Genomic DNA, 504,732 nt, shown 5'->3' with positions numbered 1-504,732 from the left:
TATTTGCTTTGCCACTCTCGGGCACCATTTGTTCGGCCTCTCTTGGGCACAATATTGTATGGCCTCTCTAGGGCACAATATTGTATGGCCTCTCTCGGGCACTATTTGCTTTGCCACTCTCGGGCACCATTTGTTCGGCCTCTCTTGGGCACAATATTGTATGGCCTCTCTCGGGCACCATTTGCTCAGCCTCTGTGAGGCACCAGTTTTTTTTGGCCTCTGTTGGGCACAATATTGTATGACCTCTCTCGGGTACCATTTGTTTAGCCTTTCTCAGGCACCATTTGCTTAGCCTCTGTGAGGCAGCATTTGTTTGACTTCCCTCAAGTATCATTTGCTTGGCCTCTCTCGGGCACTATTTGCTTTGCCACTCTCGGGCACCATTTGATCGGCCTCTCTTGGGCACAATATTGTATGGCTTCTCTCGGGTACCATTTGCTTAGCCTCTGTGAGGCACCAGTTTTTTTGGCCTCTGTTGGGCACAATATTGTATGGCCTCTCTCGGTCACCATTTGCTTAGCCTCTGTGAGGCATCAGTATATTTGGCCTCTGTTGGGCACAATATTGTATGGCCTCTCTCGGGCACCATTTGTTTAGCCTTTCTTAGGCACCATTTGCTTAGAATCTGTGAGGCAGCATTTGTTTGACTTCTCTCAAGCATCATTTGCTTGGCCTCTCTCGGGCACTATTTGCTTTGCCACTCTCGGGCACCATTTGTTTAGCCTCTCTCAGGCACCATTAATTTGGCCTCTCTTGGTTACAATATTGTATGGCCTCTCTCGGGCACCATTTGTTTAGCCTTTCTTAGGCACAATTTGCTTAGCCTCTGTGAGGCAGCATTTGTTTGACTTCCCTCAAGCATCATTTGCTTGGCCTCTCTCGGGCACTATTTGCTTTGCTATTCTCGGGCACCATTTGTTCGGCCTCTCTTGGGCACAATATTGTATGGCCTCTCTCGGGCACCATTTGTTTAGCCTTTCTTAGGCACCATTTGCTTAGCCTCTGTGAGGCAGCATTTGTTTGACTTCTCTCAAGCACCATTTGCTTGGCCTCTCTCGGGCACTATTTGCTTTGCCACTCTCGGGCACCATTTGTTTAGCCTCTCTCAGGCACCATTAATTTGGCCTCTGTTGGGCACAATATTGTATGGCCTCTCTCGGGCACCATTTGCTTAACCTCTGTGAGGCATCAGTATTTTTGGCCTCTGTTGGGCACAATATTGTATGGCCTCTCTCGGGCACCATTTGTTTAGCCTTTCTTAGGCACCATTTGCTTAGCCTCTGTGAGGCAGCATTTGTTTGACTTCCCTCAAGCATCATTTGCTTGACCTCTCTCGGGCACTATTTGCTTTGCCATTTTCGGGCACCATTTGTTCGGCCTCTCTTGGGCACAATATTGTATGGCCTCTCTTGGGCACAATATTGTATGGCCTCTCTCGGGCACTATTTGCTTTGCCACTCTCGGGCACCATTTGTTCGGCCTCTCTTGTGCACAATATTGTATGGCCTCTCTCGGGCACCATTTGCTTAGCCTCTGTAAGGTACCAGTTTTTTGGCCTCTGTTGGGCACAATATTGTATGGCCTCTCTCGGGCACCATTTGTTTAGCTTTTCTTAGGCACCATTTGCTTAGCCTCTGTGAGGCAGCATTTGTTTGACTTCCCTCAAGCATCATTTGCTTGGCCTCTCTCGGGCACTATTTGCTTTGCCACTCTCGTGCACCATTTGTTTGGCCTCTCTCAGGCACCATTTGTTTGGCCTCTCTTGGGCACAATATTGTATGGCCTCTCTCGGGCACCATTTGTTTAGCCTTTCTTAGGCACCATTTGCTTAGCCTCTGTGAGGCAGCATTTGTTTGACTTCCCTCAAGCATCATTTGCTTGGCCTCTCTCGGGCACTATTTGCTTTGCCACTCTCGGGCACCATTTGTTCGGCCTCTCTTGGGCACAATATTGTATGGCCTCTCTTGGGCACAATATTGTATGGCCTCTCTCGGGCACTATTTGCTTTGCCACTCTCGGGCACCATTTGTTCGGCCTCTCTTGGGCACAATATTGTATGGCCTCTCTCGGGCACCATTTGCTTAGCCTCTGTGAGGCACCAGTTTTTTTGGCCTCTGTTGGGCACAATATTGTATGACCTCTCTCGGGTACAATTTGTTTAGCCTTTCTTAGGCACCATTTGCTTAGCCTCTGTGAGGCAGCATTTGTTTGACTTCCCTCAAGCATCATTTGCTTGGCCTCTCTCAGGCACTATTTGCTTTGCCACTCTCGGGCACCATTTGATCGGCCTCTCTTGGGCACAATATTGTATGGCCTCTCTCGGGCACCATATGCTTAGCCTCTGTGAGGCACCAGTTTTTTTGGCCTCTGTTGGGCACAATATTGTATGACCTCTCTCGGGCACCATTTGTTTAGCCTTTCTTAGGCACCATTTGCTTAGCCTCTGTGAGGCAGCATTTGTTTGACTTCTCTCAAGCACCATTTGCTTGGCCTCTCTCGGGCACTATTTGCTTTGCCACTCTCGGGAACCATTTGTTTAGCCTCTCTCAGGCACCATTAATTTGGCCTCTCTTGGGCACAATATTGTATGGCCTCTCTCGAGCACCATTTGTTTAACCTTTCTTAGGCACCATTTGCTTAGCCTCTGTGAGGCAGCATTTGTTTGACTTCCCTCAAGCATCATTTGCTTGGCCTCTCTCGGGCACTATTTGCTTTGCCATTTTCGGGCACCATTTGTTCGGCCTCTCTTGGGCACAATATTGTATGGCCTCTCTTGGGCACAATATTGTATGGCCTCTCTCGGGCACTATTTGCTTTGCCACTCTCGGGCACCATTTGTTCGGCCTCTCTTGGGCACAATATTGTATGGCCTCTCTCGGGCACCATTTGCTTAGCCTCTGTGAGACACCAGTTTTTTTGGCCTCTGTTGTGCACAATATTGTATGACCTCTCTCGGGTACCATTTGTTTAGCCTTTCTTAGGCACCATTTGCTTAGCCTCTGTGAGGCAGCATTTGTTTGACTTCCCTCAAGCATCATTTGCTTGGCCTCTCTCGGGCACTATTTGCTTTGCCACTCTCGGGCACCATTTGTTCGGCCTCTCTTGGGCACAATATTGTATGGCCTCTCTCGGGCACCATTTGCTTAGCCTCTGTGAGGCACCAGTTTTTTTGGCCTCTGTTGGGCACAATATTGTATGGCCTCTCTCGGGCACCATTTGCTTAGCCTCTGTGAGGCATCAGTATTTTTGGCCTCTGTTGGGCACAATATTGTATGGCCTCTCTCGGGCACCATTTGTTTAGCCTTTCTTAGGCACCATTTGCTTAGCCTCTGTGAGGCAGCATTTGTTTGACTTCTCTCAAGCATCATTTGCTTGGCCTTTCTCTGGCACTATTTGCTTTGCCACTCTCGGGCACCATTTGTTTAGCCTCTCTCAGGCACCATTAATTTTCTCTTGGGCACAATATTGTATGGCCTCTCTCGGGCACCATTTGTTTAGCCTTTCTTAGGCACCATTTGCTTAGCCTCTCTTGGGCACAATATTGTATGGCCTCTCTCGGGCACCATTTGCTTAGCCTCTGTGAGGCACCAGTTTTTTGGCCTCTGTTTGGCACAATATTGTATGGCCTCTCTCGGGCACCATTTGCTTAGCCTCTGTGAGGCATCAGTATATTTGGCCTCTGTTGGGCACAATATTGTATGGCCTCTATCGGGCACCATTTGTTTAGCCTTTCTTAGGCACCATTTGCTTAGCCTCTGTGAGGCAGCATTTGTTTGACTTCCCTCAAGCATCATTTGCTTGGCCTCTCTCGGGCACTATTTGCTTTGCCATTCTCTGGCACCATTTGTTCGGCCTCTCTTGGGCACAATATAATATGGCCTCTCTTGGGCACAATATTGTATGGCCTCTCTCGGGCACTATTTGCTTTGCCACTCTCGGGCACCATTTGTTCGGCCTCTCTTGGGCACAATATTGTATGGCCTCTCTCGGGCACCATTTGCTTAGCCTCTGTGAGGCACCAGTTGTTTTGGCCTCTGTTGGGCACAATATTGTATGGCCTCTCTCGGGCACCATTTGTTTAGCCTTTCTTAGGCACCATTTGCTTAGCCTCTGTGAGGCAGCATTTGTTTGACTTCCCTCAAGCATCATTTGCTTGGCCTCTCTCGGGCACTATTTTCTTTGCCACTCTCGGGCACCATTTGTTTGGCCTCTCTCAGGCACCATTTGTTTGGCCTCTCTTGGGCACAATATTGTATGGCCTCTCTCGGGCACCATTTGTTTAGCCTTTCTTAGGCACCATTTGCTTAGCCTCTGTGAGGCAGCATTTGTTTGACTTCCCTCAAGCATCATTTGCTTGGCCTCTCTCGGGCACTATTTGCTTTGCCACTCTCGGGCACCATTTGTTCGGCCTCTCTTGGGCACAATATTGTATGGCCTCTCTTGGGCACAATATTGTATGGCCTCTCTCGGGCACTATTTGCTTTGCCACTCTCGGGCACCATTTGTTCGGCCTCTCTTGGGCACAATATTGTATGGCCTCTCTCGGGCACCATTTGCTCAGCCTCTGTGAGGCACCAGTTTTTTTTGGCCTCTGTTGGGCACAATATTGTATGACCTCTCTCGGGTACCATTTGTTTAGCCTTTCAGAGGGCACCATTTGCTTAGCCTCTGTGAGGCAGCATTTGTTTGACTTCCCTCAAGCATCATTTACTTGGCCTCTCTCGGGCACTATTTGCTTTGCCACTCTCGGGCACCATTTGATCGGCCTCTCTTGGGCACAATATTGTATGGCCTCTCTCGGGCACCATTTGCTTAGCCTCTGTGAGGCACCAGTTTTTTTGGCCTCTGTTGGGCACAATATTGTATGGCCTCTCTCGGGCACCATTTGCTTAGCCTCTGTGAGGCATCAGTATATTTGGCCTCTGTTGGGCACAATATTGTATGGCCTCTCTCGGGCACCATTTGTTTAGCCTTTCTTAGGCACCATTTGCTTAGAATCTGTGAGGCAGCATTTGTTTGACTTCTCTCAAGCATTATTTGCTTGGCCTCTCTCGGGCACTATTTGCTTTGCCACTCTCGGTCACCATTTGTTTAGCCTCTCTCAGGCACCATTAATTTGGCCTCTCTTGGGCACAATATTGTATGGCCTCTCTCGGGCACCATTTGTTTAGCCTTTCTTAGGCACCATTTGCTTAGCCTCTGTGAGGCAGCATTTGTTTGACTTCCCTCATGCATCATTTGCTTGGCCTCTCTCGGGCACTATTTGCTTTGCCACTCTCGGGCACCATTTGTTCGGCCTCTCTTGGGCACAATATTGTATGGCCTCTCTCGGGCACCATTTGCTTAGCCTCTGTGAGGCACCAGTTTTTTTGGCCTCTGTTGGGCACAATATTGTATGACCTCTCTCGGGTACCATTTGTTTAGCTTTTCTTAGGCACCATTTGCTTAGCCTCTGTGAGGCAGCATTTGTTTGACTTCCCTCAAGCATCATTTGCTTGGCCTCTCTCGGGCACTATTTGCTTTGCCACTCTCGGGCACCATTTGTTCGGCCTCTCTTGGGCACAATATTGTATGGCCTCTCTCGGGCACCATTTGCTTAGCCTCTGTGAGGCACCAGTTTTTTTGGCCTCTGTTGGGCACAATATTGTATGGCCTCTCTCGGGCACCATTTGTTTAGCCTTTCTTAGGCACCATTTGCTTAGTCTCTGTGAGGCAGCATTTGTTTGACTTCTCTCAAGCATCATTTGCTTGGCCTCTCTCTGGCACTATTTGCTTTGCCACTCTCGGTCACCATTTGTTTAGCCTCTCTCAGGCACCATTAATTTGGCCTCTCTTGGGCACAATATTGTATGGCCTCTCTCGGGCACCATTTGTTTAGCCTTTCTTCGGCACCATTTGCTTAGCCTCTGTGAGGCAGCATTTCTTTGACTTCCCTCAAGCATCATTTGCTTGGCCTCTCTCGGGCACTATTTGCTTTGCCACTCTCGGGCACCATTTGTTCAGCCTCTCTTGGGCACAATATTGTATGGCCTCTCTAGGGCACAATATTGTATGGCCTCTCTCGGGCACTATTTGCTTTGCCACTCTCGGGCACCATTTGTTCGGCCTCTCTTGGGCACAATATTGTATGGCCTCTCTCGGGCACCATTTGCTTAGCCTCTGTGAGGCACCGGTTTTTTTGGCCTCTGTTGGGCACAATATTGTATGACCTCTCTCGGGTACCATTTGTTTAGCCTTTCTTAGGCACCATTTGCTTAGCCTCTGTGAGGCAGCATTTGTTTGACTTCCCTCAAGCATCATTTGCTTGGCCTCTCTCGGGCACTATTTGCTTTGCCACTCTCGGCACCATTTGTTCGGCCTCTCTTGGGCACAATATTGTATGGCCTGTCTTGGGCACCATTTGCTTAGCCTCTTTGAGGCACCAGTTTTTTTGGCCTCTGTTGGGCACAATATTGTATGACCTCTCTCGGGCACCATTTGCTTAGCCTCTGTGAGGCATTATTATTTTTGGCCTCTGTTGGGCACAATATTGTATGGCCTCTCTCGGGCACCATTTGTTTAGCCTTTCTTAGGCACCATTTGCTTAGCCTCTGTGAGGCAGCATTTGTTTGACTTCTCTCAAGCATCATTTGCTTGGCCTTTCTCTGGCACTATTTGCTTTGCCACTCTCGGGCACCATTTGTTTAGCCTCTCTCAGGCACCATTAATTTGGCCTCTCTTGGGCACAATATTGTATGGCGTCTCTCGGGCACCATTTGTTTAGCCTTTCTTAGGCACCATTTGCTTAGCCTCTCTTGGGCACAATATTGTATGGCCTCTCTCGGGCACCATTTGCTTAGCCTCTGTGAGGCACCAGTTTTTTTGGCCTCTGTTGGGCACAATATTGTATGGCCTCTCTCGGGCACCATTTGCTTAGCCTCTGTGAGGCATCAGTATTTTTGGCCTCTGTTGGGCACAATATTGTATGGCCTCTTTCGGGCACCATTTGTTTAGCCTTTCTTAGGCACCATTTGCTTAGCCTCTGTGAGGCAGCATTTGTTTGACTTCTCTCAAGCATCATTTGCTTGGCCTCTCTCGGGCACTATTTGCTTTGCCACTCTCGGGCACCATTTGTTCGGCCTCTCTTGGGCACAATATTGTATGGCCTCTCTCGAGCACCATTTGCTTAGCCTCTGTGAGGCACCAGTTTTTTTGGCCTCTGTTGGGCACAATATTGTATGGCCTCTCTCGAGCACCATTTGCTTAGCCTCTGTGAGGCACCAGTTTTTTTGGCCTCTGTTGGGCACAATATTGTATGGCCTCTCTCGGGCACCATTTGTTTAGCCTTTCTTAGGCACCATTTGCTTAGCCTCTGTGAGGCAGCATTTGTTTGACTTCTCTCAAGCATCATTTGCTTGGCCTCTCTCTGGCACTATTTGCTTTGCCACTCTCGGTCACCATTTGTTTAGCCTCTCTCAGGCACCATTAATTTGGCCTCTCTTGGGCACAATATTGTATGGCCTCTCTCGGGCACCATTTGTTTAGCCTTTCTTCGGCACCATTTGCTTAGCCTCTGTGAGGCAGCATTTCTTTGACTTCCCTCAAGCATCATTTGCTTGGCCTCTCTCGGGCACTATTTGCTTTGCCACTCTCGGGCACCATTTGTTCGGCCTCTCTTGGGCACAATATTGTATGGCCTCTCTAGGGCACAATATTGTATGGCCTCTCTCGGGCACTATTTGCTTTGCCACTCTCGGGCACCATTTGTTCGGCCTCTCTTGGGCACAATATTGTATGGCCTCTCTCGGGCACCATTTGCTTAGCCTCTGTGAGGCACCGGTTTTTTTGGCCTCTGTTGGGCACAATATTGTATGACCTCTCTCGGGTACCATTTGTTTAGCCTTTCTTAGGCACCATTTGCTTAGCCTCTGTGAGGCAGCATTTCTTTGACTTCCCTCAAGCATCATTTGCTTGGCCTCTCTCGGGCACTATTTGCTTTGCCACTCTCGGCACCATTTGTTCGGCCTCTCTTGGGCACAATATTGTATGGCCTGTCTTGGGCACCATTTGCTTAGCCTCTTTGAGGCACCAGTTTTTTTGGCCTCTGTTGGGCACAATATTGTATGACCTCTCTCGGGCACCATTTGCTTAGCCTCTGTGAGGCATTATTATTTTTGGCCTCTGTTGGGCACAATATTGTATGGCCTCTCTCGGGCACCATTTGTTTAGCCTTTCTTAGGCACCATTTGCTTAGCCTCTGTGAGGCAGCATTTGTTTGACTTCTCTCAAGCATCATTTGCTTGGCCTTTCTCTGGCACTATTTGCTTTGCCACTCTCGGGCACCATTTGTTTAGCCTCTCTCAGGCACCATTAATTTGGCCTCTCTTGGGCACAATATTGTATGGCGTCTCTCGGGCACCATTTGTTTAGCCTTTCTTAGGCACCATTTGCTTAGCCTCTCTTGGGCACAATATTGTATGGCCTCTCTCGGGCACCATTTGCTTAGCCTCTGTGAGGCACCAGTTTTTTTGGCCTCTGTTGGGCACAATATTGTATGGCCTCTCTCGGGCACCATTTGCTTAGCCTCTGTGAGGCATCAGTATTTTTGGCCTCTGTTGGGCACAATATTGTATGGCCTCTTTCGGGCACCATTTGTTTAGCCTTTCTTAGGCACCATTTGCTTAGCCTCTGTGAGGCAGCATTTGTTTGACTTCTCTCAAGCATCATTTGCTTGGCCTCTCTCGGGCACTATTTGCTTTGCCACTCTCGGGCACCATTTGTTCGGCCTCTCTTGGGCACAATATTGTATGGCCTCTCTCGAGCACCATTTGCTTAGCCTCTGTGAGGCACCAGTTTTTTTGGCCTCTGTTGGGCACAATATTGTATGGCCTCTCTCGAGCACCATTTGCTTAGCCTCTGTGAGGCACCAGTTTTTTTGGCCTCTGTTGGGCACAATATTGTATGGCCTCTCTCGGGCACCATTTGTTTAGCCTTTCTTAGGCACCATTTGCTTAGCCTCTGTGAGGCAGCATTTGTTTGACTTCTCTCAAGCATCATTTGCTTGGCCTCTCTCTGGCACTATTTGCTTTGCCACTCTCGGTCACCATTTGTTTAGCCTCTCTCAGGCACCATTAATTTGGCCTCTCTTGGGCACAATATTGTATGGCCTCTCTCGGGCACCATTTGTTTAGCCTTTCTTCGGCACCATTTGCTTAGCCTCTGTGAGGCAGCATTTCTTTGACTTCCCTCAAGCATCATTTGCTTGGCCTCTCTCGGGCACTATTTGCTTTGCCACTCTCGGGCACCATTTGTTCGGCCTCTCTTGGGCACAATATTGTATGGCCTCTCTAGGGCACAATATTGTATGGCCTCTCTCGGGCACTATTTGCTTTGCCACTCTCGGGCACCATTTGTTCGGCCTCTCTTGGGCACAATATTGTATGGCCTCTCTCGGGCACCATTTGCTTAGCCTCTGTGAGGCACCGTTTTTTTTGGCCTCTGTTGGGCACAATATTGTATGACCTCTCTCGGGTACCATTTGTTTAGCCTTTCTTAGGCACCATTTGCTTAGCCTCTGTGAGGCAGCATTTGTTTGACTTCCCTCAAGCATCATTTGCTTGGCCTCTCTCGGGCACTATTTTCTTTGCCACTCTCGGGCACCATTTGTTCGGCCTCTCTTGGGCACAATATTGTATGGCCTCTCTCGGGCACCATTTGCTTAGCCTCTGTGAGGCACCAGTTTTTTTGGCCTCTGTTGGGCACAATATTGTATGACCTATCTCGGGCACCATTTGCTTAGCCTCTGTGAGGCATTATTATTTTTGGCCTCTGTTGGGCACAATATTGTATGGCCTCTCTCGGGCACCATTTGTTTAGCCTTTCTTAGGCACCATTTGCTTAGCCTCTGTGAGGCAGCATTTGTTTGACTTCTCTCAAGCATCATTTGCTTGGCCTTTCTCTGGCACTATTTGCTTTGCCACTCTCGGGCACCATTTGTTTAGCCTCTCTCAGGCACCATTAATTTGGCCTCTCTTGGGCACAATATTGTATGGCCTCTCTCGGGCACCATTTGTTTAGCCTTTCTTAGGCACCATTTGCTTAGCCTCTCTTGGGCACAATATTGTATGGCCTCTCTCGGGCACCATTTGCTTAGCCTCTGTGAGGCACCAGTTTTTTTGGCCTCTGTTGGGCACAATATTGTATGGCCTCTCTCGGGCACCATTTGCTTAGCCTCTGTGAGGCATCAGTATTTTTGGCCTCTGTTGGGCACAATATTGTATGGCCTCTTTCGGGCACCATTTGTTTAGCCTTTCTTAGGCACCATTTGCTTAGCCTCTGTGAGGCAGCATTTGTTTGACTTCTCTCAAGCATCATTTGCTTGGCCTCTCTCGGGCACTATTTGCTTTGCCACTCTCGGGCACCATTTGTTTAGCCTCTGTCAGGCACCATTAATTTGGCCTCTCTTGGGCACAATATTGTATGGCCTCTCTCGGGCACCATTTGTTTAACCTTTCTTAGGCACCATTTGCTTAGCCTCTGTGAGGCAGCAATTGTTTGACTTCCCTCAAGCATCATTTGCTTGGCATCTCTCAGGCACTATTTGCTTTGCCATTCTCTGGCACCATTTGTTCGGCCTCTCTTGGGCACAATATTGTATGGCCTCTCTCGGGCACTATTTGCTTTGCCACTCTCGGGCACCATTTGTTCGGCCTCTCTTGGGCACAATATTGTATGGCCTCTCTCGGGCAGCATTTGCTTAGCCTCTGTGAGGCACCAGTTTTTTTGGCCTCTGTTGGGCACAATATTGTATGGCCTCTCTCGGGCACCATTTGTTTAGCTTTTATTAGGCACCATTTGCTTAGCCTCTGTGAGGCAGCATTTGTTTGACTTCTCTCAAGCATCATTTGCTTGGCCTTTCTCTGGCACTATTTGCTTTGCCACTCTCGGGCACCATTTGTTTAGCCTCTCTCAGGCACCATTAATTTGGCCTCTCTTGGGCACAATATTGTATGGCCTCTCTCGGGCACCATTTGTTTAGCCTTTCTTAGGCACCATTTGCTTAGCCTCTCTTGGGCACAATATTGTATGGCCTCTCTCGGGCACCATTTGCTTAGCCTCTGTGAGGCACCAGTTTTTTTGGCCTCTGTTGGGCACAATATTGTATGGCCTCTCTCGGGCACCATTTGCTTAGCCTCTGTGAGGCATCAGTATTTTTGGCCTCTGTTGGGCACAATATTGTATGGCCTCTTTCGGGCACCATTTGTTTAGCCTTTCTTAGGCACCATTTGCTTAGCCTCTGTGAGGCAGCATTTGTTTGACTTCTCTCAAGCATCATTTGCTTGGCCTCTCTCGGGCACTATTTGCTTTGCCACTCTCGGGCACCATTTGTTTAGCCTCTGTCAGGCACCATTAATTTGGCCTCTCTTGGGCACAATATTGTATGGCCTCTCTCGGGCACCATTTGTTTAGCCTTTCTTAGGCACCATTTGCTTAGCCTCTGTGAGGCAGCAATTGTTTGACTTCCCTCAAGCATCATTTGCTTGGCATCTCTCAGGCACTATTTGCTTTGCCATTCTCTGGCACCATTTGTTCGGCCTCTCTTGGGCACAATATTGTATGGCCTCTCTCGGGCACTATTTGCTTTGCCACTCTCAGGCACCATTTGTTCGGCCTCTCTCAGGCACCATTAATTTGGCCTCTCTTGGGCACAATATTGTATGGCCTCTCTCGGGCACCATTTGTTTAGCCTTTCTTAGGCACCATTTGCTTAGCCTCTCTTGGGCACAATATTGTATGGCCTCTCTCGGGCACCATTTGCTTAGCCTCTGTGAGGCACCAGTTTTTTTGGCCTCTGTTGGGCACAATATTGTATGGCCTCTCTCGGGCACCATTTGCTTAGCCTCTGTGAGGCATCAGTATTTTTGGCCTCTGTTGGGCACAATATTGTATGGCCTCTTTCGGGCACCATTTGTTTAGCCTTTCTTAGGCACCATTTGCTTAGCCTCTGTGAGGCAGCATTTGTTTGACTTCTCTCAAGCATCATTTGCTTGGCCTCTCTCGGGCACTATTTGCTTTGCCACTCTCGGGCACCATTTGTTTAGCCTCTGTCAGGCACCATTAATTTGGCCTCTCTTGGGCACAATATTGTATGGCCTCTCTCGGGCACCATTTGTTTAGCCTTTCTTAGGCACCATTTGCTTAGCCTCTGTGAGGCAGCAATTGTTTGACTTCCCTCAAGCATCATTTGCTTGGCATCTCTCAGGCACTATTTGCTTTGCCATTCTCTGGCACCATTTGTTCGGCCTCTCTTGGGCACAATATTGTATGGCCTCTCTCGGGCACTATTTGCTTTGCCACTCTCGGGCACCATGTGTTCGGCCTCTCTTGGGCACAATATTGTATGGCCTCTCTCGGGCAGCATTTGCTTAGCCTCTGTGAGGCACCAGTTTTTTTGGCCTCTGTTGGGCACAATATTGTATGGCCTCTCTCGGGCACCATTTGTTTAGCTTTTATTAGGCACCATTTGCTTAGCCTCTGTGAGGCAGCATTTGTTTGACTTCCCTCAAGCATCATTTGCTTGGCCTCTCTCGGGCACTATTTGCTTTGCCACTCTCGGGCACCATTTGTTTGGCCTCTCTCAGGCACCATTTGTTTGGCCTCTCTTGGGCACAATATTGTATGGCCTCTCTCGGGCACCATTTGCTTAGACTCTGTGAGGCACCAGTTTTTTTGGCCTCTGTTGGGCACAATATTGTATGGCCTCTCTCGGACACCATTTGCTTAGCCTCTGTGAGGCATCAGTATATTTGGCCTCTCTTGGGCACAATATTGTATGGCCTCTCTCGGGCACCATTTGTTTAGCCTTTCTTAGGCACCATTTGCTTAGAATCTGTGAGGCAGCATTTGTTTGACTTCTCTGAAGCATCATTTGCTTGGCCTCTCTCGGGCACTATTTGCTTTGCCACTCTCGGGCACCATTTGTTTAGCCTCTCTCAGGCACCATTAATTTGGCCTCTCTTGGGCACAATATTGTATGGCCTCTCTCGGGCACCATTTGTTTAGCCTTTCTTAGGCACAATTTGCTTAGCCTCTGTGAGGCAGCATTTCTTTGACTTCCCTCAAGCATCATTTGCTTGGCCTCTCTCGGGCACTATTTGCTTTGCTATTCTCGGGCACCATTTGTTCGGCCTCTCTTGGGCACAATATTGTATGGCCTCTCTTGGGCACAATATTGTATGGCCTCTCTCGGGCACTATTTGCTTTGCCACTCTCGGGCACCATTTGTTCGGCCTCTCTTGGGCACAATATTGTATGGCCTCTCTCGGGCACCATTTGCTTAGCCTCTGTGAGGCACCAGTTTTTTTGGCCTCTGTTGGGCACAATATTGTATGGCCTCTCTCGGGCACCATTTGCTTAACCTCTGTGAGGCATCAGTATTTTTGGCCTCTGTTGGGCACAATATTGTATGGCCTCTCTCGGGCACCATTTGTTTAGCCTTTCTTAGGCACCATTTGCTTAGCCTCTGTGAGGCAGCATTTGTTTGACTTCTCTCAAGCACCATTTGCTTGGCCTCTCTCGGGCACTATTTGCTTTGCCACTCTCGGGCACCATTTGTTTAGCCTCTCTCAGGCACCATTAATTTGGCCTCTCTTGGGCACAATATTGTATGGCCTCTCTCGGGCACCATTTGTTTAGCCTTTCTTAGGCACCATTTGCTTAGCCTCTGTGAGGCAGCATTTGTTTGACTTCCCTCAAGCATCATTTGCTTGGCCTCTCTCGGGAACTATTTGCTTTGCCATTTTCGGGCACCATTTGTTCGGCCTCTCTTGGGCACAATATTGTATGGCCTCTCTTGGGCACAATATTGTATGGCCTCTCTCGGGCACTATTTGCTTTGCCACTCTCGGGCACCATTTGTTCGGCCTCTCTTGGGCACAATATTGTATGGCCTCTCTCGGGCAGCATTTGCTTAGCCTCTGTGAGGCACCAGTTTTTTTGGCCTCTGTTGGGCACAATATTGTATGGCCTCTCTCGGGCACCATTTGTTTAGCTTTTATTAGGCACCATTTGCTTAGCCTCTGTGAGGCAGCATTTGTTTGACTTCCCTCAAGCATCATTTGCTTGGCCTCTCTCGGGCACTATTTGCTTTGCCACTCTCGGGCACCATTTGTTTGGCCTCTCTCAGGCACCATTTGTTTGGCCTCTCTTGGGCACAATATTGTATGGCCTCTCTCGGGCACCATTTGCTTAGACTCTGTGAGGCACCAGTTTTTTTGGCCTCTGTTGGGCACAATATTGTATGGCCTCTCTCGGACACCATTTGCTTAGCCTCTGTGAGGCATCAGTATATTTGGCCTCTCTTGGGCACAATATTGTATGGCCTCTCTCGGGCACCATTTGTTTAGCCTTTCTTAGGCACCATTTGCTTAGAATCTGTGAGGCAGCATTTGTTTGACTTCTCTGAAGCATCATTTGCTTGGCCTCTCTCGGGCACTATTTGCTTTGCCACTCTCGGGCACCATTTGTTTAGCCTCTCTCAGGCACCATTAATTTGGCCTCTCTTGGGCACAATATTGTATGGCCTCTCTCGGGCACCATTTGTTTAGCCTTTCTTAGGCACCATTTGCTTAGTCTCTGTGAGGCAGCATTTGTTTGACTTCTCTCAAGCATCATTTGCTTGGCCTCTCTCTGGCACTATTTGCTTTGCCACTCTCGGTCACCATTTGTTTAGCCTCTCTCAGGCACCATTAATTTGGCCTCTCTTGGGCACAATATTGTATGGCCTCTCTCGGGCACCATTTGTTTAGCCTTTCTTCGGCACCATTTGCTTAGCCTCTGTGAGGCAGCATTTCTTTGACTTCCCTCAAGCATCATTTGCTTGGCCTCTCTCGGGCACTATTTGCTTTGCCACTCTCGGGCACCATTTGTTCGGCCTCTCTTGGGCACAATATTGTATGGCCTCTCTAGGGCACAATATTGTATGGCCTCTCTCGGGCACTATTTGCTTTGCCACTCTCGGGCACCATTTGTTCGGCCTCTCTTGGGCACAATATTGTATGGCCTCTCTCGGGCACCATTTGCTTAGCCTCTGTGAGGCACCGGTTTTTTTGGCCTCTGTTGGGCACAATATTGTATGACCTCTCTCGGGTACCATTTGTTTAGCCTTTCTTAGGCACCATTTGCTTAGCCTCTGTGAGGCAGCATTTGTTTGACTTCCCTCAAGCATCATTTGCTTGGCCTCTCTCGGGCACTATTTGCTTTGCCACTCTCGGCACCATTTGTTCGGCCTCTCTTGGGCACAATATTGTATGGCCTGTCTTGGGCACCATTTGCTTAGCCTCTTTGAGGCACCAGTTTTTTTGGCCTCTGTTGGGCACAATATTGTATGACCTCTCTCGGGCACCATTTGCTTAGCCTCTGTGAGGCATTATTATTTTTGGCCTCTGTTGGGCACAATATTGTATGGCCTCTCTCGGGCACCATTTGTTTAGCCTTTCTTAGGCACCATTTGCTTAGCCTCTGTGAGGCAGCATTTGTTTGACTTCTCTCAAGCATCATTTGCTTGGCCTTTCTCTGGCACTATTTGCTTTGCCACTCTCGGGCACCATTTGTTTAGCCTCTCTCAGGCACCATTAATTTGGCCTCTCTTGGGCACAATATTGTATGGCGTCTCTCGGGCACCATTTGTTTAGCCTTTCTTAGGCACCATTTGCTTAGCCTCTCTTGGGCACAATATTGTATGGCCTCTCTCGGGCACCATTTGCTTAGCCTCTGTGAGGCACCAGTTTTTTTGGCCTCTGTTGGGCACAATATTGTATGGCCTCTCTCGGGCACCATTTGCTTAGCCTCTGTGAGGCATCAGTATTTTTGGCCTCTGTTGGGCACAATATTGTATGGCCTCTTTCGGGCACCATTTGTTTAGCCTTTCTTAGGCACCATTTGCTTAGCCTCTGTGAGGCAGCATTTGTTTGACTTCTCTCAAGCATCATTTGCTTGGCCTCTCTCGGGCACTATTTGCTTTGCCACTCTCGGGCACCATTTGTTCGGCCTCTCTTGGGCACAATATTGTATGGCCTCTCTCGAGCACCATTTGCTTAGCCTCTGTGAGGCACCAGTTTTTTTGGCCTCTGTTGGGCACAATATTGTATGGCCTCTCTCGAGCACCATTTGCTTAGCCTCTGTGAGGCACCAGTTTTTTTGGCCTCTGTTGGGCACAATATTGTATGGCCTCTCTCGGGCACCATTTGTTTAGCCTTTCTTAGGCACCATTTGCTTAGCCTCTGTGAGGCAGCATTTGTTTGACTTCTCTCAAGCATCATTTGCTTGGCCTCTCTCTGGCACTATTTGCTTTGCCACTCTCGGTCACCATTTGTTTAGCCTCTCTCAGGCACCATTAATTTGGCCTCTCTTGGGCACAATATTGTATGGCCTCTCTCGGGCACCATTTGTTTAGCCTTTCTTCGGCACCATTTGCTTAGCCTCTGTGAGGCAGCATTTCTTTGACTTCCCTCAAGCATCATTTGCTTGGCCTCTCTCGGGCACTATTTGCTTTGCCACTCTCGGGCACCATTTGTTCGGCCTCTCTTGGGCACAATATTGTATGGCCTCTCTAGGGCACAATATTGTATGGCCTCTCTCGGGCACTATTTGCTTTGCCACTCTCGGGCACCATTTGTTCGGCCTCTCTTGGGCACAATATTGTATGGCCTCTCTCGGGCACCATTTGCTTAGCCTCTGTGAGGCACCGGTTTTTTTGGCCTCTGTTGGGCACAATATTGTATGACCTCTCTCGGGTACCATTTGTTTAGCCTTTCTTAGGCACCATTTGCTTAGCCTCTGTGAGGCAGCATTTCTTTGACTTCCCTCAAGCATCATTTGCTTGGCCTCTCTCGGGCACTATTTGCTTTGCCACTCTCGGCACCATTTGTTCGGCCTCTCTTGGGCACAATATTGTATGGCCTGTCTTGGGCACCATTTGCTTAGCCTCTTTGAGGCACCAGTTTTTTTGGCCTCTGTTGGGCACAATATTGTATGACCTCTCTCGGGCACCATTTGCTTAGCCTCTGTGAGGCATTATTATTTTTGGCCTCTGTTGGGCACAATATTGTATGGCCTCTCTCGGGCACCATTTGTTTAGCCTTTCTTAGGCACCATTTGCTTAGCCTCTGTGAGGCAGCATTTGTTTGACTTCTCTCAAGCATCATTTGCTTGGCCTTTCTCTGGCACTATTTGCTTTGCCACTCTCGGGCACCATTTGTTTAGCCTCTCTCAGGCACCATTAATTTGGCCTCTCTTGGGCACAATATTGTATGGCGTCTCTCGGGCACCATTTGTTTAGCCTTTCTTAGGCACCATTTGCTTAGCCTCTCTTGGGCACAATATTGTATGGCCTCTCTCGGGCACCATTTGCTTAGCCTCTGTGAGGCACCAGTTTTTTTGGCCTCTGTTGGGCACAATATTGTATGGCCTCTCTCGGGCACCATTTGCTTAGCCTCTGTGAGGCATCAGTATTTTTGGCCTCTGTTGGGCACAATATTGTATGGCCTCTTTCGGGCACCATTTGTTTAGCCTTTCTTAGGCACCATTTGCTTAGCCTCTGTGAGGCAGCATTTGTTTGACTTCTCTCAAGCATCATTTGCTTGGCCTCTCTCGGGCACTATTTGCTTTGCCACTCTCGGGCACCATTTGTTCGGCCTCTCTTGGGCACAATATTGTATGGCCTCTCTCGAGCACCATTTGCTTAGCCTCTGTGAGGCACCAGTTTTTTTGGCCTCTGTTGGGCACAATATTGTATGGCCTCTCTCGAGCACCATTTGCTTAGCCTCTGTGAGGCACCAGTTTTTTTGGCCTCTGTTGGGCACAATATTGTATGGCCTCTCTCGGGCACCATTTGTTTAGCCTTTCTTAGGCACCATTTGCTTAGCCTCTGTGAGGCAGCATTTGTTTGACTTCTCTCAAGCATCATTTGCTTGGCCTCTCTCTGGCACTATTTGCTTTGCCACTCTCGGTCACCATTTGTTTAGCCTCTCTCAGGCACCATTAATTTGGCCTCTCTTGGGCACAATATTGTATGGCCTCTCTCGGGCACCATTTGTTTAGCCTTTCTTCGGCACCATTTGCTTAGCCTCTGTGAGGCAGCATTTCTTTGACTTCCCTCAAGCATCATTTGCTTGGCCTCTCTCGGGCACTATTTGCTTTGCCACTCTCGGGCACCATTTGTTCGGCCTCTCTTGGGCACAATATTGTATGGCCTCTCTAGGGCACAATATTGTATGGCCTCTCTCGGGCACTATTTGCTTTGCCACTCTCGGGCACCATTTGTTCGGCCTCTCTTGGGCACAATATTGTATGGCCTCTCTCGGGCACCATTTGCTTAGCCTCTGTGAGGCACCGTTTTTTTTGGCCTCTGTTGGGCACAATATTGTATGACCTCTCTCGGGTACCATTTGTTTAGCCTTTCTTAGGCACCATTTGCTTAGCCTCTGTGAGGCAGCATTTGTTTGACTTCCCTCAAGCATCATTTGCTTGGCCTCTCTCGGGCACTATTTTCTTTGCCACTCTCGGGCACCATTTGTTCGGCCTCTCTTGGGCACAATATTGTATGGCCTCTCTCGGGCACCATTTGCTTAGCCTCTGTGAGGCACCAGTTTTTTTGGCCTCTGTTGGGCACAATATTGTATGACCTATCTCGGGCACCATTTGCTTAGCCTCTGTGAGGCATTATTATTTTTGGCCTCTGTTGGGCACAATATTGTATGGCCTCTCTCGGGCACCATTTGTTTAGCCTTTCTTAGGCACCATTTGCTTAGCCTCTGTGAGGCAGCATTTGTTTGACTTCTCTCAAGCATCATTTGCTTGGCCTTTCTCTGGCACTATTTGCTTTGCCACTCTCGGGCACCATTTGTTTAGCCTCTCTCAGGCACCATTAATTTGGCCTCTCTTGGGCACAATATTGTATGGCCTCTCTCGGGCACCATTTGTTTAGCCTTTCTTAGGCACCATTTGCTTAGCCTCTCTTGGGCACAATATTGTATGGCCTCTCTCGGGCACCATTTGCTTAGCCTCTGTGAGGCACCAGTTTTTTTGGCCTCTGTTGGGCACAATATTGTATGGCCTCTCTCGGGCACCATTTGCTTAGCCTCTGTGAGGCATCAGTATTTTTGGCCTCTGTTGGGCACAATATTGTATGGCCTCTTTCGGGCACCATTTGTTTAGCCTTTCTTAGGCACCATTTGCTTAGCCTCTGTGAGGCAGCATTTGTTTGACTTCTCTCAAGCATCATTTGCTTGGCCTCTCTCGGGCACTATTTGCTTTGCCACTCTCGGGCACCATTTGTTTAGCCTCTGTCAGGCACCATTAATTTGGCCTCTCTTGGGCACAATATTGTATGGCCTCTCTCGGGCACCATTTGTTTAACCTTTCTTAGGCACCATTTGCTTAGCCTCTGTGAGGCAGCAATTGTTTGACTTCCCTCAAGCATCATTTGCTTGGCATCTCTCAGGCACTATTTGCTTTGCCATTCTCTGGCACCATTTGTTCGGCCTCTCTTGGGCACAATATTGTATGGCCTCTCTCGGGCACTATTTGCTTTGCCACTCTCGGGCACCATTTGTTCGGCCTCTCTTGGGCACAATATTGTATGGCCTCTCTCGGGCAGCATTTGCTTAGCCTCTGTGAGGCACCAGTTTTTTTGGCCTCTGTTGGGCACAATATTGTATGGCCTCTCTCGGGCACCATTTGTTTAGCTTTTATTAGGCACCATTTGCTTAGCCTCTGTGAGGCAGCATTTGTTTGACTTCTCTCAAGCATCATTTGCTTGGCCTTTCTCTGGCACTATTTGCTTTGCCACTCTCGGGCACCATTTGTTTAGCCTCTCTCAGGCACCATTAATTTGGCCTCTCTTGGGCACAATATTGTATGGCCTCTCTCGGGCACCATTTGTTTAGCCTTTCTTAGGCACCATTTGCTTAGCCTCTCTTGGGCACAATATTGTATGGCCTCTCTCGGGCACCATTTGCTTAGCCTCTGTGAGGCACCAGTTTTTTTGGCCTCTGTTGGGCACAATATTGTATGGCCTCTCTCGGGCACCATTTGCTTAGCCTCTGTGAGGCATCAGTATTTTTGGCCTCTGTTGGGCACAATATTGTATGGCCTCTTTCGGGCACCATTTGTTTAGCCTTTCTTAGGCACCATTTGCTTAGCCTCTGTGAGGCAGCATTTGTTTGACTTCTCTCAAGCATCATTTGCTTGGCCTCTCTCGGGCACTATTTGCTTTGCCACTCTCGGGCACCATTTGTTTAGCCTCTGTCAGGCACCATTAATTTGGCCTCTCTTGGGCACAATATTGTATGGCCTCTCTCGGGCACCATTTGTTTAGCCTTTCTTAGGCACCATTTGCTTAGCCTCTGTGAGGCAGCAATTGTTTGACTTCCCTCAAGCATCATTTGCTTGGCATCTCTCAGGCACTATTTGCTTTGCCATTCTCTGGCACCATTTGTTCGGCCTCTCTTGGGCACAATATTGTATGGCCTCTCTCGGGCACTATTTGCTTTGCCACTCTCAGGCACCATTTGTTCGGCCTCTCTCAGGCACCATTAATTTGGCCTCTCTTGGGCACAATATTGTATGGCCTCTCTCGGGCACCATTTGTTTAGCCTTTCTTAGGCACCATTTGCTTAGCCTCTCTTGGGCACAATATTGTATGGCCTCTCTCGGGCACCATTTGCTTAGCCTCTGTGAGGCACCAGTTTTTTTGGCCTCTGTTGGGCACAATATTGTATGGCCTCTCTCGGGCACCATTTGCTTAGCCTCTGTGAGGCATCAGTATTTTTGGCCTCTGTTGGGCACAATATTGTATGGCCTCTTTCGGGCACCATTTGTTTAGCCTTTCTTAGGCACCATTTGCTTAGCCTCTGTGAGGCAGCATTTGTTTGACTTCTCTCAAGCATCATTTGCTTGGCCTCTCTCGGGCACTATTTGCTTTGCCACTCTCGGGCACCATTTGTTTAGCCTCTGTCAGGCACCATTAATTTGGCCTCTCTTGGGCACAATATTGTATGGCCTCTCTCGGGCACCATTTGTTTAGCCTTTCTTAGGCACCATTTGCTTAGCCTCTGTGAGGCAGCAATTGTTTGACTTCCCTCAAGCATCATTTGCTTGGCATCTCTCAGGCACTATTTGCTTTGCCATTCTCTGGCACCATTTGTTCGGCCTCTCTTGGGCACAATATTGTATGGCCTCTCTCGGGCACTATTTGCTTTGCCACTCTCGGGCACCATGTGTTCGGCCTCTCTTGGGCACAATATTGTATGGCCTCTCTCGGGCAGCATTTGCTTAGCCTCTGTGAGGCACCAGTTTTTTTGGCCTCTGTTGGGCACAATATTGTATGGCCTCTCTCGGGCACCATTTGTTTAGCTTTTATTAGGCACCATTTGCTTAGCCTCTGTGAGGCAGCATTTGTTTGACTTCCCTCAAGCATCATTTGCTTGGCCTCTCTCGGGCACTATTTGCTTTGCCACTCTCGGGCACCATTTGTTTGGCCTCTCTCAGGCACCATTTGTTTGGCCTCTCTTGGGCACAATATTGTATGGCCTCTCTCGGGCACCATTTGCTTAGACTCTGTGAGGCACCAGTTTTTTTGGCCTCTGTTGGGCACAATATTGTATGGCCTCTCTCGGACACCATTTGCTTAGCCTCTGTGAGGCATCAGTATATTTGGCCTCTCTTGGGCACAATATTGTATGGCCTCTCTCGGGCACCATTTGTTTAGCCTTTCTTAGGCACCATTTGCTTAGAATCTGTGAGGCAGCATTTGTTTGACTTCTCTGAAGCATCATTTGCTTGGCCTCTCTCGGGCACTATTTGCTTTGCCACTCTCGGGCACCATTTGTTTAGCCTCTCTCAGGCACCATTAATTTGGCCTCTCTTGGGCACAATATTGTATGGCCTCTCTCGGGCACCATTTGTTTAGCCTTTCTTAGGCACAATTTGCTTAGCCTCTGTGAGGCAGCATTTCTTTGACTTCCCTCAAGCATCATTTGCTTGGCCTCTCTCGGGCACTATTTGCTTTGCTATTCTCGGGCACCATTTGTTCGGCCTCTCTTGGGCACAATATTGTATGGCCTCTCTTGGGCACAATATTGTATGGCCTCTCTCGGGCACTATTTGCTTTGCCACTCTCGGGCACCATTTGTTCGGCCTCTCTTGGGCACAATATTGTATGGCCTCTCTCGGGCACCATTTGCTTAGCCTCTGTGAGGCACCAGTTTTTTTGGCCTCTGTTGGGCACAATATTGTATGGCCTCTCTCGGGCACCATTTGCTTAACCTCTGTGAGGCATCAGTATTTTTGGCCTCTGTTGGGCACAATATTGTATGGCCTCTCTCGGGCACCATTTGTTTAGCCTTTCTTAGGCACCATTTGCTTAGCCTCTGTGAGGCAGCATTTGTTTGACTTCTCTCAAGCACCATTTGCTTGGCCTCTCTCGGGCACTATTTGCTTTGCCACTCTCGGGCACCATTTGTTTAGCCTCTCTCAGGCACCATTAATTTGGCCTCTCTTGGGCACAATATTGTATGGCCTCTCTCGGGCACCATTTGTTTAGCCTTTCTTAGGCACCATTTGCTTAGCCTCTGTGAGGCAGCATTTGTTTGACTTCCCTCAAGCATCATTTGCTTGGCCTCTCTCGGGAACTATTTGCTTTGCCATTTTCGGGCACCATTTGTTCGGCCTCTCTTGGGCACAATATTGTATGGCCTCTCTTGGGCACAATATTGTATGGCCTCTCTCGGGCACTATTTGCTTTGCCACTCTCGGGCACCATTTGTTCGGCCTCTCTTGGGCACAATATTGTATGGCCTCTCTCGGGCAGCATTTGCTTAGCCTCTGTGAGGCACCAGTTTTTTTGGCCTCTGTTGGGCACAATATTGTATGGCCTCTCTCGGGCACCATTTGTTTAGCTTTTATTAGGCACCATTTGCTTAGCCTCTGTGAGGCAGCATTTGTTTGACTTCCCTCAAGCATCATTTGCTTGGCCTCTCTCGGGCACTATTTGCTTTGCCACTCTCGGGCACCATTTGTTTGGCCTCTCTCAGGCACCATTTGTTTGGCCTCTCTTGGGCACAATATTGTATGGCCTCTCTCGGGCACCATTTGCTTAGACTCTGTGAGGCACCAGTTTTTTTGGCCTCTGTTGGGCACAATATTGTATGGCCTCTCTCGGACACCATTTGCTTAGCCTCTGTGAGGCATCAGTATATTTGGCCTCTCTTGGGCACAATATTGTATGGCCTCTCTCGGGCACCATTTGTTTAGCCTTTCTTAGGCACCATTTGCTTAGAATCTGTGAGGCAGCATTTGTTTGACTTCTCTGAAGCATCATTTGCTTGGCCTCTCTCGGGCACTATTTGCTTTGCCACTCTCGGGCACCATTTGTTTAGCCTCTCTCAGGCACCATTAATTTGGCCTCTCTTGGGCACAATATTGTATGGCCTCTCTCGGGCACCATTTGTTTAGCCTTTCTTAGGCACAATTTGCTTAGCCTCTGTGAGGCAGCATTTCTTTGACTTCCCTCAAGCATCATTTGCTTGGCCTCTCTCGGGCACTATTTGCTTTGCTATTCTCGGGCACCATTTGTTCGGCCTCTCTTGGGCACAATATTGTATGGCCTCTCTTGGGCACAATATTGTATGGCCTCTCTCGGGCACTATTTGCTTTGCCACTCTCGGGCACCATTTGTTCGGCCTCTCTTGGGCACAATATTGTATGGCCTCTCTCGGGCACCATTTGCTTAGCCTCTGTGAGGCACCAGTTTTTTTGGCCTCTGTTGGGCACAATATTGTATGGCCTCTCTCGGGCACCATTTGCTTAACCTCTGTGAGGCATCAGTATTTTTGGCCTCTGTTGGGCACAATATTGTATGGCCTCTCTCGGGCACCATTTGTTTAGCCTTTCTTAGGCACCATTTGCTTAGCCTCTGTGAGGCAGCATTTGTTTGACTTCTCTCAAGCACCATTTGCTTGGCCTCTCTCGGGCACTATTTGCTTTGCCACTCTCGGGCACCATTTGTTTAGCCTCTCTCAGGCACCATTAATTTGGCCTCTCTTGGGCACAATATTGTATGGCCTCTCTCGGGCACCATTTGTTTAGCCTTTCTTAGGCACCATTTGCTTAGCCTCTGTGAGGCAGCATTTGTTTGACTTCCCTCAAGCATCATTTGCTTGGCCTCTCTCGGGCACTATTTGCTTTGCCATTTTTGGGCACCATTTGTTCGGCCTCTCTTGGGCACAATATTGTATGGCCTCTCTTGGGCACAATATTGTATGGCCTCTCTCGGGCACTATTTGCTTTGCCACTCTCTGGCACCATTTGTTCGGCCTCTCTTGGGCACAATATTGTATGGCCTCTCTCGGGCACCATTTGCTTAGCCTCTGTGAGGCACCAGTTTTTTTGGCCTCTGTTGGGCACAATATTGTATGGCCTCTCTCGGGCACCATTTGTTTAGCTTTTCTTAGGCACCATTTGCTTAGCCTCTGTGAGGCAGCATTTGTTTGACTTCCCTCAAGCATCATTTGCTTGGCCTCTCTCGGGCACTATTTGCTTTGCCACTCTCGTGCACCATTTGTTTGGCCTCTCTCAGGCACCATTTGTTTGGCCTTTCTTGGGCACAATATTGTATGGCCTCTCTCGGGCACCATTTGTTTAGCCTTTCTTAGGCACCATTTGTTTAGCCTCTGTGAGGCAGCATTTGTTTGACTTCCCTCAAGCATCATTTGCTTGGCCTCTCTCGGGCACTATTTGCTTTGCCACTCTCGGGCACCATTTGTTCGGCCTCTCTTGGGCACAATATTGTATGGCCTCCCTCGGGCACCATATGCTTAGCCTCTGTGAGGCACCAGTTTTTTTGGCCTCTGTTGGGCACAATATTGTATGGCCTCTCTCGGGCACCATTTGTTTAGCCTTTCTTTGGCACCATTTGCTTAGCCTCTGTGAGGCAGCATTTGTTTGACTTCCCTCAAGCATCATTTGCTTGGCCTCTCTCGGGCACTATTTGCTTTGCCACTCTCGGGCACCATTTGTTCAGCCTCTCTTGGGCACAATATTGTATGGCCTCTCTCGGGCACCGTTTGCTTAGCCTCTGTGAGGCACCAGTTTTTTTGGCCTCTGTTGGGCACAATATTGTATGGCCTCTCACGGGCACCATTTGTTTAGCCTTTCTTAGGCACCATTTGCTTAGCCTCTGTGAGGCAGCATTTGTTTGACTTCCCTCAAGCATCATTTGCTTGGCCTCTCTCGGGCACTATTTGCTTTGCCACTCTCGGGCACCATTTGTTCGGCCTCTCTTGGGCACAATATTGTACGGCCTCTCTTGGGCACAATATTGTTTGGCCTCTCTCGGGCACTATTTGCTTTGCCACTCTCAGGCACCATTTGTTCGGCCTCTCTTGGGCACAATATTGTATTGCCTCTCTCGGGCACCATTTGCTTAGCCTCTGTGAGGCATCAGTTTTTTTGGCCTCTGTTGGGCACAATATTGTATGGCCTCTCTCGGGCACCATTTGCTTAGCCTCTGTGAGGCATCAGTATTTTTGGCCTCTGTTGGGCACAATATTGTATGGCCTCTCTTGGGCACCATTTGTTTAGCCTTTCTTAGGCACCATTTGCTTAGCCTCTGTGAGGCAGCATTTGTTTGACTTCTCTCAAGCATCATTTGCTTGGCCTCTCTCGGGCACTATTTGCTTTGCCACTCTCGGGCACCATTTGTTCGGCCTCTCTTGGGCACAATATTGTATGGCCTCTCTCGGGCACCATTTGCTTAGCATCTGTGAGGCACCAGTTTTTTTGGCCTTAGTTGGGCACAATATTGTATGGCCTCTCTCGGGCACCATTTGCTTAGCCTCTGTGAGGCATCAGTATTTTTGGCCTCTGTTGGGCACAATATTGTATGGCCTCTCTCGGGCACCATTTGTTTAGCCTTTCTTAGGCACTATTTGCTTAGCCTCTGTGAGGCAGCATTTGTTTGACTTCCCTCAAGCATCATTTGCTTGGCCTCTCTCGGGCACTATTTGCTTTGCCACTCTCGGGCACCATTTGTTCGGCCTCTCTTGGGCACAATATTGTATGGCCTCTCTAGGGCACAATATTGTATGGCCTCTCTCGGGCACTATTTGCTTTGCCACTCTCGGGCACCATTTGTTCGGCCTCTCTTGGGCACAATATTGTATGGCCTCTCTCGGGCACCATTTGCTTAGCCTCTGTGAGGCACCAGTTTTTTTGGCCTCTGTTGGGCACAATATTGTATGACCTCTCTCGGGTAGCATTTATTTAGCCTTTCTTAGGCACCATTTGCTTAGCCTCTGTGAGGCAGCATTTGTTTGACTTACCTCAAGCATCATTTGCTTGGCCTCTCTCGGGCACTATTTGCTTTGCCACTCTCGGGCACCATTTGTTCGGCCTCTCTTGGGCACAATATTGTATGGCCTCTCTCGGGCACCATTTGCTTAGCCTCTGTGAGGCACCAGTTTTTTTGGCCTCTGTTGGGCACAATATTGTATGGCCTCTCTCGGGCACCATTTGCTTAGCCTCTGTGAGGCATCAGTATTTTGGCCTCTGTTGGGCACAATATTGTATGGCCTCTCTCGGGCACCATTTGTTTAGCCTTTCTTAGGCACCATTTGCTTAGCCTCTGTGAGGCAGCATTTGTTTGACTTCTCTCAAGCATCATTTGCTTGGCCTTTCTCTGGCACTATTTGCTTTGCCACTCTCGGGCACCATTTGTTTAGCCTCTCTAAGGCACCATTAATTTGGCCTCTCTTGCCACAATATTGTATGGCCTCTCTCGGGCACCATTTGTTTAGCCTTTCTTAGGCACCATTTGCTTAGCCTCTGTGAGGCAGCATTTGTTTGACTTCCCTCAAGCATCATTTGCTTGGCCTCTCTCGGGCACTGTTTGCTTTGCCATTCTCGGGCACCATTTGTTCGGCCTCTCTTGGGCACAATATTGTATGGCCTCTCTCGGGCACTATTTGCTTTGCCACTCTCGTGCACCATTTGTTCGGCCTCTCTTGGGCACAATATTGTATGGCCTCTCTCGGGCACCATTTGCTTAGCCTCTGTGAGGCACCAGTTTTTTTGGCCTCTGTTGGGCACAATATTGTATGGCCTCTCTCGGGCACCATTTGCTTAGCCTCTGTGAGGCATCAGTATTTTTGGCCTCTGTTGGGCACAATATTTTATGGCCTCTCTCGGGCACGATTTGTTTAGCCTTTCTTAGGCACCATTTGCTTAGCCTCTGTGAGGCAGCATTTGTTTGACTTCTCTCAAGCATCATTTGCTTGGCCTCTCTCGGGCACTATTTGCTTTGCCACTCTCGGGCACCATTTGTTTAGCCTCTCTCAGGCACCATTAATTTGGCCTCTCTTGGGCACAATATTGTATGGCCTCTCTCGGGCACCATTTGTTTAGCCTTTCTTAGGCACCATTTGTTTAGCCTCTGTGAGGCAGCATTTGTTTGACTTCCCTCAAGCATCATTTGCTTGGCCTCTCTCGGGCACTATATGCTTTGCCATTCTCGGGCACCATTTGTTCGGCCTCTCTTGGGCACAATATTGTATGGCCTCTCTTGGGCACAATATTGTATGGCCTCTCTCGGGCACTATTTGCTTTGCCACTCTCGGGCACCATTTGTTCGGCCTCTCTTGGGCACAATATTGTATGGCCTCTCTCGGGCACCATTTGCTTAGCCTCTGTGAGGCACCAGTTTTTTTGGCCTCTGTTGGGCCCAATATTGTATGGCCTCTCTCGGGTACCATTTGTTTAGCCTTTCTTAGGCACCATTTGCTTAGCCTCTGTGAGGCAGCATTTGTTTGACTTCCCTCAAGCATCATTTGCTTGGCCTCTCTCGGGCATTATTTGCTTTGCCACTTTCGGGCACCATTTGTTTGGCCTCTCTCAGGCACCATTTGTTTGGCCTCTCTTGGGCACAATATTGTATGGCCTCTCTCGGGCACCATTTGTTTAGCCTTTCTTAGGCACCATTTGCTTAGCCTCTGTGAGGCAGCATTTGTTTGACTTCCCTCAAGCAACATTTGCTTGGCCTCTCTCGGGCACTATTTGCTTTGCCACTCTCGGGCACCATTTGTTCGGCCTCTCTTGGGCACAATATTGTATGGCCTCTCTTGGGCACAATATTGTATGGCCTCTCTCGGGCACCATTTGCTTAGCCTCTGTGAGGCACCAGTTTTTTTTGGCCTCTGTTGGGCACAATATTGTATGACCTCTCTCGGGTACAATTTGTTTAGCCTTTCTTAGGCACCATTTGCTTAGCCTCTGTGAGGCAGCATTTGTTTGACTTCCCTCAAGCATCATTTGCTTGGCCTCTCTCGGGCACTATTTGCTTTGCCACTCTCGGGCACCATTTGATCGGCCTCTCTTGGGCACAATATTGTATGGCCTCTCTCGGGCACCATTTGCTTAGCCTCTGTGAGGCACCAGTTTTTTTGGCCTCTGTTGGGCACAATATTGTATGGCCTCTCTCGGGCACCATTTGCTTAGCCTCTGTGAGGCATCAGTATATTTGGCCTCTGTTGGGCACAATATTGTATGGCCTCTCTCGGGCACCATTTGTTTAGCCTTTCTTAGGCACCATTTGCTTAGCCTCTGTGAGGCAGCATTTGTTTGACTTCTCTCAAGCATCATTTGCTTGGCCTCTCTCGGGCACTATTTGCTTTGCCACTCTCGGGCACCATTTGTTTAGCCTCTCTCAGGCACCATTAATTTGGCCTCTCTTGGGCACAATATTGTATGGCCTCTCTCGGGCACCATTTGTTTAGCCTTTCTTAGGCACCATTTGCTTAGCCTCTGTGAGGCAGCATTTGTTTGACTTCCCTCAAGCATCATTTGCTTGGCCTCTCTCGGGCACTATTTGCTTTGCCATTCTCGGGCACCATTTGTTCGGCCTCTCTTGGGCACAATATTGTATGGCCTCTCTTGGGCACAATATTGTATGGCCTCTCTCGGGCACTATTTGCTTTGCCACTCTCGGGCACCATTTGATCGGCCTCTCTTGGGCACAATATTGTATGGGCTGTCTCGGGCACCATTTGCTTAGCCTCTGTGAGGCACCAGTTTTTTTGGCCTCTGTTGGGCACAATATTGTATGGCCTCTCTCGGGCACCATTTGCTTAGCCTCTGTGAGGCATCAGTATTGTTGGCCTCTGTTGGACACAATATTGTATGGCCTCTCTCGGGCACCATTTGTTTAGCCTTTCTTAGGCACCATTTGCTTAGCCTCTGTGAGGCAGCATTTGTTTGACTTCTCTCAAGCATCATTTGCTTGGCCTCTCTCGGGCACTATTTGCTTTGCCACTCTCGGGCACCATTTGTTTAGCCTCTCTCAGGCACCATTAATTTGGCCTCTCTTGGGCACAATATTGTATGGCCTCTCTCGGGCACCATTTGTTTAGCCTTTCTTAGGCACCATTTGCTTAGCCTCTGTGAGGCAGCATTTGTTTGACTTCCCTCAAGCATCATTTGCTTGGCCTCTCTCGGGCACTATTTGCTTTGCCACTCTCGGGCACCATTTGTTTGGCCTCTCTCAGGCACCTTTTGTTTGGCCTTTCTTGGGCACAATATTGTATCGCCTCTCTCGGGCACCATTTGTTTAGCCTTTCTTAGGCACCATTTGCTTAGCCTCTGTGAGGCAGCATTTGTTTGACTTCCCTCAAGCATCATTTGCTTGGCCTCTCTCGGGCACTATTTGCTTTGCCACTCTCGGGCACCATTTTTTCGGCCTCTCTTGGGCACAATATTGTATGGCCTCCCTCGGGCACCATATGCTTAGCCTCTGTGAGGCACCAGTTTTTTTGGCCTCTGTTGGGCACAATATTGTATGGCCTCTCTCGGGCACCATTTGTTTAGCCTTTCTTTGCACCATTTGCTTAGCCTCTGTGAGGCAGCATTTGTTTGACTTCCCTCAAGCATCATTTGCTTGGCCTCTCTCGGGCACTATTTGCTTTGCCACTCTCGGGCACCATTTGTTCGGCCTCTCTTGGGCACAATATTGTATGGCCTCTCTCGGGCACCATTTGCTTAGCCTCTGTGAGGCACCAGTTTTTTTGGCCTCTGTTGGGCACAATATTGTATGGCCTCTCTCGGGCACCATTTGCTTAACCTCTGTGAGGCATCAGTATTTTTGGCCTCTGTTGGGCACAATATTGTATGGCCTCTCTCGGGCACCATTTGTTTAGCCTTTCTTAGGCACCATTTGCTTAGCCTCTGTGAGGCAGCATTTGTTTGACTTCTCTCAAGCACCATTTGCTTGGCCTCTCTCGGGCACTATTTGCTTTGCCACTCTCGGGCACCATTTGTTTAGCCTCTCTCAGGCACCATTAATTTGGCCTCTCTTGGGCACAATATTGTATGGCCTCTCTCGGGCACCATTTGTTTAGCCTTTCTTAGGCACCATTTGCTTAGCCTCTGTGAGGCAGCATTTGTTTGACTTCCCTCAAGCATCATTTGCTTGGCCTCTCTCGGGCACTATTTGCTTTGCCATTTTCGGGCACCATTTGTTCGGCCTCTCTTGGGCACAATATTGTATGGCCTCTCTTGGGCACAATATTGTATGGCCTCTCTCGGGCACTATTTGCTTTGCCACTCTCGGGCACCATTTGTTCGGCCTCTCTTGGGCACAATATTGTATGGCCTCTCTCGGGCACCATTTGCTTAGCCTCTGTGAGGCACCAGTTTTTTTGGCCTCTGTTGGGCACAATATTGTATGGCCTCTCTCGGGCACCATTTGTTTAGCTTTTCTTAGGCACCATTTGCTTAGCCTCTGTGAGGCAGCATTTGTTTGACTTCCCTCAAGCATCATTTGCTTGGCCTCTCTCGGGCACTATTTGCTTTGCCACTCTCGTGCACCATTTGTTTGGCCTCTCTCAGGCACCATTTGTTTGGCCTCTCTTGTGCACAATATTGTATGGCCTCTCTCGGGCACCATTTGTTTAGCCTTTCTTAGGCACCATTTACTTAGCCTCTGTGAGGCAGCATTTGTTTGACTTCCCTCAAGCATCATTTGCTTGGCCTCTCTCGGGCACTATTTGCTTTGCCACTCTCGGGCACCATTTGTTCGGCCTCTCTTGGGCACAATATTGTATGGCCTCTCTTGGGCACAATATTGTATGGCCTCTCTCGGGCACTATTTGCTTTGCCACTCTCGGGCACCATTTGTTCGGCCTCTCTTGGGCACAATATTGTATGGCCTCTCTCGGGCACCATTTGCTTAGCCTCTGTGAGGCACCAGTTTTTTTGGCCTCTGTTGGGCACAATATTGTATGACCTCTCTCGGGTACAATTTGTTTAGCCTTTCTTAGGCACCATTTGCTTAGCCTCTGTGAGGCAGCATTTGTTTGACTTCCCTCAAGCATCATTTGCTTGGCTTCTCTCGGGCACTATTTGCTTTGCCACTCTCGGGCACCATTTGATCGGCCTCTCTTGGGCACAATATTGTATGGCCTCTCTCGGGCACCATTTGCTTAGCCTCTGTGAGGCACCAGTTTTTTTGGCCTCTGTTGGGCACAATATTGTATAGCCTCTCTCGGGCACCATTTGCTTAGCCTCTGTGAGGCATCAGTATATTTGGCCTCTGTTGGGCACAATATTGTATGGCCTCTCTCGGGCACCATTTGTTTAGCCTTTCTTAGGCACCATTTGCTTAGCCTCTGTGAGGCATCATTTGCTTGGCCTCCCTCGGGCACTATTTGCTTTGCTATTCTCGGGCACCATTTGTTCGGCCTCTCTTGGGCACAATATTGTATGGCCTCTCTTGGGCACAATATTGTATGGCCTCTCTCGGGCACTATTTGCTTTGCAACTCTCGGGCACCATTTGTTCGGCCTCTCTTGGGCACAATATTGTATGGCCTCTCTCGGGCACCATTTGCTTAGCCTCTGTGAGGCACCAGTTTTTTTGGCCTCTGTTGGGCACAATATTATATGGCCTCTCTCGGGCACCATTTGCTTAACCTCTGTGAGGCATCAGTATTTTTGGCCTCTGTTGGGCACAATATTGTATGGCCTCTCTCGGGCACCATTTGTTTAGCCTTTCTTAGGCACCATTTGCTTAGCCTCTGTGAGGCAGCATTTGTTTGACTTCTCTCAAGCACCATTTGCTTGGCCTCTCTCGGGCACTATTTGCTTTGCCACTCTCGGGCACCATTTGTTTAGCCTCTCTCAGGCACCATTAATTTGGCCTCTCTTGGGCACAATATTGTATGGCCTCTCTCGGGCACCATTTGTTTAGCCTTTCTTAGGCACCATTTGCTTAGCCTCTGTGAGGCAGCATTTGTTTGACTTCCCTCAAGCATCATTTGCTTGGCCTCTCTCGGGCACTATTTGCTTTGCCACTCTCGGGCACCATTTGTTCGGCCTCTCTTGGGCACAATATTGTACGGCCTCTCTTGGGCACAATATTGTTTGGCCTCTCTCGGGCACTATTTGCTTTGCCACTCTCAGGCACCATTTGTTCGGCCTCTCTTGGGCACAATATTGTATTGCCTCTCTCGGGCACCATTTGCTTAGCCTCTGTGAGGCATCAGTATTTTTGGCCTCTGTTGGGCACAATATTGTATGGCCTCTCTCGGGCACCATTTGTTTAGCCTTTCTTAGGCACCATTTGCTTAGCCTCTGTGAGGCAGCATTTGTTTGACTTCTCTCAAGCATCATTTGCTTGGCCTCTCTCGGGCACTATTTGCTTTGCCACTCTCGGGCACCATTTGTTCGGCCTCTCTTGGGCACAATATTGTATGGCCTCTCTCGGGCACCATTTGCTTAGCATCTGTGAGGCACCAGTTTTTTTGGCCTTAGTTGGGCACAATATTGTATGGCCTCTCTCGGGCACCATTTGCTTAGCCTCTGTGAGGCATCAGTATTTTTGGCCTCTGTTGGGCACAATATTGTATGGCCTCTCTCGGGCACCATTTGTTTAGCCTTTCTTAGGCACTATTTGCTTAGCCTCTGTGAGGCAGCATTTGTTTGACTTCCCTCAAGCATCATTTGCTTGGCCTCTCTCGGGCACTATTTGCTTTGCCACTCTCGGGCACCATTTGTTCGGCCTCTCTTGGGCACAATATTGTATGGCCTCTCTAGGGCACAATATTGTATGGCCTCTCTCGGGCACTATTTGCTTTGCCACTCTCGGGCACCATTTGTTCGGCCTCTCTTGGGCACAATATTGTATGGCCTCTCTCGGGCACCATTTGCTTAGCCTCTGTGAGGCACCAGTTTTTTTGGCCTCTGTTGGGCACAATATTGTATGACCTCTCTCGGGTAGCATTTATTTAGCCTTTCTTAGGCACCATTTGCTTAGCCTCTGTGAGGCAGCATTTGTTTGACTTACCTCAAGCATCATTTGCTTGGCCTCTCTCGGGCACTATTTGCTTTGCCACTCTCGGGCACCATTTGTTCGGCCTCTCTTGGGCACAATATTGTATGGCCTCTCTCGGGCACCATTTGCTTAGCCTCTGTGAGGCACCAGTTTTTTTGGCCTCTGTTGGGCACAATATTGTATGGCCTCTCTCGGGCACCATTTGCTTAGCCTCTGTGAGGCATCAGTATTTTGGCCTCTGTTGGGCACAATATTGTATGGCCTCTCTCGGGCACCATTTGTTTAGCCTTTCTTAGGCACCATTTGCTTAGCCTCTGTGAGGCAGCATTTGTTTGACTTCTCTCAAGCATCATTTGCTTGGCCTTTCTCTGGCACTATTTGCTTTGCCACTCTCGGGCACCATTTGTTTAGCCTCTCTAAGGCACCATTAATTTGGCCTCTCTTGCCACAATATTGTATGGCCTCTCTCGGGCACCATTTGTTTAGCCTTTCTTAGGCACCATTTGCTTAGCCTCTGTGAGGCAGCATTTGTTTGACTTCCCTCAAGCATCATTTGCTTGGCCTCTCTCGGGCACTGTTTGCTTTGCCATTCTCGGGCACCATTTGTTCGGCCTCTCTTGGGCACAATATTGTATGGCCTCTCTCGGGCACTATTTGCTTTGCCACTCTCGTGCACCATTTGTTCGGCCTCTCTTGGGCACAATATTGTATGGCCTCTCTCGGGCACCATTTGCTTAGCCTCTGTGAGGCACCAGTTTTTTTGGCCTCTGTTGGGCACAATATTGTATGGCCTCTCTCGGGCACCATTTGCTTAGCCTCTGTGAGGCATCAGTATTTTTGGCCTCTGTTGGGCACAATATTTTATGGCCTCTCTCGGGCACGATTTGTTTAGCCTTTCTTAGGCACCATTTGCTTAGCCTCTGTGAGGCAGCATTTGTTTGACTTCTCTCAAGCATCATTTGCTTGGCCTCTCTCGGGCACTATTTGCTTTGCCACTCTCGGGCACCATTTGTTTAGCCTCTCTCAGGCACCATTAATTTGGCCTCTCTTGGGCACAATATTGTATGGCCTCTCTCGGGCACCATTTGTTTAGCCTTTCTTAGGCACCATTTGTTTAGCCTCTGTGAGGCAGCATTTGTTTGACTTCCCTCAAGCATCATTTGCTTGGCCTCTCTCGGGCACTATATGCTTTGCCATTCTCGGGCACCATTTGTTCGGCCTCTCTTGGGCACAATATTGTATGGCCTCTCTTGGGCACAATATTGTATGGCCTCTCTCGGGCACTATTTGCTTTGCCACTCTCGGGCACCATTTGTTCGGCCTCTCTTGGGCACAATATTGTATGGCCTCTCTCGGGCACCATTTGCTTAGCCTCTGTGAGGCACCAGTTTTTTTGGCCTCTGTTGGGCCCAATATTGTATGGCCTCTCTCGGGTACCATTTGTTTAGCCTTTCTTAGGCACCATTTGCTTAGCCTCTGTGAGGCAGCATTTGTTTGACTTCCCTCAAGCATCATTTGCTTGGCCTCTCTCGGGCATTATTTGCTTTGCCACTTTCGGGCACCATTTGTTTGGCCTCTCTCAGGCACCATTTGTTTGGCCTCTCTTGGGCACAATATTGTATGGCCTCTCTCGGGCACCATTTGTTTAGCCTTTCTTAGGCACCATTTGCTTAGCCTCTGTGAGGCAGCATTTGTTTGACTTCCCTCAAGCAACATTTGCTTGGCCTCTCTCGGGCACTATTTGCTTTGCCACTCTCGGGCACCATTTGTTCGGCCTCTCTTGGGCACAATATTGTATGGCCTCCCTTGGGCACAATATTGTATGGCCTCTCTCGGGCACCATTTGCTTAGCCTCTGTGAGGCACCAGTTTTTTTTGGCCTCTGTTGGGCACAATATTGTATGACCTCTCTCGGGTACAATTTGTTTAGCCTTTCTTAGGCACCATTTGCTTAGCCTCTGTGAGGCAGCATTTGTTTGACTTCCCTCAAGCATCATTTGCTTGGCCTCTCTCGGGCACTATTTGCTTTGCCACTCTCGGGCACCATTTGATCGGCCTCTCTTGGGCACAATATTGTATGGCCTCTCTCGGGCACCATTTGCTTAGCCTCTGTGAGGCACCAGTTTTTTTGGCCTCTGTTGGGCACAATATTGTATGGCCTCTCTCGGGCACCATTTGCTTAGCCTCTGTGAGGCATCAGTATATTTGGCCTCTGTTGGGCACAATATTGTATGGCCTCTCTCGGGCACCATTTGTTTAGCCTTTCTTAGGCACCATTTGCTTAGCCTCTGTGAGGCAGCATTTGTTTGACTTCTCTCAAGCATCATTTGCTTGGCCTCTCTCGGGCACTATTTGCTTTGCCACTCTCGGGCACCATTTGTTTAGCCTCTCTCAGGCACCATTAATTTGGCCTCTCTTGGGCACAATATTGTATGGCCTCTCTCGGGCACCATTTGTTTAGCCTTTCTTAGGCACCATTTGCTTAGCCTCTGTGAGGCAGCATTTGTTTGACTTCCCTCAAGCATCATTTGCTTGGCCTCTCTCGGGCACTATTTGCTTTGCCATTCTCGGGCACCATTTGTTCGGCCTCTCTTGGGCACAATATTGTATGGCCTCTCTTGGGCACAATATTGTATGGCCTCTCTCGGGCACTATTTGCTTTGCCACTCTCGGGCACCATTTGATCGGCCTCTCTTGGGCACAATATTGTATGGGCTGTCTCGGGCACCATTTGCTTAGCCTCTGTGAGGCACCAGTTTTTTTGGCCTCTGTTGGGCACAATATTGTATGGCCTCTCTCGGGCACCATTTGCTTAGCCTCTGTGAGGCATCAGTATTGTTGGCCTCTGTTGGACACAATATTGTATGGCCTCTCTCGGGCACCATTTGTTTAGCCTTTCTTAGGCACCATTTGCTTAGCCTCTGTGAGGCAGCATTTGTTTGACTTCTCTCAAGCATCATTTGCTTGGCCTCTCTCGGGCACTATTTGCTTTGCCACTCTCGGGCACCATTTGTTTAGCCTCTCTCAGGCACCATTAATTTGGCCTCTCTTGGGCACAATATTGTATGGCCTCTCTCGGGCACCATTTGTTTAGCCTTTCTTAGGCACCATTTGCTTAGCCTCTGTGAGGCAGCATTTGTTTGACTTCCCTCAAGCATCATTTGCTTGGCCTCTCTCGGGCACTATTTGCTTTGCCACTCTCGGGCACCATTTGTTTGGCCTCTCTCAGGCACCTTTTGTTTGGCCTTTCTTGGGCACAATATTGTATCGCCTCTCTCGGGCACCATTTGTTTAGCCTTTCTTAGGCACCATTTGCTTAGCCTCTGTGAGGCAGCATTTGTTTGACTTCCCTCAAGCATCATTTGCTTGGCCTCTCTCGGGCACTATTTGCTTTGCCACTCTCGGGCACCATTTTTTCGGCCTCTCTTGGGCACAATATTGTATGGCCTCCCTCGGGCACCATATGCTTAGCCTCTGTGAGGCACCAGTTTTTTTGGCCTCTGTTGGGCACAATATTGTATGGCCTCTCTCGGGCACCATTTGTTTAGCCTTTCTTTGCACCATTTGCTTAGCCTCTGTGAGGCAGCATTTGTTTGACTTCCCTCAAGCATCATTTGCTTGGCCTCTCTCGGGCACTATTTGCTTTGCCACTCTCGGGCACCATTTGTTCGGCCTCTCTTGGGCACAATATTGTATGGCCTCTCTCGGGCACCATTTGCTTAGCCTCTGTGAGGCACCAGTTTTTTTGGCCTCTGTTGGGCACAATATTGTATGGCCTCTCTCGGGCACTATTTGCTTTGCCACTCTCGGGCACCATTTGTTCGGCCTCTCTTGGGCACAATATTGTATGGCCTCTCTTGGGCACAATTTGCTTAGCCTCTGTGAGGCACCAGTTTTTTTGGCCTCTGTTGGGCACAATATTGTATGGCCTCTCTCGGGCACCATTTGTTTAGCCTTTCTTAGGCACCATTTGCTTAGCCTCTGTGAGGCAGCATTTGTTTGACTTCCCTCAAGCATCATTTGCTTGGCCTCTCTCTGGCACTATTTGCTTTGCCACTCTCGGGCACCATTTGTTTTGCCTCTCTCAGGCACCATTTGTTTGGCCTCTCTTGAGCACAATATTGTATCGCCTCTCTCGGGCACCATTTGTTTAGCCTTTCTTAGGCACCATTTGCTTAGCCTCTGTGAGGCAGCATTTTGTTTGACTTCCCTCAAGCATCATTTGCTTGGCCTCTCTCGGGCACTATTTGCTTTGCCACTCTCGGGCATCATTTGTTTGGCCTCTCTCAGGCACCATTTGTTTGGCCTCTCTTGGGCACAATATTGTATGGCCTTTCTCGAGCACCATTTGTTTAGCCTTTCTTAGGCACCATTTGCTTAGCCTCTGTGAGGCAGCATTTGTTTGACTTCCCTCAAGCATCATTTGCTTGGCCTCTCTCGGGCACTATTTGCTTTGCCACTCTCGGGCACCATTTGTTCGGCCTCTCTTGGGCACAATATTGTATGGCCTCTCTCGGGCACCATTTGCTTAGCCTCTGTAAGGCACCAGTTTTTTTGGCCTCTCTTGGGCACAATATTGTATGGCCTCTTTCGGGCACCATTTGTTTAGCCTTTCTTAGGCACCATTTTCTTAGCCTCTGTGAGGCAGCATTTGTTTGACTTCCCTCAAGAATCATTTGCTTGGCCTCTCTCGGGCACTATTTGCTTTGCCACTCTCGGGCACCATTTGTTCGGCCTCTCTTGGGCACAATACTGTATGGCCTCTCTTGGGCACAATATTGTATGGCCTCTCTCGGGCACTATTTGCTTTGCCACTCTAGGGCACCATTTGTTCGGCCTCTCTTAGGCACAATATTGTATGGCCTCTCTCGGGCACCATTTGCTTAGCCTCTGTGAGGCACCAGTTTTTTTGGCCTCTGTTGGGCACAATATTGTATGGCCTCTCTCGGGCACCATTTGTTTAGCCTTTCTTAGGCACCATTTGCTTAGCCTCTGTGAGGCAGCATTTGTTTTACTTCCCTCAAGCATCATTTGCTTGGCCTCTCTCGGGCACTATTTGCTTTGCAACTCTCGGGCACCATTTGTTTTGCCTCTCTCAGGCACCATTAGTTTGGCCTCTCTTGGGCACAATATTGTATCGCCTCTCTCGGGCACCATTTGTTTAGCCTTTCTTAGGCACCATTTGCTTAGCCTCTGTGAGGCAGCATTTGTTTGACTACCCTCAAGCATCATTTGCTTGGCCTCTCTCGGGCACTATTTGCTTTGCCACTCTTGGGCACCATTTGTTCGGCCTCTCTTGAGCACAATATTGTATGGCCTCTCTCGAGCACCATTTGCTTAGCCTCTGTGAGGCACCAGTTTTTGTTGGCCTCTGTTGGGTACAATATTGTATGGCCTCTCTCGGGCACCATTTGTTTAGCCTTTCTTAGGCACCATTTGCTTAGCCTCTGTGAGGCAGCATTTGTTTGACTTCCCTCAAGCATCATTTGCTTGGCCTCTCTCGGGCACTATTTGCTTTGCCACTCTCGGGCACCATTTGTTTGGCCTCTCTCAGGCACCATTTGTTTGGCCTCTCTTGGGCACAATATTGTATCGCCTCTCTCGGGCACCATTTGTTTAGCCTTTCTTAGGCACCATTTGCTTAGCCTCTGTGAGGCAGCATTTGTTTGACTTCCCTCAAGCATCTCTCTCGGGCACTATTTGCTTTGCCACTCTCGGACACCATTTGTTCGGCCTCTCTTGGGCACAATATTGTATGGCCTCTCTCGGGCACCATTTGCTTAGCCTCTGTGAGGCCCCAGTTTTTTTGGCCTCTCTTGGGCACAATATTGTATGGCCTCTTTCGGGCACCATTTGTTTAGCCTTTCTTAGGCACCATTTGCTTAGCCTCTGTGAGGCAGCATTTGTTTGACTTCCCTCAAGCATCATTTGCTTGGCCTCTCTGGGGCACTATTTGCTTTGCCATACTCGGGCACCATTTGTTCGGCCTCTCTTGGGCACAATATTGTATGGCCTCTCTTGGGCACAATATTGTATGGCCTCTCTCGGGCACTATTTGCTTTGCCACTCTCGGGCACCATTTGTTCGGCCTCTTTTGGGCACAATATTGTATGGCCTCTCTCGGGCACCATTTGCTTAGCCTCTGTGAGGCACCAGTTTTTTTGGCCTCTGTTGGGCACAATATTGTATGGCCTCTCTCGGGCACCATTTGTTTAGCCTTTCTTAGCCACCATTTGCTTAGCCTCTGTGAGGCAGCATTTGTTTGACTTCCCTCAAGCATCATTTGCTTGGCCTCTCTCGGGCACTATTTCCTTTGCTACTCTCGGGCACCATTTGTTTAGCCTCTTTCAGGCACCATTTATTTGGCCTCTCTTGGGCACAATATTGTATGGCCTCTCTCGGGCACCATTTGTTTAGCCTTTCTTAGGCACCATTTGCTTAGCCTCTGTGAGGCAGCATTTGTTTGACTTCCCTCAAGCATCATTTGCTTGGCCTCTCTCGGGCACTATTTGCTTTGCCACTCTCGGGCACCATTTGTTCGGCCTCTCTTGGGCACAATATTGTATGGCCTCTCTCGGGCACTATTTGCTTTGCCACTCTCGGGCACCATTTGTTTGGCCTCTCTCAGGCACCATTTCTTTGGCCTCTCTTGGGCACAATATTGTATGGCCTCTCTCGGGCACCATTTGCTTAGCCTCTGTGAGGCACCAGTTTTTTTGGCCTCTGTTGGGCACAATATTGTATGGCCTCTCTCGGGCACCATTTGTTTAGCCTTTCTTAGGCACCATTTGCTTAGCCTCTGTGAGGCAGCATTTGTTTGACTTCCCTCAAGCATCATTTGCTTGGCCTCTCTCGGGCACTATTTGCTTTGCCACTCTCGGGCACCATTTGTTCGGCCTCTCTTGGGCACAATATTGTACGGCCTCTCTTGGGCACAATATTGTTTGGCCTCTCTCGGGCACTATTTGCTTTGCCACTCTCGGGCACCATTTGTTCGGCCTCTCTTGGGCACAATATTGTATGGCCTCTCTCGGGCACTATTTGCTTTGCCACTCTCGGGCACCATTTGTTTGGCCTCTCTCAGGCACCATTTCTTTGGCCTCTCTTGGGCACAATATTGTATGGCCTCTCTCGGGCACCATTTGCTTAGCCTCTGTGAGGCACCAGTTTTTTTGGCCTCTGTTGGGCACAATATTGTATGGCCTCTCTCGGGCACCATTTGTTTAGCCATTCTTAGGCACCATTTGCTTAGCCTCTGTGAGGCAGCATTTGTTTGACTTCCCTCAAGCATCATTTGCTTGGCCTCTCTCGGGCACTATTTGCTTTGCCACTCTCGGGCACCATTTATTCGGCCTCTCTTGGGCACAATATTGTATGGCCTCTCTCGGGCACCATTTGCTTAGCCTCTGTGAGGCCCCAGTTTTTTTGGCCTCTCTTGGGCACAATATTGTATGGCCTCTTTTGGGCACCATTTGTTTAGCCTTTCTTAGGCACCATTTGCTTAGCCTCTGTGAGGCAGCATTTGTTTGACTTCCCTCAAGCATCATTTGCTTGGCCTCTCTCGGGCACTATTTGCTTTGCCACTCTCGGGCACCATTTGTTCGGCCTCTCTTGGGCACAATATTGTATGGCCTCTCTTGGGCACAATATTGTATGGCCTCTCTCGGGCACCATTTGTTTAGCCTTTCTTAGGCACCATTTGCTTAGCCTCTGTGAGGCAGCATTTGTTTGACTTCCCTCAAGCATCATTTGCTTGGCCTCTCTTGGGCACTATTTGCTTTGCCACTCTCGGGCACCATTTTTTTAGCCTCTCTCAGGCACCATTAATTTGGCCTCTCTTGGGCACAATATTGTATGGCCTCTCTCGGGCACCATTTGTTTAGCCTTTCTTAGGCACCATTTGCTTAGCCTCTGTGAGGCAGCATTTGTTTGACTTCCCTCAAGCATCATTTGCTTGGCCTCTCTGGGGCACTATTTGCTTTGCCATTCTCGGGCACCATTTGTTCGGCCTCTCTTGGGCACAATATTGTATGGCCTCTCTTGGGCACAATATTGTATGGCCTCTCTCGGGCACTATTTGCTTTGCCACTCTCGGGCACCATTTGTTCGGCCTCTTTTGGGCACAATATTGTATGGCCTCTCTCGGGCACCATTTGCTTAGCCTCTGTGAGGCACCAGTTTTTTTGGCCTCTGTTGGGCACAATATTGTATGGCCTCTCTCGGGCTCCATTTGTTTAGCCTTTCTTAGGCACCATTTGCTTAGCCTCTGTGAGGCAGCATTTGTTTGACTTTCCTCAAGCATCATTTGCTTGGCCTCTCTCGGGCACTATTTGCTTTGCCACTCTCGGGCAACATTTGTTTGGCCTCTCTCAGGCACCATTTGTTTGGCCTCTCTTGGGCACAATATTGTATCGTCTCTCTCGGGCACCATTTGTTTAGCCTTTCTTAGGCACCATTTACTTAGCCTCTGTGAGGCAGCATTTGTTTGACTTCCCTCAAGCATCATTTGCTTGGCCTCTCTCGGGCACTATTTGCTTTGCCACTCTCGGGCACCATTTGTTCGGCCTCTCTTGGGCACAATATTGTATGGCCTCTCTCGGGCACTATTTGCTTTGCCACTCTCGGGCACCATTTTTTCGGCCTCTCTTGGGCACAATATTGTATGGCCTCTCTCGGGCACCATTTGCTTAGCCTCTGTGAGGCACCAGTTTTTTTGGCCTCTGTTGGGCTCAATATTGTATGGCCTCTCTCGGGCACCATTTGTTTAGCCTTTCTTAGGCACCATTTGCTTAGCCTCTGTGAGGCAGCATTTGTTTGACTTCCCTCAAGCATCATTTGCTTGGCCTCTCTCGGGCACTATTTGCTTTGCCACTCTCGGGCACCATTTTTTCGGCCTCTCTTGGGCACAATATTGTACGGCCTCTCTTGGGCACAATATTGTATGGCCTCTCTCGGGCACTATTTGCTTTGCCACTCTCGGGCACCATTTGTTCGGCCTCTCTTGGGCACAATATTGTATGGCGTCTCTCGGGCACCATTTGCTTAGCCTCTGTGAGGCCCCAGTTTTTTTGGCCTCTCTTGGGCACAATATTGTATGGCCTCTTTCGGGCACCATTTGTTTAGCCTTTCTTAGGCACCATTTGCTTAGCCTCTGTGAGGCAGCATTTGTTTGACTTCCCTCAAGCATCATTTGCTTGGCCTCTCTCGGGCACTATTTGCTTTGCCACTCTCGGGCACCATTTGTTCGGCCTCTCTTGGGCACAATATTGTATGGCCTCTCTTGGGCACAATATTGTATGGCCTCTCTCGGGCACTAGTTGCTTTGCCACTCTCGGGCACCATTTGTTCGGCCTCTCTTAGGCACAATATTGTATGGCCTCTCTCGGGCACCATTTGCTTAGCCTCTGTGAGGCACCAGTTTTTTTGGCCTCTGTTGGGCACAATATTGTATGGCCTCTCTCGGGCACCATTTGTTTAGCCTTTCTTAGCCACCATTTGCTTAGCCTCTGTGAGGCAGCATTTGTTTGACTTCCCTCAAGCATCATTTGCTTGGCCTCTCTCGGGCACTATTTGCTTTGCTACTCTCGGGCACCATTTGTTTAGCCTCTTTCAGGCACCATTTATTTGGCCTCTCTTGGGCACAATATTGTATGGCCTCTCTCGGGCACCATTTGTTTAGCCTTTCTTAGGCACCATTTGCTTAGCCTCTGTGAGGCAGCATTTGTTTGACTTCCCTCAAGCATCATTTGCTTGGCCTCTCTCGGGCACTATTTGCTTTGCCACTCTCGGGCACCATTTGTTCGGCCTCTCTTGGGCACAATATTGTATGGCCTCTCTCGGGCACTATTTGCTTTGCCACTCTCGGGCACCATTTGTTTGGCCTCTCTCAGGCACCATTTCTTTGGCCTCTCTTGGGCACAATATTGTATGGCCTCTCTCGGGCACCATTTGCTTAGCCTCTGTGAGGCACCAGTTTTTTTGGCCTCTGTTGGGCACAATATTGTATGGCCTCTCTCGGGCACCATTTGTTTAGCCTTTCTTAGGCACCATTTGCTTAGCCTCTGTGAGGCAGCATTTGTTTGACTTCCCTCAAGCATCATTTGCTTGGCCTCTCTCGGGCACTATTTGCTTTGCCACTCTCGGGCACCATTTGTTCGGCCTCTCTTGGGCACAATATTGTATGGCCTCTCTCGGGCACTATTTGCTTTGCCACTCTCGGGCACCATTTTTTCGGCCTCTCTTGGGCACAATATTGTATGGCCTCTCTCGGGCACCATTTGCTTAGCCTCTGTGAGGCAGCATTTGTTTGACTTCCCTCAAGCATCATTTGCTTGGCCTCTCTCGGGCACTATTTGCTTTGCCACTCTCGGGCACCATTTGTTCGGCCTCTCTTGGGCACAATATTGTATGGCCTCTCTCGGGCACCATTTGCTTAGCCTCTGTAAGGCACCAGTTTTTTTGGCCTCTCTTGGGCACAATATTGTATGGCCTCTTTCGGGCACCATTTGTTTAGCCTTTCTTAGGCACCATTTGCTTAGCCTCTGTGAGGCAGCATTCGTTTGACTTCCCTCAAGAATCATTTGCTTGGCCTCTCTCGGGCACTATTTGCTTTGCCACTCTCGGGCACCATTTGTTCGGCCTCTCTTGGGCACAATACTGTATGGCCTCTCTTGGGCACAATATTGTATGGCCTCTCTCGGGCACTATTTGCTTTGCCACTCTAGGGCACCATTTGTTCGGCCTCTCTTAGGCACAATATTGTATGGCCTCTCTCGGGCACCATTTGCTTAGCCTCTGTGAGGCACCAGTTTTTTTGGCCTCTGTTGGGCACAATATTGTATGGCCTCTCTCGGGCACCATTTGTTTAGCCTTTCTTAGGCACCATTTGCTTAGCCTCTGTGAGGCAGCATTTGTTTTACTTCCCTCAAGCATCATTTGCTTGGCCTCTCTCGGGCACTATTTGCTTTGCAACTCTCGGGCACCATTTGTTTTGCCTCTCTCAGGCACCATTAGTTTGGCCTCTCTTGGGCACAATATTGTATCGCCTCTCTCGGGCACCATTTGTTTAGCCTTTCTTAGGCACCATTTGCTTAGCCTCTGTGAGGCAGCATTTGTTTGACTACCCTCAAGCATCATTTGCTTGGCCTCTCTCGGGCACTATTTGCTTTGCCACTCTCGGGCACCATTTGTTCGGCCTCTCTTGAGCACAATATTGTATGGCCTCTCTCGAGCACCATTTGCTTAGCCTCTGTGAGGCACCAGTTTTTGTTGGCCTCTGTTGGGTACAATATTGTATGGCCTCTCTCGGGCACCATTTGTTTAGCCTTTCTTAGGCACCATTTGCTTAGCCTCTGTGAGGCAGCATTTGTTTGACTTCCCTCAAGCATCATTTGCTTGGTCTCTCTCGGGCACTATTTGCTTTGCCACTCTCGGGCACCATTTGTTTGGCCTCTCTCAGGCACCATTTGTTTGGCCTCTCTTGGGCACAATATTGTATCGCCTCTCTCGGGCACCATTTGTTTAGCCTTTCTTAGGCACCATTTGCTTAGCCTCTGTGAGGCAGCATTTGTTTGACTTCCCTCAAGCATCTCTCTCGGGCACTATTTGCTTTGCCACTCTCGGACACCATTTGTTCGGCCTCTCTTGGGCACAATATTGTATGGCCTCTCTCGGGCACCATTTGCTTAGCCTCTGTGAGGCCCCAGTTTTTTTGGCCTCTCTTGGGCACAATATTGTATGGCCTCTTTCGGGCACCATTTGTTTAGCCTTTCTTAGGCACCATTTGCTTAGCCTCTGTGAGGCAGCATTTGTTTGACTTCCCTCAAGCATCATTTGCTTGGCCTCTCTGGGGCACTATTTGCTTTGCCATACTCGGGCACCATTTGTTCGGCCTCTCTTGGGCACAATATTGTATGGCCTCTCTTGGGCACAATATTGTATGGCCTCTCTCGGGCACTATTTGCTTTGCCACTCTCGGGCACCATTTGTTCGGCCTCTTTTGGGCACAATATTGTATGGCCTCTCTCGGGCACCATTTGCTTAGCCTCTGTGAGGCACCAGTTTTTTTGGCCTCTGTTGGGCACAATATTGTATGGCCTCTCTCGGGCACCATTTGTTTAGCCTTTCTTAGCCACCATTTGCTTAGCCTCTGTGAGGCAGCATTTGTTTGACTTCCCTCAAGCATCATTTGCTTGGCCTCTCTCGGGCACTATTTCCTTTGCTACTCTCGGGCACCATTTGTTTAGCCTCTTTCAGGCACCATTTATTTGGCCTCTCTTGGCCACAATATTGTATGGCCTCTCTCGGGCACCATTTGTTTAGCCTTTCTTAGGCACCATTTGCTTAGCCTCTGTGACGCAGCATTTGTTTGACTTCCCTCAAGCATCATTTGCTTGGCCTCTCTCGGGCACTATTTGCTTTGCCACTCTCGGGCACCATTTGTTCGGCCTCTCTTGGGCACAATATTGTATGGCCTCTCTCGGGCACTATTTGCTTTGCCACTCTCGGGCACCATTTGTTTGGCCTCTTAGGCACCATTTCTTTGGCCTCTCTTGGGCACAATATTGTATGGCCTCTCTCGGACACCATTTGCTTAGCCTCTGTGAGGCACCAGTTTTTTTGGCCTCTGTTGGGCACAATATTGTATGGCCTCTCTCGGGCACCATTTGTTTAGCCTTTCTTAGGCACCATTTGCTTAGCCTCTGTGAGGCAGCATTTGTTTGACTTCCCTCAAGCATCATTTGCTTGGCCTCTCTCGGGCACTATTTGCTTTGCCACTCTCGGGCACCATTTGTTCGGCCTCTCTTGGGCACAATATTGTACGGCCTCTCTTGGGCACAATATTGTTTGGCCTCTCTCGGGCACTATTTGCTTTGCCACTCTCGGGCACCATTTGTTCGGCCTCTCTTGGGCACAATATTGTATGGCCTCTCTCGGGCACTATTTGCTTTGCCACTCTCGGGCACCATTTGTTTGGCCTCTCTCAGGCACCATTTCTTTGGCCTCTCTTGGGCACAATATTGTATGGCCTCTCTCGGGCACCATTTGCTTAGCCTCTGTGAGGCACCAGTTTTTTTGGCCTCTGTTGGGCACAATATTGTATGGCCTCTCTCGGGCACCATTTGTTTAGCCTTTCTTAGGCACCATTTGCTTAGCCTCTGTGAGGCAGCATTTGTTTGACTTCCCTCAAGCATCATTTGCTTGGCCTCTCTCGGGCACTATTTGCTTTGCCACTCTCGGGCACCATTTGTTCGGCCTCTCTTGGGCACAATATTGTATGGCCTCTCTCGGGCACCATTTGCTTAGCCTCTGTGAGGCCCCAGTTTTTTTGGCCTCTCTTGGGCACAATATTGTATGGCCTCTTTTGGGCACCATTTGTTTAGCCTTTCTTAGGCACCATTTGCTTAGCCTCTGTGAGGCAGCATTTGTTTGACTTCCCTCAAGCATCATTTGCTTGGCCTCTCTCGGGCACTATTTGCTTTGCCACTCTCGGGCACCATTTGTTCGGCCTCTCTTGGGCACAATATTGTATGGCCTCTCTTGGGCACAATATTGTATGGCCTCTCTCGGGCACCATTTGTTTAGCCTTTCTTAGGCACCATTTGCTTAGCCTCTGTGAGGCAGCATTTGTTTGACTTCCCTCAAGCATCATTTGCTTGGCCTCTCTTGGGCACTATTTGCTTTGCCACTCTCGGGCACCATTTTTTTAGCCTCTCTCAGGCACCATTAATTTGGCCTCTCTTGGGCACAATATTGTATGGCCTCTCTCGGGCACCATTTGTTTAGCCTTTCTTAGGCACCATTTGCTTAGCCTCTGTGAGGCAGCATTTGTTTGACTTCCCTCAAGCATCATTTGCTTGGCCTCTCTGGGGCACTATTTGCTTTGCCATTCTCGGGCACCATTTGTTCGGCCTCTCTTGGGCACAATATTGTATGGCCTCTCTTGGGCACAATATTGTATGGCCTCTCTCGGGCACTATTTGCTTTGCCACTCTCGGGCACCATTTGTTCGGCCTCTTTTGGGCACAATATTGTATGGCCTCTCTCGGGCACCATTTGCTTAGCCTCTGTGAGGCACCAGTTTTTTTGGCCTCTGTTGGGCACAATATTGTATGGCCTCTCTCGGGCTCCATTTGTTTAGCCTTTCTTAGGCACCATTTGCTTAGCCTCTGTGAGGCAGCATTTGTTTGACTTTCCTCAAGCATCATTTGCTTGGCCTCTCTCGGGCACTATTTGCTTTGCCACTCTCGGGCACCATTTGTTTGGCCTCTCTCAGGCACCAATTGTTTGGCCTCTCTTGGGCACAATATTGTATCGTCTCTCTCGGGCACCATTTGTTTAGCCTTTCTTAGGCACCATTTACTTAGCCTCTGTGAGGCAGCATTTGTTTGACTTCCCTCAAGCATCATTTGCTTGGCCTCTCTCGGGCACTATTTGCTTTGCCACTCTCGGGCACCATTTGTTCGGCCTCTCTTGGGCACAATATTGTATGGCCTCTCTCGGGCACTATTTGCTTTGCCACTCTCGGGCACCATTTTTTCGGCCTCTCTTGGGCACAATATTGTATGGCCTCTCTCGGGCACCATTTGCTTAGCCTCTGTGAGGCACCAGTTTTTTTGGCCTCTGTTGGGCTCAATATTGTATGGCCTCTCTCGGGCACCATTTGTTTAGCCTTTCTTAGGCACCATTTGCTTAGCCTCTGTGAGGCAGCATTTGTTTGACTTCCCTCAAGCATCATTTGCTTGGCCTCTCTCGGGCACTATTTGCTTTGCCACTCTCGGGCACCATTTTTTCGGCCTCTCTTGGGCACAATATTGTACGGCCTCTCTTGGGCACAATATTGTATGGCCTCTCTCGGGCACTATTTGCTTTGCCACTCTCGGGCACCATTTGTTCGGCCTCTCTTGGGCACAATATTGTATGGCGTCTCTCGGGCACCATTTGCTTAGCCTCTGTGAGGCCCCAGTTTTTTTGGCCTCTCTTGGGCACAATATTGTATGGCCTCTTTCGGGCACCATTTGTTTAGCCTTTCTTAGGCACCATTTGCTTAGCCTCTGTGAGGCAGCATTTGTTTGACTTCCCTCAAGCATCATTTGCTTGGCCTCTCTCGGGCACTATTTGCTTTGCCACTCTCGGGCACCATTTGTTCGGCCTCTCTTGGGCACAATATTGTATGGCCTCTCTTGGGCACAATATTGTATGGCCTCTCTCGGGCACTAGTTGCTTTGCCACTCTCGGGCACCATTTGTTCGGCCTCTCTTAGGCACAATATTGTTTGGCCTCTCTCGGGCACCATTTGCTTAGCCTCTGTGAGGCACCAGTTTTTTTGGCCTCTGTTGGTCACAATATTGTATGGCCTCTCTCGGGCACCATTTGTTTAGCCTTTCTTAGCCACCATTTGCTTAGCCTCTGTGAGGCAGCATTTGTTTGACGTCCCTCAAGCATCATTTGCTTGGCCTCTCTCGGGCACTATTTGCTTTGCTACTCTCGGGCACCATTTGTTTAGCCTCTTTCAGGCACCATTTATTTGGCCTCTCTTGGGCACAATATTGTATGGCCTCTCTCGGGCACCATTTGTTTAGCCTTTCTTAGGCACCATTTGCTTAGCCTCTGTGAGGCAGCATTTGTTTGACTTCCCTCAAGCATCATTTGCTTGGCCTCTCTCGGGCACTATTTGCTTTGCCACTCTCGGGCACCATTTGTTCGGCCTCTCTTGGGCACAATATTGTATGGCCTCTCTCGGGCACTATTTGCTTTGCCACTCTCGGGCACCATTTGTTTGGCCTCTCTCAGGCACCATTTCTTTGGCCTCTCTTGGGCACAATATTGTATGGCCTCTCTCGGGCACCATTTGCTTAGCCTCTGTGAGGCACCAGTTTTTTTGGCCTCTGTTGGGCACAATATTGTATGGCCTCTCTCGGGCACCATTTGTTTAGCCTTTCTTAGGCACCATTTGCTTAGCCTCTGTGAGGCAGCATTTGTTTGACTTCCCTCAAGCATCATTTGCTTGGCCTCTCTCGGGCACTATTTGCTTTGCCACTCTCGGGCACCATTTGTTCGGCCTCTCTTGGGCACAATATTGTATGGCCTCTCTCGGGCACTATTTGCTTTGCCACTCTCGGGCACCATTTTTTCGGCCTCTCTTGGGCACAATATTGTATGGCCTCTCTCGGGCACCATTTGCTTAGCCTCTGTGAGGCAGCATTTGTTTGACTTCCCTCAAGCATCATTTGCTTGGCCTCTCTCGGGCACTATTTGCTTTGCCACTCTCGGGCACCATTTGTTCGGCCTCTCTTGGGCACAATATTGTACGGCCTCTCTTGGGCACAATATTGTTTGGCCTCTCTCGGGCACTATTTGCTTTGTCACTCTCGGGCACCATTTGTTCGGCCTCTCTTGGGCACAATATTGTATGGCCTCTATCGGGCACCATTTGCTTAGCCTCTGTGAGGCATCGGTTTTTTTGGCCTCTGTTGGGTTCAATATTGTTTGGCCTCTCTTGGGCACCATTTGTTTAGCCTTTCTTAGGCACCATTTGCTTAGCCTCTGTGAGGCAGCATTTGTTTGACTTCTCTCAAGCATCATTTGCTTGGCCTCTCTCGGGCACTATTTGCTTTGCCACTCTCGGGCACCATTTGTTTAGCCTCTTTCAGGCACCAATTATTTGGCCTCTCTTGGGCACAATATTGTATGGCCTCTCTCGGGCACCATTTGTTTAGCCTTTCTTAGGCACCATTTGCTTAGCCTCTGTGAGGCAGCATTTGTTTGACTTCCCTCAAGCATCATTTGCTTGGCCTCTCTCGGGCACTATTTGCTTTGCCACTCTCGGGCACCATTTGTTCGGCCTCTCTTGGGCACAATATTGTATGGCCTCTCTCGGGCACCATTTGCTTAGCCTCTGTGAGGCCCCAGTTTTTTTGGCCTCTCTTGGGCACAATATTGTATGGCCTCTTTTGGGCACCATTTGTTTAGCCTTTCTTAGGCACCATTTGCTTAGCCTTTGTGAGGCAGCATTTGTTTGACTTCCCTCAAGCATCATTTGCTTGGCCTCTCTCGGGCACTATTTGCTTTGCCACTCTCGGGCACCATTTGTTCGGCCTCTCTTGGGCACAATATTGTATGGCCTCTCTTGGGCACAATATTGTATGGCCTCTCTCGGGCACCATTTGTTTAGCCTTTCTTAGGCACCATTTGCTTAGCCTCTGTGAGGCAGCATTTGTTTGACTTCCCTCAAGCATCATTTGCTTGGCCTCTCTCGGGCACTATTTGCTTTGCCACTCTCGGGCACCATTTTTTTAGCCTCTCTCAGGCACCATTAATTTGGCCTCTCTTGGGCACAATATTGTATGGCCTCTCTCGGGCACCATTTGTTTAGCCTTTCTTAGGCACCATTTGCTTAGCCTCTGTGAGGCAGCATTTGTTTGACTTCCCTCAAGCATCATTTGCTTGGCCTCTCTGGGGCACTATTTGCTTTGCCATTCTCGGGCACCATTTGTTCGGCCTCTCTTGGGCACAATATTGTATGGCCTCTCTTGGGCACAATATTGTATGGCCTCTCTCGGGCACTATTTGCTTTGCCACTCTCGGGCACCATTTGTTCGGCCTCTTTTGGGCACAATATTGTATGGCCTCTCTCGGGCACCATTTGCTTAGCCTCTGTGAGGCACCAGTTTTTTTGGCCTCTGTTGGGCACAATATTGTATGGCCTCTCTCGGGCTCCATTTGTTTAGCCTTTCTTAGGCACCATTTGCTTAGCCTCTGTGAGGCAGCATTTGTTTGACTTTCCTCAAGCATCATTTGCTTGGCCTCTCTCGGGCACTATTTGCTTTGCCACTCTCGGGCACCATTTGTTTGGCCTCTCTCAGGCACCATTTGTTTGGCCTCTCTTGGGCACAATATTGTATCGTCTCTCTCGGGCACCATTTGTTTAGCCTTTCTTAGGCACCATTTGCTTAGCCTCTGTGAGGCAGCATTTGTTTGACTTCCCTCAAGCATCATTTGCTTGGCCTCTCTCGGGCACTATTTGCTTTGCCACTCTCGGGCACCATTTGTTCGGCCTCTCTTGGGCACAATATTGTATGGCCTCTCTCGGGCACTATTTGCTTTGCCACTCTCGGGCACCATTTTTTCGGCCTCTCTTGGGCACAATATTGTATGGCCTCTCTCGGGCACCATTTGCTTAGCCTCTGTGAGGCACCAGTTTTTTTGGCCTCTGTTGGGCTCAATATTGTATGGCCTCTCTCGGGCACCATTTGTTTAGCCTTTCTTAGGCACCATTTGCTTAGCCTCTGTGTGGCAGCATTTGTTTGAATTCCCTCAAGCATCATTTGCTTGGCCTCTCTCGGGCACTATTTTCTTTGCCACTCTCGGGCACCATTTTTTCGGCCTCTCTTGGGCGCAATATTGTACGGCCTCTCTTGGGCACAATATTGTATGGCCTCTCTCGGGCACTATTTGCTTTGCCACTCTCGGGCACCATTTGTTCGGCCTCTCTTGGGCACAATATTGTATGGCCTCTCTCGGGCACCATTTGCTTAGCCTCTGTGAGGCACCAGTTTTTTTGGCCTCTGTTGGGCACAATATTGTATGGCCTCTCTCGGGCACCATTTGTTTAGCCTTTCTTAGGCACCATTTGCTTAGCCTCTGTGAGGCAGCATTTGTTTGACTTCCCTCAAGCATCATTTGCTTGGCCTCTCTCTGGCACTATTTGCTTTGCCACTCTCGGGCACCATTTGTTTTGCCTCTCTCAGGCACCATTTGTTTGGCCTCTCTTGGGCACAATATTGTATCGCCTCTCTCGGGCACCATTTGTTTAGCCTTTCTTAGGCACCATTTGCTTAGCCTCTGTGAGGCAGCATTTGTTTCACTTCCCTCAAGCATCATTTGCTTGGCCTCTCTCGGGCACTATTTGCTTTGCCACTCTCGGGCACCATTTGTTTGGCCTCTCTCAGGCACCATTTGTTTGGCCTCTCTTGGGCACAATATTGTATGGCCTTTCTCGAGCACCATTTGTTTAGCTTTTCTTAGGCACCATTTGCTTAGCCTCTGTGAGGCAGCATTTGTTTGACTTCCCTCAAGCATCATTTGCTTGGCCTCTCTCGGGCACTATTTGCTTTGCCACTCTCGGGCACAATATTGTTTGGCCTCTCTCGAGAACCATTTGCTTAGCCTCTGTGAGGCACCAGTTTTTTTGGCCTCTGTTGGGCACATAATTGTATGGCCTCTCTCGGGCACCATTTGTTTAGCCTTTCTTAGGCACCATTTGCTTAGCCTCTGTGAGGCAGCATTTGTTTGACTTCCCTCAAGCATCATTTGCTTGGCCTCTCTCGGGCACTATTTGCTTTGCCACTCTTGGGCACCATTTGTTCGGCCTCTCTTGGGCACAATATTGTATGGCCTCTCTCGGGCACCATTTGCTTAGCCTCTGTGAGGCCCCAGTTTTTTTGGCCTCTCTTGGGCACAATATTGTATGGCCTCTTTCGGGCACCATTTGTTTAGCCTTTCTTAGGCACCATTTGCTTAGCCTCTGTGAGGCAGCATTTGTTTGACTTCCCTCAAGCATCATTTGCTTGGCCTCTCTCGGGCACTATTTGCTTTGCCACTCTCGGGCACCATTTGTTCGGCCTCTCTTGGGCACAATATTGTATGTCCTCTCTTGGGCACAATATTGTATGGCCTCTCTCGGGCACTAGTTGCTTTGCCACTCTCGGGCACCATTTGTTCGGCCTCTCTTAGGCACAATATTGTATGGCCTCTCTCGGGCACCATTTGCTTAGCCTCTGTGAGACACCAGTTTTTTTGGCCTCTGTTGGGCACAATATTGTATGGCCTCTCTCGGGCACCATTTGTTTAGCCTTTCTTAGCCACCATTTGCTTAGCCTCTGTGAGGCAGCATTTGTTTGACTTCCCTCAAGCATCATTTGCTTGGCCTCTCTCGGGCACTATTTGCTTTGCTACTCTCGGGCACCATTTGTTTAGCCTCTTTCAGGCACCATTTATTTGGCCTCTCTTGGGCACAATATTGTATGGCCTCTCTCGGGCACCATTTGTTTAGCCTTTCTTAGGCACCATTTGCTTAGCCTCTGTGAGGCAGCATTTGTTTGACTTCCCTCAAGCATCATTTGCTTGGCCTCTCTCGGGCACTATTTGCTTTGCCACTCTCGGGCACCATTTGTTCGGCCTCTCTTGGGCACAATATTGTATGGCCTCTCTCGGGCACTATTTGCTTTGCCACTCTCGGGCACCATTTGTTTTTACTCTCTCAGGCACCATTTCTTTGGCCTCTCTTGGGCACAATATTGTATAGCCTCTCTCGGGCACCATTTGCTTAGCCTCTGTGAGGCACCAGTTTTTTTGGCCTCTGTTGGGCACAATATTGTATGGCCTCTCTCGGGCACCATTTGTTTAGCCTTTCTTAGGCACCATTTGCTTAGCCTCTGTGAGGCAGCATTTGTTTGACTTCCCTCAAGCATCATTTGCTTGGCCTCTCTCGGGCACTATTTGCTTTGCCACTCTCGGGCACCATTTGTTCGGCCTCTCTTGGGCACAATATTGTATGGCCTCTCTCGGGCACCATTTGCTTAGCCTCTGTGAGGCACCAGTTTTTTTGGCCTCTGTTGGGCACAATATTGTATGGCCTCTCTCGGGCACCATTTGTTTAGCCTTTCTTAGGCACCATTTGCTTAGCCTCTGTGAGGCAGCATTTGTTTGACTTCCCTCAAGCATCATTTGCTTGGCCTCTCTCGGGCACTATTTGCTTTGCCACTCTCGGGCACCATTTGTTCGGCCTCTCTTGGGCACAATATTGTACGGCCTCTCTTGGGCACAATATTGTTTGGCCTCTCTCGGGCACTATTTGCTTTGCCACTCTCGGGCACCATTTGTTCGGCCTCTCTTGGGCACAATATTGTATGGCCTCTATCGGGCACCATTTGCTTAGCCTCTGTGAGGCATCGGTTTTTTTGGCCTCTGTTGGGCACAATATTGTATGGCCTCTCTCAGGTACCATTTGTTTAGCCTTTCTTAGGCACCATTTGCTTAGCCTCTGTGACGCAGCATTTGTTTGACTTCTCTCAAGCATCATTTGCTTGGCCTCTCTCGGGCACTATTTGCTTTGCCACTCTCGGGCACCATTTGTTTAGCCTCTTTCAGGCACCAATTATTTGGCCTCTCTTGGGCACAATATTGTATGGCCTCTCTCAGGCACCATTTGCTTAGCCTCTGTGAGGCCCCAGTTTTTTTGGCCTCTCTTGGGCACAATATTGTATGGCCTCTTTTGGGCACCATTTGTTTAGCCTTTCTTAGGCACCATTTGCTTAGCCTCTGTGGGGCAGCATTTGTTTGACTTCCCTCAAGCATCATTTGCTTGGCCTCTCTCGGGCACTATTTGCTTTGCCACTCTCGGGCACCATTTGTTCGGCCTCTCTTGGGCACAATATTGTATGGCCTCTCTTGGGCACAATATTGTATGGCCTCTCTCGGGCACCATTTGTTTAGCCTTTCTTAGGCACCATTTGCTTAGCCTCTGTGAGGCAGCATTTGTTTGACTTCCCTCAAGCATCATTTGCTTGGCCTCTCTCGGGCACTATTTGCTTTGCCACTCTCGGGCACCATTTTTTTAGCCTCTCTCAGGCACCATTAATTTGGCCTCTCTTGGGCACAATATTGTATGGCCTCTCTCGGGCACCATTTGTTTAGCCTTTCTTAGGCACCATTTGCTTAGCCTCTGTGAGGCAGCATTTGTTTGACTTCCCTCAAGCATCATTTGCTTGGCCTCTCTCGGGCACTATTTGCTTTGCCACTCTCGGGCACCATTTGTTCGGCCTCTCTTGGGCACAATATTGTACGGCCTCTCTTGGGCACAATATTGTTTGGCCTCTCTCGGGCACTATTTGCTTTGCCACTCTCGGGCACCATTTGTTCGGCCTCTCTTGGGCACAATATTGTATGGCCTCTATCGGGCACCATTTGCTTAGCCTCTGTGAGGCATCGGTTTTTTTGGCCTCTGTTGGGCACAATATTGTATGGCCTCTCTCGGGTACCATTTGTTTAGCCTTTCTTAGGCACCATTTGCTTAGCCTCTGTGACGCAGCATTTGTTTGACTTCTCTCAAGCATCATTTGCTTGGCCTCTCTCGGGCACTATTTGCTTTGCCACTCTCGGGCACCATTTGTTTAGCCTCTTTCAGGCACCAATTATTTGGCCTCTCTTGGGCACAATATTGTATGGCCTCTCTCGGGCACCATTTGCTTAGCCTCTGTGAGGCCCCAGTTTTTTTGGCCTCTCTTGGGCACAATATTGTATGGCCTCTTTTGGGCACCATTTGTTTAGCCTTTCTTAGGCACCATTTGCTTAGCCTCTGTGAGGCAGCATTTGTTTGACTTCCCTCAAGCATCATTTGCTTGGCCTCTCTCGGGCACTATTTGCTTTGCCACTCTCGGGCACCATTTGTTCGGCCTCTCTTGGGCACAATATTGTATGGCCTCTCTTGGGCACAATATTGTATGGCCTCTCTCGGGCACCATTTGTTTAGCCTTTCTTAGGCACCATTTGCTTAGCCTCTGTGAGGCAGCATTTGTTTGACTTCCCTCAAGCATCATTTGCTTGGCCTCTCTCGGGCACTATTTGCTTTGCCACTCTCGGGCACCATTTGTTCGGCCTCTCTTGGGCACAATATTGTATGGCCTCTCTCGGGCACTATTTGCTTTGCCACTCTCGGGCACCATTTTTTCGGCCTCTCTTGGGCACAATATTGTATGGCCTCTCTCGGGCACCATTTGCTTAGCCTCTGTGAGGCACCAGTTTTTTTGGCCTCTGTTTGGCTCAATATTGTATGGCCTCTCTCGGGCACCATTTGTTTAGCCTTTCTTAGGCACCATTTGCTTAGCCTCTGTGAGGCAGCATTTGTTTGACTTCCCTCAAGCATCATTTGCTTGGCCTCTCTCGGGCACTATTTTCTTTGCCACTCTCGGGCACCATTTTTTCGGCCTCTCTTGGGCACAATATTGTACGGCCTCTCTTGGGCACAATATTGTATGGCCTCTCTCGGGCACTATTTGCTTTGCCACTCTCGGGCACCATTTGTTCGGCCTCTCTTGGGCACAATATTGTATGGCCTCTCTCGGACACCATTTGCTTAGCCTCTGTGAGGCACCAGTTTTTTTGGCCTCTGTTGGGCACAATATTGTATGGCCTCTCTCGGGCACTATTTGCTTTGCCACTCTCGGGCACCATTTGTTCGGCCTCTCTTGGGCACAATATTGTATGGCCTCTCTTGGGCACCATTTGCTTAGCCTCTGCGAGGCACCAGTTTTTTTGGCCTCTGTTGGGCACAATATTGTATGGCCTCTCTCGGGCACCATTTGTTTAGCCTTTCTTAGGCACCATTTGCTTAGCCTCTGTGAGGCAGCATTTGTTTGACTTCCCTCAAGCATCATTTGCTTGGCCTCTCTCTGGCACTATTTGCTTTGCCACTCTCGGGCACCATTTGTTTTGCCTCTCTCAGGCACCATTTGTTTGGCCTCTCTTGGGCACAATATTGTATCGCCTCTCTCGGGCACCATTTGTTTAGCCTTTCTTAGGCACCATTTGCTTAGCCTCTGTGAGGCAGCATTTGTTTGACTTCCCTCAAGCATCATTTGCTTGGCCTCTCTCGGGCACTATTTGCTTTGCCACTCTCGGGCACCATTTGTTTGGCCTCTCTCAGGCACCATTTGTTTGGCCTCTCTTGGGCACAATATTTTATGGCCTTTCTCGAGCACCATTTGTTTAGCCTTTCTTAGGCACCATTTGCTTAGCCTCTGTGAGGCAGCATTTGTTTGACTTCCCTCAAGCATCATTTGCTTGGCCTCTCTCGGGCACTATTTGCTTTGCCACTCTCGGGCACAATATTGTTTGGCCTCTCTCGAGAACCATTTGCTTAGCCTCTGTGAGGCACCAGTTTTTTTGGCCTCTGTTGGGCACATAATTGTATGGCCTCTCTCGGGCACCATTTGTTTAGCCTTTCTTAGGCACCATTTGCTTAGCCTCTGTGAGGCAGCATTTGTTTGACTTCCCTCAAGCATCATTTGCTTGGCCTCTCTCGGGCACTATTTGCTTTGCCACTCTCAGGCACCATTTGTTTGGCCTCTCTTGGGCACAATATTGTATGGCCTTTCTCGAGCACCATTTGTTTAGCCTTTCTTAGGCACCATTTGCTTAGCCTCTGTGAGGCAGCATTTGTTTGACTTCCCTCAAGCATCATTTGCTTGGCCTCTCTCGGGCACTATTTGCTTTGCCACTCTCGGGCACAATATTGTTTGGCCTCTCTCGAGAACCATTTGCTTAGCCTCTGTGAGGCACCAGTTTTTTTGGCCTCTGTTGGGCACATAATTGTATGGCCTCTCTCGGGCACCATTTGTTTAGCCTTTCTTAGGCACCATTTGCTTAGCCTCTGTGAGGCAGCATTTGTTTGACTTCCCTCAAGCATCATTTGCTTGGCCTCTCTCGGGCACTATTTGCTTTGCCACTCTCGGGCACCATTTGTTCGGCCTCTCTTGGGCACAATATTGTATGGCCTCTCTCGGGCACCATTTGCTTAGCCTCTGTGAGGCCCCAGTTTTTTTGGCCTCTCTTGGGCACAATATTGTATGGCCTCTTTCGGGCACCATTTGTTTAGCCTTTCTTAGGCACCATTTGCTTAGCCTCTGTGAGGCAGCATTTGTTTGACTTCCCTCAAGCATCATTTGCTTGGCCTCTCTCGGGCACTATTTGCTTTGCCACTCTCGGGCCCCATTTGTTCGGCCTCTCTTGGGCACAATATTGTATGTCCTCTCTTGGGCACAATATTGTATGGCCTCTCTCGGGCACTAGTTGCTTTGCCACTCTCGGGCACCATTTGTTCGGCCTCTCTTAGGCACAATATTGTATGGCCTCTCTCGGGCACCATTTGCTTAGCCTCTGTGAGACACCAGTTTTTTTGGCCTCTGTTGGGCACAATATTGTATGGCCTCTCTCGGGCACCATTTGTTTAGCCTTTCTTAGCCACCATTTGCTTAGCCTCTGTGAGGCAGCATTTGTTTGACTTCCCTCAAGCATCATTTGCTTGGCCTCTCTCGGGCACTATTTGCTTTGCTACTCTCGGGCACCATTTGTTTAGCCTCTTTCAGGCACCATTTATTTGGCCTCTCTTGGGCACAATATTGTATGGCCTCTCTCGGGCACCATTTGTTTAGCCTTTCTTAGGCACCATTTGCTTAGCCTCTGTGAGGCAGCATTTGTTTGACTTCCCTCAAGCATCATTTGCTTGGCCTCTCTCGGGCACTATTTGCTTTGCCACTCTCGGGCACCATTTGTTCGGCCTCTCTTGGGCACAATATTGTATGGCCTCTCTCGGGCACTATTTGCTTTGCCACTCTCGGGCACTATTTGCTTTGCCACTCTCGGGCACCATTTGTTTGGCCTCTCTCAGGCACCATTTCTTTGGCCTCTCTTGGGCACAATATTGTATAGCCTCTCTCTGGCACCATTTGCTTAGCCTCTGTGAGGCACCAGTTTTTTTGGCCTCTGTTGGGCACAATATTGTATGGCCTCTCTCGGGCACCATTTGTTTAGCCTTTCTTAGGCACCATTTGCTTAGCCTCTGTGAGGCAGCATTTGTTTGACTTCCCTCAAGCATCATTTGCTTGGCCTCTCTCGGGCACTATTTGCTTTGCCACTCTCGGGCACCATTTGTTCGGCCTCTCTTGGGCACAATATTGTATGGCCTCTCTCGGGCACCATTTGCTTAGCCTCTGTGAGGCACCAGTTTTTTTGGCCTCTGTTGGGCACAATATTGTATGGCCTCTCTCGGGCACCATTTGTTTAGCCTTTCTTAGGCACCATTTGCTTAGCCTCTGTGAGGCAGCATTTGTTTGACTTCCCTCAAGCATCATTTGCTTGGCCTCTCTCGGGCACTATTTGCTTTGCCACTCTCGGGCACCATTTGTTCGGCCTCTCTTGGGCACAATATTGTACGGCCTCTCTTGGGCACAATATTGTTTGGCCTCTCTCGGGCACTATTTGCTTTGCCACTCTCGGGCACCATTTGTTCGGCCTCTCTTGGGCACAATATTGTATGGCCTCTATCGGGCACCATTTGCTTAGCCTCTGTGAGGCATCGGTTTTTTTGGCCTCTGTTGGGCACAATATTGTATGGCCTCTCTCGGGTACCATTTGTTTAGCCTTTCTTAGGCACCATTTGCTTAGCCTCTGTGACGCAGCATTTGTTTGACTTCTCTCAAGCATCATTTGCTTGGCCTCTCTCCGGCACTATTTGCTTTGCCACTCTCGGGCACCATTTGTTTAGCCTCTTTCAGGCACCAATTATTTGGCCTCTCTTGGGCACAATATTGTATGGCCTCTCTCGGGCACCATTTGCTTAGCCTCTGTGAGGCCCCAGTTTTTTTGGCCTCTCTTGGGCACAATATTGTATGGCCTCTTTTGGGCACCATTTGTTTAGCCTTTCTTAGGCACCATTTGCTTAGCCTCTGTGAGGCAGCATTTGTTTGACTTCCCTCAAGCATCATTTGCTTGGCCTCTCTCGGGCACTATTTGCTTTGCCACTCTCGGGCACCATTTGTTCGGCCTCTCTTGGGCACAATATTGTATGGCCTCTCTTGGGCACAATATTGTATGGCCTCTCTCGGGCACCATTTGTTTAGCCTTTCTTAGGCACCATTTGCTTAGCCTCTGTGAGGCAGCATTTGTTTGACTTCCCTCAAGCATCATTTGCTTGGCCTCTCTCGGGCACTATTTGCTTTGCCACTCTCGGGCACCATTTTTTTAGCCTCTCTCAGGCACCATTAATTTGGCCTCTCTTGGGCACAATATTGTATGGCCTCTCTCGGGCACCATTTGTTTAGCCTTTCTTAGGCACCATTTGCTTAGCCTCTGTGAGGCAGCATTTGTTTGACTTCCCTCAAGCATCATTTGCTTGGCCTCTCTGGGGCACTATTTGCTTTGCCATTCTCGGGCACCATTTGTTCGGCCTCTCTTGGGCACAATATTGTATGGCTTGTCTTGGGCACAATATTGTATGGCCTCTCTCGGGCACTATTTGCTTTGCCACTCTCGGGCACCATTTGTTCGGCCTCTTTTGGGCACAATATTGTATGGCCTCTCTCGGGCACCATTTGCTTAGCCTCTGTGAGGCACCAGTTTTTTTGGCCTCTGTTGGGCACAATATTGTATGGCCTCTCTCGGGCTCCATTTGTTTAGCCTTTCTTAGGCACCATTTGCTTAGCCTCTGTGAGGCAGCATTTGTTTGACTTTCCTCAAGCATCATTTGCTTGGCCTCTCTCGGGCACTATTTGCTTTACCACTCTCGGGCACCATTTGTTTGGCCTCTCTCAGGCACCATTTGTTTGGCCTCTCTTGGGCACAATATTGTATCGTCTCTCTCGGGCACCATTTGTTTAGCCTTTCTTAGGCACCATTTGCTTAGCCTCTGTGAGGCAGCATTTGTTTGACTTTCCTCAAGCATCATTTGCTTGGCCTCTCTCGGGCACTATTTGCTTTGCCACTCTCGGGCACCATTTGTTCGGCCTCTCTTGGGCACAATATTGTATGGCCTCTCTTGGGCACAATATTGTATGGCCTCTCTCGGGCACCATTTGTTTAGCCTTTCTTAGGCACCATTTGCTTAGCCTCTGTGAGGCAGCATTTGTTTGACTTCCCTCAAGCATCATTTGCTTGGCCTCTCTCGGGCACTATTTGCTTTGCCACTCTCGGGCACCATTTTTTTAGCCTCTCTCAGGCACCATTAATTTGGCCTCTCTTGGGCACAATATTGTATGGCCTCTCTCGGGCACCATTTGTTTAGCCTTTCTTAGGCACCATTTGCTTAGCCTCTGTGAGGCAGCATTTGTTTGACTTCCCTCAAGCATCATTTGCTTGGCCTCTCTCGGGCACTATTTGCTTTGCCACTCTCGGGCACCATTTGTTCGGCCTCTCTTGGGCACAATATTGTACGGCCTCTCTTGGGCACAATATTGTTTGGCCTCTCTCGGGCACTATTTGCTTTGCCACTCTCGGGCACCATTTGTTCGGCCTCTCTTGGGCACAATATTGTATGGCCTCTATCGGGCACCATTTGCTTAGCCTCTGTGAGGCATCGGTTTTTTTGGCCTCTGTTGGGCACAATATTGTATGGCCTCTCTCGGGTACCATTTGTTTAGCCTTTCTTAGGCACCATTTGCTTAGCCTCTGTGACGCAGCATTTGTTTGACTTCTCTCAAGCATCATTTGCTTGGCCTCTCTCGGGCACTATTTGCTTTGCCACTCTCGGGCACCATTTGTTTAGCCTCTTTCAGGCACCAATTATTTGGCCTCTCTTGGGCACAATATTGTATGGCCTCTCTCGGGCACCATTTGCTTAGCCTCTGTGAGGCCCCAGTTTTTTTGGCCTCTCTTGGGCACAATATTGTATGGCCTCTTTTGGGCACCATTTGTTTAGCCTTTCTTAGGCACCATTTGCTTAGCCTCTGTGAGGCAGCATTTGTTTGACTTCCCTCAAGCATCATTTGCTTGGCCTCTCTCGGGCACTATTTGCTTTGCCACTCTCGGGCACCATTTGTTCGGCCTCTCTTGGGCACAATATTGTATGGCCTCTCTTGGGCACAATATTGTATGGCCTCTCTCGGGCACCATTTGTTTAGCCTTTCTTAGGCACCATTTGCTTAGCCTCTGTGAGGCAGCATTTGTTTGACTTCCCTCAAGCATCATTTGCTTGGCCTCTCTCGGGCACTATTTGCTTTGCCACTCTCGGGCACCATTTTTTTAGCCTCTCTCAGGCACCATTAATTTGGCCTCTCTTGGGCACAATATTGTATGGCCTCTCTCGGGCACCATTTGTTTAGCCTTTCTTAGGCACCATTTGCTTAGCCTCTGTGAGGCAGCATTTGTTTGACTTCCCTCAAGCATCATTTGCTTGGCCTCTCTGGGGCACTATTTGCTTTGCCATTCTCGGGCACCATTTGTTCGGCCTCTCTTGGGCACAATATTGTATGGCCTCTCTTGGGCACAATATTGTATGGCCTCTCTCGGGCACTATTTGCATTGCCACTCTCGGGCACCATTTGTTCGGCCTCTTTTGGGCACAATATTGTATGGCCTCTCTCGGGCACCATTTGCTTAGCCTCTGTGAGGCACCAGTTTTTTTGGCCTCTGTTGGGCACAATATTGTATGGCCTCTCTCGGGCTCCATTTGTTTAGCCTTTCTTAGGCACCATTTGCTTAGCCTCTGTGAGGCAGCATTTGTTTGACTTTCCTCAAGCATCATTTGCTTGGCCTCTCTCGGGCACAATATTGTATGGCCTCTCTCGGGCACTAGTTGCTTTGCCACTCTCGGGCACCATTTGTTCGGCCTCTCTTAGGCACAATATTGTATGGCCTCTCTCGGGCACCATTTGCTTAGCCTCTGTGAGACACCAGTTTTTTTGGCCTCTGTTGGGCACAATATTGTATGGCCTCTCTCGGGCACCATTTGTTTAGCCTTTCTTAGCCACCATTTGCTTAGCCTCTGTGAGGCAGCATTTGTTTGACTTCCCTCAAGCATCATTTGCTTGGCCTCTCTCGGGCACTATTTGCTTTGCTACTCTCGGGCACCATTTGTTTAGCCTCTTTCAGGCACCATTTATTTGGCCTCTCTTGGGCACAATATTGTATGGCCTCTCTCGGGCACCATTTGTTTAGCCTTTCTTAGGCACCATTTGCTTAGCCTCTGTGAGGCAGCATTTGTTTGACTTCCCTCAAGCATCATTTGCTTGGCCTCTCTCGGGCACTATTTGCTTTGCCACTCTCGGGCACCATTTGTTCGGCCTCTCTTGGGCACAATATTGTATGGCCTCTCTCGGGCACTATTTGCTTTGCCACTCTCGGGCACTATTTGCTTTGCCACTCTCGGGCACCATTTGTTTGGCCTCTCTCAGGCACCATTTCTTTGGCCTCTCTTGGGCACAATATTGTATAGCCTCTCTCGGGCACCATTTGCTTAGCCTCTGTGAGGCACCAGTTTTTTTGGCCTCTGTTGGGCACAATATTGTATGGCCTCTCTCGGGCACCATTTGTTTAGCCTTTCTTAGGCACCATTTGCTTAGCCTCTGTGAGGCAGCATTTGTTTGACTTCCCTCAAGCATCATTTGCTTGGCCTCTCTCGGGCACTATTTGCTTTGCCACTCTCGGGCACCATTTGTTCGGCCTCTCTTGGGCACAATATTGTATGGCCTCTCTCGGGCACCATTTGCTTAGCCTCTGTGAGGCACCAGTTTTTTTGGCCTCTGTTGGGCACAATATTGTATGGCCTCTCTCGGGCACCATTTGTTTAGCCTTTCTTAGGCACCATTTGCTTAGCCTCTGTGAGGCAGCATTTGTTTGACTTCCCTCAAGCATCATTTGCTTGGCCTCTCTCGGGCACTATTTGCTTTGCCACTCTCGGGCACCATTTGTTCGGCCTCTCTTGGGCACAATATTGTACGGCCTCTCTTGGGCACAATATTGTTTGGCCTCTCTCGGGCACTATTTGCTTTGCCACTCTCGGGCACCATTTGTTCGGCCTCTCTTGGGCACAATATTGTATGGCCTCTATCGGGCACCATTTGCTTAGCCTCTGTGAGGCATCGGTTTTTTTGGCCTCTGTTGGGCACAATATTGTATGGCCTCTCTCGGGTACCATTTGTTTAGCCTTTCTTAGGCACCATTTGCTTAGCCTCTGTGACGCAGCATTTGTTTGACTTCTCTCAAGCATCATTTGCTTGGCCTCTCTCGGGCACTATTTGCTTTGCCACTCTCGGGCACCATTTGTTTAGCCTCTTTCAGGCACCAATTATTTGGCCTCTCTTGGGCACAATATTGTATGGCCTCTCTCGGGCACCATTTGCTTAGCCTCTGTGAGGCCCCAGTTTTTTTGGCCTCTCTTGGGCACAATATTGTATGGCCTCTTTTGGGCACCATTTGTTTAGCCTTTCTTAGGCACCATTTGCTTAGCCTCTGTGAGGCAGCATTTGTTTGACTTCCCTCAAGCATCATTTGCTTGGCCTCTCTCGGGCACTATTTGCTTTGCCACTCTCGGGCACCATTTGTTCGGCCTCTCTTGGGCACAATATTGTATGGCCTCTCTTGGGCACAATATTGTATGGCCTCTCTCGGGCACCATTTGTTTAGCCTTTCTTAGGCACCATTTGCTTAGCCTCTGTGAGGCAGCATTTGTTTGACTTCCCTCAAGCATCATTTGCTTGGCCTCTCTCGGGCACTATTTGCTTTGCCACTCTCGGGCACCATTTTTTTAGCCTCTCTCAGGCACCATTAATTTGGCCTCTCTTGGGCACAATATTGTATGGCCTCTCTCGGGCACCATTTGTTTAGCCTTTCTTAGGCACCATTTGCTTAGCCTCTGTGAGGCAGCATTTGTTTGACTTCCCTCAAGCATCATTTGCTTGGCCTCTCTGGGGCACTATTTGCTTTGCCATTCTCGGGCACCATTTGTTCGGCCTCTCTTGGGCACAATATTGTATGGCTTCTCTTGGGCACAATATTGTATGGCCTCTCTCGGGCACTATTTGCTTTGCCACTCTCGGGCACCATTTGTTCGGCCTCTTTTGGGCACAATATTGTATGGCCTCTCTCGGGCACCATTTGCTTAGCCTCTGTGAGGCACCAGTTTTTTTGGCCTCTGTTGGGCACAATATTGTATGGCCTCTCTCGGGCTCCATTTGTTTAGCCTTTCTTAGGCACCATTTGCTTAGCCTCTGTGAGGCAGCATTTGTTTGACTTTCCTCAAGCATCATTTGCTTGGCCTCTCTCGGGCACTATTTGCTTTACCACTCTCGGGCACCATTTGTTTGGCCTCTCTCAGGCACCATTTGTTTGGCCTCTCTTGGGCACAATATTGTATCGTCTCTCTCGGGCACCATTTGTTTAGCCTTTCTTAGGCACCATTTGCTTAGCCTCTGTGAGGCAGCATTTGTTTGACTTTCCTCAAGCATCATTTGCTTGGCCTCTCTCGGGCACTATTTGCTTTGCCACTCTCGGGCACCATTTGTTCGGCCTCTCTTGGGCACAATATTGTATGGCCTCTCTTGGGCACAATATTGTATGGCCTCTCTCGGGCACCATTTGTTTAGCCTTTCTTAGGCACCATTTGCTTAGCCTCTGTGAGGCAGCATTTGTTTGACTTCCCTCAAGCATCATTTGCTTGGCCTCTCTCGGGCACTATTTGCTTTGCCACTCTCGGGCACCATTTTTTTAGCCTCTCTCAGGCACCATTAATTTGGCCTCTCTTGGGCACAATATTGTATGGCCTCTCTCGGGCACCATTTGTTTAGCCTTTCTTAGGCACCATTTGCTTAGCCTCTGTGAGGCAGCATTTGTTTGACTTCCCTCAAGCATCATTTGCTTGGCCTCTCTCGGGCACTATTTGCTTTGCCACTCTCGGGCACCATTTGTTCGGCCTCTCTTGGGCACAATATTGTACGGCCTCTCTTGGGCACAATATTGTTTGGCCTCTCTCGGGCACTATTTGCTTTGCCACTCTCGGGCACCATTTGTTCGGCCTCTCTTGGGCACAATATTGTATGGCCTCTATCGGGCACCATTTGCTTAGCCTCTGTGAGGCATCGGTTTTTTTGGCCTCTGTTGGGCACAATATTGTATGGCCTCTCTCGGGTACCATTTGTTTAGCCTTTCTTAGGCACCATTTGCTTAGCCTCTGTGACGCAGCATTTGTTTGACTTCTCTCAAGCATCATTTGCTTGGCCTCTCTCGGGCACTATTTGCTTTGCCACTCTCGGGCACCATTTGTTTAGCCTCTTTCAGGCACCAATTATTTGGCCTCTCTTGGGCACAATATTGTATGGCCTCTCTCGGGCACCATTTGCTTAGCCTCTGTGAGGCCCCAGTTTTTTTGGCCTCTCTTGGGCACAATATTGTATGGCCTCTTTTGGGCACCATTTGTTTAGCCTTTCTTAGGCACCATTTGCTTAGCCTCTGTGAGGCAGCATTTGTTTGACTTCCCTCAAGCATCATTTGCTTGGCCTCTCTCGGGCACTATTTGCTTTGCCACTCTCGGGCACCATTTGTTCGGCCTCTCTTGGGCACAATATTGTATGGCCTCTCTTGGGCACAATATTGTATGGCCTCTCTCGGGCACCATTTGTTTAGCCTTTCTTAGGCACCATTTGCTTAGCCTCTGTGAGGCAGCATTTGTTTGACTTCCCTCAAGCATCATTTGCTTGGCCTCTCTCGGGCACTATTTGCTTTGCCACTCTCGGGCACCATTTTTTTAGCCTCTCTCAGGCACCATTAATTTGGCCTCTCTTGGGCACAATATTGTATGGCCTCTCTCGGGCACCATTTGTTTAGCCTTTCTTAGGCACCATTTGCTTAGCCTCTGTGAGGCAGCATTTGTTTGACTTCCCTCAAGCATCATTTGCTTGGCCTCTCTGGGGCACTATTTGCTTTGCCATTCTCGGGCACCATTTGTTCGGCCTCTCTTGGGCACAATATTGTATGGCCTCTCTTGGGCACAATATTGTATGGCCTCTCTCGGGCACTATTTGCATTGCCACTCTCGGGCACCATTTGTTCGGCCTCTTTTGGGCACAATATTGTATGGCCTCTCTCGGGCACCATTTGCTTAGCCTCTGTGAGGCACCAGTTTTTTTGGCCTCTGTTGGGCACAATATTGTATGGCCTCTCTCGGGCTCCATTTGTTTAGCCTTTCTTAGGCACCATTTGCTTAGCCTCTGTGAGGCAGCATTTGTTTGACTTTCCTCAAGCATCATTTGCTTGGCCTCTCTCGGGCACTATTTGCTTTGCCACTCTCGGGCACCATTTGTTTGGCCTCTCTCAGGCACCATTTGTTTGGCCTCTCTTGGGCACAATATTGTATCGTCTCTCTCGGGCACCATTTGTTTAGCCTTTCTTAGGCACCATTTGCTTAGCCTCTGTGAGGCAGCATTTGTTTGACTTCCCTCAAGCATCATTTGCTTGGCCTCTCTCGGGCACTATTTGCTTTGCCACTCTCGGGCACCATTTGTTCGGCCTCTCTTGGGCACAATATTGTATGGCCTCTCTCGGGCACTATTTGCTTTGCCACTCTCGGGCACCATTTTTTCGGCCTCTCTTGGGCACAATATTGTATGGCCTCTCTCGGGCACCATTTGCTTAGCCTCTGTGAGGCACCAGTTTTTTTGGCCTCTGTTGGGCTCAATATTGTATGGCCTCTCTCGGGCACCATTTGTTTAGCCTTTCTTAGGCACCATTTGCTTAGCCTCTGTGAGGCAGCATTTGTTTGACTTCCCTCAAGCATCATTTGCTTGGCCTCTCTCGGGCACTATTTTCTTTGCCACTCTCGGGCACCATTTTTTCGGCCTCTCTTGGGCACAATATTGTACGGCCTCTCTTGGGCACAATATTGTATGGCCTCTCTCGGGCACTATTTGCTTTGCCACTCTCGGGCACCATTTGTTCGGCCTCTCTTGGGCACAATATTGTATGGCGTCTCTCGGACACCATTTGCTTAGCCTCTGTGAGGCACCAGTTTTTTTGGCCTCTGTTGGGCACAATATTGTATGGCCTCTCTCGGGTACCATTTGTTTAGCCTTTCTTAGGCACCATTTGCTTAGCCTCTGTGACGCAGCATTTGTTTGACTTCTCTCAAGCATCATTTGCTTGGCCTCTCTCGGGCACTATTTGCTTTGCCACTCTCGGGCACCATTTGTTTAGCCTCTTTCAGGCACCAATTATTTGGCCTCTCTTGGGCACAATATTGTATGGCCTCTCTCGGGCACCATTTGCTTAGCCTCTGTGAGGCCCCAGTTTTTTTGGCCTCTCTTGGGCACAATATTGTATGGCCTCTTTTGGGCACCATTTGTTTAGCCTTTCTTAGGCACCATTTGCTTAGCCTCTGTGAGGCAGCATTTGTTTGACTTCCCTCAAGCATCATTTGCTTGGCCTCTCTCGGGCACTATTTGCTTTGCCACTCTCGGGCACCATTTGTTCGGCCTCTCTTGGGCACAATATTGTATGGCCTCTCTTGGGCACAATATTGTATGGCCTCTCTCGGGCACCATTTGTTTAGCCTTTCTTAGGCACCATTTGCTTAGCCTCTGTGAGGCAGCATTTGTTTGACTTCCCTCAAGCATCATTTGCTTGGCCTCTCTCGGGCACTATTTGCTTTGCCACTCTCGGGCACCATTTTTTTAGCCTCTCTCAGGCACCATTAATTTGGCCTCTCTTGGGCACAATATTGTATGGCCTCTCTCGGGCACCATTTGTTTAGCCTTTCTTAGGCACCATTTGCTTAGCCTCTGTGAGGCAGCATTTGTTTGACTTCCCTCAAGCATCATTTGCTTGGCCTCTCTGGGGCACTATTTGCTTTGCCATTCTCGGGCACCATTTGTTCGGCCTCTCTTGGGCACAATATTGTATGGCCTCTCTTGGGCACAATATTGTATGGCCTCTCTCGGGCACTATTTGCTTTGCCACTCTCGGGCACCATTTGTTCGGCCTCTTTTGGGCACAATATTGTATGGCCTCTCTCGGGCACCATTTGCTTAGCCTCTGTGAGGCACCAGTTTTTTTGGCCTCTGTTGGGCACAATATTGTATGGCCTCTCTCGGGCTCCATTTGTTTAGCCTTTCTTAGGCACCATTTGCTTAGCCTCTGTGAGGCAGCATTTGTTTGACTTTCCTCAAGCATCATTTGCTTGGCCTCTCTCGGGCACTATTTGCTTTGCCACTCTCGGGCACCATTTGTTTGGCCTCTCTCAGGCACCATTTGTTTGGCCTCTCTTGGGCACAATATTGTATCGTCTCTCTCGGGCACCATTTGTTTAGCCTTTCTTAGGCACCATTTGCTTAGCCTCTGTGAGGCAGCATTTGTTTGACTTTCCTCAAGCATCATTTGCTTGGCCTCTCTCGGGCACTATTTGCTTTGCCACTCTCGGGCACCATTTGTTCGGCCTCTCTTGGGCACAATATTGTATGGCCTCTCTTGGGCACAATATTGTATGGCCTCTCTCGGGCACCATTTGTTTAGCCTTTCTTAGGCACCATTTGCTTAGCCTCTGTGAGGCAGCATTTGTTTGACTTCCCTCAAGCATCATTTGCTTGGCCTCTCTCGGGCACTATTTGCTTTGCCACTCTCGGGCACCATTTTTTTAGCCTCTCTCAGGCACCATTAATTTGGCCTCTCTTGGGCACAATATTGTATGGCCTCTCTCGGGCACCATTTGTTTAGCCTTTCTTAGGCACCATTTGCTTAGCCTCTGTGAGGCAGCATTTGTTTGACTTCCCTCAAGCATCATTTGCTTGGCCTCTCTCGGGCACTATTTGCTTTGCCACTCTCGGGCACCATTTGTTCGGCCTCTCTTAGGCACAATATTGTACGGCCTCTCTTGGGCACAATATTGTTTGGCCTCTCTCGGGCACTATTTGCTTTGCCACTCTCGGGCACCATTTGTTCGGCCTCTCTTGGGCACAATATTGTATGGCCTCTATCGGGCACCATTTGCTTAGCCTCTGTGAGGCATCGGTTTTTTTGGCCTCTGTTGGGCACAATATTGTATGGCCTCTCTCGGGTACCATTTGTTTAGCCTTTCTTAGGCACCATTTGCTTAGCCTCTGTGACGCAGCATTTGTTTGACTTCTCTCAAGCATCATTTGCTTGGCCTCTCTCGGGCACTATTTGCTTTGCCACTCTCGGGCACCATTTGTTTAGCCTCTTTCAGGCACCAATTATTTGGCCTCTCTTGGGCACAATATTGTATGGCCTCTCTCGGGCACCATTTGCTTAGCCTCTGTGAGGCCCCAGTTTTTTTGGCCTCTCTTGGGCACAATATTGTATGGCCTCTTTTGGGCACCATTTGTTTAGCCTTTCTTAGGCACCATTTGCTTAGCCTCTGTGAGGCAGCATTTGTTTGACTTCCCTCAAGCATCATTTGCTTGGCCTCTCTCGGGCACTATTTGCTTTGCCACTCTCGGGCACCATTTGTTCGGCCTCTCTTGGGCACAATATTGTATGGCCTCTCTTGGGCACAATATTGTATGGCCTCTCTCGGGCACCATTTGTTTAGCCTTTCTTAGGCACCATTTGCTTAGCCTCTGTGAGGCAGCATTTGTTTGACTTCCCTCAAGCATCATTTGCTTGGCCTCTCTCGGGCACTATTTGCTTTGCCACTCTCGGGCACCATTTTTTTAGCCTCTCTCAGGCACCATTAATTTGGCCTCTCTTGGGCACAATATTGTATGGCCTCTCTCGGGCACCATTTGTTTAGCCTTTCTTAGGCACCATTTGCTTAGCCTCTGTGAGGCAGCATTTGTTTGACTTCCCTCAAGCATCATTTGCTTGGCCTCTCTGGGGCACTATTTGCTTTGCCATTCTCGGGCACCATTTGTTCGGCCTCTCTTGGGCACAATATTGTATGGCCTCTCTTGGGCACAATATTGTATGGCCTCTCTCGGGCACTATTTGCTTTGCCACTCTCGGGCACCATTTGTTCGGCCTCTTTTGGGCACAATATTGTATGGCCTCTCTCGGGCACCATTTGCTTAGCCTCTGTGAGGCACCAGTTTTTTTGGCCTCTGTTGGGCACAATATTGTATGGCCTCTCTCGGGCTCCATTTGTTTAGCCTTTCTTAGGCACCATTTGCTTAGCCTCTGTGAGGCAGCATTTGTTTGACTTTCCTCAAGCATCATTTGCTTGGCCTCTCTCGGGCACTATTTGCTTTGCCACTCTCGGGCACCATTTGTTTGGCCTCTCTCAGGCACCATTTGTTTGGCCTCTCTTGGGCACAATATTGTATCGTCTCTCTCGGGCACCATTTGTTTAGCCTTTCTTAGGCACCATTTGCTTAGCCTCTGTGAGGCAGCATTTGTTTGACTTCCCTCAAGCATCATTTGCTTGGCCTCTCTCGGGCACTATTTGCTTTGCCACTCTCGGGCACCATTTGTTCGGCCTCTCTTGGGCACAATATTGTATGGCCTCTCTCGGGCACTATTTGCTTTGCCACTCTCGGGCACCATTTTTTCGGCCTCTCTTGGGCACAATATTGTATGGCCTCTCTCGGGCACCATTTGCTTAGCCTCTGTGAGGCACCAGTTTTTTTGGCCTCTGTTGGGCTCAATATTGTATGGCCTCTCTCGGGCACCATTTGTTTAGCCTTTCTTAGGCACCATTTGCTTAGCCTCTGTGAGGCAGCATTTGTTTGACTTCCCTCAAGCATCATTTGCTTGGCCTCTCTCGGGCACTATTTTCTTTGCCACTCTCGGGCACCATTTTTTCGGCCTCTCTTGGGCACAATATTGTACGGCCTCTCTTGGGCACAATATTGTATGGCCTCTCTCGGGCACTATTTGCTTTGCCACTCTCGGGCACCATTTGTTCGGCCTCTCTTGGGCACAATATTGTATGGCGTCTCTCGGACACCATTTGCTTAGCCTCTGTGAGGCACCAGTTTTTTTGGCCTCTGTTGGGCACAATATTGTATGGCCTCTCTCGGGCACTATTTGCTTTGCCACTCTCGGGCACCATTTGTTCGGCCTCTCTTGGGCACAATATTGTATGGCGTCTCTTGGGCACCATTTGCTTAGCCTCTGTGAGGCACCAGTTTTTTTGGCCTCTGTTGGGCACAATATTGTATGGCCTCTCTCGGGCACCATTTGTTTAGCCTTTCTTAGGCACCATTTGCTTAGCCTCTGTGAGGCAGCATTTGTTTGACTTCCCTCAAGCATCATTTGCTTGGCCTCTCTCTGGCACTATTTGCTTTTCCACTCTCGGGAACCATTTGTTTTGCCTCTCTCAGGCACCATTTGTTTGGCCTCTCTTGGGCACAATATTGTATGGCCTCTCTCGGGCACCATTTGTTTAGCCTTTCTTAGGCACCATTTGCTTAGCCTCTGTGAGGCAGCATTTGTTTGACTTCCCTCAAGCATCATTTGCTTGGCCTCTCTCGGGCACTATTTGCTTTGCCACTCTCGGGCACCATTTGTTTGGCCTCTCTCAGGCACCATTTGTTTGGCCTCTCTTGGGCACAATATTGTATGGCCTTTCTCGAGCACCATTTGTTTAGCCTTTCTTAGGCACCATTTGCTTAGCCTCTGTGAGGCAGCATTTGTTTGACTTCCCTCAAGCATCATTTGCTTGGCCTCTCTCGGGCACTATTTGCTTTGCCACTCTCGGGCACAATATTGTTTGGCCTCTCTCGAGAACCATTTGCTTAGCCTCTGTGAGGCACCAGTTTTTTTGGCCTCTGTTGGGCACATAATTGTATGGCCTCTCTCGGGCACCATTTGTTTAGCCTTTCTTAGGCACCATTTGCTTAGCCTCTGTGAGGCAGCATTTGTTTGACTTCCCTCAAGCATCATTTGCTTGGCCTCTCTCGGGCACTATTTGCTTTGCCACTCTCGGGCACCATTTGTTTGGCCTCTCTCAGGCACCATTTGTTTGGCCTCTGTTGGGCACAATATTGTATGGCCTCTCTCGGGCACCATTTGTTTAGCCTTTCTTAGGCACCATTTGCTTAGCCTCTGTGAGGCAGCATTTGTTTGACTTCCCTCAAGCATCATTTGCTAGGCCTCTCTCGGGCACTATTTGCTTTGCAACTCTCGGGCACCATTTGTTTTGCCTCTCTCAGGCGCCATTTGTTTGGCCTCTGTTGGGCACAATATTGTATGGCCTCTCTCGGGCACCATTTGTTAAGCCTTTCTTAGGCACCATTTGCTTAGCCTCTGTGAGGCAGCATTTGTTTGACTTCCCTCAAGCATCATTTGCTTGGCCTCTCTCGGGCACTATTTGCTTTGCCACTCTCGGGCACCATTTGTTCGGCCTCTCTTGGGCACAATATTGTATGGCCTCTCTCGGGCACTATTTGCTTTGCCACTCTCGGCCACCATTTGTTTGGCCTCTCTCAGGCACCATTTGTTTGGCCTCTCTTGGGCACAATATTGTATGGCCTCTCTCGGGCACCATTTGCTTAGCCTCTGTGAGGCACCAGTTTTTTTGGCCTCTGTTGGGCACAATATTGTATGGCCTCTCTCGGGCACCATTTGTTTAGCCTTTCTTAGGCACCATTTGCTTAGCCTCTGTGAGGCAGCATTTGTTTGACTTCCCTCAAGCATCATTTGCTTGGCCTCTCTCGGGCACTATTTGCTTTGCCACTCTCGGGCACCATTTGTTCGGCCTCTCTTGGGCACAATATTGTATGGCCTCTCTCGGGCACCATTTGCTTAGCCTCTGTGAGGCACCAGTTTTTTTGGCCTCTGTTGGGCACAATATTGTATGGCCTCTCTCGGGCACCATTTGTTTAGCCTTTCTTAGGCACCATTTGCTTAGCCTCTGTGAGGCAGCATTTGTTTGACTTCCCTCAAGCATCATTTGCTTGGCCTCTCTCGGGCACTATTTGCTTTGCCACTCTCGGGCACCATTTGTTCGGCCTCTCTTGGGCACAATATTGTACGGCCTCTCTTGGGCACAATATTGTTTGGCCTCTCTCGGGCACTATTTGCTTTGCCACTCTCGGGCACCATTTGTTCGGCCTCTCTTGGGCACAATATTGTATGGCCTCTATCGGGCACCATTTGCTTAGCCTCTGTGAGGCATCAGTTTTTTTGGCCTCTGTTGGGCACAATATTGTATGGCCTCTCTCGGGCACCATTTGTTTAGCCTTTCTTAGGCACCATTTGCTTAGCCTCTGTGAGGCAGCATTTGTTTGACTTCTCTCAAGCATCATTTGCTTGGCCTCTCTCGGGCACTATTTGCTTTGCCACTCTCGGGCACCATTTGTTTAGCCTCTTTCAGGCACCAATTATTTGGCCTCTCTTGGGCACAATATTGTATGGCCTCTCTCGGGCACCATTTGTTTAGCCTTTCTTAGGCACCATTTGCTTAGCCTCTGTGAGGCAGCATTTGTTTGACTTCCCTCAAGCATCATTTGCTTGGCCTCTCTCGGGCACTATTTGCTTTGCCACTCTCGGGCACCATTTGTTCGGCCTCTCTTGGGCACAATATTGTATGGCCTCTCTCGGGCACCATTTGCTTAGCCTCTGTGAGGCACCAGTTTTTTTGGCCTCTGTTGGGCACAATATTGTATGGCCTCTCTCGGGCACCATTTGTTTAGCCTTTCTTAGGCACCATTTGCTTAGCCTCTGTGAGGCAGCATTTGTTTGACTTCCCTCAAGCATCATTTGCTTGGCCTCTCTCGGGCACTATTTGCTTTGCCACTCTCGGGCACCATTTGTTCGGCCTCTCTTGGGCACAATATTGTACGGCCTCTCTTGGGCACAATATTGTTTGGCCTCTCTCGGGCACTATTTGCTTTGCCACTCTCAGGCACCATTTGTTCGGCCTCTCTTGGGCACAATATTGTATGGCCTCTATCGGGCACCATTTGCTTAGCCTCTGTGAGGCATCAGTTTTTTTTTGGCCTCTGTTGGGCACAATATTGTATGGCCTCTCTCGGGCACCATTTGTTTAGCCTTTCTTAGGCACCATTTGCTTAGCCTCTGTGAGGCAGCATTTGTTTGACTTCTCTCAAGCATCATTTGCTTGGCCTCTCTCGGGCACTATTTGCTTTGCCACTCTCGGGCACCATTTGTTTAGCCTCTTTCAGGCACCAATTATTTGGCCTCTCTTGGGCACAATATTGTATGGCCTCTCTCGGGCACCATTTGTTTAGCCTTTCTTAGGCACCATTTGCTTAGCCTCTGTGAGGCAGCATTTGTTTGACTTCCCTCAAGCATCATTTGCTTGGCCTCTCTCGGGCACTATTTGCTTTGCCACTCTCGGGCACCATTTGTTCGGCCTCTCTTGGGCACAATATTGTATGGCCTCTCTCGGGCACCATTTGCTTAGCCTCTGTGAGGCCCCAGTTTTTTTGGCCTCTCTTGGGCACAATATTGTATGGCCTCTTTTGGGCACCATTTGTTTAGCCTTTCTTAGGCACCATTTGCTTAGCCTCTGTGAGGCAGCATTTGTTTGACTTCCCTCAAGCATCATTTGCTTGGCCTCTCTCGGGCACTATTTGCTTTGCCACTCTCGGGCACCATTTGTTCGGCCTCTCTTGGGCACAATATTGTATGGCCTCTCTTGGGCACAATATTGTATGGCCTCTCTCGGGCACTATTTGCTTTGCCACTATCGGGCACCATTTGTTCGGCCTCTCTTAGGCACAATATTGTATGGCCTCTCTCGGGCACCATTTGCTTAGCCTCTGTGAGGCACCAGTTTTTTTGGCCTCTGTTGGGCACAATATTGTATGGCCTCTCTCGGGCACCATTTGTTTAGCCTTTCTTAGCCACCATTTGCTTAGCCTCTGTGAGGCAGCATTTGTTTGACTTCCCTCAAGCATCATTTGCTTGGCCTCTCTCGGGCACTATTTGCTTTGCTACTCTCGGGCACCATTTGTTTAGCCTCTTTCAGGCACCATTTATTTGGCATCTCTTGGGCACAATATTGTATGGCCTCTCTCGGGCACCATTTGCTTAGCCTCTGTGAGGCATCAGTTTTTTTGGCCTCTGTTGGGCACAATATTGTATGGCCTCTCTCGGGCACCATTTGTTTAGCCTTTCTAAGGCACCATTTGCTTAGCCTCTGTGAGGCAGCATTTATTTGACTCCTCTCAAGCATCATTTGCTTTGCCTCTCTCTCGGGCACTATTTGCTTTGCAACTCTCGGGCACCATTTGTTTAGCCTCTTTCAGGCACCATTTATTTGGCCTCTCTTGGGCACAATATTGTATGGCCTCTCTCGGGCACCATTTGTTTAGCCTTTCTTAGGCACCATTTGCTTAGCCTCTGTGAGGCAGCATTTGTTTGACTTCCCTCAAGCATCATTTGCTTGGCCTCTCTCGGGCACTATTTGCTTTGCCACTCTCGGGCACCATTTTTTTAGCCTCTCTCAGGCACCATTAATTTGGCCTCTCTTGGGCACAATATTGTATGGCCTCTCTCGGGCACCATTTGTTTAGCCTTTCTTAGGCACCATTTGCTTAGCCTCTGTGAGGCAGCATTTGTTTGACTTCCCTCAAGCATCATTTGCTTGGCCTCTCTGGGGCACTATTTGCTTTGCCATTCTCGGGCACCATTTGTTCGGCCTCTCTTGGGCACAATATTGTATGGCCTCTCTTGGGCACCATTTGCTTAGCCTCTGTGAGGCACCAGTTTTTTTGGCCTCTGTTGGGCACAATATTGTATGGCCTCTCTCGGGCTCCATTTGTTTAGCCTTTCTTAGGCACCATTTGCTTAGCCTCTGTGAGGCAGCATTTGTTTGACTTTCCTCAAGCATCATTTGCTTGGCCTCTCTCGGGCACTATTTGCTTTGCCACTCTCGGGCACCATTTGTTTGGCCTCTCTCAGGCACCATTTGTTTGGCCTCTCTTGGGCACAATATTGTATCGTCTCTCTCGGGCACCATTTGTTTAGCCTTTCTTAGGCACCATTTGCTTAGCCTCTGTGAGGCAGCATTTGTTTGACTTCCCTCAAGCATCATTTGCTTGGCCTCTCTCGGGCACTATTTGCTTTGCCACTCTCGGGCACCATTTGTTCGGCCTCTCTTGGGCACAATATTGTATGGCCTCTCTCGGGCACTATTTGCTTTGCCACTCTCGGGCACCATTTTTTCGGCCTCTCTTGGGCACAATATTGTATGGCCTCCCTCGGGCACCATTTGCTTAGCCTCTGTGAGGCACCAGTTTTTTTGGCCTCTGTTGGGCACAATATTGTATGGCCTCTCTCGGGCACCATTTGTTTAGCCTTTCTTTGGCACCATTTGCTTAGCCTCTGTGAGGCAGCATTTGTTTGACTTCCCTCAAGCATCATTTGCTTGTCCTCTCTCGGGCACTATTTGCTTTGCCACTCCCGGGCACCATTTGTTTGGCCTCTCTCAGGCACCATTTGTTTGGCCTCTCTTGGGCACAATATTGTATGGCCTCTCTCGGGCACCATTTGCTTAGCCTCTGCGAGGCACCAGTTTTTTTGGCCTCTGTTGGGCACAATATTGTATGGCTTCTCTCGGGCTCCATTTGTTTAGCCTTTCTTAGGCACCATTTGCTTAGCCTCTGTGAGGCAGCATTTGTTTGACTTTCCTCAAGCATCATTTGCTTGGCCTCTCTCGGGCACTATTTGCTTTGCCACTCTCGGGCACCATTTGTTTGGCCTCTCTCAGGCACCATTTGTTTGGCCTCTCTTGGGCACAATATTGTATCGTCTCTCTCGGGCACCATTTGTTTAGCCTTTCTTAGGCACCATTTGCTTAGCCTCTGTGAGGCAGCATTTGTTTGACTTCCCTCAAGCATCATTTGCTTGGCCTCTCTCGGGCACTATTTGCTCTGCCACTCTCGGGCACCATTTGTTCGGCCTCTCTTGGGCACTATTTGCTTTGCCACTCTCGGGCACCATTTTTTCGGCCTCTCTTGGGCACAATATTGTATGGCCTCCCTCGGGCACCATTTGCTTAGCCTCTGTGAGGCACCAGTTTTTTTGGCCTCTGTTGGGCACAATATTGTATGGCCTCTCTCGGGCACCATTTGTTTAGCCTTTCTTTGGCACCATTTGCTTAGCCTCTGTGAGGCAGCATTTGTTTGACTTCCCTCAAGCATCATTTGCTTGGCCTCTCTCGGGCACTATTTGCTTTGCCACTCTCGGGCACCATTTGTTTAGCCTCTTTCAGGCACCAATTATTTGGCCTCTCTTGGGCACAATATTGTATGGCCTCTCTCGGGCACCATTTGTTTAGTCTTTCTTAGGCACTATTTGCTTAGCCTCTGTGAGGCAGCATTTGTTTGACTTCCCTCAAGCATCATTTGCTTGGCCTCTCTCGGGCACTATTTGCTTTGCCACTCTCGGGCACCATTTGTTCGGCCTCTCTTGGGCACAATATTGTATGGCCTCTCTCGGGCACCATTTGCTTAGCCTCTGTGAGGCCCCAGTTTTTTTGGCCTCTCTTGGGCACAATATTGTATGGCCTCTTTCGGGCACCATTTGTTTAACCTTTCTTAGGCACCATTTGCTTAGCCTCTGTGAGGCAGCATTTGTTTGACTTCCCTCAAGCATCATTTGCTTGGCCTCTCTCGGGCACTATTTGCTTTGCCACTCTCGGGCACCATTTGTTCGGCCTCTCTTGGGCACAATATTGTATGGCCTCTCTTGGGCACAATATTGTATGGCCTCTCTCGGGCACTATTTGCTTTGCCACTCTCGGGCACCATTTGTTCGGCCTCTCTTAGGCACAATATTGTATGGCCTCTCTCGGGCACCATTTGCTTAGCCTCTGTGAGGCACCAGTTTTTTTGGCCTCTGTTGGGCACAATATTGTATGGCCTCTCTCGGGCACCATTTGTTTAGCCTTTCTTAGCCACCATTTGCTTAGCCTCTGTGAGGCAGCATTTGTTTGACTTCCCTCAAGCATCATTTGCTTGGCCTCTCTCGGGCACTATTTGCTTTGCTACTCTCGGGCACCATTTGTTTAGCCTCTTTCAGGCACCATTTATTTGGCCTCTCTTGGGCACAATATTGTATGGCCTCTCTCGGGCACCATTTGTTTAGCCTTTCTTAGGCACCATTTGCTTAGCCTCTGTGAGGCAGCATTTGTTTGACTTCCCTCAAGCATCATTTGCTTGGCCTCTCTCGGGCACTATTTGCTTTGCCACTCTCGGGCACCATTTTTTTAGCCTCTCTCAGGCACCATTAATTTGGCCTCTCTTGGGCACAATATTGTATGGCCTCTCTCGAGCACCATTTGTTTAGCCTTTCTTAGGCACCATTTGCTTAGCCTCTGTGAGGCACCAGTTTTTTTGGCCTCTCTAGGGCACTATTTGTTTGGCCTTTCTCAGGCACCATTTGTTTGGCCTCTTTAGGGCAGTATTTCTTTAGCTTCTTTGTATGGTCCTCACTCGGGTACCATTTGTATGGTCCTCACTCGGGCACCATTTGTATGGTCCTCACTCGGGCACCATTTGTATGGTCCTCACTCAGGCACCATTTGTATGGTCCTCACTCGGGCACCATTTGTATGGTCCTCACTCGGGCACCATTTGTATGGTCCTCTCTCGGGCACCATTTGTATGGTCATCTCTCGGGCACCATTTGTATGGTCCTCTCTCTGGCACCATTTGTATGGTCCTCTCTTGGGCACCATTTGTAGGGTCCTCACTCAGGCACCATTTGTATGTTCCTCACTCAGGCACCATTTGTATGGTCCTCACTCGGGCACCTTTTGTATGGTCCTCTCTCGGGCACCATTTGTATGGTCCTCTCTAGGGCACCAATTGTTTAGCATCTTTAGGGCAACATTTGTTTAGCCTCTTTAGGGCAGCATTTCTTTAACTTCTCTCGAGCATCATTTGCTTGGCCTCTCTCGGGCACTATTTGGATGGCCTCTCTCAGGCACCATTTGTTTGGCCTCTCTTGGGCACAATTTTGTATGGCCTCTCTCGGGCACCATTTGTTTAGCCTCTCTTAAGCACCATTTGCTTAGCCTCTGTCGGGCATTTGTTTTTTGACTTCTCTAGGGCACCATTTGTTTGGCCTCTTTAGGGCAACATTTGTTTAGCTTATCTTGAGCACCATTTGTCTGGCCTCTCTCGTGCACCATTTGTATTGCCCCTCTCGGGCACCATTTGTATGGCCTCTTTCAGCCAACATTTGCTTGGCCTCTCTTAGGCACCATTTGCTTAGCCTCTGTCGGGCACCAGTTTTTTGGCCTCTCTAGGGCACCATTTGTTTGGCCTCTTAAGGGCAGCATTTGTTTAGCCTCTTTAGGGCAGCATTTGTTTAGCCTCTTTAGGGCAGCATTTGTTTGGCTTCTCTCAAGCATCATTTGCTTGGCCTCTCTCTGGCACTATTTGCTTGGCCTCTCTCTGGCACTATTTGTATGGCCTCTCTCAGACACCATTTGTTTGGCCTCTCTTGGGCACAATATTGTATGGCCTCTCTCGGGCACCATTTGTTTAGCCTTTCATAGGCACCATTTGCTTAGCCTCTGTGAGGCAGCATTTGTTTGGCTTCTCTCGAGCATCATTTGATTGGCCTCTCTCGGCCAATATTTGCTTGGCCACTCTCGTGCACTATTTGTTTGGCCTCTCACAGGCACCATTTGTTTGGCCTCTCTTGGGCACAATATTGTATGGCCTCTCTCGGGCACCATTTGTTTAGCCTTTCTTAGGCACCATTTGTTTAGCCTCTTTAGGGCAGCATTTGTTTGGCTTCTCTCAAGCATCATTTGCTTGGCCTCTCTCGGGCACTATTTGCTTGGCCTCTCTCTGGCACTATTTGTATGACCTCTCTCAGGTACCATTTGTATGGGCACAATATTGTATGGCCTCTCTCGGGCACCATTTGTTTAGCCTTTCTTAGGCACCATTTGCTTAGCTTCTGTGAGGCAGGATTTGTTTGACTTCTCTCAAGCATCATTTGCTTGGCCTCTCTCGGGCACCATTTGTTTAGCTCTTCTTAGGCACTATTTGCTTAGCCTCTGTGAGACACCAGTTTTTTTGGCCTCTCTATGGCACCATTTGTTTGGCCTCTTTAGGGCAGTATTTCTTTAGCTTCTTTGTATGGTCCTCACTCGGGTACCATTTGTATGGTCCTCACTCGGGCACCATTTGTATGGTCCTCACTCGGGCACAATTTGTATGGTCATCTCTCGGGCACCATTTGTATGGTCCTCTCTCTGGCACCATTTGTATGGTCCTCTCTCAGGCACCATTTGTAGGGTCCCCACTCAGGCACCATTTGTATGTTCCTCACTCGGGCACCATTTGTATGGTCCTCACTCGGGCACCTTTTGTATGGTCCTCTCTCGGGCACCATTTGTATGGTCCTCTCTCGGGCACAATTTGTATGGTCCTCTCTAGGGCACCAATTGTTTGGCCTCTTTAGGGCAACATTCGTTTAGCCTCTTTAGGGCAGCATTTCTTTGACTTCTCTCGAGCATCATTTGCTTGGCCTCTCTCAGCACTATTTGTATGGCCTCTCTCAGGCACCATTTGTTTGGCCTCTCTTGGGCACAATTTTGTATGGCCTCTCTCGGGCACCATTTGTTTAGCCTTTCTTAGGCACCATTTGTTTAGCTTCTTTAGGGCAGCATTTGTTTGGCTTCTCTCAAGCATCATTTGCTTGGCCTCCCTCGGGCACTATTTGCTTGGCCTCTCTCTGGCACTATTTGTATGGCCTCTCTCAGGTACCATTTGTTTGGCCTCTGTTGGGCACAATATTGTATGGCCTCTCTCGGGCACCATTTGTTTAGCCTTTCTTAGGCACCATTTGCTTAGCTTCTGTGAGGCAGGATTTGTTTGACTTCTCTCAAGCATCATTTGCTTGGCCTCTCTCGGGAACTATTTGCTTTGCCACTCTCGGGCACCATTTGTTTGGCCTCTCTCAGGCACTATTTGCTTGGCCTCTCTCTGGCACTATTTGTATGGCCTCTCTCAGGCACCATTTGTTTGGCCTCTGTTGGGCACATTATTGTATGGCCTCTCTCGGGCACAATTTGTTTAGTTTTCTTAGGCACCATTTGCTTAGCCTCTGTGAGGCACCGGTTTTTTTGGCCTCTCTAGGGCACTATTTGTTTGGCCTTTCTCAGGCAGCATTTGTTTGGCCTCTTTAGGGGAGTATTTCTCTAGCTTCTTTGTATGGTCCTCACTCGGGTACCATTTGTATGGTCCTCAATCGGGCACCATTTGTATGGTCCTCACTTGGGCACCATTTGTATGGTCCTCACTCGGGCACCATTTGTATGGTCCTCACTCGGGCACCATTTGTATGGTCCTCTCTCGGGGACCATTTGTATGGTCCTCACTCGGGTACCATTTGTATGGTCCATTTGTTCGGTCTTCTCTGAGGTACCATTTGTTTGGTCAGCACCATTCTTTATTCATTCACTATTTCTTTTTAGACTCTATAGGACATCATTTGTTTGACTCTTACTTTACACCATTGTTTTATAGCCTTTCTAAGATACCATTTGTTTGGTTTTTCTATTTGACACCATTTTTTTGGCCTCTTTGTCGGGCACTATTAGTTTGGCGTCTATTTATTTACTCAATAATATTCAAAATTTTGTTTAATCTAATTTAAAGGCTAACTTTTAATTACAGATGTGTCCACCCTTACCTTTGCTTGAGTTTTATTAAGGACTTCAATTTTATAAGATACAAACGTAAAACATTCTTGTGTCATCCAGTACAAAACGTATACCACACAGTATATGTATTTTTTAACATGTGAGCTTATGGGCGATGGATGGCATCTGTCAGAGATATACATTTATGCAATCCAGTAGAAGGAAGTATACTGCGCAGTATGTATTTTTTTTTTTTTTACATGGGAGTCTTTGGGTGATGGATGAATGACAGATGACATCTATCAGAGGCATCCGTCGGAGCTATGCTGTTTTTTAACATGGGTGTCGTCACGCGGCATTCATCTTGAAATGATTGCAGACCACCCTTCTGTGTTCCTGTTTGCAGATCACCCTCCTGTGTTCACGATTCCAGACCGACATCCAGACCGACATCCTGTGTTCACGGTTACAGACCACTTTCCAATCTTCACCATTGCAGACCACTTTCCAATGTGCCAGATTGCAGACCCCCTTCCAGTCTTTACAATTGCAGACCCCCTTCCAGCCTTTACAATTGCTGATGACCTTCCAATCTTCACTATTACAGACCATTTTCTAGTTTTCCCTATTACAGACCCATTCCAGACTACCTTCCAGTCTTCACAATTGCACACCTCCAGTTTTTACAACCACCCTTCTTTGTTCACAATTCCAGACTGCCCTCCTTGTGTTCACGATTGCAGACCACCTTCCACTCTTTATGAATTGCAGACCACCTTCTAGTCTTTATGATTCCAGACCATTTTCCACTCTTCACGATTGCAGACCGCCCCCCCCAGTGTTCACGATTGCAGACCACCCTCTAGTCTTTACAATTGCAGACCACAATCCAGCCTTTACATTTTAAGAGCACCTTCCAATCTTTACAATTACCTCCAGGATTTAGGGTCGCAGGCAGCCTTTCAGGAATCAGGGTTATAGACAGCTCTCCAGTCTTTAGGTTTGAAGACAGTCTTCTAGGCTTAAGTGTGGCAGATGGCACTCCAGGATTCAGGGTCACAGATGGCCCTCCAGGCTTCAGGGTTGCAGATGGCCATCCAGGCTTCAGGTTCTTAGGAAGAGACTAGAAGTATTTACAATGGCAGACCACCCTCCAGTTTTTATGATTGCATACCACCTTCCAATCTTTACTATTGAAAACCACCTTACATTCCTTACAATTACAGACCATGTTCCAGTCTTCACAATTCCAGATCGCCCACCAGTCTTCAGGGCCGCAGGTTGCCCTTCACGCTTCAGGGCCGCAGACGGCCCTCCAGGCTTCAGGGTCGCAGACGGCTCTACAGGCTTCAGAATCACAGGTGGCCCTCAAGGATTTAGGGTCACAGACGGGCCTTCAAGCTTCAGGGACGCAGATGGCCTGCCAGGCTTCAGGGTCACAGACGGCTCTTCAGGCTTCAGGTTTGCAGACGGCACCCCAGTCTTTAGGGTCGTGGATTGCCCTCCAGTATTTAGGGTTTGCAAGCAGCCTTTCAGGATTCAGGCTTACAGACAGCTCTCCAGTCTCAAGGTTTGCAGACAGTCTTCTAGGCTTCAGTGTGGCAGATGGCCCTCCAGGATCCAAGGTCACAGATGGCCTTCCAGGCTTCAGTGTCGCAGGTGGCCCTCCAGGCTTCAGTGTCGCAGGTGGCCCTCCAGGCTTCAGTGTCGCAGGTGGCCCTCAAGGATTTAGGGTCACAGACGGCCCTTCAAGCTTCAGGGCTTCAAACGGCCCTCCAGGCTTCAGGGCCGCACACGGCCCTCCGGGCTTCCGAGCCGCACACGGCCCTCCGGGCTTCCGAGCCGCACACGGCCCTCCGGGCTTCCGAGCCGCACACGGCCCTCCGGGTTTCAGGGCCGCACACGGACCTCCAGGCTTCAGGGCCACACACGGACCTCCAGGCTTCAGGGCCGCACACGGACCTCCATGCTTCAGGGCTGCACACGGCCTTCCAGGCTGCAGGGCCGCACACGGATCTTCAGGCTTCAGGGTCGCAGACGGACCTTCAGACTTTAGAGCTACAGACGACCCTTCAGGCTTCAGGGTCTCCGAGGGCCCTCCAGGCTTTAGGTCACAGACGGCCCATCAGGCTTTAGTTCACAGATGGCCTTCCAGGCTTCAGGGTCACAGACGGCCCTTCAGGCTTCAGGGTTGCAGACGGCACGCCAGTCTTTAGAGTCGTCGATAGCCCTCCAGGATTCAGGGATGCAGGCGGCCTTTCAGGATTCAGGGTTACAGACAGCTCTCCAGTCTTCAGGTTTGGACACAGTCTTCTAGGCTTCAGTGTGGCAGATGGCCCTCCAGGATCCAAGGTCACAGATGGCCCTCCAGGCTTCAGTGTCGCAGGTGGCCCTACAGGCCCCAGGATCACAGGTGACCCTCAAGGATTTAGGGTCACAGACGGCCAGCCAGTCTTCAGGTTTGAAGGAGGAGACTAGAAGTATTTACGATTGCAGACCATCCTCCAGTTTTTACGATTGCATACCACCTTCCAGCCCTCCAGGCTTCAGGGCCTCAAACGACCCTACAGGCTTCAGGGCCGCACGCGGCCCTCCAGGCTTTAGGGCCGCACACTACCCTCCAGGCTTCAGGGCCGCACACGGACCTCCGGGCTTCAGGGCCGAACACGGACCTCCGGGCTTCAGGGCCGCATACAGACCTCCAGGCTTCAGGGTCTCAGAGTGCCCTCCAGGCTTCAGGGCCGCAGATGGCCCTCCAGGCTTCAGGGCCACAGATGGCCCTCCAGGCTTCAGAGCCGCAGACAGACCTTCAGACTTTAGAGCTGCAGACGACCCTTCAGGCTTCAGGATCTCAGAGGGCCCTCCAGGCTTTAGGTCACAGACGGCCCACCAGGCTTTAGGTCACAGACGGCCCACCAGACTTCAGGGCCGCAGATGGCCTTCCAGGCTTCAGGGTCACATACGGCCCTTCAGTGTCGCAGGTGGCCCTCCAGTCTTCAGTGTCGCAGGTGGCCCTTAAGGCTTTAGGGTTGCAGATGGCCATCCAAGCTTCAGGTTCGAAGGAGGAGACTAGAAGTATTTACAATGGCAGACAACCTTTCAGTTTTTATGATTGCAAACCACCTTACATTCTTTACAATTACAGACCATGATTCAGTCTTCACAATTGCAGATTGCCCAGTCTTCAGGAACTCAGAGTGCCCTCCAGGCTTCAGGGTCGCAGATGGCCTTCCGGGCTTCAGAGTCACAGACGGCCCTTCAGGAATCAGGGTTGCAGACGGCACCCCAGTCTTTAGGGTCATGGATAGCCCTCCAGGATTCAGGGTTGCAGGCGGCCTTTAAGGATTCAGGGTTACAGACAGCTCTCCAGTCTTCAGGTTTGCAGACAGTCTTCTAGGCTTCAGTGTGGCAGATGGCCCTCCAGGATCTAAGGTCGCAGGTGGTCCTCCAGGCTTCAGGGCCGCAGGTGGCCCTCCAGGCTTCAGGGCCGCAGACGGCCCTCCAGACTTCAGGGCCGCAGACGTCCCTCCGGGCTTCATGGTCGCGGACGGATCTTCAGACATCAGGGTCGCGGCCGACCCTTCAGACTTCAGTGTCATGGACGACCCTTCAGGCTAACGGGTCTCAGGTGGCCCTCCAGGCTTTGGGATCACAGATGACCCTTCAGGCTTCGGAGTTGCAGACCGCAACCTAGTCTTTAGGGTCGTGGATAGACCTCCAGGATTCAGATTCACGGATGGTCTTCTAGGCTTCAGGGCCGCACACGGCCCTCCAGGCTTCAGGGTCGCAGACCAACCTTCAGACTTCAGAGCCGCAGACGACCTTTCAGGCTTCAGGGTCTCAGCTGACCCTCCAGGCTTCAAGGTCACAGACGGCCCTTCAGGCTTCAAAGTTGCAGGCAGCAGCCGTGTCTTCAGGGTCGTGGATAGCCCTCCAGTATTTAGGTTCACAGACAGTCTTCTCGGCTTCAGTGTGGCAGAAGGCCCACCAGGCTTCAGTTTTGCAGACGGCCATCCAGGCTTCAGATTGGAAGGAAGACAAGAACCTTTGCTTTGCTGAATTTCTACCAGATTGTTTGTTTGAGCAGCTTGAAAATATTGGGAGGGAGGGGGAAGGTTTCTTGTATTGACTGTTTTATGAAAGCAGGTCTATTGCTGCACACTTGTCATCCTCCAGCTATTTAGCAGTAACAGGGGCAGTAGCTGAGCAACTGCCGCACAGCTGATTCCTCAGTGTAGGTTAGATGACCACACTGAGGTGAGTCACTGTGGCTCGTTTAGAGAAATCTTCCCGATTGGTCTCCTTTAGAATCTCTGGCCTCAGATATAGGGCATGTTATGTGTGTTTTTACCCTGTGCTAATCAGATCATGTGTTACAGTCTAGTGTTGTATTTTTCCAACTCCGTCTAAGTATTTCCTCAGTCCATGTTTATTTGTGTTTAGTCATGTTACTTGGTTAGTGTCATTCTGTTTCATTGTGTTTTTGGGACAGTGAGGGTTAGGGGTGTCATGGTCATAAGCAGGGATCCAGTGATGGTTATAGTGTTAGTTAGGGCTACCTTGTTATCATCTACCATCATCCATTTGGTTTCCAACATCTGAAGGTTATCATTCATCACTCATCGTTCATGGTTACCATTACTACTGACTGTTATCAGCCATCCTTCATTTGTTCCCATTACCCGACTGACATTTTATTTCATCTCTTCAAACACTGAGTCCCTGTTTTTTGTATTTCTGTTGCACGTCATATGTGCTCCATCATACTTTCTCTTTGACTGTCCGATTGGTTCACAATTCGGCCCTTCTGTATTCTTGAGATTGCTATATGTGAAGCTTAGTCCTGCCGTCTTGTGACTAGCCGGCGTCGTTACACTGAGCACCGAAGTGTGCAGATTTTTAGGCAACATAAAGTAGAGCCAGACACGCTGATTTCACCGATCTGTCACGTATGTTTAATAGTTTAGTGATTTTTGTGAACATACATTTAGAACGTTGCAGGACTCCTATCGAGCTGAGAGACAAGATATATATAAAAAGGAAATATTCCACAAAACTCTTCTAAGGCCCTGTTCACACAGAGTTTTTTTGCAGGCAGAAAAATCTGGCTCTAAATTCCGTCTGGAGTCTTGAGGCAGTTTTTCGTGGTGTATTTTGGCCGCGACCATTGGGCGCCGTGGGCAAAAAAACTCAGCGAAAAACACTTTCTTTGCCTCCCATTGATGTCAATGTGAGGTCAGAGCCAGAAACGCCTGAAGAAAGGGCATGTCGCTTCTTTTACCTGCGAGTCAATGGGAGGCGATTTCGGAATGATTTTTGCAGCAGAAACCGTGTCAAAAAACTCAGTTTGAACAGGGCCTTAAAGGAACCTCTCTGAGGGAAACATGAAATAGTGCCAGACACGCTGATTTCACCGATCTGTCACGTATGTTTGATAGTTTAGTGATTTTTGTGAACTTACATATAGAATATTGCAGGACTCGTATCGCGCTGGGAGGCAAGATTCCAGGAAATATAATGATCTGCTGTTCCCCCGCCCAGCCGCCAAATATTGACAGCTTTCTCTCGATGAACAGTAATAGGAATAGTGGTTCGATGTGTCATATACTCGACTTTATGTTTTTTTTTTTGTGCTCATCACTTTATATTTTCGATGACTTGTTTGTACCTTGCTATCTATATACAAGAGATTTGACTTACTTACCTGCATGTATTCACTTTATACATCACTAAGACTATACACTAGCCTGGTGCAACCATTTGCGTGAATGTGTATCCCTATATACATTAAAAACATTTTTATGAATTTTTGAATATGGAATAAAGATGCAATGTTTCTTCTGCATTATTGGTCTTGTGCACTCTCTCTTTTTGACTAATGTTGGCTCTTTATTACACAGGACATAGTGATCTTTCATAATAAGTCCATTATAATAAAGTCACTGACAGGTTCACTTTAAGTCCCCTTGTAGCCTTAACCCAAGGCTGAATTCACACATGTAGTTTTGATGCTGTTTTTGGTGCAGGTTTTTCAGCCAAAGCCAGGAATGGATGGAAAAGAAAGGGAAAGTATAGCGTAAAGACTGACTCTTTTACCCATCCATTTCTTTGCTTTAACAAACTGCACCACAATCTGCATCAAAACTGAATTTGTGAATCCAGCCGAAAAAAAATACAATCTGACTTCGTCTGAGATTTGCTGCAGACATATAAAGCTGGCCATACACCTAATGACTTTCCCTAACTTTGTTTTTTTGCAGGCAAAACACTTATGGGGAAAGATACATAAATCAATAGATATTTATCACCATATGGGGAATTGAGTTAGAAAGATTTTCTACATGTAAATTTTTTTTATATTGTGGAAACCTATGGTACCATTACATTATATACTGTATATATATATATATATATATATATATATATATATATACTTTTTATGTCTGACATATGACCCAAACATAGTATTTCAAAGCATGTTAAAAACAAAGCAGCAAAAATGGAGGTACACTTTTAAAGACAACCGCTATCCATATGATCAGTAAAGGAATTATAAAGGGGGGCTTCCCTCTTGGGACCCCTCGCACAATTTGATCAAACTGAGTGCTAAGAACCTCACAATTATAAGTATAATAAATATAGCAGTAATGGAATTTAAAATAATAAAAATGTATAATTAATACAAAAAGTGTGTATATATATATATATATATATATCTTAGCGCCCGCAGTGCGCATCTGCATCTTGTTTTGTCATTCAACATGTTGAATAAAAGTCACAGCAGATTAGCACCTGCATATTTATTTCATGTTTCAGGAGAAGCTGACTAAGGCCTCATGCACATAGCCGTAGCTGTGTGCACGGTCCGTGATTACGAGCACGGGCGGCCGCAAACTCACCCGCATGCATATGCAGGCCGCGCTTCCATAATAAAGTATAGGAGCACAGTCCGCAAATTAAAAAAATAGGTCATAGCTGAGTGATCGATTTTCGGGATGAGTTGTATTTTACAATAGCGTTATATTGAATTACAGGTACAAATAATTTATGGATTAACCTTTATCAAATTCTTTTCAGGGGATCGAAAAAAAACCAGCACATCCACTATTGTTTTTTGGGATATCTTTTTAGACACTATATTATGTTTAAATAACACTCTAAATTTATTCTACAGGTCCTTATAATTTTGGCGATACCAAATATATTGGTTTTTTATATATATCTATTTACTTTTGCACACTAAGTGGATTTATGGGGGGGGGAATATATATTTTTTCTTTTACTTTGGATACTTTGTTTTTTTTTAATAAACGTTATTTAACTTCTTTTTTAGTCCCACTGGGGCAGTGCTTCTCAAATTGTGAGGTAGCCCCCACTTGTGTCTGAGACCCAGTCAGGGAGTCAGGTTGACAGTAGTTGACACCAATATCTAGTTTAAAAACATAACAGACTCATTTTTACGTTAATATTGTATTGACTTCAGGAGACATATTTTATTATAAAAGGAGGTAATTTTTTAAAAAGAATGTGCCATGGACTACGACCAATGGTGAGACCCAGATATCACCATGTTTTTATTGGTGAAGCCCCAGTAGAAAAATGTAAAAGTCCTTTTCTAGGGGACTTAAACCTGTTATAGCCTCTATGTATTCCTAAATATAGGCCTCTGCAGAAGCACCAAATGTTCCCATGTACAAATCCTAAATTATGGGGTGCACCAGATTAAGACGTATTTACCATATAAGATCTTTATGAACAATGACTAAAAGTAAAAAATGTTGCTATGGTTATGACATTCTTCTCATAAAAAAAAAATGTACTCACCTCTTGTGATTTACCTTTACATCACAGGACTCTAGCTGATAACATCATATGAAGACAATCTCCCTCTAAGAACGCACTAAGATAAGAGAAAGTAAATATATTGAAATTATTGTTTTTATTTCTTAGATATTTCTGCTGGAAGAAAACCAATATGACTGTAGTCACCCAGCTTTCCCACATTCCTGAATGAAATACCTGCTTAGTTATGTTATAGTACAGGACAGCCCCTCTGACTTGAGCTGCAATACCAGACACAACCACATGGTGTGAAGTAGTGTGGTGAGGGGCTTCTGCGCTTGCTGGAATGACACTAGGGCGCTGTTCACACAGAGTTTTTTTTACGAGTTTTTTTTACGCGGAAACCGATCCGCAAAACTCCTCAAAAACCGCCCAAAAATGCCTCCCATTGATTTCAATGGGAGTTGGACGAGTTTTTTTACCGCGAGTAAAAAAAACGCATCGCGGTAAAAAGAAGCGTCATGACCCATCTTGAGGCAGTTTCCGCCTCCAAAACCCCATTTCAATCAGTCAGAAAGAGGAAAAAAAACGCCTCGACGAGTGTTTTGACGAGTTTTTGTCAAACCACTGTGCAAAAACCGTTTGGAGCAGTTCTTGCAGGAGAAATTTTCCTCCTGCAAAAAACTCAGTGTGAACACAGCCTAAGGCTGGGCTCACGACCTATTTTCAGACATAATGGAGGCGTTTTACGCCTCGAATTACGTCTGAAAAAACGGCTCCAATACGTCGGCAAGCATCTGCCCATTGCTTTCAATGGGTCTTACGATGTACTGTGCAGACGAGCTGTCATTTTACGCGTCGCTGTCAAAAGACAGCTCGTAAAATTACAGCCTCGTCAAAAGAAGTGCAGGACACTTCTTGGGACGTTTTTGGAGCAGTTTTCTCATAGACTCCAGTGAAAACAGCTCCAAAAACGGCCGTAAAAAACGCTGCGAAAGCGCCGCGAAAAACGTGAGTTGCTCAAAAAACTTCTGAAAATCAGGGGCTGTTTTCCCTTGAAAACAGCTCCGTATTTTCAGACTTTTTTTGTTAAGCGTGTGAACATACCCTGAGGCTATGTTCACACAGAGTTTTTTTGCAGGCGGAATTTCTGCCTCAAAGTTCCATTTAAAAGTTTGAGGCAGATTTTCCTCTGTCTGCACGCCGATTTTCGCTGCGTTTTTTGCCCACGGCCATTGTGCGCCACGGGCATAAAACGCAGCGAAATACGCTTTCTCTGCCTCCCATTGATGTCAATGGGAGGTCAGAGGCGTAAACGCCCGAAGATAGGGCATGTCGCTTCTTTCTCCCGCGAGATGGTTTTACCGCTCGCGGGAAAAAGACGCCTCCACCTCCCATTGAAATCAATGAGAGGCATTTTCAGGCCGTTTTTGACGAGTTTTGCAACACGGTTTCCATGTAAAAAAAACTATGTGTGAACATAGCCTTACTCTTTTTTCGCCGGACCCCTCCAATTTCTATTAAATACTGGAAACCCCCTTTCATGAACAGATAAGTACTGACTGCTGCATATGGAAGAGATGTTCAACTATTCTACATACAAGTCAAATACTTAGCAAGTAAGGCCGGGTTTCCATGTAGTGCAAAAGCTGCGGAATTTACTCAACGAAATTCTGTGCAGAAATTCTGCAGCTTTTACAGTAGCAGCAAAGTGGACCATATGTTGAAAATCTCATGCCCACACTGCGGAAAAACATTGCAGCGAAAACGTTCATACATCGACCTGCGGTGCGGAATTCAAATCCACAGCATGTCAAGTTATGCTGCATTTTCGTTGCTTTTCCGTTGCAGGTTTCTCTCATTGAATTCTATGGAGGTGCAAAACCCACAACAGAAATCAAAGTGCTGCGACTTTTGTGTCGGAATCGCAGTAATTCCGCCGCAGAAGTTGCCCCATTTTGAAAAAAATAAAATCATACTTACCCAGAACTCCCTGCTTCCTCCTCCAGTCTGGCCTCCTGGGATAACGTTTCATCCAATGTGACCGCTGCAGCCAATCACAGGCTGTAGCTGTCACATGGACTGCAGCGTCACCCAGGGAGGCCGGACCGGACGGCAAAGGAGGGACGCATCACCAGGACAACGGCCGGGGTAAGTATATATGTTTTGGGTTTTTTGTACGCTGCTTTCCACAGCGGAAATTCAGTCTGAGAAAAACCGGAATGTGCTGCGGTTCCAGGTTTTTATGCAGCGTATACTATCCGTGGGAACCAGGCCTAATAAAGATTGTGCCCCAATTTTTGTTTCTAACTGCACCCACAATATGTGCCTCTGACGTGTATCCCCAGTCCTGGTCCATGAAGACATGCAGGATTACCTAGACGGATGACAGCCGGATTTTAATTCAGATTTTCTGTGGTGCAAAAAATAATAATTTTTGTGGCAGGAACATTTCTCTGCTATGATTTTTTTGTCCGTAGTTATTATGACTATTTTCATAGTATTTAACAAAAATCATGAATAAATGTAATATTTCATCCCGCTCTCTTCAATGGAAATGAAAATTGGTGGTGTATGTTCTGTATATTGTCTAAAGATTACCCATACTTGGCAGGTATTCAGACACGGAATGGAGCCTGACTGAAACATATGGAAACCATAGGCTTCCGTTTCCATCACCATTGATTTCAATGGTGACGGATACGGCGCTAATGGTTTCCATTTGTCTCAGTTGTGCAAGGGTTACGTCGTTTTGACTAAATGAATAGCGTAGTCAACTAGTAAATAAAGGGATTGTAAAAACATCATAAATAGCTGTACAGGGAAAATGTCTCTTCTTCCAGAAAGATCCGTTCTTTGCAGCAGCTTTCTTTTCTGTCTGATAGATCCCCCCCCTATAATATTTATATGACTAAAAACCATTTTAAATAATACCAGCATAAAAAGCTGAGAAATGCCATCCTACAAACTAAAGAATACCAAAATAGAACTGACATACAGTGCCAAAATAACAATTGTATATAGTTCCTAAATAACAGATGCCATAATCATACCATACACTGGACACAACAGTTCCATCATCGCCCAAATAGTGGCGCCATTTACTACACAAATGATAACACTGTAACACTGTATGGCAAATAATACTACTGTGCTTCTAAAATAATACTGCCAAACAGCACCAAATCCTTCTGCAGCTGAAAAATCTATTCTTCATGGCGTTGTTTCTGCATCAGGTGCATGCGAATATAACAAACCCCATTCAGAGACTGATTTTTTTTTTTAGTTCCAGAAATTTCTGCAACAAACATATCCTAAACCACATAGGGTATGTCCAAACGCTTTACAAAAAACGGCTGTAAAATACGGAGCTGTTTTTAAGGGAAAACAGCCTCTGATTTTAAGCCGTATTTTAAGCATCAAGCGTTTTTTACGGCTGGTTTTGGAGCTGTTTTTCTATTGAGACAATGAAAAACGGCTCCAAATTCAGCTCAAGACGTGAAATACACGTCTTTTTTATGGGGATTTTTTTTATGCGCCATTTTTTAAAAACAGCCCATAAAAAATGCCCAGTTGGGACGGACCGCTGTTTTCCCATTGAAATCAAGGCGTTCAGCCTCCGTATTTTTAGCCATTTTTCAGGACGTTTATAGCCTGAAAAACGGCTGAAAATAAGCTGTGAGAACATACCCATAGATAAAACATGTACGCACTATATATATATATCATACACACAAAGCATAGATACATACAACACAGATATACAAAATGTATCCACTAGATTTCCACTATATATACACTAGATACACTAAATATAAATTATATATATACATATACACACACACACACACACACACACACACACATATATATATATATAGAGATAAACAAATATATCTAGCAGCACCGGTGTACGTTGTATGGTGGGTGCAAATCCTCAGGAACAGACCACGCTCCAAACTTGATAATATTCAAAAAATAGGCAGCACTCCGCAATAAATGTGAAAAAAGGGTACTTTTATTGCCCCCTGTGCAAAGGGGGCAATAAAAGTACCCTTTTTTCACATTTATTGTGGAGTGCTGCCTATTTTTTGAATATTATATATATATATATATATATATATATATATATATATATATATATATATATATATACACACACACACACACCATTTTAACCTATAGAGATGACAGGTCTGAATCTCTACGTCAGCAATCCTCTTTTTTAACACATACCTCAGGCCAAAAATGAAAACTTCCAGAGCCCCTTAGTCCTCATGTGCAGTAACTGGATGACGTCTTTCTGCGTAAATCTCAGCCGTTTTCTGTACAGACTTCTCCTGCCTCCTTTTCAAAAGCTGGAAGGGTCTGTCCTACTTAACATCGTGATGGGGGGACTGCTCGGTTCCTTGTTCCCCATCTCTGGACCGCACTCCCCACCGTCGTCTCTTCTCCATTCTAACTGCCAGTTAAAGAATTGTTAAATTGTGACGAGGTCGCTGTGTGAAAGGTCCTGGAAGAGCTGAAGCCGCCGCCTCTGCAGAAATGGATGACTGGTCCTTGAGCAGCTTCATACAAACCAAGTTAAAAAAAACAAAACCATCAGGTTTGATGCAGGATTTTCCTGTTATAGTAAAAAAACATAACTTTTGACTGGACTTATGAGGCTCTGCTTGCCCCCAAACAACGACGATGACAATCTAGAGATCCCCAACTGTCTTGTACTAGGCCAAGTTTTAGCCTGTGCAGAGCATAACAACAGCACTGCATGACAGCCAGGAAATCATAAAATCATATGGGAAATACACCAACTGCCACAACTGGTCATCACAGAAACTGGGGCAGATTTATCAATCATGTCTGTGTATATATATATATATATATATATATATATATATATATATATATATATATATATATGTATATATATATATATATATATATATATATATATACACACACAGTAAACATATATATATATATATTTGAATACCTATAAGCTCCAAGCCAGACAGAAAACCTGTTTCAGCAATAACGTCCATATATATCATCACTGGAAATAGAATACCTATCAAGACATATATAGACAATAAATCTAGAATGTAAATCACCAATAGTACAAATATAGCACTAGCCAATAAATCAAAAAATATATTTTTTAGAATATATAATAAAAACACATAATTCCTTTTGCTAGAAAACCCGGGTAACAGGTTTTCTATACTAGTAATGTTATAGGAGACATGATTTACTATAGGACACATGATTTACTATAGGATGTGTGATTTGCTATAGGAGACATGATTTACTATAGGAGGCATGATTTACTATAGGAGGCATGATGTACTATAGGAGGCATGGTTTACTATAGGAGGCATGCTTTACTATAGAAGACATAGTTTACTATAGGAGACATGATTTAATATAGAAGACATGATTTACTATAGGAGGCTTGATTTACTATAGGAGGCATGATTTACTATAGGAGGCATGATTTACTATAGAAGACATGATTTACTATAGAAGACATGATTTACTATACGAGGCATGATTTACTATAGGAGGCATGATTTACTATAGGAGGCATGATTTACTATAGAAGACATGATTTACTATAGGAGGCATGATTTACTATAGAAGACATGATTTACTATAGGAGGCATGATTTACTATAGAAGACATGATTTACTATAGAAGACATGATTTACTACACGAGGAATGATTTACTATAGGAGGCATGATTTACTATAGGAGGCATGATTTACTATAGAAGACATGATTTACTATAGGAGGCATGATTTACTATAGAAGACATGATTTACTATAGAAGACATGATTTACTATAGGAGGCATGATTTACTATAGGAAGAATGATTTACTATAGAAGGCACAATCTACTATAGGATGCATGATTTACTATAGGAGGCATGATTTACTATAGGAAGAATGATTTACTATAGAAGGCACGATCTACTATAGGATGCATGATTTACTATAGGGGGCATGATTTACTATAAGATGTGTGATTTACTATAGGAGACATAATTTCCTGTAGGAGGAATGATTTAGGCCCCATGCACACGACCGTAAAAAAAACTCAGTAATTGCGGACTGCAATACGGTCCGCAATTACAGACCTGCCCAGTTCTATTAGCCGCGGACACCTTTCCGTATTGCTACAGATGGGTGTCTGTGCCGTAGAACCGTTTCCCGAGAAATATGGAGCATGAAAATACACTGCCTGTCTAAATGTTTAAAAATACAATTTATTAGAGAATTAATGTAAAAAATAGGGCACTAGTTGCCAAGGATCTGAATACAGGCATTGGTAATGCAGATCATAGATGCTTTATGGAGTGTAGACAATAGCCAAAAACCGAAACACTAAGTTGAAAGTGTCTAAGACAGTTTAACCATGATTAGCCCATCGCTACAACACTCCATAAACGTAATGAATAAATAATAGTTTGTCTAGTTGCCACAAACAAGCAAGATTCCCAACGCGTTTCTGCGCCTCTATACACATAGATGGCTTAGACCAGTCATCAGTGTCTAGTGCACGCCGTTGAACCAAAACACTTCAGCATAATATGTGCTGAGCGGCAGCAAGTTAGAATTTACGCCGGAAACTCAATCTCGCAGCATAATATGTGCTGACCGGCAGTTAGACAGATCAAGGCAATTTATACCCCTGAAGACGCTCCCCTATATCTGTATAGAGGCGCAGAAACGCGTTGGGAATCTTGCTTGTTTGTGGCAACTAGACAAACTATTATTTATTCATTACGTTAATGGAGTGTTGTAGCGATGGGCTAATCATGGTTAAACTGTCTTAGACACTTTCAACTTAGTGTTTCGGTTTTTGGCTATCGTCTACTCTCCATAAAGCATCTATGACCTGCGTTGCCAACGCCTGTATTCAGATACTTGGCAACTAGTGCCCTATTTTTTACATTAATTCTCGAATAAATTGTATTTTTAAACGTTTAGACATGCAGTGTATTTTCATAATCTAATTAAACGGGTACTATCACACTGAATATTTTGGAATGAAATATGGAGCATGCCCTATTTTTTGTTTTTTGCGGGCCGTGCTCCCATACTTTGTATAGGAGCACGGCACAAAAATATGGCCCGCGTGTGTCGGCGGCCGGCCGTGCCCGCAATCGTGGGCCGTGATTATGGTTACGGCCGTGTGCATGAAGCCTTACTATAGGAGACATGATTTACTATAGGAGAAATGGTTTACTATAGGAAGCATGATTTACTATAGGAGACATGATTTGCTATAGGAGACATGATTTTCTATAGGAGACATGATTTACTACAGGAGACATGATTTACTATAGGAGACATGATTTACCATAGAAGATATGATTTTCTATAGGAGACATGATTTACTATAGGATGTGTGCTTTACTATAGGAAGCATGATTTACTATAGAAGATATGATTTTCTATAGGAGACATGATTTACTATAGGATATATTTTATTTTTCACGTTTTGTAATTGTGACAGTGGAGCAAGGGAAATAAACAATCTTACGTTTTGTTGGTTCTGTTTTTGTTTATTTTGGACTCTATGTTTAGTGGTCCTTTAACCCGTTAGTGACCGGCCCATAGTGTTTTTACGTCGGTCACTAACGGGCCTTATTCTGATGCAATAGACTTTTTGACGTCGCTGCATCGGAATAAGTAAACAGAGCAGGGAGCTGTCAAATCTCCCTGCTCTCAGCTGCCAGAGGTAGCTGAGGGCTGGAGGCGTCCCTGCTCGACCGGGTGAGATCGATATTAGTATCGATCTCACCCGTTTAACCCCTCAGATGCAGTGCTCAATAGCGTGCACCGCATCTGAGGGAGCTCCCTCTCATCCCACTGACACCCGGCGATAAGATCGCCGAGTGTCTGTGTCTCCGATGGCAGCCAGGGGCCTAATAAAGGCCCCCAGGTCTGCCTGTAGCGAATGCCTGCTAGGTCATGCCGGAGGCATGACCTAGCAGATGCCTGTCCGTTTTAAATGGACAGGCAGTAATACACTGCAATACAAAAGTATTGCAGTGTATTATAAAAGCGATCGGAGAATCACATATTAAAGTGCCCTAATGGGACTAGTAAAAAGGAGAAAAAAAAGTTTAATAAATTAATATTAAAAAAAGTGAAAAAAAAAAAATGAAAAACCCACTTTTCCCTTTACAAACTGCTTTACTATTAAAATACAAAAATAAAGTAAAAAAGTTACACATATTTGGTATCGCCGCGTCCGTAACGACCCCGACTATAAATCTATTACATTATTTAACCCGCACGGTGAACGCCGTAAAAAATGTAATAAAAAACTATGGAAAAATTGCTGTTTTCTATGAATCCTGACTTAAAAAAAATGTGATAAAAAGTGATCAAAAAGTCGCATCTACTCCAAACTGGTACCAATAAAAACTAGAAGTCTTCCCGCAAAAACAAAGCCCTCATAAACCTGCATCGGCGGAACAATAAAAAAGTTAATGCTCTTCAAATATGGAGACACAAAAACAAATAATTTTGAAAAAAAAGCGTTTTTACTGTGTAAAAGAAGTAAAACATACAAAAACTATACAAATTTGGTATCGTTGTAATCGTAACAACTCGCTGAATAAAGTTATTGTTTTATTTATACCACACGTAAACGGCGTAGATTTAGGACGCGAAAAAGGGTGGAGAAATTTCAGGTTTTTTTCTATTCCCCCCCAAAAAAAAGTTAATAAAAGTTAATCAATAAATAATATGTACCTCAAAATGGTGCTATTAAAAAATACAACTTGTCCCGCAAAAAACAAGACCTTATACAGCTATGTCGACGCAAAAATAAAAAAGTTATTGCTCTTGGAAAGCGACGATGGAAAAACGTAAAAAATGGGTTTAAAATAGGCCGGTCATTAAAGGGTTAAAATAAAAAAGTACGGGTGTGTTCACATCAGCGTCTGGCTTCCGTTCATCCGTTCCATTCGACCTTTCGGTTGGAGGAACCGATGAACGGAAAGCCAAATGGAAACCATAGCTTCTGTTTGCATCACCATTAATTTCAATGGTAATGCTTCTGTTGGAGTTGGTTTCCGCTCGGTAAGGTTTCTGGGTTTTTTAGCGGTCTGTTTCCACGAAAAAAAAACGGAAACCTTACAGAACGGAAATAAACGGAAACCAACTGGAACGAAAGCATTTAATTTAAAACAATGGTGGTGCAAATGGAAGCTATGGTTTCCGTTTGGCTTTCTGTTCATCGGTTCCTCTGATGGATAGGTCGAACAAAACCGATGAACAGAAGCCCGTTGCTGATGTGAACAGGCCCTAAGAAATTTGTTAGATTTCTCAGTCACAATGCTTACAAAGATCGTACATTCCTAATTCTTAATATTTCCCAATAACAAAAGGACAAAACAATTATCTCCAAGACACACAAGCAGTTCCTATGTCTCCTTTTAAGTTACTATGCTCAAGCCAGTGTTAATAAAACTACAGACTTATGTGCCCGGGGTCTTTTGCCTGGTACCCCCGGTCACTTGGCACCAGTGAATAAATGTGTAAGATGCATTTTTAAGCTCAATTATTTCCCTAGACATGTTATATCAGACATGTTCAGGGATTCGGGACATAATCATTATGTATTATGAATTTCTGCTCATCTGTTTATTTTATTCAGCATTGGCTGCTCTTCAGCTTTATCCAATTAGAGCAGTTAGATATAGACTATATATATATATATATATATATATATATATATATATATATATATATATATATATATATATATGTCTAAAGGGTTCTATAGGAATCAGAAATCTGCTCTCTGGCAAATTTCAAATAATGTCAGAGGCTGAGGTTGTTGATCTCTCTGCTTGTGGTGTACACCATGCTTTACACTGCAGCTCGGGTTGTTCAGATTGTGAATAAGCACAAAGCCAACACCATCTCAATAGAAACTGCTGCACCCACTGAACTGACCCTCTTCATTTATAATTGTTGGAGTGCTTACTACGTGATCTATTTGCAATTAACAGTCAAGAGGGACACACCGATTAGTATATGGCGTGCCCCTTGTAAAATTCCATTTGGGTAAGGTTTTGTTCACATTAGGATCATGGCTTCCCGTCTGTAACATGGCTTTCGTTTATTGCCATGATTTTGTGCTGGATCAGTTGTACGACGTATCCAAACAATGCCCAACGGACCCCATTTACATATCTGACGGCAGCGTAAACAGCATTGTGAACAGAGCCTTATAGATATCAACGTTTAAAGAGGTCCACAGATCCACTTTAAGAAATTATAAAAAGGTGATTTATTTTTGCTGAATATGCAATTTTAAAGAGTTTTTTTAAGATAAAAAACAAATGTACTTTTAAGTTGGATGTACTTAACAGAACACAATGTATGAGTACGTTGTGTTGCTGGTACGGGTTCAGAAGCTGAGACCGCACCATGGCCAGCGGGTGTCAGGTGTATATTACAGCTGACACCCTGCTGCATGGACAGGAACGGAGCTAGCCTCCGATCCGGCCGATTCACCCCTTAGATGCAGCGCTCAAAAGCGAGCGCCGCATTTATGGTGTTTCCTAGCAGATCGGAACCCCGCAATGCAAATAGCAGGGTTCTGATGGCTGTTCTGGCAGACCAGATGCCTAACAATGGCCTGCTGTCTGCCAAGTACGGAAGCGTGCTGGTCCCGCCCGGAGGCGGAGCCTATAAGGCTTCCGGTCGCTAAAGAAAGATGGCATAGGCTCAGAAGCTGAGCCTGCTACATCAGCCGCCAGTGTCAGCTGTATGTTACAGCTGACACCGTGCTCTAACTGCAGGGAACGGAGCTATCTCCAATCCATACCATTAACATCTTAGATACCGCGATCAAAAGCAATCGCGGCATCTTAGTAGTTTGTAGCGATCGGCATCGACACGATGTGATCGTTAAGCTGCCGATCGTTACTATGACAACCGGAGGTCTAACAATGGCTTCCTGGTCTGCCACGTACGATAGCCTATTAGGCCACGCCCACAGATGGGACCTAATAGGCTTGCTGTCAGTGAATGACTGACAGCTCCAATGCATTGCACTACGTGGGTAGTGCAATAAATTAGAGTAAAGATCAGAGGTGCAGGCCCTCAAGTCCCCTAGTGGGACAAAAAAAAAATTTGAACAAAAGTGTAAAAATAGACGCTTCAAGTTAATTAAAACAAACACTGCCTTTTTTCCTATAATAAGTCTTTTATTTTAGGGGAAAATTAACTCATTAAAAAAGGTACTGTACACGATACTTATTACGTGCAAATTTGTCGCGGGTATTTTCGTGCGGAAAATCCGCAGTGTAATACAGGACCAGCAAAGTAAATGAGATCAAGAAATCTCATCTGCATGCCGCATTTTCTGCACAAAAATTGACCTGCGGTGTGTATTTGAAAATAAGCTACATGTCACTTTATCTTGCGTTTCCGCTTGTGAATTGTTTCTGACTTGTTTAAAAAATAATAAAAAAATCTGCAGCATAAAACCTGCACCTATTTCCGCATCAAAATGTAAAAACCGCACCTAAAAACGTATCAAAAAAACGCACTATTAGGTGCAGATTTTACCTGCGGAATTACATGCGGCTTTGATGCGGATTTTGTGCACCAAATTCCTCAATGTGTGCTTTACAGAATTTGCTGGGGATTTACAGCAAATTAAGCCCTTATTCACACAACAGGGTTTCCCGGCTGGGTGACAGCCGTTCATAAATCAGCTGTCATCCGGCTGCAGTAGGAACAATAGACCCCTAATGGGGCTATTCACACGACCGATTTTTTGACGGCCCGGGAAACCTAGCCGTCAAAAAATGGGACATGCCCTATTTTCGGCCGTTTACCCGGCCGCCCGGCTCCCGTAGAAGTCTATGGGGCCGGGTAATACACGGCCATAACCGGAATGTGTCCCGAGTGATGGCCATATATTCCGTCGCTCGCGCTCTCTCTCCTCCTCCTCCTCCTCACAGTGCAGAGTGCATGTGAGGAGTCGGACTGTCTTTTTTTGCTCCCTGTATGAGTCGGAATCCCCAATCCCCGGCCGGGGACTGGGTATTCCGCTACAGGAGAAGTGAGTGACTACACTGTCCATATATGGACACAGCGACGTCACTCACTTCTGAAGCGGAATCCCCGACTCTATGGCCGGGGATTACGCTACAGGAGAAGTGAGTGACTACACTGTCCATATAGGGACACAGCGACGTCACTCACTTCTGAAGCGGAATCCACGACCAAGTGGCCGGGGATTCCTCTCCAGGAGAAGTCAGTGACTAAACTGTCCATATATGGACATTGAAGTCAGTGACTTATCCTGGAAGGGGGGGGGGATGGGTGCAACCTACAGGGGGCTGTGTGGCATTACCTACAGGGGACTTGGTGGCATTACCTACAGGGGGCAGGGTGGCATTACCTACAGGGTGCAGGGTGGCGTTACCTACAGGGGGCAGGGTGGCATTACCTACAGGGGCTGGGTGGCATTACCTACAGGGGGCTGGGTGGCATTACCTACAGAGGGCTGGGTGGCATTACCTACAGGGGACTTGGTGACATTACTTACATGGGACTTGGTGGCATTACCTACAGGGAGCTGGGTGGCATTACCTTCAGGGGGCAGGGTAGCATTACCTACAGGGGCAGGGTGGCATTACCTACAGGGGGCGGGGTGGCATTACCTACAGGGGCTGGGTGGCATTATCTACAGGGGGCAGGGTGGCATTACCTACAGGGGGCTGGGTGGCATTACCTACAGGGAGCTGGGTTTCATTACCTACAGGGGGCAGGGTGGCATTATCTACAGGGGGCAGGGTGGCATTACCTACAGGGGGCTGGGTGGCATTACCTACAGGGGACTTGGTGGCATTACCTACAGGGGACTTGGTGGCATTACCTACAGGGGAGTTGGTGGCATTACCTACAGGGGACTTGGTGGCATTACCCACAGGGAGCTGGGTGGCATTACCTACAGGGGGCAGGGTGGCATTACCTACAGGGTGCAGGGTGGCGTTACCTACAGGGGGCAGGGTGGCATTACCTACAGGGGCTGGGTGGCATTACCTACAGGGGGCTGGGTGGCATTACCTACAGAGGGCTGGGTGGCATTACCTACAGGGGACTTGGTGACATTACTTACATGGGACTTGGTGGCATTACCTACAGGGAGCTGGGTGGCATTACCTTCAGGGGGCAGGGTAGCATTACCTACAGGGGCAGGGTGGCATTACCTACAGGGGGCGGGGTGGCATTACCTACAGGGGCTGGGTGGCATTATCTACAGGGGGCAGGGTGGCATTACCTACAGGGGGCTGGGTGGCATTACCTACAGGGAGCTGGGTTTCATTACCTACAGGGGGCAGGGTGGCATTATCTACAGGGGGCAGGGTGGCATTACCTACAGGGGGCTGGGTGGCATTACCTACAGGGGGCTGGGTGGCATTACCTACAGGGGACTTGGTGGCATTACCTACAGGGGACTTGGTGGCATTACCTACAGGGGAGTTGGTGGCATTACCTACAGGGGACTTGGTGGCATTACCCACAGGGAGCTGGGTGGCATTACTTACACAGGGCAGTGTGGCATTACCTACAGGGGACTTGGTGGCATTACCTACAGGGGACTTGGTGGCATTACCTACAGGGGGCAGGGTGGCATTACCTACAGGGTGCAGGGTGGCGTTACCTACAGGGGGCAGGGTGGCATTACCTACAGGGGCTGGGTGGCATTACCTACAGGGGGCTGGGTGGCATTACCTACAGAGGGCTGGGTGGCATTACCTACAGGGGACTTGGTGACATTACTTACATGGGACTTGGTGGCATTACCTACAGGGAGCTGGGTGGCATTACCTTCAGGGGGCAGGGTAGCATTACCTACAGGGGCAGGGTGGCATTACCTACAGGGGGCGGGGTGGCATTACCTACAGGGGCTGGGTGGCATTACCTACAGGGGGCTGGGTTGCATTACCTACAGGGGGCTGGGTGGCATTACCTACAGGGAACTTGGTGGCATTACCTACAGGAGACTTGGTGGCATTACCTACAGGGAGCTGGGTGGCATTACCTACAGGGGGCAGGGTGGCATTATCTACAGGGGGCAGGGTGGCATTACCTACAGGGGGCTGGGTGGCATTACCTACAGGGGGCTGGGTGGCATTACCTACAGGGGGCTGGGTGGCATTACCTACAGGGGACTTGGTGGCATTACCTACAGGGGACTTGGTGGCATTACCTACAGGGGAGTTGGTGGCATTACCTACAGGGGACTTGGTGGCATTACCCACAGGGAGCTGGGTGGCATTACTTACACAGGGCAGTGTGGCATTACCTACAGGGGGCTGGGTGGCATTACCTACAGGGGACTTGGGTGGCATTACCTACAGGGAGCTGGGTGGCATTACCTGCAGGGGACTTGGTGGCATTACCTACAGGGGACTTGGGTGGCATTACCTACAGGGAGCTGGGTGGCATTACCTACAGGGGGCAGGGTGGCATTACCTACAGGGGGCTGGGTGGCATTACCTGAAGGGGCCTGGGTGGCATTACCTGCAGGGAGCTGGGTGGCATTACCAACAGGGGGCTGGGTGGCATTACCAACAGGGGGCTGGGTGGCATTACTTACAGGGGGCTGTGTGGCATTATCTACAGAGAGCTGTGTGTGGCAACAAATTTAAATGAAATTCATCCGATTTTAAAACGGACAGGGAAAAAAACGGATGCAAAACGGGTCAAAATCGGCCGTTAAAAACGGCAACATGGCCCGGAACGGAATCGGAACGGATGCAAAACGGCTGGGAAAAACGGCCCAAAACGGCCGATTTTATCGGCGACACTCGGACCCTGTCATGTGAATGAGGCCTAACCCTTTACATTGTAAAGGATGAAATACGTTACAATTCTGCAACATTAGGGTATGTTCACACAGCTTATTTTCGGCCGTTTTTCTGGCCGTAAACGTCCGAAATATCAGAAGCAGAACGCCTCCAAACATCTGCCCATTGATTTCAATGAGAAAAAAACGGCGTTGTGTTCCGAGGGGCCGGTTTTTTTACAGGTCAGGTCACTTCTTCAGACATTTCTGGAGCCGTTTTTCATTGACTCTATAGAAAAACAGCTCCAAAAACGGCCGTAAAAAACACCGTGAAAAACACGAGTTTGCGTAAAAAACTTCTGAAAATCAGGAGCTGTTTTCCCTTGAATATCTCCGTATTTTCAGACTGTTTTTGCTAATTGTGTGAACATACCCTAATAGGCATGCAGCTTATTTAACCCCTTCCCTCCTCAGCCATTTTTTGGATTTTAACTTTTGTTTTTTCCTCTCCACCTTCCAAAAGCTATAATTTTTTTTACTTGAGGGCTTGTTTCTTGCGGTACATGTTGTCGTTTTTCATGGCACCATTTATTGTATTGCATAATGTACTGGGAAGCTGAAAAAAAATTATTTGTGGGGTGAAATGCTGCACGTGCATGAGGTTTTGACAAACCCCATTCACATGAGTTAGGGCTTATTCAGACTAACGTGTTAATCGTCCGTGTGAAGAACGTTTTTTTTTATGGCCGTCACACGGCTGCATGTATTTCTATGGGGTTATTCACATGGTCGTTGTTCTAAAGGACCGTGTGAAGGGCCTGTATAACAATAGGACATGTCCTATTTATGTGCGTTTTCACGGATCCCTCAATAGACTCAAGTCTATGAGGGATGTGTGAAAACGGGTCCCACACGGCTGCAAATCGGCCGTTCTTCACGTCTCATTTCACACACGTTGGTCTGAATATTGCCTTAGGCCTTATTCACACGAACGTGTACGTTTTGCACGCGCAAAAACGCTGCTTTTTGCGCGCGCAAAAGTTCAGTGTGGCATCTGTATATGGTGCGTGGCTGCGTGATTTTCGCGCAGCCGGCATCATTATGACACTTTGTTTTGATGTTACGACACAGTAAAGAAGGAGGGGCTTTTATGTTTCCCTTCACTTCTTTACCTACTGTAGCGCGAATCACGCGCATCACCGGGAAGTGCTTCCGTGTGCCGTGCGCGATTTGCACGCACCCAATGACTTCAATGGGTGCGTGCTGCGCGAAACACGGGCAAGTATAGGACATGTCGTGAGTTTTACGCAGCGCACATACGCTGCGTGAAATTCACTGACAGTCTGAACGGCCCTATTCACTAACATAATTCCGTGCGACGCGCGTGAAAATCACGCACGTATCACGGAAGTATAACACGTTCGTGTGAATAAGGCCTTATATTGTAATTTGTAGTGGATTTTCAGTGCGCAATCCGCACCAAAAATAGGACATAAGTAAGTGGCCTTATTCAGACGTCCATGTTCGGTTTGTGATATACGGACCGTGTATCGGCCATATATCCCGGACCGACCACTGTTCAGGGTGCCGGGTTTCTAGCATCACAGTTATCTATGATCATAGTCCCTCCCTTCCCGTGGGAATACTGTCCCCGGTCCCGTACTGAAAGCATCATTACAGTATGGGACAGTATTCCCACAGAGAGGTAAGGACTCCCAGCAACACTGATAACTATGATGATAGGAGTCCGGCTCCATGAATTGTGGTCAGCCTGGGAAATACGGCCGATACACGCTCCGCATGTCACGGACCGAACACGGGCGTCTGAATAAGGCCTTAGTCTAGTTACACAGTGCGGTGAAATCCCATTTTTTGCTACAATTTTTGCAAAATCGCGGCAAAAACGTGATTTGACCGCACTGTGAGAATATAGCCTAACAGCACTTTTCATGTTTTGTATCCTTTTTTTATGCAATTTTCGTAATTGCGGCACAAATCACGCGGTTTTGTCGTGATTTTTATATCATCACGGCAAAACTGCGCCATTTTTGCCGCGATTACGAAAATCGCGGAAAGAAAATGCTAGGAAAACGAAAAAATAACAAAAAACATTTTAATATAATTTATACATTCTACAAATGGGGTCAGGGGGAATGGGAAGCAGGATGGATAGGGGAAAGCACTCACCAGCCTGCATGTCCGGTCGGCAGTGTAGAGGAGCTGGCTGGGGGGCGGGATCTCCACACCGAGCTTCAGCACATGCTGCATCTTCCCCGTCCAATACGTGAAGCTACAACAGGTATGCAGGGGGTGCCGCGAGCGTTGCAAGGGGGGTTGTGAGCGTTGCGAGGGGGGCCCGTGGGCGTTGCGAGGGGGGCCCGCGAGCGTTGTGAGGGGGGAGACAGTCCGAGAGGGGGATGACGGCAGCCCGGCGGGCCCCTTTTCTTCATCCATGTGGCCGGGCCCCTGACGGGAGTACCAATAGTACCCGCCTGATGGCGGCCCTGTGTACAGGCAAATAATAAATGCCTCGAGGGATGTAGTTTCTAAAATGGGGTCACTTCTTGGGGGCTACCACTGTATTTTGGTACCTTAGGGTTTTGCAAATGCAACATGGCGCCCAAAAACCAAGCCAGCAAAATTTGCATGCCAAATAGCGCTACTGCCTTTCTGAGCCCTGCAGTGTGTCCAAACATAAATTTATTACCCCATATGGGGTATTGCCATAATCGTGAGAAATTGCTTTTCAAATGTTGGGGTGCTTTTTCTCCTTTATTCCTTGTAAAAATGTCCACATTTTATCAGAAGGAAAGTAATTTTTTATTTCACAGCATAATTCCACTAAATTCAGCAAAAAAAACTGTGAGGTCAAAATGCTCACTATACCCCTCGATAAATTCCTTCAGGGGTGTAGTTTCCCTAATGGGGTCACTTTTGGGTGGTTTCCACTGATTTGCAAATACAACATGGCACCGAAAACCATTCCAGCAAAACTTGAGCTCCAATAGCCAAATGGTGCTCCTTCCCTTCAGAGCCCGGTCATGGGTCCAAACAGCAGGTTATTACCACATATGGGGTATTGCCATAATCGTGGGAAATTGCTTTTCAAATGTTAGGGTGCTTCTTCTCCCTTATGCCTTGTAAATATTGAAGATTTCTAAATTTTATTGGAAAAAATTTAGATTTTCATCTTTACATCCTAATTCCACTAAATTCAGCAAAAAATCTGCTGGGTTACAATGCTCACTATACACCTTGATAAATTCCTTGAGGGGTGTAGATTGCTAAATGGTGTCTTTTTGGGGGTTTCCACTGTTTTGACACCACCAGAACTCTTCAAACCTGACATGGTGCCTAAAATATATTCTAATAAAATAGAGGCCCCAAAATCCACTAGGTGCTCCTTTGCTTCTGAGGCCGGTGCTTCAGTCCAGTAGCACACTAGGGCCACATGTGGGATATTTCTAAAAACTGCAGAATCTGGGCAATAAATATGAATTTGCGTTTCTCTGGTAAAACCTTGTGTGTTACAGGAAAAAAAATTAATTAAAACAGATTTTCTGCAAAAAAAATATCAATTTGTAAATTTCATCTCCACTTTGCTTTAATTCCCGTGAAACACCAAAAGGGTTAAGAAACTTTCTAAATGCTGTTCCGAATACTTTGAGGGGTGCAGTTTTTAAAATGGGGTGTTTTATAGGGGGTTTCTAATATATAAGGCCCTCAAAGCCACTTCAGAACTAAACTGGTCCCTGAAAAAATAGCATTTTGAAATTTTATTGAAAATGTGAGAAATTGCTAAACTTCTAAGCCTTGTCCTGGAAAAATAAAAGAATGTTCAAAAAACAGACATATGGGAAATGTTAACTGGTAACTATTTTGTGTGGTATTACTATCTGTTTTACAAGTAGATACATTTAAATTAAGAAAAATGCTAATTTTTGCAAATATTCTAAAAACTTTAGTATTTTTCACAAATAAACACTGGATGTATTGACCAATTTTTACCACTAACTTAAAGTACAATGTGTCACGAGAAAACAATCTCAGAATCGCTTGAAAAAACAGAAGTATTCCAAAGTTATTATCATATAAAGTGACACGTCAGATTTAAAAAAAAAATGGCCTGGTCCATTAGGTGAAAACAGGCTGTGTTCTTAAGGGGTTAAAGCACAATTCCTTCCTCTCTGTGACATCCTACAATGCTGTGTGTAAACATTGCTGTGGCATTCAGTCCATAAATCATCTTTCCACCCTCCTTCCAGCTGGTGCAATATACAGGACACCTGGATTCCAATGAATCCTGACAAATCCCCTTGATTTTTTTTTATGGGTTCCATCGCATTTCTGGTGTTTTTGATGGAAAGTATAGCGCTGCAGACTGTTATTCTTGTCATCAAAACAATGGAACCCTGGACAGTGTGGAACCCAGTGCAAGTGTGAACAGAGCCTTTTTCAGCAGAACACTGGGTACACACACACATAGAGTAATTGAGAGGTGGTACTGCTGGATGAGGATGATGATGATGTAGTGTTCTCTACTGCTCTACAAAGAGCAACTGTACTTCTAACTATTTGGTTGTCAAAGCTCCCTAGTCCCATGCAACAGCCACGAAAGACATTTAAAGCATTTTTTTTTATTTTTTTTTAAATGTGTGGGGTTGGTTCTTGTGCTGTATTTATGCATTGTGCATTGCGCTGGTGCTGTGTTTGTATACTGAGCATAGTTCTGGTACTGTGTATTTCTTGGTTCTGATGCCAGATTTAAGTAATGAGCTTAATTCTGATGCAGCACTTATGTACGGAGCTTGGTTCTAGTGCTGTACATATGTACTGAGCTTTGTTCTGGTGTTGTAGTTATGTATTGAGCTTGGTTCTGGTACTGTATATATGTACTGAGCTTGGTTCTGATACAATATTTGTGTACTGTGCTCAGTTCTCATACTGTGTTTATGTACTAAGATTGGTTCTGGTACAGTATTTATGGAAAAGTTTAGTTCTGGTCCTATATATGTCTTTTTTTCTATAATGTATTTGTGTATTGTGCTTAGTTCTGATACAGTATTTATGTTTCTTGGTTCTGGTACAGTATTCATGAATGGGTTGGTTCTGGTACAGTATTTATGTACGGAGGTTGGTTCTAGTACTGTATTTATGTACGGAGATTTGTTCTGGTGCTGTATTTATGTGCTGAGCTTGGTTCTGCTGCTGTATTAATGTACTGAGCTTGGTTCTGGTGCTGTATTTATGTACTGAGCTTTGTTCTGGTGTTGTATATATTAGTGAGCTTGGTGCTGTATTTATGTACTGATCTTCGTTCTGGAGCTGTATTTATGTACGGAGCTTTGTTCTGGTGCTGTATTTATGTACTCAGCTTGGTTCTGGTGCTGTATTTTTGTACTCAGTTTTGTTCTGGTATTGTATATATGTACTTAGCTTTGCTCTGGTTCTGTATATATGTACTGAGTTCTAGCATAATGTATTTGTGTATTTTGCTTGGTTTTGATACAGTATTTATATACTTTTCTTGGTTCTGATAACGCATTTATTTTTATTGGTTCTGATACAGTATTTATGTACCGTGCTTGGTTCCTATACAGTATGTATTTTTCTTGGTTCTGTACAGTATTTGATACAGGTTAGTTTGGGTACTGTATATCTTTATTTCGATAACGTATTTGGGTACGGTGTTTAGTTCTGATCCAATATTGATGTAATGTGTTTGGTTCTGATACAGTATTTATGTACTGTGCTTGGTTCTGATAAAGTATGTATTTACTTGGTTCTCATACAATATTATGTACTTTGCTTGGTTCTGCTATAGTATGTATGTACTGTTCTTGGTACTGATAGTTTTTATGTACTGTCTTTGGTTCTGATAAAGTATTTATATGTATTTTTCTTGGTTCTCATACTTTATCTGGGGTTTCCACTCTTGAAAGTTGAGCCTTCACTTGCTATGCTAAAGCCCTTGCCGAAATTGGATACTCGGGGCCGCTAGATTCAATGGTATTAGCTACCCAGCGACGAAATTCTGCTGTGTTTTCCTTGCTACAGATTATGCAGTTTAGCTTAAGCTCTGGCACAATGATTAGGATAATCAAAAACTTGATTGATAGCAGTGATGAAGTCATTCAGAACATTTAGGAGATGACTATTCTTTTCTAAATAAGGAGAGACCTGTTCTTGAGCTTCATCTGTCAGAAGATTGATTATAAACAATAGCCCTTCTCTTTCACTTGTAAATGGAGGAGGTTGCATTTGAAAATATATACGGCATTGATTAAGGAAACCTCGGTAATGTCGACAGTCACCACTGAACTTTGATAGCAGTGGAATGCGTGACCCTAAGCCTAGATTCACAAGACCTGAGTGCAAACTCAGACGTGAAAAACTGCAGTTTTTCATGTCCGAGTTGCACCCATGCGGGTCCTGTTTTCACGGATCCCTCATATACTTGAGTCTATTAAGGGATCCGTGATAGAAGTAAATAGGACATGTTGTATTTTTCCACTGATCCTTCACATGGTCCATTAAAGCAACAGCTGTGTGAACGGCTTCATTGAAACATTGCGACATTTCAACCCTGGCATGGGTCTTTCTCGAGCAATTAAAGCACAATGCATAGTGCATTATATATAGGGGATATGACATCGTAGTAATCAAATGTGCATATTTGCAAATTAGGGTTGCACGATGCATCGGAATATCGATACTATTTAGATGCCGTGCACCCTCAAACAGTTCAACACCGTGTATTCATGTATTTCGATAATAAGCTCTGCGGCCGCGCAGCTTAGTATTGTAACACATGAATGTAGTTAAAACGGGGCTGCGGCCGTTTTAATACAGCCATTGCCCCGCTCCTGAAAAGTGTACGCGCGCGGTCAGCATGATGTGATTTGTACGGAGATGCACTAATGAGCGCTGGCACTGAAGACAGAGAACATGGCGGGCGCACTACAAAACACCCCCATGTATGCTCACTAGTGCAGCGCCGGCCGCATCACCTCATGCTGACCGCGTGCGGACACTTGTCAGTAGCGGGGCAATGGCTGTCTTACACAGCCGCAGCCCCACTCTAACGGCAGAGATCGGAAAAACCTCTGACCTACGCCGCTATGCCTTTGAATGCTGTGATCAAAGCGGACTGCAGCATTCAAGGGTAAAATGAAAAGGGGGGATACCCCTTGGATCGCATCACAGGGAATTCCTGTGACGAATACCATATATGGGTAGACAGCCCAGAATCCATTGAAGGACCCCAGGGCTGTCTAACCATATTTCCTGTTGTTAGGGCATACTTAGGTATGTCCTAACAACTGCCTGTGTACAATCAGTACAGAGGCTAATGTACTGGCATATAGATATACAGATTGACAGTATATTAAAGTTTAAAAATAAAAAAGTAAAAAAAAATAAAAGTAACGTTAAAATTAAAAATGTACAAAAATACACACACATTATTTACAATAAACATTAAAATAAAAGTCTCAATACATAAAATATACACAAAAGAAAAGCGATGATGTAACAACCATTGACCCTGGCTTTAAGAATTAGTGCTGAAATTACAAGGAAAATATCTACAGATTGTCATTTCATTGTATTGTCTGTCAGATGATGTTCGTTGTATTAAAGAGGCTCTGTCACCACATCATAAGTGCCCTATCTCCTATATAAGAAGATCGGCGCTGTAATGTAGGTGACAGTAATGCTTTTTATTTAAAAAAAACGATCTGTTTTCACCACTTTATTAGGGATTTTAGATTTATGCTAATAAATTGCTTAATGCCAAGTGGGCGTGTTTTTACTTTAGACCAAGTGGGCGTTGTACAGAGGAGTGTATGATACTGACCAATCAGCGTCATGCACTCCTCTCCATTCATTTAGTCAGCGCATAGGGATCCTTTTAGATCGCTATGTGCTGTCTTATACGAACACATTAACAATACTGAAGTGTTTAGACAGTGAATAGACATTCCAAGGGATGTCTATTCACAATACCTGCACTTCGTTACTGTTTCTGTGGTAGTTACAGCAGAGCAAGCATAATCTCGTTGTAACCTGTCATCTACAGCGTAATCTCGCGAGATTACACTTGCTCTGCTGTAAGTACCACAGAAAGAGTAACGAAGTGCAGAGATTGTGAATAGACATCCTGTGGAATGTCTATTCACTGTCTAAACACTTCAGTATCGTTAATGTATTAGTATAAGACAGCACTTAGTGATCTAAAAGAATCCCTATGTGCTGAGGAATTGAATGGAGAGAAGTGCTTGACGCCCACTTGGTCTAAAGTAAAAACACGCCCACTTGGGCATTAAGCAACTCATTAGCATAAATCTAACATCGCTAATAAAGTGGTGAAAATAGATCGTTTTTTTTATGTAGGAGATAGGGCACTTATAATGTGGTGACAGAGCCTCTTTAATTAAAAACGAATGGAAGCTTACAATTCATATAGATTGCATGATCGGATATAAGCCTCAATGTACACATATATAAATCCTGATAATGATAATATACATGGAGCTGTGCAATATGTTTTAGTGATCAATACTAATGTGAATGTTTAAAAACAATTTGATGTTTGGACTTGACAGCAAAAAGACGGGATTAATAATTGTAATCAAAGATAGCTCGGATTAGTAAAAAGTCTAGTTTCAGCAGATATACAACAAAAATTTGTATAAATAGACCTGGTCAGTGAGTTATTATTTTAGAAGGTAATGAGGCTTAGGGATTTTTTTTTCCTCTATTAAAGTGGCTCTCTGGGTGATAATTGTCTTATAGTATTTTAGCATTTGTGAGCCCTCATTTCTTGGTAAGAACCTATAACGTTATATGTCACACTAATAGACAGTGTAAGGAGCTGGATTTTCATATTAATATTAAAGGTTTATCAAGATAATTTAATTTGAACCCTATTCGATGACCTACGATGTCATTGTGGTTAGTAAAGGAACATTAATCATTTATCAAGATATTTTAAACTCTATATGTGACCTACGAAGACATTGCAATTAGTAATGGAACATAAGTTCCTTTCTGAGGTTTAAGCCTTTAGGGAATCTCGTTTTTAGAGTGTAGATCCAGTACGCTTCTCGTGCAAGGATTTTATGTTTAATGTCGCCTCCTCGAGTAGGAGTGGTGACACCTTCTATTGCATAACATTTGAATGTAGAGATTGATCTGTTGTGTAGCATTATAAAATGTTTGGCAGCATTGGAAATATTTGTAAGATTTTGATTCCAGATATAGCCAAGGTGTTCTAGGATTCCGGTTTTACATTTTCTGCTACTGCATCCTACATAAAGTAAATTACACATAGTATACTCAATAATGTATACCACTGCCACACTGTTACAGTTAATATAGGTTTGTATTAAGAACGTATTGGTTTCATCTGAGTCTCCAAATACTTTTGTGGGTTTGACATAGGAACAGATTTTACATGGGTTGGACCCACATCTGAAAAAGCCCTTGTGATGAAGCCATGTCATTTTAGTTTCATTGGAGGAGAACATGGAAGGAGAAAGTGAATCACCCAACGATAGTGCTTTACTGCGTACTATGCGGCAGCCATTTCTAAGGATAGTTTCCAATGAGTCGTCTTCCATTAGAATTGGTAAATATTTCAGAATTATCTGTTTGATTGTGTGGAACGGATTACTGTATTGTAGGACCAAAGTCGGTTTTTGTTGTTCCTCACTACCTGGGTGTTTGGATTTAAATAAAAGAGAATTACAGGGTTTATTTGAAACAAATGAAGACGCTCTTTTTAAGGACCAATCTGGGTATCCTCTTTTGGTAAGTCTATTATATATAAGACTCTGTTCCACTTTAGAACTGTTGTCAGTGCTACAGTTCCTCTTAGCCCTGTACATCTCCCCAACCGGGATGGATGTAATTGTTTGCTTGGAATGGCTACTAGTGACGTGAAGGATAGTGTTACCTGAAATAGGTTTACGGTACGTTTTGGAGCAAATAAATTTGCCCTCTGTACCCGTAAGTTCCAAATCCAGGAACTGAATGGTATATTTTTCATGAGTGTAGGTAAATCTGAGGTTCAATGGGTTGTCGTTGAGGTATTCAATGAACTGTGGGATGACAGATATATCGCCCTCCCAAATGAATAGGAGATCGTCGATGTATCTGCCATACCAGTGAATGGAGGTTACATATATATTATTCATAGAAAAAATTGTGAATTCTTCCCACCAAGACATGACCAAATTAGCCAATGATAGCGAAAACTTGGCCCCCATTGAAACTCCCTTGACTTGAAGAGAATATTGGCCATCAAATTGGAAATAGTTGTGGGACATGAGGAATCCCAATACCTCCAATATGTATGCTTGCAGTTACTGACAATATGTGCTGTAAGTTATTAGATGGTAACGTAGGGCTTGAAAAGCTACCTCATGAGGAATACTCGTATAAAGGCAAATGACATCGCGCCTTAACCAGGAATATTTATGTGTGTGCTATATTTTATCATAAAAGGAGCGTAAAACGACTCCAGTGTCGCTTAAATGACCGGGAGTTCTTGAAACAAAAGGCTGTAGTAAGGAGTCCATCCACTCTGACAGCCTCTCTGTGAGAGATCCTATACCTGAGACTATAGGTCTCATGGGTGGAGGATTAGTGCCCTTATAAATTTTTGGCAGTGCATGTATAATTGGCGTGATAGGGAATTCTACCAGAACATAGTCTGATTGTTTCTTCGTTAATAACCCTTCTTTAAAGCCATCATCAATTTTTTTTTTTTTTATTATTTTGGAAGATAATAATAGGGTTACGTTCAAGGCGTTTGTATGTGTCTGTTTCTGCCAGTAAATTCAAGATTTGTGCTTTATACATGGCCTTATCCATAACAGTGATGCTCCCCCCTTGTCTGACATTTTTATTATAATATCATTATTGTTTTTTAACGATTTTATGGCAGCCCTAAGTTGTATAGACAAATTATGAACATTTCCTTGAGATCTTGAAGTATTGGCTAAAAGTCGTAAGTCTCTTTCGATCGCCCATTGGAATCTGTCCATTGAGTCAGTACGTGATGTGATAGGATAGAAATTCGGATACTTTGTTTTGAAATTTATAGATAAACTAGTATCTTGGATAGGAACTTCTGAATTCAAATCTTTAAGGCACTTTAGGGTCCTATGCTCCTGAAATGAAAGGCAATTAAGATTTTGAATAGTCGAATCTTGATATATTTCTTCTGTATCCTAATTCTTAGTTTCGAGATTTTGAAAGTGTCCTTTTACTGTAAGATTGCGTAGAAATCTATTCACATCTAACAACGTGTTGAAGGCGTCAAAAGTTTTGCTAGGAGCGAAATTCAGACCTAAAGATAACACTTTATTTTGTGCTGGTGTGAGTTCAAATGAAGAAAGGTTAATGACGTCTATATTAGGAATCAATTCCTTGGATTTTGTAGGCGTCGGCCTTGATCTGGGTCTATATGAATGGTGCTTCCTGCCCCCTCTCCTCCCCCGTTTTTTGACAGATTATAACTTGTGTCAGATTTGTAACCCTGGAAATGGTTGGTTCTAGGGTTATCGCTGTCTGATGCATCATTTCCTCCATCCATTGAGTCTGGTTCAGATGAGTCTCCTTGCTTCCTTTGGTATTCACGATTTTTTAGGATAGGTTTAATTCTGGTACGTGATCTGTCTCTCTTATTCCAGTCATAGACTTCATGGTTTGCATAATCTCGTAATGGAACTTGCTTTTGTTAGTTTCAGCAATGGATTTATTGAGCCTATCCAGATATTGAGAGGTGCGTAATTCAATTTTTTCAAAGTCAGGTGAGCTGGAGGAGGAGTTTAGTTTACTCCTTAGCTGGGAAATATCCACTTCTAACTCCGACAATTTAATTTCCTCCTGTTTGGTAATAAGATCCATTAATTTTAATGAAAATTCCGATAATATGGAGTTCCACTCAACATTAAAATATACACACATTCAGTATCGTTCCGACCATAGTAACCTGCATAACAAATTTAAGCATCATTTATGTGTACACTGTAAAAAATAAAATAAAAACTGTTTTTTTTTGAGAAATCGAAAAAACAAATATAGATTTATCTCCAACATGGAGCATTTACAGCAGAAGTATGCAAAGAAAATAATGAGAAATAAAAATTGCAGGTATACATGACATCCACATATAGGTGATTCAAATAAATATCCCACATATGGAAATGTTACCCATACCATTTCCTATCAAAAGGTCCTTGAAATGGAAATAGAGGTAGTATGTGGATATCGTGCTTGCTCAACTAGGGAGGTGACATTCAGGGGGAGGGGCTGAGTGGACGAGGGCACATCCATGAACAACGACCAGCATTGCCACTGAAGATTGAATTTATCCGTGGTATGAGACTTAACAGCCCAAGCCATCCCCATCTGATGAGAAAACTTAACTTACTGTTTCAGTTCCGCCCTTGTGAAAATATCAGCACATTTCCATTTACGCGCAATCATGAGCCGAGCTGCTAAAATTATATGACAAAGCACAATCATGCCATAGTACGGAACATGGTGTATGTCTATAAAGCATAAAGCAAAAGCAGGGCTTCGATTTACGTGGAAGTTCATAACTTGCGAGGCTAAATGAAAGGCTATTACCCATAATCTATGGACTAATTGACACTCCCACCAGGTGTGTAGATACGAACCTCTCTCCCCACACTCCCTCCAACACCTGTTCGAGGTGGAGGAGGACATTTTTGAGAGACGGGCAGGAGTAAGGTACCCACGCAAAATAAGCTTGCGTGACATCTCCCAGTGTACAGAACTTCTAGACACCTTTTTTTACGAAGGCCATTACTTTGAACCAAGACTGGACTGATAATTCTAACGTAAGCTCTGTCTCCCATTTAATCAGGTATGATGGTTTAGTTGCAGGGATATAGGCAGAAAATACATTATAAAACAAAGAGATACCTCTCGCTTTAGGGAGTTTATTCCTAAAGAATAGTAACACCTGTTGGGCAACTAACGGACTAGAGACATCTAGAGAGGACAATGCATGTCTTACACACATCGCTTTAGGGAGTTTATTCCTAAAGAATAGTAACGCCTGTTGGGCAACTAACGGACTAGAGACATCTAGAGAGGACAATGCATGTCTTACACACAAGAATTTAAAGAAGTTTGAATGTGGGATGCTACAATTACAGGATATATCTTTGAAAGAATGTAAGACAGTATTATGGAACAGACATCGTATACTCTCTATTCCAGCTTCCTCCCATGTATCCACATCAATGTTATTAATAAGAGTATACAAAAACATTAGGGGCATATCACTCAAAGACAAACAGTCATTGACAGGGGAATGGCTTAAGAGGTATTTCCAGGCCAGAATGGAGACCCTCAACCACAACAAGGGGACACGAGGCTTACAGATCGGAGGGGAAGAGATGGTCAAAACATAAAGGATGGGAGCCCCGAAAGCACACCAGTCTATATCTACCCATCTCTTATAGCACGACGGTGTCCACCAATGTTTAATTTGATCAAGGGTTATGGCCATAAAATATTTATAAAGGTCCGGGACACCCATGCCTCCTGACGGTCATGGTCAAACCATGGTAGAAATACGGACTGTGGGTCGCCTCCAGCTCCAAATAAAAGACTAAAGCATCTTCCACAATCTGGGAAGATAAGAGGCGGGTAGAGGCATAGACACTGCGAAAAACGTATAAGAGAATTGGCAGTATCATCATTTTAGCTAAAGCTATCCTACCAGCCCAGGATATCAGTGAGGTTGAGAAACCATCAAGCATGCAGGAAATCTTCAGAAGAAGTGGAAAATAATTATGGGTGAATAACAGCGTACTGAGGAATAAAAGTTTGATACCCAAGTATTGAATACTATTCTCATTCCACTCATAGGGAGAACGGCACTGTAGTAAAGATTGCGTGTGGGGATCAATACCCATATTCAGGACCTGACATTTAGACTCGTTAACTTTATGATATGAGACTGCCCCAAACCTATTAAGGAGAGAATCTTCTACTTCCAATGTGGGAATTGGGTCCGTAACTGCGAGCAGTACATCGTCTGTGTTAAGTCCGATTTTGTGTTGAACCCGACCCACCTGAATCCCATTTACATTCGGGTTGTCCCTAATGGGGGCTGCCAATGGCTCCATCATGAGAGCAAATATAATGGGAGAGAGTGGGCATCCCTGTCTCCTACCATTTCTGATAGAGAAAGGCTCTGAGAGGAACCTCAAGGTTAACACCCTAGCCGAAGGGGAAGAATACAATGCTAAAATTGCTGACTTGATCAAACCCAGCTGGCCAAATTTTTCCAATGTCTTAGCGATATATTCCCAGTGTACCCTGTCGAACACCTTCTCCGCATCAAGAGGTAGAAGCAGAGAAGGCAATCGTGAGTGCTCCACCCATTGAATCAAGTTAAGAAACCGATGGGTACCATCTGGGGCCTGTCTACCAGCGACAAACCCCACCTGATCAGGTGAAATAATATCCGGAATAACATGGAGCAGCCTAGTGGAAAGAACTTTGGCATAAATTTTCACATCCGAATTTAATAGCGAGATCGGTCGAAAATTAGCAGGAGTATCTGGATTTTTTATTGTAACATTAGTCGTCGAGAGCATTTCTACTGGGAAATAGCCATCAGTTGCTGCTTTGTTAAACACCATTGTCGGTGCAGGGATAGGACATCAACATACTTTTTGTAATAACTATTACTGAACCCGTCTTTGCCGGGGGCTTTAAAGAGCTCAAGAGAGGATATGGTCTTTGAAACTTCCGTAATAGTGATAGGGGCGGACAACCCTTCGAGAGTTTTAGAGTTTATAGTGGGCAGTTGAATTGAGGCCAAAAATGAGATCTCTTGCTGGGTAGGCTAGTGACTCTTCAGGTCTGAAGATAAATTGTATAGAGATTCATAATATTGTCTGAAATGTTCACTATTTGTCTAGAGTCAATTATTTTATCACCTCCATCTCCTTTCAGATGAGCTATTTTATAATTATTCGAGAAACTTTTAAGTCTGCGAGCCAGAAAAAATCCAGCCCTATTGCTATGGACATATGAGTTGAGCTGGTATTTTTTTAAAACAAAATCGTATTTGGATGCCAACTGAGTCTGTAGATGCATCTGTAAGCCACGGATGGCCCGTGAACGATCAACTGAGGGGACTGTTTGTATGGGGAATCAAGTTGGGTAATGTTAGCTATTGTGGCAGATACTTCTCTCACCCTGTCGCGCTGGGCTTGGGCACCTGCTTGAATGAGAATACCTCGCATAAACGCCTTGTGATCATTCCACAAGGATTGTGGATTAGAAACCGGAGGGTGAATTAATCTCAAAGTATGACACCAGAGCATTTTTTATGCGTTATTGATAGTCAGGGTGGAGTAGGATAAAATTGTTACGTTGTCATTGAGATGGAGGGGGAGAACTAAATTTTTCCACAACAACTATGGATACAGGAGTGTGGTCAGAGTAATAACCCCTGTAGAGGAAGACTTTGTTAGAAGGAGAACATTCCTATCAGTCAAGAAGAAGTCGATGTGAGAGTACGATTGACCTGGCGAGGAAAAGAAAGTATAATCCCGTTCAGTACCGTGCTGGCATCTCCACACATCAAACAGGTCCCCATCTGATATTTTTAAAGAGATAGAATCATTATATCTTTGAATTCCAATAATGGTATAGTGGATATACGTTTGAATTAATAATAAATATTTTACTGCTTGTCAAAACGTTTTAAAATTATTTTATTAATGGTATTATAAAAAGGGCACTATGCCAAAGATTCTGAGTACAAGCATAGGCAGCACAGATCAAAAGTCCAGATTGGAGTGATTAAGGGTTAACTCTGCCTCATAAGCCACTGCAACACCGCACAGGAGTAGTGAAATAAACTACTGATCTACTTGCCAGAGCGATACACAAGTATTGCCTTTATTGAGGTGTTTTAAGATACACTGATAGCAAATGTGTATCACACCAACACTCCAAAAGAGGCTTATAAACATATAAATCAATGGTCTGTTTTGCCAGTGATATGCAATATTATTCCCAACGCGTTTCTGCGCCCCTGTATACTCAGGGGAGCGTCCTCAGGGGTATATATCCGGCGTGCACTAAACACTGATAGCTGGTTCAGTGAGCGCCGGGGAAACTCAAAAGCCTTATAGGGCTTAGCCCTGCCTCACAGGACGCGTCATCTGAGCCTCGACCAATCGGTGCGTCAAGAGTCACGGAGACGCCCATCAGCTGATGAGGCCACATAGTAACCTAGCATCCAATGGAAAGAATGCATCAAGCATCAAACGGTAACTAGGGGAACTTCAGGCGGCTACGTAACACACAGCTGTGTGTATACAGACAATGGAAGTGAATGCAATAAGGATATGCAAATTCAGGCAGCATATGGAGTATTTACCGATCGCTATAGATATGAATACTATCAAGTTCAAACCCATAATCCCCTGGCTGTGCTGAATATTGAGATTTAGCTAGATGCATAAAGCAGAATAATATATTAAGCTACATGCATAAAATAGCAGATGGTAAACCGTAGGAGGTACATGATGACAATGGGATAAATAGCCAAGTGTGTATATAAAGGACAGAGTCCTACAATTATGTAGGGTATTTTGTTTACATGGACCATTAGGCCCATACACACTACCAGATGGACGTTATATAAAAAAGTGATGAAAAAATGAACGGGAAGGAGAGAGATAGGTCCTCCAACTACGACACAATATCCAAACTATGTCTGGTGGGGTATATCAAAGTTATATATGAGGCAGAGTTAACCCTCAATCACCATATGCCAGACACTCCAATCTGGACTTTTGATCTGTGCTGCCTATGCTTGTACTCAGAATCTTTGGCATAGTGCCGTTTTTATAATACCATTAATAAAATAATTTTAAAACGTTTTGACAATCATTATATCTTCTAGCATTGGTGGAGTCCATAACCCTTCCCAGCACAGCGTTGAAATCTCCCCCAACAATAAGACATCCCTGCTGTACAGCTTGAATTTTGAACAACAATTTAGAAAAAAAACTCCCCGGTCTACAATTGGAAACGTAGACACTCATAATCGTGTATAAAGTATTATTAACAGTGCATACCAGGATAGGAAAACAACCAATAGGATCCTGTACTACCTTCTGGAGTTCAAAAGCAACGGAAGCGAACGGTGATGTGAACAGGCCCTAACACAAAAGTGTTGTATTTATTTTAAGCTGGTTCACCAAAAAAAATAATTCCAAATTCTACTGGACCAATTGCCTATTTAGAGACCGGCAGCAGCTCCAGGAGCGACATCATAAGGGACACACTAGGCGGATACGCTGAGTAAAACTCCACAGCTTATCCGCCCCGGTAGCCGCAGGGAATTCCGCCAGCAAAACCGCACCAAATAGTGGCACAGGTTTCGTGAGGCATATCCGCTGCGGGAATCCTGCAGGGAAAAAAAAGTTTAGACTTGCCCCGGCCGTAGTTTAGGTGACGCATCTTTCTCTTCTGAACGTAGCCCCGCCTCCTGGGATGATGCTGTAGACCATGTGACCGCTGCAGCAGTCACATGGGATGAAACGTCATGACAGGAGGCCGGGCTGCGCTAAGAATAGAGGATCGCGTCACCTAAACTACGGCCGGGGGAAGTCTAAACTTTTTTATCAATTTAAAAAAGTACCTTTTTTTTTTCTCATTTGTGATTTTTGCGGCAGAACCGCAGCATTTCCGCAACAGAGGAGCAGCGATTCCACAGAATACATTGACATGCTGCAGTTTAAAAAGCCACACTGCAGGTCACTTTTTTTTGCAGCGTGTGAATGAGATTTGTTCAAATCTCATCCACTCTGCTGCGACTGTAAGACGCTGCGGATTTTCCACAATAAAATGTGTTGCATAAAATCTGCAGTGTTCATGACTAGTGTGTTCCTACCCTAAGGCCGCATTTACACGAGCGTGTGCTTTTTGCGCGGGCAAAAAACGTGGCGTTTTGTGCATGCAAAAGGTCCATAACAGCTCCGTGTGTCAGCAGCGTATGATGCGTGGCTGCGTGAGTTTCGCGCAGCCGCCATCATGATGACACTCTATATGTTTGTAGCACGTGGTGCTTTTCTGTTTTCATTCATAGTTTATACTGCTGCGGAAGTGCTGGGCGTGATTTTCACGCACCCATTGACTTCAATGGGTGCGTGATGCGCGAACAATGCACAAATATAGGACATGTCGTGAGTTTTACGTAGCGGACACACGCTGCATGAAACTCACGGACAGTCTGCACGGCCCCATAGACTAACATAGGTCCGTGCGAGGCGCGTGAAAATCGCGTTGCACGGACGTATTACACGTTCGTCTGAATAAGCCCTAACAATAAGGCCCAGTTCACAGAGTTTTTGGGCCTTGATATTGACTCGGACACTGCGTCAGAATCAGCACCAAACAACTTCCAAAACCGCCTCCCATTGATTTAATCTGAAATCAATGGGAGCCAGTCGCGGAAAAAAGAAAAAGCAGCACGTCCTTTCTTGCCGCTGTTCCGCCTCTGACCTCCCATCTAAATCAATGGGAGGCAGAAAATTCATTTTTCGCTGCATTTTTTGTCTGCTGTCCTCAATCGCCGCGGGCAAAAAACGCGGCAAGATAGTGTGGGCAGGTCAAAATCTGCCTCAAAATTCGGTGCGTGGTTCCAGGCGGGTCCGAGCTCGCGGACGCATGCGCTGTCGGTGCGTGCGGTCGCCGGTGGACGCTCGCGAGTGCGCACGCTCGGGAGTTTGCGAGTGCGCACGCGTGGGAGTTTGCGGGTGTGCGCGGGCGGGCGGTGTTTGACGCACCAGAGCCCCCCCTGTAGATAGCACCACACACAGTCCCCCTGTAGATAGCGCCACACACAGCCCCCTGTAGATAGCGCCACACACAGCCCCCCTGTACATAACCCACACAGGCCCCCTGTAGATAGTGCCACACACAGCCCCCTCTGGATTGCTCCAAACACAGCCCCCTGTAGATCGCTCCGAAACACAGCCCCCCTGTAGATAACCCACACAGGCCCCCTGTAGATCGCGCCACACACAGCCCCCCCTGTAGATAGCGTCGCACACAGCCCCCCCTGTAGATAGCGTCGCACACAGCCCCCCCTGTAGATAGGGTCGTACACAGCCCCCTGTAGATAGCGCCACACACAGCCCCCCTGTAGATAGCGCCACACACAGCCCCCTGTAGATAGCTCCACAGAACCCCCTTCCCCCTTGTACATAGTGCCACACAACCCCCTTATACTTTGTGCCACAATGCCGCCAGAGCAGAGAGCGGTAGAGGTAGCCTACTGCTGCCACTCTCCGCTCTGCTTTGACGTCACTTATCGTCAAAAGAAGGCAGGAGGTCTTGCAGCAGCGTTCTCACTGGCGTCGATGCCGGCCCAGGAGTGGACCCGTCCAGTCAGCTGACCGGTGAGGTCAGATGACAGGTCAGGTGACTTGACTGCTCCACTCCCGGGCCGGCATCGATCCCAGTCAGAACACCGCCACAAGACTCCTGCCTTCTTCAGATGCTGATCGCTGCTGCAGTCGTCTGGCATGCAGGGCGCCTGTCAGCAGCGATCAGCTGTTTTTAAACAGCTGCAGCGCCCAGCGGGACATTTTGCAGACTGCCCGGGACGGCGGGACAGCGGTGAGAAACCAGGACTGTCTCGCTGGATACGGGACGGTTTGGAGCTATGAATGTCATTGGAGATACGCTTTAAACAGCCGTTTGATTTAATCATCTATCTCAGAAGTAGCAACATCTTCTGAAACACCTCTAACTTTAATATTATTTCTCCTGGACCTATCTTCCGCATCTGCCACCTTAGATTTTAGCCACTGTACTTCATCCTCCAGTGAATTATGATCGTCCAATAACTCATTATGAGCAGCGGAGAATTCTGCCATCTCATGTTCCAAATGATCTATTCTAGTCCCAATGGCATCGATGTTCAACTGAATGTTATTGGCTAAAGTGGAGACTCTCTTTGAAATATTGTTTTGCAGTATGACCAGCATGTTCTTAAGAGAATCCTCTGTAATTGGAACAGAAGAGGACGGAAAGTTTTCCACAGCCCAACTTTCCAGATCAGTCGTGGAGTTTAACATTTCCCCCAGTGTCGAGGTAGTATTCTTTTTAGTAGCAGGCCCCTTGCTTATGGGAGATGCTGTGGTGGATATTATTAATGACCGTTTACAGCTATCCCTGTTATCCTGCGAGGCTGGGACCCCTTCAGACGCCAAAGCAGAGATTGAAACTCCTAATGGAACAGTAGGGACATTCGACAAAGCTGTTGCAACTAATTCCCCGGTGTCCACATCCACAGGGACATCAGAATTAGGTTACATAGCATTAAAGTACGCAGTCCGTTTCCTGGGGCCTATAGACTTGCCCCTTCTTTTAACCATTTCCAAAATTATAAGGACAACGTTCTTCTGTTAAGAATAGGAGTGTTCGCAAAGAAGTGTATATGAACCCCTTCAGGCTCCAATAAAGGGTAATATATAAAGATGCAGTCCCCCAGAGAATCCAGACCCCAGTGTCACAGATAGAGTGTCAGTTCATACCTGAGACCAAAGACAGCTCTGGGCTCCGATCGCCTTCAGAAGAATGCAGGATGTCAGATATAAAGTTAGTCTACCTGTGATTAAGGACGAGAGAGAAGGAGGCGGCGAGTTGGCGCACAGCGGAATTTCCGCCCAAGGCACCGTGTCAACCATTGAATCCGGGGATGCCGCCACAAGTTAGGCTGCACTAGGTGAGTAGGCTTCCAGACGTTTATCCTGGTTGGGACCTAAATACAGCCAGCGGGATGATACGGGAGCGGTGCAATCCTGCACCCTCCGAGGAGCTAAGTCAGTAGAGCCTCGAGGTCGGAAGACGAGAGAGGAATTAGCGGCAGATGTACGCACGTCGGAAGTCACCGGGGTGGCACACCACTAATCGAAAGCCGAGGATGCGACCTCGTGGTAGGCTGCAATAGATCAGCATTCTCCAGGTATGTAAATATAGCTGCAAATAACCTTCAGATGCCACAGCTAGTCGTCCGGCGTGCAAGGCAGTACAGATGTGACCTGCCCGCTGCCGGATGGCTCCAGATGAGTTGGTATTCACCAGGCCAAAACTCAGGGGAGAGCTGCGAGTCCACAAACCACCAATAAAAATTCAATCCGGGAGCAGGATATTTGGGTCCTTCAAGCAGACCGTAATGAGGGATGAATATGGAGAAATTTGGCAGGGATCAAACTCAGTGTGCCGCTTTAGAGCTAAAAAGATGCAGGAGCTAGGTGGTCAGACAGCCATTCCAGTCAAGAACCAAGCTCCACCCCCAGGTGTTATGAATTTTATACCTCCATGTGCCTCTCATTAATAGTAATTAATCCCATCATGTACCTGTTGTCCAATTTGACTGAGAAACATGATAGGGTTAAAGAGGCTCTGTCACCACATTATAAGTGCCCTATGTCCTAGATAAGGAGATCGGCGCTATAATGTAGGTGACAGTAATGGTTTTTATTTTTAAAAAAAAAACTATCTATTTTTACCACATTATTAGCGGTTTTAGATTTATGCTAATGAGTTGCTTAATGCCCAAGTGGGCGTATTTTCACTTTAGACCAAGTGGGCGTTGTACAGGGGAGTGTATGACGCTGACCAATCAGCATCATGCACTCCTCACCATTCATTTACACAGTGCATAGGGATCCTGTTAGATCGCTATGTGCTGTCTTATACTTACACATTAACGATACTGAAGTGTTTAGACAGTGAATAGACATTCCACGGAATGTCTATTCACAACCTCTGCACTTCGTTACTCTGTCTGTGGTAGTTACAGCAGAGGACGCATAATCTCGCGACATTACGCGGTAAATGACAGGTTACAACGAGATCACGCTTCCTCGGCTGTAACTACCAGAAACAGTAACGTGAGGCACTTGGAGGTTCAAAATTCATCACACCATATACCTCACATTAGGAAATGGAAGAACAAGAACTTTTTGTTTTATTATTGTTGGAGAAGTATCGTTTTGGTATCGAGAATCGCAATACTACACAAAGTATCGGTATTGAAGTCCAAATTTTGTTATTACAACCCCATTGTAAATACATTATTTACACCGCGTTCCAAATTATTATGCAAATGTTATTTTTCGCTGATTTTCCTAAATAGTCGATGCAAATGACAGTCAGTATAATCTTCAAGCCATCAACCGTTGGAGTATAATGCAAATTTTATTGAACAAATCTAATGATAAGATTTTTTTTTTAGAAGTAAAAAACTCAAAATGCACTGTTTAAAATTACTATGCACAACAGAGATCAAAACATTTTAAAGGTTGTAAAGAGAACTAAAATGGTAATTGGTTGAATTTGCAGCATCATATTTACAGAAATCAAAAAAACCTTAACAGGCCAAGTTACATGTTAACATAGGACCCCTTCTTTGATATCACCTCCACAATTCTTGCATCCATTGAATTTGTGAGTATTTGGACAGTTTCTGCTTGAATATCTTTGCAGGATGTCAGAATAGCCTCCCAGAGCTTCCGTTTTGATGTGAACTGCCTCGCACCCTCATAGATATTTTGCTTGAGGATGCTCCAAAGGTTCTCAATAGGGTTGAGGTCAGGGGAACATGGGGGCCACACCATGAGTTTCTATCCTTTTATGCCCATAGCAGCCAATGACACAGAGGTATTCTTTGCAGCATGAGATGGTGCATTGTCATGCATGAAGATAATTTTGCTACTGAAGGCACGGTTCTTCTTTTTGTACCACGGAAGAAATTGGTCAGTCATAAACTCTATGTACTTTGCAGAGGTCATTTTCATACCGTCAGAGACCCTAAAGGGGCCTATCAGCTCTCTCCCCATGATTCCAGCCCAAAACATGACTCTGCCACCTCCTTGCTGACGTCGCAGCCTTGTTGGGACATGCTGGCCATTCACCAACCATCCACCACTCCATCCATCTGGACCATCCACAGTTACACGGCACTCATCAGTAAACAACACGGTTTGAAAATTAGTCTTCATGTATTTATGAGCCCACTGCAACCGTTTCTGCTTGTGAGCATTGTTTAGGGGTGGCCGAATAATAGCTTTATGCACACTTGCAAACCTCTGGAGGATCCTACACCTTGAGGTTCGCGGGACTCCAGAGGCACCAGCGGCTTCAAATACCCATTTGCTGCTTTGCAATGGCATTTTAGCAGCTGCTCTCCTAATCCTATTAATTTGTCTGGCAGAAACCTTCCTCATTATGCCTTTATCTGAACAAACCCGTCTGTGCTCTGATCCATGCCACAAATCTTTTCACAGTACGATGATCACGCTTATGTTTTCTTGAAATATCCAATGTTTTCATACCTTGTCCAAGGTATTGCACTATTTCACGCTTTCGGCAGCAGAGAGATCCTTTTTCTTTCCCATATTGCTTGAAACCTGTGGCCTGCTTAATAATGTGGAACATCCTTCTTAAGTAGTTTTCCTTTGATTGGGCACACCTGGCAAACTAATTATCACAGGTGTCTGAGATTGATTACAATGACCCAAAGAGCCCTAAGACACAATACCATCCATGAGTTTAATTGAAAAACTAATAATTAAATGTTTATGACACTTAATAATAATTTGGACACGGTGTAGTAATCAGTGACTCAGTCATTTGAATTCAAGATAGAAATCTGTATAAAAAGATCCCAAAAATGCATAGATCTTGAAATGCAGGTAACACATCAAATCGGCATCCAGCTCTCTCCACTGTCCTTGTGCTAAATGAAGTGTACGTCTTGAAAGTGTTCATGTTGTCTAGATACCATGCTCACGTTCCTGAGCGTGATAAGTGACCCGACTCAATGGCATCATACTGGAGTCACGTTTGCATGGTCACCGCCCATATATTACAGACAGAGGCCAAAAAAACGGGACACCAGTTGCACATCATCCTTTTTTTACATTTAAACAGTATTACTCTTCATTGACCTCTTAAATTATCAATTTTAATATATTAACACGGGTATGTATAATTATTTTAATCATAGTTTATAGATCCTGGGAATATCCACATCCCCGAATCACCTATCACTATATGGCTGAGTTCACACGGGGAGGATACGCTGCGTAAAAGCACGCAGCGTATCCGACCCGGTGTGCCACAAGGGGATTCCGGACAAGAAACCACACCAAACTGTGGTGCAGTTTTTAGTCTGGAATGTCAGCTGTTGAAAACTGCAGCATTTAGAAGGCCGGCCTCTTTTTCCCGCTCAGTATTTATGAAGCGTTTGGTTGAGATTAGTTCTCTCTCATCCATATTGCTGCTAATGTATAATGCTGTGTATTTTCAACAACGAATTCCATTGCGAAAAATTTGTTTCAGGTTAGTATTGGTTTCAGGATAGTATAAGTAGACACAAATGGGATACTAGGATTACATTTACCCGGATTCCTCCCATGAAGTACCTATTCTAGTGTACATGCTCTCACTGATTAGTTAACAGACATAAAGAATGTCTTCGGGTACCCACGATCCATAAAAAACCTGCACATCCCATTCAAGCACTCATCAACCAATTTTTCATCAGCCACTATTCTTCTAATCCATAGTAATTGACCGATAGCGACTCAATCATGTTTTTTTTGGATGTTGTCTCACATATCTCAAGGTGTTATTTCTATCCGATCTCTTAACGTACAGATCAGTAATCAAAAGGTAATTTTGTATATATAGCTTGGTATCCAAAAAGAGGAGACACAAATAAATCCCATTTAAAATGGCTTAACCACTCAGTAGGAGAATCTTCCGTCCCTGACCACACAAAAACGATGTTGTCTATGTATCTCATCTAGCCATTCACAAATTGGAAAGGTCAGGATAATTATATAAAATCTTGTTCAAATAAAGTTATAACAATAAGTTTGCATATGTAGAGGACACGTTGGACCTCATCGCGGTACCCCTACATTGCACATGTTTCTCTTAAAATAAAAAATAATTACAGCGTAATATGTTTTCTAAAAAAAGACAACAATTTAACCATCCTCACTGAAATCAGAATCCAGTAACATCTGTCTCACTGAGTTTACCCGTGGACGCGGAGAGGGCGGGGGAGAAAGAGGTTACAGAGATATAAGGAGAGGTGGAATAAAGAGGAAACAGATTACCTGGTGCAGTTAGTGGATGAAACACAGGTATTCCAGTCTAATTAATCATTTTTGGGCAATACTGGTATTCCAGGACTCTCGAGTACAACCCACTAATACTCCCATCATGCACAGAATTTTATTTCTAGAGATAGTAACAGTAGGAATATACCAGTATATCTTCTCCCCTTGGGGTTCAGCCTACATGAAAATTTTACAGATAAAGAATCTGAGACATTACAGGATCTGGTGGAATTAATGGGCATGGAAGTGTCAGATAAAACGGTTGAATTAGAATATTTTAAAGGGGGGGCGTGGCCTAGCAGCAGATGTAAGAGGACGTGTGTGGCTGGAGCTCCCGCTGTGTCCATCCTGAAAGTACTGATTATCCCTGTTTTACCCGGTAATATTCAACGACCTGGAGGCTGGGAAGCTGGAGGAGTCGATACCGCTTAGCACAGCTGCAATGACCCGATCTAAGAAACAAAAAACGCAGCCGGCGAGTCCGGGGCCGAGAAGACAAGATGGCGCCGAGGAGACTGAATGCAGGAGCAGACACATGCGGTCTGAAACAGCAGACAGGCTGGAGAGATTTGCAAGAACCCCTCGTGCGAGCGGATCTGCAGCAGGCAAGACGCCGGTGGCTAGCAGTGGGAAGGCAGACAGCATGGCCTCAGGCTCCAGATACTCCGTGCTGGGAGAGGACACGGTTAGTGAGGAGGAGGAAGAGCTGGGTAGTCAGCGGCGGGACAGGCGTGGTGAGGAAGATGGAGGCAGAACGCACCACAGGAGAGACTAGGTGAAGGAGCCTACCCTCACAGACATACTTGCTGCGGTGAAGCAGAATTCCTTGATCTTATCTATGCTGACTGGGCAGGTGGGAAGCCTGAAGGAAGATATTCTGCTGTTACGAAATGATTTACAGAAAGTGGCAGAGAGAACCACAGTTGTTGAGGGGAGAGTGTCTGAAGTGGAAGATGTTTTGCCGGAGCTCAGACGTGATGTGCAGTCTCAGTCCTTGGCGGTGGTAGCCCTGCAGGCTAAGGCGGATGATTTGGAAAATCGGTTACGCAGAAACAACGTGCGTTTGGTAGGAGTGCCGGAAAAAACGGAGGGCAATAACTCGGATGAGTTCTTTGAAAAATGGCTGCTGGAGCAGTTTGGCCGGGAAGAGCCGTCTCCTTTATATGCTGTTGAAAGGGCGCACAGAGTACCTACCAGACCGGGACCACCGGGGAGACCCCCGAGACCTGTCAGTGAAGCTGTTACATTACAAGGATAGAGATAAGATACTGAGGAAGGCAAGTGAACGGCAGGATATCTCCATCAATGGCGCTAAAATATCCTTTTATCCGGATTTCTCTGCGGAAGTACAGAAGAAGCGGCTGCAATATTGGGACGTAAAGAAGCGTCTGAGGAACTTGTCCATACCATACTCCATGATGTATCCGGCTAAATTGCGGATGGTTGCATTTGGGACTGCTTCGTTCTTTGAGAACCCCAGAGAGGCTGCCAGATGGCTGGATAGCAATGAGGCACGGCTGCGGAGACCGGCTGGAGAAGAGGATGCGTGAAAGCCCGCCTGGGCGGTGAAGTCTGGAGCCATGTTGGCGGTTGCGGGACTGTAGTACTTTATATGTTCTTATGCAGTTCTCCGGTGTGTGAACACCCTTGTCTGAAACACAGCAGGGTGGTATCCTTTTAACAGAGTGGCCGCACTTGATGGCGATGATATTGTGGGATCGTTACTGGGTACCTAATGTATCTGTAAATTCTGCTGATTGTGTGGGATTGTTTATTACATACGAATAGCAGTGGGAGCCAGCGCTCACTGGAAGTGGTGAGAAAGTTAAATGGTTCAAAGGGAGATGCCAATAGGGCATGTCAAAAGTTCGCACTATGGTGCGTTTCTGCTGGATAGGAGAGACAGTACATGTCGCTCTGACCCTTTTCGGAGGGGAGGTTTCGTTGGGGGGGAGGGAGGGAACGCACGGCCTAATATCTTGACTGGAGCAGGCTGGAGTAGTAACAGATTTCTCAATGATATGGCGCCTGATGGGATCGGTTAAATGTCTATCCTGGAATGTCCGGGGAATACGGGAAGCTAGGAAACAACAGGCAATGCAATCTTTAACTGTGTTAAACAGCAAAATGCCCTGATAGTGGGGCTGCAAAAAACGCATCTGACTAGAGAATCTGTGTCCTTATTGCAGAGAGTGTGGATCGCACATGGGTTTCACTCCTTTCATACGACTTATTCTAGGGGGGTGAGTTTGCTGATACACGAGTCTTCCCTTTGTTTGTCATTCGTCTTTCTCGGATGAGGAGGGGAGGTATGTGGGAGTGCACTGTACTATATATCACTGGGAGTGTATTCTAGTAGTGCTGTATATCCCTCCGCCTTATTCTAGCATTGTACTTAAACGAGTAACGGAGAAACTCTCCAGGTGGCCTGAGGTACCGCTAATCGTGATGGGGGATTTTAATGCAGTGATGTCTGAAGGTTTGGATAGGTTCCATAGGGGAGGGGGGGGGCAAAGGGGTGACCTGACTGCCTTTGGAAGATTAATGGAGGAATTGGGTTTGCGGGATATTTGGAGAGATAAACATCCAGGGGTGAGGCAGTACTCGTGTGCATCGTCCACATTTCAGTCTCTTTCACGAATAGACTTGGTAGCATGCTCAGCTTCAGCAGTGCCGTATATAGCGCAAATTGAATATCTACAGAGAGCGTTGTCAGACCACTCTCCGATGGCGGTGACGCTGGAAGTGGGTGAAAGGCCTACCAGGAACCCCGGGAATTGGAAGCTGAATACATTTTGGCTAAAATTGATGGATGGCGGGGAAATACAGAACTTGATAAAAGAATATTTCCATTTTAATACTGAGTCAGTGCCGCGAGGGGTATTATGGGACGCCATGAAAGAATGGTTGAGAGGAGTATTCATTCAACATATTAAACGAATAAAAACTAAATCTAGGCAATTGGGAGAAAGTCTAGAGGATCGGGTGACAGAAACAGAAGGGAGACATGTAGAAGAGGGGTCCAAGGAGACACTTAGACATTGGGTGGAGGCACAGACGTTGTTGAAAAACCACCAACTAGCAATGGCGGATAATAAACGCTTATTCCTTAAACAGAAATACTATGAAGAAGGGGAAACGGCGGGGAGGCTACTCGCTAGGATGGCAAAGCCGCATGGGAGTAATAATTTCATTCATGGTCTTAGGGGGGAGGGGGGAGGGTGGAGACAGATACGGGGCAAATCTTGCAAATATTTCAGCGGTTTTATATTGACCTATACACATCCAAAGTGCATTACAACACACAGCACTTGGACGAGTATCTGGGAAACATTAATTTGCCTACCTTGGGCCGGGAGGACCGTGAAAGCTTGGAGGCACCTATTTCACTGGAGGAGCTGGAACAGGCGATAAGGGATATGGCAAATGAGAAAGCTCCAGGTCCAGATGGGTTACAAGGGGAAATCTATAAGGAATATGGGACGGAGTTAGCGCCACACTACTTGAGTACTTTGCAGGATAGCTTTGACAGAGGTAAACTACCAGACTCCCTATATGAGGCGACGATAGTGGTTCTCCCAAAAGAGGGGAAAGACAGTCAATTACCAGAGTCCTACAGACCAATATCCTTGCTGACATCGGATGTTAAGATTTTGGCAAAGATATTGGCGCTGCGGCTGAATAGGGTGGTACAGCATGTTGTGCATGAAGATCAATCGGGGTTCATGCCCTCCAAATCGACGGCTGTCAACCTCAGGCGGCTGTTTCTAAATCTTTAGGCGACACCGGATGATCAAGGAGGGAGGGCTGTGCTAACGTTAGATGCCGCGAAAGCGTTCGATTGTGTAGAATGGGGGTACTTATGGCGAGTAATAGAAAAGATGGGATTCGGCCCTAACTTCGTGAAGTGGGTACAGTTGCTGTATGTGGCCCCTACAGCCCGCATACGGGTGAATGGTGCATTGTCCGAGAGATTTTCGCTGGCCCGGGGTACGCGCCAGGGGTGCCCACTGTCAACATTGCTGTTTGCCTTGGCGGTAGAGCCACTGGCGTGCCTCATAAGACAGGAGGAGCACATAAGAGGCTTGCAATATGGGGAAATGGAGGAAAAAATGTCACTATATGCAGACGATATTTTAATATATATGACGGACACTGAGAACACTGGAGGTAGTAATGGACACGATCACAAGGTTTGGGGAGTTCTCGGGATTAAATATTAACTGGACCAAGTCTGCTCTGATGCCACTTGACACGGTGAATATTGTAGATACTGGAGTGGGACCCCAGATTCCGATAGTCTCTGAATTTACATACCTAGGGGTTAAGGTGACGGCTAGGGTTCAAGACTATATGTCTTTGAATGTTTTACCACTGCTGCTCAAGGTGAAACATAAGGTGGACGCCTGGAACAGGCTCCCGCTCTCTGCTCTGGGGAGGACTAACCTAATCAAGATGATCCTTATGCCTCAAGTTTTATATATTCTTCATAACTCCCCAGTATGGATACCTAAGCACTGGTTCAGACAACTGCACAATCTCTTTCGGGATCTGGTCTGGAAAAAAGGGGTTCCAAGGATTAAATTGGAGAAATTGCAATTGCCTAAAGACGAAGGAGGGGTCGCGCTGCCAAATGCCTGGATATATTACCTGGCTGCCCAGAGCCAACAGTTTAAGGGGTGGGAGGACACAGAGACATGGGGCTCTAGCGCACGTTTATTGTCATATTTGGGGGGAGGACTTAACCCACTAGAGGGTCTGGAAGCGCATACATTTAAGAGATTGGCGAGTGCTAAACCAACGTTACTCCTGATACATAAAATATGGTGGCAATGCAAACAGATCCTGGGAGTGGGAATGTGTACCAAATATACTCCCCTATGGCATAATCCGGTCCTGTGGGAATTATACCAATTAGAGGGCATGCAAAAATGGGAGTTGGCAGGGGTTAGGCGACTACAACACCTGTATGATGATAACATGCTGAGATCATTTCAGCAGTTGAAAGACCTATTTGCACTGGAGCACAATATGTTTTACCAATATTTGCAGATCCGTCATACCCTACAGGCGCATGTAGTGGACCTGACGGTTTGTGCTCTTGGGGTCTTAGAGTATGTGGGACGGGCTGACACGACCAAAGGCCTCATCTCAATGGCGTACAGGAGCTTACTGTCCAAACACCTGGCAAACCCGATGGTGCTGGTAAAAGCGAAATGGGAACAGGATGTCGGTACATTGACCGAAGAGGAGTGGGAGGAGATATTAGCATACACATGTCACTTATCACTCAGTCTCGCGCAGATGAGATCCCAACTCTTCCTGATACATAGAGTGTACCGCACCCCGTGGGTATTAAAACAGATGGGTATTAGAGCGGATGCTAAATGTCCTAGGTGCTCGGAGGAGAAGGCGGACATATTACATATGTTTTGGTCATGTGAGGCCCTGAGGACCCTATGGGGGGGGGAAGTACTGGATCTGATAAAGCAGGTGTATGGTCGGGAATTGGCGGCAGACCCTAAAGTTATGTTGTTGGGAGCGGTGGGAGAATTGGAGAGTGACAGAATGGCAAGTCTGGCAATTGCAAAAATATTATATCAAACGAGGAAATGTATTGCTAAACACTGGTTGGACGCGGAGCCACCAGGGATGAGGGAAATTGTAGGAATGTTGAATTATAATATCCTGATGGAGCATAAGATATATTCGAAAAGGGGCACGGAAGGAAAATTTGATAAACAATGGAGCAGATGGTTGGCCTGTCCTGAGGTGCTGTCACCTGAACTGAGTAGACTAAGGGCAAGAGTCGTCTGAGGAACTGGAGGTGATAGAGTTGGGAGCAAAGAAGGGGTGGTGGGGAAACTTGATAAGAGAAATGAGCTCTGGCCAGGAACGGTACTAGAAACAATAGGTGGAGATATGATGGGGGGCTGTTGGGGTTTTTCTGATATGCTGTAACTATTGTATACGATGTTGGAAAATTGAAATGTGAATGTCCATGTGTTATTTTATTTCTGTGTTTGTATCAATAAAATTGGATTGATTTAAAAATAATATTTTAAAGGGGGTATTAAATAATCTAACCCCATCATACCAGGAAGTGCTCTTGCCATCCTTTGCACATTGGTAAAAAATTATATGAGAGCACTTGTATACAGCCAGGATCCACATAATCTCACTGATCGTGAGCTTTGCACTCTGTGATGGCTAAAATGTCGACAGGACTTAATTATTAAAGGAGTTTTCCATGACTATTTTTTATTAAAATGCTGCTGCCTTTTAATTTTGTCCCGACTTTAGTTTAAACAATTTTATTTCATTAAAATCAGCTTTACGCTGTATTGTTTATATTGTAGTTTGTTTACAATATTTTACGCATGTGCAATAAAAAGCAATATCATTGCGCAAGTCGCATTAAGTCTGTACATTGCGCCTGTATTTAAAGGCATCATAAGCCTCCTCAATATCCGCCCCATTCTTTCTTAGATTACGTCTTAATGCGAGCACTATTTTATTTTCATTCATGTTGTCCCCCAGTTCCTGCGCGCCTTGCAAAGATAGTATCAACAGTGATTATGGCACTATGTAGTTATTCCTCAGTGCCATTATCGCTGTAGATACCATCTTTGCGGGGCGCGCGGGCACTGTGTATTGTGGATGCTTGGATGCCTCGAACACAGGCTCAATGAACTTACTGCTAATGCGCATGCACAATGAAATTGCTTTTAATGTGCATGAGCAAAATATTGTAAGTTACTCCACAAGAAGCAAGAAGACCGGAAGAGGTGCTCGTCCGGAAGTCAGGATTGAACGAGACATCAGCGGAAGAGAAAAATTCTGACTGACAGACGGAATTAGAAGACATCTGCAACTTTGAGACGGTAAGTATATTTTAAAAATACTTTAGTATTTAATAGGTATTGCTTGATTCTTTTTTAAAAGTGGACAACCCCTTTAAGCCTGCCGACAAATGTGGCAAAATCGTAGTGATGTCAAAAGATTTTTATATGAGTCTACATGTCAACAGGGTAATAAAAGTGTATATATTCCATTACGTGGCAACCCTGTACCTGTGCATAGCAACAGATTACAATCACTCATCAGAAAGGGAATTGAGACGGGGATTATATCCAGGAAAAGATGTATCCTTTAACCCTATTGCCCCTAAATGGTACTTTGTACCAAAAATTCACAATCGTTAGTTGATCACCTGGGACGTCCCATCGTGGCAGGATGTGGGTCCCCCACTGCCCCTCTCGGAATATTTTGATTACAATTTGCGTTCACTTGTTGAAAAAGTGTACCCTCTTATTTAGCTGGCACTAAGGCTTTCCTTTAAATGATTGGAGGGTTCATTTTGAATAACTCTTACCAGCTGGCCTGCATTGATGTGCAGAGCTTCTATACCTGCATTGTACATCAGGATGGTCTTGCTGCGATACATAGACTAAGGACACATGGGAAAAAAAAGATACGTTATACTAATTATTTGTGACTCTCTCCTATTTGTATTGTCCCATAATACCTTAATTTTTTATGGAAAATGGTACCATCAATGAATTGGTTTGACAAAGGGCATGCATAGGCCCATGGGTATGCAAATACTTTTTGGCCTGTTTGAGGCTGCTTATGTATATTGCATCTCGAATACTTTCCTACAGCACATACATCTATGGACTAGATACATAGACTACAGATGTAGCCATCTTTATCTGATAACTTGTTGCATCATGATATCACACAACAAAAGCCAATGAAAAGTCAAGTTAGAGTTTCTTGCCAAAGTGTAGTTAATGTATTAAGGCCTCATTTACACGAGCGTATTATACGCGCGTGCGACGCGCGTGCTTTTCACGCGTGTCGTACGCACCTATAATAGTCTATGGGGCTGTTTAGACGATGCGTGAATTTTGCGCTGCGTGAGTGCGTTGCGTAAAACTCACGACATGTTCTATATTCTTGCGTTTTTCACGCAACACGCACCCATTGACTTCAATGGGTGCGTGAAAACAACGCATGCCACACGGACGGTCCTGCGTTGCATGCGCGAAAATCACGCAAGAGCTGTCAAACTCCTGAATGTAAACAGAAAAGCACCACGTGCTTTTCTGTTTACAAACATCCAAACGGAGTGTCAAATTCGAGATGAGCGCACCGAACTTCACCGGGTTCGGCCAAACTCGTTTTGACCGAAACCGGTAAAAAATGTTCGGGTACGCGACGTCAGGAGACAGTCACTGTCCACGGTGCTGAAAGCGTTAAACTGGTTCAGCACCATGGACAGTGACTTCCGCTCCGAAAATCCATGAACCTGTAAAAAAAAAAAGACGTTCTGACTTACCGATAACTCCGGTCCGACCTCCCGGGATGACAGTTTAGTCCAAGTGACAGCTGCAGCCAATCACAGGCCAAGCACAGGCTGCAGCCAATCACAGGCTGCAGCGGTCTCATGGACTGCGGCGTCATCCTGGGAGGTGGGGCCGGATGACAAGAGAGGGACGCGTCACCAAGGCAACGGCCGGGAGCCCGGACTGGGGGAAGCAGGAAGTTCTTGGTAAGTATGAAATTTTTTTTTTATTCACAGGTTGGTGTATATTGTGTTCGGCATTCACTGTCGAGGGTGCTGAAAGAGTTACTGCCGATCAGTTAGCTCTTTCAGCACCTTGGACAGTGACGGGCGTCGACTAGCCTCATCTCTATGATGGCGGCTGCGTGAAAATCACGCAGCCGCGCATCATACACGGATGACACACGGAGCTGCCAAGTGCCTTTTGCGCGCGCAAAACGCAGCGTTTTTTGCGCGCGCAAAACGCACACGCTCGTGTAAATGAGGCCTAAAAGTAAAGATAAAGATGGCTACATCTGTATGTACTGTTGGTATGGTCTGGCACCGAAAGAGTTTTTGGAATTGATCATGTACCTTAATAGTGTTAATATGCACTTCACAGCTCATTTTGGAGGTAAGAACATCGACTACGTAGCTGTGAATCTACAGTATATATTCGGGATGGTGTACACAAAAGAAAAGGTTATCGGCAACCCACCTCAACTAATTCATTTTTACTATTTTTTTTAATGAGGTTACATAGTTACATAGTACGGTTGAAAAAAGACAATGTCCTTCAAGTTCAACCAAGGGATGGGAAAAGGTAAGGGATGGTATGGATTTAAAATGAATGTAAGATTGCCCAGATCATGGTTTTTCAGGTTTTTTTTATATTATTGCTGTAATGTTGTATTTTTTTTATACTAGAGTATGTTGTGTGTTCTTTTAATTTGCACCACATGTGTAACTTTGTTGCGGTCATGTGACTGCTATAAATGCATGACACACATCATGTGAGGCACCAGGACGAATCGTCATATGATATAAAACGGCTGTCGTGCCAATACTTGTAGCAGGAGTATTACATCTGCCCTAATTGCCCATGTGTTCCGGTTTGATGTACCTGGAATGAAATAAAGAAGTGAAGAGGTCTTGAAATTGGTGAATGCCGTGCTTGTGATTCTTGCTATTGTTCCTCTAGTGTGTATGAGGAACTCCCGACTCCCCAACAGCGAATGATATGAAAAAGAAGGAATCGGGGATGTTGGGTTTCTGCAGTAGAAAACAGCAGAGAAAAAAACAAAAACAAACCATATTCCCTTTCCTGACGCTCTTGTAGCAACGCCTGCCTTGTCTCCTGGCTGATCTCTGTAAAGCCGGCCTCCTGTGATGACATTTCGTTAGGTATGTCTGCTGCTGCGGTCATATGCGGAGCGTCAGGGAAGGGAAGGATAATCTTTTTTTTCTTTAAAACTTCGAGAAAATAGTGCCTTTTGTTTTTGCTCGCTGCTGATCCACATGTTATTTTACAGCAAAATCCGGAACAAAAGGCATTTGTTGTGGATTTTTACTTCCAAATTGAATTCATTGGGGAAAATCCACAACAAATCTGCGACTATGCCACAGCAAAACCAGTTTAGCGTGGGGATGAGAATTGTTAAAATCTCATCCACTCTTTTGCTACTGCTATACCATAAATCCAGATGGAAATTCTGCAGTAAATCTGCCATGTGTGAACATACCCTAAGGCAACTAGTTGCTGAGGGAGCCCTCCCCCACAGAGTAACTCAAGAAGGCCCCCAAATAGCCATAGATGCAAGATTGCTAACCAATGATAAGCTCGTTAAAAACCATCTAAATTCTCTGCAGCATTTTTTAATGCTGAGTGAAGAATAGTACTGTCCATCCTGACCTTCCTGTTTCCTGAAAAGAATACCAAAACTGCAGTGAAGACCAAGACCTAATCATGCTGGGTTCGGATTTATAAATCTGCGCTACCACCCACGTAACGTGCCCCCATATCATAGCGGATGCTCCTGACTATACAGGGGGTTTGGGAGAAAGGGATTTTAATTTTATTTATTCATACATTTTCCTTTTACAGATTTGTTTAACTTTCTTCAACGCTTATTGCCCTGGGTCTGTAGGTTGCTGGGATGACGTGATCGGCAGCCTCTCAGCGTTCCTCTGTGTGTACTTATAATAGTGATCTAATGCCCAGTAGCCATTAGATCTGCACACAAGAGGAATGCTGGGAGGACACAGATCTCATCCTACAAGCATTATGCTCTCCCTATGTAATCGTTTGCCTGTTATGTCATGGTGACATCACAGGTTTCTTGGCAGGGGCCTGAACGCAGGTAGCGCTATACTGCCATTAACCCCTTCCCGCTCAGCTCAGTACGATTACGTAGTGTGGAGTGCATCGTCTGCGCTCAACTCGGTAATATTACTGACCTGATTTCACACAGCACCATCTTGTGCCCCAGCGTGTGTTTGAGCTGTGATACCTGCTGTTTCCGACAGCAAGCTATCACAGCTTAGTGTGCAGGGACCGAACGAAGTGCTCCCCATCGATTAACCCCTTAGAAGATGCGTTCAATAGCGATCGAGGCTTCTTAGGGGTTAAAGCACCATTGACGTCCCACGACATTATCGCAGGCGCCGATGGTCGCTATGGCAACCGGAGGCCTAACAATGGCCTCCTGCAATGCCATCTACAGAAGCATGGTGGGTCTTGACTATGCTTGCTGTCAGTGAGTTGCTGACAGCTCTAATACACTGCACTACGCATGTAGTGCAGTGTATTAGAATTGCGATCAGGGCCTCCTGCCTTTAACCCCTTAAGGACGCAGCCTAGTTTTGGCCTTAAAGAGGCTCTGTCACCAGATTTTGCAACACCTATCTGCTATTGCAGCAGATAGGCGCTACAATGTAGATTACAGTAACGTTTTTATTTTTAAAAAACGAGCATTTTTGGCCAAGTTATGACCATTTTTGTAGTTATGCAAACGAGGCTTGCAAAAGTCCAAGTGGGCGTGTATTATGTGCGTACATCGGGGCGTTTTTAATACTTTTACTAGCTGGGCGTTCTGATGAGAAGTATCATCCACTTCTCTTCAGAACGCCCAGCTTCTGGCAGTGCAGACACAGCCGTGTTCTTGAGAGATCACGCTGTGTCGTCACTCACACGTCCTGCATCGTGTCAGACGAGCGAGGACACCGGCACCAGAGGCTACAGTTGATTCTGCAGCAGCATCAGCGTTTGCAGGTAAGTAGCTACATCGACTTACCTGCAAATGCCGATGCTGCTTCAGAATCAACTGAAGCCTCTGGTGCCGGTGTCCTCGCCCGTCTGACACGATGCAGGACCTGTGAGTGACGACAAAGCGTGATCTCTCGAGAACACGGCTGTGTCTGCACTGCCAGAAGCTGGGCGTTCTGAAGAGAAGTGGATGATACTTCTCGTCAGAGCGCCCAGCTAGTAAAAGTATTAAAAACGCCCCGATGTACGCACATAATACACGCCCACTTGGACTTTTACTTTTAAACACACCCACTTGGACTTTGGAAAGCCTCATTTGCATAACTACAAAAATGGTCATAACTTGGCCAAAAATGCTCGTTTTTTAAAAATAAAAACGTTACTGTAATCTACATTGCAGCGCCGATCTGCTGCAATAGCAGATAGGGGTTGCAAAATCTGGTGACAGAGCCTCTTTAAGGCTCAGAGCCCATTTTTCAAATCTGACATATTTCACTTTATGTGGTAATAACGTCGGAATGCTTAAACCTACCCAAGCGATTCTGAGATTGTTTTCTCGTGGCACATTGGGCTTCATGTTCGTGGTAAAATTTGGTCGATATATTCAGTGTTTATTGGTGAAAAATTGCAAAATTTAGACAAAATTTTGAAAAAATAGAATTTTTCAGAATTTAAATGCATCTGCTTGTAAAACAGACAGTTATACCACCCAAAATAGTTACTAGTTCACATTTCCCATGTCTACTTTAGATTGGCATCGTTTTTTGAACATTCTTTTATTTTTATTGGACATTACAAGGCTTAGAACATAAACAGCAATTTCTCATATTTTTAAGAAAATTTCAAAAGCCTTTTTTTTAAGGTACCTCTTGAGATCTGAAGTGGCTTTGAGGGGCCTATGTATTAGAAACCCTGATAAAACACCCCATTTTAAAAACTAGACCCCTCAAAGTATTCAAAACAGCATTTAGAAAGTTTTTTAACCCTTTAGGCATTTCACAGGAATTAAAGCAAAGTGGAGGTGAAATTTGCAAATTTCATTTTTCTTGCTGAATTTCAATTTTATTCATTTTTTTTTCTGTAACACAGAAGGTTTTACCGGAGAAACACTACTAAATATGTATTGTCCAGATTCTGCAGTTTTTAGAAATGTCCCACATGTGGCCCTACTGCGCTCGTGGACTAAAACACAAGCCCTAGAAGCAAAGAAGCACCTAGTGCATTTTGAGTCCTCTTTTTTATTAGAATATATTTTAGGCAGCATGCCAGGTTTAAAGAGGTATTGAGGTGCCAAAACAGTAGGAATCCCCCAATAGTAACCCCATTTTGGAAACTACACCCCTCAAGGAATTCATTTATGGTTGTTGTTACCATTTTGACCTCACAGTTTTTTCACAGCACGTATTTGAATTGGGCTTTGAAATGAAAAAAAATTTCATTTTTTCCAATAAAATGTCATTTGTGATCAAAATTTCTTATTTTCACAGGGAACAAAATACCCCATTTTGTTGCCCAATTTGTCCTTAGTGTGGCAATACCCCATTTGTGGCAATAAACTGCCGTTTGGGCCCATGGGAGGGCTCAGAAGGAAAGGAGCGCTATATGTTTGTTGGAGTCCAGATTTTGCTGGATTGGTTTTCGGGTGCCATGTCGCATTTGCAGAGCCTCAGAGGTATCAAAGCAATGGAAACCCACCAAACGTGACCCCATTTTGGAAACTACACCCCTCAAGGAATTCATTTATGGTTGTTGTTAGCATTTTGACCACACAGTTTTTTCACAGCACCTATTTCAATTGGGCTGTGACATTAAAAAAATGAAATTTTTTCCAATAAGATGTAATTTTTTATCAAAATTTCTTATTTTCACAGGGAACAAAATAATCAATTTTGTTGCCCAATTTCTCCTGAGTGCAGCAATACCCAATTTGTGGCAATAAACTGCCGTTTGGGCCCATGGGAGGCCTCAGAAGGGAAGGAGCGCTGTGTGTTCTTTGGAGTACAGATTTTGCTGGTTTGGTTTTCGGGTGCCATGTCGCATTTGCAGAGCCCCAGAGATATCAAAGCAATGGAAACCCACCAGAAGTGACCCCATTTTGGAAACTACACCCCTTAAGGAATTCATTTATGGGTAATGTGACTATTTAGACCCCATAGTTTCTTCACAGAACTTATTTGAATTGGGCTGGGAATTTAAAAAAAATAAACAATTTTCCAATATTATGTCGTTTTAGCTCAAAAATTCTTATTTTCACAAGAAATAAAATACTCCATTTTGTTGCCCAATTTGTCCTGAGTGCGGCAATATCCCATTTGTGGTGATAAACCGCCGTTTGGGCCCATGGGAGGGCTCAGAAGGAAAGGAGCGCTGTGTGTTCTTTGGAGTGCAGATTTTGCTGGATTGGTTTTCAGGTGCCATGTCGCATTTGCAGAGCCCCAGAGGTATCAAAGCAATAAAAAACCAACCACAAATGACCCCATTTTGGAGACTACACCCCTCAAGGAATTCATTTATGGGTATTGTGACCATTTTGACCCCCTAGTTTTTTCACAGAACTTATTTGAATTGGGCTGGGAATGAAAACAAAATAATTTTTTTCAATAAGATGTAGTTTTGGCTGAAAATTTCTTATTTTCACAAGAAACAAAATACCCCATTCTGTTGCGCAATTTGTTCTGAGTGCCGCAATACCCCATTTGTGGTGATAAACTGCCGTTTGGGCCCATGGGAGGGCTCAGAATGAAAGGACCACCATTTGGCCTACTGGGGATTTTCTAGTGCGAAGTCATGTATGCAGAAGCCCCTGAGGTACCAGTACAGTTGAAACCCGCAAGAAGTGACCCCGTTTTAAAAACTACACCCTTAAGTCATTCATCTAGAGGTGTAGTGAGCATTTTGACCGGAGACCTACACCCCATAAACTGTAATGTGGGTTCTCCCGAGTATGGCAATACCCTACATGTGGCTGTTATCAGCTGCCTGGGCACACAACAGGGCTCAGAGGGGAAAGATGAGGAGGGATAAGCTGTGCGGAGGGCATCAGGGTAAGTAAAATTGGGGTAAATTATAAACCAAGGGATGTATGATAAATTTTAAAACACTCTTTCATACAGAGCTCTGGTTATTCGGGACACGTGTCACATTGATATATTGTGTCATCCCTTATCGCCCTCTTATAGCAGACTTTGCACCTCTTTTGACTTTTTCCTTTCTTGCCAGTTTGGGGAACTTCTCCTGGAAAGTGTTGCCGCCCTGGTACGATGCGTGTGGCCCCGCTTCCAGAAGTACTGGGTGCCCCCCCTTCTTGGTCCCTAAAGATTAGGTTCTTGATAATCACCTCTTGAAATTCCAGGAAAGTTCCCGTCTGGCCTGCACATCAACGTAGCACGTACGCATTGTACAATGCCATCTGTATGATGTGCATGGCCAGCTTCTTATACCACACCGCATGGCGCTGTAGGGCTTCAGGACTTGATCTGACAAGTCCATCCCTCCCATGTACCTATTGTAGTCCAGGATGCAGTCTGGTTTGGGGGTGGCCTTTCCTTCATATATCCTAAACCTGTAGGTATACCCTGATGCACTCTCGCAGCTTATACATCTTCACGCCATACCTTGCCCTCTTACCCGGCAGGTACTCGCGGAATTGAACCCTCCCTTTAAAATGTACCAGGGACTCATCAATAGAAATACACTTCTCGGGGGTGTATGCTTGGGAAAACCGGGCACTGGAACGGTCTAATAGGGGTCTCCGTTTATACAAACGGTCAAAACTGCAGTCATCTCGGGGTGGGCACGGCTCATTATCAGTATAATGTAAGAAGCAAAGTATTGCCTCATTTATTTATTTTTTTAGGTTCCAGTTCAGTTCTGAAGTTGCTTTGAGGGGCCCATATATTAGAAACCCCTATCAAACACCCCATTTTAGAAACTAGACCCCTCAAAGTATTCACAACAGCATTTAGAAAGTTTATGAACCCTTTAGGTGTTTCACAGAAATTTAGAGCAAAGTAGAGGTGAAATGTACATTTTTTTTTTTGTCAGAAAATCCTCTTTATACCATTTTTTTTATAACACAAAAGGATTTATCAGAGAAACGCAACTTAATACGTATTGCCCAGATTCTGCAATTTTGAGAAATATCCCCCATGTGGCCCTAGTGCGGTAATGGACTGAAACACCGGCCTCCGAAGCAAAGGAGCACCTAGTGGATTTTGAGGCCTCTTTTTTATTAGGCACCATGTCCGGTTTGAAGAGGTCTTGTGGTGCCAAAACATTGGGAACCCCCCAAAAGTGACCCCAATTTGGAAACTAGACCCCTTGAGGAATCCATTGTAGTTTTCTTGGGGTGCATGCGGCTTTTTGATCAGTTTTTATTCTATTTTTAGGTGGCGTGGTGACTAAAAAACAGCAATTCTACTATTGTTTTTTTATGCTTTTTTTTTTTTTTACAGCGTTCACCGTGCGCTATAAATGACATTCACTTTATTCGGCGGGGCGATACGATTACGTCGATACCATATGTTTAGTTTTTTTTTATGTCTTATGGCGTTTGCACAATAAAATACGTTTTGTAAACAATCATTCACTTTTTGCGTTACCTTATTCTAAGAGCCATAACTTTTTTATTTTTCAATCAATAAAGCCGTGCGAGGACTTATTTTTTGCGTAACGAACTGTAGTTTCGAGCAGTACCATTTTTCCGTACATGCGATTTTTTGATCTCTTTTTATTCCATTTTTTGGGAGGTGAAGTGACCAAACAATTGTGATTGTGGTACGGTTTATTATTATTTTCTTTTACAGCGTTCACCGTGCGGGATAAATAACGAAATAATTTTGTAGTTCAGGCCGTTACGGACGCGGCGATACCAATTATGTATAGTTTATTTGTTTGTTTATATATTTTTATTAATAAAAAATGACTGATAAGGGAAAAAGGGGGATTTTTACTTTTAATACTTTTAAAACTTTTATTTTCTTATTTTTACACATCTTTTTTTAACTTTTTTTAACATCTTTAAATTTAACCCCACTAGGGGACTTGAGGGCAGGAGGCCCTGATCGCTATTCTAATACACTGCACTACATGCGTAGTGCAGTGTATTAGAACTGTCAGCTACTCCCTGACAGCAAGCATAGTGGGTCCTGACGTTGTCAGGACCCACTAGGCTTCCGTCTATGGCATAGCCGGACGCCATTGTTTGGTGTCCGGTTGCCATAGTCACCATCGCTGGCCGCTATCGCGTAGCAGGCCGGCGATGGCAGCTTAACCCCTAAAAAGCTGCGATCTCTATAGAACGCGGCTTTTAAGGGGTTAATCAGCGGGGACACAGCGATCGGTCCCCGCTGTAGGAGCTGAGACAGCAGCTGTCACAGCTCCTGTATGTGTCGGGAGGACGGCCGAAACGGCCGTTATTCCTGAGACGTACTATTAGGTCATGGAGCGCGAACGATATAGTTACCATGACCTAATAGTACGTCCAGGAGCGGGAAGGGGTTAAGTCCCCTAGTGGGACCAAAAAAAAAAAAAAGTTGGAGAAAAATAATAAAAGTTTAAAAGAAATGAAAGTAAAAAATCCCCCTTTTACCCTTATCAGTCCTTTATTATTAAAAAAATATAATGAATAATTAAACTATACATAATTGGTATCGCCGCGTCCGTAACAGCCTGAACTACAAATCTATTTTGTTATTTATCCCATGCGGTGAACGCCGTAAAAGAAAATAATAAACAATACCAGAATCTCTTCATCTCCCAAAAAATGGAACAAGAGATCAAAAAAAGTTGCATAAACCCAAAAATGGTACTGATCGAAATTACAGTTCGTTATGCAAAAAACAGGCCCAAATAAAAAAGTTATGGCTCCTAGAATATGGCAACACAAAAAGTAAATGATATTTTATAAAAAGTATTTTATTGTGCAAACGTCCTAACACATAAAAAAAACAAAACTATAAACATATGGTATCGCCGTAATCGCATCGCCCCGCAGAATAAAGTGAATATGCAATTTATAGTGCACGGTGAACGCTGTAAAAAAAATAAAAAAGGAATAAAAAACAATAGAATTGCTGTTTTTTTTAGTCACCAGGCCTCATAAAAAAAAGAATAAAAACTGATCAAAAAGTCGCATGCACCCCATGAAAACTACAATTCCTCAGGGTTTCCAGTTTCACTTTTAAGGGGTTTCCCCTGTACTGGTACCTCAGAAGCTCTGCAAATGCGACATGGCGCCCAGAAGCCAATCCAGCAAAATCTACATGGAGCCCTGCCGTTTGTCCAACCAGCAGTGTATGACCACATATGGGGTATTTCCGTAATTGGGAGAAACTGCTTTTAAAATGTTGGGTTCTTTTTCTCCTTTATTCCTTGTAAAAATTTAAAATTTGTACCTTTTATCAGAAAAATATGTGATTTTCATTTGCACAGTGTCACGATCTGTGGGTATGTGGACGCACTGGGCAGTACTGCCCTAGCGCGATAGCAGCTGGCCAACAGGATATCAAGTCAATGTCTATAGTTTGAATAAGGGTACCTGTGGTAATTCAGACAGTAGCGATCGTAGGCTCAGATGGGACCTTGGCAGCAGGCAGACACCAGGCGCGGTGCAACACAGACTGCGTAGTATACGGCACAACACGACTCCAACTCTCTATGGCACAAGAACAAGATAGCACGAGATACAGGTACAGGAACTGGAAACCACTAAGGGACCATTTGCAAAGACTAACACGAGTAAAAATAACAACGCTCAGGCAATGAGGGAAGGGGCAGTGCCCTTCTTATAGTCCAAGGTGAGTAGGGGTCTAAAAACATATTTACTTCATGTGCGCACGCTGGCCCTTTAAGGTCGGACACGAGCGTGTACGCGCACACTACAGGACACAGCAGAATGAAGCGGAAGTGAGCGCTGGTGTCTCCTGAGGAGCTGCAGGTCAGCGCTCACAGATCTATGGCTGCGGCCGTCGAGAGTTGAGTAAGCCCGATGACGCTTAGTCATGGGTGTTACACACAGCCTAATTCCACAAAATGCAGCAAAAAATCTATGGGGTCTAAATGCCCACTATAACCCTCGATAAATTCCTTGAGGGGTGTAGTTTGCCAAATGGGGTCCCCTTCGGGGGTTTTCCACTGTTTTGATACCACAAGACCTCTTCAAACTTGACATGGTGCCTAAAACATATTTTAATAAAAAGGGGGCCCCAAAATCCACTACATACTTCTTTGCTTCGGAGGCCAGTGCTTCATTCCATTAGCACACTAGGGCCACATGTGTGCTATTTCTAAAAACTGCAGAATCTGGGCAATAAATATTGAGTTGCGTTTCTCTGGTAAAAGTTTTACAGGAAAAAAAAAATTATAAAAAGGATTTTAGGACAAAAAAAATAATTTGTAAATGTCACCTCTACTTTGATTTAAATTATTGTGAAACTTAAGAAACTTTCTGAAAACTGTTTTTAATACTTTGAGGGGTAGTTTTTAAAATGGGGTGTTTTATGGGGGTTTCTAATATACAAGACTCTCCAAACCACTTCAGAACTGAACTGGTACCTTAAAAAAAAAAAAAAAAAAGACTTAAAGGGGTTGTCCGAGATTTAATGACTGTGTTAATGCTTGTCATTTATAAATGTAAATACATTTGTAATACACCGCGTTCCAAATTATTATGCAAATGTTATTTTTTGCTGATTTTCCTATGTAGTCAATGCAAATGACAGTCGGTATAATCTTCAAGACATCAACCGTTGGAGTATAATGCAAATTTTATTGAACAAATCTCCTAATGAGAACAGATTTTTTTTTAAGAAGTAAAAAACTCAAAATGCACTGTTTCAAATTATTATGCACAACAGAGATCAAAACATTTTAAAGGTTGTAAAGAGAACTAAAATGGTAATTTGTTGAATTTGCAGCATCAGGAGGTCATATTTACAGAAATCAAAAGCTCTTTCAATCAAAAAAAACTTAACAGGCCAAGTTACATGTTACGAAACCTATAGAGAAAAGAGGTCAAGTACACACAAGATATTGCAATAGAAAGGAACAAATTCACACTCACTTTTTTTGTTTCACTCACAGCCCTGATTTCTACACACCACATTTAGTCATGTCCCTTATACCTCACATGTGCACTATACACAGTACTTTATTATTTATTTATTATTATTACACATTTACTTCCATGCCCAACACACCACTCCCCTCAAGGTTAGTGGGAGTGGCTATCATTATTTAAACACACCTGGGCACTTCCCATTAACAGCATTCTCTGACCTGGTTGCGTCCTGTTTGGAACGGGTATTTTACCCACCACCTAATCTGTGAGTATGGCCTTTTCTGTGGTTTTAATTACATTCTATGTCCCATTTTTTTGTATATTTTTGTATATATTTTTTTTGTAAATTCCCACAGTCCAAGGAACAAATTGGCGTATGAGGGCGCGCAGGCTGCCCCCATCGCCGTTCCCTGGAGCTGTAAGTAAAAATTGCCATTGAAGGTAAAAAAGTTATGCGTCAATGTGTATTCAAGTAACTCAACAAGAAAATCACACATAGGTTTTTCTAGATTGGTCGTGGACAAAAAGAATTTAGTGGCCCTGATGCCATCAGCATGTCTGATACTAGTATACAGAGATTCAACATCAATCGTAACTAATAGCATATCGTCATCAATGCTGATGCCACTGACTTTTTGGAGGAGATCCGCAGAGTCACGAATATATGAAGGGAGGTTGATAACCAAATCCTTCAAATGATGATCAATATATCTACAGCACTTCTCTGTGATACTGCCCCTACCTGAGATTATTGGTCTTCCAGGTGGTATTGTGTCGTTCTTATGCACTTTAGGGAGCAAATACAGTGTAGGGACAATGGGTTCAGTCGTTGTAAGTGCGGTTAGTAAGTCCTTGTTAATAACATCTTCTTGTAAAGCTTTTGATAGTATCTGCTGTAGTTTAGATCTAAAAGAGGATGAGGGATTAAATGTGAGTTTTTTGTAGCATTGTCTATCTCGTAATTGTTTGTAGGCCTCAGCCTCGTACATATGGCAAGGCCATACCACCACATTCCCGCCTTTGTCGGCAGCCTTAAACACTACATCCTTCAATTCTTGCAACTAAAAGTGCGGGTGAGAGAGCACATGTCTGATATCAGAAGAGCAGCAAGTGAGGAAGTCGTGGAAACTTTAAAACCTATACCGCGCCATTTTAAAACATACCATTCCTGTGATCCAACAAAGCTAAAGGTGAGAGGCATTGATCACATTGTTGCAAGCATGAGAGGGGGGAATATCAAACAAAAACTGGCACAATGCGAAGCACGCTGGATTTGGACCCTTGGGTCAATGCAGCCTCTAGGTCAGGGGCGTAACTAGGAAAGACTGGGCCCCATAGCAAACTTTTGACTGGGGCCCCCCCCTCCCCTGGGTGTCACACAACCCCCCCCCCCCCTTGTAGATAGTGCCTTTTTTACAGCCCCCCCTGTAGATAACGCCATACAGCCCCCCCTCTGTAGAGAACGCCATACAGCCCCCCTGTAGATAACGCCATACAGCCCCCCTGCAGAGAACGCCATACAGCTCCCCCCTGTAGGGAACGCCATACAGCTCCCGCCTGTAGGGAACGCCATACAGCTCCCCCCCTGTAGGGAACGCCATACAGCAACCCCCCTGTAGGGAACGCCATACAGCGTTTCCCCCCCCCTGTAGGGAACGCCATAAAGCGTCCCCCCTCCCAAAAAAATGCGACCTACAGTGTGTCCTACAAAATACATGTATCCCCTATCCACAGGATCTCCACAGGATAGGGGATACATGAGTGATCGATGGCAGCGATAGGGAGAACGGGGGACTGAAAGTCCCCTGAACTTCTCCATGACTAACCTCTGACTTCCGGCGTCTGCGCAGCTCAATAAAAATGAAAGGAGCGCTGGTCACGCATGCGCACAAGCGCGACCGGCGCTCCATTCATTTCTACGGAGCTGCCGACACAGACCCCGGAAGTCAGAGGTTTGTGATGGAGAACTTCAGGGGACTTTCAGTCCCCTGTTCTCCCTATCAATGCCAGCGATCACACATGTATCCCCTGTCCTGTGGAGATCAAGTGGAGATCCTATGGATAGGGGATACATGTCTTTTGCTCTATTTTGCGCCTTCAGGACCAGACACCGTTTAGCCCTTTTTAGCACGTGTTAGTTAAATGGCTATAACTTTTTTATTTGTTGGGATAACGACGTGATTTTTGCGACGTTTTTTCCATAGACAATGCAGGTTTCATTTTTTATCGTTTTTATAAACACCTTTTTTGCTATTTTAGAATTTTTATTCATAAAGTTTGAAAATAATAGTAAAAAAATAAGCTTTTTTACGTTTCAGCAATTTTTTTTGGGTAATAACATAGTTTTACCCTAAAATAGACCTTTTATTTGTGATCGTCATTGTCTACCGTAAATTTTTATATATTACATGTCTATATTAGGGTAATTGGGTCAGCGCTAGCGTTACCACAATGATTGGCGGGGGGAATGGTTTTTTTTTTGGGGTGGGTATTTTATGTGTATTTATTATTTACATTTTTTTTGCACTTTACTTTATTATTTTTTTATTACTATGGTCTGTCCCCCAAAGGTCAAAGAAGACCTTTGGGGAACTTTTATATATTTTTTTCCTCTTTTACACCATGTTTTTTCACTGTAACTGGAGCTGCACAGCAGCCCCAGTTACAGGGGAAATCAGCCCTCTCATAGTGACGATTGTCACTAATAGGGCTGTGCTGGGTCTAGTAAGACCCAGCAGCAGCCTGCCACTAACGGCACCCGGCGATCATGTGACCTGTCACATGATCACCGCCAAGAATAGAGACAGCGCCGCTGCTGCTGCTGTCTCTATTCCTGTACACAGCGCGCATTCAGCGCTGTGTACAAGTGATCGGAGAAGACAGAAGCAGCAAAAGCTGCTTCTATCCTCTCCTCAGGGTCCCCGGCAGTCACTGACAGCCGGAGACCTGACATTCAGCTGCCCGATCGCGCGGGCAGCATGTTAAAACCCGAGCCGTAGAAAGTCTAGGGCTCGGGTTTTAAGGACCCTGACCGCTGGCCGTAAAAATACAGCCAGCGGTCGGGAACCAGTTAATGGCAGAGCGGGGAGATACCTCCCTGCTCTGCCGTACTGTTCAGTGGCGTCCCGCTGTAGCAACCATAGCAGCTGCTAGCGGAGCCTCCGGCCATGGTGGGGGCCCGTGCCGGCGGGCGACACGGGCCCCCTCATGCCGCGGGCCCCGTAGCAGCCGCTACTGCTGCTACGGCGGTAGTTACGCCACTGCTCTAGGTCTTAATGAATCCCTTAGTTTCGCTCCATTCCTCTGAACCACTGACTCTCTGCGGGTCTAGTTTTTAATTATGTTTTTATCATATTATCTATATAGCTTCGTTTAGTTGCTATTTTTATGTACATGTATAGTCATTACTTTGTTAACTACCCTCCTTTGGGATTTTTCTCATGTTTTGAAGGCATTTAGAAATACAGTTATCTGTCGGAGACGTATACATTGGGGACACTGGAGGTCATGGATTCTTGGAGATGAAGCTATCAATACATACGTGCCTGACTAACTCTATGTTGTTTATGGGTGGGGTGATTTATTGTATATGTACAACGGGGGGTAAAAAACCTGCTTAAATTGGTTTCCAGTGGCACCATATTGCTGCATATACGTTTATATATATGTTTGTGCTAAATTGATTTCATATATTGTAGTGTATTGTATGTATGCATGTATTGTTTTTATTGGTATGTGTGTGCAGGTATTATTATGGATACTATTCCACACTGGTCTGTTTTTATATTTCATGCACGGAGATTCTAATATATGGATGAATGGATTTTTTTCTGCACTGATATTTGTCAATTAATATATATATTATATTTTTTTGTATTTTCTGTATATATTTTTATATATTCCTCGTGCATGTATATATTTATTATTATTTAGTGATATACCTGTATCTGCGGACATTTCCCTACCTATTTATATGTACATACAGTATCTTTTTTATGATATCTAATATATATATATTTTTGTACCTTGGTGGTATGTTTTGTGTGTGTATGTGTATATATATATTTATATCTGCATTTATTTATCTATGATGTTTATATACATGAGTATTGGTGAATATGCACTTGCATTTATACAAAATTTGTGTTCACATTATATTATTATTTTATTTATTTAGTAATATAACTACATAATATGTTGTGTATGTATATTTTTGCATATACACACCTGTAACACTTCTTCATATTTCCAAGATTTGTTCACATATTATTTAACATGTCCTTTACATTTTCACTATTAATCCATTTATTTCACCACTTACACCGTTATTAATTTATTGTTCCATTTTATTTATTCATATATTCTTTGTACATAGGTACAATACACTGTACACTGGTTGTATATATATATTTATATAACACTTTTTTATTATTCCACACATTTTTCACATCTTTATTTATTTATTAATTTATTCACTTCTCGGTCCTCTTCCTTTATTTAATCATTTACATTTCGTATCATCCTTATTTATTATGGACAGTCTTTCATGTCACATCACATATATTTGTGTTTTCTTCTTATAATTTTCCTTCATTGTTCGTTTCCTTTTCTTTTGCTTTTTCCTCTCTTTTTTTTGTTTTGTTTCTTCCTCTTGTTGTTTCTTGCCATTCTACCTGCACATAGATCGCAGTTGTATCCCCTACAAATAATGTTTTATCATTTTTAAGTTTCCTCAATGTACTTACATATCTTCACCGTCAATGTCATCAGTGTCTCCAAATTTGCATCTCCGCTCTGAGTACTATCTGGGAGGAGGAGGTGTGCGCTGGCGGGGGGTGGGGGAGTGGCTCACTCACTCTCGGCCGAGTCTCTGATCCTGGTTGGACGTGGGCGGCGCTGTCAGACAGCGTCCGCGCACTTCCGCCTGGATAACTCGGTACCGGAAGTGGGGAGTAGCCATCTTGCTACCCCCGGCCTGTCGCCGAGTACCTCCGACATTACCCACTGCCACCAATTACCAATTACAGTCTAATTATGCCCACATTTAAGGGAGGGTCCCGCCAGGAAGACGCCATCCCCGGACGAAGGCATCAGCCGAAACGCGCGTCGGAACTGGCGTCTCCCCCATGTTGGCTACATGAATCCGGGTACGTAACACTACTTTCTTCATATGCATCTGGCTATCTGTTGGTATTATGACTCAGTTCCTCGACTCTCACCTATATTTGCTTTAGTGCTGCCAATCACACTCATGACTTACATTCTTTAACACTTGTAAACTGCATACCTGATATATGAATGATTTCATCCATGTGTATTGGCCACATATATTTATAACCTCTACATAACAGGCAAATAGTGGTTTCAACCTGAGGATCTGCACTACCTGCACCACCTATTCATGATATGTTACGTATAGCCATATGCATTTAGAGACTTTTTGATATACAACAGTACTGATCCCGGGTCTTGTTACTCATTTGTGACATTGTGTTACCATTAATATTTATACACAACATGGGCTGACGCCAACTTACATTGTATGACTCATTTTTTAAATTGTCCTGTTTCTTGAATTTGTTAATAAAGAATCCTTTCTATTGCAATATCTTGTGTGTACTTGACCTCTTTTCTCTATAGGTTTCGTAGTAATGCTATGGTCAGAGTACCATGTCATATTGGGTTATATGTGTGTTCTCCTCAGTCTATAGATATAACTATGTGTGTCACCTTGACCCTTATAGACATATAAAGATATATATATCATAATTTCTTTGGAGTTCACACGATTCCTGCTTGTGTACATATTGGTTGTCTACATTAATTTTCTCTGTGTTCCACACAGAATCAGGTACCGTGGGTCCCATGGACTACAAAGCCAGAGATGGCGCCTGGCGATCCTTGATGGATCAAGTTTTTAAGGATGAGTCTACAGTGTCTGGTTTTAGTGGTTCAGAGAATGTGAGCGAACTTCAGCATAAATACAAAAATTTACTCCATCGACGAATGAAAGTCTGGTGGAACAAAGTATTTTTAGAAAATTACATTCAGAGATGTCTTATTCCTAGAGGTCTTAGGATCCAAATTTTCCCCTCATTTCCAATCAGTGATGAAAATTTCATCACTGGATGGGAAGCTGTCTGGAATAATAGTTCAAAAAGGTTTATGGAATTGTTGGTGGGACTCAATCAAGACACACTCGTCTTGTTGGATACAGAAATTGAAGAGGTTCAATCTCAGTTGATTGCACTTCTATCTGTAGAGAATATGTCTAGATTTAAATTGGGCCTTGAAGCTCAATTTTCTGAGTGGGAGAAAGAGATACAAGCCACAAAATCTAAAAAGTTCACTAGAGATGTTGGAGATTTCCAACAAAATCGGGTCTATAGATGGAGGAGGAATAGAATAGGTGGACGGAGTCGCACACCCTCCATTTCTTCTATATCCTCCCTTAGTGAAACAGAAAATGCATTCTCTCGCTATAACCAACCATCTGGCTCACGTCCTAAAAGAAAACTCACGCAGAGACAAATGGCAAACAAGAAAAGACCAGATATGCAGGATCCGACCCATCGCCTAAAGGTGATTAATCTATCTACGCATATTTTTTCAGATACAGACAGAGAAGTCATTGCTAAGGGTCTTACGTTCTCACCTTGTAATCGCTTTGATGCTTTCTCTGCAGTAAAAGATCTCAATATGTTTGGTCGATCACTTATACACAAAAAATGGTTCCACAAATCCAATCATGCGGACCTTTTTCCAACTGCAGAAGAGCAACGAGCATTAGGGATTTTAGAGGACTTACTGGAAGAACAGGACACTACTATACCAGGTAAAATTCCAGTGTGTGTCCGTATGAAATCCAAGAAATTTCCCCCACTTAGTTTGTGCCCAGCTGTTGACTCATTTGTGAAGGCGGTCACACTAGAGTTTCAAAATATTCCTGCTAATATCAGACATGACAATCTAACTACAGCACAGCGGGTAAGTTTAAATAACTTGCAAAAATTTAAGGATGTAGTGTTTAAGGCTGCCGACAAAGGCGGGAATGTGGTGGTATGGCCTTGCCATATGTACGAGGCTGAGGCCTACAAACAATTACGAGATAGACAATGCTACAAAAAACTCACATTTAATCCCTCATCCTCTTTTAGATCTAAACTACAGCAGATACTATCAAAAGCTTTACAAGAAGATGTTATTAACAAGGACTTACTAACCGCACTTACAACGACTGAACCCATTGTCCCTACACTGTATTTGCTCCCTAAAGTGCATAAGAACGACACAATACCACCTGGAAGACCAATAATCTCAGGTAGGGGCAGTATCACAGAGAAGTGCTGTAGATATATTGATCATCATTTGAAGGATTTGGTTATCAACCTCCCTTCATATATTCGTGACTCTGCGGATCTCCTCCAAAAAGTCAGTGGCATCAGCATTGATGACGATATGCTATTAGTTACGATTGATGTTGAATCTCTGTATACTAGTATCAGACATGCTGATGGCATCAGGGCCACTAAATTCTTTTTGTCCACGACCAATCTAGAAAAACCTATGTGTGATTCTCTTGTTGAGTTACTTGAATACACATTGACGCATAACTTTTTTACCTTCAATGGCAATTTTTACTTACAGCTCCAGGGAACGGCGATGGGGGCAGCCTGCGCGCCCTCATACGCCAATTTGTTCCTTGGACTGTGGGAAAGGGACCTTTTTACAGATGGCCAGGATGATTCAATGGACCGGGTCCTGTTTTGGGCACGGTTCATTGATGACATCCTGGTCATCTGGAAGGGTACCCTTTCTGAATTGGATAAATTCATGTTGGATCTTAACAACAATGAGATTAATCTCAAATTTACATATAAATCAAACAGCCAGTGCATTGATTTCTTGGATATTAAACTAACCAAGGACTCGGATGGATTTCTGCAGAGTGACGTATTTCGAAAAGAGACCTCTGTTAATTCTTTACTGCACTTCTCATCCTCTCATCCACCACAGACCCTACAGGCAATCCCTATTGGGCAATTCTTGAGGATAAGGAGGATATGTTCCTCTGATATCATATTCGAGGAACAAGCTAAGGACCTAAAAAACCGCTTAGTTGAACGAGGCTACAGCATGCGGTCCATTAAGAAAGCATATCATAGAGCCAAACATGCTAACAGAGATGATCTTCTGTTCACCAAAAGGAAAAAAGATACACAGACCAAGGTGAGGTTTATAACCAACTTTCACTCTAGATGGCCACAAATGAAGGAAATTGTTAAAAGGTTCTGGCCAATCTTGCTCACGGACCCAATTCTTACCAATTATGTGACTAGGTATCCCAGTATAACAGCAAGACGTGGGAAAAATTTAAAAGATCACCTTGTGAGGAGTCACTATGATCCAGGTATGAGAAAACATCCTTTTGGGACAAAGGGAGCCAAATGGGGATGTTCCCCTTGTGGGCATTGTGTGGCATGTCCTAACGTAGAGAGTATAACAACTTTCCCTAATGTCACAGGCACGAAAACATATACCATTACACATGCAATAACCTGTACTACGAAAGCTGTAGTATATTACGCAACGTGCCCATGCCCTAAAGTATATGTCGGCCTTACCTCAAGGGAACTAAAAGTGCGGGTGAGAGAGCACATGTCTGATATCAGAAGAGCAGCAAGTGAGGAAGTCGTGGAAACTTTAAAACCTATACCGCGCCATTTTAAAACATACCATTCCTGTGATCCAACAAAGCTAAAGGTGAGAGGCATTGATCACATTGTTGCAAGCATGAGAGGGGGGAATATCAAACAAAAACTGGCACAATGCGAAGCACGCTGGATTTGGACCCTTGGGTCAATGCAGCCTCTAGGTCTTAATGAATCCCTTAGTTTCGCTCCATTCCTCTGAACCACTGACTCTCTGCGGGTCTAGTTTTTAATTATGTTTTTATCATATTATCTATATAGCTTCGTTTAGTTGCTATTTTTATGTACATGTATAGTCATTACTTTGTTAACTACCCTCCTTTGGGATTTTTCTCATGTTTTGAAGGCATTTAGAAATACAGTTATCTGTCGGAGACGTATACATTGGGGACACTGGAGGTCATGGATTCTTGGAGATGAAGCTATCAATACATACGTGCCTGACTAACTCTATGTTATTTATGGGTGGGGTGATTTATTGTATATGTACAACGGGGGTAAAAAACCTGCTTAAATTGGTTTCCAGTGGCACCATATTGCTGCATATACGTTTATATATATGTTTGTGCTAAATTGATTTCATATATTGTAGTGTATTGTATGTATGCATGTATTGTTTTTATTGGTATGTGTGTGCAGGTATTATTATGGATACTATTCCGCACTGGTCTGTTTTTATATTTCATGCACGGAGATTCTAATATATGGATGCATGGATTTTTTTCTGCACTGATATTTGTCAATTAATATATATATTATATTTTTTTGTATTTTCTGTATATATTTTGATATATTCCTCGTGCATGTATATATTTATTATTATTTAGTGATATACCTGTATCTGCGGACATTTCCCTACCTATTTATATGTACATACAGTATCTTTTTTATGATATCTAATATATATGTATTTTTGTACCTTGGTGGTATGTTTTGTGTGTGTATGTGTATATATATATTTATATCTGCATTTATTTATCTATGATGTTTATATACATGAGTATTGGTGAATATGCACTTGCATTTATACAAAATTTGTGTTCACATTATATTATTATTTTATTTATTTAGTAATATAACAACATAATATGTTGTGTATGTATATTTTTGCATATACACACCTGTAACGCTTCTTCATATTTCCAAGATTTGTTCACATATTATTTAACATGTCCTTTACATTTTCACTATTAATCCATTTATTTCACCACTTACACCGTTATTAATTTATTGTTCCATTTTATTTATTCATATATTCTTTGTACATAGGTACAATACACTGTACACTGGTTGTATATATATATTTATATAACACTTTTTTATTATTCCACACATTTTTCACATCTTTATTTATTTATTAATTTATTCACTTCTCGGTCCTCTTCCTTTATTTAATCAATCATTTACATTTCGTATCATCCTTATTTATTATGGACAGTCTTTCATGTCACATCACATATATTTGTGTTTTCTTCTTATAATTTTCCTTCATTGTTCGTTTCCTTTTCTTTTGCTTTTTCCTCTCTTTTTTTGTTTTGTTTCTTCCTCTTGTTGTTTCTTGCCATTCTACCTGCACATAGATCGCAGTTGTATCCCCTACAAATAATGTTTTATCATTTTTAAGTTTCCCCAATGTACTTACATATCTTCACCGTCAATGTCATCAGTGTCTCCAAATTTGCATCTCCGCTCTGAGTACTATCTGGGAGGAGGAGGTGTGCGCTGGCGGGGGGTGGGGGAGTGGCTCACTCACTCTCGGCCGAATCTCTGATCCTGGTTGGACGTGGGCGGCGCTGTCAGACAGCGTCCGCGCACTTCCGCCTGGATGACTCGGTACCGGAAGTGGGGAGTAGCCATCTTGCTACCCCCGCCCTGTCGCCGAGTACCTCCGACATTACCCACTGCCACCAATTACAGTCTAATTATGCCCACATTTAAGGGAGGGTCCCGCCAGGAAGACGCCATCCCCGGACGAAGGCATCAGCCGAAACGCGCGTCGGAACTGGCGTCTCCCCCATGTTGGCTACATGAATCCGGGTACGTAACACTACTTTCTTCATATGCATCTGGCTATCTGTTGGTATTATGACTCAGTTCCTCGACTCTCACCTATATTTGCTTTAGTGCTGCCAATCACACTCATGACTTACATTCTTTAACACTTGTAAACTGCATACCTGATATATGAATGATTTCATCCATGTGTATTGGCCACATATATTTATAACCTCTACATAACAGGCAAATAGTGGTTTCAACCTGAGGATCTGCACTACCTGCACCACCTATTCATGATATGTTACGTATAGCCATATGCATTTAGAGACTTTTTGATATACAACAGTACTGATCCCGGGTCTTGTTACTCATTTGTGACATTGTGTTACCATTAATATTTATACACAACATGGGCTGACGCCAACTTACATTGTATGACTCATTTTTTAAATTGTCCTGTTTCTTGAATTTGTTAATAAAGAATCCTTTCTATTGCAATATCTTGTGTGTACTTGACCTCTTTTCTCTATAGGTTTCGTAGTAATGCTATGGTCAGAGTACCAGGTCATATTGGGTTATATGTGTGTTCTCCTCAGTCTATAGATATAACTATGTGTGTCACCTTGACCCTTATAGACATATAAAGATATATATATCATAATTTCTTTGGAGTTCACACGATTCCTGCCTGTGTACATATTGGTTGTCTCAAGTTACATGTTAACATAGGACCCCTTCTTTGAGATCACCTTCACAATTCTTGCATCCATTGAATTTGTGAGTATTTGGACAGTTTCTGCTTGAATATCTTTGCAGGATGTCAGAATAGCCTCCCAGAGCTTCTGTTTTCATATGAACTGCCTCCCACCCTCAGATATTTTGCTTGAGGATGCTCCAAAGGTTCTCAATAGGGTTGAGGTCAGGGGAACATGGGGGCCACACCATGAGTTTCTATCCTTTTATGCCCATAGCAGCCAATGACACAGAGGTATTCTTTGCAGCATGAGATGGTGCATTGTCATGCATGAAGATAATTTTGCTACGGAAGGCACGGTTCTTCTTTTTGTACCACGGAAGAAAGGGGTCAGTCATAAACTCAACGTACTTTGCAGAGGTAATTTTCACACCGTCAGGGACCCTAAAGGGGCCTACCAGCTCTCTCCCCATGATTCCATCCCAAAACATGACTCCGCCACCTCCTTGCGGATGTTGCAGCCTTGTTGGGACATGGTGGCCATTCACCAACCATCCACTACTCCATCCATCTGGACCATCCAGGGTTGCACGGCATTCATCAGTAAACAACACGGTTTGAAAATTAGTCTTCATGTATTTCTGAGCCCACTGCAACCATTTCTGCTTGTGAGCATTGTTTAGGGGTGGCCGAATAATAGCTTTATGCACACTTGCAAACCTCTGGAGGATCCTACACCTTGAGGTTCGCGGGACTCCAGAGGCACCAGCGGCTTCAAATACCTGTTTGCTGCCTTGCAATGGCATTTTAGCAGCTGCTCCATTAATCCTATTAATTTGTCTGGCAGAAACCTTCCTCATTATGCCTTTATCTGAACGAACCCGTCTGTGCTCTGAATCAGCCACAAATCTTTTCACAGTACGATGATCACGCTTAAGTTTTCTTGAAATATCCAATGTTTTCATACCTTGTCCAAGGTATTGCACTATTTCACGCTTTTCGGCAGAAGATCCTTTTTCTTTCCCATATTGCTTGAAACCTGTGGCCTGCTTAATAATGTGGAACGTCCTTCTTAAAGAGACTGTCACCACATTATAAGTGCCCTATCTCCTACATAAGGAGATCGGCGCTGTAATGTAGGTGACAGTAATGCTTTTTATTTAAAAAAAACGATCTATTTTCACAACGTTAGGAGCGATTTTGGTTTATGCTAATGAGCTTTCTTAATGCCCAAGTGGGCGTATTTTTACTTACGACCAAGTGGGCGTTGTACAGAGGAGTGTATGATGCTGACCAATCGGCATCATGCACTCCTCTCCATTTATTTACACTGCACACTGCACTAGCGATATAGTTATATCACTATGTGCAGCCTCATACACAAGCCCTAACATTACTACAGTGTCCTGATAATGAATACACATGACCATCCAGCCTGGACGTCATGTGTATTCAGAATCCTGATACTTCTGACTCTTTACTGTGAGATTTACAGCAACGGATACGAAATCTCGTTTACCTCGTAATCTTGCGAGATTTCGTATCCGTTGCTGGAATCTCACAGAAAAGATTCAGAAGTGTCAGGATTCTGAGTACACATGACGTTCAGGCTGGATTTCATGTGTATTCATTATCAGGACACTGTAGTAATGTTAGGGTTTGTGTATGTAGCTGCACATAGTGATATAACTATATCGCTAGTGCAGTGTAAATGGAGAGGAGTGCATGATGCCGATTGGTCAGCGTCATACACTCCTCTGTACAACGCCCACTTGGTCGAAAGTAAAAATACGCCCACTTGGGCATTAAGAAAGCTCATTAGCATAAACCAAAATCGCTCCTAACGTTGTGAAAATAGATCGTTTTTTTAAATAAAAAGCATTACTGTCACCTACATTACAGCGCCGATCTCATTATATAGGAGACAGGGCACTTATAATGTGGTGACAGAGCCTCTTTAAGTAGTTTTCCTTTGATTGGGCACACCTAGCAAACTAATTATCACAGGTGTCTGAGATTGATTACAATGATCCAAAGAGCGCTAAGACACAATACCATCCATGAGTTTAATTGAAAAACGAATAATTAAATGTTTGACACTTAAATCCAATGTGCATAATAATTTGGAACACGGTGTATACTTACATTTTCCAATGTTGCCACGTTTCCAGATCCTGCCATGGGGAACTTGACGGGTGACGTCACTCTCTGCTCTGGCCGCTTTGTTGATCTTGAATTATTTTCCGAGTATACGACACGTCACTTGTGACGTGGTGTGTATTTGCTTGTTCTGTTGTAAAGTGCATGCGCGGCCCCTACTGTTATCTTGAGAACAGCAGGGACCGCGAGAACAGCAGTGACAGCGCATGCTCGTTACGGACTGAGAAGCAGTAAAAGCGGATATACACTACGTCACAAGTGACGTGTCGTATACCCGGGAAAGAATTCAAGATCAACAAAGCGGCCAGAGCGAGTGCAGTGAGTGACGTCACCCGTCAAGTTCCCCACTGCAGGATCTGGAAACGGGGCCGCTTTGGAAAACGTAAGTATGTTACAAATGTATTTACATTTATAAATTGCAATCATTGACACAAAGTCATTAAATCTTGGACAACCCCTTTAAAATTTTATTCAAAACATGAGAAATTGCTGCTTATGTTCTAAGCCTTGTAACGTCCTATAAAAATAAATGAATGCTAAAAAAACAAAAACCTATGCAAACAAAGTAGATATATGGGATATGTTAAATTAGTAACTATTTTGTGTGGTATTACTATCTGTCCTACAAGCAGATACATTTAAATTCAGAAAAATTGTGATTTTTCCAAATTCTCTAAATTTTGCTATTTTTTCATAAATAAAGACTGAATATATCGACCAAATTTTATCACGAACATAAAGTCCAATGTGTCACGAGAAAACAATCTCAGAATCGCTTGGATAGGTATAAGCATTCCAAACTTTTTACCATGTAAAGTGAAATATGTCAGATTTGAAAAAATGGGCCCAAACTAGGGGGTTAAAGTTTGGACTGTATATATTTGTCCTAGCTGCATAGGGCTAAGGCAGCTCACACATATCTACAGATAAGCAAAGGAAATGGGTTTAAAGATATACATACAAAATAAGGACCTTAATATGGATGTGAATATGGATATACCCATAAATAACAAAGGTGGACAAATGAATGTGGTCTTTAAAAGCCAGTTGGATCACCTTAAGGGCAGGTTTGATTTTTTTTTTTACGTAACAAGGCAATAAGAACTCACACGAGGCGTACTTGCATTGTATTTATGCAGCGTAAAAATATGCTGCGTAAAACTACAATGTATGCCTATGGGAAAGATATTTGGGTACGCAAACAGATTTCTCTAGTTCTTGCTTTGCAGAATATTTTTCCTTTAGGCATACGTTATAAAGTATTCCACAGCATAGATTTACGTGGTGGAAATGCAATGCAAGTATGCCACGTGACACTCACCCCTATTATACATTTATAGAAGAAAAACCCAAAGAGTTTGATGCCAGCTGCAAGTCAAATAATAGCACGTTGTGGAAAAGGGAAACCCCAACCTCATATTAGCAAAGTTTAAGATTCCCAAAGTTGTATTTTTTTTTACTACAGATTCACAATTCATGTCCTCCTGAACAAATTTTGAGCGAGTCTTCATAGTATTCAGTGGAATAAGCAACATATACATATACATATTATATATATATATATATATATATATATATATATATATATACACACATATACACACATACATATATATATACACACATATACACACTCATATTTGCTCCGGTTATCTAAAATAAGACACACTGCGAAGATTTTTAATTTTTTTAATTTTTTCCTTAATATGTTCCGCATGTAAGTTATATATTAAAATGATATCTCATTAGAAAGTATATTGAAGAAATAGTTCTCAAGGGGTTTTAAACATAATGAAAGTTAAAACAATGGATATTGAATGTATACAAACAAAGACACACAAATCTCCAAACAGAACATTACACACAAACTTGCGCTCTGACAAGAAGGGGTGAAAAAAACAAAAACATTCTCTAAATTTTTGTGAAACTTTTTTGCCAAGAAACACTCATGACACAGCAATTAGCCATGTCATGAGAGTAAAATCAGTGGGGGGCCCACAACTGGGACCACCACCAATTCAGTGAATGAGTGGGTCTCAGCCGTAGTGGGTTACGTATGTAGGAAGCCGTACATGTGAAGTCATTTCCTCACTGGAATGAACGAGAATTATGAAAACATAGCGATGTGTAGGTTTAACAACACCCATCCATGTAATAGAGAGGCGACTGCATGTGTGACCACTTCTGCAATGAAAAAGGGACACTGACACACTTATAGGATCAATGGGAGCCTGGCAGCTGGGATCCACTGACTCCATTGGACGTTGCTGGACCCTTTTTCCTGTAACACTGCACAGGAAATGGAAACTCCCTTTCGTTGTCTTCCTAGCATAACAACCACTGGAATTCAATGGCAGTCAATCCAAGACCTTGGCAGGCGTCTTCTACTTGATATAATGGAGCTTACAGCGTATTGAAGGTCTATATGAAGGTATTACAAAAAGACATCCTTGTATTGACAGGAGTAGCTAGTAATGCACGAAAACAATAGAACATTAAGGATTTAAATTATGGATGAAAATGCAGACCCATTCATTTCTATTGGTCACGGACACCTTTCCATATGTTTACGGATGTGTGTCCGGGCTGTTGTTCCAGAGCCAATCCTGTTGCTGGTTTACATGCACGTACCCACTGCAGCCAATCAGGGGGCTCAGTTGGGCTCTCTGGTGACCAATCGTATTACTGGCATAATGCCAGAAATATAACATATGGCCTGTGAGACCTCCGATTGGCTGCATTGTTTACTACATGCATGTAAACACGCACCGGGACTGCCGCCAAAGCGACATTGCTAGGTAAGTAATGCTTTTTTATTTTATTTAATTTGTAGCCCCAGAGAAAAAAAAAGTTTTCACTTCCCGGGATAACCCCTTTAGTTTGCTTCTTTCCATAACAATCTACTCATCCAAGTAACAGTACACTTAAAGGGGTCCGGTCAGCTCTCATGACATATTTGTTTTATTACTTGAATTGCTCATAAAATAACAATGGTGCAGCACCTTTTCTTAGAGAAACTTCACAATGAAGAGTGCTGTTATTCTTCCTGGAAACAAATTGACAACTGGGAGTTACCATTACCCTGGTCAACAGGGCATGTCCCTACAGTCTATGTCAAACAATGGAATATCACAGCACCAGATATAATTATATGGGTGCAAGCCTCAACAGAACCTGATCCAAAGTCCTTTGATCTAATCCAAATAGAGAGACGAGACGCCACATTAAAAAAGAGGAGGAATTTATTCACCCAAATATGCAACGTTTCAATCCAATAGGATGCTTGAGAAAGGTCCTATTGGATTGAAACATTGGATATTTGGGTGAATAAATGCCTCCTTTTTTTGGATGTGCGGTCTCGTCTCTCGATTTTGTCCCTACAGTCTGACACTGCTCAATCAGTGCTGAGCATTTTGGAAAACACCCTATTGACAAAAGAAATAGTAAAATCCCGTTGTCAATTTAATAATAGTTATTCCTTCTGTAAATTTGAGGAACGGCACAGACTTCTAAAATAAGGTGTTCACAATTCAGGTATTTACTAAAACAAATGACGGGAGAGCCGACAGCTCCTCTTTAAAACTTCTGCTTGCCAAGGCAGGAATTCTTCACACACTGAAGACATATCTTGACACTTGGATTCTACAAGGCAGTAGAAGAAGCAGTTCAGTTGATCACACGCCATTGCCGAGCTGGCAGCATTGTAAACAGAATGATCTGTGCCGACTCTATCGGCTGCTTTTTCAAGGTCACACCGCTGAATCCTTTGTTCAAACAATGCCAGACAGCTGAGTAGGCTGACTCCGAGAAATGAATGGCCACAGTGTAAAGGTGCTTTAAACAAAGAGCTTTCCATTCTAACAGAATAGGTTTGCTAAAAGCAACGTGACATTGTACTTGCCTCCCATATAAATTGCAGGATAAAAAGGAAAGCCCTGATAACATTTGTAGGACCCAGTGTTCGGATTGCAGTGACTTTATTTCTTCGGTTACTTATAGGTAATAGTCCCTTAATGTAATCTTTACAATTGTACTGTCTGCCAATAAGAGCAGCAGTATATGGAGTACAAAAGTACAATTCTACTCACCATCCTTTTCTGTAGGCAAAGTCCTATAAACAGGACACAGAGCCGCCTTCCACGTTAAGTGGCCCATAGCGTTTTAGCTGTGATCACTTTAGCCATTTTACTAGTAAAATGAACACACAAACGATCGTTCCGGAGTTTGCCTTCTGATTTTTTTTTCTTACTATTTGTTGTGACTACTAGAGGTTACTGGGCTCGCTGGCCCAGGACTACTAACAATTGTGAGATGTGCATTGTTCAGGTGAACTTTACTACAGAAACTTTTCAAGTGAACTTTGTGTAGGGCATCAAAGGCTACCACAGGCCAACATTTAGGGTATGTTCACACGGCCTATTTCAAAATACGGAAGCTGAACGCCTCCAAACATATGGGAAATACAGCGTTTCGTTCAGACGGGGCATTTTTTTACGCAGCCGTTTGAAAAAACGGCGCGTAAATAAATGCCCCGTAAAAAAAAGAAGTGCATGTCACTTCTTGACCCGTTTTTGGAGTCGTTTTTCATTGTTTCAATAGAAAAACAACTCCAAAAACGGCCGTGAAAAATGCATAAAAAAATGCTTGATGCTTTAAAAAAGGCTGAAAATCATTGTGGTTTCCCCTTGAAAACAGCTCCGTATTTTACAGCTGTTTTTCGTTTTGCATGTGAACATACCCTAAGGGTTATGGACATTAACCTACTGCGTGTATGAAGCCAGAATACGACGCTCATGGACTTCTATGATGCCCTACTGTACTTCCATATGCCTTTGGGGCACACATAAGGGGATTTCTGTGAGATAACCTATATTATGCTCCATCGTATACTCCCCTAGTGGACAATATCTGCATAATACGGCGCTATAAAGGCGGAACACAGAGTTATTTTGTCTGTAATTTTTCTTTTTTCAGAATAGACAATGAATATCCAAATTCACCAACTAAAGGACTGTTATTTATGACAACATTAAGAGCAAGCAGTAAACAATTTTGCCCCCTTTATTTGGTTCTGATTCAGTTATATGTAGCAACTCAACAAAAAAACGACATAGGCCATACCTCACTATTTAAATTTCTTGCTGCCGTATCTACATTATATTATTCATGGAGGATGGAGAAAAATCCTTTAAGTATTCCAACAACCTACAAAAAGCATATAATCAGGAGAACATTCTTATTAAAAAGGGCTCATTACGCCTTATGTAACATTAACGTGTCTTAGTGGTTTCTTAATTCTGCACAGACCATGGTGTTTAGCACTATGCATACCTGCTCTATAAAGCAAGGTGATGCTTCTTTAAAGGGATTATCCAGGATTAGAAAAAATGATCTGCTTTTTATTTCCACTTGAATGGGGTGAGCTGCAGTACCAGACACAGCCTCCAGACAAGAGTGGCGCTGTTCCTGGGAGAGAAGAAAAAATACTTTTTCTAATCCAAGAATCCCCTTTGATCAAGGATAAATACTTATACAATGTGAAAATAAATAAGAAACAAGAAGAATGTAAAGAGAGGTAAGAAATGCACCGCAGTTTCTACATAAAAGGGGGACTGTATCCGCCAAATACAGCCCCTTGTTCTACACAGGTAGTTCACAAGCTTAATTGTGGTAAAGAAATAAAGATGACATCCTTAGAAGCTGCAGTTCCAGAGCACAATGTCCATGCAGATCGGTGCGGTGGACATTTAACATCCATGTTATGCTCTGAAGTAAAAGTATAGTAAGGAGCGCTGCTTAAAATTGCAGCTCACGAACGTAACATTTAGCAATATCAAATGTCGTGGAAAATCATTACCTGCTTTACAACAGCAGCAACGTCACAGTTCTAATGTAAGCTCGCAATTACAAGAACCTAGCTGCATCCATTGTATTTAATGCTTTATGTGGTGACCCTGAATTCCCGACAAATTATCTGATCTGTAAAGGTCACACATGACCAATGGGGGAAACGCTGAGATTATAAATAAGTAGAAATGTAGTTATTTTTGACAAGAGAAATCAGGAACTAAAACATTCTCCTCCCTTCCTGAGCTCCCAAATATAGTCAATTTATGACTGTCCCGACATGTTAGAAGACACTTCATATTTTAAGGACCAGATTTAGTGGGTGCATCTTAGAGATCCAGAAAATTGATGAATAAGGCTTTGTTCACATCTCAGATCAAGACAGGGCTACGTTCATGGTTTTCGTCTGAGCTTTCCATCAGGGGAACCCATGAATGGAAACCTGACTGAAACAAACGGAAACTATAGGTTTCCGTTTCCATCACCATTGATTTCAACGGTGACTGATCCGATGCAAATGGTCTCCGTTTGTTTCAGTCAGGGTTCCATTCATGGGTTCCACTGATGGAACGCTGCGACGGAACCCATGAACAGAGTCCTGACGCAGATGTGAATGAAGCCGAAGTGAACATTTTAGGCTAATTAGCTATCTTGAGAAATTACTTATCCAGTTAACAAGCATATTGTATGCTAAAACTAATACTTTCCCTACAGAAGGTCATTTGTGTGTGGGATGTGTAGAGGGCATGAAAGCGCACACTAAATGTTTGCTAGGATGGTTTTACAGATGCCTTTACAGGTCTTGGTGACAGATATCGTTTAACTTTAATAAAGTAAACCTTTTAATATACACTACAGAGAGTGTGGGATTCTTAAAGGAACACTAAACCTAAAGATAAACGATAAAAATAAACAGGAGATAAATTTGCTTACATTGTCAGTCTGCAGTATTTCCTGAAATGATCAGTCTAAAAGAAAATAAAAATCTTCAATTTTTGGCTGAGGTGGAAGAACTTAGCCAAGAGGGTGCAGCTCCTACTGCAGACAGTCTCCTACTAGGGTTGGGGCTCCTACTGCAGACAGTTGTTTGGAGGCTCCTTCTGCAGTTACACTAAGGATGGTAAGGAGGAGGGAGGCGAGAATGGCTCATCTTCTGGGACACAAGAATTCTTTATGTACATCTCAAAACTGATTGAGGAAATTTAAAGTAAAATTGCTGGGATTCATTTTTTATTTTTTTTCTGTCTTTTCTATCTTTAGTGTTCCTTTAATTGGTTTTCAAATTTGGGCCTAAACCTTCCAGAAATTAGGCATTGTTGAGAGGCTAAAAATAAAAGCTATTCCGATTATAACATAGAAAAGATCTGACGTAGACTTAACACACTGTATTCACTATATGGCTTAGAAACAAACAAAAAAAACAGCACACAGATGGTTTCTGCAGAACTATTAATTCAGCATGGCCACCACCCCTGCGATTTTCAGGTCTCCTGCTGCCTCTTAAGGAACATGGGAAAGGTTGGGGGCAAAGCAGGACTCATGGTCCCAGTAAATACTTATACCGACTAGTGGTAACTCCTTAAAAATATAATTTTGAATTTGATATCCACAAACTGCATAGGGAGGGCTCCTTTTTTCTCCAATCAGGTAACACGATTAAAATACACCCATTAGACTCTCCAGACTGACGCTTTAGCAATAAGATTGAGAGATTAGACTAACATACATGATATCTAGCTTTAGGAACTCAATGAAAAAAACAAACAAAAAAAAGCACAACACACGTTTGGTCACTAATGTCCTTCACGCTCAAATGTAACAAACACACAGAAATAAATAGATATGTTGTAACTTTAAGGCAAATGAATATTTACCAAGGTGCGAACATACGTCCCTGAAAACTCTGATATGAAGGAATAATAAAAGACTATGCTGGCTGCTTCTCCAGATGTATTCTTGTAAATGTCTTCCCCCTCCTCTACAATTCAACGACATGCAAAAAAACTAGGGCAGATTATGCTAGCTAAAAGAATCAGGGAAAATAAGTTCATCGCCAAAGCAATGGAGAGAAAGCCAAGGGGCAATGGAGAGAAAGCCAAGGGACAATGGAGGGAAAGCCAAGGGGCAATGGAGGGAATGCCAAGGGGCAATGGAGGGAAAGCCAAGGGGCAATGGAGGGAAAGCCAAGGGGCAATGGAGGGAAAGCCAAGGGGCAATGGAGGGAAAGACATTTGTAGGACCCAAAAACGTAATTCTCAGGTCCTTCTCCCACAGCTATCGAGTAAAGGGGAGGGAAAATATTTAATGTTCTTTGCAAGTATGGAAAAATGTACATACAAGTTAACTCAACCATTGCTTCGCTGGGGGAAACATTTGTGTGAAGTGACCACAGGTTTAACTTCTGGAATTCCTAGAAATTGCTTATGTCCATTTGTGATGAAGAGATGTGACTTGTCAGAAGTTCTGTTGCCTTCGCTTCTTGGCGTCCATTGCATCAAGAATGGGCTGCCTCTTTGCTGTGTACCGCTGCCGCAGTTCTTCTATCTCACGCTCCATCATGGGGTCCAGAGATTTTAGTCTCATCTGCAGCTCCTCAAAGCTCAAATTCTTTAGCTGAAAAATTGGAAAACAAGCTTTTTGTTAGCACTGGACATAGATTACACACGTGATACAGTCATTATTCCAGCACACAAATGACAAATAAGGCACAGTGACAAGGTCGTTCCTAACCCTTGTTTGCCATAGAGTAATCTTGAGGTTGCTTTTAGTACCCTGTGATTTTATTGCAAGGCCAAGTGCCACTGTAGCTACTTGTCGAATCTCTTGTGCCTGGTTGAGAATCGTTGTGTATACAAACACTCTGCAAGTAGCGGCCCCCAGGATCTCCTCTTGGTGACACCACCATGAAACCCATAACATATTAGAACTGAACAGCAGTGAACACATCTTGCTTTATTTCAATTAAAACTATAGAATAGAGCTGGGCGAATTTACTATGGGTGATTTCCGATTTGAATCCTGATTTTCTTATTACTGTTAAATAAATTGAAAAAAATACCAAGAGATAATTATATAAAGAAAATAATTTATTAAATGAACTTTTTAACATATTACTAATATAATTGTACATAACTTCACAACTTTTAACCTCTGCAAATAAAATGTACAGTGAAGGAAATAAGTATTTGATCCCCTACCAACCATTAAGAGTTCAGCCTCCTCCAGACCAGTTACACGCTCCAAATCAACTTGGTGCCTGCATTAAAGACAGCTGTCTTACATGGTCACCTGTATAAAAGACTCCTGTCCACAGACTCAATTAATCAGTCTGACTCTAACCTCTACAACATGGGCAAGACCAAAGAGCTTTCTAAGGATGTCAGGGACAAGATCATAGACCTGCACAAGGCTGGAATGGGCTACAAAACCATAAGTAAGAAGCTGGGTGAGAAGGAGACAACTGTTGGTGCAATAGTAAGAAAATGGAAGACATACAAAATGACTGTCAATCGACATGGATCTGGGGCTCCATGCAAAATCTCACCTAGTGGGGTATCCTTGATCCTGAGGAAGGTGAGAGCTCAGCCGAAAACTACACGGGGGGAACTTGTTAATGATCTCAAGGCAGCTGGGACCACAGTCACCAAGAAAACCATTGGTAACACATTACGCCGTAATGGATTAAAATCCTGCAGTGCCCGCAAGGTCCCCCTGCTCAAGAAGGCACATGTACAGGCCCGTCTGAAGTATGCAAATGAACATCTGGATGATTCTGAGAGTGATTGGGAGAAGGTGCTGTGGTCAGATGATACTAAAATTGAGCTCTTTGGCATTAACTCAACTCGCCGTGTTTGGAGGAAGAGAAATGCTGCCTATGACCCAAAGAACAACGTCCCAACTGTCAAGCATGGAGGTGGAAACATTATGTTTTGGGGGTGTTTCTCTGCTAAGGGCACAGGACTACTTCACCGCATCAATGGGAGAATGGATGGAGCCATGTACCGTCAAATCCTGAGTGACAACCTCCTTCCCTCCACCAGGACATTAAAAATGGCTCGTGGCTGGGTCTTCCAGCACGACAATGACCCGAAACATACAGCCAAGGCAACAAAGGAGTGGCTCAAAAAGAAGCACATTAAGGTCATGGAGTGGCCTAGCCAGTCTCCAGACCTTAATCCCATCGAAAACTTATGGAGGGAGCTGAAGATCCGAGTTGCCAAGCGACAGCCTCGAAATCTTAATGATTTACAGATGATCTACAAAGAGGAGTGGGCCAAAATTCCATCTAACATGTGTGCAAACCTCATCATCAACTACTAAAAATGTCTGACTGCTGTGCGTGCCAACAAGGGTTTTGCCACCAAGTATTAAGTCTTGTTTGCCAAAGGGATCAAATACTTATTTCTCTGTGCACAATGCAAATAAATATATATAATTTTGATAATGTGATATATATATTTTTTTTTTATATAATCTATCTCTCACTGGTAAAATTAACCTAGCCTAAAAATTCTAGACTGTTCATGTCTTTGACAGTGGGCAAACTTACAAAATCAGCAAGGGATCAAATACTTATTTCCTCCACTGTTTATAGAATTGGTTAAAATTTCTGAGTTCCACGGCAGGGAACAGGTTAACAGAATCTATAATGAAAGATGCACTGCGTGCACGAACATCCCCCTCTGCCCGTCACTACCTCAGCCGATCTCCAACCGTGCAGGTGAGAGCAGTGTAAATTGCAGCAGGGTCAGGCAGATGGCGCCGAGTGGGCACTCTGGGGCGAGATTACAATATAGTGTCCGAGGCCTGAGCAGGACCCTGTCAGTACCGGCCCCACTATGGGGAGATAAATAAATGACATTAAAGGCTTGATTCACACGATCGTGACTGGACCGTGAAAAACGGTCCATGTGAGAGCTGGATTTCTTGGCCCAAACACGGTGAACAGGACTCCTGGCATCAGTCATTTAGGCTACAGTCACACAACAGTGAGAAAAAATGGCCATTAAAAACTGATCAAACGTCAGTTTTTCATGTCCATTTTCCATTAGTGTCTCCAAATGTATTTTCTGTGTCAGGGTTTTTTTTTGTCCCATTCCCCCGAAAACACCACATATTGCACCAAAGGGCGCCCATATAGTAACAGTGCCACCCCATATATAGTGCCACACACCCTTGCAGATAGCACCCCCACCCCCTTGTAGATTGCAACACCACTCCCTTCTTTGTAGATCGCACGCCCAACCCCCCCCCTTGTAGATTGCACGCTCACCCCCCCTCTTGTAGATCGCCCCACTGTAGCACCCACTAGGGGCTAAATCTCTAGTCAGAGGTTTCCGACACTTTGACTGGGGATTCAGCTCTTAGTGGGAGGTAGAGTAACGCTATCTACAGGAGGGAGGGGGGTTGTGATCTACAAGTGGGGGTGCTATCTGCAAGGGGGGGTGGTGGTGGTGCGATCTGCAAGGGGGGGGGGGTGCTATCTACCAGGAGGGGTAGTATGTACAGGGCGGTGTGACTATATATACTAGGAGTCTCTGCTTCCCCACAGAACTGGTGTTCCGTTTTGTATCATTTTGTTCACTACAGAACAGCAGTTCTGTAGGGAAGCAGAGACAGAAGGGGGCAGACCAGCCAGTGACAAAGCGGCGGGCTGAGCTTCCTCCTGCAGCATGGCTCCACTAAAAAAAAAAATAGATTTAACGATTGTTAAAAAACAGAATAGTCAGAGGCCTTAAGGGAGAATAATTTGATTAATCGCCCAGCCCTACTATAGAACCCCCTTTAATGTGCTTGGAGAAAAAGTATTTATTAAAACCTGTGCTCTCCAGAAAAGTCTTCTAGCAGAGAGATCACCCAAAATTTATCTAGTGTTGTGAAGGATGCTGGAAAAGTTCGCTGCACTCACTTCCCAGTATCCATTGCTTTGCTGATAACTTTGTGATCTTACCCATTGCAGGAGGTTTTCTAATGCAGGGTCTAGTCTCAGAATGAAGTGCTTCATGTGTTAATGGAGAGGATCGGAGCGAATTTTCCAAATCTGATCACTGTAAGGGTATGTGCACACGATGAGAGGCTTTTACGGCTGAAATGACAGACTGTTTTCAGGAGAAAACAGCTGCCTTGTTTCAGCCGTAATTCCTCCTCCTCGCATTTTGCGAGGCTTCTCTGACAGCCGTAAATTTTGAGCTGTGCTTCATTGAGTTCAATGAAGAACGGCTCAAATTACGTCTGAAAGAAGTGTCCTGCACTTCTTTTGACAAGGCTGTATTTTTCCGCGTCGTCATTTGACAGCTGTCAAACGACGACGCGTAAATGACAGGTCGTCTGCACAGTACATCGGCAAACCCATTCAAATGAATGGGCAGATGTTTGCCGACGTATTGTAGACCTATTTTCAGACGTAAAACGAGGCATAATACGCCTCGTTTACGTCTGAAAATAGGTCGTGTGAACCCAGCCTAATGGCTACGACAGGAATATGCGAATGGTGACCCAGCAAATGGTGGGAAAAAAAGTGTTATCATGGAATTGCAGGAGTTTGTCTTTCTGGGATAGAAACATATTCCCGTTTCAGTCCTAGCAATAATATTTCTGGAGATCCGAGAACTAATGGGACAATGATTGGGCCTGATTGCTGCCTTATCACATGTTAAAAAAAAAAAAGTTTGCATGAATGAAACCATGTATGATTGAAGCAGTGGTCATAATAGCGGGTCTAATCGAGTTACAATCATCCAATCGCCTTTCAAGTAGATGTACACTTTCTCCTGTCTCATTCTCCGCTATCTGTTTTCATGCTATTCTGTACAGATGTCTCTAGGTAGTTATTCAATTATTGAAAGGCCAATCTGGACATCACTGTCATGGAGTGAGAAGATTTCAGGTATCCCGCAGGGTGCTATTTATTTTATAGAAAGATGCCTGAAGACGCTATATTATATTGATCTGAGCTTACACATACTATATTTTGCCGCAGAGATTCCGGATATAAATAATTGCTTCATAAAGCATCTGTCTGGGCCATCAAAAAGAAAAAGCATCCACTATGATCAATAAAAGCATATGAAGGCTCCTCTAAGTAACACTGGGAGCGTAATTTACAAGTCACCACTACCACCACCAGCCTTGTGCAGTATTTCACATATGTACTAAAAAAATAAAACAATTCTTTGTATATTTGGCGGGTGTATATAAAAAAAAAATGTCAACCCCTTGAATTAAACCTGAAAGTCTACACTTCAATTGCATATCAGTTGTTTCAAATCCAATGTGGTGGCAGCAGAGCCCAAATCATGAAGATTGTGTCACTGTCCAAATAATTCTGGACCTAACTGTATGTACGGAAATGTACTTACCCTAAAAGACAATGAAATAAAGAAATGTATAAAATGCAATCTAAGGCGTCACGTACACGACCGTAAGGGTTTTTACTATCCTCCAATACGGATCTGCAAATACAAATGTACATCTGTAGCGGTCCACAATTGCGGAAGCACCATAGACTTCTATGGGTGAGTCTGTGCCGCAATTGCGGGCAATAGAACATGTTCTATATTTTGCGTATCATTTCTATGGCCCGGACACACATCTGTAAACATACAGAAAGGTTACTGACTATAGAAATGAATGGGTCCGCAATTTCATCAGTAATTAATGAAAACTACAGTCGTGTGCATGGGGCCTAAGGTTCAGATATAAAATGAACCCTTATCCCAATATCAGGGAAAAGGGATTTGGACATGTATGTATGTATATATACATACATATATATATATATATATATATATATATATACATACACACACACACACACACACACACACACGCGCGCGTGATATGTACCATATGCGCCCACAGAAAATAAAAAAGGGGACGCAATAGGTTGAAGAATTAAATATATGTATAAAAGGAACAAATGTGTAAAGTGGTATACGTGACCCAAAAAAACAAACTGCAGCATAGAAATCCTCCCCATCCATTTTGATGCCTCCTAGTGCCGCTTCATCAGAGGTCTTATATTGCTTAGATATGCAATCAGAGGCAGAGGTACAAGGAAAGCTCCGGATGGCTTTTTCAATTACAGTCTATAGCCCACCCTTCAGCCCCTCGAAAAAGAAGAGCCGACTGGAGAAAAGGTGGCACAGCGCTTTTTTCGAATGGCTGCCACTTTGTCCTATCGATTGGCGGAGGTCATAGCAGTTAAACCTCCACCTATAGGACATTGAATGCATATCCTAGTGATATGACACCAATGTTAATGTCTGTCTATTCTCTGGCTTCTTTAACCCTTGCGGCACAGTATGCAATGCAACTTATTTATGAAATAACAAAAAAAGAACGGTTTATTGTGTCATTTTCCCATCTAAGATCTGCATTATAAATCACGTACCCAACCCTGGGTAGGTGTCAAATAGGCTATAGCTTGCTGGGAAAAAACCTAAGTATTAATGGTAGACTTCCAGTAGGACAAAACACACACACAATGGCCCCATTGCCCCTTTCTAGAATTAATATATAGCCCCATATCCCAACTTACAAGGGAAAATATAATTATAATGTTCTAGCACATTTAATGGGCTCTGCAAGCGAGTCTAATGCAGCAGATATATCATTCATCACGTCACACTAACATCCTCACATATTTTTCATCGACGCACAATTACTCCCTATAAGGCTTAGTATTCTTTTATAATCGGCAGTCCTGACATGAGGAATCAACCAGGCCACAGTTCAGCTGCATTTACAATCCTTACTCCGTCTGGTCACAGTCCATGACATTTTACAGTCTCATTAAGAATTAGTCAAGAAAATACGGACAATAAATCTCCAGGAGGTCAGAGTCGTACACTATGACACCAATGTCACTCCGTTACTGGCCAGCTCCATGGATTGTTTTATTACAAAAGGCCTTGGCTAGTATGAGTGTGTAACATGATGTACTTTATGTTGTGTACCCCCTCAATTACAGCAGATGGAGGGTCATTATCTAGGTTAGGATGCACTTCCACAATTACATTCACTTCTTCCGATTTCGGCTGATACAGGGGTTGAAATAAACCTTCGAAAATAAGATGGTAAGATTGTTGAAAGCATGCTCCTTCAGCATGTACAATACACGGGGACCACTTCTCCTCTATATGATTTACTTTGCTCTCTGGATCACCCACACCACAAAACTAAGAAAGAGATTCCTATATCTAAAAAAACCGAATATAATTCTATATCCTCTTTTTAACCCATTAAGGACACGGATAATTTTGGCCTTGAGGACCGAAATTTTTTTCTATATTTCCCTCATCCCGGCGCTCATAACTTTTTCATTTTTTGTCCGATGTAGTTGTATGAGACTTTATATAGGTACCATTTTTTGGTACGTTCACATTATCGTTTAATTTCTATAAATTTTTATTTTGGAAAAAATGTAGAAAAAAAAAGCGGTTGCAGTTCTCTCGCTCTTTTTTTTTTTTTTACACCATACACCGATCATAAATAACGTTATACATTTATTGTACAGGTTGTTACGGACCTGGCGATACCAAATATGCGTATATTATTTCATGTTTTGGGACTTATATTTTGAATAATTTATTGTAAAAAATTTGTATTTGTGTATTTTTATTTACTATTTTTTTATTTTTTATTTAACAAAACTTTTTTTTTTAATCCCATAAAGGGATTTTTAATTTTGATTTTTAATTTTAGAACTTTAATGTACTGGCATATATCTATATGCCATTACATTAGCCTGTGTACCGATTGTACTCAGGCAGTTGTTAGGGCATACCTCAGTATGCCCTAACAGCAGGAAATATGGCCAGACAGCCCTGGGGTCCTTCAATGGACCCTGGGCTGTCTGCCCATACCAGGTAAAGCCATCGATCGCGTCACAGGAATTTTCTGTGACGCGATCAAACAGGAGATCCCCCTTCTCACTATAGCTTTGAATGCCGTGATCAGCTTTGATCGCGGCATTCAAAGGGTTAACAGTGGAGAGAAGAGGTTTATCTTCTCTCCGCCAATAGAGCGGGGCTGTGGCTTTGTATTACAGCCGTTGCCCTGCTCATCGTGGCGCTCGGACACTGGCTGTCACACAGGACGAGAATGCTCGTCGTGATGCGCCAAGTACCCGCGGCTCAGTACGAGCTTTGTCGTCCTATGTCGGCAAGATGTTAAAACCTAAAACAGCCCTATTATATCACTTATGGGGGGTGGTCAGCAAATCTGCCTAGTTATGCAGCTGTACAGATGTTGGGGATACACTACATCATAAATAGGCAGATTTGCTATAAAGGAGAATTGGAAATCTGATTTACAACCAATATGGCTGCCACTTCAGTTCCCACAGAGGTTATTCTGAGCTTTCCCAGACTCCTGAATGAAAAAAAAACTGGCTAGCTACGCAGTGATATGTCTCCCGCTCAATTAGGCAGATTAGTACAGGATTATAGCAAAGATGATAGATATAATTGTGGCCATAATGGCTATCAACGAGCTTTTCTTGAAAAACAAATATCACACTGAATTGTCAAGAACCCGGAACTTGTATATTAATATGTGATTTATTTTAAATAAGGGGAATTGCTCTTTAATTGTCTTTAAATTAAGAATCCTAAGTGTGACAGTAAGACACAGCTCAGTAGGACTGACTTTCTACTGAGAAAAACAATACAACTGAAAATGAGCTGGGAGGACTATTTACTGCCATATCCATCAGCAAATTGACTAGTTCGTATGTAAGCGCCAGGACTGCCTGCTGGAAGGACTGTTGAGCACCTCATCAATATTATACAATAGTACGAGTAGACAAAAAAATCCCCAGTGGTTTATGCCCTTTCCGGAATTGTTGCGGCTATTAAAGGGACACTAAGGAACAAAACTAAGAAGTTTCCCATTTGCTCTATTATGGTATTCCATGTGTCAGTCTCCCACCTGTTATTTTTATTGCTGCTTTTATCTCTATATATCAGACTGGGATGGTTGCTTAGCAGCAGCGTGAATCCGGCTCGGTGACACGTCTTCTCTACGTGAGTCTATGGAGATCTGTGTCACTCAGAAGTTCCTGTGCCACACTAGTTTTACACATTAGGGGGGGGGGGGGACGGGACCGCAGAAACTTCTATCATTAGCTACCACGGATACTTGTACAGGTTCCGGTCACATTGGCATAATGTAGAAGAATATCCCTGTCTGTATACTTATGGTTTCTCAGCTTATTTAGGAGAATATAGGGAGCATGATAATTACAGTGTCCCCCACCATGCAGAAATGGTGTGGTCTTTTGCTGGTCATGTGATGCTGTGCTGATGCAGCATGGGAGTGATAGCAAAGCAGAGAGGAAGAGAAAGCTCGGGAAATCTAAGAATCAAGATGGAGGCTTTTGTTAAGCACAGACAAGGCAGCAGTTAGTTAGCAATAAGTAAGTCTAGTATACATAAAAGAAGTGTAGAGACGACTTCCGGTTCCGGCGCCTGCATGTGAGGACGCGCGAGTACAAGTGCTCCAGCCCTTGATACCAAAATCACTCGGTCAGATCCTACTAACTACCGCTGGGACAAACGAGTCTGACCCCCTGTAGCACGGAAGACAAACCTGTCGGTATATGGACAGATTCGTCCACATTATGGGCAAATCCAGAGCACAGAGCAAGTCCGGCCGCGCGGCCGACCAGACAGCCATCATGGCGGACGAGTCCTCTAAGCAAACCACACCAGAGGAGTCGGAAGATCCTCAAGCTTCACTGACCTCAATGTCTGGTGAGTCTGCATTGTCTACCTTGAATATTGACTATAAGCAATTGGCGATTCAGGTAGCGCAATTAATCTCCCCGGATTTACAAGAATCCCTGTCTAAAACGGTTAATACCTCCCTATCACAACTACATGATACGGTGACGAAGCAGGGGGAGCGTATAGATACGCTGGAGTCAGCCATGCACCACGTGGACACAGCATTCATGGACCTCCGCCAACTAGTCCAAGACACCAGGTTGGACAACCAGAAACTCTGGGACAGAGTAGAAGACTTAGAGAATAGGTCACGTAGGAACAACCTACGCATCGTGGGTTTACCGGAGGCGGTATTGGCGAAGGATCTCAGACGACTGTGCGAGTCGGACTTACCGGAGGCTTTGGGGATCCGTCAGGCCTGTAAAGTAGAGCGAGCTCATAGAGTTGGACCTGACTTACGACCCACAGACAAGGGCTCAAAGGAGACGAGACATCGCCCGCGACAAGTCATAGTCAAGTACTTAGATTATTCAGACAGAATGGCAGTGCTGAAGGCGTTTAAAAGTAGGCGCGATGGTCTGGATTATAAAGGACACCGCATTTTGATCTTTGGCGACTTCTCAGCGGAAGTCACGAAAAGGCGCCGAGCATTTTCACAAGTTTGTTCGGCATTATACAAGCGCCAGGTCAAGTTTGCATTATTATACCCGGCAGTTCTTAAGGTTGCGAATACGGATGGATCCTATGATACCTTTTCTACACCGGAAGCGGCGGATGCCATTTTGAAATCTTTACCGCCTGATCGCTCTTCTCCTACGCATAAGCCAATAGGTGAACCACGTGATTTATCCAAGGAGGACAGATCTTCAACAGATGGATTTTCTTTCTCAGATCCTAAACCGCAGAGGAACAGGAATCTTCAGCAAAGCCACACTTGAACTTCCATATCCAGAGGCTCAGTAAGGCAGGAGTACGCGGGTCTACTATGAGATATATCCTTTCACACGTATGGGAACATATTGCTCAGTGCTTTTAGAGATGTGTACGTGAAATATATGCATTGTTTCCTGATCGCTTTACACAACTAGTAGATGTATGCAAGATAGATTACCCTTTGTTTATATCTTTCGTGCTCGACTCTATAATGATATGACCAGTCCAGCAACATGGCTGGGAGTGGCTTCGTTACGGTGAAGTTAAGATAAGAAGTGCTATAACATGTGGGAAAAAAGTGAAGTCGCATGTCACATATACATGGATGTTGCATTGGTACAGCAAGGACCATGGAGTGATAGTTACCTGTTGTTGGTTATGTATATGGTTATGTATTTGGGTTTGAAGGCGGGGTTGGGAAGGGGAGGGGGGCAGTTAGACATCCACATTGATAAACTAACTATATCATCCGTTTATGAGAATTGTTTCATGGAATGTTAAGGGTCTCAAGTCACCCCATAAGCGCATGATGGTACTACGCCATCTCAAAAGGCTAAAGACCGACATTGCGCTACTACAAGAAACTCATCTAACGGAGCTAGACTACCACCGTATGCAAAAACTGTGGGTGGGCCAGGTGTACGGATCCCCCGCCCAGCACTCTAAGGCGGGAGTTCTGATACTCCTTGGTAAGAACCTCCCCTATTCAGTCACGGGCTCTAAAGCTGATTCAGCAGGGAGATGGGTGAATATACACCTCACGGGTTCAGAAGATTCCATTAGCATATATAATGTATATGGGCCTAATGTACGTAGTCCACACTTTTTCAAGACGCTAAACGGAGTTATGGCAGTTGATAGTATACCCTCCAAACTTCTGGGGGGAGACTTGAATGTAGTCTTACAGCCTGCGGAGGATAGGAGTAATCCCCATAAACCGTTTCTTCACAAAGACCTAGATAGAGAAACTGTCTTACACACATTCCTTTCAGACACGGGCTTACATGATCCCTGGCGTCTGCATCATCCTGATGGCAGAGAATACTCGCATTATTCACATGCCCAACAATCATGGTCACGCATCGATTACACTTTGGTGTCGACACCGCTCCTTCAGCGGGTGCACCAGTGTGTCATCGAACCCATGGTTATATCAGACCATTCTCCGGTAGTGCTAGAAATACATGATTGCTTTCCAAGGGGCTCGGACATCCTGTGGCGCTTCCCCAGTAACTTGGCATCTGATGAATCGTTCCAATCTTTACTTAAGGGTTGGTGGTTGGATTTTGAGGATACCAATGGAGCTCACTCACAGGATCCCCAGCTATTCTGGGACACCTCCAAAGCAGTCATGAGAGGGCAACTAATAGCGTATGTTGCAAAACTTAAAAACCAGACAAAATTGAAAATTGAGGAGTATGGCCTGGCTTTGAGGCGGACTTACACACGTTTCCAAGCAATGCCAACACCCGTAAACAAAGAAGAATGGCAGAAAGCAAGAGGGGAATATGAATTGTGGTTAGATAAAGGGGAAAAGTTGAAACGGTCCGCTTTTGAAGCGAAGCTGTTTCGATACGGAAACAAGGCGGGGAGGTTGTTGGCACGTCTGTCCAAACCTTTGGGACCACAATTTCATATTACCACATTGAAGGATAAATGGGGAACTTTGCAATCACACCCTAAACAAGTTAATTCCATCTTAAAGCAATTTTATGAGGATTTGTATACAAAAAGAACATATACTCCCACCTCGCTCCCTACGGTCTTAGACTCCCTACAACTTCCCAAACTAACAGAGGAGGAACGGACATTCCTAAATTCTCCAATTACAGAAGTAGAGTTGAAATCCTGTATAAATTCAATGAAAATGCAGAAAGCCCCAGGCCCCGACGGATACGCCAGTGAATACTTCAAGATCCTGAGGGATCAAATCACCCCATGTTTACTTCATTTATATAATGGATATTTATCAGGACAATCCATCCCGGCAGCCTCCAATGTCGCATACATAAAGGTTCTCCCTAAGCCAGGAAAGGACCCAAAATTTGCTTCCTCATACCGCCCGATATCCTTAATCAACTCGGACTTAAAACTAATATCTAAACTTATGGCGGATAGATTAGCCACTATATTACCTAGAATAATTTCACCAAGCCAAGTTGGCTTTGTAAAAGGCCGCTCAGCGGTATCCAATATCCGGAAAATACTAACTGTACTAGATGATGTTAAAGTTAATCCGTCCGCTCACCCAAACCCAGCCATCCTTACTATAGATGCCGAAAAAGCATTCGATATGGTTGATTGGGATTGGTTGGGAGGTACAATGGACTCTATGGGTATTTTGGGACCTTTTCGATCGTTTATTGGAGCCTTATACTCGGCCCCCTCCGCAAAAGTATACACTCCAGGATTTCTTTCCTCCACCATCCCATTATATAGAGGGACACGTCAAGGCTGCCCTCTTTCCCCCCTCCTTTTTAATCTCGCATTGGAACCATTTATTCGCACATTGGAGGCTGACGAAAGTGTAAAGGGAATCAGGGTGGGCACGGAAACAATTAAGGCAACATACTTTGCAGATGATGTCTTGATATTCCTATCAGACCCGCATCACGATCTTCCCCACGTCTTTGAGCTTATTAAAAAATTTGAGAGCCACTCCGGCTTTAAAGTAAATGTCACAAAAAGTGAATTACTACACTTGACCAGTAACGGCGCAGCACACTTTAAACCATCTTTGAGTATACCGGTTACTATAGCTAGGTCCTCCATTAAATACCTAGGGATAAACATAGGTCGCACACCGGACACAATATATAACCTCAATTATCCGGCGGTTATAAATAAAATTAAACAAGATCTCCAACGATGGCAGCATCTGCCTCTCTCCTTCATGGGGAGATGCCATCTTTTGAAAATGGTAAGCTTCCCGAGATTGCTTTATCCTCTACAGACAATTCCTCTTCTATTAAAACACACTGATATCAAGACATTAAATTCCATGTTCTCCGCCTACATATGGAATAAGAAACGCCCGAGAATAGCCTTAAAGAAACTTATGACACGCAAAGAAGGTGGGGGAGTCAATATACCGGATCTTCGTAGCTATAATTTGGCATGTTTGGCTCGTCATGGCCTTGACTGGCTACAAGGGTCAAACTTTTATTCTAATTACACACTTGAGGAGGGGGTGGTGGCTCCACTACATTTGTCATCGCTAATACATGTCTCAATTGGGAACATACCACCAGAAATCAAACATCGTATATTATTTAGGGACACCATTATGGCTTGGAAATCTATTAGAGCACTTTTTGGCCTCCCTCAACACATATCTAAGCACATGCATTTATGGGGGCATCCGGAGTTTCCACAGGGGAGGGAGAACCCGCATTTCAGGGAAATGAAATCGTTGGGCATCTTCAAGCTTAATCATCTCTTGCATTCTAATGAAAATAGATATATGACATTTCAAGAGTTGCAAGTTGTAAACAACCTCTCCACAAGGCATCACTTAGCCTATTGCCAAATAATGTCCTTTTTAAGGTCAAAATTGCATAATATAGCCCCGGAATGCCCTAAGAACTTCTTGGATGACTTGATAGTGTCTCCCCCATCTAAATCCTCTTTATCTTTTTTATATAGCACAATGAGAGAATCACTTGCTAAGGCTACCACTGCCACAATGTTTAAAATGTGGAGTAAAGAGCTTATGCAGCAAGATCTTACTCAGCAGATTTTGGGAGGATGGGCAAAGGTGCGTAAAGCAGTTGTATGTGAAAGATGGAGGGAGACACATTTTAAGTTCATTCACAGGGCCATATACGGTTTTGATATTCCCCCACACCCTAATTGTCCGGATAGACAAATAGCGTGTCCACGATGCCATGCACCCAAAACAAATTTATTTCATGGTTTGTGGACTTGCCCCAAATTATTTACATATTGGAACGAGATTTCTGGGATAATCAGGGATACATGGGGGGAGGAGGTCGCGGTGGAGCCACTACCTCTTTTATTTCATGCCTTTCCTGATACTCAACATATTCCTGACGCACTTCATGCCTTTCTTCTGATAGCCAAGAGGTCCTTGCTCGCCCTCTGGCTTAAACCACAGCTACCGTCAGGCCTAGAGGTAATTTCTCAGCTGAAAAAATATGTATATATGGATCGGCTAGATATTGAACGAACAGCGGAATCTGGATCATCAAAATTTTTTAAGAAATGGAAAGTTTTTATATGCAAACATTTCCAGACCGACGAAATAAAGGATCTGATGACACCGTTCTATTATACCTCATGGTACCTGACGAGAGATGTGGCAGGAACATTAGGAGTGCTGAAAAGGTGATTCAGTTAGGCGCTAGGAGTGATAGGGACCCACCTTCCTGTTCAGGTACGGTTCGGATACAGGAACATTTTACAATTTAATATTAGAAACATACATATTTAGGATGTCAGGGGGGAGGGGGGAGTTCCAAGGGGTTAAAGGTTGAAAACAATGTTCGCTAAGCATGATTTATGTCAAATTCGTCTGCCAGTTCTGTACAATTTTGTATTGACGATCAGTGGAATAACTCACATGTAATGTCCAATGTAATGTCATGCATCTGTTTCTGTTTACTACGGTTGAAAAATTAAATAAAAAGTGTTTTAAAAAAAAAAAAAAAAGAAGTGTAGAGTGTGATATACAGCCAGGTGGGGAATGCAGACATGGAAAGTTGTGTTTCCACTGGAGGTCTTCTTTAAATATTCTCATTACTGGTAAGAATGCTTTCACTGGAGACAATCTCATTACAATGTGCAGCTTTTTACTGTAACCAAACCACCTTGACACAAAATAAAAATATTTTAATGATTCCTTCTATCATCCAAAATTCAACGCAGCCAAATAAACACATTGCAGATTTGTTTATTGCATCTACTGACTTGAAACAAGCTTTCTCATATACTACATCTTGGAAGAATGTTTTAGATGCTGGAACCAGACTGAAGGCTATCAAGGTTACACTAGGATTATGGCTGCTCAATCTGCTCCATCCTATTGTAAAGGCAGGAATTGACAATAGTGGGGATGAAATGGTCACATCTAGGAGGTCATTCACCTCTATGTAGGGCAAACATAGAGTACACTGTATACCAGACATCTGCCCCCCTGTTATTTTGTGCAAGAGGCTGCGCTATTCTGACCCTGTAAGAGTAGACCCTGGATGTCCGGAGATTGGGGGTTGCCGTGTGCCAGACATCTGCTGGCATTAAACTCTGTAAGGTAACGGAAACAGATGAATTAAGAGAATCACTTAACATTTAAGACTAGCTGTTTTACTTGATCATCCCTTGGATATATTAAAATTGACATGTCCTATGCATATTACTTTAGCTTTTTGTAACCGCTAAATACACCTTGGTTTTTACTCCATGAAAATGCAGGACAACAATAAAAAGGACAATTTTCAGTAGCAAATCCTTCTTTTTCACAGATTCCAGTTCAAGTTGGAAATTCTTTCTTTATTCAGGACCTGATGCAGGACTTTGGTATATAGACAAGTATATACCCCTAGTGGGTACTTTTGGTATTGCAAGACTGTATTCACAGATTATGGGAGTCTGTAAAAATAATAGAATATACTAAAAATTGGACTAAGACCCTTTAATACACACCGAAGGATAGTGATTATACACCATGCAATCTAAGGTCCTACCTCAATTTATTCTACTCTAGATAAAAGTTTCCTGCTCTATATGGCTGGTCACGTTCTTCCTGCATTTCATAGCAAACTTGTATGAAAACCAATTCCAAATGAAGCCCCCTCCTCTGCTACCAATTTCGTTTTCTCCTACCATCGGGGGAATTAAGCATCTCCATGCTTCTTATACATTTATGCATATGAACAAACATCCCCGATAGCCTGGATAATTTAACATAACTGCACACACACATGCATTTAAATGACCGACCTGGCCACATTGACGCAAGGCATACATTTCTAATGCTTGAAGAATGCTATTCCAAGGTAAACAAGGTATCATGGAGTAACAACAACAGGACCCTCGTAACAAAACACATTTTTATTGTATTGTTATTTTTCCACTAAGAACTGTATGTACCCACTCAGCACACGGCTCAAGTGTCTCTCCAGGACATCAGTACATACAGAAAACAAGAATTTGATACAAATAAGACAGGAGATATCGATGTGCTTTAAAGGATACATTAGGCTGGACAATCGCTGGTCATATTCAAGAGGAACAATACAACACACTGGCAAACATTACGCAAGCTATTACCAGGCAACATTTTGCATTTCAATTTGCATTATCACTTGGGTATTGCAAGCTTGAGACTCAAAAAAAAAAGATCCAATTTTAAAGTAACACCCAGAGAGCAGTGCATTGTGGGATCTAAGATGACAGCTACACAGAGCTGAGCTGTTTAATGACCACCCTGACAGCAAACTAGAAATACATAGTTGTCGGTTTCCAAGGGCAACAGCAGACTTTAGAAAGCAGCAATGTTTAAGAATGGAACTACAACAAGCAAGAGTTTCTAAACTTTATTTCAAATGATATTAAAACGTGGGCTTCCACTTTAAACATTATGAAGACGAGCTGTGTTTTTTACTGAGGTATTGCCCTACATTGCTATTACTGTTTCAGTTGTTCCTCCGTGACAATATAAAGCAAATTACAATAAACAGATGGAGCTACACCTCAAACTAGTTAAGAGCTTCTCTGCCTAAATGCATTTTAACAGAAATCTGATTAGTATGGCGGCAAGAGAAAACTGTGGCTTAAAGCGCTATCCGGGAGTAACTTTTTAGTTCTCAAATGCCCATTGATCTGATGGTGTGCAACTTTATAAATTAGGTTACAAAAATGTCTTAGGGCTCATTCAGATGAATGTGAATAACGTCCGTGTGCTGCGCAGGGAAATCACGTGCAGTACACGAACCAATTGATTTCAATAGGGCCCGTTCACACATGCAGGAGTTTTCACGCACCTATCGTCCATCGAAGTCAATGGGTGCGTGAAAATCACGTACAGCACAGGGATGCACATCCGTGTGATGTGCGTGATTTGTGCATCAATTCAATTGAAAATAAGTTTTAAAAAATTATGTGCTTTGCGAGTGCGTGAATAACGCATGCCCCTCGCAAACACTGATGCATAACGAACTAGATTCACGCGCGTGATTCTGATACGCTTGTGTGAATGTGTCCTTACCATTGCCGAGATGCCGATCCCCATTACGTGACGGCGTCACCTCACTGCCACCAGCTCACTACCGCACAGTCTACCAGTCATTCATTGCACATGTGATCTGTGCCTGTTGGTTTCCTCTCTCATCAACGGGTCAGAATTATTGATGTCACGTTCACTGCGTGCCTCTAGCCCTGGTGCACAACAGCGAGGGCATGAAAAGTAAGACAACCTCTCTGCCGGCCCACCTATGTGACAGTCGGCACGTACGTCACTGTTCATAGTGGATCAATGGGGTAGAGGAGGTGTACTGGGCATTAATGAGAGGTCCTAGTGGGCGGATTGGGATGGCCAGAGAACCACTGACACACCCACAATCAGGAAGTGGCGGAGCAGAGAGAACGGTGTGCACCAGAGGAATGGAAAATAGACATCAAGGTATTGCAATTTTATTTAGACCCATAACAAGTATTTATAGCTTTTCTGGAAATTTTTGCACTCCTGGATAACCTCCAACTTCTGCCAAGCCATTGTCCCTCCTCAGTTCTCATCGCACTGCATATACCTTCTTGACCTACAGTATAGGCCAGAGCAATCGGAGGCAGACTGGTTGCTATGGACATGCTGCTTGACAATGCAGTCTAGGCTGTAGGTGGTGCCCAATAGATTTCAAACAATGTATTGCGTTTTAAACGTATCAATATAATTTCTGATTACTTGGATTTTTTTTTTCCAGGAGACGCTCATTATGGATATAGAGGCATATTATATGTCCTCACGTTGGCAAAAAGATATGGTCATTGTCCAAAACTAGTGGGCTATTACTGAACTGCAAAAAAAGAACCTGCAGGTTTTAACATATAGAAATTGCTGTATAAACCTCAGTGGTACGGGTAAATATAGAGGTGAAAGCAAGTATCCATGTATCCAAGGCAATAGTCTGCCGTCAGACATGGCTTCAGCTCTCAAATGCTATCTTGGAATTCAGAACATCATGAAAAGCTTTGAAAATCTGATGACAAAGTGCAGAAAACATGTCAGGATGAGAAGCCTCAGGAGCTTCAAAAAGTAGTCTTAATACATGCGGAGCACGGTGAATGCGCGGCTCAGGAGCTTGACACACTATACATCCGCTCTTTGCAGCTGCTGTAGAACTAGAAAAGTCCACGTTTATTCTTCAATATATCTTTTACGGCGATCTGTACTCTCTATGCGGGGAGGTTTAAAAGGGAAAAGAAGAATAAACCGGAGAATTTGCCAATTTTTCTTAAAATGTTAAGTGAATTGTGAAAGTGGCTTCATAAAGAAAAGGCAGAGAATATGTGCAGCCAAATCACATTAATACAAGGCTGTATATGTTCCTTCTACTCCTGAGCTAAGCAACAATGTGACAGATAAATGTCACCCTCTGATTGATGGGTCGCTGTAAGATCACATTATACATCAGGTTGGGTTAGGGAATAACTGCAGCAGCCTGATGACCCTTTCACAAAGCCTCCTTAAAGGGAAACATCATACAAGTAGTTAGTATGTACAGTATGGGTACTATAAAGGTAAGGGTCCTTTTACACGGCCAAACATGGGCCGTGAAAACGAGCGCAGGTCAACGAGACAGCTGGATCTGCGCTAGTTTGCTCCTTTCTCTAGGAGCAATGATCGGTCATGCGTGGGAAGCAGCGATCGTTACTGCGATCGTTCGGGCCCATGCATTTCTTAGGTCGGCAGAACACCTCCCGGTTTACCCAAGAAAATGTGCTGTCAACTAGCGCCAATTTTATGGACCCAGGTAAACGGGTAGACCAGCCGATGAACCCCCTGTAGTTATGCCCTTAAGCGATATAGACGGCTATATAGATGAGGTACACAGCTATGATAGACAGATATGACATGTAAGACAGGCACGTTATATGAGAGAACAGGACCCATGTTCTATGAGAGAACAGGACCCATGTTCTATGAGCGAACAGGACCCATGTTCTATGAGCGAACAGGACCCATGTTCTATGAGCGAACAGGACCCATGTTCTATGAGAGAACAGGACCTTACACAAATCTGTAAGGAACAGCAACTTGCACTGGGGTTACATTGAAGTTACACATGTTGGAATGTGAGATACTGCCATGGGTGTATATAGAGGAATAGACAATACGGTCTATCTCCTAAAAACTATATCTCTACTGAATAGATCAGGTTTGGATAACAACATTGTAGCAGGATTTTCTGATCAATATTAATTTAAGTCCTACACAACTGTAGCAGGAGATTCTTGGGTTGTCCGTCTTTAAAGCCGTCACTTAAAGATGCATTAAACTGTATGATTAATAATGGTGCGTCACTTTGTTGGAAGGACTTGAAAAGTCTTTGTATTGATTTATGCTTCAGTAATAACATTTACAACTTTTCTATTACGAGAAGCTCCCTTAAAAGTCTGAATTTAACCTAAGATGACAATAGAGTTTCAGACTTTTTGCTACTCAACCATAACTGAAAAAAAAGAAAAAGGGCAATATATTACAAGCACAGGACTCAGTGGTACAGTAGGTCAACAAGAAAGAATACGGTTTATAACCTGATTGGTTTACAAAAGTGATGCCTATTAAGAAAAGCACAGCCACAGCCATTTTTGCAGATTCTATCTTCCCCACCTTCCAAAAGCCATAACTTTTTTTAATTTTCCGTCGATATAGCCATATGAGGGCTTCATTTTTGCGGGACGAGTTATAGTTTTCGTGAAAAATAAATTCTTTGTGGAGTGGAAAATGATAAAAACAGCGATTCATCGATTGTTTTTTGCACTTCATTTTTTAAGGTGTTCACCATGCAATTAAAACGACACGTTAACTTTATTCTGCGGATCAATACGATTACGGTGATAAATTTATATTGTTTTTTTTTTTTAACCTTACTACTTTTACAAGGGAAAAACTAACTGTAAAAAAATAACATTTATTTTGTGTCGCCAAATTCTGAGAGCAATAACATTTATTTTAGGCATATTTTTTGCGGGACAAACTGTAGTTTTTAACGTTACTATAACGGCCGCAGACTGCCGTTTCTCCTCAACTCCCGACTGCCGCAGATCTCTATCTTCTTGCCGGCAGCTCCCTCCCAGAAAACGCGGCCACACCACTCTGTAGTTTCCTCTAGGCCGGGGACGAGCGCACGCACATGCATTAAATTATCCACAAATCTCACTGGACTATAAAAAGGGCTTTGCCTTTCCACTCCTTGCCTGAGCGTTGTTGTATTCCCATGTTAGTCTTAGCAAATTTTATCCTGCATCCCGTGCTGTGTTTGTTCCTGCGCCTTATCTAGTTTTGGAGTCGTGTTGTATCATCTGCCTCGCCTGGTATCATCCGCCACGTCTGGTGTCACCTGCCAAGTCAACTTCCATCCATGCCAAAGCCTCTACTATTATCTGGACTCTAAAGGGGGATTTACACAGGGCGATTATCGTGCAGACGAGCGTTCATATAATGCTCGTTGCCGATAATTGCCTTGTGTAAACAGAGTAGCGATCAGCAGATGAAAGAGCAAACGCTTGATCATCTGATGATCATATTGTTTTAAAAAAGTAGAATATTATAGTTGTCGGCAGCACATCTCCCTGTATAAACAGGGAGACGCGCTGCCGACATGATAATAATGTATGGGGACGAGCGATTGGAGTAATGACCGCTCGTCCCCATACACAGCTCTGTGTGACAGGAGCAAACGAGCGCCGATCAACAATATCTCGTTGATTGGCGCTCGATGTGTCGGACGGTGTAAAAGGCCCTTTACAGGTACTCCTGTGCTAAAGACTTTATATAGACTTTTGTTTAGCCTGCTGCCACTCCGCCATTGCGTGAGGATTCCTCCCCTCCATGTTCAGAATTAACCATAAATTCGGGTAGTATCTGTGGCATTCTGCTATATGTGAATGTCACTCTGTATTATGTCAGCTACAGTACTACAGTAGATATACACCATATGGCCAAAAGTATGTGGACACCTGGCCATTATATAGGAGATTGTTGGACATCCCATTCAAAAGCCATATGTTTTTATATGGAGTTGGGCCCTTGTATGACTAACAGCTTCCACTCTCCCTGGAAGGCTTTCGACACGATTTTAGAGTGTATCTGTCGGAATGTATGCAATTCAGTCAAGAGCATTTATGATATCAGACATGGATGTTGGCTCAGAAGGTCTGGCTCACAATCTGCATTCCAGTTTATCCTAAAAGTGTTGGATGGGGTTGAAGTCAGGGCTCTGTGTGGGCCAGTCAAGTTCTTCCACACCAAACTCCCCCAACCATGTCTTTATGGACCTTGCTGTGTATACTAGGGCACAGTCATGGAACAGAAAAGGGTCGTCCCCAAACTGTTCTCACAAAGGTGGAAGCTACAAGTGTCTTAAATGTATGCTGAAACAATAACTTTACCCTTCACTGGAAATAGGGAGACTAACCCAAACCATGACCATTATCCCTCCTCCACCATATTATACAGTAGGCCTTAAGAATTCCGTCAGGTGGCATTCCCCTGGCATCTGCCAAACCCAGACTGCCAGAAAGTGAAGCATGTTTTATCACTCCCCTGAACACGTTTCCACTGCTCCAGAGTCCATTGGCGGCGTGCTTTACACTACTCCAGCTAATGCTTGATATTGCGCTTGGTGATGTAAGGCTTGTATGCAGCCCCCCGGCAAAGGAAACTCATTTCATGAAGCTCCTGCCACAAAAGGTAGTTTGAAACTCCATAGTGGGTGATGCAACAGAGGATAAAATATACGCACCACGTGCTTCAGAACTTGGTGGCCTCGCTATGCGAGTTTGCGTGGTCTATCCATTCGTGGCTGAGCGGTTGTTACTCCTAGACGCTTCCACTTACACTTGACCAGGGTAGATCAGGAAATGTCATGAACTTACTTGTGGCAAAAGGTGGCATCCTGTGACCGTGCCACTATCGATATCGTTGAACTTTTCAGTATGATCCATACTACTACAATTGCTGTCTATGGAGATTGCATGGCTGTGTGCTTGATTTCATGTACCTATTTGCAATAGGTGTGTGGCTGAAAGTCCTAATCTCAATAATTAGAAGGAAGCACCCACTTTTTTTTGGCTGTATAATGTATTATAGGGATACTATTTACTGTAAGGAAATCTAGCCCTCAAAAGTTTATTTCAAATAAGAACCCTCAACATAATATATAATACTCATTTCTAAACCTGTAAGGCTTCGTTCACATCCGCGTCAGGACTCTATTCTGACGTTCTGTCTGAGCGTTCCATCAGATAACGGTCTTTTCCAGCGTAATAGATTTGCGAGGCCTTAACGTGGGTTGAAGGACATTTGGATGTCTTGATACAAAACGGTCTGTAAAAAGGCTTAGACGATTCTTCCAAAAACCCCCCTCAAAGTGCAGCAATGAACAAAGCTTTTATCTTTGGTGGTGGTTCCATTACCACAACAATTTACATCTGCAATCTACTGCGCTTTATACAGTAAATCACATTACAAAGCGACAGCTACCAGGAAACTAAATCGCACATATTCTTCTAAGCATACAGCAAAATTTCTGGCTTTATGTCAAAGAGTGGAGCCCAGGGGGGAGGGGGGGGTATCGGTCATAAACTGAAAATAATCATCATCACTACATGTCAAACATGGATTGCTATAATGGAGTAAACCTTTGCAATGAATACTAAACACAGGGAGTACCAGCCGTTCTGTCCTTGCTGTCACGTGACTTGTATGCCAACCTTCGTAGACACTGACTTTGCTGTGTTATGTTCTTACAAGAAGGTCCGACTGCTATAGATTTTTATATTTGTTAAAGATTACCTGTCTCTTCTGACATTTCTGCTTCAGTAAATACTTGTATACCTCATTAACTTACAATTCGGGAGAATTTCTTTCATAGAACTCTGCACTGTACTATTGCCCCATTATTCCTCCTGGAAATATATTAATATATTATGTATGTACACAGTCTTATACTGCCAGTACTGATTGGACGCTTTCAAAGTGTTTAGGAACACGCTTAAAGAGGCTCTGTCACCACATTATAAGTGCCCTATTTCCTACATAAGGAGATCGGCGCTATAATGTAGGTGACAGTAATGCTTTTTATTTAGAACGATACATTTTTACCACTTTATGAGCGATTTTTAGCTTTATGCTAATGAGTTTCTTAATGCCCAAGTGGGCGTGTTTTACTTTAGACCTAGTGGGCGGTGTACAGAGGAGTGTATGACGCTGACCAATCAGTGTCCTACACTTCTCTCCATTCATTTACACTGCACTAGCGATATAGCTATATCGCTACGTGCAGCCACATAAACACACTATAACATTACTGAAGTCCTGACAATGAATATACATTACCTCCAGCCAGGACGGGATGTGTATTCAGAATCCTGTTACTTCTGTAGCATCTCTGTGAGATTTACAGCAGGGCAAGCGTAATCTCGCGAGATTACGATGTAACCTGTCATTTCAAACAAGATTACGTTTGCCATGCTGTAATCTCACAGAAAAGTTTCAGAAGTGGTCAGGATTCTGAATACACATCCCGTCCTGGCTGGAGGTAATGTATAATCATTGTCAGGACACTGTAGTAATGTTAGTGTATGTGGCTGCACATAGCGATATAGCTATATCGCTATGTGCAGAGTAAATGAATGGAGAGAAGTGTATGACGCTGATTGGTCAGCGTCATACACTCCTCTGTACAACGCCCACCTGGTCTAAATTAAAAATACGTCCATTTTGGCATTAAGAAACTAATTAGAATAAAGCTAAAAATTGCTCATAAAGTGGTAAAAATAGATCGTATTTCTAAATAAAAAGCATTACTGTCACCTACATTATAGCGCCGATCTCCTTATGTAGGTGATAGGGCACTTATAATGTGGTGACAGAGCCTCTTTAATTGACAAAGAGAAATGGTAACACCCAATTGTAAAAGAATTCTTAAATTTCCAGGAGGAATAACAAAAAGTACGGCACAATGCAGTGGTCTAAGAAAAGATACACTATAAACGTTATTTTATGAGGAATGCAAGTATTTACTAAATCAGACAAAACCAGTAGAGACTTACATAAATAGAAATTTCCTGATATACACCTATTTAACAGTATGGTTCCTACAATCCCGAGGTTTATTTTGTAAGGCTACCAGTATATTGCTAGAGGGTTTTTAAGGAGACTGCTTTGTGAGGCTAAGTTCACATTTGCGTTGCCCTACCCGTTTTGGCATCAGTTTTTCTTTTTTTGTAACAGAGGTTATCAAAATGACGGATGCCGACGGATTCCAATCTATTTGTATCCGTTTTATATTGACACCAATGATAAAAATAACCCATCGGGGTTAGACATCTGTTTATTTCAACATACATATTAGGGAACTGCTTCTATTGATCTCAGAGAACTTAGGGAACTTCTATTGATTTCAGAGACCGGTCGATCTTTCATAAAGTTTTTTTCTATAAAGCAAATAACATCTTAAAATACAGAACTGAGATACAACTACGACCAAATTGCATAGTTCCTAATCCCCTCCCCCCTCCCAAATCTCTGCTGAGATTTATTGTCGTTGTTGGATCACTATTACACCCGGCTAAATGAGCGGGTAATTCCCCTCTAACAAAGGGGGTCGTGTTTTTATACATATATGGACGGTTATTACGATGCTTATTCCGCTGGAGTTTTGGTTCTGCATAGCGCTGCATGAACAGTACAGTGTTCTATTAACTATCTAACCTAGATGTTAACACAATAAGATTTGTATTGTTGCCATAGCAACCAAAGAGGGCTATTAAAAGAAAAACAGAATAAGGAGAAACAGAATTGGAAATTGCCAACCACACGGGGGGGGGGGACACAGCCAGTGGCAGCAAAGGTATTGTGCGGCTGGCAGGAGAGTCTATGATATATTGTAAGCAGGAGACGGCGAGTAGTAATAGATATAAAGAAGATGAAACCAGAGGGAGAAAGATCAGGACTTATTCTCCTGATGTAATATCTATATAAAACATCAAACTTAACTATCTTGGCACAGGCAAAGACTAAAAAATGGATAAACTATAAAAGAAACTCATGCCACAGTTTATTAAAGTAACACTCCAGTACAAACATACACACTATGTTATGGCTTGAGAGGGCGGGGCATGACACAGGTCTTAAAAAAAAAAAAGCCACCAGAGAGAATCCCTGTGTCACGCCTGAATTAGGCATGAAACTATGTATGTATGCTATGTTGTTACCAAATACAGAATTAATACAGACCACAAATAATTGGCCATATTCCCAAAAGGTAATGGCCATAGTAAAAAAACGGTGTTTATATAACATGAAGGATATTTCCTGAACCTTGTAACAAATAAGAACGCGAGATGAGAAAGGAGGAAGCCGTGGATGCTTGGTCTCTGCTCTGACCAGAGGGATAAACTGATTGTCAGAACAATGACTTAAAAGGACAGTGATTCCAGCCTGCGGCACTAGTTAGTTCTGCCATCCACGCTGATAACACCGCCCCAATGGCTCACAATTTATCACTAGCTTTTCATAAGGAGGGGAATCTAGAGGAGAGTTGTCTGTCACGGGGATTTAACCTAAATACGACACAGGGAGGACACGTACGGACTTCTAATAATCCTCACAGAGGTTTGGTTGTTAAGGATCGGTGAGAATTTTACATTTCAACATAAAACTATTTTATATCATGTAATGTGCCATATTAAATTCTAAGTAAGTGCTCACTCAGACTAACGTGAATAACGTCCGTGTGCTGCGCAGGAAAATCACACGCAGCACACGGACCCATTGATTTCAATGGGGCTGTTTACACATGCAGGAGTTTTTTACGCAGCGAGAGTCCGTTGCGTAAAACTCACTGCATGTCCTATATTGGTGCGTTTTTCACGCACTTATCGCCCATTGAAGTCAATGGGTGCGTGAAAATCACGCACAGCACACAACAACTGTGTGCTGTGCGTGATTTATGCATCAATCCAATTGAAAAAAAATAGATGTGCGTTGCAAGTGCGTGAACAACGCACGCCACTCGCAAAGCACAGATGCAATAACGCAACACATACGGACCAGATTCACGCGCGTGAATCTGATACGCTCGTGTGAATGTATCCTAAGACTCTGGTATCAGATACCATCAGTTACTGCTATTTATGTTTTTCGAACATCCCCCCCCACCCCTATCACGAATAGATCATAATTCACTAAAAAGATCAAATTAACTCATATTAAACGTACAACGTCCACGATATGATGCTACCAGTAACCACGGGACACTACAAAAAAGCAAAATGGAGCTCAAAGTCCAAAACCTGCCCAAACGAAATGAAGAGGTCCTCCGCTCACACTCCGCTAGTAAACCGCAAAATGATCCCCCTTAGGGACTGTCCTCCCTTCAGCTCCAGCTTGTAGTAAAGGTGACTGATCTTACTCTAGCAGTGCAGAGAAATACCTTTTCAGGCCAAACCTCCTTCCAGTGTTTGCTCCGTTCAGATAAAAAAACAACCGAGTCTCCCCGGATGCTTCCACTCCACACTGTAGCCTCTCACTGTAGCAAAGTTTAAACAAAGTGTAACTTCGCAACTTCAGATCAACAGTTAACCCCTTCCAGCTGCAGCCACTTTTGACCTTAATGACAGAGCCTCATTTTTCAAATCTGACATGTGTCACTTTACGTGGTAATAAGTTTGGAATGCTTTTAATTATCAAAGCGATTCTGAGATCGTTTCTCGTGACACATTGGACTTTATTTTAGTGGTAAAATTTGGTCAATACATTCAGTATTTAATTGTGAAAAACACAAAAATTTAGCGAAAAATTGCAAAAATTTGCATTTTTATAAATTTAAATGCATCTGCTTGTTAGACAGATAGTAATACCACACAAAATTGTAGCTAATTAACATTTTCCATATGTGTACTGATCGTTTTTTGAACATCCTTTTATTTTTCTAGGACGTTACAAGGCTTAGAACTTTGGCTGCAATTGAAAAAAATTCAAAAGGCTATTTTGTTTCAGGGACAAGTTCAGTTCTGAAGTGGATTTGAGGGGCCCATACTTTATAAACTCACATAAATCACCCCATTTTAGAAACTGCACCCCTCAAAGCATTCAAAACAGCATTTAGAAAGTTTCTTAACCCTTTAGTCGTTGCACAGGAATTTAAGCAAAGTAGGTGTGAAATTTATAAATTTCAGTTTTTTTGCAGAAATTAATTTTTTAATCCATTTGTTTTATAACACAGAAAGTTTTACCAGAGAAATGCAACTCAATATTTATTGCCGTGATTCTGCAGTTTTAGGAAATAAACATGTGGCCCTAGTGTGCTAATGGACTGAAGCACCGGCCTCAGAAGCAAAGGATCACCTAGTGGATTTTGGGGCCTTTTTATTAGAATATATTTTGGGCACCATGTCAGGTTTGAAGGGCTCTTGTGGTGCTAAAACAGTGGAAATCCCCCAAAAGTGACCCCATTTGCAAAACTACACTCCTCAAGGAAATTATCTAGGGTTATAGTGAGTATTTTGACCCCACATGCTTCTTGCAGAAATTATTGGAAGTAGGCCGTGAAAATTCAAATCTAAATTTTTTCAAAGAAAATGTTGGTTTAGCAATTTTTTTCTCATTTCCACAAAAACTAAAGGGGAAAAAGCACTGCAACATTTGTAAAGCAATTTCTCCCGTCTAAAAAAAATACCCCACGTATGGTCATAAACGGTGTTTGGACACACGGCAGGGCTTAGAAGGGAAGGAGCGCCATTTGGCTTTTGGAGCTCAAATTTAGCAGGAATGGTTTGCGGAGGCCATGTCGCATTTGCAAAGCCCATGAGGGGACATAACAGAATTAACCCCCCACAAGTGACCCCATTTTGGAAACTCCAACCCTCAAGTTATTCACTTAGGGGTGTAGTGAGCATGTTATCCCCGCAGGTGTTTTGCAGAAATTAGTGTGCACTCGATGTTGTAGAGTGAAAATTGTATATTTTACATAGATATGCCAATATGTGGTGCCCAGCTTGTGCCACCATGACAAGACAGCTCTCTAATTATTATGCTGTATTTCCCGGTTTTAGAAACACCCTACACGTGGCCCTAATATTTTGTCTGGACATTCGACCAGGCTCAGGAGTGAAAGAGTACCATGCGAAGTTGAGGCCTAATTTCACAATTGCAGAGGCTCTGAAGTGAAAGAAAAGAAACCCCTGAGAAGTAACCCCATTTTGGAAACTACACCCCACATGGCATTTCTTAAGGGGTGTAGTGAGCATTTTCACCCCACAGGTCTTTACCATAAATGATTGCGCTGTGGATGGTGCAAAGAAAAAATGTACATTTTTGCCTAGATTTGCCACTGAAATATGTCGTGCCCAGCTTGTGCCACTGGAAACACACCCCCCAAATTTTGTTAAAAGGGTTATCCTGGGTATGGCGATACCATATATCTGGAAGTAAACTGCTGTTTGGGCACGCTGTAGGATTCAGAGGGGAGGGAGCGCCATTTGGCTTTTGGAACGTGCATTTTGCTTGGCAGTAGTTTTGTTTGGAGTATTACTGATACTGTTTATAATGTGGGGGTACATGTAAGCTGGGCAGAGTACATCAGGGGCATAGTCAGGTGGGATAATAATGGGGTAAACAATAAAATAATCCATAGATATTTGTTACGCTGCGAAGCAATCCTTTCTGCACAGGCTGGTGTCACACTGATAAATGTCCTTCCTTATCCCCCTTTTGGTCCACACTCCGCACCTTTTCAGTTTGGGGAATTTTGCTGGGAAGTGTCATCCATTTGTCGTATGGATACGGCAAAATGCGGGAAGCACTAGCTTTCCAGGACGTATCTATAGGACAAATGTCGGCAAGGGGTTAATTATACTCACAAATAAAAACAGCGCTTTTTCATAGCAATGCAAGCCGCACGCCTCACATGGACCCGACCCTGGGTTTCGCCTTAACAGCTTCTTCCCGATGCATTAGTGGAGTGTGAGCGGAGGACCTCTTTTGCTTTAAATATACAGAGGGAAAGACCTTTCATTCGGCATATGATAATTGAAAAAGTCTAAAAATCTAGCACTTTTTTTCATACATAGAACGTAAATACAATGTGGCAGTTTAACAAAATCAGAAGACTGAGTAGAAACAAACAATTTCCTCTGTTATGTTATGGCAGCAGATTTTGTATTAACATTTTGTTTTGGGCTTTCTTCTTTCAAAAGATTCTTCCTTACCCTCTGTTCACATCTGTGCTACAATTTCCATTATTTTGTTCCGTCACAGGAACATAAACAGGAAAAACGTAAGAGTCGATTCTGTTTCATACAGAAACCATCGACGCCTGTCAGAATCCATTGACTTTAATGGGTTCAGTCATTTTCCTGCGCTATTTTGTTAAAAATAATGGAATCTGTGATGAAAAGCTCTTTACGGAACCTTCAATTCAGACGTGAACAGCGCCTAAGAAGTAAGTTTTATAAGCTTTGCTATGAATGCCTAAAAAATTTATAAAACGACACCTATAAACTCCACCATAAACATGCATGCTCGGTCTGTTTGTATCAATGGGGTGGGGAATTATCTCCCTCTCGAACAAAGGATCGGAAAGCTTGTTTTCCCCTCGACATCTGCCGTTGTGGGGACAATCTTCAGGCTCCCATACACGAGGTAGTCAGCCAATAACATCCGGCTTGGACAACTTTTCTCTAATGTCATGGCCAGCATAAAAAAAATCTATCATACAGCAGCACCATTACAAGATACAAAGCCGGACAAATTCCAGGACCCAGGTAGCCATTGGGTTGGTTTTCTATTAAGGGTTTTCCCACAAAAGGCATTAATATGCCATAAATGTCGGATAGTTTGAATTCTGTCCTTTAGGATCTCCAATTATCGTGAGAATGGATGAGGGTCCCCTGACCTTAGTTCTGCCTTGTGAGGTGGCCATCAGATCCAGACGAAGGTTGAATGTAGAGCTGGCAAGGCAAGCTGGGCTCGGCACGATAACACCAATAGACTTGAATGGAGAGACAAGAACTCTTCATTCAATCTCTGCCTGAATGCAGCGGCCACCTCATCTAGTGTCAAGTGGGTCAGTGGACCTAGGTCTAATAAAAAAAGTAGTGGTCCAACCGTGGGATCTGCACCTGTCAGACATTTATGGCATATCCGTGGATATGTAATAAATGTCTGAGGTGGGAGAAACCCGCTTTAATGTATATTAACAAAAAAAGAACTTATCGTTTATGATGAAAGGTCACTGCAGTGAGTTCAGGATTGTGTTTACCCCTGGAGTTATATATTTTCTTTAGAACGAATCTTAATTTATAGTAGATACAAATGTGTGTATGGGTTTCTTTAGTTTACAATTTATTTTTCTTAATGAGAAACAACCGTTTTCGGTGTTCCACATTAGCAAAAGTAAAATTTTAAATGCTTATAACAAAATGTTCAGGATGAGTGTTCAGGGGGGAAATGCGGTCTTGATTGTAAGAAAAACAAAACAATTAATCAAATCCATAAAAATCTTTGGATTGCCAAGAGACAGAACCAGATCAGAACGGTTTCCTATTATCTTGTAGAGAGGTAGCTCGTTCTATTCAAATATTTTCCATGAAAGAAGAAAAAGAAGAAAAAGGAGACTGAATTCTTCACATATTCAACAGAAGAGTCAATACTTCTAACTAGTCAGTATGTCCTTATTCTAGGCAAACTCTGGTAAAAATGTTGGTTTCCCATCGCAATTAATTGAGGCCTCGTGCACACGACCGTAAGGGTTTTTACAGTCCGCAAATACGGATCCGATGGCTAAGGATACACATCCGTAGCCGTCCACAATTGCGGAAGCGCCAATAGACTTCTATGGGTGAGTCTGTGCCGCAATTGTGGACAAGAATAGGACATGTTCTATACTTTGCGGATCATTTCTACAGCCCGGACACGCATCTTTAAATAAACTTAAAAGGGGCTTGTGGCCAATATAAATGAATGGGTACGCAATTATATCCGTAATTACGGATGAAAATTACAGTCGTGTCCATAGGGCCTTAAGGGTTGTCTCATAAAAACAACCTCTCATCCATATGCCGTATTAGAGTATATGGACAGCATAGAGAGGGGTCAACAATCTGAGACCCACATCTATGAGCCAGAGCAGAGAACTGCTCACGAAGAGCATCTTTCACTGCAGCAGACCTAGCCTGCCCAAGTGTTACATAGTCAGCCATTTATTTGAATGCTCGTCATGTAATACTACGTTAACCGTGCAGATCCGGTTAGATGTCTGGCCAGACGGGCTTACCCGGGCAATAACTGATCACCGGGGGTCAGAGAAGCCGGACCATAATCAATCTGCAATTTTACACTATACGACTACAAAGTGAAAAAACTAAAACGCAATCTCATTCAGCAGGATTTACACGCATAAAATGCTGTAATTCCACTGATTTACAACTGCACAGTATTTATTATGGCAACTTCCCAAACATATTATGGTTAACGGAAACCTAATTTTGTGAGCGGTGGTTCATACCCCTGAACGTCTGATAAACTGCTCAACCTAATTTTACGAGCCACCGATAATGAGCATCAATTTGCAATGAAGCAACTTTCTGTTTTCAATTAAACTCCTGAATTACCAGGAATGTTCAACTTAAGAATATCCAGCAATGAATTAAACAATAGAAGACATTGAATATTTTATATAGAAACAAAATGTAACTTTAAAAAGTTTGAGCTTGGAGTGTCCTGCCAAAAAAATTCAACTGGCTTCTTCTTCTGTCTTCATATGTTGTACATTATATATTACATATATATGTTTAATGAGAAAAAGTCTTATAGAGTAACTATTGTTTTAAAAAAATTTAACATGTCATAGTGACCGGTCAGAAGTTTTGATCGGTGGGGGTCCGAGTGGAGAGCCCCACACCGAATGCTATAACAAAGAAAAAAAAGTGCTCAGCCGAGTGCAGTGCCTCTTCAGCTGAGATGGCATTATTTTTGGCTCTTTTGGGCTAGTCTCGGAGAGACGAGGTTATCTGAAAACGGGCTTATAGACTTCTATAAGGCAGTCTTCAGCAAACCCTGCCTCTCCGATAAGAGGCAAGAAGAGCCGACCTTATCCCATTGCAGCCGAAGGGGCACTGCGCTTGGCTAAGCGCTTCTACCCCTTAGTTTTAGTCGTCAATGGGGGTGCCCATCATCTGGACCCCCACCAAGCAAAACTTCTGTCACTACAACACGTCAAATGGTTTGTGAAGAATAAAACGAAAAAAAAATTAAACATAATTGGTATTGCCGCTTCGTAAAATCCCAAACTGTTACAACATAAAGCTACTTTTAGCGCTGGGTAAACATGGTAAAAATGTTTTAAAAAAAAGCCAGAATTGTTGCGATTTAAAAGTCATATGTACCCCAGACGCACAACAATAAAAACTACAGGACGCACTGTGAAAAGTGCTCGGACGCTGGCTGTGTCAGTGTCCGCGGCTCTCCAGCAACCTCTTCTCTGACAGCCGAACCGATTGGTTCGGCTACAGAGAATATGATCACCATTATTAACTGCTTCCTGACCGCCCACAGTAAATTCACGTCGGTGCTTGCTGGTCTCTGTGCAGCGCCGACGTGGATTCACTGTTGGTGTTAAAAGCGCATTCTGGGTGTCTCAGAGTAGTGCCGACACCCGGATCGCGCTGTTAACTCCTGCCTCTAGTCCCAGAGACCTGATCGGGACCTGATTGGTTCAGGTCCCAATCATGTGATCGCAGGGAAAGTTTGCTGTAGCAACAAACTGGAAAGTTTGTTGCTACAACAAACTTTCCCGAGGACCGATTGCGGGTGCTGCCGTCTGTTGCATGGCAAAACCGGAGGCCATACAACGGCCTCCGGTCTGCCATTCACGGAAGCCTATGAGGACCATCTGGTCCTCATAGGCTTCCTGTCAGTGTGACTGTCAACGTCACACTGACAGTTTATAATACGTTACACTACCTAGGTAGTGTAATTTATTATAGCAGCCATCAGTGCTGCAGGTCTTCAAGTAAAACACGTGTAGAAAAAAAAAGTAATAAAAATGTTTTATAAAAGTGTAAAAACAAGTTATAAGTTACAAAAACAAAAATTTTTTTTTTCCCTATAAACCTTTTATTATAGGAAAAAGAATAACACATTTAAAAAGTACACAAATTTGGTATCACCGCGTTCGTAACGACCCCAACTATAAAACTATAATATTATTTTTCCCACACGGTGAACACCACAAAAAATAATTAAAAAACAATACTATCAACACTATTTTTTTGGTCATCACCCCTCCCAAAATATAGAATAAAAAGGTCATCAAAAATTCGCATGTACCCCAAAATACCAATAAAAACTACAACCAGTCCCGCAAAAAACAAGCCCTTTCCCAGCTTTTTTTTACTGAAAAATAAAAAAATTATGGCTCTCAGTATATGGTGACACAAAAAATAATTTTATAGAAAAGTGATTTTATTGTGCAAACGCCACAAAACATTTAAAAAACTATATACATATGGTATCGCCGTAATAGTACCGACCTGCAAAATATAGTAAAATGTCATTCATAGCGCACAGTGATTACTATACAAAAAGAACAAAAAAACATTGTCAAAATGTTGTTTTTTGTCACTTTGCTTGCCAAAAAAATCTCATGTTAATGTCAAAAGTGATCAAAAAAAAAAATCACATGTACCCTAAAATGGTACCAATGAAAATGACAGATTGTAACGTAACCAAGAAACTGTCGCACGGCTCCGGTGGAGAAAAAAAAAAGTTCTAGCGCTCAGAATATAGCGACAGAAATAGTGCAGTGTCCAAAAGCGGATAAGATTGGGCACCATTTAGCAGTGCGACATGGGCCACATATCTATGATTTATTTACCCCCTTATTATACCTTCTTATTATGCACTGATGTACTCTGCCCAGCTTACATATGCCACCACATTATAAACTGAAATACCAGCAAAACCCCAAACAGAACTATTACCAAGCAAAATCTGCGCTCCAAAAGTCAAATGGTGCTCCTTCCACTCTGAGCTCTGCCGTAGGTCCAAACAACAGTTTATTACCACATATGGGGTATTGCCGTAATCGTGAGAAATAGCTTTACAAGTTTTGGGGTGCTTTTTATTCTTTATTCCTTGTAAAAATTAAATTTTTTTATATTTTTTCAGAAAAAAAAGTAGATTTTCATTTTCACAGACATATTCCAATAAATATAGTAAAAGACCTGTCGGGTGAAGATGCTAACTATACCCCTAGATAAATTCCTGGAGGTGTGTAGCTTCCAAAACCACTTTTGGGGAGATTCCACTGTTTTGGCACTACAAGACCTCTTCAAACCTGACATGGTGCCGAAAATATAATCTAAAAAAAAGGAGACCCCAAAATCCACTAGGTGCTCCTTTGCTTCCGAGGCCGGTGCTTCAGTCCATTATCACAATAGAGCCACATGTGGTATATTTCTAAAAACTGCAGAATCTGGGCAATAAATATTGAGTTGCATTTCTCTGGTAAAACCTTCTGCGTTACAGAATTTTTTTTTTATTACAAATGAATTTCGGCAAAAAAAATTACATTTGTAAATTTCACCTCTACTTTGCTTTAATTGCTGTGAAACGCCTAAAGGGTTAATAAACTTTCTGAATGCTGTTTTGAATACTTTGAGGGGTGGCGTTTTTAAAATGGGGTGATTTATGGGGTCTATCTAGTACATAAGGCCCTCAAAGCCACTTCAGAACTGAACTGGTCCTTGACAAAATAGCCTTTTGAAATTTTCTTGAAAATGTGAGAAATTGCTGCTAAAGTTCTAAGCCTTGTAACGCCCTAGAAAAATAAAAGAATGTTCAAAAAACAATGCAAATATAAAGTAGACATATGGCGGATGTTAATTAGCAACAATTTTGTGTGGTATTACTATCTGTTTTACAAGTAGATTACATTTAAAATTATAATTTTTGCACATTTTCTTTAAATTTTGGTGTTTTTCACAAATAAGCTATGAATTTATTGACCAAATTTTTCCACTAACAAAGTACAATGTGTCACAAGAAAACAATCTCTGAGTCGCTCGGATAGGCAAAAGCATTCCAGAGTTATTACCGCATAAAAGGACACGTCAGATTTGAAAAAATGGGGCTGGTCATTGAGGCATCGATGACCCTTGGTCCTGAAAGGGTTAATTATTGTTTGTGTCACAGTAAAAAGTATTTTGCACCTTTAACCCCTTAATGACTGCTGATACGCCTTTTCACGGCAGTCATTAAGGGGCTTTATTCTATGCCGTCGTGAATATTCACGACGGCCTAATCAACGACCTGCACGGGTGTCCCATGCAGGCTGGAGCTGGGGCTCTGCTGTCGGAAGACAGCTGGGCTCCTGCTCCAATGGTAGCGATCGAAGTTGACTCCGATCATGGCCGTTTAACCCCTCAAATGCTGCGGTTATTAGCGACCGCTACACTTTAGTTGTTTACAGAGGGAAGGAGCTCCCTCTGTCAACAATCGGCGGTCCGCAAAAGCTATTGCGGGCATCCGATGGGGTGCCATGGCATCCGGGGGCCTAATAATGGACCCCAGGCCTGCCCTGGCTATATACCTACGTCCTAATAGATGCGTCAGTTTTATACTGACAGGCAATAATGCTCCGGTATACGAAGCCTACCAAAGAATTATATCTGCGATCTAACGATCACATAGTGAAGTCCCCTAGTGGGATTGAAAAAATTATAAATGTGAAATAAAAATTAATAAAAAGGTGCACATAAAAGAAAAATAAAACCATTTTAGTAAAAGTGTAAAAATAAAATGAAAACTACACATATACGGTATCCCCACAATCGTAATGACCCAAAAAACAACATTCCCCCCCCCCAAAAATAATAAAAGGTTAATCAATAAGTCCCATGTACCCCAAAATGGTAGCAATGAAGTCCCCTGCAAAAAACAAGCCCTCATATAACGATATTGATGAAAAAATAAAAAAACGTATGGCTTTTGGAAAGCGGCGATACAAAATAAAATTATTTTAGTTTAAAAGTGTTTTCATTCTGCAAAAGTAGTAAAACATAAAAAAAAAAAAAAAAAGGATACATATTTGGTATCGCCGTAATTGTACGACCTATAGAATAAAAGGTAGCATGTTATTTACGCTGCACAGTAAACGGCGTAAATTTATAATGCATAGTACAATGGCTAAATTGATGTTTGTTTATATCCCCCCAAAAAAAGTTAATAAAAAATCCTATTTACCCCAAAACGGTGCCATTGAAAAATACAACTCATCCCGCAAAAAACAAGTCCTCATACAGCCATGTCCACGTGAAAATAAAAAGTTATAGCACTTTGAATGTGACGATGGAAAAACTAAAAAAATTGCTTGGTCATTAGGTCCCATAATGCAAGCATATTGTGTATATCAAATGGTACCAACCCCTCAGAACCCATTTTAATTCAAGTTTGTATTGTAACAAAACAAAACAGGAAAAACACCAAGGGGGTGAATACTTTGACCAGGCAATGTAGCACACTATGCATTATTAAATGTGGCAGATCCAATGGACCATTGAATTTACCCAACATTCGTCAGATTCTGGATTTCCATCTAGCGCTATTTCTTGAGGCACTGTGTAACATTCATATGGACACCGGCAGTGCTATATTAAGTTTGAATTGATGTTTTCAATATGTAGCGTATAGTTTCAGGAGTGTTGCTAGGGAAGGGGCATAGTTTAGAAATCTATAGGATATTACGGTGACATATCAATTGGCAAACTCTTAAAGATGTATGCACATGGTATATGATATTTTCGATATTGCAATAGATTTATCAGATTAGGAATAATTCACAGGGCTATACACTGCAAGCATACCTATGTCGACTGGGTGGAGAACATATTCAAAATTTGAATCCCGTCCCTGTATTTACTGAATCCTGCTCAAATTTCGCACCGTAGACTCGCGAACAAAAGCCATAATCCGAACGCGATGGAATATTTTAATAGAAAGATACAGTAACCAACCTTTACTGCCGGACGCATGGAAATTATATAAGGAATTAAAAGGCTTAGTAAAGTGACCAGTGATATTAAGCTACTCATCCGTCAGTTCTGCAGACAAATATTGTACAACTCTGAAATAGTAGTAGCGGAGCTCGCCTGAAACGTGTAAATCAGAGGCCCGGACCGCTCTTAATACTTACCAGATCTTGTTTTCTGCATGTTAGCAGAAAGACTCAGCGGGGTGGCACTGATTATCACAATAATTCTCAATGCAAATTATATTGTGGAACAGAATTTGGTTAAGATTGCCAGTCCTTAAATCTACACATCCAAGGAAAATATCTGGCAGATATACGGTCAGGGTGTTGGACGTGACTGCAGCTGAACGGCACCTCTTTTCGATTTGCTCTGGTTTTCCCCACCAAGTATAGATGTGAAGGACCCCACCAAGGGCATTGTTCTAGTCAAAAAGACATTACTGTTCCTGATATATTAGATTAAAAAAAAAAAACTTTACATGTTCAAGTATTCTAAAAAATTAAAACAATCTTTCATTGGGGCAGGCTGCCAATACACTATCATCGCAACATTTTCATCTGGAAAAAGCAAAGACTATGCACACATACAATATAAACCGCCCTGGAGTTATCTATATGCAGTGGAGAGAGACCTTTGGCTGCTACATAAAAGAAATGTATGATCTGGTTAGAATTACTGTTGAAATAACATATGACCGAGTTGGTAAATGTGGTATATGCGATCAGGTATATCTGCATACTGTACATAACTATATCTACCTCACGATATTAAAAAAACTAATTTAACCTAAATAAATCTAAACAGAGTTTTTCCACATTTATGGCATTACTATACTATATACTAGATGTACTATAAATGTCTAATAGTTGAAAGCCCCCACCTCCGGGATCTCCACCTATCGGGAAAGCGGAGGTCTATTAAACCATCTCACCAGGTGAGGCGGCCGCTGCACCCAGGCGGAGTGTGAGTGGAGAAGTGACCACACAAGTGTGTGCCTCTCTCCATTCAAGTTAATGGAGGCTGCAAAAATAAATTAAGCAAGCGTGCTGGTGGACGCCTCACCTGGCGGAACAGTGTTCAGGGGACCCCGTACTACTGAAGGGTAGTTTTCTCAGAGGTGGGACCCCCAACTATTATGCCCTGTTCACACAGATTTTTTGCAGACAGAAAATTCTTCCTCAAAATTCCGTCTGGAATTTTGAAGCAGATTTTGATCTGTCTGAACGCCGCTTGTCGCGTTTTTTTTATGTCAATGGGAGGTGAGAGATGTAAACACCCGAAGATAGGGCATGTCGCTTCTTTTCCCCACAAGCGTTTTTACCAGTTGCGGGGGAAAAACGCCTCTGCCTCTCATTGAAATCAATGGGAGGCGTTTTCAGGCATTTTTTGACTCCTTTTTCTACGCGGTTTCCGCACCAAAAAAACTTTGTGTGAACTCCCCCTTAGACATTTATGGCACATCCTATGCATAAATTAACATGTTACATAGTTACTTAGGTTAAAAAAAAAAAAAACATTCATGAAGTTCAACCTCATAGATCAATTATATATCATTTATTGCAAAATTAATTTACAATCCTCATTGCCATTTGTCATTCGATAAACATGACTCCCTTTTTTGAATGCAGTCATATTATCTGCCATTGCTTCCTCTTGGGGTAGGGAATTCCATACCTTGACTACTCAAATGTAAAGAACCTATATTGATGTCTAAAACACCATATCTCCATATTTAAAAAATGTCCCGTGTCCTTTTGCACAGTACTAGGAGTGACTAAATGCGCCAGTTGTTGGTATTGACCACACATACACATGACTTAGATAATTCCTAAGGCGTATTTTGTCCAAACGGAACAAGATCAATTTTTCTAGCCTTTCATTGTAAGGGAGACCTCACATCCCACTTAGGGCTCATGCTCACATCCGTGACTTTTTATACGGCTGCAAAATATGGACCGCACACTGATGGCTTCCGTGTGCGGTCCGTATTTTTAACGGACCAATGAATAGAATGGCCGAGACTGATCCGCACAAACGCACAGGAATGGGACCCGTTTTATAATTTGCGAAACGGATCCGCAAAAGAAACCAATGTGTGCATGACCCCCTAGAAATGAATGGGCCAATTTGCTATCCCTTAAAAACGGATAGCACATTGAAGAATTTCACTGAAGTGTGCATGAGCCCTTAATCAAACTGCACACCTTTGAACCCTCTCCAGCTCTCTCTCCTATATCTTATTTACGATGTGGAACCCAAGTCTCATATAGATTGGCAATATTAAATTAGATTCAGGGGATTTTAATCTTTTTTTTCTAAAAAAAAAAACACCCTTAAATCTTATTTGCTTTTGCAGTTGCTGCTTGACATTGAGTACTGCTGCTTCGCTTACTTGTTACCAGAATACCCAGTTCCTTCTCTTGTTCGGCTATCCCCAGGTATATTCAATTTAATGTATAAGCAGTAATACTATGACTGCAGTATACCTGCATTACTTTGCATTTAACATTAGATTTCATCTGCCACTGGATAACCCAGGCTGCCAGCTTATCTAGGCCTTTCTGTAATATTTCAGTATCCTACAAAGTTTTGTATCATCAGCAAAAAGTGAGACTTTACTTTCAATCCCATCCACAATGTAGCTTTATCTGACAGGCGTCAAGTTATCTGAAACCTACCATCTATTTTAAGGTCACAAGGACCTACCGTAGATACTATAAAAGTTATGCATACGTTTTATGCATAACTCTTTTAAAAAAGCTTCCAATACTTTCTTATAAAACTGCTAATATTTTGCAGAGCTGTGAGTTCTTAAAATTCCAGCTGCACAAAGCCCTTTGGTGCATTTTGTGCCTTCCTACTAGAGAGACAAATATTAACTGCCCTCAAGGAGGTTGAACTGTGCCGATCTACAGGTCTGGTTACATGTGCCAGACTAAATGCTCTTGCCGGACAAGAGGACGGTAGAAAAGCCAATGATGGCCCCCCTCACGTTCCTCTCAAGCATCAGCAGGATGTAAATGTCTGCAACTTAAAGGTCAGGTCCACATGTTACAGCTTTGAACAATTCCAGCACCACATCATGTCCCAGAGCACAGCAGTTTCCAGAGTAGGACATATTTTTCCCGCTGCCAACCATATACCCGGGATTTTTGTGCTGCTCTCATAATAGTTTGTGCCTTCAATGGGGCAAACACTAGGGGACTTCACTATGCGATTATACGATCGCATTTATAATACACTGCAATACTTCTGTATTGCAGTGTATTATGCCTGTCCGTGTAAAACGGACAGGCATCTGCTAGGTCATGCCAGAGGCATGAACTAGCAGGCATTCACTATAGGCAGACCTGGGGGCCTTTATTAGGCCCCCCGGCTGCCATAGAAGACAGACACTCGGCGATCTTATCGCCGGGTGTTGGTGAGATGAGAGGGAGCTACCTCCCTCTCCAAAACAACTCAATTGCGGCGCTCGCTATTGAGTGCCACATCTGAGGGGTTAAACGGGTGCGATCGATGCTAATATCGATCTCACACGTTCGAGCAGGGATGCCCCCAGCCCTCAGCTACCTCTGGTACCTGAGAGCAGGGAGATTAACGGCTCCCTGCTCTGTTTACTTATTCCGATGCAGTGCCGTAAAAAGGCGTATGAATCAGAATAAAGCCCATTAGTGGCCGCCGTAAAAAAAAACTATGGGGCGGTCACTAACGGGTTAAAAAGTTATGGCACTTAGAATATGGCAACACAAAGTAAATTATTTTTTATAAAAAGTATTTTATCGTGCAAATGCAGTAAGACATAAAAAAAAAACTATAAACATATGGTATCGCCGTAATCGTATCGCCACGCAGAATAAAGTGAATATGTCATTTATAGCGCACGGTGAAAAAAACAATAGTAGAATTGAAGTTTTTTTAGTCACCACGCCTCTTAAAAAATAGAATAAATGCTCATCAAAAAGTTGCATGCACAACAATGAAAACTGCAATGAATTCCTCAAAGGCTCTAGTTCCCAAAATGGGGTCACCCCTGTACTGGTACCTCAGAAGCTCTGCAAATGCGACACGGCGCCCAGAAACCAAACCAAATAGTGCTCCTGCCTTTCTGAGCCCTGCCGTTTGTCCAACCAGCAGTTTATGACCACACGTGGGGTATTGCCGTAATTGGGAGAAATTGCTTATCAAATGTTGGGGTGTTTTTCTCCTGTATTCCTTGTAAAAATTAAAATTTTGTAACTTATAGGAAAAATATGTGATTTTCAATAAGGGTATGTGCACACGTCATCTTCCTTTTACGGCTGAAATGACAGACTGTTTTCAGGAGAAAACAGCTGCCTCGTTTCAGCCGTAATTCCTCCTCCTCGCATTTTGCGAGGCTTGTATGACAGCCGTAAATTTTGAGATGTACTTCATTGAGTTCAATGAAGTACGGCTCAAATTATGTCTGAAAGAAGTGTCCTGCACTTCTTTTGACGAGGCTGTATTTTTACGCGTCGTCGTTTGACAGCTGTCAAAGGACGACGCGTAAATGACAGGTCGTCTGCACAATACGTCGGCAAACCCATTCAAATGAATGGGCAGATGTTTGCCGACGTATTGTAGCCCTATTTTCAGACGTAAAACGAGGCATAATACGCCTCGTTTACGTCTGAAAATAGGTCGTGTGAACCCAGCCTTACACAGCCTAATTCCACAAAATGCAGCAAAAAAAAAACAGCAAAAAAAACAACACAGTCTAAATGCCCACTATACCCCTTGATAAATTCCTTGAGGGGTGTAGTTTGCAAAATGGGGCCACTTTTGTGGGTTTCCACTGTTTTGGCACCACAAGACCCCTTAAAACCGGACATGGTGCCTAAATCAATCTAACAAAAAGGAGGCCTCAAAATCCACTAGGTACTCCTTTGGCTCGGAGGCTGGTGCTTCAGTCCATTACCGCACTAGGGCCACATGTGGGATATTTCCAAAAACTGAAGAATCTAGGCAATAAGTATTGAGTTGCGTTTCTCTGGTAAACCCTTCGGTTTTACAGAAAAAAAAAATAATAAAAAGGCTTTTCTGACAAAAAAATAAAATTTGTAAATTTCACCTCTACTCTGCTTTAAATTCCTGTGAAAAACCTAAAGGGTTAATAAACTTTCTAAATGCTGTTTTGAATACTGTGAGGGGCCCAGTTTCTAAAATCTGGTGTTTTATGGGGGTTTCTAATATATATATAGGCCCCTCAAAGCCACTTCAGAACTGAACTGGTACCTAAAAAAAAAATAAAAAAAAAATAAAAAAGAGGCTTTTGAAGTTTTATTCAAAATATGCGAAATTGCTGTTTATGTTCTAAGCCTTGTAACGTCCTAGAAAAAAAAAAAGAATGTTCAAAAAACTATGCCAATCTAAAGTAGACATATGGGAAATGTGAACTAGTGGCTATTTTGGGTGGTATAATCCGGTCTTAAAAGCAGATGCATTTAAATTCAGAAAAATTCTATTTTTTCCAAATTTTCTCTAAATTTTGCTATTTTTCGCAAATAAACACTGGGCTATATGTTAGTGGTAAAATTTGGTCAATATATTCAATGTCTCACGAGAAAACAATCTCAGAATCGCTTGAATAGGTTTAAGCGTTCTGAAGTTATTACCACATAAAGTGAAATATGTCAGATTTGAAAAATTGGCTTTGAGCCTTAAGGAGTCATTAGATCTTATTACACGGCCAGATATGGGCTGTGAAATGGAGCGCCGATCAACCACACAGCTCACTGATCAATACTCCCTTCACAAGGAGCAATGATCCGTAATGGAAGGGGACGAGCGATCTTCCTATGATTGTTCATTCCCATACACTTCCATCATGGCAGCAGCACATCTTTGTGTAAACAGAGATGTGCTGTCGGCATTGATCATATTTAATGCAGAATAAACAATACGATTATCCGATGAATGAGCGATTGCTTGCTTATCAGCTGATCATTCCTTGTTACACGGAGCAATGATTGGGAATGTATTCGTATAAACGCTAGTTTGCCAGATCATTGGCCCGTGTAAGGCGGCCTTTACAGTAGTGCGGTCTAGAAGCTCTCCAAAGTTTAATTGGCTTTTCATTTACTGCTCTTACATTACCATAAAGTAAAGGTGCATTTCTTTGCATGTAAATAACAAATTAAGAAATGCATATGTAGTGTATATAAAAAAGGGAAGGGTGCACAGAAAGAATGATTAACTGTCTAGAACATCAGAAAGCTCAGAGCATTAATATTCATCACTATTCTCCACCGTCTTATAAACACTCGAGAACACCAAGAAACATCCCCAAGGAACAACATGACAGACTGCATGAATTTGTGAGCTTGTCTGGAGAGCAGATCTTCAAGGGGAAATAGAATGCATAAAGCAGTAAGTAATATGTTCACTTACTGAGCTGAATTGCCGCCAACAAGACAAAGACACATCCACTATCAGATCACATATATACTGCTCCTTGTCAACATTTTGCTTTCAGGGCAGATCATCTTAGCCAGTCAATCGAACAACAATTATTGACTTATAGTTTGTCGGATTTGTACAACCTTTTTCAAACTGAAGCTCTCCCAGAATCAAATGTGTGTTTGTGTGTGTGTGGGGAGGGGGGGGGGGGCGGGGGGTGGCGGGGGGGTGGTCCTCTGCTGAGTGACCCTATGATCAGCTGTTTTGGTCAGTGAAACCCCATTATAAATACTTATTTTAACTGCAGAGCCAGAAAAGGACTACAGATATTGAACACAATGGACACTTTTCAGGCTAATAAGAAAAAGCAGCGCTAGACTGAGATCTTCGAGCTACTAAAGCAGTTTTCCCAACTGGTGTTCCGTGGCGATTGGGACCAGTTGTTCAGACCCCACAGATCTGCGGTCCTACATGCACTGGAAAAGGGCAGTGTCTCCTCTAATGCATCTATAATGGCAGGTCTGCCGACGTTTGTGGTGAAACAATCACTGGCCGGTATACGAGGTTGTGTCAACGTTGTGTGTGGCTGTGCATACAAGGTCACGCTGTTAGCCAGTGTGTGCAGTGGCGTCTGGAAGTGAAAAGGGCCCTGAAACGGTAAGTATACTCTTTTTTTTTTTTTTTTGGTCTGATGTCTGAATTTAATTTAGGGGTCTTGTCGAAAAAATATATATTTTTGGCACAATGATTTATTAGTGCTCGCATATTACTTGTTTCGAGCCTTTTTTTTTCGCTCTTCTGAAAAAAAATATTTGGCAGGTGTTCCCCGAAATAGTTTTATTTTTCATGTTTTCCCCTATGCTAAAAAGGTTGGTAATCACTATACTTAAAAAGGGAAAGATTCATGCCTGCTATCATTAAAAAAAAAGTCTTAAAATTATTTTCTAAAGGGTTTGTCTTGTGAAGACAACCCCTGTCCGTAGTCCCTATTAGGGCATATGGATATCATAAAGGGGTGTCCCCAGCTCGAGACCCCACTTTGAGCCACAACAGAAAGCTGCGGACAAAGAACCGCTCCCGTTCTGGCAGACTTACGATAGGCCATCAATATTTGATTGTAGGAGTCCATCTCCCAGGACCTCTGTCGATCAGCAAGCACCTAGTCCACTTTATTGTTTTCCTAGGCACAGCGCCATACATATAGTTGTGGCTGTTCCTGGTACTGCAGCACAGCCCAATAAAATAAGAGGTATTTAGTAGGGTGTCATCAGCGTAGAGATGGTATTGGAAGCCAAACCTGCTAGTTTTTCCAATAGGGGCTGTGTAGAGAGAAAGGAAAGGACCTAGGACTGAACCCTGAGGAACACCAACAGCAAGGGGAAGAGAAGAACCACCAGCAAATGACACACTGAACGAGTGGTCAGAGAGAAAAGAAAACCAAGATAGAGCAGTATCCTTAAAGGGAACCTGTCACCAGCATTTCACCTATTAAATCTTCAATACCAGGCAGTAGTGGGTGAAAAATAATTTCTATATAACCTATAATTGTCTTCTTAGTTGGCTCTAGCTTTAGTATTCAGTTTTTTAGTGTTCCCACACCGTATGCTAATGAGCAGAAAAGAGTCATATCTTAGTTTGAAAAGAGTCAAATCTTCGTTTGAAAAGGGTCATATCTTCATTCCTCAAGTCTTTCAGAGTTTACCGGCCTCCTTACTTTTGATTGACAGCTCCTCGCCTTCCCCAGCACACAAAATCCTGCACTTTGGGCATTGATGTCCTCTTCTGGGGTGTGCGTACAACTGGACACCGGATTATTACGATAACAGGCGCAAAATGTTTGCAGGCCGTTATTTACAGTCGGAGGAGGAGTTTAGGAGAAGGGATAACGGTAATGAACTTTTGATAGCAGCGGCCAGTGAGGGAGGGATAAGTAAAGTTCAATAGGTGAAATGCTGGTGACAAGTTCCCTTTAAGTCCAACAGAGTGGGTCCTTTCAATTAGCCGATTGGCAGAGGTGCAAGAGACGGCCCCTTCTTTGATCATATATTGATCCTAAGCATAAGTCATCAATATTAAAGCCAAGAAAACCCCTTTAAGAATTAACTTTAACCCCTTCCCGCAAATGTATGTCCTTTTTAGCAGTGTGTACCCGCAAATGGGCGTACAGTAACGCCCGGAGGATGAAGCGGGCAAAGGAGCTGTGCGCCCTTCATCTTCAGCGGGTGTTGGCTGTACTATACAGCTGACATCCCACTGCAACAGCGGCGATCACAGTTATCTCTGATCGCCGCCGTTTAAACCCTTAAATGCCGCTGTCAATAGCGACAGCAGCATTTAAGTGATTGAACAGAGGGAGGGGGCTCCCTCTGTACCCAGTCGGCCCCCCTGCGAAAAATAGTGGGGTGCCGATGGTTGTATGGCAACCAGCAAGCCTAGCAATGGCTTCCTGGTTGCCAGGTACGGAAGCCTATTAGGTCCTGCCCAAAACATAATAGGCAAAACTGTAAGTTGTAAAATGACAGTTACAATACACAAGTACATACACAAGTAGCGCAGTGTATTGTACTGGGGATTTGAAGATCAGATCTTCAAGTCCCCTGGTAAGTGCAAAACCCAAAAAAGTGAAAAGAGTAAAAAACAATGTTTTAGATAAATAAAAGTTTTATATAATAAAAAAGTACAGTAAAAAATGGTGTAGTACCGTGTTAGCCAGAGACAATATGAAATGTTAGAACTATAGAACTTTTATGGTTAGCCAATAAAGGTATCATACCTATTATACTTTTGTCTTTTTTGACACAAAAGTATTTAACATTTCATATAATAAAAAACAAACAAACAATAAATCGACCTGTTTCCCTTATCAAGTCCTTTATAATTAGAAAAGAAAATCGAAAAAAAAACAAACTATACATAATGGGTATCGCCGCGTATCGGACTCACCTATAAAAAATATCATACTTATCCCGCACGGTGAACACCGTAAAAAAATAATGGCAAAACTTCCTTTTTTGGTCACGTGGTTTCAAAAAAAAAAAAATTGAATAAAAGGTGATCAAAAAGTACCCTAAAATTGTACCATTAAAAAGACAGCTTGCCACGCAAAAAACAAGCCCTCACACAGCTCAGTCGGCAAAAAAAATAAAAAAAGTTATGGCTCTCAGGATATGGTGACACTAAAAAAAAGATGTATTTAGAAAAAAAAAAAGTGTTCATTGTTTAAAAGTATCAAAACATTAAAACTATATAAATTTGGTATTGCCATAATCGTATCGAACCGCAGAATAAAGTAAACATGTTGTTTAAACTGCACAGTGAACGGCGTTAAAAATTTGTAAAAAAAACAAATTGAATAAAAACTGATCAAATTATCACATGTACCACAAAATTATACTAATAAAAACTACAGCTCGTCCCATGAAAATCAAGCACTCACAAAGCTCGTCAAAAGGAAAAATAAAAAGTTATGACTCGGTACACAACAATGCAAAACAACGACGGCCCAGACTAATTTATATGCGCAGCAGTTCCTCACCTAAAATCCCACGTCATCACGTCATCAATGGCTGGCGCTCCCCCCCCCCCCCGGTAGACCCTGTAAATGCAGCGGAAACTATGACATTTTGTGGTCTTGTGCTACATATGGGGCTAATGAAGTCAAAGATTAGGCAATGCTGGAGTGCGGATATTTTGTACAACACCACAGACACCCTTTAGAAGTGCTACTCCTGCACCCAAAAATCCAGCCTGTGCATGAAGGATTGGTTCAAAGCGTACGTCACTGTCCATGGATAACTTTATTATTCATTTACCATATTATTACATCATCCTATTATATGACCTGATGCACTCGGCCAGCTTACATATAACCTGATGTACTCCGCACAGCTTACATATACCCTGATGTACTCCGCACAGCTTACATATACCCCGATGTACTCCGCACAGCTTACATATACCCCGATGTACTCCGCACAGCTTACATATACCCCGATGTACTCCGCACAGCTTACATATACCCCGATGTACTCCACACAGCTTACATATACCCTGATGTACTCCTCACATATTACATATACCCTTGATGTACTCCACACAGCTTACATATATCCTGATGTACTCCGCACAGCTTACATATACCCTGATGTACTCTGCACAGCTTACATATACCCTGATGTACTCCCTACAGCTTACATATACCCTGATGTACTCCTTACAGTTTACATATACCCTGATGTACTCCTTACAGTTTACATATACCCTGATGTACTCCTTACAGATTACATATACCCTGATGTACTCCTCACAGCTTACATATACCCTGATGTACTCCTTACAGCTTACATATACCCTGATGTACTCCTCACAGCTTACATATACCCTGATGTACTCCTTACAGCTTACATATACCCTGATGTACTCCGCACAGCTTACATATACCCTAATGTACTCCGCCCAGCTTACATATACCCTGATGTACTCCGCCCAGCTTACATATACCCTGATGTACTCCGCAGTTTACATATACCCTGATGTACTCCGCACAGCTTACATATACCCTGATGTACTCCGCCCAGTTTACATACACCCTGATGTACTCCGCCCAGCTTACATATACCCTGATGTACTCCGCCCAGCTTACATATACCCTGATGTACTCCACCCAGCTTACATATACCCTGATGCACTCCGCACAGCTTACATATACCCTGATGCACTCCGCACAGCTTACATATACCCTGATGTACTCCGCACAGCTTACATATACCCTGATGCACTCCGCACAGCTTACATATACCCTGATGTACTCCGCACAGATTACATATACCCTGATGTACTCCGCACAGCTTACATATACCCTGATGTACTCCGCACAGATTACATATGCCCTGATGTACCTCGCCCAGTTTATATATACCCTGATGTACTCCACCCAGCTTACATATACCCTGATGCACTCCGCACAGTTTACATATACCCTGATGCACTCCGCCCAGGTTACATATACCCTGATGCACTCCGCCCAGGTTACATATAACTTGATATACTCCTCACAGTTTACATATACCGATATACTCTGCCCAGCTTACATATACCCTGATGTACTCCTCACAGCTTACATATGCCCTGATGTACTCCTCACATATTACATATACCTGGATATACTTCTCACAGTTTACATATACCCTGATGTACTCCGCACAGATTACATATACCCTGATGTACTCCGCACAGATTACATATGCCCTGATGTACTCCGCACAGATTACATATATCCTGATGTACTCCGCCCAGCTTACATATACTCTGATGTACTCCGCCCAGTTTACATATACCCTGATGTACTCCGCACAGATTACATATGCCCTGATGTACTCCGCACAGATTACATATGCCCTGATATACTCCTCACAGCTTACATATACCCTGATGTACTCCGCACAGATTACATATGCCCTGATGTACTCCGCACAGATTACATATGCACCCACATTATAAACTGAATAGCCGTTTACAACCACATATGGGGTACTTCCCTACTCAGGAGAAATTGTTTAACATATGTCAGGGTGTCTTTTCTCCTGTATTCCTTGTGGAAATGAAAAATTATGAGCTAAATCTACATGTTCTTGTAAAAAAAAAAAATTAAAAAAAATTTCATTTTCACAGCCCAATTCTAATTACATTTATAAAACACCCTCAAAATGCTCACTATACCTCTAATTTAATTCTTTGAGAGGTATAGTCTCCAAAATGAGATCACTCCTGGGAAATTTCTACTGTATTGGTACTTCAGAGTCCCTGCAAATGCGACATGGCCCCTAGAAACCAATTCTGCTAAATCTGAGCTGCAAAACCCAAATGGCACCACTTCTCTCCTGGGCACTGCCATGGATCCAAACAGCAGTTTATTACCACATATGGGAGTATAACCGTCATCAGGAGAAATTGCTTTAAAAATGTGGAGGTGCTTTTTCTCCTTTATTTCTTATAATAATTAGAAAATAGTTTGTTTTTTTCAGAAAAAAAAAAAAAGGTAGATTTTCATCTTCACAGACGAATTCCAATAAATTCAGCAAAAAAACTGTGGGGTCAAAATGCTAAATATACCACTAGAAAAATTCCTTGAGGTGTAGTTTCCAAAATGGGGTCACTTTTGAGGGGGTTTCCACTTTTTAGGTCCCTTCAGGGTGTTGCAAACGCGACATGGCACCGAATACCATTCCAGTAAAATCCGCACTCCAAAATCCAAATGGCGCTACTATTTCCTTTCTGAGCCCCGCCATGGGTCCAAACAGCAGTTTAGTACCACATATGGGGTATTTCCATAATTGGGAGAAATTGCTTTACAAATGTTGGGGTGCTTTTTCTCCTTTATTCCTTGCAAAAATTCTATGTTTTTCCAGAAAAATAGTAGATTTTCATTTTCACAGACTAATTCAAATAAATTTAGCAAAAAAACCTGTGGGGTCAAAATACTGACTATACCCCTAAATAAATTCCCTGAGGGGTGTAGTTTCAAAAATAGGGTCACTTTTGGGGGTTTCCACTGTTTTGGCACCACAAGACCTCTTCAAACCTGACATGGTGCCTAAAATATATTCTAATAAAAAGGAGGCCCCAAAATCCACTAGGTGCTCCTTTGCTTCTGAGGCCGGTGCTTCAGTCCATTATCACACTAGGGCCACATGTGGGATATTTCTAAAAACTGCAGAATCTGAGCAATAAATATGGAGATGCATTTCTCGGGTAAAACCTTCTGTGTTACAGAAAAAAATGTATTACAAATGAATTTTGCCAAAAAAAAATGAAATTTGTAAATTTCACCTAGACTTGCTTAAATTCCTGTGAAACGCCTAAAGAGTTAAAACACTTTCTGAATGCGGTTTTGAATACTTTGAGGGTTGCAGTTTTCAAAATGGGGTGTTTTATGGGGGTTTCTAATATATGGGTTCCTCAAAGCCACTTCAGAACTGAGCTCATCCCTGAAAATATAGCCTTTTGAAATTGTTAAAAATGTGAGAAATTACTGCTAAAGTTCTAAGCCTTGTAACATCCTAGAAAAATAAAAAGGACGTTCAAAAAATGATGCAAACATAAAAGCAGACATATGGGAAATGTTAATTAGTAACTATTTTGTGTAATATCTGTTTTACAAGCAGATACATTTAAAATTTGAAAAATCTAAATTTCTTCAAATTTTCGGTGTTTTCCACAAATAAGCAATGAATTGATCGATCAAATTTGTCACGAGAAAACAATCTCCGAATCGCTTGGATAGGTAAAACCATTCCAAAGTTATTACCACATAAAGTGACACGTCAGATTTGAAAAAATGGGGCTGGTCCTGAAGGCCAAAATGAGAATGGTCCTGAAGGGGTTAAAAGGCAACACTGAAAAAAATACAAATGAATGAATGTAAGGTAACAATTTAAATAGATTATATATTTAAATTCGCAGCTTTGCTGTAGTAACGCTGTATTAACACCTTCCCGACATTTGACGTATCCATACGCCAAAGTCGGGTAGGGGAAGTATGGAGCGGGCTCACGCAGTGAGCTCGCTCCATATGATGCCAGTGTCGGCTGTATGTTACAGCCGACATTTCAGAGTAACTAGCGGCATCGCGCTCGAGCGCGATCCCGCTAGTTTAACTCGTTAAATGCTGCGGTCAATAACGACTGCAGAATTTAAAAATCGGCAGAAAGAGGGGGGCGACCCCCTCTAACAGCTCATCGCGCCCTCCCGCAACGCAATCTCGGTGGGCGATGGTTGCTATGGCTGCCTGGGGGCTTAATGAACGCCCCCAGGTCCGCCATCTTTGTACACCCATTAAGCCTTGCCTCCAGCAGGGCTTAATAGGTGCCTGTCAGAATCACGGTATACTGCAATACATTAGTATTGCAGTATATTGTGCAAGTGATCTAACGATCGCTGGTTGAAGTCCCCTAGGGGGACTAATGAAAAAAGTAAAAAATTAAAAGTTCAAAAAAAAAACCCTTTTCACATTTTCCCCCTAGAGCATAGTAAAAAAAATAATAAACATAATTGGTATCGCCGCGTCCGTAAAAGTCTGAACTATTACAATATATCATTATTTAACCCGCACGGTGAACGCCGTAAAAAAAATAAAAATAAATTGTAAACGCCAGAATGTCTATTTTTTGGTCACCTAATCTGCCACAAAAAATGAAATAAAAAAGTGATCAAACCGTCGCATGTACACCAAAATGGTATTAGTACAAACTACAGCTTATCCCGCAAAAAATAAGCCCTCATACCGCTTAATCGAAGGAAAAATAAAAAACCTATGGCTCTCGGAATTTGGCGACGCAATATAAATTTTCTTTTTTACACTTAGGGTTTTACATGTAAAAGTAGTAAAATATAGAAAAAACTATATATATTTGGTATCGCCGTAATCGTATTGACCCGCAGAATAAAGTTAACATGTTGTTTTAATTGCACAGTGAATTCCATAAAAACGGCGCGCAAAAAACCATGGAGGAATCGCTGTTTTTTTTTTTCATTTTCTACCCCACAAATCATTTTTTCCCCGTCTCCTAGTACATTATACGGCAAAAAAAATGGTGCGACGAAAAACTACAACTCATCCCGCAAAAATCAAGCCCTCATAGTACTAGATCGACTGAAAAATAAAGACGTTATGGCTTCTGGAATGTGGGGAGGAAAAAACGAAAACGAAAATCTGAAAGTTGTTTACGACGGGAAGGGGTTAAAGCAAAAGGAATGCAAAGTTGTGTAGGCAGGTAAACAATATTTATGAGCTCTTATTTTTCACATAGACATGATATTACGAAGAAGGTTTTTTTTAGAACTGTTCACATTACCATCATGGCTTCTGTACATAAACGGATTCCAACCAATCCGGACAAATCCCACTGACTTATAATGTTTGCAATAGTTGTGGCTGAAACACGTGCTCAATTAGGAGGAGTGTCCACATACCATAAACCATATACTGTAATATCCCTTGTTCGGGTTTCGCTGAGTTTACCTGAATAGCTGCCATACATTTTGCCATGCTCGGTTAACGGTTATTACATTTCACCTATTAATGGCGGCAACAACTTTTACATATATTTAAATAATTTAAAGGATGTCACAATTCTACCCCCATTGCAAAAATCTCTTAATATGAACTTTATCAACATATTGCTACAGGTCTGGATGTAAAGATCCATATCTGTAGAGGAGAATGAGATCTCGTAATGTTAAATCGGGCTGGAGTTTGGAAAGATGACATCAGTCCCATATGTGTCGGGTGGAAAATGGAATTTAATACATTCGACATCTTCTGGAGACACAGAAGTAACCCAGTTGTCCTTATAGCTCTAAACCTATCATTGTCACTCAACATGAGTTGACACAAGGGGGAACAAACTGAATTTAGATTAATACAGGATCATTGAGAAGAAATCTCAGAAATTGCTTTGCCACAGAAAGTGGGCAGAGGAGTCTGTTCGAGTATTTTTTTTTTTTTTTAAAACATATATCAATTGGTTCGGAAAAAAACAAAACCCAAATATCTTCAATTTAGGGACTTTTGTCAATTTGACAGCTCAAGTTGGCCCAGGATTAAATTTCCAAAGGGAATCTGTATCTACTGGCCACCGCATTGGCAGTTCAGAAACCTTTTTTCCTGTTTATCGGACTCAAAAAACAGACAATAGCATCCAAAACTAAATACATCGCCCGTTCACGGTGAAGTGCTCTCGAGACGTGGCGGAGCACAAAGGAGTTCATGCATCTTTATACACCAACATTTTTCCAAATCAAGTTAAGCACTAAAAGTAAAACAGATGTTTAAGGGGAAAATCGAGAGAAAGGAGTGTTTTATCCTGCTGCAGCACTAGAGGATGCACATTCCCATAAATAATGGAGACGAGTCATTGTGAGATTTTTGTCTTCATTTTTATGCACGATGCCATCATCAAACCTTCATACAATTATTTTTTTCTCTTCTCAAACCTATACTGGGGTACCATTCTCCCCATTATTCAAATAAGCTTTCAATTTAAAAACGTATTCGAGAAAAGAAAAAGAAAATGAACACTTCGTAAAATTTATGCGGTTGAGGTGGTGAAACCAATGTCTTCTAACAGGAAGATATTCCTACACACGTGATTGGTGTTCGTTTTACCACGATCCTGGTCGTGGCTTTTATAAAGCAAATGTTCTATGAAAACTTCTGGGAAAAACTATCTTGGGTCCTCATCTTGGCCTTCAATGTTGACTTTTTCCCCATAAAAGGCGGCCATTCTTTGCAAACATGACAACAGGAAGTGCAGCCATACTGGTAGTCACCCTTGGAGTTTCTCAGAACCGGATAGTAAACCTGTCACTTTGTTATTGATATGACCTTATTACTGTCGGTAGTTTCTGAGAAGCTAATTCGAAGGTGACAACCAATATGGCTAAGCCTCCTTTAGCAAAAATTTCCATTCCAACTAAAAAAGAAAAATGGCAAAATCTCTGCAAGGAAATAAAAACAGCCAAAGTGGAAATAGTATATCACTTTAGCTTCTGATGTACTAATAAATAGGCAATTTTACGTGGTCAGTATAGATTCCCTATAATAGTAAAGCTCTACTTTGGAGACATTATAGAATTTGATAAATTCACAAAAAGGAACAATGGCAATAGCAGATCCTGCACTATGTCCCTGCAGGTGCTGTGTAGAATACATTAATATTGCTGTTACAACAATTCCTTGAAGAAAATATGACACGGCGATGTTCTAATAATGCTAAGCTAGTGGTTGGAATAGGGATCAGGCAAATTATTTAAAAGGGACCCACTGGTGTAACTACAGTGAGCGTTTAAGGGGTTGTCTAACGCAAACAAACCTTTTTTGTAATAAAGCCAGCCATCAAAAGGGAATGTCTTCGTGAGACATCCCTCTTAACTTATGAATCGTAAATTGGGGGCTGTTCAGTTATTAAGATGTCCCAATTAGAAATGTCCCTGTGAAAAACTCTCCTTATGCCGTAGTTCTCCCACATACGGTTTATAAAGGGACCTGTCATTCTCCAAGCTTATGTAGACCGTGACCAATATTTAATCATCTAGTTAATATTCCTGTGCAAGACCATAAACCGTTGAATTTGATGTATTATAAATCATGATGCATAAAAGAACAACTGGGTAAAAAAACAATAGAAAACCAAAACCTGGCACAAAAGCAGCTTACATCACTAGGAGGAAACCGATGCAGAATGAAAATCAGACGGTGTGCTTTAGTCACAGAGCCATGATTTATCGTGTGAAATGGAAACCAGAGGCTTCCAGCGGTTAAAATATAAAAAAAAAAACATTTAAAAAAAAAAAAGGATTTTCATTAGTCACCTTAAAAAGTTGAATTCAATAATCACTGCCAATACCTAGTCCGCATTCAGTGGCTAACCAGTATAACAGTAATGATGTCTCTTGCTTGTAATGTTCCACCCTGGAGCCACCTCTGTGATTGCATTGGGGAATTCCCTATTAGGGTATGTTCACACACACTATTTACGGACGTAATTCGGGCATTTTACGCCTCGAATTACGTCCGAAAATGCGCCTCAATAGCGTTGGCAAACATCTGCCCATTGAAAGCAATGGGCTGACGTTTGTCTGTTCACACGAGGCGTATAATTACGCCTCGCTGTCAAAAGACGGCGCGTAAATAGACGCCCGCGCCAAAGAAGTGTCCTGTCACTTCTTGGGGCGTAATTGGAGCCGTTATTCATTGACTCCAATGAAAAGCAACGCCAATTACGTCCGTAATGGACGCGGCGTTCAAGCGCCTGCACATGCCGTTACGGCTGAAATTACGGGGATATTTTCTCCTGAAAACATCCCTGTAATTTCAGCCGTTACGGACGCTGCCGTGTGAACATACCCTTAAAAAGTAAGATTCATTTAAGTCAAATTCAGAAGGGTTCTTCAAGGCTTGAGCAGGTTTAACCAATTTTGGAAAATATGAGGAATATTGTCTTCCTCTCTCCTAAGCCACAGGTACCTGTGACATTTCAGCCACAGTAATATAAGGTCCTACAGTCAGATGGTGTGGCGAAACCGGGTCAGTGGGGGTCGGTTTACGCCAAGAGAATGTGGGCGATGGATTCAGGCGACACAGATTAACAGGGGACAAGCCACAGAGGCGCGTATATTAACAGGGACAGACACACACAGAAACAATGCACCGCTGCTTCTCCCCTCTGGGCTGGATGTGACGGGCTACCTCACTATGGGGTCTCTCCACTGTACCTTTCATCCTTTGGGGTGTCTCCAGATCCTCCTTTGTTAGATGGGACTCCAGCACTTGCCCTCTATTACTGTCCCTAGGTCAGGTACCATCTCTGAGGTAGAGAGCCCCTGCCTGCAGCTCACACTGCTATCTCATCCTCTCCTGGACAGGAACTGACGGAGATCTCACACAGCACCACTATCTCCCTCAGGAATCAGGCCATGTGCTTTCTGCTCTTGCCCCCTCCTTTTTCTTATTTACATTCTGACAAGTTCCCGCTTGCAGCCTGTGACTCACTCTCCTACAGTGTAAGATTAACCCTAGAGGGGAGCACAGTGAAGCAGCACTGAATACAATCTAATATAAATCAACTGGTTATCAAACATAACGTAATGCAGTTTGAGGGGACATATCCCCATCTAGCACCGGGCGCCATCTAAGCTATGGCACCCGGATGGCGGGAGTGCGACGGTTTGCGGCAGGCTTAACCTTTATTTGGGTACAACGCCTGTAACAGTCACCCGTTCCGCCACAGATGGATACGTGTTTAACGCAGGATACGGTTTACAGACGTCCGTGGGTTACTGGTGGCCAGAAAGAGAATTTTAAAAGGCAAGCATATTAAAAAAAATTCCTTTAAAATCTAACCCCACTTATAAACAGGTTTTATCAATAGTACAAAATGCCTAACACTGATGCTGGCATTTTAGTTTTCATCGGAGTCTTCTTCTCTCAACTCCTGAGTGACAGAGAAGCTCCTTTATGCAAAGAATACCTACCGATCCTGCATGTGTATATTACATGTATAGACAGTGTGGTCACCAATATTGGAAGTATTTGACAATACCGAAAAAGAGGCATCAGAAGATAAAGCAGGGAGGATGACTGAAAAGCTCACAGCGGTTTCCTGCATTGTATTTTAGGCTGTGTTCATACGTAGAAGATTTTTTTTTTTTTGTGGAATTTGCTGCAGATTTGCCATGGAAAGTCTAGAATACAAAATGCATTTTGAATATTTTCTAAATTTACTATTTTATTCCCTGGTCTGCAAAATGCAAAGAAATAACCTCGTGGATGGATAACTTTAAATATAATTATACATATTTGTATCTCTCTCATTTCACATAAAAATGCTACATTCTGCACGCTATGAACTGCACATGGTCATTTTGTAGGGATCCAAGTGAGCATGAAATAATTTAGGATTTACACGTGACAACTTCATAATTTAATGTATGGGATTTCTGAAGCTTTAATATTTGTTCCTATGCAGTATACGGTACATTCCCTACTTGTCACGGCAGTATAGTAGATCATAAACCTTACAGATTAGCATTAATAATATCCATCAGCAGACAGGGAGCAGCTGCCTGCAATCTGAATTTGACATGTTTACAATCTAAAATATATATCCACTATAATTTATGAAGATCACAGCAGCAAAACAAAAATAATGACCGGTAATTAGACGTCCTTGAGCTGTCCTCCACTGTCAAGTAGTCAAGTTCTGCTCAGACAGCTTATATGGTCCCTGTTCAGCCCTTAACCCCTTAATGACCGGGCCTGAAAATGCCTTAATAACCAGCTGCATTTTTTCATTTTTGCCTCGGCATTTCACAAGCCATAGCTTTTTTTATTTTTTCATAGATGTGGCTGTATGAGGCCTTGTTTTCTGCATGAAAAGGTGCATTTATTGTTTTTTTTATATCGTTCACGTTTCACGCTAAATAATTATCATGGTTATTACGGTTGTGTAGATACCGAATAGGTGTAGGTTTTTTGTTTTTATGTAATATATGGACAATTAGGGCATGTTCACATCAGCGTTTTGATTCCGTTTTTTGAAGGAATCAATAGCGCAGTCGACTGCGCTATAGATTCCAGCAAATAAGAAACCTTACGGTACGGAGACAAACGGAAACCATTAGCAAAGTATTCGTCACCATGGAGACAAAGCTCCAATGGAACCCCTCAACGGAAACACAACACTGACGTGAACACAGCCTAAAATATCTTTTATACTAAATAATGACTTTTGAGGAAATATTTATTTTTGTTTATTTTTTTAAAGCCCATAAAAGGGATAACTTTATTTTATACTTAGAATGTACTAGAATACACCTATATGCTGATAGAAAGTAGTGACACAGTACAATCTAAGTCCCCAGGCCTAACTGCAAAGGGTTCCCCCAGTCTCCGATCACGGACAAATACAGGAGACTTCTCTAAGTACAGGAGCTTTTGCAGCACCCGTTATTGTATTCTGCAGATAGTAATTGCAGGCAAACTGAACTAATACTATGTGCAGAGGCGTAGCTAAGTTCTCCTGCACCCGGGGCAAAGACTTAGATTGGGACCCCCCCCCCAAAATTCTTTCCCGACATCTCCTTACCTCTCGCCGTGTTTGCTTGCTCTACCAATCAATGTGGCGTCGTTTTTTTTCCACCATTTTTTTTAATGTAACTCGAGCATAAAACTATTTGTACATTCTACAACCCATACAGTTCTATAAAGGGAGTTACCATAAAAATAAATTAGAGGCCACACACAACCCCTTGTAGATAATGCCACACACAGCTGCCTGTAGATAGTGCCATACACAGACCCCTTGTAGATAGCACCACACACAGCCCCCTCTTGTATATAACGCCACACAGCCCCCTGTAGATCGCTCCACACACAGCCGCCACTTGTAAATAGCGCCACACACAGCCCCTCTTGTAGATAGTGCCACACAGCCCCCCCCCCTTGTAGATAGCGCCACACTGGCCCCCTTGTAAATAGCGCCACACTGGCCCCCTTGTAGATGGCGCCACACGCAGCCCCCCTTGTACACAGCACCAACACAGCCCTCCTTGTAGATAGTGCCACACACAGCCCCTGCCCCCCCTTGTAGATAGCGGCACATGCCAGCCCCCTTGTAAATAGTGCCACACTGTAAACAGCGGAGAGCGGTAGCCTACCTCTACCACTCTCCGCTCTGCCTGATATGACTCACCGGAGGAGCCGCAAGGTCATGCGGCACAGGCAGCGGCGGAAGTTCCTTCTGTCTAGGGTCGGTGACTGCCCGGGACTGGACCAGTGAGGTCAGGTGAGAGGACTGGTCCACTCCTGGGCCGTCACAGACCCCAGTCAGAACGCCGCCGCATGAAATCCTGGCTCTTCCTAACGCTGATTGCTGCTGCTGGTGTCCGACATACAGGGCGCCTATCAGCTGCTCTGTCACGGCGCCACCCCCCCTTCCCTACCACCTAGTTGTGCCCGGGGCACATGGCCCGCCCCCCCCCTAGCTACGCCCCTGCTATGTGAGTCGATGTAGTGACATTAATCAAAAATCTATGCTGTACAATACATCCATGCTAACGGCAAAGGAACATCGATCACTACAATTTGTGCGGTATGGCCCAGATTTACGAAGACTGGGGTTTCATTCTCCAGTCTTATACTGAAGCTCACTGGAGAAACATGTGACAAATTTATTAAGAGGCGCAATTTGTCCCATCTTGGGCTGTCCGTGCACCACAAAGTGAAATCTACACCATCTAGGAACTGGCGTAGATTTCCGTTATAATAACGGCCCCTCCCCATTCCGCTAACCCCCTTCCATTTTTTAAAAAGTGGCGAGAGAGGAGGAAAAATAGAAAAAGACACACATTTTTGCACAAAAAAGCATGCAAGTAAATTTTCTCCTTTATTCCGCCAAAACTGGCGGAAATGGCATAACAAATCCCATGATGATTGGCTCCACATAGACTCTAAGGGCTTGTTTACACGAGCGTGTTATTCGTCCGTACGACGCGCGTGATTTTCACGCGTGTCGTACGCACCTATATTAGTCTATGGGGCAGTACAGACAGTCCGTGAATTTTGTGCAACGTGAGTCCGTTGCAAAAAACTCACGACCTGTTCTATATTTGTGCGCTGTTCGCTCATCACGCACCCATTGAAGTCAATGGGTGCGTGAAAAACACGCATGTCACACGGAAGCACTTCCGTGCGCAGCGTGATTCGCGCAACAGCAGTGAAAAAGATGAATGAAAACAGAAAAGCACCACGTGCTTATCTGTTTACAAACATCCAAACGGAGTGTCATAATGATGGCGGCTGCGCGAAAAGCACGCAGCCGCGCATCATAAAGGGCTGACACACGGAGCTGTTAAGTGCCTTTTGCGCACGCAAAACGCCGCGTTTTTTGCGTGCGCAAAACGCACACGCTCGTGTAAACGAGGCCTAAGGGTAAGTTTAGACATGGGGAATTTGCGGTGCGGATTTTGCACCACAGATATTGCAACAGTTTACAGTACAATCCAAGTGAATTGAGTTTTCAAAGTCTATTCCACATGTAGAAGAAAAAAAAACTGCATAGAAAACAGAATGCGCTGTATCCCAGCCTCTACTAAATATCAAACCTCAGATGCTTCCCTTTACTCTTCAAAAAGAGGTTATAAGAATATTCTACATATTTTTATAAATATGTAAATGTATTCAGTCTGCAGCCTCATGCTTTTATATGGTCACAGAACGCCTCTTCTAATTTGCAGACGGTAGTACCATTAGCCAATATAAAATAATCAATTTATAGCAATAAATTAAAAAAAAGGAGGTTAAAAACTTATGCTTGGTGTGAAGATTTTCAGTATTCTTCTCTTTTTACTGCACAAACACACTGCCTGTTCGCTTTATTGTTTAAAAACCCAGAATGTCCCAAATACCGATCAACGTAGAGAGGACCTGTCGGTTTCCCTGACATGTATGTTTTGGTAAATACCTGTATTCTCCATGATCTAACAATGCTAGAGAATCTTTTCTGAGAACTCGGTGTTGTGCTATTCCTCTGTTATTCCTCCTAAAAATTCATGAATAAATTGATAACTGGGTGTCACCAGTTGGGGGTGTGTCCATACACAGTCTGACAATGTCCAATCACAGCTGACAGTATAAGACTGTGTAGGGACACACCCTTTGAAAAGGGAGATCATAACGCCCAGTTGTCAATTTAATCATAGTATTCCGAGAGGAATCACAGAGGAACACCACAACACAAAGTTATAAGAAAAGATGCCCCAGAATGGCTATTTTATTGGGAATACATGAATTTCGTAAAACAGACATGGCAGTAGAACGTACAGGTCCTCTTTAAGTTGCAAATAAATCTACTCCAAAACTAGTATTTACTGTGATTACAAAAATAAAGCAAAGTGGGGTAAAAATAACAGACTAAATAAATGAATATCACTAACTTTAGCTTTTAAAGAGTAATTCTGTACATTTGAAGATTTTACAGCTAACTTTACCAGAACAGTCTAATTTACTTACATATAATGTGGCATTGAGAATCTTTTTCTTAGTTAGAACTACTTCAATGATCCCCAAAAAAATCTACATAAACTAGCGGCTCAATCCGAGAGCCAGAAGCCACTACGGACATGGATTAAGTTCCTGCAGTGGATATAAATTATGACCCAATGTGGCTGCCAACTCTTTATAATAACCGTAAAGACAGATCTGGTCAGCTGACTATACAGGCCTGTCAGTTCTGGCCAAAGCAGACAATGGAATATTCTGCAAAGAAACAGGCTTCCGGACTATTTATTACACAGAGGTTTGATCTGGTGCTGGTTTTGAGCAGCTGTTGCATATTCTCCACATTTCCTAAAAATGACATAATTACTGTAACATACATTTGGTACAAGTCGAGTCATAATGTCTAATTTAAGACAGTTTTCCAAAATCAAAATAAAATGTTCCTTAGAGCCTCTGTTTGTTTCAGGCTCTTAGATGTTCCAGGCTCACTTGGCTCATCCATTACATGGAAGACAATAAATGACAATGTCACAACTTTTTCCAGCATAGAGCAACTCTCTCAGCAGTCTGTTTAGCGAAAGTTAGAAAAATAAAGTCAAACTTCTGCCATTGTTTAACAAGAAAAAGTATTGGTTAGAAGTTGCTACAATTGCATTGGCTGCTATGATAATCGACCATCATAATGATTCTGCTCAATTACCTCAAATGAACCCTATCACATAGTGATAGAATAGGCGTTGTCCACTGTGTTTTCTTCCAATAAAAGCTAAATATGCACCTTTCTCTACATACTGTATCTAGCTACAATAATAATAAGTAGCTAATTTATGGCAGCCATTTTAGCAGCTATGGAGATAGAAATCTGTCACAGGGTCGCAGATTCTTAATAGAAAGAGGAGAGATCTATACGTGACAATTTTTTTTTTAACACCTATACAATGAATCACACAGGAACGGTTATAGAAAAACCATATTATTAAAATACATAGCGGTAATATTATCCATAAAAAAGTGGACCCCCACATAAAATCGGGTCAAAACCTCAATATAATAAAGTGCAAATAGTGCAAAAAGGAGGACTGGTAACTAAATCGCAAGATGAATATGGATGAAGAATATAAGGCATAAACAGAAACCCAGTCCAATAGTAAGGAAATATACAGACCACAGCTATGAGGGGATCCAACCTTCGTCACGTGACCGACCCCGCTGTACTTCATGTACTACTGCTTCTGCTTGCACATGGAGTACAGCGCGCTCGGTCACATGATGAAGAGTCGGATCATCAAAGAAGGCTGTGCAACTAGACATCCAGTTCCCCGGCAGCGCTATAAAAATCCATGAAAATCTCAGGATCACCGCAACAGGGACCTTAATGTATATTAGCGAGTGTACTTCTATACTGCAGTAATGGTCCCTGCATAACCCCTTTAAGACTAAGACTGACTTATGGAACGCCAGTCTTCGTACCACTGGCCCATATTTTTAATACAAGGATATCTCCATATGATGCTTTAAAATATTGGCTGTGGACCGGTTTTAATGCACACAGGTCTTATGTTTTAACCTGAGCCAAACTAATCGGTCTTCTTTGGTCGGAAAATATTTGTGTCACAACAACATACCAGTTAACTATGTCGGGGCATATGAGGTAAGTGTATAAAAAGTATGCATCGTAATAAGACCACGGAGGCAACCAGAGGGTAAGCACGTGGTGTAAATCCTAGCATCATAAATAGGATGGGTAAGTAAGGGCATACGGGTGCTAAATCTTTATGTTTATACTAATGATCCAAACAAAGCTACACGAGGAAAAAAAAAAAATCAATGAAGTGGAAAAAATGATGGCAGGCAATTAAACTTGAGTAAACTCAACACAGAAGGAAGATTTGTACTGTATCCAGGCCAAGAAGCGGCCATGCTTTATTAATTATATAGAGAAGTAACATCTCCACATGCTATGTTACCAGTAGCCCCCATGTTCCACATTCCATGGGAAGACTGCATCCCTGTGTGGCAACCTTAGCTTAAGGTCACAACTCCCGTGTTTCACAGCCATCCATGTTTCCAATTTATTTCCTCTGCTCATTAAACCACTGAAATGTTCTGTCTCGCTTAACAGATGGCTCTTTCAAGTTTTGTTACTATTCCAGAATCTTTAGAAGGACTTCGAATTTGCGGACTTAAAACAGGAAGCTTACTGAAAAAGAAAAAAAAAAATCACAAAGATGTGCACATTGCTGTCTTATGCCAAACAATCTGGAAACCATGGCTGCCTGGAAATAGTTCCATCAAAGTGACAGAAATCATTACACTGGTGTTGCGGCAATAAACAGATTTTCATTTCACATGGTACATTTCTTGTGCTGAAGAAACTGATAAACCAGTAACTTTTTTTTTTTCTCATTTGCTGCAGCTAAAACGAAATTGAATCAATAGTTTCAGATATGGAAATCCCTCGGGCTCATAAGCAATTTTAGAATTTGATATCACAATATTGCGAGGTTGTTGCCTGCAATAAACAGGCAGGCAAGATTTCTACAAGGCAAAAATCTACATGATGAAACTAATAAAAATCTCTCCATTCATCGACAGAACCTGTAAATATCAGATAAAGAGCTGTTCCTGCGGGGAGGCCGGGACTCCTAGCATCATAGATAAATGTGATACTAGGAGTTCGGCTCCCTGAACTGTGGTCTGTCGGGGAAACGAGGCCGACATACGGTCCCATATCTCACGGATCGAACACAGCCGTGTAAGGCTTAATGGAGAACATGCCGAACAATGCCGATTGACTTTGAGCAGTTCATAGATGGAGGTTCCCCACAATACTCCTCTTTTAAAGTCCTTTTCAGTTGGATACAGGCACAATAGACAGCTTTCTAGTGGTAGCTGATCTGGTATAAATTTGAGTCTGTTTTTAGTACAGGACGGTAGTCCTGCGGGAAATCAGTGACTCACAACATCATGGATGAATATGATGCTAGGAGTACCGCTCACTAAACTGGGTTTGGTCCGGGAAATGCGGCTGACATACAATCCGTATCTCACAGACCGAACATGGCTGTGTGAATAACGACTAATGCGGATTGGCTGAGCGGACTCGCGTTGCTCCTCCAAAATGTCCTTTTTAGTTGGATAGAAGCAGAGTATACAGTGATAAAGGTCCTGGGCTGTACACAGACTTTTTGAAGTGCAACCAATTGATTTAAGGTATAAACCTACTGATGCGGTTGACAAGATTGCATGCAATAAAGGGTAACTAAATGTTCAACAAACTTCTGACATGTCAGAAGTTTTGATTGCTGGGGGTCCGAGCACTGAGAGCCCCACCAATCGCTAAAACGAAGTGGCAGTAGCACTCGTGTGAGCGCTCAGCCGCTTAGTTTCTGTTCCGGAAATCAATGTATCCGAGTACGGGCTCAATAGCTCAATAGAAAGTCTATGAGCCCGTACTCTGATAGTTCGGCTTTCCGGAAAAAGCCGAACAGAAACAAAGCGGCTCAGCTTCTTCCTCTTCGTTTTAGAGAATGGTGGGGGTCTCCATCAAAACTTCTGTCCCTATTACATGTCAGAAGTTTGTTGAACATTTAGTTACCCTTTAAAGTTAGAGACAGAGGTAGCAGCCACTGGATGGCCAAACTGAGCCGACATTCGGGTTTACCACAAATCAGTGCTGTTTGTGAACGACTTAACGTTTGCGCATTATGTGCAGGTTAAAGTGCGGTTTACCAGTAAAAATTTCCAAAACAACATTTAAAAACCATGCCAATTTGGGTTCAAATCGTATGCCAGCTCAGTGTACAGCAGCTACATGTGTCCCTACCCTTAAACTGCTCATACGCTTAAGATACCCAATAGCTATTCCACCGGTCTCCCGCATACATACACACTCGGATCGGCCATGACATATACTCAGGTCATGTGCTTCTACACGCTGCAATAAAGATGGCCACCATCCTAGAATGATGACCATTCCTCCCACCTAAGAAAACCCCAACCTCCTCCCAGCCAAGGACACATGTATTTTCAATGGGGAGAGAGGAATAAGCCACTGAAAAACCCCTCTGCCAGCAGCTTAACTTCTGCAGGAACAAAGGATTGAGCATGTTGAAATGCAACATGGCCAATCCTTCTCTACCACCCGACATCTGCCCGGGGATGGGTCAGGCTTTCCCCATACTCAGATAGTCGCCCATTCCACAGAAAACAACGTTAGGTAGATTTTTTTTCTCCAATGTGTATGGGCACCCTTAGACTTAAAAGTAAAAAGAATCATGCAAATCACGATCACTACAATATAACAATATAAGGAAAGCAAAAGTATTAACAAATGTACTCAACATGTTTATGTAGATTGTATTATTTTACTAGTAAACGTGCTGTCAAACGAAAATTTTCTTCAAGTCTTTTTCCCTCAAGGATGTTTTTGTGCCAACCTGAACATTTTTATACACTTACCCTAGTTTTAAATCTAACCTATGAATGAGAATTTGCTGCAAAAAAAATGTTCTAATGCAATATCTTTCAAGTACATTATCAAAATCTATGTGAGTGATGACCGCTTTGGGAAAGGAATGGGAGAGAAGGTGTTGCATCAAATGTGGCACCCGGGTGATCGGTGTTTAGGTAATAGAAGAAAGCGATTTGAATGTCACAGCCCTGAGCTCTCTCCTGCTCCTAGCACAAGTCAGTTTTCTGATCATGTACACACCATGCACTTCCTACCGGAGAGGTTAATGGAAGTTTGTAATCTCGGTTTTATGTAAAATTCTCATAAATGTTTCACAGATAGTATGGCAGCAGTTTGAAATATTTATAGTTTTCCCAAAAAATTTACAATTTAATATGCAACCTGTCCGCTCATCGAGAAAATGCTCCTCACTTACATATGTTCTGCTCATAGTGCCAGAAATCTATCCTCACTTAACCATTACGGAACGTATCAACTAATAATAAAAGATACTGCGAAGAACGCAAGACGTCATGTAAAACACTACATGAAAAAAAGGGGGAAAAAACAACAACATGATTAATACAAACATGACTGAAGTATCAATAGTGAAGTAACAAGGTCTCTCCTGTGTGTCCCACGCACTGTCAGCACTGCTCTAACATAGGCGGTGGCCACACTTGTCGTCACAAGAGCTCAGAGATCCTGAGTGGTCACATCATAAGTCAGACTCTCACTAGGCATTTTACATTTTTACAGGAACTATACAAGCACAGAATTTATCAAAACAAATTATTAGAATCAACGACATTATGTAAACGATTGCATTGTGGGAAAAGAAAAATAATCAACGAAAGTCTACAAAATAGTGAGCTCTAAAGGGAGATTTCAATACAACGTGTTTTTTGGAATAGAACACCTACTACCTACTCAAGTTTACACAACAAAAAAATAAAATAAAAAAATAAATAAAATCCCCCCCAAAAAAAATCACACTAAATAAGTCTTCCCCGGTCTTTTAAGGTAAAGGTTGGGTTAAGGGGAATCGGTCACCAAAATTAAGCCTACCATATGACTCCCAGTGCTTGGTAGGGCACTAAATTTATGTGGACACATGCCTTTGCGTTCCTTCATGGCATCTTTATTGGCGACAAAAAGGAAATTGAATCCGGTATGTAAATTGGCTTTGCAAATGCCACATGGGCAGTCCCAATCGCAGCAAGTGCTGTCACTTTGTGACCCTCCGGAACTCCTCCCCTTTGGAGTTGATTGACGGTTCCAGCGTTGTGCTACTTGCTACACACTATGACAATGCGCAACTCCAAGCATAGCTTGAAGTGAAAACAACTTTTTGTGCCCGTCTGACAACTTGAAACCTCTACTGCCCATATACTTTACATAGCGATCAGAAAACAAATCTCTCCCAACTTCCCTATAAACATCGGAGCGACCTCACATGAGGTTTGTTTCAATGGGGAAAAGTGAATAAGTCACCCCCTATCTCCCGGTGGAACACACTGAAATTCAACATGCTCAATCCTTATATCCTGACACCTGACATGTATTACCAAAATAGCAAAATATTTGTTTGGTCGTCTTTGACAATAGCTCAGCGGACCTGTACTTAAATATATGATGCCTTTAAGGAGAACCGGTCACATAGAAAATGCTGTCCCACCTACGAGCGGCATGTCATAGAACCAGAGGACCTGAAAAGAATGATCTCTAGCTTTGTGGGAAAAGGTTCAGAAAATCATATAATTTAAATTCCCGCTCCCTGTGGGCTTAAGAGTCCATTGGGCAGTCTCACTTAGTGGTTGACAGCTATTTTTGTATGTACACATATGCAGGGAAAGCTATCAACAGTGAGACCGCCCACCGGACTCTTGAGTCTGGAGTTAGCAGGGAATGAAATCAATAAATTACAGGTTACCCTGAATCTTTTACCACACAACTATATATCAATCCGCTCAGCTCCTCCTGCTCTGTAACACAATGCCTGCAGATTAGATAGCTTGCGCAACGAGATAGGCTGACGTTAACTAGATCAGCAAAAAGCAATAATATGATCTTTTTCAGCAGTTCTGACTGGCCAAGAGGGTTTAGGATCACTCATTTACATACAGCATGCAGAATGATTTAAAACACACCAAATTACGGGATTGGGGAAGTTTACGGAGTGCATATGCAGCAACGAGCTTTTTATAGAAGTTAAATAGAAGTTACCTAGTATTAGAGATTCTGATGAAAGACACCCTTTAATAAAGTACAGCCTGGACTGCGCTCAGTACTCCGCTGTAGCAAATAAACCTGGTTCCAAGTACGTGGTAATATCACTCATGCTCAAAATGTATTAAATTAATCTAGTACCAGGGAGGACACATTAACGTTCCTCAATGAATATTCTCTACATGCTCAATATTTGTAAACACTAAGCAAACCAGATTTGTTCATATCGTTTTATGAGATTTGTTATTTTGTATGGTTTATTTCTAAAATACGAAAACTTCTTACTAGGATCTGAAAGTTTTGGCCTACTTGAATGGCAATGAATGAAATGCTTGAAACTCCTAAAACAGGAATTTATCAACACAAAAAACACAACCTTTAACTCATTTGACTTTTTTCCCTTCTTTGAGCAGCAGAAGCACATGGTTTACAAATTGTTATCTGGTTATTAAAGAAACCAAGACAACTGCTTAGAGTGGTCACTCCAACTCCGAAAAGTTGGGGCAACTGAATATTTTGTTTGAAGCGCCCACAGCTGAAATAACCTATGAATGAGATGCGTAAACCAAATGAAATAGACTGTAGTTGTAACTTACAAAGTCGAAATCTCCATCAGGGGGAACCTTCCAGTTGTCGGGGAATACATTCTTGGATATGTGGTACTGGTCATGGACATTCTGGTTGTGGTTCTCGTGGGGCTTATTTTTAGAGTCTTGCTTATCAAAGTAATCCATGAAGGAAGGTCGTGGTGCTTGGGGTGATGTTGCATTTCCTAGTTATATAAAAGAAAAAGAAAATAATGGATTGTCGCATGATAAAGACGAACAATAAACAGACAGCAATAAAACGTTTCAAATATTTAGCGCATTACTCATGAAATTAGGCTAATGGATAACGAATACTTCTCTGCCAACAACAGACTCGCTGTATCCTCACTTCCACTGGCAGAGAAAAACAATAAATATTACACTAATAAAATAAAAGCAAACTCAAGTCTACACTACAAGACACAACATTCATGCAACCTGCTCATACAAGATAAATAAACTAACATTAATGGTTTATTTCTATTAAAAAGGTCCACCTTCCAAATCTTTTTTTTTTTATTATTACTCTAAAGCTTCTAAATGGAAAAAAAAAAAAAAAAAAAGCGGAAATTTGCAAATAGTATTCATTACAAATTTCATATCATTAGCAGCAAGAAGGGGACAGATGGACAGGAGAATGACTGCTGGATCAGACTACACAGGGTTTGTTTGCGGTCGGTTACCATGGAGAGACAGATCTGCATAAAAGCTGTAGATACAAATACAAACCTATAGCAAAGTGGTTTCATTTCTCATTGTTAATGCAGTGAGATTTAAAAAAAGAAAAAAAAAAAGTTGCAAAAGTGGACGTAGCCTATATGCTCCACCACCAGACAATATTTTACAGTCTACATATAAAATGTATCTACTTGAGAAAGTCCATAGCTACATTCAGCTATGAAGAGCTAAAATCTTCTGGCATTGCGTACTGACTTAGTCCACCCAGAGGTTTGCCTCTGGTGATTTGCTTTCTGGGAGGGATCACTGTAAAGGGTATGCTCACACAGGGCATATATGATGCGTAACAGGTACACAGCGTACCTGCCCTGGATCCTGCAGGGAATTCAGACCAAAAAACGGCACCAAATTGTATTGCAGTTTTTCAGGCGGAAAACAGGAGTTAAAAAAAAAAAAAAAGGATCCTGTCCATCTTATTATCCCATATGGCCGCTACTGATATCTGGGTAAGTATATACTGTTTCAGAGTTTTCCACAGGTTTTTTACGCAGCGTTTGGATCAAATTTCATCCACTCTGCTGCTACTATAATTCGCAATGAAAATTGAAGAAAATCTGTAGTATTTACGCTACTTGTGAACCCGGCCTAAGGGATCAGTTGACTGTGTCAAATAGCAACCAGCACCATTCTGAATGTAGCTCTGGGATAGAATACAGGCTGTCAGGCTACATTCGCCCGTGAATCAGGTCTGTGTGTGTTGCATTATGCATCAGTGTGGTTTGCGAGTGGCATGCGTTATTCACGCACTCGCAAAGCGCATCTTTGTTTTTTTTTATTATTTTCAATTGAATTGATGCGCAAATCACGCATGGCACACGGATGTGAATCCATGTGCAGTGCGTGGTTTTCACGCACCCGTTGACTTAAATGGGCACGTAGGTGCGTAAAAACGCACCAACATAGAACGTGCAGTGAGTTTCATATGTGAACGGCCCCAGTGAAATCAATGGGTCCGTATGCTGCGCAAGATTTCCATGCACAGCACACGGACGTTATTCACGTTCGTGTGAATCGGCCCTTACTCCGGAGCAGTACAAGAGAAATAATAAAATGTATTTATTAAATTACGCAGCGCAGATTAAAGTAACTCTACAGGCAAAACCAATAGACCATGTTATGCCTAGTGCAGGGCCTGAAAGGTGCAGGTGTAAAGCCCAGGGCATTTCTCTTTGGTGTTCTTTAAGTCCCTGTGTCATGCGCTGTCCAATCAGGGCCTGCACTAAGAATAACACAGTATTTATTTTGCCCAGGGAGTTCTATTAATTATATCAACTCTATAATGATATTCAACGAGGAAATAACATTTAAGGTCTTATCTCAATAATATGGCTTCATACGGAAGCCTTAGATTTAGTGCCAAAAATGGTCTGAGTGCTGTGCTCTTGGGGCAGTCCTGGGAAAAGTGCTCTTCTCTCTTTATTCCAACTACACATGTGAATAAAGATCTTCAAGCTCGACTAATGTAAATGAGTGCCCTCAAAAAACCTTACAAACGCAAATTCAACACTTTCCATCTAAAGTTAACTTGTCTCCAGAGAAAGACGAGTACAAGACATGTCAAGACAAGCAAAGTAAAGCGAAGAGACTCCAGTGGAGAAAGTTTCCAGCTTAGGCAACTCCATAAATCGTTCCTTCAGAAATTATAATTGGCATATCAAAATAATTATCAATGTTTCATGAAAATGGACTGTACACATTACAGCTTAATAGAATTCTTAAGAAAAATCTTATATACTTAAAGAATATCTGCTTTGATAAGCCACAGACCTATCAGAAGGTTGAAGATGGGCTTACATAGAATGTCTACAACACCGTATTCTTTTGCAAGCCTCATTTGCATAACTACAAAAATGGTCATAACTTGGCCAAAAATGCTCGTTTTTTAAAAATAAAAACGTTACTGTAATCTACATTGCAGCGCCGATCTGCTGCAATAGCAGATAGGGGTTGCAAAATCTGGTGACAGAGCCTCTTTAAAGAGGAGCGCGAATCACAGCCGAAATCCCTTTGTTTTAGGGATGATCGTTTCCGTATCCAAACTCCCACCGATCAAAACTTCTGATAGGTCGTAACCCTTTAAGGAGTCCTCAGCAGATAAGACACATGTAAAAGTAAATACTTGCCATAGACGTTTGGATCATTGCTTAGCAAATAGAGCAGCAAAAAAAAAAAAAAAAGTCTGAAACACTCCTTAATGAGTAATTACAATTGCATTATAGAACATGGTGGGGAAGAGTTTCTTATTTTAAAGTGAAGCCCAAAGCAAATTTTCAAAAGTCGTAAAACAGACCTAATAGGACCAAATTAAATACAAAGGATTTTATGTCTTTCACTCTGGTCCCCCCAAATGCAAGTTTCTAAGGTGGTCTGTACACTACAGGTCCTTGACATCATATCCACTAGTTGCTGCATGTTACTGGGCTGTACAGGAAAAGCTGCGAAAACAACGCCACCTTCTCGGACATCACTCAGTGATCTTCAGCTATTGGCTGAAGCTGCACCTCACAGACTTCCTTCCCTGCCCACCCTCTGCACAGAATACTGGTAATACTGAGAGCTTTCTGTTCTATTTTAGCGGGTTTTCTCTTGCTTTATGGCTGAAATGCAGGAGCCTACCTGGAACAAGCATACTTGCAATACTGTTTTATGCCATACATGAATATACACTATTTGTTTAAATAGTTATAAAAATAAAATTTTTTAAAAACCACAGTTAAGTTCAACCTATTATTCCACAGCACTGGTTCAAGAGGAAGGTAAAAAAAAACTTCCTAAATTACTTCCCAAATCCAATAAGGCAATCAGAATTTCAGCTATCTAGTACTTGTAATAAAGTAAGCTCATAACGAAGGGGTTTCTTTGAAGAGCCACACAACAGGGGGTCACGAGCCACTATTTGGAGACCACCAGTGGATGCTCCTTGTCATGGTTTTAGGCCGGAGTATAAAAAGATAATTAGACAGATCTCTGTACTGTCCATTAACTTGTTTTTCTATATAATGATTAGACATTATTTCCCCAAACGAAATAAGCACAAATTGTATAATCTTAGAATTGCAATCCATTCTCTCTCAATGGGGTATTCGCATCTTAAATATTAATGATATATTTAAAGGATATGCTAAAAATGCCTGATAGATGTTGGTCCCTCTTCTAGCAGATCAACAGGAGTCTAATGACTTATTTACAGCTGCCACAGTCTCCCTAGGGTAGAATGGAGGTAGTTACGCTTCTGAACAGCCCTCAATTGAAGTCTATAGGAGTTACTAAAAAAAGTCAAGTGCCACAATTGAACTTTAGGGAGGCTGTGGTGGCCACGAGTCAGCAAACTTGGGTCCCAATAGGCGAGGGTCACAAAGTCCCTGCATATCCTGTGGATGTGCGAAAAACATTTAAAGTGCTATTTCCAACACTTAGGCCAGGATTAGACACACAGTTTTGATGCCATTTTTGGCTAAGTTTTTTTTTTTTTTTTTAACCCAAACACAGAAGTGGACACAAAAGAAAGGATAGATGCGGGTCCAAGCTCTGTGACCCACACCTATACAGAGAACAGGGTTTACCGGACCACGGTTTTGACTGGGGAGGTGGCCGCTGGCTTCCAGTTGCCAGAGCTGGGACCCGCATCTATCAAACATTTATGGCATATCCCGTGAAAATGCCATTAATGCCGGAGTTGGGAATAACCCTTTAAAATAGGAATACCCATTTAATTACTTATATCGCCTGCCTCGTACCCACTTCTGGGTTGGGAAAGTAGTGAAAGCTTATAACAACCGGCACTGATGTTACCATATTCTCCGCACGACACTGAAGAATAGGTTGAATACATTAACAAGCCTCAGCTCCATACTAAGAAATCGATACACTCCGTATATTTTGCACCGAGAGTAAAATGACAACACCATTAAACATCCAAGTGATAAGCGCAGAAAGCAGCACTGATTACAGGGACTGATTTATTCTTCACTTGAGTAGAAGTGTTAATCCCATTTTCATATGCCTCCCATGTGAGAAAATAGTTTAGGATTGTTTTCCACGATTCAATTCTTCTGAGTGATCTGATATTGGAACGTGTATAATTCTCCTTTCCAAAATCTTTTTAGCACGTAGGTTGGAGGGGATTAACACTGTATATTAAAACACAGATGCGGAACAACTTATTATTCCTGGAGCAAACAAAGAATTTAAAGCTTCAAGAGCAGAGACCCCCAAGTGTATGGGAAAACAATTAATATTAATATAGCACATTCATAATTTACATCTACCCAAGAGCTGGAGGAAAAGAGCAGCTAAAGCAGAATGAATTAAATATCAGCCTTTTAAATGTAACGCTATACAGAAAGAGTGATGCAAAACATAATACAATCCCGTGGAGGTCACTTAAATGATGCATGTTATTAGTTTATAGTCAAAGTCAATATTCACAACTTTTAGACACCCGGATGATGGTTAAGCCTGAAGTACGTAGCTATTGGCACCCGCCTGCGGGGATATATATGAACTGGCGTGTATGTATAGTGTGCAAAGGCTCAATTAGGATTCAGCCATCATTGTCAGCGCATAAGGATGTCATGCTTTTGCCTGGAGGATGTGCTGATGGGAAATGCTCAAGCAGTAGGATTCACTGTACGTGGGCGGCAAAAGGGAACTAGCGCTGAGTTTTGTACGATGATTAAATGCGGACGTACTGCAGCACAACGAGTGTCTAGTTTTTATATAGAACAGATGGTCAGCCAACGAGGATCTGTTCCGTAACAACTTTGTTAGGAGCGCTTATGACACATGCCATTATGTGTGTATAAAGAGAGGATCGCTGGTTAAAAATAAAAACAATGCAAGACAATGGGTAAAAAGGTGCCACGTTGCTTATAATGGGGAGAAAACCTAGAATAGCTGGTTTTATAAATTAGAATCACACGTTTTACTATCCTCACACAGGGTAAATCCAGAACGCCACGTACGTACAATCATGTAGGGACTTTGTAGGGTCAGGAGGGGATTGTTCATTTACACGCAGCAGTCTGTATGTCTGCAAACAGGATATGGTACGTAACCCCCATGACTAGAGCGGTCCGTACTGGAGAATGCTAATAATCCCCCTATACATCTTTCTCATATCGGCGTTTCTAAACTCCATTCCTCGAGCAACCTTCTCAGGTGGTTTTCAGGATTTGCTTAGTACTGACAGGTTATTGAATAATTGTAAGTGTATCAGGAATTGTCACAGTTCTCTTTCAGATTTTCTCAAATTGTGGACTATTGGAGGTACTTTAGGACTGGACTTGAGAAACACTGTCCTAGGTCATCACTAAAGTATTGAATATTAATACTGAATATATTAGCAGAGTAGAGGGTGGCCAGTGATCTGTTAAAGTGGGTCCTGGCCCCAGAAAGTTTGGGGAGCACTGCTCTATACAAACCCAGGATTTCAGTGCTCGGCGGTTTCTAATAAATCCCATAGAGATTGTATGGAGCAGCAGCACGCCTGGTCCACCACCACTGTATACAAATTCTTCCCTGCAATCATGTGGGTGCAAAATGGGGATTAGGGACCTTCATACTAGTGACATTGAGCGTTCTAGCGATCAAACATTATCCAACTTCTGTCATCCACAGATATGAGATCACTGAAGGCTGAACAATTCTTTGACTGACCGCCATCTCCCCTACTTTACTCCAGCGGCTGCTAAACATTTCTAGTGCTGCTTATTGTAAGGGAACTAATAACATTGGATAGATATAAATTCAACCTGTCCAATCCTGTGTCTTGATGGAGGAGGTTAGCGATGGTCTGCTCGTCACCATACACATCTGAAGAGGCTATCTGGGACCGGATGAAATAAAAATAAACACTGTCCTAAGCTGCAGGTTGTTTTTTTTTCGCAATATAAGACATCACAGTGTGTAAAACCAAATTTAGTTACAGTCTGAAGATCATTATTATTTATCTTCTGTTTACGTCCAAGCTCTGCACAGACTGGATTGGCGAAGATAAGCACTCTGAATGACAGGGATGCATTCTACACTAGGTATACTGACAACTGTGGGGTTATCTATATGGCACATACCGCCAACATATGTCATACTAGTAAGTTAACCCTTTCAGACTAATTTTCGTTTTTATGCTTTTGTTTTTTCCTCCCCGCCTTCAAAAGGCCATAACCTTTTTATTTTATCGTTGAGGGCTTAATTTTTACGGGACAAGTTGTACTTTCTGATGGTACCATTTATTATTATGTGTGGTGTACTGGGAAGCTGGAAAAAAAATTCAGAATGGGGTGGACAACAGAGTCCGCTGCATGAAACTCACTGCATGTTCTATATTGGTCAGTTTTCACGGTGCGTGAACACCACACACGGATGCACAACCATGCGCGGCGCGTGATTTGCGCATCAATTTGTTTTAAAAAGAAAAGATGTGCCTTGCATGAAAAACGCATGCCACTCGCAAAGAATGCGGATACATAACGCAACACACACACGGACCAGATTTACGTGCATTTTTTACACGCGTGAATCTGATAAACTCGTGTGAATGTAGCCTTACTGCTGCGAGCAGTCCTTTTAAAAACGTACCAAAGAGACGACTGCGCTCTAGACTGACTGACGCATTAGCAACATCATCAATACCGGCTAACATCACAGACCTCACCAAAGAGAAGCAGTTCCAGCCATCACATTAGGGGTGAGTTAATTAAATGTTTGGCCAAGTATAGCAGGCTCATTTTTAAGTTGATCATTTTGTATGGCCCGTGAATGATGTTATAAATATACAAACGGCCCTCGGCAGTAAAAAGGTTCCCCACCCCTGCACTAGTTGCACGCATGTTGTGTATTTGGAAGCCCAGGTATTAGATCTAAATTTGCAGCTTGCAACACTTAGGAACATTGCAAACCTGGAGAAGAGTTTAGAGCTCACTGAGAAAAAAAAAACACTGGCTAGGGCCAGTGTGATGGAGGTGGGTAGAGGGGGCAAGCTCAGGATCTGGAGATTAGTAGTTGGTTAACATTTAGAGGAAGGGGTAGGGGAAAAAGTGCCATGGAGGCTAGTCCTGAACTGGCACAACCTAGTAAATATGCCTGTTTGGCTGATATTAGGGATGCAAGTCCAGTGCCAATATCACTACAGCATGGCGTTGTTCCTAGCAACCGCAACAGGCACTGCTGTAAGAAGGATGGCAGAGGAGTGCAACAAAGGTCAGACAGATGCTGGTGGTAGGGGATTCTATTATTAGGTGGACAGAAAGGGTCGTCTGTCGACGCGACCGTGAATGACGAACAGTGTGTTGTCTGCCGGGTACTCGAGTTCGGTACATTGCGGAAGAAAATACATATTGCTGGGTGGGGCTGGTGGAAGACCCGGCAGTCATGGTACACATCGGTACCAATGACAGTCAGTCGGAGATGGAAGGTCCGTAAAAAATTTTTAGGGAATAGGAGAAAAGCTACAGTCCAGGACCTCCAAGGTAGTGTTTTGAGAAATACTACCAGTGCCACGAGCGTCACTAGAAAGACAGCGGGGGTTTAGGGAGTTAAATAAGTGGCTTAGAAATTGGTGCAGGAAGGAACTGTTTGGGTTCATGGAGAACTGGGCTGACTTCTCTGTCGGCTACAGGCTCTATGGTAGGGACAGGCTGCATCTAAATTGGCAGGGTGCAGCTGTGCTGGGGGAAATAATGGTTAGACGGCTGGAGGAGCTTTTAAACTAGGAACTGGGGGAGGGAGGGTGGGATTAGAGAACATGGGGAGTGGGATACAGAAGGGGTTCATGGGGATTTAGTGGGGGCTGGGGATAGCAAGCCAAGTAGGGAGGGGACCAAGACTAAATACGAAAAAACTAATCTGCCAGGGCACAATGAACCCTATTTCCCAACTACTAATAGAGAAAACTCAATAGAAAGTAAAATATAACCTTTAATGATATAAGTTAAAAATGTCCAAACAGAAGACACACAACATATAGGGAGTTAAAATATACTGAGTCGGCTGGCACACAGTCTGAGGTATGGGTTGCTATAACGTGGATGAGTATCTCACATGAAGGAATGTGACTGCCACGGTCAGCAGCTACAGACTGCTGTGCCGTCCGCTGTGTCACAATTATTAGGTATGAGTGCTAGCCAGACAGTTATGTTTAAATGGAAGGTGTCATGAATTTTTTTTATTTTTTTTATCATATTGCTTTTAATATGATATGAATATAAATTTTATTTGTGTTCTCGTGTTCTACTTTTTACTGTGTTCTTGCTTTTACTTCTCTATGGGGCTGCCATTTTTTTTTTCCATTTCTCTATGTGTCGATTAACGACACATACAGAGATGGAATACGGCACATACAACCCCATAGAGAATGCGAACGTGAGCCGTTCCCGTCTGTGTGGGAACGGCGCATGCGCCGCTCCCACACAGACCAAATCTAAGCTCGTTCGCAGAGCTTAATCCAGCGCCATTTTCATGTGGACCGGAAGCCGCTGACGGACAGTCAGATTACGACTTCCGGCCATATGTTCAGGCGCAAGGAATAGGAGCATAGACCAGCGGAGGCAGGAGCAGGTAATTTATGTTCGCGTATGTGATGTGTGTATTATGTTCGTGTTATACTGTCTGCTGAGCCCTGTATCTAATCCTCCTAGACTGTGCAGTCGCTCAGAAAATGGCGGCACACAGTGTAGAAGGTTTGAAGATTCAAACTCTTCCTTCTCCTGGCACTAGCCAGAAGAAGGGAGGGGGGGATTGTGTGAGGACACTAGAGAGAGAGTGTCCACCCCAAATTAGCAGCATAAATCAATGAGGTTGCTTTACCACATTGACCATGCTGCAATTTTGGGAACTGCTCCCTCTAGTACCCAGCACATGGAAATGTTATAAATTAGAATCTAATTTATAATATTTCCTGACTTGTGAAAAAATTAAAACAATGTGTAATCACTTAAATAATAATTGTTTAACTGAAAAAAAATATATATATATTCTAGCGACACATTCCCTTTAAAATTACAATAGCCCACCCCTGATCAGGGGATCAAATGGGGCTAGTGAACGCACCTTCAATTTCCACTTCCTTTGAAATCTCGGGCGTGCATCCCGAAAAGGGTCCGCCTATGTAGCGGCCAATAAGATCTCATAGTGAGAGAAGAGCCTCCATGCAAAGAGATTGGCATGCTGAGTAGTCAATTGAGAAGGTCAGCAAGTGTTCCAATCAGTGTGCATACTGTGCGCATGCGCATCGCGTCAGAACATGGTAACAGCCGATCTCGTGAATGTCTCCAGAGTGTGCGCATGTCCGGGCACTTAGAAATTGTAGTGCCTGAATTTATCAACAGAACTGTCAAATAGGTGATGTGTATATAGGAAATGGGATTTAATTCCCAACTAAAAAAGAATACACTAAAGCTATTTAGAACGATTGAAGGACGGCTGATGTTGTACCAATATTTAAGACGGGTAAGAAGGTGGAACCGAGTAACTACCATCCAGTAAGTTTGACATCTGTGGTATGCAAAATATTTGAGGGTATTCTAAGAGATAAACTGCAAAAGTATATAGCGGAGAAAAGTCTAATAACTGATCACCAGCATGGATTCATGAAAAACACGTCATATGCTCAGTTACTTTTTTTTTCTTTCTTTATTCTTTATAATTTTATTAAGTTATATAATGTGAAGATTGTAAACGAATTTGTCAATTATAAAAAAATACATACATATTTTAAGCAGACAAAGATGTCCTCTCCCTACTCCATATATATCATATAAAACAGCATAGACAGCCAAGAAACATGAGAAAAACAAAAAGGAAAGAAAGAAAAAGGAAAAAAAAAAGACAACGATACCTCATTCTATGTCCTTCCTCAGTAGAGGAAAAGATTTTAAAGTATCAACATTCATTTGAGATTGGATCTATAGATCATTAGGCTAGCAAGCCCATCTCTCCATCAGCGACTTCACTTGGATAACCCCATGTTCCTGCATATACTTCTCAAAGATAATATAGATTTACTCTCTCTCTCATTCCGTTCAATTGCGGGGGGGATCTTTGCTTTTCCACTTAGAATATGCATAGCTGCCAGAGTGGAAATAGTATCTGCTAACTACCCATCTACATCTGACTGTGACTGCCTCAAATGAAAGATGAAGCAGTGCCAGTACTGGCGTTAGTTTGACAGAAACCTTACAAATATCTACTATTAGATCAAATATTCCTCGCCAATATTCATAGATTTGAGGGCATTCCCACCAGATATATAATAGACTGCCCTTATTTTGGCAATCCCTCCAGCATAATTTCGAATGGTTTGGGAACACTTTGGCTATTCTCGATGGAGACAGATACCATCTTAATTGCAATTTCCATAGTGATTCTAAATGGCTTATGCAATAGATGTTGCTGGCTGACCATCGCATTGCTTGATTCCACGCTTGGGGTGGAAAAGATTTCCCAATATCTCGCTCCCGCGCCACCATATATCCAATTTTCAATGGATGGATAGTAGTCAATAATTCAGAGTACAAAATTGCTATTCCTCCCTTCACCTTTTTTATATCATGTAGAAATAAGCCAAAATAATGTAATTTTGGAGACATATTACATATTTGGGAGATAACGTTATGCACTCTAAGATAGTAATTTAATCGAATATATGCGCAAAAATTTATATCTGATTATTAAAATTACATTTTAAAGATAAATGGGGAAAGATGTTACTTTTAAATCTGTAATAAGATTTTCAAGTGTTTTTATTGCCAATAGTTGCCACTCCGCGATATCTAAATCCAGGATTAAAAATGTGCAGTGGTCTAGCTGAAAATCCGTTAGAACCAGTGAAATGCCATTATTCAATATAACATTTATTCCAAGCAAGCAATGTCGCTTTTGTAGACTCTAGCAGGGGCTTTTTATTAAAAATTTCTATTAAATTCAAAAGATGACGTATAAATAGTCCCTTCAATGTTTTAAAACCACAAAATACAGACTTCAAGTTAGGGCCTGTTCACATCACCGTTCGCTTTCCGTTCCAGGGTTCCGTCGGGGGTTTCAGTCGGGTGAACCCTGCAACGGAAAGTGAAACTACAGCTTCCGTTTCAGTCACCATTGATATCAATGGTGACGGAAACATCGCTAATGGTTTCCGATCGTCACCATTTCGGCAGGTTTCAGTTTTAACGACGGAATCAATAGCGCAGTCGACTCCGCTATTGATTCCGTAGTTAAAACTAAAACCTGACGAAATGGTGACGAACGGAAACCATTAGCGATGTTTCCTTCACCATTGATATCAATAGTGACGGAAACGGAAGCTGTGGCTTCAGTTTCACTTTCCGTTGTGGGGTTCACCCGACGGAAACCTCCGACGGAACCCCAAAACGGAAAGCGAACGGTTATGTGAACAGGCCCTAAACCCACTTTTTTTTTTTTTTTACCACGCTCCAAAATGCTTTTACCAGTTCTACTAGTACTGCCCAGTAATATTATCTTATGTCAGGAACATCCATACCTCCTCTTAGCGGTATATGAAAAGTTATTTTATTTATTCCTGCTTTCTTCCTCGCTCAGATATATTGGAAAGTACATTTTTGTAGCTCGTTCAGTACTGCATTTGGGAATTGTAATGGTATACATCTAAAAGTATAAAGAATTAAAGGGAGAATTTTCATTCTTGCTATATTCTAGTGATCCAAGAGAATAGGCTATTGTCTACTTTTTTCAGCTCTGATTTTACCAGGGTGATTAGACTAGTACTATTGTACTTCATTAGTTCAGCGGAACGTGATATTCGTATACCTATATATGGGAAGCCACCCGGATCCCATATAAAAAAAGAACTCGGATTTCAAGACATTTTATCCGTAGGGTTAATTTAAAAAATACGGCATTTACTTTCATTTTGTATGTAGACACCGCCGGACGCCTATTAAATTACTTCTCTGAGACCTCGTAGAGACGTTATGGGATCTATGCACGAGATAACTATATCATCCGCGTAGAGGCCGATGCGAAAGTCGTCAGAGCCACATTTGATTACCGATATATCCTTGCTTGATCTAATTGCCTGAGCCAGGGGTTCTATCATCAAATTAAAAACTTAAGAAAGATAGATGACATCCCTGACGAGTACCATTCGATATATTAAAAGGGATCAAACAGGTTTCCTGCACAAAACACCCCTGCAGTGGGGAACCTATACAGAAACAATACAGCCTGAAGAAACGAGTCAGTTATGCCAAACCGCCGCATGGTATCCTCCAGGAACCCCCAAGTGTACCCTGTCAAACGCCTTTTCCGTGTCTAATGACAGGAAAGCACTGGGGGACTCCTGAGGCACCCGCTAACTGGACCAAATCAATCACCCGTCTTTTGGCGTCTTGCTAGAACCGATGCAAAAATTTTAAGGTCCACAATTAAACCATGATATTGGGCGGTAATTTTCTGGAAACAGCATATCTTTCCCTTCTTTCTGAATTGTAACAATTCTAGCTTCCAACATTTCTTTTGGAGGGATAACACCCCCTGCCTCTCCTGACGGAAATGAGTAAAAAGATTAGTAAGATGTGGTAACAAAATAGAAACAAATTCTTTATAATATTCACTTATATAACCGTCTGGTCCAGGTGATTTAGCATTCTTAAGTAGTTTAATTGCCCTTTCCACTTCCTGTGACGTTATCGCTTGATTTAAGTCCCCTTGTTGTCTCTTTACCAAAACTTGAGGAGTTTTAAACTTCTAGAAAAATTGTCAATACACACAGAAGACGACACTCAACGTCGCTATTAGTATGAAGGTTCTATAAGTTAAAATAGAAGTCTCTAAAGATACCTACTATTTTTTCAGGGTTGTACGTTATCTGCCCATTACTTTCAGATAATTTCTCAATGGTCCTTGATAACTTTTTCTGTTTAATCCGATTAGGCTTCGTTCACATCTGCGCCAAGGTCCCGTTCCCGCGTTCCGTCGGAGATTTCCATCGGAACGGGACCCTGACTGACACAAACGGAAACCAAAAGGTTTCTGTTTCCATCACCATTGATTTCAATGGTGACGGAATGAATAGCGTTGTCGACTAATAAATAACCCAATAAATGTAATCGTGAGGTAAGTTCTTCTCTCTCTCCATTCTCTTTGATCGTGCTTGGAATTGGAGACACATACCTCTTATTACAGCTTTCTTTGCACACCATAGTACAACAGGCGAAATAGTTTCCGATACATTATTCAGAAAATATCCCCGTATTGATTTCTTTAGTTCTTCTTTATATCTATTTAATGTTTGAAAATTAATTTTCCACATGAACAGCCTTATGACAGGAAAGATTTTTTTCAACCGAAATCTGAATGGGAGCATGATCTGACCATGTAAATCGGAAGAATTTCAACCTTATTTATTAATTGCACTAGTTGTTTATCTACCAAAAATAAATAAATACGGGAATTAGAGACGTGTACATTTGAAAATAAAAAAAAGAATAGTCACGCTCTGGACCATGTTTATATCTCCACACATCATGGAGATCGTTGTCCACTAAAATATTCCTAATGGACACCCTTTTTCATCGATGTCCGGGTTCACCACGCAGTTAAAATCTCTGCCAATAATATAACCCAATGCCATTTTTCTAACTTTGGTCAACAGATTATCAATGAATCTGTATTGTCCCTTGTTGGGCGCATATATATTCACGAAGGTGAAACCGCGACCCTGAAGAATATATTGTAATATATATATCTGCCAAATTGATCTAGTTCCACTTCTCTATCTGGGGATTCAGAGATGCACCAAGAGCAATTAGCACCCCAGATTTATTTCTGTTAGATGTTGCATGACAAATCTGGGGAAACTTGCTATTGGCGAATCTCCCAACATCTCCAGCTAACAGATGTGTTTCCTGGAGGACCGCTTTCTCACATTTCGATTTATTATCAATATCTCAAGGCTAGAAAGTTTCTGTGGAGAGTTTAGGTCCTTCACATTTAAAGAATATATATCTAAGATCATTGTTTAATCCACCCATTGCTCCAATAAATCGGCCTAAATTTGCATACTTGCTCAATTAAAGAGGCCTTTAAAAAGAAAAAAAAAAAAAAGCGAAGGAGAGAACAAAACAAAAAAATTATTACGATTATGACAAAGATTAGGACTAGGTATGCCCGAGATAGTATTCGGGCGAATTGTGCAGGAATTTCATCAGGACCAATATTCAGACGAAAACCCGAGCTCGCTGGATGTAACCTGGGCGGAAAGAGGACAGCAGGGAATAGGTATACTGTTTTACAAACGCTACATAAAACATTAAGTCATAAAGTGCATCAGTTGGGGCTGTTCCACCCCAACACAGCCAAAAAGTCAGTTACACCTAAGAATCAGGCTTAAAGAGACTCTGTCACCACATTAGAAGTGGCCTATCTTCTACATAATGTGATCGGTGCTGTAATGTAGTGTCATGTAATGTCAGTGTTTTTTTATTTGCTAGATCATGATGTGCTATCACTTACTCACACATTAACGTTACTGAAGCGTCTTGAGAGTTAATAGACAATTGCATCCAGCCAGGACGCAACGTCTATTCACAATCCCAACACTTCGGTAATGTTTGTGTGGGACTTACTCGAGATCACGCTTGCTGTCATTTACAGCATGATCTCGCGAGATTACGCTTACTGTGCTGTAAGTCCCACACAAACGTTACTGAAGTGTCGGGATTGTGAATAGATATCCCGTCCTGGATGGAAGCGATGTCTATTAACTCTCAAGACACTTCAGTAACGTTAATGTGTGAGTATGTGACAGCACATAGTGAACGCAGGATCACTATGTGCTAATTACATGAATGGAGAGAAGTGTGTGACGCGGATTGGTCAGCGTCATACACTTCCCTCCACAACTCCCACTTGGTCAGAAAGTAAAAACACGCCCAGTTGTCTATTAAGAAAGTCATTAGCATAAATCTAAAATAGGTCATAACTTGGTCAAAATTGATCGTTTTTCTAAATAAAAAAAACACTGCTGTAATCTACATTACAGCGCCGATCACATTATGTAGAAGATAGGGCACTTATAATGTGGTGACAGAGCCTATGAATAGTTTTCTTATCTCGGTAGTTGTTAGACACATATAAGGCTTCGTTCACATCTGCGCTAGGGCTCCGTTCCGACTGAGCTTTCCGTCGGAACGGAGCCCTGACCGACACAAACGGAAACCATAGGTGTGATGGAATCAATAGCGTAGTCGACTACGCTATTGATTCCGTCAAAACGACGGAACCCTTGCACAACGGAGACAAACAGAAACGATTGGCACCGGATCAGTCATCATTGAAACCAATGGTCATAGAAACGGAAACCTATGATTTCCGTTTGTGTGTCAGAGATTCGTTCTGACGGAAAGCTCACACAGAACGCCAGAACTGAGACCTAGCACAGATGTGAACGAAGCCTAAGCCTTTTGTTCTTTAGAAAAGAAAATCATAAATGGGTATCCCCATCTAGAACGTATATCCTTCGAGGTCAGAATAGAAGTGAATTCTTTTTAGCTAGAGTAGCTGGAGATAGATCTTGAAGAAAAATGGGATCGTTATATTTTGGTGGTAGTTCTGATTTTTTCCGTATCGGCCTTAGAATTTCTTCTTTTATATGAAAAAAATGTATTCTAATAATCACATCTCTTGGGCTGGAGGCCTGGATTTTTTTTGGTTTAGTTATCCTATGTGCTCGGTCAATCATTAAATCCATGTCTGTGGCTTATGCACGGCTGCGGGTTCAGGGTGCATATCGCAGATTCTTTCGTATTTGATTCAAGCGATGTAGTAATTTCATGTGATTCCATGCACTTAGGTCATGCAGATAGCCGACCTGTGGCCTGTTTGCACTGGCATTTCCCAATTGTGTTGTGTATCCTTTGTATACTTTGTGTTACAAAATGAAAATAAAAGAATTTATAAAAAAAAATCCATGTCTGTGGCATCCGGTAAAATTATCGATAGTAAGATGGAGCATCAATTTGTTCCTGCATATTTTTATTTAGACCAATTAAGGCATTACATGTGTTAGCCAGATCTATAGTATATAATTTCACTGTAGCATTGTGGTCGGCAAGCGGTGTCAGATCTGATCGGATTTCTTTTGAGACAGATTTAATATCAGACTGTATGGAGACCCTTGTAGTTTATCAAGAATACGCTAGAGACTCTTCCATAATGAACGGATTTTCATTAGAGTTACAATAAGCAAAGGTTGACGTAGGCCGTAAAGAGAGAACCATCTTCAGAACACTATTCTTTTGATCGGATCGATAAGTTCGCAGCGTTGATAGAGTTAGTTGGAGATGAGGGCGAATTTCTTGTTGCCCCCTGCTGATATTTCCCTGGATCTTGTGTGTCCAGTGCTTGTTCTCGAGGTGACGTATCTGGTCAGCACACCTCGCTTCAATTCGTGTTTATTTAGCTCGCCCCATAGCAATAAAGATCTGTTTTTTATAACCATACATAATCACAGAGTAAAGTAGCCGTGAAATGTGAAATATTTTTCCTCTAATTCACATTTATCGATTGAATGTGCAGTGCTTTGACTGAACAATCGAAGATTTATATTAGTTCACTATAGTGTATTTAGTATCAATGAACACCTAATAATTTCTAAATCATGGCAATTGACTATTGACAGACTATTACACAAGTATGTTTAGTCCGGCATTCGAGCTCCTCAAGGACGCCACTAAACATAAAGCAGTGACAATGCGCTGTCTCAACACACTGATATTCGTAACAAGGTGCTGAACACCGTTATTAAATTAGTTGCTAAGGGCAACAGAGACAATAGCAATATCTTCGTATTGGTACATTGCTATCCAAGTGTAAATTGGAGGTATTGCTACAGATCAAAGATATTCATATATAATAACTGCGTCTTCGTATTGTTGCTTTGTTTAGACACGTTGATTCTACACGTTGTTACGAGCAACAGATGTACGCATAAAGACAACCGCGTCTACTTTAACAGTAGTGTTGATTGAATATATAACCGCTGTATAGATTAGCCCCGTGGCACTACCGACATCAACGCTAAGCACAAGTACTCAAATACCAGTGTATAATAAATCCATCTGGTGAACCCACACTAGTGGCAGAGCCTTCTATATATTTATATAGCCTTTTACACACTTCGACTTGCGATTAGATACACGCACTTAGCATAAAGTATTGACATTTTCCAGGTTGCTAGAGGGAAGTTTATATTGAACAGCGGTAATGGCTTAATACTGGAGCATAGTTTATCACTTTAGTTGCATATAACAACAGCAATAGTTAACAGAGCTTAGTTTAACACGCTAAGAGCTGTATACCTGTATACGGACAATGCCGGCGGCGTCTGCTTTAGCAATAATGAGTCAAATATTTAATGCCGATGCCTAGTGCCCAATGTAGCACTAAACAATCATAACAATATTCTCAATGTTATTACATACTAGAACTTATTAGAAAAAAAACCATCAAGCAAGCATACATAGATAGCAGGATCTTTCCATCGAGTTACAGCCCAATACAAACTCACAGGATCTCGCTGTAAATGACAGCAAGCGTGATCTCGAGTAAGTGACACACATTAACGAAGCGTCGGGAGTGTTTAATAGACATCGCGTCCTGGCTGGAAGCGATGTCTATTTACTCTCAAGACACTTCGGTAACGTTAATGTGTGTCACTTACTCGAGATCACGCTTGCTCGTCCCCATCCATAGCTCCGTGTGATAGAAGCAAACGCGCACCGATCATCTCGTTGATCGGCGCTCACTGCATCGGCCAATGTAAAAGGGCCTTAAAGAGGCTCTGTCCCCACATTATAAGTGCCCTGTCTCCTATATAAGGAGATCGGCGCTGTAATTTAGGTGACAGTAATGCTTTTTATTTAGAAAAACTATCTATTTCAAACGAGATAATGCTTTTGCTTTGCACAAAATTAATCTTGGAAATTTTAATTTTTGCCTGTGAGTTTTTTGTTTTTTTTAATAAATTTAAATGAACAGCTAATGGATTAATAATGTGCTTTTATAAAGAAATATTAGTAATGTCATAGAAAGTAGCAGACAGGATTGGAAGGCATAGAGCCAAGGTGAATGAAAACCAAGCGAATTCATAACGCCGTCACCACATACGACAATCACCTGACATAATTAGCATCTACAAATACTGATCCATTCTAGGCATATCACTTTCTAGATGACAAATTACGTGTTAAATATCGCACCTGGTTTGACAACCAGTCACTTCAGGTGTTTCATGTAATACGCACCGCACCTCCTGTTGTAAGAAAATTACTTTTGTGCTTCTGTGCAATTTCATCTTCAGACATAAGATATCCATGGTAAGGTGCTGGCTCTTTTGTGAAATTTAATTTACATCAACAACACGCCATGTGGTAGATCATATGGGGGTCTGAAGCCGGAGGTACATGCTGGAGAAAAGTTACATGGCTGCAATTCTTCAATATTTTTCTTAAAAACTATGTATACCTTTGAAAATGATTTTTTTTTTTTTTTTTTTAAATAAAAATGTGTATCCGTGTATTTGGTGCAACTTTACAATTACTTTTTACTAAAAATAATTGTAACTTTTTGAGATACAGCTGCTTTGTATCCTCTACACAGAGCAGCTGTATCTAGCGCTGAAACCTGTATTCGTCTGGTCAGCAGCAATGACTGATTCAGTGTTAGCGGCTGCTGGGTGTCTCGAACATGAAATTCCAGAGGGGAACATTTCTTTTGTTTCAAGGGTGCGATTTATCAAAGGCCCTAAAATTAGGGAACCAGGAAGAGGAGGGCCCAAACATATCTGCTGGAAGTCAGGGTGCCCGTATTATACCAGGACAACACTTTCCCAGCAAAATTACCCAAACCGCAAAGGTGCGGAGTGTGTACCAAAAGGGGGATAAGAAACGACACCATTAACCACTTAGTTCCAGCCTATTTTAAACCTTAATGACCAAGCAATTTTTTTCGTTTTTCCATCATCGCATTTAAAAAGAGCTATAACTTTATTTTTACGTCGACATATAATGTATGAGGAACTTTTTTTGGCACCATTTTGGGGTACGTATAATATTTTTTATTAACGTTTTTTGGGGTGGAGGGGGGGGGGTTGGAAAAAAAAATCAATTCCGCCATTGTTCTATGCATTTAAATTTACGCTATTTATCGTGCAGCGTAAATAACACATTACCTTTATTTTATGGGTCAGTACGATTACAACGATACCACATACGTATAGGTTTTCTATGTTTTACCACCTTTGCACAATAAAAATACTTGAACTGAAATTATTTGTTTTTGCATCGTTGCTTTCCAAGAACAATAAGGCACATGAACGCGCTTTTGCGGCCGCAATTTCCCCAAAAATCCGCAGGAGAATTGCGGCCCCATTCATTTCTATGAAATGGTTTCCACGGTCCGTGCATGGCCCAGGAGCCTGGACCGCAGAAAAAACGGACATGTCTTATTACGGCCGTGTTCTGTGGTCCAGGCTCATAGAAAATGGATAATTAAATTGAGGGATAAATAAAACAGTTAGGCCCCATGCACATTACCGTAGCCATGTGCACGGCCCACGATTTGCAGGAGGCTCGCGGGTGACACTCCGCGGCCGGCCGACCCGAAATCACGGCCGTGCACATGGCTACGGTCGTGTGCATGGGACCTAACCATTTTATTTTTCCCTCAATTTAATTAGAGCTGGGCTTGTTTTTTGAGGGACGAGACGTAGTTTTCATTAGTACTTTTTGGGGGTACATGGGACATTGATTAACTTTTACTATTACTTTTTTCAGGGGCAATAGAAATAGCAATTCTGCAATAGTATTTTTAGTTGTTTTTTTTTAACGCTGTTAAACTAGCGATTTAAATTACACGTTAACGTCATTGTTTGTGTCAATACGGTCACGGCGATACCATTTATGTGTACTTATATTTATTTTTTACACTTTTACTAAATAAAACCACTTTTTAATGGAAAAGGGATTTTTTTTAAAACTGTAATCTTTATAGCCATGGACTTTGCTAGACCCCCAGCTGCCATGGCACCCCATCAGATACCCCCCCCCCCACAGAGATGTCAGAGTCAGACATTCAGAACCCCCCTACAGAGCACCCCAGCAGTCAGTCAATCTGACCTCCCCTTGCAATATATTCCCCCCCATACAGCCCTCAGTAGTTATTTTACTACAAGTGGAGGGGTGTCTGACTACTTAAAGGGGTTTCCCCATAAATGTCAGCTAGATGCGGGTCCCGCACCTATCTCTAGAACTGGGCCCCCTAAAGCCTGTTCTACCTTTCTCTGCTCTCGCTGCCTGCCAGCCACTGCCGAACTTCATGGTCGGGAGTTCCGAAAAGAGCGTAAGTTCCATATAATGGAATGTTAGTTCCGCAAACAGCGGAACTCGAATGCTACGCTGCATCCGTAACTGCCATTCAATACTATGAGAGTTACGGAAATAGCGTAGCCCAGCGAGCTACGCGGTTTATTTAACTCCCGACTATATAGTTAGGAAGTGGCGGGTTTAGGGCGCCCCGTTCTAGGGATAGGTGCGGGTCCGTCCCAGAAGCGGATGCGTCATAAATGTGCCTCATGGGGAAACCCCTTTAAAGTGTAACTAAACGTCTAAAAAACTTCTGAGACGTCATAATGAAATGTCAGAAGTTTTGATCGGTGGGGGTCCGAGCACAGAGCCCCCACCAATCACTAAAACAAAGTGGCAGAAGCACTCAGGTGACCGCCGTGCCGCTTAGTTTCTGATCTGCTTTTCTCGGAAAGCCGTGCAAGCAGTGTATGGGCGTACACGACTCTGAGGAATGCCGATCAGAAACGAAGCGGCGCAGCATTCACTCGAGCGCTTCTGCCACTTCGTTTTAGCGATCGGTGGGGTCCCAGCGCTTTGACCCACACCGATTAAAAGTTCTGACATATCACGATGACATGTCAAAAGTTTTTAGTTACACTTTGAAGAGAAGTGTTAAAAAAAAATTATTATTTTCTTTAACAAAAATATATATCAGTGTGTTTGGTACAACTTTCTAAATACTTATTAACCCCTTCGCACTCAGTGACGTACTACTCCGTCATGTTGACCGCACCGTTCACGCTCAGTGACGGAATAGTAAGTCACGAGGAAAACGCATCGCCATTTTCCGCCGGCGCATTCATGAGCGGTCACAGCTGTTTTGGACAGCAGGCTATAACAGCTCAATACGCCGGGGCCTGTCGCGATGGTCCTGCCTCCTCAATTGCCGCTATTGGTCAGTCAGTGACTAACTGTCCAATAGCGGTGATCGGTCTCTTCACTTCCTCTCCCTGACATCACATCCTGCTGCAACCGCCCTGAACGCCTCTGTTGGAGATAGCGAGAGAAGAGAGAGGGAAAAGCAAAGTCGGAAAAAAGTGCAAAAAAAATAAAAAAATTACTTTTTTCTGTTTCCCACTTCCCCCATCCACTACCCACACCTATACCCTTCCTCCTTGTGTTCCCCCCACGTTTTTGATCAGTGGTCTCCTATCACTGACCACTTAGTCTGCCGGACCAAATTTCTTGGTCCCTGGGGATTCTTTTTTTCTTTCTTTATAAAATATATAAAACAAAAGAAATATAAAAATTTTAAAAATAAAATAATTAGTTTAGACAATTTAACTGGTTAGTTTAGTATTAGTGTCAGGGAACCGTCAAAAAGCGTAGTTAGGTATAGCGTCAGGAAATTTAGCGTCAGGAATCAGTCACCCTAGTTAGATCTAGTGTTAGTGGTCCATCACCGTAGTTAGGTTTAGCGTCAGGGAAGCTCGGAATAATCTAGTTAGGTTTAGTGTCAGGGAAAAGTCACCGTAGTTAGATTTAGTCTCAGGGAAGTTCAAATAAAATCTAGTTAGGTTTAGTGATAGGAATCTTCACCCTAGTTAGGTTGTCTCATGGAAGCCCACTCGTTGTATAAAAACACGTGTACCAACGGACATTTACTGCCGAAGAGGCATATTCATTTCTTGCCTCCGACACAGACTCGTCGGATGGTGAGACACAATTTTATTTATCCACCTCATCCAGTGATGAAGAAGAGAAGGAACCCCCTAGGAGACGCCCCAGGACCACCACTACAGTTAAAAACCCTGAGTGAAATGACCCCGCCACAGATGAAACCCCCGAGCGAAGTGACCCCATTTGGACCCCCACACCAGACATTTATGAGCCCCAACTCCCCGAGTACACGGGCAGCCCGGGGGTCACATTTAAAGAGGCTCTGTCACCAGATTTTGCAACCCCTATCTGCTATTGCAGCAGATCGGCGCTGCAATGTAAATTACAGGAACGTTTTTATTTTTAAAAAACTAGCATTTTTGGCCAAGTTATGACCATTTTTGTATTTATGCAAATGAGGCTTGCAAAAGTCCAAGTGGGCGTGTTTAAAGTAAAAGTCCAACTGGGCGTGTATTATGCGCGTACATCGGGCGTTTTTACTACTTTTTTACTACTTTTACTAGCTGGGCGTTCTGACGAGAAGTATCATCCACTTCTCTTCAGAACGCCCAGCTTCTGGCAGTGCAGACACACAGCGTGTTCTCGAGAGATCACGCTGTGTCGTCACTCACAGGTCCTGCATCGTGTCGGACGAGCGAGGACACATCGGCACCAGAGGCTACAGTTGATTCTGCAGCAGCATCAGCGTTTGCAGGTAAGTAGCTACATCGACTTACCTGCAAACACCGATGCTGCTGCAGAATCAACTGTAGCCTCTGGTGCCGATGTGTCCTCGCTCGTCCGACACGATGCAGGAAGTGAGTGACGTCACAGCGTGATCTCTCGAGAACACGCTGTGTGTATGCACTGCCAGAAGCTGGGCGTTCTGAAGAGAAGTGGATGATACTTCTCGTCAGAACGCCCAGCTAGTAAAAGTAGAAAAAACGCCACGATGTAAACACACATAATACACGCCCACTTGGACTTTTGCAAGCCTCATTTGCATAAATACAAAAATGGTCATAACTTGGCCAAAAATGCTCGTTTAAAAATAAAACCGTTACTGCAATCTACATTGCAGCGCCGATCTGCTGCAATAGCAGATAGGGGTTGCAAAATCTGGTGACAGAGCCTCTTTAACACAGCAGGGCTCAGTGAAATGGACTTTTTCAAGTTCTTCTTCACTGATGACTTTATAGAGTTTATGGTCTCCCAGACAAATTTATATGCCCAACAGTACCTACAAATTTAGGATATATGAAGGGAAGGACAGTATTCAGCCCCCAGAATGCCCCCCTTACTGGGAGTTAATGCAAAAATTGTGTGGGATTTGGTGCACCCACTGCTGGACCAGGGTTACCACCTCTACCTGGATAATTTTTATACCAGCGTCCCACTCTTCGAGTGCCTCGCTTCCAGAAGTCCTGTGGCATGCGGCGCTGCTAGAAGAAATCTGAGAGGCCTCCCTAAGACTCTGCTTGGGTAAACAAGAAGGGGTGAGAGCAGGACAATCCAGCAGCAACATATTGTGTCAAGTACAAGGACAAGACAAATGTCTTTGTATTGACAATACATAGCCACACCCATACCCATGTACCTGTACGAGGTACCAGTACAGAGACCCCCAAACCAGATTGCATCCTGGACTACAATAGGTACATTTGAGGGGTGGACTTGTCAGATCAAGTCCTGAAGCCCTACAATGCCATGCGGTTTGGTATAAGAAGCTGGCCGTGCACATCATACAGATGGCATTGTACAATGCGTACGTGCTACATCGATGTGCAGGCCAGAGGGGAACTTTCCTTGAATTTCAAAAGGTGGTCATCAAGAACCTAGAAGGGGGAGGGGGTACCCTGTACTTCTGGAAGCGGGGCCACGCGCATCGTACCAGGGCAACACTTTCCAGGAGAAGTTCCCCAAACTGGCAAGAAGGGAAAAAGTCAAAAGAGGTGCAAAGTCTGCTATAAGAGGGGGATAAGGAAGGACACAATATATCAATGTGACACGTGTCCCGAATAACCAGAGCTCTGTATGAAAGTGTTTAAAAATCAAGGAAAGTATGTGTAAAGGATCTGCCAGGCACAGCTTCGGGGTTAACTCCCTTAATTAATCAGTCAGCACCTGAATCTACATCCCTGAGACTGACTCCAGCTTCCACCACTCAGGCTGGCAGGCTTAGGAGTGGGAGAAACACCGAAAAAGGCCATACTTACAAATGGACACAGCCAGGTCAGAAACGCTGATGAAGGCGAGTGAGCAGGTGCTTTAAATAATAATAGCCACTCCCACTAGTCTTGAGGGGAGTGGTATGTGGTGCATGGGATGTGTAGTAAGAAATAATAAATGAATAGTGTATGTGCAAGTGTAATAATGTAAGTGAAATATAGGGGGCAGTAATGAGTAAAGTGCCTAAAAAATAAATGAATAATGGGATGCAAGTGTGTGAAACATGGAGGGATAGTGTGTAAGTCATGAGGCGCAACGTGTCTAGCCAGGTAGAAGCCTATTTGTGACGCCTTGATAATTCATAGAGCGGGCTACCCTGCTTGCTAGGCCAAACAACAACACACCATGCTCCCCCAGCATCAAAGACCTGGCTGTGTCCAAAAGAAGCGAATATAAGTAATAATGAAAAATACATGGGGTATTAGTGATCATTTTGGCCAAAAGGACGCAAGCTCGCAATCCACGACAAGGATCCCCAGACTTAGGAGTGGGAGAGCCTATCGCAGCCTGGCCAGACTCAGCTAGCTCCCGCCCTCTGTCTATTTATACCTGCATTTCCTGTTCCTCCTTGCTTGTTATTCTTTTTCGTGTGGTTTCCTGGCCCAGCTACAGCTCCTTCTATTTTGTTCCTGCTCCATACAGACCCTGGCTTACTGACTACTCTTCTGCTCTTCGTTTGGTACCTCGCACACTCCTGGCTTGACTCGGCTCGTTTACCACTCTGGTTGCTCACGGTGTTGCCGTGGGCAACTGCCCCTTTCCCTTGCTTGTATTCCCTTGTATGTTTGTCGTGCACTTACTGAGTGCAGGGACCGCCGCCCAGTTGTACCCCGTCGCCTAGGGCGGGTCGTTGCAAGTAGGCAGGGACAGAGTGGCGGGTAGATTAGGGCTCACTTGTCCGTTTCCCTACCCCCCCGGTTTTTACATAATAACAAGCCCATACCTAGTCTACCCTGGTCCCTGACACCACTATGGACCCCCGTGAGACCCTGGCTCAGCAAATGCAGGGTCTCTCCCTACAGGTCCAGGCCCTGGCTCAGAGGGTCAACCAGCCTGATGCTACCTTGGTAGTTCCCCTCACCGCACCTCTTGAACCCCACCTCAAGTTGCCCGACCAGTTCTCAGGGGACCGGAGGGCTTTTCTCTCCTTTCGGGAGAGTTGTAGGCTTTACTTTCGTTTAAAGCCTCATTCCTCAGGTTCTGAGAGCCAGCGGGTGGGTATAATTATGTCCCGGCTCCAGGAAGGGCCCCAAGAGTGGGCCTTCTCCTTGGCTCCTGACGCCCCTGAACTTTCCTCCGTTGATTGTTTCTTTTCTGCTCTCGGACTTATGACGAGACTGACAGGACTGCCTTTGCCGAGAGTCAGCTGGTGACCTTACGTCAGGGTAAGAGACCTGTTGAGGAGTATTGCTCTGACTTTAGGAAGTGGTGCGTAGCTTCTCGGTGGAATGACCCTGCCTTAAGGTGCCAGTTTAGGTTGGGTCTGTCGAATTCCCTGAAAGACCTGCTAGTTAGCTATCCCTCTTCTGACTCCCTAGACCAGGCTATGGCTTTAGCGGTACGACTTGACCGACGTCTCAGGGAACGACAACATGAACGTTTATGTGTTTTCTCCTCCGACTCCCCCATGATGCCTCCCGAAGTTCCGTTGCTTCGTTCTTCCAGGAAAGACTCAGAGATACCTATGCAACTCGGGGCCTCCGTGTCCCCCCAACAACGTAGAGAATTCCGCAGGAAGAATGGTCTCTGCTTCTACTGTGGGGATGACAAGCATCAAGTGAACAACTGTCCTAAGCGTAAGAATGCAGCCAGAGAACTTCCGCGCCTAAGTGATCATCGGGGAGGTCACTTGGGCGCACAGGTATTTCCAGTAAATAGGAAACGTACTAAGATCTTGCTTCCCTTTCAGGTCTCTTTTGGTGGTAGGTCTGCTACCGGCAGTGCCTTCGTGGATTCAGGGTCCTCTACTAATATTATGTCTGTGGAATTTGCTATGTCTCTTGCTTTGCCTCTGATTGATTTGCCTAAACTTGTCCCGGTAGTGGGTATCGACTCCACTCCTCTTGCTAATGGTTATTTTACACAGCATACCCCTGTTTTTGAACTCCTTGTTGGCTCCATGCATTTGGAGCAATGCTCTGTACTGTTGATGCAGGGATTATCGTACGATTTGGTTCTAGGCCTTCCCTGGTTGCAGTTGCATAATCCCACGTTTGACTGGAATACTGGGGAGCTAACCAAATGGGGTAATGAATGTTGTACGTCATGTTTTTCTGTTAATTCTATTTCTCCCCCTGAGGAGGCGAATACGCTACCCGAGTTTGTTCAGGACTTCGCTGATGTTTTCTCTAGGGAGGCCTACGAAGTGTTACCTCCTCATAGAGAATACGATTGCGCTATCGAATTGGTACCAGCAGCTAAGCTTCCTAAGGGTAGGATATTTAATCTTTCTTGTCCCGAACGTGAAGCCATGAGAGAGTATATCCAGGAATCCCTGGCCAAGGGTTACATTCGTCCCTCTTCTTCTCCGGTAGGTGCTGGCTTCTTCTTCGTGGGGAAGAAGGATGGTGGTCTTAGGCCATGCATTGACTACCGTAGCCTGAATAAGGTCACGGTAAGGAACCAGTATCCCCTTCCTTTGATACCTGATCTCTTTAATCAGGTTCAGGGGGCCCAATGGTTCTCTAAATTGGATCTACGGGGGGCGTATAACCTTATTCGCATCAAAGAGGGGGATGAGTGGAAGACTGCGTTTAACACGCCCGAAGGCCATTTCGAATACCTCGTCATGCCCTTTGGGTTGTGTAATGCCCCTGCGGTCTTCCAGAATTTCATAAATGAGATTTTGAGAAATTACCTGGGGATATTTCTTGTAGTGTACCTTGATGACATACTGGTGTTTTCCAAGGACTGGTCCTCCCACATTGAGCATGTCAGGAAGGTGCTCCAGGTCCTTCGGGAAAACAAACTGTTTGCCAAAACCGAAAAATGTGTGTTTGGGGTACAGGAGATACCATTTTTGGGTCAAATCCTCACTCCTCATGAATTCCGCATGGACCCCGCCAAGGTTCAGGCTGTGGCGGAATGGGTCCAACCTGCCTCCCTGAAGGCGTTACAGTGTTTTTTGGGGTTCGCTAATTATTACAGGAGATTTATTGCTAACTTCTCGGTCATCGCTAAGCCTCTTACGCACCTCACTCGCAAAGGTGCTGATCTCCTCCACTGGCCTCCTGAGGCTGTCCAGGCTTTTGAGGTCCTTAAGAAGTGCTTTATCTCGGCCCCGGTGCTGGTTCAGCCCAACCAAATGGAGCCATTTATCGTGGAAGTTGACGCATCTGAGGTGGGAGTGGGGGCTGTCTTGTCCCAGGGTTCCAGGTCCCTCACCCATCTCCGCCCCTGTGCCTACTTCTCCAGGAAGTTTTCGCCAACTGAGAGTAACTATGATATTGGCAACCGCGAACTCTTAGCCATTAAATGGGCATTTGAAGAGTGGCGCCACTTCCTGGAGGGGGCTAGACACCAGGTAACGGTCCTTACCGACCACAAGAATCTGGTTTTCCTAGAATCTGCCCGGAGGCTAAACCCGAGACAAGCTCGATGGGCGTTATTTTTTACTAGATTAAATTTTTTGGTTACCTATAGGGCTGGGTCTAAAAATATTAAGGCTGATGCACTGTCGCGTAGCTTCATGGCCAGCCCTCCTTCGGAGGAAGATCCTGCTTGTATTTTGCCTCCAGGTATAATCATTTCCTCGATCGATTCTGATTTAGTCTCTGAAATTGCTGCTGATCAAGGTTCAGCTCCCGGGAACCTTCCTGAGAACAAGCTGTTTGTTCCCCTGCAATTCCGGCTAAGGGTACTTAGGGAAAATCATGACTCCGCACTATCTGGTCATCCAGGCATCCTGGGTACCAAACACCTCATTACCAGAAATTATTGGTGGCCTGGGTTGCCTAAAGACGTTAAGGCCTACGTCGCCGCTTGTGAGGTTTGTGCTAGGTCCAAGACTCCCAGGTCCCGACCAGCGGGCTTACTGCGTTCGTTGCCCATTCCCCAGAGACCTTGGACACATATCTCCATGGATTTTATCACCGATTTGCCTCCATCCCAAGGCAAGTCGGTGGTGTGGGTGGTGGTAGACCGCTTCAGTAAGATGTGCCACTTTGTGCCCCTCAAGAAACTACCCAATGCCAAGACGTTGGCTACCTTGTTTGTCAAACACATCCTGCATTTCCATGGGGTCCCTGTCAATATTGTTTCGGACAGAGGGGTACAATTTGTTTCATTGTTTTGTAGAGCCTTCTGTATGAAGTTGGGGATTGATCTGTCCTTCTCCTCTGCCTTCCATCCTGAAACCAATGGTCAAACGGAGAGGACTAATCAATCTCTAGAACAATACTTAAGGTGTTTTGTCTCTGACTGTCAATATGATTGGGTCTCATTAATTCCCCTCGCCGAATTTTCCCTTAATAACCGGGTCAGTAACTCTTCAGGGGTCTCCCCCTTTTTCTGTAATTTTGGGTTTAATCCACGGTTCTCCTCCGTTTCACCTGATAGTTCCAACAATCCCGAGGTAGAGGTCGTTCATCGGGAACTGTGCACAGTCTGGGCCCAGGTTCAGAAGAACCTAGAGGTGTCCCAGAGCGTACAAAAAGCTCAGGCTGATAGAAAACGTTCTGCTAACCCCCTGTTTATGGTCGGGGATCTGGTGTGGTTGTCGTCTAGGAACTTGCGTCTCAAGGTTCCGTCCAAGAAGTTTGCTCCCCGGTTTATTGGGCCGTATAAGGTCATTGAGGTCCTCAATCCTGTCTCCTTCCAGCTGGAGTTACCCCCGTCTTTTCGTATACACGACGTGTTTCATGCCTCCCTCCTTAAACGCTGCTCCCCGTCCTTGGCTCCCTCGAGGAGACCTCCTGTTCCCGTCCTCAACCCTGAGGGGGTGGAATTCGAGGTGGCCAGGATTGTGGACAACAAGATGGTCCAAGGCTCCCTCCAGTACCTGGTCCATTGGAGAGGTTACGGGACCGAGGAGAGGACTTGGGTACCCGCCCGGGATGTTCACGCTGGGGTATTGGTCAGGAGGTTCCACCTGCGTTTCCCCAGTAAGCCAGGTCCACTTAGAAAGGGTCCGGTGGCCCCTCATAAAAGGGGGGGTACTGTAAAGGATCTGCCAGGCACAGCTTCGGGGTTAACTCCCTTAATTAATCAGTCAGCACCTGAATCTACATCCCTGAGACTGACTCCAGCTTCTACCACTCAGGCTGGCAGGCTTAGGAGTGGGAGAGCCTATCGCAGCCTGGCCAGACTCAGCTAGCTCCCGCCCTCTGTCTATTTATACCTGCATTTCCTGTTCCTCCTTGCTTGTTATTCTTTTTCGTGTGGTTTCCTGGCCCAGCTACAGCTCCAGCTACAGCTCCTTCTATTTTGTTCCTGCTCCATAAGACCCTGGCTTACTGACTACTCTTCTGCTCTTCGTTTGGTACCTCGCACACTCCTGGCTTGACTCGGCTCGTTCACCACTCTGGTTGCTCACGGTGTTGCCGTGGGCAACTGCCCCTTTCCCTTGCTTGTATTCCCTTGTATGTTTGTCGTGCACTTACTGAGTGCAGGGACCGCCGCCCAGTTGTACCCCGTCGCCTAGGGCGGGTCGTTGCAAGTAGGCAGGGACAGAGTGGCGGGTAGATTAGGGCTCACTTGTCCGTTTCCCTACCCCCCGGTTTTTACAGTATGATATATTTTAAATCTACCCCAGTTTTACTTACCCTGATGCCCTCCGCACAGCTTATCCCCCTCATCTTTCCCTTCGGAGCCCTGCTGTGTGCCCAGGCAGCTGATAACAGCCACATGTAGGGTATTGCCATACCCGGGAGAACCCACATTACAGTTTATGGGGTGGATGTCTCCGGTGGCACATGCTGGGCACAATATATCAGACACTGAATTGATATATATGTATAGAAAATTGCAAATCTCACTCTGCACCATCTGCTGCGCATTATCTTTTACACAATACCCGTCAGGTCGAAATGCTCACTACACCTCTAGATGAATGTCTTAAGGGGTGTAGTTTTTAAAATGCGGTCACTTCTTGGGGGTTTCAACTGTACTGGTACCTCAGGGGCTTCTGCATACATGACTTCGCACCGGAAAATCCCCAGTAGGCCAAATGGTGCTCCTTCCCTTCTGAGCCCTCCCATGGGCCCCAGCGGCAGTTTATCACCATAAATGGGGTATTGCCGCACTCACGAGAAATTGGTCAACAAAATGGGGTATTTTATTCCTTGTGAAAATTTGACATTTTGAGTCAAAACTACATCTTCTTGGAAAAATTAGATTTTTTCTTAATTCACAGCCCAATTCAAATAAATTCTGTGAAAAAACTGTGGGGTCTAAATGGTCACAACAACCATAAATGAATTCCTTGAGGGGCGTAGTTTCCAAAACAGGGTCACTTTTGGGGGATTCCCACTGTTTTGGCACCTCAACACCTCTTCAAACCTGGCATGCTGCCTAAAATATATTCTAATAAAAAACGAGGCCTCAAAATGCACTAGGTGCTTCTTTGCTTCTAGGGCTTGTGTTTTAGTCCACGAGTGCAGTAGGGCCACATGTGGGACATTTCTAAAAACTGCAGAATCTGGACAATATATATTTAGTAGTGTTTCTCTGGTAAAACCTTCTGTGTTACAGAGAAAAATGGAATAAAGTTGAAATTCAGCTAGAAAAATGACATTTGCAAATTCCACCTCCACTTTGCTTTAATTCCTTTGAAACGCCTAAAGGGTTAAAAAAAACTTTCAAAATTCTGTTTTGAATACTTTGAGGGGTCTAGTTTTTAAAATGGGGTGTTTTATGGGGGTTTGTAATACATAGGAGCGTAGACCAGCGGAGGCGGCGGCAGGAGCGTGTATTATGTCCGTGTGATACTGTCTGCTGAGCCCTGTATCTAATCCTCCTACACTGTGCAGTCGCTCAGGAAATGGCGGCACACAGTGTAGGAGGTTTGAAGACATTCCAACCCTTGCTTCTCCTGGCACTAGCCAGAATAAGGGAGGGGGGGATTGTGTGAGGACACTAGAGCGAGTGTCTCCACCCCAAATTTGCAAGATACATCAATGAGGTTGCTTTACCACAGTGACCATGCTGCAATTTTGGGAACTGCTCCCTCTAGTGGCCAGCACATGGAAATGTTATAAATTAGAATCGAATTTATAATATTTCTGGACTTGTGAAAAAATGTAAAAAAATAAAACAATGTGTAATCACTTAAATACTAAATTGTTTAACTGAAAAAAAAAAAAATATAATTTCTAGAGACAGATTCCCTTTAAGGCCAAAACAAGGCTGCATCCTTAAGAGGTTAAAAATTATTTTTACTTTGAGATCCAGCTGCTTTGTATCCTGTATACGGAGCAGCTGTATCTAGTGCTAAAACCTGTATCCGTCAGGTCAGTGGCACTGACTGGTGCAGTGTCCGCGGGTGGGGGGGGGGATTGAATTGCGTGTGAGGGGGAAGGAGGGGGCCAAGTTGTGTCAACAGCCCAGGGCCCATGGTACACTTAGGGCTTGTCCAGAGAACGGAATTGTTGCAGAAAATTTCTGTACCAATTCCGTTGAAAGTCAAAGGCTTTCTGCTGCGGCAAAAATGCACCATTTGCTGCAGTTTTTACGGAAGAAAATGGTGCGTAAATTGCGGCATCTTTCCCAAATTTAGGAGATGAAGACATTTTCTCTAAAAAACGCACCACATGGATAAGATTTGTTAAATCTCATCCATTATGCTGCTACTGTATTCTGCTGCATTTTTTCTGTCCGAAATTCCTGCCGGAAAAAACACGGCAATTCTGCAGCGTGTGAACGAGCCCTTAAACAGCCACCGATTACCACATAAAGTGACATGTCAAATTTGAAAAACGAGGCAGCCAAGGTGGTCAAAAGTGGCTGCAGCGGAAAGGGGTGTGACAAATTGTGCCCATTTATCATCAGTTTTCAACTGGTTTCGAATAGTTGCAGAACAAAAAACGCTCCAAAGAAACGCAAGGGTGAATTCAACCCCATGTGCATAAGCAGATAAAATACAACAAGGCTCAACTACATTGCATGAAAGCTTTTCCTCACTAAGTAGAACTGTACACAGAAAAGGTATTATATATGGCAATTAATATTTTAAGTACGGTAGGTGGTTTGGGAACCATTGACAAGTGCTTTATGTGATATCATCTGCTCTTTATCTCCATCTAGTGGCCAAATGTGATAGGGATACCATCCACTTGGCTTCTCCCATAATACAATGAAGGTCCCTTAGAAAGTTTTGCTTCCACGAAGCAGCAAATTAGAGGTTATATATAACAAAATGTATATAGTAAAGCTTCCACTTTGATTTTATATCCGACATTATAAAAGGGGCAAACAAAAAATACATAGTCATTATAGGTAACAGCAATGTAAAGTGGTGGACCGGCGACGTTCCACATGTGGTTTTCAGATATTGCAGGTATATTTTTCTCCATGTTCCTTTTATCTCCTGTAAGTGGTCCAAGTATTGTGTCATGTTATTCCAAGAGAAGCCGGGAGCACTGATGACATTTATCATCTTTGTGGATATAAGTTTGGCACAGATTCATCTCCAAAGGGGACCAATCAGATTAGTAACGGAGAAGAGCTAGAGATAACCGAGTCTATTCGTAGACAACTAAAGATTTCCACTGAAATCTATTTAAAAATCAACAAGCCCACGTCACCCCCTCCATATTGCCTGCTGTGTAAAGCTGCTCATCAGCCAGTGATTATGGCCAAATCAGACCATTTACTGCCGATCGTTGCCGCATTTATCGGCCAAAAAAAAAGAAATGTGACAGAGGTTGACCAAAGGCAGATATCTGTGCAAAAACTCAATCTGATGTGTTTCATTGTTTTAGTCGTTGACAGGTGGGGTGGTTGGCATAATTGGAGAATGGTTCACGACAAACAGATCGGGTAAATTGGGCATGTGCCAAATAATGTGACATTCACTGCTTCTGCCCAGGTCACTGAACAAGGCAGAGATCAATTATAGATTTTTTTTATTTCATGTTTTTTCAAAATTAAATCATCATCTAAAATCACTAGTGCATGGCCCGCCGGGGATATACACAGATTCCAGACCTTCACCTTTGTTGTGTGGACATGGACAGTAAATCTGCCTGAAATTAGTTTGATTTGCTAGTCATGTCATAGTCTCAATCACCATCACTAGGATTGTATGTAAACCCTGAACGGACAGAAACCCCCCCCCCCCCCTTTACTAAGAAAAGCAGGGCAACTATACTCACATGAACCATACTCTCATCTATACACGAGGTGACTTGTCAACACGACAAATTGTTACAGAACTGCCATTTCTTCTGTAACACTTCATGAAAGTAAATGAACAGGCTTGTTGCTGTTCCTCTATTATTCCTCCTGGAAATATATTTAGAAATTGACAAAGGGTTTTACCATTCCCTAGTCAATAGGGTGTGAAACAAAGACCCAGTTGTAAAGTTATTTATCCATTTCCAGGAGGGACAAAAGAGGAATTGTACAATGCAAAGTTCTACGAAAACATGTTCCAGCATGGCTATTTCACGGGGAATATAAATATTTATAAAAAATAAATGGACAGGTCCTCTTAACTCATGGACTTATTGGATTGCTATGGAAAAAGTGTTATTCACAAAATCTTTGATTCTTCATAACCCAAGTTGGTTGTTATCAAACAATGTTATATCTGCAGACATTTACAATAACCTACTTTTCATAGTGCCATCTTCTTCCTCCTCCTCTTCCTCATCACTGTTTATTACCATGGTGCCCAGATCAGATTCCAACATGGTACTATTATGTTCGATCATGGTTTGAGCACCCTCGCTCATCGTGCTGGCGGCTCTCATGGTCCCGACACTCTCAGAGCTGGTCTTGACCATTGTGTGAGAGTCCAGTTCATCTTCCTCCTACAGCGCACAGAGAGGGTATGAACATAAAGGGTTATTATTGAGCGGTGCAATCCACTTTCATAGAAACACTCATGCATTGCCTGAGACTAAAGATCAGTTTGTATAAATTTATTCTGCATAACCACATCACAAAAACCTCAAACCTTCCCATAAATACTAAAAGTTCCATGCTGGAAAACAATGAACTTTGACTGCACTTTTTATTGGTTTGACTCCTTCTCTGGGTCATAATTTACCATTAAAGTGGAGTAAAGACAATAGGACTGGAGAGCGCAACGGGAGGCACCTTTATTCTGCAAACATTAAGTGTGAGGTCAATTTATGGAGGCTGCCATATTTTACTACTCTCTCATCCCAAGGAAAAACAAGCAAGATAATTTTAGTAACAGAAAGATCTGCTCAGCAGATGCTGGGGAATTGTTGAAAGGAACATATTCCAGCATTGGATACAACAGCATTTCCAATCAGTGGCAGTAATGTTCCTGGAATGTAAAGCCGAACTGATGATAATCCAGTGTATGATTCATAAGACCCGTATGGAGCACAAATAATACAAAGGAAAGACATTGCTTCTCCCACACTTAGCCACTATACGGTTAGTAAGGATCTGACTACAAGGAGAACACGACCGCTAGGTAGTCCAAACCTGTTCTATAGCGCTGCATTATCAGCTATGATCAGTGACTGCAGCTTAGCCAAACTGGCTACAAGGAGCTTGGGGTAGTCTGACTTCACACCTGGCCACAGTATAGGCCCAGGCTCCAACTCTTTCTCTCCCCCATGCTTTACACTGCAACTCTGCCTATTTGTATTGTCTGCTGTGTAGAAGCAGAAGTGCTCCACAGACACCAGAGGGTCAGTGCATGGACAGAGCGGATTTCCATTACCAAAAAAATAAATAAAAAATAGCCGGTTTCAGACAAGCGTAATATGGGTGCAATCCTGCATTATCCACTGCAAATACTTTTGGTGTGTGTGTGTGTGTGTGAGAGTGTGTGTGTGTGTGTGTGTGTGTGTGTGTGTGTGTGTGTGTGTGTGTGTGTGTGTGTGTGAGAGTGTGTGTGTGTGTGAGAGTGTGTGAGAGTGTGAGAGTGTGAGAGAGAGAGAGAGAGAGAGAGAGAGTGAGAGAGAGAGAGAGAGAGTGTATTCATTTAAGTTAACAATGGAAAGATCATATTAATGTCTGGTGTAAGTAACCAGAGTCTACTAGTAGAGATGAGCGAACCGGGACAACCGAACCCGGTTTCGGTCCGAACTTCCGGTAAAGTTCGGTTCGCAGCGAATCCGAACTTCACCGGGTTCGGCCGAACCCGTTTTGACCGAACCCGGTCAAAAACATTATACAAATCGGCAGCCACTTATCTCTATCAATCACTGATAGAGAAAAGAGGCTGCTGATTAAAAATAAAATAAAAAGCATTTCATACGTACCCGGTCGTTGTCTTGGTGACGAGTCCCTCTTCTTCCTCCAGTCCGACCTTTTCCGACGCGGCAGCCTGTGATTGGCTGCAGAGGCCTCTGCAGCCTGTGATTGGCTGCAGAGCCCGCGGCAGCCTGTGATTGGCTGCAGCGCTCACATGGGCTGCATCGTCATCAAGGAATGTCGGGCCGGATGTCGAGAGGGACGCGTCACCAAGGCAACGGCCAGGAGACCGGACTGGAGGAAACAGAAAGTTCTCGGTAAGTATGAACGTCTTTTTTTTTACAGGTACTGTGATCGGTAGTCACTGTCCAGGGTACTGAAACAGTTACTGCCGATCAGTTAACTCTTTCAACACCCTGGACAGTGACTATTTAGGGTATGTGCACACACACTAATTACGTCCGTAAATGACGGACGTATTTCGGCCGCAAGTACCGGACCGAACACAGTGCAGGGAGCCGGGCTCCTAGCATCATAGTTATGTACGATGCTAGGAGTCCCTGCCTCTCTGCAGGACAACTGTCCCGTACTGTAATCATGTTTTCAGTACGGGACAGTAGTTCCACGGAGAGGCAGGGACTCCTAGCATCGTACATAAATATGATGCTAGGAGCCCGGCTCCCTGCAGGGTGTTCGGTCCGGTACTTGCGGCCGAAATACGTCCGTCAATTACGGACGTAATTAGTGTGTGTGCACATACCCTTACTGACGTCGCCTAGCAACGCTGCCGTAATGACGGGTGCACACATGTAGCCACCCGTCATTACGGGGCCTCATGCACACGACCATTAAAACACCCGTTATCACGGGTTGTAATTACGACCCGAAATAGCGGGCCCATAGACTTCTGTTAGCCACGGGTACCTTCCCGTTTTCTCACGGGAAGGTGCCCGTGCCGTTAAAAAGATAGAACATGTTCTATTTTTTTATTTTACGGGCCGTGCTCGTAATTACGACTCGTAACTACGAGCACGGCCGGCCGGCCACGGGCAGCCGGCCGCTTTTGTGAACCGTGCTGTCATTATAATTATAGCAGCACGGCCCGTAAAATAGAAAAATAGAACATGTTCTATTTTTTTAACGGCACGGGCACCTTCCCGTGAGAATACGGAAAGGTACCCGTGGGTAACAGAAGTCTATGAGCCCGTTATTGCGGGTCGTAATTACGACCCGCAATAACAGGTGTTTTTACGGTCGTGTGCATGATGGGAGCACGGCTCGGAAAAACGAACGGCTGCCCGTGCTCATCTCCTGAAATACTCTGTGCTGCCTTAAACTCTGTGGACAGGTCAGGATCCTGTTTCTTTTAAATGCTGCTAGGGAACCCGCTCGATCCACTATATAAGGCTACGCTACAGTGCAGCATTTAAAAGAAACAGGATCCTGACCTGTCCACAGAGTTTAAGGCAGCACAGAGTATTTCAGGAGATGAGCGTGCAGATTCAGTGCTGTTGTGAACTCTGCTCTTACCATTACGTAGCTCTCAGTCTGTTATCTCTCCTCCACTCCTGTCCTCAAGAACACCTTCACATGATTGGCAAGTCACCACGTAATGGTAAGAGCAGAGTTCACAGCAGCACAGAGTATTTCAGGAGATGAGCGTGCGGATCTTGTGCGTGGTGGTGACTTGCCAATCATGTGAACGTGTTATAGAGGACAGGAGTGGAGGAGATGTAACAGACTGAGCTACGTAATGGTAAGAACAGAGTTCACAGCAGCACAGAGTATTTCAGGAGAGGAGCGTGCAGATTCAGTGCTGCTGTGAACTCTGCTCTTACCATTACGTAGCTCAGTCTGTTACCTCTCCTCCACTCCTGTCCTCAATAACACCTTCACATGATTGGCAAGTCACCACCCCGCACAAGATCCGCACGCTCATCTCCTGAAATACTCTGTGCTGCTGTGAACTCTGCTCTTACCATTACGTGGTGACTTGCCAATCATGTGAAGGTGTTCTGGAGGACAGGAGTGGAGGAGAGGTAACAGACTGAGAGCTACGTAATGGTAAGAGCAGAGTTCGCAGCAGCACTGAATCTGCACGCTCATCTCCTGAAATACTCTGTGCTGCCTTAAACTCTATGGACAGGTCAGGATCCTGTTTCTTTTAAATGCTGCACTGTAGCGCAGCCTTATATAGTGGATCGAGCGGGTTCCCCAGCAGCATTTAAAAGAAACCGTGTTTGTGTATGTGTGTGTTTGTGTATATATGTGTGTTTGGGTATGTGACTTTGTCTGTTTTTGTTTTTATATGTGTGTTTGTGTATATATGGGTGTGTTTGTGTATATGTGTTTTGTGTATATGTTTGTGTATATATGGGTGTATTTGTGTATATGTTTGTGTGTAGATGTTTGTGTGTGTTTTTGTATGTGTGTATATGGGTGTGTGTTTGTGTATATGTGTTTGTGTATATGTGTGTTTGGGTATGTGTGTTTTTGTTTGTATATGTGTTTGTGTATATGTGTTCGTGTATGTGTGTATAACTGTGTGTGTGCGTGTGTTTGGATATGTGTGTTTTTGTTTGTATATGTGTGAGTTCGTGTATATGTGTGTGTTTGTCTGTTTATGTGTGTGTGTATATCTTGTTGTGTTTGTGTATATATGTGTGTGTCTGTGTATGGTTGTTTGTTTGTGTGTGCGTGTATATATGTGTGTAGGTGAGTAGAAGTATTGGTATTGTTCACATTGATAACTGTTTTTTTTTATGTTGTTGCAGATTTTGATGTACCGATTGGACTACATCTTCGATTCGTTGGACTACTGCGTAGATCTGCGTTTTTTCAAATTTTAATAAAATGGTTAACGAGGGTTTTGTTGGGGATTTCTTATTTCAATAAAAAAGAATTGTCTTTGTGTTTTTTTTTTCAAACTTTATTAGTGCCTAGATAATGGCAGTTGGCTGATTGACAGCGTTCATTATTAAGGCGGTACTTAGTGTTAGCCGGTGCAGAGGCTAGCACTAACCACCCATTATTACCCCGGTACCCACCACCACCAGGGGTGCCGGGAAGAGCTTGGTACGATCCAGTACCCGACCATCTGTTGTGATGGTCGGGTACTGGGGCGGCCGTAGGCTGGTATTATGAGGCTGGGAAGGGCCCAAATCAGTGGACCTTCCCACCCTTGTAATGCTAGGCTGCTGCTGCTGTGTTGTATCGGGCTGGTTATAAAAATGGGGGGGGACCCCCACGTCGTTTTTTTTTTGGAATTTAACAAATTTAGCAATAGACGGGTCCCCCACATTTTTAATAACCAGCCATATACAAGGCCGCAGCAGTCTGGCATTACATGGGTGGGAAGGGCCACTGGTTTTATCCATTCCCAGGCTAATAACACTGTGTTGTATGTGGCTGGTTATGATAAATTGGGTGGAACCCCATGTCTTTTTAAAAAAAAAAATGTAAATAAATAAATAATTTAAAAAAATGACGTGGGGTCCCCCCCACTTTTATAACCAGCCAGATACAACACAGCAGCAGCAGCCTAGCATTACAAGGGTGGGAAGGTCCACTGTTTTTGGCCCTTCCCAGCCTCATAATACCAGCCTGCGGCCGCCCCAGGGCCCGACCATCACAACAGATGGTCGGGTACTGGATCGTACCTGGCTCTTCCCGGCACCCCTGGTGGTTTTGGGTACCGGGGTAATAATGGTGGTTAGTGTTAGCCTCTGCACCGGCTAACACTAAGCCTCGCATTAGTAATGGATGTTGTCACTCAGACAGCGGCCATTACTAAAGTGGTAATAATAAAATTTGAAAAGAAAAAGACAAAGATATAGATAAAATATTTTATTGAAATAAAGCACCCCCAACACAACCCTCATTAACCATTTTATTGTAGAAAAAAAAAACGTCATCTAAGTAGTCCTCGAAACCGACGTAGTCCAAACACCAAACCTGTAAAAAAAAATAATTATGAAATAAAACATGTCGTAGGCTTAGATTCAGTTTAATGTGTGATACTGACTGTTATACCATGTATAGAAGCCTGCCGTGAAGTTGACTTAGATACAGGGCGCCAGCAGACAGTATCATACATGGCCATACATACATATATACAAATATACATACATACATATATACAAACATACATACATATATACAAGCATGCACATATATACATGCAAATATACATACATGCAAACATACACACATATATACATGCAAACTATCATACATACATGCATACACACACACATGAAAACATACATACATACAAACAAACAAACATGCAAAGATACATATATACAAGCATGCACAAATATACATGCAAACATAAATACATGCAAACATAATTACATACATGCACATATATATAAACATACATGCAAACATACATGCAAAAATAAAAACATGCAAACATACATACATGCACATATATACATACATACATGACAACATACATACAAACATACATGACAACATACATACATACATGCAAACATACATACATACATGCAAACATACATACATGCAAACATAGATACACACATGCAAACATATATACATGCAAATATACATACAAACATGCACATGTATACATACATGCCAACATACATGCAAACATACATGCACATATATACATACATACATGACAACATACATACATGCAAATATACATACATACACACATGCACATATATACATACATGCACATATATACATACATGACAACATACATACATACATGACAACATACATACATATATATATATATATACACACATGCAAATATACATACAAACATGCATACATACATGCAAACATACATTCATGCAAACACACATACATGCAAACATACATACATACAAATATACATACACACATGCACATATATACATACATGACAACATACATACATACATGACAACATACATGCAAAAATACATACATGCAAACATACATACATACATGCAAATATATACATGCAAATATACATACAAACATGCACATATATACATACATGCCAACATACATGCACAGATATACATACATACATACATGACAACATACATACATGCCAACATACATACATGCCAACATACATACATACATACATACATACATACATACATACATGCCAACATACATACATGCCCCAAAAAAATAATAATACGTTCATACTTACTTTCCTCCTGTCCGGCCTCCAGCGATGACGTTTCATTCATGTCGCCGCTGCAGCCTGTGATTGGCTGCAGAGGCGGTCACGTGGGATGAAGCGTCATCCTGACGTGCGTGACCGCCACTACAGCCTGTGATTGGCTGCAGCGGCGAAAGGGATGAAACGTCATCGCTGGAGGCCGGACAGGAGGAAAGTAAGTACGAACGTATAATTTTTATTTTTTTATTACATTTATGGTATTTTCCGCGCGCCGAGCATGTACTGTGAAGGTTGCTGAAAGAGTTAGTGCAGCCCATTAACTCTATCAGCACCCTGGACAGTAGCATGCTCGGCGCACGTAAGTGACAGGTTCGGTCAGAACTAGTTCGGTCCGAACCGAACTTTTTTGTGAAATTCGGCGAACTAGCCGAACCGAACTTTTGATAAGTTCGCTCATCTCTATCTACTAGTACCCCCTGAATATCAAAGGCACGCGACTAAATGCAATGCATCTGACTTATAATAAGTCATGCAGAGGTTTTTCAGCCTCTGGATCTAAAAGATGAATGCTCTGTTCACTGACCGAAAGCAAAGTTATTTAAATGGTAATGAGCGGAAGTGCCAAACCTATTAAGAAACTGCCGCAACTTTTAATACAGACATTACACTTTATCACAAAAACACTGGAAAACCTCTCCAAAAAGGTTCAAAACCACAAGTTATCCTCCACATCCCACTTCCTGCCTGGAATCCTAATAGGAGGGCATGGAAGAAGGGGACACTGTGGTCACTGCTAGTTTTCTATCCATGGCTGACGAAATAGTGGCTCAGCACAGTAAGGGCTCATTCAGACGAGCGTGATTCTCGTCCGTGTGGAAATAACGCACAGCACACGGCCCCATTGATTTTGATGGGGTCATTCACACACGCGTGAGTTTTCACGCAGCAAGTGTCCGTTGCGTGAAACTCACGGTATGTCCTATATTGGTGCCCTTTCATGCACCGTGTCGCCTATTGAAGTCAATGGGTGCGTGAAAACCACGGACAGCGCACGGACGACATCAGTGCTCTGTCCTAGTTTCATGCATCAATTAGTAGACATAGTAGAATGGAAGATTTTGGGATCACTACAGCCGGTTAAGGGCATTATACTTTATAGATTATGTTATATGTAGATAAGTTTAGGACATGAACATTGTAGGACCCATGCAATGGTCGATGATTATCACGTAATACTTATATACAGCCATAGGTCTTCACTTGGTTCACGCCAAACTGCACATTATTCTAGAGCAGGGAGGGATCAGCAACCTTCGGCACTCCAGCTGTTAAACTACAATTCCCAGCATGTCCTGACAGTTAAAGGCTTTATTATTGCAGCCAAAGGCTGCCAGTGCATGCTGGGAGTTGTAGTTTCACAACAGCTGGAGTGCCAGAGGTTGAGAGCACCTAGAAATGATAAAGTCTTTCCTGTGATTTTGGGAATCTGGTAACACCCAACTTATAATTAATGAAGCAGAACAGGCCCCGCTTCTATTGCATTGCACCTAAGCAATGGTAGTGACACCAGACGAGCTTTGGGTGGGACTAATGAGTACGACGTGTAATCTTCTACTTGTTGTACAGAACGCACATCACTTCTCAGCCATATACAGTCCAATAATGGTTATATAAAAAGACAGCCAGCAATTAAAGGACTGAAGAGTGAAGTTTGTCAGAATCCCCCCTTATCTGCACTGTTTCACAGTACACGAGGCAGCCAAGCTGGCAGATTACTATTACATGTCAGATGGTCTGAATTAGAGACTTAGATTACAGCGTGTGATATCCTAATTACTTCTACAGGGTGTTCCTGCCCGTCTTTGGACCCATCCCCCTACTTCTCAAAACTTGTACCAGGGTGAAATTAGAACGGAAGAAATATATGAAAACTTTTAAGTGCAATCAGATTATCCAATGCTTCGATGTACGGAGCCATATTGTACACTGGTCTAGATGCATGCGAGGTGCAGCTCATGTTAAAGGCACAGTCTGGTTTAGAAAACCCATCCTCAAATAACTTATTATGGCATTTAGACTTAAAGGGGGATTTAGAGAATAATGGACAATTCTCACCTTTCCACAAGATAGGTGCTAAGTTAGGGCTGGGCAATTATGGCCTAAATCAAAATCACTATTAAACGTATAAACTCAATTACAATAAAGATTATGTAGGCCACACCCCTTTTGCATACCACGCCCCCTATTTGCATGCTATGCCATTGAATATTTATCCCCTGAGCCTGCTATATACTACTGTGTATACCGAAATTCACAAGAGGACGTTGATTAATTGCGCTGAATTTCAATTATGATTATCTTTTGATTAATTGCCTAGCCCTATGCCAAGTGTCTAATTGCTGTGACCCCCACCGATCACTAGATCAGGGTCCCGAGCCCCCCGTTACTCTTCCCCTCCTGCAGTTTGGAGGAGCTTGAATGGAGCAGTGGTCAGGCATGCGCCCTGTCTCTCCATTAAATGCCTACTGGACTGATAGCAACAGCTGAGCAACGTATCGTCTGTCTCAGTTAGTCCCATAGATTTAGGCCGGATTCACATGAGAGGGTCCGATTTGCGTGCGCAAAAGGTCCGTGTGTCATCAGCATATGGTGCGCGGCTGAGTGATTTTCGCGCAGCCGCCATCATTATGACACTCTGTTTTTATGTTTACAAACAGAAAAGAATGTGGTGCTTTTCTGTTTTCATTCATTGTTTTTACTGCTGTTGCGCGAATCACGCGCGGCAGCCGGAAGTGCTTTTGTGTGCTGAACGCGATTTGCACGCACCCATTGACTTCAAAGGGTGTGCGTGCAGTGCAAAACACGGGCAAGTATAGGACATGTCGCGAGTTTCACGCAGTGCACATACGCTGCGTGAAATTCACTGACCGTCTGAACGGCCCCATTCATTAACATAGGTCCATGCGACGAGCGTGATTTCCACGCGCGTAGCACGGATGTATTATACGTTCGTGTGAATAAGACCTTATGATGTAGCAGCACCGCACATGCTCGTCCACTGCTCCAATAAATGTTAAACACGAGCTACTTGGTTCCACCACAGATTACAGCGGATTGAAGTGGGAGACCCGGTGATCAACCTATTTTACTCTAACAAAGAGGACAACTGCTTTAAGGGTCCATTCACACATTGCAGGTGAAGTGAGGAACCCATCCAAAAATCACATGTGGTTTTATCGGGATCTGGTCTGGTCAGATTACGGTAAGAACTAACACCGTTTTTGGATGCGGTTCCTCAATGCAGTTCTAACTGCTCCTCAACATGTGAATGGACCTCAATTGGGAAAAAAAACACAATTTAAAAAAAAAAAAAAGTCCTTGAATTGTCCTCTGTCATGTTAGAAAAATTCTATGCAGCCATATAAAACACATCACTGTCCCCCATTGTCATGTCATGTGATACACACGTTAGAACTTGAAACACTGGCAAATACTCCGCTAACACCGATCTTCTGCATCACACAACACTTCCACACAATGGCTAAATTCTAGAAAGAAAAATCCTGCGTTCACAGTATCTATAAAAGTTATCGGCAGCTTGTTTTTCTATATTACATTTACTGCTCATAAATGATAAATGTAAACTAAATGTATGCAGTTCATCTAGATGACACAAGGGGGCGCCATAGACAACAAAATAAACTAGGAGACCTGACTAAACAGATCAGGAGAATGAATGCGCTAAAAGAAAGAGAAACGTAACAAGTAGTAAATCAAGGTGGACGGAGCTACAATTCTCACCGCTATCCATTTAACATCAGTCGGATCTATTGATAATTGCTACATGTAAATTACCTAAAGTGATGGTTTTCTATTAAAAATGTGCTTAAGGCCAGGGCCACACAGAGACTTTGGCCGTCGACCTGTGTTACGGTCAAAGATCGTTGTGTCACGCTGGGTGCATCACAGGTAATGAAAGTCAATGTAGTTGCTTTGCGACACCACACTTTGGATTTCTCTAAACCTGCTGGACTTCTTGCGACAGTGGTCTCGTGGTCGTGGCAAATTGCAGCTCGCTAAACGACCACATTGACTTTCCTTACCTGCGATACAGGCAGCGCGACACTGTGATCTTTGGACAATGCGGCCTTTGTCACGGCCAAAGTCGCAGTGTAGCCCCAGCCTTTTCCGACATGCCAACATCAAACGGAGATCATTTTAATAGAAAAACGGGCAAGACGGAAAAAATATTCCATTAAAAAATGGAATATGGTCCTTAAAATGCTCATATGAGCAACTCCATTCATATATGGACTGGATTTTCAGTCGCAGAAATTTCTGCAACAAATCTAAATATAGCCTTGCACTTCTAATTTAAAGGATCAACATTAAAATTAAAAAAATTAAACCCTCCACCAAAACCGTGAGAACACGGCCATACACATTACAAGAACTAAATTCTAAAATTACCAGAAGTGTTTCCAAAACCTCATCCTACGTCTCCAAATCTGCAGAGAACATGACTACAACAGATAGAGGCACCGCTTAGATCAAATTTGCATTTGTTGAAAACTAGAACTCATTGAATCATAATAATAATTAAGAAAAAAACATGTTGCTTCATTGTGTTAGAAGTGTCCCTGCATTAGGGGTTGACCAAATTGTGTCTTGCTACTGGAACCCCCATTAATCATTTTTAATCTGTGGAGGAATCTAGCAGCAAGTGTTCAATTCCCCTGCAGCGCCACCACAGGAGAAAAGGAGCATTACGCAGTTGCAAATGACTGTGTCCTCTAGAGCGAGACACTCTCTTTGTAGCCGCTCTGTACCCTGGGTGATAAATGAGGGGGCTCCCCCTAAATGAACTCAAAATGAATAGTCTAAAACTGGGCATTCTAAACTAAACAACTCCTTTAAAGAAAATTTAAATCATAGTAAATATAATTTGAAAAAAAAGTATTGTTTGTATTATCGTTTTCTTCCATAGAAAATATTTCTGCATCAGAGATATTATGATCTACAGAATGAATGTCAATGTCACCCGTCCCATACAAAAATAAAAGAAAAAAAGTTACCAAAAAAATAAATAAATAACTGAAGGCTCTTTAAGGTGACGGCACGGGCTGGGTACAGGCATTCACCAGAACATCTTATGGGTGTGAGTGGTATGATGGAAACCTCTTGTGACAGGCTGACATGTTTTGATAGGTGCTGAGGTAAGTAAACAGATTTCTTTAATTAGCAGAAAACGGCAAGCAAAGTATTCTACAGGGGGGGTAACGGAGATCTGAACGTTTAAATGTTAGTTTAAGCATACTGACTATGACTGGCCTCTTCTAGAGAATTTTAATTTTTTGGATAGGATTTTGATTCAGGAGGTCAAGCAGCTGTGCGGTGGAATGTATCACAATCAGACCTCAGTTCATGACAGATTGCAGGGAATACCGCCAAATATTTATTACCTTAAAGAACAGGGTCACTCAGCTTTGTTTTCGCTCTGTTCTCGCTTCATTTTGACGACTAGTTTCACCCTGAATGTCTCATTTGCTTTATCTCCTATAAGAAAGGAGGCGAAACGTACAAGCAGGGATGCCAACTTACATAGTGGATAAATGGTGTAAAATAAGAAGAGCCGCGTAGAGAAGCCTGTACATGTCTCAAGGGCCCGACATGGAGACTGGCGATTACTTGAGGTTTTGCATACATGTGTAATACTACATAATACAGCCCCTCATATTCCTAAACAGTGGTGTACAGGAGGGTGGGAAACAACAATTCCTGCTGTTGAGGCATCTGGGAAAGCTGGGTGACAGGCCTTGTAGTAATGGTTATACTAGTTATCACCCAGCTTTACCAAAAACAAATCTAAAAAGAACTGGCTGTTTGTTAATATCTAAAAAGAAGAGAATATGTAAGAGAACTGCTTAACTTTAATACAAATATAGGGACATTTCCTGGCAGAGGTCATCAGTAGATTATCAGCATGGGCAGAGTGAGCGACATGTGAGCAGCTGTTAGTTGGCCGCTTGCTTAGCATACACGCAAAAGGAGGTGACAAGTAAAGTTGTTTTCGGTTTTATTTTATTTTTTTAATTCCGAAAAACTGCCTGGTACTATTATTGGGTACTCTCTGGATGGCATCGCTAAGGAAGAAACTATGAAAGTGCCTATTAAAAAGTCGGGACAGTTCAAGGGGATGCACCGCGGGCGGGACACTGAGGGGTCGCACCGCGGGCGGGACACTGAGGGGGCGCACCACGGGCGGGACACTTCGAGGGGGGCGCACCGCGGCCGGGACAGTTCAAGGGGGGCGCACCGCGGCCGGGACAGTTCAAGGGGGGCGCACCGCGGCCGGGACAGTTCAAGGGGGGCGCACCGCGGCCGGGACAGTTCAAGGGGGGCGCACCGCGGCCGGGACAGTTCAAGGGGGGCGCACCGCGGCCGGGACAGTTCAAGGGGGGCGCACCGCGGCCGGGACAGTTCAAGGGGGCGCACCGCGGCCGGGACAGTTCAAGGGGGCATTCTGTGGCAGGGACAGTTCAAGGGGGCATTCTGTGGCCGGGACAGTTCAAGGGGGCATTCTGTGGCCGGGACAGTTCAAGGGGGCATTCTGTGGCCGGGACAGTTCAAGGGGGCATTCTGTGGCCGGGACAGTTCAAGGGGGCACTCTGTAGCTAGGAGTGTGTATGGGGACAATTGCTGGCTGTCGTTTTGGTTGCATGGCCAACATATGAGTGGGGCTTACGTGCAAAACAAAAAACTTCCATGCAGCGAATGTCCACATTAAACACATTCGCTAAGATGTACCTTAACACATCACTATCTGCAAACCTCTATTTTAGTATTGAACTCGCATAAAAGCAGTAGTAATATTTACTCATGCACTGAAAATGTAAAACATAAACTCTAAACAAGAGTAAAGCACGACAGAAAGGCAATTTACGCATTCTACAGCTTGATACACAGCAAGCCCCATGATTTCCTATCACATAGCACAAACCTGTCCAACTTTTTTTCCTTTACTTTCTGCAGAACTGGGTATGTCAGCCTTTTCCGGACTACCTCGACAACACGCAGCATTACCAACACAAACATAATGACTACATTTCCTAACAATGAAACTATATCCTCTTGGAAGTGCAGTTATCTGGATTAGAGGACATGGTTGTTGCTGATGATGCCGATCATCCCGCTGATTAATCCCACTGACATAATGCCAGTAACCATTCCCTACATGCCGTCTGGCCAGTAGCAGAACCCTATTCTGTCATGATTGGTACAAGCTGTGCAGACAGAAGGCAGATTTCTGGCTACGTCTATGGGTAGCAGGTTGTATAGTAAGGAAAGAGCATCAGATTTCTTCACTTCTGTAAAATATCATCACATGGGAAAGAAATGACAAAAGTGGTCATTTTACCTAAAACGAAAAACATAAAATCGATTCATAAGTTTATATACACTCTGAAGTGATGAGCCGAACAATGCACAGTGCAATAATATACAGTGGAGGAAATAAGTATTTGATCCCTTGCTGATTTTGTAAGTTTGCCCACTGTCAAAGACATGAACAGTCTAGAATTTTTAGGCTAGGTTAATTTTACCAGTGAGAGATAGATTATATAAAAAAAAATAAAAAAAATCACATTGTCAAAATTATATATATTTATTTGCATTGTGCACAGAGAAATAAGTATTTGATCCCCTACCAACCATTAAGAGTTCAGCCTCCTCCAGACCAGTTACACGCTCCAAATCAACTTGGTGCCTGCATTAAAGACAGCTGTCTTAAATGGTCACCTGTATAAAAGACTCCTGTCCACAGACTCAATGAATCAGTCTGACTCTAACCTCTACAACATGGGCAAGACCAAAAGAGCTTTCTAAGGATGTCAGGGACAAGATCATAGATCTGCACAAGGCTGGAATGGGCTACAAAACCATAAGTAAGACGCTGGGTGAGAAGGAGACAACTGTTGGTGCAATAGTAAGAAAATGGAAGACATACAAAATGACTGTCAATCGACATCGATCTGGGGCTCCATGCAAAATCTCACCTCGTGGGGTATCCTTTATCCTGAGGAAGGTGAGCGCTCAGCCGAAAACTACACGGGGGGAACTTGTTAATAAACTCAGGGCAGCTGGGACCACAGTCAGCAAGAAAACCATTGGTAACACATTACGCCGTAATGGATTAAAATCCTGCAGTGCCCGCAAGGTCCCCCTGCTCAAGAAGGCACATGTACAGGCCCGTCTGAAGTTTGCAAATGCACATCTGGATGATTCTGAGAGTGATTGGGAGAAGGTGCTGGGATCAGATGAGACTAAAATTGAGCTCTTTAGCATTAACTCAACTCGCCATGTTTGGAGGAAGAGAATTGCTGCCTATGACCCAAAGAACACCGTCCCCACTGTCAAGCATGGAGGTGGAAACATTATGTTTTGGGGGTGTTTCTCTGCTAAGGGCACAGGACTACTTCACCGCATCAATGGGAGAATGGATGGAGCCATGTACCGTCAAATCCTGAGTGACAACCTCCTTCCCTCCACCAGGACATTAAAAATGGCTCGTGGCTGGGTCTTCCAGCACGACAATGACCCGAAACATACAGCCAAGGCAACAAAGGAGTGGCTCAAAAAGAAGCACATTAAGGTCATGGAGTGGCCTAGCCAGTCTCCAGACCTTAATCCCATCGAAAACTTATGGAGGGAGCTGAAGATCCGAGTTGCCAAGCGACAGCCTCAAAATCTTAATGATTTACAGATGATCTGCAAAGAGGAGTGGGCCAAAATTCCATCTAACATGTGTGCAAACCTCATAAATCAACTACAAAAAACGTCTGACTCCTGTGCTTGCCAACAAGGGTTTTGCCACCAAGTATTAAGTCTTGTTTGCCAAAGGGATCAAATACTTATTTCTCTGTGCACAATGAAAATAAATATATATAATTTTGACAATGTGATGTTCTGTTTTATTTTTAATATAATCTATCTCTCACTGGTAAAATTAACCTAGCCTACAAATTCTAGACTGTTCATGTCTTTGACAGTGGGCAAACTTACAAAATCAGGAAGGGATCAAATACTTATTTCCTTCACTGTACATGACCAAAATGACCATTTATGCCATACATATCATATAAATCACAAAAAGAGGATCATAAAATATCTACACCCCGGCAAAACACGTCATTTCTGCCAAGATAAGGGCAAAAGAAAACAAAGCTTACAGAATTTTCATCCTCCTCTTCCAGTTCTCTTTGCTGTTCCTCGTGTCGTTTTGCCTTGATGTCCATTGCTTCTGTGATTAGGTCTCTGAGAATGGACACTGGCTTAGCATTTTTGATAAAGGTGTGCTGAAGAGACAAAATATGGACAATTACGATGACTGTAATAAACTAAACACCTTTATTTTATCATGCTTTGACTAACAAATGCAAAAAACTAAAAAAAAAAAAACTAAAATTAAGGAAGCAACATTTAAGGTCATGTACCAGATGACTTATTTTTTGGTGTATCTGGCACCAAGACACTAGCAGCAGATTCTTTAAGGGCCTGTTCACATCACCGTTGTCCTTCCGTCAAAACATGTAGTCTAGGGTCTGAAAACGTGCCAATTTTATCAGAGTGTTGCATAGTTTGGGATCGATTAGATTAGGGATGTCACGATACCAGAATTTGGACTTCGATACCGATACTTTGTGTAGTATTGCGATACTCGATACCAAAACGATACTTTGCCAACAATAATAATAAAAAAAGTTCTTCCATTTCCTGATGTGAGGCGCGTGGTGTGATGAGTTTTGAACCTCCATTTGCCTCACATTAATAGTAATTAACCCCAACATGATCCTCAGTCATAATGGACAACATTGGGTTAATGTGTGAGTTACATGATGGGGTTAACTACTATTAATGTGAGGCACATGGAGGTTCAAAATTCCTAATGCCTCACATTAAATAAGTGAAAGTTTTTATTTAATTTTATAACAGCGGAAACATCATAAATGAAGCTATAAATGTTATTACGGTCGTGACGATACAGAATGTGTGTATTTTATGTATCGAGAGTTATTTTAATGTTTGTCGTAACTTATTTAACATTACTTTATTTTTTACTTTTAAACTTTATTGTACTGGCATAGATCTATACATTACTCACAGTTGTTAGGACATACCTAAGTATGCCCCAACAGTAAGGGCCAATTCACACGAACGTGAATTGCGTCCGTGCAGGCCGCGTGGTTTTCACGCAGCTCGCATGGACCAATAGAAGAATATGGGGCTGTACAGACAGTCCGTGCTTTTTGCGCAGCGTTTGTCCGCTGCGTAAAAAGCGCAACATGTTCAATATCTCGGTGTTTTTCGCGCATCACGCACCCATTGAAGTCAATGGGTGCGTGAAAACCATGCATGCCGCACGGAAGCACTTCTGTGCGAACTGGCTGTTTCGCGCAACAGCTGTCAAAAGGATGAATGTAAACAGAAAAGCACCACGTGCTTTTCTGTTTACAAACATCCAAATGGCGTGTCATAATGATGGCGCATCATATGAACATGACACACGGAGCTATCAAGTGGCTTTTGCGCAGGCAAAACGCCGCGTGTTTTGCATGCGCAAAAACGCCACGTTCGTCTGAATCAGCCCTAACTATGGTCAGATAGCCCTGGGGCTGTCCTTCAATATATATACATATAGTGTGTGTATATATGTTTATATATAAATCACGTACACAACAAAAGTTTGAACCTAACATTGAAAGAAAATGATACAAAACGTGTATGCAGGTGTAAGAACACCTGTGACTGCAAATATACAGCAGAAAAAGAAATGGTGACAGCACCCTGCGAACACTAATGCCACCTAAGCCACTAAATATAAATATATATGCATTGCTGCTAAATCTACTTACAAATAGGGAGGTTCTTCGTGCAGAGTAGGTCCCCACCTTACAGAGGTCGCCTTGTCGTGGCAGGTGGGCAAACACTTTTTGATAAAAATGTGCACTAAGAACCTCCCTATTTTAAGTAGATTTAGCAGTAATGCATATTTATTTATATTTAGTGGCTTAGGTGGCATTAGAGTCGCAGGGTGCTGTCGCCATTTCTTTTTCTGCTATATATATATATATATATATATATATATATATATATATATATATATATATATATATATACACACATACACATATACATACATACATACACACACACACACACACACACACACACATATACATACACACACACACACATATATATACATATACACACACACACACACATATATACACACATACACTCACACACATATATACATACATACATACATACATACACATATACATACACACACACACACACACACACACACACATATATATATACATATACACACACACACACACACACACATATATACACACACACACACATATATATATATATACATACATACACACACACACACACATATACATACACACACATATATACACACACACACACTTGTTATGTTAGACACACATATTTAAAAAAATAGGAAATAAAATAAGAGGCAGCATGAAGGTAGTTATTCCTAACGTTTATTTTCCCAAATTTGTGTTCCATGACTGTAAGCGTGGGGAATCTGTAACCTGAGCCATACAGCAGGGAAAATATGATAATATCTTCTGTAAACAAGGAAAGGGTTTAATTTGAGTCATTTCCAAAATATCTTTAAACCAAATTAAAATACAATTAGCCCGTTTTATACGCAATGTAGTCATGCTCATGTGTAACCCTACACTGTATACTTACAGCAGGGAGAAACATACATTAACTGTAAACCTGCTGCTCCGCTGGTATTAATGTTTGACCACTTCAAAGGACCCCAGTGTTTGCCAAAGGACGATGCACTTTATGCATTCATAAACTGAACGGCTGTGCGGAGAATGGGAAGGTTAGCCGACTTCCCTATTAATCTAGTAATACAAAATGTGTGTATTTCATCAGAGAGATCACACAATAAAATATTTGTGAATAATGGTCAATCATGATCCATGTCCCACTATTCTTTAATCATCAGAGCAGAGCTGGATATTTGGGGTAGAAAAAAAGTATTGTGCGCTGAACTTCTGGTAGTATTGTTCTGGTAAGCGAATAAAAAGAAGACAAATGAATTTAAAACTGCGTTTTGGAACGAGATCTATGATGTAATATTAATATTTAGTGTGTATGCTACATGAATCCTCTACGTCAAAGTTGGGTTTTGTCTACATGAAGAAGCTCTGATAAGTTACTATAGTAGCAAAGTCATACATTTTGTCCAGAAAGTATCTCATAGAACTTCAAGTTACTTCTTTATAGAACGGTTAGGCCTCATGCACACGAACGTGCTTTCGCGGCCGCAATTCCCTTGAAAATCCACATGAGAATTGCGGCCCCATTCCTATGGGGCCATGCACACGACCGTGGTTTTCACGGTCCGTGCATGGCCCTGGAGTCTGTACCGCAGAAAGAACGGGTAAGCCTTATTACAGCCATGTTCTGCGGTCCGGGCTCATTGAAAATAATGGCCGCGGTCTTGTGCACAGCCCGCAAATCTGCGAGATTTGCGGGCGACTCGCGGCTGTCACTTCGTGGCCGGCCGCCCCGGAAATCACGGCCGTGCACATGGCTACGGTCGTGTGCATGAGGCCTTAGGGTATGTTCACATGCAAACTCAAAAACGTCTGAAAATTCAGAGCCGTTTTTAAGGGAAAACAGCTCCTGATTTTCAGATGTTTAAGCCACTCGCGATTTTCGCTTCATTTTCTACGGACGTTTTTGGAGTTGTTTTCAATAATCAACTAAAAAAACGTCCCAAGAAGTGACCTGCACTTCTTTTTCGTGGCCATTTTTTTACGTGGCCGTTTTGAAAAACGGCTGCGCGAAAAAACGGCTCGTCGGAACAGAACGCTGTTTTTCCCATTGCAATCAATTTTCCAGCCGTTTACGCCCCGAAAAACGGCCGAAAATAGGCCGTGTGAACATACCCTTACTTTATCTTCACCGACCACACAAGCATTTGTAACCATTCAAGGGCTTCCTATGTAAAGCCTGAACAATGTAGGACCAATACAGCCAGTTGAGAATCAAACAGGCACAGAGAAGAAAGAATCAATGATATGAAGAATAAGAGGGGCATCCCCCACTAATTGGCATGTATGGTTGTCTACACAGGCAAAGGCACTTTGTTTAAAGGGGTTTTCCCATGAGGGACATTTATGACATATCCACAGGATATATCCTAAATGTCAGATAGATGCGGGTCCCACCTCAGCAATCTCTAGAATTGGGCCCCCTAAACCCCGTTCTTCATCCGTGTGCCCTCTGTTTTTCACGGATCCATTACGAAGCAACAGCAGGGCGTGCCAAAGTTCCCTGCATTCAACACGCAAGATGGATTTTAACGGACCTTCAAAACGGAACAATGGAACGGATGCGGAGTGACAACGGAAACCACACGGATGTCACAACGGACATACAAGTATCCGTTTTAAATGGACGTGAAAACGGTAAAGGATGTGTGCGTGAGGCCTTAGGCTTGGTGTCACAAAGACTTACCAGTTTATGACATTCAGTACAGTTCATGTGCAATACTCATGATTCAAGAATAGTTAGGGTATGTTCACACGGCCTATTTTCAGACGTAATTCAGGCGTTTTACGCCTCGAATTACGCCTGAAAAGACGGGTCACTGTCAAAAGACGACGCGTAAAAAGACGCCCGCGTCAAAGAAGTGCATGTCACTTCTTTGGACGTTTTTGGAGCCGTTTTTCATTGACTCTATTGAAAAACAGCTCCAATTACGTCCGTAATTGGAGTCCGTGAGTACTTTCAAAAACGTCTGAAATTCAGGAGCTGTTTTCGCCTGAAAACAGCTCTGTAATTTCAGACGTATTTTGCGTTTGCGTGTGAACATACCCTTAGGGATATGGTCAATATATTAAAGGGTTGGGCATAAATCTGAAAATTTCCCCAAATTTCTCCCTGACGACATTTCTCAAAGATAGGCAAGTATCCATTCTACTCATCACCATCTGTGACCTTCATTTTCACAAGGTCAGTTTTATTCAAGGAAATAGAATGTGTAATACAATATAACTACCATCTCTACTAAACAGAACTGGCACACTCTCTGATTTAATGGGGTTGTGCCAAGATTGATATCTATAACGAATCCATGGGGTAGTCGATAAATGTCTGATCGCTGGGGCCCCACGGATCACTAGAGCTTGATTGGAGCCGCGGTCAAGCATGCGCAGTGCCGTTCCATCCAATGTCTATAAGGCGGACAGAAATAGCCTAGCGGTGCACGCAGCGGTCTTCGTCAGTCCCATAGACTTGAATAGAGCGGTACCACGCATGATCAACCGTGACTCCATTCAAAGTACTCCTCACTGCGGTCGTGTTTTGGGAGGAACAGGGGGGGTTCGGGATTGGTAGCAGGGGCTAAACAAGGTTGGTTATTTGTTGTGTGATTGGCTAAAAATAACCATCAGATTAAAAACAATGGCACCTCCTCTCTACTTTGGACTCCTTCAAGCATAATTTTCATCCGCACAGCTTTAAATGAGAGGGGGGGATAGGATTGAAAAAAAAAATTGTAAGTAACAAACGATATCCCCTGGAACTACTGGCTAAGAAAGAGTTACAGAATCCACACCTCAGTCTGACTTTAAAGTAGTGTCCATAGATCCTCTCTTTCTACTGGGAATTTCCACATCGGAAACACAAGGCTTGCAATAATCTTAGATGTTGCCCTTCGCCTTGGAGTGCAGCGCATTCCACGCACTCTATGTCACTGACCTAGAATAAGTCACTCAGAGGGCCAAGCTCCAGGATCTGTTAATCATTTGGGCAATCAGTGAATACCAGCACTTAGAGAGCTGATATTTATTTAATTTGGAATGCTTCCATGTTAAATCAGATATCTGAGTAACTAGCTCATAAAAGTTATTCAATACCAAAATAAGAAGTGTTATCTCCAGAAAGATGAGGGTTGTGATATGCGGTCATTTACAGCGTCATGAAAGAGCAGCTTTTCGGCGCAAAGGGATTTACAAACGTTTCTGAGCTGCTCGTGAACTTTTGAGTCAGATCCGGTTACAATTTTAGTTGACTGATTAAAATGAGCTACTGGTTTTTTTTGGGAGACGTCTTGGAAGCTCGGGTCAAGCAATTGGAGATGTTCTCCCCATTAGAACTACGAATATTTAGAGCATTCGTTATAGATTCAGCAATGAACAGGAACTCTTGAATCTAGAATAGTTTGTGAATCATTTTTGTGACCGTGTTTAGGGGGTTAGTATCCAAAGTGTTTAAAAAAAATTTTGGAGCAAGAATTTATTTTAACTTGAAGAATGTTTTACTGTGACACAGAAGCGCCATTTCCCAGCACTACTACTGGCCTCGGTCCAGATGGGGAAAAACCACTTCCAAATGCTGCAAATGAGGACTCCTGAGGAGACGTTCACACGGCTTATGCTTGAGGCAGGAAAATACAAGCCGAAACATCCTCGGAATCCAGGTGTTTTTGGAGCGGTTTTTAAAAGTGTTTTTGGTGTTTGCAAGCGTCTTTTGAAGCGTATTTTGAAGCGTATTTTCGTAGTGGAAATGGAAAATCAGTTTAAAAAACGTCTCAAGTGACCAGCCACTTCTTTTTTGACTAAACTTATTTTTAAGCAGCGTATTTGAATTCAGTGGTAAAAACACGCCTCACCGGAACTACACCATGTATTTCCTATTGAATTCAATGGGAGCCGTTTCTGGGAGTTCTGCTAGTGTATTTTGAGGCATATTATGAAGCGTTTTATGCGCCGAAATACGCCTGCAATTTGCTCATTGAGCATACCCTTACATGGACAGAAAGGCTTTCATATTGTATTTATTGTCTCAGTTTGATGTATACGTTAAACAGCGGCATTTATCACCCATAGTGCCTCATTTATCAAAACGGTCTACCAGTAGAAATGTTCTTGCTACCTATAGCAACCAGAGGTCAGCTTTCATTTCTTAAACGGTTGCAGAAAAATGGAAGCGGAGCTCTGATTGGTTGCGGCTACAAAGGGTTTTACGGTTTATAAATGAGGCCCATAGACCATTATGAGATCTGTTAAACGTATACGTCATGAACTCTGATGACATATACATTAAACGTTTCCTGTAATAGTCTATGGGTAGTCTACACTATTATGTCCAGCAAAAAAAGAAAACTGTATCCTAGACTTCTACCGACCAACGGGCGCCAAAACGGAGCCTATGGGCGCGTTGGAGATGCTCGCTGGGAGCTTTCATGACCTATACATCAAACGTGCAGGGAAAACGGTGTGAAAGGGGCTTATGCTGCGCAATAAGAAAAATGACAGAACCCGTTTAAGCAGGTATTATGAAGTGTGTTTGTCGCTCCTGGAAGTTCTCACCGTAGCTAAGCTTTTTCATATGAAACCCCCAAAGGTGCGGTCAGCTGACCAATTCCCAGAAGAAGCCAAAACCGCAGTATCCCATGGTGGCCTTTCAGATGGATGGCTGTCAATGGAGGTCCATATGCCCTAAAGAGGTCACTCTTCTGCAATTCGAAGGCAGGTCCATCAGTGGGAATTTGTGCTCCATGATCATTGATAAACAAAATTACTACATTGCTTCGCTCTTTATAATGTGTATATACAAGGAAAGAGGATGTTACTATTCTTGTTATGTATTATTCAGGTAGCGATTATATTGCCAGCTTTAGGCTGTGTTCACACTGAGTTTTTTTGCAGGAGGAAAATTATGCCTCAAAATTCAGTTTGGGATTTAGAGGCAGATTTTGACCTGCCTGCACGCCATTTACCGCAATTTTCACAGCGTTTTTTGCTCGCACCCATTGTGTGCTACGGGCAAAAAACGCCACAAAATACACTTTCTCTGCCCTCCATTGATGTCAATGGGAGGTCAGCGGCGTAAATGCCCGAAGATAGGGCATGAGGCTTTTTACCGCGAGGCAGTTTTTCCGCTCGCGGTAAAAAAACGACTCCGCCTCCCATTGAAATCAATGGGAGAAATTTTCGGCCGTTTTATGGTGCGGTTTCCGCGTCAAAAAACTCTGTGTGAACTTACCCTTAAAGAACAAAATGAACAATACTGCACGGTTACCTAATGATCATTAAACGGGTTTTCCCATCTTGGACATTTATGGCTTATCCACAGGATATGCCATAAACGTCTGACAGATGCGGGTCCCATTCTAGAGATAGGTGCGGGTCTATCAGACTTTTATGGCATATCCTGTGGACAAGCCATAAATGTCCAGGATGGGAAAACCCCTTTAACTATTAGAGCAATACAATGATCTTTATTTTTTTTTAAACCAAGTGACATTTTTTACACTGTTTTTATAGAAACATTTATGGATAGGAGTAAGTTATTTCCTTATTTCACCAAGAAAGGGGGACCGGGCATCCACCATTCTCAAGATCGGAGGAGGTGTCAGCAGTCAAATCCTCACCGGTCATAGATTTCAAATCAATGTGCTTAGTGGAAAAATTCCTCTAATTATTTTTTTGATCAACAGACTGTGCAGTCACCCTGCAGTCACTGTGCAGTCTGTGCAGTCACTGTGCAGTCACCCTGCATCTACACCTATTAAAAATATGCATAGATTTCTCTGCCAGGAAGATAGCCACTGATACCGAGCCTCCACTGATAAACTGGTAGAGGATTTTTGTTTTTTTTGTTGCACCTTTTAAATAATAATCATCGTGTTGTAGAACACGTAAAAAAAAAAAAAAAAGCATACAAGGATTAGAATAATTGTCCCAGTAAAATGCAACAATAAACGATTCAGTAAACAGGAATGCGTATTCCCAGCAAGCCATAACCATATAATAGATACTAGTGATTTACTTTATTACTCCATAAAATGTACAAAATCACTTTTGAAGTTCACATCTACAACTACAATCCAATGTATAGAGCAGGTTGTTAAACAGTCCAAACAACAATGAGCAGTGGAGTGATGGTAAAGCAACGCGTTTCATACAAACACTAATAAAAGGTATTCTATCTTGGAGCTACTACGCAGCTAGAAAGAGAAACTCCACTGTGCCCGCTGAAAAAATAAAAAGATGTATACATATGTACATCTTAGATACTCATGGGGGGGGGGGGGCATCTTGTTAAAAAAAATATATATATACCTAATATTGTACCTCAAGTTCGAGAGATGAAGCATGGGAAACATACCAAAAGAGAGAGAACTAAATCATCTATCAGGCTTTCTGCGCACGGTCGGTCATAAGCCCTCTATTTAGCACCAATCTGATTCTGTACTTTAACAAGTGTGTTCAGAGACTTTCAAAATGGAAGTCCACATGCCCAAGAGGGAATACGGACAGGGGTTGTGCTGATGGGAGAAAACCTCAAGGCTGGGTTCCCACGTAGCGTACATGCTTCTGAATTTCTGCAACGGAATACTGTGCAGAAATTCCACTGCAGTTATAGTAGAAATAAAGTGGATGAGATTTGAACAAATCTCATGCACACGCTGCAGAAAAAGTCATCGGTCAAAACGTTCATAAATTGACCTGCGGTGAGGTCTTTAGCGCCACAGCATATCAATTTATGCGGCAGAAACGCTACTCTTTTCTTGTGGGTGTTCCCCAATGAATTCAATATCGAGGTGAAACCTACAAAAAATAGCATACATTGCGATTCTTGCGGAGGAAACGCTACAATTCCGCCACAAAAATCCCAAATTAACTTTTTTTTCATAATTTAAATTTAAAAAAACTAATACTGAAACTCCATTCTGGATCACCTTTTCTTAAAACATTGTGCCATTCATCTATTATTTTTTCTGGAATTTTATGAATACATTGACAAATGGGTGTCCCCAGTTGGGGGGAGGAGGGGAGTCCCTACGCAGTCAGACAATGACCAATCAGTTCTGAAAGATTGAGACTGTAGGGATACATCTATTACTGTGGTAACACACAGTTAATTTATTCAGCACTTCTAGGAAGAAGAACAGAGGAACTGCAGAACGCAGTGTTGTAAAAAATGATGTTTTACTAAATAGACATGTCAAGAGAGGTGACAGGTCCTCTTTAACAAGAGAATTAGGTTTAAATTAAAAATAATAGATTACAAAATAGGATTGGCAACTTTTTGAGTTCTGACTTTTTTAAACCGTTCAGCGTGTCGGCAGCCAGAAAGTCTGGCGAGAGTATCGGGTGAAAGTCACAAACTGAATCCCTGGTATTCTAAATAAGCGGATACCAAGCAAAGCTATTCATGACAGCAAAGTCTGTGAGCCCCAATTACAGATGTGAGATGGGGTGGTGTGGACGATATCCTAGAGAGAGGACACCTCTATTTGCTGTAGTAAAAAAAAAACGGTCAAACGTGTGAATTATAACCTGTTCACATTGTCTGTAAAGTTTGGCGTATGCTTCCTCAATATACACTGAAGATATCAATGGGGCCCATTCACCCATCTTTTTCAAAAAAGGTGTAATTTTGGAATAAGCAAAGCCAGTATGCGCTGGCATACCTTTTTCACTGTATAGAATAGCATAGTATAGTACGATATTCTATACAGATAGAGTAAAAAATAAAAAAAAAACATGCAGTATACATTTTCTTTACCATGGGAGCCCATTGGAAACATATGGGATACATCACAGCCTTCCGCCAAAAGGTATACATGGGAAAACCTCCCGACATATACCGCTGGCGGAAAACCAACGCAAAAGTAAACAGAGCCTCACGGAGACATGACTTCTGAGAATATGGACAAGCGTCAGTACCTGTAGAAGCTGAGTAGCAGTCGCTCTCTGCTCTGGGTTTTTCACCAGACATTTCTTCACAAAATCAGTAAATTCATCCGTCCACAACTCTGGTTTCCTGAACGTGGGTGGAGGATTGGTGGGAATCATAAATATAGCCTACGATAAAAAGACAAAACATGGTTAAAATCCACTGTAATGTAAAGAACAGATACAAGATATAAAGGAAAGGTTCCGCTATAAATATTTTTTGACAGGTCACTGAGAAAACAAATACTATGTAGTCTTAAGACAGACCTAGCACTCATAGGTTTCTTTAAAAGGGATTTCCCACCATTAGAAGCAATAGTAGATCACCGAGATGCTCTGATTGGCGGAGCCCCATCGATCCTCAAATTGGAGCAGTTTCAAATTCCCCAATATCCCAGAATTCTCCTGGCTAGAGACTTCCAGTGAAGGAAATAAGTATTTGATCCCTTGCTGATTTTGTAATTTTGCCCACTGTCAAAGTCATGAACAGTCTAGAATTTTTAGGCTAGGTTAATTTTACCACTGAGAGATAGATTATATATAAAAAAAAACAGAAAATCACATTGTCAAAATTATATATATTTATTTGCATTGTGCACAGAGAAATAAGTATTTGATCCCCTACCAACCATTAAGAGTTCAGCCTCCTCCAGACCAGTTACACGCTCCAAATCAACTTGGTGCCTGCATTAAAGACAGCTGTCTTACATGGTCACCTGTATAAAAGACTCCTGTCCACAGACTCAATTAATCAGTCTGACTCTAACCTCTACAACATGGGCAAGACCAAAGAGCTTTCTAAGGATGTCAGGGACAAGATCATAGACCTGCACAAGGCTGGAATGGGCTACAAAACCATAAGTAAGACGCTGGGTGAGAAGGAGACAACTGTTGGTGCAATAGTAAGGAAATGGAAGACATACAAAATGACTGTCAATCGACATCGATTTGGGGCTCCATGCAAAATCTCACCTCGTGGGGTATCCTTGATCTAGAGGAAGGTGAGAGCTCAGCCGAAAACTACATGGGGGGAACTTGTTAATGATCTCAAGGCAGCTGGGACCACAGTCACCAAGAAAACCATTGGTAACACATTACGCCGTAATGGATTAAAATCCTGCAGTGCCCGCAAGGTCCCCCTGCTCAAGAAGGCACATGTACAGGCCCGTCTGAAGTTTGCAAATGAACATCTGGATGATTCTGAGAGTGATTGGGAGAAGGTGCTGTGGTCAGATGAGACTAAAATTTAGCTCTTCGGCATTAACTCAACTCGCCGTGTTTGGAGGAAGAGAAATGCTGCCTATGACCCAAAGAACACCGTCCCCACTGTCAAGCATGGAGGTGGAAACATTATGTTTTGGGGGTGTTTCTCTGCTAAGGGCACAGGACTACTTCACCGCATCAATGGGAGAATGGATGGAGCCATGTACCGTCAAATCCTGAGTGACAACCTATTTCCCTCCACCAGGACATTAAAAATGGCTCGTGGCTGGGTCTGCCAGCACGACAATGACCCGAAACATACAGCCAAGGCAACAAAGGAGTGGCTCAAAAAGAAGCACATTAAGGTCATGGAGTGGCCTAGCCAGTCCCCAGACCTTAATCCCATCGAAAACTTATGGAGGGAGCTGAAGATCCAAGTTGCCAAGCGACAGACTCGAAATCTTAATGATTTACAGATGATCTGCAAAGAGGAGTGGGCCATAATTCCATCTAACGTGTGCAAACCTCATCATCAACTACAAAAAACGTCTGATTGCTGTGCTTGCCAACAAGGGTTTTGCCACCAAGTATTAAAGAGGCTCTGTCACCAGATTTTGCAACCCCTATCTGCTATTGCAGCAGATAGGCGCTGCAATGTAGATTACAGTAACGTTTTTATTTTTAAAAAACGAGCATTTTTGGCCAAGTTATGACCATTTTTGTATTTATGCAAATGAGGCTTGCAAAAGTACAACTGGGCGTGTTGAAAAGTAAAAGTACAACTGGGCGTGTATTGTGTGCGTACATCGGGGCGTTTTTACTACTTTTACTAGCTGGGCGTTCTGATGAGAAGTATCATCCACTTCTCTTCAGAACGCCCAGCTTCTGGCAGTGCAGACACAGCCGTGTTCTCGAGAGATCACGCTGTGACGTCACTTCCCTAGGTCCTGCATCGTGTCAGACGAGCGAGGACACATCGGCACCAGAGGCTACAGATGATTCTGCAGCAGCATCGGCGTTTGCAGGTAAGTCGATGTAGCTACTTACCTGCAAACGCCGATGCTGCTGCAGAATCAACTGTAGCCTCTGGTGCCGACACGATGCAGGACCTGTGAGTGACGTCACAGCGTGATCTGGCAGAAGCTGGGCGTTCTGAAGAGAAGTGGATGATACTTCTCATCAGAACGCCCAGCTAGTAAAAGTAGTAAACACGCCCCGATGTAACACACATAATACACGCCCAGTTGTACTTTTACTTTTCAACACGCCCAGTTGTACTTTTGCAAGCCTCATTTGCATAAATACAAAAATGGCCATAACTTGGCCAAAAATGCTCGTTTTTTAAAAATAAAAACGTTACTGTAATCTACATTGCAGCGCCGATCTTCTGCAATAGCAGATAGGGGTTGCAAAATCTGGTGACAGAGCCTCTTTAAGTCTTGTTTGCCAAAGGGATCAAATACTTATTTCTCTGTGCACAATGCAAATAAATATATATAAATTTTACAATGTGATTTTCTGTTTGTTTTTTTTTATATATAATCTATCTCACTGGTAAAATTAACCTAGCCTAAAAATTCTAGACTGTTCATGTCTTTGACAGTGGGCAAACTTACAAAATCAGCAAGGGATCAAATACTTATTTCCTTCACTGTACCTATTAATGCCCATTGTACCTAGAGGGTTGATTTCCAAAATATAGGCTAGTTTGATATCAGAAAGTTCCCCTGACAAACCCAGTTATATTTTAGCCTGGGAAAAAGAACGGAATATGACCTTTAGGGCTCATTCAGACTAGCGTAAAACTAGCACGTGTGCTGTGCGTGGAAATCACTCACAGCACACGGACCCATTGATTTCAATGCGGCTGTTCACACACGTGCGAGTTTTCATGCAGCGAGTGTCCGTTGCATGAAACTCACTGCATATCCTATATTGGTGCGTTTTAGCGCACCTACGCGCCCATTGAAGTCTATGGGTGCGTGAAAACCACTTACAGCACACGGATGCACATTTGTGTGCTGTGCATGATTTGCGCATCAATTCCACTGAAAAAAAAAAAAAGGAGTGCTTTGCGAGTGCTTGAAAAACACATGTCACATGCAAAGCACACTGATGCAATAACGCAACGCACATGGACAGATTCACGCTAGTCTTTTTACGAGTGTAAATCTGTCCTGCTCGTGTGAATGTAGCCTTAATAAAGAGAAAACTTATTTTATCTTAAAACATTCCCATTGATTTGTCAAGGTGTGTAAAGACAAGAAAATGTATTCAAAACTATTACAAGATGGTACAGAACCCCAGATTTTTTTGCCCAAAAATTGATCTAATCTTATCTCATAACTGCTGGAGGTGTAACCCATGTGTAAAACATAACACATTTGTGTGGAATGAACACTGATTAAAGACTATGTGCACCTTTTGAACTTCGTTTCATTAAAAAAAGACATTTTGGTGATTTTAAGCAACTTTTTAATTGACTAATTAAATAATTTTATTATTTCATATATATCTTGTATACATAGAAGCTGTATCTTGCCCATAAAGTAGATTCCGTAATTTATTCAATTAAAGGGGTTTTCCAATCCTTTTTTTTTTTTTTTTTTTTTAAATCAATGCAACGTTCCTCTATTAATATATTAGTGTACTCTGACTATCTTTTTCTTGATAATAAATGGTTTTAGTAACACTACTCCCTATTGTTTACCTTGAGAGGTTTGTTTTGCTCAGTAAGTTCATTCCTCTTCTCTTCCTGTGTTTCTCCTCCCTGCATGCACTGCTCTAGTCCCAGCATGCAATGTGCATGCAGCAGTGCACTTGCTCCGCCTACTACACCCAGCTCTACTAACTTCTGCAATCTCAGTCTTCATTTTGGTGCTCTCATTCGATTACTGATAGCACAAGCTGAAATCACTGGATATCTGCGTTTTTAACCTCTTAACGCCGAAGGGCGGATATATCAGTCCTCTGCAGCTGCTAGTTCGCGCAGGAGGAGGGATATATCCGTCCTGTGATGGCGCGGGTACTGCCAGTGTACCCACGCGATCAGCGGCAGGAGCACGGCTGTTATACACAGCCTGGCTCCTGCTGCAACTGCGGGAATCGAAGCGCGCTCCGATTCCGGCAGTTTAACCCATTAAATGCCGCTGTCAATAGTGACAGCGGCATCTAATGTGTTTGACAGAGGTAGGGAGCTCCCTCTGTCCCCCCATCGGCGCCCCCGCAAAGAAATCGCGGGTCGCCGTCGGGTTTCCATGGCAGCGGGGGTCTAACAAAGACCCCCAGGTCTGTCTTCAGCATCTGCCTGTTAGGCGATGCCGGAGGCATGACCTAACAGGTTGCCTGTCAGTTTTACACTGACAGGCAATAATGCTTCGGTATACTAAGTATACCAAAGCATTATATATGCGATCAGCACATCGCATGGTGAAGTCCCCTGGTGGGACTAAAAAAAAAAAAATTTCAATCCGTTAAATAAAGTTGGTGAAAAAAATAAAATAAAATTACAGTGAAAATCAAATAAAACTACTTTTTTTGCCCAAAAAGTGTTTTTTTTAGTAAAAGTGTCAAAACAAATCACACATACACATATATGGTATCCCCGCGATCGTAACAACTTGAACAATAAAATTAACACATTAATTAAACCGCCGGATGAACGGCGTCCAAAAAAACAACGGCAAAATTCGCTCTTTTCTCCCATTCCCCCCATAAAAAATTAAATAAAAATTAATCTAAGTCCTATGTACCCCAAAATAGTACTAATGAAAACTACACATTGTCCCGCAAAAATCAAGCCCACGTACGGCCACATTGACGGAAAAATAAAAACGTTACGCCTCTTGGAATGCGGCGATGCAAAAACAAGTAATTTTTTTCTAAAAGGCTTTTTATTGTGCAAACGTAGGAAAACATATAAAACCTCCACATATTTGGTATCCCCGTAATCGTGCCGACCCATAGAATAAAGTTAACATGTTATTTACGCTGCATAGTAAACGGCGTAAATTTATAACGTGAAAATCAATGCTGGAATAGCCGCTTATTTTCAATACTCTCCTAAACTAAAGTTAATAAAAGTTAATCAATATATTATAAGCATCTAAAAATGGTACAATTACAAAATACAACTCGTCCCGCAAAAAAACAAGTGCTTATACGGCTATGTCGACGGAATAAAAAAAAAAGTTACGACTCTTGGAATGTGACCGTGAAAAAAAACAAAAATAATCCTTGGTCATTAACGTGCAAAATGGCCCGGTCATTAAGGGGTTAAACGGTTTGAAGAGGTCTTCTGGTACCAAAACAGTGGAAACCCCCAAAAGGTGACCCCATTTTGGAAACTAGACCCCTTGAGGAATTAATTGTAGTTTTCTTGGGGTGCATGCGGCTTTTTGATCAATTTTTATTCTATTTTTAGGTGGCGTGGTGACTAAAAAAACAGCAATTCTACTATTGTTTTTTTATTCTATTTTTGTTACAGCGTTCACCGTGCGCTATAAATGACATTCACTTTATTCTATGGGGCGATACGATTAGGGCTCATTTACACGAGCGTGTTATACGTCCGTGCAACGCGCGTCGCAGGGACCTATGTTAGTCTATGGGGCCGTGCAGCCAGGTGCGTGATTTTCACGCAGCGTATGTCTGCTGCGTGAAACGCACGACGTCCTATATTTGTGCGCTGTTCGCACATCACGCACCCATTGAAGTCAATGGGTGTGTGAAAACCACGCATGTCGCACGGAAGCAATTCCGTGGGATGCGCGTGATTCGCGCAACAGCACTGTAAAGGATGAATGAAAACAGAAAAGCACCACGTGCGTTTCTGTTTACAAACATCCAAACGGAGTGTCATAATGATGGCGGCTGCGCGAAAACCACGCAGCCACGCATCATAAAGGGCTGACACACGGAGCTGTTAAGTGCCTTTTGCGCACGCAAAACGCAGCGCTTTTTGCTTGCACAAAACGCACACGCTCGTGTAAACTCGGCCTTGCGGTGACACCAGATGTTTATAGTTCTTTTATGTCTTATGGCGTTTGCACAATAAAATACGTTTTGTAAACATTCACTTTTTGTGTTACCTTATTCTAAGAGCCAGAACTTTATAATTTTTCCATCAATAAAGCCGTGCGAGGACTTATTTTTTGTGTAACGAACTGTAGTTTCTATCAGGACCATTTTTCGGTAAATGCGACTTTTTGATCTATTTTTAATACATTTTTTGGAAGGTGAAGTGACCAAACAATTGTGATTTTGGTACGGTTTATTATTATTTTCTCTTACGGCGTTCACCGCGCGGGATAAATAACGAAATAATTTTGTAGTTCAGGCCGTTACGGACGCGGCGATACCAATTATGTATAGTTTATTTATTTATATATTTTTATTAATAAAAAAGGACTGATAATTATGATTATTTTCTTATTTTTACACATCTTTTTTTTTACTTTATCCCACAAGGGGACTTGAGGGCAGGAGGCTCTGATCGCTATTCTAATACACTGCACTACATGCGTAGTGCAGTGTATTAGAACTGTCAGCTATTCACTGACAGCAAGCATAGTGGGTCCTGACTTTGTCAGGACCCATTAGGCTTCCGTCGATGGCATAACCGGACGCCATTGTTTGGTGTCCGGTTGCCATAGTAACCATCGCCGGCCGCGATCGTGTAGCAGGCCGGCGATGGTAACTTAACCCCTAAAAAGCAGCGATCTCTATTGAACGCGGCTTTTAAGGGGTTAGACAGCGGGGACACAGCGATCGGTCCCCGCTGTATTAGCTGCGGCAGCTGCTGTACGAGACAGCAGCTGTCACAGCTCCTGCGCCTGTCGGGAAGACGGCCGAAACGGCCGTTATTCCCGCAACTTCATATTCCGTCGCTAATTTATAAGGGGTTATAATTTCACAGAGCATGCGCGGTGGAGTGTGCTAACCACGCATGCTCTAATGAAATAAAGAAGCACGTGGTACGGTTACGTCATTTGTGACGTAACCGTACAGTGTGAAAGCCGGAAACCGGAAGCAAGGCAGAAGACCAAATGGACGGGTCTGCACAGGAAGTGCAGATTTTGCATTACTAAGGGGGCGGTGACGGAGGAGGATATACGACGCTACAGCCATCTGATGAAACGTAAGTACATTGTAAAGTTATATATTTTTCATTGTTTTATTTAAATAAATGTAATTTTTTAGTTCCGGAAAACCCCTTTAAACCTCTGCTCATTCTGGGCTCAGTGGGCGGTCCTACTCTCTGATTGACAGCCTTTCCTGCATGAGTGTGCATACAGAGATAGCGGTCAATTACTGCTTAGGGCCGTCCACTGGACTCCTAAGCCAAGAATGAGCAGAGGTTTAAATGTCATTTATTCAAGTCATGCGGAATATTTTGCTACATGCTCTAGTCTAGAACATGCTGCCCACAGATAAGCCTGCATTTGCAATGTGACAGGTTTACTAGAGGCTCTGTCTGTTTTTCCCTGCATAACAGGACTTCTGTCTAGGAAGCTGCAACTCGGCATCATTAACTTGAATCTCAGATCCACTCTGATCAGAATATTATGACATATCCTTCTGATATGTTATAACATTATAAGAGCCTGTTCACATCAGTGTCAAGGTTCCGTTGATGGGTTCAGTCAGACCTTTTCATCGGAGGAACCCATCAACGGAAAGGCAAACGGAAACCATAGCTTCCGTTTGCATTACCCCATTGATTTTAATGGTAATGTTTCTGTTGCAAATAGTTTCCTTTTGTCTGGTTTTTGGAAACAATAGCGCAGTCGACTACTCTATTGATTCCGCCCAAAATAATAGGAAACCTTACAGAACGGAGAGAAACGGGAACCATTTTCAAAAGGAAGCATTATGAATGGTAAAGCAAACGGAAGCTATGGTTTCCGTTAGTCTTTCCTTTGATGGGTTCCTCCGATGGAAAGGTCTGACCGAACACATCAACGGAACCCTGACGCTGATGTGAACACACCCCAAGATTGCCAATGGCCCAAGGAAGCCACTGGTGCAATGTTGAAAAGCGTAGCATATTAGGCCTATAATAAAGCTATTATTTATCTTCAGTATTGCCCTGGACTTACGTTTGATGGTAGCAGTGCTGTTTATGTTTGTTATTTTGCATCTAAAATTTTCTGGTCTCCTCCTCAAATGGACACTAAAGGGGATATTACATGGCCTGACGTGGGCCGTGTAAACGAGCGCCGATCAACGAGACTCATTGATCGGCCCTCGTTTTCTCTTTTCACAAAAAGCTAGTATGGGGACAAGCGCTCGTTACTCCGATCGCTCGTCCCCACACATTTTTATCATGTCGGCAACGCATCTCCCTGCTTACACATGGAGATGTGCTGCCGACAATGATAATAGTTTGGCCATTTAAAACGATGCACTCAGCCGGTGAACGAGAATTTGCTCGTTCATTGGCTGATCGCTGCCTTGTCTACACTGGGCAATTAAACGGAAACAAGTGTTCTGTGGACACTCGTTTGCCGATGTAAAAGGGCCTTAACTTTTCAAAAAAAGTATGCTAATCGAATAGTATACCCAATATATAACAACTTTGCAATTTACTAACGGTTAACATTATGTGGGTTTTATCCATGCAAATTCTGAGTGAAGTTACTGGCACTCTCTGTTCCTGTAATCTACTGTCCACCCCCTGTTAAGCAAAATCTATCCCTAGTTACAGAGTAGAGGAGACGGACTAGAGGAAGTCGGGGCTTCTCTCTTCGCAGCCTGCCAATTTAAGTTCATGGAAAGGGTAGCGGGAGCAAGAACAGAGAGACAGGCTGCTGGTAAGAGTTACCGATGTTTGATTTTCCCGGTGTGGCGGTCTCAAGTGCCACTTTCTGCTCCGAGTAATGGCTCTAGCTGCCAATCAGGAGACTGCTAAAGTCTTCAATAAGTGTAGAGGGGTGGGGCGAACAGCATGCACTATTGGAACGCTTGGTGCTTATTCCACGGTTGTCTGTATTTACTAGAGATGAAGACAGGCGCGCGGCAAAGATAACGCAACTGTGGAGATGGGTGAGGCACAGAGGAAATGGGTAAAAGTGCTCACTTAGTGGAGTTGTGCTGGGGGCACAACACCCTGGAGTGCGTATCTGTGGTGAAGCTGGAGGACTGCTGCTGATCCGCTCCAGAGCCCTCAATGGCTCCGTTGGTAGATGTATGCAGAGACTGTGAAATATAATCGGATACTAGTATTTTTCAGCGGTGTCCTGAGTATCCGTATGCGAAAGTTACCTCTCCAAGTGGGGTCGAAGTTCCCACAGAAAGAATTAATTCTCAAATATTGATACAAAGCAGAGTATAAGATTATAAATGCGTTTATTCCATTTATCATTAGCAGCTACGCATTTCGAGATCGGACCAATCCCTTCCTCAGGCTCATCCACTTCAGCTCTGTAGTCCTCTTTTCACTCCATACCATGCAGCCTTGAAACGAGTAGCTGCTAATGATAAAAAAAGGAATAAAACGCATACCCCACCTGTAGAGGTAAGTTTCGCATACGGATACCAAGGACAGCGCTGAAAAATACTAATATCCGATTATTTTTCACCCTCTGCATCATTGGTACATTTACGGTCTGAGGTTTGATTTTAAGGACCGACTCTTACTCTTACAGTGATTGAGCAGTGTCATCTTAGCCCTGTTTTTTTTTTATTATTATCTGATGATTATGTATTGCATATTATTATATGGTCCAATTAATAAACTTTCTTACTTTTTTGTACATTGTATTGGGCGCTTAGCCATGTTTTAGTATTTTATGGCCTGGCAGCTGACTACTAGAGATTCTCACACAAACGCCAGAATTGCTGTCCTTGAGGGAAACAATCTCTCAGTGAACTTTAGCACCACTGGCTATATCTTAATCACTTGATGATCTGAAATGAAATTTAACGGTTATTCAGTAGCAATCAAGACCCAAAACCTTAACCTGCCTTAACAGCTGTTATCTATATTCCCTAACATCTCACTCTTTACGTGCAGTGTTATGAGAGGTTGTAAATTATTCAGGTAGTCAACACTGCGCACAACCCTAGTACGGGAAGGTCCACCACCTTCCCCTCCAAATCAATATACAGCAGCCCTGCTGCTTATCAAAATCAATAGTTGTATTAACGATTAGAGAGATTTAAAGACACTTTACTGACGACAGCTGCTGGAGCTGCAAGTCATGTCACGCTAACAATTCTTTTGTTATTAAAAGGGTTTGTCTGGCTTAGAAAATAATTTTCAAATATTTCATTAGGGTAATTATTAATTAGTAGATAGGTGTCCTTAGTCCAGGACCTCCTTCGATTAGCCAAAGCAGAGAGATCAGCTATAAAGAGTATTCCGCTATCTGGAGGACCTGCATTTCACAGGCATGGCTTACAATGAGCACCATGTAATGTTCCATTTTCCCTGGGGTGGCGCTGTGGGAAAATCGAACACTTGCTTCTGGGTTTTTCAAGCAAAACACAGCTGATCACTGGGGGATTTAACAGCAAGACATGCTATGATTTGCTTATTTTTAGGTTACACTTCAAACAAAAGGGGTTGTACAAAAAATGACAATCCCAATAAAAAGTGTGTACCAGTAGGGGGCCCAATGGTCACATAAGTGAACCCGAGTAATACACAAGTCACATGATTTTTGGGGTGGTTCTGTTGAAGATATTGCATCAGGTCCCAGCAAATTCGAGTTAGGTCTTTGCAATTCACTAAGAATCCAAGAATAAAGCCAGCACTTTGAATGTTTGTTTTTTTTCTATTCTTTTTTTTCTCATGTCCCAAATTGGCTACGGATACAGGACTCTGATGCAGTCATCTTTGTAACCATTAATCGAAAAACAAAAGATAAAGCAAGTTTGCACATTTTCTTAAGTGAGTTGGACCAGAATTCAGCATTTTTTGTTGTTGTTTTTTTAAAGCCTGTTACTTGCTAGACATATGAAAACCTAATCCCCAGTGCCCTCTTACCCTTAAATACATGCGGTCTTTCAGTTTTTTCTCACTCAGATTCCACCGTTGTCCTCCCGGCACTTGTTGTACAAACTGGACAATCCTTTAGCCTTTATCAAGTGACTGCCATTTCCCATCTGCCTTTGTGCTTGTTCTCAGTGCCCTTCCCACTCTACACATGTGCGCTTGTTAGACCACCCAGCATCACCCGTATTGTTACAAGGAGCGCAGATGAAGCAATGCACTACACATGATTGCCCTTTGCTGCAAGTCAGGGCAAACTATGCATGCCCAGAAGTACAGCACAGGGAGAGATAGAACAACGCTATACAGATATAGCGGCGATCAACTGTGCAGGCTCACCCTGTGCGGTAAGGCAGGGCAAACCGGGCATGCTCAGAAGAACAGCACAGTGTGCGGTTGGACGCTGCTATACAGATATAGTGACAGATTACTGGGCATGTTCGGCCTGCGAATAGCAGAACTACTGGAGGATGTAACCAGGGGAAACAAACAAGGGGTAAATATGAGTTTTAGATGGAGTAGTTTGGGGGTGATTACGAGAAAAGGGTTTCGATTGGCAAGTTATACGTAATGGAAGAGTGTAATGTTTTGGCATACTAAATGAATAGGCCCAATTTAAAAAAGATCTGTCACTAGTTTAGTAATGCCCAATCTCCTACCTAATTTAACCCCTTCACGGCATTTGACGTATCCATACGCCAAAGTCTGGTAGGGGAAGTATGGAGCGGGCTCACGGAGTGAACCCGCTCCATACGATGCCGGCTGTATGTTACAGCCGACACTTCAGAGTAACGAGCGGAATTGCGTAGCACCATTTAAATCGTTAGAAAGAGGGGGGCGACCCCATCTAACAGCTCATCGCGCCCCCCCCGCAACACAATCGCGCAGGGTGGGGGTGATGGTTGCTATAGCTGCCTGGGGGCTTAATGAAGGCCCCCCAGGTCCACCATCTTTGTGCACCTATTAAGCCCTGACGGAGGCAGGGCTTAATAGATGCCTGTCAAAATCACGATATACTGCAATACATTAGTATTGCAGTATATCGTGCAAGCGATCTAACGATCGCTGGTTGAAGTCCCCTAAGGGGGACTAATAAAAAAAGTAAAAAATATTAAAAGTTAAAAGAAAAAAACCTTTTACCATTTTCCCCCTAGAGCATAGTAAAAAAAAAAACAAATAAAACATTGCCGCGTCCGTAAAGGTCTGAACTTTTACAATATATCATTTAACCCCCACGGTGAAAGCCGTAAAAAAAATAATAAATTTGAAAACGCCAGAATCTCTATTTTTTGGTTATTAAAAACTACAGCTTATCCCGCAAAAAATAAGCCCTCATACCACTTAATCGACTCGGAATTTGGCGACACAAAATAAATTCTTTTTTACACTTCGGTTTTTACTTGTAAAAGTAGTAAAATATAGAAAAAACTATATATTATTTGGTATCGCCGTAATCGTACTGACCCACAGAATAAAGTTAACATGTTGTTTTAATTGCACAGTGAATTCCGTAAAAACGGAGCGCAAAAAACCATGGAGGAATCGCTGTTTTTTTCCATTTTCTACCCCACAAAATTTTTTTTCCCGTTTCCTAGTACATTATATGGCAAAATAAATGGTGCTACGAAAAACTACAACTTGTCCCGCAAAAATCAAGCCCTCATAGTATTATATAGACGGGAAAAACAAAGACGTTATGGCTTTTGGAAGGTGGGGAGGAAAAAACGAAAATGAAAATCTGAAAAAGGGCTGCGGCGGGAAGGGGTTAATTGACACTGTCACACTGATAATGCGAATGAAAATTGTGCCCCAAAGAGACTATTATTTTAAAAGCTATGATCTTTTTTCTAAATATGCAAATGGGGCTATACTAGACAAGTGGGAGGTAACCGCAGCCATTCTCCTGAGGTGGAGCTCCTCCCAGCCTCTGACGCTGTCCTATCAGCATGAAGCTGCTTCACACAGTGCTAGAGGCTGAGGTTGGAGAGGGAGGGAATCACTTCAAAACAGACATATCTCTGGCTGTGCACCACCTAGAACAGTGGCTCTCATGAAAGATGAGATTCTAATCTTTCATATGACACCAGGATTGCAGTTCTAGCTATGAAACAACCGGAGAGATCACCAGTTGAAAATCATCAGGAATGGAAGATGAATACTATAAGATCACGCTATGTTGCTGGGCTGGGAAGAGGAGAACTGCATGATGCCGATTGGATAACGTCATACAGAAAACATTACACTGCCCAGATTGAAGAGAATGAGTAACCTCCGATTTGGCAAGTATAGCCAAATTAGTAGATTTAGAAAAATGCTGATAACTTTACAAATAAACTGTTTTGATTTTAAAAAAATGACACTATAGTTATCAGCATCATAGCGCCTATTAGATTAGTTAGGATATAGGGCATTAATAAACTAGTGACAGATCCTCTAAGATTCTGGGAATACCCCTTTAATTAAAAATCTACCGCTTTGTGTCTACAGCTCCAATTCAGACCTATGTCTTTTTAGGGGAACAGACTACAAAGCAGTCTGATCCTTCAGTCATACTCCCTACCGTCTGTCCACTACTTCCTAACATACATTAGGTAGGGAAGAGAATGGCATGTAAACATTATCCCCAACTGGCTCCTGGTACAATGTACTTTTTAGAAGAACTATGACTGGCACAGCCTTCATACCACAGACAGCTCAACACCTTCCTATATAAACATTCGACAGCAGTAAACATTCTGCCTGATGAACTCCAAAAGCCCCATAGAGAAGTTTATCGCCTTATCTCATCTTCCTTCATAAAAAATAACTACTGCAAATATTTCTCTAGTCAGCACATTGTTTGGATAAAGAGAAGAAACAGAAGCTTAGACATAAGAAAGAGTTACAGGATAAAGTCCTCACTAACAGCATTACACATTATCTTATCTACAGAAGAGCTGGGATACAAGCAAAGTAATGTTGACAGAGACAGGCTCATTTCTCATTTTCTTTGCACACAGATTAAAAGGAGAAAATCTGTCCAACATCTGCAATCTCTTTAGCTCGCAAAAAGACAAAACTACTTTGTTCCAATGAAAAGTTTTTAATTATGCGACATAAGATAAAAACTCCAACGTTCCGTACACCTTTGGAAACATTTTTATTAAATCAATATCTTAGGCTGTGTTCACATCAGCGTTGTGTTCCGTTGAGGGGTTCCGTCTGAGCTTTCCGTCAGGGCAACCCCACAACGGAAATCACAGCTTCCGTTTGCATCACCATTTATTTCAATAGTGACGGAAACTTTGCTAATGGCTTTTGTTTGTCACAGTTGTAAAAGCGTTCCATTGTTTTGACGGAATCAATACCGTAGTCGACTACGCTATTGATTCAGTCAAAAACAAACAGAACCCTTTCACAACGATGACAAATGAAAACCATTAGCAAAGTTTCTGCCACCATTGAGATCAATGGTGATGCAAACGGAAGCTGTGGTTTTAGTTTGCCTTTCCGTTGAGGGGTTCCCCCGAAGGAAAGCTGACAGGAACCCTTAACTGAGACCACCGGTTTTTAAACAACTTTTTATTCACTTTTATTACATTTTTACAATACAGCTTCTATGGAAGTTCATAACTTTGATGTGATCAATATAAGCTGGATCCGACACACTCTCAGTCGAGCCGTCAGTTCAGGTGGACTAACGGAATCGGCTGAGAAACAACGCTACAGTTTTTATGTATACAGGACACATAAGGGCTGTATTCTATAGTTAACATATCCTACCATTTTAGGTCTAGAAATGCTAGGCAGATCTGTGTGTCACCATGGTTACAGACAACAAACCCTGTGTAGTCTGATACTTCCTTTCCATCTGTCCCCTACATTTCCACTAACCAAGGGTTTATGGAGAGGGGTATGTACACTAGAATAGGTAGATAATTACATCATTATATTTATTAACTTTCAACAGCAATTTAGCATTTCTTCAATTATGAATATAACCAAGCTATTAATCTAACTTTTTCATAGAAAACGGAGATCCATCCATAACACAATACAGTAGTTGCAATTTTCTCAATATTATTTATGCTTAATACTTCAAACATTAAAAACTAAGTCATCTGAGAAGGAATTCAAAGGCTTCAGTAAACCAGTTGGAGGTCAAAAATCTTAAAAAAATTTTAAATTTTAAAAAAAAAGGACCCCTGCTTTAATATGTTATATGAAATCAGAAAACCATGGTTGCTTTTATCTAGAAATACCACCACTCTTGTCAATGGGCTTGCATGGAGCTGAGCTGCGACTACAGACAGATCCCATCGACAAAAGTGGTGCACAGCCGCGTACTGCACAGCGAATGGATGAAGCTCTTACTGGTGTTTCGCAGCGAGGAACTGTAAGTAAAGAAGGGGAAGCAGCACTCGCAAGAGCTCCAAGTTCCCTTCAAACAGCTGAACGGTGGTGGTGCCAAGAGTCGGACCACACCAATCAGAAACGGATAGCCTACTCGGAGGATGGGCTATCAATTTTATGTGTTCGAACACAGAAGAGCTAATACCACTTCTGAATGGAGCATGAACATACAGTGCGACAAAAAATATTTCTTCTATTTTTGCATATTTGTCACACTTGAAAGTTTCAGATCATCAAACTACTTTTAATATTAGACAAAGATAACCCAAGTAAACACAACATGCTGTTTTTAAATGAGGATTTAATTTATTGAAGGAAAAATACTGTTCGCCCTACCTGGCCCTATGAGGAAAAGTAATCACCCCCTTCGCTATTAAATCAGCCAGTTAATCAAATTCAAATGACAATTGGGTTAAATTTCAATAACCACTTCCAAGCATAATTACTGCCGGACCTGTTGGCTCTAAACATCACATAAATAGAACCGGTCTCACAATGTAAAGCAGACTAGAAGTTCTAACCCCTTCTCGCTGCAGCCACTTTTAACCTTCCTGACAGAGACTCATTTTTCAAATCTGACATGAGTCACTTTATGTGGTAATAACTTTGGCATGCAAATTCTGAATGTTTTCTCTTGGCACATGGTACTTTAAGTAGGTGGTAAAATTTAGTTGATACATTCAGTATTTAAAAACACCAAAATGTACTTAAAAATTGCAAAAATTAGCATTTTTATCAATTTAAATGAATCGGCTTGTAAGACAGTTATAGGACACAAAACAGTTGCCAATTAACTTTCCCATATGTCTAGATTGGCATTGGTTTTTGAACATCCTATTTTTGAAATCTCACATTTTCAAGAAAATTTCACAAGGCTAGATTTACAGGGTCCAGATCAGTTGTGAAGTGGCTTTGAGGGGATACAATACAATCCCCCATAAATCACCCCATTTTAAAAACTGCACCCCTCAAAGTATTCAAAACAGCATTTAGAAAGTTCAACCTTTCAGGCGTTAAACAAGAATTAAAGCAAAGTAGAAGTGAAATTTACTTTTTTTTTTTTTGCAGAAATTCATTTTTAATCTATTTTTTTCTGTAACAGAAGGTTTTACCAGAGAAACGCAACTCAATATTTATTGTCCAGATTCTGCAGTTTTTAGAAATATCTCACTTGTGGCCCTAGTTTGCTAATGGACTTAAGCACAGGCCTCAGACGCAAAGAAGCACCCAGTGGATTTCAGGGGGTTCATTTTATTAGATTATATTTTAGGCACCATGTCAGGTTTGAAGAGGTCTTGTGATGCCAAAACAAAGGAAACACCACAAAGACCCCATTTTGGAAACTACACCCCACAAGGAAGTAATCAAGGGTTGTAGTGAGCATTTTGGCCCACAGGTGTTTCAAAGATGACGTTTTAGCGAAGAAAAGAAAACAATTTCCACAAGGAAAAAAGAAAAAGCCCCCCAACATCTATAAAGCAACTTCTCCAGAGCACAGAAATACCCCATATGAGGTCATAAACTGCTGTTTGGGCACACGGCAGAGCTCAGAAGGGAAGGAGCACCATTTAGCTTTTGGAGAGCAGATTGTGCTGGATTGGTTTCCAGGCCAATAGATATGCTAATATGTGGTGCCCAGCTTGTGCCACCATGAAAAGACAGCTCTTTAACGATTATCTTGTGTATCCTGGTTTTAGAAACATCCTACATGTGGCCCTAATCTTTTGGCTGTACATTCAGGAGTAAGAGTACCGTGCGAAATTGAGGACTAATTTGGCGATTTACAAAGTATTGTTTCACGATTGCAGAGGCTCTGATGTGAAATAATAAAATAAACCCCTGAGAAGTGACCCCATTTTGAAAACTACACCCCTCAAGGCATTTATTAAGTGAGCATTTTCACCACACAGGTCTTTGCAATTTTTACTTTGCACCATTCCACAGCGCAATCATTTATGGAAAGGTTTCCCTTGATATGCCATCTCGGTGGCCAATATGCTATGCTTGTGCCACTGGAGAGACGCACCCCAAATATTGTTAATAAGGTTCTCCTGCGTATGGCGATGCCATATATTTGGAAGTAAACTTCTGTTTGGGCAGTATAGGGCACAGAAGAGAGGTAGCGCCATTTGCTTTTGGAGCGTAAATTTTGCATAACCAGGTGGTATAATAATGGGGTAAAAAAACAAAATCGCTGCATCTAAGGGGTTAATGGCAGGAATAGGAGAAAGCTCCGGTCCCTGCCGTTACAGCACAGCGTCAGCTGTAACATACAGCTAACTGGATCGGTGGAAAACCTTCTCAGAGTGGATCGACTACAAATCCAAGAGATCACAAAAGAACTCAGACGTTCATCTATGGAACTGCAGCCCTCACTGGTCTCAATTAAGGTCAATGTACACGATTTCACATTAAGAAAGACATTGGGCAAAAATGGCCTAATGGAAGAGTTGCAAGGTGTAAACAAATGCTGACCAAAAAGAAGCCAAAGGCTCGTCTCACATTTTCCAAAAAACATCTAGATGACCCCCCCCCCCCCCAAGACATTTGGGATAATATCCTGTCGAATTATCAGTAAAGTAACTTTTTGGAAGACATGGGTCTTGTTACATCTGGTGTAAGGCGAACACCACATTCCACCATAAGATCATACTGTCACGATCCGTGGGTATGTGGACCCACTAGGCTGCACCGCCGTAGCAGGGAGGCAGCTGGCCAAATAACAATGTACCCAATAAATACAAAGTCCAGCACAAGGGTACCTGAATAGCGCAGAAAGTCGCAGTGGCTAGGCGCAGATGGAACTTTAGACGGCAGAGGATGCCACTTGAGGCGGGGGGTAACAGGTGTGGCAGATGACACCAGACATGGTGTACGACAGCAGGCATGACCGATGACAGAACATGGCTAACACTTGATAGGGCTCAGGAACCAACACAGCATGGATACAGGAACACGTAGTAGGGCACAGGAACACTTGGGAACAGGATAACACTGAGGGACCATTTGCCAAGACTAACATGGGAATTACAAACAACGCTCAGGCAGGGAGTGAAAGGGCAGGACCCCTTACCTAGTACTGAGTGATTATGGCCAAATTGTAATATAATTCATGTGCGCGCGCTGACCCTACCCTAAACAGCCGAGCGGAGCGGAAGGGAGTGCTGGCGTCTCCTATTAACGAGATGTCGGCCAGCACTCACAGATCCATGGCCGCGGCCACCAAGGGGTGAGTAGGAACAGCAGTCCGCGGCCGTGGACGCTACACATACCAACAGTCAAACCTTGTGGTGGTAGCGTGATGGTAAAATTAGCAAAAATAGAAGAAAAAAAAAAGCGGATGAGGAGCAAATTATTTTTCACAGTATATCCAAAACATACCCTAATGTTAGAATCAGAAACAATCTGGGTACACAATCTCTGAACCTTTTATAAACCTGTATGCAAATGAGACACCTCGCAAAACACAATTTGCTTTCTTGAGGTAGAGGTGGAGGTGGATAATTATTTGCAGTGCAAAGGGTAAAATTTGGGGCTTTCCACACAATAATTAGTATGCTGTGGATTTAAAAAACTGCAACAACCACCGATTTCTGTGCAGCCTTCTTCCACTACATGTGGATAGGGTTTTAAACACCCCGTCAACTTGTATTGTACTGTAAATCGCTGCAGATTTGCATTGTGGAATCCGCACAGCAAATCCACCACGTCTGGCCTTGCCCCGATTATCCCAAAGGGCTGATGAAACTGAACTATACAGTTGCAAACCGAACAATGCCCCAAGTATGCCAATGGTCCTAGTGACTAACAGATTAAACCAGAAAAAGAAAAAGTCACGACCAGATAATTGAAAAAATACAAAAAATCCTTTATTAAAGTCAACCCCTGACGAAGCATCAGCGAAACGCGCGTTGGGTCTAGCAGCGGTCCCCCCGGCCTTGATCTCCCGGCTATTTCTGTACTCTGCAGGTATACTGCCGTTTATACGTTGTATACTTTTTTGATTGCACTTTCATTTATCCATGTCTATATATCAATCTGTGCAAATGTACCATACCTAGCACCTGCTTAAAATTTATTATTTATGCACTTTAGCATTTTGGGCGATCCTGTGACCGGATTACTATCTGGGGGGCTACGCTGCTTTCATGTTCTGATTCCATCTTTTACGAGGGCCTATGTTATTTTATTTTGTGTAGTTTTGTCTACTTGTTTGTGTCTAATTTGACTTTAATAAAAGGATTTTTTGTATTTTTTCAATTATCTGGTTGTGACTGGTTTCTTTTTCTGGTTTAACTATACAGTTGAGAGATGTCTAGAAAACTATGAGTTGTTAACATTACGATAACTGAACAGTGTCTTTATTACATAAACTTTTCACCAGCTTCTAAAATTTCCAATCACAGCAATCAATCTCTGTCAGCTATAAACGTTATCAGAGAGAAAGACGGCACGTAATGGTACCAAGCGAAATCCCACCTTTGGATTTTGCAGTTTGTACCAAGAACACAAGGAGGCAAAATTTAAAAAATCTAAAACTAATTCCTGGATCACGACTTTACCCAAGTGGAAGAGTATCGTTGACAGCATTCTCCCATGTCCTATACTCCACTTCCCTCAAGCGCCATTATCTCTAAACAGGTTTACTGGGTAAGTTGGATACGCACTTAGGTGGCAACACTATAAATAAAATTTCACTTTTTTTTTTTGCGGAAAACGGACAGGGTTCTGACATCAGGAACAAGTTATAAGTTAACATTAGCTATCATCAGGGAACTGCTCGGCTTTCACTTCTGAGGTATCCATATAATGCGCTGATAACCAATGCTTTCAGGAGACTACCCCTCTTTTAGCTCCACGAGATCGAATAGCGACTATAGAAAGGGGCCGTCTAAAATAACGCAACATGACTAATTTACTGAAACAAAAATGTGCAAATGCGTAGATGGTTAGTAAGAGTTTGAAAAGGTACATTTCTTTCTTTGGTCTATTGTGCGGTCTCTTATTAAATAGGATACTGCGTGGTCCATGTAAAATAGTGAATATCTCCACCTACTATGCATTATACATGGGACTTGTAAGCAAAGAAATGGGGCAAAATCCTGAGTAAGCAAAAAAGTGACCGATGTGCATGGGACCAATGTCCTATTCAGTCGGTCTGATAAATCAGCAATGCTATATATTTTAAGAGACCGTTTTCACAGAACACTGGAGGTTTAGTATTAATACATACTGTATGTATAGAACTTTTTATGTTACTACAATATAGGGAAATTATTAACATGTAGCATGATTTTACTATCAATTATGGATAAATTAATGCTTCAACCCCTTGGCAACATCCAATATATATATATATATATATATATATATATACATAGATATGTATAGATCAGCAGCACAGGATAAATATTTCAAGAGGGTGCACGTCTCCTGGGTCACAGTCCGAGTGACCCCTCAGTCAAGATAAAGAAGAAATGGAGACAGCACTACCAAATTTTCAAAGTAAAGATCCTTTTATTCCACGGTGCAACGTTTCAGCTCAATACGAGCCTTTCTCAAGCATAATGACTTGAGAAAGGCTCGTATTGAGCTGAAACGTTGCACCGTGGAATAAAAGGATCTTTACTTTGAAAATTTGGTAGTGCTGTCTCCATTTCTTCTTTATATATACATACATACATACACACATACATACACACACACACATACACACCAAGGTTTTAGCACAATCTGGCGTACATGTAGCGAGCGGGCTCAAGGGCACACAATCTAAGCAGTTAGCCAGACAGAGCAAGGGTGCTCCATCTGTCACACCATCAGCACCCCCCCCCCCCCCAGATATGGTGTTGATATGGCAGCCAGGGGTCTAACAGCCAACCCTAGGTCTGCCGTGTACTGAAGCCTATTACACTAAAACGTTATGGGTCTCCGAATGCAGCGATACAAAATCAAATAAATGAATGGCTGCGTCCTCAACGTCCACAATAGCTGCGTCCTTAGGGGTTAAACCTGTTATTTATTGGCGTAGAAATAGGACAAGCAGCTCTTTGTATCAAGTCATAAAAGCACCACATTGCAACACATATAACTTTACACTAGTAGCTCATTTTTACAATTGCAACCAGTAGTTTAACAACCATTAACTACATACTGTAAATGTGTCTTTATTTTTTTTTTTTTTTTAAAAGAAAGAAAAGTACAAAGGTTTTTCAATTATTTTTTTTTATGTGACAAATGACGCAATTAAGGCTGTAAAGTTATCTCTTCATAGACACACAATAAAGACAACACACTCATGTTATGGAAACACGGTCACATGTACCAGGAAGGAAAGATTAATCCTAAACTATTTAAAACATTATGGTGCGATATAATGGATTGAACATGAGCCATCGATTAGCAGGAAGCTCATAAATGCAATTAAGTAATTTTCCAATAACCAGGACCTTCTCTGGCTGGGATTCTAGTAGAGAATCTTGTAAAACCAAAGATTTCAGTGTTGCCACAACAGGGACCTTGGTAGGGACAGCTTGGCTATTGTTGGATAAATCGCCCTACTGATTTAAATTCATCTGGCTGGAATTGACAATGTTCAATGGAACTACAAATAATCACACAACCATGTTGATATAAAGAATCCACCTACTGAGGACAAAACGATTGTCATCAGGTTTAAGGCCCCATGCACACGACCATATGTTTCATACGTAATTACGGACCCATTAATTTCTATTGGCCACGGACACAGGTATCCGTGTTGAAAAAATTACAGAACCTGTCCTATTCTTGTCTGTAATTATGGCAAGGACTCCCCCATAGAAGCCGAAGGGGGCTTCCGTAAATACGGACAGCTACGGAAGTGCATCCGTAAACCGTCCAGATTTACAGAAGCGTTGCTACACAACACGTTTGTGACATCATTTGCAGCTTCCCTCTTTTTTACGGATCCGTATATATACGGATAAGTTATGGATGACTACGGATCCGCACTTACGGATAGATGAAAATACGGTCGTGTGCATGGGGCCGAACAGTCCTTTTTTCTGGACGTAAAAGCTGGTCATACAATAGAAATTTTGGGCAACGGAAAAGGCCAATTTAGATCATTTTCTGCCAATTGCCGAAGCCTTTTCATAACACAAACAAACGTGACAGACGCCATCCAAAAACAAGCATTTGCGGAAAAAGTTAATCGGCCATATTTTTGCGGTTGTTACCAGGCATAGAGCTTGGGAAGTCAGTCGTAACATAACGACAGATCTGCATCAATAGAAGAAAAAGTTTAGACCAGGCAACAGATCAAGGCTAAGATCGACTGGTGACTTGCCATTTTCAAAATTGTTTGGTCATCCGGAACAACCACCTACACAGACTAACCAAGTCATTCAAGAAGAAAAGGCTGGGCATAGTAGTTGCACAACAGCCAGAGGAAGGAAACCACTGCACGAATGGTGTATTTTTATTTTAATTAATTTTTTATTTTATTATTATTATGTAAGGAAACCTTGATGACAAAAGTAAAAAGTCCCATCGTCAAAACGGCCATCAGAAAAGGACAAGTTATGATTTCAACCACTAACTACTGTTTCGACATGTTTAAGCTGCAAAGCAAAAAAACTAGTTGCATCTTTATTATAAAAATCCCCCAAAAAATCTATTTTCCGAGCTAAACAAAATAATTTCTTGCAAAAGAAAATAACTTTGCCGTTCCGATGAAAAAAAAAATGTATAAAAGTCAAAAGATAAAAGGAAAATGGAGGTATGACGCATGCTGCATGTTCATATTTTTAGTTTCTATTTATCAAACTCAAAAATCTTTCCAACTTTCTCCTTTCCTGTAGGAGACCAAAACTATGTCATGTTCTGTTTGTTTAACAATTACGCTAATTCAATGCAGGTCACTTGGTTTTTACGGTGTCCATATGACATTTACTAAAGAAAACATTGGGCAATTAGTTATATAGAAACATTACAAAAAAAAAAAAAAAGAAGTAGAAAGAAAACGAAGCTCGCCCTTGGCTAGGTCACAAAGTGGCCAACGATCATCCCTGGCTAGACATGCCAATATAATCAAGACTGAAATCAATTTATACTTTAATTTAGTCACTTCTTCTAAACATTTACACAAGCTACTCTAAGAGCCTACAACATACGATGCTATAATCTTAGTAAAGTATATAAGAAAGTGAAAGGCATTAATAAACCTTAAACTTGCCGCTGGCTAAGCATCTTAATTGCCGCTAAATGGAAATTGAATGTAGATTACATTTAAGAACGAGAAATGTAAACTGATTAGCAAAGAAAATTGCTTTTTGTAAACAATTCTCCAAAATACGATGAATTTCTGTTCTGATCCGCACTGAAGTGTAACGAGGAGATACTGAGGACTCAATGCTACAAAGATGAAAGGACAATTGATTGGATACGACCTATTAACATAATACAAATTGTTAATGCTTAGGCTAATTCGGTAAAATTGCAGAACTAATTTTGGGTAATGTCCTCATTAGATAACGTAGTATGTCTTAACCACAGGGGTCAATGGGTCTACTTTATGTTAATTTAAAGCTTGCTACGTTCTACATTAGCATCTTAAAACTAGGAGGTCGTTAGAAAAGCGCAAAAACAAAAAAACAAAAAAAAGGTGGGGGAGGAGAATATATTTTTTTGGGGGGGGGAATCTAAAAGTAGTATAGTGGATAACCTAAAAACCAACTAAGGCTTTGTTCACAACTGCGTTGAGGTCCCGTTCTGACAAAACGACGGGTCCGGTGCACAACAGACACAAACGGAAACCACGGGCACCGGCTCCGCCACCATTGAAATAAATAGTGATGGAAATGGAAACCCGTGGTTTCCGTCAGTGTGTGTCTGCTCAGGGTCCCGTTCTAACGGAAACCTCCGGCGGAACGTCAGAACGGGACCCCAACGCAGATGTGAACAGAGCCTAAGGAATGCCTTAATTTCTTCAGACAAAATCCTACACAATATTTTTAACTTCAACAGAGCGGTGTTGGGTGATTCATAGGCGCCAGGTTTTGTTGCAGAAATTTCTGCGACTGAATATCAGTTCCCTTCATCTAAATGGGGTTGCCGTGAAGCAAACACATGGGTTTCTGCAAAGTTCCATTCAGATAATTGGAACTAATTTTCTGTTGCAGAGACGTACTCCATAAAATGTGCCGCGTGAGAATCAACCTTTGCAGTGGCAGAAGAACAGCCAAAGGGTCTCTTGCTCCTTTATTCTCAGGATCGGTGGTCATAATGTTACATCATGATATTACATCATCTTACATCTCATCGATGCACCTGTTGGCTAAATAGGACAATACAGAAAGTTACAACCTCCCAAAATGGTGCAGAGAGGAGAGCTCCCCTAGGTAGGAAGATGGCTTTCCAAATTGCACTTTCTATTCTAATTTTTCTCTAAAAATGTTGTCAAACTGTACTAAACTTGTTGGAATAATAAGTGGAAAAAATTATTTCCTTTAAAGTCTATTCGGGATTATTTATATAGAAGGTAAAGATAGCTACAATCTGAGCAGTTGGTGGAAGTATATAAGATTATTACTATCTTCCCCGGAGATCATTCGCATTAAATATCTGCAGAAGTCTTACTTCTTGTTGGTAGACTTTTATATAGTATAATATTATAGGGTAAAATTTACTAAATTATATTATAAGTATGGTTGGAAAAATAGCTATCAGGTTCAGCCAGGTGAGCGAAAGGGTTGGATGGGTGTCACTTTAAAGAACTTGGGTCTAATGAAGTGGACAGACCCACTAAAAAAAATATTTTAGATTTTATTTTAATGTACACAAGAGCCCAGTTTTTCATTGTATTTGTCCCATACTGGATAATAAATTTGGCACGGTACTTCTAACTTTATACCACTTCGATTGCCTTACTTAAGACCACTTTTATTGCACCAAAAATTTGGCGCAACTTAGAGCATCTTAAGCCACATTCACTTTTTTGCTACGCTGTGCCCCCTTGTTGGATGAGTCTCGGTGTCTAAAACACCTTAAAAACGTAGCGCACGTCATGTAGTAAATCTACCCACTGCATAATGCCTAGGTTAGCGGTTCAGGATACAGGGATTCTCTCTTTAGTGTTCTATCCCAGAGTCATGCAATGCCTTTCAAGCACGGCACAAGGCACAACTTAGCCTAGAGTTTTCCTTTAACCAGTTGGTCCCACTCTCTAACTACATTAGGCCTCGTTTACATCTACTTTCACAATTCCATTGCTCTGATTTGTCAGAGTAGAACATTAGAACACCACAGACAGCACCCATTGACTTTAATGGGTTCCATCGGGTTGTCCGCAGTTTTACCGGTAACAATAGAGCATCATGGGGCGTGGTTGACTCCTGCCGCGAGCAGTCGCATGCTGTGAGAGCTCCGTCCCGGCTTCAGGTGTTTCTGCACTAATCCTGCCGTAAAACTTCCCGCAAATACTCCTTGAACTTGGGCCAATCGCAGGCATAGTAGAGGAGAGCTCAAAATGAGTAAGACACGCAATTCAGCGGCCGCTGACCGCCTCAAAGAGTTCGCCAGATCAAGTAGCCATCATGGCGCCGTTGCTCCTGGACAGCAGCATGACGAGGCGGACCCTCAGGGAGATGAGGATCCGGAACCATCACTAAAACAAGTCACAGCACAGCTCCTGACTGCTATACGTGAGTCTACTACTTCTCATACGGGGAAAATAGATGAGGTTAAGGTGGACCTTGGTTTGATGCGTCAGGATCTCCAGAAGCTAAGAGATCGGGTTCGTGATGCCGAAACTCGGATCTCGCAAATAGAGGACGATTCTGCCCCTGTGGCGCAGCAAATCGGGGCCCTGGAAAGGGCATCAGAAGCATGGGCACAAAGATCGGATGATCTCGAGAATAGGATGCGCAGGAATAATGTTCGTATCCTGGGCCTGCCAGAGCGGGCTGAAGGCAAGGACCCAGGGACATTTATGGAGCAATGGCTCAAAGATACGCTGCCTGACGCTACACTATCTGCGGCTTATGCGGTTGAACGAGCACATCGTGTTCCCGCCAGACCACCACCGCCAGGGGCCTATGTTGGTTCGTTTACTCAGCAGTAAGGATAGAGACGCCATTTTGAGAGCTGCGCGCCAAAAGGGCCAGATCACTCACAACACCGCTACGGTCACGATTTTTCCAGATTTCTCGGCAGCACTCCAGAAAGCTCGTGCTACATTTGTTGGCGTTAAACGACGGTTGAGAGATCTTCAGATTCAATACTCCATGGTCTTCCCAGCACGGCTCCGAGTCGTACATCATGATAAATCTATCTTTTTCAATACTCCGGGAGAGGCTGACGAATGGCTGAACAGCCGAAATAACCCAGGCCCCAGACCACGATTGCGGTTTTGTTATCAGACACCTAGAATCGTGGACACAAAGACTCGGTGACTTTTGTGGAGCTGCGGTTTGCTTTTGGAACTTTTGTTTTTCCTTTCCTCTTGACGCTGATCCAGGTTGCTGCTTTGTGGTATAATATCGGTATATCTGATATGTTTTCATTTGAATGTACACTCTCTCTAACCACTCTAACCACTGTATTTTACTTTGCTTATATTGTTGTTACTGGATTGGGATACTGGATTGTCCTTGAAAGGGTTGCTAGTCCGCCCTGGGGCGACTTGTTACTCCATATTATTGCGGGTCCGTATATGACGGGTTGTATGCCCGTCTTGTGTGGGTAGGAGACGCTGGAGGGGGGTGGATGGAGCAATAGTCTGTGCGGAGTTTCCAGTCTCACACAGACTACCCCCGTGATTCAGAAGGGATATATTCCCCTAGTTCGGAAGATTTTCTTGAAAGGGAGACTGAGTTCCCCCTCCGCCTATTGTGGTTTTGTTAAATCTTCTACTTTTGTATTTTAAGGATCGTTCATTTAGCGGTGCATGATGTCTCTAAGTGTTATGTCTTGGAATGTGCGGAGATTGGGAGAGCCACGTAAACGCAATCAAATCTTCTCTCAGATCAGAGCAGGAGGCCCACAAATAATATGTTTGCAAGAAACGCACTTAATGTCAGACACTATTAAATTTATGAGGAAACCATGGATACAATGGTTAGCACACGCCACGCACTCCTCATATTGCAGGGGGTCTCCTTACTAGTTCACAAGTCCCTGAGGTGGGAGCCAGGAGTTATGCAAAGAGACCCAGATGGGAGATATATTTTTATACATGCCTGGATAGAGAGCCATCCTTTTGTTATCCTGGGCATTTATATACCCCCGACACAATCCCTAGCGGTACTATATGAGGCAGCCAACTTTGCATCAGAGTATCCCCAAGCTACGGTCCTCTGCATGGGAGACTATAATACTGTAGCGAATCCTACATTGGACAGATTTCGTCCGGATGTGGGGACAGATCCCCCTGGTTTAGCTAGACCCCTTCCTTTATTGCTATTCCTGGAAGAGGTGGGATGGCATGATCTTTGGAGGTATATGTGGCCGGATGTTCTAGAATATACCTGTTATACCCCGGGGAAAAATGCACTGTCCCGGCTTGACTACATTTGCGTTAATGTGCGTGCGTGTTCAATGATCTCATCTGTAGAACATTTACCCCGGGTGTTTTCTGATCACTCCCCTATGATGATAAAATTGAACACGTCCCAGAGAAGGAGCCATATCTGTAGTAAAATACACCTATTTTGGTTAACTCAATTTACCCAGCAGGATCACATTCCTGATCAAATTCAAATTTACACACAGGGCAATGGAAATGGTACGAACCACTCAGCTTACTGGGATGCATTAAAAGCCTACTTGAGGGGCTGTCTCCAGTCCTCCATTTCTTATATTAAAAAGGAATCGGTTAAAAGGGAACAGGAACTAGCTAACTCCTGCAAGGTACTAGAAGCCACTTATGTCTCGGACCCATCGGAAAATAATAGGGTTAGCTGGTTACGAGCAGGAAGACAATATTTAATGTATCTGACGGAAAAAAGCAAGCGTAAAATGTTCTTTGCAAACCAGAAGTACTTTGAACAGGGAAACCAATCCAGCAGCCTGTTAGCACATCTCATCCACCAGAATACTTCCTCCCCAGCTATTTTGAAAATTAGAAGCCCTAATGGTGTTATTCTTACTGCCACGTCAGATATACTTTCTGCATTTTCTGATTTTTACAAAGACTTATATGTCTCTAGAACTACGGAAACTGCATTAGAGTTGCAGGCATATTGTGAATCTATCTCCTGCCCCTCTATAACTAATGAACAGAGTCGCCTACTTGATGGCATGATCACGATAGAAGAGCTGACTGAGGCAGTGAAGGATATGTCTAAGGGGAAAGCCTCGGGGCCGGATGGCATACCTTTGGAAGTTTATTTGAGATACCAAGAGCAGTTACTCCCAGAACTCCTTCATACCTACCATAAATCCTTGTTAGCGGGGTCCCTGCCCGACTCCTTCTATGAAGCCACAGTAGTGGTGATACTTAAACCGGATAAAGATCCCCTGGATTGTTCTTCCTATAGGCCCATAGAATTACTTAACGTAGATTATAAAATTTTAACTAAGGTATTGGCAAATAGACTTAATGGTATTATGCCCTCTATCATCCACCCTGACCAACAACACATATTTGTATATATCCCAAGGTCATTTTTCCAGGAAATGGAATCGCAACTAATTAAATTCATATGGGGATCTTCTAGATCTAAGTTACAGCTAGCAAAATTGCAACGACCCAAAGATTTAGGGGGAATGGCCCTCTCTGATTTATATTTATACTATCTAGCGGGCCAGCTCAAGTATATGGCCGCCTGGGTGTCACCTGACATACCAGAGGGATTGGAACTATGTCTGGCAAACTATTTGGATATTCCTAAACTCTGGCCTGTATTAGAACCCTCACTTCGCCTTAGTAGGAAATCTTTACCGATACATAGGGTGGCTCGCAATGTCTGGTCGGCAGCACTTAAGATCACAGGAGAGGACCAAATAATAGCGGAAACACCCCTATGGCAGAATGTGGCACTAGATCAGTTATTCTCCTCACAGGATGATACATTTTGGTCGACAATGGGGGGGAATACGGTGGGAGATTTATTTGTGAATAATGTGATGCTGTCCTTTACTCAAGTGGAGGAAACCTATCAAGCGCCAAGACGAGCTTTCTATAAGTATTTGCAATTGCGCCATTCACTGCTGACTCAGTATAGGGGAAGAGGAACACCTATTTCCACTTATCCCTTGATTGGGGCTATTAGATCACAGGGCCCCGGAGGGTTAATTTCCTCCATCTATTCTTACCTTATACATGCGAAGGCAAATAAAGCAGCTCTCCCAGCAATGGGCAGGTGGCAGACCTTGATCCCATCCCTAGATGAGGATTCCAGATTGGATCTATTAGAGTCACATAGATTTGTTTCTCCTGCTATTAACAATAAGCTTATACAGCTTTACATCATACACCAGAGTTATCTTACCCCGGTCCGTCTTTATAAAATGGGTAGACGGCCTAATCCCAGTGTGTCAGGTGTCGCTATGAGCCGGCTGATTTTCATCACATGATATGGGAATGTCCTTTACTTAAAGTTTTCTGGACTGAAGTTACTGACCTGTTATCCCGGGTATTGGAAGTCCCAGTTAGACTGGAACCAAGAGTATGCCTATTTGGATTGGTGGAGGATGGGATGTATACTAATCCAACACGTACGTGCCTTCGGGAGACGTTATTCATGGCTAGGAAGGCTATAGCTATTAGGTGGATGAATCCTCGTACTCCTACTAAATCTATGTGGATAGAACTGATTAATTCTATGATACCTTATGAACGAATTGTTTATGTTAATAGAAGATGCCCTGATAAATTTCATCGGGTGTGGGATCAATGGTGTAACTCTGAGCTCACATCCTACTCCAACAATGCTTTATCTAGGGCTCTTAGAGCAGTCCCCACTCAAGGTGTTTTGTAAAAAGGGGGGGGGGGGGGGAAGAGGTTACCTCTCCTATCTGTTTGGGTAATGTATAGTTTAAAGATGGGATGTGACATTATAGGTACCTTAGGTCGCTTAGATGGAATCGGGATTTGCGGGCTATCTGTCTTCTGCATATGGTAATATATTATTGCTTCTAAGGAAATATGGAACATCGTGCACTATGAACGATTGTGAAAGGTTTATATGCTATGTTTTAGTTTGGTTCATGTTTAAATTTGAGATTGATTGTAATGCCATGCATTGCTGACATGATATTGTAACACGCACTTTTGTATTAATGTTGGGCATGTCCACTGTGCGGGGGCCCAGAAATGTCTTTTATCATGGTGTTTATGTATCTCCTTCAATAAAACGAGTTAAAAAAAAAAAAAGAATAGCGCATCATGCTGCGCTATGGTTTCCAGCATTCTCGGCCAGATCTGCGATGGAGGCCCCTACTGGAGCCTTCATCGCAGATGTGAACGAGGCCTTACACGAGTCTCGTGATCTGTGGACTCCTTTATCATCAGCACTGCTTTTAACAGTCTTTTAGCCACCCCACCCCCTTTTATTCTCCAAACACAGCACCAGTCTCATTCATGGGCTATAAAAATGGATATCTATTCAAGTGAATGGGGCAGTTTCAGAAAAAAAAGCAGACCATTTTTATTTTTCTAATTCTGAAACACGAATATTTATTTATAATTAAATAAATATATTTTTTTAGAGCTACAGGCTGCTTATCACTGATTAGGCAGGGAGGAGGAAGCCTCCGAGAGCAGTATAAGGCCTAGCTCACACTGCGTTTCTTGCAGGCAGAAAAAACCCTGGAGTATTGAGACAGATTCTAACCTGCCTGCGCTTTTTTGTGGCGTTTTTCGCCTGCAGCCAACGAGGATTGCGGAATAAAAAATGCTTTTTCTGCTTTCTATTGATTTTAATAGGGAGGTCAGAGGCGGAACTGCAGCAAGAAAGGGCATGGCACTTTTTTTTCCCCCGCTAGCAGGTAATAGCTGCCTGGGGTAAAAAAAAATACTTCTGTCTCCCATTAAAATCAATGGGGGACGATTTAGGCCATTTTTTGAAGAGCGGATACCGATGTGATTTCCGCGTCAATCTCTGTTTTTCTTGTAGGCCCAGTTCACACAAACAAAACCCTGTGATCATGTTATTCTTCATTTAGTTGACCGTTGTAAAGGAAAAGAGGAATAAAAAGTCTTATTCTGCTCGATTATCAATCCATAAAGATTAGTGTCAGGGGAAAGATCAGCTCTGGTTTTCTGCCCAGCGATGGCGGAGCGCACATGCCGTTTGGAGTTAATAACACCTTAGTCATGTATAAAATGACCTGCAGAGGAAGTGGGAGTCATCCGCACATTCCCTCTCTTACTTCAATGCAGCAATCACGCCAGTAACATAGTATGGTTTTGAAAGGACGCACGCTCATTACAAACAGATGTCCGTGGCACATTTCCCTTAGAATTATCAAACAACTTTTCTTTCACTTTCATAACAAATTAGCCAATGGTTTCTTCTGCACCTGAAAAAAGTTATGGGAACACAGGCCTCAAGGCAAGGCATTCAGTGGCGAAACCTAAATCTCCACAGCTGTCATTCACAAAGCGCTCTGCCTATGGCATGTAAAACTTATTATGCTGTAATTATAATAACTTGAGTTTACATAGAAAAAGAAAAAAGAAAAAAAATTATACATATAAAAAATTGAAAAAAAATAAAAATAATTTGCAGAAATTTTGAGTCGTATTTTAACATGAACTCCTCCCCCCCCCCCCCATGAGGTCATTAAAGTACTGCCACAATCAATGGCTTATAAATAATACAACATACTCCTAAATTGTTAAGGCTATATACAACCCCGAACTCGCGTGCATTCTTTTTAAAAATCATTTAATCACCATCACTGCTTTAGATTAAGGCTCAGAATGAGATTAAGGATATTACAATCTGCTAACCTGAACTACACTGGTAACGGTGACAAAATCATTGCAATCTAAAATGGTCCTATTACAGTTTCTAATGGCTGTTAAATAATCCGAGAGAGGCAATTCTACACCGCAGATAACACGATATACGTAAACATCATTTGTTTAAAAGTAACTCGATCTAGTAACATCATAAAAATACAACATTAGTCTTGAGGTCTGATTAACAGGGTTATCGCTCTGAAGAATGCACAGATAATGACTAGAAAATGCCTCCAGGGTTTTATATGCTATAGACGACAAGTCGTGGTTCAAAGTTCCACCTGTTCCTTTATTGCCCTGAATATTTTTCTCTCAGAAACCACTGCAGCAATTCAAGAATCATAAATCATTCGCGTGGAAATCGTCTAAAAACTGCATGTACAAAAAGCACAACTATAAGATATCAGATTTGGGATATATTCCCACGTAGCGGTTGAGGTGCATTTAAATCCCATGTAAAAAAAAAAAAAAACCTCTGTGGTTGTGGTTAAAAACGCAACTACATTGAAAAATGCACAAAATGGCAAATAAATAAAAGTGTCAGGAAGACCCACATACACCATTAGATGGCTGTTCGATTCATGTCAAAATCGTATAATGTGTATGGGCAGCTTAAAGGGTGTATTTCCATGATTTCTTTTCTATCATTTTTTTGCTGTGGTTCTCAGGACGTTGCACAATCGCAACATTTTTGGAAAAAATCTGCCGATTACAAAAATGACAGCAAAAAAAAACAAAAAAAAAAAACACAAGACTGCAAAAAATACACACCAACTGCTTACAAATAGGCACAGATTAAATTGTATCAGACTGTGAAGGGACAAAGTATTGACAATGGGAATAGTAATGTCCAGGTGTCAATTTATTGGAGAAATGGCAGATTAGAGTCCTAAAAAAAAAAAAAAAGGTGCTCCAGCATAGTTATTTCATGGGTAATACAAGTATTTAATAACACATACATGTCAGAAGAGCGGACAGGCCCTATTTAAAGGGAGATCATCTGGTACGTTTGTGATGCTTCACTCCTAGATCAGGATGACGCTCACATTTTCTGCGCAAATTTTAGACTAATTTTTTTTAAGCCAAACACAAGAGTACAAAAGAGAAGATGAATCAGTCATTTCTTTATACCTTTACTTGCTTTTGGACCCACTTCTGGCTTTGGCTGACAAAATCTGCACTAAACTTGCATGTGTGATCCTAACCTTATACATACATGTACATAAAAAAAACTTCAATGCACAGCACTATAGTCTTACATTCAAATTATGAGAAGGCATACGCATAGGAGGTTCTTGCTGAGGGAATACAATTGACTGCCAAGTACAAAGCAAATGGTCACCTTTACATGAAAATATACTTATGACACTTATGGGAGAAAAATACAAAAACAGTCTTTCAGAAACCGTTAAGATCTCTCAAGGGGTAAATTTGATGCTGAGTGGCCATTAGGCATTGTCAAATTCACGCTTATGAAAAGTAGTCCTGCTCTTTGACCATCAACATCTAGAAAATCACAAAGCAACAGCGAGTAAATCAGCCTTTATTTATGGAGACAGAATAAACTAAAATACCACAAAAAGGTTCAAGATAAAATGTATATAATAAATTGTACGTTACCATCAATATTAAAACAGTTTGCGTCGTGAAAAAGTTTGCGAACATGTGAGCTTAACTATAGAAAGGAATAGCAGACAAGGAAAGTATAGCATTTTAGAAACACTACATTGGCACTGACAAGTTACTTACCACTAGGTGGCAGTCAGTCATTTTATCAAATTAAAAAGGTGAGTAAATGAAAGCTCGACTACTAACTGATACCACATCAAATATAGAAAGTAATATTGATAACAATACTGCTGCTCAACGCCTTTCAAGTAATCCACAGAGAAACACAAATACATGCATGGATTCCTTACGCTTCCCGATCCATAGGTGGGAGAGGCCTAAAACAAACGTGTGTAGAATGGAGAGGCAGTTCACTGTACAGCAGAGAGAATTTCCCATGAGTCCTTGTGTAGATTACACTACAAATCACGCAGCTCCATGATACATCACATGAATGGAATAAGAAAGATTGGAAATGTTATGCTATGTACAAAGTATACTGACAGGGAGGGGTGCGGTCTAGAGGGGGAACATATGAAATGGGTACTTTATGGCCAGCTTCACACGTAGCATAAATACTAACTGATTTTGATGGGGAAAATCTGCAGCATAATACAGTAGCAGCAGAGTGGATCAGAGTTGAACAAATCTCATCCATGCGCTGCGTAAATGTTAAGCAGAAAAAAACGCTCGGAAATTTACCTGCGGTGCAGATATTTAATTCTAATCATGTCAATTGTATTTGCGTAATCGCTACTTCTTTGTTGCAGGTTGTCCTCATTGAATTCAATGTGGACGTAAAACCCACAACAAATATCAGATGTTGCGATTTTTGCGGTGGAAAATCTGCAATTCCGCCACAAAAGTCGCAACTGAGGGAACAAATAAAATAAATTAAAAAAATCTTATACTTACCCAAAATTCTGTGCTTCTTCGTTCAGGCCAGCCTCCTGGGATGGTTTCATCCCATGTGACCACTGTAGCCAATCACGGGCTGCAGCGGTCACACGGGTTGAAACATTATCCCAGGAGGTCGGGCTGCAGGACGTAAGAGAGTAAATATGAAACATTATTTACATTTATATTTATTTTTTTACGTGCAGTTTTCCGCAGTGGACATTCCGGGCACAAAAAAAATGCACCACTATTTGGTAGCCAATTCCCCGGGGCACAGTTAGCACTATACAGGTGCTGCTCATGTAAACTTCTTGTATTTCATCAGGGAGATAGGGGAAGGACTTATCATTGCCGCAAGCACGTATTTATTTTATTATTTTTATTGTATTTGTCAAGAGTTTAATAAAAAAAAAAGCAACCAAAATATACCAAGGGTAGGGTATACATAAACAGAGCCAAACAGAAGTGTACAGGAGTAAATGCATACCAATATTGAATAGGTAGAAAGCAGTAACAAATACAGTACAAAAGTATGTAAACAGCAAGACAAGCAAAGTAATCATAGGGTGACCATGCTAGCTTTACCAAATGTGGATATAAACTAGAATATGGCGAAGAGATTACTTAACGGAAAAGTAGTGTTACACAGTCATATGTGCTTAGTAGTTATACCACAAGATGGGTCAATTAAGCAAAGCATTAAAACATCAAGTAGCCATGTAAGTATATCACACAGGGGCCAATAGATCAAAACAGGGCATACAAGGGGGTAAACCGGGGCAAATTCGGTTTCCAATAAATAGGAGGCCAATAAACCTCCTCACTGACGACCATCGACAGGGGTGAGTAGAGTGGACCGACGACTTGAGCCCATACCCAAACTAATGGAGAAACCATAATCAGAAGGCGAAAACACACCATTGGTACAAAGAAAAAACTAGAGCAACATCTAATGCCAAAGGAGTATGGGGAGGCAAGGGAGAGGGGGCGAAGGCCCATGTGTTTCCTTATACCATAGGCCTTGTAGGCCCATAGTAATGATGGAAGGATACAAGCAGGGCAGGCCACAGAATAGATCCAATGGTAGAGAGGGTAAGTTGGATCTCTTGCGGAAACATGGTCATAGCAGTCCAGCTACACCCCACACTTTTTTTTTTTAACAATTCTCAATACTGCACAGTCCCAAAACCTTCAAAATAAAGGAAAAATGATTGCAACTAAGCTAGAATAACGCGCACAGTGCACATAAAGACTTTCTGCTAAACTATCTTATTTCCCGATCTGTAAGTAGATTTCCTATCCAGAAGTCTTACACTGTCAAATGCACTAAATTTGTTACCGTCCGCCTATAATGTAGAACATAAATCTGTCATCCTGAGACGCGGTAGAGTTCCCTAGTAAACATCTTGTAATGATATTTGTCACTGATTTCAGGCATGCTTCCATCAGAGCTTCATGAACTGTAAAATGGAACTTACTATATGACAATATGGGAATAATTATGCTTTGCTAGCAAGCAGGGATAAATATGGAAATCTCTCCGGGGACCTTTTACTTGACATTTTTTGCTACTAGTTAGTACAGTCCTGCTGATTCTTTATCACAGGCAGTTTCCTGAAATCCAGTTGTATAACGGAAAATCATCATGTAATGTATTATGATGCCGAGTGGCCTCAATTCCCCGGACACAGCAAATGTATAGATTTCCCTTCTATATTGCAGAACAACTCTGAGCAATCAACCTGGCTGCCCTTCACTAAATGGCTTGGCGAACAGTCATCTTAGTTCTTAACTAAACCAGAACACAACAAGCCATTATAGGATTACCCTATTTGTGCAGTAAAATATAAATCAGTGCTCCCGAAACTGGTAAAGTCAAATATAGAAGTCGTCCTCTCATCTGGTATCAACACCATCTGATAGGTGGTAGATAATCATATGAAGATAGAGAGGAAAAAAAAAACCCTGTAGAGGGGCTGTTCACATATGTCAGTTGCCTGTCAGTTTCCCTCCAGCGTGTTGCAGAACAGCCGGAGGGAAACTGATGCTAGAACGGATCCCATAGCCTTCTTTGAGATCTGTTCTGGCACATACGATGTGCCGCCGTATGACGCCAGACCTGTGCTGGAGTCGGATCCAAAAACGTTAATTGCAGCGATTGTGTCCGGCTTCCTGGGAGGTCCGGCACAGTATTCTTTTTAATCTATTGTTCCCAAGTTCAATGCCAGGCGCTGCCCCATCCACCTTCGGGAAGCACCCGGCGTGGGAATCCCCGGCCAGAGCATTGCCATCTCTCTGGCCGGTGAGCAGGAGCGGAATGTAGTGCCAGCCATTGCCCCCCTGTAGATAGCGCTATCCCTCCTCCCTGTAGATCACGCCACTGTAGCTCCCTCTAGCAGCAGAATCCCCAACCAGAGCATTGACGACGCAGTGGATGGGGATTCCCTCCAGGAGGAGCCTTTGATGCCATATTCCATATATGGACAGTGACGTCCCTGGAGCAGCGGAATCCCCTGACAGCTTCTGCAACACTCTGGCCAGAGAATCCGCTTCCAGAGGTAACCGCTGACCTTACTGTCCATATCTGGACTGTGGCATTAGGGGCTCCTCCTCGGGAATCTCCGGCACACAGTGTCGGCAATGCTCTGGCCGGGGGTTTCCGCTGCTAGCGGGAGCTTCAATAGTGCTATCTACAGGGGAAGGGGGGGTAGCGCCACCTACAGGGGGGGCGCTGCGTGGCGCCACCTACAGGTGGGGGGCGCTGCGAGGCACCATCTACAGAGGGCGCAGTGAGGCACCATCTACAGAGAGCAGTGTAGCATTATCTACAGGTGGTGAGTGGCACTATATACAGAGTGCTCTGCGGTATTCTCTACAGAAAGCACCATTTCATTATTTACACGACATTCAGGTCTTTAAAAATTCGTCAAAAACCTTAACGCAGACACAGAACGGATACAAAATGTCCATCGAAAACGGCCATTTTTAACGGCCGACATCGGGACCATGTTGTGTGAATAAAAACAGCAGCAATCCCAGCGTGGTGTGGGTAGGAGATGCGGGGTGGGATTGGGTAGCTGTAAAGGCGCCAAGAACCAGCTACTCCCTGAAGTTAGGGCTAGTGTTTGGAGTCTTTGCAGGCACACAAGGCTGCTTTGAAGATCTGATCTGAGGTGAGGTTAGTGGACAGCAGCTGCCTTCTGGGCTCTCTCTCGGCGCCGATCTTGGCGCTGCACTGAATATGACACACGTGCCATTACAATGTGTGCATCAGACTTCAGTGTAGCGCCAAGACCGGAGCAGAGAAGGAGAGCCCTGACATGGTACACAACATGTATCTAATCCAGGGTTGCACGAGGTATCAAAATTTCGATACGGTTTCGATACCGTGCACCCTCAAACTGTTCCATATAGTTAATTCATGTATTTCGATACTAAAGAGGCTCTGTCACCAGATTCTCAAATCCCTATCTCCTATTGCATGTGATCGGCGCTGCAATGTAGAGAACAGTAACGTTTGTTTTTTTTTTAAAACTTTCATTTTTGGCCAAGTTATGAGCTATTTTATATATATGCCAATGAGCTTTGAAATGGACAATTGGGCGTTTTTTTTTCGTTATGTCCAACTGGGCGTGTATTGTGTTTTTAACTGGGCGTGTTTACGTGTATGATGCTCACCAATCAGTGACCAGTCAGCATCATACACTCCTCTACATTCATTTACACAGAAGCGATGTGCAGCCACATAAACAGAGATTAACGTTAATCAAGTGTCCTGATAATGAATACACATGACCATCCAGCCTGGACGTCATGTGTATTCAGAATCCTGACACTTCTGACTCTTTTCTTTGAGATTTCCAGCAAGGGAAACGAAATCTCGCGAGATTGCGGAGGTAAACGAGATTTCGTTTCACTTGCTGGAAATCTCACAGAAAAGAGTCAGAAGTGTCAGGATTCTGAATAGACATGACGTCCAGGCTGGATGATCATGTGTATTCATTATCAGGACACTTGATTAACGTTAATCTCTGTTTATGTGGCTGCACATCGCTGCTGTGTAAATGAATGTAGAGGAGTGTATGATGCTGACTGGTCACTGATTGGTCAGCGTCATACACGTAAAAGACGCCCAGTTGGACATAACGAGAAAAAAAAACGCCCAGTTGTCCATTTCAAACCTCATTTGCATATATATATATATATATATATATATATATATATATATATATATATATAAAATAGCTCATAACTTGGCCAAAAATGAACGGTTTTAAAAAAAAAAAAACACGCCCGTTTTTACAGCCAGGCCATTTTACAGGCTGTGCTCCCATACTTTGTATAGGAGCACGGGCCAAGAATTCCGGGTGGCTGTCCGTGGCCATGCCCGCAATCGCAGCCCATGATTACAGACACGACCGTGTGAATGAGGCCTTAGTCTTATTATTTTTGATTGCTGGGTGTCCTGTAGAGTAGTAATCCCCAACCACCAAGCCGTGGATCATTTGGTACCAGGCCGCGGTATCTGGTATCAACCCCGGTGGTCTCAGGGAATTTCGGGTCAAAAACTGCACCAAACTGTGGTGCCGTTTTTTGCCCAGAATGTCCACTGCGGAAAACGGAGCAGGTCTCCTGGAAACAGAGCAGCCCCGGAAACCGCTGCAGCGGCGGTCACATGGGATGAAACGTCATCCCAGGAGGCCGGCCCTCTAACGTCATCCAGACCGACCTCCTGGGATGATGGTCACATGGGATGAAACGCCGCTGGTCCCAGTTCCAACTGCATCTTCAGGAGTGACGACTCCTTGCCCCAGCATTCACTCGGTAATGAGCGGCTCGGCGCAGGCAGGCATGATGTTGTGACGTCATCGTGCCTGTCTGCGCCGAGTCACTCGCAGCACAGACCAGAGCAGAAGGATCCTCCACCCGTAGTGGGAACGGGAAAAGGTAAGTAATTATGTTATTTTTATATTAGGCACTATGGGGCATTATACTGGGTAGGGAAAGGGGGCGGATATGGTGGCAGCTATAGGAGCATTTTACTTTATGGGGCCTCTAAGGGGGACTTTAAACTCTATGGGGTGCATTATATTGAATGGGGAAGCTATGGGGAGCATTATACGGTGTGAGGGCTTTATACCGTGGAGACAGTAATGGGGGCATTATACTGTGAGGGGGGTAGCTATGGGGAGCAGTATACGGTGTGGGGGCAGCTATGGGGAGCATTATACTATAGGGGCATTATACTGTGTGGGGGAAGCTATGGGGACCATTATACTGTGTGGGGGCAGATATGGGGAGCATTATACAGTGTGGGGGCATTATACCGTGGAGGCAGCTATGGGGGCATTATACTGTGAGGGGGCAGCTATGGGGAGCATTATACTATGGGGGAATTATACTGTGTGGAGGAAGCTATGGGGGGCATTATACCGTGGAGGCAGCTATGGTGGGGCATTATACTATGTGGGAGCATAATACCGTGGAGGCAGCTATGGGGGCATTATACTGTGTGAGGGCATTATACTGTGGGGGCATCCATGGGACTGTTGGGCAAGGAGGCTTGGCATAGGCGCGGCAGGGGTCTGGTGGTGTTGGGGAGCCCAAGCTGAATTATTGCACCAGGGCGCGTGAGCCTTTAGCTACGCCCCTGCTGCTATTTGTTGTGGATTTTATCTCCCCATTGAATTCAATCGGAAAAACCTGCAACAAATAAGCAGCATTTATGCAAATACAATAGACATGCTGCGGAATAAAATTCTGCACCGCAGGTCAATTTCTGAGCTTTTTTTTCTGCTCAGTATTTACACAGCGTGTGGGAGAGACTGGTTTTATCTCATCCACTTTGCTGCTACTGTATTACGCTGTGGATTTTCCACAGCACAGTGCAGGTATTATAATATAGGTATACACTGTATTTACGCAATGTGTGAACTGACTAACCCCCGACCCGTCCTGGAAAAATGTTCTGCATCAAACTGGTCCTCGGTGCAAAAATAGTTGGAGACCACTGCTGTACAGGACAAAGGGGTCGTCCAGTCATAAGACATTTATGACCTATCCCTAGGATAGGCCATCAAAATCTGAGCGGTGGAGGTCAGACTCCTGAAAACCACACCAATTCGCTGTTTTGAAGGGGCCGCAGCGGTTGTCCGAGCGCCGCTTCCCCATCGTTACTGTCATTGCTCGTACGGAGAATCGCCGACAGACTTGTAGCAGCGTTTCACACAATTACAGCCTTCTCCTATTCACTCGAATGAGAGAAGGCTGTAATACTGTGAACCGTAGCTACAAATGTGTCAGTGATTCACAGTACAAGCAGATAAGGAATAGAGGGGAAGCAGCACTTGTACGAGCGCCAGGACCCCTTCAAAAAAGGCTGATCGGCAGGGTTGCCGGGAGTCTTACACCACTGATCAATATTGATGGTCTATGCTAAGGATAGGCCATCAATTACTTCTGACTGTACAACCCCCATGTGTGTGATAAGTAGTGCTGTGAACAACTGTATATAGCCATACTAAAAATATATTAAATATATATCATAGTTTACCATTAAAATTAGTTCAAAGAATCACAACAGTTCCTTTAAAGATTGTAAAAAATGAACAGCTTGAAATAGGTTGCAAGAAAATGTGTTCCCATGCAGGGTCTTAGCAACACTGATGGTTCCATCTAGAATTTGTTTAAACTTTAAAAAAGATCTAAAACACTTGCTTTAAAAAACGTAGAACATCAGAACATCTGTCTTAAAAATATATGAAGAGAGGCGGAAACAATGATTTCACTCCATCCCGCTCCTTTCATAATTCAGGGTGGTCTCGTAACCATTTTGATCGTACAGTCGTTGCCAGGGAAACTAAATGGAAACAGGCACGATCAAAACGTAGAATTAAAGATTTTGCCGTACTTGAAACCACCTGAAGTTATATTTCCATAAACTTTTCCCTTGCAACTGCATCGAAATTTGCTAAATGTTTTAACAGGAAAAGGATTATAAATTGCCTGTGGACCATCACATTTTAACTGAAGAAATTCAGATTGATTGGATATTGCCCTATTGAATATTTTTAGTGCACATTAAAAAACATTAAACATTTTTATTAAGTGTTTCCAAAAGGAGTGGGCAAAAGAAAAAAAAAAACATATACCCTGTGGAAGTGGACGGAGGCAGAGAGGCTGCATGGAACACATGTAGCATTAGAAATTATATTACAGGGAAATCCATGCTAAAAATCAATATTAAATACATATATCTTATGTTTAGGGTTTTTCAAAAAGAGAGAACTGCTAACGGCCTGATCACATCAGCGTCAACCTTCCGTTCATGGGTTCCGTTCGACATTTCCATTGGAGGAACCCATGAACGGAAAGCCAAACTGAAACCAGCTTCTGTTTGCATTACCATTGATTTCAACGGTAATGCTTCCGTCGCAAATGGTTTCCGTTTATTTGACAGAAACCATAGCGTCTACAGCCTGACCGTCAATGGCTGTAGATGACCCCAGAGACAGGGGTGACATGAACTTTTCTTCACGTTATCACCTTTCCCCTTATCAACGGGAGAACATACTTGTTTTCTGATTGGCACATATGGAGGTCATTTTTCTTCAGAAATGGAGTGACAAGATGACCAGTAGACCATTTGACTCCACGACTCGGAAGTGTACCAGCATCCAGATTGCAGCTTCAAATAAGTCGCACCAAGGACTTGCACCAGACACAAACGTCAGTAAAGTTTCTAGATTTCAGACAGTCCATATCTCATCTGTAAGCGAATGAATGAATCAATCGGTTTAAGGAAAAAATAGCTATGTATTTGATGGTAGTAGACGATTGATTCATTAACCCCTGCCCGCTGCAGCCACTTTTGACCTTCCTGACAGAGCCATATTTTTCAAATCTGACGGGTCACTTTATGTGGCAATAACTTTGGAATGCTTTTAGCGATTCAGAGATTGTTTTCTCGTGACACATTGCCCTTTAAAGAGGCTCTGTCACCAGATTTTCAAACCCCTATCTCGTATTGCAGCAGATCGGCGCTGCCATGTAGATTGCAGTAAAGTTTTTTTTTTTTCAAAAACGAGCATTTTTGGCCAAGTTATGAGCATTTTTATATTTATGCAAATGAACCTTTCTTAAGTACAACTGGGCGTGTTTAAAGTTATGTACAAGTGGGTGTGTATTGTGTGTAACATCTGGGCGTTTTTACTTCTTTTACTAGCTGGGCGTTGTGAATGGAAGTGTATGATGCTGATGAATCAGCATCATCCACTTCTCTTCGTTAACACCCAGCTTCTGGCAGTGCACAGACACACAGCGTGTTCTCAAGAGATCACGCTGTGACGTCCCTTCCTGCCCCAGGTCCTGCATCGTGTCGGACGAGCGAGGACACATCGACACCAGAGGCTACAGTTGATTCTGCAGCAGCATCGGCGTTTGTAGGTAAGTCGATGTAGCCTCTGTCGCCTGGTGCCGATGTGTCCTCGCTCGTCCGACACGATGCAGGACCTGGGGCAGGAAGTGACGTCACAGCGTGATCTCTGGAGAAGCACTGCCAGAAGCTGGGTGTTGACGAAGAGAAGTGGATGACGCTGATTCGTCAGCATCATACACTTCCATTCACAACGCCCAAATAGTAAAACAAGTAAAAACGCCCAGATGTACACACACAATACATGCCCACTTGTACCTAACTTTAAACACACCCAGTTGTACTTAAGAAAGGCTCATTTGCATAAATATAAAAATGCTCATAACTTGGCCAAAAATGCTCGTTTTTGAAAAGAAAAACGTTACTGTAATCTACATTGCAGCGCCGATCTGCTGCAATACGAGATAGGGGTTTGAAAATCTGGTGACAGAGCCTCTTTAAGTTAGTGGTAAAAATTTGGTCAATACATTCAGTATTTAATTGTGAAAAAGACCAAAACGTAGAAAAAAAAAACATTATGCAAAAATTTATTTTTCTAAAGTTAAATATATCCGCTTGTAAAAATTATAGTAATACCACACATCGTTTTATTTTTCTTGGACGTCGCAAGGCTTAGAACTTCAGCAGAAATTTCTCACATTTTCAAGAAAATTTCAGAAGGCTATTTTTACGGGGACGAGTTCAGTTCAGAAGTGGCTTTGAGGGGCCTAAACAATAGAAAACCCTGATAAGTCACAACATTTTAAAAACTGCACCCCTCAAAGTACTCAAAACAGCATTTAGAAAGTTTATTAACTCTTTATGTGTTTCACAAGAATTAAAGCAAAGTAGGGGTGATATTTACAAATTAAATTTGTTGCAGAAATTCATATTTAATAAAAAAAAACAAAAAAAAAAACTTTAACAGAAGGTTTTACCAGAGAAACGCAACTCAATATTTATTGCCCAGATTTTGCAATTTTTAGAAATATCCCACATGGGGCCCTAGTGTGGTAATGTACTGAAACACAGGCCTCATTAGCAAAGTAGAACCTAGAGGATTTTGGGACCTTATTTTTCTTAGAATATATTTTAGGCCAAAAAAGACCCCCCATTTGTAAACTACACCCCACAAGGAATACATCTAGGGGTTTAGTGAGCATTTTGACCCCACAGGTGTTTCATAGATTTTTAGAATTGGGACGTGAAAATTAAAAATTACATTTTTTCCCAATAAGATGTCGGTTTAGCTAAAAAAAACAAAACCAAACCATGTCTACAAGGTATAAAGAAGAAAGAGCTCCCGAACATTTGTAAAGAAATTTCTCCCAAGTACGGCAATACCCCATATGTGGTCATAATCTGCCGTTTGGGCACACCGTAGGGCTCAGAAGGGAAGGAGCGCCATTTGGCTTTTGGAGTGAAGATTTTGCTGGATTAATTTCTAGGCAGTATGTCGCAATTTGCAAAGCCCCAGTGGGACCAAAATAGTGGAAACTCCCCAGAAGTGACCTCATTTTGGAAACTACACAAGGTAGTTACCTAAGGGTGTAGTGGGCATGTTAACACCGCAAGTATTTTGCAGAAATTAGCGTTCACTCGATGTTGCAGAGTGAAAATGGGATTTTTTGCATAGATATGCCAATATGTGGTGCCCAGCTTGTGCCACCATAGCAAGATGGCTCTCCAATTATTAGGATTTGTTTCCCGATTTTAGAAACACCCTACATGTGGCCCTAGTCTTTTACCTGGATATTCGACTCCGGCTCAGGAGTGAAATGTACCATGCGAAGTTGGGGCCTAATCTGACAGTTTACAAAAAGTATTGGTTCATAATTGCAGAGGCTCTGATGTGAAATAATAAAAGAAACCCCTGAGTAGTGACCCCATTTTGGAAACTACACCCCTCAAGGCATTTATTAAAGGGTGTAGTGAGCATTTTCACCCCACAGGTCTTTTCCATGAATGAATGCGCTGTGGATGATGCAAAGTAAAAATGAAAATTTTTCCCTAGATATGCCATTTCAGTGGGAAATATGTCGTGCCCAGCTTGTACCACTGGAGACACACACCCCAAAAATTGTTAAAAGGGTTTTCCCAGGTATGGCGATGTGGATTTTGCTTGGTAGTAGTTTTGTTTGAGTATTGCTGGTGTTTTCAATTATAATGTAAGGGCATATGTAAGCTGGGCAGAGTACATCGGGGTCATAGTCAGGTGGTATAATAATTGGTTAAAAAAAGCAATAAAATAATCCATAGATGTGTGTTACGCTGTGAAGCAATTCTTCGTGCACAGGCCGGTGTCACACTGATAAATGTCCTTCCTTTTCCCCCTTTTGGTACACACTCCGCACCTTTGCAGTTTGGGGAATTTTGCTTGGAAAGCGTTGTCCTGGTACAATACGGGCGCCCTCGCTTCCAACAGATAGGTTTGGGCCCTCCCCTTCCTCATTCCCTAATTTTAGGGCCTTTATAAATCACCTCTTGAAAGAGAAGAAACGTTCCCCTCGGGCTGCACTACTGAATATTTTTTTTATTTCCTGACTTATTTTGGAGCCTTAACAATTTATTTTTTTCATAACGTAGTGGTATGAGGGCTGTTTTTTTTTTTGCTGAATGAGCTGCAGTTATTATTGCAACCATTTTGGGGTACATGCGACTTTTTATCCTATTTCTTCGGAGGGAAGGTGACAAAAAAAAAAAAAAAAAATTCTGTATATTTTTTTTAAATTAATTTATACAGCGTTCAACGTGTGCTATAAATGACATGTTAACTTTGCTCTACAGGCCAGTAAGATTCCGGCGATACCAAATTTATAGCACTTTAGGTTTTACAACTTTTTTCACAATAAAATTACTTTTGTAAAAAGAATGTATTTTTTCTATTGCCATGTTCTGAGAGCCATAACTTTTACGTTTTTTTCATCGACTGAGCTGTAGGAGGGCTTGTTTTTTGCAAGACAAGCTATAGTTTTATAGATACCATTTTTGTATACATGCGACTTTATGATCACTTTTTATTCCAATTTATGTAGGGCAAAGTGACCAAAAAACACTGGGTTTTTTATGCCGGTCAATGCAAGGAATTAATATCATATTTTTATAGTTCTGGCCATTATGGTGATACCAAATATGTATGGTTTATTATTTTTTTTTAATAATAAAGGACTTGATAAGGGAAAAAGGGCGATGGTGTTGTATTTTATTACTTGAAACTTTTAGAACTTTTTTTTTTTCACTTTTCTTTAGTCCCACTAGGGGACTTGAAGGTCTAACTGTCTGATTTATTTTCTAATACATTACACTACCTATGTAGTGCAATGTCTTAGATCGATCAGTCGTTCACAGACAGCAAGCAGATTAGGTTTCACCTCCGGGCGGGACCTAATCAGCTTGCATAATGCCATTGTTAGGCCTCCTGTTGCCATAGCAGCAGTCGGCAGCCCTGCGATCGCATGCAGTGCTGCCGATTTGCTACCAACCGCTAAGATGCAGCGATCGCCATAAGAGATTAATGCAAGGATCGGAGCTAGCTCCGCTTCCTGCCATTACAGGTGGGTGCCAGCTGTAACATACAGCTGGCATCCACCACCGTCAACGCCGGCTCAGATCCCGAGCCAGCGCCATCGGCTACAGAAGCCTTTTAGGCCCCACCTCCAGGTGGGTCCTCGAAGGCTTCCGTACTAGGTAGACCGGGAGGCCAGTATTAGGCCTCCGGTTGCCATTGCAGCCACCGTCACCCCGGCAATTAGATTGCTGGGGTGGCGATAAGCTGCAAACACCTTAAATGCAGCAATCGCTTTGACCACTGCATTTAAGGGGTTAATGGCAGGGATCGACACTAACTTCGGTCCCTGCCATTACAGCAGGGTGTCAGCTGTAACATAGGAATCGGTATCCACCATTTGTCATATGGATACAGCAAATTGCGGAAAGCACTGGCTTTCCATGACGTATCCATACGACAAATGTCGGGCGGGGTTAGAGCATTTAGCTCCCGGCTATCAGAAGGTCTGACAAAGGTCTGTTGACTGAAAAACGTTTCACCAAATATCTGATTGTCGTTAATAAGCTATATACTGAATTGTCAAATAAAAATCAACCATATTTTACTACAGAGTGTGCCAAGTTTTATACTAAAAAAAAAACAAAAAAAAAAAAACTGTTCAGGATTGAGAGCCTACGTCCTGCACCTATATTAGGAGTGCAGTGCTTCTTCTGCAATTTGAATACACATTTTAGTCACAAAGCTGAATATTCCTGCAATCTTGGCTTATAACCACTGTTTGATGCACAGGATGAAAAAATGCACTTGACACAAAATGCTTGGTGGCGCCAAGTGTGAAAACTGTCCTGGCCCCCAGAGGTGCAACATGTTTTAAAAAAAAAAAATACCTTGCAGCAAAAGTGCTAATGGAAGCAAAGTTAAAAAAAAATATGGAAGCTGTGGCATTTTACATTGTAATGTACCGTACTTTTAAAAAAAAAAAACACAATGCAATAATAAAAAAGTTCAAGGCAGGCAGTTTTACATAATGTTTAATGTGTAAGGGGGCGGTTCGCATAAGGAAGAAAAAAAAAAAGAAGACGGACCTAAAAACTGCAATTGTGGTTTCACGGTTAAAACAATTTCTTTCAAATACGGACTGGAGGCAACCCTTTAAAGAAATTAAAGCATGCCTGGCACACAGCGGATTGCCTGCTACTGCATGACACTACAAATGTTGTATTACACGCCGGCCATTTAATTTGTATTACATGGACGAATCGAGAACATCTCTCAGACTTACAGTGGGGGGCCTCCGTCTATGATGTCCATCATGATACATCCCCTTTAAAAGAAGAGTGATGAAGCATGTGCAGCCACTTACCCATTGATAGCCAGGGTTGCCGCTGGCCCATCTTCAAGACTGAGTTTTGTCACAACGGGTTTCTATTCACATGACATTTAAAGAGGCTCTGTCACCAGATTTTGCAACCCCTATCTGCTATTGCAGCAGATAGGCGCTGCAATGTAGATTACAGTAACGTTTTTATTTTTAAAAAACGAGCATTTTTGGCCAAGTTATGACCATTTTTGTAGTTATGCAAATGAGGCTTGCAAAAGTCCAAGTGGGTGTGTTTAAAAGTAAAAGTCCAAGTGGGCGTGTATTATGTGCGTACATCGGGGCGTTTTTAATACTTTTACTAGCTGGGCGCTCTGAAGAGAAGTAACATCCTCTTCTCTTCAGAACGCCCAGCTTGTGACAGTGCAGATCTGTGACGTCACTCACAGGTCCTGCATCGTGTCGGCCACATCGGCACCAGAGGCTACAGTTGATTCTGCAGCAGCATCAGCGTTTGCAGGTAAGTCGATCTTACCTGCAAACGCTGATGCTGCTGCAGAATCAACTGTAGCCTCTGGTGCCGACACGATGCAGGACCTGTGAGGGACGTCACAGATCTGCACTGTCAGAAGCTGGGCGTTCTGAAGAGAAGTGGATGATACTTCTCTTCAGAGCGCCCAGCTAGTAAAAGTATTAAAAACGCCCCGATGTACGCACATAATACACACCCACTTGGACTTTTACTTTTAAACACACCCACTTGGACTTTTGCAAGCCTCATTTGCATAACTACAAAAATGGTCATAACTTGGCCAAAAATGCTCGTTTTTTTAAAAATAAAAACGTTACTGTAATCTACATTGCAGCGCCTATCTGCTGCAATAGCAGATAGGGGTTGCAAAATCTGGTGACAGAGCCTCTTTAAGTAATTCTAGGGCGATTCCCTTAAATGCTACACTTACGTTTATTTTAAAAAAAAATAAAAAAAATAAAAGGGAGAAAAACTCCCATTCAACAGCCCTTTACAATTTCCGTATTAAGGGATACCCCACCTTTGAAAGCAATACCAAACGTTAAACATTTGTAAATTAAGCCGTCATGTAAATATCTCATGGGACCGCGGTACAGTTGTACAGAAGATTAGCACTTGTAAGAATGCGAGTTATGCTACAAAAATATACAGAGCCTCATAAACACAACCAGCATCCAGTTATCCTTCACTTATCATGGATTGGGTTTCAGCTCAACCATCGTGTGTGTAATTGTGAAATGACAGAACGGATTCCCGGCTTACTTTCAAAGTGATTAATCAAAGCCCAAAGAAAGCCAACCATCAAATGGGGCATGTTTCAGATTTCCTAGTTTTGTGTGTGTATATATGTGTATATAAACTCGAGGAACAAATAAAAAGAATGAACGTATTGCATTTAATCAAAGCAACGTCTGTAAAACACAAAAACACATATATCCTATTTAATACCAATTAAGTCTTCAATTGCCGTCTGACTTGTTCGCTTCTTACTTGCTCTGGTCCTGCTACTTGATTACACATTCCAAACCTAATCTTCTCCATAAAACCCCCATGACTGACAAACACTAATTTATACAACACTACTTTCTATCCATAAGGCAATACGTTGTCTAAGTAACTGTAACAGCATCATGACTGCTAAATTGCAGCCGCCTACTGGGTGACGTCGGAAAATAGGCCATACATTTATCATATTATGTATTCTAAACCTTTGGGCAAGTTTTACCTTCAATATATCTCCACTTGCGAAACGTTGCCCCCTCCCCTACCTCTTCGTACGTAACTAAGCTTTCCTTCTGCTCTCCTCCGCTCCGTCTTAAAATGTTTTATACACCAAATCTTTAGGATTTTTTTCCCTCTGTGTACCACAGACCTACAACGTATTGCTGGACCAAACTGCAATTCCGTAAAATGTGCAGTGCCTTGCAAAAGTATTTGCCCCCATTGGTGTTTTTACCGATTTGTTGCATTTTAACCTTGAATTTAAATGGATTTTTGGAAGTTTGAACCATTTGATTTACACAACACACTTCCAACTCTTTGAAGGTGCACAATAGTTTTTGTTGTGACACGAACGATTAAAAACAAAAAAAGCGACTTTTAACCCTTTCCCGCCGCAGCCATTTTTCAGATTTTCACTTTAGTTTTTTCCTCCCCACCTTCCAAAAGCCGTAACTTTTATATTTTTCCATCAATATTGCTGTATGAGGGCTGGTTTTTCTGTGGGACAGGCTGTAGATTTTCTCAGCACCATTGCCTTTACCATATAATGTAGTTGGTAATCACAAAAATATTTGTGGGGTGGAATAGGAAACAAAAACAGCGATTCCTCAATCTTTTGGGTGGTTTTGTTTTTACGGCATTCACCGTGCGGTAAAAACGGCATGTTAAATAAATTCTGCGGGTCAATACGACTACAGCGATACCAAATATATATATATATATATATATAGGTTTTCTTTATGTTTTACTACTTTTACAAGGAAAAATAACAGATTGTTGAAAATAAAATTCAGTTTTCAGACGAGTTTTGTCACCACATTCTGGGAGCCATAACATTATTTTTCCGCCGATTTAGCAGTATGAGGGCTTGCGGGACGAATGGAGTTTATATTGGTCCCATTTTGGAGTCCGAGACTTTTTGATCACTATTTCATTTTTTTGTGGAAGATGAAGTGAGTGTTTTAATTATTTACAGCATTCACCGTGCGGACTAAACAATGATATATTATAATAGTTCAGACTTTTACGGATGCGTCGATACCAGTTATGTTAATTTTTTTACATTGAACTTGAGGGAAAACAGGAGGTTTGAACTTTGAATTTATTTATTTATTAAAAAAACAAAAAAAAACAACTTTTTTTACTTCTGTAATCTATTGCAGTATATTGTGATTCTGACAGTCTCCTATGCAGAGGAGTACAAAGATGGCGGACCTGGGGGCCTTCATCAGGCCCCCAGGCTGCCATGCCAACCAACGGCACCCCTCGATTTTTCCATGGGGGGAGGGGGGCCATTGGAACGTTACAGGGGCTAGCCCCCCTGTTATCAGTGTTTTAAATGCCGCAGTCACTATTGACCGCGGAATTTAACGGGTTAAAGAGGCTCTGTCACCACATTATAAGTGCCCTATCTCCTACATAAGGAGATCGGCGCTGTAATGTAGGTGACAGTAATGCTTTTTATTTAAAAAAAACGATCTATTTTTACCACTTTATTAGCGATTTTGGTTTATGCTAATGAGTTTCTTAATGCCCAAGTGGGCGTGTTTTTACTTTCGACCATTTATCGATTCTGACCAGTTTCCAGTCCTTGACCATAAAAGACCTCCCCACTGCTTGAAGCTGCCACCACGAAGCTTCACTGTGGGAATGGTGTTTTTGGGGTGATGGGAAGAGTTGGGTTTGTACCACACGTAGCATTTCCAACTAAGGCCAAAAAGTTTAATTTTAGTCACCTCTGACCAGAGAACCTTCTTTTTTTTTTAAGTTAGCTTTTTTTCTGGCCACTCTTTTATAAAGGCCCGCTCTATTGAGTGTACGGTTTATAGTGATCCTAAAGACCGATACTTGCATCTCCACTGTGGATCTTTGGAGCTCCTTCAGTTTTATCGTTGGTATCTTTGTTGAATCTCTGATTAATGCCTTCCTTGCCCAGTCTGGGAGTTTTGGTGGGCAGCCTTCTCTTGTCAGGTTTGTGGTTGTGACAGAATTACATTGTTTTAACGCACTTAATGGTGCTGCATGGGAACTTTAAAGTTTGGGATTTATTTATTTTTATTTTGTTTTTTTTAACCCAACCATGATCTGTACTTAAAGGAAGGGTGTCGCGAAAAAAAAATTTTTTTATATTAATTTGCTTTTAGTGTTTTATTAAAAGAAATGTTATTTATTTGTGTGTTTGTGTTAAACTTTTTTTTTTTTTCCTAACTTTTTCTTCACTATGGGGGCTGCCATTTTTTTTTTCATCTCTGTATGTGTCGATTAACGACACATACAGAGATGGAATACGGCACATACATCCTCTCAGAGAATGCGAACGGGAGCCATTCCATTCACTATGGTGTACGCCGTCTGTGTGGGAACGGCGCATGCGCCACTCCCACACAGTCCAAATGGAAGGTCTTCGGCCGAGCGACATCCGGCGCCATTTTCTTGTGGACCAGAAGCCGCGGCCGGACAGCAAAGGACTACTTCCGGTCGCGGCTTCCGGACATGTGATTAGAAGCAAGGACTAGGAGCGGACGGAGTGGACGGAGTGGCAGGAGCAGGTAAGTTATTTCTGTGTATGTACGTGTTTTAGTGTGCGATTACTACTGTATGTAAGCCTACTACACTGTGTGTTCACTCAAAATATGGCGGCACACAGTGTAGGAGGTTTGAACATTGAATCCCCTCCTTTCTCCTGGCACTAGCCAGGATAAAAGGAGGGGGATTGTTTGAGGACGCTAGAGTGAGTGCGTCTTCTCAAATTTTGCAGCATAAAGCAATGTGGTTGCTTTACCACATGCCAATGCTGCAATTTTGGGAATTGCTCCCTCTAGTGACCAGCACATGGAAAGGTTATAAATTAGAATCTAATTTATAATATTTCCTGACTTGTGAAAAAAATGTAAAAAAATTAGAACAATGTCTAATCATGTATATAATAACTGTTTAACTAAAAAAAATAAAAAATTTCTAGCGACACATTCCCTTTAAGCACAACTTTTGTCTCTGACCTGTTTGGAGAGCTCCTTGGACGTCATGCTGCTTAGTGGTGTTGTAGACAGGAAAAACTAACAAAAGTAGAGGATCCAGCGCAATCATTTAAAATAGAACATAGTGCCAATTTTATTGGGATATTAAAACAGAATAAATCCAGAGTGTTGATGTAAAGGACCTGCCAGGTACAGCTTCTGTGTCAATGCCCATAGGTAATCAGTCTGCACCTGCTTCTATGTCTGTGAGACTGACTCCATCTTCCACCACTCAGGATGGCAGGCTTAGGAGTGGGAGAGCCTATCACAGCCTGGCCAGACGGAGCTAGCTCCCGCCCTCTGTCTATTTATACCTGCCTTTCCTGTTCCTCCTTGCTTGTGATTCTTCTCGTTTGGTTTCCTGGCCCTGCTGCAGCTTCTGAATTATTTGACCCTGCTTCATATTGACCCTGGCTTACTGACTACTCTCCTGCTCTGCGTTTGGTACCTCGTACACTCCTGGTTTGACTCGGCTTGTTCACTACTCTCCTGCTCTGCGTTTGGTACCTCGTACACTCCTGGTTTGACTCGGCTTGTTCACTACTCTCCTGCTCTGCGTTTGGTACCTCGTACACTCCTGGTTTGACTCGGCTCGTTCACTACTCTCCTGCTCTGCGTTTGGTACCTCGTACACTCCTGGTTTGACTCGGCTCGTTCACCACTCTTGTTGCTCACGGTGTTGCCGTGGGCAACTGCCCCATTTCCCTTAGCTTCTGTGTACCCTTGTCTGTTTGTCCGTCGTGCACTTATTGAGCGTAGGGACCGTCGCCCAGTTGTACCCTGTCGCCTAGGGCGGGTCGTTGCAAGTAGGCAGGGACTGAGTGGCGGGTAGATTAGGGCTCACTTGTCTGTTTCCCTACCCCCATCATTACAGTTGAGTTTAGAGATAGGTAGATAAGTGCCTACGCGTTTCAGACGCTTCTACACGTCCTTCCTCATGGCTTTCTTTTCCTGAGAGCGGTCCAGCACACGCAGTACAGGCAGAGAGCGGTCCAGCACACGCAGTACAGGCAGAGAGCGGTCCAGCACACGCAGAGAGCGGTCCAGCACACGCAGTACAGGCAGAGAGCGGTCCAGCACACGCAGAAAGCGGTCCAGCACACAAAGTACAGGCAGAGAGCGGTCCAGTACACGTAGCCCAGGTAGAGAGCGGTCCAGTACACGTAGCCCAGGTAGAGAGCGGTCCAGTACATGTAGCCCAGGTAGAGAGCGGTCCAGTACATGTAGTCCAGGTAGAGAGCGGTCCAGTACATGTAGTACAGGTAGAGAGCGGTCCAGAACATGTAGAACAGGTAGAGAGCAGTCCAGTACATGTAGTACAGGTAGAGAGCAGTCCAGTACATGTAGTACAGGTAGAGAGCAGTCCAGAACATGTAGTACAGGTAGAGAGCAGTCCAGAACATGTGGCACAGGTAGAGAGCAGTTCAGGTAGTAGGGATATCATGATACCGATACTTCGTGTAGTAATGAGATTTCGATACCAATTCGATACTTTGCCAACAGTAATAAAAAATAAAAAAAAGTTCCATTTTCTGATGTGAGGCTCGTGGTGTGATGATGAATTTAACCTCCATTTACCTCAAATTAATAGGAATTAACTCCATCATGTTTCTCAGTCATAATGGGTTAATGTGTGAGGTACATGATGGGGTTAATTACTATTAATGTGAGGCACATGGAGGTTAAATTCATCACACTTCGTGCCTTACATTAATAAGTGAAACGTTTTTATTTTATTTTTTTACAGCGTACACATCATAAAATAACGCAAACAAATGGTTGTGCAGGTTATTACGGTTATTACTATACTGAGCTGTGCGGCAGTATCGAAGTTTCGATGCATCGTGCATCACTAACAGGTAGAGAGCAGTACTGGACATGTAGCACAGGTAGAGCAGTCCAGAACATGTAGCACAGGTAGAGAGCAGTCCAGAACATGTAGTCCAGGTAGAGAGCAGTCCAGTACATGTAGTCCAGGTAGAGAGCAGTCCAGTACATGTAGTCCAGGTAGAGAGCAGTCCAGTACATGTAGTCCAGGTAGAGAGCAGTCCAGTACATGTAGTCCAGGTAGAGAGCAGTCCAGAACATGTAGTACAGGTAGAGAGCAGTCCAGAACATGTAGTACAGATAGAGAGCAGTACAGGTGCCGTTAGACAATTAGCACATGGATTTCAGTAACACAACAACTGCTTGGCTCGGCTTGTCCCCAATGAGATGATTGGCTGTCCACGGTGACCATTTTCAAACATTTTATTAGTTTAACGGGAATACATGCACTGGAGATTGTTTCAATTCACGATGGTCTAGGACAGGCCATATTAAGTTTAAAATCTTTTATCGGAGGCCATTTTATCTTTTATGGATTACTGTATATGTACTGTAGAAAAAATCCACACCAAAAAGCCTACATACTCTGCTACGGATGTACAGGATTGAGATCAAAGGGGTTAGGTAAATAAGGGTCTGTATATTTCCCCAGCAACTATGATAATCAATGGGCCGAGTCGGATACTTCAGCTTAGCCCTATTTACATCAATGAGCCTGAGCAGCAATACCAGATAGAACCTATGAACAAGGATTACGCCGTTTCTGGGAGAAAAAGAAACCCTAAAAATTTGTATATACACAGAGGAACAAAAGAAACGTAAAAAAAAAAAAAAAAAAAAAGGACTATTCAAGTTGACCCCTTAAAATTGCAGTGTAATGATGAGAAAAGCACATTGGCAAATCTTTAGATATTCAGTAAGCGAGTGGAGGCAACGATCTCCAGAGACTATAGATTCTGCACTTAAACACACAACAATAAACCAGTCAGTCAATCCCCTCTTATCTAATCACCTTGCATTGGGAACATAGGTGTGCACTGCTAACACATTGACCATGTTGTGTATGAAGCCTACAACTCTCGTATGAAATCCTCAAAGGTACATTACACATTCCTGTATGTCTTGGCAGGTGAATTCTATTTTAAATAAGAAAAACATCTGGAATGTTTTTTCACTAGCGGCTAGCAAAGCTGAAAAATATGTATTTACAATCTGTTCATATAACAGCCTGTACATTTCCTAGAATTGGCTAATGATTACTATTAAATGGCACAATTCAGATATGGGTCAGAGGAACCTATACAAATATGTACATTAATTCCACAGCATGACAGTACCACTTGACAGGTTTCACACGTCATAAATGAAAGTTATTACTAAAATATTTACATTTAGAAGGATAATTCGATTGGGCAAGAAATAGATCTTGTTACATTTATTTCAACACAAGCCGTCATTACTTTTAATGGTCGTCCTGGATATTTTTAAAAAGCAATTCATTAGTTATTAAGGAATTGAAGCTTTTTGCTAATCCAGTCATAGATCCCCATGTTCAAAATGGAAGCGGAGCATAAGCTGTGCAGTATAGAATGGGCAATGGCACAAAGCTAGCAGACTATAGAAATGCCGAGTGTGAATGTTGGGATCCAAGACTAAAAATGCTTTGTGTCGCCATATTCTGAGAGCCATAACTTTATTTTTCCATCAATTTAGAGGCGTGAGGGCTTCAATTTTGCAGGGCGAGCTGTAGTTTTCACCGATACCATTTTGGGGTACATGCGACTTTTTGGATCACTTTTTATTCCTTTTTTTAGGAGAGCCAATTTGACCAAAAAACAGCAATTTGAATGTTTTCTTTTTTTTTACGTCGGTCACCCAGCATATTAAATAACGCTATATTCTGATAGTTTGGACTTTTACGGACGCGGCGATAACGGTTAACTTTTTTTTTTTTCTTTAACATTGCTTTTGAGGGGAAAAAAATGGGAAATTTAACTTTTACTTTTTTTTTAATTATTTTGGAACATTATAAAAATCTTTATTTAACTCTTACTTTTTTTTTTTAGTCGACCCCCTAGGGGACTTGAAGCAGCGATCATTGGATCGCTTGCATGATATGCTGCAATACTAATTTATTGCAGTATATCGTGATTCTGACAGCCTGCTTTGAAGCCCTTCAAAGGAGTACAAAGATGGCAGACCTGGGGGGCTTTATTAGGCCCCCAGGCCGCCATACCAACCACTGTAAGTGGCCGATCACGCCGCAGGGGGGGGGGCGATGACATGTTTAAGGGGGTGCCCCCTGATTCTAAATTTAAATGCTGCGGTCGCGATTGACCGCAGAATTTAGGGTGTTAAACAGGCGGAATCAAAGTGAACATTGATTCCGACCGTTGCAGGGAGGTGTCGCCCGCTGCGTATTGAGCGAGCTCAGCCCGTGAGCCTGCTCCATACTTCCCCTTAACGGCTGCCGCGTACCTGTACGTGACATGTCGTTAAAGGGTTAAAGCACTTGCCCAATATTGTCGAGGTCCCATTTGTGCCACCAAAACCACTCTGACTCATTGAGGCACGGAATAAAAGGCGGCCATACACATTAGATGTATGTCGGCCAAACCTCAGTGGAACCGGTCGCTAGTACTGGGAAATTAAACCCCTTAGTGACCAGCCTATTTTAGGCCCTAATGACCAAGCTATTTTATTCGTTTTTCTATAGTCGCATTCAAAGAGCTATAACGTTCTTATTTTTTCGTCTACATAGCTGTATGAGGACTTGTTTTTTGCGGGATTAGTTGTGCTTTTTAATGGCACCATTTTTGGGTACATATAATTTTTATATTAACTTTTATTAACCTTTTTGGGGGGGGTTTATAAAAAAAAACTGAAATTCCGCCATTGTTCAATGCGTTTTTAAATTGACGCCGTTCACTGTGCGACGTAATTAACATGTTACCTTTATTCTATGTGTCGGTACGATTACGGCGATACCACATGTGTAGAGGTTTTTTTATGTTTTACGACTTTTGCACAATAAAAACACTTTTGAACTAAAATTATTTGCTTTTGCATCGTCGCTTTCCAAGAGCTGTAATTTTTTTATTTTTCCATCAATGTAGTGATTTTTTGGGCTTGTTTTCTGCGGGACAAGACGTAGTTTTGAATGGTACTGTTTTGGGGTGCGTGGGACTTATTGATTCATTTTTATTATGACTTTTTTGGGGGGCAATGGAAAAAAATTGCAATTTCGCCATGGTTTTTTGCGTTTTTTTTTTTACGGTGTTCACTTTGCGGTTTAAATTACATATTAACTTTATTAATGGAGTCATTACGGTCGCGGCGATACCACATATGTGTACTTTTTTTTTTTTTTTTACACTTTTACTAAATAAAACCACTTTTTATGCAAAAAAATGGATTAATTTTTTTACTGTACTTTTTATTAATAATATTTATTTCACTTTGATGACTGATTTTATTAGTCCCACTAGGGGACTTTACTGTGCGATGTTCCGATCGCTGCTATAATGCTCTGGTATACTTCGTATACCAGAGCATTATTGCCTGTCAGTGTGAATCTGACAGGCAATCTGTTAGGACGTGCCTCCGGCGCGTCCTAACAGGAATATGTCCAGGGCAGACCTGGGGGCTTTTATCAAGCCCCCGGCTGCCATGACACCCCATCGGAGACCCGCGATTTCATTCGCGGGCCGCCGATGGGTGACAGAGGGAGCGCACTCCCTCTGTAAACAAAGTTAAATGCCGCGGTCGCTATTGACGGCGGCATTCAACGGGTTAAACGGCCACGATCGAAGTAAACTTCGATCGCGGGCGTTGGAGCAGGAGCTCAGCTGTCATCAGACAGCAGAGCCCCGGCTCCTGCCTGCACGGGAGACCCGTGCAGCACTTAGACTAGGCTGACGTGAAAAGGCGTCAGCCTAGCCTAAAGCCCATTAGTGACCAACGTAAAAAGGCGTATTAGTGGTCACTAAGGGGTTAATCTAATCTAAAAAAAAAAAAAAAAGAACTTTCAACATAAATTAAATCAATGTCATCTTGCGAATTTCGGTTTTATAAAATCATTTTTTCCTGGTTTAACCCCTTTAGGACGCAGCCTGTTTTGGCCTTGTGGCACAGCCGATTTTTTCTAATCTGACAGGTGTTACTTTATGTGGCAATAACTCCGGAATGCTTTTACCTATCCAAGCGATTCTGAGAATGTTTTCTCGTGACATATTGTACTTTATGATAGTGGAAAAATTTGGTCGATAAATTCAATATTTATTCGTGAAAAACACCAAGATTTAGAGAAAATGTTCAAAAATGTGCATTTTTCTCAATTTAAATGAATCTGTTTGTAAAACCGATAGTAATACCACACAAAATAGTCACTAGTTACCATTTCCCATATGTGTAATTTATATTTGCATCGTTTTTTGAACATCCTTTTATTTTTCTAGGACGTTACCAGGCTTAGAACTTTAGCAGCAATTTCTCACATTTTCAAGAAAATTTCAAAAGGCTATTTTTACAGGGGCCAGTTCAGTTCTGAAGTGGTTTTGAGGGCCTTATATATCAGAATACCCCAATAAATCACCCCATTTTAAAAACTGCATCCCTCAAAGTATTTAAAACAGCATTCAGAAAGTATTTTAACCCTTTAGGCGTTTCACAGGAAATAAAGAAAAGTAGAGGGGAAATTTACAAATCTCTTTTTTTTTGCCGAAATTCATTAGTAATAAAAAAAAAATTGTGTAACACAGGAGGTCTTACCAGAGAAATACAACTCCATATTTATTGCCCAGGTCCTGCAGTTTTTAGGAATATCCCACATGTGGCCCTAGTGCGGTAATGGACTGAAACACTGGCCTCAGATGCAAAGGAGCACCTAGTGGATTTTGGGGCCTGCTTATTTTTAGATTATATTTTAGGCACCATGTCGAGTTTGAAGAGGTCTTGTGGTGCCAAAACAGTGGAAACTCCCCAAAAGTGACCCCATTTTGGAAACTAGACCCCTCAAGGAATTTATCTAAGGGTATAGTTAGCACTTTGACCCCACAGGTATTTTGCTATATTTATTGGAGTTATGCCTCATGCACACGACCGTAAAAACTCCCGTTATTACGGGTCGTAATTACGACCCGTAATAACGGGCTCATAGACTTCTATTGGCCACGGGTACCTTCCCGTTTTCTTAGGGGAAGGTGCCCGTGCCGTTGAAAAAGATAGAACATGTCCTATTTCAGGCCGTAATAACGGCACGGACAGTCCATAGAAGTCTATGGAGCTCCCGTAATGACGGGTGGCTACATGTGTGCACCCGTCATTAAGGCAGCGTTGCTAAGCGACGTCAGTAAATAGTCACTGTCTAGGGAGCTGAACGAGTTAACTGATCGGCAGTAACTCTTTCAGCACCCTGGACAGTGACTACCGATCAGAATAAAGAGCAACCTGTAAAAAATAAAAGACGTTCATACTTACCGAGAACTTCCTGCTTCCTCCAGTCCGGTCTCCCGGCCGTTGCCTTGGTGACGCGTCCCTCTCGACATCCGGCCCGACGTCCTGGCCGTCCCTGGATGACGTTTCAGCCCATGTGACCGCTGCAGCCAATCACAGGTCAATCACAGGCTGCAGCGGTCACATGGACTGCCGCGTCATCCAGGGATGTCGGGCTGGATGTGAAGAGAGGGACGCGTCACCAAGACAACGGCCGGGTAAGTATGAATTTCTTTAACTTTTATTACAGAAAGGGCTGTCCCTTCTCTCTATCCTGCATTGATAGAGAGAAGGGGCTGCCGATTAGTGCATTGCTATTTTGCCGCCAAAAACGTGCCCGTAAATACGGGTGGAATACGGGTGACACCGGACCCATATTTACGGGCACGGTTTTTCTTTACTTTTTACACTTTCTTTTTTTTACCTGCAGCTCTGATCGCTGCTAGAATATATTACACCACCTAGGTTGTGTAACGTATTCCAACTGTCAGTGTGACGTCACAGTCACTCTGACAGTTAGTCTACGAGGACCAGCCAGAGGCTGATCCTCATAGGCTTGCATACATGGCAACCCGGGGGCCGTTGTCTGGCCCCCGGGTGCCATCACAAGCATCAGCAGCCCCCACAATTGCATGGGGGCTGCTGATGTGCTACAAACCCTGTACATGCGGAGATCGCAAATCGAGCCCCGCATGTAACGGGTTAATTGCCGAAATCAGCACCAATGAGCCGCTGATCGGCAACTAGTGGAGTGTCAGCTGTCAGGGACAGCTGACCTCCCGGTTCTCGATGCACACTGTCGCCCACACTGTCACAGACACCGTCATTGACAGTGTGCATCGCGAACGGCAGTGACGTCCTGTCACTCTGACAGGAAGTCTATCAGGAGGCTGATCCTGATAGGCTTCCGTACATGGCAGACACGGAGGCCATTACTTGGCCTCCGATCGCCATGCTAGCCATCTGCAAACCTCACGATTTCATCGTGAGGTCTGCCGATGAGCTAGAAACCCCTGAATGCGGTGATTGCAATCGATCACCGCAATCAAGAAGTTAATTGCCGAAATAAGCTGCTGATCGGCATACAGTGTAGTGTCAGCTGTCAGGGACAGCTGGCCTCCCGGTTCCCGGTGCACACGGTCGCCGACCGTGTGCACCGGGAACCACGCAGTAACTGTACGTCTCTGTGCCTTAAGGAACTGGCCACATGGACATACAGTTGCGTCCTCATGCGCCTAGGGGTTAAACTGTATCTACATCTTTAGTATGAAGTTGAATCCAATGGTAGAGCAGGGGACCTGCTCTACCATTCACTATGCATCGCTGGACGTGTGGCAGTGACGTCATCGCACCTGTCTGCGCCATGCCACACAGATCAGAAGAGCAGAGGGATCTCCTCCACTCGTCGTTGGAACGGGGTTAGGAGAGTATGTATATTATTGTTTTTATCAGGGACTATTGGGGCACAGTGTGAGGGCAGCTATAAGAGCATTATACTACATGGAAGTAAAATATAGGGGCATTATACTGTGTGGAGGGTAGCTATAGGGACATTTCACTCTGGAGAGCACTATGGGGCAATATACGGTGTGGGGGCAGTGTCAGGGGGTATATTATATACGTAGTATACAGCAGGCTCAGGGGATAAATATTATTTCAATGGCGTAGGATGCAAATATGGGGCGTGATATGAAAAAAGGGATGTGACCTAAATAGTTCATTAATCGTAATCGAGGTTACATATTTAATTAATCCTGATTTAGGTCATAATTGCCCAGCCCTACCAGTCACCCATCTAATTCATATGGTGGTGTCCCAACTCCCCAACATCTGCCGTCGAATTTCAACATGCCCCGATCCTCTTGTTTATAATTAGAGTAGCAGTGTCTGGCAGTGGCTTTCTACCTGAGCACACATGCACGCTTAGCCGAACCATGCGTGCATGTGTATAGGGGAGTCAGGAGGAAAAGTAGTTGGCAGAACCAGCGTTCGGTTGACAACTATCTCAAATGTATGGCCAGTCGAAGACTTCTGAAGGTGTCCTGTGGTATCTGGCACCAAGATGTTAGTAGCAGATGGGTTTCGAGGTAGAGCCTCCCTGAATTGGACTTTTTCACCACATCCCACAGATGATTGATTCGTTTGAGATCTGGTAATTCAAGGCCAAGTCACCATCTTGAACACCGAGTCATGTTCCTCATCCCATTTCTCAACCATTTTTGCAGCGTGGCAGGACGCATTATCTTGCTGAATGAGGCCACGGACATTAACCCCTTCCCGCTCCTGGACGTACTATTAGGTCATGGTAACCATAGCGTTCGCGCTCCATGACCTAATAGTACGTCTCGGGAGTAACGGCCATTTCGGCCCTGCTCCCGACACATACAGGAGCTGTGACAGCTGCTGTCTCGTACAGCAGCTGTCACAGCTCCTACAGCGGGGACCGATCGCTGTATCCCCGCTGATTAACCCCTGAAAAGCCGTGTTCAATAGCGATCACGGCTTTTTAGGGGTTTAATCTGCCATCGCCGGCCTGCTACACGATAGCGGCCGGCGATGGCGACTATGGCAACCGGACACCAAACAATGGCGTCCGGCTATGACAGCTCTGATACACTGCACTACGCATGTAGTACAGTGTATTAGAATAGCGATCAGGGCCTCCTGCCTCAAGTCCCCTAATGGGACAAAGTAATAAAGTAAAAAAAAAGATGTGTAAAAATAAGAAAATAAAAGATTTAAAAGTAATAAAAGTAAAAATCCCCCTTTTTTCCCTTATCAGTCCTTTATTAGTAATAAAAATATATAAACAAACAAATAAACTATACATAATTGGTATCGCCACGTCCGTAACAGCCTGAACTACAAAATTATTTCGTTATTTATCCCGTGCGGTGAACGCCGTAAAAGAAAATAATAAACCGTACCAGAATCACAATTGTTTGGTCACTTCACCTCCCAAAAAATGGAATAAAAAGAGATCAAATAGTCGCATGTACCTAAAAATGTTACTGATCTAAACGACAGTTCGTTACGCAAAAAATAAGTCCTCGCACAGCTTTATTGATGGAAAAATAAAAAAGTTCTGGCCCTTAGAATTAGGTAACACAAAAAAGTGAATGATTTTTTACAAAACTTATTTTATTGTGCAAACGCCATAAGACCAAAAAAAAAACTATAAACATCTGGTATCGCCATAATCGTATCGCCCCGCAGAATAAAGTGAATATGTCATTTATAGCGCACGGTGAACGCTGTAAAAAAAGAAAAAAAAAATATATAATAAAAAACAATAGTAGAATTGCTGTTTTTTAGTCACCACGCCACCTAAAAATAGAATAAAAACTAATCAAAAAGCCACATGCACCCCATGAAAACTACAATGAATTCCTCAAGGGGTCTCGTTTCCAAAATGGGGTCACTTTTGGGGGGTTTCCACTGTTGGCACCACAAAACCTCTTCAAACCGGACATGGTGCCTAATAAAAAAGAGGCCTCAAAATCCACTAGGTCCTCCTTTGCTTCGGAGGCCGGTGCTTCAGTCCATTACCGCACTAGGGCCACATGTGGGATATTTCTCAAAACTGCAGAATCTGGGCAATACGTATTAAGTTGCGTTTCTCTGATAAATCCTTTTGTGTTATAAAAAAAAATGGAATAAAGAGGATTTTCTGACAAAAAAAATAAATGTAAATTTCACCTCTACTTTGCTCTAAATTTCTGTGAAACACCTAAAGGGTTCATAAACTTTCTAAATGTTGTTGTGAATACTTTGAGGGGTCTAGTTTCTAAAATGGGGTGTTTGATAGGGGTTTCTAATATATGGGCCCCTCAAAGCAACTTCAGAACTGAACTGGAACCTAAAAAAAATAAATAAATGAGGCAATACTTCGCTTCTTACATTATACTGATAATGAGCCGTGCCCACCCCGAGATGACCCCAGTTTTGACCGTTTGTATAAATGGAAACCCCTATTAGACCGTTTCAGTGCCCGGTTTTCCCAAGCATACACCCCCGAGAAGTGTATTTCTAATGAGGAGTCCCTGGTACATTTTAAATGGAGGGTTCAATTCCGCGAATACCTGCCGGGTAAGAGGGCAAGGTATGGCGTGAAGATGTATAAGCTGTGCGAGAGTGCATCAGGGTATACCTACAGGTTTAGGATATATGAAGGAAAGGCCACCCCCAAACCACACTGGGAGGGATGGACTTGTCAGATCAAGTCCTGAAGCCCTACAGCGCCATGCGGTGTAGTATAAGAAGCTGGCCGTGCACATCATCATCATACAGATGGCATTGTACAATGTGTACGTGCTACGTCGATGTGCAGGCCAGAGGGGAACTTTCCTGGAATTTCAAGAGGTGGTTATCAAGAACCTAATCTTTAGGGACCAAGAAGGGGGGCACCCAGTACTTCTGGAAGCGGGGCCACACGCATCGTACCAGGGCGGCAACACTTTCCAGGAAAAGTTCCCCAAACTGGCAAGAAGGGAAAAAGTCAAAAGAGGTGCAAAGTCTGCTATAAGAACTTTAGAAAAACGAAGGGGGGGAGGAATCCTCCAGCTTACCGGATACGTAGATTTGTATCTTTTGATAGCGCACGGATTCCCGTGTCGGCACACGTTGTTGTATAGCAAAGGTAGGAGAAGTTGAATCCAGCACTGATTTTCAATAAAATGGAAAATGTTGTAGTTCAGCCATGACTAAAGACGCATGAGACGTCTGAAACGCGTAGGCTCTCTCTTGGATCAATATCCTTTCTGGAACACCAGGATTCTTACTCATGGATCCCTTTTAACATAGACCAATTAAACTTGGAAACATTTTCCATTTTATTGAAAATCAGCGCTGGATTCAACTTCTCCTACCTTTGTTCTGCTATAAGAAGGCGATAAGGAAGGACACAATATATCAATGTGACACGTGTCCCGAATAACCAGAGCTCCGTATGAAAGAGTGTTTTAAAATTTATCATACATCCCTTGGTTTATAATTTACCCCAATTTTACTTACCCTGATGCACTCCGCACAGCTTATCCCCCCTCGTCTTTCCCCTCTGGGCCCTGCTGTGTGCCCAGGCAGCTGATAACAGCCACATGTAGGGTATTGCCATACCCGGGAGAACCCACATTACAGTTTATGGGGTGTAGGTCTCCGGTCAAAATGCTCACTACACCTCTAGATGAATGCCTTAAGGGTGTCGTTTTTAAAACGGGGTCACTTCTTGCGGGTTTCTTGCTGGTACCTCAGGGGCTTCTGCATACATGACTTCGCACTAGAAAATCCCCAGTAGGCCAAATGGTGGTCCTTTCCTTCTGAGCCCTCCCATGGGCCCAAACGGCAGTTTATCACCACAAATGGGGTATTGCGGCACTCAGAACAAATTGCGCAACAGAATGGGGTATTTTGTTTCTTGTGAAAAGAAGAAATTTTCAGCCAAAACTACATATTATTTGAAAAAATTATTTTGTTAGAATTGCCAGCCCAATTCAAACAAGTTCTGTGAAAAAACTATGGTGTCAAAATGGTCACAACACCCATAAACGAATTCCTTGAGGGGTGTAGTTTCCAAAATGGGGTCATTTGTGGTTGGTTTCTATTACTTTGATACCTCTGGGGCTCTGCAAATGCGACACGGCACCCGAAAACCTAACCAGCAAAATCTGCACTCCAAAGAACACACAGCGCTCCTTCCCTTCTGAGGCCTCCCATGCGTCCACCCGGCAGTTTATCACCACAAATGGGGTATTGCTGCACTCAGGAGAAATTGGGCAACAAAATGGGGTATTTTGTTCCCTGTGAAAATAAGACATTTTGATCAAAAATGACATCTTATTGGAAAAATTCAAATAGGTGCTGTGAAAAAACTGTGGGTCAAAATTGTAACAACCACCATATTTGAATTCCTTGAGCGGTGTAGTTTCCAAAATGGGGTCACTTCTGGTGGGTTTCCATTGCTTTGATAACTCTGAGGCTCTGCAAATGCGACTTGGCACCCAAAAACCAATCCAGCAAAATCTGGACTCCAACAAACACATAGCGCTCCTTTCCTTCTGAGCCCTCCCATGGGCCCAAACGGTGGTTTATCACCACAAATGGGGTATTGCCGCACTAAGGACAAATTGGGCAACAAAATGGGGTATTTTGTTCCCTGTGAAAATAAGAAATTTTGATCAAAAATTACATTTTATTGGAAAAAGTGAAATTTTTTTCATTTCACAGCCCAATTCAAATACGTGCTGTGAAAAAACTGTGCGGTCAAAATGCTAACAACAACCATAAATGAATTCCTTGAGGGGTGTAATTTCCAAAATGGGGTCACTATTGGGGGATTCCTACTGTTTTGGCACCTCAACACCTTTTCAAACCTGGCATGCTGCCTAAAATATATTCTAATAAAAAAGAGGCCTCAAAATGCACTAGGTGCTTCGTTGCTTCTAGGGCTTGTGTTTTAGTCCACGAGCGCACTAGAGCCACATGTGGGACATTTCTAAAAACTGCAGAATCTGGACAATACATATTTAGTAGTGTTTCTCTGGTAAAACCTTCTGTGTTACAGAAAAAAAATTGAATAAAATTGAAATTCAGCAAGAAAAATGAAATTTGCAAATTTCACCTCCACTTTGCTTTAATTCCTGTGAAATGCCTGAAGGGTTAAAAAAAAACTTTCTAAATGCTGTTTTGAATACTTTGAGGGGTCTAGTTTTTAAAATGGGGTGTTTTATGGGGGTTTCTAATACATAGGCCCCTCAAAGCCACTTCAGATCTCAAGAGGTACCTTAAAAAAAAGGCTTTTGAAATTTTCTTAAAAATATGAGAAATTGATGTTTATGTTCTAAGCCTTGTAACGTCCAAGAAAAATAAAAGAATGTTTAAAAAACGATGCCAATCTAAAGTAGACATATGGGAAATGTGAACTAGTATCTATTTTGGGTGGTATAACCGTCTGTTTTACAAGCAGATGCATTTAAATTCTGAAAAATTCTATTTTTTCAACATTTTCTCTAAATTTTGCAATTTTTCACCAATAAACACTGAATATATCGACCAAATTTTACCACGAACATGAAGCCCAATGTGTCACGAGAAAACAATCTCAGAATCGCTTGGATAGGTTTAAGCATTCCGACGTTATTACCACATAAAGTGAAATATGTCCGATTTGAAAAATGGGCTCTGAGCCTTAAGGCCCAAACTAGGCTGCGTCCTTAAGGGGTTAAGGAATACGATTAGCATACAGTAGCTGGTATGTGTGAAAGTAACAGCTACAATGTTCTGGGCAATGTTCATGTAGCTGCTACATGAATGCCAGGACCCAAGATTTCCCAGCAGAATATTGCCCAGAGTATCACATAGATGTGACAGCATGACTTCTTCCCATAAAGCATCCAGGTGCCATCCCTTCTCCAGGAAAGCAACGCCCATGCACCCAGCCATCTATATGATGTAAAAGAAAATGTGAATTATCATGCCAAGCCACCTTCTTTCATTGCTATATAGTCCAGTTCTAAAGCTCACGTTCCCATGGTGGGCGCTGGTGTCGGTGGACAAATGTAGGCATGGGTGCTCTGACTGGTCTGCAGCTATGCTGCCCCATACGCAGAAAGATGTGATGCACTGTGTGTTCTGACACCTTTCTATCATAGCAGCATTACGTTTTTTAGCAATTTCTACTACAATAGCTCTTCTGTGGGATAGGAAAAGACGGTCATTCACAGACCCACACAGACAACCGCTATGCCACGGCTATCATATTGCGGTAAACGTAAGGCACTAATATCAAGTACTATAACTCCCAGCACCTTACATTTACGGCACTGGGATCGGACATTTACGGCGCAGAACAGGAAGGGGTTAAAAGGAGTCTGTCCCAATAAGCAACGGGAACCTGACAGAATGGATGCTTGTGTTAACATAGCCTAACATATTGCTAAATGTAAACCATAATACTTGTTTAGAATGCCAACATGGTGCCAATTACAAACACATTGAATCCATATGAAATGTTTCCAGAATAGTTATGAAACATGTGTATTTCACATTTGCCTGGTATTGAATGCCTAGTCTGGAAACTAGTATACACTATAGCACAGATAAGAAAATTACAAACTGTGCCAGTTTCCAGTATATATCCAAGAACTGCAGGGTAATGTTCCATACATAATTAGCTCATTGTGAAAATGACACAGCAGCATTACTGGTTTCCTGTACAATTTCACCATGGCTATGGGGCTAGTATGTAAAGTTAGGATTAAATTCTGCAAGCATAGGGTTCATTATCAACCACATAAATAGCCCTATACTCACCTGTATGTCAAATCAGAACGCAAAACCAGGCTGTGCTTCAAGGAGTTGCCTCAACATGATAGCTTTTAAAGATTGATAATCAGCTGATTGCCACAGGTCCGGATTAAAAAAACCCTGCTAACTATACATTTCACCTGCAGCACCCACTACAGGGGGAAGGTTGTATTACATGCCAGCCCTTCAAATAAATGCCCATAAAACCACAGATCAGCTGGGTTCTTAAGAGTGGGACAGTGTTTGCAGTGGCTCTCTACTCTGGCTAAAAAAGGGGGTGGTCCTGAGCAAGATAATCCATCTATCATGTCCATATGCTCTACTAGGGGGAATTAATTGGCAGAGAAAGGTCACAAGTATTTCAGTCTCCACGACTTAGTAGCCCACAGCCCTCTTCCCCAGAGTCCAGCAGGGGACATGCATACGGAGCTATGTTCACATCTGCATCGGAGGTTCAGTTAGGGGCCTCCGTCGCAGATACGGCAGGGATTACCAGAGTTTACCAGAGACAATAGCGAAGCATGCTACGCTATTGACTCCGGTAAAACGAAAGACACCCAGACGGAAAGCCGACGGAACCTATTGACGTCAACGAGTTGTGTCGGCAACCGGCGGTCTCAGTTGTGCAATGGAAACGTTGGTTCCGTTATTCCATTGTTCTGCTCCTCTGAGGGAGAAGAGCAATGGAACAGAACAACAGAGATGGGAACAGAGCCTTACCTGTGTGTTTATAATGTTGCTATTCTGTCTTATCTATGCCTTCAGCAATACAATAGAGCTGTCATTAACATGCCCACCCTCTACTGATAATGTGATGTCTCGGTCATCCTATCCAAGCCCATACAGCAAAGCTGACAAGTGTCAACCTATTGTGTTTATTCTAGTGGCCATAGTAAAAATCAAAAAAAAATTGTAAGATTGTTTTCAAGGTCACATATAAAAAAAATAAAAAATGCCCTTCATGTAATTTTCTGATAATACATTCCCATTATAGCATTAAAGTTAAATTCCTGAGAATGGGAAATGCACTTTGTACAAATCAATATGTATAACTTTACATTCTTGAAAAAAAATTTTTTATAAATAATTATTTTACTGTGGTTATACATCAAGACTAATGGAAATTAAATAAGACCGAGCTGCTGAGTAAAGGTTAAGTGATTGATACATCATAAACAGGGGATTAGGATTCATCTCTATTTCCAGGATCACCCTTTACCTCCGCATTGCTGATGTGGCCTGGGATTGCCATAACCTCCTGCATGTGTGTAGAGTATTTATCATGCGGAAGCAATGCTTGTTTGCAAGGAATCCACTATTTCCCCTCTGCCAGAACACTTGTTTAAAAAGCCATGTTAGACTTCTATTTAAAGCTCCAGCTTGGCCAAGTAGGAAATGGCCTGTTGGCAATAGATTAACTTTGTGGCAGTGCCAACTGGCCTGCAGCTAAACAGTGTGCAGGATAATTTCAACATGCATTCCCAAGTAAGAAAAATTGTACTTTACATAAATACTGAAGAGTATGGCGCGCGTCCAGGAAAAGCAAAGACAATAAGCCCTGGCATGCATGCTCGCCTTTATCGGATGAATGTCAGAGGAAAAACAAAGTCCCACAATCTAAAGAAGTCAACACATGTCCAGGAAGCTTGTGAGGTCAGAGCACAGAGAAACTGAAAAATCTTGATACTTTAGGTTAATTTACAATTGGGAGCTCAGAGCTAGTTTATAAAAGACCGCAACCCTAGTATCCGAACGTTTCTAATGGCATAAAAAAAGCAAGCCTCCTTTTAGATGACAAATACTGCTGAATATTCGTCACACTGAATAGTTTCCGATCAAAACAAAATATTAGAAGGAAACATCGCAGTTTTAAAAAAAAATTACAAAAAAACTTTCATGAATTTTCTATGCAGTTTTGGTTTTTTTTAAGCGGATTTAAAAAATATATATATACTTCCCTTCACGATCCACACCTGGCATAGGCTTCAAAAACGACATCAAAACGGCATGTGACGGCACTCTTTAAGAAAATAATAAAGCTTTACTGTTAGTGTGGAGTTGAAGGTTGTGGAAAATAAACTTGAGAAAATGTTTGTCATCTCTAGGTCATGATTAATAGGTAGTATCTCATGGAAAGGTTAGGCAATGTTTCCCTTGTCCCAGATATAATCTTGCTTTTGATCCAAAAAAATGGCACTGGTGGGCAGATCTTCGGAAAGCGATGTGCAAGGGGTTTTACAGTTTAGCAAGAAGTCTTCTATTTTGTATGAGAATTGAGCATTCCACCAGTTAAAAGGTGTTTTCCCACAATACATATTTATCACCTATCCACAGGATAGGAGATAAATGCATTATCGCTGGTAGACCCCACCACTTGGACCTCCCACCGATCTCTGGAACACTGGTCCCAACCCTTGTTCCCCCTCCTCACTGCATGATCGCAGTGAGGAGAATTTTGAATGGAGTTGTGAACATGTGCATTGCCCCTCCATTCAAGGTCTATAGGGTCGACGGACATAGCAGAGTGTAGCATTCAGCTGTTTCCGACGACCCCATAAACATTGAATGGAGTGGCAACACCCACGCGCATCCATCACTCCATTCCAAATCCTCCTCACTACGATCATGCAGTGAGGGGAAACAGGGGGCAGGACCCAGTCTCCAGAGATTTGTGGGGGCCCCAGTTGTAGGGTGCAAAGCAATCATACATTTATGTCATCCTGTGGATAGGTGATAAACGTTAATTTCGAGAAGAAAAAAAAAAGGACTATTTATCAAAGTTTGGCGGGTAATTGCGGTTGCCGAAATGTATCTCCATTTTGCAATTCTGGGAACATTACTGAAAACGTATGAGTTTGCCCACTGTGATAGTTCGTATAAACTCCTGTCATTGAAACAACCTTTACTTCATTTTCACTAATAAAGGGGAATCATTACAGAATCAAGTGCATGCAAGGAGGTATAGATTCCACAAGGAAATACAACTTAGAACCAGACTAATTAAATCCCCCATTTAAAAAAATGGAAATTCTGCATTATTCGCCATTTCCTAATATGATCATCAAATGGTAGATATTCATGTAGTAGTGGAGTGTGCTCCCAACCCCCCGTCCCTCCAGGCATCTTCACCATAACACAGAGTAACAATTGGAAGGAAGCCCAAAGGAGATTTAGAGCATCAATGTCACCAATGTAAATGGAGCAGAGCGGCGATACCAGACACAGCCCCATAGACAAGTTTGGCGCGGTTTCTAGACTAAAGCAGCCCTTTTCTTTCTAATCCTAGACACCCTCTGTAAAAACCAGGTGGTCATGTGGCAAGTAGAGCAAACATGTACCAGAGGTCAGACACTTATTAGTGTTGACATCATAACCTTTGGCATATTTTAATAAATACGCAGACTGCTGAAATTATTAATAATTTGACACTACCTCAAACTAGGAAAAGATTTTTTGCCTAAGCCTTGACGTTCGTGTCTCTTTAATACCCCTATTTAGCGCGCTCTCCATCAGGACGTGGCCTATAATGAGCAGTACAAGTCTACCCTCGGCTTATCTGACTATCAGCATTAAAAAGGATCTAATCTTTTCCATTTTTGTCATTACATCTTAAAACTCATGTTAGAAAATTAGCCGCTTACCGTTATATACCCAGTGCAGCTAAATGAAATGAAGAGGTTTGAGTGATTCCAGCTGTAGGGAATGATTACATTAAGCCTGAAAATATTATACCTAAAATCAAGCGAGAGCAATCAAATAATTAATCTGTAATCAATACAGGCCGCACGCTGAACAGATTTTCTGTTTCATACAGTTGCATTAAATTTCACTGATTGTAGAAAAGGAGAGATTTCCCCCTCCTCCAAAAATGCCTATTTCTGTTTAGCGGTGTTTTATTTTTATCCCCAGCTTATTATTTCCTGCCTCTTGGATGTGAGCATTCTCAAAACTGCTCTCCATTAAAGTCCTTGGCCTTCTGAACTCAAACCATTACAGTGGGAAGAAAATAAAAAGGCAGTGGACATACATGGATCGCTAATGACCCAAACAAACAGCGAGTGGAGCCATCCCACGGTTGTAAAGCCGCGGAAACATTAAATGCAAGCCCTGCTTTTAAACAACAAAACCAGTACTAAAGTTTAAAAAAATTTTTTTGAGAAAACGGGGGGGAATTTTTCCAGACTGGCGTTTCATTCTAACACACACTGGAGTAAGAAGCCCCCTATAAAGCACTTCTCTTCATAAATTAGGGTCATCTCTAGTAGTCCGTGCGCCAGAAAGTCAAATCTCTACCCCATCTTGTAACTGGCAGAGTTCTGGCGTAAAGTATATTAAATTTGTTCCGTTGCAGGTGGCTCCCACCTTCCGCTAAGCTCTGCCTGCCTTTTAGAAAAATGGCAAGAGCAGTGCAAACAGCACATAAGTCGCAATTTTCAAGTGATTCTCTCTAGTGTGTTGTCCCATTTCTATGACCACCTTTTATCATTTAAATTGTAGCCATTTGCCAGCAGATCCCAAACACTTCAGCAGAATCAGTCAATAGAGCTGCCAATCCCTTAAAGGGCAACTAAACTTTCATAAAACTTTTGACAAGTCATAGTGACATGTCAGAAGTCAGTGGGGGTCCGAGTACGAAGACACCCGCCAAACGCTAAAATGAAAATCGGCAGAAGAACTTAGCTGAACCCTGTGCCATGTCCTTTCTGATAGAACTTCCTTGGAGACTTTCTATTAGCCCGTACACCGCTCAATCGGCTTTCCGAGGATAGCTGATCGGAAAAGAAGTGGCATAGAGCTCATCGGAGCGCTTCTGTTGCTACATTTTAGCATTCGGCGGGGGTCTTAGTGCTCGGAGACCCACTGATCAAAACTTTTAAAACACCTGCTGAATGCTAAAACTAAGCTGACTGGTTCAGTGACAGCGGGTTCTGCGTGATCGATCGGTTACCGAACTTAGAGGTGATAGAGAACAAGCAGATCCTGCGGGTCTCTGACAGACTCCAGTTTCCGCACACGATACAGTTGCTCTGTATTACAGAATACAAAGCAGCTGTATCTCAAAAAATAAAAATTCTTAAAAAAGTATTTAGGAAGTTGCGCCGATCACATTGATGCACAAATATATATATATATATATATATATATATATATATATATATATATAAACACGATGTCAAAGGTGTACATATAACCAACAATTTGACATCAGAAAATGTTTTAAATATTCAGAAAGGTTGAACTTCTCATGTCCTATTTCATGCCGTAGACCATACAAACTCAGGGCGGAGTCAACGAGTGCTGAATCATATGTCGTATAAAAATGGTCTTATCCTCTTTTGTATCACTAACTAAAGAATTTCAAACTACCTCTGGAACTGACAAACAAGATGTGTGTGTGGTGTTTCATGAAATGGGTTCCCATAGTTTATATGCTGCACGCAAGCCTAAGATCCCTGTGCAAAAGAATAAGCATTGCGTATCACTATCTGGCAGTCAGACGGACGAGTCTGGGCTTGGCAGATGCCAGAAGAATACTATCTACCTGAATGCATAGTGCCTACTGTAACATTTGGTGGAGTAGTAAAAGTAGTCTGGGACTGTTTTTTCGTTTGGACTAGGCCCCTTATTTCCAGTAAAGGCTAATGCTACAGCATAGACAATTGCATGCTTCCAACTTTGAAGGAAGACCCTTTCCTGCTCTAGCATGACTGTGCCCTTGTGCACAAAGCGAGATCCATGAATACATAATTGGGCAAGTTTGGTGTGGATTGCTCGATTGGCTGCACAGAGTATTGACATCAACCCCATCCAAGACCTATAGGATGAATTGGAACACTGATTGCAAGCCAGACTATTTCATCCAACATTAGTGAATGGTCACAAATTCCCAGATACTCCCAAATCTTGTGGAAAGTCTTTCCAGGGGAGTGGAGGCTGTTATAGCCCCAAAAGGATGCCAAAATTCCGTGATTTTGGAGTAGGACTGTCAGGTGTCCACATACTGTGTCAGATAGTGTATATATCAACGTAAGATTTGACCATAAAAAGAACAAAAAACAAAACACCTCTTAAAAATGACCACGGTTTTAGCTTTAGAGACTCCATACAAATCACCCTGCATGTAATACATGGGTGGGCTGTGTCCTACAGAAGTGAACTTATTTTTTATGGTACAACATAAAAATTTGTATTCTTATCCAACGTCTACATTTAAGGAGCATTTCTAAACATTGCATTTAGTGGCAAATACACAATAATCCATAGCAACTGCTTTAACCCTTCTATCATCAATGAAATATGGAAAGCAAACCTCTTTGGTGGTTTTAGGACTGCATAATTGTAAGGGTATGTGCACACGATGAGAGGCTTTTACGTCTGAAAAGACAGACTGTTTTCAGCAGAAAACAGCTGCCTCGTTTCAGCCGTAATTCCTCCTCCTCGCATTTTGCGAGGCTTCTCTGACAGCCGTAAATTTTGAGCTGTGCTTCATTGAGTTCAATGAAGAACGGCTCAAATTACGTCAGAAAGAAGTGTCCTGCAGTTCTTTTGACGAGGCTGTATTTTTAAGCGTCGTCGTTTGACAGCTGTCAAACGACGACGCGTAAATGACAGGTCGTCTGCACAGTACGTCTTCAAACCCATTCAAATGAATGGGCAGATGTTTGCCGACGTATTGTAGCCCTATTGCCTAAAGGTAATGGCCCACGACTGCCAGCATTACCTGCGTTAACCATTCAAATGCGAAGAAAATAAAATGTATTACTGCTTTTTTCACAATGCCTGTTCCAACAAAACATTTGCTTATGGCTTATTTGCATACATGACGCACATTCATATATAAATAATACATACATAAAAGCCTATATACACATTCTGCGTCTGTCAACAAGCTCTATATATACAAACACACCGTTAAAGCTGATCATTGATCACTGTTGTGCCCTAATGGAGCAAAGATAAAAACTAAGCCAAGTGCTCCACAACAAGAAAAATAAATAGGTCAGAAATTACCAATTAATACAGATTTACAAACATTTAAGAACAGAACTGGAAATTTAGTAAATACAGTAAAATAAGGAAACTATATGGAGCGGGGGAATCTGCAATAACTAAGCAGTTAAAACACCTTGACCGCTAGCTTCCTGAATAGCACGGTCATAAAGCAAGGCCACAAATAGCAACCAAAGGCTGACGAAGGGAACACGTGAAATACAAAGCATTTGTGGTACAATTTCTCATCTTAAAGAGGCTCTGTCACCAGATTTTGCAACCCCTATCTCCTATTGCAGCAGATCGGCGCTGCAATGTAGATTACAGTAACGTTTTTATTTTTAATAAACGAGCATTTTTGGCCAAGTTATGACCATTTTTGTATTTATGCAAATGAGGCTTGCTAAAGTCCAACTGGGCGTGTTGAAAGTAAAAGTTCAACTGGGCGTGTATTATGTGCGTACATCGGGGCGTTTTTACTTCTTTTACTAGCTGGGCGTTCTGACGAGAAGTATCATCCACTTCTCTTCACAACGCCCAGCTTCTGGCAGTGCAGACACACAGCGTGTTCTCGAGAGATCACGCTGTGACGTCACTTCCTGCCCCAGGTCCTGCATCGTGTCGGACGAGCGAGGACACATCGGCACCAGAGGCTACAGTTGATTCTGCAGCAGCATCGGCGTTTGCAGGTAAGTCGATGTAGCTACTTACCTGCAAACGCTGATACTGCTGCAGAATCAACTGTAGCCTCTGGTGCCGATGTGTCCTCGCTCGTCCGACATGATGCAGGACCTGGGGCAGGAAGTGAGTGACGTCACAGCGTGATCTCTCGAGAACACGCTGTGTGTCTGCACTGCCAGAAGCTGGGTGTTAACAAAGAGAAGTGGATGATGCTGATTCGTCAGCATCATACACTCCCATTCCTAACGCCCAGCTAGTAAAAGAAGTAAAAACGCCCCGATGTACGCACATAATACACGCCCAGTTGTACTTTTACTGTAAACACACCCAGTTGTACTTTTGCAAGCCTCATTTGCATAAATACAAAAATGGTCATAACTTGGCCAAAAATGCTCGTTTTTTAAAAATAAAAAAGTTACTGTAATCTACATTGCAGCGCCTATCTGCTGCAATAGCAGATAGGGGTTGCAAAATCTGGTGACAGAGCCTCTTTAACCCCTTAATGACGCAGCCTAGTTTTGGCCTTAAGGCTCAGGGCCCATTTTTCAAATCTGACGTGTCACTTTATGTACTAATAACTCTAGAAAGCTGATACCTATCCAAGCGATTCTGTGAATGTTTCGTTATGACACATTGGACTTTATGTCTGTGGAAAAATTTGGTCGATATATTCAGGATTTTTTTGTGAAAAATAGCATTCTGACTTTAAATGTATCTGCTTGTAAGACCGATAGTAATTTCACACTAAATAGTTACATTTCCCATATGTCTACTATATTATTTATGTTTCTAGGATGCTACAAGGCTTAGCACATAAGCAGCAATTTCTCATATTTTTAAGTAAATTTCAAAAGCCTTTTTTTTTAGGTACCAGTTCAGTTCTGAAGTGGCTTTGATGGGCCTATATATTAGAAACCCCCATAAATCACCCCATTTTAAAAACTAGACCCCTCAATATATTCAAAACCGCATTTAGAAAATTTCTTTAAGAGGCTCTGTCACCAGATTTTGCAGCCCCTATCTGCTATTGCAGCAGATAGGCGCTGCAATGTAGATTACAGTAACGTTTTTATTTTTAAAAAACAAGCATTTTTGGCCAAGTTATGACCATTTTTGTAGTTATGCAAATGAGGCTTGCAAAAGTCCAAGTGGGTGTGTTTAAAAGTAAAAGTCCAAGTGGGCGTGTATTATGTGCGTACATCGGGGCGTTTTTAATACTTTTACTAGCTGGGCGCTCTGACGAGAAGTATCATCCACTTCTCTTCAGAACGCCCAGCTTCTGGCAGTGCAGATCTCTGACGTCACTCACAGGTCCTGCATCGTGTCGGACACATCGGCACCAGAGGCTTCAGTTGATTCTTCAGCAGCATCGGCGTTAGCAGGTAAGTCGATGTAGCTACTTACCTGCAAACGTCGATGCTGCTGCAGAATCATCTGTAGCCTCTGGTGCCGATGTGTCCCCGCTCGTCTGACACGATGCAGGACCTGTGAGTGACGACACAGCGTGATCTCTCGAGAACACGCTGTGTCTGCACTGCCAGAAGCTGGGCGTTGTGAAGAGAAGTGGATGATACTTCTCATCAGAACGGCCAGCTAGTAAAAGTATTAAAAACGCCCCGATGTACGCACATAATACACGCCCACTTGGACTTTTGCAAGCCTCATTTGCATAACTACAAAAATTGTCATAACTTGGCCAAAAATGCTCGTTTTTTAAAAATAAAAACGTTACTGTAATCTACATTGCAGCGCCTATCTGCTGCAATAGCAGATAGGGGCTGCAAAATCTGGTGACAGAGCCTCTTTAATCCTTTAGGAGTTTCATGGGAATTTAAAGCATAGTAGAGGGGAAATTTACAAAATTTAATTTTCTTTGTCAGAAAATCCATTTATTCAATTTTTTTTCTGTTTAACAGAAAGTTTTACCAAAGAAACACAACTCCATACTTTTTACCCAGATTCTGCAGTTTTCAGCAATATCCCACATGTGGCTCTACTGTGGTAATGGACTGACGCACCGGCCTCGGAAGCAAAGGAGCACCTAGTGGATTTTGAGGCCTCCGTTTTATTCGAATATGTTTTAGGCACCATGTCCGGTTTTAAGAGGTCTTGCGATGCCAAAACCGATGGAAACCCCCCAAAAGTGACCCATTTGGCAAACTACACCCCTCAAGGAATTTATCAAGGGGTATAGTGGGCATTTAGACTCCACAGGGATTTTGCTGCATTTTGTGGAATTAGGATGTGCAAGTGAAAATCAAATTATTCCGATAATAGTTACACATTTTTACAAGGAATAAAGGAGAAAAAGCACCCCAACATTTGAAAAGTAATTTCTCCCGATTACGGCAATACCCCATATGTGGTCATAAACTGCTGGTTAGACTCACGGCGGGGCTCAGAAAGGCAGGAGCGCTATTTGGCATGTAGATTTTGCTGGATTGGTTTCTAGGCGCATCACACATTTGCAGAGCTTCTGAGGTACCAGTACAAGGGAAACACCTTAGAAGTGACCCTATTTTGGAAACTAGGCCCCTTGAGGAATTCATTGTAGTTTATGCGTTGGATGCAAATTTTTGATCAGTTTTTATTCTATTTTTTATGAGGCGTGGTGACTAAAAAACAGCAATTCTGCTATTCTGATTTTTTTTTTTATTATTGTTTTTTTTTTTACAGCATTCACCATTCGCTATAAATGATATTAGCTTATTCTGCGGGGTGATACGATTACGGCGATACCAAATGTTTATAGTTTTTTTTATGTCTTACGGCGTTTGCACAATAAAATACTTCTTAGAAAAAATCATTTACTTTTTGTGTTACCTTATTCTAAGAGCCATAACTTTTTTATTTTTCCATCAAGAAAGCCGTGTGAGGACTTTTTTTTTTTGCGTAACGAACTGTAGTTTTGATAAGTACCATTTGTGGGTACATGCGACTTTTTGATTATATTTTTATTACATTTTTTCGGAGGTGAAGTGACCAAGAAATTGTGACTCTGGTATGGTTTATTTATTATTTTCTTTTACGGCGTTCACTGCACGGGATAAATACAATACTTTTGTAGTTCAGGCCGTTACGGACGCGGCGATACCAATTATGTATCGTTTATTTATTTATTTTTTAATAATAAAGACGGAGAAGGGAAAAAGGGGGATTTTTACTTTTATTACTTATGAACTTTTATTTTTATAAAACTTTTTTACTTCTTTTTTGTCCCACTAGGGAACTTGACGGCTGGTTGTAATTCTAATACACTGCACTCTACGTGCAGTGCAGTGTATTAGAGCGGTCAGCTACTCACTGACAGCAAGCATAGTGGGTCCTGACTTTGTCAGGACACACTAGGCTTCTGTAGATGGCATAGCCAGAGGCCATTGTTAGGCCTCCGGTTGCCATATCAACCATCGGCGCCCGAGACCATGTCGCGGGACGTCGATGATGTTTTAACCCCTACGTCGTCGCCATCCGTATTGAACGCGACCTCTAAGAGGTTAAATCAGCGGGGACCACCAGGATCGGTCCCTGCTGAAGGAGCTGCGGCAACTGCTGTACGAGACCGCAGTTGTCACAGCTCCGGTATGAACCGGAATGGCCGTTCCTCCTGTCAAGGTACTATTAGGTCATGGAGTGTTAGTGTTAGTACGTCCAGGAGCGACATTGCCCTGATTTGTCTGTGAATACCAGTGTGTTAAGTTTCAAACTGAAATATTTACCTGCAAATTTAAATTTCATGATTTTCTCGCTCTCTACGTTTAATATGTTAACATTTTTTTAAGTAAATGTAGCTCCCGGCCATAACTCAAGATTGAATGTGGCTCACAAGGTATAAAAAGGTTGGGGACCGCTGGTTTGGAGGATGCCGAATAGCTGTGTACATACAGCCGGCACCGCAGCACACAGGCCATACAGCTCCGTACTAGGGAACCTTCGTGAACTGCCATACAGGATCAATGCACACAGATCTGCCAGGTGCATGGGGCATAAAAGGTAAGCACTTCTGGTCTGGCATTAATATAACAGCATATAACCATATCAACAGGAATAGAAAATGTTAATGACAACTGTGAACACCTGGTTTTTGTTTTATTTATTTTTTTATAATTAAAGGGTAACTACACGTCATGTCAGAAGTTTTGATTGGTGGGGGGTCCAAGCACTGAGACCCCCACGAATCGCTAAAAAGAAGCGGCAGCTGCGCTCGTGTGAGCGCTCAGCCGCTTCGTGTTTGTTTGGCTTTTTACGGAAATCAATGTAGAGGAGTACGGACTCAATAGAAAGTCTGAGCCCGTACTCCGATAGACTTTCCAGAAAAAGCCGAAAAGAAGTAAGGCGCTCACCCGAGCGCTTCTGTCGCTTCGTTTTAGCGATTGGTGCTGGTCTCAGTGCTCGGACCCCCACCAATCAAAACTTCTGACATGTCACTATGACATGTCAGAAGTTTGTCAAACGTTTAGTTACCCTTTAATCTTAAGTCACTTACCCTCATTGGATGAATATCTGCATAAGGGGGCTTTCCTTCCGCCATTTCTATAGAAGTAATTCCCAGAGACCAAATATCTGCCACACAGTTGTACCCAATTTCTTGTATCACTTCAGGAGCCATCCAAAATGGAGTCCCAATTACTGTATTACGTTTTGCCATTGTATCCTATTAAAAATAAATAAATAAAAAAAGGCATTTATAAAGGTTTTTACAACAGTATCAGAGTCAACTACTTCCTCAGACCACACTTACAGTCAATTGGCCGGCCACTCCAAAATCTGCTAATTTAGCGTGACCTTCTGTATTGAGGAGGATATTCCCGGCTTTTATATCTCTGTGGATCTTCCTCATAAAGTGTAAGTATTCAAGGCCTTTTAGCGTGGATTTGAGTATTGTAGCAATTTCATCCTCTGTTAACTGAAAGGCAAACCATACGTGTATTTTTCATTAAAAAACACAAAGCAAAAAGTGAGATCTATGCTAAAAACCTCGTAACACGATCGTTACCTCCTAATCAATTATACTGACACAGAGCAAAAGTCATTTTGATATAAAACTTTATATAGCATAAGGTCCAGCTCCCACTTTTTTGCCTATTCCACCCATCTATCTCTTTGATTACCTTTTAGGCTACAGCTCCACACAACAGTAAGGCCCTGTTCACACAGAGCATTTTGCAGGCAGAAAAAAAAATCTGACCCCAAAATGCCTCCAGGAATTTTGAAGCAGACTTTCACCTGCCTGCACTTTCTTGCCACGACTTTCGCATAGTTTTTGGCCTGTGGCCATTGAACCATGTGGGAAAAAAAACACTCTGTGAAAAATGCTTTTTCTGCCGCCCATTGTTTTCAATGGGAGGTCAGAGGTGGAATAGCAGCAAGAGAGGAAAGGACGCTTTTTTTTTTTCCCTGCCAGTGGCTGAAAGCTGCCCGTGGGGAAAAACCGCCTCTGCCTCAAATTTAAATCAATGAGAGGCTGTTTCGGTCACTTTTGGCACGGATTCCGACTGTTTCCGCATCAAAACAATCTGTGTGTACTGGGCCTAAAAGACGACGCCAGCATTGAAAAAGCTCTTCAATAAAATCCACAATTTATTCTAAAAAGTTACAAAATGTATAGAAAGTAACCCGGTCAGCAAAGCTTATGCGTTTCAGACAGACAATGTCCTTAGTCAAAGTACTATATACTAGGTCTACTAGGACGAAGGACACTGTCCGAAACGCATAGGCCTTGCGGACCGGATTTCTTTCTATAGATTTTTAAGCTTGTTAGAATAAATTGTGGATTTTATTGGGGAGCTTTAGAACTGCTAGTCTTTTTTTTTTTTACAAGCCCATCCCCCGCTCCAAAATGAACAGGTGAGCAGACTTAATTTGTTATATACTTCACAGAACTTATAATACAATTGCGTCATTACCACTACTCACCGGTGATTAAAATGTTTCCCTATGGACACATTGAAGTCGCCCACCAGTTGTATTAGTGCCGCCATTTTACTGTAGAGAAGCATCGCTAGGGGAGAATAGCTCCGTAAATAAAATCACCCAACTAAGCATTGCACAGTGAGCTGTACGGGTCTTTGTGTGCCACTGTACTGCAGTACACGTATGCCACATTCTTTTTATGCCACCCCACCCCCCCTCACTTCAAGACAAAGTTAAAACCACGCTGGACACCGCAAGCAGAGAGTGAAGAGTACATTACCACAGTGTGAATAGGATTCACAATGAAGGATTAATATGCTTGGATACAGCACTCTGTGACCAGCCAGCCTCTTTGGCAATGTCCTTTTGTGGCTTCCCCTCCTTGTGGAGGGTGTCAATGACAGTCTTCTGGACAACTGTCAAGTCAGCAGTCTTCCCCATGATTGTGTAGCTACTGAACCAGACTTTTGGACCATTTAAAGGCTTAGGAAACCTTTGCAGGTGTTGTGTGGATTATCTGATTAGAGTGTGACACCACGAGTCTACAATCTGCAACTTACCAAATATTCTCATTTTCTGAGACACTAAATTTTGGGTTTTCCTGAACGGTTAGCCATAATCAACATTAAAAGAAAAAAATGCTGGAAATAGATCACTCTGTGTGTGTAATGAATCTATATAATATAGGAGTTTCACTTTTTGAAATTGTATTACTGAAATAAATTAACTTTTTGATGATATTCTAATTCATTGAGAAGGATTTGTATAAAACCGCACTACAAAACATATCAATGTGAAAAACGGCAAACAAAAAAAAAAGTGCCGAAATCTGCATTCGTGAACACTTACACAACCCCATATATTGTGAAAATTTCTCAGCGTAATGGTGCAGTCACATGCTGTAGATTTTGTTGCAGAAATTTCTGAACACAAAATGCAGAAAACAGCCGACGCCTCATCAGTAGTGACCGCGGTGCCTGTAATTGGACGAAGCAGTCACAAGGGAGGAGTCGTTATCACAAGAGGCCGTCTGTGCAGACACCAAATTTTTGCTGCGGAAACAACGAATTTGCAGCAACATCCGCAACATTTGCCATAGTCTTGAACGTAATGGGAAAAAATCTGCAGCGATTCCGCAACATAAATTGACATGCTGCGGATATAAAATCCAAACTGAAGGTCAATTTATCCTCTTATTCGAAGCTGCTTTTTTTTTTTTTTTTTGCTGCACACGTAGCGGATTTGTCGCTAACTTTCTCACTGCAGATTTTTGTTTGCAAATCTGGATGAAAAACTGTTGCAGGCAAGTGGTTAAGATTTAATAAATCTCATACGCATGCTGCTAAACACTTTCTGCGCGAAAATCATCCCATACTGCGTCGTTTCAAATCCGCAACATGCTCATTCTGTTCTGGATGTTTACTGCGCATTTCACACATTTCAATGTAATAGGTGCAGATTTTACTGCGGAATCGCTGTGGGAAAACCCGCAACAAATCTGCCGCTGTGTGTGTAGATCACCTAAATGCTACAAATTTTCTGCACGGAAAATCTGCAACGTATCCATCCCCTGTAAATATACCCTGCATGTGCATGAAGTGCCAATATACATAGAATTTATTGATTTCCAAGCCTGAGTAGCTGCATCTAAACGACATCATTTTATTGTGGCAGTAACAAAACACAGCGGAGCAGTGCAGGTACTTTACTCTAGAGGGGGCTAACAACCTGGAAACATATCTGCTTTCCCTGTGCTCCTAAAACAGTGAAAGGTTAAATGCTCTTTTCCCATTTTTCAATTCCCACTTCAAAGTCCCATTTGGGGTTGGCCGGCCCTTTAAGAATGCAATATCATGCTCTGTGGTAAGTGCAGATGTTTTTCCTGAGCAGCTGGAAAATGTACAATCTGTGTTATCTACTGTGATCAGCAAACAGGGACGTTTCTGAGGTTTAACATGATTGCAAATCCGGCCATAATAAAATAAAGGCTGCTTCACCTACAGATTAAAGGAGACAGAAGCACACAGGCAAACAAAATCAAAATGTTAACATCAGCGCGGCTGGTAACGCTGCAGGCTGTATGGTCAGAAAGGAGCATTGTGCAGCTATGGAACACATTTGGGAAATCGAGGTGGTTGGTTCAATGCTCACAAGATTGAAGGGTAGGGATAAAAATGTATTTAGCCTGAATGCATTAACATTCCTCGCTCATATTGCATTTACTTTCTCTTGTTTATGGTCACCACACATAATTAGTAATTTTCCAGTAGTTTCTATTTTTATGCAATCGAGATCTAAAACAATTATGGAGCATATTAGAAAAGTTTCCACTGCAAACTTTCTCAGCAATCTCCTGTTTCAATGAATGGTGACAGTAAATTGAATAAAAATGGCAAACAGACCACTCTTCTGCTATTACTATATAGAGAACAGTCACGTACAATCAGGGCAAATACAGCAGAGGTAGTATACAGAATTATCGGATGACCGCCCTGCTATGAAATAATGGTAGACAATTCTAGATCTGAAGTAATGGGCAGCGTTTGGAAACGTGTAATACAGGACGACTTTCCGGACACTGTCCGTGGTACTGACAGTGACGATGCAATGGTCACTGGACCTTGATGTCATAACACGCTCATGACGACAATCCCGTTTTTACTAAAAATCAGCGCAGTGATCAGCAGATCTCATTTCTAAACCTCAGCAATCAACAGTTATCACCTCGGAAAACACTTTGGGCCATACATTTTCACTGTAGCATTACATAATGGGTTATTCAAATCAAAGTAATGCATTGACGAGCCTGGTCCGCCATTCCTGGCCACAGAGGAGGATCCCGAAAAGGGGGAGCAGCATTTATAACGGCCAAATAAACTCTTAAACACAGTAGAACCAGTAGTGTTAAGCAATTGAAAACGACACATGAAATATGGAAAATAAACGCCATCAAGTTGACAGATGTCATAGCTTAGGACTTGTTCACTTTGCGATTGATAACAGTTCCATAGGCAAGACCACACCATTTTGCAGCAATTTTATTAAAATCACCTAAACGGGTCAGAAGGAAATTTTTTTATTTTTTTTTAAAAACACACGTGTCTGAACATCTAGTGAAAGTAAACCAAACCTATACCTTTTTTTTTTCTTTTTGAGATAAATGTGAAGATATGTTTGTTTCATGGATCTATCATGCCTTATTTTTTAAGCTTTTTTGGGCAGTTTTCCCCAATTCACATCAATGCGGGGGGGACCACAACCGCAATAAAACCACAAATTAAAAAGAAAACGAAATAACTTTACTGCACTTTTTCTTGCAGTACCATAAGAACGATTTCTACTCAAAACCACAACGGTGACAAAAAAAAACAAATTAAAATCACACTGCATATAGACTATAAACTCCACTAAATAATAGTACAGCTTTCTACCACAACATTAACGCCCCATGTGCAGCTAAACGCACCTAAACTTTTAGCAGACGATCAATCTCAGTGAAAAAAAGTGTAAATAATCTGTCAAATCTGTATTTTTTAAATGCAATAGCTTTTATTACCTATATTAATGTTTTCTTAGTGGGGTGGTGCAAATTTATATAAAATGTCATGTGATGGAGCCGGAGAGCTGAGCAGATCAATGTATATAAATCAGATGGCGCTGCTAATAGAAAAATCCATGTACTTTTATCTCCTTCATTGCCTCCGACATTTACAGCTACATAAGTGTAGATTACAAAAAATGCATACTTAAAAAGTGCTCACTGTCAATATACATTTACAACAGCTACACAATCCAACAATATACATTAAAAAGAGGAATGCTTAAAGGCTATGTAGACCTTTAGACACTTTTTTTTTTTTTTTAAATAAAACTATATAAATTTAAAACAATTTTGTAATAGGTTTTTATTAAAAAATATATTATATTTTTTGAGATACAGCTTCTTTATGTCCTGGATACATAGAAGATGGATTCAGGTTTGAGCGCAAGATACGTCAGGTCTGTAGGACGGAGTATCGACGACAGCAGATCTTAGCCACCGGTTATCGATCACATCTGAGTCATGAACTTAGATGTGATCATTATTAGATAGATCCTGCTGGTCACCAAAGCAGTCAGTCCTGCATACCTGACGGATTTGAGTTTAAGTGCAATATACAGCTTGTATGTATCCAGGACACATACAAGCTGTATCTCAAGAGGTAGAAAAAAAAAAAAAAAAAAAAAAACACATTTAAAAAAATTAAAAAGTAGTTTTAAATCCGCTGATATGTGGTTTTATTAAAAGAAAAAGCAAAAGAAAAAAAAGGTGTTCAAAAGGTTTACATAGCCTGGGAAACTGAAAAAAATTATTTAAATTCTGACTCTTCCAGACAACATCTTACATAAATTTGGCATACCCAACAGAAAAAAAAAAAAAATTGGGTACTTGACACATATGTTCCCTTATGTTAATTTTTTGGTTTTTTTTGTTAATTGAAAAAAAAAAAAAAAAGATTTTCAAAACTAAAAATAACTGGATAAATATACTTACGGTTTTATTTCGCAATCGAATTATGTCGGAGACGGAGCCAGCTCCACAGTACTCCATAACTATCCATAAATCTGTGTTTTTAAAGTAGCTGCCATAATACTTCACAACATAGTGGCTACAAAAGACACAAAAAAAACAAAAAACATTTGATATAAGGAAAGACAGAAGAAGCCATTTGTGTACTTAGAAATTGACATAAAAAAACACACGTTATATACTATACACACTAAGTGGTTTTTGGTGTACTTTACTTTCTAAAGTAATCCAATAGGAGACGTGTAGTAATCCCACAATGCTCTACTATTTGTTTCTAAGGGTAGACTGGACTCCATTCAAAGATAGAGAGAGCACCTACAGGGTTGATTACCCTGCACCATATTTTAGCCGTGTTCTAGTCTTTTAGACAGCATAGTGGGTCCATAGTCAAATGTGTTTTTCAGTGATCCACACAATCTCTGTTCAGTGAGTAAATGCCAGTTTGTAACCTAGAATTAAGCCTATATTGTTCTATGCAGGTTCGGAGCTTTATTCACTTGCAGGCGGCACACTCCATCGCAAACGGCACTTTTTAGAAAGTAGGTGGGTACGTGGTGCATAGCCAAAGAGGCGGGGCCACTCACGGCCCAACGGGCAACCAGAGATTCACCTCTAAATAAATTAGGTGCAGCGATGAAATACGAGTCTTAATAAATCTACGCCACTCATTACAATATGTAAATATTGTTAAAAAGTACTAAAAATATTCGTATTACTTTATATAGTATGCATCTCTTACTGGGGGGGGGGGGGTAGCAGGTGGATTTAGAGAGTTTTTTTAATTCTGACTTTTTGTACATGTGTTCGGATTGTATAAAATAAAAATCTTAAGTCTATAATAATAAAAACACCATAACTAAAGCATGCTGCGTTTTGAATATTGGCTCTGACAAACAAAAACACCAAAAGGCCATAAAGCAAAATTCTATGTGCATAGAGGTATTCATGTTTCTATAGACTATCAGAAAACATCTGGTTGCAGCATTCCTGGCACAAAAGAACAAACCTAATCGCTGTGTGTGAATAAGAGCCTACTTTGATTAGGTAAAGAAGCAGTTTTCATGATGCCCCACGTCATAGCCTGTTTTTTTCCATTGTCCTGAGTAATAAATAGATCGGGAGTGCTTTACAATGATCACGTCCCACCCTTTCCAACTCTGTCCCATTTATGACCGGCTTACCTGTCACATTGCTGCATGATCGAGATTTCCTTAATGATTTCTTGAAGATCTGATTCCACAGGAACTTGTTTGATTGCAACAACTTGCCCGGACTCTTTGTGAATGGCCTTAAATACACTGCCATAGGACCTGTAGAGCACGGGCGACATGGAAAATCATTTATCAAACACGAACCAACAATCTGGACCTACATCAGGGGCCAAGCAATATTTTCAGTTCTTTCATCGCCACATTCCCAGAGCTAGGAGTCTATTTTATTATCCTGACAATGTAGCTATATGAGGGTGTTTTTTTTTATATAGGGAGCCATCACAACAGTGGGCCATCTCTCTGGAACGGGGAAGGGGGGTCCAGGAAAAAGAAAACCAGCACTGGAATCAGGGAGACCACGCTATTCAGGTCAGTAAATCAGTGCAATTGAAGTGCAGATCTTCAGGTTTAGTTCGAGGGGTTGATCAAAAATATCCCGTGAAACATTTAGGAATTGCAACCATTTTTCTACACAGCCTCCTCATTTCAGGGGCTCAAAAGTAATTGGACAAATTGATGTTACCATAAATAAAACGTTTTTTTAAAAATACTTTGTAGAGAATCCTTTGCAGGCAATGACTGCCTGAAGTCTGGAACCCATGGACATCACAAAACGCTGGGTTTCCCCCTTTGTGATGCTTTGCCCGGCCTTTACTGCCGCGTCTTCAGTTGTTGCTTGTTTGTGGGTCTTTCTGCCTTGAGTTTTGTCTTAAGCAAGTGAAATGCAGCTCGATCGGGTTGAGATCTGGTGATTGACTTGGCCATTGTAGAATATTCCACTTTGCCTTAAAAAAAAACCTGGGTTGCTTTATCAGTATGTTTTGGGCCATTGTCCATCTGTATTGTGAAGCGACGTCCAATCAACCTAGCTGCATTCGGTTGAATCTGAGCAGAAAGTAAATCCCTGAACACTTCAGAATTCATCCTGCTGCTTCTGTCTTCAGTCACATCATCAATAAACACTAGTGACCCAGTGCCTTTGGCAGCCATGCATGCCCATGCCATCACACTGCTTCCACCATGTTTTACAGACGATGCGGTGTGCTTTGGATCATGAGCTGTTCCAAGCCTTCTCCATACTTTCTTCCTCCCATCATTCTGGTACAGGTTGATCTTAGTTTCATGCTGTTCCAGAACTGGGCGGCTTCTATAGATGTTGTAATTCTAATCTGGTCTTTCTATTTTTGAGACTGATTAATGGTTTGCACCTTGTGGTGAACCCTCTGTATTTGCTCTCATGAAGTCTTCTCTTTACGGTAGACTTAGATACTGATACACCTACTTCCAGAAGAGTGTTCTTCACTTGGCTAGATGTTGTGAAGGGGTTTTTCTACACCATGGAAAGGATTCTGCGATCATCCACCGCTGTTGTCTTCTGTGGACGTCCAGCCCTTTTGGAGTTAAAAGATCACCAGTGCGCACTTTTTTTTTCTAAGTATGTACCAAACAGTTGATTTGGCCACTCCTAACATTTGTGCTATCTCTCTGATGGATTTCTTCATTTTTTCAGCACAACGATGGTCTGTTTCACTTGCATTGACAGCTCCTTTGACCGCATGTTGTGGGTTCACAGCAACAGCTTCCAAATGCAAATTCCACATCTGGAATCAACTCCAGACCTTTTATCTGCTTAATTGATGATGGATTAATGAGGGAATAGACCATGCAGCTCATTAAATAGCATTTGAGATAATTGTCCAATTACCTTTGCTCCCTTGAAAGAGGCAGCTACATAGTAAAGAGCTGTAATTCCTAAACCCTTCCTCAAAGAAGGATGTGAATACCCTCAAATTAAAGCTGTGAGTCTGCAGTTTAAGCCCATATTGATTATATAACTGGATATTCAATATGTTTTGGTAAACCGCTAAAATTGACGTCCGCAAAAACACAGCAATATAGGACATGGTGAGTTTCACGCAAAAATCATGCATGTCTAAATAGCCCCATTGAAATGCATGGGTCCATGTGCAGTCAGTTATTTCAAAACGGACATCACACGGATGAGGAACACGCTTGTCTGAATGAGCCCTAAGTGTACCTCCTAAAACAAGTAAAATATAGAAAAAAATTAGGAAGAGCTTATTTTGTGAAGCAAGTCTGCCGTACACTATTGATGGTCGATACCCTGTTCTTTAGCTACAGTGCTATGAAAAAAAAAAAAGTTTGCCCCCTTCCCATTTTTGCATATTTGTCACACTTGAACATTTCAGGTCAAACAACTTTTAATAATAGACAAAGATAAGACAAGTAAACACAACATGCGTTTTTTAAAATAACGATTATTTCATTTATTGAATGAAAAACGTTGTTCAGCCTTACCGGGTCCGATGTGAAAAAAGTAATTACCCCCTTCGCTACTAAAGCAACCAGATAACTAAATTCAAATGACAATGGTTCAATTTCACTAGCCACTCCCAAGCAGGATTATTGCCGAACCTGTTGAATCTAAACATCACATAAATAGAACCTGTCCGGCAATGGGAAGCAGACTAGAAAGTCCCAAAAAGCCAGCACATGATGCAACGACCTAAGGAGATTCAAATACAGATGCCAAATAAAGTAATTGAACTCTACCAGTCTGGAAAGGGTTACAAAGCCATTGCTAAGGCTCTAGGACTCCAGTGATCCAAAAAGTTGGATCACTGGTGACCCTCCCAGGAGTGGCAGGCCTACCAAAATTTCACCAAAAGATCACAAAAGAACAAATGCAGATATTTTGCTGCAATCAAAATTGTTCCGATCATAGTAGAAACCTTTAAAAAAAAGTCACATCCTTTATGCAATTGACTTGTATGGCTGAAGTGCTGAGACATCTGCACTGCAATTTCCTCTATCATACATCTGCCTTGGTTACTTTTTAATCAAAAGGTTTTTAGTGTAATACAAGAACCATCTGGGGCTGTTATTTAGATATAATTATATTATTGCTTTCCATTTCTGCTGCACTGTACTACACATCCCATCAGATTGGAGATCTGTTATAGCACTGCCGTGTATGTCACCTGCTGCTCCACAAATCGGAACATTGAAATGCAAAAAGTGTCAATTAAACAATCTAAAAACGTTACAAAGGATGGAAAACACATTGAGGAATTTTGAAGGCAATTAGGATTATTCCAAGATCTAATTTTACTATGAAAAGGATCTGCCAGCTCCAACTGATGTCTGTTCTAGCAAAAATAATCTTCCTCATATAATAATCTTTTCTTAGAGCTCAGCATTGTGCGGTTACTCTGTTATTCCTCTTGGAAATGAATGAGTAAATTTACAACCTGGTGTTGGCACTCCCCTTATCAATAGGGTTAGTCCCTACACATTCTGACAAGGTCCAATCAGTGTGGACAGTGTCACGCTGAGTAAAGCCCCACCCTATTGACAAGAAGAATTGTAACACCCAGTTACAGGAGGAAGAACAGAAGGATAGAACACCATAAAGTCCTAATAAAAAAAATTCTCTAAAACTTATTTAATGGGGAATACAAGTATTTACTAAAACAAACATTTTAGGAGGGCTGAGAGGTCAAAGTACCATCAGTATTATTCGCCTTATAGGTTTATAAAGAAACAAAGAAAGAATACTGAGACGGTTAAAAGGGAAAGGCTGCTACTGTTCTGCAACAGGAAACGACCGGCCGCAGTATTGTGTGCAGTGGGAGCAGGTAACTTCTGCTTCTATGAATAGTGAAGCAGAAAAGGTGCTATATCAGGGAACAAAAATCTACGGCTATAAGGGTATGTGCACACACACTATTTACGTCCGTAATTTACGGACGTATTTCGGCCGCAAGTTCCGGACCGAACTCAGTGCAGGTAGCCGGGCTCCTAGCATCATACTACATGATTACAGTACGGGACAGTTGTCCGGCAGTGAGGCAGGGACTCCTAGCGTCGTACATAAGTATGATGCTAGGAGCCCGGCTCCCTGCACTGAGTTCGGTCCGGAACTTGCGGCCGAAATACGTCCGTAAATTACGGACGTAATTAGTGTGTGTGCACATACCCTAAAGCAGCAGGAAGTTCCTAGTCACTGAGGTACAACACAATAAAGTGATATGGATCATTACAGAGCGGTCATCAATGGACTGGAGGGGAAATCAATGGACATGGTGAACCAATAAGGGTGACGGAACCTCAGACCACAACCATCGGTCATACACCGAGCAGCCAAATCAATAAAACCACCTGCATAATATGTTGAAGGCCCCCTTATGCCATCAAAACAGCTCTGACCTGTCAAGACATAGACGCAACACCTCTGTAGGTGTCCTGTGGTATCTGGCAGCTAGACCTATATGGAAATGGGATTAATTTAGTCTTGGTTTTTTTAGACACCATGTTAGCTTACGGTTGATGTCTCACAAAGACAACCCCTCTCCAAATGCCATACGGACATCATAGCTAGAATGAAGAGCCACTCTGTAAGACGTGTCATTGCATTACAGGTCGGCCATGCAGGGGAAATGTATGGCTGGACACAGCTGATCGCCCAGGGTCAAAGACCAGACCCCACAGCAATCAGTGGATTGCCACGCAAGGCAATATCTATAATCTACATACACACTTAATTTTTTTTATTCAAAAGAAGGTTGGTCTTTGAACCCATTTAAAGCCGGACTTCTTGCAGAACCTGGAAATGCAGGTGTTACAGGAGTTACCCCAAATATCCAACTCCTCCATGTCACACTCAAGGGGTCCACTAAGATCTATTAAGAGTCAAAATATCCCTCTATCTTTATCTCAGCTATGTGAGACCCCTGTAGTATGAAATAACACAATGTTGGGTGTAAAGACGTGGGATACAGGTGTTAACTTCTCACATTTTCAGAGAGCAATTTCCCCCTCCCTCTGTCAAATTAGGGATTTCTTGCTAAAATTTTGAAATGCATACAGCAAAACAACCAAAGCACACAATTATTGCATTAAAATGGCCTAAAGTTTTTTGCTTCCATTAATTTATTGCATTCACAAACATAACTTAATAATTTCATATAACACACAAATTTTATATTCTGATAGCTTGTTTAGAAGAGCTGGCTATCTTCCATCTTTAAACTATTCTTACCAACTAAGCAAGCAGAGTTATGGATTGTTCGATTGTGTTTTGATATGCCCCAAATATAAACTTTGCGTACATAACTAATCTAAACCTGTGCTAAAATTTATTTTTGATATTAAGAAATCTAATTTTCAGTGATAAAATGAGTCTTTAAATTGTTTTCAATAAGGTCTATAAAGCATTTCACTTAACATCCCCAAACGCTGGACAGGGACATTCAAAAACATTATTAATAATGAAAAGAAAAACAGACCGACGGGGAAATGAATTCTTCCAAAACGGAAACCCCCTCTTTCGAATGTAATAAACTCCAAATCAACATATCAACTTTGCAGAAACCATTGCTCGTAGGTATTTAAGAATGGACAACAAAAGTGAAATGAGAACCCGGAGTGTTTTTATATAAAAGATTTTGGCATTGATCATTTTTAATATTTTCCAATATTCGAGTGTTCCTGTGTGTAAATATAAGCGAGATCTCCCAGAACATTTCAATGTATGCATTATAAAAAAGGCCTAATAAAACACTTTACAGTCACGCTTTAAAGCAAATTTAACAGACCCCATTTTATCCCTGAATCCCCGCACAAGTGATAAAAAGAATATTACATTTTACACTCACCCTTCGCCAAGCTTTTCTAGAACATCAAAGACCTCTTCTGGCTGTTTAGTCAGGCTGTCTTCACTCAGCTTTTTAAGTTTGCTAATAAAAGAAAAGAAACACATAGGCATGAGGTCAACACATTCATAGCATGGCACAAAAGCACATAGGCAAGTATCACTTGTTCAAGAGAAACGAGGAGGTCGCAATTTTTAAAGAGATTCTCCGCTTTGTTAGAAATGTCCCTTAAAGAGACTCTGTCACCACACTATAAGTGCCCTGTCTCCTACATAAGGAGATCGGCGCTGTAATGTAGGTGACAGTAATGCTTTTTATTTAAAAAAACGATCTATTTTCACAACGTTAGGAGCGATTTTGGTTTATGCTAATGAGCTTTCTTAATGCCCAAGTGGGCGTACTTTTACTTTCGACCAAGTGGGCGTTGTACAGAGGAGTGCATGACGCTGACCAATCGGCATCATGCACTCCTCTCCATTCATTTACACTGCACTAGCGATATAGATATATCGCTATGTGCAGCCTCATACACAAGCCCTAACATTACTAGTGTCCTGATAATGAATACACATGACCATCCAGCCTGGACGTCATGTGTACTCAGAATCCTGACACTTCTGAATCTTTTCTGTGAGATTCCGGCAAGTAAAACCAAATCTCGTTTAGCTTCGTAATCTCGCGAGATTTGGTTTCACTTGCCGGAATCTCTCAAAAAAGATTCAGAAGTGTCAGGATTCTGAGTACACATGACGTCCAGGCTGGATGGTCATGTGTATTCATTATCAGGACACTAGTAATGTTAGGGCTTGTGTATGAGGCTGCACATAGTGATATAACTATATCGCTAGTGCAGTGTAAATGAATGGAGTGCATGATGCCGATTGGTCAGCGTCATGCACTCCTCTGTACAATGCCCACTTGGTCGAAAGTAAAAGTACGCCCACTTGGGCATTAAGAAAGCTCATTAGCATAAACCAAAATCGCTCCTAACGTTGTGAAAAAAGATCCGTTTTTTAAATAAAAAGCATTACTGTCACCTACATTACAGCGCCGATCTCCTGATGTAGGAGATAGGGCACTTATAATTTGGTGACAGTCACTTTAACAATAAGCGGATTACAAAAAGTCCCTCTACTGGGATCTCCAGTGATCAGCTGTGATCTGTAGGGATACCAGGCAGGAAGTGTTCAATTTCCCTGCAGCACCACCACGGGAGAAGTGTCCATTCAAATCGATGGATTGTCTGTGCAATACAGGAATGGACAGGTCCTCCAGAGCTTTGTCACCGCTCTCCACTCTGGCAGAGATGAGGATCCTTTACATGGGACATTATCCCGGTATTCCCTAACAGGGTATTAAAAAAAAAATGGGTTTTCGAAACTGGACAACCCATTTAAAGGACCACAATGCATACACTGAGGCACAGTAGCAGTATGTTGACCAAGCTCAGGAGAGAAGTCACCTACACATGATGGACACAAAAGTCTCAGTCCAAAAGCATGGTGAAAAGCATGTTAATATAAGTCTTCCACTCTTGAACCAATGGTTTCACAAAAACACTTCCAATACAAGGTTAGATTTGTAGATAATCAGACACTCCGGTCAACATTTATTCTTAATATGGAAATATAAGAAGAGCTCAAAACTGCACATAGAAATTATCCAACCAGATGGAAAAATCACAGTGTGACTAAGCAACGCTTCCCACTCTGACATCTGACAATTATTAATTTCCCATTGCTTATATACAGCTAACATATTCCGAGGTGCTGTACATAGATCAAGTGCTTCTCCCAAATGGGTATAACACCGAACTTTCCTATCTCAGACACACACTAGGACCTAGTTTCATAGGAAGCCACACGTTTTTGGATTGGGGAGTACACTGCAGTACCGGGGGTTATCCTACAAAAACACGGGTAGGACATACCAACTCCATACAAAGATTGCCCTTGGTCAGATTTAAACCACTAGCTAAACCACTGTGCTGCCCGCTATAAGGCTATGTTCACACAGAGTTTTTTGCAGGCGGAATTTCTGCCTCAAAATTCCGTTTGGAAGTTTGAGGCAGATTTTCCTCTCCCTGCACAGCGTTTTTCGTCCACGGCCATTGAGCACCGCGGGCATAAAACGCCGCAAAATACACACTTTCTCTGCCTCCCATTGAAGTCAATGGGAGGTCAGAGACGTAAACGCCCGAAGATAGGGCATGTCCATTCTTTCTCCCGCGAAGCGGTTTTACTGCTCGCGGGCAAAAGACGCCTCCGCCTCCCGTTGAAATCAATGGGAGGCATTTTCTGGCCGTCTTTGATGAGTTTTGCGGCGCGGTTTCCGCTTCAAAAAACTTGGCAATAAACTCTGTGTGAACATAGCCTAAGGGGTCTACATGTATGCTAAACAACCATTCTCATCATACTGAAAGTCAATGCAGGAATCTTCAAGTATGGAAAATGTATTTTAGAGCACATAATTGAGAACATTTTGTACTATGGTAGTAAAATTGTACAAGTTTAATTTCAAACATAAATCATCCCTCATATTGCTTAACTACTTTATTTATCTTCCATCACTCCAGACTGGGGTTGTCACCATACCAGAATTTGGACTTCCATAACCATACTTTGTGTAGTATTGCGATACTGGATACCAATACGATACTTTGCCAACAATAATAAAAATGAAAAGTGAAGCACGTGGTGTTATGAATTTTGAACCTCCGTGTGCCCCACATTAATAGTAATTAACCTCATCATGTTCCTCTGTCATAATAGTCAACATTGGGTTAATGCGTGAGGTACATGATGGGGTTAATTACTATTATTGTGAGGCACACGGAGGTTCAAAATTCATAACACCTCGTGCCTCACATTAATAAGTGAAAGAAAGCCGTTTTTATTTTATTTTACCACAGCGGAAAAATCATAAATGACGCTATAAATTTGTTATTACGGTTGTGATGATACCGAATGCGTATATTTTATGTATTGACTTATTTTAATGTTTATTGTAAAAAATGTGTTTTTTTTTATTTAACATTACTTTGTTTTTACTTTATTTTTAAACTTTAATGTACTGGCATATATCTATATGCCAGTACATTAGCTTGCGTACTAATAAGACACAGGCAGTTGTTAGGACATACCTACATATGGTCAGACAGCCCTGGGGTCCTTGAATGGACCCTGGGCTGTCTGGCCATATATGGTATGTCCCTTGATCGCGTCACAGGGATTCCCTGTGATGCGACTTAAATGGCATCCCCTTCTCAATTTCCCCTTGAATACCGTGGTCAGCTTCGATCGCAGCATTCAAGGGAATAGCGGCGGCGATGAGGTTTCTCTGATCTTCGCCGTTAAAGCGGGGCTGCGGCTGTGTAATCCAGCCATTGCCCCGCTCCTGACAATAAGTGCGCGCACGGTCAGCACGAGGTGATGCGGCGGCTCTGCACTAACGAGCGGCAGCGCAGACGCTGAACACAGAACATGGGGTGTTTTGCAGTGCGTCCGCCATGTTCTTTCTTCAGTGCCGGCACTCATTAGTGCAGCGCTGGTGGCATCACATCATCCTGACAGCACGCACATCTCAGGACTCAGGAGCAGGGCAATGGCTGTATTACACAACCCCGCTCGTACTACATTCATGTGTTACTATACTAAGCTGTGCGGCCGCACAGCTTAGTATCAAAACACATGAAATAAAGGTATTGAACCGTTTGAGGGTGCATGGTATCGAAACAGTATCGAAGTGTTGATGCATCGTGCAACCCTACTCCATACTTCTTACATCTATTGGTCTTGAAGGTTTTGTTGAGATCTGTGTGGATCCTGGTGGTTGATTAGGTGTCGTTCACATCTTCGATGGAGACTCGGTTAGTGGTCTCTGCCGCAGATCCAGCCGAGATTACCAAAAACAGTAGTGCAGCATGCACTATTTCCGGTAAAACCATGCACACCCTGACGGAAAGCCGATGGAACCCATTAAAGTAAATGGGTTCCGTTGGCCATATCCATGGGGGAACGGAACAGTCACTTTCAGTTTTCCCTTGTACTCCTCCTCTGACGCAGGTGTGAACATAGCCGGAGACATTTGTGGTATATACATAAATCGAAGAGCCTGTTCACATAAACGTTCGGTTTCCGTTGATGGGTTCCGTCTGACCTTTTTGTCGACTGCGCTATTCATTCAGTCAATGGTAATGCAAATGGAACCCATGGTTTCTATTTTCCTTTCCGTTGATGGGTTCCTCCGATGGAAAGGTCCGACAGGACCCATCAACGTAAAGCGAACAAGTCCTAATGTAGAAAAAAATAGTCAAACATGCCATCACCATAAACTTACATACAAAAATTAAGTAACATTTCTTGGTGGTCTGCTCTTGGGTAACAGGTTGCACACAGCTGCTGTATTATGTGGTAGTTCAACAAAGATCTAAATACACCACACCAATAAATCCCCACGCTGCACCTGTCCATCAAACTTCAGCCTTCATTCTTTGTTTTGTTCCTAGGCAAGCAAAATTACCAACAGGAACCAGCAACACTAACGCTGTACATAGGTCATTTTAGTGGTTAGGAAAAAATGCAAACAATTTAGAAATAACTGTGTTACCTACATAAGTTGACGTACAATGCTGGTAACTTTAACTTCTGTTTTTTGTGACATTGGAACTGTAGAAAGCATGAGCAACACAAAAAATAATGAGGGAGCTATATTAAAGGGTTGTCAAGTTTATAAAACCCACATTTATACACCTTATTGGGGAATTCTGGGTAAATAAAGGGGGGGGGGGGGTCCTCTGCTCAGGATCCTCATCTCTTGGCCAGAGTGGTTACAAAGAGTATCTTGCTCAGGAGGTTCTGTTCTGTATTACACAAACAACCCATTGATATAAATGGCCACTGTGTAATGCTTAATTTCTCCAGTGGTGGCGCTGCAGGGAAATTAAACACTTACAGGATTCCTCACAGATAACAGTTGATGGCTGGGGTCCCAGTAGGGGACACTTTGCAATCGGCTTATTGTCAAGAGACCTTTCTAATAAGTAGGGAATGTCAAAAGCACAGAACCCCTTTAATATTGTCTTAAAGATAGACAGGATAAAACTAGACCAGACAGGCAGAAACAGTGGCAGATATATGACAGTGGTGCACGCTGTATGATAAATTTGCTGCATATTGCTAGACACTTCTCTCTTGCTTATATCAAATTGTGGTTGGCACAATTTACACAACAGTTCTGCACTAAAAGAATAACGCATGCCATTACTAAATCTGGCGCATTTTATATTTAGTCAGGCCTTTTTTCTAGAGGTGTCTAAAACACATAATAAATTTGGTGCCCATTGTATACGACAGTTTTTTGGTGCAACTTGAGAAACAATTCTGGTGGATTTTGCTTCATAAATCTACCACAATGACTGTAAAAGATGGAAGGCACATATAACAAGGTAGAATGAAATCCAGAAAGTTGGCATATGCGACACAAAAACATTGGAGATTTACTAAACTAAATGAGTCAGAATTCTGCCTCCAACTGCGCCAAGAACACAGCATGCATGCCGTGCGCCAAATTACGTATTTTAGGTGCTTTTTTTATTACACGCTAAACAATTTTGAAAAGTGTCTCGAAAAAGGGCCATTGGTGTGGAGTCGTAAAATGTGCCATTATTTTGCCGCAAAATAAATCGCTGATGAGTACGCCAGCCAAGAGGCGGTGTAAGGAAGAGAAAAGAATCGAACATACCTAGCAAGCATGCTCTGCCTATCTCATTCACTTATGTGGTCTAAATTTAGGACAGTAGTAATAAACCTGCTCCATTGTGCCAGCAGTTAAAGAGGCTCTGTCACCAGATTTTGCAGCCCCTATCTGCTATTGCAGCAGATAGGCGCTGCAATGTAGATTACAGTAACGTTTTGTTTTTTTAAAAACGAGCATTTTTGGCCAAGTTATGACCATTTTTGTAGTTATGCAAATGGGGCTTGAAAAAGTCCAAGTGGGCGTGTATTATGTGTGTACATCGGGGCGTGTTTACTACTTTTACTAGCTGGGCGTTCTGACGAGAAGTATCATCCACTTCTCTTCTGACAAGTGATGACCTATCCCCCAGATTGGTCATCATTTGGTCAACGGTGTGTGTCCGACACCGGGACTCTGCACCGATAAGCCGCTCCGGTGGCCTGCGGGCACCGGATGTTGTGGCACATAATGCTATGTACGGAGCCTGGAAGCAGTTGGCGCTGTACATAGCATAGCATTCACTTGAATAGTAGCTATTAGTCGCCGCTATTCCGTGGCCGGAGCTAATCGCTTCCGGCTTGTACGTCTTCTGCACGGAGGAACCGGACCAGCTGATTTGTGCAGGGGCCCGGGTAACGGACCCCCGCAGATCATGTACTGATGACCCATCCGGTGGATAGGTCCATCAGTTGTCAGAAGCCAGAAAACACCTTTAAGCCATTTGTAGTATCAGCAGAGTGGACCTGTCCCCATACTATGCTGCTCTACTTTAAAAAGGTTTTCCAGTCCTAATTTAAATAATAAATTTAAATAAAATAAAAATCGATCCCTTAACTTTTTTACGCAGCGGCTTGCCTGGTACTGCAGCTTAGCCACATTAAGTGTTTAAGTCCTGAAAAAAAATTCTTGGAGTTCTCCAGGAGTTAAAAAAATTAGCCTAACAGCAGGAAATGTAATCAAATCAAAAATAACTATTACTTGACGTAAACCACGTGACCGCACCAGTCAATCACTGATCTCAGCAGTGATGCCAGTATGTACGGCACAAGACCTCAGAGGCCAGCGATTTTTACAACGGTCGCGTAGATGCATGGCACGTCATTGCTGCAGCAAAGTAGACACAGACCACCGGGGACCACCAGAGAGGCACTGACTCTTATTTTTTTTATTGATCACATTTCCTGTTTTTTTTTTTTCACTTATCACATTTCCCGAAAATTATTCAACTCCGAGACAACCCCATTAAGGCCCAAATATTAGAAGTGGGGGTGGAAAAATTTTGATCATCAAAAGTTGCGTGTCAGCAGCAAATCTCTAAACTTATTAGCTACCTCGGATTAGGTCCAGCCCTGTTTTGGCCACCATCATACAGTAGCTAAAATGTACATAAAGCCCTTTTGGAAATACTTAGCATTACATACTGCGCACAGGCATCAATTATACTCTTGTAATCTGAAAGGTTCCTATGGAAACTGACTACAAGCTATGTAGTCAGACACTAAAGGCCCTGTTCACACGGCGTGTATTTGACGCGTTTTAAACTTTACATAAACATCAATGGGAAAGCGCGCCATTTGTGCATACGATAAGTTTTTTACACATACGAGTTGAAAAAAAAAAAAAAAAAGTGTCAGGTCAATTCTTTGGCGCCAAAAATGCGACCAATTCCCATAGTCTATAGGAGTCCTAATTACTCGCCACAAAAAACAGGGCCGAAAGCGCACATAGTTTAAAAAGTCCTTTACAAAAACGCTAGCATTTTTTACATGTTTGCACTTTTTTTTTTTGAGCGCAGTGTGAACAAGGTCGGCTGCTATTTACTAAGGGGTTGTCTTCAGGTCAGTTATTATCTGTAGTTTAGGATCCGAAAAACAAAACGGTGATTGTTCATTTTTAGAGACAGAATTAGAAAGTCATATTGTGTCTGCATGAGGCAGGAGATAGTAAGGGGGAATAGACTGTCGTGTCACACACCAGTCTTCATAAATTAGGCGCATCTTACACAACTTTTTTTTATATTAAGAGGCACACACCTCTTCATAAATTGGATTGCCGCTTTGGCCAACCATGCGCCAGAAAGTGGTATCATTTAGGCCAATTTCTGGCAGAAATTTTGATAAATTTGTGGAGCCGCAGGTGGCCTTCCCCTTTCGACTAAGGTCCTCCCACTTTTTAGAAAAGGGGCACAAGCAGTTGAAACGGCGCAATAACTACTATTTTCTTAGCGCAAATCGTTATCTTTGTGCGGTTTGCGACTTTCTACACCAGAAAACTGGCGAAAAAAAGTTAATAAATCTCCTACAGCTCCCATATGGCATAAATGCTGCAAAATTTCGCAACGAAATTCTGTGTGGAAAATCCGCAGCATTTACAGTAACAAATCTCATCCACACGCTGCAGAAAAAAATCTGTTAAAAATTGATCTGTGGTGCATTTTTGCAATCTGCGCGTAAATTGGCACATTTGAACCTCATAGCGGCTCTTCCCCATTGAATTCAAAGGGCAGGTAAAAGCCGCAACAAATTGCAGAACATTACGATTTTTGTGGTGGAAAAGCTACAATTCGACCCCAATTTTTTTTGTTTACATTTAATTAAAAAAATTCTATACTTAACCCCAAACCCCCCGTCCCCCATCCCCATTGGCATTGTTATAGCGACTGCTCCTTGTTCCCCCTGGCTGTGAGGACATGCAATCCAGCCTCTTGTGATGACATTTCATCTCATGTCACGGTTGTAGCGGTCACATGGGCTTCAGCGCCATCACAGGAGGTGGGACTGCACGGAGAACAGAGGAACGAGTCTCTACTGCAACGCCAGTGAACGTAAGTATTGGATTTTTTTATTCTGCTCTTTTTTCCGCAGTGGCGATTCAGTACGAAAATCTGCACCACAAATTGGTACGATTTTTCAGACTGAATTAGCTGCGGGTTCTAGGTCGGATATGATGCGTACTTTTACACAAAGTTTTTTGACCTGAGGGAATATACAGTGTGTGTTTTTTCAGGATGGTAAAACCATGTGGCCATCTACATCTTGTTTTAACCATTAGGATACTGGTCCTATGTGACCCATGTGAAAACTGCCTTTGGCACGGTTAGTTGTACATCACAATTATATATATATATATATATATATATATATACACATATACACACACACACACACACACACATTTTATAAAAAGCCAATTACTTCTATTTTATGCCTCATTTAAGAGTGTGGCCATATCTCTAATACAGTAGCACATATACATTAACCCCTTAAGGACGCAGCCTAGTTTGGGCCTTAAGGCTCAGAGCCCATTTTTCAAATCTGACATATTTCACTTTATGTGGTAATAACGTCGGAATGCTTAAACCTATCCAAGCGATTCTGAGATTGTTTTCTCGTGACACTTTGGGCTTCATGTTCGTGGTAAAATTTGGTCGATATATTCAGTCTTTATTTGTGAAAAATTGCAAAATTTAGAGAAAATTTACAAAAAATAGCATTTTTCAGAATTTAAATGCATCTGCTTGAAAAACAGACGGTTATACCACCCACAATAGTTACTAGTTCACATTTCCCATATGTCTACTTAAGATTGGCATCGTTTTTTGAACATTATTTTATTCTTCTTGGACGTTACAAGGCTTAGAACATAAACAGCAATTTCTCATATTCTTAAGAAAATTTCAAAAGCCTTTTTTTGAAGGTACCGGTTCAGTTCTGAAGTGGATTTGAGGGGCCTATGTATTAGAAACCCCCATAAAACACCCCATTTTAAAAACTAGACCCCTCAAAGTATTCAAAACAGCATATAGAAAGTTTTTTAACCCTTCAGGCATTTCACAGGAATTAAAGCAAAGTGGAAATTAAATTTGCAAATTTCATTTTTTCTGCTGAATTTCAAATTTATTAAATTTTTTTCTGTAACACAGAAGGTTTTACCAGATAAACACTACTAAATATGTATTGTCCAAATTCTGCAGTTTTTATAAATGTCCCACATGTGGCTCTAGTGCGCTCGTGGACTAAAACACAAGCCCTAGAAGCAAAGAAGCACCTAGTGCATTTTAAGGCCTCTTTTTTATTAGAATATATTTTAGGCAGCATGCCAGGTTTGAAGAGGTGTTGAGGTATCAAAACAATGGAAACCCACCAGAAGTGACCCCATTTTGGAAATTACACCCCTCAAGGAATTCATTTATGGTTTTTGTTATCATTTTGACCGCACAGTTTTTTCACAGCACCTATTTGAATTGGGCTGTGAAATGAAAAAAATGATATTTTTTCCAATAAGATGTAATTTTTGATCAAAATTTCTTATTTTCACAGGGAACAACATACCCCATTTTGTTGCCCAATTTGTCCTTAGTGCGGCAATACCCCATTTGTGGTGATAAACTGCCGTTTGGGCCCATGGGAGGGCTCAGAAGGAAAGGAGCGCTATGTGTTTGTTGGAGTCCAGATTTTGCTGGATTGGTTTTCGGGTGCCATGTCGCATTTACAGAGCCCCAGAGGTATCAAAGCAATGGAAACCCACCAGAAGTGACCCCATTTTGGAAACTACACCCCTCAAGGAATTCATTTATGGTTTTTGTTATCATTTTGACCGCACAGTTTTTTTACAGCACCTATTTGAATTGGGCTGTGAAATGAAAAAAAAGATATTTTTTCCAATAAGATGTCATTTTTTATCAAAATTTCTTATTTTCACAAGGAACAACATACCCCATTTTGTTGCCCAATTTGTCCTTAGTGCGGCAATACCCCATTTGTGGTGATAAACTGCCGTTTGGGCCCATGGGAGGGCTCAGAAGGAAAGGACCACCATTTGGCCTACTGGAGCTTTTCTGGTGCTAAGTCATGTATGCAGAAGCCCCTGAGGTACCAGTACAGTTGAAACCCCCGAGAAGTGACCCCATTTTAAAAACTACACCTCTTAAGACATTCATCTAGAGGTGTAGTGAGCATTTTGACCCCACAGGTACTGTGTAAAAGATAATGCGCAGCAGATGGTGCAGAGTGAGATTTGCAATTTTATATATATATATGGCATGTCAGTGTCCGATATAGTGTGCCCAGCATGCGCCACCGGAGATATACACCCCTTAAATTGTAATGTGGGTTCTCCTGGGTACGGCAATACCCTACATGTGGCTGTTATCAGCTGCCTGGGCACACAGCAGGGCTCAGAAGGGAAAGATGAGGGGGGTAAGCTGTGCGGAGTGCATCAGGGTAAATTAAAAATCAAGGGATGTATGATACATTTTAAAACAATCTTTTATACAGAGCCCTGGTTTTTCGGGACACGTGTCACATTGGTATATTGTGTTCTTCCTTATCCCCCTCTTATAGCAGACTCTGCACCTCTTTTGACTCTTTCCCTTTCCACCGGTTTGGGGAACTTCTCTTGGAAAGTGTTGCCCTGGTACGATGCGTGTGGCCTCGCTTCCAGAAGTACTGGGTGCCCCCCCTTCCTGGTCCCTAAAGATTAGATCTTGAAATTCCAGGAAAGTTCCCCTCTGTCCTGCACATCGACGTAGCACATACGCATTGTACAATGCCATCTGTATGATGTGCCCGGCCAGCTTCTTATACCACACCGCATGGCGCTGTAGGGCTTCAGGACTTGATCTGACAAGTCCATCCCTCCCATGTACCTATTGTAGTCCAGGATGCAGTCTGGTTTGGGGGTGGCCTTTCCTTCATATATCCTAAACCTGTAGGTATACCCTGATGCACTCTCACAGCTTATACATCTTCACGCCATACCTTGCCCTCTTACCCGGCAGGTACTGGCGGAATTGAACCCTCGCTTTAAAATGTACCAGGGACTCATCAATAGAAATACACGTCTCGGGGGTGTATGCTTGGGAAAACCGGGCACTGAAACGGTCTAATAGGGGTCTCCGTTTATACAAACGGTCAAAACTGGGGTCATCTCGGGGTGGGCACGTCTCATTATCAGTATAATGTAAGAAGCGAAGTATTGCCTCATTTATTTATTTTTTTAGGTTACAGTTCAGTTCTGAAGTTGCTTTGAGGAGCCCATATATTAGAAACCCCTATCAAATACCCCATTTTAGAAACTAGACCCCTCAAAGTATTCACAACAGAATTAAGAAAGTTTATGAACCCTTTAGGTGTTTCACAGAAATTTAGAGCAAAGTAGAGGTGAAATTTACTTTTTTTTTTTTTGTCAGAAAATCCTCTTTATACCATTTTTTTTATAACACAAAAGGATTTATCAGAGAAACGCAACTTAATACGTATTGCCCGGATTCTGCAGTTTAGAGAAATATCCCACATGTGGCCCTCGGGCGGTAATGGACTGAAGCATCGGCCTCCGAAGCAAAGGAGCACCTAGCGGATTTTGAGCCCTCTTTTTTATTAGGCACCATGTCCGGTTTGAAGAGGTCTTGTGGTGCCAAAACAGTGGAAAACCCCCAAAAGTGACCCCAATTTGGAAACTAGACCCCTTGAGGAATTCATTGTAGTTTTCTTGGGGTGCATGCGGCTTTTTGATCAGTTTTTATTCTATTTTTAGGTGGCGCGGTGACTAAAAAAACCGCAATTCTACTATTGTTTTTTTGTTCTATTTTTTTTACAGCGTTCACCGTGCGCTATAAATGATATATTAACTTTATTCTGCGGGGCGATACGATTACGGCGATACCAGATGTTTATAGTTTTTTTATGTCTTATGGCGTTTGCACAATAAAATACGTTTTGTAAACAATCATTCACTTTTTGTGTTACCTTATTCTAAGAGCCAAAACGTTTTTATTTTTCCTTCAAAAAAGCCGTGCGAGGACTTATTTTTTGCGTAACGAACTGTAGTTTCGATCAGGACCATTTTTCGGTACATGCGACTTTTTGATCTCTTTTTATTCAATTTTTTGGGAGGTGAAGTGACCAAACAATTGTGATTGTGGTGCGGTTTATTATTTATTTTTTTTACGGCGTTCACCGCGCGGGATAAATAATGAAATAATTTTGTAGTTCAGGCCGTTACGGACGCGGCGATACCAATTATGTATAGTTTATTTGTTTATTTATTTATTTTAATAATAAAGACTGACAAGGGAAAAAGGGGGATTTTTACTTTTATTACTTTTAAAACTTTTATTTTCTTATTTTTACACAACTTTTTTTAACTTTTTCTTTACTTTATTACTTTGTCCCACTAGGGGACTTGAGGGCAGGAGGCCCTGATCGCTATTCTAATACACTGCACTACATGCGTAGTGCAGTGTATTAGAGCTGTCAGCTACTCACTGACAGCAAGCATAGTGGGTCCTGACGTTGTCAGGACCCACTAGGCTTCCGTCTATGGCATAGCCGGACGCCATTTTTTGGTGTCCGGTTGCCATAGTCACCATCGCCGGCCGCTATCGTGTAGCAGGCCGGCGATGGCGGATTAACCCCTAAGAAGCCGCGATCGCTATTGAACGCGGCTTCTGAGGGGTTAAATCTGCGGGGACCACCGCGATCGGTCCCGGCACATTGAGCAGTGATAGTCTGCTGTCGGAAACAGCAGCTATCACAGCTCATGCACGCGCCCCGCGCGAACGGCGCCGTGTTTACTCCATGACATACTATTATGTCATGGAGCGCGAACGATGCACTTACCATGACATAATAGTATGTCCTGGAGCGTTAAGGGGTTAATAATGTAAGCAGCACAAGACAAAGGTGGATTCAGGCCGAGATTACTTTTTCAGAAAGTGAACAAAGGGAAACACTTCAAGCACATCCAAAATGTAAGATAGCCGGGAGAAGAAACGGAGACGCCTGATAGAGCGTTGTGTGGTTAGCTAACAACGCATTAAAAGAAGAGAGTCTGGTACTGCCGGAGAAGTTAGGGTTATACTTTGGAACAGAGGAAGAAAAACTCAGTATTTATCTCATTATACCAGATAATTATTAGAGACATATAAAAAAAAGACAAGGATCTGAAAAAATCTCACTTTTCAATATAACACACAGTAAAAGAAACAGATGAAACAAACAGATAAAGCCTAGATTTCTCCAGATGTGACCGTAGGTGTAGGGTCACCTTTGGTGGAGACAAGGTAAACTTACTACATGACTGGACAAAACTTGATAGTCATTGCAACTAGAAAAATAGCCCTAGTAACATGAGGTTTTGCGCCCTCCCATTTGGCAGCCGGGTGCATATCTCAATTCGATCACCAACCATGTAAAGTTCTCTCTCTCTAAGCAGAAGCAATCACAGAGCGCTCCTGGGCAGGGAAGACACACAGACCTGCCGGGGATCAGCCGTTCATTGGGCTTTTTTCAGATAAGTGGATCACCAGGAAGGTAGCTAAAGGCTCATCGGCCCCAATGCTATAGTCCTTCTTGGCCCCACAACTTTTCTTCACGGCCGATGACCTGCAGCTTTTAACGATGCAGCACTAGAAGCCACGGGCATTGCTGGGATCATAAGACATGAGAGGCAACTTACAAACCAAAACGCAGTTGCCTGTAGTGCATTTTATATTTCAAGACTTTAAAGAGGCTCTGTCACCAGATTTTGCAACCCCTATCTCGTATTGCAGCAGATCGGCGCTGCAATGTAGATTACAGTAACGTTTTTTGTTTTTTTTTAAACGAGCATTTTTGGCCAAGTTATGACCATTTTTATATTTATGCAAATGAGGCTTTCTAAAGTACAACTGGGCGTGTATTGTGTATGTACATCTGGGCGTTTTTACTTCTTTTACTAGCTGGGCGTTGTGAATAGAAGTGTATGATGCTGACGAATCAGCATCATCCACTTCTCTTCGTTACCACCCAGCTTCTGGCAGTGCACAGACACACAGCGTGTTCTCGAGAGATCACGCTGTGACGTCACTTCCTGCCCCAGGTCCTGCATCATGTCGGACGAGCGAGGACACATCGGCACCAGAGGCTACAGTTGATTCTGCAGCAGCATCAGCGTTTGCAGGTAAGTAGCTACATCGACTTACCTGCAAACGCCGATGCTGCTGCAGAATCAAATGTAGCCTCTGGTGCCGATGTGTCCTCGCTCGTCCGACACGATGCAGGACCTGGGGCAGGAAGTGACGTCACAGCGTGATCTCTCGAGAACACGCTGTGTGTCTGCACTGCCAGAAGCTGGGCGTTGTGAAGAGAAGTGGATGATGCCAATTCGTCAGAATCATACACTCCCATTCACAACGCCCAGCTAGTAAAAACGCCCAGATGTACATACACAATACACGCCCAGTTGTACTTTAGAAAGCCTCATTTGCATAAATATAAAAATGGTCATAACTTGGCCAAAAATGCTCGTTTTTAAAAAAAAAAAAAAACGTTACTCTTATCTACATTGCAGCGCCGATCTGCTGAAACAGGAGATAGGTGACAGAGCCTCTTTAACCTCTTCCCGTCATGAAATAGATAGATATTATACAAACACAACGCAGTCGGGAAGTGGTTCCAGCAAACCGCAGTACAGTTCTGTCGCAGTGATGGCTTGGACTCAGAGGCTGAGCCCGCATCATAACTGCCGGGTGTCAGCTGTATACTACAGCTGACACCGTGCTGCAACTGCAAGGACCGTAGCTAGCCTTCGATCCGTCCGATTAACTCCCTCAGATGCCACGATCAATAACAACTGCAGCATTTGAGGGGTTTTTAGCGGATCGGCACCCCCACGACACAATTGCAGGGGTGCCGATGGTCGGTATGGCAACCGGAGGCCTAACAATGGCCTCTTGGACTGCCAAGTCCAAAAGCCTGTTCACTTAATTGCCTAGCAGACAGAGTCACACTGACAGCTGGAATACATTGCACGAAGTAGGTAGTGCAGTGTATTAGTATAGCGATCAGTGTTTTAGGCCTTCAAGTCCCCTAGTGGGGCCAAAAGAAATAAGTTAATAAAAAATAAAAAAAAAGTTTCAAGTTGAAAAACCAAAACAAAATTGCTTTTTTGGCAACAAAACCAGCTCCAGAATTGCTGGTTTTTATCATTTCCTCTTCCAAAAAATGAACTAAAAAAAAAAAGTGATAAAAAAGTCGCATGCGTCCCAAAATGGTACCAATAAAATCTACAGCTTGTCTCGCAAAAAGAAAAACCTGCACACAGCGCCATCAACCAAAAAATAAAGAAAGTTATGGCACTAGTAAGGAGATGATGGAAAAATAACCTGATGTGCAGGCTGGAGGGGAACACTCCTTCAGTTTCAAGAAGTGGTTATCTAGTCCCTAGTATTTAGGTACCAGGAAGGGAAGGGACCCAGAACATCTGCTGGAAGCGAGGGCATCCGTATCATACAAGGGCAACACTTTCCAAGCAAAATTTCCCAAACTACTAAGGAGTAAAAGTCCCCAAAAGGTGAAAAGTGTTACAAAAGGGGGATAAGTATGAAAACCGTTTATCAGTGCGACAGTGGCCTGCGCATAACGGATTGATTCACAGCGTACAACACATCTATGGATAATTGTATTATTTACGCATTATACCCTCTTATTATGCCATGATGTACTCCCCACAGATTACATATCCCCCACATTATAAACTGAAAATACCAGTAAAACAAACAAAATCCATGATTCAAATGGCGGTCCTTCCCTTCAGAGCCCTACAGTGTGTCCAAGCTACAGTTTATGTCCACATGTAAAGGCATTGCCAGACCCAGGAGGACCTGATTAAAAATGCATGGGGCAAGATTCTCCAGTGGCACAAGATGGGCACAACATATTGAGCGATGAAATGGCAGATCAGCGTAAAAATTGCTATTTTCACTTCGCATCATCCACTGCATATTAATTTCTGAAAAATACCTGTGGGGTCTAAATTCTCACTACACCCCTTGATAAATGCCTATGGGGGGGGCACTTTTTTTTGATACCTTAGGGATTTTGCAAATGCAACACGACGTCCGCAAACAATTCCAGCAAAATCTACGCTTCAAGGTCAAACACCACTCCTTTTCTTCTGAACCCTGCCATATGTTCAAACAGCAGTTTATGTAAATCTGAGGCCTTGAATATATCCCTTGATGCTCCTCTGGCTACCCATCTCGCTCGGGTTTTCCCATTCAAATGGCAAACTAAGTCCTTAAAATACCTGGGGGTGCATGTTCCCACGCAACAGGCAGACCTGTTCGCCTTGAATTATATGCCTATTCTGCAGCGTACTTTGAAGGAATTGGCAGAGTATGGTGGGAACCGTATATCATGGTTCGGGCGTATCAACGCGGTCAAAATGGATATTCTGCCCAAATTTTTATACCTTTTCCAGACCGTCCCTATTGTAGTACCATCGGGCTTTTTCAAGACCTTACACAGGGCCATAACTAAATTTGTGTGGGGCTCCTCTAAGCCTCGCATCCGTTTTGCTGTCCGTCGTCCAAAAGTAGACTTTAAAAGATACCATCAAGCTGCATTGATTATGAGGGTAGTGGATTGGTTCCGCTCGGAAACAGGTAAGCAATGGGTGCGCATCGAAAGAGACATGTCTCCTCTTGCATTGTCCTCTCTGCCGTGGTTGACTGTCCTACAGCGCCATATGCTATCTTTCCTTTCCTCACACGTCAGTTTCTTGTAGTCTGGGAGCGAATCTTTTGTGCCGCGGGCCTTGCTCATCGCCCGGGTCCGCTGACTCCTCTCTTTGACAACCCCTCCTTCCCTCCGGCGGTGGGTATTGATACATTCCTCTGTTGGGAGAGAGGAGAGGGTGGATATTTGGCTGAGACCCTTACTAATGATGGGGCCATCTAATCAATGAATGTTGTCTCTGAGGCCTTTTCGGGGAGACGATCAACCTGGTGGTCATACTTACAGTTGCGTTCCTATCTCTCTTCCATGGAAGACTGTCTGGTGTTGTTACAGGATAGGACTCCTTTGGAACATTATTTGTCTTTATCAACTGCCCCTTCTCATGTCTTGTCCTATCTACATGGGATTCTCTTGCCCAAATTTTCTTTCTCTCAACTGTCCTTCACTACTGCATGGGACGAGGAAATGGGGGTTCAACATTCTGAAGAGGAATGGGGTACTTCTTTCTTTTTAGCTCACAAACTACCAACGTCTTGCTTTGCTCAAGAAAAAAACTACAAAATACTCACCCGGTGGTATCGTTGTCCTGCTTTGTTGCATAGGATATTTCCTGATGTGTCTGCTGATAGTTGGAGGTGTGGGGAGGCTCCTGGAACCATGTTGCATATTTGGTGGGACTGTCCCAGGATACGTCCCTTCTGGGGAAAGATTTTTGACTTGGGCAACAAGCTCTTTCACACTGAGGTCCCGACCTCGGCTTCTATAGGATTACTCTCCATGGTTCCTGGATCACTCCCACACCTCAAAAGGGGTGTCTTTAGGCATTTCCTGACTGCGGCGAGAACGGTGATACCTCGTCACTGGAAGTCTCATACTGTTCCTTCTTTGACGGAATGGGTAACAGAGGTGAACGGGATTATGAGGATGGAGGAATTGCTGTCCGCTGACAGGGGCAAGTCTGTGCTCTTCGTCCAAACTTGGGCAGTGTGGTCTGGATTCCGGGGTGGTACTGATCTACCTCTCTGGCTGGATGGAAGGTTCTGAGCAACTTCTGTGATCTCACTCCATGCGCTATGTCCGTTTGTGTTTCCCTTTGTTGTCTGGTGTCTTGTGTTGGTGTTATAATATCTTTGTGGCTCTTATACGTACCAACTCTTATTTCACTGGGGCCTGGTCCCCATGTTTATTGCACTATCTTGATGTGAACATGGTACAGTTAGTACCACTGTATTTTGATTCATACGCACTTTTGATGGCTGGGAGGTTACCTCGCATTGATGTTCATGCATCTTATATACTGTTCATATACTGTAAAAATATGTATTTTATATTGCGTGCACATTTTTCTTGGCAATATTGTACAATGTTTTATATGCTGTAATCTTTTTTTGCCAAATAAAAATCTTGATAAAGAAAAAAAAAACAGCAGTTTATGACCAAATATGGGGTATTATCATACTCGGCTGCCCAGAGGCGGAGCCTAATTGGCGAACGACTGACAGTTCTAATACATAGCAATACATAGGTAGTGCAATGTATTAGAACAGCAAACCGTTGGATCTTCAAGTCATCTAGTGGGACAAAAAAAATAAAAATTTCAAGTAATAAAATAAAACACAATCGCCCTTTTTCACTTATCAAGCCCTTTATTATTGAAAAAAACAAAATGAACCATACATGTTTGGTATCGAAGCGTCTGTAACGGTCTTAACTATGAAAATATTATCTTATTAATCGTGCGCGGTGGTCCTCATAAAAAACAAAAACCCTAAAAAACAATGCCAGAATTACTGTTTTTTGGTCACATTGCCTCCCCAAAAAAAATAATAATAATTGGTATAAAAAGTGATCAAAAAGCTGCAGGTGTCCAAAAATTATAACCATAAAAACTACAGCTCGTCTCGCAAAAAACAAGCCCTCATACAGCTCCGTCGAATAAAAAATGTAAAAGTTATGGCTCTTATAACATGGTGACAGAAAAAATAATTTTTTACAAAAGTAATTTTATGGAGCAAAAGACATAAAAAGCTCAATAAATTTCGGTATCACCGGAATCGTACTGACCTGAAGAATAACGTTAACATGTAATAATGTATGGTGAACGCTGTATATAAAAAAAAACAACTAGAAAACCATGCCAGAACTACAGTTTTTTCGTCAGCTTGCCTCCCATTAAAAAAAAAGTGCTCAAAGAAGTCGCATGCGCCCCAAAATGGTACCAATAAACTACAACGCGCCCTGTAACAAAACAGCCCTTATACCCCTATGTCTATGAAAAAAAAAAAAACAAGGTAAGGCTCCAATAAGTCAGGAAATAAAAAGTAAGCAGTTGTGCAGACCCGAGGGGAAAATGTCTTCTGTTTCAAGGGGCGATTCATCAAGGCCCCAAAATTAGGGAACCAGGTAAGTGGAGGGCAGAAACATATCTGCTGGAAGCCTGTATTATATCAGGACAACACTTCCCAGCAAAATTACCCAACTGCAAAAGTTCAGAGTGCGGACCAAAAGGGGGACAAGGAAGGACATTTATCAGTGTGACACCGGCCTGTGCAGAAAGGATTGCTCCACAGCACAACAAATATCTATGGATTATTTTACAGGTTTTTTTTTACCCCAATATTCTACCACCTGACTATGCCCCTGATGTACTCTAAACAAAGCGAGTATCAAAGCAAAATCTGTACTTCAAAAGCCAAATGGCGCTCCCTCCCATCTGAGCCCTACAGCATGCCCAAACAGCAGTTTACTTCCACATATATGGCATCTCCAATCCCGGAGAACCACATTAACAATTTTTGGGGTGTGTCTCCCCAGTGGCACAAGCTGGGCACGACATATTTGCCACTGAAATAGCATATCTAGGGAAAAATTGCAATTTTTAATTTGCACCATCCGCAGCGCAATCATTTATGAAAAAGACCTGTGGGGTGAAAATGCTCACTAGACCCCATAATAAATGCCTTGAGGGGTGTAGTTTATAAATTGGGGTCACTACTGAGGGATTTATTTTATTATTCTACCTCACAGCCCTGTAATTGTGAATCAAAACTTCGCCAAATTAGGCCTCAATATCGCATGGTACTCTTTCAATCCTGAGCCTGGTCGAATGTCCAGGCAAAAGATTAGGGCAACATGAAGGGTGTTTCTAAAACCGGGAAACACAGCATAATAATTAGAGAGCTGTCTTTTCATGGTGGCACAAGCTGGGCACCACATATTGGCATATCTATGGAAAAATTATCATGATTTTCACTCTGCAACATCGAGTGCACACTAATTTCTGGAAAACAAATGCGGGGATAACATGCGCACTACACCCCTAGGTGAATACCTTGAGGGGTGTAGTTTACAAAATGGTCATTTTTGTGGGGTTTCCACTGTTTTGGTCCCAAAGGGGCTCTGCAAATGCGACATAGCGCCCAGAAACCAATCCAGCAAAATCTGCACTCAAAAAGCCAAATGGCGCTCTTTCCCTTCTGAGCCCTGCCGTGTGCCCAAAAAGCAGTTTATAACCACATGTGGGGTATTTCCATACTCGGGAGAAATTGCTTTAAAAAATTTTCAGGGTAATGAACATTGAGTTGTGTTTCAATGTTAACACTTGCTGTGTTACAGGAAAAAAAAATTAAAAAATTGAGTATCTGCAAAAAAAATAGGAAATTTTTAAATTTCACTTTTACATTGCTTTCATTCCTGTGAAACACCAATAGGGTTAAGAAACGTTATAAATGCTGTTTTGAATACTTTGATGGGTGCAGTTTTTAAAATGGGGTGATTAATGTGGGTTTATAATATATATGCCCTTTAAAACCACTTCAGAACTCAATTGGTACCTAAAAAAATAGGATTTGACATTTTCTTGAAAATGTGAGAAATTACTGCTAAACTTATAAGGGTATGTTCACACGGCCTATTTACGGACGTAATTCGGGCGTTTTTGCCCCGAATTACGTCCGAAAATAGCGCCTCAATAGCGCTGACAAACATCTGCCCATTGAAAGTAATGGGCAGACGTTTGTCTGTTCACACGAGGCGTAATTTACGCGCCGCTGTCAAAAGACGCGCGTAAATAGACGTCCGCGTCAAAGAAGTGACTTGTCACTTCTTTGGCCGTAATTGGAGCCGTTATTCATTGACTCCAATGAATAGCAGCGCTAATTACGCCCGTAATGGACGCGGCGTTCAAGCGCCTGCACATGCCGTTACGGCTGAAATTACGGGGATGTTTTCAGGCTGAAACATCCCCGTAATTTCAGCCGTAACGGACGCCCTCGTGTGAACATACCCAAAAGCTACATGCACACATTACGTATTTTGCTGTGAAAAAGACGCACCAAAGCCGCAGCAACACGCAGGAAATTCGCATGTAAAAAATAAAAAAACGCACCTAATCGTGCGTTTCTCGGTGCGGTTTTTACGTTTTGATGAGATTTTCCACAGCACAAGGCAGATACAATTCGCAAGCGGAAACGCAAGATAAATTGACAGGCTTCGGATTTTAAAATCCGCACTGCAGGTCAATTTACGTGCGGAAAAATACTGCAGTGTGTACATGAGATTTCCTGGAATCTCATTGACTATGCTGATACTGTATTACGCTGCGGTTTTGCCGGATGCAAAACTGCATCGTGTACATGGACCCTAAGGGCTTGTATACACGTAAAGGAATTGCTGCTGAAAATTTCTGCAGGGTTTCCGCAAAATCTAGCAGACATTCTGCTGTGTAAAAACCGCACCATTTCCTGCATTTTTTTTACTGCAGAAAATGGTGTGGATTTTGCTGCGGTTTTTTTCAAGTCTGTGAGATGGTGAAATCTCCTCTGAAAATGGCAGTAAATTAGTCTGCTTTCCGCAGAAGGAATTTACATGATGGGGAACGAGAAAAAACGCACCGCAGGTGAATTTGGGGACGGAAATTTTACACAGCGTATGGATGAGATTTGTTCAATCTCACCCACTACGCTGCTGCTGTATTCTGCTGCGTATTTTCAGTGCACAATTCCGGAACGGAAAATACGTAGCAATTATGTTATGTGTGGGCAAGCCCTAAGCCTTGTAACGTCCTAGAAAAATAAAAGTATGTTTAAAAAAAACTATGCCAACATAAAGTAGACATGTGGGAAGTGTTAACTAGTAACTATTTTGTGTGGTGTAACTATTTGTCCTACAAGCAGATACATTTAATTTTAGAAAAACGCAAATTTTTCTAAATTTACTCTAAACTTGAGCATTTTTAACAAATGAACACTGAGCGACCAAATTTCACCACTAACATAAAGTACAATGTGTCACGAGAAAATATAAGAAATCGCTTCGATAAGTAAAAGCATTCCAAAGTTATAACCACACAAAGTGACATGTCAGATTGGAAAAATAAGGCTCTGTCAGGAAGGTCAAAACTGGCTGCAGTGGGAAGTGGTTAATGTAACATCTGGTCGCACTAAAAAAAAGTTAAAAAAAAACAACAGTTTAAAAACACCATGAAAAATGCAACAAAAAGCTGAGTGTGAATCCAGCCTAAGGCTGGAATCACACATGCAGTTTTTGTAGAAGTTTCTCTTATTAAATACATGAGTGGATCCCAAAAAATCAGTTCCTTTATACTTTTCGTTTTTTTTTTTGGATCCAGTCCTCACTTTAGTTTAAAATACTTGATATGTGATTCCAGCCGGAGAAGAAAACGATGACAAAGAGCGTCTCACTCTGGAGGACCTGGAATGTTCATTTATAACACGGACAGCCCATTGCTTTGAATGAGATCTGTGTAATACTTTATTTTTCCTGTGGTGGTGCTGCAGGGGAATTTAACACTTGTTGCAAGGTTCTCCAACAGATTACAATTATCACAGGCGGTACCAGCAGCAGGACAACCTGTGATCAACTTATTGTCAGGAGACCATTCTAATGCAAAGAGATCATCAACAGCCGACAATCCCTCCCTTTAATTCCATGTCACTATAGAAGTCAATAGAAAAGGAGTGAGAACATCACATCTTGTGCAATTTTTTACTAAATTGAATAAACTACAACTATTACACGACAGTGAGGGACTGCTAACAAAACTGCGCTGAATTTAGACTTAATCCAGCCTCACGCATGACGTTCAGCCGACAGCTATCTCCCTATAAACTTTCACATCAGCTGAGTATGCGTGTTTATTTCAATGAGGTGAAGTCCGAGACATCTGTGACGTCGCCTTATCTGCCGTCAGAACAAAGGAACGGGCATTTTAAAATCCAACATGCCCGACGAACTTTTTTTTACCAATGTCTCACGTTTGGATCATGCTGTCGATCCCATGTGTATGGGCAACTTTAGTCTTCCTTAGGCGGAGTTCACATGGGGCGGATATGCTGCGTAAAAGCACGCAGTGTATCCGCCCTGTGACAGGGAATTTCGGGTGAAAAACCCCACCAAACTGTGGTGCAGTTTTTTTGCCCAGAATGTCCACTGCAGAAAACTGCAGCACTTAGCCGGCCTCCTGGGATGACTTTTCATCCCAGGAGACCGCTACAGTCTGTGATTGGCTACAGCGGTCAGAGGCCGCGCTGGATGGAACACGACAAACTTCTGGGTAAGTATGAGACTATTTTTTTTCTGAGTTGCATTTTTGCGGCGGAATCGCTGCAAACCCGCCGCAAAAGAAACCCACAACAACTGCTATTAGTTGTGGGATTTACCTGGGAAAACCTGCAAAAAATAAGCAGCGTTTACGCAAATACATTTAACATGTTGCGGATTAAAAATCCGCACCGCAGGTCAATTTCTGAGCGGTATTTCCGCAATGTGTGGATGAGATTTGCTTCATCCACTTTGCTGCTACCGTATTTGCTGCGGATTTTCCGCAACCGAGCCCATGCGGAAAAACCGCCGTATTTACGCAACGTGTGAACTGACCCTTATGTTCACACGGCTTATTTTCAGGCATATATCGGAGAATGAAACGCTCGTATTACGCTCCGAAATACGCCTGCAAACCGCTTCATATTGATTTGAATGGGAAATACACAGTGTAGTTTATGAGGCATATTTTTACGCTGATGAATTTAAAAACGCCTCGCAAAAATACACCTCATAAAAAAAAGTAGCGACACGTCACAAGCTGATTTTTTTCCATTGACACTTCAAAAAAAAAAAAATTTTTGTGTTTTTTTAAAAAAACAAAACAAAAAAACAAAAAACACTTCAGAATAAGATTGAAAAATGCCTACAAAAATCAGCTACAAAACACACCTGGATTCAGAGGCCGTTTTATCTTGAAATCAGCCTTGTGTTTTTTCTGCCTCAAACATAAGCCGTGTGAACATAGCCTAAGGGTACGTGCACACGAGAACTGTCTTTCACGTCTGTTCAGGAGAAAACAGCTGCCTCGTTTCACACGTAAAAGCACCTCCTCGCATTTTGCGAGGAGTCTTTGACGCCCGTAATCTTGAGCTGCTCTTCATTGACTTCAATGAAAAACGGCTCAAATTACGTTTCAAAGAAGTGTCCTGCACTTCTTTGCCGAGGCAGTAATTTTACGCGTCGTCGTTTGACAGCTGTCAAACGACGACACGTAAATTACAGGTCGTCTGCACAGTACGTCGGCAAACCCATTCAAATGAATGGGCAGATGTTTGCTGACGTATTGGAGCCGCATTTTCAGGTGTAAATCGAGGCATAATACGCCATGTTTACGCATGAAAATAGGTCGTGTGAACCCAGCCTTAGGCAACACCAATAGGCAAAAATTGTTATCTAGCGTAACCTGGAACCAAACTTTGGCAGTAGGCCGGTCCCTCTCCGGTCAGTCTCCTTTCAGCCAGAGAAATGGCATTAGAAAGAAGAACTGAGAATCCATGTTAAAATGTAATGAAGGGAGTGGAAGTGCTGGAGGCACCCTAAAAAGAATATATAAAAAAAACAAAAAAAAAAACGCACCAGGCCTTCTGACATTTCACATTCTGCATAGAACGGTTTGTCCCCCATGGCCGGCGGCGATGGTATTCCGACATTTCAACATAATTGGCCGTTTTCCGGCAATTACAACACTAAATATGTTCATTAGAGTTATTCGGGTGCATTAACCCCTTTAGGATTGGCCTATTTTGGCTCTTTAGGACGAAGCATCTTGTGTCGTTATTTCATCTTCGTATTTGGAGCGCGTTAACTATTTTAAGTTTTCCGTCAATGTAACAGTTTGAGGGCTTGTTTTTTACTGGACAAGTCATTTTTGAATAGAACCCATTTGGCGTCCTCTTGGGGGGTCTACAATGCGATTGTTTGATCGTTTCTTTAATGCTCTGGTACAACCAGCATCCCAGTGCAAAACTTGCAGGCAATCTATTAGGCCGTGCCTTTGGCATCTAGACATAGAATTCCTGGGGGTCTTTGTTAGGGTCACGGCTGCCATGACAACCATCAGCACCCCATGATCACGTCACAGGGGTGCTGATAGGAAAAAAAGAGAGCCCTCTACGACTGCTAAACTTCTTAGATGCCGCGGTCACTATTGACCGCAGCATCTAAGGTATTAAACGGCCAGGATTGGAGTTCTCCGATCCCAGCCGAAGCAGCAGGACGACGGGCATATAGCACAGTTACATCATGGTGCGCAGAGGGGTTTAAAGGGTTCTCTAGTTTTATGTAAATAAAAATGTATCACTACATAAGGAAACATTCTGCAACTTTCTAATGATTCAGCAGTCAGTTAAGGGGATTATTTTTTTACATCAAGAAGTTAAAAACCATGTAGAAATGTTATACTTTCACACAGTTGAGGGCTTGCTACAGTTATCTATGAGCTTAAAGGGGTTACCTGCGACTTCAAAATCGACAGCAAGGGATGGCATTACATAATCAACTAAGAGATACCCCATGAGTTGCCCCCATTCCAGCGATGGGGGGCCCCCATTCTCTGCCGCTTCGGTACTGGATGCTCTCACAGCGGTCAAGTGCCATGCATAGCATCATCATCACGGAGGCCAGCGATTGGCTGCCCTGACTAATGCAGGAGCTTCAGGGATTGGAGCAAAACCAGACCTCAGTGCTGGATCGGCACTTTAGTGTAAGGCCGAATTCAGACGAACGTAGAGTACGTCCGTGTGATAGCAGTTAAAACAACGCATGTATTTCAATGGGGCTGTTCACACAGCCATTGTTTCAACGGACCGTGTGAACGGTCCATTGAAAAATAGAACATGTTCTATATTGTTCCGTTTTCACAGATCCATCTATAGACTCAAGTCTATGGGGATCCATAAAAACGGAACCCGCACTGGGGCACCTCGGATGTGAAAAACGTCATGCTTTTTACGTCCGAGTTACCACACGTTTGTGTGAATTTGGCCTAAGTACGTTAGTTCATTATGTAATGCCATCCCCTGCGGCAGATTTTGAAAAGTCACAGATAACCCTTTTAACCACTTCCCGCTTTGGCCACTTTCGACCTTCCTTATTGGTACTATATTTGGATACATGCAACTTTTTGATCACTTTTTATTCCAATTTTTGTAGGGCAAACTGACCAAAAAAAACAGAACTCTGGCATTGTTTTTTTAAGGCGTTCACCGAGTGAAATAAACATACATTTTTTACAGTTCAGGCCGTTACGGACAGGGAGATACCAAATATGTATGGTTTATTTTTTTTTCAATAAAAGGACTTGATAATGGAAAAAGGGCGATTGTGTTATATTTTTTTGAAACTTCTATTTTACTTTTGTTACACTTTTTCACTTTTCTTTAGTCCCACTAGGGGACTTGAAGGTCCAACTGTAAGATTATTTTTTCTAATACATTACACTACCTATGTAGTGCAATGTATTAGATCTGTCAGTCATTCACTGACAGCAAGCCGATCAGGCTTCGCCTCCAGGAGGGGCCTAATCGGCCTTTGTAAAGGCAAAGCAGGTGGCCATTGTTAGGCCTCCTGTTGCCATAGTAGCAGTCGGCAGTCCTGCGATTCCAGGGCAAAGCTGACGATCTGCTGCCAACCACTAAGATTCAGCAATCGCTTTCCATCGCTTCATCTAAGGGGTTAACGTCAGGAATCGGAGCTAGCTCCGGTTCCTGCTGTTAAAGGTGGATGTCAGCTGTAACATACAGCTGATGACGCTGGCTCATCTCCTGAGCCATCTTGCTGACGGCTACGGAAGCCTTTTAGGCCCCCCAACTCCTTTCTGGCCCTGAAAGTCTTCCGTACTAGGCATACTGGGAGGCCAAAATTAGGCCTCCGGTTGCCTTTGTAGACACCGGCATCACGGCAATTTCATTGCTGGGGTGCCGATGAGCTGCAAACACCTTAAACGCAGCAATCGCTTTTGACCGCTGCATTGAAGGGGATAATGGCAGGGATCGGAGCAAACTTCAGTCCTCGCCATTATCCCAGGGTGTCAGCTATAACATGCAGCCAACACCCAGGGACGGTGGCACCAACTCAGCTTCTGAGCCGGTGTCCACCATTTGTCGTATGGATACGGCAAAATGCGGGAAGCACTGGCTTTCCATGACGTATCCATACGAAAAATGCCGGAAAGGGGTTAACACACATCAACACAAATCCCTCTGCTGTCCTACTAGTTTACTACAATGTATCAATCCAGGCTATTCGTCTCACAGAGGATTACCAGGAATGGATACAATGTAACAAACTCATTCTGTATGTAAATATTCTGTATGGATTTTCACCATCTGAATATCAGGCCTTATTCACACTTGCATGTTTCTCATCAGTGCGCTGTCCGTTTCAAAAACAGCTCACTGACTCATGTAATTCATTGGACCTATTCACACATGTTCTGCTTTCACGGAGTGTGTATCTGTTGCGAGAACTCGGATTTTGCCGTCCAGACTCGCCCATTAAAATCCATGTATGAATGGAAAAAAACAGACGGTACACGGACAACATCCACACGCTGTCCATTTTCCACATATCAGTTACTGAAGAAATTAAGAGAAAAAAAAAATAGTAAAACAAGGAAGCGTTCGCAGTTGAAACACGGAAGGTCATACGAATGGAAACGGCCCGCTTTATGCAGATGAAAGGGTGACATGGTCATGTGAATAAATGTTATCGTTCACTGAAAGCAAGCAGAGACCTTGGAAATGGGGAGAAGTTGAAATTACACAGTGATTAAGCTTTATTTACGTTAAACCAGAAGGACTTCCCACAGTCATAGCCATGTAATGTATGAACCAATGATATTCCACCTGTAAAAATGTGTGCAGCAAGATCATCCCCTTTAATTATTAAAGTGATATTTACCCTAAAACAGAAAACTGGAGTGACCCATCATGCAATGAATGAAAGCAATATCATACAGGTGACAGCAGTTATGCAGGTGACAGCAGTCATCCCATAAGGTGACATTACAGTGTGCTCCACACAGGAAAGGGTTAAACAGCAGCCTATGAGAGGAGGGGGTCTGCAGCGTGTGAATAGACAGCACTGACAGTATGTAGGCCTGGACCAATATCTCATATGCCCCCCCCCCAGAGCCCAGTGTCCATTCACCACATGGGAACAGACGAGCTCACCTCTTCGGCGCCGGCTGCTCCATGTTGTAAATATCCGCTCAAACAGTCCGCACCAAAATATACAAAAACGAATCGTTCCGGAACCGCTACTAACTCCATACAACTTCCATGTTCCTCCTCACACAGATCCCCTCCTCTCCCTCACTAGACTTCAACCTAACCTGGTGCTGCCAGAAAAAACCCTCCCCCTGCGGGAAATCAAGAACCGATTGGCAAAATCGTCCACAAGGTCGTGTCCTGATTGGCCAGGTCTCACGTCACGTCAAGTGACGCTTCCTAGCAAGTTAATTCAGTACTATCAGTGCACAAACAGAGAGCAGGAAGCTATACAGACATCACAGAGGATGCTGGGGGAAAGGGCGGGACATAGCCGTGAAGGAGGCGGGGACTGGGATTGAAGCTCCACCCAGTCTTCGGCATGGCTGTCAAATGCTCCACGATATTGGGGCAATAAGTAAACATTAGGGACGTGATAGAGTCATACAGGTCAGGCTGATCAGAACAGCACATTATGTTATATATTACATATGAGGGTGCAGAAACTGTCCGATGTCGTTGATGGGTAACATATTTTTGGACAGGGCTGTCAACCTCCATTTTTTTTATTTTACTATTTTTTGGACGTTTTAGCCAAAATTCCCGCACAGCCAAAACTTTTACAAACAATTGGAAGAGCAGAAATGAATGATACAGATGATAAGTAATGTATGTCTATAGATCAGATAGTGACCTGAAGACATTATCAGCATTTATTGTCAAATAAAAAACTTAAAGAGGACCTGTCACCTCTCCTGACATGTCTGTTTTAGTTAAAAATTATATTCCCCCTGAAATAACCATTCTGGAGCATCTTTTCTTAGAATTCAAGATTGTACTGTTCCTCTGTTATTCCTCCTAGAAATGTATTAATAAAGTGACGACTGGGTGTCACAATTTGGGGCTGTGCCACTACACAGACTGAAAATGTCCAGAATTGTTATTTCATGGGGAATACAAAGTATTTACTAAAATAGACATGTCAGGAGAGCTGACTGGTCCTTTTAAGGAATTGTGCCGTTCCTCTGTTATTCCTCCTAGAAATTTATGAATAAATTGGCAACTGGGTCTCACCATTCCCCTTGTCAAAGGGGCGTGTCCCTACGCAGTCTCACTCTGTCAGCCCTGATTGCACAATGTCAGTCTGTGCAGGGACGCCCCCCCCCCCCCCAACTGGTCCAGTTGTTATTTTATTCATAAATTTGTTAGAGCAATAACGGGCGCGTTACAAGTTCCTAAAAAGATTCTCCAGAATCGTTATTTTATGGGGAATAAAATGATTTACTAAAACAGACCAGTCAGGAGAGGTGACAGGCCCTTTTTAAAAAGCCCATACACATTAATCAGGATCGGTCAACTATCTAATGTGTATGGGGGTCTTCCGACTCCCCCCTGATGGCGATGTCGGGAGAAAGAGGGAACAATCATGTTGGATTTCAACATGCCCGAACCCTTGTTGCTGTGGGAGATAAGACGCTGAGGGGTTGGAAGCATATTATTCCCCTCTCCCCATTAAAAAGACTTTCACGTTTGGCCAAGATGAGTGTGCATGTTCATGGTGAAGTCGGGAGAAATAACTTTTCTGACGACAGCTATCGTAAAGGGGTTTTCCCATACTCAATATTTATCACCTATCCTCAAGATAGGTGATAAATATCTGATCGGTGGGCTGGGACCCCCACTGACCGTGAGAATGGGCTTACCTTACTGTTCCTGTGAGCCCCAAATAAACGGAGCGGTACTGAGCATGCTCGAACATTGTTATTTCTATGCCCAAGATAGCTCTCCCAGCGGTTGGCCCCCCACCGATCAGATATTTATCACCTATCCTGTGGATAGGTGATAAATATTGAGTATGGGAAAACCCCTATAAGTATATGACCCCCTTTAACCCCTTAGTGACCTGCCTATTTGAGGCCTTAATGACGAAGTTATTTTCTAAGTTTTTCCATCGTCTCATTCAAAGAGCTATAACTTTTTTATTTTTGCGTCGACATAGCTGTATAAGGTCTTGTTTTTTGCAGGTCAAGTTGTATTTTTGAATAGCACCATTATGGGGTACATATAATTTGTTGATTAACTTTTATTAACTCTTCTTGGGAATAGAAAAAAAAAACAAAGATTTCGCCACTCTTCTTTGCATCCTGAATTTACGCCGTTTACATTTATATAGTTTGCTTATGTTTTACTACTTTTACATAGTAAAAACACTTTTTTTTCAAAATTATTTGTTTTTGTGTAGCCATATTTTAAGAGCCATAACTTTTTTTATTTTTCCGCTGATGCAGTTGTATGAGGGCTTTTTTTTTTTCGAGACGACTTGTCGTTTTTATTGGTATCAAATTTTTTGTGAAGGTAGGATGGACAGAAAACAGCAATTCTGGCATTGTTTTTTATTGAATTTTTTTATTGCTATATTCTGATGCTGCACCCTAAAAAGGCACATGCATCAGAATAATCCCGTTAGTGCCCACCGTGAAAAGGCGTATCGGCGGTCACTAACAGGTTAACTAAGTCACCCTTGGTGTGACTGGAAAGCTACAACCTCCTTTTATTCAATGCAGTCAAAAATGGTCGCTTATATCTAAAATCGTCAAGAGTCCTTAAAGGCTATGTATATCTTTAATGGGCATTTTTTTTATATATAAACATGTCAGTCAGTGAGATTAGTCTAACTTTTTAATTAGTCTTTATTGAAAATTAGTTTTACTTTTTTAGATACAACTGTTCTTTATCCTGTATACAGAGCAGCTGTATGTAGCGCTAAATCCTGTTCCTGTCAGGTCCGCGTTACTGACGGGTTTAATGTCAGCAGTTCCTGCGTTCATAACTTAGATGTGGTAGATTACAGTTGAATCCTGCGTGTCAGAGACACACAGGATCCGCTGTCACTGAACCCGTCAGGTCCGCGGGACTGACGGATTCAGGTAATAGCAAACAATAGAGAATGCAGAGCAGCTATATCTAAAAAAAAGTTAAATTAACTTTTAATAAAAATGAATTAAAAAGTTACACTAAGCACACTGACTCACTTGTTTATGAATTATTTTTTTTAAATGCCCCTCAAAGCTGTATATAGGCCTTTAATAAATAAGATATTTGGCATGAGTGCTATACTTTTCAATGCAATTATGCCAAAAATTGTGACTGCAAGACCTATCTGCACTGTTTGTGGCAGTGCCGTCTGGTGCTATGGCTGACGGCTTTTCCGGCTCTCTGAGAGTTCTGTTCAGGCTAATAAAAAGTCTATAGCCCATGCATTGAAAAGTTTAATCTATAGTACAACTTTCTAATAGTTCTCTGTCCATCTCAAGAATAAACTTTCTGCAGACAGCGAGAGCATTTAGAATATGAATTTCTCATAAAACAGGTGTGAGTAAGTGGCCGACCACAGGCTGTGTGGCATACCTCCTTTACAAATACTGTTTTATAATGGGGGGTATTCAGGTGGCTAGGACTATTTCTTATTAAATATTAATATATTTTCATAATTGATCATGATAACGTTTGCAGCAAACCGGAGATTAAAAAATAAAGTGTAATTAAAGATTAATAAACTGTGCCCAATCAAAAATTTATAGTTTCTTTTTAGGTGACTATATAAATATAAAAAAGTTCCCAATTCTTTAGACGTGTTATTAACATTTTCCACTTCATTGCCGCCCAATATTTACTGTCTATGATTCAATATTTGACAATAATTTCCAGGAACATTTTCCAGATGAAAAGGTTCATTATAATTAACATCCGTCAGTGAAATTGTATGTGTAGGATTTTTTACAAACATTTTTAACAAAATGTACAAAATCCATAAGTAAAAAACTGGCAGTGAGAATGGGATACAGCATTATCATCAGGTCAGTCTTTAAAGCAGGCCATATCTGAAGACCTTTGACTGGAAATGTTAAAAGTTTTTATATCGAAATGTTTCTGATATTATTGTTTTCATAGCGTGGCATTTTCCTCCAGTCCAGCCTCTTGGGACGACGTTTCATCCCATGTGACCGCTGCAGCCAATCACAGGCTGCAGCAGTCACATGAGCTCCAGAGTCATCCAGAGAGGCCAGACTGGATGGCAAAGGAAGGACGCGTCACCAGGACAACGGCCGGGGTAAGTATGAACGTTTTTGTTTTTTTATTTCTACGCTGTTTTCTGCAGCAGAAATTCAAGCCAAAAAACATTGTGGTGCGGTTTTTCATACAGAATCAGGTACGCTGCGCAGTTTTTAGGCCGGGTTCCCATGGGTCGCATACGCCAACCTGGAACATTGTTGTACGGTTTTTCGAATGGAAGTTCCACTGCGTAATTTCCACTCCCTCTTCTCTGCACGTAGTCCAGCTTCACTGTATGACGTTGCACGACATGTGACACTGTAGCCTGTTATTGGCTGCAGCAATCACATGGGATGATACGTCATCCCAGGAGGCCGGACTGCAGGAACAAGGAGAGCGTTCTGGGTAAGTATGATTTTTATTTTTTTCCGGAGTTGCGATTTTTGCTGTGTAATCCCTGCGATTCCACCGCAAAGTTGCAATACTTGACTTTCTGTTGTGGGTTTTGCATCTCCATTGAATTGAATGGGGAAAACACAATACAGAAAATCAACAAAAACGCAGCATAAATTGACATGCTGCAGAAATTCCCCACCGCAGGTCAATTTATTAACGTTTATGCTACGTTTTTTTTTCCTCAGGGTGGGCATGAGATTTTCTTAATCTCATCCACTTTTCTGCTACTGTAAATGCTGTGGAATTACCGCACAGAATTCCGTTGTGAAAATTCTGCAGTGTTTACGATACGTGGGAACCCGGTATAAGGCCAGGATCACACACAGTTTTGATGCAGTTTTTGGTTCAGTTTTTGGCTGCAGCTTTGTGTCCACTTCTGTGTTTGGTTAAAAAAAACTGAGCCAAAAACTGCATCAGAACTTTGTGTGTGATCCTGGCTTGATGCTACATTTCCCCTGAAGTGGCTGCAACTTCCTCCAGCAATTAGGCTGGGTTCACACGACCTATTTTCAGACGTAAACGAAGCGTATTATGCCTCGTTTTACGTCTGAAAATAGGGCTGCAATACGTCGGCAATCATCTGCCCATTCATTTGAATGGGTTTGCCGACGTACTGTGCAGACAACCTGTAAATTACGCGTCGTCGTTTGACAGCCGTCAAACGACGACGCGTAAATGGACTGCCTCGGCAAAGAAGTGCAGGGCACTTCTTTGCCACGTAATTTGAGCTGTTCTTCATTGAACTCAATGAAGTACAGCTCAAGATTTACGAGCGTCTCAGAGCGTCTCAGACGCTTCGTAAATTACGAGGAGGAGCATTTACGTGTGAAACGAGGCAGCTGTTAACAGTCTGTCTTTTCACACGTAAATGCCTCTCATCGTGTGAACATACCCTTACAGCTCATCAGCGTGGGTTTCAGAAGCTGAACCTGCCTCATTTCTAAAAGGGGATCCATCAGAAACAGAAGCCTTAACACAGATAAAGATAAAAATTCACTGTAGTATCGATATATGATGTCGTTCATAAACATTCATTAATTAGTAGATTCACCGCCTGAAAGAACGATTAAAATAATTTTATTATCAATTTGTTAAAAATGGCTCAACCAGCCACTGGACACTTCCCTTTTCGCCTAGCACTTTCTTATGCCTGTTTTCTTGGAAGTAGTGGCTGGTTGAGCCATTTTTAACAAATTGATAATAAAATTATTTTAATCGTTCTTTCAGGTGGTGAATCTACAGATAAAGATAAAGTTTTATCACCATCATTATGTCATAATTCTCATGGAAAATTATTCACAAATCATAGATGACTTGTTTTTACCTATATGGCAATTTAATATGTATAAATAGTTATGGTGATTAATTATATTTAATTTGTAAACTGTTTCAGTAAAAACCAGAGTATTATAAAAAGAAAAGATAAAGTAAAATGATTTTGACCTAAACTGAAACATAAAGTAACATTTGTCATTGGCTATTTCAATAATCTGCCGTGTAATATAATGGATATGATGGAAGAAACCGTTTTACTGAATTAATTAAATTATATAATTTTGTACTGTTTGCCTGCACTACTGAGATAACGTCTTAAAAGCTATGATGGTGGAGGAAGAAGCTGGGTGAACGCTGATAAGATATTAAGGGGATATTCAGCCTTTCTTGAGACACAAGAAACAACATAGGGTTTATGGTGTTGAATTAGTTCTACACAATTGTAGTCTCTTTTGTTTTCATTTAAATTTTTGTCGTTTTTCTACTCTGACCAACATATGCTAATGTGGCATAATAAAAAATACATCAGGTAGACATTGCTAACGTAGCATCAGTAGAGCACATACCTTTAAAAAGATTCATCTAGGGGTGCAGTGAGCATTTAAACCCACAGGTGTTTCATAGATTTTATTAGAATTTGGATGTGAAAATAAAATGTTTTAAATCTTTCCAATAAGATGTAGTTTTAGCTAAAAAAATAAATAAATCTATTTCCACAAGGAATAAAGAAAAAGCCCCCCGTGGCACATGGCAAGGCTTAGAAGGGAAGGTGCGCCATTTGGCTTTTGGAGCGCAGATTTTGCTGGATTGGTTTCACGGCCCCAAAAGTGACTCCATTTAGAAAAAACACCCCTTGAGGAATGCATCTAGGGGTGTAGTGAGCATTTTTTTAAGCTGGACTCTTCAGCCAATATTCGAATCACTATTTGAGGGTTCATGGATAGACACCCTGGTGTAATGGCCATTACCAGAGCTAGTCTCCGATCCAGCCGATTAGCACCCTCAGATAACCTCTCAATAGAGATTGCAGCATTGAGGGGTTTTGAGCCACAGGCACCTCAGCTATGTAATCGCTGGGGTGCCGATGTTTGCGATGACAACCATAGGCCTAATACTGGCCTCCCGGTCTGTCGGCTACGGAAGCCTCCTAGGAACCGTCCAGAGGTGGGTCATCAGCTCGTCATCAGCACTGGGTGTCAGCTGTATGTTACAGCTGACATTCAGCTGTAATGGCAGGGACCAGAGCTAGCTCCGATCCCTGCCATTAACCACTTAGATGCAGTGATTGAAAGTGATCGCTGCATCTTAGTGGTTTGTAGCAAACCAGCAGACATGCGATGCGATCGCAGGGCTGCCGACGGCTACTATGGCAACAGGAGGTCTAACAATGAGGACGCATATACAGTTGGAAGCGGGACCAGCGCGGTCAGCGCTGTGTGGCAATGGGGCTAGGCTTAGGGGCCCTGTCGGCCCACCAGGTTAGGGGCCCGGTTGCAACTGCGACCGTTGCTACCCCTATAGCTACGCCACTGGATCGGGCCATGAGGTTGAGTAGTTTGAAAGTCCTAGGTCAAAAGTATTCCTTAACTGGTGACCTGAAGGATGCCTAAAAATAACTGGGATTAGCAATCCCCATGACTAATATGGCACTGTTCAATGTAATTCTTATTTCACACTTATTGGCTTGGCTCTTATATGAGGATTTTCACAATTTCAACCAGACTGTTGCAGTCATAGCATGCACTATTTTCATATGTGTCAATGTGTGTTACATTTTTTAAGCTTTTTTGTTACACTAGTATTATAGGGTACACTTATTGGACCCTGGTAGACTGAGATGAGTGTGGCCATTAGGTTGCCCACCCTACTCCAACCTCTTGGCTTTCTCTTCTGAAAAAGGCATCCAGTTCAGAGCTGATGCTTGGGTGGAAAGCAATCCAATCCTTGCGTAGACTGCATCCTAAAGCTCTTTTTTTGTGATTTACATCATTCTCTCCTATGCACTTGGGTAAAAATGTTCTTAACCCCTACCCGCCGCAGCCATTTTATTTATTTATTTTTTTCATTTTAGTGTATTCCTCCCCGGATTCCAAGAGACATAACTTTTTTTTACTTTCCGTCGATGGGACGGAGTTGTGAGAGAGCTTGTTTTTTGTGTGGTGCGAGCTAAAGTTTTTAATGGTACCATTTTAGGATGCATAAGACTTTTTATTCAATTTTTGGGGGAAGGTGAGGTGATCAAAAAACAGCAATTCTGGTGAGATTTATTTTGTTGTTTTTTATACGGTGTTCACCGTGCTATATAAATAATGCTATATTGTAAAATTTCTGAATTTTACAGATGTGTCGATGCCAGCTATGTTACTTTTTTTAATATTTATATTACTTAAGGGAAAACATGGGAAAAGGTTGTTTTTTTTAACTTAAAAAAAAAAAATTCTCGTTAATTCATGCACCCATAGTCTTTTTTGGTCGAGTATGGTCATCAAAAATGGACCAGAATAGGACATGCTGTAAGTTTCTCACAACGGACACACGCTCTGTGAAAAAACACAGATGTATGAATAGCCCCAAAGAATTGCACGGGTCAGTGTGCTGTCCGTTGTCAAAGCGGACAGTACACTGACGAGAAACATGCTCGTATGAATAAGGCCTTAGGGTATGTTCACACGGCTTATTTTCGGAAGTAGAATGCCTCCAAACATCTTCCCATTTATTTCAATGGGAAAAACGACGTTCTGTTCAGACGGGGGGTTTTTTGCATGTCACTTCTTGAGCTGTTTTTGGAGCCGTTTTTTAATGACTCTATAGAAAAACAGCTCCAAAAACGGCTGTAAAAAACGCAGCGAAAAACACGAGTTGCTAAAGAAAGGCTGAAAATCAGGAGCAGTTTTCCCTTGAAGACAGCCCTGTATTTGCAGACGTTTTTTGCTAAGCGTAAGAACATGCAGAAAGCAACCTAAAAATGAATAAGAAACTATGAATACATAAAGATACATAAAGAATAATAATTACCTAATATTAGAATCACTTCTTAAAGAAGCATTTTAATAGGATGTATGCAGTGGCGTAACTACCGCCGTAGCAGCAGTAGCGGCTGCTACGGGGCCCGCGGCATGAGGGGGCCCGTGTCGCCCGCCGGCACGGGCCCCCACCATGGCCGCAGGCTCCGCTAGCAGCCGCTATGGCTGCTACAGCGGGACGCCACTGAACAGTACGGCAGAGCAGGGAGGTATCTCCCCGCTCTGCCATTAAACAAAAGACATGTATCCCCTATCGGGATACATGTGTGATCGCCTGCAGCGATAGGGAGAATGGGGGACTGAAAGTCCCCCAATGTTCTCCATGACTAACCTCGGACTTCCGGGGTCTGTGTCGGCAGCTCCGGAGAAATGAATGGAGCGCCGGTCCCGCTTGTGCGCATGCGTGACCAGCGCTCCTTTCATTTTTAGTGAGCTGCCGACACAGACACCGGAAGTCAGAGGTTAGTCATGGAGAACATTGGGGGACTTTCAGTCCCCCGTTCTCCCTATCGCTGCAAGCGATCACACATGTATCCCCTATCCTGTGGATAGGGGATACATGTATTTTATTAGGACACACTGTAGGTCGCATTTTTTTGGGAGGGGGGACGCTGTATGGCGTTCCCTACAGGGGGGACGACGCTGTATGGCGTTCCCTACAGGGGGACGACGCTGTATGGCGTTCCCTACAGGGGGGGCTGTATGGCGTCCCTACAGGGGGGGGCTGTATGGCGTTCCCTACAGGGGGGGCTGTATGGCGTTCCCTACAGGGGGGGCTGTATGGCGTTCCCTACAGGGGGGCTGTATGGCGTTCCCTACAGACCCCCCCTGTAGGAAACGCCATACAGACTCCCTGTAGTTAACGCCATACAGTCCCCCCTGTAGATAACGCCAGACAGCCCCCTCTGTAGGGAACGCCATACAGCCCCCCCATAGATAACGCCATACAGTACCCCCTCTAGATAACGCCATACAGTACCCCCTCTAGATAACGCCATACTGTCCCCTCTGTAGATAACGCCATACAGCCCCCCTGTAGATAGCGCCATACAGTTCCCCTGTAGATAACGCCATACAGTCCCCCTGTAGATAACGCCATACAGTCCCCCTGTAGATAGCGCCATACAGTACCCCCTCTAGATAACGCCATAGTGTCCCCTCTGTAGATAACGCCATACAGCCCCCCTGTAGATAGCGCCATACAGTCCCCTTGTAGATAGCGCCATACAGTCCCCCTGTAGATAACGCCATACAGCCCCCCTGTAGATAGCGCCATACAGCCCCCCTGTAGATAGCGCCATACAGCCCCCTCTGTAGATATCTACAAAGGGGGCTGTATGGCGTTATCTACAGGGGGGCTGTATGGCGTTATCAAAAGTGGGGATTTGTAAAAAAGGCACTATCTACAAGGGGGGGGTTGTGTGACACCCAGGGGAGGGAGGGGGCCCCAGTCAAAAGTTTGCTATGGGGCCCAGTCTTTCCTAGTTACGCCCCTGGATGTATGGTTGCTGGAAAACTCTAATTCTCCACCATTGTTCTATAAATTCCTTTACAGACTCCAGAAATGACCAAAAAAAAAACAAAAACATGTTGTCTGCTGACAGACGCAGAAACGCTGTGGAGAAGTTGCCATGCAGCCGCCAAAGGGAGCAATTGCAATAATTACACTATATTAGGGAACTGCCATTGTACAACAGTGAAGCTACTGTTAACAAACTAAGATAAAGTATAGAATGGACATCTATGGTGGCCTTTACACTATAAAACAGATATTTTTGTTTGCAGTATATTCAACCATTTATTTCATAAATATAGAAAAGCAAAACACAAAGTTTCTAATTCCATATTCCATATTGGTCTCCTTCCTTTTGACAGAATTGCAGACGTTTTTTCTTATGATACTAAGGCCTTATTTACACGAACGTGTCCATTTTGCGTGCGTAAAAAACGCAGCGTTTTTCCTGTGTTGCATTTCCGCGTGGCATCCGTGTACGGTGCGCATCTGCATTTTTTAAGTGCATATGTCATCCGCATGTCACGCGTTTTTTATGTCAGAAAAAAATTAAGATGTTTTATTTTTTCCTCATCATCTCTTTAGCGACTGGTGCGTGAAAAACACGAACACCACAAGGATGATGTCCGTTCGCTGTCTGTGATTTTCGCTCACCCATTGACTTCAATGGGTGCGTGATGCGCAAAGAACGCACCAGTATAGGACATGCAGTGAGTTTCACGCAGCGGACACACGCTGCGTTAAAAACACTGAATGTCTGAATGGACCCATTGAATTGCATAGGCCCGTGTGACGTCCGTTGTTTTAACACGCGTAACACGGACGTGAAATACGCTCGTGTGAATAAGGCCTCACTAATGATGATTCTTGACAGTATCTGTTTTTTGTAACTTACAGTCTAAATGACACAAATCGTCAGCTGCTGACAGAAAAGCAGGAGGGTGCGGTGGAGAGACTGTTCATTCTGATAACAAAGCGCTTAACAAGATGGTCAGCAAACCTAAAATGTATGGAAAGTGCTTATCATGTTTATTTGTAATTTCCTTAGATCATGCTATAGTCCTTGATCTTCAGGGAGGCTCGTCTAGTGACAATGATAATACCTTTTACCCAAAGATATATATATTATAATAACTGAATGAATATAAATTACCCTTCATACATCCGTCTATACTGCAACATATATTATATGCAAACAGGTTCAAATAATGAGACTTTATAAGCAGTTTAAATGGGATGTCCAATCAGGACAACCCCTGCCCATGTGCCCTATAGGTCATATTGACCTCATTTATGGAGGTTCCCCATTCAGGACCCACCTTTATTGGCAGTGGCTCTCACTCTGGCAGACTCAGACCATCCATGTCTTACATGGACCGCCATGTAACTCTACATTTTTTGACTCCTGCTGCAGAGAAAATGTTGGGTTTTCCCTGGCAAAATCAGCTTCAAGTAGACTTAGTTGGCCTAAATCAGTAGTACTGAAGAAGCTTAAAAGAAATTGTCCTATTTGGAGAATTTGGACATTTGGACTTCTCCTCATAGATGGCTGGAGATCAACCTAATGTTGAAGGCCTGGGGATCAGTGGATTTCCCCAGGGGAAGTGTCATGGGCGAGCATGTAATAGATGCTTGAGTCGAGTCCTCCAGAAAAAGAGCTGTTCTCTTGCTAATAAAGGAAGGTCCTAAGTCCCTATATCATCGATATTGTTACGATGCGGGGTGTGGACCCACTGGGCCGTACCGTGTAGCGGAAAGGCAGCTGGCCAACCAGGTACAATACAATGACTATAGTCCAGAAAGGGTACCTGTGGCAATGTAGACAGTAGCGGTGATTCAGGTTTGAGATGAGGCTCCGGCAGCAGGCAGTGTAACACAGTAGATGCAGCGGAAGACACAACTCGACTTCAACTCTAGACGGCAAAGAGGCACGGTAGCACAGGGTACAGGCAGCAGAAACGGGTAACACTGGGAACTGGAAAACACTAGGAGACCATTTGCAAGACAAACTAAGGTAACACAACAACGCTCAGGCAATTATCAAGAAGGCAGAGCCCTTTTTATAGTCCAGCAGCATTCTGGGTTGATTGCAGATTCACTGCAACTGGACACATACTGGCCCTTTAAGGCTGTGCACACGCGGGCGCGCGCGCCCTGCGGGAGACAGTCACTGAACCAGGAAGTGAGTAACGGCGTCTCTCAGGAGGGAGATGCCGCCGAGAACTCACACGTCCATGGCCGGCCGCGGCCGTCAGAGGGTAAGTCAGAATGATGTTCCGCTGCCATAGACGTTACAGTATCCCTCCTCTTACACCCCCTCTTTTTAGGGCCAGAGCGGGAGAGAAACTTCTTCACGAGGACAGGAGCATCGATGTTCTCCTCTGGCCCCCAATACCTCTCTTCTGGACCAAATCCTATCCAATCCTCCAAAAAAAGTCCTTCCTCTCACTTTCTTGGTAGCCAGGTTCTCCCTTACTTCGAAAGTCCCTGACAAGCTGCCAGGAGCCACTGCGGAACTAGGAGTCCTGGAATAGCGGTTCAGGACCACGGGCTTCAGCAGGGAGACATGGAAGGGGTTAGGGATCTTGAGGGTGGGAGGCAGCCGAAGCTTGTAAGATACAGGATTAATTTGCAGCAGAATCACGAAGGGTCCGAGAAAATTTGCAAGACGGAACACTCAGCCGGATATTCCTGGAAGACAGCCAAACCTTTGTACCTGGAAGAAATTGGGGAGGTTCTCATCTTCTAGTGTCTGCCTTTCTCTTCATGCGGTCCACCGCCAGCAGAATAGAAGATCGTGTCTGTAGAAAGTCCCTGAAGGTAGAGTCAGCTGCAGGCACCTGGGACATAGTACAGACAGGAAGAGGTTTTCGAGGATGTTGGCCGTAGACAATGAAGAATGGACTGGAGGTGGTGGACACACTAGTATGGTTATTATAGGAGAACTCAGCCCATGGGAGCAGCTGCACACAGTCATCATGCCGCCTGGAGACAAAGTGCCGCAGATAGTTCTCCATAATCTGGTTAACCCTTTCGACTTGACCATTGGACTGAGGATGATAGCCCGAGGAGAAGTCCAACTTTACACCGAGGAGACCGCAGAGTGCTCTCCAGAACTTCGAGGTGAACTGCACCCCTCGATTCGAGACAATATGCAGAGGCAAGCCTTGTAGACGAAAGATGTGTTGAACGAAGAGATCAGCCAGTTGAGCAGCAGAAGGCAGGCCAGTCAGGGGAACAAAATGAGCCATTTTAGAAAAATCGATCCACCACCACCCAGACCACACTGCATCCAGCAGAGAGGGGCAGATCTGTGACAAAGTCCATTGCAATATGTTGACCGGGGGCATCAGGCACAGGCAGTGGCTAGAGCAGACCAACTGGTCTGGAGTGGGCAACTTTATTTGCTGCGCATACTGCACAGGAGGAGGCAAAGTCAGAGACTTTCTTTCAAACACGCACTTCTCCAGCTTGGCATAAAGATGATTCTCCCTTAAATGAAGCAAAACCTGGTGGACATGCCTCTGATGAGTTACTGGATCTGGGAAAAAAATCTAAATGTCATCGAGATACACCACAACACAGACATAGAGGAGAGCACGAAAAATTTAATTGACAAATTCTTGAAACACCGCGGGGGCGTTACATAGGCCAAAAGGCATAACCAGGTATTCGTAGTGCCCATCACATGTATTAAATGCAGTTTTCCACTCGTCACCCTGAAGAATACGGATTAGATTGTAGGCCCTCCGCAGGCCCAGTTTCGAAAAAAAAATTGCCCCCAGTATGCCATCAAACAGTTCCGAGATCAACGGCAATGGGTATCTGTTCTTTACCGTGATCTGGTTGAGGCCCCGGTAGGCAATGCAGGGTCGGAGGGATCCATCTTTTTTATTTACAAAGAAAATCCCGGCTGCAGAGCCAGAGTCCAGGTAGGCAGAGACTGGATGGGGCCTCTCGCCTGCGACGATGGCTACAGGAATGAACAGTTTAGAAGAGAGTTCTCTATTAAATGCTGTATCGCCCAGGGTTGTCTCCCCAACCAATCCTAGGCGTTTGGGTTTTTTGGCTTCTGGGAACACATGCGCACGACATGGCCAGCGAAACGCAATATAGGCAGAGTCCAGAGGTGCGCCTGCGCTGCTTCTCCTGGACTGACAGTTTAAGTCGGTCCACCTGAATAGGGACCTCGGGTGGAGCAGTAGAAGAAGGCAAGAGGGGTTGCTGGAAGTTGGGCGCCAGTCTAGGAAGCCGTCTCTCTTGTCGAACTTCTTGAGATCTTTCTCTGTGCCTTATGTCCACTCGAGTGGCAAGTAGAATCAGGCTGTCCAAGGTAGATGGTAGATCCCAGGCAGCAAGTTCGTCCATGATCTCGGGTGATAGGCCATGCCAGAAGGAAGCTACCAACGCCTCGTTGTTCCAGGACAGTTCTCCTGCCAGAGTCCGGAACTGGATGGTGTACTCACCCATGGAGGCGTCCCTCTGGCGAAGGTTCAGCATAGCAGTGGCTGCCGACGAGACTCGTTCAGGCTCCTCAAACACCGTACAGAATAACTGCACAAACACCTGGAAGTCTTGGGTCTCGGGTCCCTGTCATTCCCAGATTGGGTTTGCCCACGCCAGGGCCTGGCCGGCAAGTAAGGAGATAATGAAGGCAATCCTGGCTCCGTCTGAAGGAAATGCTCTGGCGTGCAGGGTGAAGTGGATATGACACTGGTTAAGAAATCCCCTGCATGCGCTTGTGCATCCATGGAAACGAGGTGGCAGTGGCAGCGAGAACCGAGGATCAGAACTGGAGCTGCCAGGAGGTGTAGCAGGAGGTTCAATCGCAGGAACATGAACAGGAGCAGAGAAGGAAGCAGCGCCGTGGAATCTACTACCACAAGAAGTTGATCCTGTCGTGCTCGCAGATCATGCAGGTCTGCCAGCATGGCTTGGGAGGGTGACAGACCTTTGAATTGACCAGTGGGGTCTATGGCCTGAGCGTACTGTCACCATTCGGGGTGTGTACCCACTGGGCCGTACAGCGTAGCGGAAAGGCAGCTGGCCAACCAGGTACAATACAATGTCTACAGTCCAGAAAGGGTACCTGTAGCAATGTAGACAGTAACGGTAATTCAGGCTTAAGATGAGGCTCCAGCAGCAGGCAGATATCCGATGGGTGTAACACAGTAGATGCAGCGGAAGACACAACTCGACTTCAACTCTAGACGGCACAGAGGCATGTTAGCCAGGATACAGGGTACAGGCAGCAGGAACGGGTAATACTGGGAACTGGAAAACACTAGGAGACCATTTGCAAGACAAACTAAGGTAACACAACAACGTTCAGTCACTGAACCAGGAAGTGAGTGCCGGCGTCTCTCAGGAGGGAGATGCTGCCGAGAACTCAGACGTCCATGGACGCGGCCGTCAGAGGATAAGTCAGAACGATGGTCCGCGGCCATAGACGTTACACATATGACCTAATAGAGCATATGGAAATGGCTTGTCCATTTGGGACAACCCCTTTCGCTTACTCCTCTGAATAATAATTATATTCACTCCCATCTCAAAACTTCCTGAATTCCAAGTTGCCTCAAACAGTTAAGTTAAGAAACATTTGCACTAAATTTTACATCCCCTCGTTTAAAACCATACAGCACACGCTTCTATGATATAGGGGGGAGTTGGCTTTATCCAGAATTTGCTGACATACAAAAAAAGAATTTACTGGAAACACACTTTTGTAAATATACTCTAAATTGACCATATGGTATCTCTGTATCCTTCCTCTCACAGCACTATACATAGGCGCTAGGGTTTTTCCTATGGTTTTGTCTAGATGCCAAAACTCTAAATATAATATTCTTCCCCTGATGGTAGAAGAACGTGCTTTATAACTCATACTGTAAAGCTGAATTGAGATTTTAATGATCCCCATACCCTCTGCCCCATTCCAGCATCCAATAACCATAGCAGCTCTCACTCAATAAAGCACAAATTCTGTTTGAAATAAAAGAGGTCTACGGTTTTTCACCTCTTCTAGTTAAACTTCCATGCTTATCATATGTTTTCATGTATTTTTGGAAAGCAGCGCAAGTGAAGATGTGTGTGCTTGCTCTATTAACCTCCATGAATATTTTCTCATAGAGGTCTGTGAGTAATTTCATGCCTACAGCTAAATTAGGCCTTGACTTTCTTATATCCCAAAAAAAAAAAAAAAAGGATGTTTTTCAGAGGGAATCGGATTATGATTTGAATTTCTGCAGGCAATGTAGCTTGTCTTAAGGTTTCCCACAACTCCTAGAATAATAGTGTAAATAAACCTCTGTAATAGGATTGGTCTGGATATCAGGGATATGCAAGCAAGTTGTATAGGAGGCTAGGGCTGATAAATACAGCTATTGGCAGGTTCACACGGTCATAATACGGCCACATTTTATTGTCCGTGCTATGCCCGAAACATCCAGACTCGCGTTTCTACTGATCGAAGCCCCATTATGATCTATGTTTGGTTTATTATAACCAGGGCCGGCTCCAGGTTTATGTGCACCATTGGGTGACACTGACTTAGTGGGCCCCTTTGCGGGGGAACTCACAGCGGTAGTAAAATGGTAAAAAACATCACTTTGTGCCCCCATATAGAAGTTAGGCCCTGTTTATGCCACCATAAAGAAGCTAGGCCCCCTGTTTGTACCCCCATACATTTAGTGCCCACTGTAGATAGTACCACACAGCCCCCTCTCAAGTAGTGCCACACAGCCCGCCCCTCCCAGGTAGTGCCACACAGCCTCCCTCCCAAGTAGTGCCACACAGACCCCCCTCCCAGGTAGTGCCATACAGACCCCCCTCCCAGGTATTGCCACACAGACCCCCCCCTCCCAGGTAGTGCCACACAGCCCGCCTCCTAGGTAGTGTCACGCAGCCCCTCCTCCCAGATAGTGCCACCAGTGGCGTAGCTATAGGGGTCGCAGCGGTCGCAATTGCAACCGGGCCCCGAAGCCAGGGGGCCGGCGGCCCCCCCACACCACATCGATAAAAAGTTACTATAGTAACTGGGGCCGCGGGCCACTGTTACTATTGTAACTACAGTACTTACCTTCCTGTTTCCGGAGCGCAGCAGAGGTCCTGACGTCACAGCGCTGTGCGCCGCGCACAACATCCCAACCCTGGATAGAGTCAGGGCATCCGCTGCAGCTGAAGAGGAGGGTAAGATTAATATCCCAGTCTGCTGAAGTTGATTGGCGGGGTCCGTCTCCCGGGATCCGCCAATCAGCTGTTTTGAAGGGGCCGCAGCACTCGTAAGCTCGTAGAGCTGCTTCCCCTTCATTCCGGTTGTAAAGGATCTGCCAGGCACTTCTGTGTATACGCCCATGGGTAATCAGTCTGCACCTGGTTCTATGTCTCTGAGACTGACTCCATCTTCCACCACTCAGGATGGCAGGCTTAGGAGTGGGAGAGCCTATCGCAGCCTGGCCAGACGGAGCTAGTTCCGCCCTCTGTCTATTTATACCTGCCTTTCCTGTTCCTCCTTTGCTTGTGATTCTTCTCGTGTGGATTCCTGGCCTTGCTGCAGCTCCTAGTTATTTGACCTTGCTTCATACTGACCCCGGCTTTCTGACTACTCTCCTGCTCTGCGTTTGGTACATCGTACATTCCTGGTTTGACTCGGCTTGTTCACCTCTCTTGTTGCTCACGGTGTTGCCGTGGGCAACTGCCCCATTTCCCTTTGCTTGTGTCCCCTTGTCCGTTTGTCTGTCGTGCACCTACTGAGCGTAGGGACCGTCGCCCAGTTGTACCCCGTCGCCTAGGGCGGGTCGTTGCAAGTAGGCAGGGACAGTGGTGGGTAGATTAGGGCTCACTGTCTGTTTCCCTACCCCCCTGTCATTACATAATCACAAGCCCATATACCTAGGTTACCCTGGTCCCTCACTCTATTATGGACCCCCTTGAGACCCTGGCTCAGCAAATGCAGGGTCTCTCCCTACAGGTCCAGGCCCTGGCTCGGAGGGTCAACCAGCCTGACGCTGCCATGGTTGTACCTCTCACCTCACCTCTTGAACCCCACCTCAAGTTGCCTGACCGGTTCTCAGGGGACCGGAGGACTTTTCTCTCCTTTCGGGAGAGTTGTAAGCTCTACTTTCGCTTAAAGCCCCACTCCTCAGGTTCTGAGAGCCAACGGGTGGGTATAATTATGTCCCGGCTCCAGGAAGGGCCCCAAGAATGGGCCTTCTCCCTGGCCCCTGACGCCCCTGAACTTTCCTCCGCTGACCGTTTATTTTCTGCTCTCGGACTCATTTATGACGAGACTAACAGGACTGCCTTTGCCGAGAGTCAGCTGGTGACCTTACGTCAGGGTAAGAGACCTGTGGAGGAGTATTGCTCTGACTTTAGGAAGTGGTGCGTAGCTTCTCGGTGGAATGACCCTGCCTTAAGGTGCCAGTTTAGGTTGGGTCTGTCGAACGCCCTGAAAGACCTGCTAGTTAGCTATCCCTGTTCTGACTCCTTAGACCAGGTTATGGCTTTAGCGGTACGACTTGACTGACGTCTCAGGGAACGACAACTTGAACGGTTTTGTGTTTTCCCCTCTGACTCCCCCATGATGCCTCCCGAGGTCCCGTTGCTTCGCTCTTCCACGGAAGACTCGGAGATACCTATGCAACTCGGGACCTCCGTGTCCCCCAGTCAACGTAGAGAGTTCCGCAGGAAGAATGGTCTCTACTTCTATTGTGGGGATGACAAACATCAAGTGAACACCTGTCCTAGGCATAAGAATAAGCAGCCGGAAAACTTCCGCGCCTAAGTGATCATCGGGGAGGTCACTTGGGCGCACAGGTATTTCCCGTAAATATGAAACGTAATAAAATCTTGCTTCCCTTTCAGGACTCTTTTGGTGGTAGGTCTGCTACCGGCAGTGCCTTCGTGGATTCAGGGTCTTCTGCTAATATCATGTCTGTGGAATTTGCTATGTTTCTAGCTATGCCTTTGATTGATTTGCTTAAACCTGTCCCGGTAGTGGGTATCGACTCCACTCCCCTTGCTAATGGTTATTTTACTCAGCATACCCCTGTTTTTGAACTCCTTGTTGGCTCCATGCTTTTGGAGCAGTGCTCTGTACTGTTGATGCAGGGATTATCGTCCGATTTGGTTTTAGGCCTTCCCTGGTTGCAGTTGCATGATCCCACGTTTGAGCTTACCAAATGGGGTAATGAATGCTTGACGTCATGTTTTTCTGTTAATTCTATTTCTCCCCCTGAGGAGGTGAACATGCTACCTGAGTTTGTTCAGGACTTCGCCGATGTTTTCTCTAAGGAGGCCTCCGAAGTGTTACCTCCTCATAGAGAATACGATTGCGCTATCGATTTGGTACCAGGAGCTAAGCTCCCTAAGGGTAGGATATTTAACCTTTCTTGTCCCGAACGTGAAGCCATGAGAGAGTATATCCAGGAATGCCTGGCCAAGGGTTACATTCGCCCCTCTACTTCTCCGGTAGGTACTGGCTTCTTCTTCGTAGGGAAGAAGGATGGTGGTCTTAGGCCATGCATTGACTACCGTAACTTGAATAAGGTCACTGTAAGGAACCAGTATCCCCTTCCTTTGATTCCTGATCTCTTTAATCAAGTCCAGGGGGCCCAATGGTTCTCTAAGTTTGATCTACGGGGGGCGTATAACCTTATCCGCATCAAAGAGGGGGATGAGTGGAAGACTGCGTTTAACACGCCCGAAGGTCATTTCGAATACCTCGTCATGCCCTTTGGGTTGTGTAATGCCCCCGCGGTCTTCCAGAATTTCATAAATGAGATTTTAAGAGATTACCTGGGGGTATTTCTTGTAGTGTACCTTGATGACATACTTGTGTTTTCCAAGGACTGGTCCTCCCACATTGAGCATGTCAGGAAGGCGCTCCAGGTCCTTCGGGAAAACAAACTGTTTGCTAAGACCAAAAAATGTGTGTTTGGGGTGCAAGAGATACCATTTTTGGGTCAAATCCTCACTCCTCATGAATTCCGCATGGACCCCGCCAAGGTCCAGGATGTGGCGGACTGGGTCCAACCTGCCTCCCTGAAGGCGTTACAGTGTTTCTTGGGGTTCACTAATTATTACAGGAGATTTATTGCTAACTTCTCGGTCATCGCTAAGCCTCTTACGGACCTCACTCGCAAAGGTGCTGATCTCCTCCACTGGCCTCCAGAGGCTGTCCAGGCTTTTGAGGTCCTTAAGAAGTGCTTTATCTCGGCCCGGTGCTGGTCCAGCCCAACCAAATGGAGCCATTTATCGTGGAGTTTGACGCATCCGAGGTGGGAGTGGGGGCTGTCTTGTCCCAGGGTACCAGGTCCCTCACCCATCTCCGTCCCTGTGCCTACTTCTCCAGGAAGTTTTCACCCACTGAGAGTAACTATGATATTGGCAACCGCGAACTCTTAGCCATTAAATGGGCATTTGAAGAGTGGCGCCACTTCCTGGAGGGGGCTAGGCACCAGGTAACGGTCCTTACCGACCACAAGAATCTGGTTTTCCTAGAATCTGCGCGGAGGCTAAACCCGAGACAAGCTCGATGGGCGCTATTTTTTACCAGATTCAACTTTTTGGTTACCTATAGGGCTGGGTCTAAAAATATTAAGGCCGATGCACGGTCGCGTAGCTTCATGGCCAGCCCTCCTTCGGAGGAAGATCCTGCTTGTATTTTGCCTCCTGGTATAGTCTTTTCTTCTATTGATTCTGATTTAGTCTCTGAAATTGCGGCTGATCAAGGTTCAGCTCCCGGGAACCTTCCTGAGAACAAGCTGTTTGTTCCCCTGCAACTCCGGCTAAGGGTACTTAGGGAAAATCATGACTCCGCACTATCTGGTCATCCAGGCATCCTGGGTACCAAACACCTCATTGCCAGAAACTATTGGTGGCCTGGGTTGCCTAAAGACGTTAAGGCCTACGTCGCCGCTTGTGAGGTTTGTGCCAGGTCCAAGACTCCCAGGTCCCGACCAGCGGGCTTACTACGTTCTTTGCCCATTCCCCAGAGACCTTGGACCCATATCTCCATTAATTTTATCACCGATTTGCCTCCATCTCAAGGCAAGTCGGTGGTGTGGGTGGTAGTAGACCGCTTCAGTAAGATGTGCCACTTTGTGCCCCTCAAGAAACTACCCAATGCTAAGACGTTAGCTGCCTTGCGTCTCCATGTGGTGTCTGTCAATATTGTGAATAGCCGGGTGCGATCCAGTACCTGACCATCTGTATCGATGGTCGGCCACTGAGGCGGCTGCAGGCTGGTATTATCAGGCTGGGACAGGCGAGAAACAGCGGCCCTTCCCACCCCGGAAAGAATGATGTGGGGTCCCCCCAATTTCTATAACCAGCCAGATACAACACAGCAGCAGCAGCCTAGCATTACCAGGGTGGGGAGGGCCGCTGTTTTTGGCCTTCCCCAGCCTTATAATACCAGCCTGCGGCCGCCCCGGTGCCTACCATCACTACAGATGGTCGGGTACTGGATCGTACCCGGCTCTTCCCGGCACCCCTGGTGGCAGTGGGTACCGGGATAATAATGAGGGTTAGTGTTAGCCTCTGCATCGGGATAACATTAAGCCCCGCCTTAGTAATGGAGGTAGTCAATCAGCCAGCGGCTATTACTAAGGCGGTAATAATAAAGTTTAAAAAAATACAGGACATAGAAAAAATATTTTATTGAAATAAAAAAACACACAACCCTCATTAACCATTTTATTGAGAATAAAAAAATGCTGTCATTGAAGTAGTCCTCGAATCCGACATAGTCCAATGATCGTACCTGTAAAAAACACAAGAAAATAACTAGTAACCCTATCTCTAATCCTATCATGTAATACTGTCTGCTGAGCCCTGTATCTAATCCTATCATGTGGGATACTATCTGCTGAGCTGTGTATCTAATCCAATCATGTGTGATACTGTCTGCTGAGCCACTGTATCTAATCCTATCCATAGTTTATAGGGTCGTAGTGCTATAGATATGCTGTCTCCTATGCACACACACACATATACACACAGACATGGGGGTATATGCATGGGGACTAGCAGCCAGGGGGACGCCCCTGGCTGCTAGTGCTGCATTGTTGGGTCACTTAGGAGACCCAGCGATGCAGCTGAGAGCCATGAGAAGTTTGCGGGGGGGGGGGCCCAATAGGAACTTTTGCATCGGGGCCCATGAGCCTTTAGCTACACCCCTGAGTGCCACACAGACCCTCCTCCCTGGTAATGCCACACAGTCCCTCCTCCCAGGTAGTGCCACACATCACTGTCCATATATACGGCTGGTGATTTCAGGGGCAATACCAGAGACAAAGTCCCAGGCAGAGCGCTACTAGCTCTTCCTTGGACACTGCTCTGCTCCTGACATCACTGTCCATATATGGACAGTGATGTCAGGGACTTCCCCAGAGACGGAGTCCTGGGCAGAGACGCTTCTAGCTCTCTGCCTGGGACTCCTTCTCTCCTCCTGGCATCAATGTCCATATATGGACAGTCATCACTGTCCATATATGGACAGTGATGTCAGGGGCAACCCCAGAGCCGGAGTCCCAGGCAGAGCGCTTTTAGCACTCTGCCTGGGAGTCTGTAGCCTAGTAAATGGCAGAGTAGGGAGCTACCTCCCTGCTCTGCCATAGCGTTCAATAGTATCTGCGTCCTAAGGATGCAGATACTATTGAATGTGGCGTCGCTACCGTTGTAGCAGCCATAGCGGGAACGGGGCAAGGTAAGTACAATATTTTTTGGGGGGGCAGGGTGACCGTATATACAAAGGAGGGGCGCTGTGTTGCACTATATACAAAGGAGGGGTGGTGTGTGGCACTATATACAAGGGAGGGGCGGTCTGTGGCACTATATACAGGGAGGGGCGCTGTGTGGCACTATATACAAGGGAGGGGCACTGTGTGGCACTATATACAAGGGAGGGGCACTACATGGCACTATATACAAGGGGGGGCTGTGTGACACTTTACACAAAGGGGGCTGTGTGGCACTATATACATAGGGGGCTGTGTGGCACTCTATACAAGGGGGGACTGTGTGGCACTACTAATGGGGGCTGTGTGGCACTATCTACTAGGTGGGCTGTATGGCACTGTTTACAAGGGGGAGGATTGTATGGCGCAATATACAGGGGTCTGTGTGTGGCGCTATCTACAGGGGTCTGTGTGTGGCGCTATCTACAGGGATCTGTGATTGGCGCTATCTACAGGGATCTGTGTTGCGCTATCTAGAGGGGACTATATACAAGGGAGGGGGCTGTGTCGCACTATATACAAGGGGGAGTGGGCTGTGTGATATTATATACAGGGGGTGCTGAAAGGGTGATATCTACAGAGGGGCTTTATGTCACTATCAACAAGGGGGAGGTCAGGGCGCTATCTACAAGTGGGGTGTGCCACTGTCTACAGGGGGGGCTTTATAGCACTGTCTACAGGGGGACTGCATGGCACAATCTACAGGGGGCTGTATAGCACTGTCTACAGGAGGGGCTGTATGGCACAATATACAGGGGGCACTATCTGTAAGGGGGGCTGCGTGTGGCACCTAGGGGAGGGGTGGTCCAGTCAAAAGTTTGCTATGGGGCCCAGTCTTTCCTAGTTACGCCCCTGGACAATCCTGGTGTTGTCACCATTATTGGATGTAATCATTAACTCCTTCACCACCCTAGACCACCAGATATGTCACCACTAAAGGGTTATTTCCATGACAGAAAGTGATGGTATATCGATAGGATATGCCATTACTTTCTGATCAAACCCCAACAGATCCCGAGAATGAAGGGGCCACAGTAGTGGTTTAGCGTTGTGGCTCTTTTTTACCTGCACAGTGGCGCTGCTGACCACCAGTTGTGCAGGGTACTACAGTTCAGCTCCATTCACTTGACAGCCATTGTCCATTTGCCCTATTAGGGCATATGGACCTCATAGAGGAGGTTAGACATCATATAGCAGGGTACCCTGCTCAGGACCCCCTATGAACAAGAGCAAAGAGCCATTTTCTAAGAGAAGCTGGTAGAAGCTGGTAGACTAAAGACATCCATTTATTTACAAGGACAACACTACATTTTCCCTGCAGTGGCTGGTCATGGATTCCCCAGGCAAGATCAGCTGTTTGTGGGGGATCGTCGTGACAGCTTCAAAGGAAAAAGGGTTGACTGTGATAAGACAACCCCTTTAACCCTTCCACTCTTCTAGAGCACCAGGGATTTTACCATAAACCAGTTTACAACCCTATATCCCTATATTAAAAATATACTTAAAACCACCAAGTACTATGTCGTAGTTTATAGTTGAATTATTTGGGCATTGAATTTAGTATTATGTTGGCACTATATAGTGGCATTATGTTGGCTGTACAAGGCAATATTATTTATTTTGGCACTGTATGGGAGTATTTAGGCCACTTAATGACAGTATTAATTAGAATTTGAATGGCAGAATTGTGTGGTTACTCTACGGAAGCATCATTTGGCATTGTATGATAGTATTTAGATATACAGGACAGGTTAAAGGGGTTGTTTTGGCATGGGGCGGTTTTTCAGTGATCTAAATATATTGGTGGTCTAAAAAGCCACTCCCCAACTGAACTGGTCCTTGTAAAACTAGCCTTTTGAAATTTTTCTTGAAAATGTGAGAAATTTCTGCTAAAGTTCTAAGCCTTGTAACGTCCTAGAAAAATAAAGGGATGTTCAAAAAAGGATGCTGATCTAAAGTAGACATATGGGAAATGTTAATTAGTATCTATTTTGTGTGGTATAACTACCTGTCTTACAAGCATACATTTAAATTGATAAAAATGCAAATTTTTGAAATTTTTCTGTTATGGCAGGAAGGAGGTGAAGGGAACAAGTGAGCCCTAATCTACCCACCGCCCTGTCCCTGCCTACTTACAACGACCCGCCCTAGGCGACGGGGTACAACTTGGCGGCGGTCCCTACGCTGACTAAGTGCAAGGGGATACAAACAGGGAACAAGCAAGGGAAGGGGCAGTAGCCCACGGAACACCGTGAGGAAACGGAGTGGTGAACGAGCCAGTCAGGATCAGGATGAGTGGAGTATACAAACGCAGAGCACGGAGCAGGAAGCAAGCCAGGGGCAGAGCGAAGCAGGATAAGCGGGAACTGAAGCAAGGCAGAAGCAGGCTGGAGCAAGGCAGCAGTGGGGCCAGGAATCCAAGAAGAATAACAAGCAATGAGGAAGAGAAAACGGCAGGTATAAATGGACAGGGGGCGGAGCTAACTCCGACTGACCAGGCCGCGATAGGCTCTCCCACTCCTGAGCCTGCCACCCTGATTGGTGGGAGCCGGTGTCAGTCTAAGAGGTCTGGCCTCAGGTGTCGACTGATTAATCCTGGGAGTATCCACAGACGTAGTGCCTGGCAGATCCTTTACATTTTCCCTAAATTTTGGTGTTTTTCACAATTAAATACTGAATGTATCAACCAAATTTTACCAGTAACATAAAGTACAATGTGTCACGAGAAAACAGTCTCAGAATTGCTTGGATAGGTAAAAGCATTCCAAAGTTATTACCACACAAAATCAGACATGTCAGATTATAAAAATTAGGCTTTCTCAGGAAGGTCAAAAGGGGCTGCAGTGAGAATGGGTTAAGGCACATTCACACGAATGTAAATCTCGTCCGTGTGCTGTGCGTTGAAACAACGCACAGCACATGGCGCCATTGATTTTAATGGGGCCATTCACACATGCGTGAGTTTTCACGCAGCGAGAGTCCGTTGTGTGAAACTCGCTGCATGTCCTATATTGGTGCGTTTAGCTGCCCATTGAAGACAACGGGTGCGTCAAAACCACGGGCAGCACATGGATGCACATCCATGTGCTGTCCGTGTTTTACACATCAATTACATGAAAAAAAAAAAAGAAGTACTTGCGAGTGCGTGAGAAACGCATTCCACTGGCAAAGCACACTGGTGTATAACGCAATGCAAACGGACTGATTTATGCACATTTTTTATTCATGTAAATCTGTCATGCTCGTGTGAATATAGCCTTAATGAATGTGGACTAATGAATTCAACATCATATAAATGCAACAATTCAGCAAAATCTACGCTCCAGTTGCCATAGCAATCGCATCGCAGGGGCAAACCACTTAGATTCAGCTAACGCTTTTGATTGCTACATCTAAGGGGTTAATGGCAGGGATCGGAGCTAACTTCGGTCCCCGCCATTACAGCAGGGTGTCAGCTGGGATGATGGCACAGACTCAGCTTCTGAGCCCGGGCCATCCATTTGTTGTAAGTACGTGACAAATTGTGGGAACCACTGGCTTTCCATGACGTATACTTACGACAAATATCAGTAAGGGGTTAATAATGGCGTTTTCTGTCACCAAAGAAATTAGAGAGGACTTTGCCAAGAATTGCACCTAATTTATTAAAAATACATATACATCTTGACCTTACCCACTTTTTTTACCTCTTTTTTTTTTTCGTGGGAAGACAAATGTTGCTAGTTATTGCGCAAGTTTTATTCTAATTTTGGCGTAATTTGAGATGCTACTTATTAATCAAGGCTGTCTCTGCCAAAATCAGGCTTACAACTGAATAATACAATTTGACCATTGAAATCTTTATGACATATGACAAATATGTTTACTATCATATTATATGACATATATGTATACTATCATCTATACAACTGTTATGGACTGTTCTTTTACAAGTTTCAATATTGTTGAGTGCAAAACGCAAACTGCCATGCATATTCCAGTTATTGTGTGGAAAAAACAATATACCATTTATAAACTAAAACAAGAATGGATTAGGGTCATTGGCCTTTTCCTACCATTGCCTGTCTTCTCCTCGTAAACAGCGTGTGAAAATATATTATTAGCATGCGTGAGTGTATTTCCAAGGATTAGCAACAACTACATATTGTTGGGCTAATTCCAAACATTCTCAAGAATCCAATAAAAATGTTTTAAAACATCCTCTTTGAAGATTGGGCTGCAAGCATGCTATCAGTCCAAATCACATACACATATATTAATTAAAAGAACTTTAATAAACACTTGCAGACGATAACCTACCAATACTGATGGGCGGGGGGGCAAGCCAAAGGCCGGAATTAATTAGAAAAAAGAACATTAGTGTTTATTATCTCTGTACTATGTTAACATTTAGTACCCCTGTACGTGTCTTTATTATCATTTAGCTTTATCACCATGGTTAAAACCACTGTGCTATGACATCACTTTAGATAGCCCTGTACTGTGACATCATTGTGTTAATTGCCTCTAATTATCTTTGACATCACTTTGCGCATTATCCTTGTATTATGACGCTGTTATTATACGTGTACTCTGACATCACTCTGGTCCTTAGCATTTAGCTATGATCCCACTATGTAAATTATCCCTGTTCTGTGACATCACCTACACATTATTCCCATACTGTGGCATGACTGTGTGCAATTTTCCATTCCTATGACATCACAGTGTTTAATATCCATGTTCTATGACATCACTATGCTAGTTGTTCCTATTTCATGATACTTTATGCATCATCCCTGTATTTTTGATACACTGTTACCATGATTACTTTACTGTGACATCATTGTATGGATGATCCCTTCACTATGACATCACTGTGACTATTATTCCTGTGCTTTGACAGTTCCTGTACAGAGATATCACTGTTTATTATCTTTGTACTGTGACATCACTTTGTTTATTATACCTGAACTGTCACGTAACTGTGTATATTAAATTATCTGTGGTAGGATATCATTGTATGCATTATCTATGTTCTCTGACATAAAACTGTAAGGCTGGGTTCACACGAGCATGTTACGTCCGTAAAGGATGGAACGTATTTCGGCCGCAAGTCCCGAACCGAACGCACTGCAGGGACCCGGGCTCCTATCATCATAGTTATGTACGACGCTAGGAGTCCCTGCCTCTCCGTGGAACTACTGTCCCGTACTGTAATCATGTTTTCAGTATGGGACAGTTGTCCTGCAGCGAGGCAGGGACTCCTAGCGTCGTACATAACTATGATGCTAGGAGCCCGGCTCCCTGCAGTGTGTTCGGTCCGGGACTTGCGGCCTTTACGTACGTAACATGCTCGTGTGAACCCAGCCTAAGAATTATTCCTGTGTCTTGAACCTCACTGTGTGCATTTTCATGGGCGTAAGCCTTAGCTTTTGAAAGTAAAGTTGGAGGGCCCTGTTACAGATTTTACATCTTGGCCCTGGATCATCAGGTTATGCCGCTGCTCCCAGTACTGGGTTTTCCTTATGCTGTTCTAGTGCATCTACAAGCAAATAATAAATCAGCTCAATGGCTGAAAAATTGTATATTTAAGACGATTGCATAATAGAACAGAAATGTGTCCTTACATTGTTCTGCTATTACACGGAGTATTAATACATACCGCAGGGTTTATTGCACATATGTATTCATTTTTGATGAATAATGATCTTTCAGAATTGGACTGTATGTTCTTTATAATAATATCCAGCCATTTATGAACTGCTATATTCTTCGTTTGCATACAGAGTATTAATTTTGCTGAAGAGAAAATTGTCTAAACTTTCAAAAAATATTTATATTATTATCAAAAATCAATCATGAAGTGTTTGGCGTTTGAAGGCTTTTTTCTATCCTACCAGACTACTGATATTTATATTCCTAAGGATTTTAAGTAAAATGGGTTTTGCATAAAAAAAATAATTGATGGACCAACCTTCTGTGTGATTGGTGGGGGGGTCCAACTGGGCAGAATGATTTTGGCTGAACTGCAATTCCAGGCCCTAGCCACATACAGTGAAGGAAATAAATATTTGATCCCTTGCTGATTTTGTAAGTTTGCCCACTGTCAAAGACATGAACAGTCTAGAATTTTTAGGCTAGGTTAATTTTATATATTTATTATAAATTATATATATTTATTTGCATTGTGCACAGAGAAATAAGTATTTGTTCCCTTTGGCAAACAAGACTTAATACTTGGTGGCAAAACCCTTGTTGGCAAGCACAGCAGTCAGACGTTTTTTGTAGTTGATGATGAGGTTTGCACACGTTAGATGGAATTTTGGCCCACTCCTCTTTGCAGATCATCTGTAAACCATTAAGATTTCGAGGCTATCGCTTGGCAACAAGGATCTTCAGCTCCCTCCATAAGTTTTCGATGGGATTAAGGTCTGGAGACTGGCTAGGCCACTCCATGACCTTAATGTGCTTCTTTTTGAGCCACTCCTTTGTTGCCTTGGCTGTATGTTTCGGGTCATTGTCGTGCTGGATGTCACGGCGCGGGGTGTGGACCCACTGGGCCGTACTGCGTAGCGGGGTAGCAGCTGGCCAACAAGGTACAATACAATGTCTATAGTTCAGAACGGGTACCTGAGGCAATGTAGACAGTGGCAGGAACACGACTTGGCTTTCACAGCAGGTGACGCCACGGATGCAGCGGAAGACACGACTTGGCTTTCACAGCAGGTGACGTCGCGGACGCAGCGGGAAGACACGACTTGGCTTTCACAGCAGGTGACACCGCGGATGCAGCGGAAGACATGACTTGGCTTTCACAGCAGGTAACGATAGTACGAGATGCAGGGTACAGGCAGCAGGAACGGGTAACACTGGGAACTGGAAAACACTGGGAGACCTTTAGCAAGACAGACTAGGGTATACAATAATGCTCAGGCAAGGAACCAGTGGGCAGAGCCCCTTTTTATAGTCCAGCAGCCATTTGGGCTGATAATTGACTTTTGACAGCTGGACGCGTACTGGCCCTTTAAAGCCGTGCAGGCGCGGGCGCGCGCGCCCTGCGGGAAACAGCACGAGGACCCGGGAGAGAGTGCCGGCATCTGCCAGAAGGAGAAGGACGCCGAGCAGAGAGGTGTCCATGGCCGGGATCGTCAGGGGGTGAGTTAGAACGGCGACCCCCGGCCATGGACGTAACACTGGAAGACCCAGCCACGAGCCATTTTTAATGTCCTGGTGGAGGGAAGGAGGTTGTCACTCAGGATTTGACGGTACATGGCTCCATCTATTCTCCCATTGATGCGGTGAAGTAGTCCTGTGCCCTTAGCAGAGAAACACCCCCAAAACATAATGTTTCCACCTCCATGCTTGACAGTGGGGACGGTGTTCTTTGGGTCATAGGCAGCATTTCTCTTCCTCCAAACACGGCGAGTTGAGTTAATGCCAAAGAGCTCGATTTTAGTCTCATCTGACCACAGCACCTTCTCCCAATCACTCTCAGAATCATCCAGATGTTCATTTGCAAACTTCAGACGGGCCTGTACATGTGCCTTCTTGAGCAGGGGGACCTTGCGGGCACTGCAGGATTTTAATCCATTACGGCGTAATGTGTTACCAATGGTTTTCTTGGTGACTGTGGTCCCAGCTGCCTTGAGATCATTAACAAGTTCCCCCCTGTGTAGTTTTCGGCTGAGCTCTCACCTTCCTCAGGATCAAGGATACCCCACGAGGTGAGATTTTGCATGGAGCCCCAGATCGATGTCGATTGACAGTCATTTTGTATGTCTACCATTTTCTTACTATTGCACCAACAGTTGTCTCTTTCTCACCCAGCGTCTTACTTATGGTTTTGTAGCCCATTCCAGCCTTGTGCAGGTCTATGATCTTGTCCCGGACATCCTTAGAAAGCTCTTTGGTCTTGCCCATGTTGTAGAGGTTAGAGTCAGACTGATTGATTGAGTCTGTGGACAGGAGTCTTTTATACAGGTGACCATGTAAGACAGCTGTCTTTAATGCAGGCACCATGTTGATTTGGAGCGTGTAACTGGTCTGGAGGAGGCTGAACTCTTAATGGTTGGTAGGGGATCAAATACTTATTTCTCTGTGCACAATGCAAATAAATATATATAATTTTGACTATGTGATTTTCTGTTTTTTTTTTTTTTAATATAATCTATCTCTCACTGGTAAAATTAACCTAGCCTAAAAATTCTAGACTGTTCATGTCTTTGACAGTGGGCAAACTTACAAAATCAGCAAGGGATCAAATACTTATTTCCTTCACAGTATATGGATGCGTAGATGTGCCTGGCTAAACTATGAAGGGGCTATTGCACTCACTGGAGTACCTAGGACCTCTTAGGTCTGCTGATCGGCAGAGGTCCTGGTGGTTGGATCCCCATCGATCACCCATCTTTAGGATAGGCCATCCGTGTTTTATTCATATAAAATGCATCAGTAAAAAAAATAAAGCACAATTTTTACTTAAAAATACAATCATTCGGAGGCATTTCAACCAAAGTTTCACACAGTGATAATTCGTTTTCATTTATATAGAGCCAAGATGGATGGGTATCACGTAAGGAGGGCTATCGAGGGTATAAGAATTGCAGTGCTACTGTGGCACTGGTGCTGTATACTGTTTTTGAATGCACTATGGAGAAGCACACGTCTCTCTTGCAACCAGATGCTCCTTTCCTGCTTCATCTTTCATCTTAGCACTTACCCCAGTGTGTTGTCAAAAGGTAGCTATGGTATTCCACTTTGCCGAGAGGTTATCACACCAAACAATACGGCTGTCAGATTTATTTTTTACATTTTTAGGCTAGTAAAAAAATAGCTACTTAGTGGTTTAGTAATGAAAATATAAGTGTTCTGTTCCATGAGAACTAGTAGGATATTTTTTTTAACAGCATGCGCTACCATTTAACCCCATGCCGCCTTTGTCAGTCCTCCCTCTTTTTGTAAATAGGAATGTATTTTGCTAGGATCAGACACAACTGTGTATTGTTGGGATAATTCCAAATATTCGCAAAGGGGAATCCACTCAGCTTTTTTAGGACATACTCTTATACCCTGGAGAATGAACTGCAAGCATGCTATCAGTCCAAATCCCAGACAAACATATTAAATGTATTAATGCCAAGATGTTTAATAAGTAGTTCACAGGACAACCCACCAATCTGAATAGGAAGTCAACGACTGAAATAAATCAGGAATGAGAAGATGTAGCTCCCAGTACTGCTGCATGAAATGTATTTGATTTCTACATGGAGTCCACATGCGGTCCCCTCTTTACACAGAGACCCTATGTGCGCCATATGTTGCCTCCATGAGTACTGTATTCTCCCTAGAAAGCAACGCTTTTATCGGCAAATTCTTCCATAATTTGGTGTGTGATGGAGTATGTAATCAAAAGTATACGTAGGTGCAGGCTATAGACCCCACATTACCCACACATTGTCACTGCTACCAATCTACTGTATACAACCATCTGTTATTAAAAGGTGGAATTATGATGTGTTCAGGGCACATAAGCACAAACAGAACGGGCATTTAACAGGAGTGTTTGTGTCGTGTATTTAAAGAGGCTGTGTCACCACATTATGAGTGCCCTATCTCCTACATAATCTGATTGGCGCTGTAATGTAGATAACAACAGTGGTTTTTATTTGGAAAAACAATCACTTTTGAGCAAGTTATAAACAATTTTAGATTTATGCTAATTAGTTTCTTAATAGACAACTGGGTGTTTCTTAACTTTTGACAAAGTGGCCATTGTAAAGAGAAGTGTATGACGCTGATCAATCCGCGTCATACACTTCTCTCCATTTATGTCCATATGTATTCAGCACAGCGTGATCTCGCAAGATCACGCTGTGCTGTCACATACACCCACATTAACTTTACTGAAGTGTCTTGAGAGTGAATAGACATCACCTCCAGCCAGGACGCGATGTCTATTCACACTCCCGACACTTCGGTAAAGTTTGTGTGGGACTTAATCAAAGCACAGCGTGATCTCGCGAGATCACGCTAGGAATGACAGCACGTGTGATCTCACGAGTTCACTCTGTGCTGTGTGAGCAAGTCCCACAAAAACTTTACCAAAGTGTCAGGAGTGTGAATAGACAAGCTAATGTGGGTGTGATCTTGCGAGATCACGCTGTAATGAATACATATGGACATAAATGGAGAGAAGTGTATGACGCGGATTGCTCAGCCTCATATACTTCTCTTTACAACGGCCACTTGGTCAAAAGTTAAGAAACGCCCAGTTGTCTATTAAGAAACGAATTAGCATAAATCTAAAATTGTTTATAACTTGCTCAAAAATGATTGTTTCACAGCTTCATACACTTCTCATTGTTCCAGCCCAGCTTCTTTCTCTGCATAATCACACTGTGCACAATCACGTTGGGCTGGAACAATGAGAAGTCTGTGACGCTGTACAATGCCCAGTTGGTAAAAAGTAAAAACAAGCACAGTTTGACGATAAGAAACCAATTAGCATAAATCTAAAATTGCTCATAACTTGCTAAAAAATTATTGTTTTTCAAAATAAAAACCACTGTTGTTATCTACATTACAGCGCCGATCACATTATGTAGGAGATAGGGCACTTATAATCTGGTGACAGAGCCTCTTTAACAGGTTCCCAACCGCTGGCTATGTTTTTACGGCCAGCGTGTCTGAAGTCCACCGTATAGACTTATTACGGAGGCACTTCAGAGATCACGTGCATACAGGTCTGTGCCCTGGCTGTTGCTAACAGCCATGGGCAATGGGCAGAGTATCAGGGACCAATCTGATGGTCCCTGAACATGTGATCGCTGTGAAAACCTATCACAGCGATCATATTTGTTTTATCTTGACAAATCGCCTGCCTTTTTTCTTCTCCTCACAAATTGTTTCAGTGTGAGGAGAAGAAGATACTTGAGAGAATTGCTGCCAGAAGAATACTGTGGAAAAAAAAATACCTGTGTTACACATCAATACATTCTTTGTATAGATTTCTATCTATCTATACAATCTATCCATCTATCTTTTTTTTCTATCTACACCGTGTTCCAAATTATTATGCACATTGGATTTAAGTGTCATAAACATTTAATTATTAGTTTTTCAATTAAACTCATGGATGGTATTGTGTCTTTTTTTTTAAACTCAGTTTATTGAAGGAGACATATAAATACAATAGCATAGTAAACTGCTGGACCCCCGCACAGCGGACATGTCCAGAATGTATGCATATAAAGAAACTTTTGTTTTACACTGAGTACATAACAAGATACATAACAACTATAGAAAATTAAAGTAAAGAAAATACATCTCTTTTATCAAGGTTCCATCCAGTGACATGCATGCCTCAATGATAGTGTGAACATTCCAAAATAGAAAAGATAGCCGGGGGTTCAGCGACACAAACAGTCAAAGACATATGTATCTTGGGGCATCCAGTACAGTATATATCCAAGAAAAAGAGACTGGAAGCAGCACTCAGCAAAAAAATGTGAATTTATTCACCCAACACAGCAACGTTTCACTTCCTCCATGGAAGCATTTTCAAAATGCTTCCATGGAGGAAGTGAAACGTTGCTGTGTTGGGTGAATAAATTCACATTTTTTTGCTGAGTGCTGCTTCCAGTCTCTTTTTCTTGGATATATGCATGAGGAGCTCGTCACTCCTTGATATTTTGAAGCTAGCACCAACCGTTTCTGGCTATTGACACAGTGCTGCTCCTATGTTTGGATCTTCAGTACAGTATATAGATACCCCCTGCAATGATGATGTTCAGCCACCTTCCCTCGTATCCTACCTGGGTCAATGTAGTATGACATTGCTCAGGTATTGATCCCTCCAATAGCCACTGATAACTCCGGACCAGAATAAGCCGTAAGGTCAGAGTTACACCAACTATCCCATATCCAGTTACATTTTTCAGGTCGGTTTCTATGAATATAAATAATACACTCATAAGGTATAACTGTGTTTACCAATTGGATCCACATAGCTTTGGTAGGAGGACGAGCAGTCATCCATCTAAGTGCAATTGCCTTCCGGGACATGAACAGGGTCTCACGAAGACACGTGCGGAGGTGTGGGGAGGTCAATTCCTCCTCAATTAGCCCAAATAAGCATATACCCGGTTCCACTAACACGGGAACCGACAGTACCCGTGTAAGCAGGTTGGTAACTTCTATCCAAAAGTGACGAATGTCTGGGCAATCCCAAATCATATGCTGAAATCCAGCAGGGCTAAAGAAACATCTATGACAATGGGGGGGTAGACCGTGGTGTGAGATAGCTCTGATAGCTCTGATGTATTATATACAACTGTATAAGTTTATTGTTAATAGAAGGGGAGACAAATCTATGTGATTCCAGAAGGCTTAATCTAGATTCCTCGTCCATGGAAGGGATCAGCTCCTGCCATCTATCCAATGCCGGGAAGTCTGCCTTACTTGCTTTGGCATGGATAAGAAAGGAGTATATCGAGGAAATCAACCCCCCTGGACCCTGAGATCGAACAATACCTATTAGAGGATAGGAGGAGATGTCAATAGCTCTGCCACTAAATTGAGCCTGTAGCGAGTGTCGTAATTGCAAAAATTTATAAAAAGCCTGTCTCGGGACTTGGTAGACCTCTTCCATCTGGGTAAAAGATAGTAGCAAATTGTTATCAAAGACATCCCCGATAATATTAATACCCAGGTTGGACCAAAAAACAACGTCCTGTGAAGAACTCAGCTGACCCATCGTGTCATTATGCCACAGGGGGGTCTCCACCATTATCTGACCTTGCCACGAGATTTGCAACGCAGCTGCCCAGGTCTTTTTTCGCCACCTTATGAATCGGTAAGGAGCTTCTGCCAATTGGCACTGAAGGTTCCAGTATAGGCCACAATTTTGTCAATCCCATGAATTTTGCCAGACATCTCTCCATTCCCACTGGTTCCTCATGAGACACCCAGGCTCCCAGATATTTAAGGTGACCAGCCAGGTAGTATACATATAGGTCCGTAAGAGCCATACCGGCCAGATCTTTAGGCCTTTGTAGTTTGGCTAGTTGTAATTTGTATCTGGAGGACCCCCATATAAATGTAATAATCATAGAGTCCATTTCTTTGAAGAATGACATAGGAATGGGGACAAATATATGCTGCAAGACATATAAGCACTTAGGTTGAACCACCATTTATTTTTTTTAAATTCTTTATTTTCATGGCCGACAACCATATTTTTACATAATAAAAAACAAGAATACAGCAAATACAGAAAGGAAAATGAAACACATAACCAATAATGAAGATGCATAGTATTTAACCACATACTGAAAACCTCATGGGAGGTATAACCACATATGACATCTCCCACGTGATCTGATTGACATTCCCCTATGAGAGAAAGGAGCAAGAGAGACTAAGCGACATAAAGAAAGATAAATGAGAAGGGTAAAGGGAGGAGGAAGGGGCAACACTCCCCACCGAGGAGATCCTGCAACACCCAAGAAGATCCGGTGCGGGTTATCAACCAACTTCCAACCCACCAAGAATGTCTTTATAGGTGTCAGTGTCCTGGAACACTATCCAAGGGGACCACGTGAGGCAAAACCTAGCGTGGGTATCATGAATGCTTGAGGTCAGATCCTCCATGTGCATTAGATCGTTGACCTTCGAGACCCAGAGGGACAGAGTAGGTGAGGAGACGTTTTTCCATCTCAGTGGAATGAAATGTCTGGCGGCCATCACTAAAAAGTGAAGCAGCGAGCTTTTGTAGATATTTGTTGGGATGTCACAATGATGGAGGAGAAAGAAGGCCGCATCCAAACGCGAACTGGTATCTGTTACCTCGGAGATCACTCTCTTCACTCCTTCCCAGAATTCTGCGAGTAACGGACAAGACCAAAAGGTGTGGAGGAGGGTACCATCTTCCCGCCCGCATGTCCAACAGAGAGGTGAAACTGTCGGGAAAATACGATGTAAACGGACCGGGGTCCTGTACCATCGCGAGAGCAGTTTAAAACTGGCTTCTTGGTAACGCGAGCTGATCGAGGTTTTATGAGCCAAAGTAAGGATGCGGGAACGTTGACATGCGGTAAGGATGATGCCCAAGTCCGCTTCCCACTCAGTGATGTATCCTGGCGGGGGAAGATCCGGCGGGTTTAGAAGGAGATGGTAGATCGTGGACAGTGTGTGACGAGCTGGCTCAGAGCCAACACACATCTCTTCCAACGGGGATCTAGACTCTTGGAATAAAGCCGGAGACGATAATGAAGAGAAGAAATGGCGGAGCTGAAATATGCGCCAATGGCCCAGAGGTTGGAGTTCAGGCAGATGCGACAGCTCCGAGTGGGAGAGCCACTCCGCGTTCTTAAGGAAGTGCGCTGCCCTAAATATACCAGACGTTAACCAAGCCCGGAAGACCGAATCTGTCAACCCTGATGGGAAAGCAGGATTCCCCAGAATCGGAAACATGGGGGAGCAGATGGGCAATAGGCTTGATCGGACCTTATGAAGAGAACAACATCGCAGTGTGGGGCTGATAGTGGGATGTTGGTGAATGGATTTAAGAAGTCCTCGTTGCAACCACGGAACCACCTCAAGAGGGGCCTCCGTGAAGCTTTGCTCAAGACCCACCCATGACTTGTAGGGGGCGTGTCTACACCAATCCACTACGCGCGCTAGGTGAGTTGCTATGTAGTATGATCGGATGTCAGGAAGTGCCAGTCCCCCCGACTCCCGTGACCGACACAAGAGCGTTCGACTAAGGCGTGGAGGCTTACCATTCCAGACAAAGGAAATTTGTAAAGAGTTGACTGCTTTGAAGAACGAGGGTGGAATTGCTATAGGCAGAGCTTGGAATAAGTAAAGTAGTCGGGGAAGAATATTCATTTTAAAAATAGTGCAGCGACCCATCCAGGTGAATGTGCCCCCCCTCCATCTGGCACAATCCGTTTTCACTTCGGTAAGAAACACTGGGAAGTTCAAATTAAAAAGCTCCTTAAGATCCGCTGGGATGCGCACTCCCAAGTATTTGAGTGCCTTCGAGTTCCATTTAAAGCTAAAGGATTGCTCCAATGTGCGTAGAAGGGAGGAGGGGATGGAGACATTCATGGCCTCGGATTTGGAAAAGCTTATTTTAAAATTGGATAGACTGGAAAAGCGACGAAATTCCTGCATCAGGTTCGGGAGGGAGATAGACGGGTTGGTCAGGAAAAACAACAAGTCATCTGCGTATGCTGCAACCTTGTCGACCCGAGCTCCCACTTCTAGGCCCTTAATGTCAAGGTTCGCTCTGATATGTCGTAGGAATGGTTCCAAGGTCAGGATAAAAATCAAGGGGGATAAGGGGCAACCCTGGCGGGTCCCGTTGTGGATGTTGAATTCTTCCGAAAGGATCCCATTCACGCGTACCCTCGCAGACGGGCAAGAGTATAACGACATTATCCATCCCATCATTTGTGGACCAAGGCCAAGTCGGAGAAGAGTTTCCTCCATATACGTCCAATTGACTCTGTCAAATGCTTTTTCAGCATCTGTTGACAAGAGCATAAGCGGAACTCGAGATAGTTTAGCCTTATGAATGAGATTGATTGCCTTCGTGGTATTATCACGGGCCTCTCTGCCCAACATGAACCCTGCCTGATCAAGATGTATGACTCCGCTGAGTAATGGGGCCAAACGCACTGCCAAAATCTTTGCAGAGAGTTTGACGTCTGCATTAAGAAGGGAAATTGGCCTATAACTTGCGCATTGAGAGGGATCTTTCCCTGGCTTGGGGATCACTGCGATATGTGCCCTGAGCGCGTCAGGTGGGACGCGAGCGGAAGAGGAGAAAGAATTCAAGGACGCTAAGAAATGCGGACTAAGGACAGCGATTAATTTTTTGTAATAGGGAAGCGTAAACCTATCAGGTCCAGGGGCCTTACCAGAGGCGGAGTTTTTGAGAGCGTCGGATAGTTCTGGCGCGGTAATTGGGACCTCTAGAGCATTGAGAACCTCCTCAGACAGGGAGGGGAGGCCCGACTCTGCAATATAGGACTTAATATTTGCACGGAAATCTCTCGAGAGCGTGGCCGGATTGGTGGAGTCGGTGTCATAGAGTGAAGCATAAAAGTCGCAGAATTGTGACGCTATGTCCAAAGGCAGATTAACTCGAGTGGTAGGAGAGGTTGTAATAAAAGGTACATAAGTGCGCGCTTGTTGGAGGCGCAATGCTCTGGCAAGAGACTTGCTACATTTGTTTCCGTACTCATAAAAGTGCCGTTTGCATTTGGCGAGAGTGGCTTTCGCCTTGGATAGGAGTAAGGTACGTTGCTCCTCCCGTTTTTGAATTTGCGCAACTTTGCATTCCAGTTCGTGGGAGCGTTTATGCGTTAACTCCAGTGCCTTAATTTCCGTAAGGAGCCGGATAATGGCCACCGCGCGCTCCTTTTTCAACCGGGCCCCATGCTTAATGAAGGTACCCCGTACCACACATTTGTGGGCCTCCCATAGTACTCGTGGATTCGTATCTGAGGAGTTATTAGTGCCGAAGTAGTCATCAAGCGTGCGTGACACATCAGAAGAGACCAGGGAATCCTGGAGAAGCGAGGGATTGAGTCTCCATTGGGATTGATGCAGTATAGGAGTTTGCAAAGACAAAGACAGTGTGACAAGGGCATGATCAGAGAAAGAGATTGAGTCAATGTCGGCCGCTTGTACAGTTGGAAGAGACCGGTGTTTGACAAAGAACAAGTCCAGTCTGGAGTAGACATCATGGACAGGTGAGTAAAAGGAGAAGTCTTTGTCTGCTGGGTGTAGTAAGCGCCACGTGTCCACGAAGTTGTGTTTGTGAAGCGCGCGTTTAATACGGCGCAGCTGGGAGTGTGGAATTGACGAAGATCCCGTTGAAACATCCATGGTAGGCTCTAATGCAACATTGAAATCACCCCCCAGAACGATGGTACCCTCTCCAAACTCCTCCAGCACATCCAGAAAGCCGATCAAGGCAGAACCCTGTCCCACATTGGGCATGTAGAAGGACGCAAAGGTGAAAATCTGGGAGTCTATGTTCCCCTTGACTAAGAGCATTCGCCCCATCACATCACTGCGAGAGTCCAGGAATTCCCACGGTAGAGAGCGGGAAAGAAGGATACTCGTCCCCCTGGATTTCGGGTCAGGGGAAAAACTATGATAAGCGTGAGGAAACCATAGATTAGACAACTTGAAGGGTTTCTGCTCACTCAGATGCGTTTCCTGAAGAAAAGCTACATGCAAGTGTCTAGCCTTCAACAAGTTAAACAGAATGGATCGTTTCCCAGGTCCATGCAGACCCTTGACATTCAGAGAACCAATCCGCAGTTCTGTCTGGGATTGACTTGCCATGTCCCCGGCGGGGAGAGGGGAGGGGGAGGGGAGAGAGGGCAAGGAAGGTAAAAGCGAAAGACCAAGGGAAGAAAGGAGGAATAGACAGAAAAGGGGCCCAAAGGCCGGCTCCTTAGCGGTGTTGAAACCTGTGGAGAAAAAGTTAGTAACAGAACGGGGATAGGGAGAACCAAAGGCACAGAGGGGGGGGGAGCCCCATGCAGCAGGCAGCACAATAACATAAACAAATTCAAACTCGTCCGGTACCCACCAAGAGATGAATAAGGGAGGCAACGACACTTTATAGACCCTGGTTCTGCAAGCAGGGCCCTATGTACAATGACCAGTTACCTTTTCCCCAAGAACATTAGTAAATAACCACAAAGAATACTCAAGCAAAATTATCGTATAAGTGTGATATCCACCAGCTACCGTTGCCTAAGATGAGGACAGTAAAGCTAAAAGGACATTTAATAGGTAAAGAGGGGGAGGAAAAGGGGTACACATAGGTGTCAGTTGAGAGCGGAGGGACAAGGTATGGGAGAGGCAGAAGAAGGCTGGGAAAGATGATAGAGGCGTGCACATCCATTACCCCATTAGTGTACCCGTGAGCCAATCTTATAACCTATTAGTTAACAGGAAATGAATTCAGCCCTAAAAAATACATTAAAACAGCCCGATATACATTAATGGAGACTGGCGAAGTAGTGCCGACAAGGTCCAGACCACTGCGCCATTCCCCATCCGATCACCATTAGGAGAGCGGGAGGGAAAGGGAGGGTAGGGAAAGAAAGGGGGAAGGGGATCATGAAACATATTATGCAAAAAAACATGATAAAAATGAGGGGGAGGGGGGGAGAGTGACGCCAAGGAACAACGGAAGGTTACAATGTAAGCCTGTGTATATCTACATTTCTGAGTGTAGTTGTGGAATCAACTGCTGCATCATGTGTCCCAAGGGAGTCTCAGCGATCCGCTGTAATAGTAGCGAGGCAGCTCTCAAAGTTCCGCTGAAAAAGAAAAACCCCTTCTTCGGAGTGGTTGTTAAAGGCACCTGTGACAGAGAAAAAGAAACACTAGGCACTGTAGGAGGCAAAAAGATACTAGGTGCAGTCAATACGTTGCCACGTGGTCAAGGTGAAATCTCCAGAAGGGAATCCCGTTCAGGCCTCTGGAGGTATCGGCAGCGACAGGTCCGGTTGAGACCCCGGTGTCTCTCGGAGCGGAGGCCTGATGCGGGGTAGGCTAGGGCGCCTATTGCACCGGCGTTGAGGCGGTTCAGGCCGGTCCAATGCCAACCAATCCGGTACCGGAAACGGCTCAATCTGTAGGAACCTGAATCGTGCATCCAGATCCGAGAAATGGCGAAGAAGAAAAGTAGATGCATCTTTCCTGACGACCACGTGGAACGGGTGTCCCCATCTATAGGTGGCTCCTGTCGCTTTGATCTTTTCCAGTAATGGGTGTAGGAGAAGTCTCATGTAGAGTGTACGAGGGGAAACATCAGGATAGACCGAAATCCTGCAGCCATCAATAGATACCGGCCCATGTGACCATACTCCTCTGACAATTAGATCCTTGTCAGAATAGTAATGTAGGCGGCATAGGACGTCCCGGGGGTTTGATGGGTCGTGCGGGCCGGGACGGGAGACTCTGTGAACACGGTCTAGTAAGAATGTAGCGTCTAGAGGTCTATTGGTGACCGTATTAAAGATGGCGGTAATCCTGGTCGAGAGATCATCTCTGAGGCCCAGATCTGGGAGGCCTTTCAGGCGTACATTGTTTCTACGGCCCCTGTTTTCCTGATCATCCAACTGGAGTGCTAGGGACTGCATGTGTGTTCTGTTGGAAATGGCCGCCTGCTCCAGAGCTAGCACTCTACTATCAATAGAAGAAACCATGTGGTCAGTGGTATTAATCCTAGTGTCCACCCTGTCCACTTCTTGTTTTAAAGCAGCGATATCTTGTTGGTGGGATTGCTCTATTCTTGTGACCAGGGTATCTAAATCCTGTTGGTGGGGAGAGCCTGAATCAGTGCCCTAAGTAAATGTAAGTCCGCATGCAGGGATGGCTGTAATGGCAGGTCTTCTGCAATATTAGGCAGGGGCACAAAAGCAGTCGGTAGCACAGAGAGAGAAAGGACAGGGGACACAGGCGGTACCTCAAGAAAAGTGACTCCGTTCTGTGATGCGGTCGTGTGTCCTAGAGTGCAGGGGTCTGCTGGCATGCTCAGTGTGTCGTCTGATATCCTCGTGGCCGGCTGCTGTGTGGAATCCGCCATGACACCTGGAGGCATCGGTGCAGCTTGCGGCGCTTGAAAATAGTGCTCCATGCTTGCGCTGCGCGTCTGAGAGCGCGATAAGGAGCGGGAGGGTGTTGAGCCTAGTCCCCGACGCTTTCCGGGCATCTCCTGCCGGTACAAGACGGGATCTGACTGCTCTTTACTCCACCGCTGCACGGAGCTCCCCCAAGGCACGTCTTCACTCCACCATGGCTAAGCCCCACCCCCTGAACCACCATTTTAATAAGATTTATACGACCCGCCACCGAGAGGGTCGTATAAATTTGAATTTGAATTTGTCTTTGAAGATGGTAAGCAAGGGGTCAATATTCAGCCTCATCATATCAGAGTCTAATCTAGATACCTGAATACCCAAATATTTAAAATGAGATACAACTTGCAAACCGCATACCTTCGAACCCGCCATGGAACTCCGGAGCGGGGAGAAGTACATCAGACATGACTTATCCCAGTTAATACGTAAACCAGAATAGTCTCCATGGATGGTATTGTGTCTTAGGGCTCTTTGGATCATTGTAATCAATCTCAGACACCTGTGATAATTAGTTTTCCATGTGCTCCCAATCAAAGGAAAACTACTTAAGAAGGACGTTCCACATTATTAAGCAGGCCACAGGTTTCAAGCAATATGGGAAAGAAAAAGGCTCTCTCTGCTGCCGAAAAGCGTGAAATAGTGCAATACCTTGGACAAGGTATGAAAACATTGGATATTTCAAGAAAACTTAAGCGTGATCATCGTACTGTGAAAAGATTTGTGGCTGATTCAGAGCAAAGACGGGTTCGTTCAGATAAAGTCATAATGAGGAAGGTTTCTGCCAGACAAATTAATAGGATTAGGAGAGCAGCTGCTAAAATGCCATTGCAAAGCAGCAAACAGGTATTTGAAACCGCTGGTGCCTCTGGAGTCCCGCGAACCTCAAGGTGTAGGATCCTCCAGAGGTTTGCAAGTGTGCATAAAGCTATTATTTGGCCACCCCTAAACAATGCTCAAAAGCAGAAACGGTTGCAGTGGGCTCAGAAATACATGAAGACTAATTTTCAAACCATGTAGTTTACTAATGAGTGCCGTGCAACCCTGGATGGTCCAGATGGATGGAGTAGTGGGTGGTTGGTGTATGGCCACCATGTCCCAACAAGGCTGCGACGTCAGCAAGGAGGTGGCGGAGTCATGTTTTGGGCTGGAATCATGGGGAGAGAGCTGGTAGGCCCATTTAGTGTCCCTGACGGTGTGAAAATGACCTCTGCAAAGTACGTAGAGTTTATGATTGACCACTTTCTTCCGTGGTACAAAAAGAAGAACCGTGCCTTCCGTAGCAAAAATATATCTTCATGCATGGCAATGCACTATCTCATGCTGCAAAGAATACCTCTGTGTCATTGGCTGCTATGGGCATAAAAGGAGAGAAACTCATGGTGTGGCCCCCATGTTCCCCTGACCTCAACCCTATTGAGAAGCTTTGGAGCATCCTCAAGCAAAATATCTATGAGGGTGGGAGGCAGTTCACATCAAAAACGAAGCTCTGGGTGTAATGATGGGGTAGGGAGACAGACAGGTGAGCCCTAATCTACCCGCCACTCAGTCCCTGCCTACTTGCAACGACCCGTCCTAGGCGACGGGGTACAACTGGGCGACGGTCCCTACGCTCAGTAAGTGCAAGACAGACAAACAGACAAGGGTACACAGAAGCTAGGGAAACGGGGAAGCTGCCCAAGGGGACACCGTGAGCAACAAGAGTAGTGAACGAGCCGAGTCAAACCTGGAGTGAACGAGGTACAAAACGCTGAGCAGGAGAGTGGTAAGAAAGACAAGGTCTATAACAAGCAGAGGATGAGTGGTACAAGCAGTAGCAGCAAGGCCAGGAAACAAGCAGAGAAGAATCACAGGCAAAGGAGGAACAGGAAAGGCAGGTATAAATAGACAGTAGGTGGGAGCTAGCTCCGTCTGGCCAGGCTGTGATAGGCTCTCCCTGTAAAGGATCTGCCAGGCACAACTTCTGTATCAACGCCCATAGGTAATCAGTCTGCACCTGCTTCTATGTCTGTGAGACTGAATCCATCTTCCACCACTCAGGATGGCAGGCTTAGGAGTGGGAGAGCCTATCACAGCCTGGCCAGACGGAGCTAGCTCCCGCCCTCTGTCTATGTATACCTGCCTTTCCTGTTCCTCCTTGCTTGTGATTCTTCTCTGTTGGTTTCCTGGCCCTGCTGCAGCTTCTTGAACTACTTGTCCCTGCTTCGTATTGACCCTGGCTTACTGACTACTCTCCTGCTCTGCGTTTGGTACCTCGTACACTCCTGGTTTGACTCGGCTTGTTCACTACTCTCCTGCTCTGCGTTTGGCACCTCGTACTCTCCTGGTTTGACTCGGCTCGTTTACTACTCTGCCCCGTTCCCCTTTTGTTCTGTGTTCCCTTGTCTGGTTGTCTGTCGTGCACTTATTGAGTGTAGGGACGGTCGCCCAGTTGTACCCCGTTGCCTAGGGTGGGTCGTTGCAAGTAGGCAGGGACTGAGTGGCGGGTAGATTAGGGCTCACTTGTCTTTTCCCAATACCTGTCATTACAGTCTATTAATGTTCTTAGAAACTAAGGCTATTCCATGCGAGAAATTGCCAAGAAACTGAAGATTTCCTACAACGGTGTGTACTACTCCCTTCAGAGGACAGCATACATAGGCTCTAACCAGAGTAGAAAGAGAAGTAGGAGGCCCTGCTGCACAACTGAGCAACAAGACAAGTACATTAGAGTCTCTAGTTTGAGAAATAGACGCCTCACAGGTCCTCAACTGGCAGCTTCATTAAATAGTACCCGCAAAACGCCAGTGTCAACGTCTACAGTGAAGAGGCGACTCCGGGATGCTGGCCTTCAGGGCAGAGTGGCAAAGAAAAATCCATATCTGAGACTGGCTAATAAAAGGTAAAGATTAATATGGGCAAAAGCACACAGACATTGGACAGAGGAAGATTGGAAAAAAGTGTTATGGACAGACGAATCGAAGTTTGAGGTGTTTGGATCACACAGAAGAACATTTGTGAGACGCAGAACAACTGAAAAGATGCTGGAAGAGTGCCTGACACCGTCTGTCAAGCATGGTGGAGGTAATGTGATGGTCTGGGGTTGCTTTGGTGCTGGTAAAGTGGGAGATTTGTACAAGGTAAAAGGGATTTTGAATAAGGAAGGCTATCACTCCATTTTGCAACGCCATGCCATACCCTGTGGACAGCGCTTGATTGGAGCCAATTTCATCCTACAACAGGACAATGACCCAAAGCACACCTCCAAATTATGCAAGAACTATTTAGGGAAGAAGCAGGCAGCTGATATTCTATCTGTAATGGAGTGGCCAGCGCAGTCACCAGATCTCAACCCCATAGAGCTGTTGTGGGAGCAGCTTGACCGTATGGTACGCAAGAAGTGCCCATCAAGCCAATCCAACTTTCTCCCGATTACCTCAGCAAATTAACAGCTAGAATGCCAAAGGTCTGCAATGCTGTAATTACTGCAAATGGAGCATTCTTTGATGAAAGCAAAGTTTGAAGGAGAAAATTATTATTTCAAATAAAAATCATTATTTCTAACCTTGTCAATGTCTTGACTATATTTTCTAGTCATTTTGCAACTCATTTGATAAATATAAGTGTGAGTTTTCATGGAAAACACAAAATTGTCTGGGTGACCCCAAACTTTTGAACGGTAGTGTGTATATATATATATATATATATATATATATATATATATATATATATATATAATCAGAAAATAAATACATATTTAAAAAAAAAAATTAAGACTGTGTTTCAGTATATACTCTCATTAGTTAACAAAGAAATAATACAATGATACATTCCCTTTATAGGACCTCACGGTTTTCCCCATCGTTCAGGTTCTGTCTCAGTCACATTCCCTTGTCCATATTTAAAACTGAATTCCCAAATCAAAACTCATTAGGCTTGTGTAAAATGAAGAGAGTGTAGCTTTCAGGTTGCTGAAATAAATTGCACACATATTGCAATTTAATATTAAAATCGTAAATCTTCTAGGCTTATCTTTCGAGATCTTATCTTTTCTTCCTTGTATTTTGCCTCTTATTATTTTTCTCTCCTCTCAAACTGCAATCTGAGATGCACAAGGTCAGGCTGACAATTATTCAAGATTCCTTCAAAATGTCAACCAGAGTGTTGCCAAAAAAGATTGCAGGGTATTTACAGGCAATTCCAGCAATGTTTTGTAGTTTCCGTAGTGGTGGATAAGAAGAATGGCTATAAGACAAATACTCTATGGGCACCTTGCTCCCTCTCAAAGCTTTATGGAATTTTTTTTATGTTCTGGTTGCTGGTCATGGACATAACATTTTTTGTTTTTGCTTTCGCAAGCATTTCCTCAATTTCCTAATTTGCTACAATACAAATACATACATTTTCCACTTCGCGTGTTATTGGCTGACACCCTGCTATAACAATGACAATGATCATCTGCAGAAGAACATTTTCCAAAATATTTGATAACTTTTTCTGCCAATGAAACAGATGAATTTACACACATTATGATTAATAACTGAATACTTGCATCTGCCAAAAATGTGTTTATAAACAGTAAAGGAGAAAAAAAACAACACAAAGCGCACATAGTGTATCAAATGATAGAGTAAAAAAGCCACAGATAGGTGATCAGTTCTGTTGACCTGATTGTTTGTGAAAGGAGCACAACATCCTTGAAAGCGTGTTTTAAAATATTACTGCAGCCTGGGTTCCAATCCGGATCCAAAGGGTCCAGTGGTAAATGGTAATTTGAGAAGTTTGAGGAAAATACAGATTTTCCCTGGCGCTGCTAACTGGTAAAACCCTTCTTGAGTGGTGAGGATTTAAAAAAGGCAAATGTAATATCAGATATTGTTTTATTTACTATGCATTTTGAGGCCGGATCGGCCTCTACATCAGGTAAAATACAAATGCTATACATTCCCCTTGCAAAGGTGAAATATATAGCCAAGACAAAGTGGTAAAAAAATGTGTGAAAAAGTGCAAAGTCACATGGACAGGTGTTGGATGAGTCATGGATAAGTCATGTAGAGGTGTTTGGATAAGTCATGGATGAGTCATGTAGAGGTGTTTGGATGAGTGATGGATCAGTCATGCAGAGGTGTATTGATGAGTCATGGATGAGTCATATAGAGGTGTTTGGATGACTCATGGATGAGTCATGCAGAGGTGTTTGGATGACTCATGGATGAGTCATGCAGAGGTGTTTGGATGACTCATGAATGAGTCATGAAGAGGTGTTTGGATGAGTCATGGATGAGTCATGTAGAGGTGTTTGGATGAGTCATGTAGAGGTGTTTGGATGAGTCATGCAAATGTGTTAGGCAGGTTAAAGGTTAGGGCTCATCTACATCTGCGTTGGGGCCCGCTCCGATGCCCCGTCGGAGCACCCTGCCAGAACGGGGCCCCGAACAGATGCAAACGGAAACCAGAGGTCTCCGCCCCATACTACCGCCCCCAACGGTGAGGGATCCGGCGCCCATGGCCCCTGCTCATCTCTACCATGCACTGGACCCGCAGCCCCACCGGAAGCAACAGCGCAGTCGACTACGCCACCACTTCCTGCAAAACGAAGGGTCGGGTGCACAACAGAGACAAACGGCGTCGGAGCAGGGCCCCAACGCAGATGTGGATGAAGCCTAACCTTTAACCTGCCAAACACATTTGCATGACTCATCCAAACACCTCTACATGACTCATCCATGACTCATCCAAACACCTCTATATGACTCATCCATGACTCATCCAAACACCTCTGCATGACTCATCCAAACACTTCTGCATGACTCATCCAAACACCTCTACATGACTCATCCATGACTCATCTAAACACCTCTGCATGACTCATCCATGACTCATCCAAACACCTCTGCATGTCTCATCCATGACTCATCCAAACACCTCTACATGACTGATCCATGACTCATCCATGTGACTTTGCACTTTTTCACAATTTTTTTTACCACTTTGTCTTGGCTATATATTTCACCTTTGCAAGGGGAATGTATAGCATTTGTATTTTACCTGATGAAGAGGCCGGTCCGGGCTTGAAACGCATAGTAAATAAAACAATATCTGATATTACATTGATATTACATTGATTGTTTTAAATCTTCACTACTGAAGAAGGGTTTTACCAGTTAGCAGCGCCAGGGAAAATCATTTTTTTCCTCAAACTTCTCAAATTACCAAATATGTGTTTAGGGCTTGCTGTGTTCTGAAAATAAAATGTGGGAGATTTACATAGACTGTTGTTTCATACCCAGTCTAATACCACAATATGTTAGCGTAAGAAGCCTCTCAATAAATTTGGTGCATCTTTGGCTGTCTGTGCACCAGCAATTGAAATAAGCAGGCGTAGACATGCCGCATAATTTACACCAATCGCTGGAGGAAATTATGGTAAATCTGACAGACTGTTGGTGATCCCGCCCCCTTTCACTAAACCACACCCCCGTTTCTCACCGCTCTGTAAAAGTGGCAAGTGAACGAAGCATAAAATAGAAAATAGTTGCAAATTATTGTGCAACTTTTTAACGGCAGAATTGTGGCGCTAATGCTTTAATACATTTTCCCCTATATCTAAATGAAAGTCTGTTTCAGTAATTCCAAACTTTTATTCCATGAGGGAACCCATGGAAAACATTCTGCGGTACACCTATCGCACTGAAAATACACACATAGAACCACGTTACATGGACAACACACTCCTCATAGTCCCTTCTATACTGCAGTATAACATAACATCGGGCCAAATTTACCGTATGGTATATTGTACTTTTTTCAACACGCCCAGAAACAGTCAATCTGAGGACCCAGTGTCTTCTATAAAACTGCACAGAATACAAAAGAAAAAGGAAAGAATACTTTTATATCCAATTTGGTCACTGTGATCATTTACCACAATGACCAGATGTTACATTGTAGCAAACAAGTTTAAAAAAAAATCCTGTTCACACAATGCTGCTGAAAGCCATGGGGCAGATTTTTCATTACTATCTTAAACTTAAACTTAGACTTAAAACTAGACCGGGCAGGCAGAAAATATGCAAAATTTACTTCACCTCTTGGATGGTTTTCTTCAGACAATTTTTTGCAATAACATTTTGGTGCAATTTGTCACATTTTAAGTCAAACCCCTTTTCTCTAAACCACGCCCTGTTTCCTCTAAGCAATGCTTACATGTCTAGTGAGGCACAAAAAGTGTCCATACACTTCATAAAAGTATTCAATGATTTGAATAGTAAATCTGCCTCCATGTGTTTTTGTAGAAATACTGTTTCTTTAAAAAAGATATATATTTATATGTGTTTTGGTGAAGTCGTGATGCAGCTTTCTGCTACCCTACTACTGGTATGTGTGGATATAAGAAACATTCCCTACTCCAGTGTTTGTGAATGGTAGCCATCTTCCCCTGAACAATACAGACGGCAGGAGTGGTCAGCGCGCTTCGCTCCACAAGAGAATGAGATCTTGCATAATAAACTCTGGTGGCATGGCAAAAAGCTGGCTGTATTCAGAGAGCAGGAAAACATACACAAAAGAAGAAAGTTAATAATACAAAATTTATTCTTTACCATTACAGCTTTATGTATTAAAAACGTTGCTTTTATATTTTTTCCGTAAGCAATATTCACACTAAGGTTTTGACGTCCATTCATAATGGAAGCAACAACCCTCTCCTGGATTTGTCATATGATGGATACCACCAGCGCCCAACAGACCCCTTTGACCTATAATGGGGTCTGTCAGAATCTGGCTCGATGTCCGGTTTGATGGGAAAAATAGCGCTACATGATGGAGGCTGCGACGCAGTGGTGAACAGAGCCTAATACCACTTAATTCCATTGTAATAAAGGAACGTTAAAATCCAATCTTTTCGGCCTTGTTTTGCCAGACAGTAGACATCTTGTGACAGTCGGGTTGCCCCCGTACACATTTTATTGTGAGTAGAACATCCAGTTGAAATCGTTGGGATTCCTAACAATTATCTAATGTGTATGATCATGGGGTTATCATAAGAAATAATGGGGGTATTCTGAGCTAGGGAGAGAGTATTGCTGCATTGCATCATGATTTCACCTCAATGCCAGTATGGCCATCGGCTGTAGCCAGGGCTAAGGAAAAAGTTATTATAAAATACTCATACATGACAAACAAATTAACTGCAAAGTTGGCCTGCAATTATTTTAGATTTCACGCGTCTCAGTGTACACTAAATGAAATCTCCAGTTTTAAAGTAGCACTTATTTTTATCATGTATTTACTCTTCAGAAACGTTATCTTTTTTATGTTTTACAGTCTATGGTTTGTAACATATTTTGGATTCATTAACCGCACTCCTGCCACTAAAATCCTAGTAATTACTCATATCCATGGAACCTAAAATATGTGCCAGTGCAAGGGATAAAAGTTTTCTTTTAATTAATTCATGCATTCAAGGAAATGACTAAGACACTGCTTTTTCTTTAATTTTATACAATATTGAGCTAAACATATGCGTGTGTTGACACTACAGATGATTTCACCTAGCGATGTAGAAAGTTTTCCTCTACAAGTCCCTTGTGCCTCTTCTTGCAACATAAGCGAACAGCCAACTAAATTTAAGATTTCTTTATGTGTTTTCTCTCACAGTGCAGAGGTTTCCTGACACATATAACTTGTCAATATAGATGGGCAGATAAACCCTCCTATATGTCCCATTTTCACCATAATGAAGCAGCTGCAGGCGTCACATTCAGAGCCTGCCATCCGAGTCGTAGATAGGCTTTCCTTCACTATCGGCAAAGATTCAGTTTGCTGCCCTAGACTTCTATCTAAATAACCTGGCCAAGGCAGAGTGGCTTATTGCTGCCCCCCTTTTACCCAGCACCTGGCACAAATGCCCTACCTGTCCTTCCCCTGTATAAGCCCCTGACTGTCATAATGATATACAGGGTGGGCCATTTATATGGATACACCTAAATAAAATGGGAATGGTTGGTGATATTAACTTCCTGTTTGTGGCACATTAGTATATGGGAGGGGGGAAACTTTTCAAGCTGGGTGTTGACCATGGTGGCCATTTTGAAGTCTGCCATTTTGTATCCAACTTTAGTTTTTTCAATGGGAAGAGGGTCATGTGACACATCAAACCTATCGAGAATTTCACAAGAAAAACAATGGTGTGCTTGGTTTTAACGTTACTTTATTCTTTCATAAGTTATTTACAAGTTTCTGACCACTTATAAAATGTGTTCAAAGTGCTGCCCATTGTGTTGGATTGTCAATGCAACCCTCTTCTCCCACTCTTCACACACTGATAGCAACACCGCAGAAGAAATGCTAGCACAGGCTTCCAGTATCCGTAGTTTCAGTTGCTGCACATCTCGTATCTTCACAGCATAGACAATTGCCTTCAGATGACCCCAAAGATAAAAGTCTAAGGGGGTCAGATCGGGAAACCTAGCGGGCCATTCAACTGGCCCACGACGACCAATCCACTTTCCAGGAAACTGTTCATCTAGGAATGCTCGGGCAGCACTTTGAACACATTTTATAAGTGGTCAGAAACTTGTAAATAACTTATGAAAGAATAAAGTAACGTTAAAACCAAGCACACCATTGTTTTTCTTGTGAAATTCTCGATAAATTTGATGTGTCACATGACCCTCTTCCCATTGAAAAAACTAAAGTTGGATACAAAATGGCCAACTTCAAAATGGCCGCCATGGTCAACACCCAGCTTGAAAAGTTTCCCCCCTCCCATATACTAATGTGCCACAAACAGGAAGTTAATATTACCAACCATTCCCATTTTATTTAGGTGTATCCATATAAATGGCCCACCCTGTATATTGTCACACAGAGCATACCATGACATTTGTCTGTTCAGTATTAATACATTGTCTCATGAAGACAACCACTGACAATTTGACCTATTAGGGCATATGGATGTCATAAGGGTCAGGAACTGTCTCTTTGAACCCAAACCGAGACCAACTCTATAATATATACTCCAGTTTCTTTACACCATCTTTATTGCAGAAAACACTGTCTGCATTCAGTAGATCTGGTAACTATATGTCCAATGATGCTTTGCCCATCACATAGGGAGGTGTGGCCATATCACATCTAGCATAAGCTATAGTTATATAGATTATTCCAAATTGTGAGCAGGATGCTGGAGAAAAACAAGTCTAAGGCCTCATGCACACGAACGTAAAAACGCCCGTAATTACGGGCCCATAGACTTCTATTGGCCACGGGTACCTCCCCATATGCTACTGAAATATGCTGCGGAATTTCTGCGCAAAAAATCAGGTCGGAAATTCTGCAGTGTTTACGCTATGTCGGAACAGAAATGCAGTATTTCAAAAGACGAAATTTTGCTCTGGGCATGAAAGGGTTAACCAAGAAACGTATATGAGGCAACGTAAAAGCAAAATATTTTCCAGAATGCAAAATGTTCAGAAAACACAAGCAGGCCTTAAAAGGTGACTAAACCTGGTTCATACACTAGAGATTTTGGACAGTCAAATAGGCCGACTTAAGGCCCCATGCACACGAACGTAAAAACGCCCGTAATTACGGGCCCATAGACTTCTATTGGCCACGGGTACCTTCCCGTTTGCTTACGGGAAGGTGCCCGGGCCATTGAAAAATATAGAACATGTCCTATTTCAGGCCGTAATTACGGCACGGGCAACCCCATAGAAGTCTATGGGGCTCCCGTAATTACGGGAGGCTACGTGTGTGCACCCGTAATTACGGGAGCTTTGCTAGGCGTTAACTCTTTCAGCATCCGGGATAGTGACTACCGCTGGAATAGTATTAAAAGTTAACTTACCTGCTTCTTCCTCCAGTCCGGCCTCCTGGGATGACGTTTCAGCCCATGTGACCGCTGCAGCCAATCACAGGCTGCAGCGGTCACATGGACTGCCGCAGCCAATCACAGGCTGCAGCGGTCACATGGACTTTTCGCGTCATCCAGGGAGGTCGGACTGGATGTCAAAAGAGGGACGCGTCACCAAGACAACGGCCAGGGTACGTATTAACTTCTTTTACTTTCAATCGCTGCAGAAACTCTGCCTAAAAGGGCTGCCCCTTCTCTCGGCACGGGTCTGTAAATACTGGTGGAATACTGGTCGAATACGTGTGACTAAGGACCCGTATTTATGCCAGTATTTACGGACAGGAAAAAATACGTTTGTGTGCATGGGGCCATAGACACAGGAAAAGGCACAGGAGAGTCAGCAGACTGTGCCCTATGCAGCAGCATGCGTGTCACAAGCAGTGTTCCTTTTTCAGTGTTTTTTTATAAACATAGTTAAAACGTCATGTGTGTTTATACTCTTAATCTGAAACAAACATAACAGTTTAATGTATAATGTCTGGTATTTCAAAAAGGCTTCATAGGTATAATATATAGTATAAACAACACAAAAGTTTGAACAGCACATTCCACTAAAATGAAACAAAACGTGTATACAGGTGCAAGAACACCTGTGACTGCTAATTTATACAGCACACAAGAAAATGGTGACAGCATACTGTGAACACTAATGCCACCTAAGCCGCTAAATATAGATAAATATGCATTACTGCTAAATCTACTTACAATAGCGAGGTTCTTAGCGCACACTCTTATGTGCTGTATAAATTTTCAGTCACAGGTGTTCTTTCACTTGTATACACGTTTTGTTTCATTTTGTTGGAATTTGCTGTTCAAACTTTTGTGTTGTTTATGTGATTCATATATGTGGGGTTAGTGACTTCCTCCATTTTTGATCTTGCACTCCTCCCAATCCGGCCTTGATGATTAGTTTAATGCTGGTTCCTACCATTCCAAAGAATATGTAGGTTTAGTCCCAGTTCTGGGTGTATGTGCAAATAGGTTGCCTTGTCGTGGCAGGTGGGCTCACACAATTTCATCAAAATGTGCGCTATAACCTCCCTATTATAAGTAGATTTAGCAGTAATGCATATTCATTTATCTTTAGTGGCTTAGGTGGCATTAGTGTTCGCAGTGTGCTGTCGCCATTTTCTTGTGTGCTATATAATGTATAGTAGATATTTTACACAATTGCTTAAAAAACACTTGTAAATCTACAGTATGTTCTAGATTTATCAAGTTACAAATTTTGGAGAAAAAGAAAAACTTACTTACTATAGATTTTAAACTAACATCTGGCCGCAATGTTTTTGGGCAAAAGGAAAAAAACGTGCCGCAAAACTCCCACCGAAAAACACAAGTAAACAATGTGTGTGAATTCATCCTATTGGATCCACTCTTGGCTTTTCCTCAAAAATATGGAATAAGAACTGTATAAAAATGTATGTCTGAATCCAGTCCTATGTCCCATGCACATGAACACAGTATTGCAGTGCAAAAAGGTTATATAGCTCCTTAGAGTGGCTCTTTCAGGAAACTTATGCATGGAGGTATTCTTGCCTAGACTCAAAGTCCGATGGAGCATATCATGATTTTATTTCTGTTAGATTTGTACAGAATCCGACATAAAAAAAAAACCTCTGTATTCCCCTTGTATGAAATCAGAGCATACGGTGGTACAGTAGACGCCTCATGTACATCAATGGAACATCAACAGTCATGTACACAAGCTTTAAAGGGAACCTGTCACCACCATTTCACCTATTGAACTCTACTCCCCCCCTCGCTGGCCACTGCTGTCAAAAGTTCATTGCTGTTATCCCCTCACCTCCACCGACCGTAAATAACGGTCTGCAAACATTTTGCGCCTTTTATGGTAATAATCCGGCAGTCTCGTTCGTTCCTCCAATGCCCATCCTGAATGCCGAAATCTCGTCTGAGATAGCGCGCATGTGCCTGTCACGTATGGTCCGACACCCTTCCCTACTTCGTCCGGGCCTCAAATCTAGTTACTGCACATGCGCCGCTATGGTGTCCCGTTGTGCGCACGCACCAGAACAGGACATCGATGCACAAGCGCAGGATTTTGTGTGTGCTGGAGGGATGCGAGGAGCTGTCAATCAAATGAGGCAGGGTTAACTTGGAAAGGCTTGAGGAATGAAGATATGACTATTTTCAAGCGAAGATATGACTCTTTTATGTTCAATAGCCTACGGGACAGGGACACTAAAAAACTGAATACTAAATGTACAGAGCTACTTAGAAGATAATTGTAGGTTATATAAAAATGATTTTTCACCCACTTCCACCCGGTATTGCTAGTTTAATAGGTGAAATGACAGAAGAGGGCAACTCAAGGACTTATTAATGAGTTATTAAATAGTTACTGATTATTTAATGTATTTATTTTTTTATTTGGTTGGAAATTCTTAAAATGTTTGCCCTACAGTGTCCATATAAAACAGAGCTGTAGATTTATCTCGAATGCAGGCAGGGATTTAAAAAAACAACACAGTTCATGAGAAAATTTAAATTCTGGTCTGGTCATGTGAAGGTAAAAACCTTTGGAAATAATAGGGTTAACAGAAGGTCAGAAAACATTTGTGGAAGGAAAATCCGTATTCCCCATAGAACACTGCAATCAGCTTCAGTTTTACAATAATAAGCTATTAGGAAAGCTAAAGGGACTATATAGAAATGTAAAAAACAACAATAATGCTAAGTTCAGACGTGGCAGAAAATGTCTGTGTTATTAACGTGCCGATTTTGCTGCTGATTTTAAGTTGCATTTTCTGCAGATTTGACTTCGCTGTATAAATCAGGAAAAAAAAAATACACCACACATATAGCATACTGTGGATATGAAAATTGGAAGCATGCCTTAAAGAGGCTCTGTCACCAGATTTTGCAGCCCCTATCTGCTATTGCAGCAGATCGGCGATGCAATGTAGATTACAGTAACGTTTTATTTTAAAAAAACGAGCATTTTTGGCCAAGTTATGACCATTTTTGTATTTATGCAAATGAGGTTTGCAAAAGTACAACTGGGCGTGTTTAAAAGTAAAAGTACAACTGGGCGTGTATTATGTGTGTTACATCGGGGCGTTTTTACTTATTTTACTAGCTGGGCGTTGTGTATAGAAGTATCATCCACTTCTCTTCAGAACGCCCAGCTTCTGGCAGTGCAGACACAGCCGTGTTCTCGAGAGATCACGCTGTGTCGTCACTCACAGGTCCTGCATCGTGTCAGACGAGCGAGGACACATCGGCACCAGAGGCTACATTTGATTCTGCAGCAGCATCGGCATTTGCAGGTAAGTAGATAGGGGTTGCAAAATCTGGTGACAGAGCCTCTTTAAATGATATGGACACCTCTGAAAACGTGTGTGTATATATATATATATATATATATATATATATATATACACTACCGTTCAAAAGTTTAGGGTCACCCAGACAATTTTGTGTTTTCCATGAAAACTCACACTTAGGCCTCATTTACACGAGCGTGTGCGTTTTGCGCGCGCAAAAAAACGCTGCGTTTTGCGTGCGCAAAAGGCAATTGACAGCTCCGTGTGTCATCCGTGTATGATGCGCGGCTGCGTGATTTTCGCGCAGCCGCCATCATAGAGATGAGGTAGTCGACGCCCGTCACTGTCCAAGGTGCTGAAAGAGCTAACTGATCGGCAGTAACTCTTTCAGCACCCTCGACAGTGAATGCCGAGCACAATATACACCAACCTGTGAATAAAAAAAGACGTTCACACTTACCATGAACTGCCTGCTTCCTCCAGTCCGGTCTCCCGGCCGTTGCCTTGGTGACGCGTCCCTCTCTTGTCATCCGGCCCCACCTCCCAGGATGACGCGGCAGGCCATGAGACCGCTGCAGCCTGTGATTGGCTGCAGCCTGTGCTTGGCCTGTGATTGGCTACAGCTGTCACTTGGCCTGAATTGTCATCCCGGGAGGTCGGACTGGAGGAAGGAGCCGGGACTTATCGGTAAGTCAGAACTTCTGTTTTTTTTTACACGTATATGTATATTGTGATCGAAAGTCACTGTCCATGGTGCTGAAACAGTTTAAGTCTTTGAGCACCGTGGGCAGTGACTGTCTCCTGACGTCGCGTACCCGAACATTTTTTGCCGGGTTCGGTTAAAACGAGTTCGGCCGAACCCGGTGAAGTTCGGTGCGCTCATCTCTAATTTGACACTCCGTTTGGATGTTTGTAACCAGAAAAGCACGTGGTGCTTTTCTGTTTACATTCATCCTTTTGACAGCTCTTGCGTGATTTTCGCGCATGCAACGCAGGACCGTCAGTGTGGCATGCGTTGTTTTCACGCACCCATTGAAGTCAATGGGTGCGTGTTGCGTGAAAAACGCAAGAATATAGAACATGTCGTGAGTTTTACGCAACGCACTCACGCAGCGCAAAATTCACGCATCGTCTAAACAGCCCCATAGACTATTATAGGTGCGTACGACACGCGTGAAAAGCACGCGCGTCGCACGCGCGTATAATACGCTCGTGTAAATGAGGCCTTAGGGTGGATTCACAAGAGCGTGATTTTCGTGCGTGCAGGCCGCGTTTTTTCGCGCGCCACGCACAGCCCTATAGAAGTCAATGGGGCAGTTCAAACAGTGCGTGATTTTTGCGCAGCGTTTGTTCGCTGCGTACAAAACGCGACAGGTTCAATATCTCTGCGTATTTCGCGCATCACGCACCCATTGAAGTCAATGGGTGCGTGAAAACCACGCAGGTCGCACGGAAGCACTTCCGTGCGAACCGACTGAAACAGCGCACCAGCTGTCAAAAGGATGAATGTAAACAGAAAAGCACCACATGCTTTTCTGTTTCCAAACATCCAAACGGAGTGTCTTTGAGATGAGCGAAACCGGACAACCGAACCGAACTTCACCGGGTTCGGCCGAACTCGTTTTGGCCGAACCCGGCAAAAAAATTTCCAGTGCGCGACGTCAGGAGATAGTCACTGTCCAGGGTGCTGAAAGAGTTAAACTGTTTCAGCACCATGGACAGTGACTTCCGATCCCAATATACATGAACCTGTAAAAAAAAAACGAAGTTCTGACTTACCGATAACTCCCGCCTTCTTCCTCCAGTCTGACCTCCCGGGATGACAATTCAGTCCAAGTGACAGCTCCAGCCAATCACAGGCCAAGCACAGGCTGCAGCGGTCACATGGACTGCCGCGTCATCCAGGGAGGTGGGGTCCGATGTCAAGAGAGGCACGTCACCAAGGACGCGTCACCAAGGCAACGGCCGGGAGGGAAGTTCTCGGTAAGTACGAACTTTTTCTTTTTTTTAACAGGTTTCTCGATATTGTGTTCGGCATTCACTGTCGAGGGTGCTGAAAGAGTTACTGACGATCAGTTAGCTCTTTCAGCACCTTGGACAGTGACGGGCGTCGACTAGCCTCATCTCTATGATGGCGGCTGCGCGAAAATCACGCAGTCGCGCATCATACACGGATGACACACGCAGCTGTCAAGTGGTTTTTGCGCGCGCAAAACGCTGCGTTGTTTGCGCGCGCAAAAACGCAACGTTCGTCTGAATCTGCCCTTATACTTATGAAATGAGTTGCAAAATGACTAGAAAATATAGTCAAGACATTGACAAGGTTAGAAATAATGATTTTTATTTCAAATAATAATTTTCTCCTTCAAACTTTGCTTTCGTCAAAGAATGCTCCATTTGCAGCAATTACAGCATTGCAGACCTTTGGAATTCTAGCTGTTAATTTGCTGAGGTAATCGGGAGAAATTTCACACCATGCTTCCAGAAGTCCCTCCCACAAGTTGGATTGGCTTGATGGGCACTTCTTGGTCAAGCTGCTCCCACAACAGCTCTACGGGGTTGAGATCTTGTGACTGCGCTGGCCACTCCATTACAGATAGAACACCAGCTGCCTGCTTCTTCCCTAAATAGTTCTTGCATAATTTGGAGGTGTGCTTTGGGTCATTGTCCTGTTGTAGGATGAAATTGGCTCCAATCAAGCGCTGTCCACAGGGTATGGCATGGCATTACAAAATGGAGTGATAGCCTTCCTTATTCAAAATCCCTTTTACCCTGTACAAATCTCCCACTTTACCAGCACCAAAGCAACCCCAGACCATCACATTACCTCCACCATGCTTGACAGATGGCGTCAGGCACTCTTCCAGCATCTTTTCAGTTGTTCTGCGTCTCACAAATGTTCTTCTGTGTGATCCAAACACCTCAAACTTCGATTCGTCTGTCCATAACACTTTATTCCAATCTTCCTCTGTCCAATGTCTGTGTGCTTTTGCCCATATTAATCTTTTCCTTTTATTAGCCAGTCTCAGATATGGCTTTTTCTTTGCCACTCTGCCCTGAAGGCCAGCATCCCGGAGTCGCCTCTTCACTGTAGACGTTGACACTGGCGTTTTGCGGGTACTATTTAATGAAGCTGCCAGTTGAGGACCTGTGAGGCGTCCATTTCTCAAACTAGAGACTCTAATGTACTTGTCTTGTTGCTCAGTCAGTTGTGCAGCGGGGCCTCCCACTTCTCTTTCTACTCTGGTTAGAGCTTGTTTGTGCTGTCCTCTGAAGGGAGTAGTACACACCGTTGTAGGAAATCTTCAGTTTCTTGGCAATTTCTCGCATGGAATAGCCTTCATTTCTAAGAACAAGAATAGACTGTCGAGTTTCACATGAAAGCTCTCTTTTTCTAGCCATTTTGAGAGTTTAATCGAAGCCACACATGTAATGCTCCAGATTCTCAACTAGCTCAAAGGAAGGTCAGTTTTATAGCTCCTCTAAACAGCAAAACTGTTTACAGCGGTGCTAACATAATTGCACAAGGGTTTTCAAGTGTTTTCTAATCATCCATTAGCCTTCTAACACAGTTAGCAAACACAATGTACCATTAGAACACTGGAGTGATGGTTGCTGGAAATGGGCCTCTATACACCTATGTAGATATTGCATTAAAAACCAGACGTTTGCAGCTAGAATAGTCATTTAGCACATTAACAATGTATAGAGTGTATTTCTGATTAATTTAAAGTTATCTTCATTGAAGCAAAATGTGCTTTTCTTGCAAAAATAAGGAAATTTCTAAGTGACCATAAACTTTTGAACGGTAGTGTATATATATATATATATATATATATATATATATATATATATATATATATATGTATATATATATATATATATACAGTGAAGGAAATAAGTATTTGATCCCTTGCTGATTTTGTAAGTTTGCCCACTGTCAAAGACATGAACAGTCTAGAATTTTTAGGCCAGGTTAATTTTACCAGTGAGAGATAGATTATATATATAAAAAAAAATAAAAATCACATTGTCAACATTATATATATTTATTTGCATTGTGCACAGAGAAATAAGTATTTGATCCCTTTGGCAAACAAGACTTAATACTTGGTGGCAAAACCCTTGTTGTCAAGCACAGCAGTCAGACATTTTTAGTAGTTGATGATGAGGTTTGCACACATGTTAGATGGAATTTTGGCCCACTCCTCTTTGCAGATCATTTGTAAATCATTAAGATTTCGAGGCTGTCGCTTGGCAACTCGGATATTCAGCTCCCTCCATAAGTTTTCGATGGGATTAAGGTCTGGAGACTGGCTAGGCCACTCCATGACCTTAATGTGCTTCTTTTTGAGCCACTCCTTTGTTGCCTTGGCTGTATGCTTCGGGTAATTGTCGTGCTGGAAGACCCAGCCACGAGCCATTTTTAATGTCCTGGTGGAGGGAAGGAGGTTGTCACTCAGTATTTGACGGTACATGGCTCCATCCATTCTCCCATTGATGCGGTGAAGTAGTCCTGTGCCCTTAGCAGAGAAACACCCCCAAAACATAATGTTTCCACCTCCATGCTTGACAGTGGGGACGGTGTTCTTTGGGTCATAGGCAGCATTTCTCTTCCTCCAAACACGGCGAGTTGAGTTAATGCCAAAGAGCTCGATTTTAGTCTCATCTGACCACAGCACCTTCTCCCAATCACTCTCAGAATCATCCAGATGTTCATTTGCAAACTTCAGACGGGCCTGTACATGTGCCTTCTTGAGCAGGGGGACCTTGCGGGCACTGCAGGATTTTAATCCATTACGGCGTAATGTGTTACCAATGGTTTTCTTGGTGACTGTGGTCCCAGCTGCCTTGAGATCATTAACAAGTTCCCCCCGTGTAGTTTTCGGCTGAGCTCTCACCTTCCTCAGGATCAAGGATACCCCACGAGGTGAGATTTTGCATGGAGCCCCAGATCGATGTCGATTGACAGTCATTTTGTATGTCTTCCATTTTCTTACTATTGCACCAAAAGTTGTCTCCTTCTTACCCAGCGTCTTACTTATGGTTTTGTAGCCCATTCCAGCCTTGTGCAGGTTAGAGTCAGACTGATTAATTGAGTCTGTGGACAGGAGTCTTTTATACAGGTGACCATGTAAGAGAGCTGTCTTTAATGCAGGCACCAAGTTGATTTGGAGCGTGTAACTGGTCTGGAGGAGGCTGAACTCTTAATGGTTGGTAGGGGATCAAATACTTATTTCTCTGTGCACAATGCAAATAAATATATATAATTTTCACAATGTGATTTTCTTTTTTTTTTTTTTATATCATCTATCTCTCACTGGTAAAATTAACCTAGCCTAAAAATTCTAGACTGTTCATGACTTTGATAGTGGGCAAACTTACAAAATCAGCAAGGGATCAAATACTTATTTCCTCCACTGTATATATATATCCAAGAAAAGGCAGCACTCCAACTCAAAGGTGAAATGGGTTTTTTATTTACACTTGTGCGACGTTTCGGCCCTGTATGAGGAGCCTTTTTCAAGCATCCTCAGACAGGGTCGAAACGTCGCACAAGGGTAAATAAAAAACCCATTTCACCTTTGAGTTGGAGTGCTGCCTTTTCTTGGATATATTGGAAACTTTGGAATCAAGGATCGGGTTCCTAAGGCTTGCACCCACCCGCTATTTGAGCTGGTGCTGCTGGACGATGCACTCTTCATATACACAAACACATAAAATGTGCATCAGTGTGTTTGGTGCAACTTTCTAATTACATTTTATTAAAAATTATATTAACTTTTTGAGATACAGCTGCTTTGTATCCTGTATCGTGCTCTGAATCCTGTATCGATCAGGTCAGTGGCAATGACGGGTTCAGTGAAAGCGAGTCCTGCGTTCATAACTTAGATGTAATCGATGGCAGCTCGATCCTTCGTGTCACTGGACCCGTCAGTCACGCTGACCTGATGGATACAGGATTCAGTGCTATATACAGCTGCTCTGTATACAGAATAGAAAGCAGCTGTATCTCAAAAGTAAAAATAATTTTTAATAAAATTTATGCTGCGTATTCGTTCTCTTATGTTGTGGGTTTTCCTTAATGAATCAATGTGGATGTAAAACCGGGCAACAAATGGTCATGCATTTCGACTTTTGCGGCGGAAATGCTGGGATTTTGTGGCAAAAATCACAAATGAGAAAAAAAAAAGCTGTAATTTGATTTAAAATGAATAAAAAAATATTATACTTACCAGCGGCTGTTGTCATAGCGACACGTTGCACTGTACTGAGTGCAGCCCAACCTCTTGGGATGAAGTTTCATCCCATGTGACTCCCACAGCCAATCATAGGATGTAATGTTTATATATATATATATATATATATATATATATATATATGTATATATATATATATATATATATATATATATATATATATATTTAAAAAATCAGGCAGCACTCCAAGGTAGAAGCAAAAAGCAGTGGTGGTGTTTTATTGGTCCATCAGTGCAACGTTTCAGCTCAGCACAGGAGCCTTTCTCACGCAGGCTGACCACCACTGTTTTTTGCTTAGCTTATAACTCGGAGTGCTGCCTGATTTTTTGAATCTATTGATTTTGTGTCTGATGGTCGTGACCCAGGCGGGCGTGCACCCACATTCTACGGAGGCTTTGCGGCTGACATATTTTTTGGACTATATATATATATATATATATATATATATATATATATATATATATATATAGAAGATCCAAACTTGAAAATGCTTCCATGGAGGAAGTGAAACGTTGCTGTGTTGGGTGAATAAATTCACATTTTTTTTGCTGAGTGCTGCTTCCAGTCTCTTTTTCTTGGATATATATATATATATATACCTGAACGGTGGGCCCGTAAACATATTTCATGGACTGTCGGTGGGCTTCTTTGCTTTAAAATGCCAGTGCTGATTTTATGTCCCAATCCATGCCTGAACAGGACCACAAAGATCCAGCAGAAGACAACCCCATTTGGAGGTGACTTTGGAGCCAATCACTTGCTACTAGGATCTACTTCTTATTCACAAATAACCTATTAGACCTTATTGATAAGATGGCCTGTGCATGCAATGATAACAACAGTTTACAATGCAATGAAAAATGGAGTACACACATTCTGTATAGATGGAGTGTGGGCCCTCACGATCATTATTTTTATATAGATTTTTATTTTTATATGTATGTTTATTACATTTTTACAAATGAATGAACAACTATAAAAAAAAACAGGAATAAAGGTAGTGGACAGGAGATGTGAAAATAGAGATGAATACATAAGCAGCTAGGATGTTAAGTATACATAGAATGCACACATGGATATTAGTCTTATGGCAAAATTGTGCCTGGACCTGGTTTATACCAGGATTTGGGAAGTGTTTTACAGGACACTATCAAATGCCAGTCCATGGATCAGGGAGCCACATAGGAAAAGATGCACCGACAGGTCCTTCTCAAGCTCAGAGTAGTTTTCCTCTGAAGGTATTCAAGGTCAGCACTGAGACTTGAGAAATAGCAGCCATGGGGAAAAAAAATTAGAAGGAGCATAGGATTAGATAGGAAGATGTCCAAACTAGTGTCGTGTTTTTTTGCAGTATGTTCTATGACTACTGCAAAAACAATGCGCTTTAAAGGTATGTTCACGTCTGTGTAGGAGGCTCGGTCAGAATCCTCCGTCACAGATTAGGTCTAAAATGCCAGGAAAAAAACAGCGGACAACATGACGTGAACCCGACGAAGCCCAATAAAGTCAATTGAGTTTCTGCTTCTATGAACGAGCAGAACAACGAAAAACTAAACGCAGGTGTAAACCCAGCCCAACAACATTCTGACCCATAGAAATGAGTATTATCCGTTGACTGATCCGTCAATAAAATGCTAGGGTGGACGTTCCTTGAGAGGCATATAAAGAAGAAGAGGATGCATAGATTGCATGTGTAGTCAACAGGCATGGGTGTAGTCAGACTCTTTAACCTGTGTGTAGCAGATTTCTAGCAGATTTTCACTCTGGATTTGCAGGTGAAAAATCTTTAGCGGAAGACTGTTGCAGGCAAGTGAATTAGTGAGATTTCAAAAATCTCATCCACATGCTGCAGAACATTTTCTGCACAGAAATCAGAGCATGCTGAAAATTGTTTCTTTTTAGGGAATGCCCAGACGTGCGTTGCAGATTCTGTTGCGGCTTTGCCTAAAATGGGCATTAAATTGATGCGGACTAGCCGTTGCGTATTGAGGGGAAGAGGGCTTCCCTTCTCTCTATCAGTGCAGGATAGAGAGAAGGGACAGCCCTTTCCCTAGTAAAAGTAAAAATAAATTCATACTTACCCGGCCGTTGCCTTGGTGACGCATCCCTCTTTCGCCATCCAGCCCTACCTCCCTGGATGACGCGGCAGTCCATGTGACCGCTGCAGCATGTGATTGGCTGCAGCCATCACTTGGACTGAAACGTCATCCCGGGAGGCCGGACTGGAGGAAGAAGCAGGGAGTTCTCGGTAAGTATGAACTTCTATTTTTTTTACAGGTTGAAGTATATTGTGATCGGAAGTCACTGTCCAGGGTGCTGAAACAGTTACTGCCGATCGCTTAACTCTTTCAGCACCCTGGACAGTGACTATTTACTGATGTCGCCTAGCAACGCTCCCGTAATTACGGGTGCACACACGTAGTCACCCGTAATAACGGGAGCCCCATTGACTTCCTCAGTCTGGCTGTAGACCTAGAAATACATAGGTCCAGCCAGAATGAAGAAATGTCATGTTAGTAAAACCGATACGCTCCGCAGCACACATAACATCTGCGGACTTCATTGCGGAATTTTGACTCTCCATTGAAGTCAATGGAGAAATTCCGCAATGAGTCCGCAACAAGTCCGCGACACGTCCGCAACAACCACTGTATGCTACGGACACCAAATTCCGCACCGCAGCCTATGCTCCGCAGCGGAATTGTCCGCAACATGTAAACGAACCCTACTAAAAAAGCTGTGGAAGGCAATGGAGAAACGTGTACGCTGCGAATTTCCGCTGCGGACTGTCCGCAGCGGAATTCCAGAGCAATTCCGCCACGTCTGGTCATGCCCTTAAGGTCACGTTCAGACGTGTCGAATTTGCTGTTGAATTCCGCTGCGGAAAGTCCTTTTTTTCCATTGGTTTCTATACCTTTTTAGGTAACTAAGTTCAGACTTTGTGGAAAATAACAGTACGGAGTTTAAAGAGGCTCTGTCACCAGATTTTGCAACCCCTATCTGCTATTGCAGCAGATAGGCGCTGCAATGTAGATTACAGTAACGTTTTTATTTTTAAAAAACGAGCATTTTTGGCCAAGTTATGACCATTTTTGTATTTATGCAAATGAGGCTTGCAAAAGTCCAAGTGGGTGTGTTTAAAGTAAAAGTACAACTGGGCGTGTATTATGTGCGTACATCGGGGCGTTTTTACTACTTTTACTAGCTTGGCATTCTGACGAGAAGTATCATCCACTTCTCTTCAGAACGCCCAGCTTCTGGCAGTGCAGACACACAGCGTGTTCTCGAGAGATCACGCTGTGACGTCACTCACTTCCTGCCCCAGGTCCTGCATCGTGTCGGCCACATCGGCACCAGAGGCTACAGTTGATTCTGCAGCAGCATCAGCGTTTGCAGGTAAGTAGCTACATCGACTTACCTGCAAACGCCGATGCTGCTGCAGAATCAATTGTAGCCTCTGGTGCCGATGTGTCCTCGCTCGCCGACACGATGCAGGACCTGGGGCAGGAAGTGAGTGACGTCACAGCGTGATCTCTCGAGAACACGCTGTGTGTCTGCACTGCCAGAAGCTGGGCGTTCTGAAGAGAAGTGGATGATACTTCTCGTCAGAACGCCCAGCTAGTAAAAGTAGTAAAAACGCCCCGATGTACGCACATAATACACGCCCAGTTGGACTTTTACTTTAAACACGCCCACTTGGACTTTTGCAAGCCTCATTTGCATAAATACAAAAATGGTCATAACTTGGCCAAAAATGCTCGTCTTTTAAAAATAAAAACGTTACTGTAATCTACATTGCAGCGCCGATCTGCTGCAATAGCAGATAGGGGTTGCAAAATCTGGTGACAGAGCCTCTTTAAGCTTCGGTGCAGAATTTTCACTCCGCAGCATGCATAGTCTGTTGCAGAAAAGCAGCAAAATTTCACTGCGGATTCCAGCATTTGCAGTGCAGTTCGTTGTGATATCCGCCACGTCTGAACTACCTGCCAAATATGCCATCTTTGCTCCAGATTTGTTGCGTAATTGCTGCAAATTTACGGCAAAATCTGCAGCGGAAAATTTCTGCCACGTCTGAAACTGCCCTAACTGTTTATTTATTGGAAAAAAAAAATACAATTGTAATAGTAAAGAAGATAGTAAGAGCAAATGTCGCAATAAGGACTGTAAGTGCAGTTGCACACGACCAAGTGCCAATCGTTTTCATTCAGAATAGCAGGTGAATTGTGTCCGTGAAACTGACCCGATTCTCCGATGCATGGAAAGATAGGACATGTCCTATCTTTCCACAAATCACTGACGGGACATGGCTGGCACACACTGTCATGTGCATCAGGCATTAGCATATCACTGATAAAAACAAAGCAGTAAAATATGAGCAAAATCACATCATAATGGACTAGGCAGGTCTATGGCATACAAGTAATGAAATACCATGCAGAAAATGATAGTCCGCATACAACTGCAAGAAACAACAGAACAAATTTACAAAGACAAACATGACAAGACATGGAATACATCAGGGAAAGAAGGGAAAAATAGGATGAGGAGGAATGCAAGAAGACCCCCAGATTCTGTCATCTCAGATATAGCAAAAATAGGGAGCATCCACTTTAATCTAGAGGTGATATGTGATGGAAAAAACATCCCTGGGTGCCAAATAGTTGAGAAATCCTCTAGGTAATCCAGAACCACCGCAGTAAGATGCTTTAGGCATCTAATATCTTTGTAGAATACAATCAGAGATCATAGGGGGGGGAAGGGGGTTGGTTGTTTCCAGCAGCCGGCAATAAGACACCTAGCTGCTGTCAAAATATGCAAGAGAAGTGCTACAGTCTTTTTCCCCATAGGGTTGGGCATGACATTAAAGATACTCTGTCACCACATTATAAGGGGCCTATCTTGTACATAATGTGATCGGTGCTGTAATGTAGATAACAGCAGTGCTTTTTATTTAGAAAAACAATCATTTTTGACGGAGTTATGGCCTATTTTAGCTTTATGCTCATTAGTTTCTTAATGCCCAACTGGGCGTATTTTACTTTTTACCAACTGAGCGTTGTACAGAGGAGTGTATGACGCTGACCAATCAGTGACGAATCAGCGTCATAAACTTCTCCCCATTTATTTACACAACAGCATGGTGTTCTTACTAGAACAAGATGTGCAGCCACATACACACACATTAGCGTTAATCAAGTGTCCTGACAATGAATAGGCATTACCTCCAGCCAGGAAGGGATGTCTATTCATAATCCTGACACTTCTCTAACGTTTGAGTGATACTACAGCACATCACAGCGAGATCTCGTTGTAAATGACAGCTTAGGCCTTATTCACACGAACGTGTCATATGTCCGTGATTTGCACGGACCTATGTTAGTGAATGGGGCCGTTCAGACTGTCAGTGATTTTCACTCAGCGTATGTGCGCTGCGTAATACTCACGACATGTCCTATATTTGCCCGTGTTTCGCGCAGCACGCACCCATTGAAGTCAATGGGTGCGTGCAAATGGCGCCCGGCACACAGAAGCACTTCCGGGTGCCGCGCGTGATTCGCGCAACAGTAGTAAAAAGAATGAATGAAAACAGAAAAGCACCCTCTGCTTTTATGTTTGTAAACATAAAAACAGAGCGTTATAATGATGCCGGCTGCGCGAAAATCACACAGCCACGCACCCAGGGGCGTAACTAGGAAAGACTGGACCCCATAGCAAACTTTTGACTGGGGCCCTCCCTCCCCTGGGTGTCACACAACCCCCCCTTGTAGATAGTGCCTTTTCTACAGCCCCCCCCCCTTGTAGATAGTGCCTTTTTTACAGCCCCCTCTGTAGATAGCGTCATACAGCCCCCTCTGTAGATAGCGCCATACAGCCCCCTCTGTAGATAGCGCCATACAGCCCCCTCTGTAGATTGCGCCATACAGCCCCCTCTGTAGATAGCGCCATACAGCCCCCTCTGTAGATAGCGCCATACAGCCCCCTCTGTAGATAGCGCCATACAGCCCCCTCTGTAGGTAACGCCATACAGCCCCCCCTGTAGGTAACGCCATACAGCCCCCTCTGTAGATAGCGCCATACAGCCCCCACTGTAGAGAACGCCATACAGAGTCCCCCCTCTAGATAACGCCATACAGCCCCCTTTGTAGATATCTACAGAGGGTGCTGTATGGCGTTATCTACAAAGGAGGCTGTATTGCGTTATCTACAGTGGGGGCTGTATGGCGCTATCTAGAGGGGGCTGTATAGCGTTACCTACAGAGGGGGCTGTATGGCGTTACCTACAGGGGGGGCTGTATAGCGTTACCTACAGGGGGGGTTGTATAGCGTTACCTACAGGGGGCTGTATAGCGTTACATACAGGGGGGCTGTATGGCGTTCCCTACAGGGGGGGCTGTATGGCATTCTCTACAGGGGGGGCTGTATGGCGTTCGCGCCATACAGCCCCCTCTGTAGATAACGGCATACAAAAGACATGTATCCCCTATCCACAGGACAGGGTATACATGTTTGATCACTGGCACTGATAGGGAGAACGTCCCCTGAAGTTCTCCATGACTAACCTCTGACTTCCGGCGTTTGCGCAGCTCAATAAAAATGAAAGGAGCGCTGGTCACGCATGCGCATAAGCGCAACCGGCGCTCCATTCATTTCTACAGAGCTGCCGACACAGAATGTGATGGAGAACTTCAGGGGACTTTCGGTCCCCCGTTCTCCCTATCACTGCCAGCGATCACACATGTATCCCCTATCCTGTGGATAGGGGATGCATGTCTTTTGTTTAATGGCAGAGCGGGGAGATACCTAAAGGACCTGTGAAGACGTGACCGGTACAGGAGGGGCGGAGTTTATCAGTGGAGAGACCTGGTGGATGAAGGACCTGTAATATCAAAATCACGTGACCACTGTATCATAAGGAGGAGGAGCTTAGAAGTGGGAATAATGAGCTCATGTCATGTGAAGAGGGTCGGATGTGACATGAGGGTCGGATCTCTGTGAAGGAGCGGAGCGTGTGAAGGCGATGATCACGTGACATCAGGGAGCGGGGATCTGTGAGGGGCGGAGCTCCTATACGCTGTAAAGTGATGATGATCACGTGATATGAGGTACGGAGCTCTGTCGGGGCAAGGCCAGTGGCGTAACTACCGCGTAACTACCGTTACTAGCGGAGCCTCCGGCCATGGTGGGGGCCCGTGCCGGCGGGCGACACGGGCCCCCTCATGCCGCGGGCCCCGTAGCAGCCGCTACGGCTGCTACGGCGGTAGTTAAGCCACTGCACGCACCATATACAGATGCCACACTGAGCTTTTGGGCACGCAAAACGCAGCATTTTTTCTCTTTTTTTCACGCAAGACTACGCCTGCTGTGCAGTAAATCTCACAGAAACGTTAGAGAAGTGTCAGGATTCTGAATAGACATCCCGTCCTGGCTGGAGGTAATGTATATTCACTGTCAGGACACTTGATTAACGTTAGTGTGTGTGTGTGTGTGTGTGTGTGTATGTGGCTGCACATCGTGTTCTAGTAAGAACACGATGCTGCTGTGTAAATAAATGGAGAGAAGTGTATGACGCTGATTGGTCACTGATTGGTCAGCGTCTTACACTTCTCTCCACAACGCCCACTTGGCCATATAGTAAAACACGCCAGTTGTCCATTGAGAAACTCATTAGCATAAAGCTAAAATAGGTCATAACTCTGTGAAAAATTATAGTTTTTCTAAATAAAAAAAACACTGCTGTAATCCACATTACAGCGCCTTTCACATTATGTACAAGATAGGCCACTTACAGTGAAGGAAATGAGTATTTGATCCCTTGCTGATTTTGTAAGTTTGCCCACTGTCAAAGACATGAACAGTCTAGAATTTCTAGGCTAGGTTAATTTTACCAGTGAGGGATAGATTATATAAAAAAAAAACAAAACTGAAAATCACATTGTCAAAATTATATATATTTATTTGCATTGTGCACAGAGAAATAAGTATTTGATCCCTTTGGCAAACAAGACTTAATACTTGGTGGTAAAACCCTTGTTGGCAAGCACAGCAGTCAGACGTTTTTTTGTAGTTGATGATGAGGTTTGCACACGTGTTAGATGGAATTTTGGCCCACTCCTCTTTGCAGATCATCTGTAAATCATTAAGATTTCGAGGCTGTCGCTTGGCAACTCGGATCTTCAGCTCCCTCCATACGTTTTCGATGGGATTAAGGTCTGGAGACTGGCTAGGCCACTCCAGGACCTTAATGTGCTTCTTTTTGAGCCACTCCTTTGTTGCCTTGGCTGTATGTTTCCTGCCATTGTCGTGCTGGAAGACCCAGCCACGAGCCATTTTTAATGTCCTGGTGGAGCGAAGGAGGTTGTCACTCAGGATTTGACGGTACATGGCTCCATCCATTCTCTCATTGATGCGGTGAAGTAGTCCTGTGCCCTTAGCAGAGAAACACCCCCAAAACATAATGTTTCCACCTCCATGCTTGACAGTGGGGACGGTGTTCTTTGGGTCATAGGCAGCATTTCTCTTCCTCCAAACACGGCGAGTTGAGTTAATGCCAAAGAGCTCAATTTTAGTCTCATCTGACCACAGCACCTTCTCCCAATCACTCTCAGAATCATCCAGATGTTCATTTGCAAACTTCAGACGGGCCTGTACAAGTGCCTTCTTGAGCAGGGGCACCTTGCGGGCACTGCAGGATTTTAATCCATTACGGCGTTATGTGTTACCAATGGTTTTCTTGGTGACTGTGGTCCCAGCTGCCTTGAGATCATTAACAAGTTCCCCCCGTGTAGTTTTCGGCTGAGCTCTCACCTTCCTCAGGATCAAGGATACCCCACGAGGTGAGATTTTGCATGGAGCCCCAGATCGATGTCTATTGACAGTCATTTTGTATGTCTTACATTTTCTTACTATTGCACCAACAGTTGTCTCATTCTAACACAGCGTCTTACTTATAGTTTTGTAGCCCATTCCAGCCTTGTGCAGGTCTATGATCTTTGGTCTTGCCCATGTTGTAGAGGTTAGGCGGGATTCACACGACCGGGTCGTTCCCGAGCCCGAGTGTCGGCCGGTAAAATCGGCCATTTTGCCCGGCCGGTTTGCATTAAGTTTTGCATCCGTGCCGGGCCGGGCAGATCCGGACAGTGACATCAGCGGCAACTCCTGAAGGGGAATCCCCATGTGTTCGCGGATTCCGCTTCAGGAGTTTCCCCTGATGTCACTGCCCAGATATGGACAGAGACATCAAGCGCTCTGTCCAGGAGCGGAATCCCCGAAAACACGGGGATTCCGCTCCTTCAAGGAGCTAAAGTGCGGCTAGCACATAGCAGAGCGGGGAGATACCTCCCCGCTCTGCTATAGTGGCATCGCTACAGTAGTAGCAGCCGCAGCAGCAGCAGCTGCAGCTGCTAGCGGCGCCATCGAAGGTGTCGCCGGGCCAGGGTGCTTTTCAAGCAGGGGAAGGGAGCCAGCGCAGCGCTCCCTTCCACCTGCTGTACACCCCGGCCCTGCCACACAGTGTACAGCGATGCCATTCGTCAGAATGGCATCAACTCCTCCTCCTCACATGCACTCTGCGCTGTGAGGAGGAGATAGAGCGCAAGCTCCGGAAAACCCGGCCATCACTCGGGACACATCCCGGTGATGGCCGTGTATTACCCGGCCCCATAGACTTCTATGGGAGCCGGGCGGCCGGGTACCCGGGCGAAGATAGAGCATGTCCTATTTTTTGACGGCCGGTTTTCCCGGCCGTCAAAAAATCGGTCGTGTGAATAGCCCCATTAGGGGTCTATTATTCCTAATGCAGCCGGGTGCCGGCCGATTTATGAACGGCCGGCACCCGGCCGGGAAACCCTGCCGTGTGAATGAGGCCTTAGGGAAAACCGGCCGTACAAAACAGCTCTCATCAGGGTGGTTAGGCTGCAGTCACACAGAGCAGTTTTTCTTGCAGAAATTTCTGTGACTTAAAATCAGTTATATTCATCTAAATGTGGTTGTTTCTGCAGCAGGTGCATGGGTTTCTGCACGTTCCATTCAGAGGAATGAGACTAATTTTTAGTTGCAGAAAATTTCTGCTACAAAATCTGCGCTGTGTGACTGTACCCATAGGGCAAAGCCACACGTGGCGGAATTGCTCTTGAATTCCGCTGCGGACACTCCGCAGCGTTAATCCGCAGCGGAGCCGTTTCTCCATTGACTTCCACTTCTATTTAGTAGGGTTCGTTTAGACGAAGCAGAAAATTCCGCTGCGGAGCATAAACTGCGGTGCGGAATTTGGTGTCCGCAGCATGCACTGGATGTTGCGGAGTTGTGGCGGACTGGTTGCGGACTCATGGCGGAATTTCTCCATTGACTTCAATGGAGATTCTAAGTTCCGCAATGAAGTCCGCAGCTGTCATGCACATGTTATGTGTGCTGCGGATGCGTCTTGCTTTTTTGACATGACATTTCTTCATTCTGGCTGGACCTATGTATTTCTAGGTCTACAGCCAGACTGAGGAAGTCAATGGGGCTCCCGTAATTACGGGAGCGTTGCTAGGAGACGTCAGTAAATAGTCACTGTCCAGGCTGCTGAAAGAGTTAAGCGATCGGCAGTAACTGTTTCTGCACCCTGGACAGTGACTACCGATCCCAATATACAGCAACCTGTAAAAAAAATAGAAGTTCATACTTACCGAGAACTCCCTGCTTCTTCCTCCAGTCCGGCTTCCCAGGATGACGTTTCAGTCTAAGTGTCGGCTGCAGCCAATCACAGGCTGCAGCGGTCACATGGACTGCCGCATCATCCAGGGAGGTCGGGCTGGATGCCGAAAGAGGGACGCGTCACCAAGACAACGGCCGGTAAGTATGAAATTCGTTTACTTTCACTAGGGAAAGTGCTGTCCCTTCTCTCTATCCTGCACTGATAGAGAGAAGGGAAGCACTTTTACCGCAGTCCGCAGCAGCTAGTCCGCATCAATTTACTGCACATTTTGGGCAGATCCGCCGCAGAATCTGCAACGCAGATTCTGTGCGGCATTGATGCGGACAGTTGCGAAGGAAATCCGCCACGTGTGGGCATGCCCTTAGGGTATGTGCACACGACCTCTTTTCAGACGTAATGGAGGCGTTTTACGCCTCGAATTACGCCTGAAAAGACAGCTCCAATACGTCGGCAAACATCTGCTCATTGCTTGCAATGGGTCTTACCATGTTCTGTGCAGACGAGCTGTCAATTTACGCTTCGCTGTCAAAAGACAGCGCGTAAAATTACGCCCGCCTCAGAGAAGTGCTGGACACTTCTTGGGACGTAATTGGAGTCGTTTTTCATTGACTCCAATGAAAACCAGCTTCAATTACGTCCGTAAAAGACGCCGCGAAAAACGCGAATACTTGTAAAAACTTCTGAAATTCAGGAGCTGTTTTCTCCTTAAAACAGCTCCGTCATTTCAGACGTATTTGGCTTTGTCGTGTGCACATACCCTAAGGGCTTGTCCACATGTAGCGGAATTGCGGACGGAAAATACGCAGCAGACTACAGTAGCAGCAAAGTGGGTGAGATTTAACAAATCGAATCCACACGCTGCGTAAACATTCCGCCCAGAGATTGACCTGCGGTGCGTATTTTTTTTACCGCAGCATGTCAATTCCTGCTGCAGAAAGTGGACTGAATTGCTGCGTTTTTCAGAGGAGATGTCACCATCTCCCAACATTGAGAAAAACTCAGCAATTTACGCACCATTTTCTGCAGTAAAAAACGCAGGAAATAGTGCGTTTTTCCGCAGCGGAATGTCTGCTACTTTCAACGGAATTGCTGCAGAAATGTCGTTACTTGTGGATAAGCCCTTAGGGTAGGAACACACACAGCTTGTTCAGGGCGGATAGACTGTGTTAAGCTGCACAGCGTATCCACCTTGAACACCGCAGGGAATGCCGTCCAAAAAACTTTCATACTTCCTCCCTGTGCATGGTCCGGCCTCCTGGGCTGACGCTGCAGGCCATGTGACCGCTGCAGCTTGTGATTGGCTGCAGTGGTCACATGGGATGAAACGTTATCTCAGGAGGCAAGATGAGAAGAAGCAAGGAACTCTGGGTAAGTATAACTTTTTTTGTCTTACTTACGATTTTTGCGTCGGAATCGCTGCATCCTACCGCAAATGTCTCAACACACACCATTTTGTTGCGGGTTTAAGCACCCCATTGAATTCAATGGGGAAAACCCGCAAAACAAGAGCAGTGATTCCGCAGCATGAATTGACATATTGTCGCTGAAAAAACATATATGTGCAGGTTTTTTTTGGCAGATTTTTTCCGCTGTGTGGGTATGAGACCGGTTGAAATCTTACCCACTCTGCTGCTACTGTATTACGCTGCGGATTTTCCGCATTTAAATTGTTGCAGAAAATCTGCAGTGTTTTCGCCGTGTGTGTTCCTACCCTTATTACTGAGTAATCATTTAGCAGCACATGAAGACCCTGATTTACACACTGCAGTGACCTGTCGCTTGGTTTGGACAGATCTGTAATGTCCTGGCACTGTCCCCTCCTATTAATTCACTGTTCACATGTAATCAAATTAAATATTCCATTGACTTGTTAATTATTCTCTCCAGTGTTGTCAGCCCAAACAGAGCTCCGGGCGTCTGCCGAGAGTCTCATGTTCTCCTCTATTAATAGCAGCCGGATCTCGTTACATTGTTCAGGTTTCATAATGTGCAATCAGCAAAACCGCTGAATACAGTCCACCAGGGACCCGCTCATTAGTGCTGAACATAAATATGGACATTGTCCGGCAGGTGGCGCTGCAGGTCTTCTAGTTCTGCCTGTGCAGGATTCGGAGCGTTCTTCCCTTCCCCCTTCTTGTTCCATGCCTGTGTCCAAGGTGCTCCTAGTGTCATCTCTATGTCAGCCTCCTGCAGAGATGGCAGCCTCACTACTGAGCATCCATGCTCCCTCTAAATAGCTGTGTCCTTTCCTGCAGAAATGAACAAAGGGAATTTCCCTTCCTTTAAAAGTCATGGATACCAAAAGCACAAGCAGTTATTATATGATATGCTACATTTGGATTGTAGAAGAACCATAAATCCCTGAATGCCCCTCTGAGAACTGTAGTTCTATAACTACTTCAAATATTTAGTATTAATATCTTTGCTATATGAAATGTAACAGAATCTATACTATAATCTACTTATCTATATGTGTCCCATAAACCTTTGCAGCCTTATATAAAGGTCAACCCAAAAAACTGCACACAACTATAGATAAACCAACTCTATGGTATTGTCGGTATATACAGGTAATGTGGGAATGGGAGGCATTAGCTCTGTGCAGAAGTGATCTGCAATCTCTATCTTTCTGTGGTGGTACTACAACCCCCAGCATGCCACAGGAGCCTGAGGCTATATAACAGCAGGAGACCCACAGGTTGGTGACCACTGTAATATAGACAGACACACTTTCTCCCTCCATAATAGAGCACTCTGTAAATAACTCCCTGCTGCGATCTGAACAAAGGGAAGTGTTTTACACGTCCTAGAAGTGTTAAGGACAATGTCTGTGTACTTACTGGCAGCTAGCACACTGTTTACACTGCCTTAGTACAAACAGGACTATTATATCCATATAATCACCAATGTAAAGTATATTATAAAGTCACTTTTTCTGTATGATCTCCCATTACTTCCTTAACAATAGTAACTGCTGTAAAAAAATGAAAATCCTAAAACAAGGTTCACAATCATATCTGTTCTTGGTGCATCTCATATAATCATCTATACATCAAGGTGCCTTGGTCTATGTATAGAAGTAATGGCCACATTCTGGGTTCTTGGTGTGTGGGATCAACAGATTAATAAGAAAAAATAAACTTGGAAGTTCCTTAAAAATATACAAACTATTAGGGAGAGATTAGGTATGAATGAAATATATGAGGCTGAGCTGCCCCTATGGATGGGGAACATGTGTGTTACTATACCTGCTGTGTGGTCTGTATGGGTCCATACACAATAGTGTCCTGCTGCACCCATTTAGATCAGCACCTACACACAATACTCTCCATATGGAATGTATAGGGTTCTGTATATAGTCAGGGCAGCAAGCAATGTGCAGGGGATATAAGGATAATTTAGGGCAGTCCTTACAGAGGGCAGTATCTGTAGTGTAAGGGGATCAAGGTGCATCACCCTGGTAATCCAGGCAGTTAAATACAACATCAGGACACTCTCCTGTACACATGCTCTAAGCCTTTGATGTGTCTATAAAATCAGAGATTATAGAACAAATCCCAGCTTTCATGTGTCATCCCCCACATAAGAGAAGAGGATTTACAGGAGAGGAACTTCTGCCCTTTCAATAGGGAACTCAGTCTAAACTATGTATATTGCTGCAGGATTGTCTATATCTCAGCCCCTGTGATCTGCTCTATGCCCCTTATTATGGACGATGATTTATCTCTGTAGTAACGAAGGCATCCAATGAGTTAACATCTCTGCCCTATTCTTTCCAATGTAATATATTCCAGAATTGACCCACACCTGACATCTCCACTGTCGGATTTCTATCCAGTGCACTAGATCCAGCTCAGTGATCCGTCTGTTCCCGTGTGTCCTATTATAGTGATATTATTGTTACATGTTGTACATACAGTTTTTATCTTTAACTATTCACATGCAAATAACGAATACATTGTATCCAATGTGACTGGATTATGTTCCATTCACATCCACACGGTCACTGACCTGATAACTAGTCATTGTAATACAATTATTATGTACATGTCATATACTCAGGAAACTACAATGGAAATGATGATGCGAGCAATGCGCTGCATAGGTCTAAAAAAAAACCTACATGGACTATTGTTACTTCATTATTATCAGTAGTATTTATAATTAGTAGCAATAGTATTAATCATTAGTACGAGTAGTGTACGTTGCTTATTATTATTAGTAGTAGTAGTATGCATTGTTTATTAGTAGTAATGCTTAGTAGTAGTCGTAGAGGTATGTATTGATTATTATTAGTAGTAGTAGTATTAATACTTAGTAGTAGTATGTATTGATTATTAACAGTAGTATTAATACTTAATAGTAGTAGTATGCATTATTAATATTGTTATTATTATAATTATTATAATTATTAGTAGTAGTAGTAGTAGTAGTAGTAGTAGTAGTAGTAGTAGTAGTAGTATTACTCGTTGGTAGGAGCAGTATGTATTATTTATTAGTAGTAGTAGTATACATTGTTCATTAGTAGTAACACTAAGTAGTAGCAGTAGTAATATTTATTGATTATTATTAGTAGTATTAATACTTAGTAGTAGTATGCACTATTTATAAGTAGTATTACAAATATTACTCATTAGTAGGAGTAGTATGTATTGTTTATTACTAGTAGTATTGATACTAAGTAGTAATAGAATTACTCATAAGCAGGAGTCGTATGTATTGTTCATTAGTAGTAGTATGTATTATTTATTACTAGTATTATTAATAGTAAATATTGTTTATTACGAGAAGTATTAATAAGTAGTAGCAATGTGTATTATTTATTAGTAGTACTATTAATAATTATGTGTAGGATGTATCGTTTATTAATAGTAGTTGTACTTTTATTAATCATTCATCATTTTTATGACTGGTAGCAACAAAAAACAACTTCAATTACTCTTTTGAGTATTAGTATAGTGAGAAAACGACATGATATTAATGATGATCATCAGTGCTACAATTAGTATCATTATCACTATTTTTCTAGATATTTAGATTATACTATACTAAAAACAGACTATACTGTGATATGTGTTTATATATATATATATATATATATATATATATATATATATATATATATATATATATATAGCCATTTAATTTAGTGTAGTCGTCTAAATATATTTATTTATCTATATACCGTATCTACATATCTCTATACTACATCTATCTACATTTGCTAAATAATCGGTAATTGCAGATTTTGGCATTTTTTTGGGGTCATTTTCCATGACTTTTAAACCCACCGTCCAGTTTCCAAATGAAAACCTAATAATATGTTTCGATTTCGTTTCACACACGTTTAATTGATAATGCAAAGTGATCCTCAAACGTTAAGGATTAAGAATTGTTGCAAAATAAAATAATATTGATGATAATACTAATAATAGTAGTAATAATAATCGTTATTACTTTCTCCTAAACGTAATGTCATATACAACTACTAGTGTTGTGCTTCACAATGTCTAACGCGCATATAAAGGCTTTATGAGATTTTTGTGTCTTTAATTAATTACATCGATTAATACTTTATTATTGTTTTGATGATATTATTATTATTATTATTATTATTATTTGCTATTATTGTTAATATTCTTATTATTTGAAAATATTACAAATACAGTTAATTAGAGAGATTATTCTACAATTAAAATTACGAAATGACAAGTTACTAAATTACTTCATAGGACTGAAATTTTGCAAGGGCGTACTATTAATGTGTGGTGGTAATAATAATAATAATAATAATAATAATAATAATAATAATAATAATAATAATAATAATAATAACATGTATTCTGCCATGTAGGAAAGGGCCATGAACATGATAATAGGTTTATCTAGAAATAGTAATATATTTTTCTAATTTTTGAGTACAATGTGACTAATAAATATGATATATCCCTATAATATTATGATTTAATAGAGTCTTTGTATATAAATTGTATTATATGTAAATATTTATCGCTCTGTGCGTAGAAGGTGGGATTTGATCTTCAAGGACAATACTTACAACACTCCCCCCTCTTCCTATAAGAGATAATATTGCTGTGCTGGTGTTTTCCATGTGATAGTCATTTATTAATGTATCAGCTTCACTTTTGGAAACATGATAAAGCGGCTCCCTCTCTCTGGGGTCAGTCTGGTCTTTTGTATTGAACTCGATCATGTTTACTTAATTAAAGGTCTCTGCTTCCTTTTCTAATAATTATTATGGGTAGCTGACTATGCACTTGCAATTTGTCTGAACTCCCCTCCCAGGTCAAATGGAATATTCAATGTGATATGATGGGGCGCATAGGTAATAAGGTCAGCATATATCTCACTTACTAGTGAAAAATTACACACCTCAAGGATAATGTTAAGAATCCAACGAGCTAAAAGTCACACATACTGTACCCAGCTCTCCATAACCCATTCTTCTCAGGATACACCCCCTCTCCGCTATGATAGCTGGCATAACATAGTATCGGTTATAAATAGCTTTAGCCAGCAAGTGATCAGCGTTATAAGGAAGGGGGATTTTTGTTTTACCAGCTGGAGGTGTACTTCCAAATGG

General features: G+C 43.5%; 1 protein-coding gene across 3 annotated transcripts; it reads right to left on the bottom strand.

Annotated features, from left to right (window-relative positions):
- Positions 1-165,151: 165,151 nt before the first annotated feature.
- Positions 165,152-424,409, bottom strand: STK3 (serine/threonine kinase 3). 3 transcript variants are annotated; one of them, XR_012847610.1, is made up of 12 exons: positions 424,229-424,408; positions 395,482-395,562; positions 389,774-389,902; positions 388,557-388,671; positions 382,851-383,015; positions 382,596-382,763; positions 301,755-301,892; positions 291,174-291,299; positions 275,224-275,422; positions 240,514-240,689; positions 168,598-171,936; positions 165,152-165,897 (listed from the first exon to the last, which is right to left on the bottom strand). XR_012847610.1 is itself a non-coding variant. In XM_075825955.1 (11 exons), exons 1-11 carry the CDS (start codon positions 424,249-424,251, stop codon positions 171,778-171,780), a joined length of 1,479 nt encoding a protein of 492 aa, XP_075682070.1. In that variant the 5' UTR covers positions 424,252-424,408; the 3' UTR covers positions 165,152-171,777. The 3 variants fall into 3 exon arrangements, 2 of the variants coding, with proteins under 2 accessions (XP_075682070.1, XP_075682071.1); XM_075825955.1 differs by having other exon boundaries at positions 165,152-171,936; XM_075825956.1 differs by lacking the exons at positions 165,152-165,897; positions 168,598-171,936 and adding an exon at positions 235,168-235,435 and having other exon boundaries at positions 424,229-424,409.
- Between the last annotated feature and the right edge of the window lie 80,323 nt (positions 424,410-504,732).

Source organism: Rhinoderma darwinii, chromosome 5 (assembly GCF_050947455.1).
Source record: "Rhinoderma darwinii isolate aRhiDar2 chromosome 5, aRhiDar2.hap1, whole genome shotgun sequence".
NCBI lineage: Eukaryota > Metazoa > Chordata > Amphibia > Anura > Rhinodermatidae > Rhinoderma > Rhinoderma darwinii.
Note: the sequence above shows the minus strand (reverse complement) of the source record. Positions and strands in the feature narration are given on the sequence as shown.

Bases quoted from the DNA above. Each gene is read 5' to 3' on its own strand.
- STK3 (XM_075825955.1), bottom strand. From the start codon at position 424,251: ATGGAGCAGCCGGCGCCGAAGAG. The intron at 395,563-424,228 runs GTGAGCTCGTCT...TTCTTTTATTAG, and splicing joins GAGCAGCCGGCGCCGAAGAG to CAAACTTAAAAAGCTGAGTG. The intron at 301,893-382,595 runs GTAAGTGACTTA...TTTTTATCGTAG, and splicing joins CAGATATTCATCCAATGAGG to GCTATATTTATGATTCCCAC.